At 38.5% G+C, this 550,044-nt stretch overlaps 13 protein-coding genes, 8 long non-coding RNA genes and 2 pseudogenes across 35 annotated transcripts in view; 11 read left to right on the top strand and 12 right to left on the bottom strand.

Moving 5' to 3' along the window:
- LOC310720118 (uncharacterized protein) overlaps positions 1-7,257 on the bottom strand; it is a 16,566-nt gene extending 9,309 nt beyond the window's left edge. The window contains exons 1-2 of the mRNA XM_083530463.1: positions 7,035-7,257; positions 3,940-4,931 (exon numbers count right to left, since the gene is read on the bottom strand). Of these exons, the coding sequence (XP_083386589.1) occupies positions 3,940-4,912 (973 nt within the window). The 5' untranslated portion in view covers positions 4,913-4,931; positions 7,035-7,257. The remainder of the gene's footprint in view (positions 1-3,939; positions 4,932-7,034) is intronic.
- LOC310719746 lies at positions 1,614-2,599 on the top strand. The gene is made up of 2 exons (XR_014531565.1): positions 1,614-2,231; positions 2,263-2,599. It is a non-coding gene; the product is annotated as an uncharacterized lncRNA (long non-coding RNA).
- Positions 7,258-12,830: 5,573 nt separating the features above from the next.
- LOC310719461 (free fatty acid receptor 2 pseudogene) lies at positions 12,831-14,681 on the bottom strand (annotated as a pseudogene). The gene is made up of 2 exons (XR_014538276.1): positions 14,640-14,681; positions 12,831-13,913 (listed from the first exon to the last, which is right to left on the bottom strand). The product of XR_014538276.1 is annotated as a free fatty acid receptor 2 pseudogene (transcript).
- Positions 14,682-17,544: 2,863 nt separating this feature from the next.
- LOC310719460 (free fatty acid receptor 2 pseudogene) lies at positions 17,545-21,690 on the bottom strand (annotated as a pseudogene). The gene is made up of 2 exons (XR_014538275.1): positions 21,644-21,690; positions 17,545-20,160 (listed from the first exon to the last, which is right to left on the bottom strand). The product of XR_014538275.1 is annotated as a free fatty acid receptor 2 pseudogene (transcript).
- A 4,082-nt stretch (positions 21,691-25,772) lies between these two features.
- LOC310719745 (free fatty acid receptor 2-like) lies at positions 25,773-33,621 on the bottom strand. 3 transcript variants are annotated; one of them, XM_083529743.1, is made up of 4 exons: positions 33,325-33,621; positions 32,945-33,010; positions 29,606-29,720; positions 25,773-28,109 (listed from the first exon to the last, which is right to left on the bottom strand). In XM_083529743.1, exon 4 carries the CDS (start codon positions 28,094-28,096, stop codon positions 27,107-27,109), a length of 990 nt encoding a protein of 329 aa, XP_083385869.1. In that variant the 5' UTR covers positions 28,097-28,109; positions 29,606-29,720; positions 32,945-33,010; positions 33,325-33,621; the 3' UTR covers positions 25,773-27,106. The 3 variants fall into 3 exon arrangements, with proteins under 3 accessions (XP_083385869.1, XP_083385871.1, XP_083385870.1); XM_083529745.1 differs by lacking the exon at positions 33,325-33,621 and adding an exon at positions 30,087-30,131 and having other exon boundaries at positions 29,606-29,674; positions 32,945-33,043; XM_083529744.1 differs by lacking the exon at positions 33,325-33,621 and having other exon boundaries at positions 32,945-33,056.
- Positions 33,622-38,262: 4,641 nt separating this feature from the next.
- Positions 38,263-50,716, bottom strand: LOC310719458 (uncharacterized protein). The gene is made up of 9 exons (XM_083529202.1): positions 50,562-50,716; positions 50,383-50,440; positions 47,820-48,164; positions 47,282-47,548; positions 46,720-47,004; positions 46,117-46,221; positions 45,971-46,032; positions 43,351-44,991; positions 38,263-40,504 (listed from the first exon to the last, which is right to left on the bottom strand). The coding sequence occupies exons 2-9, from the start codon at positions 50,423-50,425 to the stop codon at positions 40,478-40,480; spliced, it is 2,775 nt and encodes a 924-aa protein (XP_083385328.1). The 5' UTR covers positions 50,426-50,440; positions 50,562-50,716; the 3' UTR covers positions 38,263-40,477.
- Positions 50,717-55,681: 4,965 nt separating this feature from the next.
- LOC310719459 (uncharacterized protein) lies at positions 55,682-60,611 on the top strand. 2 transcript variants are annotated; one of them, XM_083529204.1, is made up of 6 exons: positions 55,682-56,000; positions 56,119-56,171; positions 56,267-56,596; positions 57,265-57,492; positions 59,583-59,658; positions 59,738-60,611. In XM_083529204.1, the coding sequence occupies exons 2-6, from the start codon at positions 56,123-56,125 to the stop codon at positions 59,778-59,780; spliced, it is 726 nt and encodes a 241-aa protein (XP_083385330.1). In that variant the 5' UTR covers positions 55,682-56,000; positions 56,119-56,122; the 3' UTR covers positions 59,781-60,611. The 2 variants fall into 2 exon arrangements, with proteins under 2 accessions (XP_083385330.1, XP_083385329.1); XM_083529203.1 differs by having other exon boundaries at positions 55,682-56,015.
- Positions 60,612-63,771: 3,160 nt separating this feature from the next.
- LOC310719457 (uncharacterized protein) lies at positions 63,772-72,243 on the top strand. Its single transcript, XM_083529201.1, has 6 exons — positions 63,772-64,000; positions 65,118-65,174; positions 66,821-67,168; positions 70,132-70,368; positions 70,747-70,843; positions 71,979-72,243. Exons 2-6 carry the CDS (start codon positions 65,123-65,125, stop codon positions 72,037-72,039), a joined length of 795 nt encoding a protein of 264 aa, XP_083385327.1. The 5' UTR covers positions 63,772-64,000; positions 65,118-65,122; the 3' UTR covers positions 72,040-72,243.
- A 2,118-nt stretch (positions 72,244-74,361) lies between these two features.
- Positions 74,362-78,223, top strand: LOC310719597. The gene is made up of 2 exons (XR_014531525.1): positions 74,362-77,852; positions 78,037-78,223. It is a non-coding gene; the product is annotated as an uncharacterized lncRNA (long non-coding RNA).
- On the bottom strand, positions 75,352-113,914 carry ago3a (argonaute RISC catalytic component 3a). 2 transcript variants are annotated; one of them, XM_083529458.1, is made up of 19 exons: positions 113,157-113,914; positions 100,297-100,468; positions 99,920-100,040; positions 98,969-99,177; positions 93,957-94,093; positions 91,656-91,790; positions 91,174-91,261; positions 90,735-90,882; positions 90,521-90,640; positions 88,848-88,991; positions 87,793-87,926; positions 87,496-87,680; positions 86,254-86,413; positions 85,753-85,843; positions 85,442-85,636; positions 85,131-85,265; positions 84,245-84,346; positions 82,691-82,890; positions 75,352-82,582 (listed from the first exon to the last, which is right to left on the bottom strand). In XM_083529458.1, the coding sequence occupies exons 1-19, from the start codon at positions 113,173-113,175 to the stop codon at positions 82,474-82,476; spliced, it is 2,604 nt and encodes an 867-aa protein (XP_083385584.1). In that variant the 5' UTR covers positions 113,176-113,914; the 3' UTR covers positions 75,352-82,473. The 2 variants fall into 2 exon arrangements, with proteins under 2 accessions (XP_083385584.1, XP_083385585.1); XM_083529459.1 differs by having other exon boundaries at positions 88,869-88,991.
- LOC310719598 lies at positions 97,987-99,060 on the top strand. The gene is made up of 3 exons (XR_014531526.1): positions 97,987-98,663; positions 98,745-98,880; positions 98,983-99,060. It is a non-coding gene; the product is annotated as an uncharacterized lncRNA (long non-coding RNA).
- A 3,235-nt stretch (positions 113,915-117,149) lies between the features above and the next one.
- ago1 (argonaute RISC component 1) lies at positions 117,150-145,414 on the bottom strand. The gene is made up of 19 exons (XM_083529460.1): positions 144,891-145,414; positions 134,916-135,102; positions 134,684-134,804; positions 134,423-134,604; positions 132,950-133,086; positions 131,587-131,721; positions 131,137-131,224; positions 130,330-130,477; positions 130,098-130,217; positions 129,221-129,343; positions 128,184-128,317; positions 127,842-128,026; positions 127,430-127,589; positions 125,883-125,973; positions 123,561-123,755; positions 121,652-121,786; positions 121,378-121,479; positions 120,925-121,124; positions 117,150-120,081 (listed from the first exon to the last, which is right to left on the bottom strand). The coding sequence occupies exons 1-19, from the start codon at positions 144,913-144,915 to the stop codon at positions 119,973-119,975; spliced, it is 2,577 nt and encodes an 858-aa protein (XP_083385586.1). The 5' UTR covers positions 144,916-145,414; the 3' UTR covers positions 117,150-119,972.
- Positions 135,248-141,528, bottom strand: LOC310720082. Its single transcript, XR_014531654.1, has 2 exons — positions 139,003-141,528; positions 135,248-138,744 (listed from the first exon to the last, which is right to left on the bottom strand). It is a non-coding gene; the product is annotated as an uncharacterized lncRNA (long non-coding RNA).
- Positions 145,415-145,870: 456 nt separating the features above from the next.
- Positions 145,871-456,681, bottom strand: LOC310719601. Its single transcript, XR_014531529.1, has 2 exons — positions 456,560-456,681; positions 145,871-145,935 (listed from the first exon to the last, which is right to left on the bottom strand). It is a non-coding gene; the product is annotated as an uncharacterized lncRNA (long non-coding RNA).
- On the top strand, positions 147,285-160,381 carry dhdds (dehydrodolichyl diphosphate synthase). Of its 5 annotated transcripts, none has more exons than XR_014531520.1 (10): positions 147,285-147,360; positions 149,683-149,745; positions 149,989-150,105; positions 151,686-151,828; positions 151,930-152,046; positions 152,624-152,725; positions 154,661-154,775; positions 157,194-157,301; positions 158,576-159,834; positions 159,978-160,381. XR_014531520.1 is itself a non-coding variant. In XM_083529468.1 (9 exons), the coding sequence occupies exons 2-9, from the start codon at positions 149,683-149,685 to the stop codon at positions 158,816-158,818; spliced, it is 1,008 nt and encodes a 335-aa protein (XP_083385594.1). In that variant the 5' UTR covers positions 147,285-147,360; the 3' UTR covers positions 158,819-160,381. The 5 variants fall into 5 exon arrangements, 2 of the variants coding, with proteins under 2 accessions (XP_083385594.1, XP_083385595.1); XR_014531521.1 differs by having other exon boundaries at positions 158,576-159,902; positions 159,953-160,381; XR_014531522.1 differs by having other exon boundaries at positions 147,338-147,438.
- On the top strand, positions 162,095-165,627 carry hmgn2 (high mobility group nucleosomal binding domain 2). 4 transcript variants are annotated; one of them, XM_083529476.1, is made up of 6 exons: positions 162,095-162,342; positions 163,684-163,719; positions 163,993-164,022; positions 164,171-164,221; positions 164,334-164,393; positions 165,051-165,627. In XM_083529476.1, exons 1-6 carry the CDS (start codon positions 162,328-162,330, stop codon positions 165,084-165,086), a joined length of 228 nt encoding a protein of 75 aa, XP_083385602.1. In that variant the 5' UTR covers positions 162,095-162,327; the 3' UTR covers positions 165,087-165,627. The 4 variants fall into 4 exon arrangements, with proteins under 4 accessions (XP_083385602.1, XP_083385600.1, XP_083385601.1 ...); XM_083529474.1 differs by having other exon boundaries at positions 164,331-164,393; XM_083529475.1 differs by having other exon boundaries at positions 162,124-162,342; positions 164,171-164,224.
- Positions 190,212-197,290, top strand: LOC310720042 (uncharacterized protein C1orf232). The gene is made up of 4 exons (XM_083530342.1): positions 190,212-190,549; positions 193,743-193,820; positions 194,589-194,698; positions 195,900-197,290. Exons 1-4 carry the CDS (start codon positions 190,469-190,471, stop codon positions 196,237-196,239), a joined length of 609 nt encoding a protein of 202 aa, XP_083386468.1. The 5' UTR covers positions 190,212-190,468; the 3' UTR covers positions 196,240-197,290.
- Positions 214,112-230,004, bottom strand: fam110d (family with sequence similarity 110 member D). 2 transcript variants are annotated; one of them, XM_083529467.1, is made up of 3 exons: positions 229,822-230,004; positions 224,542-224,698; positions 214,112-217,078 (listed from the first exon to the last, which is right to left on the bottom strand). In XM_083529467.1, exon 3 carries the CDS (start codon positions 216,491-216,493, stop codon positions 215,231-215,233), a length of 1,263 nt encoding a protein of 420 aa, XP_083385593.1. In that variant the 5' UTR covers positions 216,494-217,078; positions 224,542-224,698; positions 229,822-230,004; the 3' UTR covers positions 214,112-215,230. The 2 variants fall into 2 exon arrangements, with proteins under 2 accessions (XP_083385593.1, XP_083385592.1); XM_083529466.1 differs by lacking the exon at positions 224,542-224,698.
- slc9a1a (solute carrier family 9 member A1a) lies at positions 257,172-296,181 on the top strand. Its single transcript, XM_083529461.1, has 14 exons — positions 257,172-257,401; positions 257,452-257,906; positions 258,028-259,340; positions 278,344-278,804; positions 280,310-280,560; positions 284,887-285,104; positions 285,411-285,613; positions 290,762-290,851; positions 292,001-292,071; positions 293,183-293,359; positions 294,134-294,245; positions 294,572-294,673; positions 294,796-294,877; positions 295,659-296,181. Exons 3-14 carry the CDS (start codon positions 259,055-259,057, stop codon positions 295,955-295,957), a joined length of 2,352 nt encoding a protein of 783 aa, XP_083385587.1. The 5' UTR covers positions 257,172-257,401; positions 257,452-257,906; positions 258,028-259,054; the 3' UTR covers positions 295,958-296,181.
- LOC310719590 (mannosyl-oligosaccharide 1,2-alpha-mannosidase IA) lies at positions 303,509-511,017 on the top strand. The gene is made up of 12 exons (XM_083529462.1): positions 303,509-305,097; positions 398,580-398,676; positions 429,433-429,548; positions 456,106-456,186; positions 493,901-493,995; positions 498,444-498,567; positions 499,152-499,245; positions 500,901-501,016; positions 502,800-503,019; positions 505,434-505,606; positions 507,609-507,724; positions 508,475-511,017. The coding sequence occupies exons 1-12, from the start codon at positions 304,540-304,542 to the stop codon at positions 508,626-508,628; spliced, it is 1,944 nt and encodes a 647-aa protein (XP_083385588.1). The 5' UTR covers positions 303,509-304,539; the 3' UTR covers positions 508,629-511,017.
- LOC310719602 lies at positions 339,622-347,594 on the top strand. Its single transcript, XR_014531530.1, has 2 exons — positions 339,622-343,206; positions 343,423-347,594. It is a non-coding gene; the product is annotated as an uncharacterized lncRNA (long non-coding RNA).
- Positions 474,378-479,355, bottom strand: LOC310719600. Its single transcript, XR_014531528.1, has 2 exons — positions 476,611-479,355; positions 474,378-476,539 (listed from the first exon to the last, which is right to left on the bottom strand). It is a non-coding gene; the product is annotated as an uncharacterized lncRNA (long non-coding RNA).
- A 16,562-nt stretch (positions 511,018-527,579) lies between the features above and the next one.
- On the bottom strand, positions 527,580-536,513 carry LOC310719599. The gene is made up of 3 exons (XR_014531527.1): positions 536,438-536,513; positions 529,121-529,208; positions 527,580-527,648 (listed from the first exon to the last, which is right to left on the bottom strand). It is a non-coding gene; the product is annotated as an uncharacterized lncRNA (long non-coding RNA).
- Positions 536,514-550,044: the final 13,531 nt, after the last annotated feature.

Here is a 550,044-nt window from a genome sequence, read left to right as displayed (position 1 = left end):
CCAATTCATCCCGAAGGTGTTCAATAGGTATGAGGTCAGAGCTCTGTAGCAGGCCACTCAAGAGTTTTCATTCCAACCCATATCTTCATAGAGCTGGCATTGTGCACAGGGGCATGGTCAGGCTGGGAGAGTTTTGGGTTTCCTAGTTTAAGTAAAGGGAAAACATAATGTTCCTTACAAAACATCCTATACAAATGTGTGCCACCAAGAGTTTGGGAAAGAACTACATATGGCTGGAAAATTCAGGTGCCCCAATACTTTTTTTTCATATAGTTTGTATATGCTGTGTAAAAGATGGGTGCAATTATGGGTAATGCTTTAATGAAATCTTTCAAACAACAAATAATTTTGTGACTTGTTTGCCTCTACTTTGGTTAATTACAGGCAGCAATTAAAGAATCTCTAGCAAAGAGCAATTCATAAAAAATAAAAAAACAAACACAATAGAAAGACACGGCTGAACAGATCCTTTACACAAATTGAGTGTATAGATCGAATGTTATATAACCGGGTTGTAATTTAGTTCAGGTGTGTAAGATCAGCTATCTGGAAAACCTTAACATCACAATGAATGAGAGCCGTTTATTGGTGGCCATATTTGCAGGCCATGGAGTGGTCTGGGAGATGGAATTCCATGCCAATCCTTAGTGTCTTAAAAGTCTCCATTGGCACATTTTTAAGAAAAATGCATTCCATACATGTTCTTACATTTTTCAAATAGCTTCAAAGAATAAAAAAAACCCAAAACGATACAAAACCACTTGCGTCTGTACCAGGAAGCTGTTGCAAGGTGATAGACTTTAATAAGGAACATGTCAAGTCGATCACACACGTATACTGTTGCCAAACCTATTATGAAAGTCAGAAAGACGTGAAAGAGGAGTGCTTTGGACCAAACAAGAAGTACAAACATCCACTGACAAATACACAACTGACGTAGTGCTGACATACATCATCTCCCAAATCTGTTCGAGCATGACAATGGCCCTGGGCACAGCTCTGTGGAGATATGCTTTACATGAGTTTTAAGTGGAAAATACTAAGTGGCCCACTGTAGAGCGCTGACCTCATCCCTATTGGGATGAATTGGAATTACTGCCATCCAGGCCTCCACACCTCACCTACATCAGTACAAAAACCAAATCTCGTTGCTTTGATCAAATTGCAAATGCTTTAGAACATTCATTGAATCGACTGTGTAGAAATATCTGCTGTTTTCTACATTATCAGTTGTTTATGTCATGTTGATCAAAAAATATTATACTAGTTTCATCTGGATAGTCTTAACCCCTAAAACATCTCAGCATCAGTTCAGTGAATGCAAAATGGTTAAACCAGTTGTCATATTCTCTTAAGCTTCTATTAAACTTTTGTTTCTTGAATTGATGAATTGTGCAGATGAATCTTGAATTTCACTAATGAATGAGAGTAAACGCAATCAGGTCAACCAATAATCATCTAGTTCTCTAAAATAGGACAAAGGTGAATCTTGTGTACCTTTATTTGGCAACAAAGGAAAACACAGAATTACAATTTTAGAAAATGGATGAACAGACACTAATACAGTACAGTAAAACTGTAAATCCTGCCTGGTCTCTTGCAATGAGCTGATTATATAGCCTAAAATCTTGAATGTGAAATTGTGCATGGAGTCTCTTTGACAATTAAAATCTTGACAATTTGCTTTTGAGTTTCTTTAATGGTAAGAAGGAGATATTATATAATTATTATTATTACTATGATTTCACATTGTACAGTGCTATAACCAATGCTAAATCCTCATCATCAAGCTTATTAACAGCCAGCTTTATACATTTACAGCAGTACATAAAAAAAAACATTCTTTACTTACACTTGCAAAAAAACTTCACATAAGCACATTCACTTTGAAGGTTTTTACCCAGTGACATGACTCCAAAGTAACAACCTTTTAGGTTCATATTAGATGAACCACTTTTTACAATTTCACTCTATATATCTATTTTCATATTGCATTATTTCCAAGTTAAAACAGAAAAACAGGAAACAGTGGATAAATATTGGGTTTTGTTCTAAGCCTAGTTTAAAGTGAGTTAAAGCCAGGGCCTATGCTCTTCTCATCTTTACATTCATATTTCCAGACTTCTTATGCAGACATCAAACACAGCATCGTTCAGCAGAAATACATTAAAATCGAAATTATGTTCAGTTATATAGGAGATATTATAATTTCATTTATCTATATATAAAAGGTGATTTCTTTTTCAACATAACATCAGTCAGCAGTGATGTTTTAACAGAGATAAGATTTAGTTATACCCCTGCCCTCAGTGCAACCACCCCCAAACCAGGACGAAATAAATAAATACAAATAATAAGCAGAAAAAGAGAAGTAGTAAAATCTCAATTGACTAATTATGCAAATCTTAAGATTATGTTGGACTCCAAGCAGGTTAACTGGACTTAAATAAAAATATAATGCACTATGCTGCCAGTGTATACCAGTGACTGTGCAAACACCTCAGCAGCTAATGCTATTGTGTGGTATAAATAGGTGTCAAAACACTGATCAATACTCTTGAGTATTAAAGGAAGCACAAGTGTATACATGAACAAAAAACCCAACAACTTAAAAACAACCAATAACAAGACATTGCAAAAGACAATCTGTATTTACATTACATTATCATTATCATTGTCACATCATATTATAGCGGAAAATATGCATACACCTTAGCAACAAATACAATTGTGGCACCTAGCTATGGTTTCTGGATGTAAAGTCATTTTAAGGTACTGGAATTTCCTTCCTTATATAATGAATGTATAGGCGAGCATTGCTAGTTAAAAATGTATTATATTGAGAACTTTGGGGCGTCATGATCGCTATATACAAACATAAGGTCAATTCCATCAATAGCTTACGAATAATTTATTTTCCAGTATAATTTTTCTACATATTGAAGAGTTTTAGAATAATTATTCAAAAATAACATTTGTACATTCAATGTGCTTCACATTCTCAGGGTTTTTTCCCAAAAATCCTTAGGTACACTACTTATTGGCCTTATTGTGATTGCAACAAAGAGCAAGTGCTTTGACGCCATGAGTAAACATCAGACTTTGGTGGGAGAAACGGTGGCAAAAAAGTGCCAAATTGAAGTGCTAAAAAAGTGTCCATTGTGCACTAACAAAGCCAGAGCTGAATATAGTGGTGTCATTTCTGGGTCATTATTAGTTTGGGAATGTCTTCAAAACCCAGCTTAAGTCATTGCATTCTCTGGCCAAGGTCGCTGACAAACACAAGCGTCCATGCTGCACACTCTTACTATCAAAATCAAACAACTGAGCCACCATGTTGGCTTGGTCAATGTGGGAATCTGTGTGGGACATTCTTATAAAAATGTATACTTCAAATGGTTATTTTCATAGGTAAAGTTTTTTCTTTTCATATATTTATTTTTAGAAGGTCCAAGGTCCAGTTTCTGAATCCAAAACTAAACATGATGCAACATTTGAACAAACATGTTCATTTTCTGCAACATTTTGGATCAGTTTAGAAATATTTTTTAAAACACTGCTATAGGCATCGAATTCACTGTTCAATAAAAGCCAGTAATGAGCACTAAGGACCTTGTTGTTGATCGAACACAAGCATTAATGCTTGAAGTGGATGGTCATGGCTTTAAATCCCAGTACCACCCAGCTGTTTCTGCTGGGCCCCTGCTCAAGGCCCTTAACCAACTTCTCAGTTGTATAAAAATGAGACAATTGCCAAAGGATTAGTACAGTTCAAATTTAAATACTGTAACAAGACACAGATGTATTATTTTGTACATTTAATGCACTGATGAATTTAGATTTCTTGCAAAGTTTATAGATTTATGAAACATTGGCTCTGGGAATGTAATTTTTGTTATGGCTATACTTTGGTGTTTCTTTGCAACTATAGTTTCTAAATTGTGCTGTCATTGGAACTCTGTGTGCTTTCTTCAGTTGCAGTACAGTTTAATTGGGGACAGTTGAGAAATTTCCGGCAGCTGGAAGAATGCATTCGTTTGTTGGATCCCCGTAACAGGTGTTTTACAGTCCCCCGAAGTGCTGCAGAGGAGAAGTAAAAAATAAGGGGGTCCAAGCAGGCGTTGAAGGTGCTGGTAAGGAGGGCGTACACTCTCCAGTCAGGACTTTTCCATTCGATATATCCCACCACATGAGACACGTTGTAAGGTGTGAAACAAATGATAAAGACCAGGAGGGTGGCTAGGGCAAGCCCGATGGCCCTGGAGCGCTTCTTAGGTTTGATGTTAGGTAAGTTTGAGAGAATGTGGATGAATCTGATGTAGCAGAAGCAGCAGATGAGAAACGGGCTGCAGAACAGCACGAGAAACAATTCCAAGCGTACAGGCAAAAGGACCTTCAGCTGTTCTTCGCTGAACTCGTCATAGCAGACGTCATTTTCGGACACCTTGGTCTCATTACTTGGCTTATAGTACTGCATGATGTAGACAATACTGCAATGGGCCATGGAAATGACCCAGAATAGGATACTGGCGATTACAGCATATTTGGGATTTCGCTTGAGTTTGTATTTAATCGGAAAGGCCACTCCCAGGTAGCGCTCCACGCTGATAGCTGTTAAAAGGAAAGTGCTGTTGTAAATAGTCGTGTAGAAGAAGAATCCTGAAAGCCCACAGAGAAAGTAGCTTATGGTCCATTTCATGTCGGCCGCCTCTATCATGCGGAATGGAAGAAAAGAAAGGAAGACCAGGTCTGAGATGGTGAGGCTGAGCAAGAGCACATCAACGGGTGTCGCTCGCTGCTTTATCTTTTGAACAAAGGTGTAAAGAGCAAGCAGGTTTGCAGGAAGACCTGTGATCAGAGTGATGGCATCAACCGCCAAGACCAAATTGCTCAGATTATTTGTCCACTTCATGGTTAGGGTTGATGGTAATCTGTCCAAAGAAAAATGATAATATTAAATTAAAATATAAAGAATAATTCTTCATCTTTTGTGTTGTTTTAGGTTTTGTTTAGGAGACCTGAGAGGCGAAAAAAAAGATACAGAACTTTGCTTAAAGAGCAATTCTACTTTTATTTCCATACCGACTCCGTTATTTGACATCCATTACTGCTAGCCAAAATTTGTTCTTTTTTGTTTACTAGAAACAGAGAGAAACTCTCAAATGCTGAATGACATCCAATTAGCAAAGGCCCTAAAGCTAAAAAAATGAAGAATTGCTTGTCAGTCGGAAGCAGCTCCAAATTTAACAAGAGGTCTACTTTTGGAAAAGACTCCGTGTTCCAAATGCTTCCAGAATGATTTTACCAAGAAGCTTAGCCTCTATTTACACACTTTAGAAATAACATCATTGCATCATAGCGAAGGCTTTCAGTTCCTCAAAGGATCATATAAAAATTTGTTTTGATATCAGTTTAAACCTTTTGTGGAGGCACATTTTAACATCTAATTAATTGTGTGGTACACACTCCAAAACATTTATTTCTTCATCTTGGGTTAGTTCTAAACGTTCTTTGGTGGAAGACTATCCAAGGAACACTGGATGCAAGGTGGGAATGTCGGTCCATCACACTGTTACACAAGTTCACCGACCTGGAGATATGAGGAATTCCTGTGGTCCCAAAATCTTGTAATTTAATTATTTTTAATGCCATAGAACATTTCAAGGACTTAAAACTGACCTGAATTAGACTTGGGAAATAATACAGGTGGCTTAATAGGGAACTATAAGTCTCCATCAGTGAACAGTTAAAAACCTCAACAATGGTGGAACTTTAATGATGGAATATCCAGATTTCACCCTGATGAGGTCTGGATTCTCTTAAGGTTTTGTTTACTACTGTCACATCAGGTTTACTCATTTGGGGAAAAAACTTTTAAAGATAAAGCTATAGTTAAAAATTCATGAATTTCAGATATTAGATTCTTAATCTATTGATTTCTGCAAAGCTGCTTCATGTCCATTGTCCATTCTTGTAGCAATTGTTACGTCCATAAGCACAAAACAAATACAATTTAACTGAAAACGTACTTAGCTACAAAACAGAGTTCTACTGGGGTAAAACCTTTCTGAAAGCGATACTACCAGAACGTTAGTAAACTGTGAGATTGTAATGTACTCTTAGAAAAAGGGTACTTAAAATGATTATTTGTAAAGGAACAGGAAGAAGAAGTGTTCTGCTGTAGGGCAGCAGACTGAACCTTTAAAGGTTATTCCAGATGAACAACCAAATAAGCCTTCAATAGTGTAGCATTATGTGTACTAATAATAAAACTTTATACTACTAATAAAGCTTTTTTTATCTGGTGATAACATCAAATATTAATTCAATGAATTCATTATTCAAAACTCATCCTACAGTCATTCTAGGCATTAATTATTTACACTACTAAAGTTCAGCGGTTAAAGTTTATCATCATAGTAAAGGGTTTCTGTAATGGTAATAAGGAGAAAGTCCTTCGAGGGAGAAATTAGAAAATGTTGGGGAAATTTAATATAAATGCAAAATTGCAAACTTCTTTCAAAAAATGGAGTCAAGAAAGTCGAGCTAATCTGTAATTTCCTTTTTAGGAGAAATTGAAACCTTAACACAAATTTCAGTGCGAGAAGATCTGTCTCAGGTGAGGTTCAAGGTAAGGGGTGAGTTTACATTCATTTAACTGCCATGATTTTCTTTTCTTCTGTAAAACTTTTCAAATTGTGAGGAATGAGAAAAAATTGTATCAGCACCAAGGCACTAAAAGTTATGCTAAGGTTGACCTATTAGGTGCAAGCATGCCAAATTCTCCTTCAAATTCCACTGATTGCAAACTCACATTATCTTTTAATAGCCTAATAACAAAGGTGTATTTTTCCACTCACATTTTCACTTTTTTACTTAAACCTTGATTATGAAAAATGATGTAGATTATCCAGATAAATCGTGCATAATTATATATGAACAATAAAAAAATTATGATCTAAACATAATTACATAAATCAATATTAAACAGTTTAAAATTCAGAGCTAGATGAAACAACCCAAGAGCTTCTTACCTTTGTTATATCACTGTGATGTCTCTTGGGTAGATGTGTCCAACCCAACTGATGAGAGCTCTATATAACTATTTGCCAGAGTTGACACACACACACACAAGCACACGCACACAAAAAAAAGAGAAACACTTACATCCTCTTTAACTTGCATCTGATTATCTGGTATTTAATCATCACTTTTGCCAGAGTTACATGTTGCACAGTGTAGACCTATTTTCTAATATTCCAGGAAGTTAAACTACCGTTCACTTCCTGTAAGAAATTGAGACCTACTGTATCAAATACCCAGTAATTTATATATGTCAGACAATAAATAGAGGTTACTATTTAACATACACTAACCAGGCATAACAATATGACAAAATAAAATGATGAGCGGTGAAGTGAGTAACACTGATTATCTCTTCATTATGTCACCTGTTAGTGGGTGTGATATATTTATTAGTCAGCATTTCGTCCTCAAAGTTGATGTGTTAGTAGCAGGAAAAATGGGCAGGCATAAAGATTTCAGTGAGTTTGACAAATTGTGACGTCTAGACGACTGGGTCAGAGGATCTCCAAAACTGCAACTCTTGTGGGCTGTTCCTGTCTGCAGTGGTCAGTGATCTAATGAAGGTACAGTGGTGAACCACCAACAGGGACGTGGGCGTGATGCATTTGTTGGGCGAAGGCTGGTCTGTGTGGTCCGATAACACAGACAAGTGACTGTAGCTCTTTTCCAAGAAGTTAATAGTGTTAATGTTTAAAGGGTCAGGACTGTTTTGGCAGCAAAAGGGGGAAAACACAATATTAGGCAGGTGGTCTTAATGTTATGCCTGGTCAGTGTACACTATATGACAACACAGAGGTATATGATTATTTTGTAGTTTCATAAACAATATTTAATTGCATTTTTTCACTAGATGGGCTCTAAGGTGGACACTTGTTGATAATAATGAGATATTCTGTAAGTAGATATATTAAATTTATGGAAGGTCCCGCTATATATTCACTCCCCATTCACAGTTAGGTGAGGTGAGGAGGCCGTATTGCAATCAGCATTCCAGTTCATCCCAAAGGTGTTCAATAGGATTGAGGTTAAACTTCTATGTGCCTTCAGCTTTGTGGTAATAGCTGAGAAGAACCAAATATGACTGGAAAAGTGAGGTATCCTAATACTTTTGTTTATTAAGTGTATAATACTCCAGGATGCTCTGTTCAGTGTTTTATTTTTTTTCTCAATATTTAACATTTGAGCAATATTAAGCAATTCTTAATAGCTGTTCCTCAGAGCACTTGGTCTAAACATCCGGCTTACGTTTGCCATGCCACTAGCAGAAACGTTATTGCACAACTAAATGCTGACACTAAAACGTACACGTCTCTTGCAGAAGTGCAACTCGTGTTGTTTTGCGTGGGTCTTTGCTCCCCCCACCATCATCTCTCCCCTGTGTTTCATTTTTAGAAGTACACAATAAATCCATTCGGCTCAAATGCTTTGCCTTGAATTTGTTTGGACATTGGTAAGTTCCTAATTTAGTACTGTTTGCATTTACTTTTCCACAGATGCAAACTAGAATGATTCCTAATCTCTCTATGAATCTAGACTATGGGTTTCACTTCACCATAGTCTGAATCCTATCAGGTTTCTGCATGTCATCTCAGGGTTTTTGACCCTCAGTGTCACATCTGTTTATGGGTTCTTTACAGATCGAGATCTTCATTTTATATAGCTTTTTGTGAAAATGTTTATTCTTAAAGGTGCTATAGAATGAATATTTAATTGGAAAGTTTATCTTTACTAAACCTGACTAGTTTTAGAGAGGTGGTAGCTCAGTGGTTAAGGTGCTGGGTTATTAAATGGAAGGTCAGAGGTTCAAGCCCTGGTATCACCAAGTTGGTGGCCCATACACAAGGCCACTAACCTTTTGTGCTTCAGGGATGCTGTATTATGGTTGATCCTGTGCTCTTACCCCAGCCTTCTAACATCGCCGGGATACGCGAAGAAAGAATTTCACTATATAGAATAGAATGGAATGGAATAGAATAGAATAGAATAGAATAGAATAGAATAGAATAGAGACATAATGTGAGGAATAAAGCAGATAATTAAAACCAAAGGAATGAGAAATGCAATGTTCAATGGTTACTGGTCCATCCACAGGGAAAGGCTAGCAGACATCTTTGTTGTTGATGGTATTTCATAATGTAGACAATACTGGACAATAGAAACCAGTCAGAATTGACACTGACAATCACATCATGTCAGAGATCATGGAGAGGATGGTACTGTTCTTAATCCTGCTAAAGAAAATCAACCAGTCAGTGGTCTATTTGTTCAGTGAAGATATGTTGGGTCTATATTTTATACTCATATTGCTGACAAGCGCTAAAAAAGCTCACAAGATGACCAACAGAGGCCTCTAGTGGTCATTTGAAGTCTTGAAATGTAAACTTTTTTTTTCAGCACAATCAGCAGGGAAAATTTAACACTTCAGAATCATCAGATTCAATCGCTGAATTGTGTTAGTTTTATGAAAACAAATCAAGCAAAAAATAAGTTTAAGGCAATTAACTCAAATCACTAATCTATGGAAGTCCTATGAGGCCATACATTATAATACTTTTTTTTTTCGTGATCTCGACATAACATTCCTTGTGATCAGTAATACATTTTTCTGTGTATTCGGCATAAGGGCATGTTCTAGAGGCAGCATCATGGATAATAACCATAACCATTTGTGGCAGCGGGGACATGGACAACTGGCTGCCACAAATGATTATGGTTATAAATATACAAAAATTTCAATACTGATCACAAGAAAATTATGTTATTAAGTCAAGCTAAAAAGAAACCAAGAAATAAAAAAATATTATAGTGCATCGCCTCTTGTTTGAAATAAAATAATATGATTTATACACTGAATTAAAGTAATAATGTGTATGTAAATTTGGATGTGTTAAAGTTTGAAATTTATTCTAAATATTGCACATTTTATTGCCAGTATTCCCAGTTTTCAGGCAAAGTCATATTGTAATTCCTAGAGATTGTTGTGAATGAAAGTTTCACTCTTTGCAATGACATGCCATGGTCACTGAAATACTATTTTATATTTTATTTTCTGAGATTTAAAGTTTGATTAACAGAAAACCTTGACCTGTATCTCAGAAAGGGTTAATGTGCACTTTTTACAGAACAATTCAATTACATCGAAATTCTGTTTTTAAATATTAATATTAGTTATTCACATTTACGTTTTGTAGGACACAAGACATTCCCTCTCCCAAATACATCTCCACGTTTCATCTAAGAATTTACTGGTATACAGACATTTATCATTTATATCGACACATTTTTTTAGTACATCAACATTTTCCCTCCCATGAACCTGCTCACTTACCAGAAAAGCAGAAGTTTTAGTATTTTATCTTGTATCATTTGGTATATTTGCATCATACCGTGTACACTTTTTCTATTAACTGGTACATAGACTTTTACTGTGATCAACATGCAAAAGCAAAATTCTTTGTATTTTTTCTCGTATCTGTGGCTATATAAGGGAAAAAAAAAAAAAAAACGATGGCAGACTCAAATCCTGAACTGTTTCTAAAGGTGTCCATTCTGTCATGTTTAAGTGCATCAGCAACAGGTAGATGAATTAAGAGCTACTTATATCCTTATCTAAATGTAAAAGGCATCTTAATGGAAAATTGTCTCCATTACCACTTTTGAATGGCTGCTGATGCTGTAAGATTTAAGAAATTTTTTCCCTAACAAGGACGATCCATTCTTTTTCCCACTCTGCCTCCAAACAAATGAGAAATAATAGGCAAAACCACAAGCTAAGGGTCTTTACCCCTGATAGTTCTGAGGACCCTGGTGATTAAAAAGCCTACACCTTAAAACTTCTACTCCCAAATGGCATTGGATTTTTTTTTACTACCAGAATCCCAGCATGGCATCGGAGACATGGCCAAGCAACAGGTTGTGAATAGAAGGCGGAGCTTGAGGATTTACACATCTGTTGGTGATCTGACTACTCTGTGTTCTCTGTGTTGCAGTAAGTGCTGAAGAGCTTAATGTGTACATGTCTGTATACATGTGCGACTTCCATTTTTCAGTGGATTAAACCGCTGGTCTGCAGCCAAATAAAGCCAGTTCTGTTTGGTGAACCTGCCGCCTTCCTTCGACCCTGAGCCAGTGCTCTCCACAATGGTGCCAAAACCCAGGATTAGAGAGAAGAAGGGTGCCACCATGGAATCTTTGCCCCTGAGTGAGCTGGACCAAGGGATCACAGAGGTCCAGCAGACACAACATCAAGTCCTTCCACAGCTCTGTGCGAAACAGGATCAGTGTTTCCAGGATTCCAGCACTGGAAGGCGTTCCAGGATGCACTGGAGAAGCAGAGTAATCCAACCAGCTACATTTCACTCAACAAGATTGGGCCGGTGTCAGATCTAGGCCAGTTCTCTCCAGGGATGCCCAGCTCATGGCCAAGCAGCTCTTAACCGACCGCATGCTGAATTACACCGGCCAGAAACAGGCGGCCCAGGTGGCTGAAGACCTTCGGCGGTTTACCCGGGGAAAGATGACTCCATCTCGTCTCTCTCTCGTTCCCTTTCTCTTTCTGAATCTCCTGATGCAAGGCAGAACTGACTGTGTGTGCAGGTGTGCATTACGGTTTAGCCGACTGAAAAGTGGGATTATGTTGCGAGTGTGTGTCTGTGTGTGTGTGTGTGTGTGTGTGTGTGTGTGTGTGTGTGTGTGTGTGTGTGTGTGTGTGTGTGTGTACTACAGTAAACCCATCGACTGTCTCCTCTTTCTTCCACCCTAGCTCTCCACACTTAAATTAATATCACAATGGTGATTATAAAGAGATTTATGATAGTCAGATACCCTTAGACAGATACTATATGAATTAAAAGTATTGGGACACCTGACTTCCGCAGTCATACCTGGTTCCTCCCAAAACCTTTATCACAAAGCTAAAGAGACATTATTTTATAGGGTGATTTTTGGATGCAGTAGCATGAAATTTTCCCTTCACTTGAAGACTAGACCTGTTGTGTACAAAGCAAACTCCATGAAGATATGCTTTGCATTGTTTGGAGTGAAACTAACAACCACAAGCAACTAACAAGCACACTCCAAAATCAGTGGAACACCTGAAGAGTGGAGGTTATTATAAGAGCAATTTTTCAAAATAGTGTACGTGCATGCGGGAAATAAATGTACCGGTTTCACAAACTTTAAGCCAAAAAACTGAACCCCAATAACATTAGACCAATGAAATTTCCGAACGGAAACGAAAAAACGCATCTCACCTGTGTTTTGAGCTGCACGGCATCGGGAGAAAAAACGGGTGATTTTTAAACGCACGACGATGCCAAAAGATAAACTCCCGAAATAAATAGTTGTGAAAGGAAGGAGGAAGACAGTGAACTATGACTTACTTGGTCGCCTACTGTTTAGATACAAGCCGTTGTAGCGCGTTGAGTCTGGGTGAAGGGAGAGCTCGCTTCTGGCAGGATATTCCCAAAATACCGCTATGCTCCTAAAGGAAGCGCAACATATTTCACCCGTTACACCGTGTGTAACGTGTCTTTCGTTAAAGCCTGTGTAAAGCACATTAGTGTAGACGGCTTATAGACAGGTGCGGCTTATTTATGTTAAAAATAAAAATATTTGCCAAATTCAGTGCGGCTTATATATGGGTGCGCTTTATAGTCCGGAAATTTTGGTATTTATGTCAAATAACAAAATGTCATTTATTTATTCATCTTTATTGGCTTTATTTATTTATCTTCATAGATAGATAGATAGATAGATAGATAGATAGATAGATAGATAGATAGATAGATAGATAGATAGATAGATAGATAGATAGATAGATAGATAGATAGATAGATAGATAGATAGATAGACAATCAGACAGACAGACAGACAGACGGACAGACAGACGGACAGCCAGCCAGCCAGCCACTGGAATCTTCTGTGCAGTTTCACTGGAGACATTTAGTCAATTTCTGGTAGCAGGATTGAAAGAAGTGATTGAAAGTCCCCTGGACAAAATAAGAGGAAAAATAAAAAATAAAGGGGTCCAAACAGGCATTAAAAGTGCTAGTGAGCAGTGCGTACACTCTCCAATCAGGACTGTACCATTTGATATAACCGACTACATGAGACACATTGTAAGGCATGAAGCAGATGACAAAGACCACGAGGGTGGCTAAGGCAAGCCCGATTGCCCTGAACCGTTTCTGAGGGTTGAAGTTAGGTAGCCGGGAGATGATGAGTATGAATTTGAAGTAGCTGAAGCTACAAATGAGAAATGGGATGCAGAAAAGCATGATGGACATTTCAAAACGCAGAGGCAAAATGATTGCCAGCTGTTCCTCAGTAAACTGGTCATAGCAGACCCCTTTGTCCAGTGGATTAGCGATGGTGTCATTGAATTTATTGTACTGAACAATATAGACTAAACTGCAATGAGCCATGGAAACGACGCAAATGATTATGCAGACGGCCACGGCATATCGAGGATGTCGCTTGAGTCTGTACTTGATTGGAAAGGCCACTCCCAGATATCGCTCCACACTGACAGCCGTCAAAAGCAAGGAGCTGTTGTAAATGGTCGCGTAGAAAATAAATCCTGAAAGAGAACAGAGGAAGTTGCTCAGGTTCCATCTCATATTGGATGCCTCTATCATGCGGAAAGGAAGAAAGAAGAGGAAGATCAGGTCTGAGATGGTGAGGCTTAGCAAGAATACATCAATGGTGGTAACTCGCTGCTTGGACTTTTGAATGAAGGTGTAGAAAGCCAGAAGGTTGGCAGGAACGCCGGCCAACAGTGTGATTCCATCCACAACCAGGACCAGTTTGCTGGGATCCCCTGTCCACTACATGGTATTCAATAGAAAGTAGAAACAATGTCAGAAGTTTTAATGGAAAATTAAGTTCATTATTAAAATGAATAGTGTGGTTGGATTGTCCCACCCTGTAGTTGAACATTTTTCAGTAAGTGCACACAAGTTCACTACCACCCGCACAGAGAATTGCTGTCATATTTCATGTCTTATTGCTCAAAACTTTTTTTGCTGCTCAAACTGCTCAAAAGCAGATGAATTAAACTGACCATTTTAGTCAAGAGGAGTTATGCTGGAGAAAGATCCATAGTAACTCATGCTTGACTCTAGACAATGAAGCAAATAAATGATCCCATGATCTGGGAGGTATTTGGTTCAGAGGAACGGTTGTAGGTTGAAGCAAAAGCCATTCCGGATAAAATCTCTCATAACAGACTTTTCAATAGAGATAGAGATCACACAGATCAGCCTGCTGTCAGACCCAGAGGCAGGTCCTGTTGCAGAGGTGGTTAAGCTTAAAGAGCTGCAAGGTTTTAAAGGCAAAGAAATAATAGAAATGTTTATGAATATGTAGACCAGTTAGGGAGAAACAATTCTCATTGTCATAAAAAAATCCGTGGGTTTTACTTCAACCTGGTTTGTGAATTCTTCCAAAATTGTAGTAAGTAAGCATTTAAATATAAATATCATTGTACACAAATAAAGGCATAATAAGGAATGTAGGGGGGGATGTACACAAGCAAAGCAATGTCTTCTTACCTTTGTTAATCCTTGAGCTATCCCTGGCTCAGTTGTCTCCATTTTCGTTCTCTGTATAATGATTAATGTAAGCATGAAACAGCCTTTTTTTATTTACAAGATTACATTATCTTAATGGCCGTTGTGTCATGCATATAAACAATTCTGCAGAATAGAGCTTTTTCCAGGTCAGGAAATGAACAAATAACTCACAGCTGACACATTTTTCAGGAAAGATCTAGCTGAAGTGATAAAGATGCTTGCACAACATTTATATTTATGGCATTTGGTAAATTTTTCAGAGCAACTTACAGTCATTTATATAGCAGAGCAGTTGAGGGTTAAGGGCCTTGCTCAAGGGCCCAGCAGTGGCAGTTGTAAGCATGTAGACTATATTTTTATAAAGCTGGATTTGTGCACAGGGGTCCACATTGTCCTTCTTGAACAGGTTTGGGTCTCCTAGATTAAGTTATTTGAAAATTGAATGCTCATCCAAACACATCCTATACAGTTTTGTGCCTCCAACTTTGTGGTGAGAGTTTGGGGAAGAACCACATCAGGTGTCCCAATACTGATGCCCATGTTATCTATATGCAAAGGGGCAAGTGATGTGCTGGAAAAATAAACAAAATGGCAAATAAATTAATGAGTAGGTCAAAAAGAAAGCTACAGTAATACCGGACTTATACAGTTGCGTAGCTTTTCTGTAAAAATAATGTTGCAATCAATTACCGGAAAGCAGAAACACGTACAGTACTTCTTCTTTAACGTACCAGAAAGTAAAATTTAGCTGTGCCTCTGTGTGCATTTTGTGTATACACATCGCACAATTGGACACACTGATGATTTTTACATTAAATCCAAACACCTGGAAAGGTTTCCTTAGCCTTTAAGATTTCTTCCATACCTGTACATATCTTCCATGTGAGGCCATCCTTCTCAGCAGCAAGTGGAGCATTAGGATGAAACAGGTAGGTCCAGAAAGAAGAAATAGACAAGATCACTCACTCATTTTCAACAGAACAGCAACACTCAGATCTACAATAAATGTTTTTCTGCATATACCGTATCCTAAAAATTTCCTTTTTTCCTTCTTCTTCTTTCAGCTTCTCCCAACAGGGGTCGCCACAGCGGATCATCCGTCTCCACACCCCCCCTGTTCTCTACATCTGCCTCTTTCAAACCAACTACCTGCATGTCTTCCGTCACCACATCCATAAACCTCCTCCTTGGCCTTCCTTTTTTTCTTCCCTCCTGGGGGCTCCATCCTCAGCATTCTCCTACTGATATACCCCATGTCCCACCTCTGCACATGTCCAAACCATCTCAATCTCACCTCCCTCACCTTGTCTCCAAAACGTCCTACATGCTCTGTCCCGCTAATAAACTTGTTATTATTGTTAAAACAATAAAACCCTGAATAAGCATATTCTCACTTCTATGATAGAATTCTTCCATCTTTTCTTTTCTTTTAACACATTCTGTCATAAGAAACAGTCATGTGAGTATTTGTGTATATTCTAAGATTTCATTGTCATAATTTTGTGTAATATGTAATATTAGGTTTTTTTAATTATTTTGTTGTGTTCTTTTTATTAGGCGCCCACATCGCTGTAAACAGTTGAATGATTTCACATTGACATTGAACGCATTTAAAAAGAAAACAAACAAAAGGGAGAAGATTGCACTGCCACCAATAAATCCCACATTTATCAAATTCTCACTCTCCAGATTCTAAGAACTATTTAAAGTATGATAAAACATTGTATTTGTAGTTGTTATATTATATTTGTGGAGTTAAAAAGTCGTTCGTTGGTCACCCATTCCAGGCTTTCATGTCTCATAGACACTCTTAAAGTTAGCTAAAGAATTAGTTATTATTTTAAACTTTTTAGTTAGATTTGATACTCAGTATATTAGGGTGGGGCATTAGAGGGCACAGATGGCTGGGGAGGGGGGATTGGTGATTTTTGGATCTACACTATATTCCAGATGTAAAGCGAATACCAACAGACTTTAACAATGAGATTTGCATTTCACTCACTCTATTACTACCAACGTTTTAAACAAAAAGGGATCCTTGGATAATTAAGAGGACTTGGCAACCAAAAATGGGTTATGTAAGGAAATCATCCTAAATGGTTCTCCCAAACAACAACCAAAGAACCTTATGTCTTAAGGGTATAGCATTTTATGAGTTCCTCCTAATAAAGATTTTTAGATGGTGGCTACAAATTTTTTGATCAATACCATCTGAGGAACACAAAAAAAAAAAACTAATAAAACAACTCAACTTATATTTTTCAGTGAGACAAAGTAGCAATGAACATGAAGAAGAAGAATACGTCATTAAAGGCTTCATCTCCACAAATTCTAGCTCATTACGATGATTGATAATAAGATTCAAGTGCTGGGTATTTGAACCTCCCGACCTTCTGCGAAAAATAATGCGGAAAAAATAATGAGTGCTGGAAGTGTACAGGACAAAAACAGCAGATGGCTGATAGAAATGGTCTGTTGTATAAAATATAATAATTTCTCAGTGGATAGAAGGGTTATAGATCTAAACAGTTGCCTGTACATTAACCAGAGACCTGCAGAGGGACCCCCTCATCTGAATACTATACAACACCACATCAATTCCTGTTTTCTTGCATCTTGAAATTGCCTTATTGTCTGGACCTCCAGGAAATGAATTCCTCCACATTCCCATGACTCTCCAGACTAGTAGTTATGATTGAACAGCATCTGGATCTATGGATCTATCTCAAGTATGTTAAGTTTCTGGAAAACAGATGAACAATACTTCATTAATGGACCATGAATGTGAAAATACACTACTGAGTCCTCGGAAAACATGTCCAAATTTCTGAAGAAGAGAGGCCACTTCATTCAGGCATGTAAGTCACAAACACAGGACAACAAAAGTAGAATAGTTTCCAGGAACATTCTGGAAAAAATGTCTATACGTAGATATATCAGTGTATTTTTTATTAAGAATTTTGTCCTTTAATAACCAATATCCTAATTTACATATGGTGCAATTTTTGAACCATCATTTCCACAGGTAAATCATATTAAAATAAGCATTAAACAAACATAACATTCAAGTTTCTTTAGTGGAGGAAGTAAAAGAATGCCAAGTAATAGTGATAAACAGCTAGTGTCAAGAAAAAGGCAAAAAAGAAAGCAGCCCTTCAAAGAAAAACAAAAAAAGTGATGACTCGTATCTAAAATATAGTTCTGTCTCTATGGGCAGTTCACATACTCCAAACCCCATGTGTGTAATATGTGGAGATGCATTAGCTAATGAGTCAATAAAATGCTTAAAATTGCTTTGCTATTTTGAAACTAGGCAACCCCCTCCCGATACACACCCCACCAGCCGATAAGCAAAAATACTTTCAAAATGAAAACTGGTCTACAGTTGTGAAAAAGTTAGAGACCCTTGGTATAGACCATAGTGAATATTTGGACAGAAGCAAAAAATCTGAATGATAAATAGCTCAGTATTACTGTTTTTAATGGGGAACACTGTTCTGAGTAGGTGGGTAGCTGATATACTGTAATAATTTAGTGGTGTACACAGGAATTCATTTCGAGGTGAGATCAGGATCTGTGTTGTGCATTTGAATGGATGGCAGCCAGTAATAGAAACTGTGCTGTTTTCATAATTTGTTATTCAAATATTTTAAGCTACGACGTATGTATAGGGAGGTTGTAGCTTAATGGTTAAAGCATTCAACTTTGGATATCAAGTTCAAATCCTAGCCACACCAAGCTGCCAATTCTAAACCACCAAACAAGGACATTAACCCCATAGCTGCTCAGCTGTATGAATGAGATCAACCTAATCCACTGCCAAATGCCTTAAATATAAATGTACTTTCAAACAAACTTTCCATATTAATAACGTAAAAAATAGATCCTCCTCAGCCTTTAGCATTTGATTGGCTCTCAGGTCAGCTTGAGTAGCTAACTGAATAGTACAAAATCCCTGATTGTGATTAGTCGGCCCTGTTAAACAATAATAAGCAACTAACAAACCAACTGACTAAAAATGTTTAACATTATGGATGCCTAAATATGTAGAGATAAATATCCTTCATAAACATAATAATCTTCCAAATACTGTGCAAAACAATGACATACATGTGTGAGTTAACATCCAATGTATATGATTTAAAAAAGTGTCATAACATCTACAACTTTACTACTTGAAATTGCTCCCTAGATACACTATATGGATAAATGTTTGTGAACTCCTGACTATAAGATTATTATGTGCTTTTTTGAACGTTCGATTCCACATTTAATCCTCATTTGCAAAGATGTTCCAAAGGTGTTTAATAGAAGATGAGGTCCGAGCTTGATAGTACCCTCTTATCAGGGTTAAATTATACTTGCCCTCAACAACTGTGGGATTTGTGACCTTTCTTTGTGTGTCCTTATACAGACTGATCACATTTTATACTTGCAAAATAGGGTCGGTGTCTAAATACTTGTGGACCTGAATGTATGTACCTACTTGCAGTTCTAGCGAGAAGTATCATTGGAACTCTGTGTTCTCTCCTCATAGGCAGTAAAGGGACCTTTTTTGAACATCAGACAATTACATTTCTGACTGAAGGTACGGTCAAGCCAGTTGAGGAACTGTTGCACTATGTTGATAAAAGTTCCCCGAACTGCTGATGATGAGAAATAAAAGACAAAAGGGTCCAAGCAGGCATTGAAGGTGCTGGGTAGTACTGTATAGTCTCTCCACGGTGGACTGTACCATCTTACAAATCCCACCACATGAGACACATTGTACGGGACAAAGCAGATGATAAAAACCAGGAGGGTGACCACAGCAAGCCCAATAGCCCTGGAGCGATTATGAGGGTTGATGTTAGGTAAGCGAGAGAGGATGATGATGAAGTTGATGTAGCAGAAGCAGCAGATGAGAAAAGGAATGCAGAACAGGACGATGAACAACTCAAAACGGACAGGCAAAAGGAGTTTCAGCTGTTCAGGGGTAAACTCTTTGTAGCAGGAGGTTCGGTTCAGATCCGTGAACGTGATATTGCTGCCTCTATGATACTCCACTATGTAGACGATACTGCAATGACCCATGGAAAGTGCCCAGAATATGACACAGGCGAACACGGCATATCGGGGATTTCGCTTGAGTTTGTATTTGACGGGGAAGGCCACCCCTAGATAGCGCTCCACACTGATAGCCGTCAAAAGCAAAGTGCTGTTGTAGATGGTGCTGAAGTAGATGAATCCCGAGAGTGGACAAAGAAAGAAGCTCATGGTCCATTTCATGTTGGCTGCCTCATTTATGTGGAACGGGAGGAACAAAAGGAAGATAAGGTCAGAAATGGTGAGGCTGAGCAAGAGAACATCCAGAGGCGTTGCACGCTGTTTCACCTTTCGGAGAAAAGTGTAAAGAGCCAGCAGGTTGGCAGGAAGACCAGTAATCAGGGTGATGCTGTCAACAACCAGGACCGAATAGCTAAGCGTTGGTGTCCACAGCATGGTCGCTGTTATAGATTATCTGTAGAAGACAATAAGATTATACATTTATTAATAATATATTGTATGCAATATATTTTTTTTTCACATATTAAAAATGTTCCTGGTTAGGTTCTATTTTTACATCTTGGATTCCTACAGTGTGATGTCCAATAAGCATAAAAATGCTGGTGTATCTTTAAAAGACCTTTGCTAATATATTTATTTATTTTTTCCATACAGTAAGTCCTAATATTAGTCCTAATATTTGTGTACTGATGAACCTTCATATTAGCTGTGACAGGACTTTCCGGATGAGATGAACTGCGAATTTCCTGTGCTGAAGCTGCCCCTCCCCTTTAATTTAGGTTTCCTGATGTTGTAATGTTACGTGCGCTTCAACACGTCTACTACATAAACCAAAACCCCCTGAATCAAGCAGATATGGTGGTTATAGTCAGTAAAGCTGATAAGGATTCACAGAGGAATAAAAAATAAGTATAATTAGAACAGAAAGTATCACCTTGTCTAGCAGGAAATGTTGTCAAGGCAAACTAATGGGTGTGCTGTGACCTGAAAAAGCCTATATATATATATATATATATATATATATATATATATATATATATATATATATATATATATATATACACACACACACCTAGCTGTATGAAGTGGTTTGAGCTGTGAACATTTAGATAATGTCAGAAATGTTTTTTTTTTTTTTATTTTGCATGTTTTCTGATTAAATATATGATTCAAATTAATTACATCTGATAGTAAAATAATACGAATTGTTGTCAAGGAAGTGATGCAATAACTACAGTGTTTATTTTTCATAGCAACAAAAAAAACCTTTCCTCCTGTTTGCAGATGCACAAACCGATAATGTACTGTACTTTCATCAATTTTGGTCTGCCTGTTAAATGGCAATATGACAGCGAAGGAATTATTTAGAAACAAATAAGCGTACTCTGAAATAATCGAATGTACTATATGTGGGTGTGGGTGGGGGTGGGTTTGGCCTGCAGTTGCTCTAAAGATGTAAAGAACAGAAGATTGCTTCAATTACTTGAATGTAAAATGAAATATATTTCTATATAATAGAAATCTCGGCTGGACAAAGCTGCATTATCCATCCGGACGTAAGTGTTCGCTACTTTTAAGCTGTAAACATATATATAAACAGTGGTTCTGACACCAGCATGGGTTTATCCTCTCTTTTTCTTTTTGCAGCATGGTATAGAAAAAACTCTGAGTACAAGTTACTGCTTTAGACACAAGGCAAAGCTTTGACCATATCCATAATTCAATTTTTATCCATTTAGGGCAACCAAACAAATCCACATGAACCAGTTAGTTTAGAAATAATAATGTATTAGCACATGTATATGAGGTCCAAATCCTCCAAAAGATCACTAGTTATTTTACCAAAAGAACAACCTGACAGAAAAGTTATTACCATGACATTAAAATTAAAAAGTAATATATTTTTAATTCTTGCCACAGAGAAAGAGGATTCTTACCCTCAGCGGAGCTGCGATGGTGTCACCTCCGATGTGGTTACAAAATTGAAAATCTCCAATGACACGGCATTGTCATTTATAGATCACACGGGTTATTATATCATAACCTTAAACATAAAATAAAAGTTGCCATTACCGTAGCAAATATTAGGATCAGAAAAACACTGCATAAAGGAACATTAAAGAGTTAATGATTGTATATGTTTTGGAGATGCTTACATGGTTTTCAGAGTTTTGAGGGTTTTTTGTATGTCTTCTTCTTGCATTGGTGCACTCGGAGTCAAAATATTCATCAACTGACCATCTGAGTGTCACCTGAACGTGTCAGTAGTAAAGAGGAGGCTCAGGGAAAAACTGACCTTATGGTGAATATGATATATTTGCTTGAATTTCAATTTGAGACAAAGAAATAGTGCTGGATTTTTTTTCCCGTGCATTCCTTTTTTATATTTTAATATAAATATTTTATATTTTAAATATTAATAATACATAAAAGCATTATTTTAAGGTTTAATTTTGAAACTGGCCCTGTTTTTTTTTTTTTTTTTTCTTTAACAACATCATGGTTATTTACAGCATGTGGCAGACGCCTTTATCCAGAGCAATTTACATTTATCTTATTTATACAAATGTGTGTAAAGTGACAAATTGACAGTGCTGGGATTTGAACTCATGACCTTCTGATCAGAAGCCAGACACAATATGAAAATACATACATGACAAAACTCAAGATTGTGTTGCATTATGCTATTTACAATTTATTCAGATTAAAGATCAATATCGCTCAGGTTAATGCACTACTTTTAAGGTGTAGACTGTGGCCCCCTGGTGGGCTGCATCAGTACCTTAGAGGAATCGTGGATTAGGTCAAATCAATCAAATAAAAGTTTTTTTTGTTCTGTTTTTAATATACATGTCAGAATTATTTATTATAGAGTTAAGCAACTACGTGCCATTTCATTTTCATCTCATTACAGGTAAACTTCTTGCTCATGCCACTGTCTCCAAACCATACAACATCGCAGGTCTCACCACAGTCCTAGAAACTTTCCCTTTCACTCCTCCAGATACTCTTCTATCAAAATCCCATTACAGTTCAACAAGATTTGTAAATACAGTGAGGAATATCTGACTGAAAATCAGGCACTGCTCATTGCTTTCCCAAAACCATCCCAAAAGTGAAGCATGGTGGTGGCAGCATCATGCTGTTGGGGTGTTTTTCTGCAGCAGAGACTTGGCAACTGGTCAGGGTTGAGGGAAAAACTAGATGAAGCAAGTACAAATCCTCAATAAAAAAAACTGTGTGTGTGTGTGTGTGTGTGTGTGTGTGTGTGTGTGTGTGTGTGTGTGTGTGTGCGTGTGCGTGTGTGTGTGAGAGTGAAAGGAACACTCTCATTACAACTGATACATTATCTATTACCACTGAAGATGAATAGATCAGTGGTAATAAAAGTAATAAATTATTTTAAAGCATCTAAAATGTGTGTGTGTGTGTGTGTGTGTGTGTGTGTGTGTGTGTGTGTGTGTGTGTGTGTGTGTGTGTGTGTGTGTGTGTGTGTGTGTTTGGTGTGTGCGCGTACACACAGTATTTCATCTATACATAAGGACTATTGATGTCACATTGTTGATGCAGACGTGTTGTCAAGTTGCTAGAATACAGTGGGTGGCTTTTTTCCAGTAAAACCCCTGATACATCATCACATCCTGAAAATGAAGCTCTGCTTTCACGAGAAAGCTGCTAGCATGCATGCAAAAAGTTTGCAAACCAAAAAACAGCTGAAGTCTTGAGTCTGGTCACACGGTTTCCATGTAACTATAGCTCTAAAGTCATATGACAGACAAGCTATAAGAAGAAAACCCTTATTTCTTCTTTTACTTACCACTGGCAAGCAGTAGATTATAAGAAAGATGTTGGATAAACCTAAGTATCAAGAACGAGTTGTTGTCACGTGCTTGTACTCTACGAATTAGGCCGTGTTCTTTAATTTGAGAACTGATGAGTTTTATTTTAGCACGAAAAACTGAAACTGCATCCCACCAACCCGCTAATTAGCAACTTCGGTAAGTCAGTAAATAAATAAATAAATAAATAAATAAATAAATATAATCTTGTCTGCAGTTTTCTCTGTCGAAATATTTCATTCTTGCCAAATAACTTCAGCGTATGATATGTCTTCATTCTTTCAGAGTATTATGGTGCAAGCCTTTCTATTTAGTTTTACTATCAGTAGAGTTCTTTCCTGTGTATGACTTCTTTTGACTCATAAAGTTTCATGTGACTTCTGCAAACGATAATTAGATAATTCAAATAAATAAATAATTGGATGCCAACTGATGGTGCCAAATCTTTGTATGCTTCCAAAAATAAGCTCTGTAACTTTATTTCAAACAAATACAGTCATGTCTTAAAATAATTCCATCAATATACACACACACACACACACACACACACACACACACACACACACACACACACACACTAGTTAGAAGTGAAGGGAACTTCCATATTACAGCTTTGCATCCTACAATCAAACCCAGTAGCAAATTTGTGCCTCCTCCACTGACATTTCACCTGATACATTCCCTCGTCTTGCTCTGATAGATGATTTGATGTGATAATAACACTGTCTTGTATTTTATCTAGTAATCACACTGGAGTCGAGTTTTCGTGCGCAGCTTGAACAATCAAAGAGCTGTACATCAGGGCAGAACCAGAGGCAAATTCTGAAAATTTTCCTGGTGATTGGAAGTCAACCTTTGTGTGTGTTAATGCCATTGACCTTTAATGTGTGTTTGTGTGTGTGTGTGTGTGTGTGTGTGTGTGTGTGTGTGTGTGTGTGTGTGTGTGTGTGTGTGTGTGTGTGTGTGTGTTTGTGTGTGTTTGTGTGTGTGTGTATGCATGCAAAGATCATCCTGATTGTCTTAATTACTATCTGCAAACATCAGAAAAAAGCACAAAATAACATTATATTAATTAGATTAAACAGCATGCTGTGCTTTTTTATAGGTGCATGTAATGGTGTAATACATCCACAAGATAGATTCGTTAAAAAGTTATTTACTTCGTAAATATTTTGTAAACATCTCTCTGCAAGAAAACTTTTTATGTTCAATAACAACTTGTTTTTGTGAATCTATACAAGTCATACTGAAGGAGTTATTACTATGAAACCAATAACAATTAGAGCTTCTGTAATACAAAATTCAAGTCAAAACATCCTGATCAATTAGATTATTCTTCAGCACTGTGATAGTTAGAAACTGTGATCTCATGTGTGTTGTGATGATTCAAGGTTTTTAATGGGATCGCTTGTAATCTACGATTTTAGATCCTACAGTATATAATGTGACAGGAGTAGGATGGGAAGTTATGGAATATACTGTTTGATGTCATTTAGATCCCACAACATTTAGGTCCCAGAATACTACTGTGTTTCATTAATTACTTTTATTTAACATAAAACCAAATACTGACAGATTTCCAAATGATTTTGTAATAAAAAAAATTTTTAAGATTATGAAGCATTATTTACTACAAAACATAAATAAAAAAAAATTCATAAAAATCATAATTGGAATGATATAAATGAGCAGGAAGAAGGGGTACATACTATTTATGCTGTTTTTTGGATAGTTTAGCTTGTACATAGGAAGGGAAGTTGTTTATTCTGTTCTATGTTATTTATTGTATTTTTTGCCACTATCACAGATTCCACCTCCGCTATTTACCGCTAGTACTGTTTGTATAACATTTAATTAATTTCTTATTGTTTCTTTTTTTTCTCCTTTCTCATTGTATATAGTCCTGTTTATAATCATTGTAGTTTGTATTATACAGTACATATGTGAATGCAAAGGGAAATAAAACACTGGGTCTTTTTTATGTTTGTTTCCTCCAGATACCATCACAAAAACACAACTTTACACCTCTTTACCTTTGATGTTAAAAGAAGAATGTAACACTTTCGATGTTTACTCCTGGCTGGCTCACTACTAATATACTATTATTGCATTAATACTAATTGCAGATAGATGTTCTCTCCTAGCTGTCTCACTAAGTTGATAATGATCTGTAGATGAAAATAATTAATTATATACAAATATAATTAATAAATAATCAGTTAAGATGCCTTTATGTATTTATTATAACCTTTCAGAAGAATAACTATGTATATTTGTAACATACAGAAACAGCAGAAATCCAAACAAAAAACACTTTAAAACAGCTAAGATACATGAGATTAAAACTATAAACTATAAAGATCGCTTTGGACTACAAATAATACAATTTTGCTTTATGATATGTACAATTTAAGTGTGTCATCAGACACACTTCATGAAAAAACTATAATGAATCTACTGGTGATAAATTGCACTTTTTGCCCATACAGGTTTACTGTAGCAGAGAATATGTATAATTGCACTATCCGGTGTCATCCAGATCAGGATGGGTTCCTTTTTTCAGTCTGGTTCCTCCCAAATGTTCATCTTTGTGAGGAGTATTATGTGACCACAGTTACTTCCGGCTTTGTATATTTCTGCAAAGTTGTCCATAATTAAAAGCACTGTACAAAATGAATTTATTGTACATTGAAATTGAAACCACTTACAACGAACACTTTCCTGCCATGATAAATCTTTGTGGTTAAAGTCTATCTATATGACTTTGTCCTTAGCTTTCTGTGGTTACAAAATGTTAAGAAATTACCTTCTGCGTAGCCGTCCCCATTTGCCACATGACTATAAAATAGATTACTTAATAATTTTTTTTTTTGTAACATCAGAAATATTATATCACAGTTCTCACCTTGTTGCTGATGCATTGACACAGCTGGTGTGGTTAACCTTTAATAACTAGGTCCTGGTAGGAATTATTTCACTGATATGAAAGTGTCTAGACACTTGAATCACATAATCTGTATCAACAGGTGGCACTTTAAAATTAGCATAGATGCTGAGCCCTTACAAATAATAATCATATACTCAATTAGACAAAATTAACAAGTTAATGCAGTAATTTGAAAACTTCATTAGCAATGTAAATGCATTTTTTTATGTTAGCAAAATTAAAAACTATATAACTATTAAACTAATATAAAGCTAGTAACAATTATAGTAAAAAATAAATTGGACATAAACTATTTCGTAGAAGCAAAACATCAATAAGATAAATAGTTCTGTATTAAGGCTTAGCTTTTTGTTATCTATCTTGCTTTAAATGAGAACCAGGTAAATTGAGTGTAGAGTATCTCAGTGGCTTAGCCAAGAATTCCTTTCCGGGTGAGTTTAAGAAATATGTAATGCATTTCGGAGGATGCAGTAGTAAAAGCAGTGGTAGCATTTACAATTTGTTATTTAACTATTTATGCCACCATGTACTTAATGTACTTGTGCCAAAAGTAATGCATGTTTTTTTTTGTGTATATGCAAAAAACTTTCATTTAAAAAAACTGTAATTTCTCATCAAATTGTATCATTGGAACTCTGTGTTCTCTCCTCATAGGCAGTAAAGGGACCTTTTTTGAACATCAGACACTTACATTTCTGACCGAAGGTACGGTCAAGCCAGTTGAGGAACTGTTGCACAATGCTGTTGAAAGTTCCCCGAACTGCTGATGATGAGAAATAAAAGACAAAAGGGTCCAAGCAGGCATTGAAGGTGCTGGGTAGTACTGTATAGACTCTCCACGGTGGACTGTACCATTTAACAAATCCCACCACATGGGACACATTAAATGGTATAAAGCAGATGGTAAAAACCAGGAGGGTGACCACAGCAAGCCCAATGGCCCTGGAGCGTTTATGAGGGTTGATGTTAGGTAAGCGAGAGAGGATGATGATGAAGTTGATGTAGCAGAAGCAGCAGATGAGAAAAGGAATGCAGAACAGGACGATGAACAACTCAAAACGGACAGGCAAAAGGAGTTTCAGCTGTTCAGGGGTAAACTCTTTGTAGCAGGAGGTTCGGTTCAGATCCGTGAACGTGATATTGCTGCCTCTATGATACTCCACTATGTAGACGATACTGCAATGACCCATGCAAAGTGCCCAGAATATGACACAGGCGAACACGGCATATCGTGGATTTCGCTTGAGTTTGTATTTAATGGGGAAGGCCACCCCTAGATAGCGCTCCACACTGATAGCCGTCAAAAGCAAAGTGCTGTTGTAGATGGTGCTGAAGTAGATGAATCCCGAGAGTGGACAAAGAAAGAAGCTCATGGTCCATTTCATGTTGGCTGCCTCATTTATGCGCAACGGGAGGAACAAAAGGAAGATAAGGTCAGAAATGGTGAGGCTGAGCAAGAGAACATCCAGAGGCGTTGCACGCTGTTTCACCTTTCGGAGAAAAGTGTAAAGAGCCAGCAGGTTGGCAGGAAGACCAGTAATCAGGGTGATGCTGTCAACAACCAGGACAGAATAGCTTAGCGCTGGTGTCCATGTAATGGGCATTTTTAAAGATAATCTGTAGAGGCAAAAACAAAAATAGACAAATCGTATGTAAATTCTGTTCAGTCCAGAACATGTATACTGTCAAATGAATATTTGCAGGGCCTGTTTGAAAACACCTAGTCTTTAATCATATTTAAGACCCATGTACGTTCCTTTTGTTCATATACAACAAACTAGCTAACTAAAGGCAAAACCAATGGACAGTGAATATTTAGAAGTTCTGTGGACTTTCTGTGGATTTTATCAGACTGCTTCACCCTTACAGTCACACATGGAGGTGGAAGCTCAATAGTTTTGGGTTGTTTTAGTGCAAGGAAGGTTGAAAATTTATTCTGCCTGAAAGAAATACTGAACCATTTTCTTCACCATGCAATTCCATCGGCACTGCGGCTAATTGGAATCGACTTTACCTTACAGTACAACAAGATAATGACCAGAAGCATACATCCTGGCTCTGTAAGTGTTATTTAGGAAACAAACAGTCGGCTGGAGTGTTATCTATAATGGAATTGCCTGCCAATTCACTGCACCTAAATCCTATTGAACTGCTCTGGGATTGAACTGGATCACAAATTCAGAAAGAAATCTCCAACTAGTGAAGAACAGCTTTGGCCAGTTTTACCCAAGTCATGGCAAAATAATTCAGCTGAATGTTGGACAAACAAACTCAATGAATGCCAAGATGCCAAAAGTTTAAAACTGTTCTTAATGCTAAGGGATGATTTTAATTTTTATGAAAATAAATTGTAACATCTGTACATTTATATATTCGGTCAAAGTAAATCTTCATATTTTTACAGCACTAAGTTTGTTGAATAGAATCAAAGGTAACATTCATGTGTCTTTCAAAGACAAGGTGTTTCCAAAGTATTTAATTCATTCATGAAATAACAATAAAAAAAAAATCAATTCATCAATTATTAGTTTTAGTACTGGATATACTTATGAAGAAATGTTGTCACATTTTTATGTGTCACACCAATTACATTTACAGCATTTACCAGACGCCCTTATCCAGAGTGAATTATCTCATGTATATGACTGAACAGTTGAGGGTTAAGGGTCTTGCTCAAGGTGGCAGCTTGGTGGTGCTGGAATTTGAACTCACAACCTTTAGAGCAGAAGCCCAACATCTTAACCACCGAGCCACCACTTTCTTGTGGTTAAACATATTAAACATAAATATATTCAGGCTTAGTGTGCAAAACGATTTTTTTTACACCTGGAATTTTCTACAATGTAATGTGTAATAATCATTCAAATCAAAACATAAACCTTTCGCTGGTGCCTGTTTATCTTTAAAAAGCTGCCCAGACCTTTTATATCAGCTGTTTACATACAATAAGTTTTACATATATCTGAACATTTCATTTCCAAAAAAGAGAAACATTTTCAAGAAAAAAACATAGTTCAAACATAGTTTTAAATTATTTTTTTTTTCCTATTTAGTTACATTGAAAAAGCAAAGTTCAGCACATTTTTTTAGAGAAAAAGAACAAATAACAGTACCTTCAGCTGAGCTGTGAAATTTTAGAAATGATGCGTTCACACCCCCTTCGGTCACTTTAACTCACGATCCTGATGATGTAATGTCACATGGACACCAACAGTGTTATCAAAGAACCTAGAATTCCCCACAAAAAAAAAAAGGGTTGTGTCTCGGAGTGAAAGAGACTTATGATGAATGACTAAATAAACGTGAAAATGAAGCAAGTGATATATAGGAGGTATATCTCCTCGCTTAGCAGGAAACTGCTGTCAAGACAATCACATGTGTGCTGTAAACCAAAATGCCTATATATACATCGAGTTCTAGGAAGGGTACAGCTCAGTGGATTGAATAAATTGCATGAATAGGAAAAAACTTAGCGGTGATATAGAGGTGCTGGTGCACAACCCAAAAAACACAGTGCTTTTTTATTAGTTATTAAAAATGACTTCCTGTTTATAGAGAAGCTAGAAACTGAGTGATTGCATTACTGTACATTACCTTTATGAGATATGTGTGAGGTTCTTAGGTCAGCCTGATGAGCTTCTGTGAGCGATAATTACACAGATGGTTATTTGAGAATACAGTTTATTTCCCAATTCCATATATAACTTGCGTAAAGCAAGCTTGGCTTGAGAGCGAAATTACCATCAACGGCATTACATAGAAATAAATCAGTATAGTGTGTATGTATGTGCGCGTGTGTCCAACAAAAAAATGTTTTTTAAATGATCTTTATTATTATATCACAAGTTATTTCAAATTGTATTTAAAAATAATCCAAATTCTATTCATTTAATTTTTTTTTATATAATAGGCATACTGAATTGAAATAAATTCTTAAATCTTTAGAATTATTTTATTTTAAGGATTACAGATTACAGTCAACCCGAAATTTGCGGGTTCTCATTTGGAACCAAACTAACTTAAATTTCGCGGGAATCCGCATCGTTCAGGAACGTTAGGGATAACATTTTAAACTATGTTTTTTAAAAACACATTGTTCAATCATTGTTGATAACTATTGTGAGAAAACATTAACATGATAAGTGTCTTCAAATTTGTTATTTCAGATCAAACTGACAACTGTATGTATCAAACTGGTAGCCCTCCACATTAATCGGTACCCAAGAAGTAGCTCTCAGTTTCAAAAAAGTTTGGTAACCCCTGATCTAGATGAATTCACTGCGGGGGAGTTCCCAGGGAACCACTGTATTAGTCATTTTTAGTTTCTATTATAAAAATAAATCCATGGTCTCCAAAAGATACAAAGTCTGAGATGACTAGTTTTTGCATTACATCATATACACTATATGGACAGATTTTGTGAACACCTGACTATTTTGAACATCCCATCCCACATTTAATCCCAATTTTCTGCTAGCATAACCTCCACTATTTTGGGACGATGTTTCACTATGATTTTGTTGTGGAAAATTTGTGTTTATTTAGTCACAAGGGTGTTAGTAAAGTCAGTGACCTGTGGTGCCATTCCAACTCATCCTGTAGGTGTTTAGTAGGGTTGAGGTCAGAGCCCTTTAGCAGGCCACTCAAAACCTTTTACACCAACCCACATGAAGCATATCTTTATAGTGCTGGCTTTATGCACATCGTTCGTTCTTATTAGTTCCAACTTCCAACATTGTGGTAGCAGTTTAAGAAAGACCAGCATATGGTTTTGATGTTTAGGAATCCACAATAATGCAAGAGTGAATATCTATATATATAAAGCTGAAATACCACTGACTGACTCACTCACTCATCACGAAATCTCAAAAACCACTGCACGGATTGCAATGAAATTTGGAACATACCTTCCTCTTGGGTCTTAGGTGCTCACTAAGAAAGGGTTTTGAAAAATTCGCCCTGGATCGCGGCTAACTCGCGAAAAACGCGATTTCTCACGCATTGTAAATTCTTCGAAATAACATTACGGATCCTAATGAAACTTAGTACATTGTTTCTTATTAGATGTTAGATGCACAATAAAAATAAATTTCAAAGTAATTTGCCCTGTATCCGTACTACAAAAAGGGGAAGTACGTTATTTGTTGACGTTACGTTCTGATCTCTGATCATCCAGTCCTGCTCAGTGCTTACTGCTTATTGCTATATTGCTTAGCGTTCTGCCTTCTGTAGCGAAGCACGGGTACTTTCCGCTAGTGTGTATATATATATATATATATATGTCTAATTCTTGCATCAGAGAAAGAAGAGAATTCTTAGGCTGAGCTGTGATAGTGTGGTCACAGCAATGTCACACTCTTCAATGTTACTGCAAAGTCATTTGCTGAGAAGCAGAGTTATTATAATACCCTTTATTATTTTTTTAAAGGCCATTTTCATGTAGAAAGCAATGCTGGTGTTAAAAAAAAATGTATATACAATAGAAACAAGATTAATTATTTACTCTAAAAAAAAATTTATTTCGTAGAGTCGAAACCTTTAAAACTCTTTGTCACAGTCTATACCAGTTCCTTTACCCTCAAGTGTGCATGAGAACTCTTGTCTTGCATGCATGTGGTGGTCTAGTGGTTGGCAGTGGGGGTGGCAGGGGGGGCGGTGGGGGTATGTTTGTGTTAATTGTGGCTGTTTTGGATTTTTTTCCTCACTTGAACTACAAGAACCAAACCTGTTTCAGCATGACATATGCTTTACATGATTTGGTGTGGGAAATGTTGAGTGGCCTGCTGTAGAGTTTTGACTTCAACTTTACCAAACACCTTTGTAATGAATGTGAACACTGACTGCACACCAGGCCTCCTCACCTCAGCTACATCAGTACCTGATTTTACTAACACCCTTGTAGCTGAATAAGCAAAAGAACACTCCAAAATTTAGTAGAACATTTTCCCAGAATAGTGGACGTTTTTAAAACGAATGGAGAGTAAATGTGGAATATACAGAGGAAACTACATCATTTCCAAACTCCTGTTATAGAAAATAAAACAATACACAGATACAATTGTGGGTTACTTTATACAGCTGAAAAAGTCATGTGGCCCAATACTTTAGTCCATATATTGTATTTGAAGTGTGCACATACATGTACATATATATACACATCCACAGAGAAAGAGAGAGAGAGAGAGAGAGAGAGAGAGAGAGAGAGAGAGAGAGAGAGAGAGAGAGAGAGAGAGAGAGAGAGAGAGAGAGAGAGAGAGAGAGAGAGAGAAGTATAGTAGCAAAAGTGCAGTACTGTCAGGACTAATAATCTAAAAAAATATTTGCAGTTATTACCCCCTGATATTATTATTTTATATTATTAATATAGTAAATCAAATGTGTGTATATATATTATACATATATACATTTATATGTATATACTCTTATATACATATATACAAGAGAATTTTTACCTTCAGCTGATCTGTGATGGTCTCGTCGCTCATGTGATCACAGCACTGAACTGCTCTTCAATGACACTGCAATGTCATTTTCAGACCACTAGGGTTATTTTCTTTTCTTTCTTTTTTTTTTTTTTTAGATCATGTGTTAAGCAAAATTAGAGTTGATAAATGTAGAATCTTCAACAGGATCTAAAGAATACCTTCTCTTACAGTTGTTACACTAAAACACACTTTATTACACTCTAATCGATCTGCATATGTTCAACTGCAGGTTTTGCACACAACCTGATTTAAGTATACAAAATACCTAGAAGTCTTTTATTAAAACTGGAACACTCACTGAAGACTGGAAACACAAGTAAAAGAAAGCAGGTTATTTATTGTCTTACATAGCAAAGTTTTTCAGGAAATCTACTTCCACATTTGCTCAGAGACAACTTCAGTGCGTGAGTGTTATGTCTGATAAGTTGTGGCCCAGATTATGGAACTAAAGTAAAACTAGAGGGCAAATCGAACAGTTTCATTTTAAAGTTCTAGGTTTTTGAGAATTCTCCTTTTTTTTTTCTGTCTATATACTTTTTTTGCACACTATATACTGTACTGGACCTTTGTGGAACCAGGAATCTTAGCAATAGACAAATCATTGTAAGAAGGTATACAGAACCAGACCCTATATCTGACCTTTGGTCAGATGTTAAATACAGTCACAGTGAATTATTTCCTCTTTCATCTGCTTTTTCCTTACAATGGCTTTGAGAAATTAATGCAGACAGATGAAGCACACACCATCCAATCAAAGTACAAAATGACACAGGGGATTCAACTGGTTTTTTGTGTGTTTTTTTTGTTTGCTCGAATAATTGAATAAAAAAAACAAATTTCATTTTTCACATTCAAAGAAACACATTTGATTGCTAGAAAAGTTACTGCTAGATAGTTGATAGTTGTCACAAATTCCCCCTTTGTACTGTGGGTTCGATAATAAAGGCCACCTTTTCCAATCACATCATGTTACACATATAGAAATAAAACTTAATTTTTATAAAATCTCTTTATTATTATTATTATTATTATTATTATTATTATTATTATTATTATTATTATTAATAGTAGTTATAGAAGAAGTAATAGTAAAAATCTCAGTCGAGTTGTTGAGCTACAATTTTATGCATTAGGATTTATTTATTAATATAAATATAAATGTAAATAATTGTGTAAAGCTGATTTGGGATAATTTCCATTGTTAAAAGAGCTATACATTAAAAAAATTGGATTGAAGATACAGAATTCTTACTGTCGACCAAGACCTGATTCTCCCTGAATCCGACGTGGTCATCATTTCATAGCAAATGAGCAATAAGTCCAATAAAAGTCTAGTAATAATAAATTAAATCAATGATTCAAAATGAAAAAGACACGAGTCATGAAATCAGGCAAAATGTAGATCCGCAAGTTCTAAATATAAAGCCATTTTAGGACACAAACTAGAGATCTAGCACTTTTTTTTTTAAGGTTCTCATTTCACTTTTGCTCAGTCTTACCCAGATATTCTCTATAAATTCATTTCTAGGGCAGGGGTAGCGCCGCATGGTTTAGTGCACGTTTTGGGAATTGAATTCCCAGCACTACCAGAGAGCCACTAAGCAGCACTTTAACCCTTAACCATTCAGTGCATTACAATACTCAGATATTGATTTTCAGGTTTGTGTGTTGCGTCTATTTTGTAGAGCAAGGAATAAAATGCTTGTGTCTCAGACTCTCAACACAGAAAAATATACAGGGAGGAAGGAATAAAACCTGTATGTAGTACATATGTAGTAAGTATGCATAAGAAAAGTAAAGAAATAAACAAATTGGGAAAACAGTCTGAATAAATATGAATGTAAAAAGTCAAACGTCTGTGTGTGTGTGTGTCAGTGTGTGTGTGTGTGTGTGTGTGTGTGTGTGTGTGTGTGTGTGTGTGTGTGTGTGTGTGTGTGTGTGTGTGTGTGTGTAGAGTAGTCCAGGGAGAGAGTTCCCACACCCACAAGAGCCATGTTAAAAGAAGCCTGTAAACACAAATCTAGATTTAATACCAAATTGTATCGCAGCATTATTTCTTGTAACCCCTTTAAAGGAGAAGTCAGTGCTTTGTTGAACAGCACATGGTTTTATAAAGATGGTAAACTTGGGGGGGAGACGAGGACTCCACTGCTCAGCGTCTTATGCAGTTTCACAGACTGTAAAGGACAAAATTATATTGAAAGCTTGTCATTAAAAGTGACAAGCTCAGGTTTCTCAGAATCGCGTACAGTATGTAATGAAAGTAACCTTGCTTGTTTATATCACTTCCGAAAAGAGAAAAAAACCAAAAGTTTTGATTCCTTTTTTATGCTTCGGTGTAGTTGTATTATAGAGTAGAACTAAATAAATAATAAGCCGTAGAACATTTTAACTAATAGCAGATGTACTATGGTGCAAAATGATTTAGCATTGCATCGAAGTCTACATGGTTTTACTCAGGGTTCTCTAGGTTTTTCTGATCATCCAAGAAGACTTTCCTCTACAGTATGTCAGAATGTGTGACCGCTGAGAATAAACATGAATATATTACTTAGGTTAAAAAGGTTTTATTTGTTGTATTGTTTTTTGTTTTTTTTTTACCCTGATGTGGTCACACTTTTTAAGCACTTTAATGCTCGTCATTGACACTACAAGACCGAGACCATATTCAGGGCTGAAGAGCATAAATAGCTTTTTACACTGAACTTTGTCTTGCAGATGTGCCTTTTCACATATGCATAGTGTGAGCCAAAGATTTGTACAGCAAACTTAAAACGCTATATTAACATGCAGAATTGTTGCCACCTTGCATGCAGGCACACAAAAAAAACCCACATACATCATTCAGAAATCTTCTCCCAAGAAAAAAACTTTTTGTCTAAAAAAATTGCATAAATCGCAAAAATTATTATAAAGCAAAAAAAGATAAATAAACACTTGCACAAACGTTTAAATAAAATTTCGTTTGTTTATTTGTAAAAGACACATGAGACATTCAAGAGACAACCGAACAGGACGCCTTTTTCAATTTAGACGAACCTTCGTCTCCATTCGTAACCTACAGAATTACTAATAATAACTTTTTTCCACTTAACATTTAAAGGTACGTGCATCAGCAATAAAAAATTTTTGCCATTTTCTAATGGCAATAAGATGTATATGTCCCATCCCCCACCTTCCTTCCTGTATCCTTTCTTCCTTGCCACCTTGCATGCAAACAAACATAAAACACATCATTCAGAATTCTTCTACCAGAAGAAATATTTTTGTCGCACTCATTACTACCAACAAGGAATAAATATAAAGCAAAAAATAAATCAAAAACGCTTGCACAAACGTTTTAATAAAATTGAGTTTGTTTGTTTTTCTATTATTATTTGTAAAAGACACATGAGACATTCGAGAGACAACCGAACAGGACGTCTTTTTCAATTTAGACGAACCTTCGTTTCCATTCGTAACCTACAGAATTGCACGTTCATGTCACCGTTACCAATAATAACTTTTTTCCATTTAGTATTTACAACTACGTGCATCGGCAATAACAATTTGTTATTTACTAATGGCATTAATATGTATACGTCCCATCCCCCACCTTCCTTCCTGTATCCTTTCTTCCTTCCTTTACACTTCTCACTTTTGAACGAAACTATTTTTTCTAACTTTTATATAGCTGCAGGCGATACATTAACAGATTTAGTCAACTGACTCCTGTATAATTTGGCTCTTTTATAAAACAGCTCTTAAAAGTGTGACGTTTTTACACGTGTGCTTTATTTCAAGACATTTTTTTCCTTGTTGACAGAACATTTATCCCCTGTGAGCATCCTGAGAGGAACAATATAGAATATGGAGCATTTTTATTATTTCTTTGATGAATTGTTTAATACATTTTTATATACCAGCATACAGACACGTTCTATACGTGCAGTGGTACCGCAATTGCTAAGGGTATAATTGTAGTGAGGCAGAAAGCAAAAAATAAACCTGAAGCGATGTTTATAACCGATTTATAATGATCAATAATCATTGTGTATAAACTTACTATACACAGTATATTTGTTACAAATTGACCCCCGGTTATATCCGCTCTGTAGTCCAGAATAAGTTGTATACGCAAGATATACAGTATATTGAGTATATACAAAGCATATAAACATCTAATGTGCTGCAGTTCTGCATGAGGAAATGGCTATGAGGGCTAACCACACTTTACAGCCATGAGAAAAGTAACACATCTCAAAACGCTCATCTTTTGCACCTTGAGGTGGGTGGGCTTCTACAATTAAACTTCTTACTAACAGATTCTTTAAACCTAGAATTTAAATGAACATGGTCAAGGGTGTGGGTAGAAAGCTAAGGATTGGAGAAAGGATTAGAAAAGACATCAGGTGAGGTTTCTTCCAATCTTTCTGAATGCATTGTTTCCCTCTGTTGATTGGACAGTTGTGTAAACGTGTATGTGGTATCCTCATAAAATGGCTACTGTGGGTATAATTAGAATACTGAATCATTTTAACTTAACAAAATCTTTACACGATACTGAGCAGCAGAGGTGTGAGATAATGAAGTAAAAAAAAACCTGCTGTACTTAAGTAATTTTCTGGTATTTGTACTTTCTACTTCTTCAAACATACATTTTTCAAACAGGCTTAGTTATAATGTATGGGATGAAATGTCAATATTTCTTCTCATTGCATGCAATTTTCAGCCCATCAACCTATTTCCTCCCATTGTGCAGCTTTTTCAATCCACCACTGGTGTATAATTTCCTGGCTCTCACACACCACAGACGTAGTCTAGATTATGAAGCTAATAATGAGAAGGCAGAAGGCAACATGAAGTATGAGGTTAACGTGGATGAGACAGAGGGAGTCAGTGATGTAAACATGACTGAGAACAGAGACGTTTCTGATCACATGATCATCATCATCATTTCATTGCTTTTGTTGTTGTATAGCCTGGATACATTAATTAGATAACAAAATTAGAAATTAGTTTTTGTATTAATATATTAATAAAATTCGGTTCCCAATGTGACACTAAAACAGGTAGTAATAATGGCTGCTTTTTCACTCATGTCAGAGTCCAAACTTTACTTTTATTTGAGTAACAAGGTGTAATCAGTACTTCAACTTTTACCAAAATCTTTTAAAATATAACTAAGTATCTGTACTAAGTAAAGGAAGTGTGTACTTTTGAAACATTGAAATCTTAATGCATTAAACATAATTATGAAAACTGTGACATATACTGTAAGAAATAAATATTAATGGTGACACATGTTAACCTGAGATTTTATTACCATTTGACACAGAAATGCAAAACACTCATCTTTTTGTTTTCTGGCTCACAAAACCTGTAATTTACAGACCAAAACTGACACCAACACAACAAGCTGGAGGCGAAGAAAAACAGAGAATAAGCGCCAATATTCTTCCACGTCCGTTCTCCTTCAGCGAATTTCCCTGTCCAGCCTGATAAATTTTGCTCCAATAAATGAATGTTGCTACCCGTTTCTTCATAAAATTAAAAAAAAATGTTCTACATGATAAGGAAACCAAATGCTTTTTTACTCTTCCATGACATGACAAATAAAAAGCGATTTGAATCATATTACAGTTTTTCTCAGTTGCAAACCAGTAAGTGCATTTCGCAAAAAACGATCAGAACAAACAGCACCATACCGTTTTACTTGCAAAAGCCTGTACTTTTCTCAAAATCCATCTCTCAAAAGTAAGTATTCGTGTCAACAGACATATTGCTATCAGAATGACCTTTTTTTCAGTATTTCTTGATGTAAACTTTAGTTTGGATTACAATGATTGAAAAAGGAACATTCTTCTTTACGGCATCTATGAAATCCAACACTACAAATGTACACATTACTTTATGTGGGATATTGATTGCAAAAGACCAAACAGGATTCAGACTTTTACTGTACTGTACTAGTGTTCATTCATTTCCTGGTTCATCCATTTTCAGAGATCTGTGTTTTTTTGTCTGTATATGCTCAGCAATTCAGGGCTCATGAGATTCAACTTATCTATTTTAGAGAACTAGTTGATCATTAGTTGATATTGATGCCTTACAATTAGTGACATTCAAGATTCATCTGCACAATTTATCAATTTTTGATTCATAGAAATTTAAGATTGACAGATTACTGGTTTAACCATTTTGCACTGAACTGATGCTGAGATGTTTTGGGGGTTGAGAATATTCCGGTGAGAACCAGAATAATATATTTGGCTCAAAATGAACCTAAAACAACTGATAATGTAGGAAACAGGAGACTCGTGTACACATTCACTTAACTGACTGTACCAAAGCATTCACAATTTAGATTGAAGCTATGAGGAATTACACAAGTGACTCCATGATGTAGCGGTTGAACATGTAGTTTTGACAATTTCATTTCTGATCTGAGAAACTGTTAGTATTACAGTAAGATGGGCCTCACACTAGTTCCCCTAAAACTATTTCTATGTTGTCTGTTGAGTGTCTACAGGAACTTTGAGATGCGTATGTAAGAGTATGTAAGGTATGTCTTTGTCTGGGCTCACACATCTATGGTTACCTTGTTTTATTAGTTCAGGTTTTGTTCAGGTTTTGTTCAGTGTGTATATACTGTACATACTAATGTATTTGTCAGTTTTCTGCATTAAACTGAAGAACATATGTGCCATTCTGTGTGCTTTGGGATTCCTCCCTGATCAGAAAAGACACCATGGGGAATGTAGATTGCAGGCAAAAACTCTCCAAAATTGAATTTTTAGTTTAGTTCATAATAAAAATCTAACAGAAAACAGAGAAACAGAAATATTGTGACAATACAGGAAAAAGATTCTTATACCAGCTTAATCCAACTCGTATTTAGATCAGAAGCCAGAGTCAACTCCATAACATGGAAATAATTTAATACAGACTTACGCAATATGACGAATAAACAAACTCTTCATGTAAAAATAAGTAAAAACAATACGATTCATAAAGTATCAGGCCACTCTCCTCAGCCCAGACAGTCACGACAAATTATTACTTTGTAGTGCTTAGTTACAAAATCCAATTTGCCCGGGTCCTTCAAGATAACCTCCTCCACTCCAAGTCGTTAGCATTTTTTTCCAAGTCATTAGCAATAAACAAATGTGCATAATAAATAAGAGCGTGTCCGTTCGGTGGCTTTCCTTCATAGTTAGCCGAGCGCTTCGTCCACGGAGGCGCTGCTAATTGAGCAGCGTCAGAGGAAGCATCTGCGTACCCGTTTGCTGAATAAACGGCACTAAACTGGAAGATCATTACTTAGAGCTTAGCAGTTTCCTGAGGCTTGTCCCGGTTTTTCGCTTGGATACAGATCAAGTCCTGTGCACCTCACTCTGAATTTTGTCCACTAATGAGTAGTTGACAGCAGTACAGTTTGGCTCGTAGACTGATCGTAAAATTTATTTGTTTATTTTTTTTAAATGCATGATGTTTTATCAGAATGCAGACTGTACTGTCTCAGGGTCTGTGTCTACGTCTGTGGACCTGTTTAAGAAGAGAAAAGAAAGATTATGTATATTCAGGTCAACTCATAAGGTACCAACTGCTCCTATACAGTGGCAAAAATGAAATGTTTGAATACTTCGAGAACACAATGGAAATTTTAGAATGCTAATTCGCATATGGTAGGTCTTAATGCAAGTAATAAAGCACTTGTCTATGTGCTGTTCTAGTAAAAGAATCATAGTCAATGCTGTGTCTTTAATTCACTATACCTTTACAACAGCTAACGTGTTTTATTCCTCTTATACCAGCGAAATATTCCAATAAAAACAGGTTTTTATTTAATAAAGAATATAGCTGTGTAGTATCTGTGAAACTAAATAGTTCCTGTTATCACTTATGTTATAACAGCTTTAAGCAGTTACTCCCTAACCAGCTTCTCTTTTTCTGTCTTGAAATGAGACAACAAATATTTCAGCTTGTCAGATTGGCGAGAAACCGTAAAAGAGTAAAAGTCCTGAAAAATTTCCCTGGGCTAAAATCACGCATCGAAAAGAGACATCACCCGCCAGAATATCTTTACAGTATACACACCGATCAGGCATAACATTAGGACCACCTGCCTAATATTGTGTTGGTCCCCTTTTTGCTGCCAAAGCAGTTCTGCCGTATCGAGCATTAACAGCATTAACTTCTTAGCAATTTGAGCTACAGGAGATCGTCAGGTGGATCAAACCACACATGCGTCAATAAACTTCAGCCGCCCGTGACCCTGATGCTGGTTTACCACTGTTCCTTCCTTGGACCACGTTTGATAGCTACTGACCACTGCAGACCAGGAACATCCCACAAGAGCTGCAGTTTTGAAGATGCTCTGACCCAGTCGTCTAGACGTCACAATTTGGCCCTCGTCAAACTCAAAGCTCAAATCCTTACGCTTGCCCGTTTTTCCTGCTTCTAACATTAACTTTGAGGACAAAATGTTCGCTGCTGTCTAATAAATATATCCACCCACTAACAGGTGCCATGATGAAGAGATAATCAGTGTTCTTCACTCACATAATGATATAATGTCATAATGTTATGCCTGGTTGGTGTCCAACAACAATTAAAAAACTGTTAGTTCTGGTCCTCTCATTTGATTGGTTGAGCAATGTTTCCACAAGTGCTTATGTTTCCTGTCTGTGTTTACCACCTACAGTAAGATCCTACTTCCTAGATCGAAACAGATACACCATCAACAAGCAGATCAAACAATATTTTTCAACTTTTAAAATAACTTTTAAGCTGTCCAAAATGTAATATCTTAATTAAATTAATATTTTGTTTACAGAAATAATATTCTTTAGACATACACTATATGGACAAAAGTATTGGAACACCTGACTTTTTCTAGCTATACAGGTAGTCCTTCAACAAAAGGTCCCCTGGTGGGCTAGTGGTTAGGATGTGTCGCTCTTACCGCAGCGACCCGCGTTCGATTCCCGGTCATGGAACCAACCCCAGCTACTCTTACTGCCGGTCCCAAGCCCCGGATAAATGGCGAGGGTTGCGTTAGGAAGGGCATCCAGCGTAAAAACATGTGCCAAATCAAACATGCAGATGATCTGCTGTGGTGACCCATGATGGGATTTACGTGTTTACAGGTGGTTCTTCAACAAAACTATTACCATAATGTTGGAGGCACCCAATTGTATAGGACGTCTTTGGATGCAGTAGCATTACATTTTCACTTCTCTTATTATACTTGAACAGACCCAAACCTGTTCAAGTATAATCATGTGCATAAAGCCATCTCCATTAAGATATGGTTTACATGGTTTGGAGTGAAAGATCTTGAGGGTGAATGAACTCAACTCTCCACAAGCACACTTCAAAATCTAGTAAAACCATCTTAAAAGAGTGGAGGTTATTATAATAGCAAATAAGGACTAAATGTTGCATCGGATGGTTAAAAAGCACTTTCACAATTTATGATCAGGTGTCCACAAATGTTTGTCCATATAGTGTAGTTTTGGGAAAGAGAACATTTTTGAATTCATTTCCTGTTGGGCTAAGATAAACATTTCTGCTAATGTCTTACATTTGTTATGAATATGCCTGTAATATCCCTTACTGTCCACTAGAGGTCACAGTCACCGTGACTTTGTTTTCATGGAAAATGAATAGTTCCGCATTACCCATTACTTCTGATCCACTAAAGCAATTCTAACAATCATTACATGTGTTCATGGCCTAGTTGGATTAAGTCCATGAAATTTATTATCTGAATCAGTAAATGGAATGTTCAAGGTCCTAAGTCCAAACTCTCACATTTCGGGGCCAGACCACCTACAGTATGTTATGGGAGATGTTTGGAAATTAGATCACCTGAAAAAAAAAACTCCATACCAAAAGCAACCCAAATTTAGTCTTGAACCAAAAACATTTGAGCTGTAAAGCAGCAATGCGATTTACGTTGTTAACTGGCTAAATATAAAAAAATGAACCTAGATTGAGTGAAGCACTTATTTCCTGAGTCTTCCTGCAAGCTTAGGCTACACTGACACTAATTCAGATACATTTGAAAACACGCTCCATGTCTTAAAACGCTCCACGTCCACACTTTCGCTTGAGACATTTATTTACTTTCCGCCACTTTGGAATGTCGTAGCAATGAATAAAAATGCGTCATCCATTTTCAAAGCCTCCGTTTACATACTCCACACTGCGATTTCAAATTTCTCCAATTCGAAAAGCATTTTCAAAAAGCTACGTTTTTTTTGACCGACAACGGAGCCTCACTGTAAATGGAAAAGCGTTTGCACTGAAAAACGGAGAAAAAAAAATTAGCGTTTTCAAACGGAAGTGTATACGTGTGGGCATGGAATTAGTCTCACTTTTCTTACCTCTGTGTTGCCTTGCCATTGTGCATTGGGATGCATGTGAGGGTTTGCTGGGTGAAGATTGTGATGGGTAGCTCTTGCATGCATGGGCATTTTATGCGGTCTATGTCCATGGTGCATGCCCACAGGCCGTCTCTTCACCTGAACTGGCATAACAGCATGTGGTTTTTGTAAACGCGCTGGAGGTAGAGTTTTAAACTCTTCTGGACGTAAAACTGGAGGGGGAGCCGGAGCAGCTTGACCAGCCCTGTTGATCGGCCAAGCAGGAAGAGTTTGAGCAGGTGTTGACTGAGTTCCAGGATGCCCCAAGGCAGCTTGAGTTTGTTGATTCTGGATGTTGTGCTGCTGCAAAGCAGCCTGAGTCAGCATTCGGAAGTTTGAATGGACAGCAGCCTGCCTTTCATCTGGACCTGCCTGATTGTTCAAGTTTGTTGGTTGAACAGCCTGCATTGGAACAGCTTGATTTTGAGGAACAGAGATGTGTGCACTCTCTGGGACATGTCTCTGGGACGTGATGGTCTGCGGAGGTATCCGACTTTGACGATCAGGCCGTGGCTCAGGAATCACGTTAGGCTGCACAATTTGCGTTGATGCGCTGCGGTCTGCACGAGCACGTGTCTGGGCAGCACTGTGAGCAAGCTGTCTCAGAAAGTTTCTTCTTGAAGATCTGGAAATGTTCCGCACCCGTTCATCCACAGGAGACCTCGCGGGTCTTAGAGCTGGCGCTGAATGCTGACTGACTGATTGTGATGAACTACTTTCCCCTGTTGAATTTTCGGATTCGGAACTGTCCATTTGAGGATTTGGATACGCGGGTGTACCATGCATACGGTCCCATGGCATCTGACGCGGGTGTGTATTAGCATCTGAGCTATCGAGTGAGCGTCCCGACTGTCTAAGAGTCGGCTCATAGTTAGGATAGGTCTCTTCAGTATTGTGCCTCGAGCGTGTCTGGTTGGTGACCTGCTGGTCCCTGCGTTGTCCATTTCTTGTAGTGCTACTGTGGGAAGTCTGTGCTAAATTACCAACATCATCCATCCTAGTCTGAGGACTCGAACGTGACCCTCGGACATGATGGAGATTTGAGTGACTAGCGTTCGCTCGCTCTGGCTGGATGGTATTGGTTTGTTGATTGTTAGAGTGTGCAGTGTTCTGGTTCGGTTGTCCGGAAGGGACAAGGGGCTGAGGTGCATTGAGACTGACTTGCACAGTTTGAGGCTGTGTGGTGGCGTTCTGGTGCTGTGGTAGTGTACTAAGATTTATGAGGACTGTATGAGGTCCGAGCGCCGGGTTGCCTGTTTGTATGAGAATATTCGGGTTCTGCTGGCCCTCTTGTTGGGACAAGTCAGCGTTGCGTCGATTTGAATCACTATTTCGCTGGCTATTGTGTAGACGGGCACTGGAGTGGAGGTTGGCATTATGTGAGAATGTATCAGCATTAAGATGACCGTTGGATAGAATGGCACTGGTGTTGGTTGCTCTGTTTTGTGTCTGCATATCGGTGTTATAGTTGTTGTGTTGGCTATTGGTTGGTTGATTCTTTGATCGAACAAGTCTGTTATCGTTGTGCACCGGTGGGTCAGGCTGGTCACCCTGGCTCACAAACCCACGATTGTCAAGACCATTCTGTGGAGCTGAAAGAACCTGATAAAGGAAACAAAACCACTAAATGATGGGTTCCCATACTTTCATATATACCAGATTTAAGGATATTCAATGACTTTTTTTACGCAGCACTTATTTTATATCAAGCACCTATCAAATGTACACCCCAGCATATATAGCGTCATGAAAGACCACTTACAGTACTATTCACTTACACTTAACATTTACCTCAAAATTTCAGAGTAATAATGAGGTTTTCAATGTGTAGGTTTCATAAATGTGTATAAATGTATGAATGTTTTGAGCAGTCATGTTCAAACTGAATCAAATACATTGAAGTGAATGAGTTCATACAGGTAATATTCTAAATGCTGCTCGGGAAAGTTCTTGAAAATACAAAAAATAATAAATATATATTGCATGCTGATACACACGTTTTTCTCCTGTAGAAAACAGGTATAAAGAAAAGGCTTAGCATGACTAATGCATTAAAGGCAGTGATATTATAAGCACAAATTCAGTATCATTTTAAACAGGCACGCAGAATGTGAACTCAAAGCGTTCGTTACGTTAATTTTTTGGCTTTTCTGTTGATTGTATATAATATGCTTTATTAATACGGTGTTCTTATTAATACGAATGTTCCTTTCGGAGACAGCAAGTGTCACAGGTCCAACCTCTGCCAAGTAGGAAATCAAGTAAAGGGAAGTACAGCAAGGGAAAACACTCGAACACTGCTAGCAATGTAATGTTTAAAAATCCCAAACCAAAAATTCTACTAGTAAAGGGGGGGCCATGATAAATTTCTCTATTTCGCTATAAGCTTAGCTATCTGGCTAACATTTTATTGTATCCAGACAGACTCTTAACAAATATTTACTGATAAGATTAAAGCACTATTCTACTAAACAAAATGTTTTTCAGATTTCTTTCAAGGACCTAATTTCTTTTTCTTTCCAGACCTTGAATCCATGTGCCTGAAATTCAAATTAAGAAGGGTGGGAACCCGGGTTCTTACTGGTGGCCTTTCATTCAGGTTGTGCTTCTGCTGTCCAATGACTGTCCTGAGTCTCTGATCAGCTGCAACAGATGAAGTAAATCAGTATCAGCGAAGTAAAAAAAAAATAACATTATCAGTCGTACGTCATGACAGATCGGTTTTACCTTTTCGCTGGCGTATAATCAGTATGATGGCAACGATGATTAACACGAGAGCTACGAAGCAGGCCACGACAATTCCAGCGACCGCACCTACACTTAGACATGTACCTGTAAAAAAAAATGTTTTTTTATTATCTACAAATAGAAAGCGGTTAGTCACAGTCAGTGAAGCAAGATAAGATCCGAAACATGTACAGGTAAACCCGCCTTGCTGTATAGAATACATTTTGTGGACTTACCGTAACATTTACATTATTTTCATGATGGGTCACAGATGTTTTAGCATGAACTAAAGAAGATGCTTGTAAATACACATTAACTAGTATCTCAATTGCAAAGATTCTACTGTAGCTTGACATGTTTGTGCAACTTGCCTGCCAGGATAATTAATTTGCTTATTAGTCGTCATAACAAATGCTAAACATATTTCTGGAATGAGACACTGAGAAAAATAAAGACATGAGAGTGATAAGTATGGTGATTTTTCTCCACCCACTTACTGTTTTTCTCCAGTCAAGCATTTGAGAAAAAAAAACAAAAAAACACCTACCGCCACCAGCACCACCACCACCACCAAGCATCGCCGTTCCAGCGCCAGAAACTCACTCACGACACTGAGGCTAATCTGCTGCTGTGACGTTTGGATTGTGATGCTGTTACTAGCGGAGCATGTATACTGGCCACTCTGATTGGTGGAAAAAATCTGCAAGTTCAGCGTGCCACTGTTCGCCTGGCTGGATGTCAGAGGTACACCATTCAGTTGCCATGACAAAAGAGCAGGGGGCAGGGAGACAGACGTGCAGGTAAGTTGGACCGTCTGGCCAATGGTGGCATCTCCCCCACCAACACAATTGGAGGAGGTTCTTGTTACCTGAGGGGTGTCTGGACCATCTGTATCAGACAGAAATGATATGTATTATTATTAACATAAGTAAATGTAAATGCTCTATTGCTGTGCTAGGGGACTATTTTGAAGGTGATAGTGTGTAAACGTAGATAAATACAGTACTCTTGTAAACAGAGCGAGTCTCGAAACTTTCTGATACCACCTCGTAGAAGCATATATTGTTATTGTTTTGTTAATATTGTTTTTTTATTCTTTATATTCACGTATATACTTTTACGTATCGCATCTGGTATTTGGTACAAATATCTACGTGAGACTCACAGTATACGGTGAGACTTGCAGTGGCAGTCTGGCTGCTGACTGGGTTGCTGACGGTGCAGCTGTACTGGCCGGCATCGTTCCTGTTTACTGGGCTGATAACCAGAGAGCCAGCGTTGACCACAAAGCGAGGATCTGAGGGAAGATTGGTGCTACCTTTACCCCATATAACACTTGTGTTGGTGCCTGAAGTCCAGCTGCAGGTCAAGGACACGTTGCCGCCCTCTATAGCCAGCGAGGGCACGACAAGGTTTACTGCACCCACAGCAACTGAACAGAAAAAAAAAAAATCAGAAAAGATCAGAACTTTAAGGTCAGTCTCTAAATTGAGCCGTACTGCTGCATTCTTTTGAAGTATAGAGATTGGACTATAAAGTTTGGATTCTAATGTAATTGATGTACTATTTAGTCCTGAAAAGCTTCAAAAAACAATCACATGGTTGCCAGCAGGGAAGTGGTTTCGCAAACAAGAGATCCTGTTTTATTTTAACACCTTTTTAGTGTGTTTTAGTATCACTACACATTTAAAACACTTTCTTACCAAACACAGACAAAGTGACCGAGCGTGAGTTGGTGGCCAGTCCTGTGGAAGCAAGTGGTGTTACGGTGACCGTGTAGATTCCCGCATCACTCAGTTGGCTGCTGCTGATTGTGAGCTGGGTGGCACTGATGCTCACTCTGCCTTGGTACTGTGTGATCGGATTAAGCACAGCTTGGTTATTGATCCACTGACCCAAGGTGCCTCCTCCAGGAGCGATCCACGCGATGGAAAAGATACTGGAAATGGTTTGCAGTGTAAACACGGCATTGTTTCCTGTAGCCACGAGCACGGGGGAACTTTGGAACTGAATGGGCACCAGGTCTTGACATGATGCCAGTCGACAAACTGTAAAAAATAAAAATAGTGTTGTTTTTATGACCCTATTACATTTACATTTAGAGGATTTGGCAGACACGTTTATCCACAATTATCTGATTTATACAATTGAGCAGTTTACGGTTATGGGTTTCGCTCATAGCCCAACACTGGTATCTTGGCGGTGCTGGGATTAAAACATACAACCTTCTGATCAGAAGTGCAACATCTTTAATGCTGAGCTGCCATTTCCACCTATTCTGCTCTAGTTTTAAACTGAAGTCATAACTTAGCCAGTGTTCTTCCACCCAAATGTCTTTCCACATAGCCGTTACTTAAGACATCTGGTCTTGGTGCCTATGAGCTAATACACTGCACTTTATAAACACAAGTATGTAAGTACCTAATCATCATGTCCAAATGCCTGATGCTCATCCAATTAGGGCTGTCCATTGGATTTTGATAATTTTCCCAATGAAAATGTATTATTTAACTAATTGGAAGTTTGTTCGAAATCTTTGCAAATGTATTACAAATAAAAACCATGTACATACCGGTAAGTATTCACAGCCTTTGCCATGACACTCAAAATTGTGCTCAGGTGTTTCCAATGATCATCCTTAAGATATAGTTCTACAACTTAATCAGAGTCCACCTGTGGGTAATTAAGTTAATAGGACATGATCTGGAAAGACACACGGCTGTCTATAAAAGGTCCCACAGTTAACAGTGTAAGTCAGAGCTCAGACCAAGCCATGAAATCTATGGAAATATGAGGTATTGTTTGTAGAATGTCGTTGAAAATAATGAATAATTGAATCCATTTTGCAATAAGGCTAACATAAAAAAAAGGAAAAGTGGAAAAAAGTGAAGAGCTGTGAATATTTTCCGGATCCACTGTATATATCTTGGCGCAAGGGCCTCCTTCTTTTGCAAATATAGTCCGTGTTGATTTTAAGCACCATTTGATTGACTGTGTAAGGAAATGACATTCCATGTTAGCCACAGCGGATCCTCCACGTTTGATTTGGCACATGTTTTTATGCTGGATGCCCTTCCTAACGCAACCCTCCCCATTTATCTGGGCTTGGGACCGGAACTAAGATTGGCTGGGGTTGGTTCCCTGACCGGGGATCAAACCCGGGCCGCAGCGGTGAGAGCGCCGCATCCTAACCACTAGCCCACCAGGGGACCTCCCATCGAACATGATCATTAGAAACTTTGGGCGAGGAACCCTGCATGCTGGGACGCTTCAACAGCCCACATATATAGAAAAATAAAACAAGTCTTTGATTTTAGAAATGAATGACATGAATGAAAACAAAGTCCGTTCTGCTTCAAGTAGGTTTCACTGTATATAAAATGCAGTCGAACCGGCTGAACACGTTCTACTATTACTGTGTTAAACACACCGATGCATAACTATGGGCTTTCGTTATCTAAGAAAAAACATCTAGGGTTCGGCTACATGCCATGAATTAGCTTTGATGCATTTGCATTGTAGATTTTGCGACAAATTGAAAGGGGAAAAAAAAAAATATTACCAAAGTATTCAGGCAAAAACATAACTGAATGCACCTTGGTGGAAATTCGATACGTGTCTGGAGCTGGACTGGAACTGGACTGTAGCAGAATCTGATTCCGATCCAATTCAGGCAAGCGGGTTAGACTTGACTCTCATAATATTGTGTTTCTTGTTTTTTTTGAAAGCTGTTCATTCTTGTTGCCAAGTTTACATGGAAGTCGTTTGGCTGACTTATCATCCAAATCAACTGAGCAGCTTGTTGATGCTGGGATTTGAACTCACAAGCTTCTGGTCAGTAGCATAATGCCCCTGTGACCAAAGTACCACTACCCTGAGCTGTCTTTCTAAACAGGGTGTAGGTACAGGTGTGAACGTGTTGTCTACGATGCACTGGGAGTTGGATACGGGGCATTGCTTTGTGATGCTTTTCTGCAATGTGAAACTGGGGGATGTTTGCATTTTTTTATATAGTGAATTACCATATTTAGCATATACAATGTAACTTTAGAAGTGTAAAGCATTTTCTTATTGCTCAAAACCTAAAAAAAAAGCGTTTCGACCGGTATTGTATCGCAATGCGTTAACATCACGATATGACAACAAACGATATATTGCGCAACCCCGAGTTCTAACCTCCTTTACACTTAAAATAACACCTGTGTTGTTGTTCTTTTTTTATTATTATGTCAATATGGGTAAAACGAAAGCAGAAACATGGTATACCTGTCAAAATTATGAGCACACATGAACACGGCAATAAATTCATCTCAGTCTGGACGATCTGCAACAAAACACATCTGAGATCAGATTCAATGCGTCCAGGAACTTATATTATGAAATATTATTATTTAAGTATAATACATTTTTTTGTTATTGTTTATTATTAAAATGCGCATACTCACTCAGTGATTTATTTTCCGTCATGTTTCGGTCGCACCTGCCTAAGGAACCGTCACGGTGGACACTACTCTCAATACCAGCTTCTATTAGATGTGCAGTGCACTACATAGTGTGCAGAATGCCTTTTCAGCATGCCCTATGTAGTGCATTAATGTAGGGGTTGGAGCTGCATTTGAGCGGCTTGTCACTTCCTGATTTTCCAGTTTGGTCTGAATACAATGTCACATGTGAGACCATGTTTCACTCTCAGGCTTAGAGATAAAGAGCTGTTGTTGTTGTTTTTTCATACATTATATAAAGTATGGTTTAATATTAAACAAGTTATATGAATATTTAAAATGAATCACAAGAATATAGCATTAAAAAATACATATTAAATATATGCTTTAAGCATAAAAGTTGACTTTCATTTTATTTCTTGACGTTAATCAACTTAGGGTGTTGAATGACCTTTTGTGGCTGAATAAACATGGCTTACAGTAAATGTAAATCCGGCGGCAGGCCGTGCATTTCACACTTTCAGTGGTGTCCTGCATGAATCAACCCACCTCTTAATACCATCATTACGAGCACATTATCCACGAATCCACATTAATATGAAAACAAAGCTTTTTACACAACGCTACAAAACAAAATAAAAAAATCCCTGTCTGGACCTGTTAGGGAATAGTCTAGACTCTGAGCTTTTTCCTATATTAAAGCCAATATACTGTAACTTTGCTTACTATGAATAATGCCTTAAAAAAAAAAACAACGTCTAAAGAAGTTTGTGATAAGCTTTCAATATTCCATGAAAGTTTTCTCCTTATCGCAACATCTGGTGACCGTTACCAGAGAAAAGTTTAGCAAAATAACAGAAGCTGTTCCTTCCTAGCAAATATATCCACAGGTAAAACTGTTCTAAACTAGTTTGCACTCAATAACAAAGACGAGGGGGAAAAAACAATAAATGTAACCAAGGAGAAACACGCGAAAATCTAAAAAGCTTATGCTTTTCAGAAGAAGAATAGCCTTTATTTGTTATATATTCATTACAGCACGGTGGAATTCGTTCTTTGCATGTCCTAGCTTGCTCAGAGGCTGGGGTCAGAGCGTAGAGTCGGCCATGATACGGCGCCCCTGGAACACAGACGGTTAAGGGCCTTGCTCAAGGGCCCAAGAGTGGCAGCTTTTTTTGCGATACCGGGGCTTGAACCCTATACCTTCCGATCAGTAACCCAGCACCTTAACCACTGAGGTACCACTCCCCATAAGATAAGAGACAACGATTAGGAATTGATTATTGTTTTCTCCGAAATTTGGTTTGTGTATAGCGTTACCCTGACCACAGGTCATATAAGCAGCCTACAACCACCAGGCAATTCAGCATCGCCTTATTAAGCATTGTTTTTTTTTTCTCAGAATACATGAATGATAAAACCAATCATAATGGAAAATACATCAATTGCACACATCTGCTAAGTAAAAATTGAGAAAATTGAAGATTTCTTTACAATTACACTGAAGGTCATACCTCTATATTTAGACAATGATCATGTGTGGATACTTGTGTTTTTTCACAAACCAGAGCTTTGCTGTTAATTATTTAGTAGGCTGATCAATATCGATCATTAAATCAGTTGGGAAGTAATCACTGATTGAACAATTTGCTATTTCTTTTTATTGGAGGGTGGGGTTTATAAGCAATTTAAAAACCTTTAATAAAAAAAAATGTACAGAACATTAAAACAAACTAGCAAACTAGGCTTATTTCTATTTTTCTATATGTGTATCTATTCAACACTTGATTAAAACATGAGAGAAAGTATACACACAAAGTAAGGACTGACCACTGCTGAGTTTTTGCCTCAAGAGGGTAGTTACATAACAGGAAACCACATTTCCCGCTGGAATTCTTACCATGGCAATGGATCAAGTGCTATAAAAACTGTGCCCATTTTAGACAATATTTCAGATTATTCATTGGTGTTGGAGTATTTTATAGACCCGTGTAAATGTAGCTGAGTACGTGCGATAGGTTGCTCTCGATGCACTTTATGTAGCTTAATGTTGTGTGTTGTAGCTCTATGTTGTTTAGTGTAGCACCAGGGTTCCGGAGGAACGTGGTCTCGTTTTTACTGTGTACTGTGTACCACTGTGTATAGTAAAAAATGACAATAAAAGCCTCTTGACTTGTCTCTTGACTTGACTGGATGTGGCATCTGTGCTTACTAACAATGATTGAAAACCCATTTGTGGTTGTAATGTTTGAGTGTCAGTGAGGGTTGCATTCTGGGTGCACGCTAAAGTAAAGGCAAGTGTGTAGTAAAACATATGGCAGAATAAAGTTGGTTGTCTAGCTGTTTTATTCCCATCAGTCTGCCAAGTGCTTGGATTGGCCATCCCATTTAATATATATAATTAAATGAAAATAGACAAACCTCAGACCTTCAAAAAAACCAATCCAAAAACCCAAATAGTCTAAACATACGTTATTTGTATAAGTTCTGGTTTCTCTTCTCACAGGTTTTTCTTCCAGTGCTCACTTACTATTCTTATGTAATCATATGTCTTTATATACATGATTTATAAAGTATTGCAGTACATGAACATGTGAAAATGCATTTGGACACATGGAAATAAATGAATTGTGAAAATCTGCTATGTAGCAGATCCCTGCTCAGTGCCTCACTGCCTATTTGAATAACATCCACAAGAACAGATCCTACATTATAAATGTTAACTGTAGGCCTTGACAACATGTAAAATACTTTTCCTTGAGGTTAAGGACATTAGATAAAGTCTTGCTATTCAGGTATTTGTTGAATCCAACAGCGTTTCATAACGACTAAAGTCAATACTCTTTTTTAGACACCAGGATGATTCAAAGTTTAGTTTTTCTTGTTATGTATTGTTTTTTTTTGTTGTTTTGTTTTTTGGTGGGCACACTATGCTAGACTCACACTAGACTCAGAACATAGAAATCTTGTTAAGAATCCTTGTATATGCATCTTTTTCTTATATGATACTATGTAGAAGTATTGTAGTGAGCTACAGTTACTATGATTCCTGAACTGTTCACAGTAATACTATATGATTTGATCATATTTGGATGCTTTTTTAGTTTTTTTTCAGGCAACCAGCCATGATATTTCATCAAGAGATTGCTTTACCACCTAGATTTTGCCGGTTTACCAACATTTTCAGCAAAACTATATATATATATACCATTTAACTTCATTTGAATGGAATTTAGCCAGCGCCATATATGCAGTTACCAGCAAAAACTTCACTGTACCAGCATAGAATTCTTTTTATCCTCAAAATATTTTGAGCTGATTGGTATGTTAGGTATTAAAAAACAATATAATATAATAATATAATTCTGATATTTACCTCAGAAGATGCTGTGCAGCATCACAATGATCACAGGTCTTACAAGCGACCTGCTGTCCTTCTACACCTTCATCCAAAAGGTGAAAAAAAAAGGCGAAAACAACCTGCTCCTTCTCAGCTTTAACATCTCAGATTTGATTTTCATCATCTTTCTTCTCATTCGCATGAACGAAGCAGATGAAATTGAATGGAAAATGACCTTTCTCTGTCCACTAACTTACATCTACATGGTCACCCCTTTATAATAGCACTCTTATCTTCAAAGCTGTTAGTGGGGATTGCTATATGGGAGTGGTTTATCTTATCCTTTCAAGTTCAGTGAAGATCAGTAGAACAGTTCCTGGTTCCTGGGCGTACTGGGGATCTCCATAGAGGGCATAATTGCGCCACTGATAATCTGTTGCTTTTGTTATCTCAACATTATTCACATACTTTCCAAACTAGACAACATGAAGCCATTGAGGCATTTCAGGACCATTGGGTTTACCACATCTTAACATCTTTTCCTGATTGGTTTCCTGCCCTTCAGTGTGTCCCATGTTGTAGGTTTCATTCATCGGTGCAGACCATAGTGTAGATTGAATTCCAGGCTTTTTAATGAATTTGTACTCTAAAGCACTTTTAAACACATTAAGGGAGTGCACAGAAAGTCTTCTCTTGTGGCTGCAGCTCTTTTGTGTATGCTATTTTATCAGTAATCCTAATAGGTAGTTCTGCCAAGTAGTTTAAAGGCATGGAGCTTAAGAAATTGGGTCAACTGTCTGGTTTATGTATTTCAAAAGTTTTTGCAATCAAGGTTTTTTTTTCACACTAAACAGCCTTTAGAGTTTATAATCAATGGAGCAAAGAAAACTGGAGCAACACTTCGTTCTGTAGGTAGAAATGCTTTGTTAATAAAAGAGTTCAGCAAAATCTGATATGAGATTGGGAAGGATACAGAGACCCAAATAAACTTTCTTTACAACCATGGTGAGGAAAGACTCCACCATTTGGATTGGATTGGATTGGATAGATTGGATCTGTAAACTATAGAAAAGTTTTCTTTATTAAATTGACTCCAAATTACTAAAAATTAATTGACAAATGGTTTGGGAATATAGATATGCTAAATCATATTGCTGTAAATACAACTTTTACTTATAGAAACTTATATAATAAAGTCTGTTTAATGTTTTTGTAGTATTTGTTAATTATTGTTATATTTAATGCAGTAGTTAAATAATCATTTTAGTGTTGGTTGAATATTTGGGCCAGTGGACCAAAACAGTGGCAATAAATAAACACATAAATAAATATGTGCACATTATTGAACTTTTTCCTTTAATTTAAATTCTGTTCACTTCCCATGATCTGACAGCAAACTATATTCAGTGTCAGATAGAATTTCATAAATAATGCCTACAGTAAGCAAATAATTTGTGTGTGTGTGTGTGTGTGTGTGTGTGTGTGTGTGTGTGTGTGTGTGTGTGTGTGTGTGTGTGTATGTGTGTGTGTGTGTGTGTGTGTGTGTGTGTGTGTGTGTGTGTGTGTGTGTGTGTGTGTGTGTGTCATCTCTGCACCTTGAACCATAGACAAATTCCAAGTCATTTATTTAGTAATTCTCTGGGTTGTGATTTTACTTTTAATATATATATTATTTATTTTATTTTTATTTTATTTTAAACCAAATCAGAAGTCATAGTTTTAAGTTTTTAGTTCCCTTTAATTTAAAAAACAGTAAATATTTATGTAGTAGTCTTTACTCGACTAGAGAACTCAGCTATATATAGAACAGAACCTGTTAATCTTCCTTTAAAACTCCACCCTCTAATGCCACTGTACTCTGAGTCAGTCAGGATACACAGTGTCTTGGTTTCACTACCAAAAGCCCGTTTTTGAAGCCTGGATCTTTCTTTTTATTCTGAGCTGTTGTTTGAGGATCTTTTATCCAGAGGATTTAGCAGCAAATTTGTACTTTCTGTTGCCAATATCATTACAGAGCTTCAGAATGAGGACTGCACTGAGATGTTTGGGATTAACACAGTGCCTGCTGGTGACTGTATAAGATAATTACTTTGAAACCAAGTGTTAAGTAGATGAAAGTAAATCAAACTTTTTTTGTATTTCTTTTTATGTTTTTGGCTCTACAGCATTGACACCGGTGTTATTTTTGATTTATTGTTTTCATTCCTTTGAATTCAACAGGACAATGAAGTTTTTTCAGCTGTGGATGGCTTTGTGTTTTGTTGCTTTACAGGGTGAGTCATTCTTGAAACACACTTGTCTGAGCTCTTAATTCGATACCTAGTAATTAGACTAAAACAACACATTCCTTTGTGTACTCCATCTCTAGAGCTGCACCTGTCTGTGAGTGTGATAGTGAAGTTCCCTAACAAGAAGCCTTTGTACGTAGCACTGAACAAAACTCTGGTTCTGGAAGCTGACTTTCAACTCCAGCAAAGTGAAAAAGTTCTGTTGCAAACATGGGAGCGTAAGAACAGAGACGGGGAAATCAGAGTGGCAGAATCTGGCAGAGGAAACAACGAGAGGATTTCTGTGGAGAAGAATGGAGCACTATTGAAGATTACAGGAGTCACAGAGAGTGATTATGGAGTTTATAAGTTTACGGTCACTGTAAACAATGGAGCCCAAGTGTCTGATTCACGTGAAGTGCTAAAAATAAGTGAGTGTCCAACAAGCTTGTTTTTTCCAGTGTTAATCCGGTGTTTGTATTAAATGGGAGGGAAACAAGCATAATGGTCACTTAGCCTTACGCATATACACAGATGAGTTGTTTCCCTCAAACAAACTAGTCACTGCTGTTGATTATCTGAATAATGTGGCAGAAAGATGTCAGAACAAATATGTCTTACTGTGAGAACGTTTCACTGTTAAGAATCTACAGTTTGGGCTAAACTGAAATCAGCCTCACTGTTCTTTGTCTTACTGACTCTAGTGACATTTAGTATCATCAAAAAATCGAAAAGAATCCACTTTAAGGTTTTCACAAGCGAATATTCTGATAAAAATTCAACTGCATACTCATGTCTTGTTATCACTGACAGACATCTGTGTTTTATCTTAAAAACCATAATGGGCCTTGCCCTAATGGTTTTTTAAGTTTTTAATACTGCTCTTTCAGATAGAGAACCTTATTTGCCTTATGTAAATGCCCCAGCTCTCTACCCAGCCCTCAAGTTAAAATTTGACTTGAACTAGAGAAAGAATCCAAAAAATGCACAATGCAGCACATTACAGGTCGCCCTATAAAAGCGACAACACGCTCAACCTATACCCTTGTTTTGTTACGCTTTCTTTAAGACTCATTGTTTTCTTTCTCCATGCATGCAGTCAATCCCCCAAACGCATCTCTTTATATGCAATGTAGCATCCCAAGTGTGGGCGCACAGTGGGACAAACCTGCATTTTTATGGCAGGTAAACGGAATCACAATCACCAATAGGAATGAGGAGATCTCCACAGATGGCAGCATGCTACACTTAATGAATCTGGATCAAAACTACACTTGCATTACAGACAGCAGTCAGGGGACGAGCAAAGTGGAAGTGCGCATAAACGGTAAGTACGTACAGTCTGGAAAATCAGTTTATTTTAAGACCATGCTGTTTATATATTTCCATCCATTTTTTTAAATCACCACTTGGGGATCAAGGGTAACTATTCAGAACAAAATCCACTGCGAACTCTGATCTAATTTGTTTTGCAAAAATAGCAGATGTTAATAGATCTGGTTTTAAAGAGGAAAAAAGTCATACAAAGAATTGTACAGAGGCTGTGGTTATAAATAATCTCCAAAACTGGATAGCTAGAGGTTTTCTCTTTCCAATGAACTCCAGTCACATTCCAGGATACGATATATCTTTTTTTTTTTACTGCATTCCTTTCAAATGGATATGAATAATAGTGGATGAAGGACACAACCAATGTAGTTTTACTCCAGTAAATGTACTCCCTTCGAACTTTCAGACTGTTACCACAAAGCTGGAGGCACACAATTATATAAGATGTCTTTGAATGCATTATAGTAAAATTTTGCCTTCACTTAAACTTGAATATGGTTTTCATGGGTTGGAGTGGAAGATCTCCTGCTATAGAGCTCTGACTTCAACCCGTCTAAACACCTTTGGGATGAATGTAAACACTGACTGCACTGCAGGTCTCCTCACCGTCATCAGTACATGACTTTACTAACACTTATGTGGCTGATGAACACAGATCTCCATAAGCACACTCCAAAATCAAGTGGAACATCTTCTCAGGAGAGTGAAGTGAATTATAAGAGAAAATCAGGACTAAATAAGGAATGCGATGCTCAAAAGTACATATTTTTGACAATATAGTATAGTCCTGTTGGACTGTTCAGTGTAATGTAAGAGCACTGTGAAGGAATTTAGTTTTTTACTATTTTATTTACTTTACAAACACGAAAGCGAAAGAAAAACACAGTGAAGACAATGAAATACTAAAGTGTCTAGCAAACCAAGGTCATGATCAAACGGAGGTAATAGTGTGCTACAGGACTGTTTTCATTTTGTAAATATTTATCAAGCACTGTAGATCACCTAAATCCTGTTGCTTGTGAGGAGCCCTATTATTCTTAGCTCTTGCAAATGTTTGGATTTGGATAACAGGATACTACAGGTCAAGGGCAAGGTGGCCTTAGATGATGTTTCCGTGACCAGAATTATAGAAATGATGGAGCATTAAAATGAGTCTATTGATTTAAACATTTGCAAGTTGCAAAACTATGTACATTCTGTGATCCTGTTATAGAAAATGTTCATTAGCACTGTGGTATGAACCTAAGTAGATTCACATTACATTAAATACGCCTGGAGATGTTGCAACTCTAGAAACGGATGAAAATGAATAACTAGGTTTCCTAATACAGTAATACCTCGGTACTCGTTTTTCTGCGGAATTCGTCAAAATTTGATACTCGTCATTCGTCACGTTACTCGTGAGTGCTCGCGGTAAAACAGATGCAAGTTAGCTCGCGAACAGTGCCACAAAGTGCCCTCCAAAACATGTTCTTTTGTCGCTCTGGATAAGGGCGTCTGCTAAATGCCGCAAATGTAAATGTACTTATTCAATACTAGTCAGTACCAAGGATTACTGTAATTCCACAAAATTAGATCGATGGAAAACCTTAAAGAAAGTGTGATAAATATATAAAGCAGATAAATACACTATTTGGATAAAAATGTTGTGGATACCCGATCCCAAGAATTGTATCTGCTTTTTAAACATCATGTTTAACATATAGTTCCTAAAGGTGTTCATTGGGGTTGGAGACCTGTTTACACCAGACACTTGGTTTGAGTGTCCTGGTTTAAGTGAACAGAAAAATCTTACGCACAAACACACGCATCTTATACAATTGTGCATTTCTAACTTGGTGATAACAGTTTGGGTAAGAATCACATATGACTGGGAAAGTCAGGTGTCCCAGTTCCTTTTTCTATATACAGTAGCGTATGGAGTCACTTTGGGGTCGCCTGTTATTTCTTTTTATGGGGTAAGCAACATGAAGTAGATAAAGTAGCTAATATGGAGTCGAGCTAGAAAGTGTGATTATGTCCATAGGGTTGTGACGGATGCTTTTTTACTGTAAAACACTATTTTGTATTTTCTATCACTCAATCCAGAGCAACAGTGTCCAACCTGTCATGTATGGATTGTCGTTGCAGTCATTGAATTGATCATAATTTGTGTTTTAGTTGGGTAAGCATACTCAAATATGTTATCAAATTATTTATGCATTTAAAAATTGTATATGAATTTAGTCCTAATTTTTTTATAGGTTTTACTTGTATAAGAGGCTAAATGAAGAACCTGTCCTCTGATTGCTGTCTGCTGAGACAACAACTACTGAATCAACTACTGAACACTGTACTCCTGAAATCTACACTTCTTTCCATTTAAGTGTGTTCTTATGTTATTTATTTGGATGCTAATTATTTATATTTGAGTGCTAATGTGATATTTACAAATCTTTTAATATTTAACTCCTGTATTAACATGTTGACATCCACTATCAATGATCTTGAAATCGGTTAACAGCAAAAACGTTTCTGAACGGAACAGCGTTGTTGATTTGCACAAAAAATAACTTTTTATTTATCATTAAAATGAAGGTTCAAAGAACAATGATTGAATAAAAAACAAACAATGTACAGAATATAGACAGTCCAGTGAACAGGATGCTACATAGAAGCATTTTAAGGGGCCAAACACTCAGATCCGGTGAGCTGCACATTCTCAGACCTTCTACACTAGTTTCCAAGCAGCCACACGAAAAGTAGAAGGATTTGTGTGTGTGTGTGTGTGTGTGTGTGTGTGTGTGTGTGTGTGTGTGTGTGTGTGTGTGTGTGTGTGTGTGTGTGTGTGTATGTGTGTTATTCTGAAGTATAAAGATAATGAAAAAGAAAGGATAAGTCATTTACTGTGCTCATGAAAGGGTGTTTTAATGTGATAATAAGGGCAGAACACAATCATCCTGTGGCGACATAAAATTAGTTTTGTAAGTACATACAGTTTAGTACAACACTAACTTTACACATTCTAATGATGAAGTGTATAAAGAAACATTTTCAATCAAATGAAGTCAAAATGTTTTGACTTATAGTTTAGAGACGCCATTGTTTGGAGCACTTTAATTACGCACTAAACATAAATTCAAAAAGCCTTTTAAATTTTTCGTCTTTAAATAAGCTGTCATGTAGCAGTCCGTCATTATTCCCAGAACATAATATAATAAAATTTAAAGATTTTAGGTTTTAAGTTGTAGCATATAATAATTTACACACTTAACAGTAAATAAAACATTGATTGATTAATGATCCTGTTTGTGTCTACAGTTGTTTATTTTTTAACATCACTATTGTTTCCTATTTATTTTTCAACTATTAAAAATGCAAAGTGCAAAGATAATGAGGAATGGTGTTGATTACAGTTCAGATATTCAAGAATCATAAAATAGCACAATTAATAATTAATTAAACATTTATCTGTGTGACATATTTGTTTATGAGTAGAAGCGAACTGCATATATGTGCAGTGTGGGTAAGATTTTTAGGGTATGGAAGCATATGGAACTTTTTGGAGTGCACACTTTATAAAAGTGATTTGGGACTTATTTTTTTATTTTTGTTTTTGATTTTTTTGTTGGTTTTTTTTTTATAATAAATCGTGGCAGCCTCTGATCTTATACGACTAAAAAGATTCCCACTATATACTACCAGTCAGAGGTTTTAGACACACCCTCTACCCCAGTTTTTATACAAATGTAAGTGAATAACCTGAAATGGAGCAAAGTTAATTGTTGCCCGAGATTGGTTTTAGCATATATTTAGCATATTCAGCATATATTTATCTCAATGCCAGTGTAACTCCCTTTAAAATGCATTTTCCTTTAATAAGACATGATTTTAAAGATAAAGATCATAAGTGGGAGCATATAATACTTTCCACATCTAACATTAAATAAAGCACATGAGTCAGAGATGTTAAAAATAAATAGAACACAGCAGCTTTTGACATACAGATATGTGTCAAAAGCTGCTGTGTTCTATTTATTTTTAACTATTACAAATTATGCATCAAGTTCCAAAGTGCAAAGATAATGAATAATAGTGTGGATTGCAGTTCAGACATTTAATGTCTCAAAGAAACATAAAATGGCACATTTGATCATTAATTATACATTTTTCTGTGACCTGTTTGATTAGGAGCAGAAGCGCACTGCATATATTTGCATTATGGGTGATATTATTAGTCTATGAAAGCCCATAGGATTTGTGTTATTTTAATTTGTATTAAAAAAGCTAAAAATAAAGAGCATAAAAAGCAAACTGGTGACGCTCTCCAGAAATGGAAGTAAATTAAGCCTTGAATTTTTGATGGTATCAATTCCCAACTTTTTTTTATTTGGTCAGTATTGTGCTGCAGAAAATCAGAGGTCGCTCTCATATTGGTAAGTAAAAGAAAGTGAAATGAAGAAGACAGACAGACCATAATAACCCTTTAAAGAATAGGTCTTTAGGGAAATTGCAAAGAAATCCAAAGGGATCAGTGAGTTCACTTTTCGACACTATTTTTTTGTAATTCTGTTGTCGCGATATACATTTTTTTGTATTTGTAATTGTTTTCAATCAGTTAGTGAAGAAAAAAGGACGGACCAAACACTATAGTTTTAAAGTACTAAAGTGAGTGTGGGTTGTTTTTACATATGTATGAGCGGAAAGATTTTTCAGCACTCGCACATGATAATGACAACAGAGGAACATTGCTGAATGGACTCTAAAACAGGAAACATGCAGCCAGGAAAAAGGAAATCACTCAAGATTTACAGCATGAACAGTACAATACAATACACTATAGTTTTATACTTTCCAATGAAGTGTAGAAAGACACATTTTAAATGAAATGAAGACACCTTTGTGACTTTGCGCTTTGAGATATTGAGCACTGTATGTGATCCTGTGAACATCAGACCCTAAATAAACCGCTTTAGTCAGTGATGATCCTGTATGCATGAAAAATCTCAATAAATAATAATATACAATAAATAATTAATGATATATTTATCTGTGTGACCTACTTGATTAGGAGTAGAAGTCTATGGAAGTTGTGGTAATTTTCTCAGTATAGAAAATCAGCACCTTTAATAAGGTACTTACAAAAATAATTTTTTGTAATCTTTTTAATACAATGTTAGGGGGTTCACACACTATATAAAGGTGATTTGTGACATTTATTTATTTAACTTTTTTGCGGGGGGTTAAGTAGGGTTTAATTAAACCCTCCTGGCCTTTGAACTAATGACTGATAAGAAAAGTTTTAGACACCAATTTATTAAAAGTTTCATCTGGTCATTTATCAGAACTAGCTTTGATAAAAAGAAAGAACACAGTAGGCTTTAAATCAAAAATTGTGTTTATTTATGCATTTTATATATATTTATTTTTAAATACTTTATTGATACCACAGGGAAATTGTTATTTCTTCGCATATCCCAGTGATGTAGGAATCTGGGGTCAGAGAGCCGCGTCAGCCATGATACAGCAACCCTGGATTACAGAGGGTTAAATGCCTTGGATCGAAGCAGTGAAAGTTTGGTAATGCTGGGACTTGAACCCCGAACACTTCAATCAGTAACTCAGAGCCTTAACCACTGAGTTACCACTTCACCTATGAACCTTCCTGTCCCTATGTTCTGTTATAATAACCACTCTTCTGGGAAGATGGAACAACCACAAGGGTGTTAGTAACATCAGGTAGATGAGATGAGGAGGCCTCGGGTGCAATCAGTGTTCCAATTAATCCCCCCACAGTGGGGTTGAGGTTAGAGCTCTATAGCATCGCAGTCAAGATCTTCCATTCCAACCCATGTAAACCATCTCTTTATCTTTATGGAGCTGGCTTTGTGCACAATGGCATTGTCATGCTGGAACAGTTTTGGGTCTACTAGTTCAAGTAAAGGGACAATTTGATCATCTTGACCAATTTTGTGACTCAAACTAGTAACAGTCTGGGGAAGAGAACTACATATGGCTGGAAAGGTCAGGTGTTCCATACTGTTCATATAAAACCCATAACAGGTGGGTGTGGCTTAGCACCTATCAGGTTTCTTGTCTACCCGTGAACAGGTACAGGCCTTGGAGGGTTGCCATGGCAACCCAGACACTCTACCTGTTTAGTATTGAAGTAATGAGTTAACAATTCTTATTCAAGATTATATTATGGAGAATATTTGACCACATAAATGACGACGTTGGTTTTTACTTACACTATGTCTGAATAATAAATAAATAAAAATTTAACAAAATATGCAGTCAGAGGATCTGGCAACGGCAACATGTGGGCATGGCTTATCTAAGGTTTCATTGCACTGTGCCTGTCATTGTGTTCCTCTCCAGCAGAACTGGCCTCAGCACACAAACTGCCTGCTTATAAAAACTTTATACTTTGAAAACTTCTTGCTTAATTTGATGCACTGTTTTGTTTTTTTTGCCAAAAAACATATTATCATAGAGGTTTGGACCTACTTGGCTACATCAGACAGGTATGAATTATATTACAGTAATGTTTGACTGTACTGTAAATATCTTGGTAATATTTAATTGTACAGATTTGACTTGCAGGTGAAGACTCGTGTCAGAGAATAGAGCTGTGCAACATGACTGATGTATACTTTCACCCGCAGAACAAAAACAAATGTAGAGGAAACAGCATGGGGGTTAAAGTGTGTGCTGGAAGTCAGGAGTACTACAGTGTTGCCAGGTGTGTCAGGAAATGAAATGAAGTGCATTTTTAAATAGCAGCTAAAAGGTCTCGGTGATGTCATACATGAAGAAGTAAAGTTTTTACAGACACTGTGATATGCAGAATTTTTGTCAGAATAGAAAATAAAATGTATTTCTTACCATAAAAAAGTATTTGGTCATGGCACAGTAGTAATTTGTACAAAATACTATAGTTTTATTTAATCAATCAGTGATTGGTTGATTGAAACAATAGTGTTCAGTGATTGGCTTTTGAGAGTGATTTTGTTCAGTAATTGGTTTTTAGACCCAATGGTGACCAGTGATTGGGTTTTGTGAACAGTGGTGATCAGTGATTGGGTTTTGGGGGACAATTTTGATCAGTGATTGTTTTTATTAAAACAATAGTGATCAGTGATTGGTTATAGATTAGTAATTGATTGAAAGTGATTGTTTTGGGAACAGTGGTGATCAGTGATTGATTTTGGGTAATGATGGTGACCGATTATTTGTATTTTTTTTAAACAGTGGTGATTAGTCATTGGTTGATTGGAAATAGTGGAGATCGCTGAATGGTTCTGGAGAAAGTTGGTGATTATCGATTGGTTGCCAAAGTAAAAGGGAGAACCATATTAACTGCAATGTATTCACTAATATCTACTCAGAGAGCTGCTGGGATCTATTTTTTTAAATAATGCCACTAAAGGGGTAAGACAAATGTTGCCAAATCTAGCAAAACAAATGGCAAATTGATGCCACAGATAGACACAAATACAAATAGTTGTACAATACAAAAGTCTTGTTTATGCCCAGTGTTAACAATGGAATAAGTATCCATGAGAGAAATAGGACACACCTAGAAATACTGAGCTGTGGGTGTTGATGGAAACAATGATTTTTCTTTTTTCTGTTTTTCAGCTAGCATGGACCTTGGAGCAAAGTGTTTCTGGGCCAGCATCCTGTTACACGCATTCGGTGAGACTTTAACAATGCTCTTTTTGAAACCATGAATCTTGAATCCAATCCAGCCTTAAGAACACACCTGCTGTAGACAATGATAGCCTGGATCGGGTTGGTATATCAGGCTGCCAGTAATGGCGTTGTAGTTTTCAGCCAAGTCACATTTTTAATAGAGCACAGGTTACTAAAGATCTCACAAAGGATGTATCTTAAAAAAAAAAAACAGAAGTGAATGTGGGTTTTTTTTTTTCAGATAAACACGTTGAAACAACCTGATTGCATATTCACACCATGATTTCAAGATCAGACCACAAAAACAAACAACCACTATAAGTTTGTGAACACAACAAAAAGATTGGCATGCTTTTAAACTGTTCTGGGATGATGTTTTACTAGATTTTGGAGTTTATTTGCAGAGATTTGTGGTCATTCAGACCTGTCATGCTGGAACAGGTTTGGGTCTCGTAGTTCTAGTGACATCCTAGTTCCAAAAGACATAGTATACAATTGTGGGCCTGCAACTTGGAGGTCAGAGTTTGGTAAAGAACCACCAATGACTGAAAAATCAGGTTTCCCAATGCTTTTGTCTGAAATGTGAACCTGGAGTAGATGGTGTGGTGTAGTAATCTAGTTGAGTTGGTTTTATGTTTTTCCAAGAAGTCCAAAAACAATATGTTCCACAGATGACAGTTTGATGCTCAGCATTCAGGGCATTCATTTAAAACTTTGTGAAAACCACACTGTTGTATATTTAAACATTCCTAAAAGAAATGTCTAGCAGGAAGCTAAGAAGAAATTGTGACACAAAACCACTAGTGTATGTCAGCGTTGTTTACAATGTGCTCCAAGCAAGAGTGAGAAAACTGCAAGAATGTGTGTTGTGTGGACCATAGTTCCATCTGTCTTGTTTTCTTTTTGCTTTAAAAATTAAGGCTTGGGGAATAATGAAATTATTCTGAACATCACTAAGCATCGATAGAAACAAATGCTCTCACATACATTCAGTGAATTAGTTTTTTTTTCTGAGTGATCTGCTTTTTCTACTAAACTTAACTTAACTTAACGAGGGGTCGAAAGTCATACATATTATGACTACACCTTTAGTGTTGTCACTTTCACAACAGATTTTTTGAATTTGCTATAAAAGTTCTGCTGTTTCTCTTAAAATGGTGATATTACGTAATGACGTGGAAAAAAAAGGATATCATGTACAGTATATGTAAAAAAGGTATCAGTTGTATGGACGTCCTAAGAGGCCATGCATTATTATATTCTTTTCTTTCTTGTTTTCTCTTGATGGCAACTTAATTTCTCGTCATCTTGACATATCAAACATTGTTTCCTTGTGATAATTTTCCTGTGTATTCGACATGTTCGACATAGGGAGAATCATTGAAGCATCATGGATGATCCCATTCGCGTTTACTTTGTTTAGGAACTCACTCACTGAAAAAGATCTGTGTCTGTCAGTGATAACAGATAAGTGTCTGACACTTGAGAAGGAGGCTGAGAAGGCTTAAGAAGGAGTCACAGAAAAAAAATCATAAAGCATGGCCTTTTATGACTTCTGTACTGTTGGGATTATTGAACTGTTCTTTTTTCCTGTGCGGATAAACAGCGTAACGATTAAGTTGTTTTTTTATTATTGTCGTCCCTCCAAGCAATTCTCCAAAACTGCTCTTGTGTTTCGGTTCGTTTCCTGAGCCAGAAGACCATCTATGTGGTGAACGGGGAGACACTGGTCCTGCAGGCTGAGTTCGAGGTGCCCGTGGAAGATCGTATCACCAAGGTCACTTGGGAGCATGAATCTGAAGGGAAGAAAAATTCTGGGAAAACCTTGCTAGCTGAATATCCTGCTAAAAGCTCTGGAGGAAGGGCGATTTTGGATAAAAGCGGGTCCGTGATTACGTTACGGAACTACCAGAGATCGGACAACGGCGTGTACACAGTCACAGTCCGAGACCATAAAGGAGGTCAAAGTTCAGCGCACTGTACCGTCCATGAGTATGGTAAGAATTTTTTGTCAATTTATATTATTTTATTATTATATCTACTATTGGGTAGTCAAGCTGTTTGGACCAGTTTGGTTAATGTACTTATTGCACCCAATATACACTCTATAGACAAATGTTTGTGGACTCCTGGCCATAAGATTCTTTGCTTTTTGCACATCCCAATTCACATTTAGTGCCAGTTTGCTGTTACATTAACCTGCTTTAAATTTTGGATTGTGCTTGTGCAAATTCATCCAAAGGATGTTAGTAAAGTCAGGTACTGATGTACATGAGGTGAGGAGGTCTGGATTTCAATCAGCATTTCAATTCATTCCATACTTCAACTGTCAGAACTCTATAGCGGGCCGCTCAAGATTTTCCACTTCAGCTTATGTAAAGCATATCTTCATAAAGCTTGCTTAGTGCACAGGGGCATTGTCGGATGCTGGAATAGTTTTTAGGTCTCCTAGTTTAAGAGAAGGGAAAATGTCATTTTACTGCATCAGAAAAAGTTCCTTAAAACCTTTTTGCAACATGGTGATAATATGACTGAAAAACTCAGAAATCCCAATTCTGATAAATTTCAAATCAGTCAATCAAACTTCAAAACAAATAAGATATAAGTAGTTCTTAAACTACTGCGATTTGTTGCCGTAGAAACTAGATAATGTAATAGAATGAGGGTGATTATAAAAATCCTGTAATCCTTCATGGAAAAGCAACTTCTGACCAGATTTCTGAATTCACCACGTAATGCCCACCAGAAGAACGGAAACCCAGGCACGCAGTGTAGCCAATGTAGAAAATCCTGAAGTGCTTTAGAAGTGAAATATGGCTGGAAAACGATAACAAAGAACGTGACTGCAAATGGTATAAACAAGTTATTGTACAGGAAGGCTGAGAACAATAACAGGAAATTACAATAGCAGCCCAGTATATGTTTGTCTATTCTAATCCAGTAAATACAATTACACTATGATGCCCAGCACAATCTCATTGTACTTAAATAAACTTCATTCTCATGCCAGGCTGACTGGTAGAGCTTACAGTAGTAACGTTCATTAAGATCCAGTCCTGAAGCTCATTTCTGTGAAAGTTTACTGTGTTACTCAGTTCTGTGAAAGCACTTGTTTGGAGATGGACATTGAACCTTGTCCCAAAGCAACTTTAACGAAGTATATAGATTAAAAACATATATTATTAATTCATTAATTAATACCTGTGATTTTATCTCTAATAAGCAAAGCCCGTAACGATTATGATGAGGGAAAAATATGAGAACGAAGACTTGAGAGGAACCAGACTTATAATCCTCATTTGGGTGACTTTTCAATATCCATTCATTATAATTCCATCATTATTGAGGTGATCAACTGTTCAATGATGGTTACTTGAGTGCAAAACTGTTCACGGTAATTGTAGCCATAAGCCGATGTAACAAACTCTTCAAATCCATTATCATGGTTCTTGAGTGGAACCATCCAAATAGCTAGATGTATATTTCAGCTGTTTATATTGACTGCAGTGGTCAGTATCTATCAAAGTGCTCCAAGAAAGGAACAGTGGTTAACCGGCGACAGCGTCATGGGCGGAAGCAAAGGCTGGCCCGTGCGGTCCGATCTACAATATCACTGAGCACATCAGAATGACTCTGTGAAACATTTAACTGAAACATTAACCTTTGTTCGAGCTATTAATTATTACTCTTAGACTATTTGTATTAGTCCCTGCATATGAGCTGTTGCTATAAAACAACCAGACCAGGTGATAAATTAAACAGGAACTATAAATTAAAAAGCCTATGAGTTATCAGGATATAACACAGATATAAAGGTCATTTTGTACTGCAGGATGTATTCGTTGCTGAAATCTATTTATTTATTAATCATCCTCCATTTATTGTTTGAAACAACACACAGGTGTAGGGTTTAACAACCATAAAATTACTTGTAGTCAAGTAGTCAAGATGATGTTGGTTTATGTATCTGAGTAACTTCTGATGAGGAACTGGTGAAGAGCCTCAGGGGAGTGAAGAAACCTCTTCCAGGTTACAACACAGGCAAGGACGCAAAGACTTCTAGACATTTCATAATTCTAGACACTTCTTGGTTTCAACAAGTGGAAATTTTTATTGTGTGTTCCCAAGACACAAACTGGTTATTTTTAGTGTTCGAAAATGTTCTCAAAGAACAACATGGCCTACATTCTTTTATCCATTTGTAGCTATGTTAAATGTTGTTTATACTTTTGTCATGTTGCCAAGAAACCTCAATTTGTTGATTTTCCTATATTGGAAAGTTGCAGCATTATCATTGACTAATACAAAGTGTTGATACTGGAGACTTATTCCAAAATATCTCCACAATAAACACACTTTATTTATTTAAATTTTTCGAAGAGCCAAAACTGACTAATTTCTTCACGAGGTTACCTACTGTACCCTGAGAATACAGTAGGTACATTAGTAGTATTTAAACAAAAGTTTGTATGTAAGATTTGTATGGTTTTTTTTTACATCCTGTTTCACATTTAGTCGCCATTTTCTGTTAAAATAGCCTCCATTCTTTTAGGCATATGTTCCACTAGATTCCAGAGTATGGAGGTTTGTGCTTATTCAGCAACAAGGGTGTTAGTAAAGTCAAGGAGTGATGTAGGTGAAGTGAGGAGGCCTGGGGTCACTGGCAGTCAGCTTTTCAATTAATCACAATGGTGTTCTATAGGGTTGAGGTCAGATCTCTTATGCAGGCCACTCAAGATCCACTCCAAGCCTTCATGGAGCTGTGCACTTTCTGTCATGCCAGAACAGGTTTGGGTCTCCTAGTCCCAAAGTGAAAAATGTAAAGCTATACAATAGTGTGCCCCAACATTGTGGTAACAGTTTGGTGAAGGAACCAAATATGGCTGGAAATGTCACAATACATTTGTTTATATGGTGTATGTTCTTGGACCTTCTTTTGAATTGTGTTTGTGTCAACCAGATGCTGTGCATCACGTGTCGGTGATGGTGAACGTGACACACTCCAGCCTGCACTGCATGGAGGCTTGGGGGACGGAGCCCGTCTTCCGTTGGCTTCACGAGAAAGCCGCAGTTACGGAGGCAGTGGGACGAGTGTCAGATAATGGAACGTCTCTGTACTTGAACTCAGCGCCGTGTGGCCACTACACCTGCATGGTGAGCAACAAGCTGGGCCATAGCTCGGCTACCTACACCGCAGGTACGCACGAGTGTGTGAGAGCATTTAGTTATCTATTATTTATTTAGTATTTAGTCACTATTTAGTTTGGTATTTTGAACTTTACAGTATAAATGTATGTGGAGGACACGCCATTTGACGTGCCGATTGAATACTAATGGTTTATGATATTTATGACATGAATTTGAAAGAATGCTTTTCTACTTTGTCTTTGTTAATCTCAGTTTCATTCTAGATTCATTCAAGAGGCTGTTGTGTTTTTCTCGGTTAATGCGGTGTTGAGGTGTAAAATGTAAAAGTGTATTAGGGAATGATACCCCTGTGTTTTTTTCTTTTCTTTGTGTGTGTGTGTGTGTGTGTGTGTGTGTGTGTGTGTGTGTGTGTGTGTGTGTGTTTCAGTGCCCTGCGAGAGAGAACGCAGTGGTACTGCTGTAGCTGTTGTATGTCTCGTGCTCTTGCTGCTCTTGGCTGGAGGTTTGGCCTTTCTGCTCTGGAGGTACACATATCAAATACACATCAAATGACAGCAAACATATAAAACACATTCACTGGACATTCGACATCATGTTTAATGTGATTTGTTAGAAAACATCTCCAACTAAAATAGACCAGAAAGTAGTAAAGACATGCAGATGTATAAAAATAATCCAATAATCCAACAGGATGTGTGATCACCCATGGTAACAGGCAAGTAATCTTCGTAACTTTGGAACGTCATGTTGTGTTTTTGTCCATTTAGAGTAACATTAAACGCAAGCGTCAGTCTCTCCTGTTTGCGGTGGAGGTGGAAAGAGTCATAAAATATTTTACTCAAGTCAAAAAGCAGCTCATTTAAAAATGCATTTACTCAAGTCAAATTTGCCCTATTTAACAGCGAGGGGTTGAGTGGGGGGATTCTAGTGTGGTTCAAAAAGGACAAGGAGATATAAATCTTAAACAATTTTTTTAATTGAAGGAACACCACCAAATTAAAGTGTCTGAACAAAAAAAGAAATCAAAATATTCACTTTTACTGCAAAAAGAAATCGCTTGTTAAAATGGTATTTATTATAATGAGTGAAATCGCAAATGCAGATTCGATTCAACTTTCAAACCGACGGCGTTTCATTTTCAGCTGGTCTGCATCTTTCTTTCTTGTCAGTTTACTGCGTTTTGTTCTTCGCCCATCAATCATTCAATGAATAGTTTTTCCTTCCATTATTTTTATGTATTTATTTTTGTACTCAGTAACGGATATGATTTGAAATTCATTAACACTTCATAAAAAAAAAACAATTTTAAATCTACTTTAAAAAGTAGACGTACACAAAATTGAGAACTACTCAGTTACAGTAACGCAAGTAAATGTAAACCAACCTCTGGCTGCTCGTCGTGTTACAGAGAAACCAGAGCAGTTTCCCACCTGTTATAAAGCACCGGAACTGGAGACTCCTTCTACAATATTTAAAAATGATCTTGTTACTATAGCAACGTAATAATGTTTGAACAAACACTAAGATAAACCTGGGATTTGATCAGTAGGATTCGCAAAAAAATTTATATCCAAAATTAATGACGACACGTCCAGAGGATAGAAACATCAGAATAAAAACCTGACATTGGACAAATGTTTGTTGTTTGTGTGTATTCAGGAAACACATGAGTTACAGCAACAGAGGTGAAAGACTCAGAGAACCAGAAGAAGATCTTTGACCTTCAGTCTGCATACTGTGAAGATATGAACTCTGCGGGATCAGTCCCTCCGATCATTTCACCGAGCATTTGGGCCATTAAAAAATGTTTTATATGTGCAAGCAGGGTTTCAGTGTTTTGTTTTTCTTTTGTCACAGTTGGACAAATGAAGGTATGAAAATGAATGCAATGTTTTTATTTAACCCTCAATGGACCTCAATGAAGTTGTGGAACTTTGTGAAGTGTATATTTTTATATACGATGAATGAAGGCAAATTGTGTTTTTGTGCAAATTCTACGGGAAAGAAACTGCAAAAGATTACAGTCAATGGTCCTTAAAAAAAGCTTAATGACTGATTTGGACTGTATTGGCTGATAGAAAGCACAATGGTTTTAACATTTTTAAATAAACACAATTTTAAAATTGATGGTATTTTTCTTTTTCTTTTTTAAATGTCTGCCTTTAGTTGAAGTAAGGAAGATTCTAGCAAATGTATTTTATACGTACCGAAAAACAACAAAGGATTTTGTTTTCATGACTCATAGATACAAGTAAAGAAAAGAGTGCAGGCAGGGTGGAGTGGGTGGAGAAGAGGGACAGGAGTGATTTGTGATAGAAGAGTATCTGCAAGAATGAAAGGGAAAGTTTATAGGACTGTGGGGAGACCTGAGATGTTGTATGGATTAGAGACAGTGGCATTGAGTAAAAGACAGGAGGTGGAGCTGGAGGTAGCAGAGCTGAAGATGTTAAGGTTTTCGTTGGGAGTGACGACGATGGACAAGATTAGAAATGAGTTTATTAGAGGGACAGCACATGTAGGATGTTTTGGTGACAAGGTGAGGGAGGTGAGATTGAGATGGTTTGGACATGTGCAGAGAAGGGACATGAATTATATTGGTAGAAAAATGCTGAAGATGGAGCCACCAGGTAGGAGGAAAAGAGGAAGGCCAAGGAGGAGGTTCATGGATGTGGTGAGGGAAGACATGCAGGTAGTTGGTGTAAAAGAGGCAGATATAGAGGACAGGGTGGTATGGAGACGGATGATCCGCTGTGGCGACCCCTAATGGGAGCAGCCGAAAGAAGAAGAAAAAGAAGACTCATAGATACACTATATGGGCACAACAACAAAAAATATGTGGTTCTTCCCCAAACTGTAACCACAAACTTGGAGCTATACGATTGTGCAGTTTGTAAAATGTTTTTATGCTGGATGCCCTTCCTAATGCAACCCTCCCCATTTATCTGGGCTTGGGACCAGCAGTAAGAGTGGCTGGGGTCGGTTCCCTGAACGGGGATCGAACCCGGGCCGCAGCAGTGAGAGCGCCGCATCCTAACCACTAGACCACCAGGGGACCTTCCCTTGTGACAAGGACAAATCCCCTTAAAATATAAGAACTTCCCAGATGATGTGAAGACGTGTGAAGGTTTCATAACAGCAAACACGGATGGGCTGTTCAAAAATCAGGAATCTATGCAAGTAATGGAGAATCATATTTTCTTTCACCAGAAGTGCTCAGCAGGAAGGTTTTCTGAAGTGTCTACACTCTCCCACCCGTATCCGTCTGTAAAAATACTATTTCAAGAAGAAGTGAGGGGTGAGCACTGGAAGCTCTTCAAAGCTCCACAGCCCATTTTTTTGATTCAAGTGCCTCAGTGCGCACATATTTCTGCTGTCTGTGGTCTTGCACTTATTTGCTTCACGCGTCCGGAATCGATTTGAGCCGCGGAATAATCAGCCGAAATGGATTCCTTTAATTAAAGAGCAGTTTACATGCTGCACTCAGGGTCAGTGAGCAGCTTGTTAATGATGATCTAATTCGATTTCTGATTTCCATAACGAGGTGCAATAAGCCAGAAAGTGGGCTTCAAGCTGGCCTAAGTTGCTCTTTCTCCAAAACAAAGTGGTCGATGAGTCTATCTGCGGCCGCTTCCTCGTAATCTCAGCCGAACCCTTGCACAGGAGACCAAGCATCCAAAACACTGGCTTGAATACAGCGTACTTTAGATACACAAAGCAACTGAAGAATTTGTTTCTAGACAGTATTGGACGAATATATATATGGTTCTTCTCCCTACAGTTACCACATGGTTGGAGGAAAACAGTTGTATAAAATGTCTTCGGATGTAGCAGCGTGAGAGATACATGCCTGGATCAATACAGCGCCCCCAGTGTTTCTGCCACTTCTGGAACGTCTCCTGGAAGTCTTCTTTTTCGAAGCGTGTCAAGCATCTTCTGCTATTCGTGCTGGATCTCTGCAATGGTGTCAAAACGTCTACAGGAGCCAAATCTGGCGAGTAGGGTGGGTGCGGAAGCATGTCGTTTTTAGCAAGAAACACGTGAGGAGAGCTCGGTGACTGGGTGCGCACGCGCTCAGAACAGCTGACGTGGACGGAAAAGCATCAGTTGCACCGATGTACAAAAGATGTCTTTTGGCACAGACTTATGAACGACGGTGCTCCCTGTGACTGTGTGTGCAGCCTTGAGAGGTCATCTGTTGGCGTGTTCCATTTTTTTTTTATTTTGGGGAGATGTTGTCCTTGTTCAGCCACAAAGACGTTACTAAAGTCAGGTACTGATGTAGGTGAGGTAAGGATGCCTGGGGTGCAATCAGCATTCACAGTCATCCCAAAGGTGTTCAATAGCGATGAGGTTCAGAGCTCTATGAAGCTGGCTTTGTGCACATCGTGCTGGGAGAGATTTGGCTTTCCAAGTTCATGTGAAGGGTAAATTTTATGCTAGTGCATCCAGATATTCTATACTATTGTGTGCCTCTGACTTTGTGGATATGGTAACAGTTTGGGAAAGAATCACATATGGCCGGAAAGAGTCAGGTTTCCCGAAACTCTTGTTCAAATACTGTATTTGGGGAGCAAAAGAAATCGTTGTAACGTACTATAATACGAAGTATCGCATTTAATGATTTGCTGTATAACCTCGTGCAGCACAGATCGAGCGAGCAACTTGGCTCGGAAGCTCTGCGATGGCAGAACAGGGATTGCAAGAGCCACCTGACTAGAGGCTGATAAGGACTGAGAATGGTTTAGTCGTCACAGGATGAATTTGCCGCAAATAAACACAGTGTAAACATGCACAAGCTTCTGGCTGAATTCATTACTCAAACCCTTTGGGGTTCTGCTTGTGCCAAGGAGTTTTATTACCCCCTCCAGAACAATAAGGTCCAGTTTTTTCTCGGTCAAGTAAGAATTTTACATTTTGACATTTAAAAAAAGGTTGTTTTGTTCTATGATAAAATTTACGGGCTCCTGATATATAATTTTATTTACCGATCAGGTCATAAATAGACACAAAACACATCAGCTACATACACGTCTTAAAAGCAAAGCTTCTTTTTATTGCAATTAGTAGTGAAAGATACACTTCAATCTAAGGCAAAGCAACACTAAAAGGCCATCAGAGAAAGTTACAAAACATACATAAGAAATACTTTTAAAAGTAAAATAAAAAGACCCCTTGGTGTAGCAACACAGAGATTGAGAGAGAGACAAAGAAGGGAGGGGGGAGGACAGATTCATGGAGCTCCCGGACTTGAAACATTCATGAAGAACGTCCTTGAGACCCCCAAGCTGAAGGACAGTCCTGAAGGACACTTAGCTGAAAGAGTGCATACTTTGGTTCCTCTAGGGATAAACGTTATGCTTTGAAGGTATCGTGGAGTTCGGCGTCCCGTGCCGTGGACAGACACGAAAGACGGAGCATTTTGAGTTGATTAAAGGTACTTTATTTTTTTCTAAATTATTATTTTTTTTGATCTGCTAACTCGAGACGCCAGACAGCGCCCGTAGTCATCGTTAGGAATGCTGGAGACGTTTATTAGTAAACGACTGTTTGTAAACAATCCACAAATTTAGGAACAGTTGTGCATGTGCGTTACTCTTCATGCAGGAACTCCACCGGAGCTGCATGTCTCTGTCCCCCTTGTGTAAAAAACGAACGAATGGCCGAAGACGAGACCTGGGACTGATGACCAGACGGTGGTATCGAGCTGCGAGCCGTCAGATCGGGACTGTCTTTATCGTGCTGGACTGGAGGAGCCGGACGCTGGACGAGTTGTACATTTTCACACGTGGGGATTTGCACAGATAGTGGTTTGTAAGACGCGACTGCCAGTTAGCATACTTCTCTATACAACTAAGGCATTTTAATAAACAGAACCCCCCCCCCCCCCCCCCCCCAAAAAAAAATAAAAAATAAAGGGGGGGGGGGGGGGGACACAAATATTCGACAACAGTTAAGGCTGAGGCTCATGTCACCCGAGTGGAATGGGACTCGTTTTTACTTCCTGCTCGCTCCTTAAATGGCTCTGGCACAAAAGACTCTACGACACGACTCGACTCGAGCACACGACTACGAACTCCCCACCCTCCCCTTCCCAAATGCAGGGGAACCTTTATGGCTGGAGTTTAGCAGCTCTGGGTTTGAAACACGTCAGCTTTGCTTTATTGTATTATCAGTGTGGTTCTCTGTTCCCTAAAACAGAAAATAAGCAGCATTAGAAAGGGCTGGAGTCTGGGCTGGAGCAGATCCCTTTCCTTAGTGTCAGTTTAGTCATTAACACCTAAAATGCATGTACTAATAACCAATTATTTGTCACTTTTTAATCAGGATGAGACTCTTTAACCGGTCCATCTTATTGAGTAAGTACATTTCAAACAAGAAGGCAATCCCACGATTCTGTTCACTAGGTGAAAGTTCCACTAAGGAAAAACATGACAGATGGAGTAGATGCTCTGCCTGAGGAACAACTTGATGTTACTTGGTTAAATACTTGATCTTTAACAACGGTCGATGCTTTATTGAATTATTATTATTATATACCCTATTTAGACTAAAGTATCGGGACACCTGACGTTTCCAACCATGTGGTTCTTCTAACAAAGTTGGGTACGCACAATGTCTATGTATGCTGTAGAATTCAATTTTCCTTTTACTTTAACTAGAAGACTCAAAACTGTTCCAGACAACACCTGTGCACAAAACCAGCTCCATGAAGATATGCTTTACATGGGTTTGAGTGGAAGATCCACCGCTATAGAGCTCTGACCTCAACCCTATCGGACATGTTTGGGATGAACTGATTTCACTCCAGGCCTTCTCACCTCTCAAACATCAGTAACTGACAAACACCTTCTCGGTGGAGGATCTCCAAAATCTAATGAAACATCTTCCCAGAAAAATGGCAGCTATTCCAAGAGCAAACAGGGACTAAATATGGAATGGGATGATCATAACTGTATGGACAAATGTATTGGAACACCTGAACTTTCCTGTCATATGTGGTTCTTCTCCAAATTGTTACCACAAAGCTGGGGGTACGCAATTCTATAGGTCTTTGGGTGCGATATAATAAAATTTGGTATTCGATTGAACTTGGAAACTTGAACCTGTTCCAGCATGGCAATGCCCCTGTGTACAAAGTGAGCACCATGAAGATATGGTTTACATGGTTTGGAGAGGAAGATCTGGCCTGCTATAGAGCTCTGATCTCATCCCAACACCTTTGGGATGAATTTGAATGCTGACTGCACCCCAGGTCTCCTTCATCAGTAACTGACTTTACTAACACCCTCGTGGCTGATATCAAGTGGAAGTAAAATCAAGTGGAACATCTTCCCAGAAGAGTGGAGGGAATTATAAGAGCAAATTGGGGACTAAATGTGAAAAAGAAAAACTTCATACCACACACATTACCAGGTGTCCACACACTTTTGGCAATATAGTGTAGGTGTCCATATAGTATGATAGAAATTTTGAGTATCAGCTCTCTGACGGTAATATAATAATTCCACTATATTTCAACTTGCTAAATCAACAGTAACCTAAGAACAACTTCCTGTCCATTATCACCTTCAGTGTTTAAATATCTGTCCAAAATCCAGTCCTGATAACTTCTCTCACTGATTCTATGTTTGTGAACTGTATTATTGTAACTAAAAGTGCTTATTTCGTTCAAAACAAAATCTTAAGATTGCCTTTTCCATATGCAGGTCAAACTAAGGAAGTCAAATGAAAAGAAAGTAGAAACATATAACACAGGAGTATTGTTTTATACCTGCCCATGAGAATAATACTGTCAGTGTGATCATGTATAATGATATGAATGTTCTTTCTACTCTCCAGGATGTAAAACTGAGCACCGGATACCACCCGGAACCAGACGAATTCTGGGAGACTGGTTTTCAAAAGAAATCGGCTCTTCAGCATAGGATCTGAAGGGCTCTCGTCTAAGTGTATTTGTGTGGGATGTGGAACTCTTTTCTGCCCGGACCCTCCCCCCTTTTAATGCTGCTTACTATGCGGACACTCCAGCCGCACTTAACAAGCTTTTAATAAATACACCATAAAATATTTCGCATATATATTTCGAATATATTATGAGAAAAAAATAATTAAATAAGACAAAAAAATGAAAAGTTGGCTCAATAAACAGAAAGAAGTGTTAAAGAGACACTCACACATACACACACACACACACACACAAAAAGAACACTTCTTACAATTATAACTACTCAAATACTTAAGAATAATAAATGTCAGGCATTAAGTCTAGCACTGATACTGTAATCAAAGCAATGTTTGCAGTTGAACTCGTTTAGTTAGCATTTGCAGCATACCAAGGTCAGTAAGGTGCAGTGTTATTTTTTTCCGAGATCTCTTAAGATGTAAGAGGTATTTTCCTACCGGACCGACACCCACCCATGTCAAGTGACTGATTGGGTCTTGACCCTAATACTCGAGGTCGAAAGCGAAGGTAATAAAATAAGACTCGAATGATATTAGAAGGTTTATTCTGTAGGGCATTGCACGATTGCTGACCGAACCACCTGAAACGACCTTAAAACCAGAGGGGAGGGGAGGGGCCAAGCATGAACATCTGGACTGTCAATCAAACATGTGCCATATTAAATTAAGTAGCTGTTCCAATAAAATCACGACTTATAGTATTGTAATTAATTGTTTTGTTTTTTCAGGGTGGTGGTGGTGTGGGGGGGAGATTACTTAAACTATACATGCTGCTGCTGTGCACTCTTGCGCCACCTGGTGGGCAGGGCTAATTGGCAGGCATACAGTATAATGAATAGTGAGACTGCACTACCTTTGATGTGCAAACATTGCCCGTTACAGCCACCACATCAAAGCAACCTCCTCCTACACCGGATAATGACGATTATTTTGTCCGGCATATAATCAGAAAAAAAAAAAAACGAAAAAAAAAAAATCAGGAAGCAAGCACGTCTTTAGTGCTTGTTTAGTTGGCAGCATTTAAAGTGCTGTGCTAGACTTTTTTCTTTGTGTCAGACTATGTACCGACTCCCCCTCCTCAGCACTTTCCCCGCTGGTCCTGACACAAAACCCAGAGCTCAATAACATATATATATATATTTGTATTTTATATATATATATATATATACACTCGGCATATATCATCGTTACAACAGAAAATACACAGAGACTTCACCGTGCCTCATTATTCAGATCAAAATGTGTAAATGAAAGCTTGTGCATGAATCTGCATGTGTGCAAGTTATGATAACGAAAACGATTTGATCTGTCTCTTAAATTCGGATTCTTCAGCACCGTCATGAGGAAAGGCACTTTCTAAAGGACTTTAACCGCTTTTGGCTCCGCACGTTTTTACACCGAAACACTGGAAAAGTGGGCAAAAGGGTTCGGAGCATGCGGTTCGAGTCGACTTCGGTCCTCACAAAAGGATAGCAAAAAAAATATAATAAACCTGTCAGCCAGCGCGCCGAAGGAAAACCAGAATACAACTGCTACACACCGAGCACCGTCCGGTCCGTCATGCTACACAGCTTTGTTCCGAACATCTGCTACCAGAACGTTCCTCAAATACCAATTTGGAAATACTCGACACGGGACAAAACCGAAGATCTCCGATAGTGGTTCCGTTATTTTAAGGGATACGATTTAAGCACTGGATGGGATTATCAGATTCGGTCATGTCTTTTATGCCGTGAATGTGTGGTGCTGAAATTGAACACAGATCTTATACGTGGACATTGGACATGAAATTGCCCTAAAGCACACCGACATGCTTGTGATGATTTCTAATGACCTGCAACGAAGCTTACATTGAGCAGGTTCCATTATTCACTATTGGTACAACCGGTACTAGAAGAATCGGTGTTGTTTTGAAAATGAGAGAAGGGATTTGTACAAAAAAATCTTTAGACACTACACTGGATCACCTGATTAGATGGTGATGCATTCAAGCTCACTGGGATGATTAACTTTAGCACATGCACTATCATCTCTGCTTGAAGATGCTTCAGACACAAAGGACAGCCTTGAAATCACATTCTTAGTTTCTACATAACAATCTTGCAATGTTACCACTCGTCTATAGTATTTAGGAACATCAGAAAGTCAGTACAATTCAATTTTTTTTTGTCGAGGAAATAATTTAAAAACAAACAAACAAACAAACAAAAAAGTTATAAATACGTCACCTCAGGATTGGAAAGAAAGTCAAATTTTTCCAGTAATAAAAATCGATAAACGCCATTATGTGAACCGTTTAACTTGACGTGAACTGGTTTGAGGTTAACGCATCATAGGTTCCACGTTTGTCCTCTTTAGCACGCCTAATCGAACACAATCCAAACACAAGTCTGCTCTAACAGAAAGAGATATGTAGCCAGCACCATTTGCACAATCTGTTCCCACCCTCACGTCAAAATCTCTGTAGCGTGCGCCATAAATGACGCACTGAATAGCACCAAGCTTTATTTAGCTTTAATTAGTGCAGGTTACTGTCCCCTCGGCCTACAAAACGGTTCGTGCTTTCGGAAGGGGTGAGAGAGCCTGTGAGTACAACTCCACACTGCCCTCTACTGGCGAAAAGAGTAATCACCTCGCTCTCTCTCTCTAGTCCTCGAATGAACCCCGATGCACGCCGTCAGTCTCGTCAAAGGAACCTGAACAATAGCAGCTAGATCCTGATCAGAAGTGGCAGGCGATGGTATACAACGTTTTTGCTGAGCAGGATTAAAAAGCTGGGAGGGCTACAAGCCCATAAAGGACTCGTGCTGAATCCAAAGACGACCTAAAGGCCACGCAATACTGATCAGTGAAAGAAAGTCTTAACGTTGTTCCGTCACAAAACCGAAGTTTAAGAACAGAGCATGGCTTTCTGCAAATGAATAAAGTTGTGTCCTCTGAACCTTATTAGAACGCACAACTCCAGCGAAATTGCGTGCTTGGGCATCGTAATGCACTGCATTAACCGTTTTCTTAAAATCCTTATTTAAAAGAAGAAGAAAAAAAACCCTTCTAGAAAATATTCCTTTTCTAAAACCAGGCACTTGATTTGAACCCTCATTAGAGAGCTTTTTTTTTTTTTTTTTTTTTTAACTACGCGCATTACATCAGTAAAAGTGCCGAACGTACAAGTTTTCCACCTAATATTCTCCAACCCTCCATCCCCTATTCATTTTCCTCACATTCTCATCCCCAATTCCATTCTCACATGATCCTGAAAGCTGTACTCTACATAGGCGCTGATCAATTATTGCACTAAAACCAGAATATCACAATCTGTCCTATAACATGGCCTCTACTTGGTTTTTAAAACAAAAACAAAAAAAAACAAAAAACAAAAACAAAAACAGAACACAGAACACAGGGGGAAAAAAATTATTCTAAATTCATCGAAGACTGCAAATAAATACGGGGAGCAATTAAAAATAAAACCAAACAAGACAAAACTACAATTTAATACACAAACATAAAAAAAAAAAAAAAGATCACTTTGCATTGTAGTAAATGTGAAAGCTCAGTGATCCGGATCAACGCAAGAAGACTGACTCGGCACTCGGGAAACAAAAAAAAAAAAAAAAAAAAAAAAAAAAAAAGCTCTAAGGAACACGAAAAAAACAAAAGTTTGTAATAATATCTGGCCCTAATGGGTGGCACTTATAATTATTAATTGTGTGAACATTATATATATTCCTAAAGTATAATTCAAAACGACTGATGATCGTCAGTCGAGCAGAAGACGAACCACCCCGTCCCTTTCCTGACTCCTGTCGCCTTTTCTTGGATGTCGTTCGGCAAAAACTGGGCGGTCAAAGTGCTGCTGTTACAACCTTGAGGTAAACAAATTAAGCAGACAGACGAGGGGTGGAGTTGGGGGAACTCCCTTCTTTTGTTTGGTGCAGGGGTCACCTTCCTCCGAAATAAATAAATAAAATAACGTGGTTGGCTGGTTTAATATTGCATAACAGTGCTGAGTTTTGGGTGTGGGATATAAAGCAGGTGTGAGCTATCAGGCCGGATTTGGGATTTGACGAGACCCTCCGAACTACACCCCCCACCAAAACCCCCAAACCCCCACCCCGCTTCCTGCCGCACAGTGTCAGGTCCGCAATTAGGAGGAGGTGTGTGGGCGAGCGAGTGGGATGAATCAGGGCTCTCAGGCGAAGTACATGGTCCTCAGGGTGTCGTGGTGAATCTGCACAGCTTTGGCCAGAGCCTGGGGGTCTCGGCCGTTACTTTGACCAGAGACGTGGCTTCCCTCGGCACTGAAAAAAAAAAGGGTAGAAAGAAAGAGACAGAGAGTCAGATTAGTTTTTTGTTTATATAAAATTCTCCAAACGAAGTCAGAACGTTAGGTAGCAAATGCCCCTCACCTATCGTGCTCTTTGTCCACTAGGTGGTAGCGGGCACGGAAGGCCACCAGGTGGGCGTAGTAGGCAGGTGCGGGGATTGAGACGGAGCGTGTGCAGCGCACATACGTGTGGCACAGCTGGTAAGTGAGCAGCTGGAACTCGTCGGCTGTGAAGCAGTTGTCGTCCCACAGCACGTGGTAGTGAGACGGACGACTTGTGCCCTGGTGGAGAAAATGTGAATAGATTATATTAATTGATCAATATACTTGATTCAGTATAAGAGATAGAATTATGCACATCCACAAGGGGAAAATAATTCTGATGTATTTGACATCAAATGATGTGTAGGGATTACAGTGTGTGCTAAGAACTATATAAAGCTTGACATGTATAGAATCTGGTGAACAGCTTCAGGACCAATATACACAGATCAGGCATAACATTTTGACCAACTGCCTAATATTGTGTTGGTCCCCCTTTTTGCTGATAATTCAGTCCTGACTTATCAAGCATTAATTGCATTAAATTCTTCAGCAATTTAAGCTGTTTACCACTGTTCCTTCCATGGACCACTTTTGATAAATACTGTCCAGCGCAGACCAGGAACAACCCACAAGAGCGGCAGTTTAGGAGATGCTCTGACCCAGACGTCTAGACGTCACAATTTACGCTCGCCCATTTTTCCTGCTTCTAACACGTCAACATTAAAGAACAAAATGTTCACTTGCTTTCTAATATATTCCACCAACTAACAGGAGCAATGATAAAGAGATAATCAGTGTTCTTCACTTCACCGCTAATAACGTCAAGAAGTTATGCCTGGTCGGTGTATGTGAGCGCAAACTGCACTCCAGAATCCAGTTTTGCAAACATCACTCTGCTTTGTTACCTTGTTTATCTGGTTTTAAAACCTCTAAGGCTTCAGGGCAATTTATTCTTACCAGGCAAAACCCACAACAAAATCCATTTAACTATTGTGTAGTTTTCGTCTTTTTTGTTGCCTGAGAACCTAAAGAATCTAAAGCAACCAAAGAGTTTTATTATTCCTGAACTTTCCACAGACAGAGCACATGTCAAACATGACATTATAGGCTGACTTCTTTAGTGAGAATTTGAATAAACCTATTCAATTCAGGTGACCTGTCAAAGTACAATGCGAGTATATAACACGCTCAGAAAGCTCTATTGTTGGGAGCGTACTAAAAATTACCCTTTTCACACCCACAATGCACTGCAGCAGGTGATTGTTAACAACAAGCAACGTTAAACGTGAAGGTTTATTTCAAGTCTGGATCGGCAAGCAAGAAAATAATCTACAGGACACCACAAAAAAAAATTACAGAAAGTATTTAGCTTTATTTTTCAGGCTTGTTTTGAACTAACGACCTTTCTGAACTGGTAGAGACTTTTGCAACTAGTTAAGCAGTGACAGATGGTTATAATTAGTCGAGCAACCGACATACTGATTCACTCGCTCAAAACAAAGCGTGAGAAGGGAGCGCTTAAAGGCGATTCCGTTTAGCCTCTAAAGTGATCCCCTCCGCACGGACGCCTAGTTGAAGGACTTGTGTGTACCTGTATTCCAGCATGGCTGCAGAGGTAAAAGTCGAACTCGTAAGGGTGTGTGATGTCCGTGTCGACAGTCGTACCAGCAGGAATGTTCCCGCTGCGTCCAACCTGCGAACAACATTCGTATTGCCATGAATTAAAAACAAAAAAATAATTGGCATAACATTTTTTTTACTCTCATTAATTATCCATTTCCAGATGGAATCCGAGACATAAACAGTTGCAGTTGTATGTACAGAGGTTACCGAATAAAAACCTGGACTATTATCATCTTTTTATTTAATTTTTTCCCCAATTACAGCTTGATTTCTTTTGAAAAGAGTGAACAGGGAATGTAAATATCCTAAATCTCACCATTAGAGCTCTTCTCTTTTGTATTATCAGTGTTAAGCTTCATCAACCGGTCGATTTGGCAATTTGAAAGAACTCGCTCTCTTTTAGAGGTTTCAGCCTTTCTAGTGGCTCTAATACGCTCGAAATAAAGCCGTTGCTCAAGTCTCTTTGGTGTGTCTTAAACATTTTTTTTTAGAATTACAGACTGTAAACAAACGTATCAATGAGCGTAATTAAGCATGCAGCTGATAGAGAGACGGTAGGGATGAGTGAAATGATGCCCCTCCAAACATCTACTAATCCATGTGCACCTGGTGTGGAGATGATCTGATGAATAATATGTATAATGTGTGTCTTGTAGCGGGAGCTTTTCAATATGACAGCCTGGCATCAATGACTACAGGCCTGAAGGTCAACACACTTTTTATCTGACGTCTATATTAATAATTATTTTTATCAAGTCGTTGCAACCCGAAATAATGTGTGATGTGACAGAAACCATGATGATAGGTGAGACCTTTATCGGGAATATAATCCGAGTGTCTGTGTGCGAGCTCACCCTCTCGTTGCGGTCGGCGCAGAACAGGCGGGTGTGGTGGCGTTTCTGCACCACGATGTAGGTGATGCCCGGCTGATACTCCTTCTCCAGGCTAATGCAGGCCTCCCTGATAGCCAGCAGTTCATAATACAGCACCTGAAGCCATGCATACACACGCAATCGTTTGTCACACAGTTTTCTCTTTATCTTGTCATACTGGGCAAAGCTTGACAGTTTTGCGTTGTGCCACATTGCTGGTTTAATTGGGAATGCTGTTAAAAGATGCCTCATGGATGTAAGAAAACGCAGTTGTTGAAAAAGTGATCACTGACCTGCCTGAACTGGCCCTCAGACACCCCGTCCCTGTAGAAGATGATTCGAGTTGGTTTGTATCTGGTGGACTTGTAGAACTGGATAAGGAGCTCGCGTACCATGGAGGCCAAGTCCTGGATTACTTCCTGCCGTGGCCTCTGTACCCGCACAGTGGCGCAGTACCGACTGGGATGGGCGTCCATACTGCCTACCACCTACGGAGAAGGAGACGGAGAGATAAAAAACATGAAGACACAGGAATTACTGGAAAGTAAAGATAGAAAAAAAAAGATGATGAAGCACGCAGTGAAAAGATGACGGAACCACTCACGGCAGCGATGGATGGCTTTTTCCCGTCTCCGGCAGGAGGGTGTGTGACATCTGCACCAAGGAAGATCACGGGCTGCTGGAACACTGACGGCCTGAAGAACAAACGCACACATTTGCCATGGTATTTTTTGTGAGAACTAAAAACCGAAGTGAACAATGAATCCTGTCCTCTTCCCCCGCAGGAACACTATGGACATGCCGATAAATCACGCACTACCGGTTCGTACCTGAACACACAGTTCACACTCGCTCACCTCCACCCACACACTTACACTGGCGTCTCTTCCTTTCTGTTTCATGATCTGTCTCTTATTCTCTTTTTATCCTCTTATAGACAGCTCATTCAGTACTGTCTCCTTTTTTGCATGTGCCTCTTCTATTCACTCCATTTCTCTCACTCTGTCTAGCTTTCTCTACATGTCTCTTTCTGCACATCTGTACACTTCTCCCTCTGCCCTCCCACACATACGTCTCTCTCTTTCTCTCTATAATCAGTTCTCACCGTTGATGTGGTACCAGGATGTTGTTGATGCCGCCGAGTTTGACGTTGATCTTTAGACACAGGTTGGAGAGCGTCTGCGGTGACGTCTTGACCACGTTCTTCACCTGCACGCACTGAGTGGCCATTCCTAAAAGAGTGTCTCCTACGCGCTTCACCTCCGCTAGACAGACACACACACACACACACACACAGAGTGTCACTTTCAGAGGACTTTAATTTGTTTGATAAAATATCTATAACACACATTTCTCTCTAAGGAACCAGAGATTATTTTAGTTTGAAGTCTTTCAAAAAAACAAAAAAAAAGAAACAAAAGAAAAAAGAAAGGCTCCAGCTGGAGGTACTGAACATCACAGAGTGTCAAATGTAAGCTTAAGGAAAAGACAGTCGGTCACACTCTTTCACTAGCAAGAGAATCCTGAAGCTGTTTTAATAGGAAACTTTTAACCAAACTACAGACTTCAGGTGCGTTTCCACCAATCAGGGAGGATTTCAGTTCCTGGTTCATAGTTTAAAATACTGTTTTAGTTCCTGTTATGTGTTGTGCTGAACATTTTTTATTGAACGGGTTCAAATCTACAGGAGTTTTGTAGGGATCATTTTTAACATTACAGAGATAATGTAAAAATTATATACAGTATTATGTTATATTATATATATAAAATATATACAACGATCAGGCATAACATTATGACATTATAACATTATGAGCGTTGAAGTGAATAACACTGATTATCTCTTCATCGTGGCACCTGTTAGTGGGGGTGAGATATTTATTAGGCAGCAAGTAAACATTTTGTCCTCAAAGTTGATGTTAGAAGCAGGAAAAATGGGCAAGGGTAAGGATTTGAGTGAGACAAATTGTGATGTTTAGACGACTGGGTCAGAACATCTCCAAAACTGCAGCTACTGTGGGATGTTCTTAAAAGTGGTCCAAGGAAGGAACAGTGGTGAACCGGCGACAGGTTCATAAGTGAATGAGGCTACGTAGGGAGCGAAAGCTGGCCCATGTGGTCTGATCCAAAAGACGAGCTCCTGCAGCGAAGAAGTTCATGCTGTAATGCTCAAAAGGGGTCCGGACTGTTTTGGCAGCAAAAAGGGGGACCAACACAATATTAGGCAGGTGGTCATAATGTTATGCCTGATTGGTGTATAATATATTAAATATACATAAACACTGTCTACTTCGGTAAACCATTAATGGACAGACTGCTATCAGAAAAGTTTTGTGATTTTGTGTACCATAAACAGGTGTTTTCCCGGGCAGGATGACGATGATGAGCTGCAGGCCGGCGTAGGTGTTTTTAAGGTGCCTGAACATGGGCTCCACGCTGTCGGCTCCTTGTGCGTACTTACAGAAACACGGCTGGCCCTGGATGGGCATCCCGGCATCCTTCGAGATCTTGCGCAGCTGATCTGTAAACCCCCTAAAAGACAAGAAAAAGTGAGTACGAAACAGAACCGATCGTTCAGAACATGACGCCGTGTTACTGACAGCACTGGAAACGTCTTCGATTAGAGCGGAGACAGAGGACGTACTTAAGGATCTCCTCTCGGCACTGCCTCTGAGTGGCGAAGCACGCGATGGCCCACATCTTGATCTCTACACCGGTGTGAAATTGTTTTCCTCGCATGTCCCACACGCCATGACTGGGCGTGGCCACGGTCCGATTCTGCAAGAAAAGCACAGGTTTGATCTGCTGCATGCTAGTTAAAAAGCACACACACACACACACACACACACACACACACACACACACACACACACACACACACACACACACACACACACACACACACACACACACACACACACACACACACACACACACACGTATGGAGAAATACTACTTTATACTGTTCCAAAGGAGAATTAAAAATGCTTTAACACATTTAACGTTAGATTAAATACAAAAATATAAATATATTTTATATATAAATAAATAAATAACAAAAAGAAACTAGAAACATGAAAAATCACCGCCATGCATTTGTAACTACTTGCGATTTTGATTTTTTTTTAATGTTTTTTAAATAATTAGCAATTATATAACACTCAAATTAATAATATAATAATAAGATAATTTGAATCCGACTTATTAATATAAGTTATATTGTGTTCAGACATTCATTCAAAACTCTCCATTTTACTATTCGTTTAATATGTTGGAGTGCCATGAAGTGTCAGGAAGCTCAAGTATCGGATGTTAAAATCCAAAGCTACTTTAAAGTGTGCTTTGGCGTGCAAACGTGATCGCTGCGAAAAATAGAAATTAGCTTCGGGTTAACTCCAAATGTGGATCGTCATCTGCCCTCATATACATGAGAAATTGTCTTGACATTGAACGTCCTACACTATCAAAGTAAAAACAATTGATCCTTGACTCATGACAGAAATGATGGTGAATTGCTGACTAATGGCCGCTGGGTAACAGTCAGTGGAATTAGTCTGACCCTATCGCAGTGAGATGGTTATTGTTCAACACACACGTAGTTCACACCAGCAGAGGTTAGAAACGGGGTTAGTTCCTCCAGTGGAGGGCCAGACAGGCAGACGAACAAAGAGAAATGAGCGTGATTTAAAGGAAGGGTACCAGAAAGTTCTCTGAGCTCACCCTGCCCCCGTACTGCAGCATGGGCGCGGGCAACACCCGACCTGTCACGTGAGCCATCTCGTCCCGAACTTTGAACTGGAACTCCTGAACGAACGGGTCGGCCTCGTAGTTGGCGCTGCGTACCTGTAAGGGGAGAAAAAAAAAAAAAGACAGGGAAGAATAAGTATGAAGAGAACAAGATATGATGAATTGAACAGAAGAGAAATAAAGCAAAAAAAAAAAGAAGCGAAGAAAGAGAAGAAAAGAAGCTGCAAAAAACCCCAAAAACAAACGTGGACCTCAAAACACTTAAAAAGCGTTCTTCTGAAAAGCATTCTGTCCCCTGATAGAAGAATCCTCTGATGTTTGGTTTCAAACAAAATGTTCTAAGAGTCGCGTCCACAAAGTGGGGACATTTTGTACGCCGGCGATGTCTGGTTCATTACGCTCACGGCCCATTTCACACTGTTACCTACTAAATGAATCGACTGACATGTTTAAGAAAAATGTTTAAAAAAAAAAAGCATCTTTTTCATTTTAACAAAATGCATTTGATCGACCCTCAATATGTTCGGTGTTTGAAGTAAAATAAACAATTAAATATTACAGCATAGTGTTCTAGTATTGCACAAGTCACATGACAAGGTAATCAACTCAAAATATGAGAGTATAAAATTTTATACATTTACATAAATTTTTATATAAAAAGACTCACTAACGTGGCTTCGAATTGCATAGCTGGTGCGAGTACCTGCAATGTTATACACTGATTACACTGCAAAGATTATATTGACTTTTTTTTCTTCTTCAATTGAACGCAATGCAAATTAAGTAGAACAAAAGTAATGGCACACTTCAGAACAGGAAGAGGAGATAAGATCTGTCGGTGGTAGCTGACACGACGCTCTGGCTGAGCTGAATTACTGGAAGCCGTGGTTAACCGGGTTAGTCATTTTGCCGCTCTCTGCTCAGTGAGCTTTTTTTTGTGTGTTTTGTCGGTGAAAATGCAAATCAGGTTTGCACCAAACCACTTGGCGTTGAGCAGCAAATAAATATGAACACAAAGAAAACTATTACTCGAGTGTCAGTCTGGCGTTAACATTAACTGGTAAAATGAAGCTTTGTGTTTCTCTTATTAATGAACATTTCAAAATACCAAACCAAACTTTTGCTATTATCTAAACCTCTTCTGACCCAGAATTCTACCTTCATGAAATCACACCTGCTGCCTAAGAAAAATAACCACTCCGGCTTCAAAAAGCCTCCTCCTGTTTTATATATGCTTAACATGCTACATTGCAATGTGGTATCGAAACGTTTCGAAACGTTATTTCTTTACATCCCCGAGCGTTGCATTAAGTATCAAGGGTTGAGGGCCCCAGAACGGCAGTCTGGCCATACTGGGGCTTGAACTCCCAACTTTTGATCAGTAACCCAAAGTCTTAACCACTGACCTACAACTTCCCCCAATAATGCATAATTATGCCAATTATTCCTTAATGTGAACTTGAATTTAAGTTATAGCTTTACATTCAATCCATTAATTTGACTCAAGACACAGGCTTTTATACCAGAGTTGAAGATATCACCATTATTACAAAAAAAACCTAATGTAACTCCACCATTGTGGACCTGCTAGACCATGCTGCATCTAAACAGCAGGGGGTGCTCACCAATCTGCTGATCTCCTCCTGTCGATCGGGTGCAGAGCGAGCCGTGGCTTTGATCATAGTAGACGTCTGATTATCAGTCAGTTTCTTGATGCATCGCTGCCCTGCTACGATGTTACACACCTAAACAACAGAAAGGGTACCAGACCATTTATTAGTTTCATGTATAATTTAATGTAAAAGCATCAATGAGCGCATTTCAAGAAAACCTGATCACCTCCAGGGGCAGGTAGGTGTGTTTCTGCTCCTGGCCGACCTGCAGACACGGCAGGTGAGGGTACTTCAGCTGCAGGTTGTACTTTTCTCTAAAATACTGAGCGACTGTTCGTTCCACCGTTTGGCCATTTTCTAACTGCAAGGGGAACCTGCAGGATAGAACGAAGGGAAGTGATCTATCACATCTAGTCATGTCATTCGAGCGATATTGGTCATGTGAGAAATCAAAGAGAATTTTAAGTACTTGCTCAAATATTGTCTAAATATTTTCCTGAGAAACAGAAGACTTAAAAACATTGCACACGTCTGAAAAAGCTGTAAATCCCTGTTAAAATCTCAGTATTAAGTTTTCATGTGAACAGAAGTCATGTCAGGTTCCCTCAGGCCTTGCACTGTCCCAGCTCGGGCCCCTGCTCTGGACCACAATGAGGCTGACTCACGTTTGATGGCTGGCAGGTCGGCGGGTCACGTTACACACTCTGTACTTCCTCCGCATGGTTCCGCAGTGTGTCACCTCCACTTTAAGACCTAAACACACCCACACGATGTAGGAAAGGTATCAGAAACACATTGTCGTATTATTATACTGTAGCGAATACGTGGGCGTGTAAATATTGAAACGGTTTGGAAAATAATTCACTGGTTTCTGAAGACTTTACAAGCATCACATGCTTTAAAGGTCCAGATTTCTCGCTCATTGCACCAGATTATACATATTAATGTGACGGTGTGATTGTGAGTCACACCGCTGAGTGAAAGCCGTATCAAAAAGAGATCGGCTACAAGAAACAGATGACGCATAGGTTTGGGAGGGGTTAGGGCAAGAACAAGCCAGACTAGAGTACTCATCCTTTCCTTTTAGTTTTTTTTCCTCTCCCTCTCCCCCAAAAATGCACCCTTATGCACCCTGTAAAAGACTTGCCTTTGATTTCTTTGGTGAACTTGACTCGGTGAGAATCGGTGAGGGGGCGAGGCTGCTCGTCGATGTTGTGGATATCCAGGACCTCGCACATGAACTGGATGACTGGCTGTGCTTTGTAAAAGGCCGTGGCGGACACTAAAAATAAATAAATAAATAAATGGAAAAACAGGAAATCATTAGGTCAATCGAAGAAAAGGTTTACCTAATTTTACACAATATGAGGTCAAAACCAGTCCACATGTTTGCTTTCTTAGATTCTGAACTGAACCGGATAAGCACCGTTTTAAAACATGGCCTGGAGGAATCCCAAGAGTCGAAAGCCTAGTCAATAATTCTTTTAACTTTGTTCGAAATCACAATCCACAATTAGGAGTAGTTACTAATGTTTGACTGGTCATACCATTTGATTTTTGATTTTTTTTGTGTTTTATCCAAACCTTAATAACACAAAAACAAGGGGGTGTAAAAATGTCTAAATAAGTCAAACAGACGCTGACAGATTTTTTTTAGGAACTCAAAACATTATCCATTTCCTTTACAGACCTTAAGACGAAAAAATGATTAATGGAAGATGGTAGAAGTGAGCTGGGGACTCTAGAGGGGGTCAGTTAATAATCAAAGACATACGCAGCTGTCAATAATTTCAGAGTCGTATATTGTTGAGGCTGGGTTTTTTTTTTTTTTTTTTCATTAATCAAAACAGCAAAAAATTCACCAATCTAGTTTTTTCTTCCTTTACTCAATAGTAGAGGTCGACCGAATAATCGGTTTTGCTGATCAATTGGCATTAATAGTTGATTGCTTGAAAAGACATCCCGAATTTTCAGGTCAGGTGTCATTACAAGAGCGGCCTCTAGAGGCGAATCACTGAAGGCATGAGACTCCGTGCTGCACGGCGAGCATTATAATATATATACACATTATTATATTATATTATATTAATATATTCATCGGTTATTGGCAAGTACGATCTATTCTAGCTATCGGCAAAATCCACTATCGTTCCACTGCTACTCAGAAGTGTAATGCGATGATTAAAGCCAAATGCATGCATGGTCTGGCATATGCGTGACACATTATTAAAACTCCGAACAATGTGCATGGGCGTCCATGATAATTAATGCAAAACATATAAGTACTGCATTTCTTTAAAAAAAAAAAAAGAGCAAATTATAAATTGATAAATAATAAATATAAAGTGTAATTTAGGGAGTGTTTATTTCAAAGGGCCCGGTTTGGACACTGGTGAGACGTAATGCTGACGTTTGCTGCAACTATAAATGTAGGCAATGTTTCTGGAATAAGTTCGTCAAAGACGTATCAGAGGGGTGGATGCTTTTTAAATTCCAACCATTAGAGCTTCAAAACCTTAATATATTCATTATATCCAAAGAATCAGGAGGGAAAAAAATGCATCTGTAACAGAAAGAAATTCGAGCCTCACTGGCTTTTCCTCTTGAGAGAACGAGGACAATCAGCTGCTTTGTACTTTTAGTTGTTTTCCTACACACTTGCTGAGGAGTGTGAACAATCAGATGACAGCAGCAAGGAATCGATAAATCTTAGTAACGCACTTGCACCCAGGAGTGGCGTGAACTCGAAGCCGAGCCACAATCGCCCGCTTTCCCGCCTTTTCTGCAACTATTCACCCCATTATAAGCGACACAAAGAGAGTGTAAAGAGAGAGGTGCTCTCAGACAGGAGGGCTTTTCCCAGTGATGGCAGGGGGGCGGAGCAGGAGGAGTGGGCTTAGTCAACTGAAAAATGTCTCGAAGTGTGAAAGAGTGCTGTGTGTGTGGTGGGGGTGGCTGGCAGGGGGGTGTTTGTGGGGGCGACCCTTCAGACAAAGAGAGACACTAAGCAAGGAGTGAAAGCGTGGCTGAAACTCCTTTCATACGTGCACGACGATATATAGACAGAGTAATGGTTATGAGGGAATTATAACAGCAATTGAGGACTAAATGTGGAATAGGACATTTAAAAAGTATAAAGGAATCTTACAGTCAGGTGTCCACAAACTTTTGTTCATACTGTGTGCGTCTTTCATTAGAACTAAATTACTATTGTTTACTAGTCATATTGTGGGCAGGAATCGTATCTTTTTGTCGCAAAATTAATCCTCAGACTTTCTTGGCCTCGCAGTGCTGCTGCAATGGGATGTGGGTGTGAAAGGAGTGAATCTGCCAGATTAACTTTTACACCAATGCTGGTGAAGTTTTATATGTGGTGTTAAGTCTGAAAAGGTAGAGATTTGAATTCTGGCTCTCCAACGCCTGTTTACAGAAAGAAAAGTACCCTTACCATCAATGTTGAGCATCATCTTCCACATAGCGGGACGAACGGACTGATGGAAGCCGAACCAGACCTCTCTTCCTCCTCCCAGAGGATGGTCGTATCCCTCCGGAGCAGAGAAAAACGAGCGGCCCACTGGAGTGTATCTGCAGGAGAGTTTCAAAAAGAATTGAGCAACAAGCATTAAACATTTGCTAAACACCTCTACCAGATTGACAATTTTTTTAGCCAGATTATCAATAAAACACTAAACGTGCAATAGAAAGGTCTTCAAAATTAGAGGTTGGCCGATTAATTGTTTTGCGGATTAATCGGCACGCATAGTTGATTGCTGGAACGGCCAAAATACATACAGATAGTTTTTCCGGGTTGCGTAATACAGTACAAAAGCGGCCTCTAGAGGCGAATCACTGACACCACGTGCTGTTTATTTTAAGTGCTTTTTATTCATTTTGGATGTAATTATTTGTATTTATTTGGAGTGTTAATTTTAGTTTAAATGCTTGTCATTAATTTTAACCAACATTTATTAACATAATTAATATATTCATATTTATTTATTTAAGCACATGATTTAATACAGGTATTTTTGTAATAAAGTTCAGCACTTTTTTTAAATGGAGTGTTTGCGGTTTTTAAATTTTGTTTTATCCAGTATCCATTTAAAAAAAAATTAGTAGATTAATCAGTTGACCGAAAGTACAATATAACCTAGCTATCTGTATCAGTAAAATCTACCTCTATTCAAAGCTATTCCTAAACCTTTAAATTATAATAGGTAAATATATGCAGAAAATTGTCGTATAGCACAAAATATAACCTCAATATGATTTTTTTCGTTCCGTTTCCCGGCTTTCCCCCTGTCTAGGGTTGCTTGTTGGATGCTCCGATTACAGCACAAGCAACTTATGAACCGAGGTCAAACAGAGTGCCGAGCATTCCCCGTCCCCAGACACTACAGAGTGAGGATCCACTCCCGGTTTAAAATAGCCTCTGCCTTAAACCTTGACAGAGAACATAAATAACACGATCTGAATAAGTGATTATCGAGCAGGTCATGAACAGAATGAAGAGCACAGGTGTGTACAGTACGGTGTGCAATCATTCTTTGCTATTCGTTGGTTTCACTTGGATTTATTCTTCTGTACTTCTGCTATTCACTCCTACCCCCCTCGGTCATGCAAATTACACCCTACGCTGCTTAGTTATGAAGTCATTCCCCTGATATTGAGAGACTTCATTGCAAGTTATAAAAACCAAACAGACAAGATGATCACTAAATGTTTACTGCAAGACTCCTCTTTGCCCTATCCCTCTTTCACCCTTTTTTCGATGCAAATATTTTAACCATCCCATTAGACCATTAAAAGCAATTGAGCTCAGGAGTCTCCTGTTGGAAATGTAAGCAGATCCTACATTTTACGTTTGCAGTAAATTGCTGTGACTTTGCTGTAAAAACGGCAGGAGGTTGGGATATATATAAGTATATGTATGTGGTGGAAGATGCTTTGCTTTGACATATAGTGTGTGCCAACGATGCTATTTATGTACACTATTTCTTTACTGGTTAAATGATTCAGCTATGATATACTGAAGCTTCCTGGATATACAGTATAAATATATTTTTAATACATGCTATTTTCTAGTTTGCATTTTGATTATCTGCTACATTACATTAGATAGCCAAAAGTAACTGGACACCAGGGCAGTGAACAATCCAAAACCATTAATATAGAGCTCCAAGTCCATTGGTCAAATAGGTCTGGAATGAAGTTTTAAATTTAAATTAATCCTGAATGTGTTCAGAGAGCTAGAGTAATTCGTTACTGTACTTATGTAGGTTTTTCAAGTAAGTGTTTCCATTTGGGAAGACATTTAACTTTAACTTCACTACATTTTGCGAAATCAGTCGTTCCTTTTTATGAATGACCGGATAAAAATGTAACTGGTCAAACACGCAGCAAACCACCAATCAGAGTAGTGCGCGCTCTGTTTGAACTTGTTTTGATTGACGCTTGGTGGTATCTACTTACGCTGACATACAGTTCAACAGCAAGCAGAACATTTTGAGAGGAATAAATGCTGGAAGAAACTCCTGACAACACCAGTGACCTTAATTGAGCAATTTTTTTTTTTAAGTAGATGAAAATAATAGTTTGCCCTCAAGATAATTTAAATAGGTATCAATCAGTGTTTGACTCTGATATAATATCATTCTATTAATAGATCAGTGTGCTGAGTAACTGCAACTGAGTTGATTAAGCAAAGAGTCTTGGGACAAAAATTATATTAGGAACATTATAGCCATTATAAATCATAGTACTTTTGATACTCAAGTACATTTGAATGCAAATACTTTTGTACTTCTTTTTAAGTGAAAGTTTAAAGAGAGCATTTTTACTGGAGTAATATTTTATAGTGTATGTCTGCTTTCTGCTTGTCTCATTCACCGCTAGTTCTTCCACACAGACCTTGGCAAACCATGTCTTAATAGATATGTTGGTATTTGGGAATCTTAATTCCACATCGGTGCCATGTTCAGGTGTTGGCCATAAAGGGTCGCTTTTTTTTCCTGCATATTAACGTCCTTTAAAACAGGACAAATTGACGTTCCTAAAATATCCATGTTATTTTGGCTCGGATATATATTATGCAGGGTGAAAAAAAAATCCGTCGAAGAAAGTTTAACACCAGGTCTGGCAGTCTTCTCGATCGGTTCACAAGTTGCTAGTGTTTACTCGAAGTTCCCAGAGAACTCACTAAGAGCCAAGGATTGCAATCCAATACGCACCAGAAATGGATCATAATGAGCCAATAAATATTGACACTGACTTGGAAAGCTGCCGTGTTCCTGAGAATTGGCACGGACAAAACACAAGTGCCATTTATAACTTTAGAAAAGCGCCGAGCTGCCAACAAGTACACAAATGTATTTGCTGGCTCGCTCGTATCCTTTCACCTGTGTGTTGCGATCAGTGTCGTTTCGTATACCTCGAGCACATGCTGCCTTCATGCTCACACACCTCGTCAGAGAAGCGGATCTGGTAAGCTTTAAAACTACACACTCTTTTCTCTTTAACTCCAAATGAAAAGATCCACTATTTGGACACCTGACCATAAGATTTGTATGTGCTTTCTGAACATCCCATTCCATATTTACTACACATTTGCTCTTATAGTAATCTACACTATTCTTTTAAGATTTTTTCACTAGATTAGAGTGCTTTTGGAGATTTGTGCTCTTTCAGCCATAAGTCTGTTAATAAAGTCCAGGTACTGGACTGACTGCGGTGTAGTCAGTATTCCAATTCATCCCAAAGGCATTCAATAAAGCATTATCATGCTGGAACAGGTTTGAGTCTCCTCGTTTAATTGGAGGGAAAGTTAAATCCTACCACATCCAAAGACCATATACGATTGTGTGCATCCGATTTTGAGGTAACAATTTGTGGGTTAACAGCATATGGCTGGAAAAGTCAGGTGTCCCAATACTTTTGCTGATGTAATTTAATGGTTCCTGTAAAAATTTGCATTCTTTTTTTTTTTTTTTCTTTGGAGCTACAGAGAACTATGAGAAGCTTAAAAATGGCGCAATTCCGTCTTTGAGCCCTGCGCCATGTCTCCTACAGTGGAAGTGGGTACAGAGAACTAAAGTGGTTTGACTCAATGATGGATGCTGCAGTAACTCAAATCTAACTCAAACTTTGCAGTTGATGACCTTTAGACCAATAAAAAACATGTCCACAATAACCCATAAAGTATAAACCTGGACACTGTGAAATAAATAGCAATTTTTAAAATGTTGCCTTTTTTTTTTTTTTTTTTTTTTTTTTTAAGTTCTTACATACTAAAATGTGTTAAAAATAGCTAAACTGGACATGCGTAAAGGCTCCCGAGCTCGATGCCGTGGGCAGAGCTTCAAGGCTACTCTAATCACTCTCAACGAAGAGAATGTTGCAGGTGTACAAATACTCGCAAACAGCGTTTGGTGTGTTTGGTGAGAGCAGTTGGGGGTGGGGGGGGTGCTCTTTGTACTCTTTACTAGTTGGATAAGGCTGCAGCCGGGCTTCATATAGCAAGATGGTGCAAATCAGCAGCAATTAGTCCTTTTTCATTCTGAAGGTAGAAACGGCATCTAACTGGAAAACAACGGACTGAACTATTTTGAGAAAGATCAGAAAAAGATTTCCACTATTGGTCTGGTTGGAAATGTATATTTAGATGGATAGTATATATTTATGACCACCTGCCTAATATTGTGTTAATCGCCCTTTTGCTGCCAAAACAGTCGTGACCCCTTGAGCATTACAGCATTAACTTTTTGAGCTACAGGAGCTCGTCCGTTGGATCGGACCACACAGACCAGCCTTCTCTTCCCACGTGCATCGATGAGCCTCGGTCACTGGTTCACCACTGTTCCTTTGTTGCAACACTTTTGATAGATTCTGACCACTGCAGACCCGAAAGACCACACAAGAGCTGCAGTTTTGGAGATGCTCTGACCCAGATGTCTAGACATCACAATTTTTTTTGTGCATTTTATTACCTCCAGTTGAAATGGACAGAAGTACATACTCCGTGCTGACACAATGCTAATTATTGAAGGTGCCTTTTTTGAGCGCCGTCCAAAACAGCTCAGAGGAATGCAGGAATTCTTGAGGTGTAAATTCCACTGGTAGTACTGCCCGGACATGTATTGCTGCTGCCACAGGCAAGGTGAGTTTGTTTCATAAATACAAGACAAGCATTCCCTTTGAATTCAAAACCACGCAGATTTTAAAACATGCATCGTTGTAGACTGCGGCTTTGTACAACCAACCGACCAAACAAGCTCGTCTCGATTGTGTATGGGAGTTAATAAGATACTCGGTAGCTAATAGACCTGCTGCTTTGCATACCCTACATGCAAATGAGAAAAGGGCAGGTGTAACAGGTAAACCCTGCTGAGCAGAGCTCGGTATACCAGAGAGAGAGAGAGGTACTCAGTCATCGAGAAGAAAACAAAACGTTTGTTCGCTTACTTCATGGAGGGCAGGTGTCTGAGGACTACATCCACCGCATGCACTGGGTTGGTGCTGATGGGCTTGTCCAGCTCCAGGGGCTCGGGCATGCTGCGTCCGGTCAACACCTCATGCAGCAAGTGCCAGCTAACCAGAGAAACAAACTTAATGGTGACTTTAAAAGGCCTGTCTTTGCCCCCTTCTCCCGGCAGCGTGACGTCCAGGTCCACCTGCGACACACAAGGCACAAGGTTCCTACACAATTTTCATTTAAAGCTTCCATACTGTATTTAAGGCTGAATTTATCATCTGAAATTATGATTTTAAATATCAACTAGGGCTGCATTTAACAATTAATTTGATAATCGATTAATCAAAAGACCCCCCCCCCCCCATATTATTCCTTTTTTTTTTTCTTTTTTTTTTTAATTAAATGTTTTGCTTATGTTAGCTATATAAAACACAAATTCAGGGGATGTATGTATAAAAGTATACTTGGAAGAAAAGAAAAAACACTGAGTTTAACACTTTAATTGTAACATTTACATGATTATAGTAGCTGCTTGTCGGGGAGGGCACGAGTGATTTCCCCTTGAACAAATCCGCTCATGCTGGGTTCATGTAACGCATCAATGTAACGCATGAATAATGCTGGATGGAATGAAAAGTGGTTTTGTCAGTCACTAGTCAAAAGGGTGTGGCCTGTCACTCAAAACGAACTTGTAAGAATGCTGCGGTGATCTAGTAGATATACACCAAAACAACATTCTTTACATTTTTTTCTTGTTGAAAAAAAAACAAAAAAAAAAAACAATCCAATACAAAAATTCTTATTCAGGCGCGAGCTCAATTATCGATGCGGTATTTCCTTTGGCCATTTTTGTCAGCCTTAAATAAATCACCGTAATAATAAGATTAAGATATGAGATGAAATCGAAGAGAAATAAACTTGTGGGTCACACATCATCTTACCCCTGCAGGGGCCACAGGAAGTGGGTTTGCTGTGTACAGGCTCCTCTTTCCATCATAGACTGGACGGCGATCCCCAAAGATGGTCACCTTAAAGTGCTGCACCATGGAGTCCACCACTTCTCTATAGACACAAAAAATAAATAAATAAAAACTGTATTATGAGAGGATTTATATAAAAAAATAAAAAATAAAAAAATAAAAAAAAAAGGTTTACAGAGTCTCAAAAAAAAGCATTCAAAATCTTCAATGTATAAAAGTGTCATTTTTTTGTTTTTTTGTTTTGTTTTTTAAATCTATGAACCTTTGTGGCTTCTGTAGCCGGTCCTGAAATAGTCTCGTTTATAAAAAAAACTGTACTGCTATTTAAAAACCTGTACCTGTTGACTCGGCGTGGGCACTTCTCGGGTTTAATGTCCACCTCGTAGAGGTAGACATCCATCTTGGGGATCTCCACCTGGAAGCAGTTGGCCAGCAGCTTGATGGGCTTCCCCATGGTGCCATAGCCAGGTCTCCGGGGCATGGAGAATAGGGACTGGGCCCCAACGACTCCTGCAGAGAGAGACGCAATGTGGGGAGAGGGGAAAAAAAAAAAAAGAAAGAAAGAAAGAAAGAGAGGGTCAAATACCTGCTCATGAAATTTAAATAAGTAATATTATAATCATTTTAAATGATTACTTTCTCCCTATGCCTTCAAAACAATGTGTTTATTATATTCTTGACTAAGTGGCTTGAATATGTAAAGCAATTGTGCCACTTTGTGGAAGTATAGAACAAATGTGCTTTACTTTTTGAATGTAGAGGTTATTATTACAGAAAATGGGAAATGTGAAATGAGATGTAAAATAAATAAATAAATAAATCACATGATCAGGTGTCCACTTATGCCGATCTCAAGCTTTACAGTTGAACCCGAGTTTGCATAAACGCCTTAAGGTTTGTTGTGAGCGTCTGTTTGTTATTTTCTACAAGTGGCACTTTTATGCAGCAGTTACTCGAAATTCAGTTCTCAGAATTAATATTGCTGAGGAAAAAAAGTGCATAACTGGATGTACTGCTGCAGACTGAGCCAGCTCCGGGACAGCTGCTAATGGTTTCATGACGCTAAATTACCCACAACATGTCGACGGCAGCTCTTTCGAATCATCAAAAGCTTCTCTGAACTCCGCGGGCGTGTGGAGGAAAAAAAAAAAAAAAAACAGTTAAATAAGGATAGTATCTCGCTGTGAGGGAAAAAGGAAAGAACACTGTGGTCTGAAAAAACGCGGCGACTCGCAACATTTACAGAACAAGGTGCCAGCCACGTGTACCCTGCCCACACACGTGGGACGTCTCAGTCTCTCGAATCCCCTTTTGTAGGGTTTTAAATAACACCCTCAAGGCGTCATACTGTTTTACGTGCCTCTTACTAAGCGATGATGAATGTGGTTGATTCTCTAATTTCCGCGGCAGAAGAATACGGAGAAACCCTCACCGATATCAGAAAAGGTGGAAGGGAAGAAAAAGTGATGTCACACCTTTGACACGTCATTATGGTAAACAAAAACTGTCCCTAGTAGCGTTCGACTGTAAACCAGGAAAAGAGGGTGTAGAAACATTTCTCCGGAGACATGACAAAATAAAGTCAGACCGTGTGTGTGTGTGTGTGTGTGTGTGTGTGTGATTCATTCCTGACTCATAACCCCCTATTTCAGAGGCCCATTTTGGATCTCTCTCTCTTTCTCAGGAGATCAGAGTCACATCCAAAATAACCAAGAATCAAAAAGCCGCTGCTGAGCAACTTTGGCGTGAAGTATGCGCCAGGCATGTGGATCTGTTTCAGCTGTACAGTATGGGAGGGAGGGGGGAAATAAAAACAGCTAAATAATATACTTTATTTATTAAAATATACTCCCACTATATTAAAAATACTACCATATACTACCATGGCTGAATGCTGGAATCTGATTGTTTAGAAAGTGTGCAGCCTGTTCGTATTTACGGCAGGAGCAGCTCATGTTAATCCGCTCGTTCTATTATACGATAGTTTCGTTTTGTATAATAAAACATGGTACACGGGGGGGCTGTGTGGCAGAAATTAAACGGTGTGTTCAATGAAGTAAGACGTACGACCACTGACGTGGCACGTTTGATTTTTGCTTACGGTACAAGTTTCGATTGTAACAAGCTTTTTAATGGTAACTGTGATTTGTAACGTTTTTCAGTACAGGAAAAAAAAAAGGCTTGAGGACAGAGGGGTCTGTCCTGCATACGCTTTGGTGTTTCTCGTTAAAAGGACAAGCTGTTGCTTTTGTTTGTTTATTGTTTTATTTGTAAAGAGAGAGAAAAACAGAAACAGAAAGAGTGAAAGAGAGAGAGGCGGAGGAAGAGAGACAGAGTAAGTCAGAAAGACCAAAAAAAAAAAAAAGTGTCCGAGAGACAGCAAGAAACAGAGGCAGAGAAAAAGTGAGAGAAATACAGAGAAAGAGACAGAAAGAAAGAGACAGCGAGAAAGTGACTAGCGAGGGCCTGATGGTTGTCGGGGATCGTTAATCACAACTTTACCATTCAAACAGAAAACAAACGATCTCTTGGATGGAACAAAAAAACATAAAAAAAAAAAAAAAAAAAAGGCACAATGATTCTACACGCTTTGTGTGTTTATTGAAAATAAATACTGAATACAGCTGAATGCTTTCTTGGGAGTTACAAGCTTGGTGCATCTTCTGCAGGTTCCCTCATTCATCACTGCATCTCTCTGTATGATATAACGGAGTTTGGTCATACCCCCCGTCCTCTACATCTGCCTCTTTCAACCCAACTAACTGCATGTCTTCCCTCACCACATCCATTAACCTCCTCCTTGACCTTCCTCTTTTCATTCTTTTTGGTTGCTCCATCCTCAGCATTCTCCTACTGATATACTCCATGTCCCTCCTCTGCACATGTCCAAACCATCTCAATCTCGCCTCCCTCGCCTTGTCTCCAAAACGTCCTACATGCACTGTCCCTCTAATAAACTCATTTCTAATTCTGTCCATCCTCATCACTCCAAATGAACACCTAAACATCTTCAGCTCTGCTACCTCCAGCTCAACCTCCTGTCTTTTACTCAATGCCACTGTCTCTAAACCATACAACATCTCAGGTCTCACCACAGTCCTATAAACCTTCCCTTTCACTCTTGCAGACACACTTCTATAACAATTGATGAGGCTCTAAATACTTTCTGAATACACAAAATCCACCATTCTTGTGATGAAACTGAGCATGTTCTTTCTATTGTTTTCTTTTGTGCAAATATCAAGAATAAAAAGGGCACCTGGCTTTTTTCCAGCCATAAGTGGTTCCTCCCCAAAACTGTTTCCCCAAAAGGCACACAATTGTATAGAACATCTTTAGAACATCTTTCATTTAAACAAGGAGACCCAAACCCATTCCACCATGACAATGCCCAATGATCTACACAGGTTGGAGTGTTTAATCTCCTGCCACAGAGCTCAGATATCGACCCTATCAAACACCTCCAAAATGAATGTCCACACTGACTGCACCCCAGGCCTCCTCACCTCACTTACATCAGTACCTAACTTTACTAAAACCCTTGAAACTGAATAAGCACAAATCTACATAAAATCAACTGAAACATCTTCCCAGAAGAGTGGAGGTTCTTATAGGGATAAAATGTGGTATTGGACGCTCAAAAGGTCAATTAGATTCGATTTAACTTTATAGTCACTGTGCAGAGTACATGTACAGGGCCAAGGAAATGCAGTGGTATCGCATATCCCAGTTTGTTAAGAAGGTGGGGTCAAAGCAGCCGTGATATGGCACCCTTGGAGAAGATAGGGTTAGGCGCCTTGATCAAGGGGCCAACTGGAAGTTTAGCAACGCTGGAACTTGAACCGCCGACCTTATGAGCAGTTATCCAGAGCCTTAACCAGTAAACCACCACTAAAATATATACAAAACATAAATACAAATCTTATGCTCAGGTATCCACAAACATTTTTCCATATAGTGTTTCTGCCCATGTGGTCATAACCACAGAATGATTAAATGAACATGTTCACACTTTGTGTTTGAGTCGGTGGTGCAGTCAAATAACTTTCTCAAAAAATGAGTAATTTCAACCCCATGACCTAAACAAGTCTGAAGTCCCCAAAGCTTCTACTCAAGTCTTGAACTGAGGTGGGGGGGGGAGGAATGATATATTTGGGGTTTTCCATATAGTTTATTCAAATACTAAATAAAACACACCTATTAATGATTGGAAAAAAAAAAAAGAATGAGAGACTATATGTCTCAATGTCTCAGAATCTCTGTTTTCCATGTGGGGCGCTGTACTTTCATGGAAACTGCTGCCTCACAACATACCAACCAATTAGGGTTGTGCATCTGATCTGATCTAGCGACAAACTTTTAACAGTGCTGAGAGTCTGCTCCTAACTCCAGAAAAAAACTGTTTCCTTTTGAAAAATGCATATTTTTCCCTCCGCTTTTTTTCAAAACCCTCTCCAAAGTGGATGAATTTGTAACCGGAAGTTCAGAAAAGCCGGAAAGAAAATAAACAGCAGGCGGAAATGATGCGTCTTAAACTTTGCTCATGCACGGTAAGCGTTTTTCGGACGTTTCCGGGTGGATGGGCAACTTTTGTGAAACGATAAACTGTGTAGGGCAATAGTATGGAAACACAAATAATAAATACTAATTCAGACCTGGAAATCACTCAAATCAAATTCCATACTTTTTCATAGTTTTCCAAAAATGCGCCCTGGTAGCAGGGGTGCATTACTATCAACTTATCTTTCACATTCCAGCTGGAGTTAATTGTGCTGTTATTTAAAAACTATGCAAACCATCTGATCGGTCAGATTTTTGTATATTCCCTGAATACATTTATATAACTATCACAGGCGTGTGGTATCAGTGAACAGAAAGACTTTTTATGGAAAAATCTTTTCCGATTTCATCAACCTGTAGGGTATTTTTTTTATTATGCATCGAATAAACTCGAACACATTTACAAAGCATTCAGTGTGGATTCAAATGTTCATTTAAACCAAGACAGATATTGCATGTCATTATTCTTGTCATCAGACCCGAAATCCAAATTCAGAACTTGAGAGCTACATCACTGACAGCAGGTCGTCTCGAGCGGACACGGGTCATGCTGACGATCCCGTTAAAAAGATCCTAAACAACTGTGAAGAAACTGATCGGTGTGCTTTAACAGCCCACACACACACAATTCATAGGCAAACGCAGAACAGAATGCTCACCACATATTGACTTGCTGATATCCCGAATACATTGCAATAATCATCCAACCATGATGGTTTTTCATTTTCTCATGATCAGATCAACCTCCAGGCTTCCAAGGTCAAGCATATTTTGTGTCGCTAATAGCTAACGAACAAAAAAATGTATTGCTCACTTTATATGTGACAAATAAATGCTATTCTATTCATTTAAACCAAATTCACAATCGATTAATAAATTACATTTGCACTTTCCTGCTGGACTGGTGATTAAACTTCTGTATGGACATGCATCATATTTCAATTGATAATTCGGGTGTTAAATCTCTCTAGTGTGGACATCATACGTATACATGGATGTTTTTACCAGTTCTTGTGGGTCAAGTATACAACCTGCATTAAACAATGCAAACAATGCGCTACGCATGCGTTTTGTACAAGCGCGTGGTTTGGAGTGTTATTCCACTCATACCACAGCATTTCTCATCTTTCTTTCTCCCTGTTTCTCAGTGTTAGATCGAGATCTGTGTCTGGGGAACATCTGGGTCTGCTTTGTTATATATATGCTGTGTGCTTAGGGTCATTGTCCTGTTGGAAGATGAACCATCGCGTCATTACGGGGTATTTGCAGAATTTTTAGTAAAATAATAAATGTAATCCATCTTTGAATAAGGCTTTCCGGATGCACTTTATACAAGTTCTTTATCTATCTATCCATCCATCCATCGATCCCTATATGTATGTGTGTGTGTGTGTGTGTGTGTGTGTGTGTGTGTGTGTGTGTGTGTGTGTGTGTGTGTGTGTGTGTGTGTGTGTCTAAAGCAGTATTTGACCAAAATGAATTTGAATAAACTGTGATTTATCAAACGGCATTCTGCTTTGACACTGTGACGAGAAACAACCCAGGGGGAGGAGGGGGGATTGCGGAGGTTGCTATTTTCCTTTTTATCTTCCACTCGCCGACCACGTAAAAAAAAATCTCTGCTCGTGAGTCATCTGATCAACTCTCAGAAACACACACACATGCGCACATACACACACACACACACACACACACCCCCGCACATGAACCACCCCACTCCGCTGCCTCTAGTCCTGAGGTGAAGCTTGTTCTCCTACGCTCACCTACTCACCACCACCTCATTTTCATTCACACATACACACACACACACACCTGCACACAAAGAGTGGTGGGAGAATGACGTCATCAGATCTTCCACAAAAACGTAGCCTCGTGTATCAAGGTCATGAGAAACGAGGAGAAAAAGATCCCCATATCAAGTCCCGCATATCAAAAAAGAAATAAACAAATAATAAAAGAACCATGACGTAATTTCAACACCGTTTTTAATACCTGTAATGACGTTCAGCAAACAAACTGAAGCCCACACACAAAAAAGTTGTCTAGTTAATAGTCATGTACTTCTGTTGTCGTTAAAACAGATCCGTGACATTTTTCAACGTGATAAAATGAATCGTTAAAACAAAAGTATATTAAGTGACTTTTCCAGACTCAGATATGCAGATTTGTCTAAAAGGCTTTTAAGACCATATTTAACATCTGAAATATTGATTTTGAATAAAAACTATAACATGCGTTACGTTACAATCTAACGTATAAGATTACCAAATATACATATTATATTACCAAATAACGTATAAGAATTTACAGCTGGAAAAACCGTGCTCGTGCTTCCAATCGGGTCGCGCGTGCAGAGCTTGCATGGTTAAGCTAATGCAAATTTTTGTTTGAATTCGGTCTGACTGGCATGATAAACATGGTAACGTGAGGCAGGAATAAGCCGAGGGTTTGGTTCTACGACATTTGGCACGTCAGACGGACTAAGAAAAAAAGTGCTGTGTGTCCCTGAATTTGACCATATGAATGACTTCCATTCTGGGCCTGGGATGGTGAATGAGACTCTCTGTTACAGACGTATCATAATGCTATAGTAGGGAGATAGAAAGAAAGAGAATAAAATGTATACTGCTGGTGGTTATGGGGGGGGGGGTGCAGAAAGGCTGGTGATGGTGAAATGAAGAGAAATAAAGAGTAAAAAGAGGAAGAAAAAAAAAATAATAAAATACCTCGATCACCTAAAATCAACAAACTTGTGCTAATGTCAGCCTTCAGGCTCTTTTCCTCTTAGTGTCGGTCTCCTGAGCACAAAGCGCCTCTCTAAACTGTCCACTGACTCCATGTTACCTCTACAGAGAGGCCCCTCACTCTCACTCTCACACACACACATATACTTTTCCCCCCTCAGACAAACACACACACGGTACGATCTGTTTGCCACAGAGTCTGAAACGTTTCCCAGGCCAACAGCCGACTCCAGAGGGCCCCAAGCTTTGCGTGAGATAGGCACGTCCAGTGTTAGACTGAGGACAGCCATAGAGGTAAATGTGGAGAGAACATTGTGCAAGAAACCTTCAGAGCTGGAGTGCCTGCTTATGGAATGGAAAAAGCAAAGCGGAGAGAGAAAAATGGATGAACACACTGAAAGAAACGGCAAGAGGGTCACCTGAGAGGGAGACACACACACACACACACACACACACACACACACACACACACACACACACGCGCACTTCTCGAGACGTGGTTGTGAACACAAACCAGCTGCATGGGACAGAGACTGTGTGAGCTTGGAGATGCAGAAAAGGCCGTTAAAACACACACACACACACCACCGGGACATCCTTAAACGCTAACTCCAGGACGTCCCCCCTCTTTTGTCTTTTACGCTGAGTGACGGGAAACACCTGGCACCTTACGCACCGTTAATCACGCCACGCCCAACGTACAGTGAGCCACCAGTACCGCAGTGCGAGTGTGGATAGGAGTTGTGACTATTGTGCATTTTCACAATCCTACTGTCCTACAGGTTTCATCAGATGTGCTTTGATGAGCTCTCTTGAAGAAACATGGAATGTTTGGAGGAAATACATTTATCCAGATAATTCTGGGAAGATTTTGTGGAGGTTTGTGCTCATTCAAGCGCAAAACGCAACAGCAAAAGTGGACACCTGACCATAACATTTGTATGGGGATTAAAAGGGGTTGTGGTCAGAGCTCTATAGCAGGATCTTCCACTCCAAACCATGTAAACCATATTTTCATATGCTCCTGCATCCAAAGACGTCCTATGCAACTGTGCGCCTGCAACTTTGTGGTTACAGTCTGGAGAAGAACCACATACAGCTGGAAAAGTCAGGTGTCCCAATATGTGTCTATACTGTGTATTTAATGACTTTTTGTCCATGGAGCTCGGTTTGCTCCATTCTAACAGTTTCCCAACATTACCCAAAACGTTTGTGCGTAACTCTTGGTTCATCTCTACGTAAAAATAAGAGCGATACGGGGGTGCTTTTCTTCGTTACACTCCAGCTCTCACAGCTCATTTCATGTCATTTTCTTTTCTAGTCATTACTAACTATCGCTTTCTGAATGCTGAGTCAAGCGGTTTCCTGTTAGTATCTTCTACTTAGAGGTTGGAGTTCTCATATGACCTTGTTGCAAAATAGTAAGCCTGATAAGAAGCATTTCAAGAATAAAGATGATGTTCTGGCGTTTATCATCGTGTAGCCCACAGACGGATGCTAATCGAGCAGAAATCATGTGTAGGCTGTGCGTTTCTTTCATTCGTGGGCAGGATGTAACCGTGATGTAAGACTTAATAGTTCAGAGGTCAGGTGTAGGATCACTCGCACGCACCAGACTGAAGGTTAATGAAGATAAGAGCATTCGGTGTTGGCATTAAGGTGAATTTTGCCCTTTTGTGTGAGATACTGCTGAGATGTCTTGTAGATACAGCAGATGAATTAACTCGGGATTGCAGCATTACTTCATTCAGACTATACAGGTTAGTCGGAAAGGGGTGTTAACCGAGTATGACTCAAATGTCCAGAACTTATCTACAGAATGACATTCTCTTCAAGATGACAATGTTCTTTAAGGAGATTTGATTGGAATTCCCCTCCTCCCCCACCTCATTGATTTCTGTTGAAAATTAGTCATGTTCGCATTGCTGTGGGTTTTTCCAACAACTGCCAGGACAGACCCACATGTCCACCATGAGAGCAGGTAGGATATGCGATTTACACCCCTGTGCTAATAATCCTCCCAACAAGCACCTCGAAAACCCCCCCAAAAATATTTTCATCTAGCAAACTCGTAACACTTGGGGTCTTGGAAAAACAATCGATGACAAATGATGCGATCCGATGTGAATTACGGTAACTGCTATATTTCCCCAATAAATGCACATTCCAGTGTTTAGTTTTGAGCGTTTGGATATTTAAAGAACACCACAACACACTTTTTAACCACGTCTGGATTCACCCTGACCTTAAAGCAGGATAAAGCGGTTACAGAAGACGAATGAATGACCTTTATAACATGATGCTGATGGGAAGTATAATTAGATGAAAGTGTGCTCCATTGCAGAATAACTTAATCCAGTTTTGAGGGTTCTGCTACGATGACCCTAATGACCAGAGTTGAAACATGGACTACCAGGTGATTACGGAGGCCAGAGAACTGACACGTTAACCCTCGTTCCGGCTCTACCACACCGTTACAGGATAGCGCCTGTACTTCTCTGATGGTAACAGCGACATAAATCAGAACCTGAACCTGGAAATTGTGTGTGGTGGTGTACAAATATATATATATATATATATATATATATATATATATATATATATATATATATATATATACAGTGAGGAAAATAAGTATTTGAACACCCTGCTATTTTGCAAGTTTTCCCACTTAGAAATCATGGAGGGGTCTGAAATTGTCATTGTAGGTGCATGTCCACTGTGAGAGACATAATCTAAAAAAAAAAATCCAGCAATAACAATGTATGATTTTTTAACTATTTATTTGTATGATACAGCTGCAAATAAGTATTTGAACACCTGAGAAAGTCAATGTTAATATTTGGTACAGGAGCCTTTGTTTGCAATTACAGAGGTCAAATGTTTCCTGTAGTTTTTCACCAGGTTTGCACACACTGCAGGAGGGATTTTGGCCCACTCCTCCACATAGATCTTCTCCAGATCAGTCAGGTTTCTGGCCTGTCACTGAGAAACACGGAGTTTGAGCTTCCTCCAAAGATTCTCTATTGGGTTTAGGTCTGGAGACTGGCTAGGCCACGCCAGAACCTTGATATGCTTCTTACAGAGCCACTCCTTGGTTATCCTGGCTGTGTGCTTCAGGTCATTGTCATGTTGGAAGACCCAGCCTCGACCCATCTTCAATGCTAACTGAGGGAAGGTTAGGGTTAGGGTTAGTTTTTTAGTTAGTTTTTTAGTTAGGTTTTGGGGGGAGGTTGTTCCCCAAAATCTCGCAATACATGGCCCCGGTCATCCTCTCCTTAATACAGTGCAGTTGCCCTGTCCCATGTGCAGAAAAACACCCCCAAAGCATGATGCTACCACCCCCATGCTTCACAGTAGGGATGGTGTTCTTGGGATGGTACTCATCATTCTTCTTCCTCCAAACACGTTTAGTGGAATTATGACCCAAAAGTTCTATTTTGGTCTCATCTGACCACATGACTTTCTCCCATGACTCCTCTGGATCATCCAAATGGTCATTGGCAAACTTAAGACGTGCCTTGACATGTGCTGGTTTAAGCAGGGGAACCTTCCGTGCCATGCATGATTTCAAACCATGACGTCTTAGTGTATTACCAACTGTAACCTTGGAAACGGTGGTCCCAGCTCTTTTCAGGTCATTGACCAGCTCCTCCCGTGTAGTTCTGGGCTGATTTCTCACCTTCCTTAGGATCATTGAGACCCCACGAGGTGAGATCTTGCATGGAGCCCCAGTCTGAGGGAGATTGACAGTCATGTTTAGCTTCTTCCATTTTCTAATGATTGCTCCAACAGTGGACCTTTTTTCACCAAGCTGCTTGGCAATTTCCCCGTAGCCCTTTCCAGCCTTGTGGAGGTGTACAATTTTGTCTCTAGTGTCTTTGGACAGCTCTTTGGTCTTGGCCATGTTAGTAGTTGGATTCTTACTGATTGTATGGGGTGGACAGGTGTCTTTATGCAGCTAACGACCTCAAACAGGTGCATCTAATTTAGGATAATAAATGTAGTGGAGGTGGACATTTTAAAGGCAGACCAACAGGTCTTTGAGGGTCAGAATTCTAGCTGATAGACAGGTGTTCAAATACTTATTTGCAGCTGTATCATACAAATAAATAGTTTAAAAATCATATATTGTGATTTCTGGATTTTTTTTTTTAGATTATGTCTCTCACAGTGGACATGCACCTACGATGACAATTTCAGACCCCTCCATAATTTTTAAGTGGGAGAACTTGCAAAATAGCAGGGTGTTCAAATACTTATTTTCCTCACTGTATATATATATAAAAAGTAAAACATTGCTAAAACTAGCTAAGGGATCATACCAGTCCATTTTATTCCCCCGACTGCACGTGATCTCTTAACACCACCTTCACAAGATCGTAAAAACAACAAGATCCCAAGTTTTTTGTGGGGGAAATCTTAGCCCAGGTAGATGGAGAACAGCAGAGTCATTACTGAAAGGATTTGAGTGGTGGATGCCTAACAGGAAGTCCTGCCAGGTGTGTAGAAACTAAATCAAGCATATTAAATAGAAAAGGTCTCTGAAAGCTCACATCACCATGGCTTGGCTGACTGTCCATTTAAAATACTTGAAACAGATTTAGCCATTTTCCGCACCCAAGAGACAGTAAGAAAAGGGAATAGCGTGGATAGTAAACAAGAATACACCCATAGATAGAGATAAGTACCATGCTTAGTGCTTTAATGCAGCATTCCCCAAACCTTTTCATGGTTTCCACAGGTTTTACAAAGTAAAATAAGAATTTTGAAGACTTTTTAAAACCAAAATAAAAGCGTAAAAAATACACACAAATATGTTTTTAGCAACTGGCCTTAAACGAGCCCTGTATGTATTGTTTTCGAGCCGAGTATCGCTAAACTTACACTTACAAAAACTACACCACCACACAAACAAAAACAATGTAGTGACATTGGTCCAGGGACCAAAGCTGTGGAACGCACTCCCAGCTCACATCCGATCCATCACTGTGCTGAGTGTTTTTAAATCACAGTTGAAAACTTTTTTTATTCATACAAGCTTTTAACACGTAGCCCTGCTTCACTGCTATTTTACTTATATTTTGTGTTCTTATATTTGTACATTTTTATATTTCTTATATTTGTATTGATTGTGTTGTTTTTACTGGAAAGTGCCTTGTGCTCCTTTTGGTTGCTGTAAGGCACTATACAAATAAAGCTTGATTGATTGACATTGAATTAGAAGACATTAGAAGTAGCTTTACATGGACATCAGAAGACTAAAACTTGCTTTTTTTGGCCTGTGTATACTGTCATGGGCAATAACGTACATATGACATTAATAATGTATGATTTCATTGCATTATATAATGAAAGCAAAACTCACCATAATGCAGAATTAGACCAAGCTTAATTTATGAATGAACAGAAAAGAAACTGCTATTGAAACGTTCGCCAAACTGACAAACGAAATTGAAACAAAAACTCTAAACGTTTTTGTTCTTTCGTACCAAACGATTCATAGGATCGCTGCTTTAGTGCTACTGTAAGAGCGAGAGTTGCTATCGGGGGCGGGACTTATGCTGACAACGATTCTGATTGGACAAACACACAATTAGTACAAGATGAGTAATGAAAAAGTTTTATACTTTTCCCAGAAGTGATCAACTATAAAAATGTCATGAAAAATATACCCGAAAGTATTTTAACTCCACATTCTACTGTATTATACCTTCTGGAGGGTTTTAGATTTACTCCAGAGATCTAATTAAGTACCTCAAAATATACTACAGATACACACTAAATATGGCATCGAGAATAGTTTCTTTCCAACTATCAGAAAAAAAACAATTGAGAAAATAAACATACTATGACACCTTTAGACATCTGAGACTCTCATTGATATTTTTTACCTGAAGTTCCGATTTCCATTCATGAGGCTCTCTGTCCGGTTCCTTCCCCGGCTCACAGAAGAAGAAAAGTCCGGCTTTGCGAGAAAGAAATCCAAAGAAATTCCCAGGCACAAGGCAAATGTGCCGTTTGGTCAATATTTCCGTCTAGAAATGCGGTGGTGTTTCGTGCGTTCAGAAAGAGAGAGAACGAGACTGGGAAAAGGGGACCGCCCCGGGCTTCAGGGGCTCTACCGTCTCACAGCGACTCAAACCCGGACTCAGGGGTCAGTCCTCACCGCTGACAGACCGACAGACCTAGCTTACTGTACCGACACGGTATCTCGTTGGCGTCCGGAAATTCGTCTCAACTAGCTATAAGGAGAATTACAGCCAAACATTTTACTTATTTATTAGTGCGTTTATTTCTTTATTTTATTCGTTCGTTCGTGTCTCGCGCTCGCGAAGTAGGCTAAAAGTTTAGCTAGCTCGGTGCCATGCTAACTTAGCTAGCTTCCTCGCTTAGCCGAAATTCTCATCCAAAAAAAAGCGGAAAAAACCAGCTCTTTAAATGATTCGGAAGGGTTTCTTTCTTTCTTTTTTCACCCCCCTGACACTTTATCTCATCCTCAAACGCTGTCAAAATCACGTCCCGAATCCGTTTTTCTTTTTGGTCGCGGTTGAACAAGCAGACGCTCGCCTCACCTCCTCGGGGGCTCTGACTGGCTAAATATGGAGAGAGCGGAGATCTATGACGACCGACGCAGCGACGTTTGACAGCTGAGCGCTGATTTGACGACGGCCCCCTAAAGTCGGCGAATCAGATAGCTTCTAAAACCGATCGGTAATCGTGTGACGACATTGGAACCACTGAGAGGAGAGCGCTGATAGGGCGAGAGCGGATGAGGGCGGTTATGAGGAGGGGGTTTGGGCAGCAAAGTGAAAAGAAACCTACGTCAGAGGAATTGAACTTTCTTTCTCCCCTTTTAATTGTTCATATGATACATATTTTTTTTTTTCAAGTAAAAGAAAGACATGAAGACAATCCTCCAGAATAAGTTGAGAAGGTGGATCTGTTCTAATCCATAGTCATCTAATGAGACTCTATGAGATCCACAAGCCGGTTTTGAGATACGATCTCCCAGAAAGGTCCTGGGTCTTTCTTGGTCTCTCCATCCAGTGAGAACTACCTGATACAAAGACACTTTTTGGCTTTTTTCTTCTTCCAGAAACCTTTCAAATTAGTGAAACCATACTAATCAATACAGAACACGTTCATATTTTCTTTCCTTTTTTGCCTCTGATGAGATCATGGAGGCAGCAAGCTGAGAAGTTTGAGCTTTCCCAATCCACAGACTTCTATGAAAGTCTGTGAGATCCCCAAGCCAATTTTGAGATACGATCTCCCTAAAAGGTCCTGGGTCTTCCTTGTGGTCACTTTCCCATGAGAGGTACTTGTTTTTATGATGCTTTTTTTCCTTTGACCCTTTTGCTTTCTTTAACCCTCTATTTGGATCTCACCCAACTAGACAATAATGACACATACATAGGAATGCTGTTCATAGACTTCAGGTCAGCATTCAACACAATCATCCCTCAGCGGCTGATCGAGAAGCTGAGCCTACTTGGCTTGAACACTTCCCTCTGCAACTGACTGGGAGACCTCAGCATCTCTAGCACCACCACACTGAGCACTGGGGCCCCTCAGGGCTATGTGCTCAGCCCACTGCTGTTCACTCTGCTGACTCACAACTGTGTAAAATGCACTCGAATCACATCATCAACTTCGCCGATGACAACACCGTGGTGGGTCTCATCAGCAAGAATGACTAGTCAGAATATAGAGAGGAGGTGAAACAGTTAACAGCCTGGTGTGGAGCCAACAACCAGTCTCTGATTGTTGGCAAAACCAGAGATGATTGTTGACTTCAGGAGAGCAAAGAGAGGCCGTTCTCCACTGATCATTGATGGATCATCCATTGAGATCCTCAAGAGAACCAAATTCCTTGGAGTACAGCTGGCGGAGATTTTACCTGGTTACTCAACACGAGCTCCATCAAGAAGAAAGCCCAGCAGCACCTCTACTTACTGAAAAGTTTGAGAAAAACTTATCATCTTCTTCCCACAATCCTAACCATGTTCTACAGATGGACCATTAAGAGCATCCTGAGCAGCTGCATCACTGCCTGGTTTGGGAACTGCACCATCTCGGATCGCAAGACCCTACAAAGGATTGTAAGGACAGCCGAGAAGACATCTTCCCTCTATCATGGACATTAACACCACACGCTGCCTAAAGCAAACAGCATTGTGGACGACCTCACACACCCCTCACACACACCCCTCACACACACCCCACAATCTACTACAGTCAGGAAAGTTTTTGAAGCATTCGGGCCTCACACACAGACTGTGCAACAGTTTTTTCTCTCAAGTTATCAGGTTCCAGACACAGAACTGAACTGTACAAACACACACACACACATACACACACACACACACACACTCAACTGTGTGTTACTGAACTGTACAACCTGAACTCAACACACACTTATTACTCATCTCAATCCATTCCACCACCATATTATATTTATATTTAATCATATTATACACTTTACATGCTGTTCTGTAGCTCTCCATTGCTGCTCTTGTTGTTTTTGCACATCATTGTGTTTATGTTTACAAATACACTCTTGTAAACAGTTCTCAACATATTATACAGTAGGTTTACTGGTCGCCACTATTTTGTGTTTTGTGTATCTGTCCTACACCGTCTTGTTTTGTCTGTCTGCACTTTATGTGGCGAGGACACTTACTTTAGTTTTTAGCTTTGTGTTGTTATCTAGTTTTATGCTGTTTTATGTAGCACCAGGGTTCTTAAAAAACGTTGTCCCATATCTTTGGGTACTGCCTCAGCTTTATATAGTTGAAATAACAATAAAAGCTTCTTGACTTGACTTGGCTCAATGGCTCTGACTAGATAAATATAGAGAGACCAGCAATCTATGATGACCAATGAATTGACATTTGACATTGGAACCCTTGAGATGAAAACACTGATTGGTCAAGAGCGGATGAGGGCGGTTATGAGGAGGAGGTTTGGGCAGCAAAATGAAAGAAATCTACGTCAGAGTAATTAAAATTTCTCACTCCTCTTCAGTTGTTCATATTGTATTTTTTTTCTTCATCTCAGTACAAGAAAGTACCCAGAGCAATCTTCTAGAATAGTAATGTATTTTCTTTCTTTCCTTTTCCTCTGATAAAATCATAGTGGCGAGCTGAGAAGGTCTTCCAGTCTTCTCTTTCCCAATCCACGGTCTTCAAATCTATGAGAGTCTGTGAGATCCCCATGCCAAATTCTGAAATACAATCTTCCTAACAGATCCTGGGTCTTCACTGGGGTCTCCATCCAAGAAGAGGTACCTGATACCACCGCATTTAGCTTAATTCTGTCTGGCAAATCTCTAAACAAGATTGTCAAATTGAGATCTCCTGAGACCTCTGTGCCGCACCACAGATATTAGTGGAAATCCCCAGATATTCCCAAAACGAATGTTTTTGAACAACCTAAACCAGATTTAGTCTCCCATTGACCATAGTAATGTACGATGCAGTCTCATTATAATCTTTCAAAATTGGTTAGATATGGCTGATACTTTAAACCAATGACCGACAATTGATACAATGCAATTCACACCTTTCTGACCAACAGCCCAATGCCTTAACCACGAAGCTACTACTGCCCCGAATCACCTCACCTCACCTCACCTCAGACTGTTGAGAAAATCAGCCCAGCTACAGATTTCAGCCTCCTCCCAGGAGATCCCCAGACGTTCCCAAGCCAACTCTTGAAATTTAATCTCTCCAGCAGGTCCTGGATCTGGTTAACACAGTTCAACTGGGCACTGAATAAAGGACACACAGATTTGTGTTCTATTTCATGTAAATTACCAACAGGGGCTTTGTGAGCTCCTGCTGAAAGGTCAGTGATTGGCTGAAATTCACATGATGCCACACTTCATAAAAAACAACTTTTATTTCAGTATTAAAAAAATAACCGTCCCAAACATTATTACATACAGAGCCAAAATAACTTCGTTCACATGTACTTCCGAATCAGCCTACTGGGAAGTGCTAAGATAAGGGCTGTTCTTTTGCAGTGGCTTTGTATTGCTTTTACAGTGAGGCTATTTTGAGTCCAAGTTCAATCTTCAGTTCCTTCTCTTTGGGTCTGAGGGGCTTGTTCCTCCCCTCTCTACACTTGAGGTTCCTTTGACTTGTGATTTGACTACTGCATCATGATATAAAACTGCTGGATCGGATCGGATCAGATCGGAGCTCTCACAATTCTGGCCACCGGAGGCCGTATCAAGTTATAAATACATTTCGAGTTGATATTGGCTGAAACATAATACTCATTGCAAGACGTAAACCTGTACAACCGAGATCCCTTTCGAATTTCAATGGACCGTTTGTGAGGCGATACCATTTCGATTTGAGGTGCTTTTTGAGGCTAAAATAAGTAAAAGTGAAGACACCCCTCACCCCACCCCCCCTTACAGTGACCCCTTTGGTGGGAACCGAGGGGTGACAAGTGCAGTTACAATTAATAAGAACAATTTACGGCATAGAAACGGAGGGAACGTGGTTACTGAGGATCCGGTCACAATTTAAACATGCAATACATGAAACCACAATAACATGGATGGGTAAAGAAAGAATGGAAAGAAGAAAAAAAAAAAAAAAAAAAAAACGCAAAACGTTTCATCAATTCCTGTGTACATGGTACACATCTGGCAGAAATCCAGGCAGATATACGTGTGTGTGTGTGTGTGTGTGTGTGCATGCAAGTGTATCGTGGCTGCTCCATGGGAGGAGGATGCGACTTGGGCTTTGAGACTGGTGGGTTGTGCATGACCCGGCCTATGGCAGAGCTTTCATGTTTTGACGTAGGAGAAGGAGGTGGGTAGCTACATGGTGGGTATTACACAAAAAAAAAAAAAATAAAGCAAAAAAAAAAAAGAACATGTTCATGTGTCCTTTGAGTTAGTGCGAGAATAAGCGAAAGCAGGAGGGGAAGTTTGTCATGTCCTTCTCAGATTGTGGAATGTGCAGTGTGAGCAGAGAGCTCTAACGACGGCTGTGAAAGATCTTGTATTGCTTTTGTGTACAGACCAGTTATAGAGATGCTGGAAGGCTCTTGTGGAAAAGGAAGAAAGATTTGTTTGTTTGTGTGTGTGTGTGTGTGTGTGTGTGTGTGTGTGTGTGAGAGAGTGATCTCGCCTCTCTGTTATTTATCTACAGAGTGCCAGAATGCTTGCACGGTCAGTTTCCTCACATACAGACGAGTCTGTCTGGAACAGATGCACGTTTCTGAAAAGATAAGAGCCTCCTTGAATGGTTGGCATCACATTTGGCTAGTTCAGAATGCTGGTTTGTGTGTCTCACACATAGAAGGAACTTATTAAAAAAAAAATATGGATGTCCAAAGAGGTCATGTGTTAATTTTGAATTATTAAATTTTTTTTGGGTAATACCAAGATTTTGACTAAAATACGAACATTGCTAGAACGTTAGTAGAAAACCAACATTGCTAGAAACATCCATTCATCTTAAGCCTGGTTCTGTGGATCAAGGACTCTATCCTGGGAATGCTGGTTCGAGGCAGGAATACACCCTGGATGTTAACTCAGTCGATCACAGAGACATAAAATATCCAATTAACCTATTTTCTATTGTTTTTGGAAACTGGAAAACCAAGCAGAAACCCATTTGGACACAGGGGGGGACTGTACCCCCAAATCACGTCCAAAAGAAATGTCCACAATTTCCTTTTTAACCCAGAATATAACTTCACTTTGTACCAGTCTAACACGCAGTTTGCCCAATGCTAATCCGGAGGCTACTAGCTTTCCTTATTTTTTAGCTCCATTAGCCTCAGAGCATCAGTGCAAAACTGGAGAAGCAAACAGACTTTTTTTTGGGTTGGGCTAAACGATATTGGAAATTGTGTACATTCATGTCAGGTTGAACTGCTGCTTTTTAACTCAAGAGCTACCACTTCAGCCTTATGCCATGTGGCATGGAGTGGAGCTTAAGATGCCTGAATGATTCAGGGAAGAAAAAAAAAACATCATATGACCCCTTTGGAGTTCCATAAAAAACGCACTATCTATAGTAATGCTAGTGCCGCCCCTGACTACGTAGGCATGTCTACATACGATCGGCTACACTCGAGAGCGCTTAGCACAGCGATGCGTCTCCAGCATCCACGGTTTGCTACGGTCCAAAGGACAGAGAGAAAGAGAGAGAGAGAGAGAGAGAGAGAGAGAGAGAGAGAGAGAGAGACAAAGAGAGAAACCGCTTAGCTCACGGTGTCTAAAAGCTAACTCTAAGTGCTAAAATTTTTCATTCAAGGCTGCTCGAAATTAAAAAAAGACAAAAAAATTAAAAAAAAACATAAAAGTGTCCGTAGAGCAAGAATTAAAACAACACAAAAAGGCGTCGACGCTCGTTTTCCCTCCGACACTGATACGAGACGAAGCGTCGTACGTAGTGGCAGTCAGATCTTCAGGTGGATTGTGCCTTTGCTTCTCCTCGGTATTGCATACGAACATACGTATACTGTGTAAAGGTAGTAAACAACAATACACTTTAAAAAACAACAACAAAAAAAGAATAAACATGGTAAACGAGGCTCAGGCCTGCCAGATGAGGGCATGATGCTGGATCAAGTTCTGTTGAGGTGCGTCGGATTTGTAGTGTGTACTGGCTCGAGCGCGAGAAGCTGACGAGGCTTGTGGTGCGCGATCGACCTTGGTGTGAGGTGAGGTGAGGCTCTTAGGCGAAGTACATGGTCCTCAGGGTATCATGGTGAATCTGCACCGCTTTGGCCAGAGCCTGGGGGTCCCGACCGTTACTCTGACCTGAGACATGGCTTCCCTCGCCACTGCAGAGAAAGACACGATTGTGAGCGGATGCACTACAGCCGGAACACACTGTATAAACGTTCGGTATGGGAACTCAGGAAAAAAGAAAAACACAATATTCCTTATATTATAATAAGAATACAGAATAAGCTCAGCCACTCTTTGCAACTGCATTGAGCAGAAAAACCAAACAATTCTGAGGTAGACATGTACTAGTAAAGGACCAGGACACTGAAGTGATATTTTTCATGGAAACCAGAGTCCACAGTAGCCTCAGGTTATGTCTACGAATACATTTAGAAATCTGAAAACGCTCACGTCCCTGTACTGCGCATGAGTTTATTGACTTTGCGGCTCTTCGAAATCGCCGCGGCAACGGCTAAAAACGGGTCGTCGTTTTCGGATTTGAAAAAGTAACTAGGTAAAATATTGGTCGAGGATTATTACGGCTATAATGTTCCTATTATCATCATCCTATTAATAGACTAATATTAACGAGTCAAACGCTGATTGATATCTATTATAATAATCATGAGCCCAAAACCTTCACAAGGAAACCTTTTAAAAGAAAACATAGTAAGTGTGGACATGGCCTCCGATTCCTGTTTTTGGAGAACATGTGGATGTGGTCTTGAAACACAATTTGGTGAACAAGCCTGATGAGCATCAAAGGCAAGGAAAAAACCTCTGTCATAATGGGAAAGAAACTTAAAAAGCAGGACAAAGTGTATTCTTAAGGAAAAGGAAAAGGGTAGTATAATAAAAATTCATATAAGAATCCCTGGATGAGCAACAGACGGTGTTCATGATTACAGGTGCAGCTCTTAGGAGATCCAATTCCACAATGTCTCTGGAGGACTCACCTGTCGTGCTCTTTGTCCACCAGGTGGTAGCGTGCACGGAAGGCCACGAGTCTGGCATAGTAGGCCGGTGCTGGGATGGAGACGGAGCGGGTGCAGCGTACGTACGTATGGCACAGCTGGTAGGTGAGAATCTGCAGTTCGTCGGCGGTGAAGCGATTGTCGTCCCACAGCACGTAGTAATGTGATGGTCGACTAGTGCCCTGAAACACGCACGTCAGATTCCTTTAGAAAACGCTGGTTTGTTTTTCTTTCTCTACTACGAACAATGTCGTGTTGTTTGCACCTCACACTGTCGTCGTCACGGTTACTGTTTTTGGTTTGTTATTCCTCATTACGTTCCATGTAACTACCATGATGTCATGATCTAATATGTTTTCTTTGATTTATGTGCATAGTCCCTTTTATCTAATGCACATATCCTGTATTCTGTATACAACAATCTTCTGAACTCACCTGAATTCCTGCATGACTGCACAGGTAGAAATCGAACTCGAAGGGGTGAGTGATGCTGGTGTCAACTGTGGTTCCTGCTGGAATGTTACCACTTTTTCCAATCTGCCGGAAAAAAAAAAACTCAGGTTTCAGGTTCATTTTTTTTTTTTTTTTTGAATTTCTCAAACACCTGGGTTCCACCCCCAGCCATTCGAATTCAATGAGTGTGACCGTGTTTTTGCTCGAGGTTGGCAGACCGTTGCTTTCGGTTGCTGACTCATTCTGGAAAACTCACCCTCTCTGACTTGTCTGCGCAGAACAGCCGAGTGTGGTGGCGCTTCTGCACGACGATGTAGGTGATGCCGGGTTGGTAATCCTTCTCCAGCTTGATGCAGGCGTCCCGGATGGCTAGCAGCTCGTAGTGCAGAATCTGCAGGACATAGAAGAGCCGTGAGTCACGCTGCCTCATCATCTCCATGATCTCACTTCTCCATCATTGTTTAACGGTGTTCCCAGCGACTCTGCTCGCCTCATGCCTCAACCAGCATTATTTAATACTTTACCACGAAGTCGCTGATAATGAACAATCCCAATGTCCAGATTTGGGCTTCTTACACAATAAAGCAATGAATATGAAAACATTTGCTTTTTCAACAGGTTTTTTTTTCCTTTTAGAAAATTGTGCTGCTTTAAATAAAGACAGAAAGAAAAGAAAATATAAGAAAAGGAAAGGAAATTTCCCCCAAAGACTATACTGTGATGGATTGTTATTAACCCCTAACACTGGAAACTTCTTGAAAACAATCGACAATAAAGGTTTTTCCATCTGACTGAATCAGGATCTGATTGAGTTGTTGCTATAGTAACAGATTGCCCAAACCCCCCCCCCTTTTTTTTTTTGTTGGACCAATGGGATACAAGAATTCAACACTGCAGTCTTGGAAAATTGTGCATTATGTAAACTATAACACGAAGCAGCTTTTAGCACAAATTAAGTGCAGGTTTCTGAACCGCTGCCTGAGAAGAGATAGAAATGTGGGAGAAAATGTGAGTATTGTATAAAAAATGTAAAAAAAAAAAAAAAAAAAAAAAGCGTTCGGATAGAGAGAAATTAGTCTCGTCTTTGGATTTTTGATTTTTGCAAAATAATTGCAGTCGTGTTCTGTTATTATTGTAATTGAGGTGAACTTCGACAAGAACGCATTAACACGAGGCTAAAAGCACATAAAAGTCGAACTCGGAGGGACCTATACAATTCGGAGAGCAGATCTCCAGCATCTAACCTACGCATCGTGAGAACCCGTAACGCTGTAACGTATACGACCCGTTATCGAAGCATTACAAAGAAACAGAATCGAATTCTCGAACCAGGACTGATTAATATCGATACTGAAAATGTGCCACATCAAACCCTCCTGAATCAGATACAGCATTTTGGGACCAAGCGGTTTAAGGGAAAGCACTTTCTGTACCTTCATGAGATTATAAACTCCCTGAGCCAGAACGACAGGCTGCAAACAACAGCTGGGTGCTGCTGGGGCTATTTTTAGCAACCCCCTCGCTGTAATAATACACAATCGTGCAGTATGGCGTAAATCAAACTGCATGGAAATCTATTTGGTAACATTTTACACTAGACTGCTCTTTAAATTGAAGTATTTATTACATCCTTATTAGCATGGTTTAATATGCCGGAATGCATCTATATAATTTAATCCTCCAAACGTCTGCTATTACCAGATCTTATTTATAACAACCTATTAAGGCTTAAAGACCCAACAATGACAGCTTGGTGATACTGGGGTTTAAACCCCCAACCTTCTGATCAGTAACCTAGTGGTCAATAAAGTTTAAATGGTGGGTGCCAATATTTATAAACAAAGCACTATAATAAGCCATAGACACATTGAAGAATCATAAACGCGAGTGTATAGATAAAAAAACAAAACAAAAAAAAAACACTACCAGTTACTACACTTTATGATATCGCTAACACGTCCAATAGTTGTCAAATGTGAATAGTGCAGTAAATAAATATATATAAATAAATATATATATATACATATATATATATATATAAATAAATAAATAAGTAAGTAAATAAATAATTAAATAAATGCATGTCCTTTGCTTTTTTATGTTTTTCCTCCTACAGATTTAAAAAAAACAAACAAAAAAAAACACACAGGATTAAGTGTGATGACCTGTGGTAGCTGGCCTTCAGGAACGCCGTCCCTGTAGAAGATGATCCGGGTGGGCTTGAAGCGTGTGGACTTGTAGAACTGGATGAGGAGCTCACGAACCATGTAGGAGAGATCCTCGATGATCTCCTGCCGCGGCCTCTGCACCCGCACAGTGGCACAGTATCGGCTGGGGTGGGCATCCATACTGCCCACGACCTACAGGCAGAGACGGAGAGTGCGAGGCATATGAGGAGGAGTTCTCAAGGAGGTTAACAAAAGCGAGCGAAACTGAGATTGGGCAAAAGAGTAAAGCATTATTAAGTTCGCGGTTGAACCTCTTTCGGGTTTGAGGAGGTTTAATCGATTGATTCGTACACTATGAATACACTGTAATGTACCCCTTATAGATACATTTTGGCATGCTTCTCCATACATTATAATACAAATGCTGCCATCTAGTGGCCAATGCAATCTAGTGAGTCATCATTCCACTTTCCGGCTTGGGGAAATGCGGTCAGTGCTGCTCACCACCACACCCTCCACACACACAGCTCTCCTCTTTCATGTTCATCCTGTGACTCAGCCGTTTGTCACCATCGCCCGCCAACCGCAAGCGCTCCAGAGCCGACAGGATTTGTGAGGTGACGTAGCAACCTGATCCTGCGTGATTCATCGAGCAGCCGTACGCTCTCCCTCTCCCTTCTTACCGCTCCTAATTCCTTCCTCCTCCACCTCGGTTCCGTCCCTCGCCCACTGACGTGCACTTTAAAAGGCACGAGGGCTGAACGGTAGAACAGGGTGGGGAAACTGGGACAGGACGCAGGTTTTGTCCTCTAAGGACAGAACGTTTCACTACTCAGCTACGGCCATGTGGAAAAGAAATGCATCTAGGGTTAGGGATTATCCATCTTTAAAACAAAGAGCAGAGTGCAAGGTTACAAGGTCCCCTAACAGCACGAGAGCAAAATATAATATCTGGCAAATGAACCTTAAATAAAAAAAAAAGAATAGTTTTTTATTACATTTTTTGTATTAAAATAAATGAATAAATATATAAACGACATAAAGAAGACGGGAAATGAAGAAAGGAAAAAGTAAGCAGAAAGAAAGAAAGAAAGAAAGAAAGAAAGTAAAAAGAATTGGAATAGAAAAAAAGGAGAAAAAGAATATACACATTCAATATACGGATGACAAATACATAAGATCTATAAACAAGACTAATAGAAAACGATTACATTCTAATTAGGAAAAGACACAAAAAAAATGAGAAAAAGTCAGGGAAAAGATCGATACATTTATAAAAAATAAATTGTTTAGCAGCTTTTAAGCATTTAAAACAAATTACAAAAGAAAGCAAAGAGAAGGAAGGGGGGAAAAAAAGGAAGAATAATAAAAGATATAATTTAAAAATACAATTTAGAGCAAAAGTGCGATTAAGAAAAAAGAAGAATTAAAAAGAAAAGAAAGAAATATATTAGCAAAAAAAAAAAAAGAGTAAAGTATGAAAGAATTTAGAGGGGAAAAAAATAAATTAGAAAGGAAAGCTTTTGCATTTTTGAACTTGCAATAATAATTCAAACCTGCTTTTCTGAAGCCTGAGTTGACTTAATGTCACGTCTGGACGAAAAAAACTCGTGACACGTGACTAGTTTCGTGACTATCTAGTCACATCTGTTTGATTTTTAGCCATTTATTGTTACAGACTCACATCTTTATCAGTAACGTAAGTGGATGGAGGATGAGATATCATAACGAGAGAGAGAGAGAGAGCGAGAGAGAGAGATAGAGAGAGAGTTGTGTTGCTCATAAATGAGTCGTTCATTCTGAACGAGGCAACTCAATGCGTGATTTGTTCATTTTCTCCTGGATGCACTCGAGCGAACTCTTCGTAAGGTTATGTACAGGAAACAGACGAGTAGTTCATCTCTGAATTGAGTAGTCCTCTGGTTTGAGTCATTCGTTCTTTTGTCATGTGACTCCCACAATAACACAATGCAATAGATCAGGGTTGTTGTTTTTTTTCAGTCCGAACATTGACATTATTGTTACAAAAATGATAGGATTCTTATGGGAGAACTAACGACTACTTATTCTGTTTATCATCATTTCTCCTAAGCCGCAATTTTATTTCTAATTAAAAGAATGAAATAAACTAACTAAAAAATAAATTAATTAATAAATTAATTAATTAATTAAAAAATAAGAAGAGTCAAAAGAAAAAGATTCATTTTGCTGAACAAGATTCAAAGAACCGATTCACTAAAATGATTCCCATGACTAAAAAGCACCTTGTTGATCATCATGTCAAATGTAAATAATCCTGTATACAGAGACATTACTTACTGCAGTAATGGAGGGCTTTTTCCCGTCTCCAGCTGGTGGGTGTGTGACGTCTGCACCCAAAAAGATGACGGGCTGCTGGAACACTGCGGACCTGTAGATTAATCACACACAACCTCTCTCAGGATCTGTCTGTCTTTTATTATCTCTCTATCTGCTTATAGACAGTTTACTCTCTTTCTTATATACCTCTTACACTAGCTCTTCCTTTTGATGAACAAGGGAAATGAGAGAGAGAGAGAGAGCGAGAGAGAGAGAGCGAGAGAGAGAGAGAGAGAGAGCGAGAGAGAGAGAGAGAGAGAGAGAGAGAGAGAGAGAGAGAGAGAAGCTTGGATGGTGTGGAGATTGTGAAGCAGGAAGTGTATAGGATTAGTAAGGATGAAGAGTGGAAAGTCGGTTGGACCAGAGGACATACCGGTAGAAGAGTGGAGATGTTTAGGAGAGATGCAGTGGAGTTTTTACCAAGATTGTTCAACAAGATTCTGAAAGGTGAGATGATACCTGAGGAATGGAGAAGGAGTGTGCTGGTACCGATCTTTAAGAATAAGGGAGATGTGCAGACCTGCAGTAACTACAGGAGACTAAAGTTGATCAGTCATCATGAAGTTATGGGAAAGAGTAGTGGAAGCCAGGCTGAGAGAAGAAGTGAGCAGCAGTATGGTTTCATGCAGAGGAAGAGCACCACAGATGCCTTATTTGCTTTAAGGATGTTGATGGAGAAGTATGGAGAAGGTCAGAGAGAATTGCATTTATGTGTTTGTAAATTTAGAGAAAGCGAACAACAGGGTGCTGTGAGAGGAGTTGTGGTATTGTATGAGGAAGTCTGGAGTGTCAGAAGTATGTGAGGGTGGTGCAGAGCCTGGAGAGGTGAAGGTACATGCTGGAGAGAAGGGGAATGAAAGTCAGTAGGAGTAAGACAGAGTACATGTGTGTGAATGAGAGGGAGGGCAGTGGAGGGGTGCGGTTGCAGGGAGAGGAGGTGGAGAAGGTGGAGGAGTTTAGGTACCTGGGGTCAACAGTGCAAAGTAATGGAGAGTGTGATAGAGAAGTGAAGAAAAGAATGCAGGTGAAGTGGGTGGAAAAGAGTGATAGCAGGAGTGATAACAGGAGTGATTTATGATAGAAGAGTATCTGTGAGAGTGAAAGGGAAAGTTTATAGGACTGTGGGGAGACCTGCGATGTTGTATGGATTAGAGACAGTGGCATTGAGTAAAAGCCAGAAGGTGGAGCTGGAGGTAGCAGAGCTGAAGATGTTGAGGTTTTCAAGGTTTTTAGGAGTGACGACGATGGACAGGATTAAAAACGAGTTCATTAGCGGGACAGCGCATGTAGTAGACGAGGTAAAGCAGGCGAGATTGAGATGGTTTGGACATGTGCAGAGGAGGGACATGGGGTATATCGGTAGGAGAATGATGATCCACCTGTCCTTTTTTTCTCTACATGTCTCTTTCCTAAAAACATCTCTTTGTCTCTCTCTGCACATCTGTACACTTCTCCCTCTGCCCTCCCACACATACGTCTCTCTCTTTCTCTCTATAATCAGTTCTCACCGTTGATGTGGTACCAGGATGTTGTTGATGCCGCCGAGTTTGACGTTGATCTTTAGACACAGGTTGGAGAGCGTTTGCGGTGACGTCTTGACCACGTTCTTCACCTGCACGCACTGAGTGGCCATTCCTAAAAGAGTGTCTCCTACGCGCTTCACCTCCGCTAGACACACACACACACACACACACACACACACACACACACACACACACACACACAGAAAGTGTCACTTTTGAAAGACTTCTATTTGTTTTAATATGAATAACACACATTCCGAGAGACATTCAATCACACTCTTTTACTAGCAAGAGAATCCTAAAGCTTTTTTTTTAGGAAGCTTTTAACCAATCTACAGAATTCAGGTGCATTTCCACTAATCACAGACAAATTCATTAGAAAGGTGATTTTGTGTACCATAAACAGGTGTTTTCCCGGGCAGGATGACGATGATGAGCTGCAGGCCGGAGTAGGTGTTCTTAAGGTGCCTGAACATGGGCTCCACGCTGTCGGCTCCCTGTGCGTACTTACAGAAACACGGCTGACCCTGGATGGGCATCCCGGCGTCCTTCGAGATCTTGCGCAGCTGATCTGTGAAGTTCCTGCAGGAAAAAAGAGAGATAGAGAGAAAGCGAGAAGTTGAACGAGAAGAAAGTTCTGTTATTCTTTAAGAAACAAAAAAAACAAAACGGATGAAACATCAGAATATCTGTGGCAAGCAGAGCACAAATAAGAGTGAAGATTTGGAGCACTACTCACTTGAGCACTTCTTCACGACACTGTTTCTGCGGGGCGAAGCAGGCGATGGCCCACACTTTGATCTCGATGCCGTTGTAGAACTGTTTCCCTCGCATGTCCCACACTCCCTGGTTGGGAGTAGCGATAGCTCGGTTCTGCAGAGAGAAAAGCGACAAAACCTTATACTACACCTGACACTGCACTCGCCAACACGCTTTTAGACCTGGATGCTGTCTGAGGCATGGTTCTCCTTCTGTCTGTCTGTCTGGTCTGTCTGTCTACCGTTTATCAAGCTACGTTTACACACCATCACCTTCAAAATAGAAATCTGGAGAAATCTGGCAAATAGGGTGGGTGCGGAATTAAGATCGTGTGGATTGTTCTCCGTCGATCATCAGCTTTGTCATTTTTCTGGGGTTGAGCTCTCTGAAGGTCTTCCTGCTCTCTCGTGATGTTTAACTTCTCTTGAAGCGCGTGTGCCGCTTTTTCTCTTTGTTCTAACTTGCTGTCTGTTACAAAATCGCAGACGTGGTCAGAATGGCACCAGTTTCCACCATTACTCTCTAAACATTTTGATACCACCTTGTGTCTGTCTGTCTGTCTGTCTGTCTGTCTGTCTGTCTGTCTGTCTGTCTGTCTGTCTGTCTGTCTGAAGACTAAAAGCGATTTAATTATTTGTAATGCTTGTAATAAAAAAAGAATTTATAGACTAATTAAAAATGGCTGCTAATAAACATGAAACCACTATTTTCCTCTCAATAAACAAACATGAATAAAAATGAAATAAAAGCTATATAAAAATATTTAATTACAATAAAAGTTTTAAAAAGTCAACAAATACAGATATCTTTTTTTTTTTCTCTCTCTCGAATTTTTACACTCTAGAACCAGTAGTCTGATTCCTGATTCAGTTTTTAATACAACTACTAAGAAAAAAAACTTAGTTAATTTATAGTAGTTTACATTTTTTGCTTGAATTTAACTTAAACATTGAATCATTTTAAAAAGATTTACCATTTTGTTTTACTATCGTTTATAGAAATGTTTCTATCACATACCCGGCCTCCATACTGTAGAATGGGAGCAGGAAGAACTCGGCCCGTCACTTCCGCCATGTCGTCTCGCACCTTGATCCCAAACTCTTGGATGTAGGGGTCCAGATTAAAATTAGCGTTCTTCATCTGCACAGAGGCGAGGAATCGCTGGTTAATCATCGATTTTGCGAGAACGTATGCTGCCCTGTTTACAAAAACTTTAAAATAATAATAAATAATTACATAAGGTGTATGATATTATCTTCAAAAGACTTGTGTCACTTCTTACCAAATTTCTATACGGATGGTCCTGAGGTTTGATCGCTATGATCGTTTATAATAGCGATACGACAAAATTGTAAAAAATATTTAATTGTAGCAACAAACAAATATGGCCCGAGTCCCACCATCCCACAGATCCTGCTAACTGTAATGTTTTGTTTAAAGTTGTTTAAAAGTTTTGTTTTTTTTAAAGCTAATAAATATAATATAAACAAAAATCGCAAGGTGTTTGTCATATGTGGTGCTGTACTTTAGCATTACTTTCTTTTACTTTATTTTATCAGTTTAATGGTTTATGTCTGTTATTTTTCTGTAAGTTAAACGTAACCCTAACATTTGTGTACATTTTTACACAATCTTTCAAATCAGTGACAGTGTTTTCAGGAGTAGGCGAGAGTGAAATAAAGAGTAAATAAAGAACTTGTACTTTTGATCCCTTTCTTTCTACATTTAATATTCCGAATGTAATCTGGGAACATCTAAATGCATTGACGCTCTACTGAACTTTGTTCTGAGGTTTATACGGGTGTCGCTTTGCATAAAAAATATCTGCCTGACATAAAACTAAAATAAAACTGTGTTATATTCCTACCCCTGAACACTAGAGGGCAGTGCTTACCAATCTGCTGATCTCCTCCTGGCGATCGGGTGCGGAGCGAGCCGTGGCTTTGATCATAGTGGACGTCTGATTATCGGTCAGTTTCTTGATGCAGCGCTGCCCTGCTACGATGTTACACACCTAAAAAAAAAAAATTATAAAAAAAAATTTGTTTTTTTGGGATTTAAAGATTGTAACAAACATACTAATTCAAATCATTAGCCTCTGGGGACGTCGAGCGAGGACGGCTCACCTCCAGGGGCAGGTAGGTGTGTTTCTGCTCCTGGCCCACTTGCAGACAAGGCAGATGAGGGTACTTCAGCTGCAGGTTGTACTTCTGTTTGAAATACTGCGCCACTGTACACTCCACTGTCTGTCCACTCTCCAGCTGCAGAGGAAACCTGCGAGAACATGCGCAGCCTTTACTTCCCGATATCCGAGTTCCATACGATCATCTTCATAGTATTGGAGAAGATTCTGCGGTTGGTTTCAATAACATGGAACGCTATTATAAAACTAGGCTTGGTCAGTTTTTTCATACATGTTGCTGATTCCTGTACTCTAGAAGGTCCTCGAGTCAAAGAACATTTAATAAGAAAAGACAAAGAAAGGTGCTTCTACTTCTGTTCGAAAGTTAGGAACATCAGAGCACAGGATATGTTAGAGCGCCCCTGAAGCACAGAGGGTTAAGAGCCTTGCTTAAAGGAACCCAAGAGTGGCATCTTGGCGATGCCACTTGGGCTTTAACCCAAGACCTTCAGTTTAGTAACCCAGAGCTGTAACCATTAAGCTGCCACCTCTTATATATGCCCTCCCATGAGATCTTTCCTTCCGGGAGAAAACCTGAGGCCCAGGAAGAAACTCATGTTTAAAACTTTGTGGGACTGATGATCACACCCCATATGTGCTTGTTGAACCCCCTTTTGAGTATACAAATGGTGTTAGTGTTTAACTCACTATATTTATTACCACTTCATATATTTTCAATACGTTTAAATATCTGCAAAAGACAAAAAGCTTCCCAAGTGCTACAGAGACACACTCGGGTCCACACACTCACGTCTGGTGACTGGCGGGACGGCGCGTGACGTTACACACTCGATACTTTCTCTTCATCTGACCGCAGTGCGTCACTTCTACCTTCAGTCCTGAAACACACACACACACACACACACACACACACACACACACACACACACACACACACACACACACACACACACACACACAACAAATGTTAATAAAAGCATTGTATTATTCCATAGAGAAAATATAGTGGTGGTGTAAATCCATTAGGAATGTGGATTTAGGATATTACATGCAATTTCACGTTTTTATCAATTTCTTTCGATGAATGTGGTTCAAAAAGATTGGGGATCAAACCGCTTCACAGCTGTATGGCACGGAGATGAAATGGTCGAGGCGACTGAAGCGGCAGTAAGTCTAAAGGCTGTTCGGCGAAGATGAAGTAAACGTTAAATTGTTGCTCGGTGCGTAGGCCGCAGCTCACCTTTGATCTCCTTGGTGAAGCGAACCCTTTGGGAATCGGTTAAGGTCTTGGGCTGCTCGTCAATGTTGCGGATGTCCAGGACCTCACACATGAACTCGATGACCGGTTGCGCTTTGTAGAACGCAGTGGCTGACACTGGAGTTGAGCAGATTTCAAAGACATTTTAAAACTTTTTTTTGTTTGTTTTTTTAATCTGGGGGGGAAAAAAATGACAAAACTCTGTTTCTGAGCAAATTGTTTGTTATAAGATGAACTTACTTTTTAAATCAGAAGGAAACAAACCAAAAAATAACAAGAGTCATTGTTGATTTGCCAATAACAGCTTTTTCCCTCCCATCACTTTTCCCCCACAACACAAAATACATACAAATGCTTTTCATGTTACAACATTTTTTTATTATTATGGTTCGGTTCAAGTTCGGTAGAGTTAGCAGAAAGAAATGCAAAATATAAAATATATCTTTTTTTTATATTATATAAATTATTTTATTTACATTATCATTATTTTACAATATATATTATATTCTATATATAATAAATCAAATTAATGCAATTTACTTTTTTCTTAAATTAAAAAACCAGCTCAAATTAAGTTGATAAAAAATAATAAAAATTTCAATAAATAGAAAAATGTAATGAAATAACTTACATTTGTTAGACCCCATTTGGGTAATACAGATGTGTATATAAATGTGTGTGTTGTTTAAATTTAATATTTAATATTTTAAAGATACATTCGACTTAAACGTTCTACTTATTTCAGCATAACAAATGTCTGCGTTTAAGAACACACAAGTTATTTATTGTTTCATTTATTTATTTATAAAGGAATTCATTCCACCGATCATTCGTTTATTCCCTCGATATGTGGACTTGTCAAGACTTTCTTCTTTTAAGAGAAATTCTTAAAGCTGTACATAAAAAAAGGATTCATAACTCTAGACTATCGTAAAGATGTTGACGACAAAATCGGAGTTTTCACGCATGCAAATAGTGTTTCTGGTATGGATCGAGTAGCCATACAAACTAAACAAACTTTCGTCCCACCACTTAATATGTTCGTGAAGGACCTCAGTTTTTGTTCCACATGTAAAACAAGGATTGCGTTCGGTACACATACTGAAAGCTCTGTACCGAAACGGTTCGGTACGAATACGTGTATCGTTACACCCCTGTCCAAGTAAAATGCATAATTAGGTACCCTTGGCCTATAGATGTAAACTTTCTCAACTCCTGACCACCAAATAAACAAATCATTTACAGTATACAGTAAAAAATTCTGAAATTCACACGGCGCAAAACCAGTTTTAAACACATTAAATCACACAAACCATATAAAGCACATGACCGCAAAGTTGCTTACCGTCAATGTTGAGCATCATCTTCCACATAGCCGGCCGTACAGACTGATGAAACCCGAACCAGACCTCTCGTCCTCCTCCCAGGGGATGGTAGTAGCCTTCAGGTGGGGAGAAGAAGGAGCGACCCACTGGAGTGTATCTGTGATGGTGTCAGAGTGTATAAACGAGTTGTGGATTAAAATGAGAGAATACTACACAAGACACAAAAAAAAGTTTCTTGTTTTAGCTAAAAGGATAGTTGGCTGTCAAATGAGTCATAAAATAGGACAGTGTATCATGTTAGACAACATCCATAGAAGTGAGTGGACACGGACTCTAAATGAGTAATCAAACGCAGGGCTTTCTGCATTCTGAACCTGTTTCTGGACAATTGAGAATTGCAAGAATATACAATAGGGGTGTAACGATACACACATTCGTACCGAAACATTTCGGTACTGGTCTTTCGATACGGTGCAAATGTGTACCAAATGAAATCCTTGTTTTGAAATCCCTATGTGTGGCGCATAGTTAAAATCCGAGTTCCCTCGTAAAACCGAAGTGGTGGAACACAAATTTTAGTCTTTGCCTCGCACTTTGAGCGCAGTGTCTATGTGGCTACTTGATCCGTACCAGAAACAAGATTTGTACTGCTAGAGATATTGATTCTTTTGCGTTTCATGTACAGCTGGATTCATTTTTTAATAATTAAATGGAATTAAATTAAATAAAATACTTAATTATTAATAAGTTATAAAATAAATGTAATAAGTTATTCAATGGATGAATAAAAATATTGTTTCTTAAATGTTGACATTTGTTAAAGTATGCCAAAATAAGTAGAACAGTTAAGTAGTACATACTTAAAAAATTAAATACTTAAATAAAATAAAATAAAAAACACTTTTTGAAACACACCTGTCTAAGAAATGTAAACTATTTTATTTTATTTAATCAATTTAATTTGCACTTTTTTAATCAATCACTCAAATCAATCAATATAACAGAAAAGTGTATTACATAAATTTTTATTTCGTTTTATTATTTATTTAAAACAAGCAGGCATTTTATATAAATTTGTAAAAAAAAAAAAAAAAAAAAAAAAAAAAGTAAACTGTTGATGTTCACAAATGTTAATAAAAAACCTTCCCCCTAACTGTACCGAAAATTGAACCGAACCCAGATAAAAAAAAAGTCGGAAGTATGTGAATTTTGTGTACAGTTACAGCCCTAATACACAAAAATAACACCACACATCAATACGTTTAATATTCTATCATGGTTCTCAAAAGTCATTTCTATATACACATCATAATGTCACAATATCTTGTTTTGCTGAATATTTACTTTTGCATTTATACAAAACATATGATCCATTATCTCAAATGAAGTCTATTGTGTGCATAATTCATCCAAGTACCAATTATTTACAATTATATTGTCCATCTCTTGAGAAATCTACACACAGCAACGTCCATCATTCATATCTCATGTACCTCATAGAAGCCAGGTGTCTCATGGCCACATCCAGAGCCTGGACTGAATCCAGAGGAACCTGGAGCCTCCCGCTCACCAGCGTCTCCTGCAGAAGCCGCCATGACACCTTCGCCAGCCAGCGGATGGACACCTTGAAGATCCGGTCTTTCCCTTCACCTGGAATGGTCACCTCAAAGTCCACCTGAAATACACCGGATAACAGCGTCAGAGAGTTTTGCAACACAATGAGGTGGGCAGAAAAAACTCAGACTTTTCCTGACCTTCTCGCTTCCTATAGGAAGGGCCAAAACTGTGTAGATGTTCTTCTTGCCATCGTACACCGGCTTGCGGTCCCCGAAGAGCTGCGGTTTAAAATGCTGTACCATGTACTCCACGACTTCCCTGAGCACGAGGGTGTGAGGTGTTTTAGTAGCTGCCATGGTGCACTGGACAGGAATTCATTCATCGATAGGATACAACAAAGTACATTTTGTAAAATGACTGGGACAGTACCTGTTGACTCGACGAGGACACTTGTCGGGTTTGATGTCCACCTCGTAGTGGTAGACGTCCATCTTGGGAATCTCCACCTCAAAGTAGTTGGCCAGCAGCTTGATGGGCTTCCCAACGGTACCCATGCCCGGCCTCCGGGGAGCCTGGAAGACCTGCTGCAGGGGCGGGGGGTACAGCCCCATGGGCACTAAACGACAGAGTTGAAATAAAAGAAAATGTTTATCACATCACTCACAACTGGGCACAAGATAGAATACAAATTTCTCCGATACCGCAGTACAAATCGCTGTGGAAAGACTGCTTCTCTTTTCAGGAGCATTCGGTACAAACACTTTCTTTCTTTTTTTACACTAGAGGTAGTAACATGCACAGCAGGAAGCGAACTGCCTCAAAGTTGTTTGATCGGTTATCGAAAAAGTACGATGCAACCTATCTATGGGTATAAAATCCTATATCGCTCGATCTCTAGTCTGAAACGCAGGTTGCAATTGTTTCCTGTGTGCTGCACCTGATGTAATCACACTCCCATCTCAAACTCCCGTCTCTCACCACGTACAGTTATGTCAGTGTGATAAACACTGAAGCGTAACACCATATCCATATTAAAACAAAAAACCAAAATAAATACATATATGATACATTTCCTGCCCAACTAATACAACATATTGTTTTTGCAGTGCTTCCATTCGCTTTCACAACAAAATGAATGTAATAGAATGTCACCGTGTTTGTATTTAACGTTCTCCTGTGAAGCCTGTAACGGGATATGTCTCGGGCCTAATGACAACGCATCAGCAGATGTTAGCATCACTGTGAGAGTGATCGGGTTTGAGAGGAGACGGTGTCTACAGGGATGAGATCACATACATCAACGAGAGAGAGCGAGAGAGAGTGTGATGGAGATTTGGTGTTGGAGTAACGGTAAGGATGAGATCATCATTACAGCATACAGAAGAGAGTAGCTAGAAAGAGAGGTAGATAAAGAACAAGGAGAGAAAGAGTGAGCAAGAGCGAGAGAGAGAGCGAGAGAGAGAGAGAGAGAGAGAGAGAGAGAGAGAGAGAGAGAGAGAGAGAGAGAGAGAGAGAAGGGAGGGGATGATGTCAGTAAAAAGAGATCAGGAGAGACGGGATTAAACATGCGACATGTGTAGATGTGTGTAGACAAGGGGACAAAAGACAAAAAAAGGGAAACAAAGACAAAGACACGAGGGACGGATGGGGGAAGGAAAGAGACTTTAGAAAAGGAAGGCATATCCCCCGCCAAAAAAAGGTTGTGTTTGAAATAATCCAGCTTCTCCCGAGACAAAAAACAAAAAGGTTTGAGTTGTTTGACCTGGCCTACAAGTCAAGCCAATCAGTTAAACATAAACAAACAAAAAAACTATTTAATCACCATTTTCAATGTCCTAACCATCCCTAGGATCCAAGCCAAAAATATTCCCTTGTGTGTCTGCTTAGCTTGACTGGGTGCTCAAATTGCGCTCATTTTATGAATCCGCAAACTTTTTATTGGGATACTTTTTGGATCATGAAGTATTAAGAACTTGAATAAAAAAATATATATACAATTTAGGGTACAAACATGATGTTTTAGTACCTCGGGGCTGAGCAACCTAATCGTTTGTCCAGGTGGATTAACAAGCTTGGGAAAAGTTTTAGGGTTTGGTCTCACAAGTAGAAGCAATGCTACAGTTATATTACCACAGAATCAATTGACAAATGGTGTTAGTATGATAACTAACACTCAGTGGTCTAATGTTTTGAAACATGGCCAAGAAGTCAAGCCAATAGTTGTAAATAAATAATTTAAAAAATAATATTTCAAGTACTATGTTGCCATCTTGATTTTCTTCATTTCCTCATGAAAAGTTCCTTATTTTTCTTTACATTTCTCTCAAATGAAATCAAACTAGCAACATTTTAAAACTATGGATTTGAATAAGCTTCAAGCTTAGTATTCTTGTATTTCTAGCATGAGCCATTAAGTAATAAATGTAAAAGCTCCAACTTCCCGAAACTTCAATAAATAACATATTTACAATAGTAAAATCTTCCGTTATGATGAAATTATCCAATTTTTATTCCATCATCACTCGCTTCTATTTAACATATAAGTTAAAAATATAAAGAATTTCACAAACACTTCCCATAATTCACTATTGCACTTCAACAAATTTACTACCAAAAACAATGCTAAAAATTCCACAATGAGAAGATATCAACGTTCATTCGTTTTTAGCTTCCCACCAAAGTAGAGAACAAATCAAACAATAGAACAATAACATTTAGCCCTGGGTTTTATTTGATCTTTTACAGTACAGTGTAACCTTAGTAACCTCTTAAATTCTCTCTGCCCTGATTGGCCAGATTCTCCTGTCTTTGTGTAGGAATTCTTATTCCTAAAATATAATTCAATTCAAGTTTATTTCTACAGCACTTTTCACAATGGACATTGTCTCAAAGCAACTATACAGAATGTAAATGGCATTATAGTGTATAGAATTGTATAATGTCATTTCCCTAACTAATTATTTTGTTTCATCCTGATTTACAAAAAGAATAAATCCTTTCACGTCCTCACCACTTAAAAGTAAAGGCTATTGGTTGATTTGGGAAACACTTCATATTAAAGTATTAGGAAATCTTATTTTATGTTGGCTTGCCTTCAAAAAGATGTCAAAAATTGTACAAAAATTTGCCATTTGCAATACACGTTGTATGTTACTGGGTCTGGTGTGTTGGGCTGAACCGGCTGGTAAAGTGCATTCAGTTATTGCTATCATTCGGTTTTGGGCTTCTGTGTTTGAATGTTGACTTTCTTACTTGCAGGTATGTCGTTTGGACAACTCTACAATAATAACTTTCCCAAATACAGGTAATCTGCAATAGACATTATAAATCGGGTTGCATCGGGCATCACTGTTTGTCTTTACCAGATTTTATCCCAGTTTCCTCTCACTTTAACATTCTGACATTAAAGAACATCCCAAAATTTCAAATATTTGCCATTTACAACAAGTATAGTGTGCTACTATATATAATTTCCTCGTATTTCGCAATTACCAGAAACAAAGTTCAAGCTACAAAACACAACATGTTATGGTGAATCCCATGTTTTCAGTGTTTAGCTGTAATCAGTGTTTGGCATGATTCAGTGTTGGGCTTCAACCTTACCAGCTTTGCCCCAACTTTAGTCTTGCTTGCACATACTGACATTGAAAAACACTTTCAATAATTTGACATTTATAATACACCTTGTGTGTTACTGGGTTAAATATTAGGCTGGGTTTGGCATGTTGGGTTGAACTGGCTTTCAGGCTAGACTCAGTGAATGGATCTTTTGCTCCAAGTTTTTTCTTACTTGCAGGCATGACATCCAGACAAGTCTACACTAAGAAGTTCCCAGAAACACAGATCAAGCTACACTACACACAACTTGAGGTAAATCCTATGTTTAGGGGTTAGTGTTTGGTATCATTTAGTGTTTTGCTTAAAATTTCCCAGCGTTTGCCCCCAATTTTTTTTTTCTTGGCCATATAATGTTCTGACAAGTTTTCAAGTTTGCTCAGGGGCACAGGAGTTGCAGCTTGGTGTGGCTGTGATTTGAAAGTTCTGATGCCTCAACCACTAAGGGTTGGGCTGTGTTCTGTGTGTTTGGCTGCACTGGATATGGGGCTTCAGTGTTTGGATTTTTACTTGCTTGCATATTTGATAATTGGACACAAATTCTTAAGAACACACCTTATATGTTGGGCTACTTTCTGTGTTGATATTTATACATTGATTGGGTGCAGCATGTGTTTGATTGGATGCAGTGTTGGAATGTATTCTACATTCAAGTTTAAAATTAAGTTTGGTTAAAAACGTACCTTACGCTTGCGTGTAGGTTGTTCAGAAAAGTTCAAGAACAGTAAAGAACAAAAAAATAAGTTATGGGTAACTTACATTACACATTACTTTGTAGGGCTGGATTTCATTGTTGTGATTTAAACTGCACTTATGTTGTTCTGACAAGTTTAAGAACCCCCTCGCCAAAAACACTACTGACATGGTGGTTTTAAAAGGTTTTAAAACTCGCTCTGTTTACAAGAAAGTACCTTATTTCTCTACATTTACAAACTATCAACCAGAAAACACTATTGCACAGCAATAGCATTCCTGCCACTTCTGGAATGTGTCCTGGAAATCTTCTTTTAAAAGCATGACGAGCATCTTCTGCGATCCGCACTGGATCTCCGCAATGGTGTCAAAAGTGACCATTGAGCCGGATCTTCATCTTCGGGAAGAGGGCGAAGTATGCAGGAGCATAATCTGGACCGTAGACTGGGTGCGGAATAGCACGAGTTGCAAAACACTGACTTGAAGGTCGGTGCTCCCTGCGACTGTGCGTGCAGCCGTGTGCTGCCATCTGGCTTGTTTTGGTGTGTTTCAAAACTAGTCTCGAAATGTTTGATACTGCCTCGTATCTACAACACACATTTTTACCCAAGATGATCTCACATGGAGTGTGTTTTCAAAATCTGTTGCCACAAGACAAAAGTGTTGACAAAACTATTTCTTTATGAAAGAGTGTTTTCTCTCTCTAGCTGAACCTGCCTCAATGAGGTCAGATATCTGTTTTCACTACGATGTATCCATCTGTGAACTCGGTCTATCCGTGAATCAGGGATGTGAAACACAAGCTGAGCGCTGACTCCTGCTGTATTGAGTGTGTTTTGGGTAGGGAGAGAGCGAGGGAGTCAGCAAGCGAGAGAGAAAAGACGTTTTGAGAAAGTACGACAGCGAGACTGACGCCCCCACATCACCGACACGGCGCGCGAAAACGCAACTCCCCCCCCCTACACGCACACCACATTCCCAGCCTCACCATGGCGACTCCACAGCAACACACATTGTCATGGAGATGAGGCGACCCGCGGGTGTGCGGGGGGTTCGGAGCGCTCGTTTGCGCCATCATATTGGGACGAGGCCATCAATCTTTCCCCGCACGTCCACTCTATGAAGGGATGCGAGGGGAAAAATTTTGATTGAAAGAAATTAAAATGCTATGTGCTTGGGTCAGTTGCAAACAGGTAGCTTATGTGTGTGTACGTGTGTGTGAGTCTGTCTGTGAGGGCCAAGAATTTATAAAAAAATAAAAAACTTGCTTTTCGTCACACACGTACATAACACACCCTCAAAACTCTGGCCAGAATGAAGGCAGATGGTTGGAGTGGGAGCCAGAGCAACAAGAGTGAAGACAATAGCCCGTCCCTTATACCCCACCCAACCCCTCCTTGAGGAGCCAAAACAGGGTAGAAGTGGAGGGCAGTAGCAGAAACTCGAGCACTCATTGGTCCGCTGTTTTGAGTCCAGATGTCTTGCTGATGGGTGTTGCCCCTCACCTCCCATTTAAACTTCAGAAAAGAAACTTCAGGAACAAATGTGGTGAGATCGGACAGGTGGTCCGTGCATGGACGCCGTGTTACGCTCTCAAACTCCGACATAAAGGCTTCAGCTGCCTCAGCGAACTCGAAAGCTTTGCTGCTTTTGCATCTGTTAACCCAAAATGGAGCAATGTTTTTTTCCTTTTCATTAGCGCTCATAAAATCTCAACTTCAATATAACCTGGAACGATTGCGCGCTTTTTTTCAAAGTTTGTGGTGTAAATCAACACACGAGCATCATTCGATGATGTCAGACTAATAAAAACGAAACCTAAACACGTTAAACCCATGTTTATCAAACATTTACATTTTGCCAGATGCCTTTATCCAACATTTGAGAAGAATCCATTTCAAGGCCTGAATTGAACAGCAGAAAGACCACTTAATGGCTTTGCTGTTTCTGATAACACTGATCATTAATAATCAGATCTTTTTGCATGGGTTTGCTCATTTCTAGTTCATTCTAATGTCACTGCATATGTTGTCTATAATGCTGCACTGGTTTGGATTTTATTTAGTACTTATATATTGCTAAGTGTAAACAGATACAGCATTCTAATTACGCCAATGTTCCCTTGTGATATAATTCACAGATCGACACTGATATTTTTTGAGTTTCAGCTTACTGAAAGATATCAGAGGTGATCAATTTTTTCCAAAAATTGTACATGACATTGTAAATTCACCAGTCACGATAGTCAGTAATCGACTGAAAGTTGCTATTACACCTACCACCTGTTAGTCTCACACATTCTCCTCATTTTCTACAGCACACTTTATGAGATTAACATGGAAAAGTTTAGAAATTTTTGTAGTTTTCAATCGTTCAACTTTTCATTTTAGCTCCGCCCACAGGCTCTTAGAAGCCATTTGATTGGTCTCTGCGCATTAATCCGCCATAATGGTGGGGCTGTATTCTAATAGTTATTTCAATGAATAATCAAATAATCGGATAAGAAGTAATTTTTTACTTCATAAAAAAAAAGCAATTATGAATATAGAAGAGAAAATAAGCCTTAAAATTAACAAGAAATTTGTTTCCTTTTTGGAAAAATTAACATTTTATTGCTGAAATTTAATACAAGAAAACCTTAAAAAACTAAACCCATTTAGTGCATTTAATTGCAATATTACATCAAATAAAAAAACAAATAAAAATATTTAAATAATTCAGGTTACAATACAAACTTTGTAAACTTTAGCCTGAATACTATGGAAGCCTGTTTCCGGCACAAAAAAAGTTTTTTTCTCAAAATTCCAATTCGCAAGTTGGACTTTATTCTTTGTAATACCAGCATTTCTGGTGCATCCACCCTTAACCATGTTGCCGGCCTGAAGTTTAAAACAGTTACTGTATGAGCGAGGCTCCTCTGCTTCATCTGCTTTATTCCGCTTTCTCCAGAGCAGATTGTTAGACAAAGTTCTCTCCAGGGATTCTATTGATTGTAACTTATTTCATAAATTAAATGTGTAAAGCTTTCTGGCACTACAAAGGGTTCCTCCTTTTTTTCATTCTGCATTGTCTTCTGTGTTACCTGTCCAGAGCGCTGTGTGTGTGTGTGTGTGTGTGTGTGTGTGTGTGTGTGTATATATATATATATATATATATATATATATATATATATATATATATATATATATATATATATATATATATATATATATATATATATATTATATATATATATATGTATATACATACACACACACACACATACATATACACACACATTTTTTATATTCTATTAAAATTCTATTATATTAAAATTCTATTATATTATATTAAAATACACACCAACAAAGTTCATTCTTTATTATTATTATGTCATAAACTATGAAAACAAAAAAGTGTTATACAAGCCAAAATACATTTTATATTTTAGACTGTCAAAGTAACTACATTTAGTTTTGATGGCAGCTTAGCAAACTCATTGCATTTTCTCATCAGATTTAGAAGGTAGTCACTGGAATGGTTTTCAATTTACATGCGTGTCTTTTCAAGAGCTCATTTGTGACATTTCTTGCCTTATTAATATGCTTTGGCCTATCAGTTGTCTTGTGTAGATGAAAGGGTGACCACAGAATCAGAAGCCCTATTAGTGCTCCTACGACTATTGTACAAATCCATATTATTGCAGGAATCAATCAGTTAAGTAAAGACAGTCGATCGTTACTTTAAGAAATGAAGTTCAGTCAAACCTCAAAATCTCAAGTAATTGACATATATTCTTAGTCTCCAAATCCATTAATTGCAATGAGGAAACAGGCTCTCAAGAAGACCGTCCCAGGAAAAGACGACCAAGAGCTACCTCACAGAAACCGCTGAACTGCATAAAGATTTCTGAGTTTAAGTCCCAGATATATTTTAACATCTACTGTTCAGAGGAGACTGAGCAAGCCAGGCCTTCATGGTCAAATTGTGCTTAACAAACCATTACTTTCTTACTAAGAACAACAGAAAGAAAAGACTTGCTTGGGGCAAAAAATAAAATAGGTCAGTGGAAAACTGTCTTTTGGTCAGAAGAGTCAAAATTTGAGATACTTGGTTACACCCAAGGTGTCTTTGTTAAACTTACAGAGGGTGAACCAACATTTCTTTAATGTATGGTTTCCACTATAAAACATAGAAGCGATGTTTGAGTGCTTGGCTGGTTGGTGTCTTGTCAAATCGAAGGCACACTTAACCGGCATGGCTACTACAGCAATTTGCAGGGACATGCCACCTCATCTGGTTTGCACTTAGTGAGGGCATCATTTGTTTTCCAAAAGAACAACAGCACTCAACACCTTTAGGAGCTCCTCAAAATTGTTGGAAAAGCATTGCAAGTTAATAACTCATGCGGCTTTTAGAGAGAATTCTCAGAGTGTGCAAAGTTGCAATCAAAGCGAAAGAGGGCTACTTTGAAGAACTGAACATATAAAACATTCTGGGTTGTTTAACATTTTTGTTGGTTACAGAATTCCATGTGTTCTTTCGTATTCTGGATGTCTTTAGAATGAATGTGCAATGCTGAAAATAATCAAAATAAAGAAGAAACACACTAAAGGAGATGATGTGTTTAAACCTTTGGCTCAAATATATATACACACATACATATATATAAACACACACACACACACACACACACACGTATACATGTATGTATATACTTTCGTGTGTTTTTTTAAGCGTCGGTCGGCTTTAGTTTTTTTTTGTTGTGTTCTGCACAGTTGGCTCTAGTTGTTAACTGGTTTCCGGCCAATTCTGCACGTCGACTCGTCAGCGGATCTCGTCAGCGACAAAAAAAACCCTCAGATTGGCTATTCAGCGTAGTGAACGAGCAAACGGAACTGACGAAAGCAAACAACGACGGAGTAAAGAGGGAACACAACAACACTTCTCGTCATTCTTGCTCTTGTCTTTACAACTTAGCGAATCCGTGATCGCGGCAGGTGTGAACGCTGCTTGCTTTATGTATACGCAGTTCTAGCTATTCCTGTTTCCCTGTTTGAATGGTGAATATAGACTACTGCCACCTGCTGGGATGGGAGAGTAATGTTCTCTTACACAAGTGCAGAATGTATATGCTAGCTGGCGGCCGGCTGTAGTCTGTCCGGTGTGTTCTAATCCAACTTATTTTTTCAGGCGTTGTCCAGTCGGCTTTCCTTTAGAGGTTGTTCTTTGGTGTCAGTTTGATGTGTACCTGTAAAACGACAGTCACCGATACTGAAACTAGTATGGGCTAGAAAGAAATTAGCCCCAGTTTCAGCTTGAATTCTCCATTATATTTTGCAACAGGGTCTTCCGTTGCACAGCATTTATACCACATGACCATACACCTGACCACATTTCTGCATAATGCAACATTGCACAAATATGATTAAGGTCTAAAATCTATCCCGGGACCCTCCCGTACTGATGTGTCTTTAAGGCATGGATTCAATTCTCACTGCTGGCCCACTCCCATTGTTTGAAGGTCAATGACCTTAAGCAGACTTAATACAAACCACATCTGCCCCCCCCCCCCCCCCCCCCCCCCCATTCCACCAGGATCAATTATCCCTTGGGACCGGGCAGGGAGGTGCAAGACAAGGGTGTGCATGGGCAAGAGGTGTGGTTTAATCTGAATGAAAAGGGGGTGGGATGGGGCAGGGCAGGGTTCTCAGGACTTCACCTCACCCTGTATTCCCACGACCCCCCATCACCACCACCACCACCACCACCACCACCATGTCACACTTTCCCCCCCAGGTTCTGAACTACTGTGGGTATACAAGGCTTTTTTAAGGAAAGCAGGAGGACTTTTGGTTTGCTGTAATGTGATTGGATGCATGTCAGCCTAACAAACAAACAATTAACAAATAAACAAGTTCCTAACCCAAAGCATGGTTGCTGTTATTGATGTTAAATATTAAACTATTCACACTTTGAGGTGTAGTGCACGCGCACATGCATGTATAACTAATGCAATGCATATGTTCTGCATGTTGTATGGGGTATTTTTGTGCAAATGCATGCATTTTTTTTTTTTTTTTTCGGAGAATAAACCCCTGTCTAGGGTTGACCTACCAGCTGCAGATGGTCCCGGCTCCATCCCATCCACTCAGGCTCCCCGCGGCTTCCTTCTGAACTGTTCAATCGCCACGGCGGCGAGAGCCTGGAAAGCGTGTCCGACTATCAGGCTCCTTCCCTCGGCGTCCTAGAGGCTCCTTTTTACCCCACCCCCTCTCAGCTCCCGGGTGAATCCCCCAGTCGGAGCCCTCCGCGGACCCCGAACACAATAGCTTCCCTCCGGCTGCTTGCTCCCTCTCCAGACGGACCTCCGTCTTCTTTCCGTGCGTCTTTTTTCCTCCTTCCTCAGCGGTGTGTTTATGCTCCTGCTCACCGTTCAAACACCACTCTCCAGAGGAACAACAACAAAAAACGGCTGAGCGACACACAGACAGACACACAGACAGACACACAGGCAGGCAGGCAGGCAGGCAGGCAGTTTCCCCATTAACCACCTCCTCCTCCTCCTCCTCCTCCTTCTCCTTCTTCTCCTCCTCCTCCTCCTCTTCCACCTCTACCGCCTCCTTTCCTTCTTCTCCTTCTCCGAGCGCTCAAATGTGCGCTCCATCAGCGCGCTCGTCCTGGGTGCTGCCATCTAGTGTTAGGAAGTGACTACTTCACGTTCATTCAAGTGATTCTTTAATTATTCATTCTTTCATTCATTCGTTCGTTTATTTGCTTGTTCGTTCTTTCATTCACTTAATAATTCATTAATTAATTCATTTATTCGTTTGTTGGTTCATTCTGTCTTTCTTTCTTTCTTTTTTCTTCCTTTCTTTTAATCATTCATTCATTTATTATTTTGTGCATTAATTCTTTCCTTCTTTCTTTCGAAATTTGTTTCTGTTTTTTGTTTCCCCATTTGTTTGTTTGTTTGTTTATTCATTCTTTCTTTCTTTCTTTCTTACTTTCTTTCTTACTTTCTTTCTTACTTTCTTTCTTTCTTTCTTTCTTTCTGTCTGTCTGTCTGTCTGTCTGTCTGTCTGTCTGTCTGTCTGTCTGTCTGTCTTTCTTTCTTTTTTTCTTTCTTTCCTTCTTTCTTTCTTTCTTTCTTTCTTTCTTTCTTTCTTTCTTTCTTTCTTTCTTTCTTTCTTTCTTTCTTTCTTTCTTTCTTTCTTTCTTTCTTTCTTTCTTTCTTTCGTTTATTCTATCTATCTATCTATCTATCTATCTATCTATCTATCTATCTATCTATCTATCTATCTATCTATCTATCTATCTATCTATCTATCTATCTTTCTTTGATTCTTTCTTTCTTTCCTTCCCTCTTTCTTTCTTTTTTTTCTTTCTTTTTTTTTAAGTCATCCAATTTCATGCTTTATATGTCCTCATATATGTAAATGCTTCTATATGCAGTATACATGTGCATACCACAAAACATATTTATATTTTTATTATTTACAACCATATTTTATCTTTGGTATTCTTTGTATGGTTTGTATTTGACAAGAAAGACTGAGTTGGATTTCTTAAGCTGTTTTCAGACTTAAAGCAACTCACAACAATAAAGCAGCCAATGTTGTCCTATTGAACAAAAAAAGACAGTGGCCCATGGGTGACTAGATATGGGTGTGGCCAGTGACACAACAAAGTTAGAAAAGTTTTATGCAAATGTATTCAAATATGGAGCAACTTATTGCAGCCAGAACCTATAAAATCACAGCAAACGTTAATGTAACATTGTTAAATTTCTTACTTTAGTCCTACTTGCACTGTCACACCTGATCTTCCTGTTATTGAACTGTATTTAACTGCTTTTAAAAAGACAGATGCTGCTCTGTACAGCCACTTTGACCTCTTCTGCACTTGAAACCTGTACACTACATCAAAACTGTTTGTTTACATGTATACATTCATGTTAACAAACTGAAAATCCAAAATAAAGATACAAAATAAATGTTTATTTATTAATAAATCGATTATCATTTTATATTTTAGAAAGCTGAACTCTGTATTGATGATGAAGATGATGATGATGATGATGATGATGATTACATTGATAAAAATACAAATGAGCCATATGAAAAAAATAGACAAATTAATAAATAAATACACAAACAATATCAACTAATATTATTACAATTATTATTATTAATGATGATAGTAATACTACATCTATAATACAAAATAAGTACATACATATAGATAATAATTAAGAGAAAAAGAAGAAGAAGAAGAAGAACAAGAAGAACAAGAAGAATTACTATTATTAACAATGAATAAATAAATTAATCATAATTTTTCGGCTTATTCAAATGTGAAATGATAACCGATCACTAAAAAAACGTGAATTAAATATTAATAACTAAATAAAATTACATTCTGCAAATCTATTTAAAAATTACCAACAAAATTAATAGAGTTACAATTAATTGGGAATTTTTTTTTTTTAGTCTCTGTTTTTGACGTCGTGCCGCTTTGAAAACCCGTTCATTTCCGGTACGTCACTTCCTTTCCAGAGCAGAAGCTGACGTCACCCTACAAACAGGTTAGTGAGTTGGAGCTTCCGATATTTGCTGTAAAATGGCTGGAAATCGGGCAGAGGGGAAACACGGAGCGGTCTGAGGTTTTGTGCGGCTTCATTTGGACAGTTTGTCACAATGTTACGTGTCAATTAAATGTTTCCACATTAACATTTTTTGTAAACTAGACTGGGATTGGGACAGGGACATGTGTGTTAATGAATGATCAGCATTGAAGTCACATACACGTCCATCAGTACTGAATACTGAGCTGAATTCAGGCTTGTCTGAGTTATAACCTGTTATAAGGTTGTGTCTCAGGTGAAGCAGGAATTCCAGTACTGTACTGTACAGTGTTGTAGGATGTGATTTGGGGAAGTACCCTGTAAAAAAAAAAACACCATGATCAGCTGACCAGCAATTACTGCTTCCCAAAATGTTGTGGGAATGTTAGTTCTTGGTTCTGAGAGCAAACCTTTTTTACTTAATTTAATGTTAACATTTTAGGGAATGTTTTGTAAACATGTTACAGAGAACGTTCCACTAATGTTCCTATAATGTTCAAAAAATAACTTTCCAGTCACCCTGAATTGGTCAGGGAATGTTTTCTCAATGTCCTCGTATTGTTCTTGTAATATTCTCCTAATGTTCTGATGGAATAATTCAACCATCTGCTCTGGCTAAGTAGTCCTGAGAACATTCCCCTAACATTCTGGTAATCTTTTAAATAAGTCACACTTTTCAAATAACTTGTAGATGAATCTGAGGGCGTTCCTCTAATTTTCCAGTAACCTGCAACTCATTCTAACTTTTCGGGAACCTTGAAACAACCTTTCTCAAATCTTCCAGGAACGTTGATCTGACCTTAAATAACTGAAACCTCCCAGGAACCTTGCACTTATACAGGTTTTGAAGAACGTTTCAAACCTTCACTGTCCTACCAATCCTATAGTAGCATGGGATGGTTCAGAGAACGTTTCTCTTTTGGTCCTCTCAGGAACCCTTTAAAGGGGAATCCCATAGATCTTGGTATTATGGTCTTGCTCGTGGTCTTCATTTGCTTTTGATTGTCAAAATATAGAGTACCAGTAAAAGGTTTGGAGACACCTGGCCCTTTAAGAGACACATGCATGTTCTTTTTGTTTCTAGGGTAATTTAACTGTATGTAAATTTACTTTGACCAAACAAATATATAAATGTACAGATGTTTAACTTTGCTGGTTCCCTGGTGGTCTAGTGGTTAGGATGCGGCGCTCTCACCGCTGCAGGCCGGGTTCGATCTCCGGTCAGGGAACCGACCCCAGCCATTAGGGTTGCACAAGCCTTAGTGCCGGTCCCAAGCCCGGATAAATGGGGAGGGTTGCGTTAGGGAGAGCATCCAGCGTAAAAACATCCAAATCACACATGCGGATGGTCCGCTGTGGCGACACCTAATGGGAGAAGCCGAAAGAATGTTTTACAGATGTTTAACTTTATTTTCATTGAAAAATCCTTCCTTAGCATGAATCATAGTTTTACACACTCTTGGGATCTGAACAGTTTATTTGTCCAAACATTCTGCTACAATACTTTGTTTTACTGTCTTGTAAAATGTGTTCTTCACTGATTGGTGTTTTCTTTCACCTCAGAGCAGTTCAATAGGATTTAGTTGCAGTGACTGGGAAGGTCATGATAACACTCCAACCGAATGTTTGCTTTCTAAATGATGCTTAAAGAGCTTGGACGTCATTAGCTTGTTGTATGGAGAAGTTGTTTCCAATTAGCCGCAGTGCAGATTAAACTACATGGTGTTGAAGTATGAAATGGTAGACATGTTGGATCAGTATTTCTTTCAACCGGAGTAAATCTCCAAAGTTCCGTGTTCCAAAACAGCCGCAAACCATTAAGCTTCCACTTCTATGTTTGACTGTGGGGGGGGGGGGGGGTGAGGCAGTCTGCTGACATCTTCTCTCCTGTTCTCCATCTCATAGAAGTTCTTCTCATAGAGGCAGTAATGTCAAATTTGGACTCATCTGCCCACAAAACTTTGTCCAGTTCTTGTGTGTTCCTTTTACCTTGTGTGTGTGAAACAAATGAACATTCATGTGTTTCAAAAGCTGTAGAAGACGGGGTGTTTCCAAAGTTTTCACAGCTGCTGTCTATATCTTATTTTGAGTTCTCTGTATAATAGTGACCAACAGTTATGAACATTCCCATAGTGTTATGAAACAATACCTAAAATCTAGCCTAAGGAAATACAAAGGCTAATGTGTGGGTCAAATAAAATGTTTCGGGGTCCCGTCATTGATTTTAAAAAGCTTTTTGTTTTGGCTTTAATGTTCTTATTTAAACCTACTTCTCACACTTAGATGTCTTGGATCCGTGAAGGAGAACTAAGCCTTCTTGAAAGGCTCTCTGCCAACATCTTAAAGGTGATTTTATATATTTGTGTTTTTAATTACCTTCTGATCATGTAATGGGAAATGAAGGCTCTTTTTAGTCAGTTAGTGCATTTGGCTCACCTCACCTATAAGATTCTCTTGGGTCATAAACAGTCTTGAATAAATTGAAATAGTTATTATTTATAAAAAATGTAACCCTTAAATATGGGACATTTAACAATCATTTGTCTTGTCTGATTCCCTTGACGATGTTTTGCTTATGATTGTCCACAGGCAGGACCGATGCCCAAACACGTGGCCTTTATTATGGACGGGAACAGACGTTATGCACGTAAGAAACACGTGGAAAGACAGAAAGGCCACACTCAGGGCTTCGACAAACTGGCTGAAGTGAGTCATTTAAAACCTTTATTACGTGTAATTATAAATGGAGGAAAAGCACCAGGTGTCATTCATTAATAAATAAGGACATGTTTTAGAGTTTCCTATAGCAAAATATCCCATGTGTCTTACTCCTTGTGTAGTACTTTAAAATGGAGTGTGTTGATTACTGGGATCTCCTGCCAAGCATTATATCAACTTCTTGCTTTACAGGTCCACGTTTTCATAAAACGGCTGGCAGAACCACCATTAGTTGTTGGGCCTGTTTTTTGAGTGTTTTTGCACAAAATGAATAAAAGAATGTGGGTGTGGCTCCGTTTTCAGGGAAGTTTTTGTTTTGTCACGTCTCAGCCCCGGGTGTGAGAGACTTTTGGAAGGCGAATCTTTTCCCGCCAAAAACCCAGTTTGAACAGTTTGCAAAGTGATGTGTGAGAAATGTGACAAACCTAAAAAAAATTACAAAAAATCTAAAATAATAATCACAATTAGTGAAAGTATTGAAATTGCAATTCTTTAACTTAATTTTTCCCCTTCATTTCTTTCATTATTTTAAACCTGTAAAAAACTGATTTACTCTCCATTTGTAAAAAAATATAACCAAACTACATTATTTTATCACATTGATTCCAAATCATTTTTTTGATTCAATATAAAGATAGATAGATAGATAGATAGATAGATAGATAGATAGATAGATAGATAGATAGATAGATAGATAGATAGATAGATAGATAGATAGATAGATAGATACATACATACATACATACATACATACATACATACATACATACAATACACCTTTATACATGGATACACAGGAAAACAGCAAAGAGATTTATTGTACAAATGGATGCAAGTGCAGATGAATATTTAAATATATGAACAGCAAATTCATATAAAGGCTGTGGGCAGTGAAACAAGTGCAGAATCTGTTGAGCAAGTACAGTAAAAAAAAATATATGTATATAAGATCTTTAAGAAACAGTTCACAAAATGTGTGTAAGGCACAATATATGTAATGAAATACGAGACATGAATTAGCAATATGAGGTAGGTACATTGTACAACAGTGCAAAAGGTTATATACGGTGTATATACGGATTGTATAATATAAAAATGATATATAATGTATTTATCGCGGTGGTTAAGTTCCAAACTCGCCCACGATAAATGAAAAACCACGACAAACGAAAAAAAGCTATTTTATGTACACAGTACTGTACTGTATTAACGTTTTACTTTACTTTATAATTCATAATTATATTTTTATTAATACATTTTATTGTTTCAACATTAAACTCCATAAAAACCATTTCCTATAAGAGACCGGGAAAATCAGCCAAACAAATTTATGTGGCAAATTCCTCAAAAAACATGCATACATACTACCACATTGACAATGTTCTCACACAATGACTTAATTTTGTGAATGTAAAGTGTAGAAGGTGTAGAAAAGTAAAGTGTAATGAAAAGGATCTTCAGCAGAATGTGATTACCAAGATTACATCATTTCCTTTAGATATTCTTTGTCTCTCTCTCTCTTTCTCTCTCTCTCTCTCTCTCTCTCTCTCTCTCTCTCTCTCTCTCAGGCTCTTCGATGGTGTCTAAACCTGGGCATCCACGAGGTAACAGTGTACGCTTTCAGCATAGAGAACTTTAAACGCTCCAAAGAGGAAGTGAATGGCCTGATGGAGCTGGCTAAAGAGAAGTTCCTCCGGCTGCTCGATGAGCAGTGAGTCTGACTAAACTCACATTGTGTAATAGATGCTGGTTATACACAACATATTCAGACTCCATGTGTGTTTGTTTTGGGCTTTTTTTTTTTTATTCTAGAGAGAACCTTGAGAAGCATGGGGTGTGTATTCGGGTATTGGGAGACCTCACGCTACTTCCTGAAGATCTCCAGCATGTCATTGCCAAAGCTGTGGTTTCAACTAGAGCACACACGAAGTAAGGACATACAGTAGCTTTGAATAAGAAACTAAGCTGAGCTCTTCAGTTTACTTATAAATAAAATTATATAAAATAAAAAATTATATAATTAATAAATAAATTACAGATGGTCCCCGAGTTATGATGGTTCTACTTGCGATTTTTCCATCATATGATGACGAGAGCGTTACGACAAAATTTTTAAAATAATTAAAATTCCATGCAACAGGCAGCAGCGTACGATGTACGATACATCGGACGCGCAGTTGGAATGAGCGTATCTCTCTACCCTGTGAGATGCCCCACTCTCGCTAGCGGTCGACAGAGTAAAGTTGTCTCGGTGTGTGTTTTTCTGTTTCAAACGGTTTCAAACTGCAAGTCTTCCAAGCGCCAAAGTACGTCTCCTGTTGAAGTGAAAAAATAAGAATAGGAACTCCATCAGTTTAGAGCAGAAAATAAAAATTATAAACCAGCATGAAGCAGGAAAGACTGTCACAGTCATAGGATATTTTTGACGATATGGAGTCGTCTGTTATCTCCATTTTGAGTAGAGGACTACCTGTGTGTATATAAATAATTTCTTGTTTTCTGACAGGTGTTTTTTGAACGTTTGTTTTGCGTATACATCACGCTATGAAATCGCAAATGCAGTCCGAGAGATGGCCTGGGGAGCCGAGCAGGGCCTCATAAAGTCCAGGTAATTTTTCTTCCCCCTCACATTATTGATCCTTATTGTAGTCCTGTATGAATAAGACACATACTGTAATGCAGATGTTTGAAAATATCTGAACTCCCCCTGTAATCATAACAATTCTAGCCATACTCCGTCTCTGTAGATTTCTGTGCTGGGTGATAGTGAGGTAACGTCACACTGAGATGCCATGATTTTTGGTTTATGAACAGTTCTGAAGCATAAGCATGTGATAGAAAGCCCTCTATCTGGGTGACTTGCTTCAAGCAATCCAACTGCGGTAACGTTTTAAATTCAGGGTCAAAAATAGACACTGAGATGCAATTTTAGTTTTCCTGCAAGAATGAAAAAAGCAGCAATATGAGGTGACAGACTGCAAAAGTTCTCAAGTTTCAGCAGTAACATGTTTTACTCACTCACACATTTTCACTCTTTCTCTCTCTCTCTCTCTCTCTCTCTCTCTCTCTCTCTCTCTCTCGATCTCTCGTTCTTTTTCTGTCTTTCCCGTTACCCTATTATTCATTTTTTGCTTCCTTTCTTTTTGTCTGTTTCTTGGTCTCTCATTTTCCCTCTTTTTTTTGCCTCCATGTTCTGTTTGCTCTCACTTTTCCTCTCCTCTGTTTCCGAGTAGCTCTCTGCCTCTTCGATTTTTTTCTTTCTTTCTTTCTTCCATTCTTTCTTTCTCAACTTTCCCTCATATTTTGCTGTCTTTCTTTCTCAAAATCCCTCACTTCCTCTTTCTTCAACTCTTTCTCTTACATCTTTCTTTCTTTTTCTCTTTTTCTCTCTTTCTCTCTCTCTCTCTCTCTCTCTCTCTCTCTCTCTCTCGCATCCTTCTCTCTCTCTCTCTCTTTTGCATCCTTCTCTTTCCCTTTCTCTCTCATAGTTTATTTCTCTCATATTATACTTATAGTCTTTCTCTTTCCTACTTCCTCTCTTACTATCTCTACATCATCCTTCTCCTCCCCTACCTCTCTCACTTTTTCACACTTGCCATTCTTTCTCTTTCTTCACATACACAGTTTATTACCTTGTCTTTTGCTCTCTTTCTCATACTCCATCGCTTTTTTTTCTCACTCTTTCTTTTGCATACATGGAGTCTCTTTACCCTATCTCTTGCTGTTTTTCTCTCTCATACTTCCCCTCTGCTACTCTCTCCATCATCTTTCTTCCCCCTACCTATCTCTTTTTCCCTCCCCATCTTTCTCTCTCACTTTCTTATTCACATGTACTGGGTCTCTTTCTCTTATCTCTTGCTGTCTTAGATTTTCATGCTTCCTCACATCTCTCTCTCTCTTTCTCTCTCTCTCTCTCTCTCTCTCTCTCTCTCTCTCTCTCTCTCTCCCTCCCACCATTTCCATCTTTCTCACTTTTTTATTAACATACAGTGAGTCTCTTTTCCTTTCATACTCCCTAGCTTCTTCTCTCTCACACTATCTATCATCCTTCTTTTTCCCTTTCTTTTGCTATCACTTTTTCCCTCCAGAATACTGCCTGTCTTTTGGTGTTGCTCTCTGCTTCACCCCACCTCTCTCTCTCTCTCTTAATCTCTCTAGTGTCTGTAGCTCTCTGCCTCTCACTTTCTTTTTTTTAATGCTTCATATTTCCACAGAAATGCTGAAAGCTTAAAGGTTCAAAAAGTCACTGCATTGATCATGTATCAATCAGGACCAAATACAGATCTCAATCACCATCAGCTCATTTATCACTTTCTGTAAAGCACTTTTACATTCTGTCACCTGCTGTGTGACTGTGGACCAAATTAAAAACTGAGGAAACTGTACAAGCCCTCAAACTGACCTAAACGTATTATACATTTAGCTTTCAAACACACACACTTCTCTATAATTATGTTAAAATGAGTATTACAATGAGAAAAATTAGTTTATTTTAATTTTATCAAATGAAAATGTAAAGTTTTCTTCTTTTTTTTTCTTCTAGTGATGTATCAGAAGCACTGTTAAGCCAGTGTCTGTACACCAGCAACTCTCCCAACCCTGATCTCCTCATCCGCACTTCTGGAGAGGTGCGCCTTAGCGACTTCTTGCTCTGGCAGGTACGGAAGCCTACAGAAACCAAACTGAATTTCCAGACCGCCAGACCTTTTATAAATTTTTTAAGAAATTTAAACAATACTGCATGGAATGTCATGGGATCTAACTTGTACTTGCGTTATCCCAAATTAACCCCACCCACACATCCAATTTACATCCAATTTCTGTGCATCTGTGCAGGTTCCTGAGGTAAATTTGACCGCATTCTTGCTTTTTTAGAATTGTATGTAGATAACAGTGTTGGACGAAGTACACAAACAATTGACCTAATTAACTTGACCTAAAGTAGTGGTGCACTAGGTAAAATATTACTCCTGTAAAAGTGCTCGCTTTAAACTTTCACAAGATATTTACCTTCAAATGTATTTGAGTATCCAAAGTATTCACAGCGCTAAATTATTTCCACATTTTGCCACATTTTGATATGTTGCAGCCTAATTCCAAAATGGACTTAATCTATTATTTTATAGTTATTGTCAGCAAAAGATCCAGGAAGTACCATGACCAGGAACGCCTCAGAGATTAGGATTTTAACTTTATGCAAATGAGAAGCAAAGCGTTTTGGTGAGTGTCAGGTTGATAGGACTTCTTTCCCCCAACCCCAACCCCCCACCACCTGTTGTCAACTTCATCTCCTTCCACATTTGGTCTAGTGATTTCTAGATGGGTAGTATAGAATAAACATGTGGTGGGGGGTAACCATACACTGTACAGTCAAAAGTTTTTGGACACCTTACCATCACAACCAGATAGATTTGTTAAGTTCCTCATTGATAGTACAATAATACTCTTATGGGAAGGCTTTTCAATAGATTTTGTAGCGTAGTTGTGGGATTTGTGTTCATTCAGCCACAGGCGCATTAGTGAGATCAGGTATTAGACTTTGGATCTGAAGGTTGTGAAACCCCAACAAGCTGCCACTCCTGGGCCCCTGAGCAAGGCCCTTAACCCCCCCAATAGCTGCTTAGTTGTATGAATGAGATAAATGTAATTTCATGTTAATTTAAAACAAAACAAAAAAAAAAACAAGGTAAGAAAACTCTGCCTTACTTCTGACTAAGGCTGCAACTAACTTAATAATCGATTAATCTGATGTTCTTTTTTTTCTGATTAATTAGATTTAAAAAAAAGTGCTTATTATAACTATATAAAACCTTAATTTAAAGTACTTATGTATAAAAGTGTGATTTAAAAAAATGCACAAGCCACACATTTAGTTTTGACATTTTATAAAGCTTATAGTGGCGTACATGAGGGATTTCTCCTTTGAACAAATTAATTCATGCTCTTTTGCTTCTTTTTGTAAAAAACAATTAAATAAAAATTCAAAACACATTTGAGTATACAAAGTGAAGCAATTTGTGTTGATCAACATTTGTATTGTTTTAATGATAATTACAGATGGCAAGTTGGCCACCATGTTTAAAATATCAATATAAAAATATAATGCGACATTGTTTTGACAATTTTTATTAAAAAGAACAATTCACAGACATTTTATAAAGATATCTAGAATACATAATACATTTAATCTTGTATAATAATTAAATGATATATGCATAACTTGAATATACACATTAAAAAACAAGCATTTAAACGTAGTAAAGCCACAGTAAATCACGTTTAAAAAAAGATAAGTTACTGTTGTAGTGGACAAATGCCATAAAAAAGAGAATGGAACGGAGAAACGCAGCAAGCTGATGGGGAAATTTTTTATTGTTTATTGCTGCTTCTAGATTTAGTGTTTGTTCGCACAGTTTAATTTTAATCCATCACTATGTGATGCTCGATGCATCACTATGGGATACTCCTCGATGTTCGCGAGTGACTCCAGAACAGATCCATTGCGACTGTCCCAAAGTTAGCAAACAGTTTACACAATAGCACTTCATTAAACTATACCATTTTCACATGATTAGGAAATACAGTTTTTCCCTACCGTGCTGATGTTTCGCCTTCATCCGTGACACACACTTTTTTCCTGCTGCCGGTTGACCCTGAACTCTCCGCCGTCACGCTAAACCGTTACTTGAGCAGCTCAACTAATCAATAAAGCCATTCGTTGACAAGGAATTTTTTTTTCAGTTAGTTGTTGCAGCATTACTTCTGACTAAATAAAGCAGTGGGACTGGAGATTCTTTTCAAAAATGCTTAATGAACATCTCATGCTTTTTACACATACTAGACATCCATATATTATATTGAGTATGCTGATATAATGATTGCAGAAGGTAATTTTTGTCATAAAATTCTCCTGACCAACCAGAACTGAATGTTCTACAGCATTTTGTTTCTAAATTATAACTAAATTAATGTAATTTTTATCAATTATCAGTTTTGTGAGACCTCAATCATATATCTGCAATGTGTCATTAAGGGAATGAACTCTCATTATATAAACTTTCCTTTCCTTTCCAAAGACGTCTCACTCTTGCATAGTGTTCCAGTCCATCCTGTGGCCAGAATACTCTTTTTGGAATCTCTGTGAGGCAGTTTTGCAGTACCAGCTGAACTATCGCTCTATTCAGGTAAGACGGCAGCCTGTCAACCAGGAAAATTATTTGTCACTTGTACATTAAGCAGAGTGCATATATCCCAGCTTGTTTGGAAGTTTGGTTTAGAGCACAGGGTGAGCCATGATACGGTGCCTTTTTAACAGAAGAGGTTATGGGTCTTGCTCAAGGGCTCAACAGTGGAAAGCTTGGTGGTGCGGTGGCTTGAACCTCCGACCTTCTGATCAGCAAACCAGAGCATTAATCGTTGTGACAGATATGAGGTGGTATCAAAACGTTTCGAGACTAGCTCTGTATAAAGCGCCCAGCATTCCTGCTACTTCTGCGATGTGTCCTGAAAGTCTTCTTTTCGTAGCGTGTAAAGCACCTTCCTGCGTTTCGCGCTGGATCTCCGCAATGGTGTCAAAATAATCTTTGAGCTGAATCTTCCTTTTTGGGAAGAGGGCGATGTCCACAGGATCCAAGTCTGGTGAATAGGGTGGCCCTGTGGTCAAGTAAGACCATGTGGATTATTCTCCGATGATCATCATGCACAAGTTGCTGAATGGTTTCGACATTTTCAGGGATTGAGCTTGTTGAAGGTGTTCCTGATCTCTCGTCGTCATCTAGTGATGTTCTTCCGCTCTTGAAGTGCACGTGCCACTCAACACTCTCGGACGACTCATTGCAGCGTCTCCGTATGTCATGTCATGTCGTGGCAGATTTGCCCAGTTTCACGCAAAATTTCACGCTTTGCTCTTCATTCTAACTTGCTGTCCATGATTAATTCACAGATGTGGTAAAGCACATGGTCAGAATAGCACTGGTTAGCACCATTAGTCTCTAACTTTTTGATACCACCTCATAGATCACTTTGTTCATCAATTGCAGTTAATACTATGGTTCTGTTTTGTTTTGGGTTTTTTTTAAGTAAGGGTGTGAATTAAAATTTTTTATATTTGGACCTGCATTTAATAACACTTTTCGAGTGAGCTCTCTCGTTCAACCCAACGTGGCCACTAGGGAAAGTGGCTCGGTGGTTAAGTTTCTGGGTTACTGACAGGAAAGTTGGGGGGTTTAAGCCCTGGTATCACCAAGCTGCCACTCTTGGGCCCTTTTTTAAGGACCTTAGCGCTCTGATCTCCAGGGTCACTGTATCAACCTGCACGCTGACCCCAAATTCCTAACATTGCAGGTATATGCGAAGAAAGAATTTCATTGTGCTGTAACATACATGTGAGGAGTAAAAAGCACCTTTACCTTTTTGGCTTACCTTTAAATGCAATGTGTGGTGTCGTGTTATGTTCTAGAAAGCACGGGAGCTGCACAAAGAGGCTGAAACCGCGCAGCAGCTGGAGTCCGATCGTTCGTGTGTAGCCGAACTTCTTCGGCAGGGCAGAAACGGCAAGCCTATAGACGCCCACTCTCGTCACTCAGCACTGCTAAGCTATACGGCTGGCCGTGAGGAGCGAGTGAGCCGCTTCCTCGGTGCCCTTCAACAGAAAAGAGACAATTTCTTTGAGCAAATGAGCAGCCTGACTGCTGTTGCTTAAACTTTGATTGTTAAAATGTATCCAGTCCTGAATCACTAACTGCTTCCAACGTGTCTGATATATTTTGGTGGCTAATTCCGATCCCATTGGCTGTGTCAGATCGGAGAAGCATTGTGTAGGGCTGTGGTGCTGAGTCCAACATGGCTGCCTGTAGATGTGGTTCCAAATCCCAATAAAGTAAGAAGATTTTTTTATAAATTTACAAATTTGTACATAGTTTCGACAACACGGATGATGTACCCCGTTTTATGGGGATTTGAGCTATTTAACTTTGTCTTAAAGATGGTTCTCAAAACTAGGTATGTGAAACTATATGTCAACATCGATTTAAACATCTTTGAGGTGTGCGAGTTATGAATGTGTAGCTCTAATATGTCATTATTGAGCTGTGTCTTAAATCACATACCTGAATTTCCTATTTTTGATTATTTTTAAATCTCAACCCTACTTGAACACCTTTGGGATGAATGTGAATACTGACTACACCCCCAGACCTCCTTACTTTACATCAGTCCATGACTTTACTAACACCCTTGTGGCTGATAAACACAAATGTCCACAAGCACACTCCAAAGTCTAGTGGAACATCTTCCCAGAAGAGTGGAGGGAATTATTAGAGCAGATCGGGATAAAATGTGGAATGCAATACTCAAAAAGCACATACCAAACTTATGACCAGGTTTCTGCAAACGTTTGGCAATATAGTGTATTACTTACAAAGATTACATAAAATTCTTGAATTGCATTTTAGGAAACTGGTTTGGGAGTCTATGAGCACTGGTCATGGTTGGCAGGGATGGTGTATTATCTTTCAGCTTTCAGTCAGCGCAACATGGGCATCTGTGAGCAAAATAATTTAGAAGAAGGCAGATAGTCCTTTCCTCCGAGGGTGACCCGGCAGGAGTTCGAAAGGTGCAGTGGTTTTACTTGTGTCACAAAAAGTATGCTTTCTTTTTCGCCATCTCTGGTTGTTAGGTTTCATGTTATGAGGAGAACTAGCTGGTGAGTGGGAGCTGGTAAAATGGCAAATTGGGCAAAAATTGGGTAAAAAGAAAGATGAGAGATATAAAAGCAAGGGACAAGGGTCAAAACTTTCAAACAAAAGCCTGAAAGGAAAAAAATAGTTAGATCTAGTGCATTGCAAAACTGAAAATCACAGTATATCAGGTACTGTTGGAATGACATGAGTGTTACAGATCTAGAACACACTTATGTTTGTGTTATTGTTAGTTTCATTCCAATTTGAATCAAGCTGCCTCATTATCTTGAATCTTTGGATTGAATAAATCCACTTAAAAAGTATGATTTACATGCTATCATTTTTTTTTTCTTTAAAGATTACTACGTATTACATGTACTTTTTTGCGATTTGAGACACAGCTCTTGACCAAGTTAAATGGACACCATGGTTACACCATTAGTGGAACTTTTGCTTAGTGATTTTCTAAGCAAACCAGTGCTACTACATCCTCAAAGGGCTGAAGACATTGGACTGCTTGAGATTACTGTGACTACATGTGTATTTAAAGCCTTGTTTCTCTTACAAAATAAAAGATTTTAAAACATTTATTTGCATGTCATTTTTTGGGCTTACTTCAATAGGTTCTGAACAGTAAGGAATTTAAAAGCCTCACGAAGTACAGATATTTAAATATTATGTCAAACAAGCTGACAAATAAAATTGCATAAAGTTTAAGAAGGCTTATAAAACAAGTAGAGAAATCTAATTGGGTCTGCATTTTTCCACACTGATTGTAAAGGGAGTCATTACAGCGAAGGAACATTTGCAGTCTGAATGAACTTGGACATATATTTTTTTTACATTTGCATCAGGGTTGTGCTCATTTCTAGATACGTGTACCACCATCAAGAAACTGACAAGAAAACTAGCATAAAGTTTAAGAAAGTTAAAAAACATAGAAATCTAATTGGGTCTGCATTTTTCCACATGGAATGTAAAGCGAGTCGTGAAGGGGAAGAAACATTTGTCTGAATGAACTTCGACTTTTTTTTACATTTGCATCAGGGTTGTGCTCAGTTCAGGATTGTTGTACCAGCATCCTAGTTCTAGGACACATTTTCACGTCGTGTTGATGGAGTGTGAAGCGCTGTCTAATTTTTCGCTTCAAATTTTCTATTAGGTGCTCAATCAGATCAAAGCACAGTATTTGTGTTCTCATTGGATCAAGGTGATTGTTGATCTCGACTTTGGTTCAAATTGGCAAAAAGAATAAATCTTACTGGGGTTGAATAGAAGGAGGTGCAGCCACAAAGACCTACTCACCTGGCTTGTGTTTTAAAAATCAATTGGGACATTCTATTGAAGAACATTAATCCATGATTTGAACCAGAGGGAATTTGAATCAGAACTAAAGCTGGTTATTTTCGGCATATCCCGAAGTTTTTTTTAAGTGCATTTAAAATGGATTCTTTATTAAGAAAAAACCTATTGCACTAAACCATTTATAGCTATATTCAACGTTACAAACATCCGCATGGAAAATCATTTGTTCCATCACCTGACCTGAACCATCACACCCATATGTGGTTCTTCCCCAACCAATATGGAAGTAAACAATTGATTGGTTTGTCTTTGTAAGCTGTCACGCTACAGGTTTCCTTCACTGGAAGTAAAAGACATAAGGAGTGTTCCAGCACGATTCTGTCCCTATGCACAAAGCGGACCATAGTATGTTAGGGTTGTGTTAGAGTGGAGGATGGAGGGTCCTGCACTGAACCCTAAGCACAACCTTGACTTTCCAAGACACCTTCAGGATGAACTGGAATGCTGGAAGCCTCGTCACCAAACATCAACCTTACCAATGCCCCTGATATGATGATATGATGCTTTCATTAAATCCCCCTCGGCCAGTCTCCAAGATCTAGTGGGAAGCCCTTCTCAAAAGAGAGTGGATCTCATTATAAAAGCAAACAAGGCTTACATGTGGAAGGGTTTGTTCAGAAATGCACATGGGGATGCTTGACATGAAGGTGTATGAAGGTGTCCACAAACGTTTGGCCGTAGCTTTTCGATGGCAAGGCCACACACACACACACACACACACACACACACACACACACACACACACACACACACACACACACACACACACACACACACACACACACACACACACACACACACACACACACACACACAAAGACAGACAGACAGACAGACACAGCGCCCCTCCCGTTGAAACCATGCTTCCTGCCTCGTTTATTCTCTGCGCATGTCTCTTTAAAAGCTAAACGCTGCCCATGGGCACGTGATCACCCCCTCGGCCAATGGCTGAGTTCGAAATGGGAAATCTGGTTCAAACCGGTTTCCTATCTTAATATTTCAATATAAAAAACTAAATAAACATACACAGCCGTTATTGTATTTAACACAGCGTGAGGAGAGCACGACGGTGTCTCGCGTCCGGAAACCTTAGGTCCAGACAAAAAAAAAAAAGCCTGATTTTTTTCTAATTTTTTTTGTGTCCTTTGCCTACTTAAAAGCCAGGATGCCTAAAAGAAAGGTAAGACCTTTTTTAACCACGACATTTCTTGTTTTATTCTGCAATTAAAGCATGGAATTATATTTAATTTTGGCGCTGAGAATTCATATATTTAGCCTTTAAGTGTAAAAATAAATCCTTTCCACACAATGCTGGTCGCTTTACACTCAGGAAGGTGTGTGGGGGGGAATAAAAACAGCACCATTAAGTCGTTTTTCGTGTAATTCTAAAACCAAAAACTATCCCCAAAAAAATATATTGTATTGTTTTTTGGAATAAAAGTGAAAAATGTTTGTTATTACGTTTGAACTAATGCTTAGTGTTCAGCTTTTTTTTTTTTTCCCCAAGAATGGAGGCGACGTCAACTGTCAGTTTATTAAGCTGACAGGATTGATAACCTTAAATAAAATGATAAATAATATTAAATTGTGTGGTTAATTTGTTAAGCATAAATAATATATAAATAAATAATGGTGGATTCGACCGTGTCTAACATTTAAAGTAAGGATGTGTACCTCATGTATTTGGTTTCCTAGTGTTTTTTTTTCTGAGGGGGTTAACTCGTTAATAGGACGTGTTTAACTTTTATTTAAAAAGAAATAGCCATTTATGGTTTTCTATTGGTCTTTAAAATGTGAAAAATACCATACTAAAGGACCACCTGTCGGGTGGAGGGAAAAAAAAAAGAACGAAAACAAGCTAATCCCTTATTTGTTTATGCATATTTGAAAAAATATATGAATAAGTACAAATGGTTTGGCAAATTGTCGTATATAAATATCTTGGTTTTTTTTTACTATTAAATGAAAATAACACGATATTCCCGCCAAACGGCGACCGTTATAAATGTGCAGGTTTAAATTTTAAACGTCACGCGGAAGACTTTTTTTTTTTTTTTCTTTTTTTTTGTGCGCGCGATGAGTTTTTATTAGGCGCGCGCGCACTCTCTGGGCTTCTTTTTTTGTGAAAGGAAACGTCGCGCGCTCTCGCTCAGATTTGAATTTGAATAAGCGCGGGAAAGCTGAGAGTGCTGAGGAGGAATGAATAAGGGGGGAAAATGCACACAAAATGGAGGAGTAGAGCAAATACATGAAGCTGTCTTCGGTGTTTTCTATACATTTTAAAGAGTTTTTACATAATTATAATTACAATAATACTCTCTATATCTATACATATATGTATAAATGTATTTATAGTTGGAAATATTAGTTTATATGTATATGAGGAACATATTTTTGTTTTTAACGTTTTGCGGGGTTTTTTTTGTGTATATGTGTGTGTTTGTAAATTTTGTTTTCTTTTTAATTGAAAATAAATGCATGCAAATTCTAATTGTTCTTTTCTTCTGTTTGATTTCTGCAGGCCGATGGAGATAAGGCTGCCAAAGCCAAGGAAGAGGTGTGTGTCTTTTTGATCAAACATTTCAGATATTTTTTTATATAAATTATTTCAGATATAATCAACAGATCAGAATTTTGAAGTGATGGAAAATTTTTTCTGTATCTATTTGTTTATTTTAATCTACCATTTCTTGTCTACATGTGTGTGTGTGGGGGGGGGGGTGCTAAAATTCTGACTATTTTGTTTAAAACAAAAAAAACATAACTCAAACAAAGACAGAGTTTTTTAAAAAGCAGAATGACTAATAATCTTATTGTGTCCTTTTTGCAGCCAACCAGGCGCTCTGCAAGACTCTCTGCCGTACGTCACTGTGTTTCATTTGCTTCTTGCACTGTTTTTAATCGTGTGTTTTTTTTAACCCCCAAATACGATTCTTTTAAAATTAACATTATATATATATATATGTTTGTGTTTGTTTGTTCATTTGTTGCTCTTTTGTTATTTGTAGAAGCCTGCTCCTCCCAAGCCAGCCCCCAAGCCTAAGAAAGCTGCCCCCAAGGTAGTATATTACCAGGCTATTACACTTTGTTACTTAAAAACACAAACTTGCTGATCAAATTTGATTGCTATTAATGCATGTGTTATAATAATACAATTATCTAAAATAGCAGAAAGCAGCCAAAGGGAAGAAGGGAAATCCTGCTGAGAATGGAGACGCCAAGGCAGAGCAGGTGAGTTAAACGTGCTTTACCATATATATATATATATATATATATATATATATATATATATATATATATATATATATATATATATATATATATATATATATATATATATATACACACACACACACACACATACAGGGTTATTAAAAAAAACGATATCATGACGCATTGCTTCAGTTCTCAAGCATCGTCATGGAAATAGTCAGTGATCAAATGAAAAATGAAGTTTGTAAGGAATCTCAAGCACTCCTCTGCTCATTGGAATAATGTCATGGAGTTTTGTATTACTTTTCCTTAATAAAATAGTGTGTAGTGAAATCGGTTCATTATTTTTAAATAACCCTATATATATATATATATATATATATATATATATATATATATATATATATATATATATATATATTTTTTTTTTACTCTACCGATCAGATTGAGGGTCTTTTTATTTTTAATCGCCACCCCAGTATGCCAAAAATGTCTCTAGTAGTCATTTGACATGCAAATGAAGCTTTACTATCTGAGCAAAATGTAGGTTTTGTTCAACTGAACAACTTCAACATGAGGTCCAGGTGGATGCTGAAGTATTTTCTGTGCATTTTATTTTACCTGCTATAACATTTGCAATTGTGCCTGCAATCATTCCATTTCTATTTCTTACAGGCGCAAAAGGCCGAAGCCGCAGCAGACGCCAAATGAAAAGCCAAGCAATTGTTTAATGCTTCTGTGTCTTTGGTGACTGTACAGTTTGAAATAACTATTTTTTACCAAGTTTTATATTAAGAATATCGTTTATAGTTTGTTGTTTGCCTCCATGTCCATTTTTAATGAAGCCACCCATGCTAAAATGTTTTGCCCTCGCTCAATTGGTTTTCAAACTCCTGGACAGTTTTCTGGGTCTTTTAATTATCTTTTAGACACCAAACATTCTCATAAGGCAGCTATAGTGTGTTTTAAACTGTTCTTGTGTGCTTACAGAAATACTGTATTTTAATTCTTGCATTATGTTCTTATTAACATAGATAAAACCATAAAAGCAATCGATAAATTTTGAACAGAAATTCAAACATGAATAAATTCAGAATATGAAGTCTCCAAACAGTAAGAAAAAGAAAAAAAAAAAAAAAAAAAGTTTTTATTTTAAGTTATATACACCTGTATTGGAAAGATGATTTGTGAATTCTAAAATCACTTGTTCTAAATGGTTTTCAATAAAATAAAGATTTCAGAAAATATACAAGCTTTTCAATTCTCATATAATATCAGTAATGTTAAAAGCATTGTTTTAATGAGCATTCCACACATTTCTGGTGAATCTTTTTCATTGTTAAAAATTAGTGTGGAGATGCTAAAAGGGCCTGTGGTGACATTTGATTTGGTCCACCATGCCATAAATGACAAAAGGGGGGAAATGCCATTTGTAATATAAAGACCTGTTTCATTTCTCATGAAAGGCCACTGAATAGCTGTATTAAGCAATAAAATCTTTTATAATAAGAATTTTATTTTATTATTTTTTTGCATTGTATTATCAGTTTTACTGAACTAGAACTTTGGAAATATAACTGCATTAGTTAAGCAGATTACAGAGCTGGGCTTAATTCACCACAAGATTCACAAATTTGATAAATGTGCAGGTCAGTGTATTACAATGGTGTAAAAAAAAAAAAAAAAGGTAGGTTTTTTTTAAAAAAAATACCATTTAATGTTAATCACTATATTGTACAGAGCTTTTTTGAAGAGCAGATTTTTTTAATTAAATGAAATTCTGCCATGAAATCAGGACATTGTGCCTACTGTATGGTGAGTGTGATGGTGTTGATGGAATGAACAGAATGGTTTGGTTAATTTAAGATTAAGAATTAAGTGCTACTGCACTGATCTCACTGGCAGCTCTATTAGTAATATACTGTATAATAGGAAGTTACAATATAAAATCATTGGCCAGAAGCAAAAAATAAAAAATGAATACTAATTGTATCTTGGTTGTAACATCGATTGATCGACTTTAAAGTGCTTCATGGTGCATTTTCAGCTACCACTGCCCTCATGTCTGAAGAGGTAATCTATTTTACCATTGCTAGAGGAACTTTAGGATGTGAGCCACCAAAGCAGAAGAGCCCAAACCTTTACCTATGAAGGACCAAAGATCAAACTCTGGGCTGAAAATAAATGAATTATACCAAACATATTTACATTTTTTCCACGTTTCCTGTCATTTATAATTTCATAATATTTAAAAATAACATGGCTGTAATTTTCTTTACTTATAGTACAATTAGTAACAATCCAATTTATTGTACAATAGAGTTCCTAACTGGAGACGTAAAACTGTTTTTCTAAAGTTTTTTTTTTTTTTTTTTTTTTCAAAAGTCACCACGGACCGACTTACGCCCGTAGTTTGGGCATCTCTGTGTTAGAGCATGGAAAAGCCGAAAAAACACGTTTTCTAAGTACTATAGTTCTTTGATCTTCTTCTTTCGGCTGCTCCCGTTAGGGGGCGCCACAGCGGATCATCCGTCTCCATATTATTCTGTCCTCTACATCTGCCTCTTTCAAACCAACTACCTGCATGTCTTCCCTCACCACCTCCATAAACCTCCTTCTTTTCCTCCTTCCTGGGTGCTTTATCCTCAGCATTCTTCTACCGACATACCCCATGACCCTCCTCTGCACCATCTCAATGGGTCCATTATCACTTTGTCTCCAAAACGTCCTACATGCGCTGTCCCTCTAATAATCTCGTTTCTAATCCTGTCCATCCTCATCACTGGCAATGAAAATCTCAGCATCTTCAGCTCTGACTATAGTTGTTTGATGCATTCTGAAATTGCGCCACTAGAGGACAGTATAACATTAAAAACAACAACAACAAAAACACTCAATGGGCGCATAGTATGGGAAATTATATGTCAACAAGACAATGCAAACTAAAGCTTTTTTGCATAACTTTGTGTTGTATATACTGTAGGTAACGATCTATTATAGGGAGAAGCAATGTTTGCATTTATTGTTAAGAGAGATTTGCATAAAAATTAAGTACAACCGAAGCTGGTTGAGCACTAAGGAGTTTTGGTCAATGGTTAAAAAGTGTCTCAACTGTCAGCCTCAAACCACAACTGTGACTCTGGGAGTGAATCTAAATCTCTGACCTACAGCCCCAATATCAATTTTTCATAAGGATAGTACTTGCACAAATCATCAGCTCAGTGGTTAAAATGTTTGAATTCTGAGCAAAAGGTGGAGTTAAAATCCCACCAAGCTGCTACTGCTGCATCCTTGAGCAAAGCCCTCAACCCTCAACTGCTCAGTTGTATAAAATGACAAAATGTAAGTCACTCTGGATGAGAGCGTCAGCCAAATGGCACAAATGTAAACCTAAAAGTATGTGAATATAGAACGATGTAAAACAAATCATTGTTTAAGTATATTACCAAAGACATTGATTTTTTTTTTATTGAAGGGCTTCGTTTTTTCCAGTGTCAGATGCTGACCAGGTTTAATATGATGACTTTTCAATGGGTGTTCTTGTTAATCCTCAATCAAATCAAATCGATCTTAAGTTTTATTTATAACAGCTTTTATAATGAGACATTAACAAAACATGTTACAATAAAAAGTCATAATTAAAACAAATGCTGCATTCACAAACAAGTATCAGTCAGGAAAATAATAAAAATTAACATTCTTTAGGAATTAAAAGCCAAAGAATAAAAGTAAGTTATTAACAAAGATTTAGCAAAAGATCAATCACCTCTGTTTTTGTGCTTAATTCTTAGTACATGTAAAAGAAGCTGATGGGAGGATCTACGTGATCATGATTAAGAATGGAGCTCTGGTATGTCGGGAAGGTATTTGCGAGCTAAAATATTAAAAACTTTATAGACAAGCATTAAAAATTTCAAACAAACTCTTGACTGAATCCTTCAGATAAGAGACTCCTAGAAGACACTGCTCACAACTACCACCCCAAATATTCAATAAATGTTCAAGCTCAAGATCTGGGCCAGAAGAAATGGATTCTTCTAAACTTTTTTCTGAAATCTTCTCACACTTTTGTCCTCATATACTTTAACCATGACTGGAACTAAAATGTTTTGAAAGAAGATTACACAACTTCTTAACTTCTTAACTTAAATCTTCTTCTGCCGGCTTCTTCCATTAGGGGTCGCCACAGCGGATCATCCGTTTCCATACCCACTTGACTACATCTGCCTCTTTCAAACCAACTACCTGCATGTCTTCCATCACCACATCCATAAACCTCCTCCTTGGCCTTCCTCTTTTTCTCCTACCTGGTGGCTCCATCCTCAGCATTCTTCTACAGATTTACTTCATGTCCCTCCTCTGCACATATCCACACCATCTCACCTCCCTCACCTTGTCTTCAAAACATCCTACATGCACTGTCCCTATAATAAATTTGTTTCTAATCCTGTCCATCCTCATTACTCCCAACGAAAACCTCAACATCTTCAGCTCTGCTACCTCCAGCTCCACCTCCTGTCTTTTACTCAATGCCACTGTCTCTAAATCATACAACATCTCAGGTCTCACCACAGTCCTATAAACTTTCCCTTTCACTCTCACAGATACTCTTCTATCACAAATCACTCCTGCTATCACTCTTCTCCACCCAATCTCTCCATTACTTTGCACTGTTGACCCCAGATACCTAAACTCATCCACCTTCTCCATCTCTTCTCCCATCTCTTCAACCGCACCACTTCACTGCCCTCCCTCTCATTCACACACATGTACTCTGTCTTACTCCTACTGACTTTTTCATTTCCCTTCTCTCCAGCATGTACCTTCACCTCTCCAGGCTCTTCTCAACCTGCTCACTACTCTCACCACAAATCACAATATTATCTGCAAACATCATAGTCCACAGAGACTCCTGTCTGACCTAATCAGTCAACCTGTCCATCACCACTGCAATCCAATGTCCACCTTGAACCAGTCTGTCGTTCCTACTGCACACTTCACTGCTGTCACACTGTCCTCATACATGTCCTGCACCACCCTCACATACTTCTCAGACACACCTGACTGAGTGTGTGTGTGTGTGTGTGTGTGTGTGTGTGTGTGTGTGTGTGTGTGTGTGTGTGTGTGTGTGTGTGTGTCTCTAATGGTGTGTGATTAGGGTTTCACTATCTGGCTTTTACAAATTCCAGTGAAAAGTAAAACAGTTTAGTATTTCTTTCTTTCTTTCTTTTTTTCTTTCTTTCTTTCTTTCTTTCTTTCTTTCTTTCTTTCTTTCTTTCTTTCTTTCTTTCTTTCTTTCTTTCCAGGGTGCAAAACATAATGATAAACATATTATTATTATTTTTTGCTTGCTTTCTGTTATTACATTTAGTAAATTTCTTTATTTTACATTTGTGATTGTTTTCTTTCTTTCTTTCTTTCTTTCTTTCTTTCTTTCTTTCTTTCTTTCTTTCTTTCTTTCTTTTCAGTGCAGAAAACAAAACAGTAAACAATTAATTTCTATCTATCTATCTATCTATCTATCTATCTATCTATCTATCTATCTATCTATCTATCTATCTATCTATCTATCTAAGTGGTAGCTCTACTTATTAATTATGCGCGTGCCCTGTAGCCCCGCCCCCTCAGTGAAATGGCGGTAATGGTGATTTTCTATATAACCAGCAGACTGAATGGCGCGTGCTTTTAGCGTTTACACGTACACACACGTATACACTTGTCCCCGCACGTCCTCTATATTCCTCTCCGTACTCCTCCACAAGTACCCCATACTGCTCTCCCAGGCAGCGGTCACTCTTTCAGGTAAATCACAAACTTTACTTATTTTTTAATGTGTGGATTTTTGCCAAATCTCTTTATCCCTGATAAACTGCAGCTTTACGGGGGTTTCATTCATACATGCATGCATTACTTCACCGAGCTCGTGCACCCTGGGGTTATCGGTTTGCTCGGATTATTAAGAGGTAAAAAAAATAAAAATAATAAATTTGCACAATACTCCTCCAACTAAAGCACTAATGCATGCTTTCTCATTCATTTAGCATGCTTTTAATTTTAAAAACTTTGTAGCATGGGCAGGTTTTATTTACACTAAACTTTTGTGCCCTTAAAAAAAATACATTTAAAATTTGTGCCTCTAGAGCTTGAACTGTTTGTAAATTCTTGGCAAAATGTACAAATTCCTGAAATGAAAAATAAAATAAAATGAGAAAACCAACTATTGTGTGAATTCCTTGGTTAGTTTGTTTATTTGTACTTGACTCTGGGGGAAGGGAGGGTCTCATATAGTGCCCAGTGTTCTGTTCTTGTGAATCTGCAGGCTGCGTGTATGTGTGTGTGCGCGTGTATATGTGTGTGTGTGCGCGTGTATATGTGTGTGTGTGCGCGTGTATATGTGTGTGTGTGCGCGTGTATATATGTGTGTGTGTGCGCGTGTATATATGTGTGTGTGTGCGCGTGTATATATGTGTGTGTGTGCGCGTGTATATGTGTGTGTTTGTGGAACTACCTGCTTTATCTCAGCCCTTCAGGTACCAGCATTTCTATTTAAGTCACTTGTCCAAGAAAGTGAAGCCCATACACACCATTACATAAATGTAAACCCATCAAAAGCGCATGTTCTCCAATATATGAGCTGCTTCTGGTATCTGAGATTTTTACATTCATGCCTCCTACACAAAAAAAAAACAAATTCAGACAAATGAATTTCATGCTGTACAGTTTGTACATGCTGCAAATTGTACTTTTGCCCTTTAAAAAGTCTTTTTGGTGGAAATGGTTTGAACAGGACTGGGAGTTTCTCCTCATTTGCTTTTATATTGATTACATTGTGAATCGGCGACATCTGAACATCTCTCACGATATGCCTTGATTCTGTTTGTGGCATAATTTCAAAATGATTTTCTAACAATCCAGAAACTGTACAACTTTCCACCTTTCCCTCCTTACCCACAATTCTTTGGATCTGAGAATAGCCCAAAACACCACTTATACAGCTGTGTGTGCAGCTGATTCATAGTTTCTGAGGATCTGGATGTTGTGAAAAGTTGACTTTGGTGTTTCAGTGTGAAACACTTCAGTCTTTTTATAGCACCAAAGAGACGTCTGTATGGTCAAGCTATATTGGTCTAAAGAGATTTCTCCTAGACCAGGGTGGCTTTAATCTGATTAATCTAATCTAATCAGACTTGCTTTGAATGTGTTTAACAAACTCATTTGTTGAACTGTTAGCATTAGGGTGTAGATAAAGAGAGAGGTTGTGTATAATTAGCATTTTAAAACCACGTGATTGTCACCTTTTTACCATCTTTATCACCTTTTGGACTCTTTGCATGGAGATCGATTGACACTGGCTGGAATTCTCACTTTTTTCCACACAGTGTTTGGGTTGAATCAGAATTCACAAAGATGTTATAATTGTCTTAAGTGGGTCAAGACATGATTAATTTATATATATATTTAAAAAAGTCATAACTCGACCACATGGGAGCTTTTAAAGTGTTTCTCTATGGGAAATATTCATTCTCACAGACACACATGGCAGCCATGTTGAAGACTACATAGTTAATCAGAGTAAACCATGGCAACTGCGTCTTGCATGCCTCTGAAACGTGAGGTGGGGTGGAAGGTGGGGTAGCGAAGGCGGTCCAAACTGGTAGAAGGGAGGTTCTTGTTGAGCAGCATATTCAGAAGAGAGGACGAGGGTGGGGTCGTCCACAGAATGATCACGTTTAGAAAAATCCATCCTGGTTATATTTTGATGCAGGACTTCATGATCAGATGAGTAAGATGGAAATGTCAGAAAACGCAGCTACATAAAATACACACAATGGATCAAGCAGAGATTAGATTAAAGAAGAGCCTGTATATCACATCAGGCGTTGGGATGCAAAAGATGTTTTGGAAACTAATGACTGGATGGTAGTAATACTACTTATAGTTCCACAGATATCTGAAATGGTATTGGTCTAGAAGGAGCACAGGCACATAGTCCAAAAACGCTTCGATCTAGTGACTGCAATTGCGGTATATGTTGATATATGAACTTCAGTTATCTTTCCCATTGACATTAAGCTCTTGTCACTACTAGCAGCTTTTGGTTAATAGCTTTGACTCTTACAGTTGAATGTTTTTTTTTTCTTTCAGTATTGTACTAAAAAGTGAGCAACAGGACAGTTAAGTTTTATAATTGTGTGCTATGAAGTTCACACACAAGATTCCTATGTAACCTCATCAATCTAACTTGAAAATGAAATACATTGTTTGGTTGTGTAACAATCACATAATGGAGTGGAGGTTATATAATAGTAAATCAGCTTAAAAATGGTCATCTGGTCCGTCACTCTAGACGGTGTGCATGACTATACCAGGACACTATTTGTTAGCATTGGCTTAGCTGCAAGTTGTTCTGGAAAGACTGCTGCTTGAACCAGAAGACTTTGATAGTGTTTAATTATACAAGGTCCGCGTGTCTTTCAACACTCAGATGTTTGTGTCTTGCCGAGAATCCGAGCAAAAGCCTGTGTGACAATGTACAGAGTGTTTCCTTTTCCTTGTGTAGCATTTTGGTGGCTGCCACAGAGAGCCTGATGCATTCTGACAGCTGTGTGTGTGTGTGTGTGTGTGTGTGTGTGTGTCAGAGAAAAAGAGACAGCCCCATGTTCTGATTGGTTAAGATGATTTTTTTATAAAGGGGTTGGAGCTTGAGTGTTTTCCCAGTTTCTTGTGCTTCTAGTCGGTGTGTTACTACCCATTTTAACCACAAAGGTTTCGATGGTTTTTATTTACATCCGTTAGTGTTTTGGAAGGTGTTTTTTTTTTTTTAAGCCTGGAGGAACTTGTTTTGTTTTTTCCTCACGTATATCCGGTCATTTGGATCACTTTTACCTTCTGTTGTGGAAAGAGTGAGAGTTGCAATCAGGTTGGTCAGGTCTGGGACATGTAGTTGTGTACCTTTCCCTGCACCTCCTTTCCCTACACTTCCTATAATCCACAGATCTTTGAATTTCAATAAGATATTTGCAAGATTAAAGCAGCTCTTTTTCTCATTTCTTGTTTTCCCCATGTTGTCCACCAACTTCCCAAAACCTTCAAACCTGCACACTTCCCTTTTGGTTTTTTTTCTTGTTGAATTTATGGAAGCTTCTAAAATTGTGCATGTTGTTAAAATCGCAGCCATGTATGTGTTTTGCTTCGCTGTGCTTCCATCGCTGCTTCGATCCTGCACAAATACGTTAAAGAAGCCTTGCGCCCCTTATATTTAGTGTCGTAGCCACGGGCCAATCAGTTCGAGCCCAAACCTAGACCACATGGCCGTCGGAGACATACAGGCACACAGATCTGCTCCTCAGTACGAGCCCGTGTTGAGGATCAAGTTGATTTTAGTCTGATTTGACACTTTCGCCCCAAGGCTAGTGACGCCCATTTTCTCAATCTGTGACTCGTATATAAAATGACCAGAGCAAAGAGTTGAAGAGCGCAGATCTTTAGTGAGAGACTCTGTGGCTGGTAAAACACTGTTTGTTTCCATGTCTAAAATGATCTGCCTTACTTGGATATATGGACATCCTGTTTTTTGTTTATCATTTTTTTCTTTTCAGGTCCAGACCAGCTTCGATTTGTGCAAAGCCAACAGACATGATTATCAGACTGGGTCGCCTGACTCCTGGATACTTTCGACTCCTGCAGGTACGTGTCTTCATTTTAACTAATGCTGTCTTTCTATAGGTTTTTATTTCTAAAACAACCACAATTGAATGACTTGCAACCCTTTTTCCTGTCAGAAAGTAAAATTTTTAAATTAAAAAAGTTAAATCCTCCTAGTTGTCATGTTCAGTAACAGATTTTCAGACAACTGATTGCGATTCCATAACGAATGTATGCAGGGTTCCAGTTTGCTGTAAAAGGTGAAGGGTTAATCCTACACTGGCTTACTGCTGGGTTTAGGACAATAGTCCTGGTATGTCAAACAAGCATCGTGCTAACTTTGCAAACTGACCCATATCCTTTGGTATTCGTATGGTCTGGAACGTATAATGGCGCAAAACCCGTAGAGCTTTATGCGAATTGTCTTGTATTTTAGTTAGGATTTACATTCATGTTATAGACTCAGGCATTGTTCAGGTTGCCAAACATTAACAATAAATACATCTCAATACAGTAGGATGTCTTTGGTGAAGAAGGGTGTTAATTTAATAGTAATCATCTTAGTGGCTGCCCTTGTTTTGGTCCTGTCTTGATCTGTTTTCGAATCGTTTTGTCTCGTTATTGAAGCCACCTTGTTGTAATCCATTATAGTCTCTCTTTCTTATTAATTTGATGCTCTTGTACCTTTTGTGGAAGTGCATTTTAGTGGAACAGACTGTGCCTTTGTGATAGAGTTCAGGAAGTTACATTAGATTTTATCCATAATATTTGACAAATGCTGGATATAACCTTTCTCGGTAATCAGTTTGTAACCTGTATCGTACTTTTACCAAAATGCTCTTTCCATTGAAGTGGATGGCTTTATTTTTTATAATATTTTATTAAATGACTCTCTTAGTTCAGTGATTTTGATTCCTTTGGTACATATGTGATTAGCCTAAAACCCTTTTTTGTCTTTTTAAATAGCAGTCCATGCCCTTGGATTATTCTAGCTCTGAAGCTTTATTGTGCATCTAATTGCTTTATGAAATGGACTAAAACCTAAAATTCTTATTAAATACCTGTTTACAAACTTAACCAGCAAAGCCTGGTCTGACCTATTCTTACTGTTTCCTTTCCCCCATGTGTGTTTATAGAGGCAGGTAGCTGGTGAGGTTCAGACCCCACCTCAGGATCGCTCTCTTAACAAGATTGCCATGATGCTGGCCATTATGGGTCTAAGCCTGTCTTACTACAGTGCCAAACAGATGACCGAGAAGGTGCAGCACGACCCGGTGCCCTGAACACAATTGTGACCTGAGACCAATTTGAATCCTGGAGAAAGCCAAATTAGAGATGGAGGGTTGGAGAAGACCTTATCCATCACTCTTTTATTCAATTCATCATGCTAAGTCTGTATATTCCTGGTTCAGTTGGCATGTGATGAATTTAAGGGGTTTTAGCTAGAAATATTAACACAAAATTCATTGTACATTCACCAAGCTCCCTTAAGGGTCCTGAGACTAAGGCCAAAGCTTTGGCTTATAATCTTTTCAATAATTCCTGTTTGAGAAGAAGGAGATAGTCACTGATGCTTTGGCATAGAAAAATTCATTTTATAGGGAAACCCTCTGCCTTATGTATTAAGCAACTGTTGAAAGCAAGCTGCTTAAACACTAAAGATATTTTTAAGGCTGTCAATATAGAAACAAGGCATAACAGGAATCCTGTAAACTCACTGGAAGAGCAGTAGCAGACTACAATGTGTGGTGTTAAACCTAGATTTCTTTTACTGTATTATAAGTAGCCATGTTTGTTTTATGAGTAAAGACATTCTCTTTAAAGGAACATCAACAAGTGCATGTGTGAACATTTTTAAAGAATCCAATATGTGATTGTGACCTTTATATGAATGTACGTTTTGTTTATATTTAAAACCTGATTAAATAAAGCTGTGAAGTCATGGACGATGGCGTGCTGGCGGAAAAGTTTCGAACAGACACGAGTGATGAAATATCGCATGAAAGTCCATCTACCCTACGGCAAGGGCTTTACTGTGTATTTGCCAAGCACATGATAGGACATTCCTGTGATATTTAATAAAATGTGGAATTACTGTATTAAAACCCTCATTTGAGGAATCTCCACACAGGCTATTTTGGCAGGAAATGGATTCAAAGGCTTTGTGAATTTTTTTTTTGGGTCAGATTCAATCTATTTGATTACATTCACACAGTTTCTGTGCTTAAGGCAAAATTGATTCAGCTGAATGTGTTTCACATGTGATCCGGCTCAGCAAATAAATTTCCTGTATCAACACAGAAGCGTGACATCTTTTAAACAGGAAGTGGTCATGCTTGCAGACTGGCACTTCCTCTATATGCTGGCCCAGGGGTAATCTAGAACACATATGGTGCTATGTTAAATTTAATATATGGGTAATCAGTAGTTAAAAAAATCTGAAGCTCCAGATGGATTGGATATGGATTAAATCATATGATCACACAGGAAAATGTTCTCACTACTGCTTATTGCCAAAATGCATATTCCAATTTTTTTAATAGGTCACATCTTTATATGCTTCTTTAATTTGCGTCTCTATTTTTAATGCAGCAGCCACAGTTGTCTGGCAACTGAGGGCCAGTCAGATTTGGAAGTCTCTGATTGGTCCAAATTTTGCATGGGTTTACACTGTAGATTTGCTGGGGTGTGGGCAGATTTTCATTCCAGTGAAGCATAAGCCACACCAGAGTCTGCTCAAAGCCAAGATCAACTAATTGAACAGGTTGTGTGGCTCCTGCTTGATTGGAATGAATTCCTGCACGTACACAGACTTTTTTGCATCTAGAATTGGCCTGATTAATTTGCTTCCACTTCACTGCTGTGTGTTGCAATTTTATCCATTAGTGCCTGCACATTGTTTGAAATAAAAACATGCATTAAGACTAGCTCTTTTTGCAAAAGCAGTGCTTTGTGTCAAGCACTTAAATAAGAACTGAGTGCTTCCTCTTTACTTCCGGGTGTGATCATGCAGACATTTCATCAGCAGTCTCATGGCCCCAGTATTGTTTGTATGGGAACAGGTAATAGTTTATTTGGAAAGCTGACATGATTTGATTGGTAGGTGATCTTTAGCTTGAAAGTTGCATGAGACTAAAGATCCTTGCACATCTGCTAGCCTAGAAATTATAAAACGAAACAATGTTCTGTTCGTGTTTGAGTGATATCATGCACAAAAGCCCTTCTAATTTCCTCTCGGCCTGCAATGCCAGATCATACAAAAACATTTTGTTTATTTGTGCATTGTAAAGAGGTCATGCACGATGCTTCCTTCCACACATGGCGGATGCCGTTGAGTATTTTTACCCCCTCCCAACATGTGCTGATTCATTTCTGAAAGATGTGATGCACCCTGACAGGGCTGAACATTTTCTGGGTAAACATGAACCTCTCCCACCAGTATGCATGACTGGGCAATTTAACAAAAAAAGAAAAAGCAGGCTGGAAAGGCTAGTATAGGACACAAGAGCTGCTTTCTCATTGGCTGGTGTGATGAAGCGTCAGGAAGTCATCACAGTTTTAAGCCATACACAAAACAAAGGGATCAAGCCAGATATAAGGAAGGGATAGAGAGTTTACCATGTCTGTTTTCAACAACAAAAAAAAAAGGATGGAGGGATGAATAAGGATGTAGAACTACTATGTGCTCAGTTGTGTATCTTCTCAGCTTAGAAAACTGGAGCCGTAATGATAATGTCCTGGTCTTTCAACCTTATGTTTCAAAGTCAAGTTTTGTTTAAAATAATTTAATCTCATTTTTATTTTGCCTTTTTTTTTGTCCTTATTTTTGTATGCTCTAGCATTCAATGCACTATTAAAATTGTTCACAAAACTGTTGAATTCTCAATTCTGTTTATTTTAAAAGTGTTGATTAATTATTACATTGATTACGTTTTATGATGCATTAATTCTAATATATTTTTATTTTTCTAGTAACAAATTTATTTGTATGAAAGTGTCTTGGAACACTAAGCCAATCCAATTCTAATATTATTATTAACAAGAAAAGTACTAAAAGTAACTAAGTGTAAGTAAAAATAATTGTAAATGGAATAAAACACTATGGTTTTCTGATATTGGAGAAAAAAAAATCACTTTCTTTGCACAATCTGGATACTATGAAACTCTACTATATACTGTATTTCCTAGGCCATATATACAGATTTTTAGGCCATAAAATCTGCTTTTTATACTTCTAAACACTGCTTGTCTCTGGATTTAAAGGTTACTAACTTCATAATGTTTTGTTTTTCACACTTGTTTTTGTGATCTTATGTTGATTTGAAGGTATTAAAAACAGAAACGCTTGATCATAGTTTTTAGAGCAAATCTTACCATTACACCACCACTTTAACAATGGAACAGCATTGGTGGTGCATCAAGGAAGTCTCTACTCAACCTCTTCCTAAGAACAAACTGTACTCATCACATTTCTTATCCGTATGATATAGCCATACCTCTGCCATGTCTTTCCCAATTTTCTGCCATTTCACCCCTTTATCTGACACTAAGTAAATATTCTACTAATAGGAAGATATTTGATAACATTCCACCTCTAGTCTCTCCTCCTATGGGACTTTAATAATTTGTGTTTACCACTCACTTGTGAGCAAGGTCCTTTAGGCGTCTTTAAGGAAAATGAGCTAGAAATGAAGGAAATGGTCAAAGTTAATTAGTTTTAGGTAGAATTCATTTATTTATGAGCATTTTAAACATACTTTAAATATTAGTTTCCCTTCATTATTTATTCATAATGAAGGGAATATCATTGCCATATCATTATGGCATAGTTATATTTGCATTACATTGTATTCACCTGTTTAAATCAGTTGGAATGCTTTACATTCATCTCCCATGCAAAGAAATGATGATCTGGTACATTTTAACAGATATGGAAATTTGCCTTAGGTAACCAACCCAGTTTATTCTCCTTTCTACACCCCCCCCCCCCCACCCACCTTCCCTTATCCAATACGCTCATGGTATATTCAAAGGCTTATTTTTGTCTCTCAGGTTCTTTGGAGACTTTCGAGATCTACTGTCTGTCTAAAAAAATGTCTGACATCAGAAGGCTTGACTATAGAAGCACTTATGTTGTCCAAGCCAAGAAAGCTTGTTGTTTTTTCCTTGAACTGTAGTTCATAACAGCCTGAAGCGCAATATTAAGGGAGGGGTAACAACTGGTTCTGCTCAGGTTTTCACATGCCTTCAGTTCACCTATCCATTATCTTTCAAAATCGGTTAGAGTAAGGAAATTCATAAAAGTGGAAACATTCAAAGAACACTTCAATATTTCCCTTGCAATAGTCTAAAGGTCCTTGCAGTAAAACTGGTTCAGTTTACTTGAAGATCAGTAGTCAACCAAATGTGGTCTTATAACCTATAGATTACTTATTTTAGATACTGTAGCCTTGCTGTAGTTTTCAGATTTTTTTCCCCAGCATACTGTAAACTCGAGATCGGCAGTATCTGAAATATATCTGCTACAATCAATATCGTCACTGGATTCACAATTTCTCCCCAGTTGAAAGTTTTCAAAGCTCTTGACCTGCATCTGCAGGATTTTAAGTGTTTTGCTACTCCAGCATGATTGGCATGAATTTGCAGGTGTTCAAGTGTATCTAATAAAGCTGCTAGTGGTTGATATTACAATCTTTGTCCCAGCTGAAAGCACAAGATCTTATCCAATTAGATAGGTGCTTGGTTTGGGGCTGAAGTGTACAATTTATATTCTGTGGCGATTAGGCGAGGTCCAAATTATTCTCTAGAAATGGGTCATTCAGAGTCAGACCTACAGAGAGAGTAGAAATTAGTGAAAGATCATGGAGGCACTTAATATGATGTGCATTTATAACATCTTGAGTGAAATATTCCATCAAATGTAACACCCATCTTTTCTTCTCAGGAAAACGAGTTGCGCCAGATCTGCTGTCTTTAACTGTTTTAAACAAGAACTTTGGAATCATGGGATATTTTCATACACTAAAAGTAAGATAAAGGACATTTACTGTGACTAACCAGTATACAATCTCACTACCATTAATATATTTCGACTTAACATGACCGCACCATGGATTCCCATCAGCGGCTATTTAATTCAGTGCAATCATATATTTTTTTATAGCACTTTTATCAATTAACATTGTACCAAAAAGGCATTTTATGACTGTTGATTACTTGGTATTACTTATAGTAATATCTATCCCTAAATTAGAGCAGGTTAAGGATATTAAATGTCTGATTTCTAGGCCACCTTTGGATGCATAGTAACTACCTCATTAAGCTTCCACATACATAGAAACACAATCCAACCAAAAATAACTGAGACAATTGAGGGCTGAAGTGATTTTTAAGGTTTTTAATTGTCCCACTCTTGTAAAATCACAACTATAATCTTCTAGTCATTAGTACAGAACATATTCATTGTGCAAATCTTGGACAGTCTAGTGTACAATAGGTAACTATCTATTGGTATAGAGTTTCTTGGTTAGAATGCACAACTGTAGTGATAAATCAATCAAATTGTATGCTTAATTTGAAAATGAAGATCAAAATAAGTTGTTGAAAGCGACAGCTGATATCAGACCTTTCAAACATGGCTCCTATATCATTAAATATTTGTGCAACAGTGATTTACGTGTGACCACTGAATTATTTAAAACCTTGCACGGAGACTAAACAGCTGCTGTGCCTCTGATCAAAACAAATACCATTAGTTATTTGGACAAAGAGCCAGAAAGTGGATAATCGTGGACAGACGCCAAAACTGACACCCAGCTACTGAGAGTAGTGTACATGGTACAGGCCAAAGAATTTATATCCACTCACTAGGACGTCATGGGATCACCACAGTAGCTATCAATTACCCTTACTGGTGCATAGCACCATCTATAATGCTGGAGATTTAGTATGAGGTGCTTGGGCAAACTTTTTTTCCATGTGAATAGTTAGCAGGGTCACACAGTGGCATTTCATGTAATTATTCTAGGTTATGCACATAAACTCTTACTTTATATTCAGTTTGCTTTCAAATTATAACTTTGCAGTATCTTTTAGTCGGAGCATGTGCTGTTTTCTGTGGGAAATAATTCTTGCTCTGGGCTTTCCCTTTAAGGCAAAGGGAGGTGTCTATCATGGCTTAAATTAAAAAAGCTCAGTGTTTCTCCAAAAAAAAAAAAAAAGAGACTGTTAACAACTGCTTTAATGTAAGGAATAAAAGTTATATTTCTTTGGTAATCCACAGCATTAAATTTAACAAACTGGATAAATAGTACAATGCATAATTAACTACGGCCTGGAACCACTCCTTCACAGCCCATTATGTTTTACACCTCAACAAAGCAGCTTTGAAAAGAGAGCTCTTTAAAAAAGTGTACACAGAATATCTCATTAGTCTGTCATTTGTCTGCCACTTATTCATTTGGCTGTTGACAGAATGCCTATGATTTTGTCTAACCAGATGTGCAAGATTCAGAAGTTGAAAAGTTGAAGATTTGGAATTAAGTATTACAGTGCAATTACTATATTAAGTTCATATATAGTATAACTAAGCATTATTGAATAATACATAAACTGATATAATCAGATTTAATTATGAATTAATTTATATGCAAATAAATGCATCCATTGAAAAAATAATTCATAATTTATTGTTCTTTTTTTTTTCAGCAGTCCATTATATGCTGCAGATTTCTGAATTGTGGAGTGGCAATAAATGTAGCTGTTGATTAACTCTATATTTGTCTGCAAGGTCACCCTTTACAGTATGCACTATATAATAAAAATCTGACACATACTATTTGCTGACATATTAAAGCCTATAGCGGTGATGGGGATTGCTGCAGGGACTCCAGGCATGCGGTGAACATGTCTGAACTAACGGACAAGGTTAACGCAACAAAAATAAATAAGGCTTTAGTTCGTGGAGCGCTGAACACAAATCTTTTTATTAAAACCCATGACGCAACCCTAAGAGTTAATGAAAATCCTGTCGATTGAGGAAAAAAATACCTCCAGAGTCTTATTTTAATTTGTAAGGTTCATGATCATTTCCTTATTTACATCCCAAGCAGGAAGTTTCATCAGTCAATAGAATTGATACTCTTTAGGCTCCTACACTGTACACACAGGTCAGGTTTAATTTCCAAACGTACCTAAAATACACAGTTGGAAGAGAACTGGTCTTATTTATGGCCCATATGTAAGGTCTAAAGCAGTGAAAGAAACATGATACCGTGAGTTGTAGAGGAGCTTGCTTGATACATACCACACGGCCATGACAGCACGCTGAGATTGTGACCTCCCATATTGAGAGTCGTATATCTGTCGATCCTGCTGAGGTCAGAGGTCAGAAAGTGGTGATCTAGCACAAGTGGCAATAGAGGTAAAAGGACTCCAGGTCTCCTCAGAAGACAGATATGACTTGCTATACTTGCCTAATACTAATTTTGTTTACTCTGTGAAGAACATTAGCTGAAATTGGTAGATTAGATAGATATGTGTTTGCTAGTTTTCAAAATCACTTAATGGAGTTCTAAAGAACTGTGAACTACTGCATGAGTTGAGCTTTATTATTGTCTGTTGGTAACCTCCTCAGATTTCTAAAATCTTACAAAAAATTGGCAAGTTGAGTTGGCATTTGCATGCAGACATGTGTTGTGGTAAGAGACAGTGCAGGCTAGTTGTAATGATTAACATGCACTGAAGTCAACAAACATCTGTATGCCTTTTTATAGAGGTTAGCTCCGTTTGTTAATAGAGCTTAGGACCAGGAAATCGGCTCAGCATTGTGATATATGATTTATTTAACTTCAGTCATCATGTGATTTACGTGGATTTACTGAGCACTGATGCTATTGTTGGTCAGGTACATCTATCGTACACAGTAGTGGCCAACATTTGGGCATACAGCTGTGTGAACGAAGTGATGAAGTACAGTGAAGAAAAAATATGAACTTGTAGTCAACTACCAGTTAGCTTGCTGTTGGTCTTTTATCATATAAAAACTCCTGAATAGTTCTGTTTTCAAACACTAAGACAAGAGACCCAAACTTACATGCAAAAGTTGCAACTACACTAAATCAGTGTTTGGAGGTTTAGAATCGCAGGGTGCCAGTGAAGGTGCCAATAATGTTGGTGGTAACTAGTGCAAATAAGGTATCCAGTTTCTTCTGTGTTATTCAGTACATAATTGAGGGACGGGCTGAGTTTTCCAAGCAAACCTGGCTAATAAAAAATTGGGAAATTGTTAATTGATCTGATTTTGAATTTAGTCGCGGTCATTGTGTTTGTTGTGGAAGCTATTTCAGGATAGAACATTCCGTGCAGTCACTGAACAGCCATGCAGGTACATACACACATACATATACATTTTGCACAAAATGATCACAGACAGTTGTGTCAGTCAGACAGGACTGGTGTTATATAAGAGAAAGACTAGTAAAAGACAGAGAGAAAGAGAGGGAAGGTGACATAACAAAAAATAAAAAATAGGAACAACTCATGCATAGGAAACTTGGAGTCTTTAGCCAAGCTGTGTACCTGTATTACAAGATACCTACACTAACACTAACTGAAACCAATTTGCTTCCTTACATGGCTGCTTACAATTGGACACGTGGCTGTATGACAAAAATACAGTGGTTTTGTGGTACAGTGGTATTGAGTGTATGTGTTCATTCAATGTGTTTGGTTTTGCCAAACATGGCCTGTGCATGATGACCAAACCTCAGTCCAAAGGACATTGCTTTACAACATTTGTGGTTTATTCAAATGCAATTTTGCAAACCTTTGTGATCTTTTTCTTAGCCACCTTTCCAAAGAGTTTTATCTTTTTTTTGATTGTGCTGTCACGTACATAAACATTAATGACAGAGCTTTTTGTGGGGCTTTTCTTTATACCTCTGAGCAGTCTGAACTAGGACTGAATTTACTAGGAAGCCCACCCCTGGCAATTGATTTAAAGGCTCAAACATATGTATATGTTCCAGTATTCCAGCATTAGCTCTCATTGTGTTAGTGAGATCTAATTTGCTGGAGGCACCCCTTTATACAATTTTTGTCAAAAACACAGAAAACCAAGAGCCATGACCAAGTTTGCATGTATCAGTGGCAAGTATATAACTTTAAACTTAAATCCTGCTGAGACCTCAAGAATGATCCTTAACCCCTAACTGCTCTGCTGGGTTTGATGAGTGCTTCAATTTCTTATTATACTTATCAGTTTAGTTAGTTTGTTGTAATGCTAGTTGATGTTTTGTTGCAATGCTAGCTTATGGTTTAGTTAGTTGCAATGCTAGTTTATCATTTAGTTAGTTGTAATGCCAGTTTATCATGAACTTGTTGAAATGCTGTAAATTTATATATATATATATATATATATATATATATATATATATATATATATATATATATATATATATATATATATATATATATGTATATATAAAAACCATAATGAGTTTATTTGGATTGGTCTGCTTGTGCATCTGGATGTCCTGTGCTCCAGAACTAAATCACCACCTCAAGGCCGAGGACACACAAACAGAAGAAGGACACTAACAAGCCCACAAATATGTACGGAACCATATGCACATGGCCCACAAGTGAGCTTTCTCCAGCTGGAGGAGGGTTGAGCAAAGAAGCGGAGGAACAAAAAACAGGAACACAATGTTCCATTTTTGTTTATGTTTAATGTATAGTTGTTCATGGAGCGGGTTTCTACCGCCATCTTGAGGTAAAATCAGAGATGGAAATTAATGTAACAAATACTTTGTTACTGTACTTAAAAAGATTTTTCTATCAGTACTTTAGTTCACTGTTTATTTTTCTGACATCTTTTTACTTTCACTTTTACACAAATATCTGTACGTTCTACTTCTTACATTTTCAGTTTTGTTACTTTACTTTAATCTATTTGGCGCCGTTTTCAGCCCATCAACCTGTCTCTTCTCATTGTGTGGCTTTTTCAATCTACCACTGGTGTATCATTTCCTGGCTCTCACACACCACAGACGTAGTCTAGATTATGAAGCTAAAGATGGGAAGGCAGAAGGAAACAAGAAGTATTAACGTGGATGAGACAGAGGGAGTCAGTGATGTAAATATGACTGAGAACAGAGAAATTCCTGATCACATGACCATCATCATCTTTTCTCTGCTTGTGTTCTATATGGTGGTTCAGTCTGGATACATTCATTAGACAACAAAATGTTAAGTTTTTTTTATTAATATATTAATATGATGTGAGGTCTAGTTTCCAGCGTGACACTAAAACAGGTAGTAATAATGGTTAATTGGTGAGAGCCCAAACTTCTTTAATTTAACTTGAGTGATAAAGTGTAGTCAAAACATCAACTTTTACCAGAGTCTTTTAAAACATGAGTATCTGTACTGGATGTGTGTACTTTTGCCATCTCTGTCTAAAATCCACAATTAGCTATAAAAGAGTGTTTGCCGTACAGTACACATTAACACATTACATTTAATGTTTTTTCCTCCACTACAGTAGAAGTTTATTTTTTATGTTTGTTGGTGTTTTTTAATGTTAAAGCCAATCCAAAGGACAAAGGAAACAATTTCTTTAAAAATGTTGAATTTGTTGTCAATTAAAAATATGTACAAGAATCTTTCAAAATGTTGACCCACACTTTCCACCACTGCATGATTTTAATATTCATTTGAAAATATGTTTATGCACAGCTCTTTAAACTTCTGCCACAACATCTCATTGTGGTTGAAATTTTTTTTCACGTGGCCATTCCGATACCTTAGGCTGTGCCACATCGTCTCAGTGACTGCTAGGTCCTGTGAGAGCAAAACATACAATCACTTGTCACCCACCATACTTTATTTTTTGTATAGGGTGTTTGTGGATATGTGCTGTGTTTGGTTTTTGTATGGTTTATGACCAAAAACTACCACCTTGGACTTATCAGACCAAAGGATTTATTTCTAGAATATTGTTTATTCAGATGCAATTTCGCAAAACTGGGTCATGCTGCTATATTCCTTTTTTTAGAGAATGACCTTTTTTTCTAGCCACCTTTCTGTAAAAGCCATAGTGGACTTATCCTTGACTGAATTTGCTGGAATACCGACTCCTGGAAGGATTGTCAATTGTCTAGAATGCTTTCATTTTGTAGAAAATGTCTTTACCTGTATAATAAATTGTATATCAGAATCAGAATCAGGTTTATTGGCCAAGTGTGTTGACACACACAAGGAATTTGGTTCCAGCTGTTAGTTAGTGACTCTCAAAAGTACAGACATAAATTAAACCTATACAAGACAAAACAGACAAGACAAGACAAGAACAGACTATACAAGACAATACAAGACAATACAGACAATGTGAGACAGTATAGACAGTGTGGTTATTAAATAGGGATACAGATCAGTAATGTACAGAAAGTGTGAGAGTGCAGGGTAGTGCAAATGACAGTATTGTGTGTCAGGTATGATAGAGAGTTTACTATAAAACTTTGTACAGTAAATAGCAGCCATAGTGTGTGTAACATATACAGATAATGTGATGACTGACAGTTCTGTGCAGTACTTATAGATATGAGCAGGGAATATAATTATGGTCAGTTGTTAGTGAGGGTGATTGCTTGGGGACGTTATATATAGTTTGGAGATGGCTTTATAACCTTTCCCAAATTGATGAGCAGCAATAATTGCTTCTTTGAGGTAATGCTGATGTCCTTTCTTGCCATGATGTAGACACCCATCCATGCGCTCCAAACAGCTAACTGTCTAAAGTTCTGCTTTTAGATAGAACATCTTGATTATTAGCCAATCGTGTGCATTTCATTACTAAAACTAGGCTGCTAATTAGGAGATTTTTTTTTTTTATTGTAAAAAAAATACTAGGTACTAAATTCTAAACTAAGGCTATTTGTTTGTATATCTGGTGAGAAGCACGCAATTGTTATTTTATTCATTTGAACAAAAACACAATTAACGGAGGGTGTACTTTTTTTTTTACTCTATGACTGTGTAAATTGTAACGCAGAGCCCCCTGCTGGTGGAACAGGAACTCTTTAAAGACATTCGTTTAGCATGAATTGTATGGCAGGAAGATTCATCCCCATTCATAGAGGTTTCCTTGGTCTTTATACCCCCCTGTCCTCTACATCTGCCTCTTTCACCCCTACTACCTGCATGTCTTCCTCCACCAAATCCATAAACCTCCTCCTTGGTCTTCCTCTTTTTCTCAGTTAGTTCTGTGTATAAAAAAGACACTAATCTACATTGAATAACATTTTGATTACATATAAACATTATCCGATAAATCATGCCTTGATTACGCAAACAGCGTAAATTCAACATCAGCGTCCACTGTTCGTTCAATGTTGGTGCAAGAACGCGATTGGAAAACTTGGAACTTGGATTGGAAACTGTTCATAAGTCATTTACAGTACTTAAAAAAACAAACTATTCAAACTATGCTTTTGCCTTCTCTATTTTCCTGACTGCTTTTTAATTTTATTAATTATGTTAACATTGTGTAGGAATTTGTGTGCATTTTAGCAACAGCGCCCTCTAGGGTCACACAATACGATGGTCACAGAATCTGGTGGACTGTAGCTGACAATGAAGACTCCCATAAACGTTACATAAACATCTTTGTACAAAAGGCCACAATATCATTAATTAGGTGATATTATTTTATTCATTTTAATATAGTCTAATCAGGCTAAGGTTATGCGACGCATCCGATATACAAGTACCCGTGTAAGTCATTATTATGGAAACGATTACGTATTAAAATGTGCATATCAATGTAAACAAGCTAGAATTACAGTCTGAGCTGCAGCGTACAGAAAAGGAACACCATCTGACCAATCAAATTCGATCATCAGTGTAACCAGTACATTATTACATGTGTAATAATTACATCTGTACCCAAATCAGTTACTTAATTGAGGTGCAGAATGTTTTGGAAACTCTCCACTATGCATTTTGACAACACATCGAATTAGCTCGAATTCAAATTCTGATTCTGAATCTAATTCTGAATGGGATGTAAATTTTGGCAGATTTTCTGTTTTGCAGATTTCATGCCAAGACTTAAATGAGACATATTTTAAGTACAGAAATATCATGAATTCTGATTGGTGGGAATTCTTTGTATGTTCTTTAGCAATAAATTCAGTCTTGGATTGTCCAGTTTTGATTGGTGGGTCTCACATGTAAGAGTAATGGGGTCACATTTCCAGAAAGGAATAGGTCTTCTTAATAATGCAGGCAGCACAGTGAAACTTAACACTTCACGTCACACACTTTATTGGAGAGAGAAAGAGAGAGACAGAGAGAGACAGAGAGAGAGAGAGCGAGAAAGAGAGAGAGAGAGAGAGAGAGAGAGAGAGAGAGACGCATGACCGCACACACGCTGTCCTTCCAAATTCGTTGACACTTACATCTGTACTCCATGTTCACAAACCTGCGAGGTTAGAAAAGGTCTCTTTTAGGTAGTGTTCATTTCGAAATGAAGCTAAATCAGTCAAACATTCATCAAAACTATATGAAATAAATACTTAAAAGGAACCATAATGGAGGAGCCTCGTTGTAGCAGGTTATAATCTGTTGATACATAAATAGTACTGTACAGTATAATGCTTGTATACATAAGCATATACATAGAATCTGATCGAAAGACTAACCAGCAGGAGGTAAATGAAGCCTTCAGGGTTCTGCATTTTTTATGAAGTCTGTTCCCATCTTCAGTAATCTTTCATCCCAGATCAGGTGGCTCAGAAACAAAACAACAGGAAGACGATGAGATGGGTGATATTTCACAAACATCGCCGTCTAATTGGGGGCAGGTAACGAATTGCCCCTTATACAAGACCTATAATGGTGATCTTGATAGATGTCTAACACCGTTAGATCGCTGTTGTAAAGCTTTCGCAACTCATTAGCATGTTAACAATTAAACCACGGTTGCTCTGAAATCAACACCAGAGATGTATACAATAATTACACTTTTTTAACATGATTAGTCTGGATTTTAAAACCAACTTTCATGGATCTCTTAATTGGTGAACAGAAATATGGATCGCCATCATCAAGAAGGGTATCTGTTTTATTTCCTGGCCTTGGAAGTTGGCAAAAAACCTTATAAGCATATGGTGTTACCTTATAAGCAAATAGCGTTTTTTTTTATGAATACGATCATAAAATGCAAACATTTCACCTATACAGCAGAAGTAAGATGTGAATTAGATGTAAAAGTGATTAGTGTGGAATACCAGAGTAACTGATTATTGCCATTATTGCAAACTCTTTATGTAGTACCTCATTAATTAAGTCCAGTATGGAGGGTTGATAGAGGTAAAATAAATACTTAGACCCTTTTATAATATGTACAGTATATGCTTAAGTGGACTTCCAGGTGTGATTAAGAAGAACAAATACAGCATTTGCAGCAGTTTGGACAACCAGAACCAAACACTTCAGCTTTGTTGTAATTACACTGCCTTTTCCAAATTAGACATATTTCCACCACATAAAGCATTTCAGGAAAACAGGAATATTTTGGACCACAGGTACCTAAATTGCATCTACAACCTAAAATCTTAACTCCTAATTCTTTAGCTGCAGTCTGTAGATACTTCTTGATAGACCATGAATCTCTAGGATGGAATTTGTTCTCATGAACCTTCCTGATTGGTTGAATGCAATTTTCATAGACAAATTCTTCAGGTCGCTCATCAAATTTGTAGGTCACTAGGCCTCTCGATCGCTTCTCTGACCAACTCCTATATCACTGACTTTTGGTGGATGACCTTTTATGCAGGGTCAAAGTAATATCCTTTCTATTTTTATTAATTACTAATACTAATTAATAATTTTTTTCTCAATCCAGTTTGTTCACACAAAAGGTCACATCCAAATTCACAACATTCATACCAGCTGTATGTAAATATATTCTTCCTGAAGCCTAGTGAACCAGGGGTCTGAATTGAACAGTCCACATCCAGCCAACAATGGCAGCTCCTCTCTCAAAAGGAGCATCTTAAATATTCATAAGGTAACCCACACCTGTTTCCAGGTAACCGATGCTGGACTCCTGAACCGTGGCAATGCGTGTATGCGAGGGAGTGATCAGCACTGTACCCGTTTCTCTCATTCTCAGCTTCAGTTAGTAACCGGGGGCTTCTGCAAGCGAACTTGAAACTAATACAAGACCATGAAGGATCTCTGACCTAGATTTTTTGGACTCAAACTTCCACCACTGTCATCTCTATCCACCTGTAATGTTTGAACGTTTTTTTTTGCAAAAGAACCATAGACAGTCTTAAGGGCATCTAAGAGTCTGGAATTCAGTTGATGGTGGTTTGACCGGGCATTTCAGGGACTTCCCATTCTCATTTTTTTGTTACGGGTTTTTGAAAGAAGTCAGCATGAATCCGATGTGGAAAGTGTACAAGAGCAAGGTGATGAAGACCCTCAACCCTGAAGGAGAGGAAGAGCCTGCTGAAGAGGTAATGTTAGAGCTGACAGTTAAAACAGTTAGCTCTAAATATATTGGTATAAACTTTTTCAGATTTATAAACCCCATCTCAGTTAGATAGAGTTATCATTACTTAACTCTGAACCAAAATCATCAAGAGAAACATCAAGCAAGGAGTTACTCCATGAGACCTCTACTCTGGGTTCAGTTTGTTCATGGAAAATAATCTACATAGGTAGCTGAACTGCGACTTATTAAAGAAAAGTAGCCATGCTGCTAGTTAACCTAGCATAGGAAGCTATTCCCAAAGATCCAGCGTTAATATACCACCATTCTGTCCAAACAGGAGTAAAAAACCAATTGTATATTGCTTTAGCAGTACCTCAGAGAACATGGCCTTATTATGCACAGTCGTTAACATGGTCAAATGGTGACAAGTGAAGTGGAACAAGTTCTCTAGGGAAGTGGATGGCAGTGAATATGCACAAAACTCAACCATCCTAATAAACTGCAAAAAGAGATGCTTATTCTATAATTTTTAGAATGATTACCCCACTGATACGACAGATTATAATTGAACGCCAAGAAATTGCTTCGGTATCCAAATACGTCCTTATAAAGTGTCATCATAAACCGGCAAAGACACTGCTACTTTGGAAAGAGATTGAGAAAAGGAATGCAACAGGCGTGTCAGATGGCTGCAGGTGAAATGGAGCAGACTCACGGATGTGACCCAGTTCTTTGAAGCCGACAGAAATTTGATCTTTACCAGTAGCCCAGCTTCAGATGCCAGTTTACTGATTTAGCAGGCGTTCCAACACCGGACCTCACTTGAGAGAACTGATAGATATATAGAGAGCACCTGACATACTTGTCATGCTCTGGTAGAAAATAGAGCATTAGAGATATCACATTTCTTTATGAAGACATTCTGATTGTATTTTCCTTCCAATGCTGAGAGATGTTGAGAATGGATTAACGAGCCATTAATTTTATACCATCAATATATAGAGATTTGCAGCAAGTACTACATAAGCAATCACTTTCAGCCCAAACTTTAATATTTAATATTTATTTTTAATCACTCACCCACAGTTGCTTATGTTTAACTCAATGTATCCTGCTGAAATCTATGCAGAAAACTAAAACTACAATTTGATCCATTTTGCTTTGAGATTTGTTTTTACTAATAAAACTCATCATCTTGAGTGATTCAGCAGAATCTGGAGCAAAATAAATTATGATTCGCCCTGGTGACTTTTCCTGTGTGAAACAAAAACGTCTTTCAAAGCAGAACTTGGGATCTTAAACTTGTGAATAATTTCTATATTTTTTGTATATAAAGAACTGAAAAACAGTTCATATCATAGCAGTAGAAATGAATCGTTATAAGAAAATATATATGCAGATCCATTAGATCTTGCCCAAACAAATTTTAATCGTGTTCTGATTTCCGAATGAAATCTCTCATTAAAAAAAACGGTTTTTAATGGAAAAATTACACAGTCAGTAGACAAATTCTGTACATACTCACATAAATCTGTGGTAAACAAAATGGTTTGTCTCATGAGTATTAATTAGCTATAATTAAAAATAAATACAGAAATTACAGTGTAAATGCATCATACAATGTATGTTATACAGTCCTTTTCATTTCTTATAATTGCTCTTAAGGCAGCAGACATGACATGACATATGACATTTCTTTTTGCCCATTGTTTTGTCTGGTTATGTTTTTTATTTTGTCTTTAGCTCAGTCTTTTTATTTATACTACAAAATCAGAGCAGTTCAGTTGTTCTGTACAAAAACCCCTCAGAAAATTCCAGCTAAAAAGTATTACAATTTAATTGTACAAATGTTCTTATACAGATGAAGTAGTTAATTAAAAAGTAACATTACATTACTTAATTCTGCTTTTTATGTGGCAAACTGGGAATGTAAAATATTTTTGCTGTTATAGGAAAATGAACAACCACATGTGGAGTTTTCCCACGTGAAAGTTGATTTATTTCATATAACTGCAATTAGTGAAATCTTTTATTCCTCTTACAACACAACAGTCTACCAGTTCAAGTAGTTAAATATGATATGCTTCTTTTACCACTTATATGATGGAAGCCATAAAACATCATACCCTTATCAGTACCTCCTTCTTTTCTTTATTTGGAGGTTAATAAGAATGAAGAAAATGTAGTTTAACATCTCTCCAAAAAACATCAACGCATACGTTCTCCACACTTTTCATTTGGCTGTTACAAAAGCACTCATACTAGAACTTCTTTTCAAAAACTCATCCACACCATTTGACCAATCGGATTTGTGAACTCAACAACACCATTAAAAATTTTTTACTCATTACTCATTCGGATTTACCACATAAATTCCAGAAATGATAAATGTCATTATTTGTGGCACTAAAGACTTCGGGTATATTTGGGTCTAAAACCATTAATAGCCAAAATTCTGATTTCCATTATGGGTCTTTTGCTGGCTCAAGATTACTTTGTGTTTTGCAATGTCATACAGTACCACTAGATGGAGACATTTCTATTCTGTACAATCCTTATTTTGCTATTTACAACTCAATACTAATTGAAAAGCCACAAGACCTGTGGATTAACATCTTCCAGGAGATGTTTAGACTAAAATGCAGATCTACAATACGATCGTTTGAGGTGTTTTGGGGAATTCTGAGTAAGATCTAGATCAAGATATCTTTATTAGTCATGTGGAATTCATAACACTTTAAATGAGACAAAACAGGATTGATATGAATATGGCCAGATGTACACCTGCATTAATGAGGAATGGTAGAAAGCTATGATAGTAAGATTTTGAGATTGCAATACATTATGCTGATAATTAAATATGATATTTTTTTTAAGCAATTTTCCACCTTTTTGTGGATATTGCAAAGAAAATGCTCTTCAAACAGTTCTGTAATGCAGCTTGAAGGTTGAGGATGCATTGTGAGATGATATTTTTGGCCAATTTCACACACCTTGCCTTCCAGTCGTGCTTTCCAGTCCATATGGTGTGACGTGTGGCTTAATATTGCATTGCCATTGCAGAGCGTAACTGGCGTTGAGTCATGCTGGAAATCTCATGAACAGTGTGCTGCTCTGAAATTGGCAGCACCCCACTGAAAACTCCCGTACCTCATTCAAGATCTGCCGGTGCTGCCGTGTCCTGCCTTCGCTCACTGATTTACCTTTGCATGTAGGTGTGTGAGGTAGCTGAGGAGATGACTCCAGTCCAACATGATGAAGGACCCAGTGCTGTGACTCAGCTGGCGAAAAGAGTAAGGCCACATTTACAGCCTACACACAATTCAATATCAAACAGATCTACAGTCTAATCATCTAAGTATATATCTTCTGTAGGAGAAATAAATGTGTGGGGCTGGAACATAATGTGCTGGGGCATTAATTACATGCTTTAAGTTTCAGTGTATTGTGGTGGGTGCTTAAGTTCTCATTTTTTTTATCATGTGGACAATATTCAGAGTCATAGAACATCATAGAGGGTTTAAAAGTAGACCTGTAGCCAAAAGTATAACTGTACATCTGATTTCTCATCTTTAAAGCAGTCATCTGTTATATTTAGCACCCCCTGCTGCCTATGAGCTGAAATGCAATTGCAATGAAAATATTACTTTTAAGATTCAAGTTTTATTCGTCATATTTACAGATGTCAGTGACAGTTCGTACAATGAAATTCTTGGGGCAAATATTAAATATTAAACATTAAACAATATAAAACAGTAAAGAGACAATGGAGAAAAATGTAATAAAGAGGCAGAAGAAAGTTATAATTATTTACAAGTGTGTGCAGAAGAGTATGTATTTTTAATAAATTAATTATATGAATATTTACATTCGATTGAGGTATTTATTTTAATCGAAATAAGGAAGTCGGAAGTGTACAAGTAGAATGTATATCTTAAAGTAGGTGTGCAAAAATGCCACATTGTAGCTACATTATAGTACAGATATTCACTCACTATGTGTGTTTTCTTTTTGTTTCATTTTTTGTGCATCAGTCTGAGTAAAAGCATGTTTTTCCTCAGGTGCAGGGTGCAGGGACGAAGGGCTGGAAGAGTGTGACTGCTCTATTTAATAAAGACGATGAGCACCAGCTCCTGGAGTCTGAGACCGAGAGTCAACCAGTACCAGACCAGTGAGTGACTTCCCAGTGTTCAACTCTGTTGTGTGTCTAGAAGCATTTCAACTTCAGTTGTAACATGCACAGTTTAATATTTTTTCCAGACTTAGTTAAAGATTTAATCAAATAAACGAGAACTAACCTGTGCTAATTCGGCTATACTTAGGTTTTATTCAGGATTATTTTAAATCAGGGTTAATTTCATTTTGGATCCATCCATTATCCTTAATACCTCCTCGCATTTTTAGTTCTAGTAGTGAACAGATGTCTTTAAAAATCTGCTCAGTTTAAACAGTATGTTATAACGCACTGTTCAAATGAACGTGAACCATATAGCATATAGAGAATAGATCCTACATTTTTGCCACAATCATTCATAAATGATTCAATCCAAATAGTTTGTTGTGGTTTATGATAATACACACTGATCAGGCATTACATTATGACATTATAACATTATGAGCGGTGAAGTGCAGAACACTAATTGTCTCTTCATCATGGCACCTGTTAGTGAGTGTGAGATATTTATTAGGCAGCAAGTGAAGGCTGAGCGTAAGGATTTGATTGAATTTGACAAATTGTGACGTCTAGACGACTGGGTGAAAGCATCTCCAAAACTGCAGCTCTTGTGGGATGTTCCTGGACTGCAGTGGTCAGTATCTATAAAAAGTGGTCCAAGGAAGGAACAGTGGTCACCGGTTCGCGGATGAGGCTCATTAATGCACGCGGGGAGCGAAGGCTGGTCTGTGTGGTTCGATCCAACAGACGAGCTCCTGTAGCTCAAATTGCTGAAGAAGTTGGATGGGTCACGACTGTTTTGGCAGCAAAAGGGGGACCGACACAATATTGGGCAGGTGCCCATAAAGTTATGCTGATCAGTGTAAACTAAGATAAGATTTTATTCATCCTGGTGGATGAGGACATTTATTTCCCTACAGTTGCTCTAAATAGTTACAGAAACAGAAGAAAACTGAAAGTTTCTATGAACAGAAACACATTTTGATAAATATGAATACAAATAAAATTTGAAGAAAATAGAAAGAACATTAGGAAATAGTGTTGCTATGCTATTCCCAAATATACAAAGCTACAAGAGACCAGAACAAAATGTCTTAAGTGACAAACAACAAGTAAAAATGAAATTCTATTTAGCTATTATTTGGGTAGTGTCCTTGTTTAGGACCATGAATTGACTTGACTTTTCATCTCTGTTCAGCCCGCTGGCAGTTAAGCCAGAAGAGCCGACACGACCCAACAAGCGCAACACAGGATTCTGGGATTCCTTTGCCACCAAGTGGAACCAGGCAGCAGCTATGAAACAGGCTGAAGCAGCGGAGGCAGCAGTTGAGGACGAATCCAACGGGACGAGTCAAGTGGAAGAGGATCAAGCAGGAGCAGAGAACACAGCTGGAGAAGATGGAGGCGGCCAGGGTAACAGCTTCTCCAAATATGCCTCTCTGGGTGGGGCCAATGATGATACACCTGCGTTTAAATGGAACTTTGTGACCAGCAAGCTGGCCGAGCTGAAGAGCAAAAGCATGACCAAGAGCAATTAGCCAATGAAGTAAGAAGACGCCAGCCAGAGAGACAGAATATGAATGAATATTGTATGAATATCTGAATGAACCTGATTAATCACAGTCTCCATATTGGCTTTCACATACACTTCAGGGAATTATGCACAACAGACGCTGTAGAATATTTACCTGACCCTCTGTCATATAAGGAACATCCCTGCTATTTTGCACTATACACGTGGCCTAGTTTAGTTTTAGCTCTGCTAGCATTTGGAATCTTTTCCTTTGAACCATCTTCCAGACCAACATATTAGAAGTCGTCAAACTCTTTATAGCTTTATTAATTTAATTTATAATTAGCTACAGTCTGTAAATTCCACTAACATTGCGTAAATATTCAATATTTAGAAAAAGGCAATCACTGACATAGTAATATAGACTAGCATGGTTTGTGAAGTGGACATTTTGTTGATGTAAACACACTTGGATTGACTCAAAAACAAAGATGAGAGGAAAGAAAGTTGTGTCATGACATAGACTTTGTCAAATTTCACAGATTTCCATGAATGTTCGAAGAACATCACATTAGCAGGTTAATATACTGAACATACTGTAGTGTCTCTGTACCACTTTAGCAAGCTAACTACTGACATTTCTTAATTAGCATGCCTATACAATAATTTAAATGAGATAAAAGCAAATACTGTATAAAATAGTAGCTAGATGTTAATGAAAAGGTAAAGTAATATATAATAAGATATATATAATAGGTTAATGAGGTAGAATGGGCACAAAGAATGCACTTTTGTCCAGGAGGAAAATAGGATCATGTGAGTTCTGATTGCTTTCCACTTGTCCTATTTCCTGTCTGGTTTCTCACAAATTCAGTTTGGTTTAATATATGAAACCAGACTCGGAGCTTCTGTGTGTGTGTGTGTGTGTGTGTGTGTGTGTGTGTGTGTGTGTGTGTGTGTGTGTGTGTGTGTGTGTGTGTGTGTGTGTGTGTGTGAATGTGAACATTTGGGGAATGTTTTTGTCATAATGGTGCCTGCTGTGTGTTATTTGTGTTGAATGGATTGCTCTGTTTCCTTCATTCACCTTAAAAATTGCAAATAAAGACCATCTGATGAAGCCAGTGTTTGTTTTTTAATAATCTTACATACATTTGACATGCCATTATTAACATGTTGTAGTAAATTTGGCTCCAGAGGAACAAATAAATCATAGCATTCACATTAACAACTATACAAATACGTTTTTAACGCAGTTTAAAAGATGTAAGTAATATTTAAAATATATTTAAATTTCATATTCACATATTCAACATATAATTAAAAAGCGTCATGCTATTTTACGGTAAAATGCTCACCATACGCTGTACACCTTAGTAAGTAAAAGTATCTTTAATATTGTCAAAATGATCAGTATTGCATGTAATATACAGGATGTGGATGAATGCGCAAAAATATTTCATAAAGTGCACACAGAATAATAATAATCGAGCCAAACACAAAATGAACAAAGAAACAAAGAACAAAAACAAAGCAACATGATTCAGCTACACAAACAGACATGTGATGTGCAGTGGCTGATGGAAAACAGTTTTTTTCATTTTCTGTCAAGTTTTTTCTAAGATGAAAATACATAAAAAATAAGATAACTGAATGCATGTTAAATCGTTTTTTACCACATTTTTAGCTTTTGGCTAATCATGGTCAACATTATGTAATACTTTGGTTTAAATACAGAGCATAATAATTTGCATTTGTTTCTAGAATGAAGAAAAAATTATCTGAAAATAGGGAAATAAGTTTGAAATGAGAAAGAAAAACTGGCTAAATAGTCTCATTGTTGTTCGAATTTTTGAACATTTTTAAAATAAGTTTGCTAGCTATTAATTTATTAATTTATTTGTAGTCTAATTTTGATGTAAATCTTTATTAACTTGTCATATTTCGATTTTTTTTTTTTTTACAATTTATATATATATTTATACATTTATTTACATAAACTTTTTGATATATTGCTGATATTAGAAATAATAGAATTACCTAGAAATTTTTTATTTTTTTTTAACGACTTTACTTTTTTTTACACTTTAAACTGTTTCCACTGCACATATTAATTATATAATATTGCACATAAATTATAGGTATATATTACAGGTATATATTTTCATATTAGACAGACACATATTATAAAAGTGAACAATCCATTATAAGAAACATGAAAGACGTCACACAAAAACCTGAAAGATTTTTATAAATTTTTCTAGCCACGGTTTCAGCCAGAGGGCGCAGAGAAGAGTGAGTACAACCACAGGTTCATTAAACACACAGCTGGAGAGTTTATTGCATATGTTGTATAGACCTGCGAGGATCTGATTTAGTCCATTTAACATACACAGATGAGTAAGATACAGGGTAGTGGGTAAAATGGTGTACTTTATGTTCATATACTAAGCGCTTACCACTTTGCATAATATATAAGGAATTCTTGCTTCTGACTATCACGGCAGTAGATAACTAAATGCAAGGCATGGATTATAATAACCTCCATTCTTCTGGGACGTTTTTACAGTGTGCTTGGGGAGATTTGTTCTCATTCAGCCACAAGGGTATTAGTAAATCTGGCACTGATGCAGGTGAGGTGAGGAGGCCTGGATTGCAGTCAACATTCACATTCATCCTGAAGGTGCCTTCCACTCCAACCCATGTAAACCATATTTTCATAGAGTTGGCTTTGTGCACAGGGGCACTGTCATGCTGGAACAGGTTTGGATCTCCTAGTTTAGGTGAACAGAAAATGTAATGCCACCACACCCAAAGACATCCTATACAATTGTGTACCTCCAACTTTGTGGTAAAAGTTTGGGAAAGAACCACAAATCACTGGAATACCAGATAACGTGAAAACATACACAACAATGCCAGGGTTATAAAAAAGGAACTAGAGTTAGGGCAGTGTCATTGTGGCTAATCACTCCATACCGGAAATACGATTTGTTTTGCGCATGCATGAAAACACTAAAGAATCAATAGCACTAGCGTTAGCCACTTTCTGATTAGCGGCTAACCCTAGCGCTATGGATTCTTTAGCCTTTTATGTCCAGCTTCAAGAATTTCTTTTAAAAAGAGAAAAATGTAAGAAATGAAGATGTTTGTTGAAGTATGCTGATATAAGTAGAACAGTTAAGAAGATCATATCTTCAGAAAATCTACTATATTTTATTTAAAACACACACACTTATATACAATCTCTATTAATCAAATGTGGTTTAACAAATGTAAACTATTTAATAACATTTTTGCATTACTTTAATTTTGTTTTATCAATTTAATTTGTGCCAATTCAATTGATTCATTAATTTAATCAACATAATAAAAACGTGTATTGCATTACTTTGTTTTATTGTCTTAGATTTTTTTAATAAAATATTATAAAATATTATTTGATATATTATTTAACCAAGCAGGCATTTTATAAAAAAAAAAAAAAAAAGGAAACTGTTTAAATGTTGGTAATCACAAATGTTAATAATATTAACCTGTGTTAATAAAAAACAACAATCATGTTTTGCATTTCTTCCCCCTTACCGTACCAAAATTTAACCGAACCATGACTTAAAAACCGAAGGTACGTACCAAACCGTGAATTTGTGTACTGTTACACCAGTTTTATATATATATATATATATATATATATATATATATATATATATATATATATATATATATATATATATATATATATATATATACATGAAGACTAGTAATACAGTTTGATATTACTTAGCATTGTGTGGTGTTGCTGGGATCTTGCCAGACAGTAGCACAAAGCTTTAATCACTCTCTGAGTCATTCTGCAATAAATTCACAGAGGAACGGAGTATTTAGATCATCCGTTGAGGTTCTGATTGGCTGTAAGGTGTTGAGTCATTTTCACTAAAAGGCAGTGGTTCCGGCTGTAATCGTTGTTTCTTTGATGAAACGGTAAGCTAGTTCTATAAACATATGGTTTTGATGGTTTGGATTCTGGGATGTTGAATGGCCTGCTATAGATCCCTGACCTCAAGCCTACTGAACACCTCTGAGATGAATTGCAAATCTGACTGCACCCCAGTCCTCCTCACCCCACCTACATTAGTACCTGAGTTTACTAATGGCATTGTGTATGAATGAACCCAAATCTCCACACACTCCAAAATCAAGTGGAACATCTTCCCAGAAGAGTGGAGGTTATTATAACAGCAAATGTGGAATAGGACGTATGGAAAAGCCTATATGAATCTTATATTCAGGTCTAAATCAGTGCCTGCCTTTACTAACACCCCCATGGCTAAATTATAATAAATCTATCTACTGCCCATCATGCGAAAGCTCGATAATATAACGCTATCCCATGAAATCGTGAGCAAGAATTTAAGAAGTATGTCTTGCGGAAAACCATGTTATGCCCATGAAAAACACGCCTATCAGTCTGTCTCAGTCTTCCTTCTTTTGTGATCATATTTCATTCCTCTCTTGTTCTTTGCTCTGGCGTGTTTATGTCTTGTCTGTTCTGTCATTCTGTCTCGCACCATAAAGAAATCACCTGCTGCACCGCTTCACATTTACCTGCAGTTATGAGTCAACCATAATAAAAACACATTTAGCCCTGGTTACACACATACACACACACACACACACACACACACACACACACACACACACACACACACACACACACACACACACACACACACACAGACACTCACACAGACATGCCCCGCAGCACCTGTGTGTGACAGAGCGGCGTCTGAGAAGGGTCTCTGAGTCATCCATGGGAGCAGCAGATCCATCTGGAGTAAAGCTGTGGGACAACACACACACACACACACACACACACACACACACACACACACACACACACACACACACACACACACACACACACACATTTTCATCTAAGAACAACAGACCAGGTGTTGCCCCCACATTGCCACCCACACACACATACACACCCACCCACAGACACACACAACTGCAGAAGAGCACTCAGCGCTCAGGTGCGCAGATGTTGTGACAGTGACCCCTGACCTCACCTTGTTGTGAGTCGTCTTTGACTTCATTTTCCTGCCTCACGGCTACTGCTAAAGAAACATGCTTCTGCTGTCAGACAAAGATAAAATAAAAGAGTAGATCACTTCAAGGAACTGGAAAAATAAACTTGAAAATGACTTGCTGTCTATTTGGGATTGGAGAGCACTTCTTGCTTACCAATGAGCTACATACACTATATGGACAAAACATTTGTGGACACCTGACTATAACATTTCTATGTGCTTTATGAACATTCCGTTCCACATTGACTTTCCATCTGCTCCACTCTTCTAGGAAGATGATCCACTAGATTTTGGAGTGAGGTTTTGGAGATTTGTGTTCATTGAGTCACAAGGTGTTAGTAAAGTCAGGTATTGATGTAGGTGAGCGGAGGAGGCCTGGAGTGCAGTCAGAGTTTTAATTCATCTTAAAGATGTTCAGTAGTGTTGAGGTCAGAGCTCTATAGCAGGCCACTCAAGACGTTCCACTCCAAACTATGTACATCAGATCTTCATGGAGCTGGTTTTGTGCATGTGGGCATTGTGATGCTGGAATGAATGTTGGTGTCCTTGTTTAAGTAAAGGAAAAATTTAATGCTGGAGAGTTTGAAGATGTCCTATACAATGGTGTAGGTATCTATCTATCTATCTATCTATCTATCTATCTATCTATCTATCTATCTATCTATCTATCTATCTATCTATCTATCTATCTATCTATCTATCTATCTATCGATCGATCGATCCATCGATCGATCCATCCATCCATCCATCCATCCATCCATCCATCCATTTATTTTACTACTTTTTCTGCTGCTTACTTTTTCCTCCTTATTCTCTTCATTCTCTCCTCCTTCTCTTTAGAAGAGTGGTGACGCTGATAGAACGTTATGTTCAGGTGTGCCATGTCCCATTAAATGTGAGTTGAAAATCATGGAAACTGTTTGTATCAGTAAAACACTTCTGAGCAGTTTAATACACCACTAAAGATAGATAAAGATAGTGACAAGCCAGATTTATATAATAGCAAAACAAATAACTTTTTTTTAAATAGCAATGAGTCCAAAGCCTGGTTCATGCAAGCAAGGTTCAAAAATGTATGTGCAATTGACAGTTTTTATGTGCAGTTCTCAAATAATCTGGCAATTTCTCTAACTACAAAATATATTTGATTAATATGAAGTCAAAAGTAAATATATGCATTTTCCCTTCCCCCTACCTTGAACCGCACTGTTCCCCAGGATGAAACCTGATCTACATTCCCGTGAAAACATGGAGCTCTCCCAGACACACATACAGACTGATTCATCAATAATCATTACTAATCATTACTGATTTCTGGTCTCAGTTTTTAGTGACTGAACCCATGAAATCTTTGAGCCCTGCTTCAATACAAGGAGCCAACGTTGTTTTTGATTTTGGCTTCAACATCTGTCTGTATAGTCGAGTTTAGCTTTTAAGAGACTATCTATCATCAGAAATCCACCAAAAGATTTGATCCTATAGGTGGTGTTTGTTGTCTTCTTTGTGTATGTTTGTATCTATGTTTGTATCTATGTGTGTGTGTGTGTGTGTGTGTGTGTGTGTGTGTGTGTGTGTGTGTGTGTGTGTGTGTGTGTGTGTGTGTGTGTGCATTTAGAAGTTAGTTTTACAGTTGTAAGTGTATTTTGAGTTGAAGTTGTGTTAGTGATGACAAGATACTCATGCTTCATCCCACACACACACACACACACACACACACACACACACACACACACACACACACACACACACACACACACACACACACACCAGTGTCAGATTACTGTTTCTACAGCTGTTGGGAATGTTGACTTTTTCTCTTTACTCTAAAAGGGCTTCCTCTCCTTTCCTTATCTCTAATAATAACACATGATGATGCATTATATTACATTTAACCATATTCAGTGCTGCTCCATTCTCAATTATGTTTCTTTAGACGGTTTTGATCAATTTCCTGTAACAGCTGCTTTAGGAGAAGTTTAGGCAGCAAAGACTTTGGACTTCGGACTTTCGATCAAAAGGTCATGAGTTTAAATCCCAGCCACACCCAGGTGCCACTCCTGGGACCCTTTCGTCTTCACTATAGTGTGAAAAAAAATGGCAAGAAATTTTTCTGCAGATATTTGCCAACATTACTGCTGTGGTACATGTGGAATAAGTTAATTGTATTTCATATTTTAGATATATACAGTATATATATATATATATATATATATATATATATATATATATATATATATATATATATATATATATATATATATATATATACACACACTGACCAGGCATGCCATTATGGTCACTGATCAGGCATAACATTATGACCACCTACCTAATATTGTGTCCCTTTTGCTGCCAAAACAGTCCTGACCTGTCGAGCATTAAATTCGTCAGCAATTTGAGCTACAGTAACTCATCTGTTGGATTGGACCACATGTCATCAATGCATCAATTGGCAGTCCATGACGCTGTCGCCGGTTCACCACTGTTCCTTTCTTGGAGCACTTTTAATAGATACTGACCACTGCAGACCAGGAACATCACCCAAGAGCTGCTGCAGTTTTGAAGATGTTCTGACCCAGTCGTCTATCCATCACAATTTGTCAAACTCACTCAAATTCCTACGCTCCCCCATTTTTCCTTCTTCCAACACGTCAACTTTGAGGGCAAAATGTTTACTTGCTGCTTAATATATCCCACCAACTAACAGGTGCCATGACGAAGAAATAGTCAGTGTTAGTCACTTCATCGCTTATAATGTTATAACGTTATAATATTATGCCAGGTCAGTGTATACATATATATTTTATAAAAATGGCAAAATACATTATATAAAATATATAAAAAATTAATTAAATGTATATTAAAAATAGCAATTGTATCATTTGTATATCAGTAATCAAAAACATTTGCATAAATTATATCTGCCTCAAATGTGTCATTGCTCCTTTTCCACATCTTCATCAAGGTTGGAGACATTATTAAATATGTAAACTATATCATTTTGTTAGCTTTGGTTTTCCAAATTTCATTTAATTTCTTTATATTTAATTTTTATCATTGAATATTAATTATGGAATTGAATATGAATTTTGCTCCTCGTTTCAATAGATTTCTTAGTGTGAACATGTTAATGAATATATTTAAAACATAAGAAAGATCTTTTAAAAGTTAAGGCTTATTTTCTGTTAAGTTTTACTGTATTATTGAATAACATTTACTTATGCTACGTATGCCTCTGTTTTCACCTTTCCTGTCTGACTCATGGACCTCCTTCCCTTCATCCATCCTGTCAGCACAATTCCATTAACATCCAACCCTAAGATACTCAGAGCGGTTTCAGTGCTCCTATGGTAAATTCCTTTTACTGAAAGTTGGTCAAGCAATAAACCACTGTTTGTTAAAAATGTTAAAAAGCCTGTGCTTTATACAGTCCCCTCGAAAGTATTGAAACATTTGTTTAATTGCTTTTGCTGTGTACTAAAGACATTTGATTTGAAGGTCAAAGATGACTATGACTAAAGAGTTTAAGAGTTTAGTTTTTGTTTGCTGGCATTTACATAAGGATTATGCATTAAGAGCATAGAGCACAGCCCATTTTGAATCAGACCACACATTTTTAGATGAGCAAAAGTTTTGGAACAGGTAAGTCGTGAAAGACATTGAAGTAAATAATGTTCTTTGTTTTTAAAATCTGCATCAAACTCATTGACGTCACCAAATTGTTTGTTTTTTCCTAAGTGGAACTTTTCCTGGATTTACTGCAGCCTCTTTCAGGGACCCAAACCCAAATGTCTTCAGTCTACAGAGAAAAACAACAACAACTGAACTGACCTTGCTGTTCCAATACTTTTGGAGAGGACTGTTAACATTTACTTGTTAACGCTATGTGAAACCATCTAAACTCATCTGATTTGACATGTTTACTTGATTACATTCTGGTCCATTATTGGGCCTGGTGGACGCCTTTATTATTGCTGTACATCATTCTTACCAAACACGGTTTAGACTGCTTTCTTTAGATCTTATCCATGAAACCCTCCATTAGAGTATAATCAGGAAATAGGAAATTAGCTGTGCCACTAATGAAAGTGTACAGTGAGCCGTGAGGGCAGTGTAATGACAGAGGGAATGCTACTTCAACGGATTTCTTTTTTCCATTAGGACACGCAGCTGGGATCCACCTTACGGGAGACCACCATATGCTCTGTACTCTGTCTGCATTCTCTACCAAAAAATGGCATTTAAGGAATGAAATATGACTGCTCTGTTTTGCTGTTATTGGAAAATAAATAATGACTGCGATATTGTCACCACTTCTATAACAGCATCCCTATTCCAAAAATACTTTTTTTTTTTTTATCTATTTAATGTTGTGGAACTTTCATAAAACAAGCTAGTTCCTGTTATCAGTTGCCGCTATAAGCAGTCCTTTCCTGTTTCTTACTCTTGGATACAAGAAAATGCAGCTTGAGACGTCACCAAGAAACCAGAAAAGGCTATATAAACGTTTCTTTACGAAAAACCTCCACACCCAACAATTACACACACTTTTACATTTCATTTATAATCCTTTACAAGTCTGTGTTAGCAATAAAATGATTGTACTTAAAATACCAAACAGAAAACAACAGCACTGTGGAATAAACTCAATAAACACTGTGGAATTGACTCAAATAAAAAATACTTCAATATTTAGCTCAGAAAAAACAAATATGTGAAGGGATTGTTTGTTTCATCTCTGTAATAAGTAAAATCTAAACAAAGTGTGAATTATTAGAGAAATATTAAAGAAAATGTACTGTTATATTTAATATATACATCTTTATTTGCTAAACATTACGACTGTTTTGACTGAATTTAAGTTAAATTTAATTGACCTGTTACATATTTTGCTAATATTCCTTACAGTCAATGTTTAGCTAATGTTAGCAAACTTGCTATAGAACGTTAGCCTAAAGTTTAGGTGGATAAACATTATAAAATAAATTAAAGGTAGCAAGCAACCCAAGCTACTGGTTTTGTTTATAATTAAATTATTACAGTTCTTTTACATAATATATTAGTTGACTTTGTGAGTTTGCTAGCAAACTTGGCTTTATATCCTGTCAACTGACACTGAGGTAATAATACTGTTGTTAATCGTACAGGTTATGACTTTTTACTACATGAGCCTTTAAATCCAAACATAACGATGAACCCACATTTTCCATCATACTTTTTAAATCTTTAACTGTTATTGTGCGTTTTTAGCACTATGCTAGGCAACTATAAAAGGAAGTACAAACCCCACAACCCAGGACACACCCTACACCCTAAAGTCAGCTTTGATGCAGCCTACAGTCAAATGGATAGACATTTTAGGCAAGGATAGACACACATGCGCACAAAAATACACACACACACACACACACACACACACATACACACACACACACACACACACACACACACACACACACACACACACACACACACACATGCACAAACAACAGATGGTCCTTTCCCATGGTTAGCAGTTTGGAGTTGAACATGTCTACAGCCTTGAGCTTCAGCCGAAATGGCAAACTTGTTCCAATTCCCTCCGGCCTGAGTGTGATGAGCTATAGGAACCTCACCGTGGATGCAGAGATGAACAGTCACCAATTACAGAGAAAGAGAAGTTGTAGTCAGTTAGCCAGAACTCCATCTGTCTGTCTCCACAGTGTGCTTTGTAATTAACATAATTATAAGGAGTTAACTGTTGCCTCATTAGGCAAGCTTCAGGTTCAGTATCTAAAGTCTGAAATGTGATATTGTGCTGTTGTTTTTTAAGCATAAAACCTAAGCCAGTTTGTCAGTTTGAAAATGCTGGCCCTGGCAACCCATTGATTTATCTGTCCTCTACTCTACTGGGGAGGGAATGGTGCTCCTGCCCATACTCTGCAAATATTTTTACTGAAGGAGTATATAATAAACGTTGTATAAACTTCAGGACAGGGAATGGATAATAATGGAGTGAATGATGGCTGTAGAATAGAAATGCACGTATACAACAGTGACTTAATTCCCATGCAAAGTCTGAAAAATAACATTTTAAATTAGTTTTAGTTTAGCACTGTAACTCAATTTAGTTTGTTAGTTCCCTTGAAATAATTATTACCCATTTGATATGACCAATGTTATATGATAGATATAAGTTAATGTATCTTTTCACTCCATTTTCCAGGCAAACAGGCTCAATTATCCATTTCACTCCTTGTCATTATTAGTACTTCTAGTGGCCAATCATGGAAATTGAACTAAAAGCTAACAGAGGTCTACTGGAGAGGGAGTGGTGCTGCCCCACACTCACCCTATGAATATTCTTACTGGAGAAAGGGTAGCAGACAGATAAATGACTGGGTTTCCAAAACCAGCATTTTCATAAAGATCTGATTTAGTTTATGAAATTCGCCACAGATATTGTTTTAATTCAGTAATTAATAAATTATTCAAATCAAATGTATTACATTTTTCAAGCAATTGAAAACCCATGCAAAATCTAAAAAAAATAAGACATTGTTATAATATTGACTATTTTGTTAACTAGCTGATGACAGGAAACACCTGCTATATAAAACATAGTTAAAAATAGTTTTGAAAAGATATGTCTAAAAACAAGCTGCTAAACAATATGCTGGTAAACTGCACACTGTCAATTCTAAGATGCTTATTATAGGATTATTTAAACTTTTACTAAATTGTATTTATGGTACTATTAATCAAGTGTGCTAGTTCCTCGATTGAATATAGTTTGAGGCTACATCATTATTAATATTGTCCTGCCCACTGTGAAACTGCTCCTGGGTTCACCTTCACCACTCAGACAATCTCCCGTCTTTTTAATGGAATATTTTATATCCAAATCACCTGCATAACCCCACTATTTATAACCGGCTCCAAGGAACACATGGCTAAAACATTTCCGTCATGTGCAACGCATGCCGTGACTCTAAGTCTGGATGAACACGGACTAAACATGCCACAGCTGTCGGTCCGATCCAGTTTAACACATATGTAATCAGATCACCTCGTTTGACCTTTGGACCCTACCTTAAGCAACAATACATTATAGGTAGGGTTGGCACATATTGTGCAACACGCATGTAAACTTTTATGGAAGTGAAATATCAGCAGTAGACCATGTTTGAGAAGTGGGACCCCTGGGACTACAAAATACGTTACTTAGGTTCTTCAAAATGCCTCATTGTGTCAGTGTCAGAACCATGGTGAGCTTTTGTTCAAGTTTATAAATGTAATTGAAGTCAATAAACAATATCAGCAAAAGATAAAGATACATTGGCTGAGACAGACTTCCATTACTCCCTCACTATATAACCTTGTAACTCTTCAACATGCACAAGAAGTAAATATATTTTACACCAAACATGTCTCATTGACTATATATGTGATGTGTCCTTAAGTACACCTAATCCTCCATTGGTTTTATCCTTCTGCATGAAAAGCTTAACAGATATTTAGATCAGCTCGACACTACTAAACATCCAGATATCACGTTGCACTTAAAGCCACATCCCTCCAACTTCAAAGCTTTAGGTCCTGATCTCAGACCCTGAACAGATTATATGGTGGGATTTACCAACATGCTTTTCTCCCTTTACCTTGTCTGAATTGGCAGCATCTGCTAATGTCATTAGTGCATTAAGTCAGTGTTGTTAGTGCCTAAAGGCTGTTAAGGGGCTGCTAATCCCTGATCTTTGGGGTTGTCCTAACATGTTGAGGAATTAACATATCAATGGATGGTTGTTGATTAGAACAAATATTCACATTTATTTTATAATAAATTGTTAGTTACCACCCAAATTGGTCAGGTTTGATTTTCCAGTTTAGGCTTAACTAACCTTTGACACCCCCCCGCATGGCTTGGTTTTTATGTGAGTAGTCTCTGAACACACCATGACCTTTTCTCTTTACCCCTGGTTGAGGTATCGTTGAGAAGTTCTCAGAGCTCAGTCCTTCCCTCCCCTTCCCCCATCCCACTGACCTTTGACCAGGAGCTCATGCATGAGAGAGTGAGAGAACAGAAGAGGTCCGCACTCTTATTTATGGCCTTTTGGTGCCATCTGATCGCCAAGAGAGAGAGAGAGAGAGAGAGAGAGAGAGAGAGAGAGAGAAAGAGAGATCGCTGCTGTTCTCAGGTAGTTTTGTGATGCTCTGGAGCGGACCCTTCATTCATCCCGATTTCGGCAGGGTCACATTTCCAAAGTCAGATTGTGAGATAGTGAGTACAACCTACTAGGTAAACTGATACGTTCAGTCAACCTGGTTCAGTAAATCATAAATTTTTATTAGGTTGTCAAACTATTTTTTAGTCTTTGCTGACATATTATGGCTAATTAAAACTTTTATTGTAACTTTTAAGACAATAATAGCAGACAACATCACTAACACTATGCTGGCACTGGAGACTCATTCTGTAAATGTTAAATAAACTTCCTCACAGCAAATGAAATTAGGTTTTCAAGAAATGAAATGAAACGACTTTTTAGAGCTGCCATAATATACATGGCAACAGTGACTAACTTGTTTATCAGATGTTCTAAAAATAAAATGTAACTTGACTTAACTTAAATGGATATTGAGGACAATTAGCTGTTCATTAATTTAGAAAAAATCCAATTATTGGAAAATTGATGCAGCCTAAGACAATAAAACATAAGTGCTGTTATAGAAAAATAATCAACTTTGGAGGTAACAGTAAATACGCTTTCAAGAGCTACCTGGCTCTGGATATTTATTTCTAGAACTTCGAAGCTAGATGACTTTTTATGACTTACAATTATGCAAATATTGTGTGCATAATTAGTTTGTGACGCAATATATATATATATATATATATATATATATATATATATATATATATATATATATATATATATATATATATATATATATATATATATATATATATATACAGTGAGGAAAATAAGTATTTGAACACCCTGCTATTTTGCAAGTTCTCCCACTTAGAAATCATAGAGGGGTCTGAAATTGTCATCGTAAGTGCATGTCTACTGTGAGAGACATAATCTAAAAAAAAAATCCAGAAATCACAATGTATATTTTTTTAACTATTTATTTGTATGATTCAGCTGCAAATAAGTATTTGAACACCTGTCTATCAGCTAGAATTCTGACCCTCAAAGACCTGTTAGTCTGCCTTTAAAATGTCCACCTCCACTACATTTATTATCCTAAATTAGATGCACCTGTTTGAGGTCGTTAGCTGCATAAAGACACCTGTCCACCCCATACAATCAGTAAGAATCCAAAAACTAACATGGTCAAGACCAAAGAGCTGTCCAAAGACACTAGAGACAAAATTGTACACCTCCACAAGGCTGGAAAGGGATACGGGGAAATTGCCAAGCAGCTTGGTGAAAAAAAGGTCCACTGTTGGAGCAATCATTAGAAAATGGAAGAAGCTTAACATGACTGTCAATCGCCCTCGGACTGGGGCTCCATGCAAGATCTCACCTCGTGGGGTCTCAATGATCCTAAGGAAGGTGAGAAATCAGCCCAGAACTAAACAAGAGGAGCTGGTCAATGACCCGAAAAGAGCTGGGACCACCGTTTTCAAGGTTACTGTTGGTAATACACTAAGACGTCATGGTTTGAAATCATGCATGGCACGGAAGGTTCCCCTGCTTAAACCAGCACATGTCCAGGCACGTCTTAAGTTTGCCAATGACCATTTGGATGATCCAGAGGAGTCATGGGAGAAAGTCATGTGGTCAGAGGAGACCAAAAAAGAACTTTTGGGTCATAATTCCACTAAACGTGTTTGAAGGAAGAAGAATGATGAGTACCATCCCAAGAACACCATCCCTACTGTGAAGCATGGGGGTGGTAGCCTCATGCTTTGGGGGTGTTTTTATGCACATGGGACAGAGCGACTGCACTGTATTAAGGGGAGGATGACCGGGGCCATGTATTGCAAGATTTTGGGGAACAACCTCCTTCCCTCAGTTAGAGCATTGAAGATGGGTCGAGGCTGGGTCTTCCAACATGACAATGACCCGAAGCACACAGCCAGGATAACCAAGTAGTGGCTCTGTAAGAAGCATATCAAGGTTCTGGCGTGGCCTAGCCAGTCTCCAGACCTAAACCCAATAGAGAATCTTTGGAGGGAGCTCAAACTCCGTGTTTCTCAGCGACAGGCCAGAAACCTGACTGATCTAAAGAAGATCTGTGTGGAGAAGTGGGCCAAAATCCCTCCTGCAGTGTGTGCAAACCTGGTGAAAAACTACAGGAAACGTTTGACCTCTGTAATTGCAAACAAAGGCTACTGTACCAAATATTAACATTGACTTTCTCAGGTGTTCAAATACTTATTTGCAGCTGTATCATACAAATAAATAGTTAAAAAATCATACATTGTGATTTCTGGATTTTCTTTTTTAGATTATGTCTCTCACAGTGGACATGCACCTACGATGACAATTTCAGACCCCTCCATGATTTCTAAGTGGGAGAACTTGCAAAATAGAAGGGTGTTCAAATACTTATTTTCCTCACTGTATATAAAAGGTTAAATGTGAATTCCCCAGGATGTTTTGGTTCTGTGTGACTCTACATGAATGAAGCTATTCTCAGACCATCTAAAACAAAGATCACTCACAGGTGTGCTGGACTGTGTTGCTTCCTGCGTTTAATTCAGTGGTTGTGTGGCATCACCCTCCACCCTTGACACAAACACACAATCCCAGCACTGTCCTCTTTCCCACTGCAGACTAAATTCAGACAAATCTCAGACAGGAATTCCAACCCACAGTGCACATTTCTCTTTCTTTCTGAAACTGATCTCTGTCTCTCTATCAGAGCCTTTTTCTAAGCATATTTTCCCTTTCCCTGTCTCAATCTGAGTCATCCACATTTCTCTAACAGGCCTGGGTGGCATTGGCATGTTGGATCTGCTGACGCAGAAAAATTAGGCCAGATTTGTCACACTTCACAAACCCGGCTGTGCCCACGGTGCCTTCTCTCTGCCCACAGTCACTCCGAGTTGTCAGGCCGCAGTTTAGTTTACGCTCTGCCATTGGAATATAATGCGACTGCAAATAGCAGTGACTTGTTCAATCCCGGGGCGTTTTCCGAAGTTACTGAACATCTGAGTTTGCATTATTCCCCTCTGATTAACACGCTGTTACTCCTGCTGTGCCAGAAATAGATGCTCGTTGCCGCTGGTTCACTTCGGAAACTAAAGATAGCAACGGGATTCAATGGTAGCGAGTTTACATATAATTAGCTTACAATGTGGCCTGAGTATAAGCCTGAATAATATGAAGGCATACTTTTTGGGTGAATTAATATGCAGATGCAAATTGTATGAAATGTAAATATATATATTTTATTTGTCACTTTTTCGCTTCATTTGTGAAATAAACAGTTGAAAATCATACTGAACACATTAGTATTGAACCTTTTAACAATAAGAACTGGTTTCAATGATGTTCAAGGGAAACTACATACTGTTTAAAAGTATGATGTCTTTCTTGATTATAAAAAGAATAATAAATTGAGGAAAAAAACAACTTTGTGATGGTAAGCATAACCCAGTAACTCACTTTGCATTGAGTTCCATCATTAATTTTTCTATAAGAGCCAATGATGTTGCAAATGCAGTTGATGCATCATCAAACTGAGAAAAAGCAGATGATGTTTGGAGGCATTTACAATTTACACATTTGTTGATAAAAGATAAATTGTAGATGCTTTTCTTTTTCTGATGACTGAAAAGAGTAAAGAGTCAAATCCTATGTCCATTCATATGTAAAGAAGGGAATAAAAATTCTTTATTTTAAGAATAATCCTTTTGAAAATTATGTTATGGCTTGAATTTACACTTTAAAGTATTATGTCTGAGTCCCGATGTGGATTTAGGGAGTGGTAGTATGATGGTGTTTATTACATTAATTACCTAAATTGAAAAGCAGTTCAGCCAAAAATGAATACCTTACTTACCCTGTATGTTGTTGAAAAATCAAAGACGTTTGGTAATTGGTCCTGTGCTAATGTGGTAATCTTGAAGCAAAATTGTCTTTGGTTTCTGGGCTTGATCTGCTCAAGCAGGGCCTTTAACCATCAAGCCCCAGGACAGTTGTCTAGTTGACACCTTGAACAAGGCCTTCTAAATAAACCAGATTCTAAGGAAGCCACATAGGGTGCTTATCCACCAGTTCTGAAGAATTCTCCACATTTTCTAAGCACTTGTTTGCTGAGTGAATGATTTTTTTTTTTCTTCAGGAAATTTGCCCCGTACTGTATGTATGAAAATGGTAGCGCGTTGCTCAATCCAAACCTGTATGCATGTGCTGTCTCGATGCATCACCAGAATAACACTAACTGTCAAAAGGCACAGTGCCTTCATGGAATTATAGGCTGGTGAAACTTGTGGAAAAAATTACCAAAAACAGGATGTTGCACAGCAGTTTTTGATTGTAAGGCTGTTATATTCACACAGCAGATGGAAGAATGAAAAAAAGAAAGGAAATAAAGAGGGGTGTAACTTGACCACCAAGACAAAACAAAGACCTTTCGGCTCCTCTTTGCTGCTTTTAAATGGACGCTGGTGTGTCTGACTCAAGTGCACTACATGCTATGATTTACTAAACAATAACAGGCACTTGAGACTCGGTGAAAAACGAGAAGCATGTCGGGCAGAGACGAGACACATATTAACCCAACCGTGACAGCCAATAGACACAAGTTACAAAAAGTTAGGGTTTATGATATCCTTTGGAAATAAAGATTCAAAAGGCAAAAAGATTCATTAAAAATACAGCTTTATTTTCATTACCTGCATGAATTATAAATCTTTGTACATATATATTCTAAATCTCTTCTGGACAGAAAATAACAACAACTCGGTCTGTAAACATGCAAGACTCGGATCTGAAAACAGCTTAAGCACTTATTTATTTGGGAGTCATGCTACAGGTGAAATGTCAGTTTTTTCTATCTCTGGGGGCTAACTCTTTCTAAACTCACCCTGTGACCCTGAAATCCCACAGTGGACCTCGGATTAATTTTTTACCAACATTTCTATAAATGACCCCAGCCATCTGCCTGACAGGACGAACTGCTTCATTGTGATGAATTGGCCTCATTGGCAATGCAGAATCTGGTCCAGTATCGTGAGTGTGGTCATAAGGTCAGTTCCATTACTGATGCTAATTAATCAAATTTAGCTCAAATAGATAACTTTAAAAAAGTTTTATGCTTTCAAATGTGATTGTTATAGCAATTTCTAAATAATTAGAAACTAGGAGCAAACTAGTTAACTGAGACAAAGTTCAATTAGGGATATTTCTTTGGCATAAATTGCTGTCTAAGGTTGCACAAACTAAAATAAGGGTCACCACACACACACAGACACACACCAGCCCAACCCCTAAATTCAGTGCATTAGTGCATCAACACAGGTCTGTCGCCTGTTTGTTCCAACGCCTGCGTTTAATTGGGGAAAAAACAATACAAACTAGAGGTATGCACGGTTCACTTCATACTCACAAATAAGATCCCCGGTACAGGGAGAGCTTAGTGGTTTTCCATTTGTAGTTATTCATCTATTGAGATGTACTTGAGCACTCAACACTGTTGTTGTCCAACAGCAAAAATAAACAGAACTAAAATGAACTAGTATAACATTTACAGAAAGAATGGGGCCACTGCCGAATAGGAAAAATGAGATCACCAAAATTACAGACAGGAAAATGAAAACAAAGTCTTATTGTTCCAGCTCTATTCCCAAACAAATGTTAGAAAAAGATGTGCCATTAATCATTCTGTGCTCACAGACGCAAATAGTCCGAACAAAATAAATATAGTAGTAACAGCCAATATAACACTCAGTCCAAGAGTCTTGAGGTTTGTTGTGTTTTGTGGCTACACAGTTGACTCCTTGGGACCTTTAGGTCCCTCCCTCACTGCGTTTTTACAGCCATAAAGCCACTTTATCACACGGGCATTTCTCTCGATGATTGACACAGCTGAGGGTACCTGCTCGGATAATTCCTCCTGGAAGAGCCCCTCTCCAGAGTGGCGAGAAAACTCGCTGGGTTCAGAAGCACCTTCTAGTCCCCCAACACTCCTCAGAACCAGTGAGAGAGTGTCAACCGAACTGGCACCTGATGGGAAGTTCTCTGGCCCAAGCCGATCCACCAGGTCCCAGTCAAGACCACAGAAGTCAAAAAAACGCTCTTGTTCAGACAATGCCAGGGATGAGCAAAGTCGAAGATCTGATTTCGAGCGCTGGAGTGGCATCACCGGCTTCCAAGGGTCCATATCATTCTCGTTCCAATTCTCCAGACGATTTCTTACAGTGTTTGCCATTCCGAGGGAAATGCAGTGCTCCTGGAAGCTGCTATTACCATTGTTTGACTCAGTCCTACTGGAGCTCCTTGTCCTGTTCCCACCATCTACTGTGTCCCGGTCAATAGACCATGACATGCGTGAGTCTTCATCCCGTGATGAAGATTTCTCCTCACTGATTGTTAACTTGTCATCATTCCTGCTATTCTTTTCTCTTATAGAACCTTGAAAGAGCCGGCGTACAAAGCTGTACCCCTTTGTCTCTGCCTCCGCATTTCCATCGCCATTTCCCATTGGACTCTTACATTCTTTTTTCTGCCTATAGATGACCAGGGAGTCGGGCCGCAGCATGCGCTTTCCAATGCTCCGTCTCATCATGGGGGCACTGTGAGGTGCCACCAACGGGGTGCCATTTGGGCTCCGTAGTGTTGGCAGAGGTGTCCGAAAGGAATTGTTTTGGTTTCGCTTCTCTACATCAAGATACAGAGCTCTGAGGTTTTCCTTCCTGGAATCGTCCTCATTGTTGTTGCGGGGTGAGAGAGGGCATGGACTCAGCGTTGGGTGCCGACTTAGAAGAGGCGTTGAGGGCGTTGGTGCAGTAAAGTTGCGCCGTGATGGGGGTGGAGGTGTCGCACAAGGTACTAATACAGGTTCTTGCTTGGTGTTGATGACCTGCTGGCTCTTGACATATTTGGCCTTGTCCGCCTCTAGCCGCTCCACAGCACTGACAGAGTGACCCCGAATTCCACTGTCTATTTGTCGGCGCAGGTATTCTGGGCCCTTGTTAAGAAGACGCAGGGGCGAGGGTGAGCCAACTGGTGTTAAAGGCTTCATCATTTATCTCCACAGAGGAGTCCAGTGCAAGTGTCCCTATGTGATGGTCACTTATTTGCTCAAAGGCTAGGATAATCCTGAGCAAGAATTTCTGTTCCGATTCCAACGACCACCAGAACTTCTAAATGTAAATATCAAGCATATCCATCAGATTCTGATTTCAGCAGCTTTAGCTAAAGTTAGCTATAAGTAGATGGGACACTTTTGGAACAAGAACAAATTTATCTATATGCAGTATTTATACAGTCAATGGGAAGGGAACTTTTCTCCAACTGCAGTCCCAAATGAGATGTTCCCCTTACCACAAAGAAGCAGAAATAGAAGTCCCAATATGCCTTTAACTCCAAATATGTATTTTCCTTCTCCTCCCCTCCACCAGTCTGCTGTTTCAGACTCCTCCAATCTTAAAGTTTACTTTTGAAAAGGTCATCAAGGAGGAAACACAATGCACTTGACTGTTTGCTTTTTGATAGCTGTCTTTGCTTCTTAGGGCTTAGACTTTTGTCCTCCAGATCTTGCTCTGACTGGCACTCAGGCACTTTGATGTTCGGATGCGTTACCTCTTTTTCTTTCAAACGAAGCTGGAACCTGTAAAAAACAAAATGTAGAAAAAACAAGAACCTGGTCAGATGGTGGAACTTTTTTCGAGAAAATTTGGCATGGAATCAGTTGCCTGTGGTTTTATATGTGTATTGGCAGACAAAGAAACAGCGTATTTAGTGAACCCAGACCTAGAGATCTTTCCTAAATGAGCCATGCTTGCAAATTAAACAACTTTTAAGTATCACTTTAAATCGAAATTCCTGGTGAGGCTAACATAATTTTAGATTTTTAAGATGAAAAATTTATCCTGGACTCTAGGCATGTAATTTATGTTAAAGAAAATGCCTACCTCACCACAAAAAACAAACAGGTGACTAGCATGTGTCTAGTCTCATATCTACTCTTATATCTCATAAATTTTCTAATGTGGAATTAGTCCAGACTTGTGGCCCTCCGAGGAGCCAAAACCAAACAGCACAATTCAAAACATGACACATCAAAGTGCTATTTTAGTGTATCCTCTTCTGTCATATGGAGAGCTGTTACAACAACAGCAAGAAGAAAAAACATATATAGTCCACAGGGCCGGAAAGAGCTGGCTGGCCAGTTAAAAGTAACAAGTGCGGAAATTATCTGACTTCCCAGTCCTGTTGTTTGAAGCACTCGTAGTAAAACAATATGTATAACACACAGTTGGTCTTGCCCTGACACTAAAACCCAGAACCTTTGCCTTTGCATATCACTATATTGCAGAAGAAACTCCAGTCAGTCATTAAAAATGGGGTCCTCATGCACTTGGTTTATGACTATAAAGACTGTCTATCTTTCATATTATACACCAGGCCTTCATTCCCAAATCCTCCTCCACAGCCTCCTGTAATAAATCAGCCCAAAGCGAGGACTGTGTCGTTCCCAGATGTCAGGGAGGTTGGGAAAGCAGCTATTGTTTGGGAAAGAATTTAGAACAGGTGTGGAACAAAAACAGAAGCCTGGATTAAAACAGGGGAGATGTTAAGGAAAAACCAGGGTTGAGAAGTATACTACTATATCACAGACTCTATAATAAAGTTTCATTTTTAACTGTACAAATAAGTCCACATTTTTTATTCTGCTTCACTATTTTAAAGCAACGAGGTTCAAAAACACGTTTAACTTTTAAAACTAGTTGACAAACGTTATAACATAACATATAGCACAGATTTTTTTAAAGTAGCATAGCAGCTGTTTAGGTGCAATAACCAATTAATAGTGTAGCGAAACAAAAATTTAAAAATAAAATACAAAAAATGACACTAGAAATACTTTCACTCAGGATTAAATCAGCAAAAGTCAAAAAAATATTTAAAGCTAGCAGAAACTAATGTAATCATATTTGCACCTTGCTAGCAAGCGCCTGCTAACCTTTACTCATTATTAGCGCTTTAACTCCCAAGGGTTAAGTATTCTTTTAACACTAATGAAGCAAATTAAGGCTGTTCACCTTTCCCTGTGATCTTGCCACTGAGACCATCTGGAAAATTCCAGCAGGCCCTTTCCTTTACTCAGCAAGGTACTCTCTCTCTCTCTCTCTCTCTCTCTCTCTCTCTCTCTCTCTCTCTCTCTCTTCTCTCTCTCTCTCTCTTTCTTAGGGGCTTGTAATTAACCCCCACAGTTCCTTCTCATCTAGCTTTAATGTCTGTGTTTCCATGCTTCCAACCGGAACTCGAGAAGAAGCCTGGATGCCTGCAGGGAAGTCTGGACAAGGAGCTACACATGGTTAAAAAGAAACCAGATGTGCAGTGTCATGTTGTACCAGTCTTGCAGACCGATCTGGGGACCATCATGGTCATGGGAACCAAGACTTAACCCAGAAGTGAGAGGTGCAGCAATATTCTTTAAAAAATATTGAGCTGATTAACAAATTACCAAACACCATTCTAACCAGTACATAATTATACAAACAATTAAACCGAGTGCAGCTAAGCAATCCAAAGTAAATCTGAATCAAGGAAAGAATATGGTATATACCTTCTTGATAAAGTTAATTTGGCCAAATGAAGTTGAAGAACTTGCATAGAACTGATGGTCTTCTCTGGTCTCTCAGAAACATCTGCCTTGTCCCACTGCTTGGCTTGGATTTTTATCCAGACCCTCTATGACAATGACCCCATTAGCATGATTAGATTAATGATACCCTGCCTTCCCCACAGTCTTAATTTTGTACTGGCAATATTGCAATGAACAGGTGATGCAATCAATTAGATCATCTATTAATAGTCTATTATGAATGTTTGCTTTGGTGAGGCGTTAATGGGCCATGTGAGCCAAGCCAATCCTGATACGGAACAAGATCCAGGGCAAATCAAGGAAAACAACCCTTGCATTATTGATAGATCTACACAATAGACTCCTCTGGCCCTCAAGATAAGGGAGAAGTCTGGGTGCCTCATTAGGACAAGGTATAAGAACCAAACATGATAATAAATGTCAGGCCAGGGAAACGTTCCTGTCAAGACAAAGCCAGAGGTGACGTAAATCCTCCGCACCATTGTGTGCCATTAAGCTGTTGATATATTGAAGTCTGGCTCATGGGAAGGTCACAGGGAGCTCTTTAAATCCAATGCAAACCCCCTCTTCTCAAGCGGAGTCCACTTAACTGACTGAATGCACCTTTGCTTTTGTTATTCAGCAGTGACTAATGCTTAGCAGAGCTCTAGGGGGGCAGCTAAAGAAGACACCAGAGAAGAGAAGTGTTTAATAGAGGCAGTTTGGGGTCCAGCATTGGGCTTTGAGCAGATTTTTAACCTGCATTGTTCCAAGTGTGAAGTGCCATAACCTAGTTGCTTTTAGACAAAAGGCCACCTCTGAGTCAGCGGCATGCTCGTGCAATTTTTTTTGTAGCCGATACACACCAACCTCTTGTGAATGAATAAATCGTGACTAGAACCCATAATCTTATCAAACTCTTGCTCCCAAGAAAAATAACAGGCTGAGATAAGGATATATCTGTGTATTAGAACAGCCAGATAAAGTTTGTATTTATCTACAAAATAGCATTTTTGGTTTTATACTGCATTCGTGCTCTGAACTATTATGTCACACTTATTGCTAACGGACAATGTGTCACATAGTATTGCAGTATTTTAAAAATAGGTAGGAAACTCAGGCAAATTCTAATCTAACAGTGCTTTTGACAGAAATACTTGCTTAAAGAAGGTTGTTTCATTTTTTCCAGGTAAACAGTACAGAGGTAATTTTAATCCAGATACGTGGGATTCAAGCTACATGCTAAGCTCCCGACCTACTGCTTTATGATCGATGAGTGACATAATAAGGCCTCAAACTAAAATTTGAGAAAAGTTATATGTGACTCTTTTGTATGAATATAGAAGATTTGGTCTAAGGGTTTTCATGCTATAGAGAATGTTGTTCATTCAGTTAATTATAACCTTACTTCATTATTATTTAGCTGTTGATGGTAAAAAAAAAAAAGAACATGTCACAGAATCTTAGAATCTTTTATAACCTCCTTAATTTGTTTATCTGTTATATCCTGGGCAGGGCCACAGTGTATCTGGAGCTTATAGAGTGTTTAATGAATGTATTCTGAACCTTAAGCCTTGACTACAAAGGCTATTACAGACGAACTGCATCAGCCAAAAAAAAATAATAATGCGAAGTATCTGCATTTGGGAAAAACAAGGTCCATGTTTTGTTCAAGTCTACCAATTTTCGTTCATTCAACTACATATGATATATATTTTTTTTATTAATTTGTAATTTAATGTTTGAAAGAAGGATAGACTCTTTAGCCAAATAAAGCTATTTAAGCAACCCTTGGTCATATGTCACTCGAATAGATGATGGGTCTTAAATGGATAGGATCAAGTACCCAGATTACAGGATTAGCACTAGATATCCAGAAGCACTGTACCAAGGTCAAGTGTCAATTTATAACATGAGATACTAATGTTTTCTAGCCAAGTGAGCCCAATTCAAATAATACACTTCTATAATCTGTTAAAATCCTATAAAGATCTGATGACTCGGTAGATCTGATTATGTGTTTATATTGTACGTTATAGCCTTTTGTGCAGCAAAAAAACAATATAACATTCATAAACAGTCTGTTTTATAGCCTCTGAAATGGCATACTGGAGACTGAGTAAACTTTGATTTGACGTCATGGTTTAACAGAAGATATCTGATCTATCTGCTATAAATGGACATTCGGTGCAACCCAGATGAGGATGGGTTCCCTCTTGAGTCTGGTTCCTCTCAAGGTTTCTTCCTTATGTCATCTGGGGGAGCTTTTCCTTGCCACAGTCGCCACCGGCTCGCTCATGAGGGACAAACTTACTTATAAAGAACATATTCACTTTTAATCACCACATTTTCTGTGGAAAGCTGCTTTTAGACAATGTTTATTGTTAAAAGCGCTATACAAATAAAAATGAATTGAATTGATCTACATTTAATCTAAGTGTCCTTTAATTGTTTCTGAGTAGAGCAGTTCAAACTGCACTTGTATTTACAGCATTTGCTCTGTTAATTGGTAGAAATACACACAAAAAAAACCAAAAGCTGCTTTCTGCATATCTCCTCAAGATAGGCGTTGTCCTTAAACACTCCAAGGCCAAACACCATGTCACTTTTCCCACCTCCACTTCTCCACCAATAACACGTCGCATACGTTTCTCTGAAGGCAGCAAGAAGCCAAGAGGTATTTTCACAGCACTCACTAACTGTTAGTATGATGTGTCAGCCATGCGTTAAGGTCACAGCAGTGCAACCCAAGTTTTCTATTAACATCAAGGGAACAAACAAGTACTAATGTTGAGTAGGTATGGGTTCATGGATAACTGTATTACAGCTACAGTCATTTCACATCTCAATAGGAAAGCATTAATTGCACCACATGACTCTCATACTTGTGTTGTATTTCTGTGCAGTTAGATCCAGAAGCTCGTAGCCTTTCTTTCATTTGACAGCACGCAAAACACACAACAAGTCATGAAACTGTCTCTCATTCTTTTACTTCCTGCTTTTTACGTAAGAGCAATGATTATCAGCCACATTAGCCTGCATGCACTGGAAACTAGAGCATATTTGATCATGTTTGTTTCCTGCCTCTCTGCCCTACTTAGTGATTTTCTCTTTAAGGCAAATGCAATATGGTGCAATATCTGTCTGGACGCATTAGGTCTGGGCTATTGGATGTAGGGTAGAAGATCCGGGTGGAACTTAGCGACTCAGAGTAGACATTGTGGCAACATAGCAGCCTCAATTACTCAGCGCTTACCCACCCTGTATTGGAGAGTCTCAAAAGACTCAAAGGACCTTTTCACACCTGGTTATAAACAAGAGCCAGCACCCACCAATTAGCACAGGTTCATTACCATAATGCAAATAGCACAGTTGTTGAATTTTCATCAGCCCGAGTTTGCATTTCTGGTTGTTATCGTTATGGGTCATTTATTAATAATTGTATTAATTATACACTCATAGTTGACGCAAAGCCTTAAATCTGTGGTTTGATTGACATTGATCTGTGAATATGTGGTTTGATTCACATGGACTGTCCCCCCACACACAGACACACTTCCACTACGGCCGCCATTATTCCCTTGAGTAATGCAATTACCACTAACTTGCTTAAGGCTGAGTGTCTCTGTGGACTGGATAACATATGCTACCTTGGGCCACGTCCACACTCATATGAGTTTTATTCCCACTAGACACGTCTCACCATAATAACGAGCCACTCAAATGTACGCTTTGCCCAAGATCTGTCTCTTCTTCATCTTGAGTTTTTTGCTTCAGATCCTCAGCTGAACCTGCTGCCTGTCCAATTTCATTACCCACTAGTCATGACATGAGTCATAAACAGGCCCCCAGTGCTTCTGAAATAGGGCCTTCGCTTTCTATCTCCTCCCATCCATTACAAGGAAACGACTTTCAATTTCCAGGGCTGACAGAGACAAAGATTTGTCATGTGAGCCATTCACATCACCTTGCCTGTGATCAGAACTGGCAGGTCTGTGGCATCAAGCAGAGCTTACGTGGACAATTAAGAGAACGTGACACGACATGCGAGCTGAATTCAGAGCTGCGGCTAAACCACTGGGAATTGTGGTGAATTGATTATTTATAATAAGGATAGTTAATAAATTATGATTGTTGTATATTATGGATGTTGGAATGAAAAGGAAATTCGATGAAAGGGGAAAAAAATTTTGACGCCTCACAATCTAATTTTGTTTTACTGAATATAATATACTGTATGTACATTTTTCCTCTGCATCTAATTTCACATATAATCCAAATATAATATCATGTACACACCTTAGAAAACCCCAACCCCACCAATACAACCACCACTAACATTCCACCATGTTCTCTTACCAACCCACCGACATCTCCATAACAAACAACAAACATAAAGATTACACAAACCTAACCAGACAAAGAAACCAACATAAACCAGACATCAATCCTTACATACTCTCAGATGGACACCATTGGAGAAATCCTCAAATTTTGGTCAAAAAATGTTGATTAATTATCTGTAACACCTAACATTTCTGTTATAATTGTATTTCCCATTAACAGGTGATGCTCAGTACAAATGGAAAGATTTTCACATCATGTTCACAACAGCTGTGCTGTGTACAAAGACACACACCACCACTCTCAAAGACCCTCGAAACTTTTACCTGTAGAGCTGCAGGAAGCTGATGTCACTAGGATAAGCCCGGACCCCTTTCTACCCTCTAATTAGAAACAGGTGTAAGTAGGGGGCTTTATGACAGCCCCATGGTTACAGACGTTGTCTCTACAAATAAGGAGCAGACCTGATTGCGGGAAACGACTGTTTACAAGATGGAGCTTGTCGAGAAGAAAAAGGAAGGCGAAGCGAAGATCTACATGTTTCTAAAGTTCACGAAAAAAAAAAGAAAGGAAAAAAAACAACAAAAACAGCTGGTGCTTTGTGTGCTTTGGCCATACGAAATGTTTGTGGGCTTTGAGTTTTCCTTGTACTTCAGACTGATGTGGTCAGCGGTCAGGTCGAGTCGGAGAGCTACGAGAAGTGTTAAAGAAAGATGGTCTTTTTTGTAAAGAACTGGGGACGAAGAGACTCAGCAGACACGTGGCTTAGGAATGAAATGTTCGGTCACCTTAGGACTTGTGACATTCGATGGGGAGTGATGCAGGCAGGCAGGCAGTCTGAGCTAGGAGGGATCAAACTTGCTGAGAAAAATGCTAATGCGGCTCATAAAGAATGCAAAAGCATTCTATTACCGAAGGTCAGCTCAGGCCTTTGTGACAGTTTGAGAGCATGTAGCGACATATATTCCCACAATTCTTCTCCAGCAGGACTGCTGCCATCACCAACAAAAATGCGAACGTGACAATAGCAGTTAAAGCAGCGAATTTATGAGTTTTTTGAGCACAAAACAAAAGTCTAAAATGCAAATGATGAGAATGGAGAGGAAACTAAAAAAAAAGCCCAAGCACCGTCTACGCACATCTGTATTTTGGTTAACAAGACAAGTCGGATAGAGAGCGTCTGCCTGTGCTGCACCTCTTGCTGTCTCAATGATGTCACGCTTGCTGTCAACACTTCAGACGGAGGAAATGACTTGGCAGAACTCCGCTTGAGCTGCCGGCCTTCTCCTCCCTTTACTACAGAGTTAAAAACAAGTATTCGCATATGCTTAATTAGACTCATCTGAAGAGGTTTACGTGCCTCATAAAAAGAGCGTGTTTAAGTCGTTTTGTGGTTATAATTTGGACGAGACACATGTAAAAAAAAAAAAACAACAACAAAAAAACACCTTTACTGTTTAAACATTAAACAGGGCGAATGATTTATTGTTCAGATCGGTAGTTTACTCTTCACCTGGGGAGTCTGGACAAATATAATACAGAAATATAGTATAATTCCATGCAAGCTCAAAGAAATACCACATTACATTAGTTACATTAACACAGTTAACATGAAGGTACTAATTTATTAACGAAGGTACATGAAGGTACACCTGGGGGAGGTAGTAATTCATTGTTGACATTGTCCTTCTGCTCAGAAGGTTGTGAGTTCAAATCCCAACTCCACCAAGCTGCCACAGCTGTGCCCCTAAGCAAGTCTGCCAAATGTCTACTAATTAAATAAGCATGCTAACATTTATTTATATATTGTGTGGCTTATTTAATAATCTGTAAAGGAATAATCTATTATTTGTTTTTCGTTTTTTTTTATTTCTTTGAGTTGCAAGAAACACTTGCGAACCTCAAAGCTGAAGCAGACATTTTCATGTTCGTACAAAGAGACAAGATTTGAGGCATTGATTCAAATTTGGGTACATAGATTACTCACATTTTGTTTTGTTTTAGTTTCAGCCCATCAACCTATTTCATGTCAAGGCTTTTAATTTAACACTGGTGTATCATTTCCTGGCTATCACACACCACAGGCGTATTCTAGCCTACGGAGCTAGAACAGAGAAATTCCTGATCGCCTGATCATCATCATCAACTTTTATCTGCTCCATGTTCTATATGGTGGTTGTTCAGACTGGATACATCCATTAGGTAACACAATTTGAAATTCTTTTGTGTTAATATATTAATATGATATAAGGTCCAGTGACCAGCGTGACAGTAGTAATGGCTACTTTTCACTTAAGTACATGTCAGAGCCCATATTTATTAAACTTGAGTAAAAAAGTGTAGTCAGAACTTCAGCTTTTACCAGAGTCTTTTAAAACATGACTATCTATACTTCTACTCGAGTGAAAAATGTGTGTACTTTTGCCTACTCTGACCTGGTTGGAATGACAGTGAAAGACTACTTCACTTGACTAACACAGTAAATAACCTTAAATTAAAACTCTTCACTGTCTGCAAACGAATACTTGATAGAAGTTTTAGAGCAAGTTGTTTTTGCAAGTGAAGATACACAAAGATAACACTGGCTAATGTTTATCCTGGATGAGTGATAGCGGATAATATACCCGCATGAAGGGGAACTCTTTACTGGTTCGAGGACAGGTGAAATTCTTCAGTTTGGTCTACGTATCAGATTGTTTGGACTAAATGCGATTAACTTACACTTTTGCCCTTCAGGTAACTCGGTTCCACCAAAAGCCTGACACGAAGAGTTGAGGAACTCTCTCTGAAAATAGTTTGGTTTAAGAATGAAACTTTCTGTTATAGGAAATGGTGGTGTGATACAACCTGACACGGAGCTACTCGACCCACCTTGTTGTTAACTGTTTTTATAATCACAGCATGTTCTGAAGTGATTTATTAAGCTTACAGCAAAACAATTTGGAGACCATTATAAGTGTAAATGTATGATGGAATGACTTTTAAGCTGTTTATAATTACATTTATATCTGATTTATACCCACAAAAACAAGCCAATTAAAAGTTCCTTTATCAGCAGCTATAAATTGTTTGTTCCATCACTATCCTCTCTTTTAAGGCAATAAGATAAAAGTATGTGGAAGGTCGGTAGTTAAGGCTCAAAAGTTTGAAGGTTCGAGCCCCAGTATCGCCAAGCTGGGCTCTCTTGGGCCCTTGGGGAAGGCCCTTAACCCGCTGTGTTTCAGAGGTGCTGTATCATGGCTGACACTCGGCCTGGCCCCCAGTTCCTAACATCGCTGGGATATGTGATTAAAGAATTTCAAGTGACAAGTATAAAACACCTTTTCATTCTTCTGAAGATTTTCCTTCGGTGGAAAACTTTGTACCAAACTGCAGACCTCTTCCATAAATGTTTTCCCATAAAAAAGCCTACCAATAATGAAAGAGATGGGCATCTCATAACAACATTCAACAAAGGTCCCAAAATTTCTTAATCTGTGGTAGACGTTATTTTGATATCACAGTTTAACTATAAAATAATGTTCTACACTGTTCCACATTCCAATATTATAACATAAGCATTATAGTACAGAAAGACCTCTTCTTAGTATTTTGACATAATAGTAATGTAATTCACTGGTGATTGTATGGTAGGTTTGCTGTATCAAAGACACGTTTTTGATCCGGGAATTCTTTTTTTTCCAAAATGCCTTTCTTTTTTTTTTCCAAATAAAGGCATGCAATTATTCTGATATGAAAATGTAATATCCTAGCACACTGCTTTAAAGTAGAGCTTTTTCCTTCTGTCCAGGATATGATCTGCTGCATGCCTGCTGAAGAATGATGTGCGTGTCTTTTTTCAGTCTGCTGGCATTCGTTCCACTATCAACTCTTTAGCGCTTAAGCTTAAAGGTTCCTAAATCCCAGCTTTCAACTCGGTGTTTAAATACAGAGGGTTCGGTAAACTATATGTAAACTTGTACACTTTGGGCAGAAATGTAATCTGTGGCATGTGCAGCCATATTTTATAACGTCTTAAATCGTTCATGGATGAAAAATGTGTAGGATGCCAGGGAGTGCTTTAGTATGAGTGGAAAGTTCAGAAAGATGGAGAGAAAAATCAGAATACAGCAGATGATGTGTTTAAACTATCTCTTTCTTTTTTAATCGATGACTGCTGGTCCTCGAAAGTCCTTATTCGAGAGTCCTTACACGTATAGAGTTTTATTAGTAGCAATGATCCCAAAGCATTCTCATTGTAGCTCCAGATCCCTACTGAGTAATCCAGAGGTGACCTGGTTAGTGAGAACCTGACCAAAAATAACCAAGTGTTTTGAAAAGGTGTTCAGTATGAGCAGACTTTATAATTACAGCAGCATTTTCGAGGTCATAAGCAACTTATACAGTGAATGGAGACCCATTATATCAGGTGGTATCAAAACGTTTCGAGACAAATGTTTGTAAGTGTTTCTAAACCATGTTTGTTACCACTTCTGCGAAGTCAGAACAAAGAGCAAATGTGAAATTCTGTGTGAAACTTGGCAAATCAGCCACAGAGACGTTCGACATACGGCGATGCCACAACGAGTCGTTTGAGGTGTATTGAGTGGCAACGCACGCTTTAAGAATGAAAGAACATTCCTGGAAGATGTAGAGAGATCAGGAAGACCTTCGACGAGCTCAAACCCCAAAAATTTTCATTAAATTCATCAAATTGTTCATTATGATCAAAAAACAATCGACAAAGTTTGTCGTTTTGACACCATTACGGAGATCCGGCGCGAATCACAGAAGGTACATGACACGTTTCAAAAAGAAGACTTCCAGGACACGTTATAGAAGTGGCAGGAACGCTGGGAGCGCTGTGCAATGGGACTGTTTTGAAGGTGATAGTATGTAAACGTAGATAAATACAGTGCTGATCTCCAAAATTTTTGCTACCACCTCGTAAGTTACAGCAACCAGTGAGCTTGTACTTGTGCTCCATTGTGACCCAGTCATTAACATGACCTGAGGAATTTTTCCCATTAAAATGATTACATTAGTGATCAAATTTATCACATTATCATTTCTCACAATCAAATCAAAAGTTATGTACGAATTCATCAGGTTGTCTACATGATCAGCAATGGTTTATCCTAAACTATATCAGCACAACACATAACACCATTCAGTCCATCATTCAAATCAGTATTTAACGATCACTTAATCCACTCTTCAAATCACGGAAGAAAGCTCTCCACACAGATAACCATCAAAAACAATGTTCCATCGCATACATGTAGAACTGAAGATCACATCCAGCTCTAGAAAAATCCCTTACAAACCGCTCTGGTGTGAGACTCTGAGTTTCAGCCTCACTGGTCCCCACATGAAGAAACCACAATGTTCAAAACATTCCTTTCTTCTTTATTAATCTCACTGCTTCTTATCTCTCGGATCTTCCGTACCAGTCTGCCCATACCCTCAGATCCTCCACTTATTTACTATTCCTCCTAAAGTCTGTAGCTCTAGGCACCATGCTTTCTCTAGAGGCTCCTCGAATCTGGAACTCTTCTCTCCTCAGAGTCAAGCAACTTCCATCTGGCTCCATCCTCAGACATAATTCCTCTTCAGGCCTCATCAACCCACCACTCGCTGCATTTATTGCATTTATTATTTATGCTTTGTCTATTTAGTACTATATAATCTATATACCAGCTATTTTCAAATTGAACGCTTTTGTGTTTGTCATTTTGGCTACAGTTTCTTCTAACAGCTCAATAAAACATCAGTCACAGATGACCAATAAGTAAACATTTGTGTGACCGATAAGTAGCACGTACTGAATCAAATCGTCCTGATCAGGCTGTAAACGTTGAGATGTTTTTTTTTTTTTTCACTTTAATCTTATCACAATCGCCTATTCTTAGAATCATTTAGGAAAAATAATTTACAAGAAATGCCATATTGCATGATCCCTTAAATAAAACAAACCTTTGCTTTCTTTTACATTAAATCTTATTTATTGAACAAGTCTCAATTCTTTATGTGCAAAAATATGAAGACACTATTTAATATATATATATATATAGTGTATTCTATATTATTCTATATTCTATATTAATGCAATCGCAATTGCAAAGTATTACTTACCCCCACACACTCACTCACTCACACACACACACACACACACACACACACACACACACCTCAACCTACAAGTTTCCACGCAGCCACATGTTCCATTAACACCCACATCCTTAAAAACCTGTATTTAATTCATTGATGTTGTTTGACAGACATGAGGGGTTCTGGCTCATGCACTTCCCTAAAATCCAATCTAATTCATAAGAATATCTGAATTGATCACAAATAAAATAAATTAATCCGGCTGATTTATTCTTATTTCTTTCTAACTCAAAAAATTATAAGAAACAGATCAGAAATCAAATTCTCACCTTATATTTCCTTGCTTTCCTTATTCCTTTAGAAATTATGTCTCTTTTCCAGACAAAAATTTTTAATAAATAAACAAATAAACAACTGACAGCAGTGAGCACTGAGCTAATGTTCCTCCGCAGCGCGCGCTGAGCAGACAAACTTCACACTGCGACGTTCGCTCTGAGCGCGCGCCCGACTGTAGCGGGGTTGGCGCGCGCATGCGCAGTGAAGCGCTCACCGCTGCGAAACGGGACCGTCCCACCGCCACGGGGGGAGGAGGATGGGGGGAGGAGGCAGGTAGAACATTTTTCAGTTTCCTTTTTGTAAAATATCACAAATCCCATTTCTCTCAAACTGTACATGGAGTAATTATGTTAGGGTTTGTGTTTCCATACACAAATCCACACTGAGACAAAAACAATTACAACAACAACAAATGACTATAATTAAGTATGATAACTTATTGTTTATTTGATCTAATTTCACCAAATTTTACAGAAATATATAGATGACAAACATAAATTAGTCCCTATAAGTTTATATAATGGCCGAGCCAGTGGGGAAAGTGGGAAGGAAAAACTCCTCAAGAAGGTATCAGGAAGAAACCTGGAGAAGAACCAGACTTGGAGGGTGACATCATATGACCATTCATTAGAGTTCATTGTAGAGGCTTTCAACTGTTATTATTGTTTATTCATTTTACTTAATTTGACTTATTAAGACATCAAGGGTGCAATTGTAGATTTACAATGGTGACCTTTGTCATACTGTTCCAGGATCTATATGGTCTATTTTTTGTCTGTGGCAGACTAAGAAATCCCATCTAATAGGCACATTTTTATATTATAGTTTTTAAAACCTTACCTTCTATTATGTGAACAGAAATCTGTTCCTGAAGAAAAAAGTCAACAAAGAGGTTACTCATTATCTTTCCTTCATATGTCTGCTCTTCGTCAGTGTAGAAATGGTTGCAGGTTCACTCTGTTCGGAAAAGGTATTTTTGTTTAGCAATTATTTTTCCTATCAATCTTTTCATTTGGTTATTAAGACATTTTCAAAACTCGCTATAACAATCTGACTGTTAATCAATTATTACTAATGCCAGACTCTTTATCATTACAGCATGTTTTTTAATATGGACAGTGGTTATGACATTGGACTTCCAGCTGCTAAGCTTCTGCTCCTGAGCCCTTGAGCAGTCGCTCTGTATAAGCCCGTCTACCAAATGGCATAAATATAAATATATTTTTCAGATCTGGATCTTTGACTGTGAATGCAAAAGAATAGACAATTATTGGGGCCTAATGCATTTACATTAATGGTATTTGGCAGGCAACTTTATCCTTTTATGATTTACAATGATCTAAGTTATACACGCAAGCAGCTAAGAGGTTAAGGGCCTTGCTCAGGGGCCCAGAAACAGGGACTTAGTGGTAGCGTATTAGTTAAGATGTTGAACTTCTAATTGGAAGGTTGTGAGTTTAAATCCCAGCAACATCAAATAGCCTGTGCTGGGTCCTTAAACAAGGCCCTTTATATACAGTATATCTATATTCAAGAATATACAGTAAATGTCATTATTTCTTATAAATTTGATACTATATAACTTATTTTACAATTCCTCTGATTTATTTTTTCCAATTTCATTTATAAACTCTAAAATGAGTCACTTATGTCACACTCATCCACCATGTTTATAACATTCCCACTATGGGATGTGGTCTTTAGCCAGCAAAGTTTAGAAGTTTTGAAATGTTAGGAACCTGCGTACGCTTTATATATACAAACGCTGTATTGTTTCACTCAATCAGTATTTCTGCTTTCAATCTAAACCCAAAGTTGACGAGGTGCTCAAACTGGGACTGAAATCATGACAAAGAGCGAGAGGGAACGCTTTCCCTACCTTTTTCCTCCCCCCCTTTACTCGCACTGTAAAGATAGATCAGCATGTCAACCTGCAAATGGAGAGGGGGTCAGCTCATTTCCCCCACCTGTTTCTCATTCTCTTTCTTGTCATTTTGACAGCCTTGCACACACACACACACACACACACACCGAGTTTATGGTGTTGTTAGATGTAACGATAGCTAAATACGTCTCAATTTTCCAAAGGTTTAAATGCTTAACTTATTTATGAACACTGCAAAACATAACAGACATTTTTTTTCCAAATCTGCTTTACACATATCATAAAAGAATACTAATATGTATAATAATGATTTGTCTTGTTGTTTTTTTTTATGTATTGTAGTAGCACTGATCTCTAGAACACATCTGTAAGCAGAAACCTGGTCTCGTTTGACCCTGATCCATCTGACCCTTATGCTGATCCCCAGGGATTCAAAAATCCCAGACTTCCTGTAGGCCACCGTGTAAATTGTAACAAGGAGGCCGTGAGCTCGCGTATGGGATTCCCCTGGGAGACCTGACATCGTGTAAATCATTAATGCTCAATCCAGAACCCGTCGACCAGCAGGTGAGAACATTTTCACGTGGTGCCAGGTAACCATAGTGCTATGATCACAGTCAAGAGGAGAAAAAATGGACAGAAGTAATCAATAAAAAAATTATTAACAATGATATGGAGAAAGGAATCTTTTTTGCCAGCTTTTAAGAAAAGACTGTCAAGTTTCTCTATGTCAAAACCAGCTGTGAATTCTTATTTGCTAGAGAGGGAAAAAAAATGAGATACAAATCTTTATAGCTGCAATAATATAAGTGATAACAGGAACCAACATTTGTAACAAAAATTCTATATTCTCTTTGATTTTCAGTTTTAAAATAGTGATTATATTCCTGTTACAACCACACTGAGACATTTCCTGTTTAGCAAGAACAATTTCAATTTTGAAATGACAATAATTAATTACGACAGTATAATTAATGACACAATCAGTGGACATGCAAAACAATACCTTTTCATTAATATCGCATTCGACTTATGAATATGAGAATATAATGAGAAAATATGAAAGCCCAGCAGATGTTGATGGAAATAAAAAAGGAATGGCAATTTCATTTATTCATATATAATAATATTCATTATTATTCAAATCATTGTGAGGAAGCAACATGGCTACCATTTAATACTTCATTACCATGCAATTCTGGTGGTACTGCAGCTTACTGGAACCAACTCCACCATACAACAAGACAATGACCCAAAAGCATATATCCAAGCGCTATAATTGTTATTTAGAGAGCAAACTGTGGGTTGGAGTGTTATCTATCATGAAATGGCCTGCCCAGTCACTGCACCTAAATCCTATTAAAGTAATATGGGATGAAATGGATTAGAAGAAAGAAATCTCCAACTAGTGAAGAACACCATTGGCAGGTTTAACAAAAGTATTTCAGCTGAATGTTTGGAGAAACAAATTGTCCGCATGCCAAAAGGTTGTAAAGCTGTTATTGATGCTAAGGGAGGATTTTACCAATAAAAATAATATTTATCAAGTTTTTGTAACATCTGTAGGTTTGTAACATCTGTACATGTATATATTTGTTTGGTCAAAAGAAAACTCCATACTGTTAAATAACCTAGTTTGTTACTTAGAAACAAAAGAAACATTTATGAGTCTCAAAAACCATAAAAAATTAACTTGTCTAATATATTCCACTGTTTATAATGTGATATTTAGCCACATTTTCATTTCAACTTTCATTTTAAGGATTAAGATCATTCAGCAATGATTTGCTGTGAACCCACACTAACACATGGACACATTAACTCCCTCTCTGACATACACACCCAGTCTAATTGAAGATTGACGACACCTACAGAGTAGGAAGTAGCCAGAATGTCCTGCCCTGAAAGTAGGCACCATTTGGTTCTCTGCTGTTCGCTTTGAGGAGCCTCTTGTTAAACTTACAGCAGCTTTTAAAGACCCTCAGCAAGAAGCTCATTGATGTCCAGACCTTTAAAAAAAGGGGGTGATGCCATTTCCGTTTCTGGGCTGTTGGATCACACCAAGCATATCTACAATAAATACATTCTCCAATAAAAGATATTAAGCTTTTTTTGGGGGGTTTCTCTGTATTTATTCATTCGGCTGTAATCTTATGCCTTAAGAAATGGGAAATGTTTACATATAAGTGGGTATTATATATGAAAGGTTAGTTAGCAAGCTAATCAGTCGTTTTAAATAAATGCTAGCATTTTTGGCATATTTAGATATTTTTTGCATTCATATTGGTTCGACTCTAATCTGGTTTCCTTCAGGTTCTTTTGTTTCCTCTGATTTTCCAAAAACATGCTGGTAGGTATAATGACTGAAATGAATGAGCTAATTAATTCATATAAACAAATATGCTAGGAATTTGATCATTACCAGCAAATGTAATAGACAGGACAAACTGACATGTGACTTTTTTTTCTCTCAGGTCTTTTCATGCATCTGGCTCTTGTATACAATCAGCTTGTACTATTGCATGTTTAGACCTGTTCGCATTTCAGGGGTGAACTGTTCTTAGCACACTTAGGTCAACAGGTCTTTCTGTGGTAGGTCTTTTGCTGGATGTTCTCAGCTCTGTTCCCTTTTTTTTTTTACCTTGCCCCGACCTTTGGCCCCGCCCCTCCTTTTCTTAACCTCTTTTGTTTGGAGTGTGCATCTGGTGTGGGGTTTTTGTTTACTGCACATAATCTCACCGGTGAGGGTAAAGAACTAAACGTGGCCAGGTCCACTCCGGTTTGTTGACTTCGGCGGCTCAGATTGTTTTGTCTCAAATGGGTTGTGTCGTATGGGAGCCGTTATGTTGTTTAGACTCCGGTGTGGAGGTGCGTTCTAAACACGAGTTCAAAAAGAAAAGATATTCTCCTCAATGGGTCTGATACTGCCAATCCGTTTCAATAACAATTGTCTGGTCTGATGGAAAACCTAATTATAGGATAAGGATATATGCATAAAGGTAGCATGTAATCTTAATCCCTGTCATAAACTCATGAAGGTCTGTGGGACTGTGTTTTGGAGCTCCTCCAAAATAGCTGGTGGGGTGAAAGTTAAAAGTTTTAGCTGCTGTGTTTTTGCATGATGATTGCTCTGGAGATTTGCTCAAATGCTCATGTCCATCGCATAGAGAACATTATGAGAACATTCAGCATTCCGCAGGTTCTAAAGATTAGAGAAATAACATTCTTGCAATGAATTAATAGCACTGATCTCAAAGCACAACACTAACAAATAACTTTAAAAAAAGATTCCACCAAAGAGAATATATATGATTAATATGATATTCTCAGAAGAGGGAACAAAATTTTTGTTATTTAAAGTGTAAAAATGTATTAATAAAGATTCAAGACAGGTTCCTCAAGAAGTTCAGAGAAAACTAAGCAGTACCATTACTATTTTTTTTTTTTTTTTAAGTATAAAATGGTAGACAAGAAGTTTAATCCTTTAATGTGACAATCTTTATTTTCATATAGTACACTTTTAGACTAAAGTGTAGTCTCAGCATGTAAAGAACTGTGTCTATTGGTTATGTCTGTTTTAATGATAAACATAAGTTAGTTCTGGATTAAACTCTAAAAAAATTTGTGTTTTAGTTTTGGATTTAACTCACAAAGCTGGTGGACACTAAACCATAAGATTTGTATGTGCTTTTTGAACATCCCATTTGAATCCTATTCAATATGGTTAAAGCCAGAGCTTTATAGGAAGCTACTCAAGATCTTCCATTTCAACCCATATAAAGCATATCTTCATGGAGCTGACTTTGCAAAAAAAGGGCATTGTCATGCTGGAACAGGGTTGGGTCTCCTAATTCAAGTGAATGGAAAATGTATTGCTAACACATCTGAAGGCATCCTATACAACTGTGCCTTTAACAGTTTGGGAAAGACCTCATATGGCAGGAAAAGTTGTGTCCCAATAATTAAGGTTTATAAAGTTTGATATATTTAGTGTAAACCACCAAAAAGAGGACAGAGACAATAACCTTCTGACAATACTGGAATTTTCATTGTAAGCCATTAGCCATGAGCCAGTACACCATCTGCCTAAGATGAGAGTGTGAAGCTTGCAAGACAAGAAAGACAGCAAGGAAACTATCCGGCTACGAAACACAAATCAGCTCAGGGAACGCCAAAAGCTCCACCAAGATTAGAGAACATATATAGGTCAGCTTGACCAAACTGATAGCAGCAAATCTGGTTTTTGTCCAAGATTTTATCCTTGAACCATCCTTAAATAAAGCATTAATCTGGCAAACTGTCTACTTAAGTGGGTCTGATAGCAGAATGTGAAATAAAACAGAATCTAGCAGATTTGGAAACTATGATTCATGGAATATACAAGAGCATGGGTTACAACTGAATGTTAAATATCTTTGTATTGCTATGCACCCAGCTATTGCGGTGTATTGCTTGGGGACCGTCCTCTCATCAAGCAGCAGTGCAGAAATGGCTGTCTGCTCCTGGTACACCAGACTAGGTGATATACATTAAGCCAAGCAGTCGTGGGAGGCTGGCCAGGCCCCAAAGGTGTCTTTGGTTTGGATCAAAATGGAATTCTGGGATTTCAATTCCTTCTAAGCTCGAGTTATGTTCAGATAAGTAGACAGCCCTGTTTATCTAAGCATGCCTGCAAGGCTGCTTCTGTAACTGAGTGCACTAACTTTATACTCTCTGTCTCACTGAAGTGTTCAGAACAGACAAGGTTTTGTGATCCCAGGCACGTACTGCTGATCTGGGACTGGAAAACCGGATAGTGATCATCTATCAAGTGCAAGTAACTTATAAGGGATCATTAAATACTCATTAACATTGTTCAGGACTGCAGTGGCAGAAGATGGTGTGTTTCTTGCCTGCAGTGAGTGCTAATAAATACAGCAGTGCGCTTAGGAGCTGAGCACAACTCTGTGGTGTTACATAACAAGATGCCGTGCGGAGACACTACTAGCTACCGTTTTTAAATATTGCAATAAAAATTGCACGTTGGATGTAAGTGCTGCGTTCAATCCAGAATCTTTCGTGCATATGTCGATTCTATAGGACTATTTTCTCTGGTCAGAATAATGGCGGAATGAATATTCATATTCAGTATGAATATTCACATCGTGCTCTACTACTGTGCCTTTACAAAATCGTTTCCACATATTATCTTTTATGCTATTTGCAATGGTGGACTGTAACAAAGTAAATGCAATTTATTACTGTACTGTACTGTACTAGCTTTTTCGTGTATCTGTACCTTACTGAAGTGTTTCCATTTGGCGAGAGTTTAACTTCACTACGCTTCAAAGTCTAATCTTACTTATCTTACTATCTTACTCTTTACTCAAGTACATTTTGGAAATCAGTCGTTCCTTTTTAATTTATAACCACCAAACAGTGTAGCGTGCGCTGGTTTGAACTGGTTTTGATTGCCGCTTGGTGGTATCTACTTACACTAACATACAGTTTAACAGCAAGCAGAACATTTTGAGAGGAATAAATGATGGAAGAAACTCCTGACTCGAACTCCCAACAACACCCGTGGCTTTATTTGCACGTTTTTTGTGAAGTAGATGAAAAGAAAGTTTTGGTCTTTTGATCATTTTAATTGATATCAATCAGTGTTTCATTTATTAATGTAATTCTAATACTAGATTGCTGTGTTAGGAGTAAAATTAGAGTCTTTTCACATAAACTGAGTTGATTAAGCAAAGAGTCTTGTGACAAAAATGATAATAGGAAAATTATAGCTGTAATAAATCATAGTACTTTGGATACTTAAGTACATCTGAGAGCAAATATTTAGCTCTTCTACTTAAGTGAAAGTTTAAAGGGAGCACTTTTACTTTTACTGGAGTCATATTTTACTTAGTGTATCTATACTTTAACTCAAGTTTAACCACCACTGGTTATTTATGACCTTTTTTGTATTTTTTGTTTCGAACACTGATGTATGCTTCGCAATAGGATGTTAGCATGTCGATGTATTATGCTTCCGTGATCCGTCTTCCTCCTCCAGTCTACTTAAATGGCCTGCACAAACAGCAAGCACTCTCCTGTGTGTCCTGAAGCAATATTTGTATTTAAAAAGGTCCCTCTCTAAAGTGTCCTATTGTCAGTCCCCTTTCCCGTTTCCTTTCAACCTGCTCCAGCAAAACCAGGCCCTTGATTCAGATATCAGATTCCACGGATGCTGCCGCACAGGAAGACCATTGACACCTGCTCTTTCCCTAAACAAAAATCTAAGTGGACACGGTTTGTTAATACAACATGAAAGTGTGTTTCTGTGTTTCTGTGTTTTTAGATCCTGTTTGGCTTTTTTTTTCTCACCGTCTCCGTTGTGTGACGAGCACTTGGCATCAGTCAGTGCTTTGGGCAGTTCCTTCAGTTCCTTCCGATTTTTCTCGGAATTTACAAAACATACAGAATTACTTTGATTTAAAGCCTTAATGGATCTGATAATATCTTATTTGGTGTAAAAGACTTTGAAAGACTAATAAGTGTGGGGGAAAAAAATCCCATTTACACACTTTTAACACATGCCGCAAAATAAATCTTATCTTAAGTAAAAAATATCTTGAAAATAAAAAAAGTTAATTTGAAAATGCTTCCTGCTTAAAAAGTTGCTGATTTTTAGAAAAGTTTTTTAATTTATGAAATAATTCTATTCCATTGGAAGGTCATTTCTATCTAATAAAAAATATCTTTATACTATATGGACGAAAGTATTGGGACACCTGATTTTTCCATTCATGTAAGGTTCTTCCCCAAAATGTTACCTCAACGTTAAAAGCACACAATTGTATAGGAGGCATTTTTTTTCCCTTCACTTGAAATAGGAGACCAAAACCTGTTCCAGCATGACATTGCCCCTGTGCACAAAGCCAAATCAAATTAAGATATGTTTTACATGGGTTGAAGTAGAGGATTTTGAGTGGTCTGCTACAGAGATCTGACCTCAATCCTTTGAATACCTTTGGGATGAATTGGAGAACTGACTGCACTCTAGGCCTCCTTATCTCACCAACATCAGTTCCTGATTTTACTGACACCTCCACAAGTACATTCTTAAATCTAGTAATACATTTTCCCAGAAGAGTGGAGGTTATTATAACAGCAAATAGTGATTAAATGTGTGGAAAGTGATTTTTTTTTTTCAAAAAGTACATACCAATCTAATAGTTAGGAGTCCACAATCTTTTGTTCATAAATTGTTATTCATCAACCTTATCAGGTTTTCGAAGTCAAGTCAAGTAAAATTTATTTAATATTGCACTTTTCACAACATGACATTGTCTCAAAGCAGCTTTACAGAATATTAAGAGTTAAGATGAATAATGTGCATTTATCCCTGATGAGCAGACTGTGGCAAGGAAAAACTCCCTTAGATGTTATGAGGAAGCAACCTTGAGAGGAACCAGACTCAAAAGGAAACCCATCCTCATTTGGGTGATAAAGAGTGTGATTATAGTCTTTAAACAATACAGAACACTGGAGAGTGAGAACTAACATGAGCACTGGAATGTAAGATTATGAGTGATGTTCTTTCTACAGTCTTTTACAGTCATTTGTGGTTATAAAACTAGAAGCTAATGAGCAACTCATAAAATAGCTCAACATTTGCGATCATCACAGATACAACACCAGTTTCTCCATGCCAGAGCCTTTAAACACTCAAGGTGGTCCAGTGACCAAACTCCACAAGGTTATGATGTGTGTTATGTGTAGGCTTTGCTAAAAAGATAAGTTTTTAATCTGCGTATGTTTGTTAAATCTGCAAGTATGAATTTTTTTTTATGTAAATGACTGTTCGTTATTCATATCGGAGAAACTTGGAGCGAAACAATGATAAATATTTGAATACAAACATTGTGTACTGTCTACCATTTTTTTGTCATGAAGGGAAATTGTCACTCTTTGAAGAACAACATGCTTGAGGAAAATCTGCTGTTATGTTGTGCTGATAATTGCTCACCATATATACGGACGTTGTTGATAAAAATCTGTAAAGAGGATGTGACAGCACAGGAACATGGCAAATATTTTTTATATGTTTAGCAAAAAAAAAAGGAGTGTGCGTTCGGCTTGAAGTTTTTTTTTTAGGAGCTTCAACCACGCAAAACCATGTGGCATTTCATTCTTTAGTCCCTGAAAATATTGTGTTATAAATTGAATTGTAGGAGTGGCGCTAATGAGTTTCAGGCCGAGGGAAAAGTAATTTGCAAATGCTTGTAAGAGCTGTTCCCACCCTGCCAAATGTTTCCTGTGTGCTTATTCAGCCTGCGAGAGACCGCAGGAAAGCGAGAGAGTGAGAGAGAGAACAACAATAAAGACAGAAGATTGTTGTGCTGTAAAGCGTTAGCTTTCCATGGTTTGCTAAATCAGCAAACGGCGCTTGATGACGTATGCGAAGAGACACGCTTGTTTCTCGATGCCATGTAAACCTGGCATCTGTTCAGACTTGTATGAGGACTTAACCAGGAGGGCCAATAAGAAATAAGGAAGCAGAATATTCCAAGACAGTCTCGTACCACTGTATATACTATTCTCTATTGCTTTTACTTTAGCGTCACATGATTTTTTCCTTTCTTTTAGACTTTCGAAGGGTTTAAAAGACTTGAATAGGGAAATCCTGCATGTTCAAGAAACAACTTTATGATATTAACGGGTCTTGAAACTCGATCTGAGTGAAAATGTCATTTTGTAAATGTATGTATTTCGGGACACTTTAGTTCTTTTACTTTTTTAGGAGGCGGGGCTTAATTGCGCAAAGAAATACTGCGAATCTTGTTGTCCAAAATGCCTGCCAGTGAAACATGATGTTTTTGTTATATTGTGTGGCACAATATAGATCTCAAAACACATTGTTTTAAAAAAATGGATGCGGTTTGAGGCCAATCTTTTAGACTCGCCATGTCTTCACGAATTATGAGAAAAGTGGAACATTTTATTTCGCGACTATGAACTATTTCATTTTAAAATTCTTAATGTGACCCTCTTTTTTTTTTATTTTTTTTTTATGTATGCCCTGTGAGAGATGTCAAATGGAATCACGGTGCATTAGGGGGTTTAATAAAGAGGATCACTTCAAAAATCATGTAAAAATCATCCTCTGTTCTCGATTATCATGGAAGATCCTGCTGTGTTTAATCCTCTTAATTACCTGGGGAGGCAGTAGGATCTGGAGGGCATGCGTATGTGTGAGGATGTGTGTGTGTGTGTGTGTGTGTGTGTGTGTGTGTGTGTGTGTGTGTGTGTGTGTGTGTGTGTGTGTGTGTGAATGTGTTTGAAGTGTGTATGCACAGCCAATCTGGCACCAGTCATACATTACCCGAGGGTTTGTTGTCCTACGCCTGTTTTCCATGGACTTTACGGTTTCTCTGAGCAGGAGAGGTCGCGCTTGACACCGCTAGACTCTATCCAGCCGTCACAGGGCCTGTTGGTCGCTGTCTGTGCCGCAACATTGACACAATAAGGCCTTTTTATGACCTTCAAGGGTGTGTATTATCCTCACACGTCTCTGGATTTGACCACAGCCTGGGGTTAAAGAGCATGTCATCACTGCAGCCAGGGATGAACTTTTTTTAGTCTAGAGCAAGAGTGAATTGCCTTTTTGTGTTTCTTTTTTTCCCCTCATTAAAAAAGTCATCAGACACAGAAAAAAAGTCAAATTATTATATTTACCAGATGATTTTCTAGCAAACAAAATAAATAAAATAAGGATTAATATGGATTAAAGAAATGGAATAAAAAATGAAAGATTTATTTTATTTATATATACACTGTATGGATAAATGTATTGGGACAACTGATTTTTCCAGTCAAATCTGGTTCTTCTCCAAACTTTTACCACAAAGAAAGAGACACACAATTGTACAGGATGTATTTGTAGGCTGTAGGATTACATTTTTAAAATGGATTAAAGTGGAAGAATTCCTGCTGTGGAGCTCTGACCTCAACCCTACTGAATTAATTGAATCACCTCACGTACATCAGTACCATCATTAACACCATTATGGCTAAATGAGCGCAAATCTCCATAATCACTCTTCAAAATTTAGTGGAATGTCTTCCCAGAGGGGTAGAGTTTAGCATAACTGTGAATGGGGACTAAATGTGGAATAGGATGTTCAAAAAGCACATAAGAATTTATATGTTGGAACATCTTGTGAACTTAAATACAACTCTAATGGTCAACTTTTATCCATATAGTGTATACATACACAACCCATTATTGTCTAAGTTATTATATTTATCAGTGAGTTCTAACAGATAAGTGTTTATTCTTGACTGGCCACTTGAATTAAGGTCAACTTGAAGCTTGTGTGTTCTGTCAGGAATATAAAGCACCACGTCTCTAAAAATAGGCGAAATATTATGGCGCAGGTTTAAATAATAAGATGACTCTACGAGCAGTTGGATTACATATCGTTGGATAACATATGTTAAACATCTGTTGAACTCCTGCCAGAAAGTTTCAGATCCTTTTATTTTCCTCTACAAAAAGAACTTTGGTCTTGAGAATTGTTCTTTTCCTGTGGGAAAGGTATGTGGCTGAGGAAACGAGGTATAAATGGATTACCCGAAATCCCTAACATAACCTACACAGTGCATATAAATGGGCGGAGTTTCCTCCGTCTGCATGTGATGTGAGAGATTCCAATAATGAACGGAATAAAGAGTTTAGCTGAGAATATTAACATCACAGGGAAGGCCATGGAAAAAGAACCGGCCTCTTATTTATATCCAGGTATGGTTTGGAGGTGACAATACTTTAAAGATGCCAAGAGTTTATACGATCCACATTTTTGGATTAGATTTTTTTGGACAAGCTCTTTGTTAAGCACTGATAAAGCATTGGTCTTTTTTACGATCCCGAGAAAATATTTCAGACCAGCCCTGACCTCTGATCTTTCAGCACATGAGCTCTGGTAAGACGACGTTTACGGTGACCCTTGTGCCATGGATGCCCTGTGTAGATAACATGTCGCTGTTTCCTGTTTCCTCTCTAGAGACTCCAAACGTGTTTTCATAGCAACAAGGAAAAAAACGCTTATCAAAAGATGAAGCCGGCGAGTCAAACCACTGTGTCTTGCTTCTGTTTCATTTGGAATAAAGGTCTTTCCAGGCTTAACATCAACATCTTATCAGCTAATTACCAAACCCTTGAACAAGGCAAACATGGAAACTCTGAATCATGAACATTGTGAAGGAATCCTGGTAAACATTGTAGCTGAAATCTAGGCTTTTTAATTTTTATTTTTTTTACAGAATTTTGATAAGAAAAAGACACACAGGCATGTCTTGGGATGTCCTGACAAGTGTGTATCTGTATACAGGGGTTTGTGTGTGTCGGGGGGGTGATAAATCATATCACATTCCCTTTAGAGACATTAAGTAAGACCTGTAGCAGGAGGAGAGTCTCTTGACAGTGTGTCAAAGGCACATATCAACCACATCATAACTATAATGTATGCAGGAACAGATTGCATGTAGAAAATACATTTAATTAGTTATTTTCTTGATTGAAACATTAAAGCGTTACATGTAACAACAAATGGATAAAAAATACCGGGGCTTTTTTGATATAAAACTGTTATGCACTTCAGTATGTGCTTTTATGCAACGATCAAATTTATTATACAATCAAATTCAAAGCCTTGTACTGACATTTAGTGGCCTCTAATGAGAGACATGAAGCTATTCCTTCTTTTTTTGCTTATTTTACCCCTTTTCTCTTTATATACCATGACCAGAGATGCCCAAATTATGGCCCACAGAACAAAGCGGCTTATACTGACCTTTGATTTGGGCCCTAGTTTGGACATCTCTGCTTTAATCGTAATTTTTTTTTTTATTTTATACTTTTGTGAGTCTGTACACAAGTGCAAAAACTTGTACTATCATAAACAATAGTCCATAGTGTCATAGGTCATCAAAACAGGATAAGCTATAATCAAAACCAAGACAAGCAGGGATTAACAATAGAATACGACTCGTAACCTAATCGATACAAAAGCATAATTACACTTTGCAAAGCAGAAAAGAAATGGAACGACTCTGAGACAAACTGATAAAGTTTTAACACAGTACAGGTGCACACTTCAGTTAACAAACCAATGGGATGGCACAGGGCATCGTGTACTGAAACGGCGAATTTATTAAAATTGTTTTTGATGGTTATTACATATCACAGTTAGAACATAATTACCCATGCCTAGGCATGCTGTTATAGTGAAAATGATCAATGATCTTACATGGTGTGATGTATCTCTTATACCAAAATGCTGGCAATATTGTTAAATTATGGACAACACCATATAATATGATTATAATATCTCTATATATTTTTTTGTATTTCCAGTTACATGGAGTCATTAACTATATTTTCTCTTTTGAACTTAATAAGACACAACAATACGTCTTGGCATGCTTGTCTTAATTGTTTCATTTTGAATTGCCTTTTAAAAGGAGCTCATAATACTAGCCAAACAGAGCACATCCGGTGCCGAAGCATGAAAAATAATGGCACACTTCCCGTCCTTTTTAGCTTACTTCCTGTTTGGTCTTGTAGCCTAACAGCATTTACGGCAAACACATTTTTAATTTCCTTTGCTCTCGTATGGAGTGACAACACTGAGTTATTGGGGTATTGTTTAACATGTTCGAGTCCATATTAAATCTATGATTCCAGGAGGAAACAGGACAAAACAAGGACTTTCGGTAAAGTGTGAATAAGATTAGTCACTGATCCAAAAATAAATAACACCACAGAGGTGGACTGTTAGCATCCAGATTTGCTTTCTCTCTCTAACACACACACACACACACACCAGCATCGTCAGAATAGAGTGAATAAAAAGGAGAATGAAAAGGGATCAAATCCTGAGAGAAAGATAAGAGCTAGTAGAGGAAGACTTGGAGAGGGTGATGAGAGGAAAAGAGGGGAAAGAGGAAATGTGAGGATCCTGGACTGAATGTGTTTGTGTAGCTCGGTCTCTTCCTGTGCGAGCAACTCCCTCGGGACGTTTCTAAAGTGTGCACGTGGCATAAGTGTGTGTGCATTTGAGTGTGCATGTGTGTGAGCGATGTCGCCGGGAACAACCTCCCAGGGTTCCTCTGAGAACATCAAGCAGGAAGGCCTCAGAGGCAGGAGGATGCTGAGAAACAGCTTCAATAGTCTCGGGAAGCTCACAGGCAGCTAAAAGGAACAATCCGACCTGAAATTGCGATTTCTTTTTTTTTACTTTATCCAAAATGTAGCCAATAAACAATGGCATGTTTGGTGCATTGAAGCTACAAAGCTGATGGAGCTAACAAGTTCGGTGTCTCAGCATCGATTAAATGATTTACGGAATTTTATGACACACTTTAATTAAAAGAAAACCTAAAAGGACAAGTAGTAGTTAAAAATTACACACACACACATATATACAGAATAAACATTGCAGTGAGTGATTAATCGCAACTTAATCGCACATTTTTATTTGTTCTAAATGTACCTTAAATTAATACTGTTTTTAATACTATACTCAAAATGGTCATGGACAAATATTAATGCTTTATGCAAATGTATGTTTATTATTAGTGAAAACAAACTCAAATTAGAGCATGAAGACAAAATATTCTTGTTCTAAAATAATTAAAAAGTAAATCATCAGGACAACAAACGGAACTTTGGCTATGTTTCCACACGGACGGTTAACGAGGTGATACCGGAGAAATGTCTTTCATACGGATTATATAATCAGAGAATATTATAAATATATATATATATGGTGGATTAGGTCACCTGGTATGTGCTTTTTTGAGCATCACAAGCCACATTTAGTCCCAATTTTCTCTTATAATTCCCTTCACTCTTCTGTGAAAATGTTCAACTAGATTTTGGGGTGTGATGTCGGAGGTTTGTGCTCATTCAGCCACAAGGGTATTAATAAAGTCAGGTACTTATATAGGGTTGCGGTTGGAGCTCTATACCGGGCCACTCGAGATCTTCCACTCCACCCCATGTATAGCATATCTTCATGGGTCTGGCTTTGTGCACAGGGGCATTGTCATGGTGGAACAGGTTTGGGTCTCTAAATAAAGGGAAAGTGAAGGGCAAGTGAAGGGAAAATTAAATGCTACCACACCCAGAAAAAAAAACATTTTAAGCTTTAATTTTGGTTGAGAGTGTTTCTTAGGAGAGAAGTGAGAATAAGTTGCTTCTCACCAGTTGTGGCTGAAGGAAGTTATGACGCCACCTCAAATACAGCAATCTGATACAGGTTTTACATATTTCACGAGTGTAATTTTATTCCGTGTTTGTTTTCTTCTCTCCATGTTCCACCTTACTTTTCAGCTCTAGTTTGCTAGTTCCTTCTTTATATCTAACTTTTTTAGATGTCCATGTCTGCAATATGACCCACCAACTTAACTTAATAAACCGACTCTGCGATTTGTTTGTTCGCTTCTGCCGTCCAAGTGTTTCACAGAGCAATACTTTGGCAACATTTTTGTTCATTATAGCAATTCCAATTCAATGCTTGATACTAATATTTTATTTTCAAACTTTTTTACCCATGGTGATGTGTACGGAGACTGCGGAGTTCCCTTCAGGCAATCATTAAGAGTAAATCCTCTTAATGAACCGTGACCCAGAAAAAGATGCCAGTGAGTACAGAACATAGTGTTCGAATGTGAAATTATATCCGTTCACAGGCCCAGGAATTTTTTATAACATACCTCTGTAATCATATGTCCCCAGATACTAACTTCTGACTTTCATTATGTTGCTGTTGTTAAGAAAAACAATCATTCACAGAACAATATGAGGTGGTATTAGTTTTGAGACTGGCTCTGTTTACAAGAAAGTACTTATCTATGCTTACATATATGATCACCTTTAAAATAGTCCTCTTGCACAGAATTAAAGCTCCCTGCATTCCTGCCACATCTGGAATGTGTCCTGGAAGTCTTCTTTTGAAGTGTGTCAAGCACCTTCTGTGATTGTCGCTGGATCTACGCACTGGTGTCAAAAAAAAAAACGGCGACCTTTGAGCCGGATCTTCATCTTCGGGAATCGGACGAAATCCGCAAAAGCCAAATCTGGCACATAGGGTAGGTGCGGAAGTGAGATCATGTGGATTGTTCTCCGAAGATCATCATGCACAAGTTGCCGAACGGTTTCGACATTTTCGGTGGGTTGAGCTCTTTGAAGGTCTTTCCTGATCTCTCGTGACGCTCTTCCGCTCTTGAAGCAAGCGTGCTGCTTAAAACGCCTCGAACGACTCATTGCGGCATCACCGTATGTCAAACATATTACGTGTCAAACGTTTTTGTGGCGGATTTGCCCAGTTTCATGCAGAATTTTACGTTTGCTCTTTGTTCTCGAACTTGCTGTCCGTGATGAAATCGCAGACGTGGTAACAACGTGGTCATAATATCACCAGTTAGCACCATAAATTTCGAAAACTTTTGTTTAGGTTTATGTTAATGTAGTCACAGGTTCAAATCCCAGTACCACCAAGCTGCTTTCTGGGCCCCTGAGGTAGGCCCTTAACCCTCACCTGCACCTGCAGCTGCTGTGGATAAGGGCATCTGCCAAATGGCATAAATGTAATGTAAATGTAAATGTAATGTTGTCAGGGACTTCCCCTTTTTTGCATCCATGATGTGAGGTCAGGCAGATGCAATTGTAAGCCGAGGGCATAAACATGATACAGACGTAAGTCAGGAAATTAACAAACAACTCGAACTAGACTACGACAGAGACAGAAAAAAGGTACCAAACCGAGATGTGAGAATTGGGAAATCAATAAACAAACGCTTGGTGTAAGTAAACGCATGACTTTGCAGAGACAAACATGAAATATACACAAATGTGTAGACATCTGTGACTGTGATGCATGACCCAATGACGACAGAGGGGTGTGACAGTGTAAACAAGAACGAGAATACGGAAGTTTGTATCCATGTGAGATGCAAACTATGTGAGAAGGAGAATCTCTGACGAATGTTATAGTTTTTAATACTATATGTTATCATTTCTTTAGTAGCGTCATACACTTGCATATCTGACGCTTGTTTTATTCTAAAACTACCAATACAAAATAATATATGATGCAATAAATTAGATATTATTTAATCAGAAAAACATAAATGTTGATGTGGTGACATTTCTGCATTGAGGCCTTTATATAAAAAGTAAGGAAGGAGTCTCAATGTCAGTACTTTTTAACAATCAGTAGTTTTTCCTGCCACTGGAAAGTCCTCACTTTCGCTTTGAGGTTTATTAGTAGCATGGCAATCTGGGAAGACACGGAAAGATTTGTGACTTATTCATTTCAAGAGAGAAAGAAAAAATATTTACAGCTACTGTAATGAATTCTCTGCTAACTGACTAACATTTAAATATATATTTGTTCATGAATATGTATTAGATTATTCCCAATAATTGGGCAGGCCTAGGTGTGAAATGCACAGCCCACTACTGCTTCAATATAATGGATAAAAGGAACAAATCAGATTCACTGAATTTTCTAGTTGCAAATGGTTTAAACCTAAATAGTTTATTTACTCATTAAACTGGTAATTGCTGAAATTTGTATAATCAACTATAAGTTTTCTGATTGGAAGAAAATCTCACATTATTGATTATTTAACTGTAACAAAATACCTGTGATTGTTTTCCTCCTTAGAGTTTATACTTTAACCACATTCAAAGTGTTTAATCGTATTAAACTTATTAACACAGAGATACACAATATCACACAGAGCTTTGTCTGCCAGCTCTCTTCTTCCCTCTTACGACAGCTGACGTCAATTAACTGGACGATGTGCCACATTCGCTTCCCTTTTCACGACAGCAGCTGCGCCAAACAAAAGTGGATCTGTCCCTGCTCCTTCCCTGCCGCTGGTGAGCAACAGCCAAGCCTTAGCATAATGAATACAGAGGAGTGTGTGTATCTGTGAGGAGAAAAGCGACCTGGAGCCATCACTGCAATGTCACTGCAACACCACTGCCGGTGTAACTCTGGCCCACAGAAACTTCTGTCGAATTAACCCTCGTGTTTAGCTGCTTTAATGGTTCATTTGGGTTTTGACAATAAAATACGAAAATCACAGATAGTTACAAAGCACATGTGATTCAACAGGGCTGAGTTTAGTAATATACAATAATCAAATTATTATATCCTTCATTTCAATCCTCCATCGTGGTATAGTTCATAATAAATTTATGCCTAAGAAAAAGAGAGAAAGAGAGAGACAAAAAATGACCATAAATAAGTAAAGGAATATAAAATACAATTAGATAGATCAATAGATAGATATGTAAAATGATTGACTAATTGGTTGATTGATTGTTTAAAAAATAAATTATAATAAATAAGTAATACAACATTATCTATCTATCTATCTATCTATCTATCTATCTATCTATCTATCTATCTATCTATCTATCTATCTATCTATCTATCTATCTATCTATCTATCTATCTATCTATCTATATTTTATATAGATATATTAGATATATTGGTAGATAGATAGATAGATAGATAGATAGATAGATAGATAGATAGATAGATAGATAGATAGATAGATAGATAGATAGATAAAGAATAAATGGATAGAAGAGGAAAAATCTAATTGAATACTGGCTGTGAGTGTTGAGCTCTTGCTCTTGCTGCCAGTGGAACAGGTCTGCTCTTAGATTTATTACCGATTGCCTCACACACACTCACTTGTTCTGTGATGAGGATCGGTCTACATCACTCTTACTCTGTATTAGTATGTGTGTGTGTGTGTGTGTGTGTGTGTGTGTGTGTGTGTGTGTGTGTGTGTGTGTGTGTGTGTGTGTGCGTGTGTGTGTGTGTGCGTGTGGGTGTGACAAAGCCTGCATGCTTGCGGTTGTGTAAGCTGATTGTACTCCACTGCTTCATGACTCATGCCAGTCTGTGCATATTGTTAAATAAAGCATTGGCACCCCCCACACACACACACAAACACACACACACACACACAGTCTACTTCTCATGGGATTCCAAACCGGTCAAACTTTTGCAGAACCCTATGCTACTATGGCTTGTTTTCCTTTTCATCCCTGTGCTCCTCTACTACAGCAAATCTCAATTTATTTCTCTATTTCTCTATTTCTCTCTCTCTCTCTCTTTCTCTATCACACACTCTCCCTATCTTTCTGTAAGTGTGTGTGTGTGGGTATTTTCATGTCTGCGTCCTGTGGTCAGACCCCCTCCACACTTGGCACAGTCAGCGGTTAACCACAAGAGAGACGAATTAACATAAGACTCATGCAACTCAGCCAAGGCTAACACTTTTTTGCTAATGTGCCAATCACTAGCCTTTATTAGCCTGTTAGCATGCCAAGAACTAGGTCACTTCTTGTAACTAATTACTTAAAACAGCTAGCAACATTAGCAAAACTTTCCTTGTTATTATTGAATAGAGAAGACGATTAGCAGGGATTGGCGGTACGAACGATTTTTTCAGCAGCTCATTTAAAGATATAGACCACATTTGAGCCTAAATTGATTTATTGATTTATTTCAGACCTGTTTTTATTCACTGTCAATGCGTTCATCATTTCCTTATTGTGTTCTGAAGTTAGCTGTGCTACTATGTTTAAACTATTGGCTTGGTTAAGCTACGCTCAATGCTGTTCATTGAGACCAAAATACTTGCCACGTCTCAATCATATGAAGCAGATAATGCCATGAATTTACTTTCAAATATGTACAATTATATTTTGCAATTATAGCTAATACAACTCTCCACAATAATCAGCACATCCTATTGGACACTTTGGCTCTGCCGGTGGTCCCGACATCATGGCCACAGAGAGAAGCACCACATTTGTAAGTTTGAGCAAAAAAACCCCGACAGTAACATTTATACGTCTGTAATTGTGGCCTTGACCCTGTAACACACATTTTGCGCCTCTACAAATAGCCGGAGCTATTTTTATCTTCAGCTCCTGGCTGTGTTTAGACTGTGGTCTTCACATGGTGAAGGGAGCTTCGTTTTCCTGGCAAAAAAAAAAAAAGCCCAAAGTGTCTCTATCATGTGGTAGAACACTGGGTGACACATTGCATTCTGGATATCTGATGCTACATTATCATGGGTCGTACCTCACCTTTTAATGAAAGGATACTTAACCTAACCTCCTAGTCAAATATAGCAGTTTCTGAAGATCGGTATTTTGTGAGATTTTGCTTGCATGGTTTGGGGTTTGTTGTAGTCATGCTGGAGAAATTCCATGTGGAGAGACTACCATGTGGGTTTATTTTTTTTTTCTTTCTCGAATCTCTGTGTGGCAGCTTTCACTCACTTTTAGCTCAGTTGACCTAAATGACGGGTTATTGCGCTTAATAATATATGACTGAAGCATTTTTATCATGGCGAATCACTTTGCTGACATGCAAGAGCATACGCTGGAACATCTACTCATCCAGCACAAAACCTGAGAGATGGATATCAGCTCGATGCTATGAGCTCTTGTGAATCAGATGCACGAGAAGCTTGTATAAATAGAAAGTTGAACATATGCTAAATACTGAATTTGTTAATTCATATAGAAGAATGATCCAGCAAACCTGAGATTTCTTTAGCTTGTCCAGATGGTTCATTTCTGTACTCTCTGCCCAAACAGATCAGTTTCCAAAGCTTCAAATTTCATGCTAATACTTCTACATCAACGCACGCTGAGATTGCTAATACCTCCATCAACACCATCACACTTGTTAATACTCCATTAACACCATCACACATGCAGATCGCTAATACCTCTATAAACATTACACTAATACTTCCATCAACACCACCGCTGACTAGACAAGCTGAGTCAGCGCTGTCGTTTTTAGATTAAATTACAACCGCGATTTCAAAAAATTTGGGATACTGTTTAAAATGTAAATAAAAACAAAATATAATGATTTGCAAATCTCATAAACCCAAATTTTATTTGTAATAAAACATTAATTGTTTGAAATGTTTAGTATATTTAATTCTAAGGAAAAAATAAGGTCCTTTTGAATTTGATGGCTGCAACAGGTCTCAAAAAAGTTGGGACAGGGCCATGTTTATGCCACTGTGTAGCATTACGTCTTCTGTCCGTATACATCTGGGAACTGAGTTCAGTTGCTAAGGTTTTGGAAGATAAATGTTGTCCCATATGTGTCTAAAACAGGATTCTAGCTGCTTAGTTCTCAGTATCATTTGTTATACTTTTGATTTGTCTGAACAGTTTTCCACATTGCCTCATATAGCTGCTTTCTTTTCGTTTTTGGAAGTATCCTTTTCATAGCTTTACACCAACAGTGTTTGAGTTCTCATGAATAGGATAATGAAAAAGTGCTGAAATTTGCTGAGTCAGAACAGAAACTGTAACTTATGTTGGATAATACTGAACTTTTTGTTTGTTTTATATTTCTAATACCCACAGAATCACAGAAGACACACAGACACACAGACACACACACACACACACACACACACACAGTAATATATATATATATATATATATATACACACACACACACACAAATACACATGCATCAGTATAAGACCATGCCATTTATTATAGAAAAATTATATCTGAGCACACGAACAGAATAATTTTTTTTTCTGGCATAATTTTTTACCCTTTTTTATTCATAGTACTCATAGACACATTTTTTGACTTTTAGTACACTGTACATGGTATTTAGGGAAAAGCATATAAAAACTAAGGCTAAACAAGGCTTTTAATACATGGTGTGTTATAAAAATGTTTTTTAATAAAATCCAACATTTCTGGTTATGTTAAGGTTTGCAATAAATAAAATGTGAAATTATGGAGTGAATTTGGGTTTAAAAACATAACTGTGTATTTTGTCTTCGGTATATATTTCCATCATAGTTTGTTTACCTGTGCAGTGAATACAGAAGGAGATGAGATGGTTCCAAGCATCTTTTCTTTTTTTGACATTCTCTATGACAAATAAACTTGAAAAATTATGATATCAACACTTTCCTTTTCTGTGGCAATGCAAAAGAAAAATAGGGTCTAGGGTCTGCAAAGTAGCCGGTCCGAGAAGAAAATGCACAGGAGCCATCTAGTGGATGTTTTTGATATTTGGATAAATCTTGATTGAAGAACTGAGGTGACATCTTTCTACATCATTCATGTCTAGAAGGAGGACATATACAGGTATTTTCCTCTTTAGTAGATCTATATCATGCTGGCTGTGATGGCTCACGGTTATGCCTTTACCTCCCTGCTTGAACTTCAAAGAAGTTCTTCCCTCTCTCCACTCCTCTATTTTCCACTTCTATCTTCCAGCACCAGATGTGTCTTGGACCACAATGCTGAGAAAGCACACCTTTCATCATTACAAGGCAAGAGTTATTGCTCACCCTGGGGGCCTGCCTCTAGCACACACACACACACACACACACACACACACACACACACACACACACACACACACACACACACACACACACACACAAATGTGTTGGAATCTCTTACCTGACAAAAAAAAACAACAGCTCTATTATTACTCCAAAAGCTGTGAGTAAGTATGTGTGTGTGTGTGTGTGTGTGTGTGTGTGTGTGTGTGTGTGTGTGTGTGTGTGTGTGTGTGTTAAGATGTATGAGGTGAGGCAATTTATCAGCTGGTATACACACACACACACACACACACACATATATACATATATACACATATATACATACACATATATATATATATATATATATATATATATATATATATATATATATATATATATATATATATATATATATATATATATATATATATATATATATATATGAGAGAGAGAGAGAGAGAGAGAGAGAAAAAAGAGAGAGAGAGAGAGAGAGAGAGAGAGAGAGAGAGAGAGAGAGAGAGAGAGAGAGAGAGAGAGAGAGATATCATGCAGCTTTTCTTTTTTCTTTTTCTGAGCAATGAACCCTGATACACAGCGCCACCTCCTGGTGTCAATTCATCTCTGTCCCATCAAGACCTGTATGTTGGTAACGCTAATAACCTTTAATAACATTAATAACAGTGCTCATTTCTGTTTGACTATTTTTTTTATTGAAAATATAAAGAAATAAATATGAAAGAGGCCAAATTAAAAAATTTTACACAACACATTTATTTACTCAGATATAAAGAAATAATAAACTTTACCGAAAAAATATTTATTATCACTAAACATTTGTTTTACTGTTGCACCAACTCTCAAATAAAGCACCCAAACTGACATTTATCCAACATCCGGCAATTAAATCCGTCCGTGTGGAAACAGCAAAAGTTTTAAAACACCATAATTACTTTTACAAGAATATTTTGTCTCCATACTCTATGTTGAGTTTGGTTTCACAAATAATATATGTACATTTCATATTTATCCATGCCTATTTTGATTAGTGTATTCAAATCTTAAAATGTATTAATTTAAGATACATTTAGAACAGATCAAAATGATAAAAATGCAGATAAAAAGGTGTGATTAGGTTGCGATGTTATAGCTGATCAGTGTATTTCATTACCCAATTTCTAGTTTTTTTTCACTCATATTTCAAGCTAGAAAATGTCCTGTAAATTAGTCATTTCTATTATCTTTAAAATAAAACAAGGCAATTATTTAAAATCAGACAAAAATACCCTTTTAGTGAGAAATATGACATATATTCACATGAAACATTTAAAAACTAGAAACATTTCCATGTATTAGCTAACCTCATAACACCAGTGAAAGTGATCAGATTCGATTGAGACATTTGCTGTTTCAATTTATTTATTTTTGCTGCTATTTGTGAGTCTGCACTTGTAGCTAGTGGTTAAATCCAAGACATGCTAATCTCTAAGTAATATCTGACTGAAAAGACATCATGTCTGTGTGGTTTGGGTTAACTGCATGCGTCTGCTGAATGGGCTTACCATGTTCTCGACTGAAGGTTCAATTTAGCCTTCTCAAATGGGAAACACCATTGTAAAGATAAACCCAAACACCATGGTCATGAGTACTTTGAGAAGAGACTAATAATTAGGATGGGCTTAGAATCCATACATGTGAGATACAACCCGCCATTATGTTGCGCTTACATCATGTGTTTTAAATAGAGTAGGTGTAATTCCAGCTTTCTGAATTTTGAGACGCTTACTTGTGATAATTCACCACAATAGCAGTCGTTAGAAGGTCTTGAGTAAGGTTGTGAGTTTAAATTCCAGGGTACTGGGAAGGTGGTGGTAGCTCAGTGGTTAATGTATTGGATCAAGAGAAGGTCATGATTTTAAATCCCTGCACCACCAAGGATTCAAGTTGCTAGCCTCCTACTACACGTGTTTATCAAAAATGTGTTTCCACCAACAGAATTGGCACTTTAGATGTTGTTTTTGCCCACACAATTCCTTATAAACTTTATAGACGATTTAATCCCTAAATTCTTCCGATCAACTATTTCTGAAACACTGAAATACCAGGTCCAAGGTTTTCCCCAAGTCATGAATGGTGCTGCTGCCACATGATTGGTTGATTGGATCAGTGAATTGCACCAATGAGCAACAATCCATTGGTAAGGAACATAGTTTAAATTACAGGGTACTGAGAAGGAGGGAGGTCATGACAAGACTAAACAGGTCATGAGTTCAAATCCCAGCACCAGTAAGCTACTTTCGCTGGGCCCTTGAGCAAGGTTTTTCACAACTGTTTGATGGTGAACAGTGGTTTAAGCTCTTGATATGAATCCGGGATTATGCACAGTGCAGCTGCCACATGATTGACTGATTGGATCAATGAACTACACCAATGAACAAGAATTACAGAGGTTTCTTTTACATATTGTGAATAAATTAGGCAATGCATTGTCGTTTATTAGTTAGAATGATAAATGCACTTTAGATAGCAATCTAAGCTAATTAGTTATTGTAAGCATGTGCCTATAAGGTATGCTTTTACTTTTTTTTATCACTTTTTTGGCCTAGATTGAAAGCAGCTATAAAAATCATATGAAACTGATATGATAGCAAATGTTATACTGTAGCTAATCAGTTACACTGAAAAAGACTTGGCCCAATTCTGTATATACCAATGTCTATATATAGTCTAAAAATAACAGCCGTGCAGGACAGACAAATGACAGATTTGTTTGTCTCTTGTTTGGAAGTGTCTGTGGTCCAAGGTTACATTATGAACATAATTCCTTGTTGAGGTCACAGCTGTGCATGCTGTTATTCCAAGACCCATATAATCGACTGAAAGAGCTACATAAACTTTGGCAGGAAAAACTTCTCCTGTCTGATCGCAAAACAGTAGTCCAGCACTTGGCTTGAACAGTGAATCTATTTAATTCAATTGTTTTGTTTGACGAACGAAGAGTGATGCAGAATAGTTTCTAAGACGGCAAGGCAAAAATAAGAGCCATTTCATTTATCCTTCAGTGGAGCTCGTGGAGGTATTTGAATAGTCACTTAAGGCCAATGAATAACCAGCATCATAGAACAAAAAACCCATTGTTTTCCCTTTTTGTGTACTTTATACTTTATATATATATATATATATATATATATATATATATATATATATATATATATATATATATATATATATATATGTAGCACCTCGCCTCACACACATGATTTTCTTGTCAGATGATTCTCACTGAGGTTACAATGAATGTTTATGTGAAACAGCTGGTCCAGAATGTATTGCTTTCAGGATATCAGTTGCTAAAAATATCAGTTAAACATAGAGAAAATGCAGAGTCATGGCTGAGGTTCTAGCTGCATTGCAGATTTCGATCTTTCTATAGTGGCCTCGGGTATGGGGTGAAGCCGAGATGCAGGCATTGTGTCACTGCAAATGTTTATAGGACGAGTGGAGACAGATAACAGGGTGTGTTATTCAGTCAACCCTATATTTGATTTTTTTCTCCTGAAACAGCTCATCAGCCTCTCAAATGGTTTTTGAAACAGTTAAAAACACAATCAACTGTATACAATTATTCACATACCCCTATGTATCTGATGAATTCACATAGCGAATTCATCAGATATTTCATGCCTGATTGACATTGCACCTGACTCTCATTCTTCATTTAGTAGATAGTGAGTACCTCAGGATAGCTCAATGTTGCCATGACTGGGTTACATGAATAACACATATGGACACAACACCTATGCTTAGCTCCAGGGGTCGGTGCTAGTAACCCAATTCAACTGAGGGTTCAATGAAACCCCTGGTCAATTCCTAAAATAGCTGTATCCCGGTTACCTTAGGACAGATCAAGGGTCTTAGAGAGAGCTTTTAACTTGGGAATGTTGGGGAATCACCTGAAGTAATCTGTGGATAGGGATAGAAACGCCTGGGATGATTTTCTCAATGTAACAAGCATGGAAAATCTTGGAGAAGAATTTTTGCCTTTAGGAATTAAGAGGTGATTGAGATACTGGTAGCTCAGTGGTTAAGGATTTGGGTGACCAATTCACCCAACACCAAACACCTCCAAGCCTTTTTAGTTGTAAGCCAAATAAAATCAATGTAATTAGTCTGGAGGATGAGGAAATGGTAGCTCAATGGTTTTAACCTTAAACTTCAAATCTCAGCACCACCAACCTGCCACTGCTTGGACCTTGAGCGAGGCCTTGAAACCAAAACTGCTAAGTTGTACAGGGTGGCACATGGAAACGGGACCCTTGCAAGACCATAATTGAGTGAAACCAGTGCAATCTTGTTTAAAACCCCTTGCCATTAGTTATAATGGAGCAGTGGATTGGTGCGCAAAAAGTGTCCGATATGAAAGTCTTTTTATAAGAACGATGATAGTGTGAGCACTGCTAGATCCGGAACGGCAGTAGCTCACAGCCATCTTGGATCATCTGCTCTGACCTTTCAGAAGGTTTGACCTTGCAGACACACCAAGTCATAAAGTTCATTGCACTGTATTCTGACATGCTATTTAATGCAGGGGTCCCCAACCACTGAGCCATGAACCAATGGGCCGCATGGAAAAAAAACCTTTAAAAAGTTTGGAAAAAATTGTCATGTGTAAAAGGAAGTGGGAACTTTTTACATATACATTACTGGGGCTTGAACCTCCAACCCTACAATCAGCAACCCAGAGCCTTAACCACTGAGTGACCACTTTCAACTCAACTCTATTCAATTCAGCTTCATTTGTATCGCGCTTTTAACAACGGACGTTGTCCTAAAACAGCTTTTACAGAGGAAAAGATGTTATGAAGTTGGACCGTCTGTTGCGAATGGAAGTTTAGTGCTGATTAGTTTGTTTCTTATAAGTTTCTCCCTGAGATAATATGAGGAGAAAACCTTAAGAGGAACCAAACTCAAAAGTGAATCCATCCTCATCTGCCTGGTACCGAATGTCAATTAGTTATAGTTTAATCATTGGTGTTGTGTACTGTTCACTAATGGTGGTCCAAAAACATTTAATTAATCATAATCATGAATAATTAGGGGATGTGGAAGATCAATGGTTAAGGCACTGTCCTGTGGATTGGAAGGTAATGAGTTCAAATCCCAGCACCACCAAGCTGGGCCCTTAACCCTCAACTGAAGGTCGCTCTAGAAAAGGGAACCAAAAAAAAACAGAGAAGCTGCTGCGCCTCCGCGTCACAAGATGTCGCTGCGGTCCCTGAATTACCCCCTACCTCCCCATCACACACACCCATCGTATGTAATGGGAGGTTTTCGTCGGCGCTCGCTATTTAATCCGCGTCGTCGTCGTCGCCGGCCGAGCACGAGCTGCTGAGACATTGCGCGCGCGCACGCGAGTGGTGGCGTCCGGTAACGTCGAACGGAGCGCAAAACGGAAACCACCCCCTCTCTTCCCTGCTACTTCTTACCATCACCAGGAGGAACCGCGCGAGCAACTCTCTGCTCTCTGGGGGGGTAAAAAGTCGTTTGTTTTGCCTCCCGGGTTTTTTTTTTTTTTTGTTAATACGCGCGTGCGGCGGTGGTCTCGCGCTAAATTCAAACGTGGGCGCGCGCAGCGAGCGTCTGATGCTGACATTGCGGACGTCCTTTCGTTTTTTCCGAGAGAGAGAGAGAGAGAGAGAGAGAGAGAGAGAGAGAGAGAGAGAGAGAGAGAGAGAATTCGTGTCCGTCTGTTCCGGTTGGAGTTTTCCGGTAACGGAGACTGACCCCGCTGAACCCGACCTCCGTGCTGGTTTACGTACCTGGAAAGGGAGTGTGAGCTGTTGGGAAACTAGGAAGTAAGCCAGACTAGCCGGAGGTGCCTGTTCCTGAAGATGCTCCCTAGTATATTTTAGTGCCAGGTCACACACACACACACACACACTCCACCATGGCGTCACCACTGCACCGGACTTTAAGGATGAACGCAATGCAGATAATGGTTTTGGTGGGGATGATGGTGATAATGATGATGATGTCCACGGTCCCGGTGCTTGCGAGCTCCCCTCAGCAATCCCACGAGAACCCGAGCAGCCATCAAAAACCCGCAGGACATGGAGGATCTTCAGCCAACTACACCAAGAAAGCCTTTCCTGTGTTGGATTTCGATTACGAACATGTCCAGCATCCGTTCATCATCATCCTGTGGATCCTGCTGGCTTCCCTGATGAAACTAGGTAAGCCGGGTCGGTCTGGTCAGCTAGATTTATTATCTTCTGTAAGGTTTCCATCCTGTTCAGGATCCTGGTGGATGTGAGGGGTGTGCAAACACACACACACACACACACACACACACACACACACACTCTTCCAGCATGAGCAATTTTCTGTTTTCACAGATGAGCCAGTTGAGTGGTAGGTTACCCTTATGGTAAGTGATGCTCAGAGATTAAGGATCTGAGCTACTGGTTTAGAAGGTTGGAGGTCCCCAGAATTGCCAAACCGCCACTCGACCCCCGAGCAAAACCCTTAACCCTCTGTGCTCCATGGCGCTGTATCATGGCTGACTCTACATGTGACAAATCTGACTTTTACATCCATAATTGCAGAACACTTCCGAAACAAACCCCATATAACCACTGAACAAAACTCTAAAGTGCTAGAACCTAAACATCTCATCATGACCACCTTGATCTTGCCTATTGAAATAGCACCCCCTGCTGGTGTGGCATTAATAATAAATAAAGATCCATAAGTACTAACCAAACACGTTTGCGTTACAAGTGTCTGAGCAGTAAACTTTATCATGCACTATATAGACAAAAGTATTGTTGACGCCTTGGATGAAATATTCTCTTCACTTCAACTCGAAGACCCAAACCTGTTCCAGCATAACCATGCCCCTGTGCCTAAAGCCAGATCCTTGAATATATGCTTTATATGGGTTGGAGTGAAAGATCTTCAGTAAACTTCTGTAGAACTCTGACTTCAACCATTATCTAACCATCCTGAGGTTGCTCCAGCCCCAGTCACGTCCCACCTCAAGTAGATTGTGGACCTTTTAAAGAAGTAAATGTCGAACCAGCAAACATCCCGAACCATCTAGAGACGTACCAGCACCAATTGGATCCCACTTCATGTGGAGTTTGGACACTGAACCTCTTTGAGTATTTAAAGGCTCTGGTATGGAGAAGCTGGTGTTGGATCTGTGATGATCGCAAATGTTGAGCTATTTTATGAGTTGCTCAGGAGCTCCTGGTTTTATACCACAAATGAAATGTAAAAGACTGTAGAAAGAACATCACTTATAATCTTACACTCCAGTGCTCATGTTGGTTCTCACTCTCCAGTGTTCTGTATTGTTTAAAAACTATAATCACACTCTTGATGCCACCTAAATTAGGATGGGTTCCCCTTTTGAGTCTCTAAAGGTTTCTTACTCATGACATCTAAGGGAGTTTTTCCTTGCCACAGTTGCCACGGCTGTTCATCAGGGATAAACACACATCATTCACCTTCACTGTTTAATTCTGTAAAGCTGCTTTGAGACAATGTCTGTTGTGAAAAGCGCTATAGAGATAAACTCGACCATTGGGTTGCTGAATGAGCACAAATCTCAAGCACAGTCCAAAATCTAGTGGAACATCTTCCCAGAAGAGTGGCGGCTATTTTACGAGATTGTGGAATAGAATGTTCAAAAAACACCAAATCTTTTCAGGTGTCCACAAACATTTGTCCATAGAATGCATTTAGATGGTTTAACCGGTCCTTTGTGTAATTGCGAATAAACCAACGAACGAATAACACGCAAGTATAAATACGCATATGCTCATGATTCATCTGGACAAAAACTCTTGTTGGCTAAGATTAGAAAGGGAAACGTGGTCGTGTATCGCCTCGGCTCTCTTTGCTCATGCGTTGTGTGGGTTCAGGGTTGGGTTATAAAGTGACCTTTTCAGAGGAATTGAAAGTGATTGACTCATTAAGACCTACAAAACTAATGAGGGTGTCCGTGGGTTGGAACAGGCGCCTGTCTGTTTGCTTCGTCGGAAATGATTTCGAATAATTCCACGTTCTCGTACAAGATGTACGTGAGCGTCAAGCTTTACAAAATCTATCGGTATCGAGCAGCATTGTAGCAAGAGAGCAGTGACTAAACCTGGATTTAAATTAGGGCTACACCTTATTTGTTACAAATTTCTGGTCCTACCGCCTTCATTGTTAGACTGATGGTGACAGACGATGATCTATTATATATCGTCATCTCTCGCTGGTCTGGGCAGCTAAAGCATAGAACAGCTCCAACCTTGGATTAATAACAAAGCCTGAGATGTTCCATTTCAGTCCTCTTCCAACGTGTCAGTTTATCGACTCCTAATCTCAGTATTAGTTCTGCACTTTGACCGTTTGACTCTGTGGGTTTGAGAGCTTCGCCTATCTTTTGTGCGGCGTGTTGTCAATTTGCGTTTTATTTCAGCGAACAGTTCTGGGATCTTCATATCTCTAAGATGTTGCTCCATCTCATACTATGCTATGTTACTTTTTGTGGAACCCTTGCCAGAGAACCGAAAGTCTGTGGTGTGATGAGTGTAATGCAGAGATGTCCTAGCTGGAGGAGTTAAAATACAAGTCCAGGCACTGGCGATGACTCCATGTTTTAGACTGAATTAGGGATCCAATTAGTCTCCGATCAGGTCCAGCGCCACCATCTGGACTTGTGTAGCAGCTTTTTAGGAGCAGTTTCTGAATCCATAATGGAGAGTATGGTTCTTTTGCACTGCATTTTGAATATAGGGTGTAAGAAAATCGTAAAGCTCTCGTCTTTTTTTTTTTTTTTTTTTTTTAGAGTTTTGCGATTTTTAAAGTCCAAATTCGGCTCTGCAATGTTTCCCATTTCTGAGGCGAGTCGAATAAATCAAAACTTGATGATAAATGATAAAATGACCCCAAATGTTTGGATTGATCTGCTTTGCATGGATTAGTGTTCGCTAACTTGGCCAGTGATGACCGCAAATAAGGCTTTGGGCTACTAATCGTAAGCTTTCACTGTTTGAGTCTTTAAGCATAGATTTGAACTCTTTCTGCTCTTGGGTCGCAGTGTAATGGCTGACTCTGCATTTCTGACCCCAGCGTTTAAACAAGCCGGGATGTGTGGAGCAAAAATTTCACTGTGCATCAGTTTTTATGCGACAAGTCACTTTGTACGTGTATTTGTCACGATTTCATCAAATTCATTTCGTTTATTTATTTATTTACTTATTTATTTTAGTTTGTTGGCTACATTTCTACATCCTCCCATCTCTGGCTTAAATGCCTCTGGTTATTACCCCGGACAAACAAATTGTATCTGGCATTTTTATTTATTTATTTATTTTTTCATTACATTCCTGAGTTCCACAAGAGCAGACAAATGATCTCTGTAATAAAAGCTGAAAACACGGATGTTTTTCGCTAAGATTTTCCATCGTCGATTCAAAAACGACGGAAAGATGCAAATCGACTAATCAGTGTTTTTATTTGTATTTTGCAAGCCATAGTTCATTCTTACTCGGCTCTAATGTTTGCACAGCATGCAGGACACAGCGAGAGCAATGTAGCTCGAGCAAAACCGAAATGTCAGGAATGTTTAACACGCTGACACGGTGGTACGTCGGTCATCTGGAGCTCGGCTGCTTTAAATGAAAATAAATAAATTTAGATCTTGACCTTAATGCCACTTTTTGGCAGCGCGAGTTCAAGGGAAGCTCCGGAAGGCAATAAAATGGCATGGGCACTAATGACCGCTTCCATGGAAATCCTGTGTGTTTAGGGAAGCTCTGCCTTGATGCCCAACTCATTTGACTTAAATCTGCATTGTTTAATCGTATTGGGTGGCGTCCTTTCAGTTCTTTAATACTGAAAAACAATAATGCAGTTATATACTATGCCTATGTACTGCTGATGTTATGTACACACACATACACACACACACACACGCACGCGCACACACACACACACAGCTGTACTGAAAGCAAATTCCACCAGCATGATTGCATGACAATAAAGAATTGTGCCTCTTGCTAACACAGAGCCAGAGGTAGCTCAGTGGTTAAAGTTTCATGCTGGTATCTACAGGAGCCACCATTTGACTTTTAAGCCTGGCAGGTTGAAATTTATGTGGTGGGAAGGGGAGAGGGGATAATCCTATTTGAGGGGAACACTTCTGCTTCACTGTATGGACAAAGGTATTGGAATGCCTGACATTTCCAGCCATATGTGCTTTTTCCACAAACTGCTAGCACAAATTTAGAAGGCGCACAGTTCCAGCATGACACTACCCCTGTGAACAAAGCCAACTCCATACAGATATTCTGTTCATGAGTTTGAGAGGAAGATCTTGAGTGGCCTGATCTAGAGCTCTGACCTTAACCGTATTAAACATGTTGGAGATTGGAACGACGCCCAGGCCTTCTCACCTCACCTACATCAGTACCTGACTTGAGTCACACTCTTGTAGCTGAATGAGCACAAATCTCCATTAACACACTCCAAAATCTAGAAGAGTGGAGGTTATTATAAGGGCAATTGTGGAACGGGATGTTGGTATGAATCTTTTAAGGTTGCAAAATTCCAATATTTTCAAGACTGAAAAATTTTCATGGGAATTAATGGGAACGCACTTTTAGAAATTGACAAAATTGCGGGTTTGCCAAAAACCGGGAACTTGAATGTAAATCTGTATTAGTTTGCATGCATGTCTGCTTATTACGAAATTAAATGTTTGTTTGTACATGATACCGTTTGTATACATTTTCCCAAATTTCAAATTAAATTATTCTAAATATATTTAAATTTCTGATACCTTTCCAAATTGGATTATTTCCAAAATATTCCAGATGACGTTCCCATTTTCCAGAAAGTTTCCAGAAATTTACAGACCAACCTTTTGTCTATATAGTGTATATCCTACATGGAATGCATTGTAAAGGGAACTAATACAGGAAGTGTGTTTGAAGGTATCGTTCATTTTGATTGGGCCCTAGTAGAAACAATTTGGTTAAAAAAATATTGTACAGTCCAAAAGTTGCTCTGAACTGTTCAGTCATCGCTCATTACGTAGCTCAGTCATTGCCACGTTTGCAATTTCTCACACGGTTTATTTGCATCGCGTATGATTCTCAACAGTGTCGTTCAGCAGTAAGTCCACGCTGGGTGTGAGCTGTTCCCCGAGCTATTGGTATGCATTCAAATGGAAACGTGCGTAGTTTCATCGGCACGTCAATATCTCAGAGCGCTAATGTTAGATCTGTCGTGACTCAGACGCTCCTTGTTTGTGCAGCGCGATTAACCTGCATTGCGAGAAGTTCAGTCCACGCCTTTCTACGATAGCGTAGGCTCCGCCCAAGCTGATAAGATTAATTATTAGTCTTTGTTTTTTTGTTTCTTTTCGCAGCAGTCAACTTTATCGTCGTGTTCTTGCGTTTGGTCCCGAGAAACGCCTCCAAAGCCGAACCATGTTTCTTTCGCTGTGTGATTTAAAATAAAGTATAGCGGTGTATTTTTATTCTTATCCTCGCCATGAAATGAAACGCGACCTCGGTAAGAGTCGGATAAATAATTCAGTTTGTTTCAATATTAATAAGTGCTTGTTAACCGGAGCACCCAGGTTGCGTCTTATTCCCAAAGGAAGCTTGGATTGATCACTTGAAACCGTATAAAGGAATATAATAAATAGAAACCCAAAGTGGCTTAAAATGCTGAGAAACTGACATCTATATCTCCATTACGTAGATGCTTCTAGAAATCTATATTATACACAAAGTCTGGACCATACCGTCTTGACCCCAAGATTGTGCTTTTTGAACATCCAATTTTTCCATTGAATGTTATAATATCCTCTTCTATGTTCCACAAGATTTTGGAGTTTGCTTGTGGGAGATTTGTGTTCATTTAGTTAAATACTAATGAAGGTGAAGGCCTGGGGTGCAGTCAGCGTTCACATTCATCACAAAGGTGTTCAATAGTGTTGGAGCGCTCGCTCACCTCAAACAGATGTTGTATTTTTTAGTGAAAAACGAAGTACAATCGAGCTTGTATTGCACCCGTGAGAATGAAGTTGTTTTTGAGACTTAAGTGGTTGTCAAACACTAAAAATGTTGAACACACGATTTCAAAATCGTAGTTATTTGCATAATTAGTTTTTTTTTTTTTCCTGTCAAATTAAACTTGCATGAGCTTTATCGGCTGCTTTAAAGTCAAGTGTTTATTGCAGTAAGTAATCCACTGCCTTCAAGCAGCTTCGTGACATCCAAAGGCAATGTTCCTGTCACGGATATATATAAATATGGAAGCGCTCCAAAGATGCATTATCAGAGCGTTCTCTATTGACGAGAGCTTGAACATTTCAGTCTTGTAAGCCCCCTGTGCCCCTTTTGTCACTCTGTATGTTCTTGTAAACTGTATGGACTCGAGTATTGATTCTTTTTTAACTTTTTCAGCTATGTGTGTTTATTGTTTTTCCCCAAACTGTAACCTTAAAGTTGGAGGCACACAATTGAATGACGTCGTTTTAAATTTTCCTTTAAACTAGGAGACCCAAATCTGTTCGAGCATGACGATGACAATGCCCCTGTGCACATCGGTGGGCGTGGAAGATTTTAAGTGGCACCTTTGGGCTGAATGGGAACGCCGGATTCCCCCCAGGCTTCCTCACCTCACCTACATCAGTACCAATAATATTACTAACACCCTTGTGGCTGAATGAGCTGAAATCTCCACGAACACAAAATCTAATAGAACATCACCATAAGAGTAAACGTTGACTAATTATGGAATGGGATGTTCTAAAAGCACGGGAGTCTTTTTTTTTTTTTGGTCCATATTGTGTACAGTTAATCTCCGAAAATCCGCGGTTCGGAAAATTTGCAGGTTCTGTTTGGAACCTAACTAACAGCAAGTTGCATATTATCTTAACGTTTGCGGGAATCTGCAGCGGGACTGAATGTTCAAGAACGTTAGGAATAACATTTTACTAACAAATGTTTACAAACAAATTTTATAAATTTTTAAAACACGGTATTGTGTAATTCATTTTAAGCGATAAAGCATTCATCCATTACTTCACATTTTCTGTTTATGCACCAAAAACAATTTTTTAAAACTACATTTTAAATAAATTCCCAGTTTATTATCATGAAAAATTTCCGGTCTTAAAAATTCCTGGAATTCTGCATCCCTACTCGTATGTAGTGGTGTTACAAGATATTTCACCTTTATTTTATATATACTTTTTGGAAAAAATTTTTTGTGCTGGATTCAAGAAATGATCTGTTATGGATGAATGCACAGTTCACGTGGGCCTCAGTGACCTCAGAAATTTATCTGAAATCATTAAATCCATGATCATCTGCCAGATTATTTTTTCAACATTTCGCTTCCCTGTTGTAGGATAACCCTCAATTGTGTAAATTCCCAGTTTATTCCTATTAATTCCCGTTCAATCTCATAGAAAGTTTCCACTTTTGAAAATTCCTGGAACTTTGCAAACCTAAACAGGGGACACATGTAGTTAAGTGTCAATGACGTCAAACTTTCTTCTGAACCACTGCTGATTTCTGAGGATGTGACCGAGTGGTGCATTTTATATCTGGTGTTTGTCGCTGCATGTGTGGAGATTTAAACTCCTGCTCCACCGCACGAGCGCTGCCGAGTTTACTCTCCTCCATCGCTACTGTTTACCGAAGGCCACTAATGGTGCTGATAAGCAGACACTGCTTTACCAGAGAGCCGGTTCTACTCGCTCTGCAAACAGTATTAAGTGCTGCATGCGCTTAATTTTTTTTTCTTTTTCTCCTAACATATATGTGTAGGCAAGGTGTGGCGCTTTCTACTCGATTCCAGCTTCTAAACGTACCAATCAGGTTTTTGATCGAAACCTACCAGGAAATCGTTCTGATTCTGTCCATCGAAAGGGTTTAAATAAGGAAGTGGACTTTCTTGTTAATCTTTTACGCTAAACGAGAGCGGCCTTGATCGAGGCGAGCCAAGTTGATTATCTCCGTGTGGAAAATCTCTACCTTTTGTGCAGGTCATGTATTATTGAAAAGGCGAATTTGTCTTTAAACACGCCGCTTTGTCTATCGGGACACAGGGGAATCAATGCAATCATGTGCTGAACAGTGTCCCCCCCCCCCCCTTTTTCTCCAGTCTGTACACACGTTTACAGTAGCCCTCAGCATTTATACTGAAAATCCATTGAAATGTATTACGCTTTCATTCATAAGCACAGCGTGAGGCATCTGTGAAGATAATAGAGATGTTAACTGCTGAAGAACCGCATATTCTTTCATCCATGTGTCGTTCGTCCAATTTTAAATTGAATTCCCACTTTGGTTAAATAAAATTTTATAAAAATAAAATGTTGTACTCAACTGTTCTATTTTTTTCTAAATATTTAAACAAATCAGTCTTCATTCCTTCCAGCCTTCATACATTCACTCTCTCTATGCGGAACCTTCAGGATTTTCTCCTTTTAAGAGAAATATCTTACCCGCTGGACATAAAACACTGAAAAATCCATATCGCTAGAGTGTCATAAAAATGGAAGCAATTTCGTGCTTTTCAAAATCGAAGTTTTACAACGAACTACCAATCATATTTCAGGGTACTACAAATAGTATTTCTGGTAGAGCGTGAGCCACACTGCGCTACTTTATTTTTATTTTTATACCCCTGGTGGTGGTGGTGGTGGTGTGGATATTTTCAAGTTTAATAAAACTTTCTTTCGGCTTCTCCCATTAGGGGGCGCCACGTTTGATTTGGCATGTTTTACGCTGGATGCCCTTCCTAACGCAACCCCTCCCCAATTTATCCGGGCTTGGGACTGGCATTGTGAGTGGCTGGGGATGGTTCCCTGACCGGGGATCGAACCCGGGTCGCAGCGGTGAGAGCGCTGCATCTTAACCACTAGACCACCAGGGGACCTAGGATATTTTCAAGTTTAATAATGATAATAAAAAAAAAAAAAACTGTGGCGCTGCACTAAAAGTGCGAGACTGAGACAAAATTGCTGTCCGCCGCTTAACACGTTTGTGAGGGAACTCTGAGGGGTTTTAACTATGTTCCGTATGTACTGAAACAACCAGGCCCTGAAGATTGGGAAACAACTTGCGTATTACTCAGGCCTGTGGGATCAGCCTGGGGGTCTTTTGTCCAAATTTAAGCTCAAATCCTGTCTCTTAACTAACTTTGAGACTTTCAATGTAACCAGCTTGCAGGGCTTCAATTTTGCAGCTCAACCCAGAAAGTGGACTGAAATTGAGTCTTTGTGAATTTACATTCGCTAATATCTTAGTACATGTAACGTGTGTGTGTGTGTGTTCAGTTTTGTCTGTCACCTGCCAAGCGTGTCGTCTGTGACCCTTTGGCATAATACTTTTTTTTAATTTTTTTTTTATATCAGTTGTTTATCCGGGTTTCGGGGGCAACCTCCGATTCCGAGGGCTGAGTGGAAGAACCGGTAATTGAGTGTAGGAGGAAAAAAAGCACAAAAAGCAGAGCCTGAGCAGAGATGGAAAACAGACAACTTTGATTTTCCCCAGCGCAGTCTCTTCTCTAATAATAATCCCCGAAAGCTGTCTACTTAATTTAATATAAACATCATGTTCATTTATGTGTTCTCTCTCTCTCTCTCTCTCTCTCTCTCTCTCTCTTTTCTCTCTGCAGTTTTACCCATCTGTCTGTTTTTTTGTCTCTCTTTTGGTCTTGCTCTTATCTCCTGTTCTTGCTTTTGCTCTCTCTCTTTTTCTCTCTCTCTTTCTTTTGTCATGCCTGTCTGTCTTAATGTTTTCTTTCTTTCTTTCTGTGTCTTTTTCTTATTCTCTGCCCCCCCCCTCTCACTCTCATTTTCTCACTTTATCAAATTAAAACGCTTTCTTTCTGCATCTGTCAGTCTCTGTCTCATCTCTTACTTTCAGTATTTCTCTCTGACCTTTTCTATCTCTCACTCAGTCCTTGTCTCTGTCCCTGTTGCTTATCAGTTTGTGCGCTCTCTTTCTCTCTCTCTCTCTCTCTCTCTCTCTTTTGCTCACTCTTGCTCTTTTTTTTTCTCCTATTATTTAGTCATGCCGCTCTGTCTGTCATATCTTTTCTTTCTCTCTCTCTCTCTCTCTCTCTCTCTCTCTCTCTCTCTCTCTCTCTCTCTCTCTCTCTCTCCCCTGGTTCCTGTCTCACTTAGCAGAGGAGGACAAATTACCCATCAGGCTGTGCTCAGATTTACTCTTATTTTCAGCGGTCAGCTCTGCGTTCATATTTTTTGGTGTAGGATCTGCTAATGATCACGAAAGAATAAACTGTTGTAAATCACTTCACAATTCACACTTTCATTCATTCTGGTTTTTATTGAAATTGTACCCAAATCGTTTCATACCCCAGACCCACTTTTCATGGAGACTGTGAAATTCCATTGAATGCTTCAGGGAATAATTGAAGGTCTCTTTCTCCAGCCACACCTCACCTTGTCCCCTTTGTAATGGCTTGTATTTAGCCCAAAGCGAGACTATTTAAAGAATAGCTAGGTAATGTTTTGAGTCCGATTGAACAAGTGACTTCCACCAGTTTCCCAGAATCTTTTTTTGTCAGCCGGGGTTTTCTACACTATCCTTTCAATACAAGTGCTCTGATCAAGGTCCTGACTCAGATCAGTGCTGGTGATATGCCTGTGTTTTTGTTTTTTTTGTTCCCCCCCCCCCCCCCCCTTCTCAAACACTGCTGCATCGAGCTTTTGATGAGTCACCCTTACTTTTTTTTTTTCTTTCATTGCCCAATTGAGCACATCTTTCTCAGGCAAAGGCAAATGGATAATTTGTAATTAAGAGTACAGAACTGTATACTGTACAGTACATTTACTCACTATAAATTCGATCATGTAAATGTAATGACTATTCATCTCGCTATATTCTTGCAAATGTTTTCTGTGCGCCTCCGTTTATCGCAGGCGGTTTTGTAACGTAACCACGGCAATAAACGGGGGAATCACTGTACATATTTTTGTACTTTCTGGAGAAAATTGCACCAGCGCTCTTTTTGTATTGTAAACCCTCAGCGCTCAGTGAAGTGTGAAAGGCTTGTACACAGGGGCGCATTAGCAACATCAAAACAGACAAACAGATGTGCAGATGTGGAAACCAGTCAAAACCGCATTTCTTTGTCCTCCACTTGCACACTATTACACTGAAAATGAAAGAAATGTATTTATTGAAATTATTATTATTATTTTTTTTTTCCCCGTAAGAGGGCTTTTTCTGAAATATGCAGGACTGCAGTCAACCAATCCTGTGGCAGCAACTAGTTTCATGACATCATCCAGAGTGTCTGGTAATGTCCATACCAAACTCTAGATAATGGAGGGAAAATATATATATTTTTTTATGTTGCTGGTGCCAGATTTTCAAGAATGAGCTGATCTACTGGGATTTTTACTCTAATATACAGTATATCCAATTTTCTACTCCAGAATAGTCTCCATTATATTTTATGCAGCATTGCATGGAAAGTGTGCCCAACAAGCCGTAGTTCTGTGGGTAGAAACCCCCTTTTTTGTGGTGTGAGTAGAATGCTCAGACGTCTTCAAGCTGAAAGGAAGCCTGAGGTTTCGTGAATAAGCACTCTCTACAACCCTAATATAAAAGTTCTATAGAAATAAGTCATTTTGAATGGGATATTAAAGAAATAAATACATACGGTCTCAATTGAAAAGAAAGATCTGTTAATTCTATGGCTTTATGTATCCGAGGCGAGGCCAAGTGCTTCAATAGAATCAGTGGCCCAGTCAAAGTCCAGATAACATCCTGAATGAAATGCTTTGGTGGGATCTTAAAAGAACCGTGCATAAACAAATTGTTGCAAAATCTTTAATGAGCTGAAGAAAGGCTACATTTAGAATAGGTTTAGAATAGGTCAAAGTTCCTCCACAGTAATGCGAGTTACTTGAAGTCATTCCTGCTTGAAGTGGTTTGACAAGCGATTGAATCATAAGGTGTGCTAACTTTTTCACACGGGATTTCTCCATTTCAGCTTGAATATTGTAAGCAAATAAATAATTACATCTGAGGTTGTCTCGTGATCTGATAAGTACAAGATTGTGATCAGACTTAAAACCATAGAAATGAAAGCGGTTAAGTTTTCACTTTCATATGACAATGGGCAAGAAGGTAAGCATTTTGCAAATACAGTAGACATGTAACATACAAGTTAAATCAAAGGACACAAAGAAAAGTTTGGCACCATGTACTTCACGATTGTTAATTTTTTAGGTGATGTGAAACTTTTTCTGAGGTACTCGAATGACTTCTGGTCTGTCGCGTGAAAAGGCGGTGCAACAGGTTGGCTCGGGTTTTTAGCTTGTTGCATCTCTTCAATGGGCGTGCCCGTGTTTGTTTGTTTGTGTTGCCTTGGACTTCAGCTTACCACAGCTTGCCTCACACTTCCGTTCAGTTGCTGCTTTGCAAAAGTGATGCATTGTCTGTGAGTTTCAGTGATCATGAGAGTTAACAAAAATATTTTGGGTTTTGTTTAAATCACAGATTCGGAATAGACATGTTTTCATGTCCCGGGTATCTGCTTTTGCTTGTACTATGTAAAAAAATAAATAAATAAATAAATAATACAAAAATAGACACCCAGAAATACAAAAATAAGTAAATAAATACATTAAAATATATATATATTTCACCCAAACTACGTCTCGCCTCCTCACTGTAAAAATGGTGTGTTTCTAAACAAGCATCTCCCATAGTTATTCACGAAGCCTAATTATTTATTCCATTTCCCCACCAACCAACAGAATTGTACATTGCACATAACGTTAAAGGTTCTGATTTCAATAGCAATGAATATAAAAAAGATCGTAATAATGCACTTTTAATAGGCTAAATATCTCTTGAATAGGAACACTAATTTGTCTGTACAGTGCAAAACAAAATAAAACATTAGGAGGCATAAAATAAATACTTTTAAAATCATAATCAAATCTCCAGAATAATACTGGTAGTCACTCATGTCATTTTCTGTTCCAGACTCCCGTTAAAGAAAGGAACAATTATGCGGCCCTCACAGGGGGGATAATAAAAGATCAGGGACCCCTGGATTGCGGCTGTATCGCGCCTTTGAATTTAAGACCTTTTATATAATGTGCCAAACATTCATCTTAATACCTGCTAAATGCTAAACAGCGTTTTGACTTTGGGACACAGTCGTTTTCTGTGTTCTTTGACAGAAAAGACGACTATGGGAGGGTGTGGGGAATCTCTTTTGTTTTTTTTCGCACATTTGTTCGATTGCTCAATTGCAGTTGTTGTGGTTGTAAAATGCGTTAGTAGTTCAGACTTGGCAAGCGATTAAAACATTCCCCCCCCCCCCCACCAAAGCAACCTGTTAAATTTATTTGACTCATAGTTTAATGATAAAAAAAATTGAGCACTGTGCCAAAACTCATAATAGTGTAATTCATTAAATATTGCGTTGGTGTACGATAATGTAGGGACGACAGTCATGCATACTAAAGCTGCTGACTTCTGAAATCTTACAGATGGTGTTGATTTGTACTAATGTCTAAAACAGCAATAGTTCCCAAATAGTGGCCCCAAAATGTGGTTCCTAATTGCTACAAGGCTCCTTCCTAACACCTGACTCCTGCTAACAAGGAATGGTGAAGACTAACAATCTCCATGCCACGAAAATCTAGAAACCACATGTATTTGCATCACAAGGCAACACACATTGCGGTCTGCTTCTTCCACGTACTTGGTCCCATGATTGACTAAATGACACCATGGGTGGCTGTGTGTTCAAACCTTATGATCTGTTGTTTTTAAAAATAATAATAATAATAATAAATAAATAAAAAGGGGGGGGGTTTGGGACTTTGGGTTTTTTAAATACATAAGCTGTCCTCCTCTAAATAAAGGGGAATCCCTCAATAAATCCCTTGTCATAACAGTCTCAAACCAGCATATGGGCTTGTTCTGTTTATGGTCTTGGAGCATACTGGTGCTTAGCCAGAAACACATTTTGTGCAGAAGTGTCCGTAGATAAGCCCTGCAGGGAATATTAATAACGTAAAGTAGTTTGTGGCCTTTTTCATAAAAGTTCATATGTGTTCTAATAAATCCCCAACGTGATGCTGGTCTTTGGTGCAAATGTTAAGATTCACCTTTTGAGCCCGCTGTTCACCAAAGCCTGATTTATCTGTTCCATTAACAACACTTTGAACAGAGTGCTTAGTGACGTACGAGTGGAGCACACGGTCTTCCTCTTGAACTACATCGCAGTGTAAGAACAGTCTGTATTAGGCTTAGTGAGATTTGCAGATACACATCGTTGCTTCAGGATAAGAGTTAACGATGTGATGCATCAATTTCAAAAAGTGTGCATCAGATACAAGTTGGCGAATGTATCACGATGCATTAATTCAAACATATTTGCATCAGAAAAAAAAAAAAAAAGTATTTATATTTATTTAGTAGGTGTGCTAGACTTTTTATTTTATTTACAAAGCGACCAATAATTTATGACTAATATTTGATATGTGGATTGATTACTTCTCGCTAAACGGCACGTTCTCTCAGCAACGCTGCTGCTACGTAAAAAACGACGTATTGCAACACTACAGAGACCTAAGAGTCCTAAAGAATACAGATTAACATGGCAGAGGTAGAGCTGCATCTTCCTGGAAACAGAACAGGAAAATAACATTCGGTTTTATTTCATCTTTTTTCTTTGACTACAAAGGACTGTTTGTGAAAGGGCCATGTGTTAGAAGTCAGAAGATGGTTAGAAGTCTGAAGTAAAGAAATAAAAGCAGACTATCTGTAGCATATTGAATGGCATCATATTGTGTTGAATCGTACATTGTGTTGAATAGCAGTTAAAATTATGTGTTTTGAGTACAATTCTCTTATACTGACCACTGGATCTTCAACATGCACCTCCTGGTAAAAAACTCTCTGAGGATTTGAGAATTGGCCTTGGTTATAAGAAGATCGTAAAAACTGAGTTACAGTACAGTGGCCAGGGTCATACAGAGGTTTTCCAAGACGGGTTCCACTCGGAACAGACCTCGCAAGGGTCCATCACAGAAGCGAAGTCCTCATGCTGTGCATCAGGTGCTGCCAGCATTGCTTTAGAGGCTGTAGAAGCAGAAAGTCCACTTGACCGGGCTCAGACAATACGCCAAACACTGCAACAAGTACCGGTTTGCATGGTTGTTGTCCCAGAACGAAGCCTCTTCTGAAGCTCCTCACAAGAAAGCCTGCAAACAGTTTGCTGAGGACGACCTGTCCAAGAGCATAATTTATTGGAAGCTTGTCCTGTGGTCTGATGACACTTAGATAAACTTGTTTTGCTCAGATGCTGTCCAGCCCTGGTGAGGAGAACAAAGAAAATTGTGTCTTGTCTAGCATACAGTCAAGCATGGTGGTGGTAGCATCATGGCCTGGGGCTGCATTAATGCTTCTGGAACAGAGAAGCCGCAGTTCATTGAGGGGAAACATGGATTCCAATATGTGCTGTGACATTCTGAAGCAGAACATACTGTAATGCCCTCCCTTCAGAAACTGGGCTGAACGTCGGATTTCCAACATAATAACGACCCCAAACACACCACCAAGATAACAACTGCTTTGCTGAGGAAGCTGAAGGTGATTGAGTGGCAAGGTATGTCTCCAGACCTGAACCCTAACGAGCACCTGTGGGGCGTCATCAAGCGAAAGGTGGAGAAGCGTCATGTGTAACATCCAGCGGCTCTGTATTGTCATTATGGAGGAGTGGAAGAGGATCCCAGCAATAACCTGTGCATCTCTGGTGAATTCCATGCCCAGGAGGATTAAGGTAGTGCTACATAACAATGGTTTTCACTCAACATATTAACACTTTGGAAACAGTTTCGACTTGTTTACTTAGGGTGTACTCCCTTTTGTTGCCAGCTATTTAGACAATAACAGTTATTTTTAAAGGACAGTAAATCTCTTCTGCTATACAAACTGCACAATAACTCCTCTACAATATATCCAAGTGTCCAAGTGTCATTTCTATAGTATTGTCCCTTGATTAATTTATTTAAATGGTTGCTAAAATGTTGTGTACGTATTTTTTTTATTTTTTTGTGAGATACTGTATTTGTAAATGGATAAAAAGGCAATTGCTGTGATGAGTCCTACACCGAGGGGGATGGCGTTCCCAAGGGGGAATTTCTTGTCAGTATACCCCTCTTTGCCTTACATGCGATTTCGTTTCCTGCGTCCTTTTCTGCTTCTTCCTAATGGTTACTATGAAAAATAGTGAGTGACATGATCGCCTGCTGGAAATTTTAATAGATGATTGTTTTTCTCAGAGTTGTAGATGCTGTGATTTCCATCGAGAGTGACGAGAATGGAAAGGATTAGAAATGAGATTAACACAGGGACCATGCAGTTAGGACAGTTTGGAGACAAGGTGAGAGGCTTTTGGAGACTAGATTGAGATGGTTTTGGTCATGTGCAGAAGCGAGACATGGTGTATATCGGTAGAAGAATGCTGAGGATGGAGCAGCCAAGGAGGATGTTTAATGAGGTGGTGAAGGAAGACATGCAGGTGGTTGATTTAAAAGAGGCCAATGTAGAGGACTGAGTGATTTCGGAGACAGATGATCCACTGTAGGGACCCCTAAAGTGAGCAGCTGAAAGAAGACTTTCCGAATACTACTCAGCCAGTGCTTTTATTTTTTTTATTATTATTCTGGGTTATAAACTTGGCTGAGCCTCTAGACTTTTCCTGAATGTTTGACCCTAATTATCCATCACTTTTAAGGACTTCATCTCGTCCAGTAAGTTCCATTAGTCTAATGACCGCGTGTTCTATTGAGCGAAAGAAGGTTGTACGAAACGAGCCCTCACCATGACAGCCCAAAAACCCTCATTAGAAGCGTAGGTCTTTTTTTTTTTTATTTTTTTATTTTTATTTTTTTTTTTTTTTTTTGCCCTTGGCATTTACGACCCTCTAATGACCCGATGTTAATCATGCACTCTTTGTGCGTTAGTGTTGCCAAGGGGATAACATGTTGAACGATTCTCCTGTCCATATCTCTGGAATGTCTGTGTCCTGAGCATGTCCTTTTAAAATATTGCACATGTTCCTGCATGCTGCGTTCAGACGCCTTTTTTACTCCTCTGAACAAAGTAGGAATGACTTGACATCGGCGTTGAATTAAATGCTGCAGCTTGGCAGCCGAGGCTGCACCATCTGTGCGATTATAGAACTCGGCAACCGGCCACACGCTGCAGTATTTCATCCCGCAAATGTATACAGTGATATTACGCTCTTGATATTTAAACGATTTGATAGTAGTAATGAAATAAAAAGCTGTTCTATTAAGCAACGTTAAGAAACGTCACTCTAAATGCATAAACGATTTTTTAAATGTTGCTTGGAATATAGTTTTAAGAAATGTTATATTCTATGTTGATATACTATATACACACATTATCTGGCAAAAGTTTGTGCACACTCAACCATATAGTTCGTATGTGCTTTTTAAGCAACCAGTTCCACATTTAGTTCCCATTGCTCTTATAATATCCTCCACTCTCCTGTAAAGATGTTCCTCTAGATTCAGGTGTGTGCTTGTGGAGATTTGTGCTCATTCAACCAAAAGGGTGTTAGTAAAGTCAGGTACTGATGTAGGTGAGAAGGTGAGGATTCCTGGGGTGCAGTCATTGTTCCAATTCTTTTCCAAAGGTGTTCAATACGGTTGAGGTCAGAGCTCTATAGCTGGAAATTAAAGCTCCAAACCCATGGAAAGCAGATCTTCATGGAACTGTGCACAGGTTTTGCTCTCCAAGTTCATGTAAAGGGAAACATTTTCTGCTCTTGCATCCAAAGACATCTTTATACAATTGTCAAATTTTGTGGTAACAGTTTGGAGATATGACATGAAACGACAGATGCTGCAATACTTTTATCCGTGTGAATATTGCCATGTTTTATACGTATTGGTTGGGAATAAAATGTCCTCACAAGGCCTGGACATTGAACATCTGAAAATTGGGACCTTGGTGGCATTTGTGTGGTACCCACATGGAACTACTTTTCATACACAAATAGCAGTTTAAATAAATAAATAAAAACCACAAAGCCAGAATTAACATTTTTTTGTTTTGTTGAGGTTAAGATACTGGAAAGATTCAGGTTCATCATACTATCTGGCTTTGCACACAGGCATGTTTCATGTTGGAACAGGTTTGGGTTTCTTAGTTCGAGTGAAGGGGAAATTTAACGTTGCAGCGTTCAAAGGCATCCTATACGACGATCGTGTGGCAACGGTTTGTGTCCCAGTACTTAATAATTGTACACTCCGTTTTAGAACTTTAAAAAAATGCATTTGATTTCCTCTCTGATTCCAGTTTCAAATGATCCTGTTCATCACTGAGAAGTTCAAACCTCCTGGAGAATCCAGTGAAACATCTGGGACAAAATGGTGCATCGTGTATGTGACTGAAGCACATTTGCTGATTTGAGGCTGTTGAAATAGATAGTTGCTTAAAAATGGTGCAAATTAAGTACATTGGGATCTAACAGTCTCCCTGCTTGCTGTAGTTTCTTGTTGCATTCTCATATTTCTAAAAAAAACAAAAGGTTTGTGAGCGTGTGAAATACTTGGCCATGCTACACCAGGAGTTCCAACAGGTTCTAACTCGTCTCAAGGCAACCCATTCTGTTCTTCACACACACCACGTTCACATTTCAGTTTTACATTCTGATTTCCACAACAGTCGTACACTAGATGATGATAAAGCTCCATTTAATTTTTATTTTAAATCTTATTTTCTTAAGTTCAGCAATAAAAATGCACTATTTTCATCCTTCTGTAATCCAAAAACATTGTGATTCGATTGAAAGAAGTAGAACAGTTAAGAACATATCTTTTATAAAAATGAAATATTAAACGTAGAAAGTGAATTAAATGAATGACCGATGGGAGGAATGAAGCTCACGTTAACAAATGTCTTCATTCCTTCCATTCGTCATGCATTCACTCAGTCGATATGCAGAATGATCAGGATTTTCTTCTTTTATGAGAAATTATTGAAGCTGGACATGCAATGCTAAAGAATCCATAGCGCTAACGTGTGTGTGTGTGTGTGTGTGTGTGTGTGTGTGTGTGTGTGTGTGTGTGTGTGTAAAAATGCTGTGTGCATTCTCATTATTTTTTTTCTTGTCCTCCTCCAGGGTTTCATTTGATCCCGCGCTTGTCCTCGATAGTTCCAGAGAGCTGTCTGTTGATTTCGGTGGGTTTGCTAATCGGTGGCCTCATCAGACTCCTGGGAGGGACCCCCCCTGTCCTCAATTCCGAGCTCTTCTTCCTCTGTCTTCTCCCTCCGATCATCTTGGATGCCGGCTACTTCTTACCCATAAGGCCCTTCACGGAGAACCTGGGCACCATCCTCATGTTTGCCGTGGTGGGCACGCTGTGGAACTCCTTCTTCATTGGCAGCATACTGTTTGGCGTGTGTCAGATCGAGGGCACGAACTTGGGCACGGTGACTCTGCTGCCCTGCCTGCTGTTCGGCGCCATTATCTCCGCCGTGGATCCCGTGGCCGTGCTGGCAGTGTTTGAGGAGATCCACATCAACGAGCTGCTGCACATCCTCGTGTTCGGAGAGTCGCTGCTTAACGATGCCGTCACAGTGGTCAGTGGTTTTTTTCTTTTATTTATCAAATTATAGTTTTTTGATTTTTTTTTATCTCTTTAAGATGTGCTTTTGTTTAGTCGGGTTTTAAAAGGGTGCTCGATAAGAAGTGCTAAAAACTATAAAGTCGTGGGCTAAAATCGCACAGTGCCGGAGTACGTGAGAAATTTAAGCGACCCCGGATTTGCCGATCGAAGCCGTCGAACCCATTTAAAAAAGAGAAAAATTGCTCCTGATCACCATAAAAAAACTACGACAATCAGCTAGAATTATTTCGCAGTCTGCTCGCATTTGAACGCGGAAGCGTTTTTCACACAGCGTCGTTTTTGACTCCTATTAGTGTTGTGACGTGTTTAAAGGTTTAAATGGTGAAACATTCGTTTTGCTGTTTTTGAAGTGAAACTCGTAATTCAGTGACCGTGTTCTTTGTTCTCGATGTAGGCGATCGATTTAGTCTTTGTTCCATTTTTCACTCCGAAATCGAGTCATAAAGTCAAAATGTACACAGTGACTACATTGTCTCAAGCGAGCAGTTTTTTTTTTGCGCTACCGTTTTGTCCACTTTAGTTCCCTGAATCGTGCATGAATACAATAGTGAATACAGTTTGCTATCAGTTCAGTAAACAGATTTATTTTGTGTTTGATTCGCAGGTCTATTTGAGGTGGTGGAGACGCACCGATTCATTATCGTTATTCAGAATCAGCAAATAGCGAGATAAACGCCATACATGTGTGGCGGCCTGAGATGACGCTCATATATTTAATATTTGAATAAGCCGACCTCTTTAAACACACCAGCAGGCAGCCACACATATATGAAAACAATCGTGATGCTGATATTTGCACATTTGCCTACCTGCATACAAGAATTCCGATGTTCTTGCTTGCTTGTGTGTTTGCTTTTTTGTTTTTTGCATCCTTGCCCTACTCCCTGAATTGCATGTTTTTGGTTTGTTTTTTTTTTTTTTTTTTTTTTTTACCTGCATTTTTCTAGCATACAAGTTTAAGCCCATTTGAATACTAGTTTAGCAGAGTTCGTGTCTGCAGGCATACTTGCTATCCAGCCTTGCATTCTTGCCTGCTTGCACACTTTCCTGCTAGGATGATGGTCCACTTTCTTTATTTCCCAGTTAGATGCTAGGCTAGCACACATACAGAATTTACCTACTTGCATACTAGCATCCTTGCCTGCTTGCATTTTCACCTACTTCAGTCAACCCCTGGTGTGCACTTGCCCAGGTGTAGCATCCATGCATACTTTTTATTTTTTTTATTTTTTTAATATATAGAGTTTCATGTAAGAAGGTAGGAATTCAGTAGTAAGTAGGAATTTTAAGTGCAAGTTAATTGTAAGTACAACTTGTTGACAGTACTTCTGAACTTCCATGCAACTACTTTACTGCAGTATATAGTAGCAGGAAAAAGCATAATATCTATGGGTGTAACATTACAGGTTTTTGTGTACGCACACTGATGGAGTTTCTGTTTCTTCCTATGTTCTTTAGGTTCTCTACCACCTGTTCGAGGAGTACTCAGGTGTCGGAAGCGTGACTATAGGAGACGTCTTCTTGGGCATTGTGTCGTTCTTGGTGGTGTCGCTGGGCGGCATTTTGGTCGGCGCCATCTACGGCATCCTGACGGCCTTCACTTCGCGCTTTACCTCGCACACGCGCGTCATCGAGCCACTCTTCATCTTCGTCTACAGCTACCTGGCGTACCTGTCAGCTGAGGTGTTCCACCTGTCCGGCATCATGGCGTGAGTAGCGGGAAAACACACCCTGAGCTTGGGAAAGATGGAAATGTGGCATACGTTGTCGCGGAAAAAGTACACACGTACTATGTAGCTAACTACCTCAAACTAGCTTCTATAACCATCACTTGTTTGTTTGTTAATTGGAAGGCTGATTTACGGTGGCCAAGCAGAGAGAAATAACAAATATAGCACATTAACAAACCCCAAAAACAAAATCAATCAATTCAAAAACAAAGAAACAATTGAGAAAAACAAAAGAACAAATCGGAAAACTCAACGACAATTCAGTATGTATGTTTGTGAATAAAATACTTGCCGCTCATGGTGCGAGACACCGGTCATTCAAGATTTACAGGAAGTAGGAAATTCTCTTCTTATTAATCTTAAAACTTTGCTTCTTGTGCATATGTGAATTTTTGCTTTTACTTGAAACCAACATTTTTTCCAATAGTGCAACTTTATATATTTCTTACAAATATAAATATGGATTTGGAGAAAGTATAGAGAGGAGTTGTGGTATTGTATGAGGAAGTCAGGTGTGTCAGAAGTATGTGAGGGTGGTGCAGGGCATGTATGAGGACAGTGTGACAGCAGTAAAGTGTGCAGTAGAAACGACAAACTGGTTTAAGGTGGAGGTTTGATTGCATCAAGGATCGGCTCTGAGCCCTTTTCTGTTTGCAGTGGTGATTGGACAGGTTGACTGACGAGGTCAGACAGGAGTCTCTGTGGACTATGATGTTTGCGGATAATGTTGTGATTTGTGGTGAGAGTAGGGAGCAGAATGAAAAGAGCCTGGAGGTGTGGAGGTACATGCTGAAGAGAAGGGGAATGAAAGTCAGTAGGAGTAAGACAGAGTACATGTGTGTGACTGAGAGGGAGGGCAGTGGAGGGGTGCGGTTGCAGGGAGAAGACGTGGAGAAGGAGTGATTTGTGATGGAATAGTATCTGCGAGAGTGAAAGGGAAAGTTTATAGGACTGTGGTGAGACTTGCGATGTTGTATGGTTTAGAGACAGTGGCATTGAGTAAAAGACAGGAAGTGGAGCTGGAGGTAGCAGAGCTGAAGATGTTGAGGTTTTCATTGGGAGTGAAGACGATTAACAGGATTAGAAATGATTCATAGCTTAGTAAACACATTCTTTTATTTACTCAGAGCAACTTGAAATTATCTAATTTATATAACTGAGCAGTTGAGAGGGTCTTGCTCAAGGGCCCGGCTGGGTTTTGAACTAACGTCTTGACCACTGAGCTACAAATCCCCAATGGTGCAGCACTTTCTTTTTTGTTCTGAGAATAGTTTATACCTGAAAACTAAAATGTCTTTAATTGATGGCATGTGTGACATTCTGGTTAACATCAGCTAGCATTTCTAGTAGTTTTTGACATATAGCATGATGTCATTTGTCAATCACAGATCGATAGAACAAAATGTCACATCACTGGTCCACTCGATAAGCAATCTCAGGAGGAGCAGAGAGGAAATATGGAGGCCAGCGTCAGTCATCGCATGCCAGCAGCTCCTGCACCCTGCTACGTGTCACATGAATGTGCCTATGGATTTATTGGAGCTCTGGTCCATCGTTCAATATGCTTTCTGAGCTGTAGGATTAGGAGAGGCAGAGGAGAGGACATCCTGTAGCCTTCGGTCACAGTAGAAGCAATTTGTTTTGCCTTACGACGCAAGATCTTTATATGCTAGTGGACATGGTGTTAGTTGCTATGGCTTTGCTGGTAGTGCTTGTATAGTGCAAAGTCCATCTATCCGGGTGGGATGTCTGGTCATTTTAAGTTAGCGAAAATTTGGTCAAGGCATATTTGCAAGTAAAATAAAGCACCGTAACTGCAAACATACACGGACAGTGTGAATAGGTTGTTACAGGATGCTAATTCAAGAGGTGTTTCTCATTTATTTTTAAATGAGAAACCTTAATACACTTACTCCTTAATACACTATATTGCCAAATTAGTTCTTTTCCAAACTGTTACCACAAAGCTGGAGGCACTTAATTGTACAGGACGTCATTGGACGCGGTATAACATTTTCCGTTAACTTTCAGCATAGCAATGCCCCTGTGCACAAAATGATCTGGTTTACATGCTTTAGAGAGGAAGATCTTGAGTGGCCTGCTATAGAGCTCTGATCTCATCCCTACTGAACACCTTTGGGATAAATTGGAACACTGACTGCACCCCAGGTCTCCTCACCTTCTCACCTTCATCAGTGCTTGACTTTACTAACACCCTTGTGGCTGATGAACACACATCTCCACAAGCTCACTCCTAAATCTAGTGGAACCTCCTTACAGAAGAGTGGAGGATATTATAAGAGCAAATTTGGCCAAAAGTGGAATGCGACACTCAAAAAGCACATTCCATACTTATGACCAGGTGTCCGCAAACTTTTGCCAATATAGTGTATCTCAAGCCTAACTGTGATGCATCCCAATAGTTTCTCAGCAGATCTGCATCCTATCCTTTTCACTCCATTTAGTCATGTTGTTTCACTCCTCATTTGCAGGAAGTGAAAATCTGGGAAGTAAAATAAAATGTTAATTAAATAAAATAAAGAAGCAGAATGTCATTAAATAATTGTAACATATATAAATAAACAAATACAATATAGAAAGATGATGCTACATAAAGAGTGCAACTGGCAATTCAAAATCAGTGTGTGTGTAAAGTGACTGTGAATAATGAGATGCATACAAGTTGCTTTTAACATCTGCTACATAGAGGTGAGTCATTGTACAGCGCAATGGCATACGGTAAGAATGATTTCCTGAAGCGTTCTTCGTAAAGGCGAAGCCGAACCAGTCTGTTGGAGAATGAACTCCGCGGCCTCTGCATGGGATTATGTAGTGGGTGGGATGGATTATACATGATTGGCCCTGTTGTATATCACTGTCTCCAATCGGTCCAGTTTGTGTCTAATTATGTATTTGCACCTGCAGATGTTTAGGTGCAAAAGATTACCTATGTTCACACAGCAGGAAATATTTATATATAAATATAAATATATTTCAGAGCAGTAAAGGGTCTTTCTCAAGGGAGCGGGAGATCGGCTGTGCAGGGTTTAGAACTCCCGACCTTTCAATCACCATTTTTGGAAAACCAGCTACTTGAAGCCACATTTCAGAAAGTCGTTCTAATTATTATTATTATTATTATTATTTTTATTTTTTTTTTTTAGCAAGCATGTTAGAGAACCTTCCTGAGGCCGTGACTCAGATGCGTCACATACGCCCGACTTTCCTGTCACTTAAAAGGGTGTCACACGCACACATGCTAGCATTCTCAACATCTTGAATAACATTGCACTTCGTTCGGCAGTGAAACACGAGCGCTCTATTACTTCAGGAAACAAACATCCAGTTTTCGCAATAGTCTTGTTTCACATTTAGTTCCCTTTCTCAGTATGTTGTCTTTAAAAAGTTTCAAGTGAGCAGATTAACAAGGGTAATTATGGTTCTTGAGTTTATTTTTTTTTGTTTGTTTTTTTTTCCCCCTGTGGATGGATTAACCATAACACCTGTGCCTGGACATGTTCTACTTCTAAAAGGAATAGCGATGGTAAAATTCACCGATTTGAATCAGTGCATCGACATTAAAAGTTAACGATGTGATGCATCGGTTTAAAACGGTGTAAATATGATACAAGGTGGCATTTGAACATATTTGCATCGGTAAAAACTGATGTATTTATATATCATTATTACTAGATGCGTTATACTTTTAGTTTAGTTTTTTAGATTTTTTCGAACACGTTCTCTCAGCACAGCTGCGGTTACGTGAATGACGCAGAACAACACTACGGAGACCGACGCGCATCCCGAAAGTCATATAGAATACAGATTAACATGGCAGAGGTAGAGCTGCAACTTTCTGGAGACACGACAGAAAAAGAACATCTGGTTTAATTAAAAAAATATTTCTTCTCCTTTTTTTTGCACTGCAAAAGCCTTATTGCGAAAGGGCCCTGCCTTAGAAGCCAGAAAGAACTTGCGTAAATTGATTGATTTATATGTCGTCCATCTGAATTAAAGAAATAAAAGGAACTATTTGTCCCATATTAAAGTGCGTAGCATTATATTCATTATTATTGTTTTGAATCAAATCAAAATCGCGCTGCATCGTAATGGGGATCACGTAATCGTATCACGTCGCATCGGTAGCTGCTTCGGTATCTATCTTTAATGTATCGTTGACTATGCATCGAGATGTGAATCTTTAAACCGATTATATCCATATTATAGCTAACCTAAAGCTAAGCAGTGTTTGCAAGAGCACTTTAATTGTTAATGTGTCGACGTTTGACCCTGCTCTTTGTCCAGACTGATCGCGTGTGGTGCTGTAATGCGACCCTACGTGGAGGCCAACATATCCCACAAGTCACACACCACCATCAAGTACTTCCTTAAGATGTGGAGCAGCGTGAGCGAGACGCTCATTTTCATCTTTCTCGGGGTGTCCACGGTGGCCGGGAATCACAGGTGGAACTGGACGTTCATCACAGTGACCGTTATCCTGTGCATGGTGGCTCGTGTACTCGGTGAGTAATGAAACCTAGGAAAATGGTATCGCTGTCTAAATAAAGCAGGTTTTGAATGGAGGTTCCTGAATCTCTAAGCTAAACAGTTTGTGTAAATATTTATTAGTGGGGGTGATCCAGCGTCTAACGTGCTATTATTTAAATATTTTTTATATTTTTTCCGTCATGGCATCCTGATGCGACGTTTTTCACTCTGAAGTGCACATATGTTGTAGGCGTATGTTATATGCTCGGGATACCTAATAAACTGGAAACCTGTTCATGTTCCTCAAGCAGAAAGTTTTACCATCTTGACTTTTTCCTCAGGTGTCATCGGTTTGACGTTCGTGATCAACAAATTCCGCATAGTAAAGCTCACCACCAAGGACCAGTTCATTATAGCGTATGGCGGGCTGCGAGGAGCAATCGCGTTCTCCCTGGTCTACCTGCTCGACGAGGATCTCTTCCCAATGAGAAACATGTTTGTCACAGCGGTCATCACAGTCATCTTCTTCACTGTCTTTGTGCAGGTGAGTGTGTCAAAAATAACACACAGCTCAACAATAGACCCCGTGATACCAGACCAGAGGTCAAACCAACGGTCATTACGAAAGCGGCCTCTAGAGACGAATCACTGACGTCACAGGCTGTTTCTTTTAACACGCTAGTCTGCGTGCTGCACGGTAGAGCGCAGAAGAATAGTAAGGAAGGAAATTTAAAAACCACTGCAAGTTTCTGAGTTCTTTACAGATTCTGTAAGAAGACAATATAGGTAGCATTTATAAAATGTGAGGGTCTGGAAACACAAAGATCTTAAAGCACTTAAACTATATGAACAAAGGTTTATAGAAATCTAAATCTAAGAATCGTATGTGCTTTTTTGAACATCCCATCCATATTTAGTCTTTAGGGAAGGCTTCCTTCTACATTTTGGGTTGCGACTGTGGTGATTTTTGTCGATTCATCTACAAGAGCATCAAGTTCTAATGCCTGGTGAAGAGGTCTGAAATTTAATTGGTGTTTCAGTTCATCCCAAACGTGTTTGGTAGGGATTTGTGCAGCTTGCTTTGTGTACAGGATGCTGGAACAGGATTGGGGGCTTAGTTTCAATGTGGGGAAATTTTGTAGCGTTGAAGCATGCGCAGTCACTGCAGACAGTTGTGTGCTTCTGAGCGTGTTGAAACGGTTTGGAGCTCAAGCACAATCAGGTGTTCAACTACTTTTGGCCATATGATGTAGCTTGTTTGTCACTTTTTTTTATCTTTGCTTTATGGAGACTTGCGTAGATGTTGATGTTCCCAGTTAGAGGCAGTAAAACTGTTCTTCAGGATTTCTTTCAGCTTAGCTGGTAATATTTACATGTGGAAAATGTGCCCAGAGCCAGAATCACTGGCGTCCAATTAATATCATGCCACGCATCCGTATTTACATATTAGATGCATACATGGTCCAAACCCACATGTATGCGAAGCCGCATCTAATCCAGGAATCAGACTGGTCTGGATTAATGGACGATTTGCTAAAAAGAAAACCGCTGACTCTTCTATAATTATTTAAGAATAATAGGTATACATTCTGTTTTTAATGTAAATAGTCCAAAAAAAGAGTCTTGCTTTATCTTTTTTCACTGTAGAAACTCTTAGTATGCAATTCTTAGAATGATCAATGTTCTGTTCTTCATGTATTTTTGGGACATAAATGCACTTTATCAGTATGGTAGTGGGTAAAATTTTCAATATTTATTTATTTATTTTCTTGCTCCTGTTGTTTTGTGGACATTAGGCACCCGATTTCTGAAAGGATTGTTTTTATGACTATCGGTAATGCTTTTGTTTACTGGCTACTGCACATTGCTGCCACCAAGCAGTTCCTGACCATCACCGAAGTGCTGGAAGTTAAGGCACCAATATTCACCTATACGCACTCCACTGAAGGTGTATGAGCCCAAGCACCAACAAAGTGCGATTTTTGTTTGTTTTTTTTACCTTCTTTAAATGTATTATTTAATTGTGCAATTAATCGAAGCTCTACATGTCAAATGGTGACAGACAATCTGATAACACTGTAGACTGTTTTGGCTTTGCAGAAGTTGTTACAGTGCATGTTGATGATGTAAATTTCACTGTGTTTGTCGTAAGCGCAGGCATGACCGAGCAGATACGGATCGGTGCACACCAGCATGTATTAAGTCTATCAGCAGTAGCTGTGTGGGAAGTTGCTTCTAGGTGTAAGTTAATGCTAAATGACTGTGATGAGTGGAAGGAAAATAAATACTGTTGATTATATTTGCTTTGAGCACATATTTTTCGACACACTCATTAGGTGTACATTAGGATACATTCCGTTTCTATGAAAAACTTTATCTTGAAAATCAAAACACATTTTTGGAGCTGAACTATTTAGACACTAATGGCTGTATGTTGAGTTGTTTTCTGGGGACAGTAAATCTGTGCTGCAGTCCAAGCTGCACATTGAATACTTTAATATATATCTGTTTTATCTCAAGTATTGTTCCTTGAGAAGATGTGCCTAAATGGATGGCTGAAATCGGGGGGGGGGTGTGAAAGCATATACAAGTATGCAGTATATTTTAGCGAGTTTAAGATTTGATTTCTGTTCCTGTTTTTGGGGTTTAGGTTAAAGTTTTAATTCTTGCGTTGTTTTGCAAGTGGGCACACAATGTGTAAAAAAAAGGAAGTGCGCGTCTTTCTACATTGCAGAGTTGGATGAAAGGGGTGGTTTGGTGGTTACACAGAGGGGTTTATTTTACTGAAGGTGGAGATTAGAAGTGCTGCCGGTTGCACTGGGAGGAAGTAACGTGTGGATTGTGTTTGCAAAATTTGTGTGTGCGTGTAATACACTTGGGCATTAGTCTGCAGTGCAGTTTATAGTATTGACCTTCAGAGTCCACATAGCCACCTACTATAAAACAGCCAGGAGCACTTGTCTGGCCGCAAATAATACTTCACATTTGACATTCCTGTATAAAATATACTGCCTATACACTATAGTGCCAAATGTACTGGGTCACCTGATCTTTCCTGCTATATGTGGTTCTTCTCCAAACTGTTACCACAAAGCTGAAGGCACTCAGTTGTACAAGACGTCTTTTAGATGCGCTAGAATACAATTTTGCAATTCACTTGAACTTGGAAACTCGACCCTGTTCCAGCATGGCAGTGCCCCTGTGCACAAAGTGAGCTCCTTGAAGATCTGGTTTACATGTTTTGGAGAGGAAGATCTTAAGTGGCCTGCTATAGAGCTCTGATCTTAACCCTACTGAACATCTTTGGAAGGAATGTGAACGCCGACTGCACCCCAAGCCTCCTCACCTTCTCACCTACATCAGTACCTGCCTACATACACAAATATCCATAAGCACACTCCAAAATCTAATGGAACATCTTCCCAGAAGTGTGGAGGGAATTATAAGAGCAAATTGGTACTTAATGTTGAAAACAATGCTCAAAAATCACACATACATATGAACAGGTGACCCAATACTTTTGGCAATATAGTGTCTTTTCTAAAGTCATGCAAAAGTAACTGGCAGAAAGCCTCTGGAATCTGTAGATGGTGGGTGAAAATCAATCAGCGGCTGCAGTTCTGTAATAACGGATTCAAATAGCACGTCTGCCGTTTGTTCGCTCGCCCACCAGCCAGTAACAGAAATGAATTTAAAAAGACACAGACATAATTGTTCCAATGTAATTTTCCTCAAAACTTAGAGCAATCTTTAAAGTACATGCATGATTCACAGAGGGTAATGGACACTCATGAGGGCACTGTGCATCCAAATAGTGCCAGACTTCTGTTTTATATTGGATTTTTATATATATATATATATGTGTGTGTGTGTGTGTGTGTGTGTGCAGATAGATATGTGTGTGTGTGTGTGTGTGTGTGTGCAGATAGATATGTGTGTGTGTGTATGTGTGTGTGTGTGTGCAGATAGATAGATGTGTGTGTATATATGTGTGGATAGATAGATAGATAGATAGATAGATAGATAGATAGATAGATAGATAGATAGATAGATAGATAGATAGATGTGTGTATATGTATGTATAGAGGTGTGTGTGTGTATGTACACACTTGAGGTCAATTTTGCATATGGCAAAAATTTAGAGGATGCAACATTATTGCATTAATTTTCGTACATCGCATAAATAAATAAAATCACCTTCCATAGGCACACAGCGCAAGACGTGATTGTATGCATTGAATTTGGGCAACGGTGCCCATCTGTGAGCTCAGGAATGAGGCTGCATATCAACATGGCACTTTCAGCAGAGTTTCTAATGCATGAGGAAGTGTCTCTGAGGAAGTGCTGTTTTATCTGCATGCTTATTCACAAACATTAAAGCAGATCTGATTTGAGATACGGAACGATGCGTATTGAGGCGAACGAGTGACGAGTTTGGGATACAGCTTGATGTTTTGAGTGCCGCCGCCTTTTTTTTTTTTGGTAGCAAAGTTGCTTCCTTTGACTTTATCTCTGAATGCAACTTAGCTATAATAGTGTGGTGATGATGATATGGGGGAAATATAGAAAGTGGAATTCAGCAATATGTTTTTTTAACAAACTGTTACCACAAAGTTGTGAAACAACCACAGATTACATTTATGGCATTTGGCATAATCCTTATCTGACTTAAATTGATCTCAATCGTACAGCTAAGCAGCCATGGGTTACGGTTAGGATTTGAACCGACGACCTTCGTATCCAAAGCCCATTGGCTTAACCGGCTAAATCTCCATAAGCGCACTCCAAAATCTAGTAGAATCTTCCCAGAAGAGTGGAAATTATAACTGATGTGGACTCAATAATAAATCGGATGTTCAAAAAGCACATACTAATCTTAGTCAGGTGTCCACAAACTTTTGCCCATATAGTGCATGTCGTACAGTGTATCGTAACCTTGTCGTGTCAGCAAGGCATTACATCACCTCCACCACCCGCCTCTCTACTGATTAGTCAGCAAGGTTTGGAGGAATGATGCTCCTGGAGGTTGAGGATGTGCCATGAATGTTAATTAGGCCTTCAAGGACCGTGGGAGGTGGAAGCCACAGTATTTATCTCTGGTGTTACCCATAATAAGAAGACTTTAATGCCAATGTTTAAGTCAATTAAACAATCCAGCAGTGTTAATTATGTGATTAGACTCTGAAGTGTAGATTTTTTTTTTAATTGGTTGAAAGTTGAAATTGAAGGAAGTCCTATCAAAGCACCATTCTATCTGATTTGATTTCTGGTTTTGGTTTTAAAAAACGAAATGAAAGTGACTGATCACAGTGCGATGCGTCGCGTCATTGACCCGAGCCAGAACTGCGTCCACAGGACCAACCGCAGATTTCAAATGCAAAAAGTCCCCCCCTAATTTGTGTCTTTTGTGTAGCGGTGTTCTTGCTCGGTGAGTCAGCCATTTGGGAAAATTAAACCGCTACGGTCTTTGATTCTTCTGCTGCGCTAGGATTCAAACAGACATGAATTGAGATGGAGAGGACACCTTTAGGGTGTCTTTTTGGACCGGCAAATCGAATAAGCCTTCATTTGGATTTGATGTTTGAAACAAAGGGCATGAAGTGTCGTGTTGAATGAGGTAAGACAGGATCCGGCGCTTTTCTTTATCGGTATTGAAATGTCCTCGTTTCTTTGTTGTCTGCATCTGATGTAGGGGATGACCATTCGTCCCCTGGTGGACCTGCTGGCTGTTAAGAAGAAGCAGGAAACCAAGAGATCCATCAACGAGGAGATTCACACCCAGGTAACGGTGCATCACTTCACATTAGCTGGTGGTGGACCAAAGTCATAGTCGCACTCGTATTCCACAGATTTTATTTTCCCAGCATGACAGGACTTGCTGTGTACCTGTGGAAAAGAAACTTCTGTTCTGGATTAGAGCTGGTGAGGACGCTGCCTCGGGCTGGAATTATGTACCGTGGTATCGATTTAAAAGGTTTCAAATCATGTCCTTTTCTTCTTTTTTTTTATTTTTATTTTTTGTCTTGAGCACCATCTGCTGGTCACTTTTCACTTTTATTTAAAGAAGGGGTTCTGCTGAAGTTTCTATCCTACATCTTTCCTCACCATTTTGTACAGTATAAGTGCTAAGACTTCTGGTCCTGACATATTCCGTTTCCTAGATCGATTTGGCCACAAATATTTATCTTGATATTACCCCTATAACAAACTCCCTTTAATTACACAATTCTTCACAAACAGCACAGTGTGTATTGCTAGATTGTGAGATCATATTTGAAGAGTCGCGAAATCTCTATTTACCAGTCACGACCAGGCTTCCTCTGGGCTAACGACTTTTACAAAAGATCATTTGCAAGGGAAATACAAACCAGCTTCCCTGGACACACCCATGTCATCCTCCATGTCCTTTCTCCCCTGCTGATTTCCCACTCCCTCCATTTCATCGTCTCGGAGCTCCCTAGGGAACCTCGGACGCCAAGGGATTACAGAGCCTCGCCAGCTAATTACACACACTCACAGAGACACAAACACACTCTGCCATATACACACACAACAGTAAGCAGCTATATGGAGCCGATGAGTCACTGAGGTTTTTCAGCAGGAGAGACAATCTCACTAATCTCTAACCCCCGCTCTAAATAAGCGACCGAATGCAATACGGCAATGCCAGACCTCTTATGAAGGATTTGGTGTTGACGTTACATAGCTGTTTGCTCCAAACAAGTTTGACCGTTGGACAAGCAGATCATCTAAACACAGGGTTTAGTCATCGTGAAGAATTTCGACGAAATATACCCGTCTGGAGAACGATATTTGGAGTCAAAACATTTCCTAGAAATCTGTGCTCATCTTCATTAAAGGTGTGGCAACCAAGCTTTTTGGTTCATTAACCGGTCTGAGAATGTGTTTCTTTGTCTTTTTGTCTTTTTAGTTTTTGGACCACCTGCTGACCGGTATCGAGGACGTCTGCGGGCATTACGGACATCATCACTGGAAGGACAAGTGTGTAGAAAATGCTCCTTTTTACACTTTTGTGAAGGTTCCGCCGCATGAAATCTAAATAACATACATGAATAGTATTCCTTATATTTTGACAGGTGATAGATAGATAAATAAATTAATAAACAAATTAATTATTTAATAAATAAAAAAAATACAAAAATAAACTATAAAGGTCTGAAAACTAGCTATTGTCAAGCTACACTACTCTATATGTACAAAAGTATTGGGACACTTCACTTATCCAGCCATATGTAGTTCTTCTCCAAACTGTTCCCACAAATTTGAAGGCACACATTTGTATAGGACGTCCTTACCCTGAGCTAGGAGACCCAAACCTGTTCCAGCATGACTGTGCTCCTGTGCACAATGCCAGCATAAAGATCTGCTTTACATGGGTTCATCTTTAGCCTGTTATAGAGCTCTGACCTCAATCCTTTTGAACAACTTCGGGATGCATTGTAACATTCACTGCACCCAAAGCCTCCTCACCTTCTCCCCTACATCAGTACCTGACTTTTTGAACACCCTTGTGGCTGAATGAGCACAAATCTCCACATGCACACTCCAGAATCTAGTGGCATAGCGCATACGAATCTTCTGGTCAGGCGTCCACAAACTTTTGTCTATATAGTGTACTGTCCAATTTTTCTAGCTCTGATCCTTCCTGATCCTTTGAGCTTTTTTCTTATGTTTCAGATTAAAAAAATTTAAAAATTGTCCTTGCACTTTTTATATATATTTAGTTGCGGCTACTCCCAAAATTCATTGTCCAAGCACCATGTGTAGAAACCAGTTGTAATGCGCATTTTTAATTAACATTTATCATTATACATTTTATATGTTCTATATTGTTGGAACATTACTCCCAAATATTTCATGAATATCGGACCATCAATGAAATTGTTCTTGATCCGGTTTTTAAAGCTTATAGGACGTAATTTGCAAAAAAAGATTATGTAAAAAGAGGCAAAAAAGGTCACTCCTTTAATCATGGCAACTACAAAGGGTTAAAAAATTTGTTTAAAAAAACCCACACAAAACCCACTTCACAGCAGAATACACAATCAAATCTCTCGAATGTTTACTATCGCTTCCTGTCTCCTGTTTACAGGCTGAACCGCTTCAACAAGAAATACGTGAAGAGATGCCTGATATCTGGCGAGCGCTCCAGAGAGCCCCAGCTCATCGCCTTCTATCACAAGATGGAAATGAAGCAGGCCATCGAGCTGGTGGAGAGCGGAGGAGGGGCTAAACTGCCGTCTGCCATGCCGTCGACCGTGTCCATGCAGTAAGAACGTTGATGGAGAAAATGTTGACACTCTTGAAATGAACCCAAACAAAAGTTTTTAAAGAAAAGTAATCTTATTTCAAATCTTCTATCAAATTGAATAACAAAACTAAGCTTTCGCCATGAACATTACTGTAGAAGTTGACATGGTGATAAGAAAAGAAAGAAAGATCATATATATTATTAACCAGAATTTACTGGCATGCAGGTGGACAGTTACAAATATTAACTCGTTTGCTCTCGCTCTCTCTCTCTCTTTCTCTCTCCATATACCGTATTTTTCGGACTATAAGTAACATATACTGTAACAGACACTGTCTTTCGTTAAAGCCTGTGTAAAGTTCATTAGTTTTAGTGTAGACACTGCGGCGTATACACAGGTGCGGCTTATTTATGTTAAAAATAAAAATATTTGTAAAATTCAGTGGGTGCGGCTTATACAAGGGTGCGCTTTATAGTCCGGAAATTACGGTGTGTGTGTGTGTGTGTGTGTGTGTGTGTGTGTATCTGTATATTGCTGAAATGTGCGAAAATTGAGCCAGTTCTAATGTTGTGCTTTACTACAGTACAAAACCAGAACTCTGAATGGAGGTTTGAATAACTTATGCCTGAAAGGTGCCTTTTAATTAATTAATTTATTTATTTATTTTTTGCTGCACTCTTCAGTTTTCCTGTGCCAGGCATATGATCAACTCTCACTGTGAGGGAAAAGTTTAAGCATCGATGACAAATGTTTTATTGAATTCTTTCTCTTTTTTATTTGCGCATCCATAGAAACATCCAGCCCAAGAAACCACCCGAGAGAATGCTGCCTCAGCTGTCGAAGGGCCAGGAGGAGGAGATCCAGAAGATTCTACGCAACAACCTGCAGAGGACACGGCAGAGAGTGAGTCCGTACTGAAGAGTGTTTAGGATCCTCTTGCTCTCTCGTGCTCTCTCTCTCTAATTGTTTTTCTTCATTTCAGTGTTACATGCTCTTGAAGGAATTAGCTACATTCCTTAAATCTGTAATATTTAAGCGAATTGTGCTGAATTAGACTCGGGTTATTAACCGTGATCTCCTCATGAAGCAATTCTTCATTATTAGATTTATGATATGGATCAGTACTGAGATAAATTACGACCCGGAATCATCTGTAGCATTAATCACTATTAACATCTCACAGTACGTAACTGATGTTAACCTTTTTTTTTTTTTTCCCTTGTTTGCAGTTGCAGTCTTATAACAGACACACTCTGGTGGCTGACCCGTTCGAGGACGGCTTTAAGGAGCTCGTCATCAAGAGGAAGCGGATGAAGGATTTAGAGAAGAAAGTGAGACTGCAATAGAGAATGAAGGAACCTTATTTCTAAAACGTATTGTTTTTGTGTGTAAATCTCAATTATTTCTCCTGGTGTCTAATCTCATGATGGTTATCTGTGGTCTGTATTTTTAGCTTTCTATAATGAATAATTACCTCACCGTTCCGGCTGCAACTCCGGATTCTCCCACCATCGCCAGAGCAAGACTGTCTTCTGGTGAGGCAAAACTTTTTCCCTCTACACTGCCATCTATTGTTCATCAGCAATAAGTCAGTCATAAAAAAAACAAACTGTGTAAGGATGTTTGTTTCTTCCAACGGCGATAAGTTAAATATATTAGATTCACATTCTATGTTTTAAGTGATATAACAAACGGTTTCCGATCCAGATGTTTTGCTGAAGTTTGATTCCTACATGCTTAACTCTAGAGATCGACCGAAAGCGGATTTTACCAATACCGATAGCTATGGTGGATGGTACTTGCCGATAACTGTTTAGTCAACCGATGTTTCCTAAAAATTGGTTACTGGATAAAAAAAACAAACCTTACACTTAATGTAAAATAATACTGAGCTTTATTACAAAAAGGAACCTGATCAAATGTGCAAAATAAAATAAAAATTAATATACCAATATTTATAAATAGAGAATAAAAGACTTGCATTCAAACTGAAACAAAAAGTAACTGAAAAGAAATAGAAATTCTTATATCCGAAATCAATAAAAAATAAAAAGAGAGACTTCAAATAAACAGCACATGGTGTCAGTTATTCGCCTCCAGAGGCCGCTCTTGTGTGGTATAAAGCAACCTGGAAAAACTATCAGTATGGATTGATGCAATCAATTATCTGTGCAGATTTTGCCGGTAAACTCAATAAATCGGTCGACCTCTACTTAGCTCTTTGTATTGGGTTGTACAATTATTTCCTGTAGAACTGCCATACTCTCTGTACCTGTAAGTAAAAGGAATAATTTAATCTTTTTCTTTTATTGACAGACCCTCAAGCATGGAGCACGAAGCAAACGGTGACTAACAAAGACATCCCAGCTATAAAAGTGGACCTGGCTTCACCTCAAAGCCCGGATTCAGTTGACGTGTTGGACGAGTTTGAGAAACAACCGGGGCCGGACTCGGGCGAGGAAGAAGAGGGGCTCGTGATGCGTCGGAAAAAGGACAACAAGACCAAAGAGCAAGGCGAGCAAGAAGACACAAAAGATCAGCGACTCCCCCGCTGCCTCAGTGACCCCGGCCCTGCCGTCAACGAAGACGACGAGGACGAGCCTTTTCTCCACTGACGCATGTGACTGGCTTTCTGCCTGCTTTATTAAGTCATGCTATCTTTCCAAGAGACGGCCGTAAGGGGCGGAGGGGTGAGATTTAGTTTTAAACATGAGTGTCTTAGGAAAATTATTATTATTATTTATTTTTTTTTGGGTGGGGGTTGTGTTGACAATTACTGAAGCCAAAATTCTAAGCAAAAGGGGTGGAATCAAAGGAACCAAAAACGACACGAAGAAACGGGAAGCTAAAAAATACGACAAAAAGCCATTATTTCCTAACATTTTCTTTCTTGTCGAAGGAAAGTGAGCGGTTTCTGCAGTGGGGGAGGGGCAGTTGAACTATGCATTACCAAAGGTTCACACTGTAGTCCATGACTAGAGTTTTTCTTTTGCCTTATTATTATTATTATTATTATTATCATCATGAATGAATTTATAGCGTTTGTGACGTGAACTAGTCACCTAGTACATTGAATCATAAAGGAGCAATATTATACTAAGGGTATGCGATGGCCTTTTTCTCGTCTAATTCAGTCACCTGGTCCCAAACCCCAGCTCTGATTTTCGAGTGTTTATTTGACTTTATGTTGGTTGCTTTTCATGTGTCTCTTTCTAACTCGTTCATACTACAGCGGGTAGTTTTCAGAGCATCGGGTTATAATAAAGTGTCGCGCGAAACCTAGTAAAAGGTAAGTTTAAAAAAAAAAAAAACATTATGCGCAACTACAGTTTTTTTTTTATAGGAAATACACTGTAAGAACACTGCAATTCTCACGTTTATCATTTATACAAACCATATTCATGTTATTCCAGGAGATTTGACTTGTGAAGTGGTTTATGAATCTTTATCTTTAAGCGATTACATTGTGAAATTTTGTTTTTTTGCGAACCCCATACCCTTTAAATGCACTTCGGCGCTTTTGACCAACAGCGTGTCCACAGTAGATGAGCTGGTTCCTTGGTCCCAAATTGTTGCTCATTTAAAAAAAAAAGACTGTGGTCAGAATCTTGTATTTCCTTCACCTTATACATCCCTAAATACTGTACAAGGTTAGGAGTTGTTCTAAACTATGCAGTGCGTGTAGACGGATTTCACTCTGGTCCATTCCAGTTTTTCCCTTTAAAAAAAAAAAGAAGAGCAGTCCCGCCGTGTATCACGGTGAGTAATTAAATGATTTGTTTGAACAAGATCTGAAAAGCTATTCTGCATGCAGAGTAGACTAGATTTATTTTAAAAGATGCGTATAAATAAACTCTATTTTCAAAGACATCCTAAATATATACTAATCCTATACATATATACACTAATGCTTGCTGTTTGTCATGAAGTATTACTGTTGTAGTTCGGACACGTTCAAGTCAGCCTGTTCATCAGTCTTGTCTCTTTTTGTATTTTGATTTTAAGGTTAATGTACCAAAAAGAAGTCTTTTCTTGTGAATTTGAGATTTGAATGCCTGCCGATTTGGTGCCGTGACCCGAAACGCAAAGCTGGTCAAGCCTGGTGAAAGTCGCTGTCGCTTTGCTTATAAAGAGCGGTCACCCGGCAAGTTTTAAATTCAAGCTTCGCTCACTTGTTTTTTGGCTTCATTGATTTTAAAATGTTACCTGTTTAAAGACTGGAAAAATGCACACGTCAGATGTTTAACTTCTGGAACTTAAGTTCTGTCACGGGTTCTCAATTTGAGGTATGTGGGCTTCTCTCCATAACAATGCTATAATTGTACGTGTTGAGCCGATCTTATGTTTATTCACCTCTCACGTGATACACAGGCAGAACCTCAATGCTGTCACAATAGTATAAAAGTCATGCAAGGTCCTTTCGGTGCAAATGCACAGCCTGTAGGATTCCCAAAAGTCATCCTTTGTTCCTAATTGTAATCAGTGGGGGTGTATTCGTTGTTAAAACCATGGTTTCACTCCAGACAAGCCCTGATTGGTCGACTTTGAGTCACATGAGACCCTGCAGATCTCATCTTTCATCTAATCCAACAACCGAATCTGCAACGCATTCGAATTTCTAGTGTGAGAAAAGTGAAAATGGCTATGAGAACTTGACCAAGATTATATCATTATATATTATATCATTTATAAACCTTAACATGTTTTTTGTTATACATCTATCCGTCACAGCGTTTGTATCTGTTGTGCATTGTGTAGATTTGGACTGCCGTATGAGTTCATTGTTCTTCTGAATCAGGAATGGACCTGGACACCAGGTGAAGGACGATGAGACAACACCGTGCATGCATGCGTAAACCTCGGATAGATAATCCGGTGTGGTGATTGCGGCCGATCTCTTCTGCATCAACAAATCCTTCTTGGTTTTGTAGAAAATACCGCTTTGATATTCTTTGACACACCTGTGTATATTTTAACGATTTGTGTCCCAATTACTGTAAAGTTATACGCAGAAGCCATGTTACGTGGCTGCACAAAATTGAACAATAATTTCACTTCCCAATAAAATCTCTTTCGATTCCGATATATAACACAATGTGATCACGCCATGAGGAGGATCTGATCTAGCAGAGCTGCGAGACGTTCATCAGGAGGACAAACGGCTCCAATCTTCACACCATAAGTGACTCATCTTTCCTGCTTTGATCGCTATTAGCCAAAAAATTCCTCATATCGGGTTTTTTTTTTCTTATAAACTGATTCAGGGTTCTAGAGTAAGACTGGACTTTACTGTAACTAACTGTACACATAGAAAATTGGTTGGATAACTCTGGCTCTTTTAATGAAAATCGCATGCATGATTACTAGACGTACGCTATATGGACAAAGCGTTGTGGACACCTAACCAGTCCCCATTTGCTGTTATAAATAACCTCCACCCTTCAGCCACAAGGGGGTGAGTAAAGTCGGGTAGTGATGAAGGTGAGGGTGAAGGAGTCCTGCGATGTGTGATTTCCAATTCGTTCCAATAGGGTTGAGACGCAGAGCTCTATAACAGTTCAACCCCCAAGGCATATCTTCATGGAGCTGTCCGATCCAAAGGACAGAAAGAGTCACATGCCTGAAAAATGCAGGCGGCCCACTACTTTTGTTCATGTAGCACAGGCAATTTGACCAGAATACCAAGACCATACCATTTAATAACATTCCTGTTCAACACAGCAATAACCCAGGATGGGATGAGTTCTCTCTCATACATAGTGTTTTGTTTTTGTTTTAATAACAGGACTTGACGGGCGTCATTTTCATCAGGAAAGAAAAATGTATCTTCTTGCTGTGTTTCGTTTAAATAGGCATGTGCTGATACTGTTATTACAAATGTCTAGGGTTTTGTCAGTCTTCAATTCACGGCAGCCATTTTGGTTTTCAGACCAATTTCCAGCTTTGGTTGATGCTGCATTGAAAAGGGGAAAAAAAAAAAAAGACACTTAAAGGATTACATTTTCATGAATTCTCAGAACATGTCTAATTCAAATCTCACAGCAGGGTGTTTTGTTTTTTTTTATTATTATTATTATAAATATTTTTCATGTCTTTTTTAGCCTCAGTGTGTGAAACATTTAATAAGGGAAAGACAAAATAATTGCGTTTTTTTTTTTTTGAGCATGTAGGATGTTCACAAGGGGTGTTGATTTATTCGTTTTTCACACATTCCCACGTTTTCTTTTTTTCATGGTGATGTTCAAACCTGTCCATCACAAATCGCATATCGCCTGTTTCTTCGTCTATTATTGTAACATCTTTTTATTTTAAAATGACAACAATGTTGAAGAGTGATGCAATAAAAAAAATATATTTTATATACAGCTGAACATGTACATATGTTATTAAAATGCTATATGTCAGTTTATTTAAAAGGACAACAGAAACACTATGGACACGTCCTCTGTGATGCAGAGTAACATCGCTTTCAGACTCTTCTTTCTGAACGAGTATCGGAACAGCTGTGATCCAATGCAAACGATAAAACAATAAAGTTTTCGTGAAATAAACGGAAATTGGATCGATGCTTTGCGTTTTTTTGTGTTGTATGGGCATTTTGATTGCACTGCATTATCGAGTGTGAACAGCAGGGGGCGTCGTAATACCAGCGTCAACGGACACTACTGAAGATATGGTTGATTAAAATGCACTGCCTGTTCACTGGGTTCCTTTAGGTGCACACATCCAGATGTATTTAGTGATGGAGCACTTCAGAGCACTTTTGGGTGTCTTCCAAATGCCAAAATTGTACATGATGGTTGATTCCAAAACAAGCTGATTTGAGTATTCTCTGGGGGTCTATAGGGCAGGGACCTCCAAACTTTTTGTGTGTAATATACTTCTAATGATGATACTGTTAAAAATAATCAAAAAGAATAAAATAATGAGTATATCTAAAATGCTGGATACCACTGGGGAAACTTCAGCTTCACCATCATAAGCATTTGTGAAAAGAGCAGACCACCACATCAAGTCCCACTTCTATTCTATTAAAGCTGGATCTGAGGCCTACAAATGTCTAATGAATTCCATATCTGCTGCTGTATGCAGATTTTTAGGGTCAGAATTTGGGATGAATCATTTAACCAAACCTGTCTGGGGGTCACCAGTTCAGGCTGGTGGTAATTGTGGTGGTATAGTGGTAGAGAAAACGTGTTCGTACTGCCCCAAGTGGTGTATGTGGGAAGTGGTTGCTCAGTGGTGAAGGCTGTGGGTTACTGGGGGTTCAAGAATTTCGCTGTGCTGTAAAGTACATGTGACAAATACGAAGCATACTTTTTTTTATTTACCTTTTTACTTTCTTACTCCGTTCTTACTCCGAGATTTCAGGGAACCACCCAAGGCGTTGATGAGAAACCGTCCCCATCTGCACAGAGTGGCCTCCAATGAAAAGTTTCCAAATTGACTAATAGCATCAACTGTGCTAGGCTAACTATCTGGCATCTGTGTGTTTACCTTCGATAGTGTTCAGGGTGTCCTTTGGGGAATTAATTGTTCTTAATGACTGCTGTCTTGGAGCAGAGCTTGTGATTGGATAAAAAAGGGAAGAGGAATTGGGTTGAAGGCACATTTTCTGCCTCCCACTGCATTATACATGTCTTCCTGCTGACCTTCAGCTAACTTTCTTTGTGCTGCGCTCGGCTCTCGGTGCTAATGACCACGGCCGGCTCAACTGAAACCATTAATCTCATTTTGTCCCTGGTTGATGTTCGGTTCATGGACGGGACTGAAATTCGATAGGAGTGAACTGATTGCAGCATCAGCACCATGTGTAGCTGTGTGTGTTTTGGATTTTTATTCGTTGTGTAAAGACAAATAAAAAAAATTATTTTTCAGGTAAAATTAAAGAAACACTCTATAGACAAAAGTATTGAAACATGCTCTATTTTATTTTTAAATTGGACAAAAACAGAAATGATAGAATCATATGTGTTAAAGAAGAAGCTTCTGAACTATAGATCAGTGCGTCTCATCCTCCCTAACAACTTCTTCTTCTTCTTCTGGCTACTCCCATTAGGGGGCGCCACAGCGGATCATCCGTCTCCATACCCCCCCTGTCCTCTACATCTGCCTCTTTCACACCAACTACCTGCATGTCTTCCCTCACCACATCCATAAACCTCCTCCTTGGTCTTCCTCTTTTCCTCCTTTCTGGTGGCTCCATCCTCAGCATTCTCCTACTGATATACCCCATGTCCCTCCTCTGCACATGTCCAAACCATCACAATCTCACCTCCCTCACCTTGTCACCAAAAAGTCCTACATGCGCTGTTCCTCTAATACACTCGTTTTTAATCCTGTCCATCCTCATCACTCTGATCCTCCCAAACTGAGGAACAAGAAATATGAAGCAGCGTAGTACATGAGGGACAGACAAGGTTTATGGAACAGATCCTTCCTGTAGCCTCATTTCATTTGGCTCATAAACACTTGAACAGTCTGCATTACGCTCGCGCTCTGCATCTTCACTCTATCTACAATTAGCAGCAGATCCGTATCGTAGCTCCTGCCTGTGCAACGTGTGAACACGTGTCACGCTGATAAGAAATTAATGCCTGTAAGCTACACTTTGTGATCAAATTCACCACATGAATGTTCTCTAGAGGGCATGCCCTCATATTTTGTTAACAATGACACTTTTATCCTGTTTGATTCACTGTTGGAGCCTCCTGTAGGGAATGCCGTCCCAGCCTAGAGGGCACTTAGGGCCTTGTTTTCTTGCAAATATTTGGTACACCAGAGAGCATTTCATGGTGTTTTATCCATCTTTGGGGCAGCCATTAGCACAACTACAAGCATTTTGACATGTTTTCATGCAAAAGATTTGCCACCCCAGAGAGCATTTCATCATGTTTTATTCACCCTTGGGGCATCCATTTGGGCACTACAGGAATTTGGTTTTTTTCTTGTTTTCTTGCAAATATTTGGTACCTCAGAGGGCAACTAATGGTGTTTTATCCATCTGCAGGTGCAGCCACTAGGGCACTTTGATATGTTGGGTATATTTGGGCAGATTATTGGCATGATAGAGGGCGGTATGGTTTGTTTAGGGCACTATGAGCATTTTTGTCATGTCAAAAGTTTGGCACCCCAAAGGCCACTTAGGGCATTTTACCATGTTTTCTTGAAAATATTTATCACCCCAGAGAGCATTTCATAATGTTTTATCAATCCATTGAGCAGCGAATAGGGCACTTAGGGCATTTGGTTATGTTTTCTTGAAAATATTTATCACCACAGAGAGCATTTCGTCATGTTTTATTCATCCTTGGGGCAGCCATTGGGGCACTACGAGCATTTTGTCATGTGTTCTTGCAAAACTTTGGCACCCCAGAAGCCATTTCATCATGTTTTATCAATCCATAGGGCAGCGAATAGGGCATTTAGGCCACTTAGGGCCTTGTTTTCTTGCAAAATTTTGGCACCCCAGAGAGCATTTCATGGTGTTTTTATCCATCTGCAGGTGCAGCCACTAGGGCACTTTGATATGTTGGGTATATTTGGGCAGAAATTGGCACAATTAGAGGACGTTATGGTTTGTTTATGGCACTACAAGCGTTTTTGTCATGTCAAAAGTTTGCCACCCTAAAGCCCACTTAGGGCATGTTTTCTTGCAAAAGATTTGGCACCCCAGAGAGTATTTGATCTTGTTTTATCAATCCATCGGGCAGCGAATAGGGAACTTAGGGTATCCTTGCAAGTACTTGGTACCCCAGAGAGCAGTTCATGGTGTTTTATCCATCTTTGGCGCAGCCACTAAGGCACTACAAGCCTTTTGACATGTTTTTGCAAATATTTAACACCTTAGAGAGCATTTCATCATGTTTTATTCATCCTTTCGGCAGCCATTGAGGCACTAAATGCAAAATTTTGGCACCCCAGAAGCCATTTCAACATGTTTTTATCCATCTGTAAGAGCAGCCATTAGGGCACTTCATCACACTCCAGTGAGGGCACTTTATAATACTTCATTGATCTGGTATTTATGTCGGATTTTCGTTCTCACTACACGTCGTGTTTAATGCCCCGATTCGCCACACGATGGACGCATTGGCACGCGCTTTCTGTTCCTGTAACATGACGCCGCTGCTCTTTCGGTTCCTCCACTCCGCCTTCAGCACCGGCGGCGGATCAAACGCGCTGTGCGGCGGACCGGGCGGTCGCAGCCTCGCGCTTTCCATCTCCAAGGATCTTTAACGGATTTCTACCATCCGTTCACGCTCCGTTTCATGCTCAGGCTTCACCTCAACATCCAGCTTTCTCTCTTCCGTAACATTTTCCATCTGGACCGGAAGAAGGACCGCGGCATCATCGGATTACATTCCCGTTACCGCACAACGACTCTCTCTCTCTCTCTCTCTCTCTTTCTCTCCGCTCCTCCGGCCGAAGCATAAGCGTTAATCCGGATCACCTCGGTGCACACATCCGTGATTTCTTTCCTCCTCTCGTTTTTTCTTTTCTTCTCTCATTCTTTCATTTTTCAGGAAATTCTGAACGTTTTTAGACCGTAAACAAAGCAAGAGGAAAAAGACAACGAGGATCACTTTGTGCATCACACCATGCGTTCAGATTCCGATCCCGAACCGGATCCTGACCCGGTTTTCATTCATTAAAATTCACACCGCGATGAAAAAATAACGTGCATTTAAAAAAAAAAAAAAAAAAAAAAAAAAGGGGGGGGGGTTACGTGACGTCACGCTGTCATTTCGGGCATTTCTCCAAGTCTGAGTGATTTATATTTATGGTGATCAAACGATCGCGGATGAAACTTAACGCTTTGATGTGCGCACGCCGGTGCGCGCGCTCTAGTGGATTTAATCCGGTGCGCGCGGACGCGCTTCCAGGCGAGCCGCTGGTTTTTTTTTAAGGGTCCTGTCCTGTTTCTCAGAAACACCGAACACTATTCGGTTGTAAGTTTGTATCTGCGCTCCGGATTCGGTCTGTTCACACGAGGGGGGGGGAGAAAAAGTTTGCAAAAAAACGAAATTCATCCGGAGCGCGATGACGCGCGCGCAGAGGCGCGGAGAGGGAGGGAGGGCGAGCGCGCGGTGAGATAAAAAAGCCACTACCCAAAACTTTGCCGTTCATTCGCGTGCAGTGTCTCGGGGACAGCCGGTGTGTTTGGCCGGAGCGCACGTTTTGTCAAGCGGAATAAATGGCGTTCAGGAAGTTACCCGGTGTGCCCGTGTCAGCCATGGGCCTCCGCCTGTCACAAAAATTCGCCTTTCTGCTTTTTCTCTCCGGTTTGGTCACGCTGTGCCTCGGGGCTCTGTTTTTCCTTCCCGACTCCGTCCGTCTCAAGCGCTTCTTCCTACCCAAGACCGAGAGCGCGAGCGCGAGCGCGGGCGCGGGTGCGAGTGCGAGTGCGGCGGCGACTCAGAGCGGTGCGCCCGCCGAGAAAACGCGCGTGGAGCGCAACCCCGAGCCCAACGCCAAGCTCAGGGTAAGCCGGAGACCAGCCGTGACGCGCGGCGACGCCACCGGCGGCACCGCGGAGAGACCCCCTGGCGGACCGCAGGATGAGGACCGCGTGGTGAAGACGCAGCGTGGCGAGAACGTCGCCACCCAGGGAACCGCCGCCGCCGCGGGGGGCCGCCGCAAAGGCCACGCGTACGACGCGTTCCGAAATTGTCTGCTCAAACCGGCGCTCGGGAATGACCGGGGCAAACCGACCGACCACCAAACCGCACAGAGGAGGGATAAAGTCAGAGAGGTAAGAGGGTCGCTACAAAACCAGCTGTTGATTTCTTTCTCCAGGAAGCTTTTTGTGGAGTCTCTGGTCACCATAGCTCCAGGTTTCCAATCCTAATCCTAGAAGACCTTCTGCCATATACTTTATCATGAAAAGTTGGGGGTTTCTCCAGGACTAGGGCTCGAAACATGAACTATTAGACTAAGAAAGTTTGTATATACACTGAACAGGAATTCATCCATGGTGCGAACATCTGCACATCAGTCTACACATCAGTCTGCACATCATTCTGCACATCAGTCTCAGGTTCTTCTGCTACCTGATTTATCATGTTGGAAATAGTTTAGGATGGAGCATCCTCGTATCGCAGGTTTGTATGGAGAAGGTCTACAAGGAGATGCCAGAACTTTCTTGAGTCGCACGTTTTTATTCTGTTGCTCAAAAAGCGCTCAGGATGTTGCCACTCGCAGTGTTGTCAGTTCCACCTCACCTAGTTGTGGCACGGATTTCGAAACGGCTACACTTTCCTGTTTATCTCTGGAGTGGGTCTGTTGTTTGAGAGCGTTTTCTCGCATCTTTTGGTTCGTCCAGAAGTCGTCCATGACCACCTCTTTCACGAGACATCATTTTATTACATAGTGACACGCTCGATTTCCTGCTTCGGGGAATGCAGCGGCGTACGAATTCCCCTTTAACCGAGTTCGCTATGTGCAGGATGACAGTATAACACACACTGGCAGGTGGCAGGTGTTTTATACGAGTTGGAGGATGATTACCTGTTGGCTAAAATGATTGCATTATGTCTGGCAGACAGTTGATCTTAAAAAGAGGAAAAAAGAGATATCTGCAAACAATTCAACATCCTGGCAATTGGAATTTGGGCACAAAAGAGTAGTTTTGTCACTTCAGATTTCAGTGTATTGGAATGAAGTTCTGAAAGCTAGAAGCGTTTCACCAGAAGTGGAAGTTTGATGTTTTTTTGAGAATACTTGATGGAGTGCTGTAACAGGTAAATAAACCAAATCCTATTGGTCAGTATCGTCGTCACGATGTGAATAACGGCACTTCCTGACGCATCTTATTTCACGATCACGTAGAAGTGGTTTATCTGCTGTAGAACCACACGCCATACACATACACAGAACATATTGTGATCTAGATCCATCTAGAGTGGTATATACACTATATGGATAAAAGTTTGTGGACGCCTGATCATAAGATTCGTTTGTGCTTTTTGAACATCCCATCCATATTTAGTCTCGATTTACTTTCACAGGTTTTGAAGTGTGCTTGAGGAGAAACTTCTGAAGATCTACAACTCTAGCTCGTGTAAACCATATGGAACACGCTGGAACAGGTTTAGGTGTAATTTATGGGGAAATTTCAAATCCAAAAACATCATATACAATTGTGTGCCTCCTACATTGTGGTAACAGTTTGGGGAAGAACCACATACGGCTGGAAAATGTCAGGTGTCCCAATACTTTTGTCCATATGGGGTATATATTGTAATGGAATGTCCGTGAAACAAGATCTTTTCTGGTATGATTTATTCTATAGCAGGGTTTTATTGCAGCTTTCGAAGGCTTTCCTGGAAAAAATTTTCTCCTTCCAGAAACATGGAAAAACAAAGATCTCATGGAAAACTTTACTATTTCAGTTACAAAGGTTTGAAATCTGTTTGCTGGAGTTTGAAGTTTCCTGATTTGGATTGAACGTGTTCTTGTTGTTCTTCTTCTTCTTATGAATTATGTGTTAAATTCAAATCCAAACTTGTGAATGAAGTGAATTGTTTTAGTCATCAGAATCCAAGAAGTGTGATAGAAAGAAAACGTCAACACAAAGATTTCGAATTGAATGTGGTGCTCAGTGAACATCCCACTAGGTGAGGTTGTCAGGTATATGCGAAATCCCCTCCTTTCTTTAAAAAAAACAAAAACAAACAAACAAGCAAAAAGATCTGTAACTAGACTAAAATCTATTCAGGACTGAAGGTCTAATTGTTTCGACTACTCAAATGTAAAAAAAACCCCCAAAAAACGCTTTGCAATATTCTATAGCGGTCGTCTTGCTTTAAAACATACCCCATTCTTTTAGCATCTGCGCTACCTGTATGTTGCACCGATGTGCAGATGGAGCGCATGCAGGGCCGGAGCAAGGTGCTGAGCCGGGGGGACGGATATTCCAGCCAATATATTAATAGAATACGAGTTAGTTTTGTTGGCCAAGACGTCATTCTTTCCTCGGAAATTGACAGACGCTGTTATATGGACTTGCGGAAGTATTTCGGAGTCTGCTCCGGAAAGCAGTAGAGCTGATCGTTTGTTCATCCAGGAACGGTGATATAAATAACAACACATTATTTTGGGACGGTTGGGCTGGAAATATTGGGTGCGTTCGTGTGAGGTTATTTTGGAGCTCGGTTTATGTTGCAGAATAACAATGATTAAACCCCCACAAAGATTAGGGTTTCCTATAATGAAGGTTTCCGTCTCGTAAAACCACAGGAAACCGACACTCTGGGAGCTATACGATGGCGTCTATTGCAGCCTATATTCATAGAACAAGCTCCTGATCCACCACAACCTTGACCTAAAGATGAACGAATAAATATGTAGGTTTTGAGTCCAGAAAAAAAGACACACCTCTTCATCAAAGGCATCGAGGGACTCCCAGTTCTCAAAGGAGTCGTGATGCTCACCTTCTTTGTGTTTGTGTTGTGGTGTGGGATTTGACCAATGCCTGAAGGGACTTTCTAGGCAGGTCTCCAAATTAGGAATCGCTTGTTTGTCGGATGTAGATGATCGAGCATATACCACAAATACACAAATACAGTGTACAGACACCATGTAATTATGTCATGAGAAACATATAGGCTTCGTCGGTGGTTTGTAAGCAAATCCTCAGATGTGCAATGATCTCATTTCATACTGTTTTGTTATAAACAAATTGAAAAAGTGAGACATTTTTTGGCCATATCGCTTATATATACGTACAAACCAGATTAGATCCTTATAACTAATTGTCAAGCGGGAACTCAATAGCTAAGATGTCAGCTGATGAGCAGAAGGTCATGAGTTTAAATCCCAGCTCCATCAACCTTCCACTGCTGGACCCTTGAACAAGGCACATAACCCTCAACTGGTCACTTGTATACAGTACATTAAATTATTATAAGTCACTCTGGAAAACAGTTTCTGCCAAATGCCGTAAAATATATTGAGTTACATTGGGGCAATGGGTCAAGTTCATATTCTCACATGAACTATATTTAATAACCCGTGTTTTTTTTTGTTTTTATTTTACAGTATATACAATTTTTGTAGAAACACATTGTTACCTTGAAGTCGCTCAAACCTCCCATTCCTAAAACGGCTACAAATGTGACAAAGGATAATTTTTTTTTGTCTATGCCATTTGTAGAAAGGATTTATTAATGATCTTTTTTTTTTTCGCCAATGAACTGAATTCCATAGAGGATTCCATTTAGCTTTTCTCGCCCTTCGAAACCTGAAGAAAACCCATGTCTTGTATGCGATTTTACTAAAACCGCCTTAAAAAAAGCTGAACAAGTGACAAGGATGAAGTTTTTGCACACACACACACACACACACACACACACACACACACACACACACATACACATACACATACACACACACACACACACACACACACACACATACACATACACACACACATACGGCCTGCTCCATTTTCCTTCGTCACACTGTAGATAAACAAGTGTTTCCGAAGGTCTATCTATAGCCCAAAGATACCTCATTTTATTTCCTCATTGTTATGCGAGAATCCACTTTGTCAGGCTTTCTGGACGCGGTCCAAACCTCGTCGCTCTATTTCTGGATTCGGCATCGGCTCGGCTCGTTGACTGAGGAGATCAGAGACTGGCCCTGGGCTGAAGGTTGTGCTGCGAAAAATGGGAGAAAAGACACAAACACGGAAAAAAAACACAGCTAACAGACATAGACTTGATATGCGATGTAAAAATATCTCTGTTATGCTTACTAAGCATTGAGGAGACGCAGAGGAACATCTGGACTTCCATCACATTCGATACTAATGGACCTAACGCTCTTGTTTCCTTTTCTCTTATTTCTTGTCTGTCTGTGCGTTTAGTATTGAACAAATAGAAACTCATTAGACACAAGATACTGACGTGTTCTATTCATGAAGTCTATCCCTAAGAGGCAGGGATCTTTAGCACAAGACCAAGGTTTGTGAGTTCACTAGGGTCATAGGTTCAAATCCCACACCACACAGAGGGATGTTGTGCCCTCAAGCGAACTTCTGCATCTTTCAGGGTTTTGTAGGACTGAGAGGAAGTGTCACATTGCCTCAGGCTTTGTCTGTGCCTCTTTGTTCCAGGTCTACTCGAGAGGGAGCGAGGTGATTCTATCAGCCTAATCACATTGTTGCGAGCCAAAGGTCCGGAGACACCAGAGAGATCTCTGACGCTGAAATGAATACTAAAGACTTCGATGCAGGCAATGTCGTATCGGACAGTAGTGATGCTACGATTCGTTCATACCAAAACGAGTCTTTAATGTGACTCAGAAGAACGAGTCGAAGAGTGATTTGTTTGTTTTCTATCGGACGCGCATTAGCAAAGCATCGCAGAATCTTCATAGGCTACGCACAGGAAGCAGAATTGAGCAGTTCGAGTCCTTTCATTAATCCTCTGTGCCGAATCGTTCGTAGGTTTATCAAATGACTCCCATATATGCTATGCAGTATATAATATTTTTTGGTGCAAATCTTGATGTTATTGTCACAATAATTATGAGAGTCAGGTGACAACAGAACTAAAGATACAGACCAGAAGCTATGAGAGGTGAAGCTAATTAAGATAAGATATACCTTTATTCGTCCCACAGTGGGGAAATTTCTTAATTATTCTGTTTATCATAATTTGTCCTCAGCTGCATTGTCATATTTTCATTATTAGAACTATAGTCAAGGACACGTCGGAGGATCTGCTTATTAAAAATGTTAACATTTTATTTATGACTCAAGAAGAGATTTGTTCATTTCGATTTTAAAGAATCAACTCACTAAAATGATCCGATCTTCCCATCACTATCCCATGTTAAGATGATGACATTCTCCACCTTCTTGTAGGAACTGACAGAAAAAAGTAATCCATAATTCACAATGCTCCGTTACAAACCCATAAATGTCCTCGTTTGGAATTCTTACTATGTACCTTTGGAAAGATTGGAAAGAGTTTCTTTTTATCTTCCCTCGACTTATCATTAGGATTTTTTTGTGGAAATCCCACAAGCACCAGAGGGTCCCTGGAGAAAAGGTGTTAATCGTGACACATCATCGGCAGTTACCGTTAAACACGGGTTAAACTCCCTTTAACGTTCAATAGCATGAAGAAGCAAACTGCCAGAGAGTCAATGTTACAGTGCAAACAGAAGCAAAAAAAATAACAGGTCCCTCAAGGCAACTTCAAAACCTCTGGTGCAAAGTGCGTAGAGAGTCATAAAACCTGGCTGATGCTGTCAGAGACCTTCTCTTGTTGCTCTTTTTGATGGAATGTGTAGTAAAAAATACCTGAAGACATTCATAAAGGCTCTTGGCATTAGCTGTGGCTAGATTTTTAGGAAAAAAACCCAACAAAAACAATGAAAAATTGAGTTGTTTTTTCGATTTTTCTTTTTACCAAAACAGCAATATATATATGTATATATATTGTCCCACATTTTTATTTTGGTTACTTGTAAATTCTAAACTGTATCACCTCAATACCTTTAAGGCCTCAGCATCAGTACATGTCATAACAGAAGCCTAGGCATTTTAGTATGTAATGAGATATGGGCTGATCTCACCAGTATCACACAATGCTTGTGCTCAGTTCATACAAAGACAAATGGAGTACAGGGTTTAAAAGTGACCGAATAAAATGAGATGACAAGAAACATATAGCAATATCATAGCAAAAAAAAGTAAGTAAGTAAATAAATGAATTAGGAATTATTTCAGCTCCAGCGCTAACATTTGAAGCGAAGAGACGAGCGATGGGGCTCTTGTTTAAATGTGGATTTTACCTCAGAACTCTGCAAAAAAAAGTGAAACAGTTTGTCACCACATTGTTAGCATATTATTTCATTGTCCCACTTTCTTTTTTTCTTTAGCTAAGCTAGTGTAACGGCTAGCATATCACGATTGTGTGCTCAAAAACACCACACCAAGTGAGGCCAGTCCGGTTTTTAGACACATTTTTGTCTCGATCCGACGTGAACAGTGTCTTATCGGTAGTGTAGTCTTATCTTTTATAGAAACCTTCAAAGGTCACAGATAGCATGAAAACGAAAAAGGTGCGAAACCTATCTCGTTTCAGATCGCCACCAACTGATTTCAGGGCTTGTTTTAGGACAGCAGACTTTGCTTATAAGTAATCTCAGGGGTGCTTTGGTTAGGATTCTTTTCATGAAATTGACATTAGCAAAGATTTGCTTAGCGTGGGTGTGAAACCAGGGCTGTTTTTTTTTTCTGCGCCCTGCAGCTGTGTTGTGGTTAAAGGTTGTTTTGCATTACCCGGTGATACTCTATTTTGAGGTGGATCAAAGTTGAAGAACCTTATGTTGCAGGGGAAGACCTGCGACAGGTTCATCCTTAACATTCGCTCCTTATTTAACAGACTCAGTACAATTAGTCATTTTGGACTCGTTTTAATGATGCTAGGTCTAGGTTTAGTTCAAGATTTTTTTCAAGTGGCTTTTTTTAGCTTTTTCAGGTTGGTACAGTATACGGTGTAATGAACCAAACATAGAACTGACTCAAACTAAGATTCTTTGGTGTTGTGTTAGAGTGTTATTTATGTCTGTACTTTTAAGAGTCACTAACAGCTGGAACCAAATTCCTTGTGTATGTCAACACACTTGGAGAATAAACCTGATTCTGATCCGATTCTGTTGTCAATAATCGAATATTGGACTTACAAATCAAAATTGTCGTACAATATAATATATAGAATCTGGAGGAACATCTTCCCACAAGAGTGTAGGTTAAGATTTCGCACAAATCTTATGGTCAGGTGTCCACAAACTTGTGTTTTCTAGGAATTCTTAAATTTACAGCTTGATTATGTATGGTGGGAAAACTTCAGGCCGAACAGCATGCTAGACAAAAGTATCGCTTTTTCAGCCGAAAGAAGAAGAAGAAGAAGAAGTTGTGAATGCAGCCATTCAATTCTATTCAGATTTATTAGGATATTTTTTTACTTCAGAAATTCGTCCCTATAAATGTATTATAAATCTCGTACGATAAAGCTAGTGTAGCCATATGTTTTGTTGGGGATTTTATCGCTATGAGTCGGCAGGATGTTGGAAGTCTTCGGCGGGTGTTTTTATGTTTCTTATCGGTTGACGTATTTAGCGTTCCATAAATCAGAAGACAGATCCTGTGTGCTTAGACTGTCTTCACTCCCATCTGTAGTTCCGGCACGGATTTGCTCCATATTTGCATAGTTTTCCCAATTTTTTTTGTTTGCCGGGACACGCCTACATCTGGTCATCATTTGTTGTTTCCGCTCATTTTTCCTTCATTGACCTCCGGTTGCATTGCTGCGAGTTGCCATGTGTATAAGTGTAGCCTTAGACTCTGACTAGTCTGCTGTTTTTACCAAGCTGAGAGCAAAGCACAAGTAAATCAGAGTCGTAGATCTGTATCTATAAAGTGCCATCATGATTCACAGAAACTGATCAGAAGGCAAGTCAATGACCCTGATGTCTTCAGTGGAAGTGCTGCGATAGGAAACGTGTTCCAGGATGTGAAAAGCATGGTTCTGAGGACAGCGTTGACCAGAAGAACCATTAAACGTACTATAAATTGCATTTATATCTCACAGTTAAAGCCAGTTAATCATTTATTTGATTTGTGAAACTTGCTATTAGAAAAACTGGTTTCTTCTGAACATGGCCTAGCGAGAGTGCCAGCAGGTTGTGCAATCATACTCTTCTGCATGGGTTCAAGGCTGCTAGCATTTGTGTTTTGCTCCCCGTTGAGTTGAAAGTGCAAATATCTGGCGCTCTGTGTGCTGTTTTTTTCAGGGTTTTTTTTTTTTTTTTTTTTTTTTTGCCTCCGTCTGTGTTTCCCTTGCGTTTGTGTAACTCAGGTTCAAACTCAGCCGAAAATGAAGGCAAATTTCATATTCAGTCCCTATGCACTAAATGAGAAGCAATAATATGGCACTCATTTTTGTTTTGACTCTCCATCATTGTCCGTCCCTTTGAAGGAAAAGGGCAATGCATGCACACGGCATTTCGGAGGGAGAGAGTGGGAGAGAGACGTGATATTTACGACCCTGTAACGGACAGAAGGAGAAAACGAAGTGAAAACAGAAGAGAAGGATAAATTGTCAGAGAAGCTGCTGTAGTGTATGGAGGAGGAGTCCTATCATTTCTTCTCGATCTGCTCAGCTTTTATATCGAAGTGCGCTTGCTCTAGGGCATAACACTGTTGCGACATGCTGAGAAAACCCTTTTTTTTGTTGTTGTTGTTTTTCTGCCAGAGATATGCGATGCGATTTTGGAGTACAAATCTCTTCTGGAACAAAGATGAGACAGCAACAGCACAATTGTTTTGTTTCTTCTTTTCTGAATCTAACTTGTGCAAGCCACTTTAACCACGTAATGCTAGCTAGACGTTCATCAAAGCGATTGTGATCTGTGCAAAACCTAATCCTAAACCACCAAAACAACGTATTTCTCTTCACTTTCTCTTTTTCGTACCATCTATTCCGGCCGCCGGAGGGAAAGCACAGAAGGGTAATTAGCTACCAAGTGGAGCTAGCAAAGAGGAAACTGACTAGCGGTGGGTGATTCAGGGACACGATTAGCGCAGCTGGTCCTCGGATTCAGGCTGTCATTAAAGGCTCAGTCCAAAAAACAAGAGGCGCAAAAGGGGGTTGTGAATCCGGTTTGTAGTGAAAGGAGCCTGACATTAGCACAGTATGCTAATGGCAAGCTGTGAGTAGACGTCATGGAGTGTTTGAAACTCATTTTCCCCCCTCTCAGATTCTCTTTTTAGTTGTAGCAAATACGCCAAGATCCCCCCCCAGGAAAGTAACTCTAATTCCAGACAAGTCAGAAAGCATCTTGTGTAGTGTTAAGGAAGTTTGCAATCTTATCAAGTGAGGAAAACAAAGCGAAGATGTTAGAATTACACGAAAAAACACAGCTGGTATGTTTGAATTAGTTGCTCAGCGATCCTGTCAGAAAAACGCTTCGGTAATCTTTTTGCGAAATTAGCATAGCGTGACAAAATATATATAGCGCAGATGCACTGTAAGATTCTAGAGAACCTTTGATTGGTCAGGACGTTTGGGGAGATGTCGAAGTAGGAAATGATGTCATCAAAATTGTTGGTCAGTATCAGTGGTAGAGAGAATGTTGAGTAGCTGTTCACGTTGAGTGAACTTGAGTGTCCTTTGATACTGTTAAAAATCGAAAGAAAGGTTTTTACTATAAAAGGACCTGAAACAAAAGTACATGAAACATCCTGGCGTTAGCAGATAGCTACCCAAAGCAGCCCTAGAATTTCCGCATTGTGCATTCTGGAAGCTGATTGGCTGAAAGACATCTCACATAATTCACATAATTACATAAATCAACAAACCTCTAAATTAAATAAACGACCTCTAGACTAAATGTAAGACGTCTATACTAAATGTAAGACCTCTAGACTAAATGTACAACCTCTAGACTAAATGTACGATCTCTAGACTAAATGTACGACCTCTAGACTAAATGTAGTCCCAAACAAAGCTGTAATTATTTCACCAGTCTATTGAAAATGGCAGCAATGTTGTATAATCTTGTTTTTAATCACCAAAAAAAAAAAAAAGGACTGCATTGCAAAAATAGGCTTTTTAAGTATATTATTAAAATATGTATACGTGTTTGTGGGCAGGGCTTCTGGGAATGACACTAGAACAAGAGAAAAAATCAAGAAAATAAATTGAGCATAACGTCAATTTACTTGAAACAAAATGACATTCTTTGCTGAAATTATGTCTTTTTCGTTGTTTTTTAAGCAAAGCATAGACATTGTTCAGTTGTAAAGGTAAATGTTACTACGTTAGAGTTTTTCTAGATAAAGTCAAAACTATTTTATACACTGGATCACAAAACGGCTGTTCAACTGTAAGTAAAATATCAAATTCTCAGTGTTTACAGCACTTTCTGTATCTTACACCAGGCCCATATCCTGCAGCCTTGATTTACTACAAGTCACCTTTCTGTTCTTGATTAGCTCGAAGCTGGAAAGAACAAATATTTGGTGCTGATGACACATAGCATCTAGGTTTGATTCTCAAAAGTATCCAATCTCTTGTATAAGAGCAACAAGCTCATAGGGGACTTTGTATCGCACAAACGCACAAACGTTTCCCTGATTTTACCAGTGTACAGTACAGTATCACGTTTACATTGCTGCCATTTGAAAATCTAAATTTTTTCCTCCTTTTCATCCACATCGTAATTACTCTGCACACTCATTATATAAAATCAGAGGTTTGCGGGAGACAATAAGGAAAGCAGGTTGTAATTTCCGCGCGAGTTAAATCGGATGGCGTATATTCATAGTCGGACGGCGGCAATTTTTATTCCTACATGTCTACATGGCTGTTTCTTTGTCGACTTCTTTAACTCGCCCGTTTCTCCCTCCTTCTTTTTGCCCTCTGGTTTTGTTCTGTAGTTACGGGTTTCCCTTTCGGTGCTCTTTGACTGCTAGAAATAAAAAGCCGCAGACGCTGATATGCTGTAACGTGGCGTAGTCATCACTGAGATCACGATCAGATATTATCAATACTGTACAATTTATTACCTTAGTAGAATTGAATTCGGTCATATTTCATTCAAGTTTTTATTGGATCATTATTTCACAAAAAAATTTTATTTGTTGTTATTACATTGCATTTTAAATATAATGAATAATAAAACTAATTCCATGCTTTTCTTTATTCGATTTTTTTATTTATTTATTTTTATTTTAAGTAGAGGCTTTTATCAAAATTGCACTAGTTAAATAAAGCTTTTATGAGGCAATGTGCAAAACACAATTCGTATTCACGAGGATAATTTTTTTTAAATATCAGAGCAGATGAAGAACCAAAGTCTTGCTCAAGGGCACAGCAGTGGCAGGATTTCAGCTCGAACCCTTCTGAATAGCTTTAACCACCGAGCACTTTGTCCAATTTATTCAAACACTCAATCAATTATGTTTACCTGCATGTCAAGTACATTTGAGGGATCTCTTCAGATGTTGGGGGTAAACGAGGGCTTTTTACTTGTCACATATAAAATAGAGCACAGTAAAATTCTTTCTCTATGATACAGTACCTCTGGTGCACACTGGGTTAAGGGCCTTGCTCAAGGGCCCAATAGTGGCAGTTTGGCGATATTGGGGCTTGAACCCCCCACAACCTTCAAATTAGTAACCAGAGCATTTACCAATGAGATGCCACTTTAGCACACTAGATTGGTGGCTTAACATTAGAGTCTTTTCACGTGAACTGAGTCCAAAATGATAATAGGACATTAAAGATTGATATTTTACCTACTGTATCTTAGTTATTTTTATTTTATATGAATAAAATATAAAAAAAAAGCAGAATTTAATGAAATAATTGTAACTTATAAAAAGTGTGAAACTGGCAATTCGAAAAAGAAAGAATATAAAAAGAATAAAATGTGCAAAATGCGCAATGTGCTGTATCCCAATCTACTGTATTTCTACTTGACATGGTTTGTGTACTTCATCCACCAGTGGAAACACAAATCACTTGATGTCGTAGCAACAAAACAGAGCAAAAAGAAACGAATCAGTGTTCACAACGTGCAAATTGGAACACAAACTTACTAACGGTGACACACAATCATGCCACCTGTCAATACCGTATTCTGAAGCAGCCCCTGAATAATAATAATAACAATAACAATAATAATAATAATAATAATAATAATAATAATAATAATAATAATATTAATAATAAATTCTGCACTGTATCATAAACACGTAACTGATCATCACCATTTTTTCATCATTCTTTCGCTTCAGCAGACTCAACTTTTGGAGAGAGAGAGAGAGAGAGAGAGAGAGAGAGAGAGAGAGAGAGAGAGAGAGAGAGAGAGAAAAAGAGAGAGAGAGAGAGAGAGAGAGAGAGAGAGAGAGAGAATGGGGGAAAGAGACAAAGATAGAGGTTGTAATGGTCCATTAATCGAATTGCAATCTGGAGATGGGGAACGGGCGTTTGTATAAGTGGATAGGAGTGCTCTGTGCTTATGTGTGTGTGTGTGGGTGTGTGTGTGTGCATTTATTTAGGCTTTTGTGAGGCATAATAAGGATCAGCAAGTCCACACAATGATTGCTTAGGGCCTGAGAAAAAATCTGCTGTTTTTATGTATATGATTATTGAATGAAATAAATAAATGAATATTGAAAACGTTTTCTTTCTGAGGGATGTGGGAAGATCGAGTTAGATCAATAGGTTTGCTATTAATTAGCTTCGCGAATAACGATGATAGTCAATGAAATGGTTTTGAAATGTACATGTGTGAAAGAAATGAATAGAGAGGAAATATATGAGCTAGAGAGAGAGAGAAAAAAAAAGGAAAGTCCAGCGCCTCAGGTCTACATAAACGGCTTTGAGTTTTTTCCCTCGACGTCAGAGCGAGAAAGAAAGCGACAGATTTATAAAAATGAGCATGTTATAACCCAGGCCGTGCCCATTTTTTTTTCATTCCTGCCTAATTGGACAGAAAACAGCATGCTTAAGGGGGGAGAAGGGGATTCTCTCAGATACAATGAGGCTTTTTTTTTTTTTTTTTGCATGCATTCACTCTCTGGATTTCTCCACCACCGAGGTCTGACGGCCTTGGATTTTTTTTTCCCTGCGAATGCTTTCTTTCTTTTCTCATGTTTTTTCGCTTCGGAGAGAAAGCACACGGCGGCCCCGTGCAGTGATTTTTTCATGGGGTCAGCATCAAAGGAGAATAACCGCTAATTAAGTTGATTATTCAAACTGCTGGTGTGCTCGGCTGAGGGCGTGTTTAGTAATTAGCACCGCGAGACAACGGAATAATAACAGCGTAGCTCCGGCGTTTAGAGATCGGCAAAGTCCAACGGTGCATTTTAAACGCATCCGATCCATAAATCGACTTCATCCGTCCATCAAGCGGGGCGCTCGCAAGTTCAAGCTAAAGCATCGCTTCTCTTTTTTATTTTCCTGCTCGAGATTCGACCAGACCGCTACGTTGTAGCGCGCAGTTTCCCTAGCATTAATCGCTTTTGCGCTCATGTTTCCCGAATTTGTTGTATTTTTATGGATGAACAACCAAGAAATACGCAACCGAATAAATCAATTTGTGCTGTTTTGCATTTTCAATCATTGTTCAAACAGGAAACGTCGTACCGACAACATGTCAACATTTTGACGATCTTGTTTGGGAACAATAACAAAAGACTTGTCATTCTGACGGCGATGAAATTATAGTTTTTACACAAATACCTACTTTTGAGAGATGAACTAAGGATTGTGGGAAAAGTATAGGCAAGAAATCCAATGTATTGAGCTGGTGGAAGAAATTGTTTTAATAATAATTATTACAAATATTCGGAGGCCTGCTGCAAATATGGAAGGCAACCGGACATGCCAATACGCACCAATGTTGAAATATACAATCCGTACCTGTGTGCACGCAGAGACACTGCAAACCAGGCCGCTTCTCTTTTTGATTATATATTGTTTAAAAGGCGTGTTTTATAAAACAGGATGCCACCAGTTCTTCTTCCGTTTTGGATTTCCTGAAGCGTTCGTGGTGTGAGGTGTTAAACTTCTGTTGGAAAGACCACGCCTGAACTTTTGAACACAGCGAAATGCGAAACACCTTCACATGTGAATCAACGCAACCATAAAGAGCGAACTGCTTGTTGTGCATTTCCTCTTTCGAACACATGGTAATGGTTGGGGTTTTTGGGTTTCATTTTGAATAGTCGCTACGACCCATATTTTGCTCTAAATACATCCCATGCTTACCGGCTTGCATCCTGCATTCAATGACCAATGAATGTAACACGGTTAAAATGTGCTTCCTGAAAAACGACTGATCAGTTTGGCAGCTCCGGTAAAACATATCCGCTCAGGCGAGATACTCCGGAGACAAAACATTTCTATTTACTGATTTGGCAGCCGCTTTTATCTGAAATGATTTCAAGTTGAGCTGAGCAGATGAAGAACCAGAGCCTTGCTCAAGGGCACACCAGTGCCAGGATTTCAGCTCGAAACCCTTCTGATTAGCTTTAACCACCGAGCACTTTGTCCAATTTATGTGGAGCGCTGGCGTTCAAACACTCAATCAATAATGTTTACCTGCATGTCAAGTACATTTGGGGAATCTTTTTAGACATTGTAGCCTGAAGGGGGTAAAGGGAGGGATTTTCACTTGTCACATGTGCAATAAAGCAATGAAATGAATTCTTCGTGAGACACAGAGGGTTAAGGGCCTTACTCAAGGGCCCAAGAGTGGCAGCTTGGCAATGCTGGACAGCTACCACTGTCCCCTAAGCAGGCAGGCAGAACGTATTGTTTGAGGACATGTTTTAAGAAGTAGCACTGAAGGTTTTTCAAAAGAACTAAAAGTGCTGACTGCACATGGATGGTACTTTCAGGCATGTCCAAGACAACAGCATGCACGCTGCTGAAAAGCATGCAGCGGCATCATAGCGTTTATGTGGTTTCTGTTCACACTTCCTTCGAATTTTACACACTCACAGGGCGGACCCCAGTTGCGGCTTTCGACCCTTGGATTATAACATGATATTAAACAGGAGGAGTGGTGGTAGTGTGTGTGTGTGTGTGTGTGTGTGTGTGTGTGTGTGTGTGTGTGTGTGTGTGTGTGTGTGAAATAATGAGCATGCTTTTAATTAGTGGGAGGCATAGACACAAAACCACGACACACACACACACCCCGCACACACACACACACACACACACACACACACACACACACACACACACACACACACACATCAAAGCCGTTATCTACAGAATGTGTGTAGTCATAGTGAGGTGTATGACCTTAAAAAACACACACACACACACACACACACACACACACACACACACACACACACACACACACACACACACAAGGTAACCGATATTTAAAGTGTGGTCACTGGGTGGTGTATGACACTGACACACACACAGAGTTTGCTGTGTGACCCTGAAACACAAACACACATGTAGACAGTAGTCGTTATTTAGAGAGAGAGAGAGAGAGAGAGAGAGAGAGAGAGAGAGAGAGAGAGAGAGAGAGAGAGAGAGAGAGAGAGAGAGAGAGAGAGAGACACAACCACAGTATTAGTTTCACAGTTCCCAAAAATGAAACACATCTTGTCCACACCCTTTCCGTTTTTACATTGTGCTTCCCCCTGAGCTTAACCATAACAAACACTGTACACAGGGAGCAGATAAAAATTTCTTCACAACTCCTCATGCTCTATCTCCGTATTTTATTCAATGGTTGCAGTTACCTTTTATATCAACCCCTACAACTCCTCACAACTCGCTCGCTTTTGTGTTTTACTGAAAAACAGCTCGACTTCTCTGAAATGCTTCGACCAGAACCTGATCAGGATAATGTGGATAATGAAGATGAACAAATGCACAGTTGCTTCCTCACCATTACTGGGAAAAAAAATGACCTGGCATTGTTTTATTCAAAAATCCAGTTACTGTTCGTTTTTCCAGATTTTTCCAGATTTTTAGAAAAATTAACATCAAGCTGATAAATCCACATGCATTTATTTCAGCATGGAAAAGAACAAATAGGAACTTCGTGAAATTAGTATATGTTTCTAATTAAGTCTATTGTGTGATAGACAGACAGATAGACAGATAGACAGATAGACAGATAGATAGATAGATAGATAGATAGATAGATAGATAGATAGATAGATAGATAGATAGATAGATAGATAGATAGATAGATAGAATTACTACAGTGCCCATATGGTGTATGATGTGTGTGGGGAGAGAGAGAGAGAGAGAGAGAGAGAGAGAGAGAGAGAGAGAGAGAGAGTTACTAAGGTGTTCCTTATAAAATGGATAGTGGGTTTAAAGACAGACAGACAGACAGACAGACAGACAGACAGACAGACAGACAGACAGACAGACAGACAGACAGATAGATAGATAGATAGATGCACTTTTCTTGCAATCGCATGTTGCATGACTACCTTACTGTGCTCACCTATATTGTGTTTCATCTTGATTACGGTAGTTTGATTATTAGTTCCTGAGCCACGTTTCCTACTGCCTCATGTCCAACTTCTGGATCCATTACATTACAATGTACTTAAGTAAGAAACAATCACATTCCAATTAACCAAGATTAAGGCTTCTTTTAGCCATTTCCTCTCTGGAAAGCTTAAATATGGACAGGGGGTTTTGTGTTTTTTGTGTTTCAGTACAAAACATTGCAGTGTTGCATATTACCATCAAAAGGTGCTGTTTAGGCAGAACTGCCTGTGTGTATTAGGAGATAAGATTATAGTCTATATTCCCACCTCGTGGGTTTACACAGTGTAAGCAATGTTTAATATTACTTATGAAGTTCAATGTGCTCATTTTGCGTACTCGTAGGCCTTGTTACGCGTCATTTATTGTTGCATTATGGTCATCCAGTTGCACAGGGGCTACTTTGGATTTCTCTTTTTTTTTATGTTGTTGTGATGTGTTGTGTTGTAACAGCAGTATGTGAGGTGTTAGATACAGTATGTGCTAGGCTGTACCTCTCAATCTACACTGTATGGGCGTTTTAATGTATAAAGAGTTGCTGACTTCTCATACAGAAAATGTTGTAAATGAAAACATGTAGGTGTTTGAAGGTCATCGTCGGGTTAGAAAACAGAACAAACAGCTTCAGAGGTCAGTATCTCTTTAACATACGTCACTCAGTATATGAAACTGAGGTGTGAGAGAGAGAATGAGAGAGAGAGAAAGAGAGAATGAGGTACATCTTTACAAGCTCTAAATTCCCTTCCAGTGAAACAGCATGCTGGGTAATTTCCACTGGACTGTCACAGTGCGTACGAGTTCCCTTTCGCATTGCCGTAGGAACCATAGGTTATTAGTGAGAAACGCACAGCTGATCAGTGGTTTTGGTTCATTTGAAAGCAATCACACATCTTTCCTGACTGCATTTGTCTATTAGTAAGATTGTGAGCATGTGCGAGTGTATTGGACAATATGTTTTAATATACATTAGGACCAATCTTTATGCAGATATGCTTCTTAATGTAGTTTTCTTGGGCAGTCGGTTCAGCCATCAGCTGATTTGATAGCCGGCCCGCATTTTCTAGCCCGTGACATTTCTTTCAACTTCAAACAACATTGCATGTGTTTGTATCCTGTAGTTTTGACACAATTGAAAGTCTCCAGCACAGAGGTGTCAACACAGCACGCAAGTCACGCAGGTTTTTTTTCAATTTTTACGATTGAGTAACGAGGAAATTTCACAATTTAAATATTGAAATAATACCAGATTTTGTAAAAGAAAAGCTCATAGTCCATGTAGTTAACCAGTGTACTGTAGCAAGCAGCTGTTTTTAAAACAAAAATTATTGTCCCAAACTATAAATCTATGTAAGGTTTTATGTGCAGAGGGACCAAGCTACACTAACACTGCTAACTTAAAGATCTTAAAGTAAATGAAGTGTTTAATAGGTTAATTTTAACAGTCAATAAAGTTCGTTCTTTCTTTCTTTCTTTCTTTCTTTCTTTCTTTCTTTCTTTCTTTCTTTCTTTCTGTCTGTCTGTCTGTCTGTCTGTCTGTCTGTCTGTCTGTCTGTCTGTCTGTATATATAGCATCTCATTTTCTATCTATCTATCTATCTATCTATCTATCTATCTATCTATCTATCTATCTATCTATCTATCTGTCTGTCTGTCTGTCTGTCTGTCTGTCTGTCTGTCTGTCTGTCTGTCTGTCTGTCTGTTGTGTGTCACCTCATTTTTATCTGTCTGTCTGTCTGTCTGTCTGTCTGTCTGTCTGTCTGTCTGTCTGTCTGTCTGTCTGTCTGTCAAGATGAAACACAATATAGGTGAGCACAGTAAGGTAGTCATGAAACATGCAATTGCAAGAAAAGTGCATCTATCTATCTATCTATCTATCTGTCTGTCTGTCTGTCTGTCTGTCTGTCTGTCTGTCTGTCTGTCTGTCTGTCTGTCTGTCAAGATGAAACACAATATAGGTGAGCACAGTAAGGTAGTCATGCAACATGCAATTGCAAGAAAAGTGCATCTATCTATCTATCTATCTATCTATCTATCTATCTATCTATCTATCTATCTATCTATCTATCTATCTGTCTGTCTGTCTGTCTGTCTGTCTGTCTGTCTGTCTGTCTGTCTGTCTGTCTGTCTGTTGTGTGTCACCTCATTTCTATCTGTCTGTCTGTCTGTCTGTCTGTCTGTCTGTCTGTCTGTCTGTCTGTCTGTCTGTCTGTCTGTCTGTCTGTCTGTCTGTCTGTCTGTCAAGATGAAACACAATATAGGTGAGCACAGTAAGGTAGTCATGCAACATGCAATTGCAAGAAAAGTGCATCTATCTATCTGTCTGTCTGTCTGTCTGTCTGTCTGTCTGTCTGTCTGTCTGTCTGTCTGTCTGTCTGTCTGTTGTGTGTCACCTCATTTTTATCTATCTGTCTGTCTGTCTGTCTGTCTGTCTGTCTGTCTGTCTGTCTGTCTGTCAAGATGAAACACAATATAGGTTAGCACAGTAAGGTAGTCATGCAACATGCAATTGCAAGAAAAGTGCATCTATCTATCTATCTATCTATCTGTCTGTCTGTCTGTCTGTCTGTCTGTCTGTCTGTCTGTCTGTCTGTCTGTCTGTCTGTCTGTCTGTCTGTCAAGATGAAACACAATATAGGTGAGCACAGTAAGGTAGTCATGCAACATGCAATTGCAAGTGCATCTATCTATCTATCTATCTATCTATCTATCTGTCTGTCTGTCTGTCTGTCTGTCTGTCTGTCTGTCTGTCTGTCTGTCTGTCTGTCTGTCTGTCTGTCTGTCTGTCTGTCTGTCTGTCTGTCTAGGAATCATTTAACTCAAATTTTCCACATAACAATACCATTTCAGTGCTAAACTACCACAGGCCGCTTTTTTCTATAGTTTTGACTGTATTTAACTTGTGAGATTCACCGAGCCTATAATATAAACACATCCTTTCAACAGAATTTGAAAGACGAGGGGGAAAAAAGTGGATGAGTACGTGGATGAGTCCGCTTCTTATCTGCTCAGCAATCAGTTTCACTTTCATGCAAACGGTGCCAGCTGACATAGAAGACAAAGTACCTTTTCATACATAGACACTATTTGAATTGAAAAAAAAATCTCTACCTCCATCTTCTGGATGGTTCCTTTACGGGCCAAACAGTAATAATAGTGTAGCCTCAAGGTCGAGGGGTCAAGTGTCATCTCCTGAATTAAGTGAAGCCATCTATTGTTATCGTATAGAGAATTAATATGGAATTTGTAGAAAACTGAGTCATGTTTGTATTTAAATGTTTGGATATTTGAATAATCTAGCATAAAATTCAACTGCAAGTAACTGCGTAACATGACTCTCAATAAGAGGAACTTTCTCAGCGTAAATATTGACATAAGTGAATAAAAGACTGTGTGTACAGCTCATAGTGCACATGGTATAACCGAGTAGGACAAGAACAAGAGTAGAGTAAATAAATACTCAGGGAGCAAATGGTTCCACAATATACAGTATCATAATACTGGAGATGTCTAAATCACCAACTGTAAATTATAAAACTCACAAAAGGCTTATACCAACAGAGAGAATTTTTATCCAATCATTTATCCATCCATCCATCCATCCATCCATCCATCCATCCATCCATACTATCCATCTATACTATACATCCATCTAACCATACTATTCATCCACCCACCCATCCATGTATCCATCCATCCATCCATCCATCCATCTATCCATCCATCCAATTATCCATTTTTCATCCATCCATCCATCCATCCATCCATCCATCATCCAACCATTTTTCATCCATCCATACTATCCATCTATCTACCCATAATCTCGATCCACCCTAACCCATCCATCCAGCCATCCAGCCATCCATCCATCCATCCATACTATCCATCTATACTATACATCCATCTAACCATACTATCCATCCACCCACCCATACATGTATCCATCCATCCATCCATTGCAAGAAAAGTGCATCTATCTATCTATCTATCTATCTATCTATCTATCTATCTATCTATCTATCTATCTATCTATCTATCTATCTATCTATCTATCTATCTATCTATCTATCTATGAACACATTTTGAAGTCTTTATAGACTCTATAATAGAAGAAAACGTTATACAATATTTGTTTGAAGCTTCTCGAAAGCAGCCTTTTAATGAATAATTGCGAGTAACACAACATCTGGAAAGAAGGTCCTGAGCGATAAACGAACGAGAGCTGTTACAATCACAAGAAAATCAGAGTTGTGGCTCTGCCTTGTTTTTGGTTTTTTTGTTTCACACTTATGTACTGTTAAGCAAAACAGCTTAACAGACACGACCGGATGACTTTCAGCTGAAAATCAGGCCTTTTGCTTCGGCCAAAATAACCCTTACTCTGGGGCAGCTGGAGCGGAAAGAAGATCATAAATCTTGGTGATCTTTTATAAGGTTGTGGCCACATTTCAGTAGCACGCTTCAGCAACTTTTTTTTGTCCCTCGTCGCACCGTCTGTCTGCACGTCCTCCACTTTAACGCTCATATTTTATTTCAGAGCATCTTTGGAGCTTCTTTCTAAAAGCGGTGTCACCGCTCAACAAGACTAACTGACTCTGACATATCAGTTGGCCAAACCCCATGCAGCAATGACACACTTAGAATGTGTTTGTGTGTGATGTGATAACGTTACGAGGTCAGTTCACTTTCACTTCTCACTTTAGTTACGTTGACATTTCGTGACGTTTGATCATCAGGAAAAAACACAAAATGATTCAGATTTGAGTTTCTCTTCACATCACAGTCCTGGGTTCTTTATAAGATACTGTGTAATTTCCCCAGAACTGCTCCATTGTGTGGAACTTCGAAGCTGGAATTGCTGCTTGTTACTCTGAAACTTTTTCCTTCCACTTCATGGTGCTGTACATGGCTTTTATATCGCGTTCGGCTGTTTCTGATTTGGCTCAGAAAGCAGTCATGTGAAACCAGGCTGTACCCCCTGGATTGGAAACATATGCAGACATCTCGCTTGGCTGCTAGTAAAGTGTTGTGATAAAACATATTGTGAGTCTTGAAGTATGTGTTGCTAGGAGGATGTTTGGTTCCAGTACTGGTTGGTCATAGATCATATCTGGTCGAATTTTTTTTACATCCCATGTCCATATCTATGCACCTTTTTTTTTCTCAGGATCATTCAGAAATACTTAAATTAGCAATCTTGCTCAGAATATGTCCTGAAGGATATTAGTAAGAGTAAACATGAAAAGACATCAACATGGCCGAAACTAAACTGTGGTTACATTGCTGGTCTTATCCAAAATCTCTGCTCGCAGTACAGTTTGCACCACTGAAGCAGTAGAGTGTTTGCACGATGGTGTAATAACACGATATACAGCCAAAAGTATGTGAAAATCCATGCTGACATGGTTTGCCAAGTTCAAGTGGAAAAACTTGCAGATCCATGACCTCAGTTGCACAACAGCTATGGGATGGATAGGAATGATGACCTCACACCAGGCCTCCTCACCCGCCATCAGTGTCTGAACTGTTTTTGGCTGACTATGCACAAATTCATAAAAACATGGTTCGAGTGTTTTAGAAGAGTGAAGGCTGTAATAGTAGCAAAAAGGGAACAAATTCATTGGTATGCTTGTTTTGGAATAGTATGTTTGGCATTTAGGTTTATGCCTATTTTTGGCTGTGTTATGTAAAGCAAAGGAAGTGAAATTTCCAACATGTAATTGGATATATATATATATATATATATATATATATATATATATATATATATATATATATATATATATACCTAGACACCTGGACACCTGGACACCTGACCACAAGATTTGTTTGTGTTTTCAAACATCCCATTTCACATTGAGTCCCTACTCTGTTTTACCTGAGTTTGTGGCTCGCATGTTGGGTTTTGTGATGTATTTGTGTGATGCATGCTGGGTAATTTAACAACAGGGTGGACGGCGAGGTTGGATATATTTGCGCCGTTGTTGTGTTAATTATGAATAACATTGTCATCTATCATAGGATATTTAGTTTTATGGCTAAAAAGCATTTCTTTTGTGCTGAGCCCATAATAAAAGGGAACATCAGCTGCAGAATCAGAGGTTTGACTTTATCTGAGCATGCTGCGCAAAAAAGAGCTGTGTGTGTGTGTGTGTGTGTGTGTGTGTGTGTGTGTGTGTGTGTGTGTGTGTGTGTGTGTGTGTTCATACAGCACCACAGGGACTGAGTGACACTGATGTTGCTGTTGAGGATGAAGTTGTCATCTTGATGTGTTATTATCGTTTCAAAAACAATTTCATGTAAAGATAAAAATCTAAAGATGGACCGGGAAACAAAATGCTGCTGATATAAAGTAGAGGAATAGATTCTCAATGGTTTTACGTGTGGAAGTAAAAGAATGCAGTGACACACACACCAGCCATAACATTAAAAACTGCAGCTGAAACAGCTCTGGCCTATCAATGCAGCATGGGCTCTTTATAAGCAAGAAGCTACTTATCTTTTCCTGACAGAAACAGCACCAGGGTTTTTTATCAATTTGTGACACAGTAGTTTGGGCTTAATTTGTGTTGCCATGACTCGGTTACTGGGACAAGGTTGTCCTTCCTTGGACCACTGCAGAGTGGAAAAACACCCTTTACTTTCCCATTTTTCCTGCTTCCAACACATCAACTTTGAAAACTGACTTTATTGCTACCTAATTATACCCCATGCCGCTGTCACAAGATGATCTTTTAATCTTCGTGCATCTTTATGCAACTTCTAACAATAAAAAACCTTGAACTTTGAATGAAAATATAGGGTAAAGATTTGTATAAAAAGTCTCTTTATACACCGAATATTTAGGGAGTGTTTGTTTCTATCACCTAACACTGTAAAATCAAGCAAAACTAAGCACTGGCTAAGTGCGAAACACAGAAATGCTTGTGAAGACGCAAGTCTTACAACAATAGCTAACATAAATTCCTGAAAGAAGTCAAGATATTCGGATGGTTTAGTTCTGACGCCAATTTGTAAATTGCGAGGACCGAAAGGGAAAATTCCTGACAAACGCTTCTTTCATCAGGGTTAATCTTCGACACTCAGAGGTTTGCACAACTTGATCTCTGATAATGGAAGTGCCCAACATCACTCGCAGTTATCTTGCAGTTTCACCATTAAGCTTCTGTTGGAACGAGATGCTAGAAACTAGCTATTAGGAGGTAATAGCAGTAGTATCCATGCCACACCACAGTGTAGTTTACCAGCTAGGTATTCAATTCAATTCAATTTTAACAATGAACAGTGTCTCACAGCAGCTTTACACAGATAATGTGGTGATAAAAAATGAATATGTTCTTTGTAATGTAAGTTTGTCCCTGATGAGCGAGCCTGTGTCAACTGTGGGAAGGAAAAACTCCCCGAGATGGCATAAGGAAGAAACCTTGAGAGGAAGCAGACAATCAGACAATCAATAGGTATCTAGAGAATTAATCTGTGAAAATGAACCAAACTAGGCAAACACAACATAGACACAATATTACAATTTATTGAAAACCTTGAAATCAAGTATGGGTGATGATTAAGTGACAAATATCTCTATACGTTTGCTGCTATGTTTCAGCAGTAATAAGAGCATACAGTGTACCTAAATGTGACATTGTCGAGTAAATGAACTGGATGTTTAGCAGTTTTTGTGAGTAACAATAATAGCGAAGTGTTAGCTCAGTGGTTAAGTCACTGGCTTTCTAATGGCAAGGGCAGTGGTTTAAATGCCAGGATTGCCAAGTTGCCACTGTTGGGCCCTTGAGCAAGGGCCCTAATCCTCTGTGCTTCAGGGGCACTGTATTATGGCTGACTCTATGGTCTGACCCCTGCTTTCAAACAAGCTGGAATATGTGAAGAAAGAAGTTCACTCTGCAGCTTCTTTCTTTCTTTTAAATAAAGAAAGTATCCATGGCTACATAAGTTATCGATATAAACATATATATATATATATATATATATATATATATATATCTCCATTAATTATTATTTAAAGAAAAAGTGCAGACTTTTTTTTATTTACAATACAAATGTTGTGGAATCTCTTTTAAGAAAAATGTAACGTCAAAAAGTAGACTTTTATTAATTGTATGTGCAAAAGCCTTTTATGCAATTTTAACACGCACAAACAACTAACTCCTTCTTGACTCCTTCCTGGCTGCCCCACCATTATCTCAAGGTCAAGGACACTCTTGTAATGAATGGAGGCAGAGACCTAACCTTCTTTACCTTAACAACATCTCATAACCCAACATTTCATGGCCAATTTCTTATATAGTGCTGATTTACTCTAAAACAAGCACTGAATAATATTTGGTTATATTAAGCTGTAATTACGAATTCTTTATAAACAGTTTTTCACTAAATTAAAAGTTGAAACTGAATTTTCTCAAAAACACATAAATACACTATATGAACAAAAGTATTGGGACAACTGACTTTTTCAGCCATATGTCATTGTTCCCCAAACTGTTACCACGTGAAGCGCAAACCTGTTCCAGCATGATCTCTACAAGCAAATCTCTACAAGCCCACTCTGAAATCCAGTGGAACATCTTTCCAGAAGAGTGGAAGTTACTATGTTAGTTAAGATGAAAACAATTAAATAAATATTGAAATGAAAAAGTTAATAACAAATCAGGATTTGTGGTGAAAAATCCAGTTCCCTCCAGTTCCAGTGAACACGTGCTGGTTGAAAAAGTCATCACTGGGATTTGGTTTTATTTCGGTTTTGGCTTTAATAACTTCATATGATTTCATTTCACAGACTTCATGTGTCTGACACAAAATAAATATTGAGGGATTGATTATTTTCTTCCCTTTTTCCCCTCATTCCTCTGAATCTTCCACATGAGTTCAGTTTCTGTGCTCCTCGCTCCATAAAGCTCATCGATGCAGAACTCAGTGAGGTGGAGTGAGTCAGCTGCATGCTGGACTCAGCCACATCAATAATTTAAAGAGCTCTCAATCTGCTTACCTTCCTTTTCTTTATCTCTTTCTCTCTATCTCTCTCTCTCTCTCTCTCTCTCTCTCTCTCTCTCTCTCTCTCTCTCTCGCTCTCTTCTTTGCCCCTACTTCTTCTCCGTCTCTAGCTTCCCCTGAGCTACACTGTTATGTATCTTTCTGACATGATTAAAAATATTCGAATGCTTTAAAGATTCTGATGCTACATACACTAACTGAAAGTAACATTTTGTCCAGATATGAGGAAAAGCAGCCAAAGCAACATGAACGCCGTAACCATAACAACGCCTCTTTTTGTCCTAGCTTGTCTCAGATAGCTTGCTAATCTAGAAAAGGTTGAAATGTTTTGTTCAGGGTGACCGAGTCAATGGGGGTTTTTTTTTTAGCATTTGTTGCTTAGGAAGTGACACGAAAATCGAAAGAATCCGAGCTGATTGTGCGTTAAAGTAAGACGCCACTTTAAAAAGGTCCCAAAAATACAAACGTTTTAATTAGTTTATTCAGAAAGTCATAAGTTACTCACTGATAAAAATCTTATTTTGGAATGGATGAAGGAAGTTAAGAAAAATTGGGGAAAAAAGAGAAAAGATTCATGAGGGAAAAACTGTAAAAGAAAAGGAAGGAAAGTAGGAAAAGAAGGAAGAAATGCATGAAAGAAAGAAAGAAAGAAAGAAAGAAAGAAAGAAAGAAAGAAAGAAAGAAAGAAAGAAAGAAAGAAAGAAAGAAAGAAAGAAAGAAAGAAGTGGAAAAAGGCGAGAAGGACAATGGATAAGGATGAAAGGAAGAAAGAAAGAGAAAAAGAATAAAAGAGTGGAGGTGGTAAGATAAAGATAAAGATGAGGTCACAGTAATAAGGAAAAAAAGGGGAAACAAAGAAAGAAAGAAAAGAAGGCAGAAAGAACAGAAAATTGTGAAGATGCATGAGGGAAATTTTTAAAGGAACACAGGGAGGTAGAAAGTATGTAAGGAAGGAAGAAAGGAAAAAAGAGACAAAGAAAAAAGAGGCAGAAAAAGATAAACAAGAAAAAAAGGTAATAAGTAGAAGATGGGAAAGGAAAGAAGGGCACAAGTAAAAAGTGGGAAAAAAATTAAAAAAGGCTGGAAAAATAAATGTCCTAATTTTTACAGTTGAAATTGTAGCTGATGAAGATATCAGTGTGATTAGACTGGTTGTTCAGCTCTTCCACACCAGGGTCAGGAGAAAAGTCTTTCTGGTTTAAGCTCTAAGGTTGGGACTGTGTCCAGAGCTGGAGGTCTGTTTGTTTCCCCTCTGCATTGGATTTCAGACCAGAGAACATCTGTAACCTTATTTTTTCTCAAATCTTTGAATTGGGGTCTCATTTCCATAAGTCATAGAGACACCACAGTGGCTTGGCCTGAGTCCTGTCCTGTGTGTGTGTGTGTGTGTGGTGTGTGTGTGTGGTGTGTGTGTGTGTGTGTGTGTGTGTGTGTGTGTGTGTGTGTGTGTGTGTGTGTGTGTGTGTGTGTGTGTGTGTGTGTGTGTGTGTGTGAGACATATGGATAATCCTTCCTTCAGAATAATTGGTGATGGAAGGAATTTTTCTTCAACATTAGTTTTGAATATGTTATTTTTGAGGTTGTGTGTGTGTGTGTGTGTGTGTGTGTGTGTGTGTGTGTGTGTGTGTGTGGTGTGTGTGTTAGTGCGTCCTCGCATATTTGGTCATAACAGGAACGGGTAGATGCTGTCTCAGCAGCATGAAGTGTGTTTGTGTGCGTGTCTGTTTGTGTCTGTCCCCATATCCAGCTGCAGTCATCTAAAAGCTAATCAGCGAGAGAGGTCACTCTGCACATATGCTCTCAGGAAGTGGAAAAACGCACCACTCCCTGCCACTTCCTGTCCCAAACCTCTGCTAAATGGACAGCTAAACATCCTCATTCTCTTCCAGTTACAGGATTAATTCTGGGAACGCACATTTATTTTTCAGCAGAAGCTTCATGTGGTTGCTGATGTTTATATGTGTTTCATTAGAAAGGAGGACAGCGGAAAGAGTGCAAGCGAGAGAAAGAAAGAAAGAAAGAAAGAAAGAAAGAAAGAAAGAAAGAAAGAAAGAAATGATGATCTGGAAAGGAAGAAATGAAAGCAGGAATATCCTTTATGCTGTTTCAATCACACACACACACACACACACACACACACACACACACACACACACACACACACAGAGGTTATGGGAAAGAAACAGGATGAAGGAAGTCAGATCCTGCACATATCATGATTCAGCACCAGAAAAGTGGTGATCACTGTTATACCTCAAACAAATATAATCCTGTTCTCTTTTCCAAACTCAAGTCAGAAAAAACCAGATCATTCCACATCATCCGATAAGCAAACAGTGTGTATTTAAACCCCTATTTCCCATTTTTCGGAATCAGATCTAAAGTCAAATCTAGTATAGTGATCACTAAATCGAGTTTTTAAATCTTGCCTCCGTGTCGCATGCGGCGACGCTGAGTTTTGTTTGGACGCTTATCGGAAGTCGTTTCAGAAAGTCGCAGAAAGCCGAGGTAAAAACACAAATATTGTCTGTGAGGAAGTGTGTTTTGGTGAGGATTGTGGGGCGGTTTGTTGAACGCTGGTTACTTCACTGAGTAAACAGTGGAGACAAAGTCTGAGGTCTGGGTAAATGTGGACCGCATGGTTTGTTTGCTCAGCAGCTGATGCTCTTTCAGCAGGGGCCCTTGTCTTTGCCTCAGTGACATCTGCATTTGTGTGTGTGTGTGTGTGTGTGTGTGTGTGTGTGTGTGTGTGTGTGTGTGTGTGTGTGTGTGTGTGTGTGTGTGTGTGTTTGTGCGTATGTGTGCAAATCAGAGCACACCAAACAGGATACTGCTGTTCCATGTCTGCATTTTAATTCTCCCTCGGGGTCATGAAGAAAGTCAAGAAACAAGAACACACACACAGAAACCCACACACACACACACACACACACACTCACAAACCTGGACCAGGACATCACAGACCAAGATAAAAAAAAAAAGAGTAATTTTTCACCCTATAACTTTACTGAAATAATCTGCCAAAATATTATATTTTCAAATCATATTCATTCATTATTAAAGACTTGAGTCGAATTCTCAATTTTTCCATACATGCAAAATCAAAAGCACCAAAAAAATCTCCTCAAGGGTTTAGGAAATGCTTCCAATCAGCCATCCATGACAATGTACTTCCTAAAAAATGCTAACAACTCATTAATGCTGCTTCGAAAACAATGGCGTAACGTAACTTTTCCGTTGTAGTGAGTCGTATAAAAACCCAGAATCCTTAAAGATCGGAGGAAGCAATCGTAGGCTTTCCATTGTCAATTTTATTTCTGTGCAGATGTTTCATGTAGGGCAATCCGATCAAAATATGGTGAGATTCTCATTGTTTTAAGCTAATATTGATGAATGCTGATTAGCCATGAATTACTAAATACATCTGTTACAGTTTCATTAAAAGACTCTAGAAAACTTGATAGCCGAACAGTGAAACAGAATGTGTTCTACAAATTCCAGTAATGCAGCAGTAACTGTAGCTACGCTAGACAAACCTTGACTCTTCCTCTTGCTTCATAGGGTGCCATTACTTTTGTTCCAGTCTTATTTGTGTTCTGTTAAAATTTGATCTCCTTTGGCTTACATTAACCATCATTTTTTTAATTCACTACCGAATAAACCTACTGTTTATATCATATATCTGTTGTTTACATAAAAAAATTTTTTTGGACCCTATTAATCATAAAACATTGCATTCGACCTCAGGATGAATTTATTTAATGAACATTATTGACATTTGTCTAATTCTATTTATCGGACAGAACACATTAGGACACCACCAGTCTAACGACATCTCAAAAATTTAGAAATACGACCTTAATTCCAAAAAAATAAACAGAATGCGATGATTTGCAAATCTCATAAATCCATATTCTATTTACAATTAAACAAAAAAACATATCATATATTTAAATTGAGAATATATACAACAATTGAATCCAATCAGTAACCCAGAGCTCTAAACACTGAGCTGCCACCTTTCTAAAAGTTGCCAGATCTCTTGAAACATTTGATGATATTATATACTGTAAATGATGAGATATTCAACTGATTTGCAATTTTATGTTGACTAACTTCATACTGTTCCACAAACGTGTAGACACAGTCTATCACATATTAGTAAAGCTTCGGCCATCTTCACTTCCGAGAGACCCTGAGATCATCTTATTGACCTGCTGTCAGTTAGTTGCGAAATGTTTCTCAAAATGTTTTACGTTTTTTCAAGATTTTTGTAGCTTCTTTTTTTGATGGTTGCAACCATCAAACTCCAAATGACCCTATTTTTCCTTGAAATTATACTTCCTCAGTTTAAACATTTGATACGTTTTCTATGTTCTATTGTGAATATAATTTGGGTTTATAAGATTTGCAAGATTTGCATTTATTAACATTTTACACAACTTTGTGTATTTTGGAATTGGGTTTGTAAGTTTAATTAAAAGGGATCTAAGTTGGGTTGAGGTCTTACAGATTAAGGGCTCAGGAATGAATCTACATCTGTGTATTTGTTTGAAATAAAAAGTATTATTATAGTTTTATGGCATTGATCTTGTACCAGATATCAATACTTGAAAAAATGCCTCAGGTTTGGAAATTAAAAGGCCAATGGGAGTAAATTTTAGATTTTTAACCCCTGCGCTACCACACTGCCACTGATCAGTTATATCAATGAGATAATTGTATGTTACGAAATGCTTTAAATGGAATGCCGCAATGTGGGTTTTTTTTGTGTTTGTTTTGTCTGATTTATTATTTCGTCTGTTCCTTGTAATAGTATCATTTTTAACAGACCTTCTCCGATTGTATTTCAAGATTTTTTACAATTAAAATAGTCACTCGATTCCAGTTAACATTATTTCAACTCATAATAAAATGGCAGAAAATATATAATAAAAAAAAAAAACGCATCCCCTGGCTTTAATTCACAGACTCAACATTGAGACCCGTAGATTTAAACTCTGACCAAGAAGTGTTTGTTCTTTGTTGTATTGAACTTCTTCATTTCGAAACCTTTCCGCATAGCTCCAGCTTCAGAGGAATGATTGGAGTCCTTGCTGCGTTTGTGAGTCATGCAGCGAAATGCTAAAGAAGCTAGTCGGGTTTTCTTCGAGCCGCTGTGGGCTCGTCCTGGCCTTGAGCCCAGGAATGCAGCCCACTACTCGGCACTAATGCCTCTTTTCAGTTCCAGAGCTCCTTGGCATTGAAGTTTGGATTTTTAATGGAGTCAGTCGGGAGCCAAAAGTCTGCCTGACCTCGATGGCACACCTAACGGTTAAAAAAGAAAGAAAAAAAAAGAAAGAAAAAAAAGAACACCTTCTTTCATCATCTATCAAATCTCCGGTTGATGTTTTATTCTTGTGTTTTTTTATTCTACTCCAGGCCTGCTTCACCTCCTGCCTCGACCCTGGAGCTTTCTGGGGAAAAAGTTGCTACGTAGCCAAATCACAGCTCGATCAATACTGCAATTTTCTGTCGGGTCAGTGGCAGAGAGAGAGAGAGAGGAGAGAGAGAGAGGAGAGAGAGGAGAGAGAGAGAGAGAGAGAGAGAGAGAGAGAGAGAGAGAGAGAGAGAGAGAGAGAGAGAGAGAGAGAGAGAGAGAGAGAGAGAGAGAGAGAGATTATTACAGCCCCAAACCATTGCTGGAGTCAGTCCAATAGCTCAGATACTACACAGATCTCAGATCAGTTCTTATTGCCCAGAATTACCACCAAGCACTTTTTTATCTCACCACTTCTCAAAAAGTAATAATAAATTATATTCTGTCAATAAATATTATTCGAAAGTAGATAAAAGATATATATATATGTGTGTGTGTGTGTGTGTGTGTGTGTGTGTGTGTGTGTGTGTGTGTATATGTATATATCTTTTTTTTTTTAAAAGGCTGAAACACAAGCAATTTCCTGTTTGAGTCTGAATCAAAGTGCAAGTTTTATTTAATGGTTTCAGTTCATGTTATTTGGATTGGGTTTGGCTTTTATAAAAGCAACCAATACACCTTGGCTCTGAGGCATATGGGGGTGAAACTGGTCTCAGGAAGCTTGTCACTTTCAGTTCATTTCCTCTTTGTGCCATGACATGATCTTTTCTCCTTTCTTTTGTGTTATATTTCTTATAATAGGATTTTGTCATTTGAAATATTTCATGTTAATTTCTATTTTATAATTTTTATTGCTTAAATGTTATGTAGGTTTGCTAATTTTAGGCTTTTTTCTTTTTTTTCTTTTTTTTTTTTTAAATGTCACCCAGAAGCACAACTTTCTACTAATAGAAAAAAAGAAGATTGAAATGAGTAATGTCTAGAAATAGGTCTTGTTGTATTCTTATCACAGAACATACTTGAATACATTGGACTATATTCTAGATGTCTGGCATTTTTTTCTACAGTGTGCAGCGCAGTGCAGTAGCTGGTTTTATTTCTTGATTTGTCAGTTTAACACACTCGACTAAATTTGTTGCGTTCAACCAATGATGTGACAGATGGAATAGAAGCGAGTTTACGGTTTTCTCTTACACAAATATATCTGGGGAAAAAGAGAGAAACAATGAAGGTAAAAAAGAAGAAAAGAAAGAAAAGGAATTAAATTGTTCCTCAGAGAACATACAAGTTATCTTGGAAAGAAAGAATGGGAGGAGAGAGAGAGAGAGAGAGAGAGAGAGAGAGAGAGAGAGAGAAAGAGAGAGAGAGAGAGAGAGAGAGAGAGAGAGAGAGAGAGAGAGAGAGAGAGAGAGAGAGAGAGAGAAAACATTCCTCATAACACATACAGTTTAACTGAAAAAGGAATAATTGGAAAAGAAAGAATTGAAGGAATAAAGAATAGAAAGAAGGATGAAGAAAAGAAAGATGGATGGATGGAGGATAAATGGAAAGTTCATCATGCTATTTGACTCACACAGGTGTATGGAGATCCAAGATCAGTTCTCAAGATGATTATTTACATTCGCTGCCTTCAGAAAAACATTTCGATTCCTCGATTCTACACTCACATACGGCTGTACGTGTTGCCGCGTGACACCCGAGGGCACGTTGTTAAAATCGCATCATAAAGTTGGCTCGGTCTGAGGCCTACCTACATCCTGCCAAATGTGTTTCATTACTCTAAACACACAGCAATTACAACCTTCCATTCCATTCCACACTATCTCTCTTTTTTATTTCTCGCTTCCTCTCTGCGACTCGCCGCTGTGTCCTCGCTGTGAACTGATACCGCTTCAATCTGACGAAGGCTGTTTAGTAGGCAGGAGGGAACGGCGCGGCTGTTGAGTGGGAGACAACAGCGGCGTAATTCATTAGGAATGACTGGTGGAGATCGGAAACCCTGCGACCAGCCTCGGTCTGTCAGATGGCCGTATCTGTCTCTTGGACCTCCTTTCGCGTGGTCACAGTGGGTGTAAAATCTCGATAAACGGCTCCACTGGCACGTCCAAAAAATAATAATAAATTATGAATAATAAAAATAACACTAAAGAAAAGCTCTCCAGAAAGAAAGTGAGGAACACGGGCTGTACTCCATCAGATGGCTCATCGCGATACTTTTCAGATAATGAGACATTTCATGAATCTTGGATCTGCCCCAGGATTGTTTCTGGGCCTGGTTTGGAGAAAGATGGGCATCGACGCACTTTTGCTTCTGTTCCAAACTGAAAATGGGATGCACAATTTTAGGTCAGCTCTGTTGGATGGAAATAAATGGGAAAAGCAGTTGCCTTTATCTGTTTTATTAGTAAGATATTAACCATGGTTATTGCACATACAGGAACAGATACAAGCTTTCGGCCAGGAATTTTTGCCATATTGCTTTAACCACACCTAGTCTTTTTTTTATTGCTCCAGATTAAAAAAAACGATTGGAGAAGAACACTTGTGCTGTCATGCCTCGAACAAGATCAATGAAGCATTTGGTGATTTCAAAGTGCAGACTTGTTTGTGTGTGTTGCATAACTTGCAGGCAGGATTGTGTTGCATAAACTGTGACAGAGATTAACATTTACACTGCACAGTTACACTGAAATAACACTTACTGTATATATAGAAAGAAAGACGTTACTAGTCATGTAGCTAAGACACTTACAGTAATCCTCCGTTTATTTAAGCCGTAAATCATCCTTAAACACACAGAAAACATTTGCAAGGATACAGTAATTATATTTGTATTAATACATTTCATTATTTCAACATAAAACTTCCTAAAAAACATTCCTTATAAGTTTATCGAGCTATCCCCGAGACCCCGGGAAAATTAGGTGGGGAATGCAATTCCACAATAAACCAGCGGTGTGAAGATTCGAACTGCGGTAAAACGGGGATTTCTGTAATGCAGGGGTGTACACACTTTTTTTTAGCATGTGAGCTACTTTGACCAAATCAAAACGATCTACCGACTATAGAAATGCATAAAAAATAAATAGCGATGTTTTTAATGTCATGCGATTCACCCACACCACCTTTGCGATCGCCCCAGGAGATCACGATCGACGCGTTAGGCAACCCTGCTGTATTGCTCATCTTCTATTTCGCAAGTTTCGAAAACGTGAAGAAATTTGGAGCGTTTTAAAAACTCTGATCAGTTTTCAAATGTATTTTTAAATGTATCTGAATAGAAAGAAAGAAAGAAAAAAAGAGATAGTTCCTTATAAAACTGAGAAAAAGGAATTCTTTTGGAAGTGAAAAAAAAAAGATTAAAATGGATACAGCCTTTGTGTGGTTTACATTTACATTTACGCCATTTTGCAGACGCACTTATCCAGGTACTGCTGCTATATAAACTATATCTTAAACACTCTCCTCTGCTCATTCTGGGTCTTTGATTCACTATATGTTTACAGAGAACCTTTGTTTGAATTCAATACAATTTTAGTTCATTTGTATTTTCACTTTTAACAGCGGACATTGTCACGAATCGACATTACAGAAATCAATAGAAAATACATTTTAAATTCATTTATTAGTCCATATATGCTTATCCCTCATTAGCAGGCCAGTGGTGATGGTGGTGAGGGAAAACTTGGTGTGAGGCTCAAAAGGAAACCTTTATTTGGGTGACTTTTCATTATAGTATGCTGATGAACACATGAGTATAAAACTGTTCATGGCAATTGTAGTCCTAAACCACTATACTGTATTATTACAGTCCAAATTTACCTTCATGCTTCTTCAGTGGAATGAACCAAATGTATCTTAAATCATGGATCCTCGTAATCTCTCTCTTTTTTTAAACACACCTCATCGTTTAGCCTGGATCTGGCAACACCCACTAGAGTGGTCCCTAACCTTTGGTCCATGGACCGGCACCGGTCCGTGGGCCAATTGGTACCGGGCCGCACAAAAAGAATACATACCTTACATTATTTCCGTTTTATTTATTATCTGATTCTGAAGGATGTTTTATTATGGAAAATTGCCGGATTCTCTCCGCCACACCTGTCTATGACTCACTCTTGATGCATATCATGATGCCTCGGTCACAAGTCTTACCTCCATCCGCTACCTTCTTAAAGGGGCTGCTCCGGCCGCTAACACATAATATATTACCGCTAAATTCAAACCCCCCAAGCGAGCAAAATGAACAAAAAACAACACAGTGGATTCACGTTTATAATTATATTTAGAAAATACCAGTTTTTATGCTGGTCGTATTATTTTATTTTGTTGTAATTATCCGCCACACCTTAAAGTGTCTGTGAAAATATTGTCCGACATTAAACAGTTCCGTGGCGCAAAAAAGGTTGGGGACCGCTGCACTAGAGGATGGGTTTACTTTAAAATGTGGCTCTTTTCAAAGTTACTTGCAATTCGAACATTGTTCTGCCCATCTGCTTTGCCACAATGGCCATTAGTAACCGTGCTATACAAATCAAAACAAAACCGAATTGAATTGGAGTAATTGTGTGTGGATGAGAATCACTTGGAGGTGAATTTTAATCTTCATAATGCTGCTGAGATTCATATATCCTACTTGATACTAGACAAGGGCTTCCATCTGTCATCTGAATTTCTAATGCAGCCTGAGATGTTTTTACAAAAACAAAATAAAAGCTCATCGATTGAGGTTTTAATTTTGATTTAAACAGGGAGCCCGTTCCACTCATCCCATCGTCCTTGCTCCCGTCGACATCGCAGGCGTCTTTTTTCAGTCGGATTTGCTTCTTTGCGTTTGTCCACCATTCTGTTTTTTTCTCCGTCTGTATTATGACAGGGCTCAAGGCAGGTCGACTGCGCTGCTCTCGGATGCGTGAACGCTGGCTTTCAGCCGGATGACGGCTGCGTGGGCAGAGCTTCGAGGGGTTTGAAGGCACAAGCGAGTGTCACGAAAGAGTCGCTTACAGTTTTCTCAAAGCATAGTTTTACCAACTGATGGAATCAAATAATCAAATGTGCAATCAAATATATAAAACAAATACAATTCTGTTGGCATACATTATTAACACGCGATTAATGCAGCTCACACTTTTGTTTATATATCAATAAATATAAATAAATAAATATAACAATTAAAACCTTAATCGCAACGGAATACGGTATAAAATTTTTTTTTTTTTTAATCCACTGAAAAAAATTTTAATCACTAAGCGTTTGTTTTACTGATGCAGCAAGTCTCAAATCGGCACCAAAATCCACCATGGTGCACACATCCGGCAATTAATACCGTCCGTGTGGAAAGCGAGCAAAAGTTCAATTTGGTGTCCTGATGATTTAATTTATTTTAAACACCACAATTACTTTAAAACATTTACAAGGATATTTTGTCTTTATGCTGTATGTTGAGTTTGGTTTCACTAATAATAAGCATACGTACATTGGAACACTGCCAGGACTGCTTTGTGAGATGCCTTACTCTAGCCAGCAATCAACAGAGTTTAGTTGTTTTGGTATAAGAACGTGTATTTTCTTTCTGTGTTTTTGGAGTTTTAAAGCTAATTTTAGGCAAAAGCCTGATAGTCTCTCTTCTTTTTATCAGCGTAAATAGACCTTGGAACAGAGCGTGTCCCACTCCGTCTTCCATTAATGGACTGGCGCTCGTCCACACGGCCGCTGCCACATACATACACTATAAAGTTTACACGTTACGGTACTGTAAATTGCTTTGATTTGGTAAACTGTGTATTATAATGTGTTAATTTATTAATAAATTACAGTATACTACCCTATTCTGATCACCAGTCTCTAAGACCCCTGTGTAGTCTAGGCCATGTCTCAACTTACAATATCGTCAAGTTATGGTAGGGTCAAATAAACGTAATTTACGTTGTAAGTCGGGAAAAATGTAACCCCTGAAACCAGATCTTCTCAAAGGATGCATTAGTATTGACTTTACACCCTGGCTTTGCATTAGTCCTACAATAAGATTAATCTACGCTTTGAAAAGATCACACCATTTAGGACACTAACACAGTGAAAGCACAGGAAATTATTATATCACAGAACAATAGAAACCTGAAGGCTAGACGCTGCCACCCTGGAAGTGTTGTGTGCTGTCTGGGTGTGATAAAGGAGAGTCCAGGAGTACTCCTGGAAGACTATGAACTATTGGTGGCGGCTGAAATAATATTTTTACGACAGCCCCGTTGGAAGGAACACTGGAAGCCATTCTTTTCCTTCACACTATAGAGTTTGTTGGGTTTCCCCTATAAAATCAGGCCTGGGTGGCAGCGATGAATAACAGCTTGTTCCTTTGTGTAGTGTGTTTTGTGAAGTGGAAGCAAAACTCCTCTGTAAAGATCTACCCAGCAGACAGAAAGGCATTGTGGGCTGCGGATGCACTGACCGAACCAAATGAGAGTGCCATGGGGGTGAACAGCACTCTGGATAATAGGGGATATGGAGAAGGGGGTCATAGGCTTGTACAGGTTCCAGAGAATAACAGTGTCTCTTTCTTTGGTGCTTGATGTGACGAAATGAGGACTATTGTTCTGGAGAACTTGCACCACTTGTACGGTCCGAGTAGCGGCGTGTACGGAGTTCCAGTTGCTGTGTTGCCTTGCATGGGGCATTTTTTCCCACTAAGTTTTGCGCACTCCAGCAGAGCTCATATCACAAGCCAGAGGCACGTGTGGTCAGACTCCATGTCGTTAATCTCCGTCAAGCCAACACAATTAGCGTGCTTCATAACAGCCCACATAAATTAAAGTTACACATAAAGGCAATGGCATTTAGCATGAGTGCCATAGTGATGGCCATGTTTGCCCTAACAAGCTAATATAAATGACACACAAGGCAGGGGCGTTTTCTATGTTATTCTTGTAACGTCGTGTTGTTAGCCTAACTGCTAACTGCGGCTAATCGGAAACAAGTTCACCATACAACAAGACACTGAGCCGAGGCGTACGCATTATTTATCAAGCAAACAGTCAGTTGGTGTATTATTATTATATTATCATGGAACGGCCTGCCCAGTCCCCGCACCTAAATCCTATTGAACTGCTCTGGGATCAAATGGATCGCAAGGTCCGAAAGAAATCCCCAACTAACAAAGAACACCTTCGGCAAGTTTTACAAGAGGCATGGCAAAATATTTCAAATAAATGTTTGAAAAAAACTGTCCATAGAGTGTGTTAAGCTTTTACTCATACTATGGGAGGGTTTTTTTTTAACACTTGTACATTTACATATTTGTTTGGTCAAGGAAAATCTTAATATCGCTAATTTCGTCCAGTAGAATTCCATAGAAGTGAAAGAAACATGCACATGTCTGTTAAAAACCAAAAAAGTCTAGGTGTTTCCGAAAACAAACCTGGAAGAAAAGTGTTAGCTAAAACATGTAGCATGATTCATTAGCTTATTTTATATCATATTGTGTTCATTTTAATCTACTTTGGCTAAAATCCATTCAAAAATGTAGCTAATGAAGAATTAGGCTCGGTAGTTAGCAAACATTTGTAGACACTATTAGCATTGTTTTTATGTTAGCCCAGCTGTTACAATTTTCTTTCTAATATGGGACAGTAATAGGCAAATATTTGTATGCTTATTTTAGGCTCCTTGATGATTATAGATTCTTTAGTTCAACTCTAGGAATAGAGTATTACGCTGTTTACTGAAGTAAAATAGGCATGGAATGCTTTTGGAGCAGCAGCTTTACGCTAAGCTCCACAGGAAAGGACCCCGGAGCTGGGGCATTTAAACGTCTGAGACACACATACTTCATGCCGCTTTGTTCCTCCTCTCCTGTTGAAAATCAATTGGACTCCCTCCTCCCCTTTTACGAGCGTGTGAATGGGGATGAACTCGCCCTGGACCACCCCAAGCACCATCACAAACAGCTTTCACCGTGACCCCATTGGTGCACAACAGATCAATGCATGCTTCATTTATGGGACAGTGGTGTCTTAATTGACTAATTCGTCAAGTCGCATTCATGCTTTGTTACTGCTGCATTAAAAGTGGGATTAAAAAAAAAAGGCAGGCTGGAGGGTAAACCTTTTGGGGATTCGGTGTGTGTAAGTATAAAACATTGTTCAAATACTTCAGGAAATTAATATAAAGCAAAAAATATATAGAAAATTACAATTGAATTACTTTTGTTATAATGTTAATTAATTACCAATAATATAAAAAATATATATATATATATTAATTTATATGAATTATAAAATGAAAGTATAGGTAATTAATAAGTTGATATTCAAAAGCAAGTTTATTAATATGAATTAAATATGAATTAATTAATCACTAAAGAAAATGTATATTGATTTATTACTTTTTTTTACTAAACTAGTTTTAAAATTTTGCTTTTAATTACATTTTTTTGATTTTACAAACTTGGGTCGTCTCTGGGATACTGCCCGGAACGTTTGCGGGTTCAAGTCACGTCGCTGTACGTCGCTCTGGACAGGGGCGTCTGCTAAATGCCGCAAATGCAAATGTAAATCTAAGTCACTGCCCCACCAAACTGCCACTGTTGGGCTCTTGAGCAAAGTCCTTAACTCTCTCTGCTCCAGGGGGCGCTGCATCATGGCTGTCCCCATTCGCTAATTCAAGTTTCATAAAAAGCCGGGGTATGTGAAAAAAGAAATTCCCTGTGACGTATATGTGACAAGAAAAAGCCTTTTGTTTAGTTCAAAAACTAGTAATGTTAATTAGCTTCTGATATGCTAATTACTATTCTACTAGCATTTATGACGCTAGTATTTTTTGTTGTTTTATCACTAATATTGTTGGTGGAAAAGCAGCTAAAAGGAGTTGACCAGTTAAGATACTGATACACGTTTAGTTGATTATTTATAGCTAAAGGATGTCAACCGGGCGAAAACGAATGAAAAGAATTACTATAGCATATTCTGAGACTCTAACCATCGTGTATTCTTTAAATCTTCTTGTAGCTTAATGCATCAAAAGCCGCATTGTATATTGTTTAGCTGAGATCAGCACATCATGAAGGAAAGGATTTGCTGGAAAAGGAAATTGTTCACTACTTATTTCATTTCTGGTCTCTTACGTGAAGTGACACAAAAATGAAAGGTGGTGATGAAACAATGAATGTTTAAAGGCGATCAAAACCGAAATGTTTCCGTTCATTTTATAGCTGAAAACAGACTTTCTGGAGACACAAAAGCATTTCAAAGCGAAGTCTTATTTATAGCCATAAATCCGGCACTAATACACAGTATAAGCGTTGGAAGGTTGAAAGGTATAAGCATCATTCAGTCATGTTTGTTGTTTCTCCAGGCCTCAGTAGTGACCTTTTGATTTTTATTATTTTTCTATTTCCAAAGCGGGGCATTTTTTACATATCTATCTTTAGCTCTGGAAAATACCACCCTCTTTAGCCATGGGATCAGGTGTCTCACAGCCATCAATCTACCAGCATTTACTGGATTTACTCGCTTTATGATTGAATGAAGTAGCAGCTGCTTAGTGCTCTGTAATTGGATGAAGCCACACGGCACTCATTAATTATTCATGAATCTCCTATCTTATTCTAAAGAATATCACTAATGGGAAACTGTAGTGTGCCTGCCAGAGCGCTGAAAACCTGACCAGGCTAATGATGGATGGAAGCTTTTGCTAAGGAGTAGGAAAAAAAGAGAAAGCTTGGGAGTGGTTAGTTATAGGTGGCAGTCCCTACCATGCCTATTTAAAACATTTATTCTTTTTGATCAGGCTTTTCTTGGATGTTGTGATGCTTGAGAAGGTCAGGCTACACGTTCTACAACTGGTGGATCTGCAGGTGTTTTCAAGCCAGTTCCATTTCTCCAACAGTTCTTGGCTCTATTTCAGATATGTCTGTTACAGCTCTAATGGGGGGTGATGAGGAGCCTTGTTTGTAAGGTTCCCAAATCTTCCCCACTTGCCCCTCTTGATTTTAAGATTTGCTTGAAGGCTTCCCATGATTTTCAAGCTTCTCACATCATTTCCACTATCTGTACTCAACAGCCTATTGTTGCAGTCACTACATACAACCCGTGACCAAAACAGATGTCATTTTCAGCCTTTACAGGTGTGTAATGAATTGTATATACTTGGTTTTGGTTCTATATCTAAAACACCAACACGCCAAGTGTTTTACACATTTTGAAGTCAAACCATGCCTCCCCTGGAGCTGTTTTATCCATCTTTAACAAATCCCAATCCATGCATTTTTTCAAAAGACCGTCTGGACATCATTATGTCAAACTGCTGACATGACCATGGATCAGTGTGTTTAAAAGCCTGACCTGTTTTTTTTTTTGTTTGTTTTTTTTGCCCCAAATCATATCTCTAGCTTTCACTGCCACGTAGGATCCGATCATTCCACTGGGAAACCTCACCAGTTCACCCCGATTGTTCGATAAAAGAAAAGCTCCATTGTCTGTGTTTCACTCGTAGCAATTTTCTATTACAAAATAAATACACATCGTGGTTTTTGAGTGGAAACAACATCGCAGTTCTAATTTTCATTCCTCATTTGATGTGTCATGAGATAAACTAGTGCAGGAACACAGTGTTGTGGATGTCAATGATTATATGTACAAGGACTCTCACTGCTCGAGGCATGGCAGAGAAAGACAGTGTTTACTGTGTATGTACCTTATTTGAGGAACACAATGTCAGCTGGCAGTCCTCTGCTTTCAAGCAAATCAAACTACCATACAAGAGGAAGAATCTTTTCAATTAATAATGTCTTATCCCACACACCATCAAAGCTTTTGGTCTTGGTTGATTTCACCATGTGCCTACATCTGCGGCCAGAAAAAATTTCCATGTTATATTTTACGTACAATCTCTTCCGGTGTCATTTATTAGAGTATTTACGGTAGATCCTATACTCCAGTACTTATGGTAGAACCCAACTGTCTAAAAGACAACAAAAGCTAAACCAAATGGTCCGTGATGTGCCATTTAGGCAATAAAACAAAATTTGTCTCATCAAAAGTGACTAATTATTCTGAAATAATAGTGAATTGATCTCAACGTCCTGCTAATGAGTTGTGCAGCTGATTTTCCTTATTGATTTCTTGCATACTGTCAATATTTCAGATACTCTTTTACCCTCTCCGGCAAAACTCAATGCTGATAATCAATAGCTTGAGGCTGAGGTAAAAGAAAGAAAGAAAATCAAATGGGTGCAGGATTAGCTGTGTTCTTCTGGAAAAATTGAAAAAACAATGGTCAGGTTGCCTAGTTTTTTAACTGCCTACTATCTGGGGGAATGTTGTTAGCTGACAGGTTTCTGTACCTGATGCGATTCTAATTTATGCGATTTGAGATTCAATGTGTTGTACATTTTGAGATGCGTTTGGACTCTGAATGATTGGAAAGATTGGTTACAATAGTTTTTCTGTCAGTTCGAATCAGTCTGGCTAATCTTCGCTACACTTCCTTGCATAGCATTTTAATTCCACTGGATGTTTTTTGTTTTTTTGCACCATCCTTTATAAATCTAGAGATTCATAGTTTCTAAAATATATCTCAAAACAAAACACGACACAAACCCCAGAACCAAAAGTCATGCCACAATCATCTGAGCTTATTGGCCTGAATCTGCATCTTTTGCTACCACATGATTGACTGATTGGATAATTAGCCTTATGAGTTTTCCTAATAAAGTGGTTGTTTATATTTGATGATTAATTAATAATAAGGTATTTATATTTGGGTAATTATACAAATGAACATATATTGCACACAGAATCCAAAAATCCATGAAATGAAAGGAAATCTGCAAAATATATATATGCAATTAGATTTGATTTATTATAATTAATTTATACCATGAAATATTTAAATACTCATTTCTGATTAAGTAAGGCATGCTTTCAAACTGAGCTTAATAGATGATTTTTGCATGTCATGGACCTTATACGGTGAATATGATGTTTTTGACAAATTTGCTGGGCCACAAGATGAATTTGACAAATTTGAGTACACTTCCCGTGGGCTCACCACCTGCAGGAGGGACCGTAAGGGACGGTGCTGTGAGGATTGGGCAGCAGTCGAAGGCGGGGGCCTGCTTAGACTGCTGCCCCCGCGACCCGAATTACGGATAAGCGGGGGAAAATGAATGAATGAATGAATGAATGAAATTTGAGTACAAAATTTCCAAGTAAAAAAAGAAATAAATAAAACAGTCACGTCCTTTATTCGCACATTTTCCTTCTCTTTCTTTCGCTAATATTCTGTAATAATTATTTCTAAGAAAATCTAAATGTAAACATTAAAATGACACACTTAGCCTCTACGTATATGCTGAATATCAGTGATGTAAAACACCAGGGGGATCCAGACCTTTTCTCTTTTTATTTTTTTGGGGAAAATGCTGTATCTATGAGGTGATGTTTTTCACTTTCATCATCAAGTATTTTTTTCTTGTGCTGAAGCCTGATGTCACACCTGTCACTGATCATTTCAAACGCACCGTTTCCTAGATGCTTACACTTGTCTTGCTCATCCTCCGAATGTAAGCTTTTTCTTCCTCGGCTAGCAGATGTTTTTGGGATATGTGTCTGGTAGGAAAGTAATATTTTTCTTTCATTGCATGTGCTCTGAAATGTAACACCAGCTGTGTATTACTGACAGAGTGACAGAAGCCATGCTGTACACACACACACACACACACACACACACACACACACACACACACACACACACACACACACTATAAACAGTTGGCTGGGATTTTTAATTAGGCTGTCACAATGTCTAAAGAGCATCAACACACGTGGACCTTATAACACTAATTAATAAAATCACACATACACATCATTAAACACACATTTATTGACTTTTTAGGCTGTTTACTTTGTTCACAGTGTGTCAATTTGCCTTATTCTACATTCACCTATAACCTGTTATAGCTCACTGGCAGCTTAGCCTATTCTATTTGATATGTACTTGATATGTACTCGCATATCATATATGATAGGATGAAATCAGGGTTATAGTTCCAATTCAGAACTTCCAGGTTCAAGAGGTGAATGAAGGAATCGCAGAAACGTGGGACCACAAATCGGAGAAATACAAGAAACTTTTACTTCAGCGTCTGTGGCACGACAAATTTTGCCAAAACCTATTCATGAAAATGAAGTGAAGCATTTTTGCAAATGGAGTTAAGAAAAAGGAATATATATTATAATATATTCCACTCACTAACAAGTGCTATTATGGTGTAATGTCAAAATGTTGTGCCTGATCGGTGTATATTGCCTACAGTATGCACGGTCCAAGTCATGTGACTCGTTGCAGAGACTCAACGATGGACAGGATTAGAAATGAGTTTATTAGAGGGACAGCGCATGTAGGATGTTTTGGAGACAAGGTGAGGGAGGTGAGATTGAGATGGTTTGGACAGGTGCAGAGGAGGGACATGGGGTATATCGGTAGAAGAATGCTGAGGATGAAGTCGCCAGGAAGGAGGAAAAGAGGAAGACCAAGGTGGAGGTTTATGTATGTGGTGAGGGAAGTCATGCAGGTAGTTGGTTTGAAAGAGGCAGATGCAGAGGACAGGGGGGTATGGAGACAGATGATCCGCTGTGGCGCCCCCTAATGGGAGAAGCCGAAATAAGAAGGTCCAGTTGTAATGTATATAATATGATCCATAATAAAATCTGTGGCAGTGATGTTTTCCTGTTTAGTGTAAACAGTATTTGATTGGCAAATGATAGTAGGCGATTCTGAGGTCACCGTGTTGCACAGGTGATTTGCTTCACCAGGAATAGATTTTTCTATGTGGCGTGTGAGAGATAGACAGGTCCAAATGTGTGTTATTGTTAGTAAGTTAGTGTTAGAATTCATGAAATGAAAAGGTTTTTGATAGCTTTGTGATGATAATAAGTGACATGACAGTCTGTGAGTGTGTGTGTGTGTGTGTGTGTGTGTGTGTGTGTGTGTGTGTGTGTGTTTGTTACTGCAGTGACAGCATGCACGTATCCTCAGACTCATTATCATCACAATGCCATTCGAAACCCCTCATCGCATAAAAACTAATGAGACCGTGGTGTGAATAGCACATTACCGCTCACGGCATTCGTGATGTCACATTACAGAACCTTCTATCGAAAATGTCACATCAGCTGACTGTCCAACTTCTTGAGCGTTCCACTCATAATGTCACATTCCCAAACACGCTGTTTTCTTACATTCCTGAACATTTCATTCGTACTCTCACTTGAGTCAGGTCAAGCTCTATTTACGATGTGTTATATTTTCCAGCATTGTTTGCATTGGCACATTACACAGTACTTTATTCACAACGACTGACTTCGCGCCCTGACTCTTAACACCGCGCCATTCCTCGCATATTCACTTCGATGTCATGTTTCTGCGTATTGCAGCAATTACATTTCGAGCATATAGCGTGTGTTTACGATGTTACACTGCTCATCAATCAGTTATTAATGCTTTATAAGCGAATTCTCCATTTAACGTCACATTCCCGAAACGTTCCATGTGTTACTCACCAAATAACTTTTTATTTATGATGGAAATTACATTACTAAGATTCTAGCTATCATGACCTCTGTCTGAGCGCTCCATTTGTGATGCCACGTTCCATTCGACGCTGGAAGAGATCCGTTTTTAGATGTAGTTTAAAGACTGATAGTGAGTCAGCTGTTCGGACATCACTTAAAAAATTGTTCCAGTTCCTGGGTTCCAGAGTCTAGAAGTATGTCTTCCTTCTACCTTCGGAGATAGTGAAAATGTCTGAAATTTAGAAGTGTGGTAAAGTGCTGTGTAGCTGTGTGTGTTATTTATTTGTTCATATTTGAACTATATACTTTATAGAAATGTATTGTGGTTTTGTGTAGAATTGGGAATATTTACTTTTAAACTAAATTTGAGTTGTGTAATAATTTTGTAATAGGGACACCTACTGGTGAACAGTGTGTAGTTCTTTTTCAGTTGTGTGATCTAGCTAGCTGTTCGAATAAATGAAGCAAAAGGAATAAGAAATGTCTCATTTTTACGAATGTTTTTAGCTGAAAATTGTCCTCTAATACGGTACGATCGTATATTTTTGTAAAGCTTTGTAAAGATAAGAAGAAGAAGAAAAAGAATTGGCTTTGTAGGCCAGTCTCAGTCTTTTAAATGTGATGTGGGCAGCGACAGGAAGCCAGAGGAGAAAATGTAGCAGTAGGGAGGTGTGGGAGAAAATAGAAAGGTTGAAAACAAGCTGTGCATCTGCATTCTGTATCGGTTTCCGAGGTGGAATGTGTTTTAGAGGCAAAGCTGCCAGGAGCGAGTTGTAGTAGTCCAGTCATGGGATGACAAGAGACTGAACAAGGACCCGAGTGGCCTGTGAAGATTCGCCTGATGTTGTGAAGAAAAAATCAGCGCAAGTATGCTAGATAAGCAATGTGTGAAGATCCTATGAAGTTGATAGTCTTCACTGATGAATTTATCTGAACGTTTCAATCAACGCTCTTATCACTTCCACTGTATGTTTTGTGGTTTGACCTAATGACCTCCATGAGCATGCTGTTTACCACGTTTCTATTCAAACAAACGGTTATGAAAATAAAAAGTTTACTTTTTTAAACGAACCAGAAATAACCTACTTTATACTGTTAATACAGAACTATCCTTGTTTCCAAGTCATACTTTAGTCAGACTTTCCTAACTGGAAGAAACACTAGCGAGAATGTAGGAGTGTGTTTTTACTGGTCTTGTTGGGGGTTTTTCCAGGAGGTTGGGGGGTTAATGTAGGGTATTTAAGTACTGCTTGCTGGAGTTTGGCCTATTCACAATGATTAGTTACATATGCTGCACTGGTTGTGAAATCTGACCCAGATGTGTGTGTGTGTGTGTGTGCACTTCTTTTTAACTTTAAAAAAAGGAAAAAATACTTTTTAGACAAATCCAAATAAAAAAAAAATCCCAGTCAATTCAGTAAGATCCATATCATGGTTTCATGCTAACTCCTTTCCATATGGCTTAAGAACTCAATTGGAAACTAATTAGTCCTGGTATTAGTCTATTAATGGAAGAAAACACTATGAATAGAATGTCTGCTATGTTTTACATATTTCTGTCAAAGTTATTCCACATTAGTCAAGTGTCACTCCAAGTGTCTCCAGCAGAATGCTACACGGCTATAAAGGTACAGGCTCTTGCAACACTTTCTTGTCAAACATTCATCTATTTTTAGCATTAATATCAACACGTTTGCTAAATATGCTAAAAAAGTTTTAACAGTCAGCAGACAGGAGCTAGCATCATTCTCAAGTGTTTCTTCTTCATTTCATTTATCATTAGCTTTTGGGGACTTTAATATTCAGTTCGTGTCCTTGACTGTCTTTCCCTCGAAACGCTGACAGCGGCTTCGTAATCGTAATTCTTCCACGTCGTCGAAAATAAAGATGTATACGCTTGTCAAAAGAGTCATCTTTACGTCTTTGAGGGGGAAAAAAGGGAGTGTTTAAAAGATAGTCAGTTCCACATTGTAAATCAGGAAAGCACTGACTGACGTTTGTTTTCTTATAGTGTCTTCAACTGTCCTGTTTGTTATGTCTGGATTATAAATAGCAGTTTGTTTGTCGTTTGGTTGATAGTGTAAGATTGGGATGGAAACTAGCCATGTGCGAAGGACTTTGTTCTCAGTTACACCATGATCTCAGACTTACTTTCAAAATAAGCATGTTTGAACTATTGACAAAAATCGCAGTATTTCATTTATTCAGCATTTATTTCATATTTTCAGGCTTGGGCTCCACACGCTTGCACTTGTGTCTGATCGTGTGCTTCAGTAAAAGAGACTAGGGATGAGGAAAATCTGACATTTTGTTAAAAGATGTTGGTCAGTTTCACACACATGCTGATATTAAAACACCAATATAGAAATGCAGAATAATAAATATGACTTATTGAACATTTTTTTTACTTTTTTAACAAATTAAAAAATTCTAAAAACAATTCATTTCTAATTCTAAATGGAAAAGACAAAATGATTAGATACATTTTTTACATTTTCTCATTTTGTATATATATATATAGAGAGAGATCTATATATTATAAAGATTTACAATAGAGAAAATAGACATGAAGAAGATACACATAGAAGATACACAAACACATTTTTGGAGACAAATTATTAATAAATAATGTAATATACCTGTGTACGGGATTTTTGGAGATGTGTTAATCATGACATCTCGTTTCTTCTCTTCAGAATATCAAACGTAAAATCAATGATAAAAAAAATATGTGCTGGAGTGGTGTCAATTCTAACCAGATATCCTGAAAGCTATGAAGAAAGGGATCAAGGTTCATAAATTTAAACTTGCAGACACTCTTTTACTACTTCTCTTATTCTGCTCAATTCACCCTAAAGGTTTTTTCATTTCCCAAAAATGGTCCATTCCCTTGACTTTTCCTGCTTCAGAGGATAACCTCACTTTTTACCTCAGAACTGCTGCCATAATCGTAAAGACTGACTTGTAATGATCTCGAGTCTCTCATACAAATCAATCCAGCTCTATACAAATAAACTGAATTAAAAAAGTGAAAGTTGGCTAATATGGTTGCTGAATACTTACTTGGATTTCGATTTTATTATGCTACCTAGCTATTAGCTAACCTCCTTCACAGGCTTAAGCAAACTGAGCGATTGATTTGTTCATGGATCAAAAATCCCCTACACAAGACCTCTCCAATGCAATGTTACTGAGCTCATAACGTACAAGGTATCCTGTCAGGAATATCCTTTCCAAGAAAACAAGGTCATTCAGTACATTCCTGGCACTCAGAATCCGACTCTCTGGAGGTCGTTGTGGAGCGAAAACAGGAGGCAGGGGAACAAGAGGCAGTGGGTGATTGATGAAGATTGACTGCTGCCAAGCCACATCACGCAGCTAGATAAGCCTGCCAGGCTCCTGTCTTTTTATATACGTTATGTGTCTTAAATCCAGGCTCCGCTCTGGAAACAAGGCACGTGTGGACGGTTGAAATCTTTCTAGAATTTAACCAGCTTTTTGTTTTTAATACAGAAAATGATATTAATGCACAGTCTCGTGGAGAATGCTGGCTTCAGGAGCAAGTCACCAACAATTAACTTGGTGGTGTTGTTCACTTTTAGATACATATTTAATATCTACTGTAGATAATATGTAGATAATATGCAGTATAATATGTAATTATATACATTACACGATTTCTTTCCTGTTCCGAAGTTACGACAAATAGAGATTTCAACACAATGACACGTAGAACACAAGATTACTTTTCCCACGAATAAACAGTTCATGTTGGGGGAAAAAAACACAGGGATTGTTACCAATATTTCCCTTTTGAAAAATGATGATTTATCCTGTTTTCTATTGAGTATAACTAGTGTCTGATCACTAGCTAGATGCTAGTCTTCCAAAACATTTTTACAAATATCTTTTTAATTACGGATAAGCGGGAGAAAATGAATGAAAGGATGAATGAATCTTTTTAATTATGTATGCTATGAAGTCAACCAACAATTGTAAATCATGCTTTTGTGGTAAACCAATCAGAGTACAGCCTTAAAGATCCTGGAGCTTGTGACCAGAAAAGTGTAGTTCTCAGATGCTCCAAACCATGTGGTACAGCTGTAAGCAAGAACTAATGATGATGTTGCTGTATGTATCAGAGAATTAAATTTTTATTATAGCTTCTTTTTAAAAAATTATATTTACTTTATAAATACTTATTAGAACAAACCTCTTAATTCTAAATACAAGCCAATAAAATGTAGGTATTAAAGGGTATATGGACAAAATAATTTGGACACCTGACTTTTACAGTTGTATGACTCTCACCAGAAAGTTTTCACAATGTTACCTTTTACTTGAACTAGAAGACCCAAACCTAGCCCAGATCCAAACCCAAACCCAGCAGGAGTAAATAAGTATATATTGGACTGGAAATGGAACACAGTAGAGACATTTGGATTTATTGTAATCTCTGGAATTCGAAACAGCCTGCTGGGACTCCATAGCAGCAGTGCATTTACACACCCAGACACACACACACACACACACAAACACACAAACACACTTTCACTTAGCGGGTTGCATGTTTGCAGTTCTTCTAATCTGGCCCTGGTTAACACTCCCAGCTCTCTCGGTGCCCATCAGCTTTATGCCTATGTGTGTGTGTCTGTGTGTGTGTGTGGCTTGCACAAACTGAGACTGACCCTCTTCTATGCCGCCCCTGCACTCTCACCTGCCCCTTTAACACACAGATCATCGATTTTCCTTTCCTTTTCCAGATTATCCTTTGACTCCTCTGGATTGACGTCAGTTACGGTCGGGGTTTTTTTTTTCTTTCGTTCTTTTTTCGCTTTAGGATCATTTCCAACCTATGAAAGGCTTTTGAAGCATCTGGCAGCAAAATACTAAAGCAAAAACTTTTAAGATTTCTGATTCCCAGCAGGCCTGGATTTCTAAAGAATTATACATCTGTCCCTTGGGGTGGGTGAGTAATTTTCCAGCGAACAAGTCGAGTCTATACAATCCTATCGTTAGGGCAGAGCGTAAAAGTCGGGGAACTAGAAGTGCTTTCACACTTGTTGGGTCTTTTTTTGGTCTCAGATGTCAACACATGTTTTATATATAAAAACATTTTGGTCACCATGAAGTGCTTCAGAAGTAAAAATGCAGAGTTACATCTGGTCGTTTTAGACCTTGGCTAATTGGATCACATGTTGAGAGGCTAGTAAGAAAAAACAACATAGAGGAAAGATCTTGTTACTGAACCAATATAAGAGGTTAAGTATAGTTTGTGTTGAATTGACATTTCTTTTTTATAGAACATTTTTTCAATGTTGTAAAATATCTAAAAATGACTTTTTGTTACTTTCACCAATATTCATCAGACTTTAACTGTAGCAGCACATGGTGAAGTCCCTTGAGCAGCACAAATTCTCTTAAATGTTTGAAAGCCAATTACATCCTGCTAACCAGAGAATATTATAAGCTTGAAAAAAGTTTGTTAGCTCTTCTTAATTATAGCTAGGACCGTTTTTCTTTTTTTTTAGGAAAGAAAGGAAATTAATGGCATGCTAATGATTTTAACTCAGTAGAAGGTCAAAACTAAATGGTTTATGCTACTAACCAGGGGGCATCGAGTACACATTCTAAGAGCAATTGATCTTAAGCACCTACTTCAATTAGTGCGCCAGAAAAATGCCCACGCGTCTGGGGAGGTAATTAGATCTTGAAGAGTGAAGCCACCTTGATTTAATGCAGTCGTTTTATCATACACACTGCTCTTCGATGAGAAAAAGGCATTAACATCCTTGCTGGGTTCTTCACCTTGGGAGATTCATACACACACTGACCTCTGACCCCTTCTTTTTTAACGCCTGGCAGTGCGGTTTTAACACCGCTCACACATTTTCTGGCCGTTAATCCCATTTAAATCGGGTGGGTTCGCAGGGAAATCTGAAATGAGCAATTCGCTGACAGTTACATACGAGTCCCTGGAATTCCAGATCAAACCCTGCGGGGAGGCTGCAAGAGCGAGCGACATGCTGAGCCGAGTGTGTATTAACTCGCATGTGCACGTGATGCTGTTTTCCAGGAGAGAGTCTGGAATGGGGATTTGATTCAGCCTTGGGGTTTAATTTCCCAATTGTCATTTGCCAGTAATCATACCATCTACAAGTGCAAACTCAGCGTCAGATATGGTACGTATAGACAAATTCTGCTTTGTGACGCCTCCTATGTGGCCATTTTCAAGTTATAATAGCGTCATTTCTTACCTTCGGATGATCCTTGAGCGAAGTGGGGAAAAAAAACACGGACGCCTTTACATCTTTACTTTGAGAACGTGTAAAGCTTATAAAAAGCTTCTGTAAGTGCACTTTACAGTTACAGGCCTGACTGGCTATTGATTCTGTTCTATTATAGTGACCTTTATACATTCATGCAACATTCTGGACTGATTCTGAGGCACAGCAACAAGAGCAGACTAAAGCGAGGAGCTTCAGAAACAAGCCGGCGCTATCAATGACTCTAATGTTAATGGTTACCTTGTCAGAACAGTGAATAATAAGGTCAGTGTTATAGATTTACCCAAACACTGCGTCTGCATATTGAATGATCGAAAGACACAACTGCCGTAAACATATTCAAAAAGTAAGAAAAGAAGAAACTTACGTTTTTTTACACTGGAACCAGTCAAACATTGGTGGACACCTGAGCATAAGATTTGTGAGTTTAAAAAAAAAATCCCATTCCACATTAGTCCCCAATTGCTGTTATAATAAACTTTTTCTGGAAAGATGATGCTAGATGATGTAGGTAAGGAGGCCTGGGGTGCATAAAGCCCACAGCCTATGCTAGGCGATTTTCTGCTAACATCCAGCCATTATGTTCAGTGTTATTTCAAGAAGTAGGCTGTTTATAACACTATTACTGAACCACCATTCAGTAATAACCAATTTACAGATTTACAAAATTGTTTTAAAATCTTTTAGGAGCCACGCATTTAAATGTTTTACCTCAACCTCCCAGGTGTTCAGACAATCCTGGAATTGAAAATCACAGGCTTCCAATCACTGAATCAGAGCTCTCAGCGAGCTTGGAGATGTTCAAGGGTGTATTTATTTTCCCGCCAGACTCACCTGTATTCCTGCCAACAGGCTGACAGCTAAATGAGAGCAATACCATCTGGCTGTGACGGTTCGCCCTGTGCCAGTTGTTAAAGTGGCTCAGTCAGCATTAACCACTAATACCTATTTAGGATCAGTTCTAAAAACAAGTTGTTTTTCCTTTATTGAGCTTAAGATAATATTATTACAATTACTGAAAGGGTGTCGCTTCAAATCCAGCCAGTGTTGGATCTCGACATGCCGTGTTTGGATCCTATTCTGACTCACTTGTAAAAAAAAAAAGAGTCGAGCGAATACATTTAAACGTCTGAAGATCTGGCTTCAGGCGGTATACTTCATATAAAATACGACCGTCAAAAATGATGGTATATTGATTTTGACTTTGAGTCGAACTGTTTTACTGAAAACGAATAAAGTCGTTTAGCAAGAATATGAACTAATAAATACAGAGACATGGTGACATAAAAACAATACTAAAGTCTAGAACCTGTGTTAGTGGCAATATTGAAGAAATATGTTTTAGGCTGAACGGGTCAGAATCTTTCTGCTTTCTGGGTTTTAATGACAGACGATTCAAACTAAACATGTCTAAGGTAATGAATAAACCGGAGTGATTGGGAGGAAATCATCCTGTGTTGGAGGATTGGTCGATTGGTTGGAGGTCGTTCATTATGTGCTACAGAAATATGATTACTTCTCTAAATGACCTCTTTGAGTGTTTAAAGGCTCTGGCATGGAGAAAGCTAGTGTTGGATCTGTGATGATCGCAAATGTTGAGCTATTTCATGAGTTGCTCAGTAGCTCCTGGTTTTATAACCACAAATGAATGTAAAAGAATGTAGAAAGAACATCACTTATAATCTTACACTCCAGTGCTCACGTTAGTTCTCACTCTCCAGTGTTCTGTATTGTTTTAAAGACTTTAATCACACTCTTGATGTCACCCAATTGAGGATTGGTTCCCCTTTTGAGTCTCTCACGGTTTCTTCCTCATCGTTCACCTTAACGCTTAAATTCTGTAAAGCTGCTTTGAGACAATGTCTGTTCTGAAAAGCGCTATAAAAATAACCTTGCCTTGCCTTGCCTTGACTTGCCTTGACTTACCTTGACTTGACTTGACTTGACCTCAAACTCGATTCTCGAGGTTTTGTGCTTCATTTATTTATTTTTTTGTCTTTCATGCCTGTACATATGATTTACTCAAGGCATCAACATCAAATTAAGGGGAGTATATGTTTTTTATACTACTTAAGTATTGTTGAAATGAAATATTTGTAATTACATACCTGAATCTTTAAGGTCTCTTCTTCTCTTTTTTAGATTGACGGAAAGCTAGGCATTGACAAAAAGGTGAATTAACTCAGTATTGTGTTCAGTTTTGAGAAGGAATTTTCAAAAGAGAGAAAAAAATAAATTAAGAATTAACAGCCAATTTGTCATCGCTCGTGACCTTTTCAAGCTACACAATGTACAGTAATTAATTCTTCAGCTACTGTATCTATTTGGTTATGGATAAGCCTCCAGACTGCAGTGTGGAACGTTAAGCCTTATTTTTATCTTTATTATTAGGGTTTCTATTAGAAAGTTCTATCATTATTATTATTAGGATTTTATTTCTAAATCTTTCCCATTCAAAACGCCACGTAATTGTTTTATGAGGAATTTGGAAGCATTTGAAGGCAGCATTGTGTCAGCATTTTTTTAGCACTTAAATTTATATTTATGCTTATAAGTCTCACTTTAAGATTTTCAAATTTCTCATGTTTAATGTAATTTGTGTCAAAAACTTTTGTGTCTAAGTGATTATAATACATAGCACTATAAATAAAGCTAGTTTAAAGTTGCATCTACCATATTACATGCCATGTTTGTAGCTTTCTAAAAACAAATAAATGAATAAATAATATCCAGACAACTGTTGTGTCAACAGATAAAAGTCCCCTAAAACTGGTGTCTCCAATACAACAATGTGACAATGTTATTAATTGTATTAAATGCTTGTGTTATTTAAAAAACGGTGACGCTATGCTTTTAACCGTAATTAATGCTTTACCTAATTTTTATTTATTTTTGCAAATATTTTTTCATCAGCAAAAAAATCTCTGTCAGATATTCAGATAGCTGAAATGCTTAAAATACAAACTATCACTTACTACACACCTACATGCAGCCATGATTTTATACATGCAGCCATGATCATATTCTTGAATCTGATTGGTCAGGAAAAGTCTTTACTTAAACACTTTATAATGGTCAGTAGGTTTTCCGCCACACGGAAGTCTTCAGGACAAACGCATCCAATGCAATAACCAGTTATTTCCTCCATCTTGTCGGGGAAGAAAAGACTGATCATTAGTTTCTGTGGAATTTACTGAACCATAAATAAAGAAAAAGTATAACATTTTGTCCTTTAAATTTTTGCCACATTTCCATAGTGTGAAATCAATGAAATATTTGCAGGGTGTGCTGTTAGGAAAAGCATCAACCCACGAGTTTTGCCATTATTTTCCTGCAACAGCAAATCCTTGGCATGTTTTATTACTTTCATAAATAATAATATCGTGGACCTTGGTAATAGAGCTATTCGTAGCCATTTTTTTAATTATTCAAACCTGCTTAATTAAAAATGGATGATGTTATCTGTATATATTACACTCTAATTGATTTTTTTGAATGGGGGATATTTCGAGTTGTCGGAAATTTGGCAGGTTTCCTTGGCCGCGGCAACTTGCTTTAGTCACACAAACCTGGCAATTCTGCTAATGCCTTAGTAAGCAGTGTGTAAAAGCTGTACTGTACTCCTCCTCATGTATATGGGCACTTTTCCTTGTGGCTAAGTGGACAAGGTTGAGATAAACATCCCTCGTTCCAGTTAGCACTTTATTATTTTTTTGTGTGGGACACAGTGTTTCACTTCTTCATCAGCAGGCTTACAGGAGCCAGCTGTTTTCTCTCTGGTGCTTAAAAACGTTTTAAAAATGCTATTCTACAACATGTTAAGCATTTTGAGAGCACCGACTTTGCCATATGGGGCCACACGGACTCTCTCACACACTAGGCAAGCCAGAGAAGAGTACGATTTTAACCCTGTAACACCCCTAAGTGCTGATTGTGTTTATTTTTTGTTGATATTACGGTACTCTTGTTTTGCACAGCATTTCAGGATTTGCAGTAAATCCAGTGCTAGTTCCTGTAAGAAATGGTGACTACTTGGAAAATGTAGGTTGCTGGTGTGTTTTTATTGCTTACAGAGCACATGGAATGGGATTAGGAGTCAAGCATGTGTGTGTACATGTGTGTGTTTGTGTGTGTGGATGTGTACTTGTACTGGTGACAGAAGCTCTTGGTCTTGATGGACATTCTCTAGGCTTCAGCTGACAGCGCCATTATGCGGCTTGCGCCTCTCGTCAGCCAAAAGAACCACAAAGCTCCACAAACTAAGTGTGTGTGTGTGTGTGTGTGTGTGTGTGTGTGTGTGTGTGTGTGTGTGTGTGTGTGTGTGCGTGTGTACTGAGAGAGCACGCTCCTGACAAGTGCAGATTGTCTTGTCCTTCTGATGTCACTCTGCACAATTGTTTGTGCCTCTCTTTCGCCGGCTCTTCCATCCAACAACAAAGGCGTATTTGTAAAAAGAAAGTCAAGCGAAGTTTGGGCCATAAATAAAAATCTAATAAAATCCTTTCAGGTCAGATATTGCTAATATTATTCGACTAGCATTAGCGATGAAGAGGATTAACTTTTGGTGCGGATGCTAGGCATAATTTCTGGAAGGACATGTTTATGTTACATTTTAAGAAGTGTTGTTACAGAACATGTCAGCACAATACGTTTTCCACCACAGGAAATCGAAATTTGTGATTTCGGGGTTTTCAGATTACAGGACACACTACATTTTTGTTTTATTTTCACTTCCTGTTGAAAATCCTGTAATGTTATCCTGCTAATGGTAGCCATGACAATTATTAACCTTTATAAATACAAGAACTCATATAGTCCCAGAAATCCTGTCAGATTAGCTATTCGTTAGCTAGCTTGCTAGCAAATTCTCATGTATGAATATAATTCAAATCTTCACAGATATTATGTCAAGAATGAAACTTGCCCACTATGAATAAACATTGTTAACATTAAACAGTAAAACCCTCTTAGATATTATTGTCAGGTTATCTTATATTAGCTAGCTTGCTATCATTAGCAGTGTATACTATAAAGATTAGCAGCATTTTAAGTTGATATTATAAAACATTATTAAGCTTTACCTTTTAATATTTCGAAAGCATTAATAGTTAGCATTAATAGATTGAAACAATTAGCAATATGATTGAAAAGATTTTTAAAATCCTGTCAGGTTTTGCCAATATGTGCTGACTAACATTAGCATAAGTCTCCATGTGATTTCTGACATCTGATCTGCAAATATTCTATGTGTGTTACCAAAATCTGAAGAAAAGCAGCAGTTGCTGAAAGAATGATTGCGTCTACAAGCTATAACTTAAATGAGACCAGGAACTAACTTGTCTTCCTGACATTCTATAACATTAAATACAATTATAAATGATTACAAAGCGTGCCGTTTATCCACAAATGACAAATTGTAATCATTGTTAATTCGCTGAAGAAAAATAGGGAATAAAAACACAGTGTGCTTGCTGTTATTGAAAAGAAAAATCTAGATCAGTGTAGCACACTTATTATTTTCCCATGATAGCACATCCTATCCGAGGTGTTTAATTCCCTGTATAATGCATACATATGAATGAAGACAACAAATAGGGGGTTTGTCTGCAGGCAAAAAATAGTGGAAAAAAGAATTGCGAACAATAAACACTGTCCTTTTTCAGTTGTCCTTTTGAGGTTCTTCAATTTAATCAGGATTAGTGGGCACAAGTGACAGTAAGTAGCCTGCTTATGATCATGGTGGCTTTGTGCTTTCGGTGTGGTTTTATCACTTGGAAAAGAGAGTTAGAATGGGATAAAGGCACTGAGTGGAGCTACAGCGTGTGTGTGTGTGTGTGTGTGTGTGTGTGTGTGTGTGTGTGTGTGTGTGTGTGTGTGTGCGTGTGTGTGTGTGTGTGTGTGTGTGTGTGTGTCCGCTTCATTCTTTGCATCGCAACTCCTCCGATGAATAGCACATTGCCTTTCACATTTAAATAAGTGACTTGTTGCAGAAAGAAAATCATTGAATTGCACGATCTGCACTGTCCTTAAGGGCATTTTTGCTCTGCTGGGTCCCAGCATGTGAGCTTCTTTGTTAACTGAAGACTGAAGCAAAGCTCAGAGAGCTGTGTTAAAATGTCATTGCACAACTTGGCTTTATGCTGGCTGCCAACCTTGGCACAGTAAAAGAGCGTGTGTGGAATTGTTTGTTCTGAGGGCAACTAGATCCAAAATTTGCCTGGAACCCCTTTTTTTTTTTTCTCACACGACTAATCATGGCATCATCCTCTGTCCTTTAGTGAGCTCTGAAGTGGAAATTAATAGCTCACTATTTAGGGTCCAGTGGGTTTGACATTTTCACACACACACACACACACACACACACACACACACACACACACACACACACACACGGTTAAAACGTGTGAGAAAAAGTAGTGTAATAGCACATACATATATTAGGTAGGTTATATCAGTGGGATGTATCAGGATCAATATTCCTTTGAACTATCTTGAAAATTCCCCCAAGATGCACCAGCGTGTTTCCAGACAAGAAAGCTGTTCTGTAGTAGCTCTGCGTTTTAGCTTCCAAAAATGTGAAAAAATGTTATTTAATGAAACCGGTTGAAATGTACCTCATATTGACTTGTCTGCTAGTGTTAGCAGGGAAGATAATGAATATTTATCAAAATCCTCTCAGAAATCAAGTCAGCTTTGAACTTTACTTCGTTTACTACTGGATGCAATGGACATTTTGGATATTTATTAAATTCTCTCTGGTAGAGTTAGCAAATAATAGCAAAGTTGTTAGTGTTAGCAGTGAATATTAATAACATTAATGAATGTGGCTTAAATCAATTTAGGATTTTTGTTAAGTTTGCTTATATTAGCATGCTAGCTGTAGGAACTAATTAGCCAGCTAGCATTATTTACATGTATGAATAAAAACTCTAGTAAAATAAGTTGATTTTTTCAAGAATGAATTAAAGGGTTAGATTAAAAAAAATATACAATTCCCATTACAAACTATTTTACTATTAAAGCCTAATGGTTTCCATTAAGATGTGCGTTTGGATACATCATTAAATCACTTTCATAGAAAATAAATTTATTGTTAAAAATCAGAATGTCCTAATAGTCCCTATTGGTGTCCAGTAGATACCAACATGAGATCTACAAATGGCTAAAGTTGTTCTATTGGTTCTTTAGTGGTGTCCACTAGACCTAAAATACCACTAATAAAAGGCAACAAATCACCCACTGAAACCACTAGTGTCCTTTAAAACGATTAACATCATTATAAATTTTAATGACAGTTCTTACTGTTTATTTATTTTCAGCAGGGATCTTTAGCTGCCTGCAAATGTGCTAGAAAGTATCCAGTACCTTTTCATTGCAGTATTAAATTGTGCATGTGCGATTACTATATTCAAGCCTTTTGACACATTTTCCTGTAGTATAAAATGAAAAGAAATCTTTTCTCCAGGCTGTTCTGTCAAAAACACCTGGGGACGTTTTCGAGTTTGAAAGCTGTAGTCTGAAAATTCGTGTTATAGTCGCATATAGACTTCAATTATATGTGAAGAAATGGGTTCTGATCTTTTCTGAGCACTGAAAAAAGGTGTGAAAATTCTTGTCCATGGTAATCGGACGTCAGCGGCGGCTCATATCAACCTTCTGGAGCTCAAGACTTTTAAAGAATCCTATATTTGTGGCCAAAGGATTCAAGATATATTTTCAGCAAAAAAAAGATATCAGACTTTGCATATGTACTGTGTTTTTGTGATCTGTTATAGACAGTAAGGCTGTAGATGTTGAGATGTGAAGAGATTAAGCTGGAAAAAATGGCCTCAGCTGCCTGGTAAACACAAAGAAATTTAGAGCATACTAGATAGGACATCGATATTTTGGGCAGGCGGAAAGCTTTAATACTTTTTAAAGACAGAAATGCTGACTGGTGAAATGATATGCAAGATCTTATACATTTTATATACACACAGGCGAGAGTGCAGTAATGGATGTCTATTGGCATATCTGGTTAGTCAATGCTACCTGGAAGTACGGAGTGAATTTGTCAATTAAAGACAAATATGATCAAGATATTTATATTTTTATGTACAAAATTGTAAATTTTCCAGCTGTTTGTGGTTCCAGCAGTGGCATACAACTGTATAGGATGTTTTCTGGATATAGTAGCATAAACTTGAATTCAGAAGTTGAAGTTCTTGAGTGCTGACTGCACCCCAGGCCTCCTAGACTCACCTACATGAGTACCTGACTTTATTAACACCCTTGTGACTGAATGACCCCAAATCTACACAAGCACACACCAGAATCTTCTGGAACATCTTCCCAGAAAATGTGGAGGTTACAATAACAGGAAATTGGGACTGCCTATGAAATTTGATGTTAACGAATCTTAGAGTCAGGTGTCCACAATCATTTGTCTGTGTAGTATAAATGATTGTTTCTTTTCAACAAACTGGACTGTATAGAAGTCGAGTGGAGGCTCACGCTGATGATATCACATAAAAGTCATTGGTGCAAATGAAATTATTTCAGGAACAGCAGAGGGATATTGAGTAAGAAATGCCCTTTTTATAGAAATCACATTTACCAGCGTCTCCGGTGTGTTGCATCGGCGGTTCGAGAGTGTGTATTTTGCCACCCGTTCTGTTTTTCAGCCAAACCGCACGCCCAGTCCGTGGCCAGAAAGCGTGTTGATGAGAGAAAGCGAGTTTAATTTGGATTGATTGGCCTAATCAAGTTTGTTCTAGCCGATTTATCCGTGTCAATACAATTTCACAGCACAGACAATGTCAAAAGGCGAGCGGTCTGCCTCGTGCTGAGCGTGATCGATGTATCTAGGGACCCCCCCAAAGTGTAACGCACACAAACACACACAGGCACGTGCACACGTCTGTTTATCAATTTGTTATACACCTAAGTCTAAAAACAAGGTTGCTTGTTGTACTTAAATGTCAATGTTAATCAGGGGCATGATGGATGAACTTGCTAACCTGTTTCTGTTCTTTCTCTCTCTTTCTCCCCATGTGCTGTCGTCCTGCCTGATCCGACCCCTGCTTTCCTCCTCCTCTAATGGGTAATAATAGGTAATATGTTTTATTTTTTACTTCCCTGCCTCAAATCTGGAGCTCCCTTTTAGACATCACTAGGGAAAAATGCTGTGTAATAAGCGTAACTACGCAATGAATTAATAATAGCCTAAGTTTTATATCTGCTGTTGGCTGAGTCTGGATTGGGTGACCTCACGTAGCTGAGCAGGATGAGGAGAAAGCTTTACTTAGCTGTTGTATCTTTCTGTGATCAGTATTTATTCAGGAGCATCAACAATAATGCTAAAGAGGCTTTATGTGCTGCTGCGGCTTTCTAAATACTGTATCTACTGGTTAAAGAGGCTCCTTTGAGTTGCACGCATGAAGATGACGTGGTATCATAGCACTACAGAGGTGCTAATGTCTGGAATAGCGTCAACAATAAAACAACACTAAACCTAGCCAGTGTGTGCTAGCTTGTTTTTACAGTGTCTGGGTTTGGTATGAAATGGAGGAGTTGCTTGGTTAGAACAATTAAGTGACACCTGGCTTTTTTCACCTAATATATATCTTATTTACTAAGTTATTCTATGGTTTCTGTGGTAAAAGTGTTTATTTTTTCTTTCTGCCTTCCTCTGGATTTACTTTTTACCAAATTGTTTTCACCTCTGAAACAATCATACTTATACTGAAGCTAGCTATCAATTCAAGCTAAAGCCAGCTAGAGCGTGTTTGCATGCTACTAGAGAAGCTAGTCCTCAAAACAAGATGTTATTAAATAGCACTTTTACTCCACTTTATATACATTTATAAACTATAAGGTAGTGGATTGTATTTTGTTCAAATAAACAAATAAACACTGAAGCTAGCAAGCGTGTGTTAGCATGCTAATACAGAAGTAGTAACTTTGTACATTATTTCGTCCTTCTACCTGCTAGAATTTACTTGTTAGCAAAATTGCTGCCTCTAGCTGACATGTGTTAGCTTGCTAATACAGAAGCTAGACTCCTAGGTCTTTAGTCTCTTTGGTATTTTACAACATGGAGAGTGGATGATTGTTGTTATTTAGCTCTTTCATCACAATGCTCCTTGTTATATCATTAACAAGGAACATCAGTCCTGTCCACCAACATCTGCTAGGGTTTATGTGGTATCTTTTTTTCTAGCAAGTGTTTGCTAGCTAATACAAGTTAATACCTTAGTACATTTGGTACATTATATATGATCTGTCAGGAGAATTTAGCGAAGGCATCAGGTTTAAGATATATAAGAACCAAGGTATCATCTCCGTCACTTTATCATTTGAAATCTTTCACCGTTTTTTTGACTCATCCTTTTCCTCTAATCATTTTTCCACCTCAATATCTTCCTCATTCTTTTGTTTATTCTGTTGTTTGGTTGCACTTTAACATCCGTAATACTCTTGTCTGCTCTGCTCTGTTCTTTAGTACTCCTTTGATTTCTTTCTTTCATGCTCTCTTCACTTTTCCCCAGCTGTCTGTCACCCTCTACCCAGTCCTGTCATCCCTGATCATTTTCTCTCCTCCTGTATGCTACCATTATTTATTCATCATCCTTCATTCGCCGTTCCCCCCCACACACACCATTTTATTCCTCCCTTTCCCTCCTTCACACTATGCATACCTCTCGATTCTGCTCCTCCTTATCATTCCCCTCTTATTAGCACCACGATACACTTCATGGTCCTCAAACTCATCCAATAAGAGTCTTCTACTTATTGCTCAGTCCTGTCGTGTCTGCCGTTATCATCATTCTAACACTGATAATCCCAGGGCTCCTGACCTTCTTCAGCCCGCCGGCTAACTGGGTCACCCTGCACTCATCTTGAGCGTCGTTGCATTAGTTCTCGACGTCTCTCCTTTTCTTTAATGATGCTTCTGTTCTGCTCGCTGAGGTGGGATTCAGTTTTTTTTTTTTCTTCAGAGTGGTAAAGCTTCACTCGCTGTTGCTTGTCAGATGTCGTTAGACTGACGAGAGGAATGCGTTTCATTTGGAGTGCCAAGACCCCCAGCTGTAGCTTGCCATCTTCTGCCTGTATGTGCCAACTTAGTGTGTGTGTGTGTGTATGTGTGTGTGTGTGTCAATTCTGTCACGCTGCCACAGTGATAAGGATGTCATGGTTCAGCCGCAGAAGCCTCCACCAGTTGTTTACGTCTTGCTATAAATGTCTTCCTTGATCTCCATCTTAATTTCCTCAGGGTCGATTGTCGTATCCACCTCACACCGCCCTTTCCTCACCCCACCCCATTCCCTCCTCTGCCCCCCACTGGGGTCGTCAAGTGTCAGTGCTTTTTCCTGTCATTTTTGACATTGTTTATTCCATCCGGCAGCCCAATAACGGATCACTAACCCTCTTCATATGTCAGTCCTAAAGAACGTTTTGAAGATAATACAATTCTGTTTAAAGACCGTAGCACGCAGTCGGCATCACTGACAGACAGGAAAGAATCTGCAAAACACTTTGACGAATTTGAAACAAACATCATGAGGGTTTGTTGTGCACCAATTTCGATTCTAGTAACTCGAAAGTGTCTTAAATGCTGACACTGTATACAACAACGGTTGGTTTCTATGCTTTCAGCTTAGCTACACAGTGTAGCAGGGCATTAGCATCGCGATTTATTAGCTAGCCAGTTAAACTAGCATTGTTTTTCATTAACGAGGTGATGCCATGAACACATACAAACCGAGTAGCTGATTCTCATCTGCTAGAATTGGCTTTTCGTTAAACCAATCAGCTGCTATGATTCTAACACGTAGCATGCTATAACCATAGCAACAAGCATGGCGGCTTCCCAAGCATGTGTTACTTAGTGTAGTGAAAACTTTTGTAGAAATGATGCTCAGCTTGAACACTGGTTACTATATTTGGATTAGGCTCCTGCGTGTGTGTGTGTGTGTGTGTGTGTGTGTGTGTGTGTGTGTGTGTGTGTGTGCACACAGGTGGGTGGATGCAGTAAGGGCAGTCAGTGCAAATCTTCTAGCATCTAAAGCCGAATGCATATTCATTGCTGTATGTTTGTGTGTCTGTGATAATTAAGTGTGACTGTATGTGTGTGTGTGTGTGTGTGTGTGTGTGTGTGTGTGTGTGTGTGTGTGTGTGTGTGAGTGAGTGAGTGAGGAGACTACAGTATGTGGGTGGTGTGTGTACACTTGTTTGTTTGCAAAAGCTTGAACAAGTCAAGTATGAGTGGGCTTAGTGTGCGTGTGTGTACGTGAGTGTGTGTGTGTGTTTATACTTTTTACTATGTGTGTACAGTACATCTGTGTGTGAATCTTTGTTTAGATTCTCATAAGCACCTAATAGCATGTTTTCCCGCCTCTGTGCTCTGCCTTTAAGTCGTCTCAGGTGATGTTGATACATTCACAAAGGTCGTTGGACTCAGCACTTAGTAGGGTTCCTGGAAACAGCTGGACAGTAGAAGTGTGTCAGTATTTTTCTCACAGCTGGATCAGATATAGCACACTGTAAAAGACAGGAGTGTCTACAGCTACACTGTACTTCTGTTCTCTGTTCGCTTTACATCGTACAAGTTTGTGTAAAATGTATCATGACCATCTTAAAATTGTATGTAGTACAAAACAATCGTGATCTTGGAGACCAAACCTTCTTATAAGGAAGAAAATCTTGTCGGCATGTCCCCAAGGTGTTACCATGACCGCCTCATCGCATGGAAGCAAATTGTGGAGGATTTGCAGCATCTGGGTGAGAAGCAAGCAAGCTGTACAAGTGCATTCTTTTTTGTTAGCCCACAAAGTTTACATTACAACTGCTAATGCATGACTCATCTTGTTTACTACTGGTGTGTTCTTCTGACCTCCTTTACTAATAGTGCAGGCTAATGGCATTCTTTCATACTAACTTGCACTGTAGTCAGCAAATTACTCGGTGCGGTCATTGTACACTTTAGGTAAGCGGTCCCCAATTGTCCCCCCCTAGACGATTTTCCCATGGACTGGGAGCCAGTACAACCATACTGAGCTGAAAAGCATCACCTCGATTTTGCAGGTTCACTCCTGTTGAAGCTTTACTTCTTGCTTGAAATACAGTACTATGTTCAGTGCATTGTGCATTGAGTGCGGGGTCACGAATCACCAAATACGAACTCTCAGCCACTCTGTTATGTAATGGATTCTGGGTTTTTTTCCACTCTGAATATTCAGATCGATCCACATGTGCTTTAAAAAGTCAGGCTTTTTCAAAGATTTTTAGGCTTTATTTAGGATTTATTAAAAGGTGCCATAGAAGTACACAAAGGCACGGGCAATCTCACACACACACACACACACACACACACACACACACACACACACACACACACACACACACACACACACAAACACTCGATTAGAGTTGTGAGTGTGCTCCGAGGCCTCAGCACGATCTGTGCTCCCAAATAACAGCAGTCGCACTTTTATTCATTCGTTCATGTTCAGGTTTACCTCAAGGGAGTATCACCCGTACGGCTCCGACACAGAACACCAGCTGAATTATTCAGTGTTCATTTTTTCTTTTTTCTTTTTTTTTTTTCTCTCCTGTTTTGCCCCTGAGGTGACGTGCTGCTTTGGGAGGAATTAAGGTCTAACAACGGTTAATGCGTCAGCAATAGGAGAGGTTTGTTTGTGTGTGTGTGTGTGTGTGTGTGTGTGTGTGTGTGTGTGTGTGTGTGTGTGTGTGTGTGTTTGGCTCTGGACCACACACTCCATGCCTGCCTACGTTTCCAAGGGTGCACAGGTCCACTGCTTGATGCAGGGCAGTGTAACTATGGTAACAGAGAGGAATCACATGGCGTAGTGTGGGTCAGAGCATGTGCTAAGTGATGAGTGTGTATTCAGTGGGGAGAAGTGCACAGTCTCACATTAATTTGGACCACACACACACACACACACACACACACACACACACACACACACACACACACACACACACACACACACACACACACACACACACACACAGTTAAGCCACATGTCACAGCCTCTCGTGTTTTTATGTGTCTGTCCTGAATCCCATACATCAGCTCTTTAGGGCTGTGTTTCAAAGCAGTGGAAAAGATTTACTACCCTGCTTTGTGGGGTATTGATTTCCACCCATTAGTGCTCCCACTGGTATGAAAACACACCCTTCACCCAGTCTCCATGAGTGTGGGGATCAGGGACTTCCTGTCACTTCCATGCTTGCTTAAATGTTCACTATATGGACACAAGTTTGTGGACACCCGATCATAAGATTAATTTGTTTATATCAGTGGTGGGCCATGCATTTCACACCCAGGCCTTCAGTGGTGTTCTACCTGAATCAATCCACCACATTATGACACCAGTATAACAGAGCGCTGCATTACAGACAGAAATCTCAAACAGTGGGAATGAATGTCATTACTAAAGCAAGAAACCCAATGAACACAATTTAAAAAGTCTTCTTTCACTGTAGCCACAACTGCACTGCCCATATACATCATCTCTAGCATCTAGCATCGATATTAAACTCATAAAATGTACATCTTTTCAGCACATTACTGTTTTTAGGGGGATTAAAATTTTGTGTGGTTTTCTACAGAATTGGACAGGTTAGACAACTCTTTAAAAACTGTTTTTTTTCTCATGATCTTCAGCTTTTTAGGAAAAGTCCATCTTGTAAATGTCCTTGTAAATGTATCTGTGACTAAATCGGTTTCTTCTCCTCCATCAGTCATTGTGGAATAACAAAAACAGCATTAAATCACACGAATATATTCAAGCTTGTGTAGTTTGCTAATGATGCATTTCTCTCTGACCGTCCAATCAAAGGACGTGAAAATGCTGACATTGTAGGTAGCCTTCTAAAGGTTTAGAAGATTGAAATCTGTTTGATCAAAGCATCATTTACAAGCATCATGGATCGCATGCTACAAGACGACGCTATGAAATGACGAGAATAGACTGTTGGGAAACATTTCTTATATATTAATGGACATGAACTTTGACTCTGTTGCTGAGTAGGAGATGGTCCAGGACTTAATGACCAACAATGACAATTCAAAAATCTACATTTCTGTACAAAATCAAAAATAATGGACAGACCAAATTTAAACAACAAACAACATCAGTGACATAACATGCGTTATTAAAAGCAGAACTGTGTGAGAGAACTGTCTCTGTCTCTCTCTCTCTTTGTCTTTGTCTCTCTATCCATATGTGTGTGTGTGTGTGTGTGTGTGTGTGTGGCCTATTTTCTTTTTTCTTTCTTTTTTTACTGTGGTAGTGAATAGCGAAGGAGGTTAGGGCATGAGGTACACTGTTGCTGTCATCCTGGTATTCTGTGTATATGTGTGTGTGTGTGTGTGTGTGTGTGTGTGTGTGTGTGTGTGGGTGGATGGGTGGGCGGATGGGTAGGTGGGTGGACATGGAATAAACACACTGTTGCTGCTAGTCTGGTGTTCTGGCTGTGTGTCATTAACACCACTAGTACTGTACTGCTTTGGCCTCAGGCTCCATCTCACAGAAACACACATAAACAAACACATCTATTTCTCTGTCTCCTTACGTCTCTCTTTCTTGCCGCCTCTCAGCTCCGAGGTTCATCTCCTTTCTTTTGTCGTCCTACTGTCCCACACCTCTTTGTGGAATTTTTTAGATTATACTTGTACTTATATAAGTACTTATGTACTAATACTTGAGATTTTTATCTTGTTTTAATCTTTACCTTCACGCTCAGGTTTTTATGGAGCTTGCTTTTAAATATGGTTCTTGTTTATAGTATGGGATGTGAAAGAGGGCAGATACCAAGCAGAGGTCCATGGTTTTTTTTTTTTTTTTCATTTTGCTTCCTTCGGCTTGTCGGCTTTTCTTTCTCTCTTTCTGCCTCCCAGACAGGGCAGAAATACTCCAGACATTGTGAAAAGTCTTTATAAGGTTATTATAATAATAATAATAATAATAATAATAATAATAATAATAATAATAATAATAATAATAATAATAATAATAATAATAATAATAATAATAATAATAATAGGGGAGTGGTGGCTCCAGCGGTTAAGGCGCTGGGTTGCGGATCGGAAGGTCTGGGGTTCAAGCCCCGGTATCGCCAAGCTGCCACTCTTGGGCCCTTGAGCAAGGCCCTTAACCCTCTATGCTTCGGGGGTCCCTTACGAGGGAAATATCAAGGTCCGTGACGTCGGATTGACGTGGGGCCGCATTCCCGTGGGCTCACCACCTGCAGGAGGGACCGTAAGGGACGGTGCTGTGAGGATTGGGCAGCAGTCGAAGGCGGGGGCCTGCTTAGACTGCTGCCCCCGCGACCCGGATAAGCGGGAGAAAATGAATAATAATAATAATAATATTAATAATAATAAAACCCACCATAGCCAGGAGATGTGGATTTGGATATATTCAAGACAGGTTTTCCAGTTGTAAATCTTGAATATGAATGGAGCTGAAACAGAGCTAACAGTAATAGAAACAGTAATGGAACCCACTTTCATAACATATTCATATGTTCCAGATTTATTTTGCGTTACTGATAGAGGTTACAGGAAAAAGGATCAACACTCAGGTCACGGAAGGCGTTCCGGCATTAATGAAGTCACTGTTATGCCTTTAAAGTTTTATCATATACAGATTTTCCCCGTGTTACGATGGTTCTACTTATGTTTTATCGATCTTACGATGACGATAGCGATGCAACAAAATTGTACAAATATTGAAAGTTTTGCAGGTGTGCAAACGCAGTTTAGTTTATACAGTATGATACTATAAATTGCTCTGTTTTGCTTGATCATGACCTGCCATTTGTTGACACATTTCACACTGACGCATACTGATCACCATTCTTTAAGACTCCTGGGTAGGCTAGGCCATGTCTCGACTTAGGATATTTTCAAGTTGGGCTCATAGGAACACATCATCCTTTAACCTATTTTTGTAGAACATCTATGAAACAAGTGCTCGTTATATAATGTTACTATGATTCATGTTCCAAAAGTCTCATTTTTTTTGTCTTGGCACGAACAAGATTACACTAGAGACTTTTTCTCTGAATTAACCTCTCTTCAGTGACAAAAAACTAAAAAAATCTGTTTATGTGAAGTGCTCTTCATAGAAAAGACAGTTCTAAAAAAAAATCAAAAAATTAAAAAACTACTACTACTACTTCCTACTATAATCGAGTGTTTTAATTCATACCGGATTATATTCAGAGTTGCAGTTTGTAGAAAAACATCAGGAGTCTAGAACCTTCCTGTGAGTCGAAGTGATAAATAATCTAATAGGCTTTTGATATACTCAAAAATAGATTATTGTACAAACATTAAATACACTATATAAACAAAAGTTTGTGGAAACCCGACCATGAAATTCATATATGATTTTTCTCATCCCATTCAACATTTAATCCCTATTTGCAGATATAATAACCTCCACTCTTCTGGGAAGATGCTGCGCTACATTTCCGAGTGTTATAATGAAGATTTATGCTTATTTATCTACAAGGTTTTAAGTAACAACTGCTACTTATGGAGAGTGAGGAGACCTGAGGTGCAATCACAGTTCCAGTTCATCTCGATGGTGTTTAAAAGGTTTAAGGTCAGAGATCAATAGCAGGACACTCAAGAACTTTTTATCCAACCCATGTAAAGCATTTGAGTTGGCTTTGTGCACAGGGGTATTGTCATGCTGGAAGAAATTTGGGTCTCCTAGTTTAAGTGAGGGGAAAATTTCAGGTTATCATATCCAAAGACATTCTATACAATCGTGTTCAAAAGTCATTCTATACGAAAGTCTTCAACTTTGTGGTAACAGTTTGGGGAAGAACCACATATGACTGGAAAAGTCAAGTGTCCCTCAAAGAAAATGAAGAATAAATGTTGGAGATCATTGACCTGTATTATGTTATTGATTGTTTCGAAAAAAAAAAATTCATCCCAGCAAAGCATCATTGCAGCAAGTTCATGGAGGAGAACACATTAAATAACTAACTCTATTCTGGCATACGACTCACTCTTATTCCACTTCCATTGGGCTTTTAAAAGAGCAGCACACTCCACCCCTTTGTCCTTGCTCACGGGTGGATGAATTATGCAGTGCCGCTGATCCGTTTTGGAGCGGATCAGCGGCTCGTGTCCGGACGAGGAGCCGTTGGCAGCCGTGATACCTTCTGATCGTAATTCAGCTCTCTGCCCTCGAAAGCATGGTGTGAAATTTCGATGTGGATCGAACGACGTGCCAGTCAGAATGCGTGCACTAGGCTTAATTACAACACAGGGTCTGGGTGTCAGTGGCCTTGTCCTTTCAGCATGCTCCACTTTAATATATCTGGTTTCTATGGCTGCAAACGATGTGAGCAGTAATGTGACCAGAATTATAGGGGGGAGTCTGAAGATTCACCACCATGGTTTTCAATCTTTGTTTTATTGTTCCAAAATGAATATTTTCTCTCTACACACGTCACATGATATTAAAAATCCCTTCAGTATTTGTGCTGGGTTTTAGTCTGTTGGCATATTTACTCCCCTGGGTATTGAGTTTACCCATTAGTGCACTTAAAGTAATAATAATTAAAAGAAAATATAATACATGAAAAATACTGTATAACAGTCATAGTTTTGGCATAACTACTGAAGAAATTTAGCGTGCATAAACATCCAGATATCACACACCAAATCTCAAACTAACAGGCAACAGTTACTTGAAATACATGAACAATGTAGACATTTTCCTCAAATTTCTACAAGCTTTAGCTCCTTAAAGCAGTTTAATCTCAAGCCAAGTTTCTTCCCACAGAATGCCACTATAGGGGACTTATTTCTCCAAAAATTTCAGGTTCATATCTGCTCCCCACCAGGGGTTTTCAACTTGAAATTCTGCAGAATTAAAGAAAAATTACCCACATTTTGTTAAATATTAAATGAAAAAAAGTTTTCAAATCTTGAATGTACTGCACACACATTTCAATTACCTGGTTACCCACTAAAAAATCGAAGGCTGAGACTCGTATAAATTGACTTTGATAGTTGAACTGCAAGTCAAAGAATGTGCGATTGTTATTTAGATCAGATTTTGTTCCAAGGTGTTAAGACCCAAACAGTGTTCTGTAAACACCTGTACAGTGGAACCTCTATACTCGTGACCGCGAGAGTTTGCGACTTTTCATTTAGAACCGGATTAAGTGTACCTAGCGAAAAATCTGATAGTTGGCGAGAACAGATTTTGTACTAATAAATTACATACAAATGTTTAAAAAACATTTTATTATTGTATTATTCATTTAAAATAGTAAATAAAACATTTATGGCAAGTAATTCACAAGTTTACAGTACATGTACAATTCCCCTTGCAAAAGGAAGTCAAAACCTTGCGATTTTTTGTTACTCGCGAGGGGTCATAGAACGTAACCCCCGTTAGTATCGAGGTTGCGCTGTATACCCAAAATTTGTTGTTTGCTGTCATGGTTGAACCAGGGAAAATATTATAATAATATCTGACCTAGGTGTCAGACGGATTTAGCACTTGGTGGCAACATACAGTACATTATATATGCTGTAATTGTAAAAAATGGAAAAAACTAGTTTTCACCGCAGTTCTAAAGTTCTTATGAACTAAGATGATTTGACTGAGTGATGTGCATAGAAAGAACAGATAAACACCATACCCATGGCACTGTTCAGGCGTGGACAGATTACTTGACGAACATTTGACATGCTCTTGATCTCATTTGTTGTTTGTTGTTGCCTATAGGCACAGTGTCTCTGTAAGGAGCTTTGTTTTTCTTCTAACAACCAGAGGGAAAACAATTCAAATACTTCAGTTCTTTTATACATACATTACATAATTCAGGATATTATTGTATCCATAATGAGCGAGAAGTGCCAGTAGTGAGGAAAAATTCCCTGGATTGAAATGAGGAAAAGAGAGGAACCAGATTCAGAAGAGAACCCATCCTCATCAGGGTACTGGGATATTAAATCAGTTTGTATAATTTGTAGTACATTCAGTAATTTCTAAGTATCTAACTAGTTCCTTGAACAGTAATCTTTAGGGTGGCCATGCTATCCATCTTTAGCTGTATTGGGCAAGGAAATGATAAGAAGTTCCTTTAGAAGATCTGGAGTCAGAAGGGGTCTGGATCACTGGTGTCTTTTAGTGGCTCAAAGGTCTTAGGGTTTTTGAGCAGAAAATCAGCGGTTCAAGCAATACTACCACCAAGCTTCCCCTGCACTTAAGCATCACCACTAATACCTTTGTGTTCTAAAGATGTGGTATCATAGCTGACTAAGATGTTTTCACTAGAATATGTGAAGAAACATTTTTACCACAATATAAGTGCCAAAGAACAGCTTGTTCAAAAATCCTGATGATCACAATTCTAATGTCATTTGACTACTAAAAATGTACTAAAAGGTTTGGTCTTTTTATTTTTTATTTTTTTTATCTTCATAAAGCAGGACTATGTAAAGTAAAAGTGAAGTAAAAGCAGCCGGAAAGATAGGGCTTTCAGCTAAACGTAAAAGTAAAAGCCTCTGAATAAAAAAAAAACCCTTTACGCAGCTCCAGCTCTTATACCTCATGAAGCGTTTATAGCCTTGGCCTGTCTGCCTGTACACTGGATAATAGCTCGGCTTCATCCTCTGAGAGGTTCTGCGAATGAAAATGTTCCCGACTGAGAAATAGTGACAGACGTCGCTTCTGTTGGCGTGCAGCTTGAAACTTGTCCTGGCCGTTCGGGGACTTTGATTTAATAAAACCAGTCGAAGGTGTCCAGAGAATGTCTGGAAAAGAATTAGACAATTGAAATGAAGGGATCTTTAGTTCCTGTTATCCTATCCTAGGGCATCTTCTCACTGACAAGCTCATTTTTATGTGTACGTGACACTTTTGTCAGAGGGTTTATGTCGGTGTGTAAGTGAGTCAGAGACATCGAATGTGTAGCGGTTTCAATGGTTACAATGGGAATTGTAATTGCATTAATGATCTCTACTAGTAATTTTTCTGCCTTCTGTGTCTAGTTGTATCTAGTGGATGCCATTTAAGACCAATGGAACAACTATTTGGCAGCTTTGGCAACTTGTAGATCACATATTGGTACCTACTGGACACCAGTAGGGGCCATCAGGACACTATTAAGCATCCAGTAAGTATTTACAGTGGTTTAATGGTAATCATTTAACGATGTTGGCAAAGGCAATACATAATGGAAACCATTTGGTAATAATGTTTCTGTGCTTAAAAGCTGATTTTTGATGGTTTATCCCGTTCTACTGTGAGTATATGCTCATGCAGTAAATCTTTAAGGTTTATTACATATTGCCAGTGTGTTTGTGTGTGTATTTGTGTGTTTACTCAGTGTGTCCTTGCAGATGGGATAAAGAAAATCGTTAGGATTCATATATTAGATTTATTCACATTTCTTAGCTTGATTGGCTAAATCCTTAAAAGAATTTGAAAAAATATTTATATCCATGAATCCATAAAATCTTAAATGCTAACTTTAGTTGGCAGGCTAGGATGCATCACTATGCCAGGATTTCTGAGAGAAATCCATTTCCTAATCTGGAAATTACACAAAACCTTTATTGCTAATATTTGCTAGCAATTCTGTGCTGTGCTAATCTGACAGGATTTCTGTGGCAATTGATCTAATCTCCATGATATTCACTGCTAATGTTTGCTAACAAGGCTATATAATGTACTAATCTGACAGGATCACTGAGAGAATTTTCATAATCACTATAATATTTAAATTCTTTGCTAGCATAGTTAGGATGCGCTAGTTTGACAGGATTTTAAGGATGCTTATCATTTTTATTGATAATGCAAATGCTCACAGTGCTAAACGGATGAAAATATGCATAAATTATAGTCATTGGTTATATATAATAGTTTATAATGGTAATATTTGCCCTGGATATCTAAAAACTACTTTATCTTTTTGAGGGCTAAATGATCTGTAAATGCACAGGCCTCCTTCTGTCTCTTGTCCTTTAAACACAAAGGCCTTTTTGAACACAGATTACTCTATATCCATTTTTCTTCAAGCTCAGTGACCTTTAAATTCAGCGAGTGATGTAGTTCTTGATGGAGCCACAATTGACGCTTTGCTCCATGTTTATGAGGCAAAGAAAACTGATAATTTACAGGTCAGTGTGCTTGAGGACTGAGGAAGCGTCAGACGACATCGAAGAGTAACTTATATCACATCGGATTTTTTACAAGAGCAGCTCTGATAGTAGTTTTAATATTTTAAATTTTAAATATGACAACAAAAGTGGGACTGAAATAGATCTAAAAAAGTGCTTGTATTATTATCTTTTTAACGTTTTTTATTATGGATTATAATGTTAATAATGAATTGATTAAAGACTAAGCTGTTAATCAACAAAGAGAAATATAGCGAAGGAGACATTTTTTGAGTCCCCAGTGTCAGGATGAGTACACTTTACATCACATGAAAGTCTTCAAGCTAAAGGGCTTTCCTTGCTTTTATTTCCTCTTTCCTCTTCTTTTTGAATTATTAACTACAACAGAAAGAAGAAAAATTCTGCGTGAGAATCGGAGCGAACTAGTTTTGCAGACATGCCAAAGTAGTAGACTTAGCTAACCGATAATAACATTTGTGGTTAGACTGTAATACATCAGGGCCTGGTATTATTAGAAAGTAATATATTTTAATAACATTACAATGCATAACAATTCATTTCACTAATTGCTGAGGTTTTTTGTAAACTGTTGTGCTGGAATAATTCCCGTGTATTCCAGAATCTCACAATATTGTAAAAATAAAAAGAGAAAAGAAATATATAAAAAATAATAAAATCTTTTTATTAGCGCTATGTTCATCATAGTCAAACAATGTGAGGGTAATCTGTGTTCTAGAATGATATCACATGGTAGCGTGGGAGAACGTTGTAGTCATTATGATGCCATTGTGTCCGTGTTGTGTTTTGTATACTGACCATAATGTTCTAGAGTATTTCCTTTGTTCTAAATTATAGCTTAATCATTCTGTAAAATGACCCAGAGGTTCTAGAATTACCTGTCAATGTTTTAGAATAATGAGTCTACCCGAGGGGCCATGGTGTTTTAGATTAATACTAAAAGACCGCAGTATCCTGTAGCTGTTGTATTTCTATGAGATTCTAGGCTATTACTGTTATAGAGCAATTTCAGTGTGTTCTAGAATCTAACAATATTATGGAATAATAATGCCATAGTGTACCGAGAACAATGTGATAATGTGTTCTGGACTGTTTGCATTTAGTTGCTCTATGTTATCGTTATAATGGCACAATGTTCTAAGAATCTAAACAGCATTGTCGAACAATCTGTATTCTAGAAAATCACATGGTTGAGTGGGAGAAACACCAAAGTTATTATAATGTCATCATGACCTTATTGTGTTTTACGGGCTCACTTATAGTATTGTTTTTTTTATTCTTATGTTTTTTTCTTTCTTTCTAGATTGTAGCTACATCATTCTGTAAAATGGTCTATTTTTTAAATAACGAGTCTACCATAGGGCAATGGTGTTCCAGAGTATAATAGCACACCGCAACAGAGCTATTGTATTCTAGCCAGATTCTAAACAAGTGTTGTCGAATAAATTGAATGTGTTCTAAAATGCCTCATTATGCAATAATGCTAATACAAATAATACCATAGTGTTTAAGAACTTAATAATCATAATGTGAATAGCATTGATATCCATGTTTTATGAGCTTACAGTTTTTTTTTAAAGTCTTTCATTTGTTCTAGGTTTTAGAAATATCTTGGAATGTTTTAGAATAATGATGCCGTCATAGTGTCAGATGAAATGTAATAGCAGTCTTGAAACATATTAATAAATAAATAAATAAATTAATTAATTAATGTCATCCACCACACAGTGCTACTACTTTCCCCAATTGTTTTTAAACCCCAGTGGCTTATATTGTGAAACAGAGCTTAAATACAGTGAACTTAAATAATCAGTAAACTTTTTTTCACCATTTTAAGATGGCACCAGGCTGCATTGTTTGAATTGCTCAGAGCAGACTGTCAAACATCCTTCCCCAATCTAAGCAGTTTTCATTCATGGTCATTATCATTTCAGGAGTATACCTGGTGCTCCAAATGATTTTTTATGTTAGTCAGTTTTTATTAATAATGCATGTCGACAGAGCAGGCTGGCATTAATCAGCTCTCCTGAAGTTCTAGAACATTCTGAATTTAAGCAAAAATTAAATCTAAAGTAATGGGTGGTGGTGGAAGTGTTTGATGCCAATAGTGGAATAAGACCAAGTGTGTTAAAGCTAATTATTATCCCGTATTGATCAGGGACTCAAAGCTTTAATAAGACGTCAGTAAGAAACAGTGAGGCTCTAAAGCAGTCTTGATTCTGTACCACTTGATTGGAGAGTGGTCTTTTTGCCTTTCAGTCTCTGTTAAATGAAGGGGTGATTGTACTTCTTTCAAAGATCATAATTCAAAATAATATAATTTAGCAAATAGTTTTCATGTATTTCTTTGGTGATTTTGTTTTGAAACAAAATCTCCAATAATGTTAAGCGGTGGACCTACTGAAAACAAATTGCAGTAGTCCAGTCTTGAATTGACAAAAGATTAAACATGACCTGCAACATTTTACCATTTATTTTTTGCTGACAGCTTTTGGTGCAGATATTTGGATTACAGTTTTCTTAGAGGCTATTTTGGTCAAACGGGACCTTATCATTCCAGTAGAAATGTACAGTAATACAGTAACCATATTGGAGAGCAACTTTGAATGGAATTAATAACAACAGCTCAAAAATACAAATATACTTTAATGAAAATTGTGAAATAAAAAAAAAGAAACCCAGATGCAGATAGGATTGCTTTACAGTATGTACAAAAGTGATGACTGTTAGGAAAATAGTAAAAAACAAACTTAAATAAACCTAAAATTAAGATTTCTACAAATAAGGATTTCTTTCAGAATTCTTTTCAGACAACTTGGCAAAAATATACCGAATTATAACGCCAGGTTCTGAGTTTGTCCATAGAAACTACTTATAGATAAACCCTGAGAATGAGTATGTTCCAGGGGTTAACAGCATATACACCTTTTTATATTTTCCTTATGTTTCATTAATAGAGCATTCAGTGAGCTTAAAACTGAATTTGATCCAGCCTGACTGAAAGATCGAAATTTAGCCTTAAAAGCCAATAAATGTCAAGTTAAATCTATTTGTAAATGAAAGAGGCATTGTAATGATACTAGTATGTGTAATACAGTTCTTATTCCTGGATGCAGTGTTTTAGAGTAAGCTGTTGCCTGTGTATTATATTTAGATACTGCAGGGGGGAAAAGAGCTGTACAAAAGTACTGTTTAGAATCGTATACTGCGCGGCATAGGCTCAGGAAGTCTTGCTGTGGTCTTAAAGCGCTTGAGGATTTTAAAGCTATTTTAGAGGGAAAAAACGGTGTATAATATAAGAAAGATCTGTACTAAAGATCCAGTTATTTAAAACTTGGTTATGCGGAGGTTAATATAGTCATTTAAATGACTACCCTGAGTAAGAAACGGGCCATGAAGGAGGCAGCGTGCCATATATTTCTATTAAATATGTGATAGGAAAAATGTCTTCCTCACTATGAACCCAGTGGTGTTCATCTTTTGTTGAATCTCCAGGTACCTCATTGCCATCCACTCTGATCTGTGTGCTACCGTAGACACCAGAAGTTCTTGACACTGATGTTCTGTTTTTTTCCTCCACAGCTGCACTGCTCCTGGTATTCCGCAAGGGTCAGGTCTGAGACCAGTGTAGTTTTTGCTTTATACTAAATCTTTAGCTTTAGTGATCACATCTCATAGTTACTGCTACACTGAAGACATGTTAGTTTAACTGTTTCTGTTTTTCTCCTACATGATGTCTGATGTCACTTCCTGGATAAAGGAAACATACAGTATATCACACTCATCAGACACTACAGACATTTATATAACAAACAGTGAAGTTCTCACAGCTGTAGGATTTGGCAGCAACCATTAGCAAGAGCACAGAATCTTTGGTTTGATTTTAAATGTTGGAATTTACTTCTCCGATCACTTCGCATTACCCACTAGACTTATGCTTTAGAACATAATTACTATTCTAACCACAGAACAGGCTCAACTGCTTTTATAAGCCCTGGTTATTTTTCTTTTCAACCATCCATAGTTTAAACCCTCTTAAAATTATTTCCGTTTACTGTGTTCTGTCTACTGGGGTCACGCACAAGAATTAAATCCAAAACTCTAGGTTAGAACTACACTTGCATTCTAAGATATGTAATAAACCTCTGGAGGCGAGTTATTCAGGGGCCAGGACTTTTACCTTTATTTATACCTTTATATCATTGGTCGAAAAGGTTCTGCTGTCATAGCTGCTCTCATCAACATACAGTATGCAAGATCTCCTTTTATCATCAACACTTCCATGATGAAATGAGCGTTTGGATTTACTCAGCCCTGACTCCTTATTCTGCAAACATTCTGCTTAAGACCTTCTTCTTCAGACAGTAACTAGGATTCACCTTAATTTATCTGGACGTATCTTGCATTCTTTTTTTATATCTAGATTTAACATTTATGGCATTTGGCAGACACCTTTATCCAGAATGACTTGAAGAAGCGCTTTGAAGTCTACACCAATAAAATCATCCTGATACTGGTCCACTAGGTCATGGACTAAGAATACGATCAGTCTTTGTTGCGAAGGTAATATAGTTTGAAATGCGATATTACAAACATACATGAAGATGGCATGCGGCACTTTCCTCTGCAACTGGACCCTGGACTTCCTGACTGGAAGACTATATATGGTTGAAATTACAATAAAAGCTTCTTGACTTGACAAGATTTTTGCCTCAAGTAGTGTCTTGAGGCAGGTGTTTCTTCTACCTTAAAATTGATATGACCAGTCAGGATCCTGGTACAGTGCAGGGTTAGATAAGTACTGTGAGGCGGAGGGGTGTTGGTCAGTTTTTGGCTTTGTAGTATTTCAAATCTGATGTGGCAGCTACAGGGAGCCTGTGGAAATACTGTAGAAATAGCGTGGTGTGGGAGAATCTAGGAATGTCATGCAGCTGCATCCCAGATCAGTTGCGGAGGTCGAATGTTGCTCAGAGGCAGACCTGCCAAAAGCAAATTGCAGTAGTCCAGTCTTGACAAAAGATTTAACAGGTACTTAAGTAGATAGCAACCTTTCAATGTTGTAAAGAAGAAATTGAATATCAGATTTTGGTTGGAATGTATTGAATGTGTCTTGCTTTGAGTGCATGTAGGTTCTTTTTGATACCACCTAGAGCACTTTAATACTGGATGAATCAACTGTTATATAATACAATGGAGTAAATGTAGAACATTTCCATCAACACCCACAAACTACGCACCAACTAATAACACCACTGAGCGTGTCCATTAAAAGCTCAATCCCTCATGTGTCAAGTATACACAGGTGGTGTCACGGCTTTTAGAAATTGTGGGTGCTGCTAAAAATGGTCTTACCACTTGGACATTACAAAGGGCCTCGGATTTGGGTTTTTATTGGAAAAAAAACATTCTACTTGGCAAAGGTGGGGTTCTGAAATATTCTACTCAAGAAATGCTACTGAAATTTTACTTAAAATTCAAAAATAAAATAATTTAAATGTACTCGGTTATTTGTTTTAACAGTGGTTGGGGTGGTGTATAGAGGTATAGTGTAGTTAAAAAAATGGCAAGGTTGTATAAATGCCAAGCTAAAAAAACACTACAGTCCCTGACTTGAGATTAATATAATTTATGCATTTTGCAGCCCAAAAAAAAAATCTCCTGTTATAATGTTATTTATGATAATGAGAGAACTTACAAACGCAGAGTCAGAATTCCGACAGTAAACGTACGCAATAAACAACTATCGATTCGACGGCATTTATCTTTCAGCTGGATCTGCATCACCGGCTCGTCTGTATTGTCTGTCTTCTTCTTTCTTTTTTGTGAGTTTGTGAGTGCATTTATTCTCCATCAATCTATCAATCAATCCAATTTTCCAGTGATCCCCCACCCCATGCATTATTTTGATATTTTTTTTTTTTACTAATTAACAGATATGATTTAAAATGTATTTAAGCACAACAAACATACTTAAATAAAAGTGAAATTACAGATTTTAAAAACAACTTTAAAAAGTAGAAGTACACAAAAAACTCTACTGAAATACAGTAACACGAGTAAATGTAATTTGTTACTTTCCACCTCTGCTACTTGGTTATATTCCTGCTTGTTTACTCAAACCTTCACTCTTTTATGAAATATTCTGGCATGTTTACATATTATTAGCTCCGGCTCAGGCGTTCTTTTTTTTTATGTTTTAATGCTGATTTTCATCAGTATACTATGTGAATAAGCTTAGCTTCTTACACAACCTTCAAAAGTCTTAGCCGCCATGTTGACAGATTTATTACTTACAGTGGAAATTAAGGATTGGCTCATTAATTTTTTGGGTTAAAATTCAGGGTATTGTGTTATACTTAAAGTATGGACAACGCCACAGTTCCCAAACATCATAAGACTTCAAAATTTTATTTTCTTCCTAAAATAAAACTTTATTTGGCTGCATAAATGTGCTTTAAAAAAAGTAGAAGCAATGTGTTATTAAAAGGGAGTAGATTGGCACGTAAAACTAATGAAAATGGATATAACTCATGAAAATGCACAGCAATTCACCCTCTAATTGAAACACCCAGCCTTTTTTCCATATTTATCGCTATGTTTTAGCACGTTTAGTCATAAATTGTGAAATCTATTCATGCAAACAATCCTAGAGTGCGGTAAATCTCGGATTGATGGCGTTTTAAGGGTAGCTACTGCGACCCGCAACACTGAATGAGGTTTTGATGAATGTAAGTGTGCGCAATGGCAAGAGTTTAAGCGTTAGCGTGATTCATTGGTGGGCTTTTGCTGCTAGATGGAGGGAGAGGCGGATGTACGAAGACGTAGATGGGCACCCGGGAGACCGGATGGATGCTTTGGAGAGTTTGAGCTTTATTGCATGTGAGATTCAATCCCATATATGAGACTCTGATTTTATTAAATTTTTTAAAATTGCTCTTTCAGGCAGCTACGTTGGTGTGGAGAAAAGAAATAAAAGATGACTGATGTTTCTCGAAACCTGGCTGCGAAAAAATGGGTGGTGTACAGTATATGGCACATCTGTAAATGATTGTTATATGTTGTGATATTCAAAAAGAGTCTGGATGTACATGTTTCTGAGGTAAAATATATTCCATTGGCAGCTTCTGTATTAATGCTTTTTTTTAGCTACAATCAAATGCCACATCAAATCTGAATCCCTTCACCATTGTGGGTTGTATTTTAACTTTACTTGGTGTGATATTTCTATTATACATTCAGGAATGCATATACAATTAAATTTGAATTGAATTTTGAGGCTATTTTAATATACCTATTTAAAAAAAGATACAACCAACGATAGATTTTTTTTCTGTATATATTTTTTTGTCCTTTCTTTGGTGTGAAAGACTAATTTTGGAGCCATTCATACAGTTAAACAGGCAGATTTTTTTTTTTTTACCTCAGTGTTCTTTGAGTGCATTGGGACTGGTTGTTTAAAAGGTCAAGCATGGTATCTATCCAGATTAAATGGTCCAGACATAAAGGTCCGAAGTCTTCCAAATTCAATCTTAGCCTCAAAAAAAAGATGACAGGATCATATATTGTCCTCATCTTGATAGTAATTTGTGTCAGCAGCAAATAGACTCGAATGGTTTCCCGTGACGTGTGACACGAAGCTTTCGATCAACGTCCTGTCGAGTTTCATGAATATTGTCTGCTTCTTTCCAGAATCCCCTCCCCCCACCCCCAAATGAGTCCCCAGAGGGAGAAGGAAGATACAAGCAGAAATGGTGGCGAGTTATTTTGTGTCGTTGCCGTTTTCTCAGAGTCACTTCACTGCACTCTTCACCTTCCATCTTAAATTAAACCCGCTCTCTGCCTTACAAATAAAACAAGCCATGCTCTCTGTAGGTGTCTTTTTTAAGGTTCTGCTCCGACGGTCTAATGGCATTCATGCTCGTCATTACAGGGAGCAAAATGCAGAAAATAAAACAGGAAAGCTATCCCAGGATACCAGGCTCAAATTGGCAATTTCTCGCTCACAAATTACTTCCACCTCCTCCATGCTTGCTCATTCTCTTGCTCGTTTCTGGGCACCCATCACTGCTTTCATCTTCCTCATCTCTCTATCTGACAGGCTTTTACTCCCAGAAGGATGCTGGATTTAGGACTTGCTGCGCTTCATGACAAATCCCTGTTCGCCAGGCTGAGCTCCGGTTTGGCCAAAGGCAGAAACCTTAAACTAGACAGCAAGACTCAGGTCTTCTGTTTGAATTGACTGATTAAATATTACTGAGGTTTTTCAAGAAATAAAAGGGGCTGTATTCTGGCTATGTGAGACAAATTCTTTAATAAGGTTTTACATAAGTTTTAAATGGAATGTAAGTCATTCTAGTTTGTTCACAAATACATATCATTGCTTGATGACACTGCTGCATAGGTTTTTAATGGTCTTTAAATAGTATGGCTTACTTACCATTCAGGAGAATATGTTCGTCTGCCTGTTTCTCAAAAGGTCACACAAAGTATCTAAAAAAGGTTCCCAAACCTCCAAAAAGTCAAAGGAAGCAGTTTGAAGCCATCTGCTTATTGAGTTGAGTCCTTCTAGTAAAATCTGTCCACATGGTGGCCATCCTGGCAACACTCCCAGGAAGCTATTTTCATATCAACAAAACCAGGCTATCTACTTGAATAGGGACTGACCCATAAACCAGAAACAGATTGATATCATGAACCTTGGATTTGAAGAGTGGCTCTGAGAGTTTCACATAAATGATGAAAATGATGTGAGGATTTTTATCTCAACTCACATTTATGAAATGGATTGCTTCTGTCTACTGTTCGTGTTTTCGCTAAAGATATAGTAATTCTACTGCCATATTGAACATTACCCCCATTGATATTTAGACGTTTTTCCATTTCACTTGAAATAGCCTCTGGTTCAATCCAGACTGAAATGGAAAAGTTTAAACTTTGGCCCTCCCTAGCTATATACAAAAACACTTTGATGAAGCAGCAGAATCACATGGCATTTTAATCTTATTGCCAATTTGTGGAATTTAACTCATTCTGGGCTGATGTGATGCTCTTTAAATGAAGAACCTTAGTTAAAAAAGCACTTTGAAACCATCTGGAAGATTAAAAAAACGTTTAGCTTGTTCACTTTTTTGTCCAAAGTGAACTTTAAGTGAGTTGTTTATCGTGTGCTTTGGCTTTTGTAGAATAAACTGACTCCAGCAGGAGCATCATATGCATCCTTTAAAAAGGTTAAATCAGTCTGGACTTGGTCCAGGTTCTCTTGTCAGTGGTGTGGTGATGGTATTCATCCCATTCAATTTATATAGCACTTTTTTCCCTCTGGAAACAAGGTCCACGACCATCCGGGACAGGGTGCCAATCTATAAGGACACAGTATCATGCCCTATAATCATTCAGATACTAAATACAATGTGGAAAGACCAGAGGAACCCTGAGAAAACTCCCAAAACACAGGGAAAACATGCAAACTTTGCACACACGGGGTGAATGCAGGATTTAAAACTCAAACTCCAGAGATGCAAGAATGGCAAACATGATTACACCACTAAGCCACCATGGTTCCAATTTCTAGAAACCAAAGGACGATATTACATGATGTTTTTTGGAGAATGCAGGTGTTTGATTAAGAGAATATTGTTGTGTACTAGTAAGAAATACTTGAGTATGCTGATGGAGTACAATGCATGTAGAAAGATGGTATACATTTGTGAATATTTGTGTGTATTGGTTTATCATTTGCTGGAATGTAGCGTTTTAATGAATAATTGTGATTTATTTTTACAATATACGAGGGACGTTGGAGTCAAACCGGGACTTTTAAGGTTTATAAAATTAAAACAAATTTCAATGAGTGGAAACTGTGGTTATTTTTTGACACACTACCCTGCTACAAATACTCCTGAACCATCCTAGAACATCCTGCTTCACTTTGTCATCAGGGAACCACCACGAATGACGGATGTCCGGCCATTTTTGAAACGTACACACCATTCAAACGTCTTACTGCGGCTGAGCGTCTCATCACCATACCGAGCTTAAAGTCTTCTGCAGATATCCGCAGGTTTTATGCTTTCTATCACAAGAAACTTTACCACACGATGTTCCATGCTCTTGATTACCGTTCCCTAGACTGGCCCATTACATGTGCGCCACCTATCAGTTTCCTATAGTACACACTAGCCATTTACAACTGCGTAGCATCCATTTTTATGCCTGTAAAAGGAAAAGTCCTTGTATTAAATGGATGTGTTTGTGGTAAATTTATTGCGTTTCATGGAGGTTGTTTGCTGTATATTTGCTGGTTCATGAAGAGCTTGTTGCTGATGCAGTTTTGTTGGGAAATATGGGGTTTATTTACAATTGTTGAGGGAATAGTTATATCATGAATTATATTGTCTCTTGGTATATAATGCAGGATGTGGGTGTTAGTTGGTGTATTGATAAAGGAAGGTTGATAGATAAAGGAAGGTTGATAGATAAAGTCAGGTCAATATTGGCTTAATTGAGTCATTAGTGCCTTATAGCAACCTGAGGCAACAATTTACATGAGGTCTGCATGAATCTTCCACTTGGCATCCCCTCATAATCAGTGAATCTCTCACGTTTGGCAATTTGACTGATTGTTTCTCAGAGACACCATTGTTTGTAATCGCTAATGTGTCTGCAAAGAGACGAGTAAATCAAACATGTGACCGTTTTTCAATCTTCAGAGCACAAATGAATGTCCTCCCTTGTTCACCTGAGGGGATTCCATGCTTCCGTTTGGGCAATAAAAACACCCCAAAATGTCGCTCTCACCCGTGATCTGCCCATTTTAACAGCCTCTGGGTGGCTATTTTCTCTCAGCCGTATGAATTTTTCATGCGCTTTTTAAAGCAGAGTTGTGTGTCCGACACTCAGGGGGACTCTCAGTGTGAAGGATGTAGAGCTACTAATGATCAGCTGGAGAGTCTGCTACACTAAGATCAGCATAGTGGAGGTGGAAAAGACATGTATTCTCTTGCTCTCTTTTTGTCTCTCTCTCTAACTCCTTTTTTTTCGACCACTCAAATCTGTCTTCCAGTTTTTTTACCCAGTCTATATATCTTTTTTTTTTTTCTTCTGTATCTCAGCCATACACCTGCCTATCTCATTTACTTGCTTTCACATATTTAAGGCTGAGTGTGCATTATTATTCACATAGAGCAACACTGTTTTGGTTTACTAGCAGGCCAGAAGATAAGAGGAGCAAGAAGGGGTTTAATTCGCTTAGAAAGACCCTTTGATTGATGATGGAGGGTTTTTTTCTCATCAGTAAGCACTGGTGTGCCGGCTCTATGTAACTGTATAGCTGCTTGGGGCAAAGTCAGATCAAAAGTTAATGTTTGTATTTAGTTTGACAGTTTCTTATGTCTATTTAAATGAAATCATTCTCCAAACCTATGTAATTATCAAGTTACCTAACATCAGAAACGCACTGAAATTTGATGTCTGTTAAATTAAGTCAGGCAAATATGTTTTCCCCTTTCAAGAGGACCAAGGCAAACTTGTGTTTGCTTAAGGGAAATGAGGCCTTTCACTCCAACTCCTGTTCATACTCTTTAACATTCAGGTTTAATCTATGAGTCACAGCAGTGGCAAACTGCTCACATGGTTGATTCTACAGAAACACGAACAAGCACAGACACACTTCGGCGAATAGCGTTCTTCTCTTTGGAATCCATTCCCATCTGACACTTACACACACTTATCAGTTTAAAACTGGTTCCAAAGCTCAACGGCAAGTTTGCCGTCTACCCAACACATTGTGCTGCAAGCCAGCCCACTAGCTTCTGAAAAGGATTTGCTTTGTTTCGCTAATAAATGCAAGTGCCAAGAATTACTCACTGGCGTAGTTTTTGACTGGCGTGGCAGATGACCAACCCCAAACCTATTTCCTGTAGCCTGGCAGATCCAGTTATGATCATTTATTTGCTCTGAAACACTCATTTAGGTAAAATGTTGCACAGAAGTGTCAGATTCTAATTGCTGTGGCCAGAAAAGTGTACAAAAGAGTTTGTTCATAACAAAAGTGTCCACAAAATGTGTAGACAAACTTATTTTAAAGCATAGCATTCCACATTTACTCTTTTGGGAAGATGTTCCACTAGATTTTGGAGTGTGTTTGTGCAGATTTGTGCTCATTCAGACCCAAAGGTGTTGGTAAAGTTAGGTACTGATGTAGGTGAGGTGAGGAGGCCTGTGGTGCAGTCAGTGTTCACATTTTTCCCAATCAAAGATGTCAGTCGATTCAAATAAATAATCACGATCGCACATATTTATCTGTACTAAATGTACCTTAAATTAATACCCTCCAATTTTAATTACTCTAAACCTCATGGGTATGAACATATGCATGGATATGAAAGTCATCAGCACACAACTTTTGCTTTGTTTCCACACGGACGGTTTTAATTGCTTCTAAATGCAAGTAAGACAAAAAAGGCCTGACTGCACCTCAGACCTTCCCATCCAACATGTAACAGTACCTTTCTTAACAAGTACCCTTTGTTGGACACCCCTTATTATTTATAATTATCTCATGTAGACAGCTGAGGGTCAAGGACCCAGCAGTTACAGCTTAGTAGTACTGGGATTTTACCTCAGTTTGGTCATAGCGGGATTTGAACTCATGACCCTGCAATCCTAAAAAATCTGAATCCTTAACCAGCAAGCTACCGCTTCAAGGCACAGACTTTTATTCCGTATAATACATGTGTACCGAAAAGCTATAGTGTGTGTTTGTTATTTTCTTTTCAGTTTAGTACAGGGAAATTCCTCAGGCTCAAATAACTATTCTTCAGCAAAAATCCAGCACGAGCATGACCCTGGCAGCAAAGCAAAGACAAGGTCAGTCTGGTTTTCTCCTTCAGCCTCGGTCCTGCACGCTGTGTGTTTCATGTGGCCACAAGCTCGTAATTAAAGCACATGCCAAAACATTATTACCGAGTCGTCAGGAAGGGACGCTGACACACAGACAGAGTGACAGATTAAAACTCCAGTGTGGATGTGTGTGAGGGTGTGTGTGCATGCACCTTTGATCAGCTGGGCTTTGATATTTACATTTGCATTTATCCAGAAGTCTCTTTGTAGCCTCTAACAAGAACATGTCTAGGCAAATGTCATTATGATGAAAGCGAAAATCTCTCGGGGATGCGACCCGGTAGCGAATATTTAACTAGTTACTTTTATGGTTAACAAAGAAATCAGTGATCTAAACATCAGTTCACATGCTCCAAACCCCATGTGTGTAATATGTGGAGATGCATTTACTGATGAGTCAGTAAAGCTTTCAAAATTGCTTTGGCGTTTAGAAACTAAACACTCACAAAATGTTCTGTGATATACAAACACACACACACACACACATATACACACACACACACACACACACACGGACAGGGCCATGTTTACATGCATCACTTCTTCTGTCCATATACATCTGGGAACTGAGGGGACCAGGTGCTGATGTTTTGAGAAAGGAATCCTGTCTCATATACGTATGTCTAATACAGGATTCCACAGCTCAACAGTTCTGGGTGTTCTTTGTTGTATTTTTTGTTTTATAATGCGGCAATTGTTTTCAAATGCTAAAAGGTCTAGACTGCAGGCAGGCAAGTTTTGCACCCAGACTATATAATGTAATATATATACTATATTAAAACAAATACTCCCCACCAGCAGCACCCCTCCACACACACAAACACCCCACAAGCCTGTCATTCCTAAATAAAACTGGACCATGGTATAAATTTGGAGCTTTATTAAGCATTTCACAATAAATGTAACCATAAAGGGTTAAAAAGTAGGCTGTTTATTAATAACATTAAAACAACTCCCTTTTGTATTTGAGGAAAAATTACCTTAGAAACAATGTACCTTTATGACCGTTACTTTGCATCACGCCATCCAGGCATGGATTATTCTACACTTCTTTATTTTTAGTCACGCATGCAATTGTATTTAATTCAATTGATCTCCGTTAAACCGTTTTCAATGTTAAACCTTTATTTCGAATTTGAACAAACCGAAATAAATCTTATTAAAGTCCAAACGCAGTAATAAAAGGTGCTGCCGTGTTTTTGTGGGTTTTGTGTTTTCATGTTTGCTTCCTGTGCATGGAATCGCTTCGGTCCTCTAAGGATGTGAAGGATCGTGGGTAATCAATCACATCTCCCCCCTGTGTGGTGCATGGCCAACGTTGATGAGCTGCTGTATCATCACCTGCACACGTAGGCACCTCTGGCACAAAAGACTGGCAGCAGATACAAAGCCCACACACACACACACACACACACACACACACACACACACACACACACACACAAATATCCAATCATACGACAAATCTACACTTCAGTGCATTATTCAATTCAATTCAGTTTTATTTGTGTGGCATTTTTAACAAATCACAATGTGGCTTTTCAGAAATAATTTGATAAAAATACACACTTTACATCAGTGGTGGACGAAGTACACAAACCAGGTACTTGATAAAAAGTAGAGATACATCAGGTAAAATATGACGCCAGTAAAAGTAAAAGTCCCTTTAAACTTTCACTGAGGTAAAAGTACACAAGTATTTGCCTTTAAATCTACTTAAGTATCCAACCTAGTATGATTTATAATAGCTATAATGTTGCTTTATTATCTTTATCACAAGACTTTTACACAAAGGCGACAGTGGTGAGGAAAAGACGAAGAACATGAAGAAACCCAGTGAGAAACCAGACTCAAAAAGGAACTCATCCTCATCAAATTAACACCAGAAATTCAGCGTTTTGATTTGAATGTTTTAACAGATTACCACATTTACAGGAACATATACATGTATATATTTTTGTAAACTTTATGGTTAATTATTAATACGAACAGTTGAGTGCACTTAAGTCTTTATTAGTGAACAGCTGATAACTTCAACAATGATGCAGTGATGATAAATGGACATTTGGCGTTCCCAGGATATGGATGGGTTCCCTTCTGAGTGTTAAGTTTCGTTCTCATATCTTCTCAGGGAGTCCACAAATACATCACAGAAAATGTGTTTGGCAGTTTCCTGCATCTCTAAATGGAAATAGAAAATAATATGAGCTTTTTTTTCCCCACTGATCCTTGTAGTGGAACTGACTTCTTCTGTGGAACATTAAATATAAATTGATAAAAAAAAAAAAAAAAAGAAAAAAGGCTTTGGTCTGAGTCAGCACTTGAAGATTCCTTGTACAGGCAGCATGGCCACAAAAAAACATATGTTTTTCTATTTTTGTTTTAGAAATTCTTTAGAAATTAATAGCGCTTTTCACAACATACATTGTCTCAAAGCAGCTTTACAGAATTTAACAGTAAAGGTGAACGATGTGTGTTTATCCCTGATTAGCAGCCATGGCGACTGTGGCAAGGAAAAACTCGAGAAACCTTTAGAGGAACCAGACTCAAAGGGGAACCCATCCTCATTTGGGTGGCATCAAGAGTGTGATTATAGTCTTTAAACAATACAGAACACTGAAGAGTGAGAACTAACATGAGCACTGAAGTGTAAGATTATGAGTGATGTTCTTTCTACAGTCTTTTGTGGTTATGGAACCAGGAGTTACTGAGCAACTCATAAAATAGCTCAACATTTGCGATCATCACAGATCCAACACCAGCTTCTCCATACCAGAGCCTTTAAACACTCAAAGAGGTCCAGTGTCCAAACTCCACATGTAGTGGGATCCAATTGGCGCTGGCACATTTGTTTGTTTGTTTATTTATTTATTTCCCTCACAATGCCGATTGGGTTTTCTTCGTTCTGTATCTTCTAATCCTGATCCATTTTTCTACCCTGATCATCAGTTCTAGTCAGAATTCCACCTTCACGCACCGTCGCCTTGAAAAAGGACCTGTTTTCTCTTTTTGACTTTTCTTCCATAAACGTTTTTTTTTTTTTTTTTTTTTACACTTTAATGTTTTTTAAGCAGTTTTTTTTTCTATTGAAATCGTCTTCACAGAAGCTCTAACGCTGAGATTCGTGACTACTGGTAATTTACCTGAGAGATAATGGAAGACAGAGCTTCCTGATATCAGAAGATAACCGAATTGACAGCAATTGAAGTCAATTTGCCCCAAGTGTAAATAAAGTAAATAATGAAACAAAGGATTAGTTCTCACTTATAGCTGAGTACTTATGATGATTATGAGGATGAAAATATTATATCATTAGGCTAAGTTATTGTTATCATGGATTGTTCTTGTGGAGATTTGTGATCATTCAGACACAAGGGTGTTACTACTAATGAAGTCAGGCACTGATGTAGGTGAGAAGGTGAGGAGGCCTGGGGTGCAGTCAGCGTTCCAATTCATCCCAAAGGTGTTCAGAAGGGTTGAATTCAGAGCTCTATAGCAGAAGATCTTCCACTCCAACTCATTTAAGGTGGTTGTTATGTAGGGATCATGTCATGCTGGAACAGGTTTGGGTCTTTTTTAACATCCTGTAGAATTGTTTGGCTTTAACTTTATGCTAACAGTTTCGAAAAGAACCACATATGGCTGGAAAAAATGAGGTGTCCAAATTCTTTTGTCCGCATATTGTACGTTATACTCTGCTATTATATTGTTGGTAGGTTCTAAAATGCTTCCTTTAGCTTGAGCTGTTTTGTTTTTTGAAAAAGCACTTTTTTTCCTAAAGGTATGCACGCTGCTAATTTGTGGCTCAACGCCGTTTTTGTTCAAATGACAATTTTTCCCAGAAACACCGCGTCGTGAGCGTTTCCGGAATGTTCCTGCAGGCTGGTTCGTTTCCAGACGAGGAGCCAAAGATTGATTCGTGTAAAGCCGGCACGAATAGAGTGGAGTCTTGGAAAAAACAACAACGATAAACGGCTCATTTTGTGTCATCGGCTTTTCCTAAGTATTCCATCTCAACCCGATAGAGTATTAATGAGACGAGCAGCTTTTAAACAAGGAAGGTCTTCTGAGAATGATAAGGACAGTGAGACAGCTGCAGGAGTCTGCTTGATGCCACTCTCTCGCATACACACAAATACTCACGCACCCTTCAGTGCAATATCCGCTTATTAGCAGCGCTATCGTTGTGCTCTTTTTCAGATTTTTCCTTCCTGAGCTTTTTTCTATCCTTCTAATATCCTTTGCCCCTCTCCCAGCACAGCTGCTTGCAATCAGACCTGGCTCAGACTTCGATCCCAGTTTGTGTCACACTAATGACTGTGTTAAACCGCTCTGATGATCATGAGTCCATTATGGTCTAAGATGTCAAATGTTTCTGAAATGTTTTCTGTTTCAATGGCAAGCTGCAGAAGACTTCTGACCAGGAGCACATACATTAATGGAACAGCCTTAGCTAAAGAAACTCACAATTATCGTGTTTATACAGCAGTTGAGGGAGCGTCAGCTTGGCGGTGCTAAGATCTGATCTCAACAACTGATCCGTCGTCTTTCCATAGCTGCCATTTCACACGATTTTGTACACTGGACTTTCCCTCCCCCCTGAACTCCAGGAAATACTAGAAATCCCTTAAGCAGTCATTCTCTACAAAAAGATTAGCAAAGAATCACTTGTTTATACAGAATGAACAGATATTTATACATCATATGGACAAAAAGCTAATGGCTACCTGACCATACACAGAACACAGAATCAGAGGCACTATCTATCTATCTATCTATCTATCTATCTATCTATCTATCTATCTATCTATCTATCTATCTATCTATCTATCTATCTATCTATCTATCTATCTATCTATCTATCTATCTATCTATCTATCTATCTATCTATATCACTGAAGGCTTGCGAATGACCATTCATAACATAAACAAGGGTTCATCCATGTGACCGCTTTTCTCTTTTCTCTCTCTCTCTCTCTCTCTCTCTCTCTCTCTCTCTCTCTCTCTCTCTCTCTCTCTCTCTCTCCCTCTCTGTCTCTCTCTATCCCTCTCTCCCTACCTTTCTCTCAAAAATTAAGACCATATTTAGGGCTTTTGTTTCTCCTCCAGACACCCGCAGCGTCTTCAGCGTTGTTATCAGATGAAGTTCTGCTGAGATAAAGTGGACATGAATATCAAACAGAACCAGCATTTATTTTGGATGTTTTTTTCTCCATGTTGAATCCCTTTTATGTGTCTCCAGACACCTGGGGAAAGAACGCCGACTGACTTTCTAGGAAGACGTTACGCTGTGAATTCAGACAAAACCCGAAAACCTCTGTAATGCAACACGCTATCTGTTTTTTCTTCTACTTTTCTGAGAGAAAAGCCTATCAGCTCTTTCGCATGACAAAGAAATCAGTCAGCACCAAGGTTTTCAGTCTGCGGTGCTGATAATGCTTTGTTGCTTAATTCTACTGTCTGTTTGAACCCTTTCTTTTTTGCTGTGACGGTTGGCAACGGGCCAAAATACAGTAACATGAACAAGTGTTCAACTAAAGGAGTGTGTAGTGTTTCTGAAAAATGTACGACACTGCAAGGCACGAGGATTCAACAGTCTCATGCGAACTGACGCCAAAAAGAAAAGAGCTACAATGGGACTGAACTTGAGCGAGGGAAAGTGATGAACAGATCAAAGCTTTCTCATAATTTACTTGATGTGAACATACAGACAAAAAATTTTTGTCCCTGAAGGATACAATGCATCTATCTATCTATCTATCTATCTATCTATCTATCTATCTATCTATCTATCTATCTATCTATCTATCTATCTATCTATCTATCTATCTATCTATCTATCTATCTATCTATCTGTAGTGTGGATATTAAGTCTTAATTTTATAATCCACACTTCTTCCTCAATTGTGGATTAATTCTCGGATTATCGCATTAGGGCTTAATAAATTCAGAGGAATCGAAGACCGTCTGCATGGTTCTGTACTGTTTTTTTCGGAAAGGATTTGCGACTGGTCCGTGTGTGTGTGTGTGTGTGTGTGCCGTCATTGTATTCATGAGTGGCTATATTTGCTTGATTAATCACAAGCAGTGTAGCTGCTGTTGCAGAACTCTGTATAATGATATCAGCGTTTGGCTGGCAGCACTGCCAAAAACATTCTGTGTGAAAAAAAAAAAAAGATTGAATCCTTTGATTTTGTGGATACTTCCTCCCTCTATTCAGCGTTAATTTATCTGGTATGATCTTTTATTACGAGTTTAGCAAGCTGTGGAACTGTATATATTTTTTACAAGAGCAATTTTGTAATTACAGCACAGCAAAGCGAATGCAGATGTTGGGATGTTTGTAAATGATGAAGTTTCTAGATTCAGGATCTTGAAGTTTAGGGGTTCAAGTCCCAGCAATGTTGGGCTTTTGAGCTCCTTACACTATATATTAGGGTATATAAATATATACTGTATATGCATTGCTTTAATGATTGTTAATTCTTGATGAATGAAGAAAGCCAGTGGACAGTGTTGGTTTGCATTCACTGGCTAAATGGTTAAGTAGATTAAAGTCTTGTTTTTTTGTTGTTAATTGATGGTGAACGGAAGAATATGATGACTATTTTCCTCAAGAAGCTGGATGTCATGTAAGTGTATGGTAAGCAGTGATTATTGTTAGGTTCAACATTCTTTGCTTTGCAAGATTATCATGCAAGGGTTTGTTATATAATAAATGCCGCCCCTATTTAATTGCTTGACCTGAATAACCAGTGTATCTCGTGCACCTATTTGAGTCAGTTAGCCTTACTTGCACTTGTGATTCACTTCAGAGGCTTTATACCATGTTACATTTTAACTGTCATTGCTTTATTCTTCCTTGTAGATGATGAAATTTGCCTGGGACAACTACAGACATTATGCATGGGGGCAAAACGAGCTCAGGCCGCTCACCAAAAACGGCCACATCGGCAACATGTTCGGTGAGTAGCACTTCTAATTATTTGCCACGTCCCAACATGAACTAGTTCACCGACTGCTGAGGGTCAATCCTGCTCCGAAAACATGTGACGCAACTGTCGCATTTTCTCTGAACTTCTTTTCCTACTTGTATATATCCTATTAGCTTCCATCCTCCATGCAAAAGGCCTTACAGATTTTTCTCAGTGGATTTGGGTCATTCACAGACTTGAAGTTAGATTGCTATTTTTTTTTCCTGAGACATCCATACAAGACCTGTGAGTCACAAACCGAGAGCTTCGGAGGCAGCTACTGCACTTTTCTATGGATTAGTGTCACTCTTTCAAGAAAAAAAAAATGACAGTTTTTCTTCACTGCTATTTACCGAACTCACTTACTCCGGGTGACAGAGAGTGACATTTAACCGATACTGCAACACACTAATATGTTCTTTCTCCAATTCTGTCAGTCCTGTTTATTTGGGATTAATTGATAGCTGAGCATCCAATTTATGGCATGCCGGTGTTTCACTTTAGAGGCATGCTGTGATCTGGGATCATTCTGTGACCTCAAGTGGGGAGTCAAGAAAACTGGACTCTGGCTTGTGATTTTGAATAAGCATTTAAAATGAATTTGAGGAGTTTCATTAGTTCTACAGAGTAATGGACTTGGAATGTGAAACAAACCAGGCTGAAGCATAAATACAAGAGAGAAATTAAAAAAAGAAAGATGTTTGCTCTTGTATTAAGGGTTTGTGGACACCTGACTATAAGTTTCAGAAAGGTAGAAAGTTAGTAGAAATTTATCCCAATATGTAAGTAAATGTGCTTACATTTTATGTAAATGTATGTATGTAAGTCGCTCTGGATAAGTAAAGGCACCTTTTTAGCTATATATATATTTATACAGACACACAATATATGGAGTTTGTGGACACCATAAGATTTTATCTGTGTTTTTGACATTTCACATTAGACCCAATTTGCTGTTGTAACCTCCACTCTTCTGGGAAGATGTTCCACTGTTTTTGGCGTGTGTTTGTGGAAATTTGTTCTCATTTAGAATCAAGGGAATTAGTAACGTCAGGTACTTCAGGTTGGTGGGGAGTTCCTGCCGCAAGTGGAGGAGTTTAAGTATCTTGGGGTTTTGTTCACGAGTGAGGGAAGGGTGGAACGGGAGATTGACAGACGGATCGGTGCAGCTTCTGCAGTAATGCGGTCGATGTACCGGTCTGTCGTGGTGAAGAAGGAGCTGAGCCGCAAGGCGAAACTTTCGATTTACCGGTCAATCTACGTTCCTACTCTCACCTATGGTCATGAGCTCTGGGTCATGACCGAAAGGACAAGATCCCGGATACAGGCGGCCGAAATGTGCTTCCTCCGCAGGGTGGCTGGGCGATCCCTTAGAGATAGGGTGAGAAGCTTAGTCACTCGGGAGGAGCTCAGAGTAGATCCGCTGCTCCTCCACATCGAGAGGGGTCAGCTGAGGTGGCTCGGGCATCTGTTCCGAGGGAACGCCTTGGTGTCCCCCCGGAAGAGCTGGAAGAAGTGTCTAGGGAGAGGGAAGTCTGGGCATCTTTGCTTAGACTGCTGCCCCCGCGACCCGGCATCGGATAAGCGGGAGAAGATGGATGGATGGATGGAGGTACTGATGTAGGGTGACGAGGTCTGGGATGCAGTCAGCTTTCCAACACATCCTGTAAGTGTTCAGTAGGCTTGAGATCAGAGCTCTATAGCAGGCCAATCAAGATCTTCCAACCCATGTAAAGTACAGGGGCAGTGTCATGCTGGAACAGGTTTGGGTCTCTTAATTTGTTTCCTGTGAAAAAAAAACAAATTTAAGAAAAAAAAAGTAATGTTTAACACGTTCTAATTGCATTGAAGACATTTCTTTATCTGATGGTGAATTTAAATGGTAAAATTGAAGCCTTAATATTGTCTTAAAGTAGAAAAAAAAGAAACACATTACTCATGGGAAATGATTTAAATCTCCATCCGAAACTTTACTTGGTTCATTGTCTTTGTCCTTCAGGTACTGAGCCAGGGAATCTGCTGACTCAGTGAAATTATGTTTGCACTCTGTCTACCTATGTCTATATACCTCCCCTTTGGCCTACAAGTACAGAAAAACATCTGGCCTAAGATGTGTGTGTGTGTGTGTGTGTGTGTGTGTGTGTGTGTGTGTGTGTGTGTGTGTGTGTGTGTGTGTGTTTGTTGGCTGAATCTTGAAGGGCTCTAGAGGAAGCCAGGTATGAAATTGGACACCGAGTTCTTTAATTTTATCCCATGAGTAAACATAGATGCCTGGAGATCAGAGGCGGCTAAGCCTGCTCGTTAGAAGCATGTCATTATGGTCGAAATCGGTCAGAGAGAGAAAGAGAGAGAGAGAGAGAGAGAGAGAGAGAGAGAGAGAGAGAGAGAGAGAGAGAGAGAGAGAGAGAGAGAGAGAGAGAGAGAGGGAGGGAGGGAGGGAGGGAGGGAGGGAGGGAGGGAGGGAGGGAGGGAGGGAGGGAGAGAGAGAGAGAGAGAGAGAGAGAGAGAGAGAGAGAGAGAGAGAGAGAGAGAGAGAGAGAGAGAGAAAGTTTCAACGTGCCTTGGTTTAGATCCCAAGAAGCAAAATGTACATTGAAAGAGAAGTCTTTGGTCATGAATTGAGCTTGATGGTTTTAGACATAATACAAGGTCGATTTTCCGATTTCCGCATATCTTTATACACAATATGGACAAAAGTGTGTGGACACCTGACCATAAAATTCGTATGTCCTTTCTAAACATGTAAATTCACATTTACTCCCCATTAGCTGTTAAAATAACCTCCACTCTTTTGTGAACATGTTCTACTAGATTTTGAAGTGTGCTTGTGGAGATTTGTGTTCATTCAGACACAATGGTTTTAGTAAAGTCAGGTACTGATGTAGGTGAGGTCAAGTCAAGAAAATGTTATTGCCATTCCAACTATATATAGCTGATGCAGTACACATTGAGATCAGACAAAGTTTCTCCAGAACCCCGGTAGTTTAGGACTAAAATAAGTTGTCCTAGCCACATAAAATGCATCGTGTGCAACATAGTACAAACAGTGCAAGACAAAAAAACAAATACACAAAATAGTGCCAACCAAAATGCCTTCTGTGAAGTATGTTATACAGTACAGTGCAAAAATAACTCAACAAAAGTGTACTATTTGAAGAGGCCTGGGGTGCAGTCGCATTCCAATTCACCCCCAAAGATGTTTAACAGGGTTGAGGTTAGATCTCTATAGCAGGCCACTAAAGATCTTCCACTCCAACCCATGTAAAGCACAGGGGCATCGCTGTCAGCGGATCTTTATCGCTTAACTCGACATGGATTATGAACATGTTATTGCACAGGAATAATCTTGAGATGTCGTTTCAATATCTTCTAAATGCTTTGCAACCCAGCTAGCTACAACTGCTAGCTAAAATCCGCCATTGTAACAGCTAATTCTTTCAAAATATTTTAAAGATGTACATATATGGTGAAGGCATTGACAAAAAACGAAAATATTTGAATTTCTGCCGTACATGGAGTTTAGAGTATTTATATTGGACCGACGTTTGACTCTGCTAGCAGTGTGATTAATTACCTCAGAGTGAGCAAACGAAAGCATGGGGTTTGATGTGCGGAGGATCTGAAGTTCTGTTAGCATCTACTGTGAGTGACGGCGCCTTTCTGTCATGAGTCGATTGATTGCGAGAGTAATGCGAATTGTTTCCTTTGTTGTCCAGGAGTGGGAAGAGCCATGATATATTGTGTGTGTGTGTGTGTGTGTGTGTGTGCGCGTGTGTGCGCGTGTGTGCGCGTGTGCGCGTGTGTGTGCGCGTGTGTGTGCGCGTGTGTGTGCGCGTGTGTGCGCGTGTGTGTGCGTGTGTGTGTGTGTGTGTGTGTGAGCATTCATCCCAAAATATAAGTAAATGTAATTACATTTAATATAAAAGTATCCACTTATATGGATGTTTGTCTGTCAATGAGTCTCCTTGTTCAAGCAAAGGGATGATCTTTAAGCTACGACAACCAAAGACATTCCATACAATTGTGTGCCTTCAACTATGTGGTAACACATTGAAGAAGAACCACATATGGCTGGCCAATCAGGTGTCAGATACATTTGTCCATATAGTGTGTGCATAGAGTAAATAGGGTCATTATTAAAGGACATCAGCATATCTCAGGACATCTAAATATGTGATGTTGTGATTTATAAGGCTTGCTCGTAGTAGAAATAAGTACGCCTACGGCTGTTATACACCAGACACACTCTCCCCCTTTTCTCTCTCTCTCTCTCTCTCTCTCTCTCTCTCTCTCTCTCTCTCTCTCTCTCGCTCTCTCTCTCTCTCTCTCTCTCTCTCTCTCTCTCTCTCTCTTCATCTCTCCCCATCTTCTCTACAACCACACAGATGCTACTTCGACTCAGGCATCAGTGTTTCAGCCAAGTCTATGGTCCATTATAGCTCACTGTAACTAGAGCAGACTGCGAACGTGACACACATACACTCCCACACACACACACACACACACACACACACACACACACACACACACACACACACACACACACACACACACTTGTTGTAAAGCTACAGAGAAAGTCTGCAACATATCCAGTTCAAAGCTACTAGACAGTGGACTGAGAGATCTAGATAACATTGTTTGTTTTTTTATCTCAGCTTATTAAAAAGAAATCACTTCACCCATGAAGAGCAGAGTAAGAAAAGCACTCGATCATACACTCGTTGAGGAATTGAAGTCTGTCCTTGCTGCTCAGTGAGCGCTCGATTCATCACAGGGTTAAGGTCATAATAACGCTGACTCTGGTGTTCACCTTGCTCTTTGTCGAATCAAACGTTTTTTACCGAGTGTGTGATTTCTGAGAAACCTGCATACGGAAGAAGTGTGAAGAAAAAAAAAAAAAAAGAAAAAGCTCTCTGATAGAGAAATTCACAAATGTTGACCCTCGGGTTTGACATCATACAGTGATAAAGACAGACGGACGGACGGACAGACATACAGACAGACAGACAGACAGACAGACAGACAGACAGACAGACAGACAGACAGACAGACAGACAGACAGACAGACAGACAGATAGATAGATAGATAGATAGATAGATAGATAGATAGATAGATAGATAGATAGATAAACTAAGAAATAGAGTGAAAGTGAGAGGGAGGAAAGGGGTTTAATGGTCACATGATTAAAAACTTTTTTATGCTACTTATATTCGATCATTCAATCATTCATTTTCTGTAAGAGAGAGAGAGAGAGAGAGAGAGAGAGAGAGAGAGAGAGAGAGAGAGAGCGAGAAAGGTGTGATAAATTATCAGATTTGATCACTCCCTTGTTGGGAGATGGATGATCCGCTGTGGCGACCCCTAATGGGAGCAGCCGAAAGAAGAAGAAGAAGAAGAAGATCACTCCCTTGTTCATGTTGTACATGTTATATTTGGTCATTCACAAGTGGTCAATGGTTGGGCACATGTTCACGTTATATTCAATCAATGTTAAGCCTTCAGACAGACAGACAGACAGACAGACAGACAGACAGACAGACAGACAGACAGACAGACAGACAGACAGACAGACAGACAGATAGACAGATAGATAAACTAAGAAATAGAGTGAAAGTGAGAGGGAGGAAAGGGGTTTAATGGTCACATGATTAAAAACTTTTTTATGCTACTCATATTCGATCATTCAATCATTCATTTTCTGTAAGAGAGAGAGAGAGAGAGAGAGAGAGAGAGAGAGAGAGAGAGAGAGAGCGAGAATGGTGTGATAAATTATCAGATTTGATCACTCCCTTGTTCATGTTGTACATGTTATATTTGGTCATTCACAAGTGGTCAATGGTTGGGCACATGTTCACGTTATATTCAATCAATGTTAAGCCTTCGGACAGACAGACAGACAGACAGACAGACAGACAGACAGACAGACAGACAGACAGACAGACAGACAGACCAAGTATAATAAACTAAAAATAGAGTAAAGGTGAGAGAGAGAGGGAACGGATAAATGGTCAAGGGTGTTTGCCATATGCTGTAAATACTGGCACTTCATTCCAAATCACAGTTGATTAGCAGGATTTAAACCATGGTACTGCTCATCTCGAGTTTGACTCATGTGTGTGTCCCCTGGTGGTTATTGTGGTCCCCACAGTCTAAGGGCCAGTTCTTTGTACATCGCTAACTACATGCGAGATCTAACAGTACATTCAAGAGAATCTAATTGGGGTAATTAAGTTCGGGTTAGTTATATTTTTTTAACACGTGCAGGTGTGATGAGAAAAGCAGGACTGAGTTATTTGAGGTAATTGCGGGTTCACATCTTGCTTGAAAAGGCTACATGAATCGATCCTACATCCCAAGCTTGGAAACGATGTGATTGGCTGGTCTAATGGTATAGTGGTCTAGTGGTGTAATGGGAAATGACCGCGCACATTATTTTACCCCTGTAGAGCAAGAGCTGCTAGAAAGTTATGTAGGATATGAGTAGCTTATAAAACACCAGGGAACAGCTTGAAATCTGCAAAAACATGGAAAGGCAGAAAGCTGCTGACAAAATCACCATGTTTTACCTTTTTTATTTTTTTTCATTTTTACATATTACTTTCTCGATGTCAGAGCCACGACAGGACCTACTAGAGCTTCTGAATAAGTAACTGAAATACAAGAACAATCTACTAAAAATAGCTTTTTTTTTACTTTACTACTTATAAGTTACCCGACAAGAACTTTTAATCTGAGGGTCCGACAAATGAACCGGCGAAATAATTCCCCTCACGAGAAGGGAGTTAGTAAACGATCCCACTATCCTACTGCAGATTACGCTGTGAATTGGGAAAACTCTCCGTATTAATCTCAGGTTGCTCTTTTAAAATAGAGAGGATGTGGCCGCGACAGACTTCCCGTACCACCGCCGCTTATAAAGCCATGAACTAATCCTGTTTATGGGAAATAAGCCTGCTCATGAGCGGGTTTGAGTTCCTGTTGCTATGACAGCAACTCCAGGATGAGCTCTGAAGGACGAAACAATCCCAGACATCTCTAAAATTAAAATCCAGCTAATTGAGTAATCTACAGTACGTATGAGGAACAAACCTCAGTTCAATTTCTTTAAACTTTATTAAGTATTTTTTTTTGCACTTGTGGCCACTTTTTAGAGTATTACATGATAGAACCAATATTTTAATTCTACTAGTACAACTACTACCACTAATAGTAATAATAATAATAATAAGATAATACGATATTACAATAAAATCAAATACAAATCTGTCATTTTATGAAATATTACAATAAAATAAGTGGTAGTTACACAGAAAATACAATAATTGAAACGCTGGTTGTTGGAATACATTTCACATCAGCCACTGAGTGTGTATGTTTGTGTGTTTATTATCTATTATCTTTTATCTTTTATTATTTAGAAAGTGACCAATAATTTGTGAACAATATTTTAAATATAGATTGATTTCTCGAGCGCGTTCTCTCAGCACCGCCGCTGCTACGTGAATATGACGTTTTGCGACGCTACAGAGACCTTAGTGTCCTGAGAGTCGCATAGAACACAGATTAACATGGCAGAGGTAAAACTGTAACTTCCTGGAGACAGGAAAGGAAAAGAAACATCTGGCTTATCTAATCTTTTTGCGTTTCTTTTTTTTTGCTCTACAAAAGCCTGTTTGTGAAAGGGCCATGCATTAGAAGTCAAAAGGCACTTAAGTAAATGTAATGATTTGCTGTCTGTCTGATGTAAAGAAATAAAAGAACTATCAGTACCATATTGAATTGCATTGGATCATATTATTTCACACCGCATTATAATGGGGTGAATCCTATCGCATTGGTATCTGCTTCATGTATCTTTAATGTATCGTTTAATGTATGTATCCATTGAGATATCAATCGCATGGGCCTCGTTTATGGAGATGGACATCCTTATTATATAGCCGGTATTGTGCAAAGGTTTTAGGCAGGTTTGAAAAATGCTTTAAAATTAGAAAGGTTTCATAAATAAGTGTTAAGAGTTTATTTGAGGCATCTGATTGCCCCCAAACTTATTCTGCAGAAGGAAAACAACTTCAGATATACTGCTATTAACAACTGAATTATATTAAGAACTACCTTAAGATAGTTAAGAATTCATCATAGAGAAGATCGAGGAGAAATAGAATTGATGGTTTGGGCCTGACCCAAGTCCTAATCTCAACATCATCGAGTCTGTCTGGGATTTCATACTACTACTTTCTTTCAGCTTCTCCCATTAGGGGTCGCCACAGCGGATCATCTGCATGTTTGATTTGGCATGTTTTTACGCTGGATGCCCTTCCTAATGCAACCCTCCCCATTTATCTGGCTTGGGACCGGCACTAATAGAGGCTGGAGTTGGTTCCCTGACCGGGGATCGAACCCGGGCCGCAGCAGTGAGAGCGCCGCATCCTAACCACTAGACCACCAGGGGACCTTCTCTCTGGGATTACATAAAGTGACAAAAATGTGAGGTACCCAACATCCACAGAAAATCTGTGGTTAGTTCTCCAAGATGTTTTTGTACAACCTGCCTGCCAAGTGTCTTCAAAACCCATGTGCAAGTGTACCTAGAAGAACAGATGATGACGAGTGGTCAGATCAAATATGGATTTGATTTGGATTTCTCTTTTGTTCATGTATATTATATTTCATTTTATTTGTTCAGTCTGCATTAATTATAGCCTAGGATGAAAATGTCGGGTCACAACCTCGGTTCAAACCCATCTATTACAGTATATATGAAAACAAATGACCGATCTGAGAATGCTAGCTGTTAAAAAGGGTCACGGCCGTCCTTAGCCTGAGCACATGCTTAAATATGATAATAACTTTCTTTCGGCTTCTCCCGTTAGGGGTCGCCACAGCGGATCCTCCGCACGTTTGATTTGGCACATGTTTTACGCTGGATGCCCTTCCTAACGCAACCCTCCCCAATTTATCCGGGTTTGGGACCGGCACTAAGAGTGGCTGGGGATGGTTCCCTGACCGGGGATCGAACCCGGGTTGCAGCGGTGAGAGCGCTGCATCTTAACCACTAGACCACCAGGGGACCTTATGCTTAAATATGATAATGATGGGAAGAAAAAACTCTTGATTTGGAGAAAAAAAGAAGACTTTACATCCGTACCGAGCAGAAAAGCATCTCAGAATCGCGCAACACAAGGAAACTTGATGTTCAGGGACCACAACAGCAGAAGATCATCCTGTTCCTCTCTTTACAGTATGGAAAAGTTTGAAAAAACTTCATCCACCGACCAGTTCAATCTCACACTGGATATTTAAAATGAAAATATATGTTCTGTTTGTATTTTTTATTTTTTTGCCTTTGTGTTATTTATTTATTTATTTTTTTCAAAGCTGAGATAGAGCTCGAGTCGGAATATGCAAATGTAATTCACGAACTGTTCAATGCCTCTTCAAAATAAATAAATAAATCCATAATAGATGTTTGCTGAATAAGATACTGCTGCTTATTCAGCACGTCAGCCTTCTTTCACCTCGGAAATTGGAAAAGTAAAAAAAAAAAATTGTACAGGTTATAGCTGTTTCTGAAGAGACTGTCATTTCTATAGTTGCTGAAAAGAAGTTGTTCGTGTACTTTTTTCTCCTTCCCCCATATTCACATTTAAATGCAAGTTTTTTTTTTTTTTTTTATTTGGTGGATGCTCATATACAAAGAGACTCCAGGGTGAGGCAGAATGCGGTTTTGGTGCAGAGCTCAGCACATTAAAAGGCGAGCCGTGTCAGGGATTTGAACTCGCCCTCGCATCTGTTCGTTAGACGCCATCGCGGCGACGCAACGTTTGCTCTTATTGTCTTCCTGATAACGACGTCCGGAAAACAGAAATAAGGAATTGCAGGAAATGGGGATTATTATCCAAATTGGTTCGATTAGCAATATTTTAGACATGCACACGTTTGTGAAGATTTGGTGGTAGCTCAGTGGCTGAGGCATTGGACTTTGGATCTGAAGGTTGTGAATTCAAATTCCTGCCTTACCCTTGTGTAAGGTCTTCAACTCCATAGCTGCTCAGTTATACAGTATAAATGAGATAAATGTAAGTCACATTGGATAAGATTTATCTGCCAAATGCCATAAGTGGAAATGTCTACTGATTTGATGTTATGTCAGGGATCCACCAGCCACACCTTCACTAGAACCACACATTCCTCCTAGCAGCTCCCCATCCTACTAATCACACACACCTGACACTCATCAGCTCACCCACTATATACACACACACACACACACACACACACACACACACACTTCCCAGCACTCTCCGCATGTTCTACTGTTTAGTCTGGTGAACATCTCAGGACCTTACTGACTACCATTCCTATGGACTTATCTCCTTGTGGATTTACCCTGTGGATTTGCTACTCTGTGACCTACTCTGTGGATTTATCTCATGAACTACTCTTTGTTGGTGTATATCTGTGTTCCCGTGTTTACAGCTGGTTTGGTTTCTCTACTTTCCCTAATTTCATTAAAGCACCTCCGTTCTGTCGAACTTCGGCTTCTGCTTGTTCTTCCAGCGTAACAGCAACACAATCAAATATATATTTTTATAATAAATTGTTTCATTTTTATAATTCTCTGATCAATATGTACTACATACATTATATGGACAAACGTTTGTATAAAGCAATCATAAGATTTAAACATCCCATTCCACATTAAGTCTCCATTTTGCTGCTATAATAAACCTCAGAATCAGAATCAGGTTTATTGGGCCACATCTGTTGACACACACAAGAAATTTGGTTCCAGTTGTTTGTGACTCTCAAAAGTACAGACATAACAATTTCCACTGGCATATCCTCCTCTGACATAATCAACCTCCACCTTCTGGCATGAGGCTCCAGGAGATTGTGGGGATTTGAGGTTATACAAATGTTGGTATAACAAGTGTTATACAAATGTTAGTAACGTGAGGTAATGATGTGGGTGAGGTGAGGAGGCCTGGGGTGAGGAGGCCTGGGGTGCAGCCAGGTTCCAGTTCATCCCAAAGGTGTTCAATAGGGCTATGAGAGCTCTATAAGAAGCCACCAAAGATCTTCCACTCCTACACATGTAAAGAATATCTTCAGGGAGCTGGCTTTGTGCACAGGGGTTTTGTCATGCTGGAACAGGTTTGGGTCTCCTAGCAGAATATTTATATAGAATATAATTATATAGATTTGATATATTCTATATTTTATAAAGAATATTTATTATAGTTCTTTGAGGAGAATATTGCTCCCTGCTGTATGAAACACCGAGCCTGAAAGCCATATTGTAATTTCAGGACCTCTCAAGCGACCTAAAAGCATCTCCCACACACCTGCGGGTTTGAAGAGTTGCCTTTCATGTCCGTGAATACAAAAGCAAAGTGCAAAGTTTTTAGGGGCCTGAGGTTTTTTTAATCAATGCAGTGCTTTTTGTGTGGTTTTTTTTGTGTGTTTTTCTTTTTTTTTTAACTAATGGACAGTCTCTATTTGACACACACACACACACACACACACACACACACACACACACACACACACACACACACATTGTCATTTGAATTCACAATGAGTGTTCTAAAGCCAACACACACACACACACACACACATCAAATACAGCAGGTTTAGGTTTAGTACTTAACAGTACAGCGCAGCGAAACTGCCCTGGCTTTGTCTCTATACCATGAAAGAGTAAAAAGGAAAGAACGAGGGAATATTTATTTAGCTGAAGATGCCAGTATTTTGGTATTAATGAAGAAGGGAATGCAGGAATAGTGAGTAGTATCTACAGTAAAAGAAAACATGGAGTGACAGTTAATGTGTGAGTAACTGAAGGAAAGAGTGAGAGTCTGTGCAATAACGTGGGAGTGAGTGAAGGGACATAATGAGGAAGCGTGCTTGCAAGTGACAGAGGGAGTACATTAATGAAAAAGTAAGTGACTCAATAAGGAAGAGAGAGAGAGAGAGAGAGAGAGAGAGAGAGAGAGAGAGAGATAGCCGTGGACTGAATAGGACTGTGTGAGTTCATGAGGAATGAGCCAGAAAGTAAGGAATAATGAAGTAATTGAGATCATGGGGAAATGAGTGATGGAGTGATAGTTGTGTGAATTAGATGGTTAGTAAGTGATTAAATGATCCAGTGAATAAGTGAGAGAGTGATGGAATGAGTGAGTGAGTTAATGTATGAGTGAGATAATGAGGAAGTTACTATGTGAGAATGAGTGAGTAAGTGTCTGAGTGAATAAATAATTGTATAAGTGAGATAGTAAGTGTATAAGTGAGATAGTGAGTGTATAAGTGAGACAGTGAGTGTATAAGTGAGACAGTGAGTGTATAAGTGAGATAGTGGGTGTTTAAGTGAGACAATGAGTGTTTAAGTGAGACAGTGAGTGTTTAAGTGAGACAGTGAGTGTATAAGTGAGATAGTGGGTGTATAAGTGAGATAGTGAGTTTATAAGTGAGATAGTGGGTGTATAAGTGAGATAGTGAGTTTATAAGTGAGATAGTGAGTGTATAAGTGAGATAGTGGGTGTATAAGTGAGATAGTGAGTGTATAAGTGAGATAGTGAGTGTATAAGTGAGATAGTGAGTGTTTAAGTGAGATAGTGAGTGTATAAGTGAGATAGTGGGTGTATAAGTGAGATAGTGGGTGTATAAGTGAGATAGTGAGTGTATAAGTGAGATAGTGGGTGTTTAAGTGAGATAGTGAGTGTTTAAGTGAGATAGTGAGTGTTTACGTGAGATAGTGAGTGTTTAAGTGAGATAGTGAGTGTATAAGTGAGATAGTGGGTGTATAAGTGAGATAGTGAGTGTTTAAGTGAGATAGTGAGTGTATAAGTGAGGTACTGAGTGAGATAGTGAGTGTATAAGTAAGATAGTGAGTGTATAAGTGAGATAGTGAGTGTGTAAGTGAGATAGTGAGTGTTTAAGTGAGGTACTGAGTAAGATAGTGAGTGTGTAAGTGAGATAGTGAGTGTTTAAGTGAGGTACTGAGTAAGATAGTGAGTGTATAAGTAAGATAGTGAGTGTATAAGTGAGATAGTGAGTGTGTAAGTGAGATAGTGAGTGTTTAAGTGAGATAGTGAGTGTATAAGTGAGGTACTGAGTGAGATAGTGAGTGTATAAGTAAGATAGTGAGTGTATAAGTGAGATAGTGAGTGTGTAAGTGAGATAGTGAGTGTATAAGTGAGGTACTGAGTAAGATAGTGAGTGACTGAGTGAATAAATGATTGGTGAGTCAGATAGTTAGTAAATAAGTGAGACTATGGGTGACATATTGAGTGAACAAGTGAGTGAGGGAGCATTAAATCTGCCTTCCTCTATCATTTTTTTAAAGTCTGCATCTTATCATTCGTTGCCCTTTTGGCATGCCTCCTCTCTCAGGATCCTCCAGTCTTCCTCTCGTCCTCTTTCCCTTATCGCCCTGGAGACTCAATTAGAGAGCAGGAGGTGACTGCATTCCGAGTGAGAGTTCTCTCAGAATATGAGATAGTGGGTGTATAAGTGAGATAGTGGGTGTATAAGTGAGATAGTGAGTGTATAAGTGAGATAGTGGGTGTTTAAGTGAGATAGTGAGTGTTTAAGTGAGATAGTGAGTGTTTACGTGAGATAGTGAGTGTATAAGTGAGATAGTGAGTGTATAAGTGAGATAGTGGGTGTATAAGTGAGATAGTGAGTGTTTAAGTGAGATAGTGAGTGTATAAGTGAGGTACTGAGTGAGATAGTGAGTGTATAAGTAAGATAGTGAGTGTATAAGTGAGATAGTGAGTGTGTAAGTGAGATAGTGAGTGTTTAAGTGAGGTACTGAGTAAGATAGTGAGTGTATAAGTAAGATAGTGAGTGTATAAGTGAGATAGTGAGTGTGTAAGTGAGATAGTGAGTGTTTAAGTGAGATAGTGAGTGTATAAGTGAGGTACTGAGTGAGATAGTGAGTGTATAAGTAGGATAGTGAGTGTATAAGTGAGATAGTGAGTGTGTAAGTGAGATAGTGAGTGTATAAGTGAGGTACTGAGTAAGATAGTGAGTGACTGAGTGAATAAATGATTGGTGAGTCAGATAGTTAGTAAATAAGTGAGACTATGGGTGACATATTGAGTGAACAAGTGAGTGAGGGAGCATTAAATCTGCCTTCCTCTATCATTTTTTTAAAGTCTGCATCTTATCATTCGTTGCCCTTTTGGCATGCCTCCTCTCTCAGGATCCTCCAGTCTTCCTCTCGTCCTCTTTCCCTTATCGCCCTGGAGACTCAATTAGAGAGCAGGAGGTGACTGCATTCCGAGTGAGAGTTCTCTCAGAATATGAGATAGTGGGTGTATAAGTGAGATAGTGGGTGTATAAGTGAGATAGTGAGTGTATAAGTGAGATAGTGGGTGTTTAAGTGAGATAGTGAGTGTTTAAGTGAGATAGTGAGTGTTTACGTGAGATAGTGAGTGTATAAGTGAGATAGTGAGTGTATAAGTGAGATAGTGGGTGTATAAGTGAGATAGTGAGTGTTTAAGTGAGATAGTGAGTGTATAAGTGAGGTACTGAGTGAGATAGTGAGTGTATAAGTAAGATAGTGAGTGTATAAGTGAGATAGTGAGTGTGTAAGTGAGATAGTGAGTGTTTAAGTGAGGTACTGAGTAAGATAGTGAGTGTATAAGTAAGATAGTGAGTGTATAAGTGAGATAGTGAGTGTGTAAGTGAGATAGTGAGTGTTTAAGTGAGATAGTGAGTGTATAAGTGAGGTACTGAGTGAGATAGTGAGTGTATAAGTAGGATAGTGAGTGTATAAGTGAGATAGTGAGTGTGTAAGTGAGATAGTGAGTGTATAAGTGAGGTACTGAGTAAGATAGTGAGTGACTGAGTGAATAAATGATTGGTGAGTCAGATAGTTAGTAAATAAGTGAGACTATGGGTGACATATTGAGTGAACAAGTGAGTGAGGGAGCATTAAATCTGCCTTCCTCTATCATTTTTTTAAAGTCTGCATCTTATCATTCGTTGCCCTTTTGGCATGCCTCCTCTCTCAGGATCCTCCAGTCTTCCTCTCGTCCTCTTTCCCTTATCGCCCTGGAGACTCAATTAGAGAGCAGGAGGTGACTGCATTCCGAGTGAGAGTTCTCTCAGAATGCAAACCGTTCTCCAATAAAAGCAGCTGCTGTGACCTTTATCCTTGCTTGCACTCACTTTCTATTTTCATGAAGGGAAAAAAAAATTCTAATCAGGGAGCGAGTGAATTAGATATTCATTATAGCAATTAAGCTTGTTGATTTTGGAAAAAAATTATTTTGTCCATTTTTTAAAGACGCTATAGCATTAAAATGTATTATACGTCTCTGTTGTAATGATGTATACTTGACATCAGTAATGGTGCTAGTGAGGTGTGGTGGTCCCCTGCCACTGTCTAGCAGTTTTTATAGCCTAACAAACACATTTTCAACAGTGTAAGTAAACACACTATAAAGATGCACTTAATATATAAAAACTGCATTTCACTACTATTGATTACAATGTTAAATAATAAAAAAAACACCCTGTAGTGGGTAATCGGGGGGGGGGGGTGTAATAAAAAATAATTTTTTTCATTTAAAATAAATGAAAAAAGAAAGGTGGCATGAATAGGCGATGACCTAACATAAAACAGGTGAACACAGTCCGGTAACATATTAATGCTACAGTAAGATAGGGGCTGAACCAGAACCTGAATCTTAGTCCAGACAGGACCAGAACAAAACCAAAATCGAGGAAATGTAAAAAGAAGCATATAAAAATGACTGAATATTTCAGGAACAAAGGAATTTATGGCAAAAATACAATGGTAAACTAAAGGATCTCATTTTTATACTGATTATCAGTTAAACCCTGAAAAAAACATTCAAAACCAATATAAAAAATTCATGGTAGCTTCAAAAACATGGACTAATTAATGTGGAGAAAATTATAATATTTGAACAAGAATGACATTTTTGAGGTCATACAGTAGCAAAGTTACATCTCCACTTCCCAGAAAACTACGATCTCACATGGCAAATGCGCTATAAAATACACGCATTAAAATAAGATCATACAGTACTTATGATATATTTTGTTCAGTCCCTGTGTTCGTATGGCTGACATTAGCAAGCCTTTATTGTTCAACCAGAGTTTTGATATCTGAGCTGTTTGGGGTTAGCGTTAATGTTTCCCACTTAGCCCTGTTAGCCCTGATCTGTTCATTGACCAAGATTTCCACTGTCTCTTTGTGTTGCATGACCAGTGGTGGTTGAAGTACTCAAACCATGTAGTTGAGTTAAAGTAGATATACACTAATTAAAATATCACTTTAAACTTAAGCAAAAGTACTAAAGTATTTGCCTTTAAATGTACTTAAGAATACAAAGTACTATGATTTATTATGGCTATAATGTTACTGTTATCATTTTTGATAATTCTTGATCTGTTTATGTGAAACGATGCTAAGGTCCCCTGGTGGTCTAGTGGTTATGGTGCGGCGCTCTCAACGCTGCGGGAGGGGTTCAATCCCCGGTCAGGGAACCAACCCCAGCCATTAGGGTTGCACGAGCCTTAGTGCCGGTCACAAGCCCGGATTAATGGGGAGGGTTGCGTTAGGAAGGGCATGAAAACATGTGCCAAATTAAACATGCGGATGATCCGCTGTGGCGACCCCTAATGGGAGAAGCCGAAAGAAAGAAATGTAAAAAGATGCTAATGTTACTTTCAGCACACCGATCTATTAGAATAGAATGGTATTAATTAATCAAACACTGATTGATATCTATGAAATTGATCATCAAATACAAAAAATCTAATTATGTTTCAAAAGAAACTTTCGCACATAAGGTTATGGCTGTTTTTATCCACTCGTTAATTAAAAGGAACAACTGATTTTGTAAAAATCTAGTAAAAAGGAAGAGATTTGACTTGGAAATGTAGTGGAGTAAAAGTCTCCCTAAATGGAAACACTTTATTAAAGTACAGATATGCGAAGAAGCTTCTTAAGTACCGAAAGAATTGCATTTAGTTTATTTATTTTTACTTATCATTCCAATCAAATTGGCTCCATCCAGTTTTATACGTGTTAGAAGTAACTAGGAGTCACACCGCACCTATCGGGCTCAATAAAAATGCCCGTGTGATTACAAAAGTTTAGGAAACTGCTGTTGTATACTTTATGTTCAGTCTAGTGTGACCGCTGCTTGAGGTTGTTACCTCGTCTGTCATTCGAACAGAGACAAGCATCATCCTCCTCTCCTATATCCGTCTCCTTAACTGCCCTACTGGGAGGATTCCAGAGAACGAACAGTGACAGCGAATGCAACCTTTAATAACAGCAGAGACTAGAAGATAGGTGGCGATAAACAGAAAAAGTTTCCTTAATCTGTAGGTTAAGCCAATCAGAGATCGCTGTACCCAATTTAGCATGGAGAGGGAGCTACAAAGGGTCATGGGTTATGGGTCACCATCACCAGTAAGGGCATTGTGCAATAAGAAAAGGACTATTGGGAAGAGAATGATTGGTGATTCCATCTATTACAGGTGCTGCTGTGTGGTTTTTATTTCCTCCTGGATCAGCAATGTCACACTTATACAACCTCAGCCACAAAATACTGATGATGAACCGCTGAACACTTTGAAAGAGATGCTTTAAAACATTTCTATTTAGGTCAAACATTTAACAGTATGGATCGGCAGGATGTGTATACACACACAAACACATATATGTCACAAATAAGACTCGTTCGAAGTTTTGTCATCAAGCCGCGGCGCTTTCAGAGCAGCGTTCTCTCGCTAATCGTAGCTAGCAGCAAACAAAAACATCTGGTGGTATTTTTTCCCTCCTTAACTTGATAAGGTTCTCCTCTTGCTATACTATCCTCCAGAATCATTTCCTCCTTTTTCCCGAGGTGGTTTAAAGTTGTCGCGCTAATTGCGTCCTCGGGTTTGGTTCCTTTTGGTTCTCGGTTTGACGATTGTTTGTAGGAAAGTCGGACACTGGCAGATTTTCATTGGAGGACACAATATATGCGCAATAGCCATTAATCGCTCTTTTAACTGCACGCTGTAGCCTGTAAAGCACAGTATATAATGAAAACATTGTGTCTTAAACCTGCTGCAATATTTTTGGGGATTTGAGACAAAAATGTAAGTGAGAGTGCAGATAAACTTTCTTTCGGCTTCTCCCATTAGGGGTCGCCACAGCGGACCATCCGCATGTTTGATTTGGCATGTTTTTATGCTGGATGCCCTTCCTAACTCAACCCTCCCCATTTATCCGGGCTTGGGACCGGCACTAAGGCTTGTAAAACCCTAGTGGCTGGGGATCGAACCCGGGCCGCAGCGGTAAGAGCGCCGCATCCTAACCACTAGACCACCAGGGAAGCTTGAATGCAGATATTATTAGTAATTATATTTATAGTTGTTTATTGAGGGAGATATTTTTAGTAATCTCATATGACAACTGGCTGCTTGTGGACTGTATTTCTGACAATATATTCAGCTGAGAATCTGGAGCGAGGGACGTAAAACTTGTTTCGGTCCTCTGTAGCATTTTGCTGGTGAGGGATGTGTGCTGATGTGGGTGTGCACTGTGTTTCTCTGTGAGCTTCAGCCGATTTGCGCCGGAATCACAGGCTTGCTAGAGTTCCATAATGTTTCCTGGTTACCTTCCAAATGGCAAATGCAGCAGCGGAGCTCGTTTTCACGCTGCCTGGTGCGCGAGGGCCTCAGGCTTTGCGGTGGCTCTTTCGCAGCTCCACAGCATCTGTTATTGTGTGCGAACCGCACAGGCAGCGAGCGCTGAATTTAAAGTGTGCACTTAGGCAGTGTGGGAGCATAGTGCCTGTCAGCATTGCTTTCCGTAAAGGCTTCAATGACGCACTACATTTGTTGCTTGTCCCACAGCAGAGCAGCCTCGAGCACAGGCACATCGTTGCCTCCTCACAGCTCCCTCAAATACACGCCTTTTTTTTTATTTGGGTTGCTTTTTATTTATTTATTTTTTTGTCTGACCTTAAAGAAACCAGCAGATGGAAATAAGTCTTTACCCAAAGCCAGACGGAAAAAACATCAGTCTAGACGGAATAATAAAATATCCCGGGGTCGTAAAAAAAGTGACAAGGCCAAAGGATTAGAAGGGATTTGAGTGCTTTTTATGGTAACAGTTAACATACAAATGGCAGATTTATGTCTGTATTGTGTGTGTGCTTGGAGACATTGACAAGTGCTGAAGTGTCCTATAGTCTGCAATGATGTGTGGCAGTGTATTTATTAAAGAATTCTTTGTTAATTGTGAGAATGAACGTTTAGAATCTTTAGAACGTTTAGAACGTTTGATCTTGTTTGACTGTGCGTCACCTGTACAGTGACATTTTAATGGTCAGTAATTTCTTACGCAAACCCTCAAGCCCCTCATGCAGCAGCTTTAAGTCTAATCGCTGACTCTACTATTTATATCTCTTTATAATCCCGTGTCGTCGTCGCGGCGTCATCGCTTGACGCACAAGATTCGCCATATTTTAAGAGCAGATTGCAGAGATAAGCATAGAAAGCGGTTGCCGTCACGCCCTTCGAATGTCCAGTAATCCTCTGACGCCAGAGGTTTTCCATGTGGAACATCCTGACCTTGGATCCGAATGAAAGCATCTAAGCCCATCAGGAGGCTGGAGCAGGCATCTGGAAAAACCAGGATCAGATTTTGGTGGTTAAAACATCGGTCAAAGTCTTGCAGAGTAGAAAAGTGTATAGGACTTGTGCACAAAATGAAATGAACTCGCTGGAAAGGTCTTTTCATGGAAAGACGTTGATGCTAGAAGCTATTGGAGGGAAGAACAAGAATGCAAGAGGATAGTGGGGAAAAAAAATAAAAATCACAGCATTCGCAGCGAACTCTAAATCCATTCCGGCCTGTTTTATTAGGCAAATATAATTTGGTGTGAAATAAAAGGTGTCTCTTCCAGGCGCTCTTACATCAAAGGCTAATTAAGTGGAAGGGGCTGCTAATCATGGCTTGTGATAAGGATGCCCTTTTGTGTAGATTTCCATTTTAATGCGCTAACGTGGAAACGGTAGACATTTCCGCCATGTCTTCGAGCCGATATAAATCGGCTAATATCTATTACCTCATGTGACCGTTTATTCGGAAAAGCCCTGCAGGGGATTTTTTCATGTTTTTTTTTTTTTTATTGTACAATTCTAGTCTTTGCATTAGTAACCATGGAAATGTGCAATTTATCAGGACCTTTGAAAGGGCTTTTGTTTGTGGAGCAGGTCAATGCTTATAGATCAGATAATAAGAGAGTGCTGCATGGCCTTTATGACCCCCAGGGTTAAAATCAACCAGGTTTTGAGATCCTGTGTGTAATTAGGCTGGATGTGTTCGATTTAATTGGACCGAAACGTTGCAGTTGTTAAGGGAGTGGTGTGAACAAACATCCAAAGATTCTACCACCTTATCTCCAATTCCACTCGATAATGACTCGTTAATGAGCAGTTATGTTATATACACTATATAGACAAGTCTTTGGATGCAGTAGCATAAAATTTTCCCTTAGGAAAATCTAGGAGACCCAAACCTGTTCCAGCGTGACGATGCTCCTGTTTACAAAGCCAGATCCATGAAGTTACATACCTTACATGAGTTGGAGTGGATCTTGAGTGGCCTGCTACTTATAGTTCTGACTCCAACCCTGTTGGAGACCTTTGGGATGAATTGGAACGCTGACTGACTACGTGTTCGCTGCCACTTACAAATATACTCTATAATTTATACATTACAATACCGTAAATTGCTTTGTTTGCTAAATTACTCGACTTACGATATTTTCAGGTTTATTTGACCATATCCACGTTCTTTATTTCTTAAATGTTACTTGTACTAAGTTGTTGCCATGGAAACATCATTCTAGTTGGCATCTCTTGGTTTAAGCCTGGCTCAGTACTTTTAAAGTCAGTTTTTGTTTAGAAACAAAAGCGCTATCGGATCGAAAATACTACAGACGTTCCTTTCAAAGTATCAAAAGTAGAGGCCATGTTCCAGACTTGTCTTTGTGTATTCAACTGTTCTTTCCCTCAGAACCTATGGAGAAAATGTTTGGGATGGGATTTGATAGCACACCCAGAAACGATAACAACATTGGGAACAACGTTGTAATGACACAAGCAGCTGCAGTGTTAGAAAAGGCCATCTTTGCTAATAAGTTTGTTTCAGGGCGGTTTGGCGAAATGAGGCTCGTCGTGTCTGACTGATTACAAGCTTTCAGTTCAGACACGGTCTTATCGCCAGCCGCCCAGGTGTGTGACATATGCGTATATGTGTGTGTGAAACTGAAACACACAGGAGTCTCTTTTCCATTTTGAGCACACCAGCATTCAGCTTTCAAAACCACATGCTCATTAAGAAACATTCTCCATAAGTACAGATTGTGGTGTGTGTGTGTGTGTGTGTGTGTGTGTGTGTGTGTGTGTGTGTGTGTGTGTGTGTGTGTGGAGGGGGGTGCCAGTGATGGGAAGTAACGAAGTACAAATACTTCGTTACTGTACTTAACTAGATTTTTCGAGTATCAGTACTTTACTGCACTATTTTTTTTTTGGACGTTTTACTTTCACTCATTACATTTTTACACAAATATCTGTTCTTTCTACTTTTTACTTTCCAAACCAGACTAGTTTTTGGTGACATGATCGATATTTTTTCTTCTCACTGCACCGTTTTCAGCCCATCAACCTGTTTCTTCTCATCGCGCGACTTTTCAATCCACCACTGGTGTATCATTTCCTGGCTCTCACACACCACAGACGTAGTCTAGATTATGAAGCTATTGATGAGAAGGCAGAAGGAAACAAGAAGTATGAGGTGAACGTGGATGAGACAGAGGGAGTCAGTGATGTGAACATGACTGAGAACAGAGACGTTTCTGATCACATGATCATCATCATCTTTTCTCTGCTTGTGTTCTATATGGTGGATGTTCAGTCTGGATACGTTCATTAGACAACAAAATTATTTTGTATTAATATATTAAAATTATGTGAGGTCCAGTTTCCAGCGTGACACTAAAACAGGTAGTAATAATGGCTACTTTTTCTCAACTACATGTCAGAGCCCAAACTTCTTGACTTAACTTGGGTAAAAAAGTGTAGTCAGAACTTTCACCAGAGTCTTTTAAAACATGAGTATCTGTACTTCTACTTGAGTGAAGGATGTGTGTACTTTTGCCATCTCTCATGTGGGGCTGTGACTGGGCTTGACATTAACATGGATTATAGAATCAGAATAGCATGAGGGTACTTAAAGATGGAGAGGAAAGGAGCAATCAAAAGCAATATGCACCGGAGTAAAGTGCAGCGTATCAAAACACTAATTACGCCGAGTGGCTGCCAGAGACAGCTTTGCACCTTCATTTTCGAGCATGAGGAAGAGAGAGAAAGAAAGAGAAAAAAGAGAGAGAAACAGAATGTGTGTGTGTTTCAGTGGTGCAAATGCAAACGTTGCAAATATTGGGTGTCACTGCCGTGCTGCTGAATGTGAGGCGACATCTTTGTTACAATGGGTCGGATTTGCAGCTCATCTCTCTCTCTCTCTCTTTTTTTTTTACTTGGCGCATAAACCATTAAACTCGCAAGAGCTTTCATGAGCTCACTGCTTTCCGGACTAGCGTGTGTCATTATCGTAACACCGGAGAGAAGTTCAGCAATCAGTGGCCTCCTGCTGTCTCTCACTACGACTCTCTTCCTCTTTGATTGGGCTCAGATCAGGCTGGGGGGGGCACAAAAACAGAAATGAGAATAAAAAAAACGAACACAAAGAGTCATGCAGGATTCCATTTGCATTGTCTGGTTAGTTCTTTTCTTGTGCTTTAATAATGAACCCATGTGCTTTTCTGCCACCAGTGGATATTTGTGGGTTTTTTCTTTTGCATAAAAAGCCAGTGTTGGAATTAATATTTATGGCATTTAACAGTCTTTTATTCAGGAAGACTTACAAAAGTGCTTTGAAGTCTTTATCAATAAATGCATACTGATGCTGGTTTGTTAGGGCACAGGCTAAGAATACCACCAGTCTAAAACTCTGTTAGGAGAGAATGTACCGTATTTTTCGGACTATAAGCCGCTACTTTTTTTCCACGTTTTGAACCCCGTGGCTTAAACAACGAAGCGGCTAATTTATGAATTTTTTTCTGGGTTTTTCCAGGTTTCACAAACTTCAAGCCAAAAAACTGAGCCCCATAACATTAGACCAATGAAATGTCAGAACGGAAACGAAAAAAAACGCACTTCACCTGTGTTCTGAGCTGCACGGCATCGGGAGAAAAGCTTCACCGATGGAGATTTTTAAATGCACGACGATGCCAAAAGATAAACTCTCGAGAGAAATAGTTGTGAAAGGAAGGAGGAAGACAGTGAACAATGACTTTCTTGGTCGGCTACTGTTTAGATACAAGCCGTTGTAACGCGTTGAGTCTGGGTGAAGGGAGAGCTCGCTAACTCCAGTTGCAACAGAAATCATATAAGCACAGACAGGTTTCCAAAACTCGTGCTTTTTTCTTTTTCTTGGCAACAGCGTTACGGGTTAGTCAAAGAAACTTAGAAATGAGCATCAGAAAATAATAAGGACATAATCCTCAGTCTTGCACACATGCAGTAATAGCGGAAAAATGCGGCGGCAGGCTATTCCCAAAATGCCACTCTGCTCTTAAAGGAGCCACAACATATTTCACCCGTTACACTGTGTAACAGACACTGTCTTTCATTAAAGCCTGTGTAAAGTTCATTAGTTTCAGTTTAGCCTGCGGCTTATAGACAGGTGCGGCTTATTTATGTTTAAAATAAAAATCTTTGTCAAATTCAGTGGGTGCGGCTTATACAAGGGTGCGCTTTATAGTCCGGACATTACGGTAGGTATTATTATTATTACTATTATTAGTATTATTATTGTAATTACTATTATTATTTATTATTATTTCTTACCTTCATTTAAATACTACTGGAAAATGTATATTATTATTGTTAATATTTTTTATTATTATTTTTTTTTTTTTAGCTTATTAATTCCGTACTTTATGCACATTCCTGTAGCCCATGTTGTAATCTTCACACATTTTGCCACATTCAGCCGTTTCATGGCGATGCCACCCCTACAAGAGAGTAGCTCTTTTCCGAGAGCTCATTTGACACTTTCTCAAAGCCACTGAAGTAAACACTCTGTTATTTAGGGCTCTCATCAACACCTTGTCTTTTCTCTTGGATTTTGATTGTTCCTTTCATTGTTTATTATTATCCACTGTTGCTATAGTAATGCTTGTCAGTGGGTGGGTTGGACGCTGTCACTTTAATCTAAAAGAACGGCTTCTCGGGTCGCCAGTCGCTTGTGCTCTCTTCGATTAAATCCCAGTGTGAGAAGGTGTCACGGTAATTAAGGCCACAGAATCAGTGTCGGACTTAATTAAAGGGGTTGTGATGTTCTGCATGACTGTTTGTCCAGACACTTTATAGCCGAATGGCTTTCGATGGCGTTCGTGGTTCGGGGTCTGATCTGTGGTTTTAAAATTTAGTAAGCTCAGGCTCACATCCAGGCTGAAAGTTCACCAAATTCTGATTTGATACAATGTAATGGGGGTTGAGACATAAGTTGCAGGTATACAGAGTTTATGAAACAAAAGGCGTGAAGCGTGGAGTGACTGGACTAAACTGACTAGACTGACTAGACTGGACTACACTGACTAGACTGGACTGGCCTAGACTGACTAGACTGGACTAGACTGGACTAGACTGACTAGACTGGACTCGATGGACTAGACTGACTAGACTGGACTAGACTGACTAGACTGACTAGACTGGACTAGACTAACTAGACTGACTAGATTGACTAGACTGGACTAGACTGGACTAGACTGACTAGACTGACTAGACTAGACTAGACTGACTAGACTAGACGTCAACAGGTCAGCAACAATGTAATGAGGAGGAATAAGGAAGAGACCAAAGGACAAATGGGGGTGGGAATACACAAGCTATTCAAGGGTAAACTCAAAACAGGTGCGGGTTCAAAAAAGAGATGCGAGGGAAACAACCAATGACATGACATGGGTAGAGACAGGACCAAACACACATGGCAACATAAAAAAAAAAAAAAAAAAAAAAAATACACACACTCGATAAATGATATAAACCTTCCCTGAATAAATCGTTTCTTTAACTTATTTAAATATTCGGTAATACCGAACCATGTCATGACTGGAGGTTTCACAGGCTTTCACAACAACCACAAATACACTTATATCGCAGACCATAAGTAAAGGTCAGGCTGCGCCTGTGACATCATTGATTTTTGTCTCGTGCCTAATTTACTATTAATAGCAACATTGAACAGCGTGACGAACATCGTGTTTTTTTTTTTTTTTTTTCTTTTTGCAGCGACTCAGCTAAGGTGTTACCCTTGAATTAATGGTCATGGATGACTCTGTGTGTATGCGTGAGTAAATGTGAGGGAGGGTGTGATGGAACGGATCGACTTTCATGCCTTCTAATGAAAAGCGTCTGAGCCGTAGAGCTACGCTGGCAGCACTGATTTATGAACTCCGGGTTCTGTATGTCATTATCAGCTAGACGCACACACACACACACCTTTAAGCAAGCATCACTTCTAATCCTGGATATAGGGCACGTTACTATGGCAACATAAAACATAGCGTAGCTTTGTCTTGCATTATGCAGCACACAATAAAAAAATACAAATCTATTTGTCATGGGTGAAATGAAGCTGTTTTATTTCTTTCATTTTTTTCCCCCTGAAGATATATCATGTACCATTTTGAAAAATGTAACCAAATGTTTGGAACGCTTCACTGCTGGTTCGAATTTTTCATCAAGTGGATAATTGGAACGCACCTGGCATTCGCTACACTCAACAAATAATTTCAGCTCTTGTCCCATAGTAGTGTTCAAATGCTTCACTCCAGTGTGATGTTTTTGTCTCATTAAAGCCTCTCTTTCCTTGTTGATGATTGGGGACCACCAGCATCATGTTCATTTCCTCAACCCCAGCTGATGCCACAGAGCCAGCTGTTTAACTTCGAGTTGCTACCGAGTGAGTGTTTCGCAATTGACTATTGCTAATCGAGGTGGCACACCGCAACACGTGCATGCTACATTAATGAGCACTTCATTTTCTTACCCCCTTCTAGCACTTTTACACTCATGTATTTCCATTGTTACAGTATTTACTTCAGCCTGGCTGTGTATTGGCCCTGAGTGTGTGTTTAAACCTGTGTTAAGATCATAAGTATATGCTTGGGCTTGTGGTAGCGCTCTAACTGTGTGTTTGGGCCTGTGAGAAACCATTGGCTCTGTATGGACCGGAATAAGGCCCTGAGTATGTATTTAGGCTTGTATTTAGCACAAAAAAGTGTTTGGCTTTATATTGGCCTGTATTAGGGCTCTGTGTGTGTATTTAGCTTTGTGTTAGGCACCTGAGAAAGTGTTTGGGTATGTATGGGTCCGCATTAAGTCCCTGAGTGTGTTAATCTGGGACTTAAACTTTAATTGAACCAAGATTTGGGACATCAGTGTGCTTGGGGTGTTTATTAGGGGGAACGTTTTGGCAACTGCACTGGACCCCATGGAGTGTGGAGTTAGGATACAGAATATGCATTTTTTGCCTGAATTGAGGGGTCATACTAAGGCTACATCTACACTTATCCGGATAAATTCGAAAACAGCGTTTTCATTAAAAAAAACTATCGTTTTCATTCGTTTCCTAAAAGTTGCTCATCCACACGGAAACGTTTAATAACACTCGCGTCCCTGTACTGAGCATGAGGACCTGCGTCATTTCCGCCTGGCTTTTATTTACTATTGATTTATTAGAACATTAAAATACATTTATAATAACATTATTATTTATTTTATTTATTCAAGGTAATTTGTTTTTCCCGGTTCTTTTAAACTTCGCAGCAATGTCGAGGAAAGGCAAAGTCACATGATCAAAAAATCCGTCATCGTTTTCAAAAGCCTCCGTTTTTACAGTCCACACTACGGCGCAAGAAATGGCGTTTTACAATTTATCCACTTTGTTTTCAAAATGATACATTTTGGTTGACTATGAAACGGCGTCCCGGTGTGGACGGACGACCAACAACAGAGAGAACAAAATGCATTTTCAACAAAAACGTACTGTATAAGTGTGGACATGGCCTAATCTTCTCCCCATCCTTAAATGGCCCATGTGGATTTCATTAGTCTGAGATAGTGTTTAGGCGTGTCCTAAAGACCATGTGTTAGGGGTCCTGTGATTTTGACCAATAGGAATGATCCAAAACCCTGGCAATGGCAGATGAAGGATTGATCCACTCCTTCCTTTCCGCAAGTCAGTCCATGAGAAGCAGGTCTGCTTTGATTCATTTCTATCAGCTACAATCCAGAGCACAACAGAAACAGGCTACGCTACCTGCCGTTTATTTTCCCATCCTTCATCTCCAGCCCTATCATTTTAATTGCAAATCACCTATCTTTGCTCACAAAGCATAAAAAATGCAAATGCTAATCTGTCTTTTTTAGTCCCCAGTGTGGGTAATGTCAGAGAAGGCTATCTGCATGTAAAAACTGAGGGTTTGGGTGTCTCTGCAAGTGTCATATACCATATAAAATTCACAGAGCTGTGAGAAGAAAGACTGAGATCGGAATGGACAGTGACTCCTGACCTGCTCATTCAATCCTGATTTGGATTTATCAGCTCTGGGGTGCAATGGGTCAGAATTGGCTGTTGCTTTATCTAAAGTGACTTACAACTGAGACTGAGGAGTTGATGGTCAAGGGCCTTTTGTTTCTGGACTCTTTTATCAGCTTGAAGCCTTAAGGAGTGAGCCGACATGTTGTCATGCTTGTGACCATGCTAGTTCCTTAATGACATTTCACCTGTGGTCTGCAAAAACATTTGCTATTAATTGAGATAAAAAAAATAGATAATTGATTATTAACTGGGGTGTATGTACTTATTGTGTCAATTGAGGAAAGCTAAAAATGATAAAATTGGGTCATGGCACCAGATTTAAGTCACTCAGCAGATATATATAGTATCCTTTGCCTATTATTCTCTTTAGATTGTGACCTCATTGTCTTTTATCCTCTAGCCATTAGCCTTTAAAGCAATTTATGACCTTGACCAATGGTCCCGGGACCACTAAGAGCCATAACCAATGATCGATGAGCCGTGTCCAATGAGCTACCACTGACTTTGTTCAAGCTCACAGTTGTGTCCAGAACTCCATATCTACTGCAGTGTATTAGCCTGTTAACACCATATCTTAACTCCATTGAGGTTTTGACAACATCGTTTAAGAAAGGCCATGCTGCCGATCTTCATGGCAACATGATGAGTGTTATTGGCTTGCATTACAAGCGGTTGTTTCAAGATTAAGATGCCTGCATGAATGCAGATCTCATTATCCGACATTCATTACCGTGAAAGAAAATTCATGTTTATCAAAGTTAGAGCACCGGTAAGTCATTACCATATTAGAGAAGGAATGAAAGAGGGGAGACCATTTTAACCCGTGTCAACTGGTTGTCTGAGAGTAGGGAAGAAAGACATAAAAAAGCAGAAGAAGATTAGAAGAGCTTAAAAGTAGAATAAGCACGAAGCAGCAGATTCACATGTACAGAACAAGAAGATCAATTGGCCGTGACATGAGAGTTTTACGTTCAAAACCTCCAGAAATCTGCCAATCCCTTCATGTTCAGTTTCCAGGCCTTTGGAAATGATTCAGAGTTTTATATTTGCCATAATCAACCAGGTGCACCGCTGTTCTGACCTCCGATGCCGCAGTTTGCTCGAAGGCAACCTGGATTAAAGCACATTGCACCGGAATTGCATCACAAGACCAGCACATGTACATGCTGGGTCTTGTTAAATAGTGCAGTGTTTCGTTTTTTCTACAGCTGACCTTCTGTGGATAGCTTTTATATATATATATAAATAAAATAAATGAATAAAAATAAATATAAGATAAATGAAAAAAAAAAGTCATGAATGAGGACACATTTCCATAGTAACAGTCCAAAATGTAGAGGAAATCCAGCTTCCTAGAGGAGTGGAAGCTGCAGAGCAAAGTTTAGGTCGATATCCATAGTTTACGAATGGGACGTCAAGTTACCTTTGGCTACATTCAATGTAATATGGTTATAGAGTATTTTGATAAGTAAACCATGCTTGATTTGACTGTAAATCCGAATGTATTTCAGTTAAAACATTATACATAGTGCTACTAGGTTACACCCCTAGTGCACATTAGAAAAAAAATACTGAGCTCACAGAACAAAATAAGACAAAGACAAACTATCCTTTTAATAACAAATGAAAGAGTAATTCTCAGTTCCTGGAGATTTTGTCGTTCAAGGCTTCAGAGTAATTTGTGTTAATGATCAGGATGATCAGATACTGCCAGGGATAGATCTGTTCCTTTAATATTATATCCCAATATACCAATATGTCTTGAGTAGTTTTTTAATACACCAATGCACCACGTTTCAATATGGGCGCCAGTATATTGCAATATCCAGTTTTGACTCCAATATACAGTACTTCAATATTCTAACATACAAAGCATCCAAACTTTTCTCCAATATATTCAAATAAACCTGAATATTCCATCTGCAATATATTCACTACTCTTCTTTTTTTTCCCCATGTAAATGTTTGCTTATATCGTTTGTTTTATGAAGTAATTTCGGATTGAGAGCCTCTTCTTCTTTCTGCTGCTCCAGTTAGGGGTCGCCACAGCGGATCATCCGTCTCCAAACCCCCCCTCCTCTAAATCTGCCTCTTTTAAACCAACCACCTGCATGTCTTCCCTCACCACATCCATAAACCTCCTCCTTGGCCGTTCCAAACCATATTAATCATCATCCTCCCGATGATCTCTCATTGTCCTTGAGTGATGTTCTTCTCAAAATACATGAAATGAAATTGCGTTCTTGGTGACGCATATGGTCACCAGTTAGCACCATTAGTCTTGAAACATTTTGATATTTACTTTTAACGCTGTCCAACATGCACAAAACTATCCGAATGTAACTTTCTCCCTCTTGTCATATCAATTGCATTTGTCCTTATTTTTGTATGGTTTTTTTTCTTTCGTCTCACTTGATGATATGCTTTTCATTAGTTCTTACCACCGCCGTTCTCCCTAATGCAATAAAAGCCCCGTTGATGCTCAGTGTGCAGAGGAAGACACTGCTTTATATTTTTACCCAGTAAAGCACTCAAAGGGCCACTCCCCTCCCCTCTTCACCATATACTCATTTGAGGTTTCGGCAAATTAAATAGAAGTAAGTTGGTACATTTCTCATGAAAGTTGGGAAGGGGATCCAATCCGGCTAAATGAAGTGTGTCTAAAGGCATGCGCTTGAGAGAAGAGGACCTGTGTATCACACACTCCCTTTCAGCACGTCACTTTTATTTTGATTCATTATTGGCAGTTAAGTGCTGATTAAGATTCCCGTGATGGTGCTGAAGCTGCGCGATTTGCATTAATTAGAGAAGTGTGTCTGAATTTTTTTGCGCTCGAACACCAGGAGTACTAGTGTAAGTGTTTATGTTAAGAAACACTATTAAACACCGTCACTATTGGCGCTGTGCCTGTCAGACAGGGCAAAGGAGGCATGGCCTCAGAGACATGACATTTGTGAAATATCTATGGATAATCCTGTTTGAAGTTAAATGAATTAAATTGTGTGTGTCTGTGAATCTGTGTTGGCAGGGGGTTTGCGAGGGGCGACCATTGTGGATTCTCTGGATACACTGTACATCATGGGTCTAACAGAAGATTATAAAGAGGCTAAAGAGTGGATACGCACCAGCCTGGACCTGGACCTGGTAAGAACATGCTTAACCTATGAATACTTCCTAATTGGGATAATATCGGTTCAATATGGGTCACATCTGCACGAAACAACTGGCTAGAATTTGTGAGCATACTGATACAACCAAGTAAGCTTAGTATTGAACAGAACAAACAGTCGAGGGTGAAACACAGAACAGGCGAACACAGTTGGGTAACACATCACTGCTAGGACAGGTGTTGAGAGGGAAAGATGACAAACCAAATCACAGGAAGCTAAAGCATATGTTTTTAATAAAATGAACACAGGGAATTTATGAAGTTAGATTTTTCTTCAATAAATAAAATAACTACATAATTAATTGTGTTGCCATAGGTGTGAGCTGGCTTTGTTCACAAGGGTTGTCATTGTCATGCTGGAACAGGTTTGGGTCTCCTAGTTCAAGTGAAGGTAGAATTTAATGCTACTGCATCCAAAGACATCAATAACAATTGTGTGTCTCCAACTTTGTGGTAACAGTTTTGAGAAGAACCACACATGGCTGGAAAAGAAAAAAAAAAAAAAAGCTTGGTAGTGTGTAATGTCTGGCTTTACCACATCACAGAGCACAGAAACACTGCAGCGCTTCAGAACCAAGCTCGGCCAATACGACTTGTTTTCCCCTTTTATCCCATTGTGTAAATTGAAGTGAATAGTGTTTGTTTTGTATGGGCCTTGGTTCAGTGTGCTCTCATTAGTGTCGACTTTAATAGGTATCCAAATAAACAGATAAAGAAATAAAGGCTGATGTCGAGTTTAACTTAGCCAAGGCACCAGAAGGCTTATCAGCTCGTCACTCTCCATCTTCTAATCCACCCAGCTCTGTCTTAGCGTTTCCTCAGAACACGGCCATTGATTCAAACTCAGCTCGGATCGACCGTTTCCTTCAGTGAGTGTTTGATCAGCGGGATCCTTTCCAAATCAAACACTCACCAAAAGGCCGTCTGGTGGCTACAAAACAGCCTGGCTTTTGTCTCTGCGCTTTTTTTTTTAATGGAAAAGCATAAGAGAAGCTTGTAAAAAGGACATCACGAGGGCATCGACTAATTCTATGATAATGGATGACTTTCGGAGGACAGGAGACATCTGGGAGAATGAGAAAAGAGAGAGGCAGAGATTGAGAGACATGGAGAACTGAACCATGCTTTATTTGTCTATCTGTTCCTCATCTTTAGCCCCGTAACACGAGAGACTGATAGCATAAAGTGGCTGTTAATGATGCCTTAATGTCCTGGACACACTAGAGTCGGGACTGGCATGTGGGGCCTGAAAACGAGGAGAAAAATAAAAAGAATAGAAAGAATGGATAAAAAAAAATGTGGCTACTCATTAAAGACAAGTTGCTTAGCAATTCAGTTCAATGTGATGACGAAGATAAAGCTGTTTTCGCTACTTCTGCTTTAGAAAGGAAAGAATGGTTGTAAAGGATTTATATTTAGTGACATTGTATGAATCTTATCTAGCTCCTAGCTTATGACTTATGACAGCCTTATGACAGCTATTTAGCTAGCTAGCTACTGAAACACTAAGGGGAGCAATATTTCCTTCAGACGTGCTGGTGAATTTCTATGAGCAGTTTATTGGCTTAGCTTAGCTTAGCATCAACAGCTAACAATTTTGCTTGCCACTGCATAGCCATTCAGTCAGTTATACGAGCACTGTAAAGCAAAACTGGCAGCAGAAACTAAACCAAATGGTTGAGACATTCAATATTTCCCCTCAGAAATGTGGTAAATAACACAGCATCAGATGGCAAGCTGGAGCTCATTGAGCTCAGCCACGCTATCACTGAGGCTAACTGTTTTGCTAACTAGCATTCGTTATATTCATTCTTTTATACAGATACAAGTTTAAGCTTTTCCTCAGATGTCCTGATACCAGTAAAAAAACACAATTACGCCTGGTTCGATGCGTCCTGTAGGGCTCTTATTAATTGTACAATGACTCCTGATGACACCTGGACACTTTTTGTCCGTTTATATTTACATTCTAAATTGTAGAATGTAAACTGACCGATTCTAACCTCCTATCTGTTGTCCCATCTATTGCATATGTGCTCAATATTTTTCATGCGATTCGCGAGGTCTTCCGTCTCACTTGATGATGTGCTTTTCATTAGCTCTCACCACTGCACTGCAATTTATTCTCCCTAATGCAATAAGGGCACTGTGGATGCTGTGTGTGCAGAGGAAGACGCTGTTTCATATTTTCACCCACTTAAGCAGCATCACTCCCTTCCCCTCTTTATCATATACACGTTTAATATTTTTCGGCATATTAAATGAAAAATACGGGTCTTTGTACTCCCATAAGGCAAGCCCGTATACTCAGTATGGGCTCTATTCAGAAAAATCGAAAAGCTATATTCAGTATACTCATCAGGGGTAACATCAGACGAGGTAAAAATCTGAAAAGGAGTCTTCTATTACAGCGTTGCAAAGCATATCTTTGTGTTTTGGCAGAAGTGCAGATGCTCTGAATGGGATTTATTTGCAAGTACAAAAGTTGCTGTCAGTATTATTAGCAAGGTGCTATGGACACAAGTCCGAAAACCAGAACAAACCCGGCAGTTAACCTTTACATTTTGCGCGTTTGACAAGACACTTATCCAGAGTTGTGTTGAGGGAACAAGGCCGAATCAGTAAAGCCAGGATTTTAACTCCCAACCCTATGATCAAAAGTCCAAAACCTTTATTTACTGATTTACCACAGAAAATATGGCTGTAACAAGATAACTCGATGCGACTTTGTAAAAATACTGACAGGGTATGGAAAAATATAAAACTCAAGAGTGAAGCACACAACAGGTGAACACAGTTAGGTAACAAAGAAAAAGCATGAAGGGGCTTGGGGTTATGGTTAGAACATACATAAAAGCTCATGACAATGTAAACCAAAGCCTTGAACTGTTTCAACTACATAACAAATTCTTATATCATACTTTACCACCCCAACCATTATATCTGTTAAACAGTTTGTAACTCATTTGTTGATTAATGATTTTTTTGTTATATGCAGATGACCACGTTTCATAAAAAAATACCCCATTTGCATATTTTATAAATATAGATCTGTTTGTAATACATTATATGAATTTTTTATTATATGAATTATTTTCACATTTTTCAATGTGATATTCAAAATAGAAAAAAGAATAAGCCTATTAGAGTGCAGTGTCTGGCTTTATTAGATCACAGCACCACCAATAGACTAACCGACACACCACAAAAACACTGCAGCGTTTCAGAAACCAAGCTCGGTCGATGCGAGTTTTTTCCCCCCTTATCCCCATGTGTTAAGTGAAGTGAATAGTGTTTGTTTGTATGGGCCGTGGTTCAGTGAGCTCTCATTATTGTCGGCTTTAATAGGTATCCAAATAAAAAGATAAAGAAATAAAGGCCGGTGTTGTGCTAAACCCCGCTTATAGCTTATACAGTCCTAATCCGCCTAACTGTTCAGCTAACTAGCATGTAGTCATTAAGTCTTTCATATGCACAATGTACTCTTTCCCTGCTGAGGAATTACTAAGAAGTGGCTCCTTACAATCAAATGACACTTGGTATACAGTATAAAAAATGCTAGCAGTTTGGCTAGCTAGGACATAGCAATGAATTCTTCCAGTACACACTAAAGAACTGTTTCAGAATATCAATATTTTAATCAGATAATCAAAGTAATTGTGTTAATGTATTTTCAGTATTTTCATATTGAGTTCATATTAAATTGAGTAAAACAGTGTGTGCTAGCTCAACACACCTAAATCCATAAAGCTGTATTGTTGGTGGATTGATTATGCAACTTATAGACCAAAAAAATAACCATGACCTCTGATCAATCCAAAAGATTTAGCCCAAGCACGTTCTTCGATCACTTCAGAAAGTAGTAAAAATCTAATCCACCTCATTTCCGGTTGTTATAAATTAGGCTTTGGGTCACACTGGTGTACATGAGGGGAAAGGAGCACTCCTAGCTTCATCCAAAACCCCAACATACGCAAAATAATAAGGCAATTTGAACTTGCTAGCTCACGTCTTGCTAATCCACCCCTCCTGCAGGAAGCATTACATGTGAACCCCCTTTTATAGTAATTTATAATCCTCACCCATAAGTGGATCAGTTCCCCTTTACCTGCATCCTCATGTCATTTCCGAGTTTTTTTTTTTCTTACCTCTTGCTTTTTTCCTCACCTCTTGCTTTTTTCCTCACTTCTTGCTTATTAGGAATCATTTGGGAATAATTTGGGGATGAATCTGAAAATGAGTAGAGGACATGCAATTCGTATTCTGTTCTATAAAAAGTGACTAAATGTTTCATGGTTAGGATTAGAATGTTTCAGGATTAGCATCCTAAAATTAGCATGAGCAGGATGTAACCATCCACAGACAACATGCAGTGAAGTGCAGTGAATGAGGGGTCTATTAAATTAAATGAAATAAAAATATATAATAAAAAAAAAAAAAACCCTGAAAGAATTATGGGGAGTGGTGGCTCCAGCGGTTAAGGCGCTGGGTTGCCGATCGGAAGGTCTGGGGTTCAAGCCCCGGTATCGCCAAGCTGCCACTCTTGGGCCCTTGAGCAAGGCCCTTAACCCTCTATGCTCCGGGGGTCCCTTACGAGGGTAATATCAAGGTCCGTGACGTGGGGCCGCCTTCCCGTGGGCTCACCACCTGCAGGAGGGACCGTAAGGGACGGTGCTGTGAGGATTGGGCAGCAGTCGAAGGCGGGGGCCTGCTTAGACTGCTGCCCCCGCGACCCGAATTACGGATAAGCGGGAGAAAATGAATGAATGAATGAATGAACCCGAAAGAATAAGATAATAAAATAGAAATAGGGGAGTGGTGGCTCCAGCGGTAAAGGCGCTGGGTTGCCGATCGGAAGGTCTGGGGTTCAAGCCCCGGTATCACCAAGCTGCCACGCTTGGGCCCTTGAGCAAGGCCCTTAACCATCTATGCTCCGGGGGTCCCTTACGAGGATAATATCAAGGTCCGTGACGTGGGGCCGCCTTCCCGTGGGCTCACCACCTGCAGGAGGGACCGTAAGGGGCGGTGCTGTGAGGATTGGGCAGCAGGCCTGCTTAGACTGCTGCCCCCGCGACCCGTATTACGGATAAGCGGGAGAAAATGAATGAATGAATGAATATATTTTAATAACTAAAATTTACAACAAAAAATTTTAATTTTTTTTTTTATAGAAATAGAGATATATGGAGATATAGAGATATATTCACATATGGAGGATGAATACGTTTTACTAAAGCAAGCTCCAAATCTCTACAATACAACCACACTGTGCCACCTACATCATCTGGAGCAGTTCAGAATCAATATTTGTCTAATATCATGAAAAACACATTAAAATTTAAATAAAATACTGTACAACCTACTCACCAGAGATGCAGACTCATAATGTGCACTGCTCCTCAGAGGCTGTAATCCAGTGGTACCGCTCGGATTCACTGGTCTGGAAGTGGAGAACAAACCCTTTCCCGGGTTGAGACAAGATAGCTAGCTTCGGGGTTGGCCGACCTCCTCACCATGTCTAGATTTTCTTTAAAATTAATTTTTAAGTATGTCCGAGACCAAATAAATTTCTCTTCCTCCGTCAGCCATTGTGGGCGTGAAAAAGTCTAACTGATTTATTAATGTGTGCAGAGCTACAGACGTGTTTTTCAGGTCGAACTTGGCTGTAACAGTTTCCCTCAGACCAACTCATCAGAGGACGAAAAAGTGCTGACGCTATTCTGGGCCAGCTAGCTGCCCTGTGAGGTGAATTTGAAATCTGATTGGTTAAAGAAACAGACCCATTGATAATATAGTCTAAGGTACATCGGCCAGCACTACTGAGTGTGAAGGCCCTGGGCAGATTAGACTGACATGGCAGCACATAGAGGCTGACATCTGATTGGACAAAAAATCCACATACACGTACTGGAAACAGTGCGGCCAAGAGAAACACTACGAAATGAAGAGAATAAACTGTTGAGAATAAATTAATACAATTTCATGGAGCAAATATTAGAATTTAGGATGTAAATGTAGGTCAGTGCTTCTAATAGTGTTTAGGCCAGCAGGTTAGCCCTTTGCTGGCCCTGACGGCCCACCACTGGGCTATACACAAAGTTTATTATAAGTGTCATTAATCTAACCAGCATAGGGAGTACAGTACGCTTTAATTGTACTTGTAAATTAACCTTTTTTCCCTTCTCGGTCCTAACAAGAGGAACAGCCAACTGAATTTCTGTGAAGATTGTACTGTCCGGATTTGACAGAAACGATGGATGACAAATAAATAGGTAACAGAAAAAAAAACACAATACAAATTCAATTTGCAGTAGAATTTACAGTTAATAAAACATACAGGAATACAAATTTAAAATAAAAACAGTATTTAAATATGTTAGCATTTACATTCCACCAGGCAGAAACAGTATGACTAATATGTAATTTTCCTAATAAAGCACAGTGTGCAAGAAGCATGAATATTTGTGCAAAATATCCATGTGTGTTACCAAACCAGGACTGAGGTAGTGGATGTTTTAAGTTTAAGTTCTAGTCCTTGGTGTTTTCCTGGTTGAGGGCCTGTACGAAGAAGCTCCTCCTTCTTCATTGAACATTGGCATTCACAGAGATAAAATGCTTCCCTGACTGCAACAGATACTGTAAAAGAGACCATTGTTTGGATGGTGGAGGTCCTTCATGATCTTTCCTGCCTTGGGCCAGCGCTGCTAGCCGTAGAGTTTGATTGTGTTGGGGTGAGTGAGTTTTAAGATCACAGAAAAAAGAATGACCACTTTCTGATTGCAGCTTTTGATTGATTTTAAATGTTTGTTTTTTTTCCAAAAAATAAATGTATTTAAATATTGTGAAATTATTTTTTGAGCAGGTGCAAAGAAAAAATGGTCAGGCTTAAGCCACTCCCATTTCTAGTTTAAATCCAAATACCGATGGTCCCTAATTTTCGATCTTAAAGTGACGATAGAGATAGCATGCACCCGCTGCCACATACATATATACAGTATAGTTCATAGTACGGTCCTGTGAATGACTGTAAAATGTAAATTAAATAATTAACAAATTACAGTATAATACACCATCCTGACCACCATTCTTTAATAAGGGTAGAGTAGGCCATGTCTCGAAGATATTTACATATGATACGTGGCTATTGGAGCACATTTCCATCGTTAGTCGCGAACAACCTGTACAAGAGCACTATATAGATATAGATATAGATAGTGGCATTGTGTTACACATTTATAGCCTACTATATGAACTACAGAGGTATTGAGAGAATGAAAAAACAAGGAATCACAAACCAAATTCTCATCCTATTTCTGTCTCTCTGGACCTGCCTCTATTTACCCATCGCTCCCTCTCTCTCTCTCTCTCTCTCTCTCTCTCTCTCTCTCTCTCTCTCTCTCTCTCTCTCTCTCTCTCTCTCTCTCTCTCTCAATCTCTCTCAACACACACTGAGCGGAGTAATTAGATTAATGTGGCAGGGCTGTGATGGAGGTCCTGCAGCATCAGCACCCGCCATCTTTTTCTCTTTCTGGTATTGATTTGAAAATCTGCAGAATTTGAAAAGGTGGCACCAGGAGATGAGAAAAGGGAGGAGGAGGAGGAGGAGGAGGAGGAGGAGAAGGAGGTCAGAAGGAAAGCAAGAAGAGAAGTGAAGACAGGAGACATAAAGCATAGCTCTCATGACTGCCTGTCATACACACCAAATGGGATTTATTCAGCTTTGGGCAAAAGAGATGCCAATCATCCATCTTTTTCTTACTTTCTCCATCGTTTCCATCGTTCTATCATAATTCCATTTAGTTTGGTGCCAGGTTGGCTTTTTATTAGCTTCATTTTTTTTTTTAAATTGACAAAGAAATTAGAAGGTGCAGAATAATTGATTTAAAGGCTAATGTAAATAACAAATACATATATTGCATGGCCATATTTTTAGATAGGATGTACTGTTGGATAAAAAAATACCATTTACACTACTGTATATGGACATGTTTATGGACACCTGACCATAAGATTTGATTTTTGAGCATCTTATTCCACATTGGGTTCCCATTTGCTGTTATAATAACCTACATTGTTCTGGGAAGATGATCCACTAGTTGTTGTAGTGTGATTGTGGAGATTTGTGCTCATTCAGCCACAAGGATGTTACTGAAGTCAGGTACTGATGTAGGTGAGAAGGTGAGGAGGCCTGGGGTTCAGTGTTCCAATTCATCCCAATTGTGTTCAATAGGGTTGAGGTCGGAGTTCAATAGCAGGCCACTAAATATCTACTCCAACCCATGTGCCTCATATCTACATGGAGCTGGCTTTGAAAATTGAACGGGGATATTGTATTGTATTGGATCCAACGACATCCTATATAAATCTGTGCCTGCAACTTTGTGGTAACAGATTTAGGAAGAACCAAATATAACTGGAAATACACATACACATACGTATCTCTATTTTTTACCTTCTGTCCACACAAACAGAGGTTCTCTCTAAAAATACATTTATCTTATTCAGCAAATTTTTGTATGGTAGTGTGGAATGAATAAACCGACTCATTTAAAACTGCATTTTTTAAGGCATGTGACCTATTCAACTCACAACAAATAACATCATGGACGGTGTTGGATGTTATACCTGATTTAATAGCGTCATTAAAAGATTAATGTCACTTCGTTCCGCCTTTAAATCGATTATTTTTTTTTTTCAAGCGGACACAGTGCTCACTTACAACTGTATCAGGTTATGGTTTTACACATGCACCACTCAGAAGGGGTGAGTGTTTTTAGACATTTTAGTGTGGAAGAACAAATTTGGGGAAAAGTTCGAAAACACTGGTGCAGATGGAGTGGATTTTTTGACAAAAATATATATATTTTTAAATCTGCCCACATTTATTTACCTGCATAGTTCACTTTATATCCAATACATTGGAAAAGTCCTCACTTTGACCGAAAAAGTCCCATGTACAATTTGCCTTACAAGTGGAAAACTGCTACTGACGCCAAGCTAATTCCATTTATATACATTGGAGTTTGGGATTGAATTTGTTCCCATGCCAGGTACCCACACAAGCCCTTTAAAGTAGTTTGACTCATTTTCTGAGATCCAATCATGGTTTATTATGCAAATTATTAGAGTGAAAAGGTCACCGAGAATAGCTGTAATCATTAAAATACAGTAAAGAGCTATCCAAACGCAAGAGGATCCAAACAGGAGAAAAACATGGATCGAACTATAGTGGGAAGGGCACGATTTTGCTATAACAAAAATTGCAACAAAATAGTTTAGGCTGCTTCAATCAGAAAAAAAAAACCCAAGAGCACTTTATCGAACATTTCCTAATGCAACATTTTCAATTGTAAACCTGTTTCTATAAATATTTATTTTCTACATACTATCCAGCAAACCAGTACCTGATGGGAATATTGACCTCTGCTGGCAAGGAGGGGTATTTTTCTGTGCCGTTGTGACAACATGCATGCTGAAGAACCGTACCTGAGTAGCTGAAGTTGAAGTGATTCAAGTTTTGCCAGTCTAATAAATCTCTAAAAAAGCATGACAAAGCAAAAATAGAATTAATTTTTTCATTAATTTTTATTTGTACAGTGCTTTTAACAATGTGCATTGCCTAAAATCAGATTTACACAAATAAAGTGGTAATAAAAGAATGTATAATTTTGTTCCTCATAATTGTATGAGGAAGAAACTTTGAGAGGAACCAGACTCTAAAGGCAACCCATCCTCATCTGAGTGAAACAAATTTCAACAGAAGGATATAATTTTATCAGAGATGGGAATTAATGAAGTACAAAAACTTACTGTGCTTAAGTCGATTTTTCAAGTATCAGTACTTTAGTTCTCTTTTTTTTTTACTTTAACTTTACATTTTTTACACAAATATCCGTACTTTCTACTTCTTACATTTTTAAACCACGTTTGTTACTTTAGTTTCAATCCATTTGTTGACATGATCAATACTTTTCTTCTCATCATGGTTTTCATCCAGTCAACCTGTTTCTTCTCATTGCGAAATGATTGGTGTATCATTTCCTGGCTCTCACACACCACAGACGTAGTCCAGATTATGAAGCTAATAATGAGAAGGCAGAAAGGAAAGAGAAGTATGAGGGTAACGTGGAAAAGACAGAGGGAGTCAGTGATTCAAAAATAAGAGAACAGTGAAATTCCTGAACACCTGCTCATTATCATCTTTTCTCTGCTTGTGTTCTATATGGTGGATGTTCAGTCTGGATACATTCATTAGACAACAATATATGAAATGATTTTATATTAATATATTAAAATGATGTGAGGTCCAGTTTCCAGCGTGACACTAAAACAGGTAGTAATAATGGTTACTTTTTACTAAACTACATGTCAGAGCCCAAACTTCCTTACTTTAACTTGAGTGAAAAAGTGTAGTCAGACCTTTTTTTTAAAAAATATAAGTATCTGTATTTCTACTTAAGTGAAGGATGTATGTACTTATGCCACCACTGATTGTTATCCACCATTTCTTATTCTATATATTTTGACCTTTTTTTCTCAATTTTTTCAAGTTACCTCACCATGTCTACCAATAGTTACCTAGTTTCCTAGCCATCTGTTAGTATTGAGTGTCATACAGGCCGATGCTTATTACAGTTTACATCACTTAAAGTAAAAAAGGCATGTAACATTTAAACAATAGTATCAAGATATTTTGTTGAGAATAATATCAAACAGGACTTTCTAATTTTGAGGAATGAATATGTTAAGATGTTTGTTCTCTTTCACCATTTTTTATTCTCCATTTGCTCTCATTCGACTTTTATCTCTGACCTTAAGTTGTTTGTGTGTGTGTGTGTGTGTGTGTGTGTGTGTGTGTGTGTGTGTGTGTGTGTGTGTGTGTGTGTGCTGATGGACGACTTTTCACTACTTTGTCAAGCACACACCGAGTAAAGAACACAGAGTTATTAGGTGGACTCTCGAGACACTGCTGAGGCAAAGCTACCAAATTCAAGGTTTCCGAAAGGAGACTTGTGTGTGTGTTTTTTCGTTCATAATTTTTCTGTATACCTGTGCATGCTTCGGCTAATTCTCACCTTCTCGAGTTTGCAGTGTAGTACCCGGGAAGTAAATGGTTTTGAGCACAACATGTGCTAAAGGTCTTGTACAGAAAAAGAAGTGAGAAATATGTGTCAGACGTTCATCAGCGTTATAATTAACAGAACACTGTTCCTGGAACACCAATCCTAATCAAGGGCATAATTAGCTCATTACGACTTTCTCACGTGCGCTAGCTAATGGATATGAACGTGTGCCTTTGTGGGTGAGGTGAATCAGATGTCGATGGCGATGAGATTTTGTGTTGATATGAAGGCTATAACTGTATTAAACAGTACAAAACGGCTATGGATTCAATCAAGTGTTCTGCTTCTCTGGTATAAGGGTATTTGCTACCTATAACATTGTTATTGCACAAGTATAATGCAAGAGATTTGTATGATAACTAAAACTGTAGTGATTACTATGAGCACTGTAACAGTAAGGATTATTATGATCGTGTGGATTAGTGTGATCATTATGACACTATAGGTTTTAAATAGAATAGAATAGAATTCTTTATTTCATTGAACAGGGTACAACGGAATTAGATTTCAGTGGATGTGCGTAAAAATAAAAATTTAATATAATAGTGTTAAACATGTAAACATCAGTGATCTGTTAAAATGTTTAGGTATTGCACAGTCCAAGTCTTTACACAGATTGTGGTTGGGAATAAATAACTACGAGGTAGAAGCCTGTGAAATGTATAAACGCAAGTGTGTGTTGTGCAATTGGTTCCAAGCGTTCATTAATGGTGTTTCTTCCCCAAGGGTAGATGGTCAAACAGATGGTAACCAGGGTGGGTTGGGTCTCACTCAGGATATTGTTTGCTCTGCTGTAGCAGCGAGAGCTGAATAGTTCTTCCAGGGAGGGTAATAAGCAGCCGATGATTTTTTGGGGGGTGTTGATAATCCTCTAAAGGGATTTCCTGTCTGCTGCGGAGCAACTGGCGTACAATACAGTGCTACAGTAGCAGCAGCAGATCCTTAAAAAAAAGTTGTTTTTCTTAAGATTCCTTAGGAAGTAGAGTCACTGTTATGACTTTTTTACCAATGCTGTAGTGTTTGTAGTCCAATGATCCTGGTAATATTATTCACATGAGTCTCAAAGGAAAGACTAGGGTCAATAATCACACCAAGGTCATTGACTGCTGTACACACTGAAACAGAAACACCATCCAGAGAGGCTACGTAATCGGAAAGTTTGCCTCTAGCTGCATGTGGTCCTAGTAAAAGTACTTATCTGAGTTAAGCAGAGGAAAATTATCAAGCATCCACTGTCTAATGTCCTTTACACACTCCTTAACATTGTTAAGCTGATCTCTCTCTCATCTGGCTTTGCTGAAATATACAGCTGTGTATAATCAGCATAGCAATTGAAGCGAATACCATGTTTATGTATAATTTCACCCAAAAGGAGCATATATAAAGAGAAAAGCAGTGGGCCTAAGACAGATCCTTGCGGAACACCAAACTTTACCTCAGAGAGTGTGGAGAACTCACCATTTACATCAACAAACTAATAAACAACAATTGAAAACAACATAAAGCTACCTAACAGGAAACACAGAGCTAAGGACTAGTAAGTGTCCTCGCCACATAAAGTGCATCGTGTGCAAACAGTGCAAGACAGACAGTGCAAAGACAACACAAGACAGTGTAGGACAAACACACAAAACACAAAATAGCACCGCCAGTAAACCTGCTGTATTACACAGTGTGTAAAAAAATACTGAGTACAGGAGTGAACATTATGTACCCAAGAACCTAAAAGTGGAGACTGATAAAGATGTCATAACATTCTATGCTAGTATTACCTCATAGCGTGCAGAGAAACAGTTAAGTTCCTCTGCTAATGATGGGTCCCCTTCAGAAGTCATGCACTACCTGGTCTAGTTGGTGTATACACCTCCAGGTTGTTAACACGTCCCAATTTGTCCTCTTAAAACAGTCCGTTAAATGTGAGGAAGCTCCTTCTGGCAAGATTTGAACAGTCATTGTGGAAGGTTGAGCTTTTCCTCGGAGGGGTGTATGTTCAAGTTAGGAGCATGGAGAGGTGGTCTGATTGGCATAGATGTAGTAGTTGTATTATTTTGATATTTGAATATTTTAATATTTGAATATACTTTGTCCATTAGTGTAACATTGTGAATTTGTGTGATTTTCATTGTAATGGGATTACAATGAAAATTATGGGTTATTATAATTATTAACAGTATGGTTTAGTGATTAAGTGTATGAATGAGTGAGGTTAGTATAGAGATATGGGTTAGTGTGAGTACCGTAAGACTATGGATTGATTACTATAACAGTATAGATTAGTGCAATTACTCAGAAAAGATAGGTTAGTGTGATTACAGTACTATGAAGTTTAATAAACTTTGATTGTCATTATGAAATATGGTTTAGTATGATTATTAAGGTTGTACAGTAAGGATTTGTGGCTGCTCAGAAAATATGGGCTAATATGATTAGTTAATCAGGCTAATTTAATCAGTATTAAATATAGAAATATGTGATTACTGTAACAGTATTCATGTGATTATGAAAATATAGGTATATATTGGTGTGTGTGTGTGTGTGTGTATATATATATATATATATATATATATATATATATATATATATATATATATATATATAGTATGATTACTAAAGTTTTATAATTTAGCGTGTTTACTATAAAAATATGGTTTGATTGCTATAAAAATATGAGTCATTGTGATGACTAAAACAGTAGGGTTTACTGTTATTATGAAAATATGGGTTATTGTGATTACTAAGAAAATATAGGTCATTGTGATTATTACAAAAATATGGGTTATTGTGATTACTAAAACAGTACGGGTTTAATGTAATTATGAAAAGACAAGTTTGTGTGATGACTAAAACAGTACGGTTTAGTGTGATTATGAAATTTTGGTTTTGTGTGATTACTATAAAAATATGGATTAGTGTAATTCTGTTAATAGTATGAATTATTATGATTATCCCAGTAGGATTTAAGGTCTATCCCAATAAGATTTAGAATACCAGCTTTAAAATTATGGATCTGTATAATAACTATAATGTCCTAAATACTATGAGCAGGTATGACCATTACATTAGCATAAATATTATTACAGTACAAGTTAGTATGATTACTGTAACATTATGAAGTACTGCAATTACTGTAATAGTATGGATTAGTAATTTAAAAAAAAAAAAACAGTAGGGATTAGTATAATTGCAATCATATATATGATTACTATACTAGCATTTAATACTATGTGGAGGTACAAGCATTACAGCAGCATGGTTAAAATTATAGTATGAACCAGAATGACTGGTAATATGTCTGTAATATTGTTATATTAGTATGAATGAGTGATACAGTGTGTGTAAGACGGTTATAAAAGATTTGTAACTGCTTTAAAAACATGCTTGTATTACATTTGATTGCTGTAGTCTGAAGACCCAGTATGTGTTTTCCACCAACACAAATGCTATAAGATTTTACATCATGTACTACTATAACTGTTATAAAAGTGTGATTGCTTTAATTGTCATAATCGCATGAACAGTAGTCAATTATTATTATTATGACAGTATGATTGCTTATGAGAAAGACCAGATGGGCACCAGTAGATTAGTATTCGTTTATGGCGTGCACTCCGATGTGAAAAGAAGCTTCCCAAGTCGTGTGTATTGCATCAGAGTTTTTTTTTTTTCTTGTGAGAGACGAATTTTTATTCTGCTGTTGAGCCATTCAGTCTGCCGTGAGCCAAGCTGCTCTGCAACTCAGGGGGGCGAGGTATGGCTAGCCCCATGTCAAGAGTGTGTGTTCTGAGAGTGTATACATGAAGTCTGGCTCTACTGGCTCGTTTTTTTTTTTTTGTGTGTGTACTTATCAACCAGAAGAAAGGAAATTCAGCACAGCAAAATCTTTTCCAAATCAGATTCTGTTATTCAACGCAGTCCTGAAGTTTAATTCTACACACAACTGCTTACTTCAAAGTGTTCCATGTGTGTGTGTCTGTGTGTGTTTGTGTGATGTATTTGAGTTGTAGAATTATAAATGTAAGTAAGCCATTTAGCCAAAATGAAGGTGTGTTTTTATAGTAGAAATGAGAAAAGGTTACAATTGTGCTGTGTTGTTGAGGAAAAGGTCATGAGTAAGCAACATCACAGTTTTTTCATAAATATCTTTGTGAATTGTTTTGTTGTTTTGAATATTTAGATTCGATATTTTTTGACATTCACAGGCGAAATTGTTTTGCAGAAATAGTTTTTCACCACATGCTTTCTACAGTTTCAGATTTCCCTACAGGGAAAGTGTGATTTTTCATGACATTATATTTTCATGTGTTGTGAAAACTGTTACAAGTCACATTTACTCTAAGACTATGAATTCTATACACACACACTATACAGACAAAAGCCATATGTGGCACAATTTAATAGGATGCTTTGGATGCTGTAGAACTTTATTTTCCATTCACTTGAACTATGAGACCCGAACCTGTTCCAGCCTGTCAATGCCCCTGTTTACATTAGGGATGCACCGAAACGAAAATTCTGGATGCACTTGGCCGAAATGATTTTTAAAATACTTTTTGTATAATTGATTGTTTTAATATTAGACTCATTAGTGAAATTTTAATAGCACAATTTTTTAACACAATTAAAAAATCACAATTACAATTTTTCTTTAAGTTTCATAATACATTGGAAAAAACAAGTAATGAACAAAACATTTTAGAACAAAATTTAATTTATATATATATATATATATATATATATATATATATATATATATATATATATATATATATATATATATATATATATATAGGTTTTTAAAACAGCCAATGAAGACAAAATGCGGAATAAGATGTTTTTAATCTTAATCTTATTGTCAGGTGTCCACAAACATTTGGCCATATAGTTACAATATAGTATGAATTGTTCTGACTTAAATAGAAGGATAGAATAGTTTTAAAGCAACTTGGATATGTGTGTGTGTGTGTGTGTGTGTGTGTGTGTGTGTGTGTGTGTGTGTGTGTGTGTGTGTGTGTGTGTGTGTGTGTGTGTGTGTACAGTATATGTATTGACAGCCCCTATATTGAGTGATGACAAGCTTGATAGGTACATTTGGCCCACTCCTTTTATCTTTCCCCTCACTCTCTTTTTCTATCTCTCTTTTTCTAGATCGATCTCTCATTCTCTCTCTCCATCTCTGCGTTCCTCTCTGACCTTAAGCTGTCAGTGTGTCTGCAGTGTAAAATGCCACAGCTGAGAACACACACTGAGTCACAGCCACAAAGTCTCCTGGGTGTGTGAATGTGTTGGCAGTGTTTGTGGCAGGCAACCACCGTGTTGATTAGTATTTTCGAGGAACGGTGTCAGACCGCGTTTCCCTCCTGTGCCTCACGTCTACGGTGTTACAACGATCGCTTTGGTTAAAGGCGTGTTAGCGTACAGTTGATGACGCACAACAGAGCCCCATGTGTTCCGCATGGCTACAAAAGAGACAGGGAAAAAAAAAACACGCATTTTACAATGAGCTTTATTCCAGAAATGTCATTTAATTCAGATTCATGCTACACTGCTTAGCATAAAATGCTAGTTATGTTGTCAAAACCCGTTGAGCATTAAGGTGGGTGGGAAGGAGGACTTGGAGCTTCGGGCATTGCTTTCATTTTTCCCAGTAGTGCTTTCCAATGTGCTTTTCGAAACACAGCCTGCTAGCTAGCTGATATATGAGCTCAGTTAGATCATTAGATCATTTGACTATTAAGCTAGCTAAGACATGCTATATATTTTCTGCTAGCGTAATGAGGCTTACAGAAAAACGAATACTTATGTGCATTTTAGTGAGGTAGCTAGCTTTATCTCATTACCTCATACAAAGAAGCAAAAAGGATATTAAGCTTATAACTGAAAGCTAATATATATATATATATATATATATATATATATATATATATATATATATATATATATATATATATATACTATATGTCTATATCACACAATGTGTTTTTATATATAATAGACTATATAATATAGACTATCTGTAGATTATAGACTATATGTCATTATTTCTCAGGCACTCAGGGCCTACCCTAGCTTATAGATCTGTATTCCACCTCTATATACTGTGTGTATTTTATACTCTATGTGTATTATCTTGTTACAACTGTACACACAATGGACATATCTCATATACTCAGATTTTATTTATCGCGAGTGAGCTAGCTAGTTAATATCAACCTAGCTTGATAACTAGCAAAGCAGCTATTTGGTATAATGCTCTTTATGCTAATCAGTAAGCTGAAGGAGTAAAAAAATAAAAAAAACTGATATTGATGTCATTTGATTACAGTTTAATAATTGACTTGACAGGAAGATTTAGTAAAAGAACATAAGTGTTAGTTGGCACTAGCATATCACTTAAAAACCACTCTACTTCTGTTTACAGCCTGTCTGTTGCCCTCTTCTTTTTTTTTATCTTTTTCCTCCCTCTTCTCAATGTCCTCTTTTTTACCCTTTCCCTCATTCTCGCTCTTGAGCGATCTCTTTTTCCTGTAGCAGCTGGCAGTTACTATGGTTGCTACTGGAGCTTGATCTGTTTCTTTGTTTTTCTTTTCTTTTACTAAGCCTTTTTCTTTTTCTTTGGACAGTAAAGACAAAAAAAAGACCCTTGTTTTCTTCAAAGCTTTAGACACTCAATGTTAATGTCGGTGTAAAAAAATACAGGAGAGATATCTGAAAATATATCAGACTTTCAGCTTTGGAGAAGATGCCTGTTAGCTCTGTAACATAGAAATGAACCTCAGCTCTATTTTATACATCAAACATGTATATCAGGTGCAAATCATACAAATGTCCATTATGTCCATACCACAGAAATGTCAATCAGATCCATACAAACAAAAATGTCCATTAGCTTCATATAATAGAAATGTCAATGGGATCTATACCATAGAAATGTCCACCAGATCCATACCACAGAAATGTTCTTTAGATCCATACCACAGAAATGTCCATCTGATCCATACCACAGAAATGTTCATTAGATCCATACCACAGAAATGTCCATCAAGTTTATATCATAGACATGTCTATCAGATCTATACCAAAGAAATGTCTTACAGCTCTTTACCAGAGAAAAGTCGATCAGCTTGCTACCACAGAAACGTCCACCAGATCCATACCACAGAAATATCTATTAGGTTTATACCATTGAAATGTTCATCAGGTTTATATCCTACAAATGTCCATTATATCCATACCACAGCAATGCCCATCAGATCCAAACCACAGAAATGTCCATCAGGTTTATACCACAAAAATGTCTAACATCTCAATACCAAAGAAAAGTTATTAATTTCCGTACTACAGAAAAGTCCTTCAGCTCCATACTATTCATCTCCATACTATAGATGTCCATCTGAATAATGTGAAGATGTTTATCAGCCCTATAATATACATGTTTGCACTCAAGACTCGTCAGCTGATTTTTAAATATAAATAAAGACAGATAACAACTAAGACAAATGTCTTTTATGTGGCAGAACGAAAGTCGTAGAGGACACACTTGATTTGTCAATCTATCATCGAGGCATAGGAAATGTTTTAAAAATGCTTTCACATAAAACTCTGTTAATAAGAATATTTGAAAGTGGTTAATCTGATTGAATGGACATGACTGACAACTTCTCCTTCCTATGTCTTCTTCCAGTCAAAGATATTTCTGTTGCCTGACACGCATTACCCAGATTTATTGCTTTTGGTGGTCAGGAAATGAATTATTCATGCCTTTGCCAGATAGGTTGAGCAACTGGCCTGGAGTAATTTCTTTTAATAGTCAGAATAAATGATTGATGAAGTTGAGCTGAAATGAAATGATATTATAAAAGTAAAAAAAAAAAAGCATATCTTCCTTCAGCCATTCTGTCTCTGTAGTAATGAGATAAGAATGACTGGCTGGCTTGAGCACGACTGTCCTTGGCTTAAAAGTATAGCTAGAAAATATGACCTAGTATGCATAATTTAATAATACGGATAATTTGGACGACGGTTTATTATGTTCAGCGCTTTAACGACTTTGCTGTATATGACCACATCATGTATACTTTGAATATGATACTTTTTTTTAGCAATATGGACTTGCATTCATGTGCAATTTAAAAGTTTGGAAACACGTCTTTTATTGGTTTTGAGAGAAACATAGAGGGTTTTTTTAAATATATGACCATTTTAATGTAATTTAAGCTTTAACCACTGGTGCTCAGTGGTTAAGGTGCTGGGTTACTGATCGGAAGGTTGGGGATTCAAACCTTGGTATCACCAAGCTGCCACTTTTTGGCCCTTGAGCAGGCCCTTAACCCTCTGTGCTCCAGGGGGACCAACACAATATTAGGCAAGTGGTCATAATGTTATGCCTGATTAATGGCCATAAAGTTATGCCTGGCCAGTGTAAATGCTTAACCTGTATGTATTTATGGATGAATATTTCTGATATGATTAGATCAGTCCAGTGCATCCTTTGTTAAGCCCAAGTTCTCTCCTCTGTGCCTCATTACAGTTATATCTGTATATATGTCCTAGAATGCTTAAATGAAAAAAATATACCCTTGCACTGTTAACCGCATGTCCCAGATAGCGTTCTTGATTTAACAGCATGAACTCATTTATTCCTGAAATACTTATAATCTGACTACAGTGAGAATTAAATCTAAACACTGCACCCAGACTAGAAAAGAAACTTTACACTCTTTGATTCCTGGCTTTATTTTTATTTTTTGTGCATCTGTGCAAATCCAATTAGTTCAGAAAGAGGCAGTAGCACTGCTTTCACTGGGTAATGAGTCGATGATGCAGCGGCTGTGTTGTGCGTGTTGGCAGTTACACAGGGTGCGGAGGGAGGTAAAGAGAGAGATGGAGAGGAGGACAGTTGGTTGTAATTGAAAGTAATCGCTCCGGTGGACACGTCTTTAATTATGCAACTTGTCTCTTAAATCGCTGATAAGTGTTTAAGTGGCGAAACTTGTGGTTAAAAAATGATGGGGACTAACTGAAGGGTTACTGTGAGCCAGTGGTCCCCAAGCTTTTTTGCGCCACGGACCTGATTAATATCTGACAATATTTTCACAGATTGGCCTTTAAGGTGTGGCGGATAAATACAACAAAATAAAATGACATGACTATAAAAACTGGTATTTTCTAACTATAATAATAAACGTGACTCCACTGTGTTGTTTTTTTTGTTCATTTTGCTCGCTTGGGGGTTTCAATTTAGCAGTAATGTATTATGTGTTAGCAGCCGGAGCAGCCCCTTTTAAGAAGGTAGAGGATGGAGGTAAGACATGTGACCGAGGCATCATGACATGCATCATGAGAAAGTAATAGACAGATGTGGTGAAGAGAATCCGGTAATTTTCCAAAATAAAACACCATTCAGAATCAGATAATAAATAAAACGGAAATAATGTAAGTTATGTATTCTTTCTGTGCGGCCCAGTACCAATTGATTATGTATGTATAATAAAGTATACATTGTTGGTGTACACTCTTCTATTTAACACCTCTGGGATGGTTTGGAACGCTGACTGCACCCCTGATCTCCTCACCTCTCCTACTTGAATTTATAAACATTCTGTGGCTGAATCTTCAGAAACACACCACAAAACCAAATGTAACCTCTTCCCAGAAGAGTGAACTTATTTATAACAGCAAATGGGGTCTAAATGTTGAATGGGATGTTGAAAAAGCGCATACGAATCTTATAGTCATCAAGCCACAAACCGTCAGTTTATACCCGTATGCCATGGATGTGATTGGAAGTTGCTTTGGAAAAAATATCCGCCGGTTAAAAGAATCTAAATGTCAGCATTTGCTCCAAATAATATATAAAAGTGCTTTTTTCTTGCAATGCAATATGAATCACTTTCCATTATGTAATGAAATGTGCCATCTGGATGCGCTGGAGTTATATTGTGATAGGCAGGTTTATATTCAATATTATTTTTTTGTCAGGGACCAAATTGCTCTGTTTTGTCCATGACTCGATTACTCAGCCAGTCTTCGGATTAGCGCTAGCCAACCTTTCATCAACTGTCACGTTAACGCTACAACATACACACGACTAAACCCAATGCCCGGGAAAATGCTGATGGATCTCAGGGTGACTTTTTAACCATTAATCTTCTGCATAAAAAACCCAAATACATCTCCATCCACTGGGCTAATTAAAGTCCTGATGCTGCAGAGTTGTTTTGAGAGTTTGGACTTTAAACAGATGGTTTATTGTAGCATAATTAGAACACAAAAACAGCCCAGAACAAAACAGTGGAAATGGAAGCTCGTATGAGTTGTTACACCTTTTACAGATTTTGTAAGAATTGAAGGTTACGTTTGCAGTAAATATCTTTTTGGAATTTATTTTTAATTCTTTATTATTTATAAGGACCCTTAAAATATGACTTTTCGTTTTGGTGTTCGGTCTTTTATTAAAATTTACATTTTTATGGAGAAAATAAATAAATAAAATAAAATAAAATTATTTATATATATATATATATATATATATATATATATATATATATATATATATATATATATATATATATATATATATATATGTATAAAAAATATAATATAATATAAAAAAATATTAGTTCCTAAAACTGAAATACTGAAATATTTAAATTCAGTTTAGTTTTATTATTTTTTTTAAATGAAATAAATCACTCAATACATTTTTGTTCAAGTAGAAATTAATATAGACCAATCAAATGTTTTATTTCTTTAAAATAGAATGGATGGATGGATAGATGGATAGATGGATGGATGGATGGATGGATGGATGGATAGATGGATAGATAGATAGATAGATAGATAGATAGATAGATAGATAGATAGATAGATAGATAGATAGATAGATAGATAGATAGATAGATAGATAGATAGATAGATAGATAGATAGATAGATAGATAGATAGATAGATAGATAGATAGATCGATCGATCGATCGATCTTTTGAGAGCAGTACAAACTGTGCACCAGCAGTAAACACAGCCTAGCATGTATATTTGCTGTTGGGCTTTTTTCAAATGTATTTATTTATTTGTACATATTTTTATTTAATTTTTTTACAAAATTGTTGTTTTGAACACTTGGGTTTTCCCACTGCTCTCGTTAGTAATCTTGTTAACTCACGAGCACACACCACAGATGCCGACATCACGCCTGTCTTCCAAACCGAACTGGGCATCGTGTTTGCAGCATCTGTGCCTCCTTGTACCAACATGCAAGCAAGCCATGAAACAATCAAGCGACTTCAGGCTTACATCATGTCGAATTAGCCATGAGGGTTTAGTTTCTGATGTTGTCTCGTTACCTTTTCCCGCTATTGCTAAATGCAGTGGACAGTAACAATGTAAATGTAATTTGTTAATGTACTGAAGTAGTTTCTTCAGGAATCTTGACTGTATAGTACTTTACTGAGGTATTTCCATTTGTGGGGACTTTAACTTCGCTACATTTTAATCGTAAAAGTGAAATATTTAACTGCATTTTGCAAAATCAGTCGTTCTTTTTTTTTAATGACTGGATGAAAACGTAACTGGTCAAACAAGCAGCGAGTCACCAATCAGTATAGCGCACATTTTTTGATTGTGGCTTGATGGTGTCTAATAATCACCAACATACAGTTCAGCATCAGTTCAACAGCAAGCAGAACATTTTGAGATGCATAAATGATGGAAGAAACTCCAGACTCGAACTCACCACAACACCCGTGACCTTATTTGCGCAATTCTTTTTCACATAAACTGAGTTGATTAAGCAAAGAGTCTTATCAAAAGTGACAACAGAAACATTATCACTATATAATCATAGCTCTTTGGATAGTTGAGTACATTTGAAGGCAAATACTTTTGTTCTTTTACTCAAGTGAAAGTTTAAATGGAGCATTTTTACCTACTGTATCTCTACTTTAACTCAAGTACATGCTTTGTGTACTTTGTCCACCACTGGATGACTGTACGTTGTGTCCCCAATGCTTTCTGAGGTGAACTTAAAAATGCTCTTTTGCCAGCATTAGGATTGTGACCACATATGGTGGCTGTTGCTGCACTTTATCCGCAGGGTTACCAAACCCCCTGGTATATTTAAGGTGTTGACTGAACCTTTATCAATACAACACATCGTTAAAAACAAACATTTCGATGTGTTATTGTTTTCATAGAACTCATTCACAGTCAGTGAATGGGCAACTCTCGACATAACCTTAGACTACATTATACAACGTTTTAGATTTATTTAACTTTGGAAGAAGTCTCCAGTGCTAGCACTTTAGGAGCAGTCAGTCAGTAAATCTCCCACCACAGGACAGTCTGCAGGGCAAAGAGCTTTGTGCTTTCTTCAACAGTACCCCTTGTTGTGTTTAATTCTTTAATTAACACAGCGCTTTATACTGACCAGAAAAAAAGAATTCAACTACAACCCAAAGCCCTTCATCAGCAATGCAAACAAAAGCCTTCTGAAGCTATGGGAAGGGAATGTTTGCAGTTTTACCTCCTACAGTTTCAGAAGAAATCGGGCCTTGCACTGTTTAAAGGGTTTAAATGGCAAGCATTGTATGGCCAGCTTCATTTGCTCACACTATAAATATCTCAATTTTCTCCACAGATTAAAAATAATGCACAATTTACACTACATAGATAAACATTTGTGGACCACAAGATTGGTATGTGCTTTTTGAACACCCCTTTCCACATTTAGTCCCTATTTTTTGTTACAATATCCTCCAGTCTTCTGGGAAGATGGTCTACTAGATTTTGGAGTGTAGTTCAGAAGATTTCTGCTCATTCAGCCACAAGGGTGTTAGTAAAGTCAGGTACTGATGTGGGTGAGTTGAGGAGCTGTATTCAGTGTTCCAATTTATCCCAAATGTGTTCAATAGGGTTGGGGTCAGAGCTCTATAGCAGAAGATCTGCCAATCCTAACCATGTAAAGCATATCTTCATGGAGCTGGCTTTGTGCACTGGGGCATTGTCATGCTCGAACAGGTATATACAGTGCTATACAATTGTGTGCATACTGTATACTTTGTACAAATTGTGTATCTTAAAGGAAGTTTCAGGAGAAAAGCATTTAAAAACTGAAACAACAGCGGTCCTAAATCGGAACTGAACAGGGGAAACGGTGGTCTAGTGGTTAATATAATGGATTTCTGCTCAGAATGGTATGAGTTCATATCACAGCCTCACCATGAAAGCACTGCTTGGCCATTGACCAATATCCTTGTCCCTCCTTAGATAATAATTTCAAATGCTAAACTCAAAGAATCTTAGAACAAAAGTCATGGTTTGGAAGACTGTATCTAAGAGCAAAACCGTGCCGAATTGGATTTCCCATAATTCCCCATTGGCTTCCTCTTTGGTGAGGCCACAAGTCACTAAGCACGATAAATTTTTTAACGGTTAATGTATTAATGCAGAAGAGGGCAGACAGTGATTGCTTAAATCGTGATATGCTTCTTCATAAAGCAGCAGAAGGAGCATTCTGAATAGTTGTTGTTTGCTGGCTTCATGTCTAATATATAATAAGCCGAGATTGATATTAAAAGAGGGACAAAACAGATAAAAAATTGTTAGTACAAATGTTATTATATGGTTAGTACATTCCAAAGGTCTGTGGGTTCAAATCCCAGGATCACCAAAAATCCAGTTAATCCTTTGAGCAAGGCTCTTAACCCTCAACTGTACATCTTTGTGCTTGCAATGGATTTCAATTCACTTGTAACTTTGCTAAATATAAAATTATTGGTCAGGTAGATAAAAAAAATTTTCACTGTCTGCTAGGGTTCGTGTTGGCATGGTAAGACAATGATAACAAGAGGCCAAGAATGAAATGAGATGTGTGGAAAGTCTCCAACACGAAAGAAAATTGGAAACTGGCATCAATATTTTCTCTTCCTAAATGTCCTAAATAATAAATCATAATGAAAGCTGTATTATACCTTCTGCTTATTATTAGCTTCCTGGGCCGATCGATATTATCCTTTAACCTGCAGGACATTTTAGTGAGATATTATCTCACTATTGAACCCACTAATGTGCTTTAATGTTTCACACAGAACTGAGTTATGGCACAAGTTTAAAGCTTTGAGAAAAAAAGCTTTGTTGTTCATATAGCAGTTACAGAACTTTTTTATTTGTTGTCTGTTGAAGGTCCACAATGCAGGACTGCCAGAGAACTACTGTAGGGCATTGGCAGTGTATGGCATTGGCAGTGTAGGGCATTGGCAGTGCAGGGCATTGGCAGAGGCAGTGCAGGGCATTGGCAGTGGCAGTGTAGGGCAGTGGCAGTGTAGGGAAGTGGCAGTGTAGGGAAGTGGCAGTGTAGGGCAGTGTATAGCAGTGGCAGTGTATAGCAGGGGCAGTGTAGAGCAGTGGCAGTGTATAGCAGTGGCAGTGTAGGGCAGTGGCAGTGGCAGTGTAGGGCAATGGCAGTGTAGAGCAGTGGGAGTGTAGAACATTGGCATTGTCAGTGTAGGGCAGTGGCAGTGTAGAACAGTGGGAGTGTAGAACATTGGCAGTGGCAGTGTAGGGCAGTGGTAGTGGCAGTGGCAGTGTAGGGCAGTGGCAGTGTAGGGCAGTGGTAGTGGCAGTGGCAGTGTAGGGCAGTGGCAGTGGTGGACAGTAAAGAAGTAAATGTAATTTTTTACTGTACTTAAGTAGCTTTTTAAATCTGTACTTTACTGAAGTATTTCCATTTGTGGAGACTTTTACTTTAATTTCACGAAATATCAAAGTCTACATTTGAAAGCAATACATTTTGCGAAATCAGTTGTTCTTTTTATTTATGAGGATAAAAACTTAACTGGTCAAACACGCAGCAATCCACCAATTAGGGTTGAGCGCATGCTTTGTTTTGAACTTGTTTCGATTGGCGCTTGGTGTATCTAGTGATCACCAAAATACAGTTCAGCATCAGTTTAACAGCAAGCAGAACATTTAGAGAGAAATAAATGATGGAAGAATCTCCAGACTCGACCTCGCCACAACACCCGTGACTTTATTTACACAATATCTTTTACAAGTAGTTGAAAATAAGGTTTTGGCCTCATGATAATTTTTCATGGATATCAATCAGTGTTTGACTCATTCGAGTTTTTTCACATAATCTGAGTTGATCAGTCTTGTGTCAAAAATGATAATAGGGAACATTATAGCCATAATAAATTATAGTACTTTGGATACTTGAGTACATTTACAAGCAAATACTTTTGTACTTTTACTCAATTGAAAGTAAAAGGGACAATTTTGTGTTGGTTTAGAATAGTGTTGGATTGGAATTGATGTTGGATGGTGAAAATGGTTGTGTTGGGAATTTAGTGCCGGTTTAGAACAATGTTTCTTGAAACTATATTTTGATTTTTCGTTTTGTTTCTGTGTTGCAGAGTGGCGAGGCTTCTGTTTTTGAGGTGAACATCCGGTACGTCGGAGGCCTGCTGTCTGCGTACTACCTGACCGGTGAAGAGGTAAGATCAGATATATTACACTTTATGTTGCAGCATAACATACTGGACCATGTAAAAAAAAAACACACACACAAACAAACACATTTACAGCATGCAGTACACGAAGCCTCCAACCGTTCCCTCAGGATCAGGAGGGATCCACTGGTGTAACTTGCTGAGACTTATTGCTCCATTGACGAGGATAAAAATCATACTCATCCGAAACGAATGGCAGAGAAACCTGTCGATACACAAACTCCCGAGTCAGCGCAATGTGTATTGATTGAAATTGTGAAAAAAGGCAGAAAAGAAGAGCAAAGTGTGGGATTTTCCTGCACTTTCAGCTTTTTGCTTTTTCATTTATAAGTGTGTGGTGGATGCTGGTGACTTTTACCTTGATATGAGAATTCATTCTTTCTTTCTTTCTTTCTTTCTTTCTTTCTTTCTTTCTTTCTTTCTTTCTTTCTTTCTTTCTTTCTTTCTTTCTTTCTTTCTTTCTACCTTTCTTTCTTTTTTCCTTTACCCATCCATCTTTCTTTCTTTCTTTCTTTCTTTCTTTCTTTCTTTCTTTCTTTCTTTCTTTCTTTCTTTCTTTCTTTCTTTCTTTTACTCTATCCATCTTTCTTTCTTTCTTTCTTTCTTTCTTTCTTTCTTTCTTTCTTTCTTTCTTTCTTTCTTTCTTTCTTTCTTTCTTTCTTTCTTTCTTTCTTTCTTTCTTTCTTATCCATATAGCTGCAAGTCTAGGAACAAAGCTTAACAAAAACTGTAGCTTCTAAATGTGTGTGTGTGTGTGTGTGTGTGTGTGTGTGTGTGTGTGTGTGTGCTCATACCAGTGTGACAGACACACATAGTCGAATATGTGAGAAATGCAAAGCTTTCCTAAATCACCTACTATTGCCTTAATATTTAAACACTTTTGTATTAATCCTGAACATTAAAGATCATTAATTTTGTACAGTAACTCGTCTTCACTCCAAATAAATAAATCATGCGAGACACAAAGAATTTGCCTCTGCAGGAGCTGGATTTTTGTTTTCTCTCATGCCACCAGATAGAGTGTGTTGTCTGCATTTTCTGACAGAAGTGTCAATATAGCTTAGCCTCTTGCTGTGTGTATGTCACGTGTGCGTGTGTGTGTGTGTGTGTGTGTGTGTGTGTGTCTGCGGGGGTGGATGTGTATGCTGTCTGAACTCTGCATGTGTTTTTTTATGAGTCTGATGAGAGCAAAATAAAGATTTCCAAACAAGCAATAGCTGCAAGCACTGATTTACGGGGTCCAAACACCTATTACAAATATACAACCCCTTGTGTGGTCCATTAAATTACCAAACTTTGCAGAACAATTTAGAGAAAACATGTACGAGGTGTTTTCAAAATGTTTTGAGACTCGCTCTGTTTTTATTTATCTACATTTGTACACTATCACCTTCAAAATAGTCCCCTTGCCCAGCAATACAGCGCTCCTAGTGTTGTGTCCTGGAAGTCTTTTTGAAGCGTGTCAGGTATCTTCTGCTATTCCTGCTGGATCTCTAAAAAAATGGTGACATTTGAGCTGAATCTTCATCTTCTCGGAGCTCGGAGTGCACAGGTGGTCAGAATAGCAGACGTGATAACGCACCAGCTGCGAAGCTCCACACACTAAATTATGACAATCGGTGCTCCCTGTGACTGTGACAAAACCAGTCTCGAAACGTTTTGACACCACCTCGCACTCTTTTTGTTTTATAGGTAAAGCTGAATACTAGATCTGTTAAATCCCCCCTAAAAGCTGATTGGCTGATGGATTTTTTTAATATGCTTTCTCGTGACACGTGCCATCAGTCGTGCCTTCAAAAACAAAATGAGAGTCAGTATAGCGGCTCGTTCGTCTCTTCATCTAATTTCTCCTCGTATGCTGTGGTCCCTAAACACTTCCCAGAGAAAGGAAGTCCTACAACATTGATTAGATTAACACACGCCCGCTGCCACTCCAGTTGTTGCCGGGGGGGGGTTGCAGGAATTAGTGTTATTGAAAGTGACGATATACAGACATGTCCCTCTTCTCAATAATTTCGTCCGGGTCGATTTTTTCCATCCTCCGAGTCGTTGCTTTCTTAGTGTTTTATGATGACGGTCATTAAAAAGACACCCAGTGGTCGGCGGTCTGTTTTAATTTGCACAGCAATCTCTGGGTTGCAGCTCGCTCCGAGAGGCTTAATCGATTTATGTAAAGCCTTGTGTTCTATACTCATGTCATTTCAGAGCTCTCAAGCCTGATGGAACACTTGCATTTGTGACATAATCTTTTTTGTTGTTGTTCTACATTTGTTGTCACATCCCAACTATAGCAAAACCAGGAGTCTGAAAGAGAGTTTCTCCCATCATGTAGCAGTTCCCATGGTGATGAACATATGCTTGTTTGATTTTGGTTGTAGTCTAATGGGTTCTAATGCTACCTGATTGTGCTCACCTGTTTTGTGTTCATCCATATTCATATTAGTGCTGTATGGACTCCTTTATATACACCGATCAGGCATAACATTATGACATTACAACATTATGAGCAGTGAAGTGAAGAACACTGATTAGTGGGTGTGATATATTTATTAGGCAGCAAGTGAACATTTTGTCCTCAAAGTTGACGTGTTGAAAGCAGGAAAAATGGGTGAGCGTAAGGATTTTTTCAGGAGTTTGACAAATTGTTATGGCTAGACATCTGGGACAGAGCATCTCCAAAACTGCTGCTCCTGTGAGATTTTCCTGGTCTGCAGTGGTCAGTATTGTTCAAAAGTGGTCAAAGAAAAGAACAGTGATGAACCAGTGACAGGGTGATGCTCCTGTAGCTCAAATTGCTAAAGAACTTAATGCTTTTAATGCTCAGCAAAAGGGGGACCAACACAATATTAGGCAGTTGGTCATAAAGTTATGCCTGATTGGTAAAAACAACCATAAAATAACCCCTGACATTTCCAACCATATGTGGTTTATTCCCAAACTGTTACCATGAAGTAGGAGGCACACAATTGTATCGGGTACCATACCATGTATAGGGTACCGACTGCAATAGCATGAAACTTTCCCTTCACTTAACCCCTTAGGAGACCCAAACTTTTTCCAGCAGGACAATGCCCCTGTGCCCGAAGCCAACTCCATGAAGAAATGCTCTACATGCGTTGGAGTGGAAGATCTTTAATGGCCTGCTATAGAACTCTGACCTTAACCCTATTGAACACCTTTTGGATGACTTGGAACTCTGACCGCACCATTCATCTGTACATGACTTTATTAAAGCCCTTGTGGATAAATGAGCACAAATCTCCAAAAGTACACTTCAAAATCTTGTGGAACATCTTCCCAAAAGAATGGAGGTGATTATAAGATCAAATTGGGACTAAACACAAAATCAAGAGACTGAAAATGAAATAATTAAATTAATAAAACCTTAGAATCTAAAATAAAACATCACCTCTAAGCCCCTTTGTCTTTTTTTTTTTTTAAGCAGGTGCTAAAGCCACAGTGTGAGCAGCTGTCTTCTGAATCAAACTGGTTAATTAGTGCACAAAAAAGAGAGCAAGACTTGAGAAAGAAACGTTTGCGGGACATCTGAGGACACACTCAACCTCCCTCAGGGGTTTTACATCAGTGTGTGCACAGTTCATACTCCAGCGCTAACAAAAGCACACATTCTCTCATGTTCATGGGCAGGTGGAGACATAAAGAAATGGGAGACATGGATGAGAGCTACTGACTTAATTACAGAGAAAGAGAAAGGAAGAGAGGGGGAAAAAAACGAGAGAGCATTCGAAAGCAACACGTTGCGTTTAACCATCACAGGATTTGTGTTTATTTCTATTTAACCCGTAACGTTTTAATAACGCAAGACGAACGCTAGGTTTATGTCAATGCCTTTCTTTTCGCTTTATTGTTTCTATAGCAACCAGAATTCATCCTTGCAAAGCGCAATTGTCTGCCACACAAACGCTTAATGATAAACAGATTAAAACACAATGAACGACAACAAAATGCTAATGATGAAACGTTGTATAATGACACTCGTGAATGAATCGTAAATTATCGAAATCAGAGACGCTTCATTTCATCTTTTTTTTTTTTTTAACCTGATTTGAACAATAAGTTCGGCTGATCGATAGTCAGTCAAGCGAGAAATCTCAGCTCGGATAGCAAACCGGCATTTTTTTCCCCCTCTCTCGCTCCTTCGTTCCATGTCTCGTTCTGTGGTCTTCGTTTTGAGCTTGTGCCGACTTCTCCAGCAAAATTATAGAGCGGCTCAAGAATAAAAAATCTAACCAAGGAGCTGAAAAGCATTTGGCTTTGTGAGGAGGGTAAAGGTGAACGCACTGTAAACCTAACGCTGTCCATCGGTCGCATGAAATAAAAGGCCTTTTGGTTGTGCGATCTTTTCCTTGCAACGCTTTTTTTCCCCATTAAACAATAAGCCGTGTGATAAACCTGCAATCGACTCAGGCACAGGCATGAGGTCGGGTAAAAGCAAGGAGTATAAAGGAATAGCTCTGCTATAAAGCGTATCTCCATGGAGCTGGCTTTGGGCCCATTGTCGTTCTGGAACAGGTTTGGGTCTCTTAGTTCTAATGAAGGGAAAAGTGATCTCCATGAAGATATGGTTTACATGGTTTGGAGAGGAAGATCTTGAGCGGCCTGCAAAAGAACACTGATCTCAACCCTACTGAACACCTCTGGGATGAATTGGAACACTGACTGCATGAGGTCTCCTCACCTTCTCGCCTACATCAATACCTGATTTTACTCAGTCCTTTGTGTCTAAATGAGCACAAATCTCTACAAGCAAAGCAAAGCTCTCCTAAATCTAGTGGGACATCTTCCCAGAAGACTGGAGGCACATACCGTACCATATTTATGAGTAGATGTCTGCAAATTTTTGGCAATATAGTGTGTGTGTATGTATGTGTATATATATATATATATATATATATATATATATATATATATATATATATATATATATATATATATATATATATATATATATATACATACATACACACAAGTGCTATTTTTCTGTACATTTTTATAGTAAACAATTCTTTTAAACAAAGAAAAGCCCATGAGGATTTGAACGCAGTGATTTATTCTCTCTCATGATTAGAAACGATGCCTATAACCCGTCTCGATTGACTCTGTATGAGAAAAAACAGTGACGCTCCATTTATAGGTGAAAGTCTGATGTTCTAGAGAGCAGGAGAGCGATCGATGCTGGAAGCAAGCGTCATCGATCACAGCGTGGTCAGGGTTGATTTGTGAGTGGAGGGAGGAGAGGAAGATGAATGCAGCGAGAGCAGAACACCGATTTAGGTTAAGGCTGTACTGGTGACTGGAAGGTGGCGAGTTCAAATCAAGGAAAGAGTTTAGGCGTTCGGCTGCAGGCTTTCCATTAAATTCTCAGCACAACTGGTTCAAATTCAGCATTACGGATTGCTTGACTTTTTAAGGTAGTATTATGACCAAGGTTATGAATTTTTTTTTTAAATAAAAAATGTATAAAAAATGTGCAACATCTGTTGCAAATTTGAGGTTAAGGTTTAAATCAGCTAGTATGGGAAGATCGGATTTTTCTGACTTGGATATTTGGGTCTTGCTCAGCAAAATAAATCATTCAATAACAAATTATTCAAATGCATTTGTTTATTGTTTATTTATGCAGATTGGAATGAAAATGTTGCAGATTCTCTCGACGCGTTAACAAAATTCCATGTTTTGAATAAGGAAATGAGGAGTAATGCAGTCAAGCACAAATAAGAAACAATTCATTCATCTGTAAATTGTTCCTCTGTTTTTCACATTATATTTTATTAAAATAAAAAAATTATTTTATAAAAAAAACTCGTTCCAGAAGCAGAAGTTAGGAAAATCGAGGGAGGTGGTAGATAAATGGGTAGGGCATTGGACTTTGGAACAAAAATGTAGTGACTTCTAATCTTAGCCACACCCAGCTGCCACTCCTGGGCCCCTGAGCAAGGCCCTAAACCCCATAGCTGCAGTTGTATGAATGAGATAAATGTACATCGTTTAGGATGAGGGCGTCTACCAAATGGCATAAATGTAAATGTCACGGATTACTAAGGCTAAACTAATCCAGATCGATTTTAAAACGACGTTTTTGTCAAAAACGATCTGTATGCACACTTTCAATTCATTTCCTCATGCACACTGAAACGTCTGAAAAAGATGAAGTCGCTCTACCGTGCACGTACTTAAGATGCTTCGACCTGCAGGATTTCCATCTGCCATTTATTTACTATCCGGCTCTGTAAAACTTCAAAAGGCACCGTCACATGACTAGAAATTCGTCATCGCTTTCGAAAGCCTCCGTTTTCACAATCCACAAATAATTTCCAAATATATCCAAAGCTACATTTTTGTTGACTACAAACGCTGTCTCAGTATGGACGGACGGCCAAAGACGAAGAGAAAAATACGCATTTTTAAATGAATTTTTGAATGAAAACCTATTTGTGTGGATATGGTTTCAGGAGATATGTTGGGGTTACAAACGAAACTGGCAAACAAACAAATTCGCCCTCTGAGACAACTCCTGAGTCGTATTAAAAGTTTGTTCGTAATGAACCACTGGTTTATTAACAGGTTTGTCACGATGTCACTAAAATATATACAGATTCCAATTTCTTTGAAAACCACTGAATTTATGAATTCATTACTCTTCAAATTGATAAACGTTCTCCTGCAGTGTCCTGTACAGTATTAGCGCAGGTAATGAGTACATCATGATGGATTTTACGATTTTCACCTCTACTTGCATTTTAAATAAACGTGTTAGACCGGCAAGGTGAAACGTGAACACCGAGTGATCCGGGGTCGCCCTCCAGAGAGACCTATGCTGCATGTGTTACGCATTTAAGCCATTAATCGATTTACATTTTCTTTTTGACAAATTGCACCAGGTACAGAAGGGATTTTGTACCGGGAAGAGTGTATATTCCAGATGTGCTGCTTTATGCGGTATTCATGTGTGTCAGTGTGTGAGTGTTTATTTAAATACAAAGTGCTCTTTTAGGCAACATCGGTTATTAATTAAGCACATAAAAGCAATATGCTGAGGGGTGGAGGGCCGAGACGTTGTGGTCCCTTCATGAACAGAATAATGAATCGGATAATTTTGCAGCCGAGGGACAGACTAGTAATTACAGCCCTGCTTTGTACAGATATCAGGATGAGTCGTTGTTATATATATACTATATACATGGTCCTGACAGTGGCCTGGGTTGGAACCGTTTGTGGATGGTGGAAGGTGGCTTTTTGCTAACAATTTGTCTTTTTATCCTTGTTGTTCTTTTGCTTGTTCCTACTCCTGGTCCAATCCTACTTTTATTAAGTAAAGGGATAAGTGATAACTTGCATTTAAACAAGAACTACAAAGATTGAGAAGTCAAAAAAAAATTTGTCCAGGGTGGTGATTTACAAGCTTCTGAGCAGCTCAAACCTTTGTTTGTTTGTTTGTTTGTTTGTTTTTTTTACAACCCATTTGTGCTGCTCAGAAGCTTGTAATTCACCACCTTGGACTAAAAGATGATTGACTTTCTAATCTATATTGTACTGTATTTCTTATTTAGATGCAAAAAATCGTTCATAGTTTTGTCAAAGAATTGCATCAATCAATAGCCACAAGTACAGGAAAAAAACTAAATTGAAAGTAGGATTGAATGGAGGGAAAGTTTATCATGGTGCAAATGAGAGGTGCAGCAACCTCAAAAAAATCAAACTTCATCAATCAAAGGACTTCATTTTCCAACACTTGTAATAAACCTAGAAACTCTGAACCCTGGCCCTTTGGGAAAACTGTTGATGAAAAAAAACATTAGACGCTATCAGGGAAATTCCAGTGGTTTTCTTTACAATTCCACCACAAAATATCAGAAATAGTTGTTTAGTAGTAAAAACATTAGACTTCTCTTTAGAAGATGAGTTAAAATAATTGCACCATCAAATTGGGCCGAGCTGAGCTTCTTGCGCAATGCAACTACTCAGTTGTATAAATGAGATTTCTTTTGAGTACATTTCTATACATGGTGTTCATTCAAATTGTTTTTATTCAATTTATATATTTATATATAAATAGTTTGTTTTTAAATTATTAAATGATTATACTCAAACCAGTAATACTAGTGTCCAGTATTGGTGTCCACTACATACCTGCTAGTTACCAAAGGTGTTATATTGGCCCTCATTGGTATCCACTAACTATTTGAAGGTTTGCATGCCACCAATAGAAGGCAACCAGTAGCTATTTTCTGATCTATTACTTGCACCAACACGCTTCATATATGATCTCTCATCAACAAGCCTGATATCTAACCGCACATCTGCATCAAAGTAAAGCATCTCCCGTTTAGCCAGCTGTTTTGTTGTGCCCATTTGATCCTATTCCTTTAATATTTGTAACCAAATGTGAGCTTTTCCGGGAAGCTTTTTGAGAAAAAACCTGTAGTGCATCCTTCATTTCTAGATCAATTTGTATCAGTTTCAAAGACATAGGAACTGTCCATGGTTCTGAGGAAGGAAAAGCTACTCCATTGGCTCTTATTCAGAGCAATACAATGATCTTCTTGATCCTCAGTTGAGCATTTAGGACCTTGCTTCAGGCCCCAGAAGTGTCAGTTTGTTCCCAGGCAGATTAGAAAATTAAGCTAAATAAAAGATGATTTGGAATACCAAACTCTTAACCTTCATCTTTACATCTCACTTTTATCTAAATTTAAAATAATCATAAAAAAAGAAAAACTAAAACATTTCATGTTCTCTCTCTCTCATTATGGTGTTCAGGTTTTTGCTACAGAATACATCACTCCAAATCCAGCTTCAAGGTTAAAGGTCTTTATTTTGTTCAGTGTAGCGCAGCAGCTTCACTCATTATAATGTGAAAGTGAACTTTTGACTTCTTTTGAACGCTTATAGATACTGAGTTTCAGCGCGGTTAGAGCAAGATGGCTAAAGCTAAGGACCTAGAGAGGCGTTCAGAATGATGGACCTATGACCTTTATACTAAGTGCAAAATACATTAGTCTGAGTAGAAATAGTGTAATATTAATATTGCATGGGTTTGATATAAAAAGAAGGTTATGTAGGAGGGTGTGCAGATGCAGCGCTGACTTTCAGACATTATAGCTTTTTATCTTTACTGTCTGAGAGAGAGAGAGAGAGAGAGAGAGAGAGAGAGAGAGAGAGAGAGAGAGAGAGAGAGAGAGGGAGAGAGACATGCAGAGAGACATAGTGTGAGAGAGAGAGAGAGAGAGACATGCAGAGAGACATAGTGAGAGAGAGAGAGAGAGAGAGAGAGAGAGAGAGAGAGAGAGAGAGAGACATGCAGAGAGACATAGTGAGAGAGAGAGAGAGAGAGAGAGAGAGAGAGAGAGAGAGAGAGAGAGACATGCAGAGAGACATAGTGAGAGAGAGAGCGAGAGAGAGAGAGAGACATGCAGAGAGACATAGTGAGAGAGAGAGAGAGAGAGAGAGTGAGACATACAGAGAGACATAGTGAGAGAGAAACAGAGTGAGAGAGGCAGAGAGAGAGAGAGATACAGAGCAAATAAAAAGACAGAGATACATATAGAGATAAAATAGTGTGAGAGGGACAGAGTGAAAAAGCGAGACAAACAAAAAAAAAGAAAAGACAGAGAAATACATACAGAGACAGACAGAGAGAGAAAAATGCATACATCCTGTACAGAGAGATAGATACGTACAGAGTAAGAGAGAGGTACATATAGAGAATAAAAAGTGTGCAAGAAAGAAAGAGAGAGACCAAGTGGAAGAATGGAGGAGATTAAGAGAGATAAAGGATAGAGAAAAAGAGAAAATACAGAGAAAAAGCGCGAGAGAGAAAAGACAGAGTGGACCGCATGGGAGAGGTAAATGATATCCTTGTTATTTGTGTGTGTATATATATATATATTTGTTATGTATATATACAGACTACATATATATTATTCACATATATAGAAGAGACACTGCAAATTCAAACACTGCACAATAAAGGGTTAAATATATAACACTATTAACGCTGTTAAATCCTCATTAATTCCCTACAATCCTAGAATTTAAAATCTCAACCTTCTCATCACTCATCTCAACCGAATCTTGCACTATTACCCACATTTACTTTTGCTTGTATGCTGGACACCTTCATTCAAAAGCACTTAAATTAAATTCACAAGTGACCCACAGCACAACAGAAACACAGCGCTTTTAATTAAAAATGGCAGCAGAGATGAAAGTGTGACCCTGTGACCACAAACAAATGTACGATCCTGATCACGTCGTAAACAAACCCAAGACAACAGACCAGACAGAGCTCAATAACAAGAGTTGGTGCTACAAAACACACTTGGACCAGTACGTATACAGACAAACACACGTCTACTGAAATGCCTCCAGAAAAAGACTGCTGGCTTACGGCCCATGTTCCTGATGGAATACTTAATATTTCAGTCATTGACGCACCAGAGAGTAAACAACCATAACAAAAACAAGAACAACAAAGTGAGGTTATAAGCCTCAAGGATCAATTAATGTGTAATTTCATAGAGCCGCCCTTTTACAAGCCAAAGCCTCCGTGGAGAACCAATGAAAGCAGGCTAATTCTGGATCTGGATCTAAGCTGATGCTGGATCTGTGATGATCACAAATGCTGAGCTTATAAAACTAGGAGCTACTAACCATATAGACTGTATAAGACTGCAGAAAGAACATCACTTATAATCTTATACTCCAGTAATCATGTTAGTTCTCACTCTCCAGTGTTCTGTATTGTTGAAAGATTTATGATCAAACTCTTGATGTCACCCAAATGAGGATGGTTCCCCTTTTGAGTCTGGTTCCTCTCAAGGTTTCTTCCTCATGACATCTAAGGGAGTTTTTCCTTGCCACAGTCGCCACGGCTGCTCATCAGGGACAAACGCACACCATTCACCTTCACTGTTGATTTGTGTAAAGCTGCTTTGAGACAATGTCTGTTGTGAAAAGCGCAATACAAATAAACTTGACTTGACTTGACTTGGCTAATTATATTACATTAGTGCTGTTCGACTGCATTCACCTCCTAACTCTGAGTAACAACAAAGTTGGTGATAGTTAGAGACCCACTGCTGACATTCCGCATGCTTTTACAGCAGTGCAGGAAAATTCTTTGTTCTGATTGGTTATTGTTGATTTACCAGAGTTTAATTAAATCCCAGGTTTAGGTGGTTCAGGTTACACTTTAAAGAGTGTGGCTTTTACATTTTATATACTGTCCTTTTTTCTTTTAAAACTTCAGGTTTTTTGGGGGTTTTTTGGATCTGCACCTGATCCACATTCATATTTGATCAGCATTTGCATATAGAACAAACCCTTGATCTGATTTCGGGCTTCATCCAGAGCTTGTCACGTGACTCCCATAGACGTGTAAAAGCACCTCATAGGAGTCATGTGATGAAAGAACGAACGATTCGAACTAGAAGAGTCAAGAGATCATTTACTCAATTCTGTATTCTGAACATAACCTAGGGAGATTTTGTGACGCTTTGCTCTAATGCTCGTCCAATAGAAAATGAACAAATCACTCTTTGAGACTCGTTGTTCTGAGTCACGTTAAAGACTCGTTCGAAATAAACGAATCGTTTATGAACCCAACAATAATGTGTGTTCGTCCAGCTGTAAAAACCTGCCACAATTAAAACAGGGTTGAACAAAGATAAGATTATTTGTTCCTGTCTACCTGTCTTATTTGTCTCTCCCCCAAAATCTCGTCCAACTATCCATCCCTCCACACATTCTATTGCTCCATTCAAGCTTTCAAGCTTGCATACTTCTCCTTTTATGTTTCTATTCTCTTTCTTTCCCTGCATTATCTCTCTTTCACTCACTCACGTTCCTCCCTGTCACATCTCTCTTTCTTTCTTTGTACTATATTCTTTCTTTCCGTCCCCTTTTATTTCGCGTCATACATCTTTCAGGTTCTCTATACCGCCAGGCTCACTTTCCGTTCATCTTCCTTTCATTCTTAGTTCTTTTTAATATCTTGCCGTTGCGATCAATCTTCATTTTTCCGCTGCTTCTGCGTCTCTTTCTTTCTCTCTCTCCTCATATGTGTTCCCTTTCCTCTTTACAGCTCTCCTTCCTCTTCGCTCAGCAACCTCTCTCTCTCTCTCTGGCGGTCAGCTGACACGCTCTTTCATCCATCTCCACTTCATCTCTCTTTGTCTCGGAGGAACTTTAGTTATATTCAGTGTTCTGGGGAATAATGAGACTCGCACTACTTTGTGATAATCCTTCGTACCTGAGTGTAAATCCGGAGGATGATTACACATTAGAGCCCTGAGTACACCAAGGTGCTACTTTATCACGAACACCTTCCATAGCGGTTTAGGCTTACCGACAGCCCATCTGTGCACAATGTGTCCAATGATATATTAATAGAAAAGGGACCTTCTTCCTCCGTGGTGATGGGGCGCCGTTGCATTCGGGGTATCGTTCAAAATGGCTTTAGTGAAGTCAGCTGCTGCCGTGACCACTCTGACTGCACTTGGTATCATTTTGCTGATTTTTCTACACTTTTTTCCCCCACTTTTTTCATTACATTTCAATTTTGACAAAATGTAATTCAAAAAAGTTATTTCTACAGTTAATAAAAATAGAAAGCGGGTTGGGGGTGGAGAGGCAATAAGCAGTGGAGGAGGGAAAACTTGATTTTTTTGCTACTCGCTCTATCACTACTGTACACTACGTATCCCTTCTTCTTTGCTTATCCCAATTTTCGTCACAATCTCCACTTTCTGGCTTCGTTCGCCATCTAGCAGCGGCGTCTCGAGCTCGTACCTCAATTTTTTGCTCGCGTAACAAAGCAAAAAAAACGACAGAGTGACCGCATGTACCTCGGAAAACTCGTACATTAATGCACTCGTAGGTCAAGGTACCACTGTAGTATCCTATTTTATATAAAATCGAATGGAGACAAATAGAAGAGGAATACAATAGATCTAACAATATAAGTACATATATATATGCAATAAAATCAAATGATAGTTTAACTGTTCTCTTTCATTTTACCGCAATTATATTCTATTATGCTGACAAAAAGTAGTGGCAGTAAAATTGCGATAGAATTAGTAATAGTATTATTAGGAGCAGTTACAGTGGTAATAGTATTAATAGTAGTAGCATTAGTAGTAACAGTGGTATGATTAGTAATACTAGTAATGGTAGTAGTAACAGTATTAGTATTAATAGTAGTAGTAGTAGTAGTATTACTAGTAGTATTCTGTTTTTATTGTTCAGATTATTCTCGAATAGCAATCTGTAATAGGTTTTTGTAGCCTTTTTAATTGATTTCATGTCAGACATTGATTCAATTTTTTCGAAAAAGTAGAGCTTGTGAGACTCGCTGGTGCACAACATTTCCGGATCACGTGCCAGAAAAACTTCCGCCTCGATTAAACAGCCTTCCCGGCATCTTCATTGCAGCAGATATTATTTATTTCTCTCTTTTTTTTTGTCGAATGTTAGTTATTGCTAATTTATCTCTTTAATCTCATAAAGGCTAAGTGCGCTTTTAACACTCGCGAGGCATTGCGGCGCTATTTGCTTTTCGAGAAGCTTAATAAAGACATTGCATTTGAGTGGTTCGGCTTCTGCGATCTCATTTAAAAAGTTTTTCGACGCAATAAATCCAAAGTACACTTCGGTTTTTCGGAACTTCGGAGCGGAAACATTGTACGTGTGCAAATTCATCCTTTAAACGAGTGCACTTAAACTCTATTTGGAATGCTTTAAGATGACTTTATTGGTGTGTATGTGTGTGTGTGTGTGTGTGTGTGTTTGTGTGTGTGTTTGTGTGTGTGTCTAGCATTTCCCACACTGGCCCATTTCCCAAAGCCATTATTAAATCCCCTGGAAGTGAAAATGTGATTTTTTTTTTTCCCAGACATTTTTTTCTGTGTAATTAAAATGATATTAAATTACATTATGGACCAGTTAAATGGAACTCGAAAGGCTGAATTTGTCCGAAGGGCTTCGAGTTTAATGTTGCCTGCCTAGGATCCCAAATTAGGGCCACCGCTGTGTTTCTAATGCTAATTAACAATGATTATCTTTCATTTATGGCTTCCAAGCAGTATGCACAATTCTGAGCAATTTAATAGAGTAAATGAAAGCTGGTGGTCGCCAATCATGTGGCCGCAATTTGCATTATGCTAATTATTGTCGCTTTTATTCATTCATCTTGGGTAATTGCTCACTTATGGTTACAGTGAGGTGAATCATGTGAGCCATGTGATGAGGGAAAGCACTTTGGTGAAAGCATTAGTTCTTTCTGTTGCCTGGCAACATGTATGCATTTTTATCGAGGAGCAATTTTGGGTGGTAATGGAAAGAAACCAGGTAGCCCAGATGAAGCATGTGAAGTACATGAGTAAAAACCTTTATTTTTTACATGAACATGAAACAGCATCCAGTATGGAGACAAGTGCAAGAATGTAAGTATCGAGTACTTCTCGGCATTAACCTAAAACACCACACTGTAACATTTAGCGACAGGGCGAGGGACGAGGACTGGGTTTTATAAGGCTTGGCCAAAATTTTAATTCAGGTCACAGGCACAGGTCAAAATGGGAATTTTATTGGAATAATATGTAACTTACATTTACAGCATTTGGCAGACGCATATATCCAGCGTGACTTGCAGTTATCTCATTTATACAACTATGCTCATTGTGGGTTCAGAGCATTGATCATGGGCCCAGCAGTGGCATCTTAATTTGTGACCAAAGCCCAATTTATTATGTACCGTATTTTCCGGACTATAAGTCGCTTCTTTTTTCCCACACTTTGAACCCCACGACTTAAACAACGAAGCGGCTAATTTATGGATTTTTCCCAGTTTCACAAACTTCAAGCCAAAAACCTGAGCCCCATAACATTAGACCAATGAAATTGCGAAAGGGGTTCAGGTGAACCAGTGAAACTCTTTATATTAAATCAGATGCGCTCCCACTAAATCAGACCGCACCAGTTGCAACAGAACTCATATAAGCACAGACAGGTTTCCAAAACCCGCGCTTTTTAATTTTTCTTGGCAACAGTGTTACGGGTTAGTCAAAGAAACGTAAAAATGAGCATCAGAAAATAATAAGGACATAATCCTCGGTCTTGCACACACGCAGTAATACCGGAAAAATGCGGCGGCAGTCTATTCCCAAAATGCCACTCTGCTCTTAAAGGAGCCACAACATATTTCACCCGTTACACCGTGTTACAGACACTGTCTTTCGTTAAAGCCTGGGTAAAGTTAATTAGTTTCAGTGTAGACACTGTGTAGCGGCTTATTTATGTTCAAAATAAAAATCTTCGCCAACGATACTATACATTAAATATACATAGAGTATAAATCCAAGATATAACAGAACTAGGTATACGTTCTACAAAAAAAACAAGGCTTGAACTAAACAACATGAGTTATAAGACTTCACATTTTTTATAACAGGGTGCAAACAAATACAGGTCTAACACAGAACAGGTGAACACAGTCAGGTAACAAAACAGTGACAGGATGGGGTAAAGACCGAATTAGAACAAAAACAAAGGTTCATAAGATTTATGACATTTAAAAACAAAAAAAATTCAACAAAGAATTAATCATTGGGATTGAACCTGAGACCCTGGAGCTTTGAAGCCCCCTATTAAATTTTTTTTTCATGATTGTTATTAGATTTTTTTCCTTAAGGTTATCTGTTTCAGCTGTCACATGCTGGAATGCACTCGTAAAGTGCATGATAAATCTGATGTGTAGATGTGTAAATAATTGGATTGCGCATCGTCTACTTTAGTCCTATGTTTTTAATCCGTGAAAAATAACCCACGCTGACTCGAGGCCATCGCATGACACAGGCTTAATGCTATAGCGTGATCGATGAGGCCGTCTTGATCTCCACAATCTCATTCCACTTTTTTAACAAAGGCAATCAACGGCTTTCCTGCACACACCCCCCCCCCCCCCAGCCTTTTCTTCTGCTGTGGCAAAGGGATGCACAATTATCTACTCTCTCTTTGGGCCAATTACTAATGTGCCCACAGCTCAGGTAAGTAAAAGAAGCTATACTGTCTTGTTACGTCCCGTCAACACTTGTGTAATAGCCACTGGAGACGGATCAGTCAAGAGCAAGAGAGTTGCTGATGTGCTTTAGAACAAAGTTTGGCTAAGTGGTTTGTCGGGGGAAATTCTCGTGTCCACCACTTCTCTGCTTTCTCAACTGAATAATGGTGCAGTATGGGAGCAGTCATCTTGGGGATCCAGGATTAAGTTTGGCTTTAGCGCTATTTGAGGCTGAACGACGAATATGAAAATGCATACAGCAGCTAAAAAATTAGCCCACGCGAAAAGTAGATTTTAATATATGCAAGGATAGATAGATAGATAGATAGATAGATAGATAGATAGATAGATAGATAGATAGATAGATAGATAGATAGATAGATAGATAGATAGATAGATAGATAGATAGATAGATAGATACCCTAGTAGGATGCAGTGCGATCCAATTCCGATTTGATTAATCACAATGCGATTCAATGCAATATGATGCAATGGAAATAAATATGATGGTATGCAATTCAATATGGTACCAATAGTTCACTTTTATTTCACTTTGTTTCAGACAGAGAGCAAATTATAAATTTCTTAAGTGCCTTCTGACTTTTTAACATTCAAAAACAGAAAAAAAAAAATCAATTAGATAAAACCAGATGTTCTTTTCCTGTTCTTACTCCAGGAAGATGCAGCTCTACCTCTGCCATGTTAATCTGTATTCTATGTGACTCTCAGGACACGCCTCGGCCTCCATAGTGTTGTGATGCCTCATATTCACGTAGCAGCAGAGATCCTGAGAGAAGGCGCTCGAGAAAGCGTTTAGCGGAAGAAAATCGATCTATATATCAAATACTAGTCACAAATTATTGGTCATTTAGTTAATAATTAAAGTATAAATCTACTAATAATTATATCTAAATAAATTGTTTTTTGCTGATGCAAATATGTTAATAACGATGCATCGTGATACAAACGCCAACGATGCACTGATGTGAACTAATTCTGAATCGGTGAATCTTATCATCTCTAATCTCTATCTTTACACACCATGGTATTTGCACTGGACTGATCTCTACTTAATACTTTTATTCCATTTTGTTTTTCTTTTTTTTTCACACTTTGGTATAGAATTTAAGCCCCGAAACTTGCAGTGTTTGTAGTACGTGTCAGGTTAATGGGCTATGGATTGCGATTCTCAGCACCATGTTGTTGTCACGTGTTTCACTGTTGGCAATGAAAGTTAAGTGTTCTTGTTTTGTGCTATGGGCATGTCTGTTGAGTTTTTCCTGCTTTAGAACTCCGTACAGGAGAAAGTGTTTATTTTAAAGCATGGATTCATGTGTTAGTTATATTAGATTATTCCACTACATTCCTTTATTCCAATGTAGCTAATGCGATATCAAAACTGACGAAAGGATGACGAAAGTGATTCGGCCCCCTGACTGTACAGCATTACAGTGATACACAAACAGCCATTATTTAATGCAGTATACTTCTCACTCGAGCCACAGAGTGCACACTACAGTTCACTGCTCTTTTGCCTGACCTTTAACCTCAACCTACGCACGCTTATTATTCCACAGCCAGAAACCCAGGCTGCAACTGTTTTCCCTTTGCTCCATTGATTTCCTGGATATAATGAAGCACAAACCAGTACAGAAAACAGCTTTATGGAGAAGGAGCCGAACACTGTGTATCTTTCAGATGCGAACTTTTCGAATGTTTGACCAAACAAAGCTTATCATCAGAGATCTCATCCATGCTCTCTCTTGAAGACATTGAAAATTCTGGGCTGCATTCAGGGCTGAGTGGGCAATCGTATTATTTACATGGCAATTACACTGCAGTCTTCGATTTGGCAAATATAAAAAAATAATGAAGGCCTGAGTTTTGTATATGCATCAGAAAAAAACGTTCAAGGAAAAATATACCTCATCTGCTATTGATTATGGCTCGTTGTTCATCATTTAAATCATAATCATTTCAGTCTTTGAGATAAGAAATAGATCCTATTAATACACTGTCCTATATATATATATATATAGTATCCTATGTATCCATGTGTGTGTGTGTGTGTGTGTGTGTGTGTGTGTGTGTGTGTGTGTGTGTGTGTGTGTGTGTGTGTGTGTGTGTGTGTGTGTGTGTGTGTTTGAAGTTCATTTCTATAGCGCTTTTCACCAAAGACATTTTCTTAAAGCAGCTTTACAGAATGTAAGAGTTCTATACTATAAGGATACTATACTATATATAGGACTTATAGTATTAATAATATATTCAAATGCCAATCTACAGTGTATTTCCACCCCAAATCACTAGCACTGCACTTCATTCTTCTTCTCATATGTCAATATTATGCAAAAATGTGATTAAGTTGAGAACCAGTGCATGATTGTGAATAAAACCCAATATGTGCAATTTACCAAAACCAATGGACATGTATTAAATATAACCTAGTTTCTAGTAGTGATGGAAAGTTTAGCTCATTTTAGTGACTTAGTTTTTTGAATCTTGTTCATCAAAATGAACTATTTGTTAGTCGTTTAGTTTATTCCTTCAATCAGAAATTATATTTAGTGCATTTTAATAAGCAGTATTGACTATAGCTCCAATAATATCTTCTGGTTCGTATGCTTCTTTTGTCATGTGAGTCACAAAATTATTGTAACAATAATGTCAAGACTCAGCAAAAAATTCCTCAACTATTGCATTGTGTATCCTCTATGGGAGTCATGTGATAAAAGAGACGACTCGGACCACAGGACTTATGAGATGAACTGCTCAATTCTGTTGTAACTTCCATTCTTCTGGGAAAATGTTCCACTAGATTCTGGAGTGTGCGTGTTGAGATTTGTGCTCATTCAGTCAAATAAACATTGTTCGTGTATTGAGATGTTCACTTCTTGTTCTCAGTGATGGGTAGAACTTTGGCAACGTGAGAGTTTTATAGCCCGTGAGAGTTCATTGTGTGCTTTTGCAGGCTAAAATAAGGCTTGCAATCTGTTTAATCTGCAATTTTACTTCAATTAATTTGTTGGAAATCAAAATTTGGACATTTATTGTGTTTCTCATGGCTTTTTCCAACAATCGTTTTTTTTGCGGGGGGAAATGAATCCCAGATGGTGTTTAATGGTGCATTTATTGCATTACTGCAATATATTCACCTGAGCAATGATTTTGGCTGCTTCTTCAAGTCAGTTGACGTTTGACTGACTTATAGCATTACTTGAGTGTGTGGATATTTGTTCATATATTTATATATAATGATAAAAATGGCAACTTTACAGCAATCTCTTTCTTGACTAAATGCCCAAACACCTGAGTAAATTTGAGAGAATAATCCCTTTTTTATTATATTATAATCTTTTATGTCACATCTGTTGTTGAGTAATTATCAAGCTGTTGAGAAAAAAAATTCTTTTCTGCAGGTCAATTCTTCTGTTGTTTGTCTGGCGATTTTTCTTTCAAAGATACTTCGATCTTCCCTAACTGCTCATTACACGTTTTTTTTATAGAAGGAAAGGAAACGAAAACGATCTGTTTCCACCATTTCTTCAGTCGAGATGAGGTCGTATTAAAACTGCAGCGGTATCAGTTCACCAAGTTTTAGCGGCGCTGTTGGAGGCATAAATGCTTCAGTAACCAGGATTTAAAAGCAGGTGAAATCTTGAAAATGTCTGAAGAAGTGAATGTTGATTTATATATGAGTTACAAGAAATCATAATTACAGTACTACCTTGGAACTAGTACTGAAACTGACAAGTACCGAAGTAGTTGGTAGCATTTTTAAACCAGTTTAGGACTTAAAAAGCACAGGAAGCACTACAGAGAACACTATGGCTTACATTAGAGTCTTCTTCCGAGCATGCGACGAGTTTTCAGTTGTCATAACGTGATGGGTAGCGAATACGACGAGTTCCGCAGCCGACGAGTACCAAGGTATTACGGTAGATAACTAGCTTACTAACTTAGCTAGCTCAATAGCCATATTATTGCCGCATATACATAAGCTGAATAAGGAGAGGCTAACTGAGAATGAGCGAGCTAACTTACCCAGCAGGATGGGTTCCCCTTTTGAGTCTGGTTCCTCTCAAGGTTTCTTCCTCATAACATCTGAGGGAGTTTTTCCTTGCCACAGTCGCCACGGCTGCTCATCAGGGATAAATGCACACCATTAACCTTGACTGTTGTTTTCTGTAAAGCTGCTTTGAGACAATGTTGTGAAAAGCGCTATAGAAATAGACTTGACTTGACTTGACTTGACTTGACTTGACTTGACTTGACTTGACTTAAATTGACTTGACTTGAATTGACTTGAATTGACTTGTCTTGACTTGTGCTTCCTGATATTATGAAACATAAAACACGCTGATATAGCAAATATTCAATGTTGACAGGCTTTGATGTATTGGACATTATCTATTTATTTATTTGTTTATAATTATTTCGTTAGAATTGGTTTTAAGGCATTTTCCAGTCATTTAAATTGTGCTCATTGGCTAATCACCAACCAAAACTGTCTGTGTTCAAAAACACATCTGGATTCCGACGTTCCGTGATCTAAAACGGGACACTAAGGTGGTAGCTCAGTGGTTAAGGAATTGGACTCATAACCCTTAACCCATAACCCTCAACTGCTCATTTGTAAGTCGCTCTGAATAAGTATGTCTGCCAAATGCTGTAAATGTAAATGCAATCTAATAGTAAACATTAAAACAAAACAGTTCATGCACCCACAAAAGAGTAAAGGAACTGAAAATGCAAATACAAGCAAAATACAAAAAGAGATTTTTTTTTTCACTATAATAACCCTGGTATAGGAAAGGCTTTGGATGTGAATGCCGTTTTTATCCTTCTGTATCATACTGTATAGAATATTCGAGGATAATCTTCCTCTCCTTTACAGCAGAAAGGCTTTAGACCTTGAACAGCTCTGTGTATTGTGAATCTAAGCGAATTTGCAGTAAGTGAATATAAAAGCTGGAGGAGATCAGGCGTCCAGCTGATCTCTGGAGAATTACAGAACGCAATCCAAGGCCAAAATTAAGCTCCTTGCTCAGGACTGCGACTTCACACCAGAATCATAGGAATGAGTACGACTGCAGACATACCTGAAAATCCTACTTGGGTAAAAGTATTTGATTTACACAGTAGTTGAGTATTTGACTCAAATTGAATTAAGGTTTAAAGATGCACTAGCACTCAACATCAAGACACGTGTTAGTAAAAAGCTAAAAACTGTTGATTTGAAGTTTTATTTCCTAAAATACAAAAAAATAATTGTACACCTTAACATTGCATTCACCAAAATCAACACACCAGCCTCATCATCGTGCAAGAATGAACCAAAGATCGAACAAGTCGGTCAAAAAAAAAAAAAAAAAGACAAAGTAGTAAAGCAGATAAAAAAAAAATCTTTAGTTAATAAATAAAATTACAGTATGATGTCACAAAGTAGATTTTATTAACGTTTATTATTCAATGGGCAAATTAAAGTAAATATTGCCTCTGCTGCAGAATAAAACTGTCAATTAAATTATAGTGAAGTAAAAAGTACATATATTGAACCATAAATGCAGTTAAGTAGAGAGAAAAAATTGCTGAATTTATTTAATACTCTGTAAAACTAGAAAGTAGCCAAAAACTTACTTAAGTACAGTAGCGAAGTACATTCACTCAAATACTGTACAACTACACAAACTACAACTTCCAAACCTTGTTTCAGACATAAGAAACTCCTAGTCACAAACTCTCAGAAAAAATAGAGCTCGATAATGACTTAGTCGTTTATGAAAAAGTATTGATATCTTTTTGCCAAACTGTTTTACCCCTGTTTTAAAGCCTGACCATTGCTTGATGGTCTACGATGTAATGGCTTCCCCCATTTGAATTGCTCCGCCTGGTTATTAAATATTGCACTCGCATCCGCTTGCCTGCGCTCCTCTCATCTTACATGACAAATATAAAATTACAATAAACCAAATATCAGATGATTTCAAGCCATCTGTTCCTATTTCAAGTGGATCGATACATTTCTTTAGATTATTAGTTACGTATTTTCACTTGCCTACTTCCTTTTTGCTGCGTGTTGCATTTTTAGTGTTGTTCATTACTAGAATTAGCGTAAGCTTCCTCGCTGTAACCCAGGATCGATAGTTTTAATTGTGGTGTAATCTATAATTCATCATAATAATACCCTGTTAAATAATAGACGTGGGTATTGATCTTTGCCGATTGCGTTATCGAGCCGTCAAAAGGCAAAATGTCACTTGTGTCATCGGTAGCTGTGTGTTATTTAGGGTTTTATTAAACCCATGTCCGTCAAACAGATTTATGGCACAGTACTGTTGAATTTTTTAATCTGTTTGGTCAGATGGGATTTATTTATTTCCTGTAGCACCAGCTTTAATGGTAGAGCCAGGCTTATATAGAGGTTTATATGAATCATTTTTAATATGTTAGGCTTTGAGATAGTGGAGTTTATACTTTATTGCCTTTATTTAACTTTATGGCCACCTATCAGTCATAACATTATGACCACCTGTTGGTCCCCTTTTGCTGCCAAAACAGTTGTGACCCATCGAGCATTAAAAGCATGAACTTTTTCAGCAGCTTGAGCTACAGGAGCTCGGACCACCAGGACCAGCCTTTGCTCCCCACGTGCATCAATGAGCCTTGGTCGCCCACGACCCTTTCGCCGGTTCACCACTGTTTCTTCCTTGGAGCACTTTTGATAGATTCTGACCACTGCAGACCAGTAACATCCAACAAGAGCTGCAGTTTTGGAGATGCTCTGACCCAGTCGTCTAGACGTCACAATTTTATCAAACTCTCCCAAATTCTAACGCCGCCCATTTTTTCTGCTTCTAACATCTACTTTGAGGACAAAATGTTTACTTGCTGCCTAATAAATATGTCACACCCACTAACAGGTGCCATGATGAAGAGATAATCAGTGTTTTTCACTTCATCGCTTATAATGTTATAATGTTATGCCTGATCGGTGTGTATATTCCTGTGTGTTGTTCTTGGCAAACTGCAATGAAGTAAAAGAAATAAAACATTTAAAATGAAAAAAAGAAACTCATGCAGCTTAATTAATGTACAAAAGTACCAGTTTTTAAAAAACAAGAATAATCCAAATTGTGGTCATAAAACAGTCCAAAGGGGGAATTAAAAAACTCAAGAACCAAAGGATCTCAGTTGTCATAATATCAGACTATACGACAGTAAAAAAAAAAAAAAAATTTTACGTCATCAATGACTAGTTTCAGACCTGCGTTCTCTTGCTAATGGTAGCTAGCAGTGAACTGTAGCATTACTCTTTTGTTCATGACGTGCACTGATTTAAAAAAATGTCATACAAACACCCCTTTTCCCTCCATAACTCTTACGAAGAAACTCGTAAATGCAAAGCAAGCAAGCTAAAGTGCAATCCTGTTTATCACTAGATACACGCTACTAAATAACGCTGACTGATGACGTTTTATTCTCTTATACTAACTTGCAATGTAACTTTATAACAATCCAATAGGCATCATTATCACACAGTCTCCGTATCATAAGTTCAGGGGAATTACCACCTCAACGCCTTCTGATGTAACAGATATTGAGAATTCAACACCACCCTGTTATAGAAAAGCAAATAATCTGCGGCTGTACACATAATATGCTAAACATATTGCATACATAATCTGGAATCAGCATTGTGTACAAGTTAGTGCCACAGTGTTACTCTCTGCAGTGACAGTGTTAGCAGTGTTAATGCCAAATCTGACGGTGCTCTAATAAAGTACTTTACTGTGCCAAATTGAGCATGCTCCCAGAAATTTCATTAAGGCTTCTCATTCATTTCTATAAAACGTTCCTCAGAGCCTCATCCTCAGACTTTATCCCTGTCTTACCTGTTTCTACGTCTGTCTTTCTGTCAAATACCTGTTACACAATTCTGTGCTCTTTGCAATTTTTTTTTCTTCTGGTCTACTTTGATTACATGTATACCCTCTGGGTCTTCTCAAATCCAATGTGTAAAGTTTTCTAGTTGCCCACCTTTGGGAGTTGGGGTCCCTGCTTATCAATATTTCATTCCTGTGGGCTGAAAGTATTTTGTCTGACCTAGCGGTTTACATTTTCTTACCGTGGCAAATATTCAGTGGAGGGTTTTGCAGGATAGATTGTGAAGAGCCAGACAAATGTGTGTGCTTTTCTCTATGTCTGGGCTGAACCGAATCTAAAATCTTAAACTGCTTAAAAAAAAAAAATTCTGTAGGGCTCTTAAGTAAGTGCTTTAATTTTCAAAGCCTTAGCTCTATGCTTTGCCTGGTTTCTTCGCTCGCTATTCTTGTTTGGTGGGAATGCAGTGAAAAAACGATGGTGTTATGTAATGTTTGGCAGTAAAAATGGTGGCATTATGAGGTAAGAGTATTGGCAAGAATAGTGTGGTGTTGGGAGTAAAGTGTTGGTGAGAATGATGCTGTGTTGGGAGTAAAGTGTTGGTGAGAATGGTACTGTGTAGGGAGTAAAGTGTTGGTGAAAATGGTGCTGTGTAGGAAGTAAAGTGTTGGTGAGAATGGTGCTTTGTTGGGAATAAAGTGTTGGTGAGAATGGTGTGGTGTTGGGAATAAAGTGTTGGTGAGAATGGTATGGTGTTTGGAGTAAAGTGTTGGTAAAAATGCTGTGGTGTTGGGAATAAAGTGTTGGTGAGAATGGTGCTGTGTTGGGAATAAAGTGTTGGTGAGAATGGTGTGGTGTTGGGAATTAAGTGTTGGTGAGAATGGTTTGGTGTTGGGAATAAAGTGTTGGTGAAAATGGTATGGTGTTGCGAGTAAAGTGTTGGTGAGAATGATGCTGTGTTGGAAATAAAGTGTTGGTGAGAATGGTACTGTGTAGGGAGTAAAGTGTTGGTGAGATTAGTGCTGTGTTGGGAATAAAGTGTTTGTGAGAATGGTGCTGTGTTGAAAATAAAGTGTTGGTGAGAATGGTGTGGTGTTGGGAATAAAGTGTTGGTGAGAATGGTGTGGTGTTGGGAATAAAGTGTTGGTGAGAATGGTGCTGTGTTGGAAATAAAGTGTTGGTGAGAATGGTGTGGTGTTGGGAATAAAGTGTTGGTGAGAATGGTGCTGTGTTGGGAATAAAGTGTTGGTGAGAATGGTGCTGTGTTGGGAATAAAGTGTTGGTGAGAATGGCTTGGTGTTGGGAATAAAGTGTCGGTAAGAAGAGATTGGTATTGTGTTGGGAATGTAGTATTGGTAAGATTGGTGGAAAGTGTTTAGTGGTAAGAATGGCTTGGTGTTAGGAATGTAGTGTTGGTTAGTGGGAATGGCTATATGAGGCTGGAGAGAATAGTGGTGTGTTGATTAGTGGTTGAATTTTGAGTGTTGGTGCTAAGAATAGTTGTGTGTTGGGAATGTAGTGTTGGTGTGAAAGATAGAGTGTTGGGAACGTAGTGTCGGCAAGCCTGGTGGTATTTTCTAGAGGTCGACCCATTTAACCGATACCGATAGCTGTATGTTGGACTGTTGGATCGTACTTGTCAATAATCAATTAATCGACCGATAGTTCTTAAAATGGATACTGGTCTGTATCCATTTTAAGGATACAAAATGGATCCAAGGTTTATTACTTTTTGTACATACGCTTTTGTGACAAACAGGAATTAATTTTATTTGCACACTGAAGCAGCTGTGCATATTTTTACTGGACTACACTTTTCCGCTTTATATTCGCAGCCTGGTTTTACTAGCATATTTGTGTTAATTATTGTTGCCTTGCCAGATAATGACTCGTTTTCAAAAGTTTGTGTGAAAAGGGCACATACGTTAATCACTGTTCTTCCCCTACTGAGGCCACTAATAAAAATATCCTGCCCTCTGCGAGACCCCACATCCCATTTGCTGTTCACGTGACTCTTGTCTTACATAAGCCAGTAATTCAGCAGCTCTAATGGCCTATTAAGAAGGCTTTAAATCTTAAACGGAAGCCAAATTAAAGTTATTAAAGTTATTTCAACTTTACATATGAGCAAAATTCAAGCAATTTGTTTGTGAATAAACGGTCATTGCTCGGCCTCTGATGGAGCCATTTGGATGAAAATCACTTTCAGGGGGATTGTGCCGTGCTGCTATGGATGCCATGAAGCTATATTTGTTACGCAGTGGTATATATATATATTCCATTTCACAGGCTTCTGTGCATCTCATGGAACTTGATCTTGCATGATTTATTATAGTGCTAATAAACTGGAAACTACACGTTTCTCCTCAAATGGCTAGTAACCTTTAAATAAATGACTCCTGCACCTCTGGCCTTTTTCTCAAAATACTGCAGACTTTGTCTTTGAGCGCTTTTGATTTGCTGGTGGTGGGGTACCAATGGAGTTCATTTTACACACTGTTGATGAGCTTATGTTGTGGTGCTTTCAATTCAGTTTGATATTGAAAATGGTTGCCTGGTGATTTACATTTTACATTTGAAATTTTACATTTGGGACATTTAACATTTGGAATTTTACAGGAATTTGGTAGATTTGGGGTTAAGGGCCTTGGTGTGGCCGGGATATGCCCAATGCTACACTACCACCTCCCTATGACCCTCTGGTGATGATATCATGTCTATGGAATGATTCTAATTAGCTACCCATGATATCCAAACAGGACACACCAAGTTTTGAGATCAAAGACTACCAAGTCATATTGTCCTCTGTTACAAATTGCTTGAATTGGTAATGAAAATCTTTTTGTAGGGTCTTTAATATTTGGAAATGTAGAAATTCCTTTATTAGAATTCATAAAAGCTAGGCAGATCATCAGAATACCTCATATTATTGGCATGATGTTCCTCAAGTGCCAGCTCTATATATAGTTAAGCTGCACTTACTCCTAGAAAAAAAAAACAAGAAAATGTAATCTTCCGTCGTAGTCCCAGAAAAAAAGAATCTGATTGCTGTCAGAATGAGTTTGACAAATTTGACTGCACATGCATCCTCTTGCCCGTGTGAAGATTAGCAGAGATGGGAAGTGATGACGCTTTTATTTCCTCCATGTAACAAACTAAGACAGGAACAGCACATGTAATCGCATCACAGCGAGGAGAAAAATCGCCATCTGAGAGTGGTGCATCGTGTGCACCAGACAAAGTGTGAAAACTTTTTTCCCTCATAGAGACAGCAGGAGAGCTGCAACACGACACAACGAGAGACACCCCAGTGATGAATATAAACACATCACAGTCTGAATGCAATCACACTTTCTTTCCCTTCATTTTAAAAAAGACAGTGATGTCTTGTTTCTTTGCTGCTTGTCCTTACATTGGTGAGTCTCAGGTACAGTGAGTCCAAACATACAATGATACCACTGAAAACCTTCAGTACCCAGTGTACTTTCGTTTGCTATACCAAGTTTTTTTTATACTCACACAGAGGGACCTATTTAAGGGTTTCTCAAGGTGCAACCTCAATAATCACACACCCATTCATACACTGTGGACAATTTGGAAATGCCAGTCATATTACAATGCATGTCTTTGGATTGGGGACGATCCAGGGTGCTCAGAGGAAACATGGGGAAAATATGAGCTCTCTACAGCCACATGGTGAAGGCAGGACTTGAATAGTATTCGATAAATTGTGAATAATTGTCAGCATTTACGTTTGCAGTATTTGGCAGATGCTCTTTTATCCAGACAAATTATTTAAACAAATGAGCAGTCGAGGGTTAAGGGCTTTGCTCAAATGCCCAGCAGTGGAAATTTGGTGGTGCTGGGATTTAAACTTACAACCGTCCAAACAGAAGTAAAACATCTTACCCACCAAGCTACCACTTCCTGATATTTAATCCGGGTATATTATTATTTGCAAATTAAATTCTTTGGTCTAGTCTAGATCTACGACTGGGTTTTAGTGCCTCGTTAAAAAAAAACAAAAAGTCGTAGCAATATGAGAATAAAGTCGTAGCAATTTGAGAATAAAGCATCAAATGCGTCGGTGTTCAACACCCTCAGAAACATGTCCTCTTTGAATATTTAACCATTGATATCCTTGAAGTCAACCACTCGTCACTATTTCAGACTGCACAATAGAGGCGATTTCTTCAATTTCTTTTGTCTGGTTTTTTTTCTGAATTAATTAAGTTACCTACTTAACTGCTGCAGTGTCAGTTTACTGATTATAACTGTCTATTGCTAGATCCTAACCAAAGAAAGATTTATACAAATCCCTTTTATGCAAAACAGCTACACGTACTTCTCTCAATTTTGAGATTTTTCTCGAAATATTACCACTTTAATCTCACATTGCTACGACTTTATTCTCAAAATATTACGACTTTATTTTCATAATCTTAGAGTTTTTTTTTTCCATTAAAACGGCGTCTAGATCTGATACCAGGGACCGTTAAATTCTTAGATAAAGTGCTTATGTAATTTGTAACTTCATAGACAAACTTTGTTAGAATATAATTTGCTAATTTGCATAGTAATATTAATAATAATGCTAATTTGCCAGCTACGATTAACAGCTAATATCCAGAGGTGGAAAGAATAAAGAAATATATATTCTTTTTGAGAAAAAGTACTGTTACTTCAGTAAAATTTCACTTAAGTACACGGAAAGTTACTGGTCTAGAAATCTACTTAAGTAGAAGTTAAAAGCTAAAAAGTACAAATTAACTCAAAGTAAAATGTACTGTACCAAGTTTTTTTTTGTAGTTAAAAAATGATAAGGGGCTATAAATCTCCAACTAGTTGTTTCAAATTGAAGGAACATCTGTACAAATTAAATTGCAATAACTAAAAAAACCCTGAGTAAAAAGTACGAGTTATGCACTTTCTCAGCAAACAAATAATCTCCTGTTATAGCGTCTTTTATGATTATGAGAAAAACGCAAAAACAACTTTTAATTGGACGGCATTTCGCTGTCAGCCGGCTCTGCATCACTGGCGTCTGTCTTGTCCGTCTCCATTTTAATTTCTTGTGATTTTAGAGAGTTTGTTCTCCGTCAATCAATGAGTGCAGTAGTTTCCAAGTATAAGCAAACAAAACATAATTAAGTCAAAGTAAAATGACATATTTTAACAGATACTTTAATTGGTGGAAGTACAGACAACAACTACTTAATTACTGTAATGCGAGTAAATGTAATTTGTTACTTTCCACCTTTGCTAATATCTATAGGTCTATAGCTTCAGAAATCACAGTCGTTTTCCACAAGCTTTCTCCTATTGAGCGAACGACGTGTCTGTCTGCTACTTAATGCATACCGTAGACACTTTGCTCTTATTTGAATGTAATCGGTGTCCATTTATTGCAAACGCAAACTGGCATGCGCTGACAACGAGGCCAGGCACGTACTGTATGCTTTAATAGCAGGTGTAAATGTAAGGATGTGTGTGTAACGCTGAGCCGTATGTTAATACCTGGTATAGAAATGGGAGCCTTTGAAAGATATTGCAGTCTGTAATTTAACCTTTTTGGGTTCGCTGTTTAAAAAGCAATATACACAGCAGCGCTTGCTACAAGGGCTAAGCGATGTGAAGTCGATTGTAAACGGATCAGCTGCTAATAAAGACTGAGGCTTTGAACAGGAACAATACAGAGGCAGAGGAAAATTAGGCTTCGTGTAATTACAGCCTCACTCGCTTTCTTCGGCTGTGCCTCCATATCGTTCAGTGCAACCGGCAATTTTTCTGTTCATTTTTCATCGTCCCTCTTTTCCTCTCCTTCGCTTACATGTAGTCGATCGGCTAAAATGGGTCCGGTTATCTTATTACGCTTTGTGCTAAAGCATTGACTTCAATGTGGGTTTTTAGTAAAGGGAAAATGCAGAATTTAGTTCTTGGAGCTGTTCTAAATAATAAAAGAAGTGGTAAATTGTAAAAGAAAGAAAAAAACACCTATGTTTACACTATATTGCCAAAAGTATTGGGTCACTTGGTCATGTGATTTTTGAGCATTGCATTCCACATTTACTCCCAATTTGCTCTTATAATTCCCTCCACACTTCTGGGAAGATGTGCCACTAGATTTTGGAGTGTGCTTGAGGATATTTGTGTTGATTAGCCACAAGGGGATTACGAAAGGCAGGTACTCAGCAGTCCAATTTATCCCAAAGGTGTTCAGTAAGGATGAGATCGGAGCTCTATAGCAGGCCACTCAAGAGCTTCCTCTTTAAAGCATGTAAACCAGATCTTCAAGGAGCTCACTTTGTGCACAGGGGCACTGCCATGCTGGAACTGGTTCGGGTTTTCCATGTTCAAGTGAACGCAAAATTTTATTAAAGCGCATCTAAAGACGTCCTGTACAATTGAGTGCCTCCAGCTTTGTGGTAATAGTTTGGAAATGGGTTGGACTGGAAATTCTTGAGTGGTCTGCTATAGAGCTCTGATCTTTTGGACCAACCTTTAGACCATTGGGATGAAATTTGGAATGCTGACTGCACCCCAGGAATCCTCACCTCACCTAAATCAGTACCTGACTTTATTTGTGGCTTTATGACAGTGAATGAGAAGTAAATGTGGAATCAGAGTTTCCAAAAATTTCCAAAGAAATATGGGTCAGGTGTCGAAATTTTTGTATACACATTGTAGCTAGTGAGTGACAGAGTACTGTATGTATCATTCATTCTTTTTGCTAACTAGACAGGCGGTTTCAAGAGTTGACGTCTCTCTTTTTTCACTTCAGGGCTTTCAGGTGCTTCTGTTATCATTGGAGATTTCTGAACACCTGTTTAACTGTCACCCGTTCCATAATTTTTATGATAATTGGTTCATCCACTGTATTTACTAGATTTTGGAGTGTGTTTGTGGAGGTTTGTGCTCATTCAGACACAAGGGTGTTAGTAAAGTCAGGAACTGATGTACTGTAGGTGAGAAGGTGAGGAGGCCTTAGGTACAGTCAGTGTTCACATTCATCCCAAAGGTGTTCAATAGAATTGAGGTCAAAGCTCTGAAACAGGCTGCTTATAATCTTCCATTCCAACCCAAGTAAACCATATCTTCATGGAGCTCGCTTTGTACACTGAGGCATTGTCATGCTGGTTACACGATAACGTAAATTCATTTAATAACACGCGTTTAATGACTATTTTCTTTACAAATATAAATACATAAATATGTAGGGCGAAATTAAAACCTTTAAGGCAGCACACATTTATTCACGACATCCTTTTTCTTTTTACTCAAATAATAATAATATCGATAAACTCCATCAAAGAAATCTTTTTCATCACTAAACATTTGTTTTACTGATGCGCCAAGTCTCAAATAAAGCACCAAAATCCACCATGAAGCAAACATCCGGCAACTAAAACCGTCCGTGTGGAAACATAGCATGGCCATGTTGATTAGAGTATTAAAAACCAAATCTCTTTTAACTCATCGATTGGTGGGTTTAACAGAATAATTTCTTCCCTGGGAAGAGTTTCAGGGACAAAAACTCCTGCCTCCTCACAACAACCTCCCATGTATATATCTCAGCTGGATTAACCTCAACCTCGAAACCAAAGAATCGGCTAAAAAAAAAATCAGTACTCAGGATCTGACACAGTTTAAGTAAGGGTCGCCATGACAAGAGCCTTCCTCTTCAGCTGTACAAAAACACCAAGGTTGAATTGTTGAAGCTGACAGCTCACCGGAGCCACTTTTCGGCCATGTGAGACCAGCTGCCACCTCATGTTAAAGCACCGAGATCCAGATAAGAACTGGGAAAGTTCATTTCATCTGGGTCAGGAAGAAAAAAAGAGATGGAATTTTTATAGAAATTATTAATGGTAGGAGCGTTGGAGAATGCGTCCAAGACTTTCCTGTGGCATCGTAAAATAAAATAAAAAATGTAAACTAAAAGGAGAGAATTGTTGAATATAATAATTTTTAAAAAAGGAGGAGGAATTTGATGAGTGTTTATAAAACAAATCTGGATATTTAAAAGCAGAATCCACTTGATGGCACATAAGAGCCAAACCATCTCAGTCAACATGTAAATTTGATAAATTTTCGCTGATGTTCTGATTGTCATCCTGATCTTTTAATTAATGATTATAATCAAATAACTACTCTAGCATGTATGTAGATTTCTACATAAGTATTATATATAATATAATGGTCAGGTGAGTTAAAATGTTGTATTTATTTTGTACCCTGCCTGTCAAATGTTTAGAAACACCTAACCTTTTATTGTTTTTGAGAGACCCATTCATGTTCCTTAAACAAACTCAGTTCAGTCAGACCCCGACCGACGACCACTTTCGACTTACAACATTTCGGAGATACGCCGGTGACCTCAGACGAAATAAATTCAAAATAAATAATCGAAGAAAATCAAAAATAAAAAAAAAAACGTTCAAAACCCACGCGCGGTAAGTAGATTTGACAACTACGCAAAATGTGCGGAGGAAAAAGTATGCCTGGCAGGCATGCATTGTGGGTATCAGAGACGCTCTAATTGGCATGATGTGTTCAGAGCGATCTCATGCGTTCTCGTATTTTGTGAAGTGATTTTACCCTTTGCTGCTTCATTTACCATGGCTGAAAAACGCAAAATCAGTACGTCTGTTGCTGATAGAGAAAAGAAGCAGAGAAAAGCAATTTCACTTAAGGATGTACCTTGTCTGCGTCATAACGCATCGTAGTCACTTTTTTCAACTTATGACCTGATGGACTTACGACCGGTTTTTCGGTCCCTATCTACGTCAAGTTGGGGTCTACCTGTATATAAATATACAGATATTAAACTTTATTATCTTGGAAAAATCCTCCCTACACATGAATAACAGTTTTAGACATTCTAGGCACCTGGGCGGTTCTTTTCCGCGAATATTCAGCTACAATACTTTTTGTAAAAAAAAACCTGCCAGGGTTGTTTTTCCCTAGATGGAGATTTCCTTCTGATCTTGCTATTCAGTTCATCCCAGAGTATTTCAATAGGATTTATGATCCATGATGGACAAAACGAATGTTTGCTCTCAGAGTCTCGACGTATGATTTGGGTCATCGTCTTGTTGTATGATGAAATCAGTTCTAATTAGCCACAGTCCAGACTTAATTCCATGGTGTTATAGTATGGAATGGTAGCCATGTTAATTCAGTGTTCTCTTATTCTCTTGCAAGTCTCCAACCTTCCCTGCTCCAAAACAACCTCAAAACCATTAAGCTTTCACCTTGATGTTTGACTGTGAATGTGAAGCAGTCTGCTAACATCTTCATTGTTCTTTTGGAGCCAAAAATGCCACATTTGGACTTTTCTGTTTACAGAATTTACTTACAGTCATTCACTGTCTAGTTTGTGGGTGTTTTTTTAGTTTGTTGCATACAAACAAAATATCCTTTATTTATTGCCACAGGAAAAACGTTGATAGTTTCCTCCTGTATTATACATGTAGCTCTGATGTTCAGCAAATTATAGACAGACTTTCACATTCAATACTTATTACAAGATGTGTACACTGTAGGTGTTCTTTTAACCTACATTTTTTTGTGAGCCTCAGCACAGTGTGGAAATGTTTTTTTCTTTTAGTGTTGCGCATCATCCAGTCAATCCAAATTAATAACGAGACTTGAGAGCTGCGTTTCGGCGTGGCGGATCAATCCGCTTCAAACACTCGAAGTGATCACTTCATATACATCGTTAAGCCTGCCTTTCAATTGCAATCATTAAAAGAGCTAAATACATCATCTAAAAAGAGCTAAATACATCTCGCTTTCATGCTAATTAGGCCTGATCATAATTAGGTCAGATTTTACATTCATAAGGGTTTTGGGTAGAAAGAAAAGATGACAAAAGCATACTTTTGTGGCATCATAAAAATGTTTTCTTTTCGATCGAATAAAAAATAATAAACTGAATGCGAAACGTACGTATAAACACATCAAGCTCGAATGTTAATTAGGTCAAATTGATGCACAGGTTTCTAAGAGGAAAAAAAGCTTGCGACATGAATTTCCAGCATCAGAACGAGACATGTTTTCATAGTTACCATAAATTATCATTCTTGGGGAAAACACACCTATAATCACACCAGGAGTTCATTTTAATTAGAATGAACTGATGACTGATACATTCACTGGTATTATTATTCTTTTTCCTTATTTCTGGAGGCTACATAACATAGCGGAGCATATTAACGTCCATGCTAATAAGGATAAAGCTGGCCTTGATGCACAGAATTCTGCATAAACACAGCATACTTTATTGTGAGACCCATTAATATATTAAACCTTCAGATTTACTCATAGCAAAAATTTGGTTGTTGGTTTTTAGATGCAATATCAGGTCAAGGCTGCCGCTCAAGCACCAGGTTCTGGGAATAGAAACAGAAATAAGTTGCTGCTATGCTTAGACCAGTTGCAGGAGTTTTAAGAGAAAACATTTGTTGCATTTGTATCTAAAACACGATTCCAGCTGCTAAACACTTCTGGGTCTTCTTTGTTGTATTTTGCATTTCATGATACACCAAAAGTTTTCAATTGGTGAAAGGTCTGAACTGCAGTAAGGAAGTCTTTTCAGCACACAGCAACTTTTCTAGTACAAAGCCATGCTGTTGTAATTAAAGTATTGTCTTCCCGAAATATGAAGGGCACTTCCCTGAAAAAGACATCGTCTAGATTCTGGATTCGATTCTGTCAGGTTTATGACAACTTGGGACTATTCATTACATGGCAGATTCAAGATAACATTTCCGGATTCTGGATAAAGATGTAGAACATGTGTTAGTTGAAAGTGTTATTGCCAAGAGGTTGAATTTCATTAAAAAAAATTTTCCTTTTTATTTTTAGTATTGGTAACATCTTAAGCAATCCATAAAGCACAAACAGTATACATCATGCACAAATACAACTGTGCTTACTTTTTTTGTACATTTTGTACAACAAATGTGTTTTGTTCTATAACTATAATAACTGAGTATTTAAATCAAATCAGATTTATTTGTGGCACTATACTGTATGCTGTGCCAATCCAGTGTTCATTTGTGCAACGAGGGAAAGGAAAAGTGAGACAGAGTGAGATAATGCATTACTGTAAATACATTAAGCATTCATGGTGATATGCTACCTTGCATAAGTATTTATTTTATGTCCGAAAGCCCTTCCGAATGGTAATAGAATGTTTCAAATTTAATTTTACAAATAGATAAATGGAAAATAAATAAGTCTGTTAGAAATGCCATTATTTAAGACTAAATTTCTACAAGAAAAACAGCAACACCCTGATTAAACCATTCCCACAGCAAAGCATGGTAGCTTTGGGTAACATCACGTTGACAATGACTTTGATCAAACTTTTTATCTAAACTAAACTTTACCTGGTTGTTTTTCCCATTGTTCTATTTTGGTTCCCAATTTAACTCATTCTTCTCTGACTGGAATAGAACCTGAGGTGACTACTGAGACAGTGCTCAATTTGATGTAAGGTTGAGTGTTGTGACATGCATTCTGAGATGCCTTTTTGTTTACTACACTAATAAAAATAAAAAATAAATAGGGTAGCCAACCTGCCAGTTTAAACAAGTCTGACCATCCTGTCATTAACAAGGTAGTGCTGTTGCTTAGTGGGTGTTTTTTGTTTTTTGCACCATTCTGTGTAAAGTCTCTCTTACAGAAAACCAAACAATCAAAGCAGTCCGTCTATCACCAGGAGCCATACCGTGGTAGAAACCCTGAATCCAGTATGATAAATGGTGCTACTGTTTTATCGGTTAAAGCAGGAGCTCCTCTGTAGAGTATGCCCATGCTGTGAGAAGGGTGTGTGGAGGAAGGCATCTAAAGTTCAGTCTTTTGTTTTGACTGGTTCATTGTGTTTTGGCTTTGTTTGTGTGTGTGTGAATAAGTTGTATTCAAATGATCGTTGTTAACTAAACCTAGCCTCCGAATAACGCAGCAGAAATGAAGCTTGCTGATCTTTATGGATAATCGGCAGAGCTTTATGAGCAATTTGATTTTAAGGAGGTATTTCATCTCGGATCAGTGGTTTAATGAGGACAGAGATGTGAGACAACACCTGTTTTGTTTGGTAGTAAGTACCTGAGGGTTTTATTTGATGATATTATGATATTGTTTTTATTCCAGGCTGGTGAATTTCACAGTAAACTCAACCGCGTTTAAACTTCTGCTTTTACAATACCATAAGCAGCGTTTATCACTCTCAGTAAAGGTTTTCTAGCAAATGTGTTCACGTGATCACTGGGAGGATATGTTTTGTCCACAAAGAGCAGTAATGGGTTTTTCATGTGCATTTTATTGCATTGCCTGGTTGGGGACTGTGAACTAAAGAAACTAACTTTTAAATAACTGATAGAACTGATTAGAACGGTTATAGAAACTCATATAATAACTGTAATAGAGAAACCAGTCAGTCCTACTACTTAGTAATGATCTACACAAGTATGTGCCTGTGATTTCTTTTTCAAACTTATGAAACGATTGCCTCATTTTTTTGTCAATGTTTTATGAATAAACACCATTTTTAATCTGAAATATCACTTACTCAGCTCAGTTGCAGGGTTCTAAAGATGAAAAAACCATGACTCTGTGTTGTACGATTATCATACTGTGAGATTATCAAGCACTTACACCTGCTATACAAGAAAGCAAGTCGATTCCGTGCAATGTATTTTGGATTAATGCCACAGAAATGGCATGTTTTTGAATATTTCGAATCTCTCACGCTGAGAGATATTTTATTTTCGATAAACACCGTTTCAGATCTGAAATATCACTTACTCGGCTCAGCTGTAGGATTCCATTGATGCAAAACGACGACGCGGAGTTGTACAATTATCATACTGTGAGATTAGCAAGCTTTTACACCTGTAACTTAAGGCCTTTGCTATAACTAAAGTCTAGGATCTGCTCTTGATGATCACAATTAGGCTGTGGATGTTAGCGAGGGTTTAATCAAACACCCACGTGTGACCTCATCGCCACGGTTCTTAATCTCATCCCGACATTAATGTCGCGATAGCGGCTCAGGGTTTATGACCCACGGAATTAGCTTTATTTGTATAGAGTAGCACACGGTCATTAAGTGCACAGGTCTGGAAGTGCAGCTCTGTCTTCATTGCTAATGGTATGCAGAAACGAATTACCCCTTGTGCTCTCTTTTTTTTTTTTACTTTTTCAATGTTTAAAATGCCACTGTCTCTTATTTACAGCTGTTTAATTAATTACAGTTTACAGTTATTGAAATCACAAGATCAGCTTAATATATCAAAGCGGTCATTTGTAAAGTTCACAGCCCTCGCCTGTCTGTGAGGCAAACTGCACTTGGAATAAAAATGGGGCAGGTCTTCCTATTCCACCAATCAATTCTGCTATCTTGAACAGCTTGGCTTGTGAGTTGCCTTTTAAGGAAAACCGCCTGCTCATTTCCAGGCCATAAAAAAGTATCATCGAGAAACTGGGTCAGGAAATTGTTAACCGATGCCAGAAATATATCATTAGGTCCACTGCATGGCAGTGTTTTATATGCTTATATTATCCTTATTTTAAAGGTTGCATTTAAATGTTACATACCTCAACTTTAAACTAGTACAGTATAACCTGATGCAAGGAAACAGCCGCTTCTAAGTAGCGAACAATCACTGAGGTCGAAGGTGAGTGTATTTAACAGCTTGTCTTTGTCCTTTGTGTCTCTCTCAGGTGTTTAAGCAGAAGGTGTTGGAGCTTGGTGAGAAGTTGCTGCCGGCCTTCAGCACTCCAACTGGCATCCCACGAGGAGTCATTAACCTGGGCAGGTAGGTGTCACGCTGAGCCGAGCTAAACGCCAGCTTTTTCCTTTCACATTTCGATGAATAATTAAGTGGGAATACGTTATATCCCCTTCGGAGACACCATGATGATCTCCATAAGTGATTAACAACCCTGATTAGCTGATATTGCGGAAGCAGTCATTGGAGTAATGTAATGAATGTTTGTACGTTTTGTTTTTGTTTACTTTGCTACCTTTGTGCCAAACGTATAAAGTTAGCAAAGCTGACTTTGCCTGAGGATAGGTTTCGGCTGTTTTGGTGCATCATGATGCAATGTGCTGTTTGCTTGATGCTAAATTGAAGGTTAAAAATGTAAAAGACTTTGCTCCCCACGTGCATCAATGAGCCTCGGCCGTCCACGACCCTGTCACTGGTGCACCACTGTTCCTTCCTTGAAGCACATTTGATAGATACTGACCACTGCAGACCAGAAACATCCCACAAGAGCTGCAGTTTTGAGGATGCTCTGACCCAGACGTCTAGACGTCACAAATTGTCAAACTCGCTCAAATTCTTACGCTCACCAATTTTTCCTGCTTCTAACATCAACTTTTAGGAAAAATGTTTTACTTGCTGCTTAAAGTATTCCATCCACTAGCAGGTGCCATGATGAAGAGATAATCACTTTTATTTACTTCACTGGTCATAATGTTATAATGTCATAATATTATGCCTGATTGGTGTATTAATGTGTACAATCATACAATATAATATAGTCTTTATTGAGACTGTGGTCTCAATGTTTGGAGAATTTGTAGCAGTAATTTATACACTTCATTCATTTTTGTTTAGAGGTCAAAACAATGAATAAAAAGAGGTTGATGAGTTTATTTTCATAAATTACGATACATTTCCATACGTTTCCACCCACAGCCATATTGTTGCGACATTACATTTTTTCTACTGTAAAATCCAAAAATAGCAGTTTTCTCTGTAAAAGGACTAGTCGTTGTGAAAACACATTCAAGTGTTACTTAGTCTATAATATTACATAAATTTAATGAAAGCTTACAAAATGTAAGTGATTTGCATATTAAGTTTTTGCGAATTCCAAGATTTCTCACCTTCACTGAACGAGCCAGTGAACGTCTACCAAATAATGTAAATGTAAAAATCATAAAAATCCCGAAAAAGTCATTCATTCTTCCAAACTTGACTTTTGGATTGTTTTTAATATTCATGTTTTTATGTATGTTTGTTTTGTTTTTTTTACTCCAATGTTACACTATAGGGACAAAAATACTGGGACATTTTTTGGTTTGGATAGGAAGATTGGATAGGTTTGTATAGGAAGATCTTGAGTTGCCTGCTAGATAGCTTTGACCTCAACCCTGCATAACAAATTTGGGATGGATTAAAAAGCTGACTGCACCCCAGGCCTCCTCACCTTCTCACCTACATCAGTGCTTGACTTTACTAACACCATTTATGTCTGAATGAGCACAAATTTCCACCAACACACTTCAAAAGTGCAACATCTTCCCAGAAGAATGGAGGTTATTGATATTATGATGTTATATAATGGAGGTTAACAGCAAATGGGGATTCTTATTTTCAGCTGTCCATATGGTGTAACTCTAATAAAAATACATGTATGGTTCCTCATTATTACTGGTCTAGCCATGCCTTTATAAAGAATAGAGTGATTGATGGATTAAAGTGAGTGCTCCAAGAACCCAACAGCTGGAAGAATGCCAGCTTGTTCTCTGTAAAGAGAGGATGTCACAGAGTGCCCCTCTATGTGCCCCTGCCCTTCTTCACTCTATTAGGTATTGATTTTTTCCAGACCTAGTGCTTCTAGGGTCGTTTTCTCCCGGCGTGGGTAATGGTGTAGAGAGCATTTATAATGGAGGACCAGTTTAGCATTTCTCTCATCCTCGTTTCTCCTCTGCATGCCCTACGAGAAAGCAACAGGAGAGCAATCATTTCCAGGGGAAGAGTATGAATCAGAGCCTAGAGGACAGGAAGACAAGGGATTTGAGGTAGTAAAAGTAGTAATAGTGGTAGTCCTGTTGCGTTGCACTACACTGGACATGTTTGGGTTAAATATAAGACAGCAATATAGCCAATGATTAATTTACATTCTAGAAAATAAATAAATATAATCTACTCTCGGCTTCTCCTATTAGGGGGGCGCCACAGCGGATAATCAATAAAATAAATAAAAAAACCGTAATATTATAATAAATGTAATTTAATCATTTTGTATAACGGTATATAATTTGTATATGATCTGGTATATTTGCCTTTTTGCTTATATTTATGGTGTGTATCATTGGTCAGAACCAAATTTTCTGTAAATGTTGTAAATGTCCCTGCAACTTCCATTTTTTCTCTCTCTTTGACATTCACGTCTGTTGGCTCGACCTCGGTTCCAAAGTTCACTTGGCTTTGATTCCTGTTTAACTCATTCAGCGTTTAATAAATAATTCTGTCTTTTTTTCTGTTCGGTTTTAAAAGAAATGTCACTCGCGTAGCATGTCGAGTCGATACCGCTAGATAAAAACCCAGTCCGTTTAAGGATGCCGGCAGCAGTTATTAAGGTGTTCGACGGGATTTCTTCCCACCGTCTATGTTGCTTTCGTTTTCTTTCTTTTTTTCTTCTATTTCTTTTCCCACTGATATCTTAGATCGATTCTTTGAGACAGAGGTTTTCCCAGCCCTCTCCTTTTCCCTTGGCTTCTATTGATTTTTCTTTCAGAAGGAAAGCGAGCCATGGGTTGCTCCCGCAATGAGAACTAGAAGCATTAATTGTGTGAATTACATGGTGTTTCCTGCAGGCACACGAACACCACCACAGAGTGGGGTCTGTTCTAAAAAACTAGACTGGATTGTAGGGAAAAGTATGTGCTTGTCTTGTGAGGGTGTAGAGGCCAGAGGTGTCCAAAGACCAGGCCTAGAGCCAAATGCAGCCCATGGACAGATGTTTGCTGGCATGTGGTTTGTTTTTTTAGGGGGCTTTTACACTGGCAGCTAATCCACCAAAGAACATGGTTTAAAAGAAAATTGGTGGTATGAAGGATGTCATGTGATGTATTGTACCCATAGGAGGAGATAAGTTTGGGTTCCAATGGCATCGTTCCAGGATTACTGTGTGTGTGTGATCAAGTAATCTGCACATGTCAAGTCAACTGGACTTGGGTGCTACATAAGAGAACACCGAGTTGCACAAGACAACAGAGAACTAAATAAAACATGAACTAAACATTTTAGTGATATCATTATGAAGTATTTGGATTTCATTGCAGCAAAAGCTGGCTGGACGTGTCACTACCCAATTTGCATTTATTTGTCGCAATCCAATTTGGGACATCCTTGTCAAAACCCAATCTGCATCTCCCACATCATTACCTCATCCGCAATTTGTGTTGCTACCCAATTCGTACCTCACCCTCTCTACCCGATAATGCAGCATTACCCTGGGCAGGAAAAAATGGTTGCTGAAAGTGAGTATCCAGTGCTCATGTACTAGTACCCAATATACACTATATGGACAAAAGTTTGGGGACTTTTTTCAGCTATATGTGGTTCTTCCAACAACGTGTTATCACGAACTTGGATGCACACAATTGGATGCGTTGCATTGACTTTTTTCTATTCATTTAAACTTGCATGACAATGTCCCTATGGACAATGTCAACTTCATGAAGATATGCTTTACATGGTTTGGAGTGAAAACCATGACCTTAACCTTATTGAACACCTTTGGGATGACTGCAACCCAGGCCTTGTCACCTTACCTACAGCAGTACCTACTGTAACTTTACTAACACCCTTGTGGTGTATGAGCTGCATGTGCTGAATGATCACAAATCTCCACAAGCACAATCTAATATCTAGTGGAACATCTTCCCAGAAGAGTGGAGGTTATTATAACAGCAACTGGGGACTAAATGTGGAATGTTTTAAAAGCTAGCCCCTGAGGTATGGTATGGTTCGACTTCGGATGTTTTTTTTTTCACGAATATAAAAAATTCGCATGTCATTTACATATTCGTGAAAACGATTGGTCACCTCTGGTCAAGAGGTTTGACATTTGATGATCAATAGCAAAATGAAAAAAAAAATCTGCTTCTGTAAATACACATTCACAAAGACAGTAATTGCTGTTCCAGCAGGCTTCATTTGCAAATATTCGACATCCAAAATGGTGTAACACTAATCTCTGTCTATTAACACACGCAAGTGCGAGTGGTTCATTCATTCTGTGCCAGAGTTCATTTAGTCCTGAGCTCTAACACGAGCCCGATGTTTTTTGTCTCTGTCTTTTGCCATAGTGAGTTTTTCCTTTGTATCTCGTTGCCATGACTCCAGCCATCCACGTGACTCTTTACCTGCTGAAATGGTGGGCTGGTTGCCATGGTTTCTGGTTGCTGTGTGGCACACAGTGTGGGCATTTGGTAGTTACATATCTGCTTCTTCCTCTGTTACAGTGGCACCAGTTGGAACTGGGGATGGGCGTCAGCCGGGAGCAGCATCCTGGCTGAATTCGGGACGTTGCACCTGGAGTTCGTGCACCTGACAGAACTTTCCGGAAATCCCATTTTCACAGAGAAGGTCTGGCGCAGTACGCATGGTGGACAGAAAATAAACAGCAGATAAATTATAGGAAAAACGGGTGGAGAGTGGTTAAGGTATAAGACTTTAAACTCACGGGTTGTGAGTTCAAATCCCAGCCACATCAAGCTGCCCCTTCTGGGCCCCTGAGCAAGACCCTTAACCCCATAGCTGCTCAGTTGTATGAATGTAATAAATGCAAATTGCTCTGGATAAGGGCATCTGCTAAATGCTGTAAATGTAAATTTCTCTTTTTGTGGGTGTGGTCTCTTCTGGGATGACTCCACCCTTACCCACAGTTCACGAGAAGTCACTGTTTCATTTTGATAAGGATGTAAAAGAAAAAAATCCTATACCATGGCCTTCACTTTGACCAGATCTTAATGTAATTGAGGAATTTATCATTCGGTGCATTACTCAGACTTTTTATTCAGTTATACATTTCCCTTTAATTTAACACTTTCAATAGAAAAAAAATTTGCTGTATCGCAAAGTACCGTTTTTGCTCTGCTCTCAGAGATTTGCACTCCGGGTTCGTTACTCTGACAGTAGTAACGATTGATTGCTATTATTTATTGTTTCAGGTGATGAACATTCGAAAGCTGCTGGACAAGATCGAGAAGCCGCAGGGCCTCTACCCCAATTTCCTGAGCCCTGTCAGTGGGAACTGGGTCCAACGTGAGTGAGAGCTGAGATCATAATCAAACAATGCTTAAAAAAATTATAATAAAATGTTGCAACATAGATACATATACATTATCTATTTCATGTGTTTTTCTGTAGAGTTTCAAAAATAATACGTATTTTCCAGCGTTTGTTTGTTCACTTGTTTGTGTTTATCTGCCTATTAACTCCTCTGCCTTATGGAATTGTTGCCGCACGTCGGAGCAAATTGACATCTCTCGTTGAGGTTTATAGCGACCCCTAATCTGCCCACTTCTCCGTCAGAGTGAAGTGACGGACTGCGGCGTTATAGCCGAGGATCATTTAAATAACAATACATTCGATTAGCCGTGGAAATTTAATCTTTCCGACTCCGACGCGGTCTGAAGTGCGAGCCGGTGCGTGTAATCCACACGATGGAAAATTAGCAAGGGATAATTGGCAACCTGTGAGATAAGGAGTGGTGAAAAATTGGGGGCAGAAAGCAAACCTATACTTCTGCAGCCTTCTATTGTGTGTGTGTGTGTGTGTGTGTGTGTGTGTGTGTGTGTGTGTGTGTGTGTGTGTGTGTGTGTGTGTGTGTGTGTGTGTGTGTGTGATAATATATAGTGTGTATATAATTGTTCTTTAAAACTTCACAATAATAGATGTGAAATGTGTCTAGGGAAGGCAGTAAGCATGAGCTTTATGCCTCAGTCCCAGTAAAGGGGGCATAGGTTCTATGCCCCAGACCCAGTAATAGCGGCATGACCTCTCTGCCTCAGCCCCAACAGTGAAGGAGTGAAGCTTCTATGCTTTAATCCCATTCGAAAGTGGTGTTGTCTCTCTGCCTCAGTCTTAATGAAGTGGGAATTGGTCTTTTTGCAAAAAATTTTTATACAACATAAGGGCTGACACTTAATTTAGTTTCGTTGGCATCTCAGTTCTAGTAAAGTAGAGATGGCCTCTCTGCATGAAGTGGGCATGGTCTCATTGCCTCAGTCTTAGTGAAGTATATTTTCAAAATGCATATTTTCAAAAACACTTTCCAATGTGGATGCATTTGACAACACTGTTTTGCGTCGCAGTGTGGACTGTAAAAACAGAGGCTTTCAAATATATAAGAAAGCATTTTTAATCATGTGACGGTGCCTTTCCTTGCTGCAAAAACCGCATGCGGAAATAAAGCATCTTAAGTTTTACTCATGTGCAGTACAGGGACATTAGCATTTCAGTGGGGATGAACACCGTTTTGGAAGCGAGTAAAAATGATAGCATGGAAGCGGAGCATTTTTTAGACAAAAAGGCCTTTTTTTAATTTATCGTAAATAGTAAAGATGTAGCCTCAGTCCCAGTGACTTACAGTAGGCATGGCCTCTCTGCCTTAGTCCCAGGGAAGGAGGCGTGGCCTCTCTGCCTCAGTCCCAGGAAAGGAGGCGTGGCCTCTCTGCCTCAGTCCCAGCGAAGGAGGCGTGGCCTCTCTGCCTCAGTCCTAGTGAAGGAGGAGTGGCCTCTCTGCCTCAGTCCCAGCGAAGGAGGCATAAAAAGTTAAAAAGTAGTAAAAATATCTAATTGGATCAGGATTTTGATTCTATTTTCCACATAAAATAAAATCATTTTTAACATCTAATAGTGATTTTTGGGTTCGGGCATCGAAATGGCTTTTGATTTTCTCGGGTCTCTTTTCTCAGATCACGTTTCTCTCGGAGGCCTGGGAGACAGCTTCTACGAGTACCTAATCAAATCATACCTGATGTCAGACAAGATGGATGAGGAGGCTAAGCGTATGTACTACAGCGCTCTAGAGGTATGAAAGAGAGCATCTCGAGACTGTGTGTGAAATGTACGCACATCAGCTTTGTTTAGAAACTCACCAGTCACGATGGGAAACGTGCACAGCTCCCATCAGCTGGCTAAAATAACACGGTCTGAGGACATGGAAATTAAATGATGTCAGGACAAATAAATGGACATGACTCCTTGCAGCTGGGGAACAAAAACACTTCCTGTTTGTTGTGTTTGATTAAGAGTTTTACTGAAGACACCCGGGAAGAAGAAGTCACTTCTGATCTAAATCGACACACTGTGTGTGAGGAGAAAGTGGCATAAAAGAAGAAGCAAGAAAGAAGATTAAAAAGAGTTGAAGAATGGACTTAAAGATAATGTTGATTGTTTACTATTGATGTTTTGTTTTCACCTTGTATGAAAAGCTGAACAGAGACCTGACACACTTGGGGAGAATTCGGAGATTGATCACTGGAGGAGAATGACTTGGAAGTGTAACCCTTTTTCCCTTTCTGTTGTATTGTTACAGCAGATTCATACTTTTCCCAATATGGAAACCCGATGGAATCTCAATGAGGCTTGACTTCAATCCGCCAGGGAGCGGACTATTCCGTTAGACCATGAATAAATCATAGATGCCCAGAGCAACATGGGCACACTGTTCCTATTTAGCATGTGCAGAGAGATACAAGGGAACTGTATGATATTTTACTTAGGTCCATCACTGTTTGTACAACCCTCTGTATTCCTGCTCCTGGAAAATTATCCATTCAAGCGAATTAATATGGTGTTAAAAATGATCTTGCAGCAGAATTACTGGGAACTGTGAAAGAAAAACCTATACTAAATTGTGGCCAAAGATTTGTGGGCACCTGACCATCCACATCTGGAGCTCCAAACTTTCCTCATAAATTGGAAAACATACAGTTGTAGAAAACATCCTTGTATCATCACAGTATCAAAGCCTGCATGACAATGTCCCTGTGCAGAAAGTGAATTTCATAAAGATATGCTTTGCATGGGATGTAGAGGAAGATCTCCTGCTATAGAGCTCTGACCTCAAACATAATAAACAGCTTTGGAATGAATTGGATTACTGACTGCACCCTTGGCCTATTCTAGTGAAAAAAGAGTATAGTTTATTATGAAAGCAAATGAGTAAAAAAATGGAGTGAGATGTTTAAAAGCGACAAATGAATCTTGTGGACAGGCGTCCTTAAACCTTTGGTCGTATAGTATAGTATAGTATAGTATAGTGTAATATAGTAGAGTAGAGTAGAGTAGAGTAGAGTATAGTTTGTAAAGTAAAATATAGTATAATGTAGTAAAGTATAGTATAGTAATGTATAGTATAGTGTAGAATAGTAAAATATAGTATAGTAAAGTATATTTTAGTGTAGTATAGTAAAGTCTAATATAGTGTAGTATATTAAAGTAAAGTATAATATAGTGTAGTATAGTAAAGTATAGTATAGTGTTGTAAAATATAGTAAAGTATAGAATAGTAAGTATAGAATAGTAAAGTATAGTAAAGTATACAAAGGTGGGTGGGTGGGTACATTAGGTTTGGTAAGTAGGTAGGTAGAAATAAAGACTGACTGACTGACTGACTGACTGACTGATTCATTGATTGATTGATTGATAGATAGTAGGCAGGTAGGTCATCACTTTATTTGTCCCAAAGTGAAAATCACCTAACACAGTACTATGGATATGAATAATGGATGACAATTGAATGATAAATTTGTCAAACAGTACAGTAATAAATCTTTAACTCCTAATTGCTATCTTCTGTTTCGAATCAGGCAATAGAGACCAACCTGGTGCAGAAATCTTCAGGAGGTCTTACCTATGTTGCTGAATGGAGAGGCGGAATTCTCGACCACAAGATGGGGCATCTGGCTTGTTTCGCAGGCGGGATGGTGGGCATCGGGGCAGACGATGGCGCTCCAGAGAAGAGGCAGCACTTCCTTGACCTGGCGGCCGAGATTACAAACACATGCCATGAGTCGTACAGTCGCTCAGGTGAGTTCTCTTCATTGTAACATGATTAAAACCAAACGAGAGCCAGTTCATAGCTCATAGTACTAAAGTAAAATATGAATACTTTTTTCAAGATAAATATTTCCTACAACCAAAGATCCACTGGTGTAAAATGATACTCATAGTTGATCAACATATTGCTTTAAACTTCCTGCTAGATGCCAAAACAGCTAGTTTGCTATATCTTGGTATGATTTGAAATGAACAGTTCAAAGCAGAAACTCATAACTCGCTGCTGAAAAACAGCTCTAACATATTATTTTTCTATCAGACCAAAAAAAAGTCTCAAGATAAATCAAATTTATTCAGTGCTTCAAATTAGAAAAGACTGTTAGCAACTTTCTCTGGTGTTCTCTAAAAACTTTTAAACAAGCTTAGTTGATTTTTCTTTGAGAGGAATCTCAGGCTTGGATCAAAATTTAGAGCTTTTTTCCTACCCGGGGCCAGAGGGAATCAAGGGGGAAGCGCAGATATTGAGATTTTTAAGTGTAGCTCAAACTAAGATCCAGCAATTTTCCCCAAAAACCTCGTTTGATCTCAGCTTTCGCTTTTTTTTTGGTCCCCTGATTGCTTATCAGAAAAATATCCTAGGGAAGACTTGATGCCTCTTCCACACAAGATCATATATCTGATATCATATATATAAAATGTGTTTGTTTGTGTGTGTGTGTGTGTGTGTGTGTGTGTGTGTGTGTGTGTGTGTGTGTGTGTGTGTGTGTGTGTGTGTGTGTGTGTTTCTACAGCTACAGTATATAACGAATATCATCAAAGAGCACTTTTAATGAAATGAACTCAGAATCTCAGGCCTTAAAAAACACATTGATTTTCTTCTCTTGTAGCCTTTGTCCTTGTTAGATTCGCTGAAGGATCTTGCACAACCGACAAACAAGAATTTCTGTGAGAGAAAAATAAAAAAGATTCGGCTTGGCACAGAACAGTGTGTCATATTTAGGGGTCTTTAACACTGACAGTAAAAGTCCTCCTCCGGGGGAGCTTCTGGCACTCCTTTAACTTAACACACTGGCTAGTTTTATCTCAGGGGACAAAAAAACCCCTAAAAAAATATATATATAATGACTAGACGAATAGCAATAGTGCACAGAAACACAGTCACTGTTTATCATTTAAAGATCAATTTGAAGCTCTTTCTGAAATGATGAAGGGGAATAAGAGAATCGTTTATATTTCTCCCCACACACAAAGATGAACATTGAACACCTTTGTTGAACATTGTCCAAATAATAAACAGCGATCAAATGCACAATTCGAATTGGTCGGAAAGTACTGACTTATTGTCTAGCTAGTTCTGGCATGAATGTTTATACTCACCTGCCTAAAATGTCATTTTTATAGTAACATCTCGATCGCACACTTGCATTGAGGATGATGAAAGTAAACAGATTTAATAAGGGCTGCTTGCAGTCATTGGTGCTGTTTTCAGTCAGGATGTTTGTTGTCTCCAGTTCCAGAGTTAGAACGTTAACTAAGAACTATGTCTTTTACCTTCATGAAAGAGAAACTGTAAAACTACGTTGATGCTTAACAATGCTTTAATATGAAACGTACACATGAGGCAAACACAATCTAAACCAATAGATATAACAAAAGATAGAGTTAAAGTTGAAGAACAAAGAAGTGACTGAAATATGAATAAATACAAAAACAGCACTGGGTCTCATAGATGTTCCTATTATAGTGTCCATAGTTTTTTTATTACTATTATTATTATCTACCTATTTAATTACTTACTTACTCACTGTATAAAGTATATTTTTTTACCGTGTTTCTGTTAAATATTTGCACTTTTTTTTTGCTAATGTAACATGGAAATTTCTCCACTGTGGGACAAATAAAGGTTCATCTCATCTTATCTCATCTCATCTCATCCTATCTCATCCTCTTATTTATTTGCTTACTTCGTTATTTTGGGCTCCGCAAGTTTTTCTTCATATTAGAGTATGTTTAGAGGGTAAGATCTTCAATTTGTATTCTTTTATTTTTTCTTTTCTGAATGGAAAATCAAGATCCAGATAGCAAAGGACACAGAAACTGGGAAGTGTTGCTCTTACTTGGGTGGAAAATCTGTCAGGTAGCACCAGCAAGCAGTTCATTTTCTTGCATTAGAGACTAAAAGCAGCTCAGTTTTTATTATTATTATTTTAAGTTATAGGACTGCTAAAAAAAAAAAAAAACTAATACATATGTAGAGGCTGTGAAGGATGTTACTCCTCAAATACTGATGCCTGTGCTTGGACTAGTCAGTCAGTTGGCACAACAGTATCTGCCGAATGATTACAGACCATCTGGACCACCGAGAAAAACATATTTAATGTTTCTCAGTCACTGCGCCCTCTGATTCTGACTTGAGTTTTCTTCTCCGTTTTATTTTTAACCAGCCACGAAGCTCGGCCCTGAGGCGTTTCGCTTCGACGGAGGTGAAGAGGCCACAGCCACCAGACTGAGCGATCGCTACTACATCCTGAGGCCAGAGGTCATCGAGAGCTACATGTACATGTGGCGTCTCACCCACGATCCCAAGTACAGGGAGTGGGGCTGGCAGGCGGTGGAGGTGAGAAGAGATAAAAAAAACTATAGTTACTTCTTTGTGGTTAGATTGGACCGAAAATGTTACTCATTGCTCTCATAATGCATTCGGACCTGAAGGAACATCATTATGAGATAAAGTCCGTTATAACGAATAGTCAGGGACGGGCAGTATTTATAAAACTTGTATTTCAAATATAAAATGTTTTTTTGTAATTTGTATTTGATCGGGTTGATAAAAATGGCTTCACAATTTCAAAATACTTTAGTTTTTTCTATTTTTGTAGTTTTAAAACACTGTTAAATACTTTGTAAGAAGTCTACATGATGACATCATATAACAGACGTGTTGAGATCAGAACAGAAGCTTAACCAGCTTTCAAATACATGTCCAATGATTGATAAATAAATATTTGATTGCCAAATAATGTACCCTAAGTGAATTAGCTGGTTAGTGGATCATTATTTTGCATCCCATTGTATGAATGACTGCCTGACACATGATACATTACTATATTTATGATTAACAATCAAATGATGAATCAGTTAGAAACTAGTTGCTATGAATGCAGGTGCCATCAGTAGTTTTCTATGAATGACGTGTTTGTCATGGAGTCGGTGCTGCTGATGTAACGCAGCCCTTCGTTACCAAACACCAAATAACTCAATTAGGATACAATTATGAGTCTTTCACAAACTGTTGGTTACTTTCAAACTAACCCTCATTTATGAGATCACAGGAATATTGTATGTGAATATTTGATCTGTTAACTGGTTGCATATGTCAGATTTATTGCGCAACTCTGCCCTCTCACCTAAATTGTGTCCCCGGTAATAATCCTCTAAATGAAGAATAGGTCGGAATTCTTGCCAGACTTCTGCAGTGTTTCTTCTGCTCCTGGGTTAGCAGGCTCTGGAAGAACTTGGCAGTAATGTGACCCATGTTCAGATCACGCGTGAAGATTAACTGGACTGTTCCGGACCACACCCCTAGGATAGCAGCAATGTTGTGGACTGTTCTCCAACGATCAGCATGCACATTTTCAGGGCTTGAGCTCGAGGACTTCTTAATCTCTCGTCGTCTTCCAGGGTTGTTCTTCCACTCTTGAAGAACGCATTCCACTCGAAACACCTCGAAGGATTGCCATTAAAAACAACTCGAATCGTGTCAAGCGTCTCGGTGGCAGATTTGCCCGGTTTGACGCAGAATTTCAGGTTTGCTCTTTGTTCTAACTTTCTGTCCATGATGAAATCGCAGGTAATGCAGGTGGTCAGAATAGCGCCAGTTGCACAGTTGATGGCTTTTGGGACGCTGATTTAATAAGGTTCTTTCTGTGACTGTGCGTGCAGCCTTGTGCTTCCATCTGTTGGAATGTCACAAAACAAGACTTGAAACTTTTTGACACGCCACTGCTATATTATAAAGTTGAAAAAATATAAGTGTTGATTGAAATATTTTTTTTTTTTACCTGCTTTAAGAACATGTGGCAGGTGGACAAATAGAGATTAGAAGGTTCACTACAGAGCAGCGAACATGCTATTTATTCCCATTAGCTTCTGCAAATGAATGCTTTGCTAAAGTCAGTGTATGAATACAGCTCGAGCATGTCTCTCTCTCTCTCTCTCTCTCTCTCTCTCTCTCTCTCTCTCTCTCTCTCTCTCTCTCTGTTTCTCCCTCTCTCTCTCTCTGACAGGATGACATGTTAATTATACCGTGGAAGAGCACTGAAATAGATATGTCACAATCATTTCCCAGAGAAACACAAGGGCCAGTCGTAATCACGGTCTAGATGTCTGCTTTGCTTGAGACTTAATAACGCCTTAATTTGCCGCGTCAGCGCTTTTTAAGTTGCCCGTCAAATATGTTCCTCCTCTGGCCAAAATGTATAGGACAGCATTTTGATGATTTTTTTAAACATTTTTTTCTTTAGTCACACAAGAAATGTATTCACTTTATTACTTGTTAGCCATGTCAGCAATTTTAAGAATGATAGAGTGGTTCTTTTTTATTCCGTTTCTTTTCGCAGGCACTGGAGAAATTTTGCCGCATCGACGGAGGTTATTCGGGGATCAGAGACGTCTACGCTACTACAGTCAGCCATGATAACATGCAGCAGAGCTTCTTCCTGTCTGAAACTCTGAAGTGAGTGCAAACTTAAGAGAAGTAACTTAGATCAAAAGGGATAAAAGTTGCTGTTACGCATTTACTCCCCATTTGCTGTTGTAATAGTTTCCATTTTTCGGGAAGAGGTTCCATTACATTTTGTAGTGAGCTTGTGGAGATTTGTGCTGATTCAGACATTATTAAAGTCAGGTACTGATGCAGGTGAGGTGAGGAAGCCTAGGGTGTGCCAATGCTCCAGTTCGTCCCAAAGGTGTTCAATAGGGTTGAGGTCAGAGCTCTATAGCAGGAGATCTTCCACTCCAACCCATGTCAATTATATCATAATGGAAGTGGCTTTCTGGAATGGGGCGCTGCCATGCAGGAACAGGTTCATGTCTCCTAGTTTAAGTGAAGTAAAACATTTTATGCTTGCGCATCCAACACATCCAAATTTGTGGTAACAGTTTGTGGAAGAGCCACATGTGGCTGAAGAAGAAAAGTCGGGTGTCCCAATACTTTTGCCTATGTAGTGTAAATGTGTGTCTTAAATAATACAATTAATAATAAATTAATACTATTCATGGAATTCTTTTTTTATTAACAACTTGATAAAAAAAAAAAAAAAACTAATTCTGATTAAATAACACAAGCAATTTAAACCCCAGCATTTTTTTTTTTTAAGAAAAAATTAAATAAATAAAAATTATTTTAATTATTAAGAGATAAGATTTTCTAATTTCAAAACAAAATTGTTTATTTGTTTGTTTGTTCATTGATTTTTCTATTCAGATACCTGTACCTGCTTTTCTCCGACGATGACCTGCTGCCGCTGGACGACTGGGTGTTCAACACCGAAGCTCATCCTTTACCCATCGTCCGCAGGAGCTGTTTAGAGGAGCACAGCGGCACCACGCGAGACATTCAACACACAAATCCAGTGTAACCTGCAGCGAAACACCCTGATACACACACACACACACACATATACACACACACATATACACACACACACACACACACACACACACACATACACACACACACACACACACACACACACACACACACATGTGCGAGCGCACAGCGAGGCAGGGCCTCGGTTTCACTAGCCCTCGCCGCAGCCTCTCGGCTCCTTTTTTTCCTGTAAAAGGTCTCGCACTGCACGCTGTGATTGTAATATCTGAGCCGGGACAATTCTCTGTGGACAATCAAAATGAAAATTACTTTTGTGACAAGAGCACCTTTGTTCCCTTCTTTCTTTCCTCTGTGAGGAAAATGGAATATTCTTCAAGCCCAGATTGGCGGGGTTGAGCACCGCCTCGTCACGGGCTACTTTTGAGAGAAAGAGAAAAATCGCTTCACTCTTCTTCAGCACTCTTGTTCTTTCTGTCCATCTTTTTACTCTTTTTTACAAGCTAGTGACGGGCAATTTGTGACCAACGATTTGTTTTTATCAATCACTTTTTTCAAGTGATTCACGAGCTCAAAAACGATAGAAAGCACTAAAATGACAACAAAGAAATCAAGGTACAGGCTGCATTTATTTTGCAGTAGAAAACCCCTGCTGCTGTTACCCAGCTTGCCTTCTCATTGTCTTAACCAGTTTTTGTCCCCTGTGGTCCTCATTAACCAGTTCACACTCCTATTTACATTCCACAATACCGTTACCAGATTTGCACCTCTCATACTGTTACTTTATCTGCCTTCCGCAGTGTTCAAACCTGGTCCTTATAACCGCGCCTGATCTGCATTTGTATCATGATTGGCTCACCCAGTCACTGCCCCTCTGCCAAAACATTCTCATCATTGCACATTGTTCTGTCAGTATGTAACTCAGTATTCCCACTCAGATTTCTACTGTTATTAAATCTGTGCCTACATTATAACCCAGTCTGCACCAGTCAGGCCATAACCCAGTCCTGTATATTGTCCAGTGTTGGTACATTCCTTGTGTCATGACTTGATCTGTGTCCTCTGTGTCACTAGCCAGTTTGTTTCAATGGTTGCATTACAATATCTGCCCCCACACCGTAACCCAATCTGCGTCATACCTCGCTACTCAATCCGCATCCATCATTTTACAACTGTATTCACTGTGTCGCTATCCAATCTGCGACACCTGGGTCGCCGCACAACCGTCCCAAGCGTTTCCCCGTGCTGTCACTCGATCAGCATTGTGTGTCTTTTGAATCAATCTACGTCCTCTGTATCACAAGCCGGTCAGTGTCTATGGTGACTTTACCATATCGGTTTTCCCTGTGTTGTAACCCGATCTGCATTACTCATGCCATTAGTTAATATTTACTTGCGTCCCATGTGTTATAACTTAATCTGGATCCCCATCGTTACCCGATATGTGCCCACTGTGTCACTATTTAATACCCGCTTCATACGAAACAATTTTTGAAGATTTTCTCGGATAGATTTCATTCATCAAATAGGAAAACTCACAAAAAGGAATCAGGCATTCGAACTTACAGAATCTTTTTCACCAAAGCTTTTCAGACATCAGTATTCTGAATTTTCTTTATTTATTTATTTTTATTATTCGTTTGCTTTTCAGCCAAGTCTAAGCGTCTGAAAAGTTGGGGGTGGCGGGGGTGGGGTGAAAGAGGGTTGGGGGGGTAAATCCATATTTCCTTTGAACAGTATCAGAGGCAAAGTGTAGAGGAAAGTAGAGAAGTAAGACAGCATTGTATCATGCATCAAAGACCAGCACAGGCCAAGTTCAAAACATTTCATAGGGCAGTATACACACACACACACACACACACACACACACACACACACACACACACAATATATATACATTTTTTTTCCCATCAATTAAAAAAAAGATCAAAAAAGGGACCTAAACCAAGTCCACGGATCGTCTCTGGCTCCCTTTATCTCCGCCCAAGCAGCTGCACTGAGTGTGTTGAGTTTTTTTTTCTTATTCGCCACTGACCACCGCAGGAATGTGCTGTACATAACCAAATGAGTGTGACTGTGTGTGACCTGTATTGTTAATCTGTTGATCTGCCCTGTTTTTTTTTTTTGTTTTTTTTTGCCCTTACATCTTTTTTTCTCATACTTCTCATTTCTTGTCTCACCCCCTCCCCCATTCATTTATATGATTTTTCTGTTCAATTCTATTCTTTCCTTTCATTTGATTCCCTCAGGTGTTTCTGGAAAAGGAGAATTTTTTTATGATTATTGTTACTTATGACTTATGCTATGAATTATCCTTGTTGATTTGACTTTCAATGTTGTTGTATATTTTCAGATACTGGATAAAAAAAAAAAATCTATATATCTGTGCACCTTTATACATTTAAAACAACTGCACAAACTGTGCGAGTCTGCGCCTTGTTATTTGTATCGATCATTTATCTTTAAGCCTTCACAAAATCATGCAAGTGATTAGATTGGGTATATAGATGTTATTACACCATATGAAAAAAAGCATTGGGACGCCTGACCTTTCCTGCTGTATGTGGTTCTTGTCTAAACTGTTACCACAAAATTAGAGGCACACAATTTTATAAGACGACTTCGGATGCCGTATAATAAAATTTTGCATCCATTTGATTTTAGAAACTCAAACCTGTTCCAGCACCAAGAACATATGGTTTACATGGTTTGGAGAAGAAGATCTCAACCTGAACACCTTTGGGATGGATTGGAACACTGGCTGCATCCCAGGCCTCATCACCTCACCTACATCAGTACCTATCTGACTTTACTAACACCCTTGTGGATGATGAACACAAATCTCCACAAGCACACTCCAAAATCTAGTGGAATCATAAGGGCATATTGGGACTAAATGTGGAATACGATGCTCAAAAAAGCACATACCGTACTTATGACCAGGTGTCCGCAAACTTTTGGCAATATAGTGCATCTCTAATATCAATACAGTAGGTCACTACTGTTTTGGCAGCAAAAGGGAACCAACGCAAGATTAGGCAGGTGGTCATAATGTTATGCCTGATCTGTGTAGTGTTGTGTGCATGAAGAAGGACATGCTCCAACCCATTCACACACACACACACACACACACACACAGAGACCACAAGAACAGTATATTAGGGCATTATTACGTGTCGAATAACACACTTGGGGTCAAGCTGTTATAGAAAAGAATTAACAACAGAGTGAATGACTACAAACAGTACAAAGATAAAACTAATAATAAATAATAAAAATACTTTTTAGTCATGTTCTTTGATGTGACTCGTTTCCTAAAAATGTCTAAAAGTAGACATGAGACAGACAAAAAGCAATAACGTGAAGGTTAAAGTTAAATAGTTAAATAAGTTAAAGATGTATAAATATTTAAATTAAGAGATTAAGGTAAATGTCATTTGGTTACTAAATTGGTACTTTTTAGAATAAAAAAAATAAATAATTTATTCAACGATAATGAAATCTGTGATTAAAAGTAATTTTAATAGACGAGCCGCTACTTCGACAATAGGTAATTAGGTGAAATTAATGGCTGACACAAATCATGTGACCTTTTCTTAAGGCTCTCCCACTTCATCGTGCCCTATCGTCCTCGAGGCCTTAGAACACTTGCATTAAGTGCGAATTTATGAATAGAGGAACGTAATTGCAATTAGTGCTAAATTTATGAGGTCATATGTCTATTCATTTGTTTCCTGAGTAATTATGGTATTTCATCTGGGAAAATAATGTTAATGAAATACGGATAATGGCTTTAGCATGACCGCCAGAAGCAAATAATCCTGAGGCAAAAGGAAACAGGGATTATTTAATGCTAGTTTTATATAAGTCTGTGTACATTCGGTTCATTCGCTTTCTTTATTTCAAAATGTGAATTACGATGCCTTTTTACCATTTTCTTTTATTGAATATTGAAAGCATTAAAAGGAGGAAATGTGTTTTATTGTTCCTGAGCACACAAAAAGAGAGAATTAGTTATTTATTAATCACATAACCTTACCTGAAAGTAAAACTATTTTATTGATGGTTGTTTTTTGTGAAGAATATTCCTCCACTTTAGAGCCATTTAAGCAAATTCTCTGGTTCTCTAACTAATATGATAATCATCTAGAGCAACGTATTTAGCATTTGCAGACAATCTAGTAGCACATGCTGTGGGGTGGAGCAGGACATGGTGGTGTTGTTCTGCAATGAAATTTTAATTTATGCCATGTGGCCGATGCCCTTATCCAGAGCAACTTACAGTTATCTCAGTTATACAGCTGAGCAATTGAGCGGTAAGGGCCTTGCACAAAGGCCCAGTAGTGGCAGCTTGGTGGTGCTGGATTTTGAATCCATGACCTTTCAATCAGAAGTCCAACATTCCTCATTATATGAGCTACAATTTCCCTCAATGAGGGTTTAAAGAATTTGTGCATGGCATAGCATTGTAAAAAAATGGACATCTCGTTGCTTTGAAAAGCACATGGTGATTTATAAGTACTTTTCAGAGCAAATCCAGAATTTTCAACGAATCCACTGATCGATTTTATTTTTTATCAGTAGTTTTACATCCCGGTTGCCACAGTGCCACAAAACCATATAACTTGTGATAAAATGAAATCAGAGGAAATTATAAATGTGGTGTATTTCAAATATTTTACTTATTTACATTTTCAGCAAAAAAAAATTGCTTTTAAGACACGTTTTTCATTTTTAAGACACAAAACTAATGAGGACAGCGTAAACAGAGGAGCATACGCAAGAGCCTTAGCTTGTTTCAGGCCTTAGTAGATTCCAACACATCCAAAATGAATTCTTGATTCTCTGAAGTTGAGACTTGGATCCATTTCTTTCTAAATCTATTGCTATTGTAATGCACACAAGACAAATTTTTAGTGAATTAAGGATTATTTTTACTATAATTAATATTATTTTTGTTAATTTATTTTATCCTACATTATTATATCATGGGCTAACAAAGTTAACAAATTTAAATTTTCCGATGGAATGTTGATGGGAGGGTAACATTAGCTATCTAGCTAAACAAACCATGGATGCTTAGCTAGGGGTATGGCTGGACCACCAGAGCTTGTTCCTAGGTCATTAATAAAGTTCAGCAATGTTAGCATGTTTGGTAGCGGGTGGTTGTTACTTCAGAAAATTTGTGTTCTTATCTCCCCCTACAGGCCGGGTGCAAGTATAGGCCATATCTCCGACCAGCATGTGTATACTTTATGTGATCAACTTCATAACTTCACCCTTTATGCATGTGTTAATGGATTGCTCTGTGCAAGACTATTAGACTATTATGGAGGTAAATGTTTGCATTACTGCATTTAAATTTGCCTACTCCTCCCCCCAAATTTCATAAAATCAACCATTGGAAAAATATTGCACTGAAATGATACAACTCCCTTCGAGGAGCCGATGAAACACATTTTGGTTTTCGCTGGAGGATTTTTTTGGCTATTGCAGGTGCTTGCAAAATCAGTGCTGCAAAGGTTAATGTTTCAAAGACAAATAAAAAATATATTTAGCAGCTATAATAGGTTCGTATCATGTCTGTGTAGAGTGTTTTCTTCACATGCTCAGACACAGAAACACACACACACACACACACACTACACTTTCACCAAGGAAACAGGGACAGAATGCATAATATAGGCCTCTTCCTTTCTCCTCTCTCTCTCTCTCTCTCTCTCTCTCTCTCTCTCTCTCTCTCTCTCTCTCTCTCTCTCTCTCTCTCTCTTTCTCTCTCTCTGCATCTTGTTTGGCCCTCCTTTCTCAATTCCATCTCCCTGCTTTCACGCTTTGTTGAACATAGTTATTTTCCCACAGGGTTCCTGTGTGTATGAGAGGAAAGAGAAAGGAAGAGCAAAACATCACTTCATGTTTCTTCCCTGTAGAGAAAGCTGCTGCAAATCTCAGGAAAAGACGCCGAAGATAAAGAATCCCTATGCAATGTCTTGATTGATAATATTTAACTGTATGTTAAGTGTATGTAACAAAGACTGATGACTATCATTAAATATAATATAACTTGAATCTTTGAAGTATATATGGTCATATACAGTAAGAATTTCTGATTAATAAAAACAGGCTTTTCTTAGAAATTCTATGTACCAAAGCTCATTGGAGCACTAGCACTAGTTTGGACCTGGTAAGAGCTAGAAATGATACAAGTAATTAACTTCGCAAAGCATGCTAGATGTTCATTAATGTTCACTAGAAGCCTTTAGTGGTCAGAAAATATAGCCATGTGTACGGTTCTACAGTTATAGCCATGAATTAAAAAATCTGGGCAAGCAAAAGAAATAAACAGCCAATATAAGGCATGTCAAATAAATGTTTGTTGATTTAGCTTATACTTTTTTTTGTTTTCAAATCAACATACATTTCCTTTATAGGTCTGTAATGAGAAGTTTGTAAGATTAATATTTTAAAAAAAAAACAAGACGAAGACGATGTTTATTAAAAGTTACATCTATCCCCTTGGTCTGTTGGTAGACCCTAACAGGTTGGTTGGGCCTTGCCTTCCACTTGTGTTGTTTTTGGCCCCAACCAAGTTGGTGGAGTCTTGCCTTCCCCTTTGTCTGTTGGCAGCCTCTACAAATTTGGTGGAACCTTGCCTTCCCCTTGGTTTGTTTTTGGCCTCAACCAGGTTGGTGGAGTCTTGCCTTCCCACTGGTCTGTTGGTGGCCTCTACAAATTTGGTTGAACCTTTTCTTTCCTTTTGTCTGTTGGTAGCCCCTACTAAGTTGGTGAAGAATTGTCTTCCCCTTGGTCTTTTGGTGGCCCCAAGCAATTTTGGTAGATTAACTACCTTACTTACTTACACATTTCTGTAACCATATTAATCTGATTATGGTTGCGTTGGATCTATGATTATCTCCACGGCATGTCTTAAAGATACAGCTTAGATGGCATGTCAGTCCCTCAGAATACACTATGCACACACTCATTCACACATAGTAGAAATTCTTTTCACAGTTTACATCTTGGCATGTTTTTGCTAGGTAAGAGGAATCCAGAGACCCGGAAGGAAACTAACATTGGAAATAGAAATGAAAGGAGTGGTAAGGGAAAAAAAACTTCACAGATACCAAAAATCAGGTGTCTTAAATTTTATCTGCAAATGCCTGGTGTGGCTGCAAGCTTTTATTCCAACCGCACAGGAGCAACAATGATTCCACTTGTTTAATCAGTTCATCTTGGGTCCCAATAATGGAATATAGGCCTGCAGCTACAGCAGCCCTTCATGGAGAAGATTAAAGACCCCCTGACAAGCATAAGTTCAAACCAAGGACCCTGGAGCTGTGAGGCAGAAATGCTACCCACTGCACCCCCACTTTACCCACTTTATTCTACCTGCCCTGGGGCATTTACAATATGCTAGATATTTAAACTGGTCTAAAAACTACTTGAGGACAAAAATAATAGCTTCAGAAAAGAAGTTTATGGAACTGATTAGGACAGGGACTGCAGTCGGTGTGGACTGAAACCCAATTTTCAACCCATGTAATGGGTAAATTTAATTACCTTCAGTTGACTTCAGAATTTTATGCTTAGTTGGAACAGAACCCGATATCTGCATTTAATTTTGGGGGATAACCCTCCTTTGGCTCACTAGGCATCATTATGGGCAGTTTAGTTTAGCATAGTCCACCAAATGTCATGTTTTTTGCATGTAAGAAGAAACCAAGGAACCCATATAACTAATAAACTATAACAGTAATAAAGTAAAGGACTCTCGGCTGTGAGGTGGCATCATATCTCATCATTTGGTAAATGTGAAATGTGTGCTTCTGTGGTTATTGGAGGTTAGTCACAGGAAATGCGGCTCTATTGTTTCATTTCCAGCCCTGATTATTTTCCAACAACCACTTATTCCAAATCTTGCTTTCTGAGTTTTCTGCGTTATTCTCTGTCTTTTAGTAGACCATGTAAGTCCCCACACAGGCATATTTTATTCTGAAAATCTTTATTCAAAATACAGCTCACTTTCACCCTTCACTTCTTTTTAGACAGATGGAATGTTGTATTTGAATTTCTTAACTAGTGTGACATTTATGGAAAAATGCCCAGTCCAGCAACCTGATTTGACTATACAATACTCCAACGAGAGAAACTAGAGAACTAGAGTGATCTGGCAGCAGTTGTCTAGCAGAAGGAAGGAGAATCCGTCTGCTGGGAATAAATCCCATTTCGTGCTGCCAGAGATTTGGCTCATGTTGCTCTACACCTAATGGCAAATCTTAGAGTGTGTGGTATGTAGCTCTTTTTCTTACTTTTTTTCTGAAATTTATTTAGATTTTGTTGGAGCATTTGATCACTTTATAAACCAGTGATAACTCTAAAGAGTTTTAAGACATTTGGCTCATAATATTTGCTGATGTAAAACCTGAACAGGATGTCAGGCTATCAGTACTAGTTTTTCAGATCTGGACCATGTCCTATGTGCACTAGATAACAATCGAAATTCATAAAAAAAAAAAATGGATCAAGGCTAGTTCTACATTTGGAAAAATAGAAAATGGATCAGTGCTATATCCATGTTTTTGACAATTGATGATGTGGACTAGCTCCATGTTTCTGCACAATGCATCAGGACTAATTGATGTTTCTGTAAATCGATGATGTGTATTACTGAAATGGTTCCCCACCTGCCCACACTCATGCTCTTTTACCCAGACTGTACAGCTCCTGGCCCCTCAGCCATACCGAGCACCAGTCCGTCGTCTTCCTGTGACAGAATGATTAAAAACAAAGCCTAGACTGTGCAACACTTTAGATCTGTTTTTTTTTTTTAGCACACAAACCTGAAACCAATAAGAGGTCTTTCTTGCGATATATTAGAATGCGATATATTCAATCCTACTGGAGAAACAAATCAAACTGATAAACCTGAGCAGCAGTTAACCTGAAAGGCCCAGACTCACATTCTATGGCTAGCTTTAATGCAGTACTTTAGCTTTATCTAGACGTAGCCGAAAATAAAATCAGATATATAATATTGTGTGTGTGTGTGTGTGTGTGTGTGTGTGTGTGTGTGTGTGTGTGTCAGAAGTCTGGATCAATTCTGTATAAAAAATTTTTGTTTGTTATTTTCACCATTAGCAGCTATTTTGCAACACTTTTGGTCATGCTAATGGTACAATTAGCATTAAATATTTTTTGTATTTTCATCATCCACTTGATTTTTTAAAAACGTATTCGTTGCATTGTATATTTTCGCATATCTGATGTTTGCTCAGGTGATTACACAGTGGGGTGGAATTTGACAGTCAGCTGGCCAAACATTCACTACAGGTGATTTGAGATTATAGTCTTATCAGTACATTATTTACCGAGCCATTGGGGTTGCAAAAGCCAGTGCACTCTTAGTGCCGGTCCCAAGCCCGGATAAATGAGGAGGGTTGCGTTAGGAAGGGCATCCAGCGTAAAACATGTGCCAAATCAAACATGCGGATTACGAATTAGACTTTCACCCGGATTGGTCGAGGCCTGGGTTACCAATAACCGCCACAGGTATTGTAAGACAACAGGGTACCGGTGGAAATTGGGCTACTGTTGGCCGAAGAAGGAGAAGAAGAGGAGGAAGACGTCTACAGAGACAGCATGGAAAGGAGGAGTGTAGGAGAGTGGATGTTCGGGTTGGTACTTTAAATGTTGGTACAATGACTGGTAAAGGGCGAGAGGTAGCTGATATGATGGAGAGGAGAAAGGTAGATATGTTTTGTGTTCAGACCTGCGATGTTGTATGGTTTAGAGACAGTGGCTTTAACTAAAGATGCCAATGATAGAGATGGTCATTGGGAGTGACGACGATGGACAGGATTAGAAATGAGTTTATTAGAGGGACAGCGCATGTAGGACGTTTTGGGGACAAAGTAAGAAAGGGCCTGACTGAGATGTTTTGGTCATGTGCAGAGGAGGGACATAGGGTATATGTAGAATGCTCAGGATGGAGCCACCAGAAAGGAGGAAAAGAGGAAGACCAAGGAGGAGGTTTATGGATGTGGTTGGGGGGAGGCATGCAGGTAGTTGGTGTGAAAGAGTGTGGACAGAGTGGTATTGAGATGAATAATCCGCTGTAGCGACCCCTAATGGGAGCAGCCGAAAGAAGAAGAGTAGATTATATTATTTTCATATATATTATATATAAAAATACACTGAACAGTGATGGAAATAGAGCGTGAACACAGAGTGTAACGCAGATGTGGGATTAACCTTTAATTCTATCAAGGTAATTTACTTAGCAGCACTCTCCCTAAGGCCTGAACATAAACTTCCTTCATTCCCCAATAGGGGCTCGTGAGTTATAGGTTTCATTAACAGTTAATGTCGTAAGCGCTTAAGAGAGGAGGAGAACGAAACAACGGCTTTGTAGGCAAGATTCATTTCCATTTCTTATGGTTCGTTACACATTGGAGAATCCTCAAGATCCGGTTTAAAAGCTTCCTGACATGACATTGTTACCTTCATGTAGTAATACCAAACACAGTGGTACATTTTGTTGACAACAAAGTACACATTTTTAGCCGTGTATTTGAGGTGTTTGCGTTTCATTAAACGAAGATTCTACTTGAGATTCCATTCTAGCTTCTACACAACAGTCCTGTATCAATACAAGCTGTTCTTTACAGCATGATGAAAGCCAATGGTCTCTTTGTGGCCCCTGAGGCAGCTATTCTCTGAAACTGGAAGAGCGCTACTTAATCAGTGACAGCCATTACAGATGACGATGCACAGCGCTCATTAACGAGATAGAATATTTTCCAGCTTTAGAAACGTACTGGTGCTATGGCAGCACATCGAGCAATTATGACAAAGAGTCAATCAAAAATTAAATGGAAAATATAGGCAGTAGTAACGAATGCAATAAAAGGATAACAGAGAAAACACCTGGAATTAAGCCGCTATGGCAGAAGTTACTGATTTGCTTTTTCCGCAATAACATTTACAGCATTTGACAGATGCCCTTAGGCAGAGCTACTTACAATTATCACTTTCATTCAACTGAGCAGTTAAGGGTTAAGAGCCTTGCTCAAGGCCCCAGTAGTGACGGCTTAGTGGTGCTTTGATTTGAACTTTGATTTTCCTTTGAGTCTGGTTCCTCTCAAGGTTTCTTCCTCATAACATCTAAGGGAGTTTTTCCTATAATTTTTACATTCTGTAAAGCTGATTTGCGTCAATGTCCATTTTGAAAAGTGCTATAGAAATAAACTTGAAGTGAATTGAATTAAATTGAATCGAATTTAACTCATGGGTAATGTGCATGCCTAAGCCACGCCTTCTAATTTTGTATGCCACACAAAAAACAAGGCGTATGCAAATGAAGCCATACCCTCATATGCATAAGCCAAGTCCTCTCATTCTGTATGCCACACAAAAACCAGGCCTATGCAATTTGAGCTATGCCCTCATCTGCATAAGCCACGCCCTCTCATTCTGTAGGCCACACGAAAACAAGGCAAATGCTGACACTAAAACATTTTTGATTTGAAACATTTGCATCTCCAGCTCTGACAGTATAAGCTAAGCCGACAGCTCGTGTCCAATTCTGTAAAAGTTCTCACTCGCCTCGGGCATACTCTTGGCAATATGCCAGCTGCATTCATCAAGATGGCATTGTAAATTTGTCCAGAGCACTAGTGTAAATGTTGTACAGTAAGCTATACATAGTGACTTTAACGACATAACCCGAATGACAAATTTGCATTTAAATAGAGGCCTTTATGGGGTGTGCACTGGGGTGCACTGGAACAATGTGATAACTCGCTGTTCCACTTCTGGAGTTCCTCGCCCTCTCTGAGGAGTGCATAAAGAGCATGTTCCAGCAGCAGGCGAAGCCTGGTGTAAGAATAGGTGCTTGTACACAGTGTGTAAACAGACTCACTGTGCATTGCAATACTGTGAGCACTAACTTATCTTTATAATCTACCTTTGAGAAGTATCCCCATTAAAAGCATTAGAATACATTCAGTGATGAGTTAGAACATCGAGTCCTCACTATTAGGACAAAAGCAAAATAAAAAAGATCTATTTAAAATCTCTAAAACAGCCACACAGTACTGAAGCCAAATGGATGCTCAGACCCATGAGTCTTTGGTAAGTTTCTAATTAACTGATTAAAACTCAACTATCAGCCAGAACTCAAATATTTCTTATCCAAGGCCATGAGCCTTTACAATTTTGGTGTTTTCAAACACTGAATGTTGTCATTGTCTTCTTTTCTCTTTAAACAAACTGCTAAAATTGTAAGTCAATTTTGATAGATAGATAGATAGATAGATAGATAGATAGATAGATAGATAGATAGATAGATAGATAGATAGATAGATAGATAGATAGATAGATAGATAGATAGATAGATAGATAGATAGATAGATAGATAGACAATAATTGCATTTTTCAAATGAAGCCTAATTGTGTGCTTTTGTGAACATTCCACAGGAAGGAAAACGCAAAAAATAAATAGTTTATGAAACAAGCTTAACATTTTTATTTGTTTTGGTTGACTTTTCCTCACAATGTCCTGCTTTTCTTGAAAAACGTCCATCCTGTAAATTTTTCTTGTTAGTGTATCCATAACCAAACCTTTTCTTCCCCGTCAACTATTGTGGAATGAAAATACAGCGATTAAGTGCACATAAATATATTTGAGCTTGTGCAGCTTGGTGTAGATGCGGGTTGTGAGCTCTGACTGGTGAGTTCTCTGACCATTCAATCAAAGGACATGAAAATGCCAACATTGCAGAAACAACGGCATACGGACACTACTTGTAGCAGCGCAACCCGAGAAAAAAGAAACATGGTCTATGAAATGCGACTATATTTTATAGTGTGTGTGTGTGTGTGTGTGTGTGTGTGTGTGTGTGTGTGTGTATATATATATATATATATATAATGCGAGCATCATGTGGGGAAAAACATGTATTACACTTCATAACTGCTAGTTTGCCAGTAGGCTGTTACTCTCTAGACCCATTCATTATAACAAAGATGGCAGATCATCCTTAAAATCATGCTGACCTTTCAGCAAATCAACAACATAATGAGAGATGTTACACAAGCATGACTGTTTGACTTGGCATTTGAGCTCAAATGGATAATTATTATGAGATAAACGTATTCTATAACGTAGCCCTACAAGCCTAAAGTTAAGTATAATTTTATTTGAAGGCCTATTTGTGGATAGGAAGCATCAATATTGCGACGAGTTCACGGCCAGACTACCGATTTTTCACAAAAACATTATAGAATTTGTATTATTTATTTCATACATTTATTTTCCAGACAGAAGTAAAGTTTTTTTGTGGAGATTTGTGGAGAGCCAACCAGGTTGCAGCCTTCAACCGAAGAAAGGTTGAAACTAAGAAAGGTATACAAATAGTGCATGATGTGGGATGTCAAGCACAGGAACACATCCCACTTGAAAGTGTTGTAATTTTGTTTACTAGATAGTAGTGTTGTAACGGTAAATGTATTCTGAACGAAAGTTTTTGGTACAGGGCTTGCGGTTCGGTGTACAGGTATACCACATGCAATCTTTTTTATGTGCAGAACATAATAGTGCCTAGTGTGCAGAAGATAAAATCCACACACAAAATATATAGGTAAGCAACCGCCCCACATTTTCCACCCTTATGAAATGAACATAGCATAATGCTGCTATACTTCCAGTGTTATCTTTCACACACTAGTAAAAGATACCACTGGAAGTATAGCGGCATTATGCTATGTTCATTTTAAAGGGGTGGAAAATGTGGGGCGGTTGCTTACCTATATATTCTGTGTGTGGATTTTATCTTTTGATTGGTTTGATTGGTATAGTTTGTGTTTCGAATGCTACCATGTGGTTAACTCGGCCTCCTCACCTCCCCTACATCAGTACCTGACCTCACCTGCACCCTTATGACTGAATGAGCACAAATATTTATAGTACACTCTAAAATCTAAACATCTTTCCAGAAAAATGGAGTTTATTATAAAGCAAATGAGAACTAAACATTTATTCATATATATACACATTAATTGAATATATAATATTTGTAAAATTTATACTCAAGCTTTTTACAGCAAGCTTTTTTTTCTCTGTTGCACTCTACATTTTGTGGGTTTTTGTCTGAAAGGTATATAAAAGATTTATAATATGGTGCATATTATCACACTGTAAGAAGGACAATGTCGTTTATATGCAGCTCGACATCACAGTTTCTGTAATTAGCACTACAGCTTGGACACCAGATGGATTCTCTACTCATCGCCACGAGAGTGTGTTTCACAGTTTAATCTACCTCACAGCCTGTTGCCTTATTTTAGTTTACTTTCTAGGACAACAGAACTTTAAGACGAGTTAAAACCGCATTTGGCAGAGGACATTGAAAAGGATTAAGCTTTATTTTGCAATCTTTGTAGACAAGAGGCAGCTCTGTATTTGTATCTGATATTTTTGCATCTTGAGCATCTTTGCTGGAGACATTTTGCCTCCATTCTTCTAACATTAACATTAAGCACCATCCGCAGAAATCAGTAAAAATTGGTGTATAATATGGTGTAGCTTTTACCTTGAAAAATCAAGACTCGCAAGTAGTTTAGACAGAAAGTTTCACCACAAACAATCACCAAGAATCAATACCCACGATACAAATAATTCCAGAGAAAATCGAGAGCATTACTTTGGTAGAACCTCTGTTATAAAAACAAATTTACTTCTGGCGAATCATAATGAACAATTGTGAAATCACTGTGGTATTAATCTATTGAATTAAAATGACAAAGATCACAAATTGCAAATATGTTAGGATTAAGGACACAATTATATTCCAATAGCCACTGCGATTTATTGAATTATGACACATTGTTCTTTCAATCAATCAATCAATCAAACTTTATGTATTAAGCGCATTACAACCACCAACAGGAGCACAAGGCGCTTTTCAGTAAAGCAAAAAATAAATATAAAAAAAAATAAAAATGTAATTAAAAGTAATATTTAAAAAAATAAATAAATACTTAAGAAAAAATAAAAAATAAGACAATGAACATAAAATAGCAGTTGATTTAGGGCTACGTGTTAAAAGCTTGTCTGAATAAATGAGTTTTCAACTGCGATTTATACACGTTTTGTACACGTGTATCACATTCCCATATAATTAACATTGGTATATAGTCTAAATTTTAATGTATGGTATGGACAGATTCAACCTACTGTATTAAACGCCTCTGGAATGAACTGGAAATCTGATTGCACCCCATGGTTCCTCACCTCACCTACATCAGTACCTGACTTTACTGAATTATTATTGAATTAGCACAAATCTCCACAAGCACACTCCAAAATTCTAATTCCCTGAAGTGTGAAGATAATTATAAAAGCAAATGGGGACTAAATGTGGAATGGGCTGTTCAAAAAGAACATACCAATCCTATGGTCAGGTGTCCACAAACTGTCCATATAGTATAGTATTTATAGATGGGTAGCATTCATATAATTGATCATATGCATACGCCTCGACAGTCGATATGAAAGATGAGAATCGAAGTGATACCTCGATGACCCTTTTTTCTCTCTCATTGCCTATTCAACCAGCTGTCACTTCCACAGATGAGGTGTGTGTGTATGTGAGTGCGTGTTGTGTCTGTTGTGTTTGTGAGTAAGTGTGTTTGTGTTTGCTCAGCTGAAACACTGCAGCAGGTGCTGGGGTAATGACAGTCAGCCACAAAATCACTCTCTGATGAGATCTTTGAGTGCAGACTGGATGAGCAGGTAGTCAGTGTTCTCACCTCATTCACATTGATAAAAATGGAAAAAGCACAAAGAGTTTAAAGCAGTTTTTGAACTATAGCGGTGTACAAAGCTTCATACAATCTTTATACAATCAGGTGAAAGAACGGACATTGCTGTATTATATATATATATATATATATATATATATATATATATATATATATATATATATATATATGTATTAAATAGAAATAAGAAATAAATGAAATACAATTCTATATATACAAAAAGTATCCAAAAGTTTAAAAAGGTGCTAGTGTACTAAAAACATTTTAAATGGCATGTGAGCTTTAAGAGCAGAAAAGCATCACTGTAGGACCAGGAAAACCTTCAATAAACCGTTTGGCAACTTGTGCATAATAAACATCGAAGAACGATCCACATGATCTCACTTCCGCACACTTCTGCGGACTTTGCCTTCTTCCCAAAGATGAAGATCTGGCTTGAAGGTCTCTGTTTTGACACCACTAGATGGAGATCCAATGTGAATCACAACATGTGCTTGTCACGCTTTGAGAAGAAGACTTCCGGGACACATTTCAGTAGAGGCATAGGGGACCATATCAAAGGTTAGTGTGTAAACGTAGATCAATTAAATACCTTTTAATAAACAGAGCCAATCTCAAAACTTTTTGATATCACCTGTGGCACAGTGATACTCTCAGCGTTCATTGTGTCAGCTCCGTTCCCTACTGAAAGTTATAAAGTTTGATGGCCACTGGAAAAGGGGTCTCTGGAAAGACCTCCTGTGCTGTTCTGTGGTCGTTATCGCTAGTCTCAGTCTAGAGCTAAATGTGCCCCCTCGTAGGACTTTAGTGTCACATGCAGGATCTTAGTATCCTTGATGCATTGTCAAGGATGATAAGAAGATTCTTCAGCATTCCCCTTTCAGTCAGACACCTCAACTAGAGACTCCAGCTCCACTCCAATGAGAGATCCTGCTTTTCTAATAAGCTTGTTGGGTCTGTTGGCATCGGTAGTCTTCACCCTGCTAACCCAGTACACTACAGTGTAGAAGATGACGCTGCCTACCACAGATTGGTAAAACATGATTAACATGTATATTAGGTCACATGTTTATTCATTCGCAGAATTTGGCCACAATTCATCTGAGAAAACGAGAGTTTCGATGAACTATTTTTCTCATCCTGTGACAGAGTGACTCATTCATTGTGTTCAATCTCAGAGAGGCAAACTTCAAAGAGGACACACAAGTTAGCACCATGACAAATTCCTGCCTGAAGTGCTCGGCAAAAAAAGATGTTCTCTCGCAAAACTTGTGATAGTGCTGGGCCCTTTGTGATGAAATATTTCACCCCATTTCGAACTGGAAAGTTGGTGTGTTTTATTTGGTAAGGTGTATTATTTGTACATCCAGGAACTTTACTGTTTTTGTGCCTTGTTGCCTCCACAATTTGAGCATGTTTGCTGGATTGTTTTACCTATAAATGCAGTGTGACACATCAAAAAAAAATCCTTGATCAGTGAGCATGAACTGACCTGAGACGTGCATGGCTGTTTATTTTTGCGACTTTAAATTGGTCCATGAAATAGTTGTTATTGGCCTAGTTTATGTGGGCCCTGGTCCTCCTTCATCGGGCTCTTAAAATATGTCCTTTTAGGTTCATATTAAATTTAATGGCCACAACAAAGTCGCCCTACAGCTTCACTCTGGCTCAAACGAGCTCCAGTGTCTTTGTGTGAAACGCAGATCTCTTTTAAAAAATGCGGTGTATTTTATACTGAGTGACCTTACAGACCTCATCATTACTTTTCACAACCTCATTAAAGTGCCACTAGTCTATAGATTGTATAGGAATTTGTTGTATAGAACCTCTGAAAGTTCAGGACAGGTTCAACACTAACAACCATATTACTAGCGAAAAATGTAATCCAGGAGACACCGGGTGGGTTTTTGTGCACTGCCCCTTAATCCTCATTTGCTCAACTATGAGCTTGATAAGGATTTGATCTGTTTTCATAAGTAAATAAAAGCACTATCTATTATCTGAGAGCACATTTCAATCAATCAATCAATCAATTAATCAATCTTTATTTATATAGCACCTAACATCTACCAGGTAGAACCTGGGTGCTGAACAAAGTGCAAGAGGCCAGTGTAGTGAGTTATTGGTGGTCAGGTGATCATGGATTATGGCATCCTATTGGTCTTTTTTTTTAAAAGCTGGCAGATGCCCTTATCCAGACAACTTTTTTCCTCATTCATGCAATAAGCAGCAATCAGGTTAAGGGCTTTGCTCAGGGGTCCAGGAGTGGCAGCTTGTATATGTATATATATATGTACGTACACAATGTATATAAAAGTTTCGAGACTTGCTCTGTTTACACACTATCACCTTCAAAATAATGGCCTTTCACTGCAATACAGCAATCCCAGCGTTCCTGCCACTTCTGAAATGTGTTCTGAGAGTCCTCATTTCAAAGCATGTCAGGCACCTTCTGCGATTCGCACCTGACCTCAGCAATGGTGACAAAACGGTGACCTTTGAGCTAAAGCTTTATCTTCTGAAAGAGGGCGAAGTTAAAATCTGGCGAGTAGTGTGAATGCGGAAGTGAGATCATTGTTCCCAGACAATCATCAAGTTGCTGAATGGTTTTGACATTTTGAGCTTGTTGAAGGAGTTCCTGATCTCTCTGCATCGTCTAACAGTGATCTTTTCCTCCTAAAGTGCGCATGCCACTCAAAACACCCTGAAAGTCTCATCGCAGCCTCAATGTATGTCAAACGCTGTTGTGGCAAAATTGCCCAGTTTCACGCAGAATTTCACATTTGATCTTTGTTCTAATTTGCTGTCCATGAAATTTCAGACAACTTTATAAAACATAACTTTCACATGTTTTATATGGTATTCTCCTGCAAACTGTTGCCTAGAAGTTGCAGGCACACAGTTATATAATATGTCTTTCTATGCTGTACCCGGGCCAAACCTGCCACTGCTTAACAATGCTCCTTTGCACAAATTGAGCTCTGTGAACACATGGTTGGACCAAGTTTGGCATGAAAGAAATACTACTCATAGCCCTGATCTCCACTTCACTGAACCTGAATGAAGCTTTTTTACCCAAAATCTGTGCCTGATCTCAATAATGCTGGAGCTGGTGTGTGAATAATTATAAATCCCCACAAACCGTCCCAGAAAAGCAGAGATCATAACAGCAAACAGCCGATGCTTTTAAATGGTGAATACTTTTGTATAATTTGCAGCCCAGGATGATCTGAACAAAGAAAGAACAAATCCTAATACATGTATAAAATCAAAACCAAGGAGAATAGTTCTCTAAATAATGACTCCAGTTCTTTTTTTTAACTCGAGACATCAGTTTGTGATCCTACACAATATTTTACCTATTTTCTGTGCTTTTTATGACCATTTAATGTCTTATTATTCAGAGACCTATTAGAGAATGACTGTTTAGAGCTATAAGTGATGACAGAAAGTTGCTTCCCAGACATTCCACACAACATTAAACATAACTTTCAGTCCATAAGCAGTATGTGTCATCTATTAATTAATACCATTTGAAGAACAGCACTCTTTTAGGTGCTTTATTTTTTTAATGTTATTGAAATGTAATTATATTACAAGAAATGTTTCAGTCGTATGGCTATAAATCCTAAAGACATGTTCGGGGTTAATGGACTGCAACATCGCTAAGTGCGATGGAACGATAAGGAGACCGTCTCGTCAAACCGCGATCAGAGACTAAAACAAACTTTAATGCAGTTCACTTTTTACAGCCGAAGCTGTATATCATGTGCATGAAAAAAGGAATTCGGGCATCAGGCCAGGCCATGCTTTTTTTTTCTCTACACCTTTTAATGCATGGCCCCATCACTCTGACAGACTCTTCCGTTCAACGTTTCAGAGCCTGGAGACGGCTGTCCTTTCCAAGAATATAGAGTCCCCTTCAAACCTTTGCAATAAATTTAGGTGAGTGACAGGAGACCAATCATTTTCACTAAGCCTGACGAATGCTGTCTAATCTAGATCCCTATGGCAAGCCGGCATGCCCGTTGTCCACTTTATATTACCCATAAACCTCTCAATCTGCTCACGTGGCCTCAGGGGTGGTGCAAGAAAAGACAAAGCGTTCATCACTTCCTGAGGTTCATGAGCACAATCCCCCATCTAAAACCTGTTAGTTAGACACAAGCATGGCATACTCTTTCCTCCGTGCTTTCCTTCACAGAAATAAAAGTAAATCTGTTCCTCAAGGATGCGCAGACAGCCAGCAGTAATGAAGCAAGCCGTGTACTACGTCTTCTCGGGCACGTTTTTCTCACTCCCTATTTTGAACCATCAATTTTATTCCTTTTTTTTTTCTCTATTGGTTGAAATCGAAGGGGAACACAGAGCACTTTGTCTTCATTATGTGATGGTGCATCTGACTGTTAAGCCAGAGTCGCTTTCATATCTCTAAACCATGCATTTCATTATAGGAATAAGCCCTGCTTTAAAAAGGTGTGCATGGGTCTATTTTTCTTTTTTAATTCCCAAATCAAAAAGAATTCTGATCGATCACGTCTGATCCCGCATGCTCTCCATAGTCGGTCATTATTTTTTTCTTGTACCTACCAACAAACTGACTGTCTTTTCCTGCTAGTTGCCAATACACCTTTTTCCAAACATTCTACAAATATTTTTCAAAAAATGTGAGTTTAATTATATATCTGCAAATGTACATACCGGTATATTCAATGATATAGAATATAGATGATATACCAAGACAGAACACCACCTCCGGACCAGAATCAGCAGCAATCATGCAAGTCATCTGAAGGACAAAGAACACACTTTTGAGGATGAAAGAGATATATTTTAAGGATGTGCATTTCCATAACTTAATTCACATCTCGATGCATTAAACATACATAAGAAGCAACTACCATTGTGATGTGATACGATTCACCCCTATTACGATGCCGTGTGATCTGCTTTAAATTTGATTTAACACAATGCAATATGAAAAAAATAAGATGCTATGCAATTCAATATGGTAGAGAGAGTTTGCTTTTATTTCTTTATTCTTTATCTTTATTTATTCTGTACATTTTTACTAATTGCGTTCTGACTTCAAATGCACGGTCCTTTGCAAACAGGCTTTTGAGGTGCAAAAAAAGAAGGAAAAAAATTTAAATTAAACCAGACTCTTTTCGACGTGTCACGCCACATCAGCTACATGTACCTCCACAAGCAAGTAAATCCACACCGAGACTAAGAGTTTATCAAACAGGTGTGTAAATGGAATTCCAAGATCGTTGTTTTACGTTTTATTTTCCTTATTTTTGACTTTACTCGTCCCTTTTCCCGATTCCCCTGCTTCTTCAATTATTCCAGCAGCTTGTAGCTTTGTGTTTGGCATGTTGGTTCCTCAGTGTCCTGCCAGCATGCACCCACAGACCTGCTGCTCCTCAGTGGATGATCAGAATCACATGGTGCCTACAAGTACTATTATGTTTTTTTTTTTTTATCAATTACTCAAATGTACTTACATTTTTTTAGTGAGACAGTTTTCCCCTCAAGTTTCTTTCAGTGAACAATTCTACAAAATAGACATTATGGAAAATCTATATAAAATTTCTTTATTACACCACAGCACTTTTTTGGTGTTATCCATCCAACCAAGAGGATGAGTTTCCCTTCTAAGGTTTCTTTTCTGTCTCAGGGAGATTTTCCTTGCCAACATCGACTCGGTTTATTTATAAGATCTAAATCGTTAAAATGTAAATCCTGATCCATGTATTTCTGCTTGTTTTGTTAAAAGTGTTATACAAATAAAAAAAGATTGAATTGTGTACATTGTATAATAATATAGCAAGTAAACAAGCTGCTTAGTTTCGACCAGTAGCTCTGGAGTATAGCTGCATTTCACTTTGCTGGATTTTTCCCCATTCTAAAAAGCTGACTTGTGCTTTCTATATTCAGAGTTATTGACAGAAGAGTTGTGGAGTTCAGATTTTTGTTTTATTGTACTACAACATTCAATACTTTATTTGGTGCAGGAAAATGTGGACATGAGGATACTCTAGAATACTGAATGTATTAAATATTGTTGCATTATTTGCCTAAAAGGAATGAGCAATGAATGATAGATTGAATAAGTAGAGGGATTGAATGTGGAATTTTTCAGTGGATGGATGAATAAAATGATAGGTAGATAAATTTATTGGATGGATGGATGGATGGATGGATGGATGGATGGATGGATGGATGGATGGATGGAATAATATGTAGATTAATGTATTGGATGGATGGATGGATGGATGGATGGATACAATGATAGGTAGATTAATGTATTGGATGGATGGAAGGAAGAAAGGAATGAAGGAATTATGGAAAAATCAACAGAAGGATGGATGAATTTTCCTAAACCAAGTGGCGGAAGGGGTAGCTCAGTGTATAAGACTTTGGGTTACTAATTGGAAGGTCTGGGGTTCCAGGGGCCCTGGTATCACAACCTGCCACTCTTGGAGCCGTTGAGCAAGGGTTAACTCATTAATTTCACTGTGACTGAAAGTACATATGACAAGTATAAAGCACTTTTGTTTTTCTTTTTAAATGCTTAATTTCTTTTCCAGTGTTTCATCATTTTCTGTCTATGTTGATAATTAGTTGATAATTATCAACAACATCATTATTAACAATAGTGTTACTTTTTTATTAAATACACCCTGTAGACTCTCGTTCATCTTAAGTAGAACCCTGGCTGACATGTGGAATGTTTATTGTCTCCAGGACCACAGTTAAGTAATCCAGCTGGTAAAGGCACTGTTCTTATTTTGCTGTGATCTGACATCATGATCTAACAGCTAAAGCAAAATCCTATAATACCCGCTGCTTGCGTGCCATGTGGTGGTGAACTGGCTGAGGTATGTGCCATGATGCTACTTCCATCTGGATTTTTACTGAGGCTGGAAGAGTGGTTTCTAGAATTAGGAGACCTATGATTACAAATAAAATGTAATACACTGTAGTCAGATCTTTTTTTTTTTTTTTTAAGTTTAATAAAAGATGTGCACCTGGATTTCACACTTCACCTGATTATTTATATATATATATATATATATATATACATATATATACATATATATACATATATATACACACACACACACACAGTATATATATATATGCCAAAACATGAACAAAAACATGAACATGATGAATAATATCTGTCAATTTGCCAAATTGCTACTATTTGGTTTTCCTTTAGATGCTAAACTACACTTCATTGCTGTGTACCTGTGATTTGCAATGACAATGAATTTGTATCTATCTATATATTTATTGATGGATATTTAATTTACTTGATATGTACTACCTCATTTTAAAAATGAAAGAATCTGTTCATATCACTTTGTAACAATATCCGATTTCTGTCAAAAGTCAGGGGACAAAATAGAATTAGAATCTTCACTCCTCTGGGGTCTTTCTATTCAGTGGTGTTAGGTAAAGAGGCTTAGGGTGTTTCAATTGGTGTTTCAATTCATCTCAAAGGTCTTCAGTAGGGTTGAGGTCAAGACATCAAAACAAGGACACTCAAAATAAATAAAAAAACTTCACAAACCATGCAGTTTCATGTAGTTCACTTTGTGCATTGTCATGCTGGAAGAAGCTTTGGCCTTTGGGTTCCAATGAAGTGCAGCAAATCCCCCTTTTCAACACAACTGTGTGTGCTACAAAAGAACCACTAATGGGTGTGAGAGTCAGTTGTCCAAAAACATTCGGCCGTCCTACGAAATTCCTAAATTACAAAGAATCGTGAGGGGATTCTAACGCTTGCCTTTCATGCCTCTTATTAAAAATCACCATCAAATCTAATACACAAAGGGGGCCCTGCCAAAGCCTTTAATCAGATTACAACCATCTGCTGCTTGCTGATTAATTTTTTAATGTAATTTGCACCATGAGTGTACATTCTTTGCTCAATATTTGGATTTCATCAAATGTTAGGAAGTGGGGTTAGAAGTAGCTTGTAGAGGATTTCAGTATTTATGTATTGAGAATAATTCAGGAAGGATTCGGACCAAAAAAAAAAGAACAACCCTTGTGTAAAGTCACCTAGTCCTTTATAGGGAAAAAAGCAATTAACATGTCTGGCTGCAAATATTAAAATTAACAAGCAATTAATTCTGCTATTCTCCATGGAACACTGAAGGGCTGAAATGACACCTGGTTCTACTTGTTTATAGCCGGAGTGAACAACAGTGCTGTATCGTTTCATTCAGAAATTATTTTCTTTATTGCTCTAAAGCTGAATTCCACAAGGTCCTGCCAGGGAAATGCAGGCAGATGTGCAGAATTTGGAAGTTCATGAATGATCCCAATAAAGGCAGATACGAGGTTTGCTCTTTAGCCGTTCATTTCAGGGTGAACCGAGTACTGCTACTACATTCATGATTCAATAAACATTTCTGCATGTACTCTTAATGACTAATGATGATTCTGTGACTTATTCATCTCCCATGGTAGTTTTAGGTGTCCAAACCTTTTCTTGTGGGAGAAAGGATTATGCTTTGGGTTGACAGTCAATTTAATGAAGAGGCTTTGGGGAATAAACCTGGACTTTCTTTTTTCCTTATTTTCAAAGCAAAATGTGAAGACATACTGCTCCCTTACCAAAAAAGGAAAAAAAGCTAAGCAGTACATGATGTTTATGGTTAAACCATTTAGAAGGGCAGAAAATTCATTACAATATTGTGTGTGTGTGTGTGTGTGTGTGTGTGTGTGTGTGTGTGTGTGTGTGTGTGTGTGTGTGTGTGTGTTACAAAAAGGCATTAGTGACATGACTTGGTGCTGTGCTAGCATTACGTCAGCACTTTTTAAAACTAGCTAGTTTTCTCAATTAGCTAGCAGGTTACTTAAAATTGAGAAAATTCGTTCGAATCTTAAATAAGGGTGTTTGAGTCTAGAAATCTTTTTGAAATCTAAATGTATTCTGTGAGAATTCAGCTTGCTAGTTGGCTGACTGTTTGCAATTTAGTTAAAGTTTTGCTAACCCAGAAGCAAACCACAAGCATTAGTCATGTTGCATATTCACTGCCTTCGTTTAGCGAATAATTTAACACCTGCTTTATGCAAAGAAACACAAAAAAATGCTGGCGAAATAGTCAGAAATTAAATAACTGAAAAGTATTACGACCCTGATAACTGCCCTGGAAAGAGGTTTAAGTAAGTAAAACTCACTAAAGCTTGTGTCGGAAATCAATATGTAATGCAAGTCAGACCTTTACAGGATATTGTACCTGCAGTTTCCCCAGGAGTCATTAAAATGCATTACATTTTGCATTTAGCTTTAAGTGTATACGTGTTCTACAGATTTGGGCTTGGACAGGCAATTTGTCATTTGAGTCTTTCAACAGTGAAAACCTTTATACCTGCTGATGACGATGTATAATGTTGTAGCTTTGACTACAAATTCTAAAGATTTATATGCCTAGAACGTTATCTAGAATATAATACACACAGTATTTCGTTATCTTTTAGCACATCTTGGTGGATAGATTATTCATCTCTTATTAATGCACAGCGTGTCATTTTAAACACAAAGTCCTTTGCCCTAAACAGTGGCTGTCAAAAATGTTGACAGGCACTGTCAAAATTTCTTTTATTTTTTTTAAGATACATGTATGTTCCTTTTGTTTCTATGCAAAAGCACACAAGAATTGGACAGTGAATTGATGGAGGAAAGTTCTATGGATAGAAGAGTCCAAATGTGAAATTTTTGGCAGAACATAGACACCCACAGTCCAACATGGAGGTGGAAGTTAATTGTTTGTGGTTGTTTTGAAGCAATAAAAGTTGGATACTTATTCAGGGTAAGAGGGAATACTAAACAAACATGTCTACTATTGCATTCTTTAAATGCCATACGCTGTAAGCATTATTTAGAGAGCAAAGAGTCAGTTGGATTGTTATCTATCATGGAATGGCCTGCCAAGTCACCACACCTAAATCCTATTAAACTGCTCTGGGATGATTTGGATCGGTCAGAAAAGAAAAGTAAAGAACATATTTGGGAAATTTTACAAGAGGCATAGCGAAGTGTTTTAGCTGAAGGTTTGGAGAAATAAACTGTGCAGATGTCAAGAGAATATAAAGCTGTTATTCATGCTAAGAGAGGATTTACATCTGTGCATGAATGTATTTGTTTGGTCAATGTTCATGGCGTTAAAGTACCTAGTTTGTATATATATAAATGCTAAATATATGTTTCTATTAGAAAAAATGAAAGAATACTAGGTGTTTCCAAATTTCTGACAGACAAAATATTTCTCCAAATGCTTACAACATATGGCATCTGCGTGTGTGTTAGTTAAAGTTTTGTTAACACAAGAGCAGACAACATCTAGTCATCTTTCTGAACAAAAAAATACAACTATTGATTCGTGCATGATAATTACAGGGAGTCAAAACATCATGTAAATCAGCAGAGCACTAATGGAAAGATGGAAAGAGGTTGAAAAATGTTGGGATTAGAATGGAAGAAGTCCCAAATCGGTGCTTCTCAGAAGATGTAGATATTGCATTTACATTATATATATATATATATAGTGTGTGTATATAATCATAGTAATGTATATATGATGTTTTAGCAGCAATTGCTGTTGCTGTTGCTGAAAGTTCAGAAATGATGTAAGTATAATTTTCAGAACTACACGGCAATTAATCTATCATTTTACAAGTTTTACAAAGAAAGCATACTTTCAGACAACCATTACATTTACAAAGTGTTAAACCAATAGAGCAAATATAAATAATAAATACAATAAGGCACAGTAATGAGCTTATATTATTGAGTCTTTATTTGGTGAGATTAAATATTGGGTTACTCCAACTTAATTGTGTTGTACCATTGTGTTTTGAGAATGAACACACTTGATTCATTTATATTTGAAAGTGTAAGGCCTAAAACAAGTTGCTGTTTCAATCCTTTTATATATATATATATATATATATATATATTTTTTTTTTTTAAATGCCACCCCATTAACTTTAATTACCAGAACACATGAAATGCGGCTTTATTACAATTTTGGGCTGCATTTTATTAGACTTTTTTTTATCCTCCTCAGTGCACCAATAATGCTGAAATATTTGTACTTTCATTTGGTAAGCCAACCCACACTCATATCGAGGTTTAAAACCCATTCTGGTCCTTCCTTGTAAATAAATTGTTCTTAAATTTTCCCCCACTATTGTTTAGTGGTGCATATTGCGTTATTCAGGATCCGCTGAAGGTTTGGTTAAGATGCTTGATTGAGGCAGATGTCTGGCCACTAAATCCTGTTTAATGAAGGATCTTATTTGTCTAGATCTCTCCTCAAAAGCTTCTTCATAGGGCCCAGACAGATTAAGTCAATCTTCCCAGAGCTTTTCAGCACTTCATAAGGAGCACTTATTCTGGAAAAGGGCATTATTTTCCCCAGAGATTTATCAGATGCCTTGTTGCATAAACAGAAACAACATTTTAGCCAAGAAATCCTTTTACTTTGATCTACACTTACACCCTGAATATGTATTCATTTGTAAATTAGCTGGGATAGACTGCAAGTACACTATATAGACAAAAGTTTTGGAAAACCTGACTTTTCCATCCTCTGTCCTTCCCTAAACTATTACCCTAATAGTGTCTTTGGATGCAGCAGCATCAAATTTTCCCTTTACTTGGCCTAGAACAATAACAGTTCCAGCATGACAATGCCCCTCTGCAGAAAGTGAGGGGATGAAGATACACTTTACATGGTTTGGAGTGGAAGATCTTGACTGGCCTGTTTATAGAGCTCTGACATGAACCCTATTGAACCCCATTGGGATGAACTGAAATGCTGAGGCTCTGCACCTCACCTACATGAGTACTTGACTTTACTAACACCCTTGGGGCTAAATCAGCAGAAAACTCAACAAGCACACTCCAAAATCTAGTGGAACATATTTCCAGAGGAGTGGAGGTCATTATAACAGTGAAGGGAAAGAAATGTGGATTATTCCAAAAGAACATACCAATATTATGATCAGGTATCCACAAATGTTTGTCCATGGCCTATGTTTCCCAGTAGCCATTGCACTCCCATTACTTGATCACATGATCCAAACTCATCTCACTGAACACACAAACACCTGTTTTTTGTCTCAGCATTAACGAGCATGTGCATTACAACTCACCTTGCACCTCACATTGTCTCCTTGATTGTTGTTTTTCTTTTTTTTTTCTCCTTCTCCACTTTCTTTTTCAAGCTCAGTTTTTTGTGTGATTTTGTTTGGGTTTGTATTAGTTATTTTGCACTTTACATACTAAGAATATCTGCAATTGCATCCACTCTCACTCCTTAAATGGCAATGTAGAAATGCAAGGTGTGAAAGGAAATCTATTTTCAACATCCCTGCCAGCTTTTTGTACAATTCTGCTTTTGAAATGATATCAGAATGCATTAGGCCTTTCTGTAGAAATTGTGTGTATTACTTCCCTGTAAAAGCTTCCTTGAGTAGAAGAATCTCTGAAATTTGTGTTTGTGCATTAGACGATTTAAAGACTAGTTGACTAATGCATCAGCTAATCACTACTGCGACCGTGGGGACATCGACTAGTCAGGCAACAAGCGATAATAAATGCGGAGATGCAGGCAGACTGCAAAGAAATTCAGCTAAATGTTCTTTGTTATTCTGGGAAAATACTTTTTTGAAAATTTATTTTGCTTTAATGGCCTATTAACACTTTAATATCCTTTTTATGCATTTGATTGCAAGTCGTTACCCATCCAACTCAGCTAGTTTAGAGTTAGATCAGTGGAGCACACCAGCTGACAGAAGCAGAGCCAAACTCATTTTCATTTGCTATCACAATTACCCCAGACACTGCTGTAGACATTGTATCCTCGGCTCAAATGAGTAGACAATGTTGATGGACATTAATGTCTCTCAGTTTCAGAAAAATGTATTGCAGATGGTAATATTAGACACAAAATGAATTATGGTGTAATTATTTGTACTCAAACTGCCATTTAATTCACTTGTTGCTGCTGCAGTAATTAAATAACCCCAAAACAATGATGGTCTGTATGAGTTGTTGCTTTAGCTATAGAAAAGATTGACTGATCAACTAGCCAAAGAGTCAAAATAAATTTATTTTGGGATTTATTAAACCCACAGGATGGTATAGTATATTATCAGTTTTAAAAATTGTAATTAAGTTTTTATGAGCTACAGGAAATCTCCTGATCTCATTCGGATGGCAACGGTTTTGCATTAAGCTCAGGACCGTGCTAACCTTTAGAGCACCCAACTAAGCGTCTCAAAATAAATCCAGTTAATGATCAAGAGCTCTTCTATTTTTAACCCATTTATACACATAAACACTGTATGAAAGCATACTCTTCATTCAAATCACTCAGCCCTATAGATTTCTTTCAAAATGTTTCCAAGCTTCAGAGACCATTTTAAACTTCAATGCCGAAAACCCTGTCGTTCTGAACAAAATAAAAAGGGATCAAATTTCTCAGTTACAAGCACCGTACTTACGTTCACAAATGATGTCTTTGATTTGGAAACAAAGAAAACGAAGCCAGTCTTCATAGGCAATACGGAACGTTATCCTGGGAGATTCAGTGGAAATATCACTTTGGATATGGACATATTTTGCGCTTTATTTCAACAATTGTCTTGACTGCAAAGCTGAAACTGTATCAGCAGACAAAGATGATTTTTTAATTGGCTCCCTTTTGAAAACATGTTTAGTGTTTAGCCCATAGAAAACAGTCCATACGGCACATTGTCAAGGGGAAAAAAGGTTCTTCTTTGAAGATACTTGACTGAATGCTTTGTGACTAGTGTTTCTAACACTTCTGAGCACTAACACATTATCTGAAGTCTCATGTATACTTAGGGTTCTGTAGCACTCTGTTCTTTCTCCCTGCTATTTTTTATATAGCCTTTTGCTGGGAATTTAAATCTAGAGCACTGGTATTACATTTTTGCCATTTTAACAACTTTGTGCACAGATTAAATTGTGCTTTACTGAGTCCCACATTTTCCTGGTGGGGATTGTGGTAGGAACAGGACAAGAAGGTCAGCCCATGATAAAAATGTCTGCTGGTGTCTACTGAAGTATCTTCAGTTCTAGATAAATGACATTTGTGTGACATACGCCCAGTTCCAGTTTCTACAAAGCTGAAAATGACAGAATTATGCCTGGTGTAATTTAAACATTTTGGATGAATAGGATTTAAATAACCAGATTAGCTGTTAGCAAAAAGGCAGTTTAACGCAGGGCAGGGATGATCAAGTTGATTAGCATGATAAAGCCATAGTTGATTTTTTTTGTGTTGAAGTGCCTTTGATGCTAAAGACTTCATTAGTCATTAACACAGCCTTATGTTCTGAGATGGAGCGCTGATGATTATAATCAGTGAAAATCCCACAGTAATAGCTTCTGTTTGGGTTATACCATCTGAACCTCAGAGGTGGGTAAAAATATTCAATTCAATTCAATTCATTTTTATTTGTATAGCGCTTTTAACAATGAACATTGTCTCAAAGCAGCTTTACACAGATAATGCGGTGATTAAAAATGAATATGTTCTTTATGAGTAAGTTTGTCCCTGATGAGCAAGCCGGTGGCGACTGGCGACTGTGGCAAGGAAAAACTCCCCGAGATGGCATAAGGAAGAAACCTTGAGAGGAACCAGACTCAAGAGGGAACCCATCCTCATCTGGGTTACACCGAATGTCCATTTGTGGCGGGTATACAATGTTGCGGGGTGCAGTGATGATGATCAAAAGCGAAGTGTATTTCTGAGTCAGTGTAGGAGACTGTTGACATCAACTACAGTCCAATCCAGGCAGGCCTGGATGAAGTGGGAAGATCCACGGGGGGGAGAGGGGCAGGAACAGTGGTCACTGGAGCCTCAGGAGCATGTTTAACTCGACCGAGAGAGAGAGAGAGAGAGAGAGAGAGAGAGAGAGAGAGAGAGAGAGAGAGAAGAGGGTGACAGGAAGAGAAGGATATGGATTATTAAGTGTACCTATTGTTGCATGAGAGTTAAAGTCACTGTGCAGTTTGGACTCCGGCAAGACTCGCTATGGCAGCATAACTAAAAGGGAGAACCAGAAGGCAACACAGACATGAGGGATCTCTGGGATAAGAGACGGCCCACCACACCACCATCAACAAACCTGAGTGAACACGTGAATGTGAGGGGACGACAGCGTACAAATATCCCAGTTCACCAAACACTCTATATCAATGTTCCCTCCAGATCTGAGCCTTTACATGAGAAAAAATCTACTGATTAAAGGCTTGACTGAATAAATATGTTTTCAACCTCGACTTGAACACTGAGACTGTGTCTGAGTCCCGAACACTGGTTGGAAGGCTGTTCCATAACTGCGGGGCTTTAGAGGAGAAAGATCTGCCCCCTGCTGTAACTTCATTATTGGAGGAACCAACAGATAGCCTGCACCTTTTGATCTAAGTAGGCGTGGAGGATCATACTGGTACAGAAGTTCACTCAGATACGGTGGTGCGAGACCATTAAGTGCTTTATATGTCAGTAGTAGAATTTTATAATCAATGCGAGATTTGATTGGGAGCCAGTGTAGACTGATTAATACAGGGGTGATGTGGTCATATTTCCTAGATCTAGTGAGGACTCTTGCTGCTGCATTCTGAACTAACTGAAGCTTATTTATGCACCTACTCGCACACCCAGACAGTAAAGCGTTACAGTAGTCTAATCTAGAAGTAACAAAAGCATGAACTAGTTTTTCTGCATCCTGTAACGACATCATATTTCTAATTTTAGCAATATTTCTAAGGTGAAAGAAGGCAATCCTGGTAATATTATTCACGTGAGCCTCAAAGGAAAGACTCGAGTCAATAATCACACCAAGGTCTTTGACAGCCGTACACGCTGAAACAGAAACACCATCCAGAGATGTTGGGTAATCGGAAAGTCTGCTTCTAGCTGCATGTGGTCCTAGTAAAAGTACTTCCGTCTTATCTGAGTTTAACAGAAGAAAGTTATCGAGCATCCACTGTCTAATGTCCTTTACACATTTTTCAACATTGTTAAGCTGATCTCTCTCATCTGGCTTTGCTGAAATATATAGCTGTGTATCATCAGCATAGCAATGGAATCTAATACCATGTTTATGAATAATTTCTCCAAGAGGCAGCATATATAAAGAGAAAAGCAGAGGGCCTAAGACAGATCCTTGAGGAACACCAAACTTTACCTCAGAGAGTGTGGAGAACTCACCATTAACATCAACAAACTGATAGCGATCAGTCAAATAAGACCTGAGCCAAGAGAGAGCCGTTCCCTTTATTCCAACAACGTTCTCAAGTCTAGCAAGTAGTATAGTGTGATCAATGGTGTCAAAAGCTGCACTAAGGTCGAGCAAAACAAGTAAGGAGACAAAACCCTGATCAGAGGCCAATAACAGGTCATTTACCACCTTAACTAGCGCCGTCTCTGTGCTATGATGAGGCCGAAATCCTGACTGATACATTTCAAAAATATTATTCATAAGTAGGTGTGAGCATAACTGCTGTGCTACAACCTTTTCCAAAATTTTGGCTATGAAGGGGAGATTTGATATTGGTCTGTAGTTGGACAGCTGACATGGGTCAAGGTCAGGTTTCTTAATGAGGGGGTGGATAACTGCCAGTTTGAAGGATTTTGGTACAAAACCAGTGCTAATGGAAGAGTTTATTATTTTTAAAACAGGTTCAATTACCTCTGGAATGATCTGTTTAAAGAAACTTGTAGGCAAGGGATCGAGAATGCAGGTTGATGATTTTGATAAGGAAATTAATGAAATTAAGTCATTCTCGTGAATAGGAGTAAAACTTTGTAATTGATTGTCTGTTATAATTACACTGCTGTCTACAGGGTTACTTGTAAAATAATTTGGCTTTATATTAACCGTCTGCATTTTTTGCCTGATGTTTTCAATTTTATTATTAAAAAAGTTCATGAAATCATTAGTACCTAATGATGGTGTGCATGTGAGTGCAGTGCTTTTATTCCCTGTTAATTTTGCTACCGTGCTGAATAAAAATCTAGGATTATGCTTGTTATTTTCTATGAGGGTGGAGAAATATGCTGATCTAGCAGCACTAAGAGATTTTCTATAAATTAGGAGGCTCCCCTTCCATGCTATTTGAAATACTGTTAATTTTGTTTGACGCCATTTACGTTCTAATTTTCGAGTGGTCTGTTTTAAGGTGCGTGTATGATCATTATACCACTGTGCTAATTTTTTCTCCCTGATCATTTTGGTCTTAAGGGGAGCTACATCATCTAGGGTATAACGTAATGTTGATTCTAGGTGTTTAGTGGCCCAGTCGAGCTCTGCAGGGTCAGACGGAGATCTATCCAATATCATAATTTCTGGAAGATTGTTAATAAAACGCGCTGCTGTAGCTGACGTGAAAGTACGCTTAACACGATAACGTGGTGAAGTAGTAATGCAATGACTGAGGCAAATTTTAAAAGAGATGAGATAATGGTCTGAAATAGCTTCAGACTGTGGAATTATGACTACGTTTTTTATTTTTAATCCAAATGTTAACAACAAATCGAGAGTGTGTCCACCACTATGAGTGGGTCCTATAACATTCTGATTAATTCCAACTGAATCTAGAATGGACACAACAGCTGCTCTTAAGGAGTCTTCCTGATGATCAAAATGAATGTTAAAATCACCAACAATTAATGCTTTGTCTAGAGAAGTAACTAAATTTGTGATGAAATCTGCAAATTCTATGAGAAAATCAGAGTAGGGCCCTGGGGGTCTATAAATAATAATGAGTGGAATTGTCTGACTGGACCTGCTTTCAGACACTGAATATTTTATGCTGGTTTAAAAAACTTCAAATGTTTTACATTTGTGTTTAGTCTTTTGTGTGACGCTTAGATTATTATTATAAATAGCTGCGACTCCGCCTCCTCTGCCATTTAGACGGGGTTGGTGTATGTAACTATACCCAGGAGGACTCGCTTCATTTAATGCTAAATATTCATTTGGTTTAATCCATGTTTCTGTCAAACACATTATTTTAAACTCCTGGTCGGTAATAATTTCGTTTACATTAAGCGCTTTAGATGTGAGAGATCTAATATTCAGCAATCCTATCTTTAGATCAGAGGTGCTGGCTGTGCGTTCAGTCCTATTTAATTTTATGTTAATCAGGTTACTAAAACAGACTTTCTGAGAATTCCTATATTTTGGTTTCGCTCGGGGGACAGACACAGTCTCAATTTGGTGGATCCTGAGTGACGACTCTGTGCAGCTAGCAGACGGTCGGTTTAGCCTGTCTGTCTGCTCCCTGGCCTTGGCTCTAGACAGTCACTTGTTAACTAGTGCTGTTCTGAGACTATGACCTATACTACAAGAAATGAGAGCAGCACCTTCCCGAGTGGGATGGACACCGTCCCGCCCTAACAGGCCAGCATTGCCCTCAAAAATGCTCCAATTATTAATGAAGCCCACATTATTTTTGGAGCACCACTCGGACATCCAGCAGTTCAGCGACCATAACCTGCTGTAGGCTACATCGCCACGTCGTATTGGGATGGGGCCAGAGCATATTACAGCATCGGACATTGCCTTCGCTAATTTACACACCTCTATAATATTACTCTTAGTAACCTCTGACTGTCGAAGGCGTATATCATTAGCTCCTGTGTGAAAAACTATCTTAGAGAACCTGTGCTTTCCTAAGAATCTAAGCTGACCTGCTATGTCCGGCGCCCTGGCTCCCGGTATACACATGACCTGTGCTGCTGGTGCCCCTAAAGGTCTAGCTAATTTCACGTGCCTCAGAATGGAGTCTCCTAAAACCAGAGCTCTTTCAGGTTTCTCAGCGGGTGCTTCACTGAGGAGAGCAAACCTGTTGGACACTTGAAGCGGAGAGGAATGGTGCTCCCGTGGGCGAGCCTTAGCGTTAGCTTTGGCTTTGCGAATATGCCGCCGAGTCGTCACCCATTCGCCCCGCTACAAGGGCTCTAATGCCGGAGTCGGGGGAATATTAACTTCACCTAGGGCATCCAGACTTTCCCCTGCAGAACCTGGACTGCTCTCGCACTCACTACTTCTCTTTAGACTCTTGCCCCCAGGGTCACACTATTTCTCTTTCTCTTCCTCTAAGCATATAATGTAAAATTTAACCTTCAAAGCTGTGCTGCTCTACATGACAGTGTTTGGATTAGGTTGAAAGGAGTTTTAAGGTGGTGTGGGGAAACTGATTTAGTGCTACAGTAATTGAATAAAAAAGTACAGGTGGACCCCAACTTACGACGTAGATAGGGGCCAAAAAAACGGTCGTAAATCCAAATCCAAGATTTCGTCTTCTACACATCACATTGTTTTGCGCTGAGGGAACAATGGCCATTGTATCAAAACAGCTTTGCAGAGACAAAGAGGTCATAAAGTTGAATAAAACAATGCATAATTTTAGTGCCTATAAGTTTGTTCCTATTAAGTGTAAGTTTAGCAAGCCAGTGGTGACTGTGGCAAGGAAAAGCTCCCTGACATGGTACAAACCTTGAGAGGAACAAACCTTGAGAGGAACTAGATTCAAAAGGGAACCCATCGGGGTGGCTCAAAATATCCATTCATTATAGTCATATCAAGTCAAGTTTATTCCTATAGCGCTTTTCACAACAGACATGGTCTTAAAGCAGCTTTACAGAATTTAAAAGTAAAGGTGAACGATGTGTATTTATCCCTGATGTTTTAAATGTACCTTAAATTAAGGTAGAATTTCAGTTTTTTTTTTTTATACTCTAATTAACATGAGCATGGACAAACATGGATGCATTATGCATGATTATTATTAGTAAAAACATACTCAACATAGAGCATGAAAACAAAGAAATTCTTGTAAATGTTTTAAAGACATTATGGTGTTTTAAATTACATAAATCATCAGGACACCAAATGGAACTATTACTATGTTTCCACACGGACGGTTTTAATTGCTGGATGCGTGCACCATGGTGGATTTTGGTGCTTAACTTGAGATGTTGCACAAAACAAATGTTTAGTGATGAAATTTGTATTTTTTTAAGTTTATTTATCATGATAAAATGTGTGTTGCGTTAAAGATTTTAATTGCGACTCTTTTATGTTTATTTAAGTATATTTGTTTATAAAAATAGGTGCTGCATTAATCCAGTGTTAATAAAATTTGTGCCGTTAAAACGAATGAATGCGTTATTAACTTAGTTATTCATTTTGACAGCGCTAATTTTGATAACACTTCCTGAATTAGTAAAAAGAAATTAAGCAAGTTGAGGGGTGTTTTTAATTTTTTTTAAACACAGTAAAGTATTGTGTGACACTAAGGGTCCCACAATATCACTGCTTTGGATGGGGTTTGATTCTTGCTGGCCCAAAGACCACATAAAATGGGAGGGTTTCACTGTGAATGGTGAGACAAATCATCAACGATCAGCCAGTGATCTGCTGTGTCGAACCCTAGCAGGAGAAGCCATCAAAAACAAGCAACAGTTGAATTCAGCAAATTGCCCAGAAGGATGGGTTATGGGTTACAAATAAAGTGTAAAGTAGCTCTGGTTACCAGCATCAGCTGGATAGGTTTGATGGTTTTATATTGGATTTGGTTATGCTGTTTTTAGCTGATCAGGCTGGTTTTGCTGGGACTATAGAAAGTCGCAGGCCATTTATAACCATACATATCAGAAACCTACTGTAGCAGTGCACTGTGCAGCATTTGGACTTGAGATTTATTGGCACTTCAAGGTAAGAGATCAAAGAATTATTTCTATGCAAAGAAGCCTAGACATTATGCATGTTTTCATTTCGAGGGACCTTATAAAATCTTCTTAAACTTACACCCATTTCTCAGTTAATGTGCTTCAAATTTGGAAGTGTGTGCGAGGATTGATAAGATTCGTTTCGCAAGTCAGTGGTTAAGTGTCTATTTTCAAGAAGTAGAACCCAAGGCACAGTAGCAGTGGAAATGGTCTAAACAACACACTATCATATATAAAAATGCTGTTTAAAGAAAATGACTGAATGAAATTAGGTGTTTTGCAGGCAGGTCATGTTTTAAAGCGACATCAGCGAAATCTTTGGAAAAGCCTTAACAAGGAGAAAGTCAGGGTGACAGTGATCAGATTGAAAAATGTCTCTTGGGAGTTCAAAGATCTAACAGTACTTGGCTTCAGAGAAATTGTCATATAAAAGCAGGGTACTGAATAAAGCAGTTGGAACTTCTTTCTTAGAGGATTTTATGCTTCACTCACAAAATATCCCACTGTTTCTCCAAAGACTGCTTTGTCTTTTTCGTTTGTTTTGCCTAAAACCAATATTTTGACAGTTAAATGATGTATCTGCTTACAACTTTCATTTAAAGGCACTTGAGCCCAGAGTGTCTTTGAATTACCAAATCCATTTAGCAGTATCCCAATGAGGACAGACCCTTCATGCGTTATTTGGGGTCCATCCTAGAATTTTTTTGACAACCCTATTTCTAGGCCCATGATGCCCGATCCAATGCATTAACAAGAAAAAAATGTTAAATGTTCTTAAAAAAAAAAGGATGTCCTTCCTAACACAACCCTCCCACTGGCTTGTGCAACCCTAATGGCTGGGGTTGGTTCCCTGACCGGGGATCAAACCCGGGCCGCAGCGGTGAGAGCGCCACATCCTAACCACTAGACCACCAGGGAACCTATCAGATTGATAAGTATGATCATGCTTAATAGTCAATCAAAACAACCTTTATATGTTGAAAAGAAATGGTCATGCTTTTAATCTGTGAAAAATATGAAAATTCCTACAAAATTGCATTATCCATGGACTCTTCTGTATGAAGCATAGTACTTCCCCTGAGAATGACTTGGATTTCCCCTTTAGGGTTAACCCATTTCACTTATTCTCATTTCCTCTCTAATAATCTTCAAAAACCCTGCTTCCCAACATGGTGGCATTTCGATCATGCTGAAAGAAGTTGTTAAGGGTCATTTAGGGGAATTGTTTTGGCAATAACTCTATAAAGGAAGTGCAAGCCCCCCACTGAGAGGGCCTAAAGGATGGACGTGGTACTCTTTAGACTCCTACTAAGTCTTACACATCACACTGATTCATGCTGAAGAATCTGAGGAAGTCACCGTGTTGTCACTCATAATGGAATAAAAAAAAAAATTCCAGAAGAAAATGCGTAGGCTGTTAGGAATGAAAGATTTTATTTGGTAACAAAATATATAAATAATATCTCAGAAAATCTTTCAGCTCTAATGTAGTCAGCTGGGTGATACCATTTTTGGGTCTAACAGCGCATGTTAAATTTAGCAATGTAACTATAAAGGTAATGTAGCCCACACATATTGGAAATCTTTTACTCAAAATGTACTTCAAATCCTATAGGGGTAACCTGGTAATATAGTTCCAGAGGCGTAAACAGTTACTGAAAATCATACTTGAGTAAGAGCATATATATTTAACTGCAAAACCCAAATACAAGCTAAAAGTCACTAATTCCAATATGACTTAATTAAAAGACTTAAGAGTATCTGATTTTAACTTTACTTGAGTATTTGTAATCTAGCAAACCAGTGTTGATTTACTTATTGTTAGATTCTCAAAGCACTTTTGAATGTCACTCTGGATGAGGGCATCTGCAAAATGTCATAAATGGAAATGTATTTGACTAATATTGTACAAAAGACCAAAGATGCACTAGTCCTCAACTCCAAGACGTGTGTTAAAAAAACAGTCAAATTGCAGTTGGTTTGTGATGTTTTATGTCCTAAAATTGTATTTTAACCAAGTAAATTCTATTAACCAAGATCAACTGCCTCTTCAACATCCCTGGATGAAACAAAAATCAAACAAGTCAATAAAAAACTAAGTAGTAAAGCAATTTTTCAAAGAGGTATCTTCAATTTAAAAAAATAGAATTACAGTATCATGTCACAATGTCACAAATGACAGTAAATTATTGTAGATATTAAAGTAAAACCACATATTTAGAGCTGACTGTGATTGGATGCACCTCCCAATCTCAATCTCAGAGACAGAGATATTTTTATTTAACTTCAACAAAAGCTAGTTCTCAAAGTTTTTCAGAATTTATTCAAGTTCTTTTTGAAAATGAGGCCAGCGGTGCTAAAAAGTCACTTACAGGCAGTAGATGCGGGAAGGGGAGTGTTGAGCCTTAATTACATCAACGAAGGTGAGTGGTAACACAGGTAATTGTCAATTAAAATATAGTGGAGTAAAAAGCGCATATATTGAATGATAAATGTAGTTAAATAGTAAAGGTTGCTTAAAACTGTGATACTCAGTAAGACTAAAAAGTAGTCAACAAATGGAAGTACAGACGCTTCCAACCTTACAAACGAATTACATTCCGAACAACCGTTCGTAGCATGAATTTGTTCGTAAGTTGTTACTGTGTTGGTTATCTTCGAATGATGTAAAAGCTATAAATGCTATCAAATATACAATAAAGTATACTAAAACAAATTGAAATAATCGAAATACTGTATACAATATTTTGTATTAAGTGATAAAAAAATTAAATGTATAAAAAAAAATGCAATTAAAAACATTCATTGGCCCTAAACCAGTGTGCATCAGGTAAACTCGTTATGGTCGACAACTAGCTCCAGCGACTCTCCTCCATTTAGATTTTTTAGATTGTTTCGACTCCGAACAAAATTCACTTTAAGGACAGGTTTGTTCGTATCCGCGAAAGTTCGTAACGTGAGTGTTCGTAAAAGTGGGGAACGTCTGTACAGTAATGAAATACATTTACTCAAAAAAACAAAAAAAAAACAACTGCTTTGCTGTCATACTAAATCTCACACATATACTAAGTTTTACACATGCTAAAATGTACTCAGGAAACTAAGTAGCACCAAAAAGTTCTTGCTAGATTGACTACAAAAGCAAAATATAAGAGCTTAAGCTAGCAAAGCTAAAATAGTTAGCAAGAATGCAAATGATTTGATGCTAGCTGGTTCCCAGTAGATCGAATTCCTCATTAGCTAGGTTAGCATTGTGGCAGCCCTGAGTTTCAAATAAGTTTTTTTTTTTTTTCCACTTAGACTTTTAATAAGTTTTGTTACACTTTGGTGAAAGTTTAAAAGAAAAGAAAATGCTGTAACTGCAGTTTGAGATGAGAACAATCTAATTCAAGTTTCAGCAAGAAGGATGTTAAAATTCAAGGCATGCGTGCGGCTATGAACGAAGGAAGACAGCGGTGGAATGAGTGCAGGTCTCCCTAGCACTCTAGCTAATCAGATAACAAGAAAGCGGGGGCGGCAGGCCGCCACGCGAACATCTGAGGGCAGCCCGATGTCCCTGAAACTCTGCCCGAGTAATGACGAAAGGAAGATCGAGATGGAGAGGGAAAAAAACGACAAGAGGAATTAAATAGATTTAATAGATTGGGAGATCTTGATCGGGTTTACAGTATTGCCTGTGTGTCCTTGTGGGTTTTTCTGCTTTTAATTGCTTTTGTTATTGATGTTGGCGAAGCAACGTGCACCTCCCTGCTACCTGAATAATTCATACCGGTGTGTATTATTAGCAAGCAGAGGTGGAAGTGCAGCGCTCCGAGTGAGGCGCAGCGTGCGGCTGCTCCGTAACGCATTTGTGCACACGAATCGCACTTAATGAGAAATGATTCGGAGCGTATGGGACAAGCTCGCTGTTCTTTAGCTGCTGCTTCAATGTGTCCTGTTAGATCAGCTCCGTCAGGCTAATCTTCATGATGAAATTAATCACAGTGGATCAGAGAACAGGGAAGCTCGATTCTAGTGTTGGCGAATGTAATGAGCAGAATTTTTAAAGTTCAGATTGTTCAGAAGGTGTTGATTTTCTGGAACACCAGTTCTGGCAGACACAATGTGCATATTACATGCTCAGTCAAATTTGTTATATATTAAATGATGAAATATTCTAATTGAAGTATTAACAGACTTTATTTAAATTTTTGTTCATTAAAAACAATAATATAGAATACGGTGATTATTTTTTTTATAAAGCGATATTTAAATTTAAATTTACAGTGTCAGTGTTTTTGTCGCAGTAGGTTTTCCACCATAGAAAAGTCTTCGCTTTTGTTTATATAAAAAAAGGAAGAGGCTTTTACTTATCACATACAGACTAAAGCACAATGAAATTCTATCTTTGAATACCAGAGTCCAGGGTCATCCATGATATAGGGCCCCTAGAGAAGAGAGGGTTAAGGGCCTTGCTCAAGGGCCCAACATTGGGTGCTTGGCAGTGCTGGGGCCTGAACCCTCTGACCTTCTGATCATTTTAGATTTCTGTGGACACAAGCTCAACAGCACTTACAAAGTTTGTAATAAGAAGAATTATTATTGTAAGAATTACAAATATAGTTTGCCTCATATTATACCATGTTTTGCACAAATTGCTCATTTTATAAATTAGTTATATACCGTAAAAATTCATATTAAGAATAGAGGAAGGCCAAGAAGGAGGTTTATGGATGTGCTGAGGGAAGACATGCAAGTAGTTGGGTTGAAAGAGGCAGATGTAGAGGACAGGGGGGTATGGAGAAGGATGATCCGCTGTGGCGACCCCTCTTGGGAGAAGCTGAAAGA

Source organism: Silurus aristotelis (assembly GCF_946808225.1).
Source record: "Silurus aristotelis genome assembly, chromosome: 25".
Classification (NCBI taxonomy): Eukaryota; Metazoa; Chordata; class Actinopteri; order Siluriformes; family Siluridae; genus Silurus; species Silurus aristotelis.
The sequence above is the reverse complement of the archived record's forward strand: the minus strand, read 5'-3'. Positions and strand labels throughout refer to the sequence as shown.

Bases quoted from the DNA above. Each gene is read 5' to 3' on its own strand.
- hmgn2 (XM_083529473.1), top strand. The intron at 163,720-163,992 runs GTGTGTGTCTTT...TCCTTTTTGCAG, and splicing joins CTGCCAAAGCCAAGGAAGAG to CCAACCAGGCGCTCTGCAAG. The intron at 164,394-165,050 runs GTGAGTTAAACG...TATTTCTTACAG, and splicing joins GAGACGCCAAGGCAGAGCAG to GCGCAAAAGGCCGAAGCCGC.
- LOC310719458 (XM_083529202.1), bottom strand. From the start codon at position 50,425: ATGAATTTATTGCCGTGTTCATGTGTGCTCATAATTTTGACAG. The intron at 47,005-47,281 runs GTGAGTCTCACG...TGTCTGATACAG, and splicing joins TGCAAGTCTCACCGTATACT to ATGGTCCAGACACCCCTCAG. The intron at 46,222-46,719 runs GTGAGTTTCTGG...TTTTTTTTACAG, and splicing joins GATTAGCCTCAGTGTCGTGA to GTACATGTCTAAGTGTAGGT.
- dhdds (XM_083529468.1), top strand. From the start codon at position 149,683: ATGTCTTGGATCCGTGAAGGAGAACTAAGCCTTCTTGAAAGGCTCTCT. The intron at 151,829-151,929 runs GTGAGTCTGACT...TTTTTATTCTAG, and splicing joins CTCCGGCTGCTCGATGAGCA to AGAGAACCTTGAGAAGCATG. The intron at 154,776-157,193 runs GTACGGAAGCCT...TCCTTTCCAAAG, and splicing joins GCGACTTCTTGCTCTGGCAG to ACGTCTCACTCTTGCATAGT.
- LOC310719457 (XM_083529201.1), top strand. From the start codon at position 65,123: ATGGACCTTGGAGCAAAGTGTTTCTGGGCCAGCATCCTGTTACACGCA. The intron at 65,175-66,820 runs GTGAGACTTTAA...CGTCCCTCCAAG, and splicing joins CATCCTGTTACACGCATTCG to CAATTCTCCAAAACTGCTCT. The intron at 70,369-70,746 runs GTACGCACGAGT...TGTGTGTTTCAG, and splicing joins CTCGGCTACCTACACCGCAG to TGCCCTGCGAGAGAGAACGC.
- fam110d (XM_083529467.1), bottom strand. From the start codon at position 216,493: ATGATGAAGCCTTTAACACCAGTTGGCTCACCCTCGCCCCTGCGTCTT.
- slc9a1a (XM_083529461.1), top strand. From the start codon at position 259,055: ATGGCGTCACCACTGCACCGGACTTTAAGGATGAACGCAATGCAGATA. The intron at 278,805-280,309 runs GTCAGTGGTTTT...TATGTTCTTTAG, and splicing joins TTAACGATGCCGTCACAGTG to GTTCTCTACCACCTGTTCGA. The intron at 294,878-295,658 runs GTGAGGCAAAAC...TTTTATTGACAG, and splicing joins CAGAGCAAGACTGTCTTCTG to ACCCTCAAGCATGGAGCACG.
- LOC310719459 (XM_083529204.1), top strand. From the start codon at position 56,123: ATGAAGTTTTTTCAGCTGTGGATGGCTTTGTGTTTTGTTGCTTTACAG. The intron at 56,172-56,266 runs GTGAGTCATTCT...CTCCATCTCTAG, and splicing joins GTGTTTTGTTGCTTTACAGG to AGCTGCACCTGTCTGTGAGT. The intron at 56,597-57,264 runs GTGAGTGTCCAA...CCATGCATGCAG, and splicing joins ACGTGAAGTGCTAAAAATAA to TCAATCCCCCAAACGCATCT.
- LOC310719590 (XM_083529462.1), top strand. From the start codon at position 304,540: ATGGCGTTCAGGAAGTTACCCGGTGTGCCCGTGTCAGCCATGGGCCTC. The intron at 429,549-456,105 runs GTAAGAACATGC...TCTGTGTTGCAG, and splicing joins CCAGCCTGGACCTGGACCTG to AGTGGCGAGGCTTCTGTTTT. The intron at 505,607-507,608 runs GTGAGAAGAGAT...TTCTTTTCGCAG, and splicing joins GGGGCTGGCAGGCGGTGGAG to GCACTGGAGAAATTTTGCCG.
- ago1 (XM_083529460.1), bottom strand. From the start codon at position 144,915: ATGGAGCCGGGACCATCTGCAGCTG. The intron at 134,605-134,683 runs GTCAGGAAAAGT...GGTGTATTTCAG, and splicing joins TTCCTATAGGAAGCGAGAAG to GTGGACTTTGAGGTGACCAT. The intron at 129,344-130,097 runs GTAAGCACTGCC...GCCTCTGTGCAG, and splicing joins AGGAGGAGATCAGCAGATTG to ATGAAGAACGCTAATTTTAA.
- ago3a (XM_083529458.1), bottom strand. The intron at 85,637-85,752 runs GTGAGTGGTTCC...CCTTCTCCGTAG, and splicing joins AAAAGCCATCCATCGCTGCC to GTGGTAGGCAGTATGGACGC. The intron at 85,266-85,441 runs GTCAGTGATCAC...GCATGGCTTCAG, and splicing joins CTGAGGGCCAGTTCAGGCAG to GTGCTGTATTATGAACTGCT.
- LOC310720042 (XM_083530342.1), top strand. From the start codon at position 190,469: ATGAATCCGATGTGGAAAGTGTACAAGAGCAAGGTGATGAAGACCCTC. The intron at 193,821-194,588 runs GTAAGGCCACAT...GTTTTTCCTCAG, and splicing joins TGACTCAGCTGGCGAAAAGA to GTGCAGGGTGCAGGGACGAA. The intron at 194,699-195,899 runs GTGAGTGACTTC...ATCTCTGTTCAG, and splicing joins AGTCAACCAGTACCAGACCA to CCCGCTGGCAGTTAAGCCAG.
- LOC310719745 (XM_083529743.1), bottom strand. From the start codon at position 28,096: ATGCCCATTACATGGACACCAGCGCTAAGCTATTCTGTCCTGGTTGTT.